The sequence below is a fragment of the Struthio camelus genome, chromosome 18, assembly GCF_040807025.1.
Source record: "Struthio camelus isolate bStrCam1 chromosome 18, bStrCam1.hap1, whole genome shotgun sequence".
Classification (NCBI taxonomy): domain Eukaryota; kingdom Metazoa; phylum Chordata; class Aves; order Struthioniformes; family Struthionidae; genus Struthio; species Struthio camelus.
The window spans coordinates 1,936,947-2,488,570 of NC_090959.1; the positions used below are offsets into that span (position 1 = coordinate 1,936,947).

The 551,624-nt window shown below is 56.7% G+C and overlaps 5 protein-coding genes and 6 long non-coding RNA genes across 25 annotated transcripts; 2 read left to right on the forward strand and 9 right to left on the reverse strand.

The window, feature by feature from the left end:
• Window positions 1-6,322: 6,322 nt before the first annotated feature.
• On the reverse strand, window positions 6,323-279,408 carry LOC138061525 (uncharacterized). Of its 10 annotated transcripts, none has more exons than XM_068912720.1 (9): window positions 278,708-279,393; window positions 278,137-278,260; window positions 277,574-277,698; window positions 237,339-237,462; window positions 236,776-236,900; window positions 11,960-12,126; window positions 11,389-11,512; window positions 10,826-10,950; window positions 6,330-6,808 (listed from the first exon to the last, which is right to left on the reverse strand). In XM_068912720.1, the coding sequence occupies exons 1-8, from the start codon at window positions 278,780-278,782 to the stop codon at window positions 10,849-10,851; spliced, it is 966 nt and encodes a 321-aa protein (XP_068768821.1). In that variant the 5' UTR covers window positions 278,783-279,393; the 3' UTR covers window positions 6,330-6,808; window positions 10,826-10,848. The 10 variants fall into 10 exon arrangements, with proteins under 10 accessions (XP_068768815.1, XP_068768816.1, XP_068768814.1 ...); XM_068912719.1 differs by lacking the exon at window positions 6,330-6,808 and adding an exon at window positions 9,632-9,767; XM_068912721.1 differs by lacking the exon at window positions 6,330-6,808 and adding an exon at window positions 9,632-9,767 and having other exon boundaries at window positions 10,826-10,881; window positions 278,708-279,392.
• Window positions 17,842-24,865, forward strand: LOC138061526 (matrix metalloproteinase-24-like). The gene is made up of 3 exons (XM_068912722.1): window positions 17,842-17,974; window positions 19,238-19,386; window positions 24,251-24,865. The coding sequence occupies exons 1-3, from the start codon at window positions 17,855-17,857 to the stop codon at window positions 24,423-24,425; spliced, it is 444 nt and encodes a 147-aa protein (XP_068768823.1). The 5' UTR covers window positions 17,842-17,854; the 3' UTR covers window positions 24,426-24,865.
• A 3,069-nt stretch (window positions 279,409-282,477) lies between the features above and the next one.
• Window positions 282,478-306,429, reverse strand: LOC138061536 (uncharacterized). Its single transcript, XM_068912788.1, has 13 exons — window positions 306,310-306,429; window positions 305,747-305,871; window positions 301,247-301,866; window positions 300,676-300,799; window positions 300,113-300,237; window positions 295,612-296,231; window positions 295,041-295,164; window positions 294,478-294,602; window positions 289,406-289,529; window positions 288,843-288,967; window positions 284,342-284,508; window positions 283,771-283,894; window positions 282,478-283,332 (listed from the first exon to the last, which is right to left on the reverse strand). Exons 6-13 carry the CDS (start codon window positions 295,684-295,686, stop codon window positions 283,231-283,233), a joined length of 966 nt encoding a protein of 321 aa, XP_068768889.1. The 5' UTR covers window positions 295,687-296,231; window positions 300,113-300,237; window positions 300,676-300,799; window positions 301,247-301,866; window positions 305,747-305,871; window positions 306,310-306,429; the 3' UTR covers window positions 282,478-283,230.
• Window positions 306,430-307,203: 774 nt separating this feature from the next.
• Window positions 307,204-313,800, reverse strand: LOC138061499 (uncharacterized). The gene is made up of 2 exons (XR_011135299.1): window positions 313,120-313,800; window positions 307,204-307,500 (listed from the first exon to the last, which is right to left on the reverse strand). It is a non-coding gene; the product is annotated as an uncharacterized lncRNA (long non-coding RNA).
• Window positions 313,801-314,576: 776 nt separating this feature from the next.
• LOC138061501 (uncharacterized) lies at window positions 314,577-321,173 on the reverse strand. Its single transcript, XR_011135301.1, has 2 exons — window positions 320,493-321,173; window positions 314,577-314,873 (listed from the first exon to the last, which is right to left on the reverse strand). It is a non-coding gene; the product is annotated as an uncharacterized lncRNA (long non-coding RNA).
• A 776-nt stretch (window positions 321,174-321,949) lies between these two features.
• Window positions 321,950-328,546, reverse strand: LOC138061502 (uncharacterized). Its single transcript, XR_011135302.1, has 2 exons — window positions 327,866-328,546; window positions 321,950-322,246 (listed from the first exon to the last, which is right to left on the reverse strand). It is a non-coding gene; the product is annotated as an uncharacterized lncRNA (long non-coding RNA).
• A 776-nt stretch (window positions 328,547-329,322) lies between these two features.
• Window positions 329,323-335,919, reverse strand: LOC138061503 (uncharacterized). The gene is made up of 2 exons (XR_011135303.1): window positions 335,239-335,919; window positions 329,323-329,619 (listed from the first exon to the last, which is right to left on the reverse strand). It is a non-coding gene; the product is annotated as an uncharacterized lncRNA (long non-coding RNA).
• Window positions 335,920-347,963: 12,044 nt separating this feature from the next.
• LOC138061518 (uncharacterized) lies at window positions 347,964-442,901 on the reverse strand. Of its 5 annotated transcripts, XM_068912563.1 has the most exons (14): window positions 442,700-442,901; window positions 442,202-442,368; window positions 441,631-441,754; window positions 441,068-441,192; window positions 407,446-407,569; window positions 406,882-407,006; window positions 363,972-364,095; window positions 363,409-363,533; window positions 358,910-359,076; window positions 358,339-358,462; window positions 353,275-353,894; window positions 352,704-352,827; window positions 352,141-352,265; window positions 347,964-348,260 (listed from the first exon to the last, which is right to left on the reverse strand). In XM_068912563.1, exons 1-11 carry the CDS (start codon window positions 442,824-442,826, stop codon window positions 353,856-353,858), a joined length of 1,371 nt encoding a protein of 456 aa, XP_068768664.1. In that variant the 5' UTR covers window positions 442,827-442,901; the 3' UTR covers window positions 347,964-348,260; window positions 352,141-352,265; window positions 352,704-352,827; window positions 353,275-353,855. The 5 variants fall into 5 exon arrangements, with proteins under 5 accessions (XP_068768664.1, XP_068768665.1, XP_068768667.1 ...); XM_068912564.1 differs by lacking the exons at window positions 347,964-348,260; window positions 352,141-352,265; window positions 352,704-352,827; window positions 353,275-353,894; window positions 358,339-358,462 and adding an exon at window positions 364,543-364,709 and having other exon boundaries at window positions 358,941-359,529; window positions 442,700-442,900; XM_068912565.1 differs by lacking the exons at window positions 347,964-348,260; window positions 352,141-352,265; window positions 352,704-352,827; window positions 353,275-353,894; window positions 358,339-358,462 and adding an exon at window positions 364,543-364,709 and having other exon boundaries at window positions 358,997-359,076; window positions 442,700-442,900.
• LOC138061519 (matrix metalloproteinase-24-like) lies at window positions 364,866-371,582 on the reverse strand. 2 transcript variants are annotated; one of them, XM_068912568.1, is made up of 3 exons: window positions 371,451-371,582; window positions 370,039-370,187; window positions 364,866-365,162 (listed from the first exon to the last, which is right to left on the reverse strand). In XM_068912568.1, the coding sequence occupies exons 1-3, from the start codon at window positions 371,568-371,570 to the stop codon at window positions 364,988-364,990; spliced, it is 444 nt and encodes a 147-aa protein (XP_068768669.1). In that variant the 5' UTR covers window positions 371,571-371,582; the 3' UTR covers window positions 364,866-364,987. The 2 variants fall into 2 exon arrangements, with proteins under 2 accessions (XP_068768669.1, XP_068768670.1); XM_068912569.1 differs by lacking the exon at window positions 364,866-365,162 and adding an exon at window positions 368,785-368,917.
• Window positions 375,497-376,664, forward strand: LOC138061520 (uncharacterized). The gene is made up of 3 exons (XR_011135338.1): window positions 375,497-375,576; window positions 375,960-376,049; window positions 376,399-376,664. It is a non-coding gene; the product is annotated as an uncharacterized lncRNA (long non-coding RNA).
• A 101-nt stretch (window positions 442,902-443,002) lies between the features above and the next one.
• Window positions 443,003-444,625, reverse strand: LOC138061486 (uncharacterized). Its single transcript, XR_011135270.1, has 3 exons — window positions 444,095-444,625; window positions 443,622-443,711; window positions 443,003-443,272 (listed from the first exon to the last, which is right to left on the reverse strand). It is a non-coding gene; the product is annotated as an uncharacterized lncRNA (long non-coding RNA).
• Window positions 444,626-551,624: the final 106,999 nt, after the last annotated feature.

Consider the following 551,624-nt stretch of genomic DNA (forward strand, 5'->3'; position numbering starts at 1 on the left):
TGCAGCGGGGCCAGAGCTGGGCCATGGGCACAACTCCGTGGCCCCGGTGGGGCTGGTGCCGGGCTGCCGCCTGCCCAGGAGCCCGAGGCCAGGAGGGCTCGGCGACACGATGGGACCTTTCAGCTGCCCACACCGCCGGGCTGCCTCCATCGCCAGCTGCCAGCAGCTTTGGCAGAGCAGCGGGGACAGCGCTAGGAGGCCTCCTTCCCAGCCAGCATGCCCAACCCCAAGCATTTGCCTCAGCCGTCGCGGTCATCCGTGCGAGGGGAAGGCAACATATGACCCCCCTTCCTCACCACATCCCCACTGGCCTCCCCAGCCCGGCCCCCCCCCCACCTCCAGTCACATCACAATGCGGCCGTTGTTGCCGCGGGAACACGGATGCTTCCAAGGACTCGGTCCCACAGAGGCTCCAGTGCTGGCCACGGTGCGACAAGGTGTGTAGCAGGGTCGGCCAGCAGCAAGGGCCAGTGAGGCTGGGGAGAAGATGCCGGGGAGCTGGGCGGGTACAGGAGGGGCTGTGTGATGGCTCAGAAGGCATGGCCCAAATCCACGGCAGGCCACGCTGGGCTCAGGCCAGCTCTCACTTTTCTCTTTTCTCCACTTGCCTGCCGCCCTGGAAAATGGACTGCCGGTGGGAAGGAGCCTGCTGCGGGCAGGCCTATACACTGTGCGCCACGTGCCCCGGGCAGGGAGAGGACAAGAGGCCCTGGGGCCAGAGGCCGCTGGCTTCATGGCCTGCCCTGCAAAAGCCTCCTTTTCTCTGGCAGGGTTTGGAGATGGATGGCCTGGCTGGCTGGGGCAACCCAGAGCCAATGGACTGGCAGAGCTACGGCTGCAGTGGCCAGGTACTCCCCCCGCAGCCAGCTGGCTGGACCATGGGGACAGATGGGGCTGTGGTTTTCCGAGAGCAGCCGGACGGGAGCATGGCAGCCAGCCTCTTGGAGAAGAGCTGGCCTCGCAGACGACTGGGGGCAAGTGGGACAGCTCCTGCAGCTGCAGAGGGGGAAGGTGGAGACACGTGCCTGGCGCCAGGGCCCTGACGCCTCCCAGGCCCTCTGCCAGCTGCACGGAAGCAAGTGCAGGACCAAGCAAAGCCCAGCAACGTGCCCATCCACACGTGCCTTGCAGCCAGGGACAGAAGCACACTCTGCAGGGTCGTTCCTAGGGGAAACCTTTGCCATGGCTTCTGCGGGCACAGTCTTCTCCCGTCCGGGAAAACGAAGGGCTGGTGGGAGGGTGCCTGCCAGCTGTGGGCAGGCAAGAGCACTGCCTGCGCTGTGCACCGCTTGGCCCAGGCAGGGGGAGAAAAGAGGCCTTGGGGCCAGAGCCTGCTGGCTTCGTCACCTTGCCTGCCAAGGCCTCCTTGTCTGTTTCAGGCTCTGGGGAGCAGCGGCCTGCCTGGCACTGATCAGCCCGAAGCCATGGACTGGCAAAGTTACAGCTGCCAGGTACTGCCCCTGCTGCCGCCTGGACGGGGACGGATGGGGGCTTGGCCCTTCCTGTTGCTCCCGCGGTGGTTTCCGAGAGCAGCCAGGGGGGATGGCGGCAGAGGAGTCGGGCAGGTCTCCCGGCCATGGGCGCTGGGGCAAAGCTGCCAGTTTGGCGCAGGAGCGCCAAAGCCCTCAGGAGCCCCTGTGCCTGGCCATCAGCTCAGGTCTGCGCAGGAAACCTCCGGCACTGTGGCAATGACAGCAGCTCTTGTAGGAAAACTGTCTGGGGAGCTGGGAAAAAGGGTGGTGTTTCCAAAGGCTGCACCCACCCCCAGCTGTTGCCCGGAGACTCAAGGACTGCCAGGGCTGTTGCTAGAGGGAACATTTTCTGTGCCCAGGTGCTTGGGGAGAAGCAGCCGGCAGGCCTTGCGGGAGGCCATCACGGCTGTGCCCTCCCTCCCGGGTGGGCGCTGAGAGCTCAGCTGCTTGCCAGCCTCTTGGAGAGGGGCTGGCCTCGCAGAGGACTGCGGGCAAGTTTGGGGTAGCTCGCAGGGGGAGGAAGAGACGCCCTGGGGCCAGAGCCTGCTGCCTTCATGACCTTCCCTGCAAACGCCGCCTCCTCTCTTTCAGGCTCTGGGCACAGACGGGCTGGCTGGCGGCGACCAGCCAGAACCAATGGAGTGGGAGAGCTACAGCAGCGGTGGCCAGGTACTCCCCCCGCAGCCGGCTGCCTGCCGGGCACAGACCAGGGCTCGGTGCTTCCTGTTGCTCCCAAGCGTGTCAGCTGGGGAGAACAGCCCAGGAGGCGTCCTCAGCACCCTGCAATGCCTTTGCCTGTAGATCACTGAGCAGCCTCCTCCTGCTGCAATTGCTTCCGAGGCAGGAGGAGCACTCGGGGACGAGCTCTCAGCAGTGCTGATGGGAGGCCGTCACTGCTGTGACCTCCCGGCTGGGCAAAAAGGCCACAGGCACTTGGCACCCTCTTGCAGAGGAGCTGGCCGCTCAGAGGATTTGAGGGCAAGGGGCACAGCTCCCCTGGCCGGAGAGGAGCAGGCGGTGAAAGCTGCCCGCAACAGGAGCCCTGCCACCTGCCAGGCCCTCTGCCAGCTGCACAGAAGCAACGGAAGGAGCAAGGCTGTCCTGGAGAGCAGCCTTCCCGATGCTCCTGGTAGCCGGGGACAGGGACAAAGGCAGCACTTTAACTGCCTCTTTGCCCCGCGTTGTCTCCAGCTCTGAAAGGGGTCGGCTGGTGGGAGGCAGCCTGCTGTGGGCAGGCAGGAGCACTGGCTGCGCTGTGCACTGCCTGCCGCGGGCAGGGGCAGGCCAAGAGGCCCTGGGGACAGAGACCGCCGGCTTTGGGACCTTCCCTAGCAACGCCTCCTTGTCTGTTTCAGGCTCTGGGGACCAACGGCCTGGCAGGCTGCAGCCAGCCCCAACCCATGGACTGGCAGAGTTATGGCTGCAGTGGCCAGGTATTGCCCCTGCTGCCGCCTGGACGGGGACAGACCGGGCTTGGGCCCTTCCCATTCCCGTTGCTCCCGCGGTGGTTTCCGAGAGCAGCCAGAGGGGATGGCGGCAGGGCAGTCGGGCAGGTCTCCCAGGCATGGGTGCTGGGGCAAAGCTGCCCGACGCACAGGAGCACCAAAGCCCTCAGGAGCTCTCTGCCTGAGCCCCTGTGCCTGGCCATCAGCTCAGGTCTGCGCAGGAAGCCTCTGGCTTTGCGGCGGGACTACCAGCAGCACTTGCCGGGAAGAGTCTGGGGAGCCGGGAAAGGGGCTCTGGGAAACGGCATGCCCGCAACCCGTTCCTTTTCCCTGCAAATGCCTCCTTTTCTGTTGCAGGCCAAAACGTCCTTCACCCTGGCTGCTGCTAGGAAGGGCTGGCTTTCCGCAGGCCTCCGGCGTTAGCTTTTTCTTTGTTTAGGTAGACTTTTAGGGAAGAGAATGTTTGTTGGTTTGTTGGTTTGTTTGTTTTAAATATATATTTCTGTGTAGTTCTTTAAGTGTTGTGTGTTGTCTTTAAGTGAGCTCCAGTCCCAAAAAGCATTCAGACTGCAGGGATGTTCACTGAGCTTGGCTAAATAGCCCCATGATTTAAATTGCCCTTTGAGACATCACGTGCAGGTCAGCTGCAGCAGAAAGGTATCGGTAGACCTTCACTTGAAACGTGGCTGTGGGGATGCTCGAGGGGGAAAGACCAGCAAGCGGCCTCCACCGGGGTAACTCGGAAGCTTTCATGATGGCCGAGGCAGCACTGACGCACAGTGCCCATGCCTCTTCAAAGGGAAGCTGTAGGGCCCCCAGGACGTACGGCCTGGAAAGACGAAGCGGAGCTCTCAGCGACTCTCTGTGACTGCGTCTCTCGGCACGGGCCTGGACACTGGGAGGAAAGGCCTTGCGGCGGAGGGGTAGGGGGGTAGGGGGCACAGTTTCCCAGGAGGGACGTCGTGAAGAAACCGCCTGCTGCCAGGAATCGCCGCCGTGCTGGCGAGCCTGCTGGAAGCTGCTGTGTGCCCCCGCAGTGCCCGGGGCCTGGAACAAAGGCACAAAGGGAGGTGCTGCTGGTGTTTTGGAGGGTGGGGGATTTCATGTGTTGGGGCCCGTTCGGTCTGCTTGAGTTTTGGGACACTCCTTTCCTGGGCCTGGGGCCAGGCCTTGCCGTGCCTTGCCGGACCCTGCCTTCTCCTCGTGCTGCCGCCCGGCTGCCGGTGGGTCGCGCTGGCTCTGCAGCCCGCGGCTCTTTGCGGAGCTGCCTCTCGCTTCCTCTCCCAAAGAGCTCGAGGAAGGGACAAGCTGAGCACTGCGCGCAAAGGCTGGGCGAGAGGAGCGGGCGGTTGCCAAGGGGCAGCCCCTGTCCTCAGGGCTGCTGGGGGAAGGCAGGTGTGGGGCCTGGCGGCCGGAAGAGGAGCTGCTAGCCAGGGCCAGCAGCCGCAGGCCCCTCCAGCCACGCCACCTCCCCAGGGCCGGCAGCGCTTCTCCATCTCTCCAAGGGGCCGGGCAGCAGAAAGGTCTCTGCCAGACCGCCCGGCCTGGGCTGGGGACAGCCCCCCTGCTCGGCTGCGCAGGCTGCCGTGAGCGGGGCAGGTGGCAAGGGCCTTCCGGCCTCCTCCGCGGGCTGCGCAGGGGCACAGGCGCAGCCGGCGGCCCATGGGGCTTCCCGTTTGGGCAGCTCCCAGGACAGCGCACTGTGTCCCACCTGCCGCCCAGGCTGACCCAGCGCCTCTCCTTGCCCCTCCCCCAGGAACCTCTGGGCACGCGCACAGCCACCCCCAAGCCTGCACACACAGCCCCCACAAACCCCCTGCACACACGCGCACACACGCGAACGCACGCGTGCACGCGCAGAGACACGTCCGCAGACCCCCGGACGCAGAGCCGCATGCGCTTGGCATCCTCTTCACTGCCAGTGGCCGGGGAGGTGCGGGGCTGCTGTGCTGTTTCAGCCCCTTTCGCCCAGTGGGTGCCGCTCCGCCTGTCAAAGCCCCAGGGTTGGCCCCATGGAGGCTGGAGGGGGCGGAGCTGCTGGGCAAGTCCCCACCAGGTGATGCCCAGGGCTGCTGCGGCCCCGCGGGCCAGCCCACGAGCTTTGCTGGGCTGAGGCCTTGGCTCAGCAGGTCTGCGACAGCTCCGGGGGTCTGCTGGTCAGGGCAGCCCCAGGCCCCTTCGCCCCTCTCCACACGCAGCAGGCCGAGGCAACCCATGCGATGGGCGGCAGTGGATGAGCCATGCGCAGGCTGGGCTCAGGCACGGGCCATGGCGCCTGCAAGGTGCCCAGCACGAGAAGAGAAGGAGCCCAAGGGGACACCGGAGGCTCCCAGGCCACACACAACTCACAAAGGGTCTGCTAAAGAGCTGCCGCCCGGGGAGCGGGGCAAAAGTGGCGCTTGGGGTAACTGGGCTCCCAAAGATCACCCATCGACCATGTAAAGCACACCTTCCAGGGTCAATGAGGTTGTAAGTGGAGTTGCAGAGCAGTGAGGAAAGAGGAAGGCGTGAAAGCATGCTTGCAAAGCTCTAACAATGGCAGCAGGTGGCCCGCAGCCCCTGGAGGAGGAGACCATCAGCATGAGCCCGGGACTGCTCCCGCCCGAGAAAGAAACGCCGTGCCCAGCATTGCTCTGCCGCTGGGGAAGAAAGAACGGGGCACGCTGAGCACTCCTGCAACCGCCCTGCCTTCTTTGGGAGCACGCCGGGCACTGTGGCCCTGAGCAGCCGAGGGGCGGTGGCAGGCGAGCTGCTGCAGAAGACAGCGTCGCTGCCAGGCAGTGTGTGCGTGGAGTCGCTGGTGAGTGTGTTGTTAATGGGATGTGTGTGTGTGTGTGTGTGTGTGTGTGCGGGCTGGAAAGTGCCTGCCCTGCGGGAGCAGCAGCCCCATGCAGATGTCCCCCAGTGCCTGTGCCGTCTCCCATCGCGAGTGGCCTGGCCGCAGGGCTGCAGTGGGGCCAGAGCTGGGCCATGGGCACAACTCCGTGGCCCCGGTGGGGCTGGTGCCGGGCTGCCGCCTGCCCAGGAGCCCGAGGCCAGGAGGGCTCGGCGACACGATGGGGCCTTTCAGCTGCCCACACCGCCGGGCTGCCTCCATCGCCAGCTGCCAGCAGCTTTGGCAGAGCAGCGGGGACAGCGCTAGGAGGTCTCCTTCCCAGCCAGCATGCCCAACCCCAAGCATTTGCCTCAGCCGTCGCGGTCATCCGTGCGAGGGGAGGGCTAACATATGACCCCCCCTTCCTCACCACATCCCCACTGGCCCCACTGGCCCCGCCTGCCCCGTCACACCACAGCTCTGGGTTGGAGGAGCTGGCAGTTGCAAAGGGGCAGCCTCTTTCCATCAGTGCTAGTCGAGGGAATGTGAAAAGAAGAGTGAGGTGCATGTAGACACATTGATAGGCTTTTAAATGGGAAGTGTTTGCCCACCACCCACCAATGGGGGGTGGAGCCTTCCTCTCCTCTACAGCGGCTCCAATGTTTTATGAAATATGCATTCTATCTTCAATGTACAAATCGTTTTATTAGTAGGTTTGTGACCCTGCATGCCTTTTTTAAACAGACCATGTGTGAACATCCAGGAGTGAACAGGAGCGTGTGTGTACTGGCTGTTTCGCTCTTCAGAGATTTGGCCCACTCTTGCTGCCGAAAATGTGCTTCCGGAGAGAAAAAGATGAACGAGAGAGTGTTGGAATGTAATCTCCATATCTCATGGAATACTTCAGGGCAACCGGAGTTAGTTGTAGTAAGGAGCAGAAAGTTGAGGGTGTTTGGATAGGAGTTGGTGGTAGTTTCTCAGTAGGTGGTAGAGTTTTCAGGTGGTTTAAATCCATATTTATTTTCCCCAAAGCTGAAGGGCTGAGGATTCAGAGAACTGTTTGTGTAGTATTAAGCCTGAAAGAGTAAAGAGTTGTTTGTGTATTTATGGCTTTATCTTGCTATCTAAAGGCAAGATAATGGCATCTGGTTTTATTTTCCAAACCTTTCCTTGAGGACACTGACGACTTGTAGAGGACTGAAGGTGACAAAAAGAGAATTTTTCAGTGGACTGGTAAAATATCACTCCAGCTTTCGCTGGCAGAAGTGTATTTGGGAAGAACACGGATTCAAAAGAATGTCTGGAAACATTGTATATAGACTAGAAGTTTACTTGGAACATGGACAGGATTTGATGTGAAACAGTATAAAGACATAGTAGCACCGGTGTGGCCATGATGTCTAAGGACAGAGTAAGCAGAGGTACCGTCTTTTATTAGACCAACTAGTGTGGTTTGCAAAAGAGCCAAGCTTTCAGGCACGCAAACCAGCTTCTGGCCTGAAACAGACGTGGCAGTTTCAAAGGAGAACAGAAATTGAGAAAGTCCCGCAGGCTTTTGAGTAGATATCTATCAGCTAGGTCGCCTTTGAGAGAAAATGCAGCTGGTAAGTGTGAAGTTAGAGGGAATATGAATTTGGAAGAAAGCAGAAATGATAAGATACTTGTCATCTTGGAGAACGAGAAGGAACATTTCCTGGCATGTTTAAATTATTAGCTTAGATGTAGGCAGAGAAAGAGGTTACAGGCTGTGGGGCGTGGCCAGGGGGTAGTGTGGAAAGCGTGGGAGATCATACTGCGGCAAAAAAGCAGGATCTCCATGCTGTCTGCTGTCTTAAAAAGATATGAATTTTCATTCCTAGCTTTTTATCCTGTCTGGTTTCATCTTGTAAACCACCTACGGGTCATGGGAAGAGACTCTCCCTTTTGAAGAAGAGGGGCTAGTATTTGGGGAGGTAAGATGCAGTGATGCAGTGGTAGAGGTGTACTGGAAGAGAAGACACACCAGCGCCTCACAAAAGCGGGGAACACTCTGTTTATTATACTCAAACACGTGGTGGTCCCAGACATATGAAAAGTACAGCAGTCTTCCCTCCACACACACCGTATGGGCCTGAACCAAGCTCAGTAACACAGACGGGAAGGCAAGTGCTGGCAGTCCCCTCTCCTCCCGGAATACTCCTTGGTAGCCCGGGCCTTCCGAGTCCATGGGAAAAAATGCACTGTGGAGCCCTTCCCTCAGGTAGGCTGGTTGAAGAGAAACTCCTGCGCCTCCGCCTCTCTAGTAAGGCGCAAAGTCTCGTCAAACTGTTGGAGTAGTTGCTGCTGAACGTTGTGATGAACGGTAAGTCCCAGCAGCAGCAGCAGAATACCAGGACGTAAAAGCAGCCCTTGGAAGTAAACTATTCTCTGTGGGGTGACCATTTCTCTCAGTGCTCTTGCCGACTGTTAGTTCTCATCACTGCTGTCAGAAGAACTGGAGCCTGGAGCTGCACACCTCCTTAGGACACCCTCCACCAGCCGCCCAGCTAACGTCGTCTCTCCTGACTCCCATTGCTCCGGCTCGCCTGGCACAAGCCTTACACGCATGGGTCTCCGCCGGGCTCCTCTCTGGGAAGGGGGCTTTGGAGTCGCTGGAGGAACAGGCTGCCTGGAAAACTGCTGGCCCATGGTGGGCAAGGCGTCTTGCATGCTCCCTGGCCTCTGTTTCGGTAAGGTTTCCAACACAGATGTGCAAAGTCTTGATGTGGTTGCTGAGGGGTAATTCAAGGGCTTCTGAAAGCCTTCTGGTGGGCTCTGAGCATCTTGTTCAGAGCCTCCGAGGACAGACTGCAGGAGAGTACGTGACAGTTCCTCTTCAGATGGGCCTTCTGCCTCTGAAGGCATGACCATTCCCGGGAGGCTGATATGTGGGAGCTTTGTTCTTGGTTGACTCTTTCCTAGTTTTCTGGCAGGGATTTTCCTTCCTTCTGGCCTTCGCAAGTCCTGCCCCGGATAGCTCTCGTCCCAGTCTCTGGGGCTGGGCTGTTTTGCAACCCACCTCCCACAATTCCCTCCTAAAGCAATGGCACTCTCAGGTTGACTGCATTGATCTAATAGCGACTCCGCTAGCTCACTCTCCGTGGTGCTTTCTTCTGAACTGTCCTTTGGATGCATTTCTTTGTCTAACTTCTGCTGCTGCTGCTTCAGGGCTTCAAGAACATCATGGACAGCAATTTGAGCATACACTTTTAGTTCTGAATGGAGCTGCTGAACTTCAGAAATGGCATTTTGGACACTAGCCCTTGCAAGCGTGCTACTCTCTTGTGATCCAGCAGCAACTTTGTGGACCGGTCGTGACACAGGGGACTTTCTTTTCTTTGTAGCCTCTGGTGTCCTATGTTCAGCTGCTCTGGATGTTCCTTCTACTTCCTTTGTGGCCTGGCTTGAGAAAGGGGTGCAGGATGGCTGCAGTTGTCTCTCAGAAAGTGTCTCAAGGGGCAGCTTCAGGATTTCAGAAAATTTGCCCTGGAAGTGATGTTGAAACTGGGAAGCTACAAACGATTCCAAGGTGCACCCAACCCTCTCCACAGCATCTCTGGCAATTTTGTCAAGAGAAGCCAGAGGAGGTAATTCAGCTTCTCCCAGGCTGCTTTCTCCAGACGTGCCAGCTCGCATGGCTCCTGTGGCAGTGAGCTGCTCCCTCTGCCTGGCCCACAGCCCGCGCTCAGAGGCATCTGATGTGCTGCATACCAAATGCTTCCCAAAGGAATCGAGAACGGTTGCTACAATCTCTGAGGCCGCCCCTCCAATTTCCTGCTGGAGATCTGGAGCAGCTCTCTCAGAAGACTCTGCCCCTCTAGCCCTCCCAAAGAATGGTCCACTGATCGCCAAGGGAGCCCTCCTTAAAACGCAGACTGACTGATCCAGCTCTTTCACCCTCCCCAGCACTTCCTTGACCACGCTCTCAGCCACCTCTTCCAGCTCCTGCGCTTCTGTTACTGTAGTCCATAGCAGCATAGTCTGGACTTTATCAGGCGGGCCTTCATTTGCAGACCTCTGGAACAGAAACCAGGAGGAATTGATGAGTGAATGTGCTCCTTGACTTGGGCAGGTTTTCCTTCCCCTCCTCATGGCCTGCTAACTAGGTGGCTTTCAAGCAGTCAGGCTTGAAGAAGTGTAGTCTCAAAGCAGACACAGCCTGAGTCCAAGCAGAAAGAGGCCGTTCCTTAGAGAGCTGTCGGGGATGTGCAGAAGGAAAAGCTGTTGCTCAGGGGACACCACCTGGGATACAGGTGTTGGAGGTCTCGCGCAGCTAGCAGCCAACCGTCGCTGGCCTCTCTCAAAAGCGCTCACAGGAGGTTTTCTAAAGCAAGGGGTAGGTACTGCAGCCAGCCTGGCTCTGAGTGTGGTGAAAAAGAGGAATCCGGCCCTGAAGTGGGAGCTAGTGGCCCCTTGGGGACTGTTGACCATGGCCAGAGGACGTTCACTAGGCAACAGTGGGCCTCCTCAACAGCTGCTACTTCCACAGGACTCATGCTCTACACCGGCGGGAAGCAAGCAACACAAAGGACACAGGAGCAGGAGCAGGTTGAGTTATTGTACAGGACTGTGTGCTCTGGGCTCTTGTGCCATGGTTACTGTCTGCTCTCAGGACACTCCTGCCTTTTTTCTCAGGTTCCTTTGCAGCTCTGAGGCAGTACTGAGGGAGGCTGCCAGCCGCATGCAAAGTGGGGCATGAGTTGTAAGCCACGCACAGACCCAGGCAACGGCCTCAACTTGTCCTCCTCCCTCATTCACTCTTTCGGACCTTGACAGGTTGACTACTGAGCGAATGGCAACACGTTCACCAAGGAGAGAGGCCTGTGGCTGCCCCAGTCAAGCAGCTGCGCTTCTGGACACTCGGACGCTTGGGTGCTTTGCGAATAAAGCCCTCCTAGCAGAAAGCTGCAGGAGTGCAGCAAGCGTGTGGGCAGCGTGGGGAGTGATGGTGAGGCAGGAAAGGCTCAGGACAAAGAGAAGAAACTCAGCTGGACCCGGTTAACAGATACAGCTCAACCACGTCACAGCACGACAGCTGCTATCTTCTGAGACATAGCAGGAGGCTGCTGTCATACCTGCCAAAATCTTCTGCTCTCTTTCAGGTCAGCGTCGCTGTCTCCTTCGCAGGCTCCTGAAGAGAAGCATTTGCTTGTCTCAGGACAGAGACACAGCTCTCTTGAAGAATCCTCCCTACTGCTTTCTGCAACAAGAAACAAACAGCCATCCCTGAGTAACTTCCAAGCCTGTAGCGCTCCCTTGGCAAGGCGGTGTGGAAAGCAAAGCGAGACTTTGTCCCTAGGCTACAAAGACTTCCTGCGGAGAGTATGACTGACGCTCACCACTGGCTTAGAGACATTAGCCTGTGGAAACCTCCTCTGGCTGCTGCTTAACCTTGCTCCTCAACTCAGGTCAGCGCACAGCCTCCAGCCCTCCCCACTGCTTCCCCTCAGCTACTGTGACGGGAGGAGCCAGCAAAGCAGCCACAGCTCCGTCAGGCTACAGCTCCTCTCTTGGAGCCTCCTGCAAAGCATTTCTGAACTAGAGCAAAGGCGAGCCCTCAGAAGGAAGCAGAGCAGTGCCTGCAGTCCTGGCAGGCAACACAGAGCCTTAGGGCACTCTAGTCCAGGCTTGTACGCACCTTGCTTGTCAGTGTCTTGGGCCTCAAGCGGCGGCTCACTCCGGTTGCCTTCAGGACTCTCAAGTTCCTGATGAGCCGCCTCTTGCCAGCTTCGCAGCTTGCTGCTTGATAGACATTCTTCTTCCTACAGGAGGGAAGACATGCATTACAGAACAAGATTCAGCACACAACAGAAAGAGGCAGGAATTGTGATTCGGTGCCCACAGTTCGGCGGCGGCGGCATTAGCAGAGCGAATCCCCAGCCACGCAGGTGCACACTGGGACAGTTGGCTCCAAGACAAGCTGAAGGTTTTCCTGGGGACTGGTGTCAGTGGGAGGCGGAAATAGGAGCCCCACCGGTCAGGAAGGCCAGAGCCCTCCTCATTTTTCCAACACAAACCCTCCCAGCATGGCAACACCCCTCCCTGCTTCCTCAGGGCATTGCTCAGGACACGCCCTGACCATCCACCAGCAGTCACAAGCTGGCAGAGGCTGTGTGCGTGCCAGCACCCCCCCACCCCAGGAGTCCGCAGCGCCAACGCACTGCCACCTAGCAGGCGTGGCCACCCGCACCCACCCAGCGCCTACTCACAGGTCTCCCTTTGAGAGCTCTCCGAGTAGCATCTTCTTCCTCAGATGACAAGCTGTGCCATGTGGCTCGAACCATGACTTGCCAGCTCTCCCCGCAGAGCACTGAAGTACGCACAGCTCTTCTGGTCTTCTTCCCAACAGCTGAAGGCTCACTCGTCTCGGCAGCTCCTACCAAGGACAGGAAGTACAATTCCCGCCTGTGAATGGTCTCCGTGGCAAAGTGTGTTGGCCACAGGGCTAAGCAAGCCCTCTTTCCTGCTCGGAGGGCACACGTGCAAGAGCCCAGAACAACCGTTCAGAAGAGCGTCTGCCTGAACGAACGCCTCACAAAGGACGCAGCAGCTGTGACTTAGGTGCAGTTTTGTCACCAGCAAGCACAAGGCGCCTGTTCCACAGCTGAGAGCAAACACGCTGGCTCCTGTTGACATGACTGGAGAAATCTGCCTCTAGATGTGTGTTAGTCTCACGCGTTCCTTTCCAGTGCAGTCTCTTAGCTTACCTGAGCTCTTCTGGCTGCCTGGCTGTTTCTTCTTTCCCAGCTGCTGCTGTTCTCGCTCAGCCTGCTGCAGGAGGCCCTTCTCCTCTTCAAGAGCCTCAAGCTTCTCCATCCTCGGCGCAATCATGGCAAGAAACCTTCACAGACAAACACAGATGGCTCAAACACAGCACCTGCAGCTCTCTTGCCCAGACCATTTCCTCTTTTGCCACTGGCATCATCCTGCTGTGGGGGCCCCGCCTCAAGCGCCCCAAACACCTCCCAGCTGCCTTGGCCAAGCTCCACACACTCATGCTGCCACTCGAGGCACAGTCAGCATCTGCACCCGCTTGACTTAGGCAGCGTTTCCCAGAACACAAGGCTCCAGCCAGCACCACGCGGAAAGGCCACAGGCCCACTCCTGGAGCAAGGCTTACTTGTCTTGTCTCTTACCTGGCCCTCATCTCCCTCTCTCCATCTCTCAGGCTCTCTCTTTGCTCCCGCAGGAGCCACTCTCGGAGGCGAGCAATGTCCCTCCCTTCTGGCACTTTCGGGGCATCCTTTAATCTTGCCAGCTCTTGTTTCAGCATTTTCTGAAAGTTGACACCAGCTTTTAGCTCACCTTTGCCACAAAATGCTCTCACGCCCCTGCATGCTGAGGCTTCACGCGGGCCCACAGCAGCACTCTGCTTCAGCCACACAACCGAGGGAGAAGAGAAGGCCTTCCCTCAGCACCCTGGGAGTTCGGGGACGACCTTCCTGCCCGTCCCCACCCCCGCCCTAGCTCAGATCCGACCTGCGCAGTCGTTTCCATGCCACAAGGCCTGGCCCGCCAGCGCAACTCTCCCCGCTTCTTCAGGTCATGCCTTGCTGAGAGAAAAGAAGGAAAGCCCCAACCCTCTGCATCGTGAAGCATGCCTGGGAACCCCGAGCTCTACGTACTTGTTCTCGCCGGTACATTTTGTCAGCCTCGATCTTGAGAGTTGTCAGATACTGCCTGTATTCGTTGAACTCCCGCAGGTTGCAAACCACCTATGGAGAGAACACTTGTCATGCTAACTACGCAGCGTGCCTTCCCAGAAACAGGGCTAACCCAGCCGGAGCGGCTCCCCTGCTCACCCTGCCCTGCCCAGCAGCTGGGGGCTATGCTCCCACCCACCCGCGGGGGAGCAGTGCTCCTCGCTCCACTGCCACACCTCCCACCCATACTCCGTCAGCGCTGAGGCAACGTGGCACAGCCTTGGAAGAGCAGGCGTGGGAATTCCCGGAGCGGGCTTTGGGCTACTTCTGCCCCCAGGGAAATCAGCACGGCAGCCCCGCGCCCTCCACCCACAACAGGAGGGCTGCAGCAAGCGCTCTGGCAACCCCCCCGCCCCCAGTGGAAACTCTTCTTCTCTCCCTGATGGTCAACCTACTTTGCCATCCCTGGTGATGAAACCTCCTCTCTTCAGTCTCCGGAGGTTGTCTTTGCGGTTGTAGTAGGCTCGCAAATGTGGGTCATGCAGACTCCGGTACTCATTGCTCAAGAAGCGGCAGTATGGATCTCCCAGACTGAAATAACCACATGGCTGGTGAAGCTGCAAAAAGTATCGTCCACAGCATGAGCAGGGTACGAGAGATCAGGAAAGAGACAAGGACACTTGCGAGCTTCTTCAGCTCCTAAGGGTAGCGCTTTCAAGCCTCCGAGGTCGAGAGCATTGCCTCCAGAGCCTGTATTCACATCTCTGGCCCTGCCCAAAGCACACCATCCCCCGGACACCTTGCTGCCTGCTGCTCGCAGGCCACCAGCCGCACACTTGCACGGTGCCAGATGCCCGGCTGGCGTTGGCCATGCAAGCTCATGCACGGGCAGACACCAGGGCTGGGACACGCTCTCCCGACCTCTGGCCAGGAGCTGGCCCTGCTCTTTGCAACTCCTCCCTTCTCTCAGGGGCACGCACCCCAGAGCTGGCTTTGCCTGCCCAGCCCTGTCTCATTTAGAGGCCTGCAGCTCCCACTCTATAGCAGGTCACCACACTGATTTCTCTGAATGGCTCTTTCTTCTCCAGGCAGCTCAATGGATGCAGGCAAGGAGATGATGGAAAAGGAGAGCCTTTTCCTACCCCTTTCCACGCCTTTTACCTTTGCCCCCAGCTTGGCCCGGTAGAAGACAGGGTTGGCGCCAGGCAGCAAAGGCAGTTTGACCCCGAGCGGGATATCCAGCAGCTCAGGACCTCCTACTCCAAGTTGCTGTCTTCTGCGCCCAAGCTAGAAAGACAGAGACGCTCATGGGCATTCAGGCCACCATCTCAAGAGCCTTCTTGCACAGCACTTACCAAGTGCTCTTGGAGCACTTGGCACCTCCAGACAAAGAGGGTGCCAAGAGTGGCCTACTCCAAAGCAGCTCTCTGCTTCATCGCCTCCTTCCCTACAGCTCCCATGCCTGTAAACCGAACCCCTGCTGTCCTTCCACACCACCCCTCCTGCCTGCTGAGCTGGAATCCAGCATGGGCAGAGACAGGACTCCCTGAGAGTCTCCACTGGCCTCACCCCACGTCTATCCCTCTCCCTTCCCTCCGCACTGCCGTATGCCCCAGAGCAGCCCTGCGTGGTCACCAGCTCCCAAGCTGAACCCTCTCCATCCCCCCAGCACGCACCTCGCCCCTCTTCTCCCCTGCCCTCAGCAGTCCATCTATATTTCGGAGGCCAGCAGCAAGATAATGCTCCATGGCTCCTATCAAGAGTCCTGCTGCAGCTGCGACCCTCCGCTGGCACCTCTTGCTCCAGCGGCACCCAGCTCCGGTCGCCCAGGCCAGTCTCCCAGCGAGCAACACTACCACAACAAGTGCGCATTGTTGCATTGCCGCTTTCCCGCGCCACCGCCCTGCTGCTGCCAGGCCACGCCGGCGCCTGCCTGCAGCCCTGGCCTGCCCTTGGCTTGCCGGAGAGCTCAACACCAAGAACGACCGAGCCCTTGACAAGTCCATGCCAGGCCTGAGCTCTTGGCCTTTCCTAAGCACCAAGCACAGCACCTAAGCCTGTAAATCAGTAGTCACAGACATGTCTAGGGAGGGCTGCCAACCAGGACGCTGCTCTGCTCACTCGGTACTGCCCCACGCCTCCCCCTGCCCACAGTGCCCTTTTCCTGGAGAGGATCAGCAAGGTCAAGGCAGGGCCCCAGGCTTCCCCACAAGGCACACGGAGGCCCTGGGCTGCCCTGAAAGACCCGTGGGGACATCTCGGTGCCCCAAAAGACACACAGAGCCCTCTGGATGATACTGAAAGGCAAATGGGAGAGGTGAGGGAAAAGACTTCATGACAAATGGAGGTCTTTGGGGCTCCTGAAAAGGTGAAGAGATGGCTTTGCGGGCCATCAAAGGGCACACAGAAGGCTCTGGGCTGTCCCCAAAGGCAAACAGGCAGGTCCTGACGCCACCAGAGGCTAAGCAGAGGGCTCTGGGTTACAGTGGAGGCCACGTGTACCAGAGTCATGCGGCTCTAGGGACGTGAGCTTTCACTGTACTGGCAGTGCTGCTCTTTACCTCCAGAAGGTCTCTCTGCCCATGGCTGGGGTTTCTCCTGAGAGCAGGGAGAGCCCCGATCCTGTCCCTCAGTGGTCATCACCTGCTCCCAGTGTGCCGGGACCCCAATCAGCAGGGCAGGCTCACAGGTCACGCTCCTTCCACGCCAATGTGGCACTCACTGCTGCCCTACCTGCCTGTGGCTGGCTCAGCAAGGGCTTTCAGAGGCACCCACCGCACGGACACGGGGTGCTGGTGAACGGGAAGGTCTGACAAAGTGGCAGTGTGTGCGTGGGAGGAGGATTTCTCTAGCAAGGCAGCGAGTCGAAATGGCAGCCAGAGCTGTTCCCTTTCAGAGTTCTCCCTGGGACAAAACCACAGGCACGGGAGGAAGGGGGAGCTCCAGCTGGCTTGGCTCTGCAAAGAGCTTGCGCCCAGCTTCTGCAGGCAGGGCACAGAGGCTGTCCTGAGCACAGCCACCGCCTCAGCCGCACGCTAGCTGAGCTGCTGTCAGCTTGAGTCAGGAGGCAAAGGGCTGGCCCTGCCTGGGCACGCAGCACAGCAGGTTCAAAAAGCTGCTTTGGGTGAGGGCGCACTCCCTGCCCACCTGCAGGAGAACCCAACGCCCCCCATCTGGCAGCACCGCTGCCCCGACACCGTCTCTCCGGGGGGACGGCAGCCCGCTCCAGCCTGACGTTTCCCAGCCACGGCTACACCGTCTGCGGGCCAACTCCTCCAGCTCCAAACACCCCCCGCCGCTGACGGCTGCTGCATGAGTCGGATTTGTCTAGCAAGCTGCCCCTTGTGCCAGGCGGGCTATGGGCACTGCGCTAAAAGACTCACTTGCTAAGGGAGATTCATTCCAGCTCCTACGCTGAGGATGGTAAAGCCTATGACAGACAGAGCAAGAGATTTCCCTGGTTTTGTAGCGTGTGTCGCCCTCCCCCCAAGCCAGCTCAGGATCAAAGTTCTTTAATGAACCCGGTGTGAAAGTGTAGGTTGGCTACTGCTCTTCTGGGCCCTGTGCTCCCCTCCCCACTCAAGGGGCCGGGCCAGGCCCCTGCCATCCACAGCTTCCCCTGCCTTCCCACTGTCACCGCAGGGGCCATTTGTTGTGCCCTCCCCCTCCCAACTCTGGCCAAAGTGAAGGGAGGCCCTTGGGTCTCTCGGAGGCAGCAGAGAAATCCGGCTCTCCACCTGCGTACGCATCTCCAAACGGCCTGCCCGCTGCTTGCACACCTGGGAGGCCTTCAGGGCAGGGCTGCTGCTGCCCACGGGACTGCTGGCCCCACTTTTACCGCAGCCCCAGGCTGCTGGCAGAACTACGGCCTCCTGCCCCCGGGGTGCCTACACGCGGGTGTGTTTGCTGAAGGTCTCCAAGGCCGCAGCAAAAGCAAAGGGCACCGCGGGGCGGCCCTAGCCCCCCGCTCGCTGGGAGGCCGTCGAGCCCCGGGGCCTCTCAAGAAGGGGCGCGACGCAGCCCGAGACGAGAGGCCGGAGCAGACAGCCTCGCGCGGCCCCGCCCCTCCGCCGGCGCTGCCCAAAGGCCGGGCGGCTGCGCGCTCCTGCGCTTCCGCAGCCAGAGGCGGGCGTGGGGGAACCGGAGCGACGGCGCGGAGCCCCGCCGGCCGGGGAGGCGCCCCCCGCCCCCGCGGCCTCGGGCCTCTGCCGCGTCCCGCCGGGCCCTCCCGGGCCAGGGCCCTGCCGCCGCCCGGCCTGTCCCCGCGCAGCCTCCGCGGCCTCCGGGCCGCCAGGGGGCGGCGACAGCCCGCGAGGCGGCGGCGGCGGGCGGCTGGCAGCCAGCCGGCCCCGCGCCCGCCGGCCCCGCCGAGGAAGAGGCGGTGCCGCGCCGCCGCCCGCCCCTTCCGGCCTGCCCGCGCCGCCGCAGCCCGCGCCGCCGGGCCGGAGCCCCGCCGCTGCCATGGCGCCGAGCTGGGGCCGGGGCCGGGGCCCCCGGGGCCGGGCCGCGGCGGGCTCCCTGCTGGCGCTGCTCTGCGGCCTGCTCGGCGCCGCCGTCGCCACCGACACCAGCACCGGCCAGGTGGGGCCCGGGGCTCGGGGTTGGGGCCCGGGCTGCGGCGGCTGCGCAGGGCCGGGGGCTGCGCGGCGGGGCGCCGAGGGCAGCGGGGCCGCGGCGGGCCGGGGGCGAGGCCGGGGGTGCCCTAGGCGGGAGCGAGGTGGCCAGCGGCGGGAGCGGAGCGGGGCGGGGAGCTGGGCCGGGGGTCCTGGCGGGGCCAGCGGGCCGAGTGCGGCCAGCAGGCCCTGGCTGCGCTGGCGGCGGCGCCCTGGCTGCCCTGTGCCTGCTGCCCGCCGTGCCCTGTGCCGGGGCACTGCTGCTCTGCCAAAAGCCTTCCCGGCGTCTCCTGCAGGCTCTTGTCTCGCTGCTGCTGCCTGAGGACCTCCCGCTTCTCCGTGGCCAAGGTGCCAGTTTAGTTTTCTGCTGCTGAACTGGCCTCAGCTCTGCGGTGCCACTTGTGTCACTTGCAGCTCCTCTGCCTGTGCATTCACCTCTTTCCATGTGTCTAAGCTGGGAAGCGGCTTGGGAAGACCGTCTTGCCTCTTGTGTTTGTGGCGGCAGCGCCTGTCGAAGCTGGTCTGGTTAGCTTGCTCTTTCACTGCGGCTTAACCAGGTCAGCTGCTTTGGCTCAGACTTCTTGTGGTCCCTCCGTTCCAGTAGCCTGTGTTTGGCAGAGGCCGACCTCAGATGCCAAGGCAACGGTAGAAAACGTCCAGTGTCCCAGCAGTTTTGCAGCGTGGCTTTTTCTTGAGCCTTTGGTGATGCCTGGCACATCTTCCGCCTCCCCCCTCCCCCCCAGCATGAATTTCTGTGCTTACTTTTTGAACCCGTGTAACTTGTCTTTGGCGTCCACAGCTCTGATCCTGTGCTGCGCTTTCTTTCTCACCCTCCTGAAGCAAGGGCTTCCTCCTTTGTGGGCCCCTCTCCCTACAGGCTCTCTGCGGCTTTCGTGCCGCCAGGCTAAGTAAGAAGTATTGAACAGGAGGCTTGCGTTCTGCAACGGCCGAGACCTGGCTGTGGAGTACAGGGCAGAGGCTGGGCATAGTAGGCAGTCTTTGCTGGCTTTGGCCAGGCCTGTGAAGCTGTCTTCCCGTCCAGGCGGGAGCTCTGAACCTGGCTCTTTAGTCCTTGCCTGCTACCAGATGGTGTTGCCAAACGGAACAAAAAAAGAGAGGCTGTTGACTTTCTTTAGCTGGTTAGTCCCTTCTTGTTGGGAAGAAATGTTCTTGTCTGTAGATGTTACAAGTGACTGTGCAGCTTCTTATGCTCTGCTTCTTTGTTTTTCAGGGTTGGTTGAACGCGTATGGCTGTTTGCTTCCACCTGACAGCCGATTGCCTGCCTTGCAGTTGGGCAAAGCTATGCAGTCTGCAGTTGCCACTGTGCAGCAGTTTTACGGGATCCCAGTAACAGGAGTTTTGGATCCAACAACCATTGAGTAAGATGAACGTAGGCTATGTTTGTCTTGTCCTCTCCAGATCCCTTCCAATAGGAATCGCCTGGGTTCTTATTGCTGGTGGCACCAAATCCTCAAAGGTGCTTAATACGACTAGCTCAGGCAGTCACAGAAGACCTGAAGACTGTGAAGCGGCCTAACCAAAGCACGTGGGGAAAATCCAGCTTCATCTTATTACACAGAATCACAGAATGGTTCAGGTTGGAAGGGGCCTCTGGAGATCATCTAGTCCGACCTCCCTGCTCAAGCAGGGTCCTCTAGAGCACATTTCCCAGGGTCACATCCAGACGGGTTTTGAGTATCTGCAGCGAAGGAGACTCCAGCACCTCTCTGGGCAACCTGTTCCAGTGCTCTGTCACCCTCACAGTCAAGAAGTTTTTTCTCAGGTTTAGGTGGAACTTCCTGTGGTTCAGTTTGTGCCCATTGCCTCTTGTCCTGTCACCGGGCACCACGGAGAAGAGACTGGCCTCATCTTGTCGACATCCCCCCCCCTCCAGATACTTGTACACACTGATGAGATCGCCTCTCAGTCTTCTCTTCTCCAGATTGAACAGGCCCAGCTCTTGCAGCCTTTCTTCAGAGGAGACATGCTCCAGTCCCCTCATCATCTTTGGAGCCCTCCGCTGGACTCTCTCCAGTAGTGCCATGTCTCTCTTGTCCTGGGGAGCCCACAATTGGACACAGTACTCCAGGTGAGGCCTCCCCAGGGCTGAGGAGAGGGGCAGGATCACCTCCCTCCACCTGCTGGCAACACTCTGCCTAATGCACCCCAGGATACCTTTGGCCTTCTTGGCCACAAGGCCACATTGCTGCCTCATGCTTAACTTGTTGTCCACCAGCACTCCCAGGTCCTTCTGTGCAGAGCTGCTTTCCAGCAGCTCAGCCCCCAGCCTGTACTGGTGCCTGGGGTTATTCCTCCCTAGGTGCAGGACCTTGCACTTGCCTTTGTTGAACTTCAGGAGGTTCCTCTCCGCCCAGCTCTCCAGCCTCTCCAGCTCCCTCTCAATGGCAGCACAGCCTTGTGGTGTGTCAGCCCCTCCCCCCAGTTTAGGATCATCAGCTAACTTGCTGAGAGTGCACTCTGTCCCTTCCTCCAGGTCACTGATGAATACATTGAACAAGACTGGACCCAGGACTGATCCCTGGGGGACACCACTAGCCACAGGCCTCCAACTTGACTCTGCACCACTGAGCACAACCCTCTGAACTCTGCCATCCAGCCAGTTCTCAAGCCACCTCACTGTCCACTCATCTAACGCACACTTCCTGAGTTTACCTAGGAGGATGTGATGGGAGACAGTGTCCAAAGCCTTGCTGAAGTCCAGGCAGACAACATCCACTGCTCTACCCTCATCCACACAGCCAGTCAGTCCATCCGAGAAGGCTCTCAGGTTGGTCAAGCACGATTCCCCTTTGGTGAATCCATGCTGACTACTCCTGATCACTTTCTTGTCCTCCAGATGCTTAGTGAGGACCTCCAGGAGGAGCTGTTCCATCAGCTTTCCCGGGATGGAGGGGAGGCTGACAGGCCTGTAGTTTCCTGGCTCCTCCTTCTTGCCCTTTTGGAAGACTGGCGTGACATTGGCTTTCTTCCAGGCCTCAGGCACCTCTCCTGATCTCCAGGACCTTTCCAAGAGGATGGAGAGTGGCCTAGCGATAACATCCGCCAGCTCCCTCAGCACTCGTGGGTGCAGCCCATCAGGGCCCATGGATTTATGGATGTCAAAAGATTGGACAAAAGATCTCGAACCCGATCCTCCTCCACCAAGGGAGAGTCTTCCTTTCTCCAGCCTTCCTCTCTTGTCCCCAGGGTCTGGAATTGCTGAGGGCTGGCCTTAGCAGTGAAGACTGAAGCAAAGGCAGCATTCAGTAACTCTGCCCTCTCTATATCCTTTGTTACCAGGGCACTCGCCCCATTCAGCAGTGGGCCCACATTTTCCCTAGTCTTCCTTTTGCATCCTGACTTGAGCGGTGTTTTACTGAGTACAGTGTCACTATAGCACTCCCCTTCCCGCATCTTGCCTAGTTTAAAGCCCTCCTTACCAGGCTGGCCAACCTGTTGGCAAAGAGACACGTGTGCCCCGCTTAGTGAGGTGGATCCCATCGCTCTTCATCAGCTGTTGATCTTCAAACAGGGTTCCATGGCCATAGAAACCAAAGCCCTGTTGCCAACACCAGCAGCGCAGCCAGTTGTTAACTTGGAAAGCTCATCTACTCCTCCTCCCGTCCTTCCCCCTCACAGGCAGGATTGAGGAGAAAACGACCTGGGCTCCCACACCCTTCACCACCATCCCCAGAGCTCTGGAGTCCTGTGTGATGGTTTCCAATTTGCCTTTCGTGTTGTTAGCGCCCACATGGAAGAGCAGCAGAGGGTAGTAGTCTGATGCATGGACAAGCCTTGGCAGTCTTTCCATGACATCTCTTCTTCGAGCCCCTGGCAGGCAGCAAACCTCTCTGGACAAGAGGTCAGGTCGGCAGATAGGTGCCTCTGTCACCTGCAGCAGGGAGTCACCCGCAACAGTCACTCGCTGCTTCTTCCAGGTGTTCCCGCATGGCACGGGGTCTGTCAGGCCAGTTGCTTCCCTTGAAGCTGTGCCCAGCTCCTCCTCAGCTTGGAGGGCGCTAAACTTGTTCCTCAAAGGAACAAAGTCTTGAGGAGGAGTAAGAGCCTTTCTCCTTCTATGAGATATAACTGATCAACCACAGCACACCTTGCACAAGAGAGCTGTCTGTCAGCGCTAGGCACTCCCTGGAGCCTGACACCTGTGGAGCAGCACCTGCTGTGAGAAGGTCTGTCTGGGTTGAAGCTTCAGACACTGGGGATGCAGCAACTGCCACAGCCACTGGGGAATGTGCTCTGAACTCTCCTGCAAGCCAAGGGCAGGCGAGGGCTGCAGGCAGGCCCTGGGATGGCCTGGCACCAGCTGGACAGTGGCACGGGAAAGTGGCAATGCAGTTCTTGTAGTGCCGCTCGCTGGGAGACCGGCGGGCATGACCGGAGCCTGGTGGCACAGGAGGGAGAAGTGCCAGCGGAGGGTCGCTGCAGGAAGGCTCTTGAAAGGAGTCCTGGAGCGTTTGTCACACCACTGGTCTCTGCCCGTGCCTGTGCTTGCCATGGCCACTGCCAGCCTGACTTCTGGCACCGTGCAAGGGCACAGCTGGTGCCCTGCGTGCAGCAGGTGGCAAGGCATGCGGAGGCCAGGGAAGGTGTCCTCTGGGGAGAGTGAAAACTTCTCCTGCTTTCCTTCTTTGTATATTTACAAATGCTGGGCCTTCTGTGCTAGGGAAATGTGCAAAGTGTCTTCTTTGCTTCAGGTGCCAATACCTTCTTCCCCAACAGAGGTACTGCCTGGAGGCAGTGTTACTCCAGGCGTCCCTCAGGACTGGCTGCCCCTGAGGACACTGTGTACAGTGGCCTGGAGGTTGGCTGAGTATGAACCGTGAGGCTTGAACTCTTCACTTGGAAGGTTCAGCCCAAAGCCGGAATTGCTGGTGTGGAGGTTTCTGGCATTTCTTCCTGGTTGCGTAGGATGATGACTTTTGGGGCAGAGGGTGGGGGTGGGCTGTCTTTTGTTTCCCGCCCCCAGCCCTGCAGGGCTCCTTCCACCTGCAACACTGGCTGCAGGAACGGACAAGTCCATTTCAGTGGAGGAACGGCACGTCTTCTGAAATGCCTCCGTAAATAGCTCCTCACTTCCACACAGCATCAGTAGATAACTGCAAGGCTGACGCTGTAGAGCCTGGGCTGTTTCTCGAATGAGGGGTCTCTAGAGTAGAGAAAGCTTTCCTTAGGGCAAAATTGAGAGCCAAGCTGTGTGCTGAGCCAGGAAGAAGTCTAAACCTCGGAGGTTTGAAAGCACTACTGTGTGAGCATATGAGATGCCTTGCCCTGCATGGACCAGCAGCTTTCCAGAGAGCCCGTCCCTGCAGCGGCTCCAAAGCCCCCTTCCCAGAGAGGAGCCCGGCGGAGACGCATGCATGTAAAGCTTGTGGCGGGCAGCTGGGGCAAGGCGAGTGGTGAGGGAGGTGTGTGACTCGAGGCTCCAGTTGTTCTTCTGAGACGGGTGCTGAGAAGTAGCAGCCAGCAAGAGGAGGGAAGGAGATTGCTCAGACTCTTGAACAATCTGTGGGGAGAAGAACATGAAGGGAAGCACATGGCAGAGGGCTGTGCTCCCCCTCACTCCAGCTGCCTTTGGTGGGCAAGGGCAAGGGCAGCGTCTGGTGCCCGTGCCCTGTCCCACCATGGCCCCCTCTCAGCCGCAGGGCTTGCTGATGGTGCTGATGGTGTGGGTCAGCAGAGAACAGCAGAGATGTGAGTGCTTGGGCAGCTGTGGGGAAGCTGTTAGCAGCTGTTTACATGCCTACAGCACTGCTGGGCCTTGCTGTCTTGGCAGAAAGCCACAGGCACCATGGCAAGGCCGTTGCCCAGCAGGGCAACTAAAGGGTGCCCCCAAAGTGCCAGAAGGGAGGGACATTGCTCACCTCCGAGAGTGGCTCCTGCGGGAGCAAAGCGAGAGGCTGAGAGATGGAGAGAGGGAGATGAGGGCCAGGTAAGAGACAAGACAAGTAAGCCTTGCTCCAGGAGTGGGCCTGTGGCCTTTCCGCGTGGTGCTGGCTGGAGCCTTGTGTTCCGGGAAACGCTGCCTAAGTCAAGCGGGTGCAGATGCTGACTGTGCCTCGAGTGGCAGCATGAGTGTGTGGAGCTTGGCTAAGGCAGCTGGGAGGTGTTTGGGGCGCTTGAGGCGAGGCCCCCCACAGCAGGATGATGCCAGTGGCAAAAGAGGAAATGGTCTGGGCAAGAGAGCTGCAGGTGCTGTGTTTGAGCCATCTGTGTTTGTCTGTGAAGGTTTCTTGCCATGATTGCGCCGAGGATGGAGAAGCTTGAGGCTCTTGAAGAGGAGAAGGGCTTCCTGCAGCAGGCTGAGCGAGAACAGCAGCAGCTGGGAAAGAAGAAACAGCCAGGCAGCCAGAAGAACAGCTCAAGTCAGCTAAGAGACTGCGTGAGACTAACACACATCTAGAGGCAGATTTCTCCAGTCATGTCAACAGGAGCCAGCGTGTTTGCTCTCAGCTGTGGAACAGGCGCCTTGTGCTTGCTGGTGACAAAACTGCACCTAAGTCACAGCTGCTGCGTCCTTTGTGAGGCGTTCGTTCAGGCAGACGCTCTTCTGAACGGTTGTTCTGGGCTCTTGCACGTGTGCCTTCCGAGCAGGAAAGAGGGCTTGCTTAGCCCTGTGGCCAACACACTTTGCCACGGAGACCATTCACAGGCGGGAATTGTACTTCCTGTCCTTGGTAGGAGCTGCCGAGACGAGTGAGCCTTCAGCTGTTGGGAAGAAGACCAGAAGAGCTGTGCGTACTTCAGTGCTCTGCGGGGAGAGCGGGCAGGTCATGGCTCGAGCCACATGGCACAGCTTGTCATCTGAGGAAGAAGATGCTACTCGGAGAGCTCTCAAAGGGAGACCTGTGAGTAGGCGCTGGGTGGGTGCGGGTGGCCACGCCTGCTAGGTGGCAGTGCGTTGGCGCTGCGGACTCCTGGGGTGGGGGGGTGCTGACACGCACACAGCCTCTCTCAGCTTGTGACTGCTGGTGGATGGTCAGGGCGTGTCCTGAGCAATGCCCTGAGGAAGCAGGGAGGGGTGTTGCCATGCTGGGAGGGTCTGTGTTGGAAAAACGAGGAGGGCTCTGGCCTTCCTGACCGGTGGGGCTCCTATTTCCGCCTCCCACTGACACCAGTCCCCAGGAAAACCTTCAGCTTGTCTTGGAGCCAACTGTCCCAGTGTGCACCTGCGTGGCTGGGGATTCGCTCTGCTAATGCCGCCGCCGCCGAACTGTGGGCACCGAATCACAATTCCTGCCTCTTTCTGTTGTGTGCTGAATCTTGTTCTGTAATGCATGTCTTCCCTCCTGTAGGAAGAAGAATGTCTATCAAGCAGCAAGCTGCGAAGCTGGCAAGAGGCGGCTCATCAGGAACTTGAGAGTCCGGAAGGCAACCGGAGTGAGCCGCCGCTTGAGGCCCAAGACACTGACAAGCAAGGTGCGTACAAGCCTGGACTAGAGTGCCCTAAGGCTCTGTGTTGCCTGCCAGGACTGCAGGCACTGCTCTGGCTTCCTTCTGAGGGCTCGCCTTTGCTCTAGTTCAGAAATGCTTTGCAGGAGGCTCCAAGAGAGGAGCTGTAGCCTGACGGAGCTGTGGCTGCTTTGCTGGCTCCTCCCGTCACAGTAGCTGAGGGGAAGCAGTGGGGAGGGCTGGAGGCTGTGCGCTGACCTGAGTTGAGGAGCAAGGTTAAGCAGCAGCCAGAGGAGGTTTCCACAGGCTAATGTCTCTAAGCCAGTGGTGAGCGTCAGTCATACTCTCCGCAGGAAGTCTTTGTAGCCTAGGGACAAAGTCTCGCTTTGCTTTCCACACCGCCTTGCCAAGGGAGCGCTACAGGCTTGGAAGTTACTCAGGGATGGCTGTTTGTTTCTTGCTGCAGAAAGCAGTAGGGAGGATTCTTCGAGAGAGCTGTGTCTCTGTCCTGAGACAAGCAAATGCTTCTCTTCAGGAGCCTGCGAAGGAGACAGCGACGCTGACCTGAAAGAGAGCAGAAGATTTTGGCAGGTATGACAGCAGCCTCCTGCTATGTCTCAGAAGATAGCAGCTGTCGTGCTGTGACGTGGTTGAGCTGTATCTGTTAACCGGGTCCAGCTGAGTTTCTTCTCTTTGTCCTGAGCCTTTCCTGCCTCACCATCACTCTCCACGCTGCCCACACGCTTGCTGCACTCCTGCAGCTTTCTGCTAGGAGGGCTTTATTCGCAAAGCACCCAAGCGTCTGAGTGTCCAGAAGCGCAGCTGCTTGACTGGGGCAGCCACAGGCCTCTCTCCTTGGTGAGCATGTGGCCATTTGTGGGTTAGTTTCTTCCTGGAGGAGCTCCAAGAGTAGCTTAGAGAAGAGCGTGCTTGTTGCCCAGTTGGCCTCAGCGGGGCTCATGACGTGCTGCCTGGCTCCGTCCCTTGGAAGAGCCTCTCGGAAAGCATTGAAGAAGGTGGTGGGGAGACATCCCGAGAGTCAAGGATGAGCCTTCTGTTGTCTTGACAGGCAACCTGTCAAGGTCCGAAAGAGTGACCGAGGGAGGAGGACAAGTTGAGGCCGTTGCCTGGGTCTGTGCGTGGCTTACAACTCACGCCCCACTTTGCATGCGGCTGGCAGCCTCCCTCAGTACTGCCTCAGAGCTGCAAAGGAACCTGGGAAAATTCAGAGCCCAGCTGTGTGCTGAGCCAGGAAGAAGTCTAACGCTTGGAGGCTTGAAAGCACTACCGTGTGTGCTGAAGAAGCTTGTGGAAGCGTCTTTGTCTCTTTCCTCCTCCCTCCTACCCTGCTCATGCTGTGGGCGATCTGTTTTACAGCTTCACCAGCCAGCTGGTGAGGTGACTTGGCGAGATGCACATTGTCCCTTCCTGAGCACCGAGTGCAACAGTCGGCGTGACCCGCATTTGCAGGCCTCTTCCAGCTGCAAAGACAACCTCCGGAGACTAAAGAGAGGAGGCGATGGCGAAGTAGCTGGGCCATCGGGGTGAGAAAACCTGAGTTTCCACCAGGTGGCTCGCGCAGAGTGCTAGCTGCAGCTGCCTCAGCACGCAGGTGCGGGAGAGCAATTTGTGGCAAAGACAGACAACCTAAAACGTGGTGTCAGCTTTCAGAAAAGGCTTGGGCCACAGGTGGCAAAAGGAAAGGATGGCCCTGAACTGCCAGGGCAGTTGAAGAACTGCAGAGCTCTTGAAGAAGACAAAGCCCTGCCCCAGCAGGCGGAGTGAGAGCAGGTGTGCCTGGCACTCTTAGGGGGCTCTTGGCCTCCCATACTTAGCCTGAGTCCATTAGCTGCACTACATGTCTCCATGGTCCCTGTGGCTGCTTTCTCATGTGGTGAGCAGCGAAACACGGAGCATTCCTGAGCCGGATTGTGCCAGCGCTCAGCTGTTCATGGGTTAGTTTCCTCCTGCAGGAGCTCCAAGGTTAGCTTAGAGGCAAGCCTGCTGCTGCCCGCTTGTCATTAGCGGGGCGTGTTAAGTGCTGCCCAGCTCCATCCTGCGGAACAGCTTCTCAGAAAGTATGGCAAGAGCTGAGCGCTCGAGGAACAAAGATTTCTTGTCTTCCTGCTCACAGAACTAGCATTCTTCACATCAGCGCTGGAAAAGGTGCAAAGGAGCCGGAGATGACAGGGAGGGGTGTCATGAGAGCAGGCAGCACGCATGGCAGAAGAGTCCAGAGCAAAGAGACCTGTCCAATATCTTAGCCTCCTCCACCTCCTCTCTCCGTTTTGTTCCCCCTTCACTCATCGTTCCCTCGTGGTTTCTGGCCCCGAAGTCTTTCAATGCACGAGTACCTAATGAAGTCCGGAGTGCGCTGCTAGGGAGCCCACTAACAGAAGGCCATGAGGGTAAGCAACTCTATCGTGTCTTTCTTCTGCCAAGAGCCGTTATTGATTCCTTTGGGAAGCATTTGGTATGCAGCACATGAGACGGCGCTGAGCCGCAGGCTGTGGGCCAGGCGGAGGGAGCAGTTCCCTGCCAGAGGAGCCACGCGAGCTGGCAGCGTGGCGGGAGAAAGCAGCCTGAGGGAAGCTGAATTCCCAGGGTTGGACGGAGCGTGTTGTCGGGCTTGTCTTGACAAAGTTGCCAAAGATGCTGTTGAGAGGGTTGGATGCACCTTGGACGAAGTTGCAGCTTCTTGGATTGAACAGAATTGCTTTTCTGAAATGCTGCAGGTGCCCCTTGAGACAACTGCAGGCATGCCAGACACCTTTGTCAAGCCAGGCGTTCAGCATGGGAACTCTGGGCACCAGAAGCCACAAGGTTGCCCTCATTGCACCCATGCCACAACGTTGCTGCTGGATCCCGAGAGGGTAGCATGCATGCAAGCAAGGGGTAGCATCCCAAATGCCATTTCCAGAGTTCAGCAGCTCCATTCAGGACTGTGTGGGTATGCTGCAATTGTTGTCAGCGATAGTCGTGGAACGCCGAAGAAGCTTGAAGAAGAAAGGCATGCAGAGGCAAGCTCCTTGAAGAAGCCTTCACAAGAAAGCACTGTGGCGAGTGGGCCAGTGGATTTCCTCTTAAATCAGCACGGTCAACGTCAGAGCGCCGTTGCTTGAGGAGGGAATTGAGGGAGGTGGGACACAAAAGAGCCCAGGCGCAGAGGTGGGAAGGAGATCTCTCCGGGGCAGGACTTGCGAAGGCCAGAAGGAAGGAAAATTCCTGCTAGACAACTAGAGAAGAGTCAACCAAGAACGAAGCTCCCACCTCTGAGCGTCCCGGGAATGGTCATGCCTTCAGAGGCAGAAGGCCCATCTGAAGAGGAACTGTCACGTACTCTCCTGCAGTCTGTCCTCGGAGGCTCTGCGTAAGATGCTCAGAGCGCGCCAGAAGGCTTTCAGAAGCCCTTGTATTACCCCTCGGCAAGCACATCAAGACCTTATAGCTCAGTGCTGGGAGCCCTAGCTCAACGGAGGCCAAGGAGCATCTCACATGCTGAGATGCCTTGCCCTGCATGGACCAGCAGCTTTCCAGAGAGCCCGTCCCTGCAGCGGCTCCAAAGCCCCCTTCCCAGAGAGGAGCCCGGCGGAGACGCATGCATGTAAAGCTTGTGGCGGGCAAGCTGGGGCAAGGTGAGTGGTGAGGGAGGTGTGTGACTCGAGGCTCCAGTTGTTCTTCTGAGACGGGTGCTGAGAAGTAGCAGCCAGCAAGAGGAGGGAGGGAGATTGCTCAGACTCTTGAACAATCTGTGGGGAGAAGAACATGAAGGGAAGCACATGGCAGAGGGCTGTGCTCCCCCTCACTCCAGCTGCCTTTGGTGGGCAAGGGCAGCGGCAGCGTCTGGTGCCCGTGCCCTGTCCCACCATGGCCCCCTCTCAGCCGCAGGGCTTGCTGATGGTGCTGATGGTGTGGGTCAGCAGAGAACAGCAGAGATGTGAGTGCTTGGGCAGCTGTGGGGAAGCTGTTAGCAGCTGTTTACATGCCTACAGCACCGCTGGGCCTTGCTGTCTTGGCAGAAAGCCACAGGCACCATGGCAAGGCCGTTGCCCAGCAGGGCAACTAAAGGGTGCCCCCAAAGTGCCAGAAGGGAGGGACATTGCTCGCCTCCGAGAGTGGCTCCTGCGGGAGCAAAGCGAGAGGCTGAGAGATGGAGAGAGGGAGATGAGGGCCAGGTAAGAGACAAGACAAGTAAGCCTTGCTCCAGGAGTGGGCCTGTGGCCTTTCCGCGTGGTGCTGGCTGGAGCTTTGTGTTCCGGGAAACGCTGCCTAAGTCAAGCGGGTGCAGATGCTGACTGTGCCTCGAGTGGCAGCATGAGTGTGTGGAGCTTGGCCAAGGCAGCTGAGAGGTGCTTGGGGCGCTTGAGGCGGGGCCCCCACAGCAGGATGATGCCAGTGGCAAAAGAGGAAATGGTCTGGGCAAGAGAGCTGCAGGTGCTGTGTTTGAGCCATCTGTGTTTGTCTGTGAAGGTTTCTTGCCATGATTGCGCCGAGGATGGAGAAGCTTGAGGCTCTTGAAGAGGAGAAGGGCCTCCTGCAGCAGGCTGAGCGAGAACAGCAGCAGCTGGGAAAGAAGAAACAGCCAGGCAGCCAGAAGAACAGCTCAAGTCAGCTAAGAGACTGCGTGAGACTAACACACATCTAGAGGCAGATTTCTCCAGTCATGTCAACAGGAGCCAGCGTGTTTGCTCTCAGCTGTGGAACAGGCGCCTTGTGCTTGCTGGTGACAAAACTGCACCTAAGTCACAGCTGCTGCGTCCTTTGTGAGGCGTTCGTTCAGGCAGACGCTCTTCTGAACGGTTGTTCTGGGCTCTTGCACGTGTGCCCTCCGAGCAGGAAAGAGGGCTTGCTTAGCCCTGTGGCCAACACACTTTGCCACGGAGACCATTCACAGGCGGGAATTGTACTTCCTGTCCTTGGTAGGAGCTGCCGAGACGAGTGAGCCTTCAGCTGTTGGGAAGAAGACCAGAAGAGCTGTGCGTACTTCAGTGCTCTGCGGGGAGAGCTGGCAGGTCATGGCTCGAGCCACATGGCACAGCTTGTCATCTGAGGAAGAAGATGCTACTCGGAGAGCTCTCAAAGGGAGACCTGTGAGTAGGCGCTGGGTGGGTGCGGGTGGCCACGCCTGCTAGGTGGCAGTGCGTTGGCGCTGCGGACTCCTGGGGTGGGGGGGTGCTGGCACGCACACAGCCTCTCTCAGCTTGTGGCTGCTGGTGGATGGTCAGGGCGTGTCCTGAGCAATGCCCTGAGGAAGCAGGGAGGGGTGTTGCCATGCTGGGAGGGTTTGTGTTGGAAAAATGAGGAGGGCTCTGGCCTTCCTGACCGGTGGGGCTCCTATTTCCGCCTCCCACTGACACCAGTCCCCAGGAAAACCTTCAGCTTGTCTTGGAGCCAACTGTCCCAGTGTGCACCTGCGTGGCTGGGGATTCGCTCTGCTAATGCCGCCGCCGCCGAACTGTGGGCACCGAATCACAATTCCTGCCTCTTTCTGTTGTGTGCTGAATCTTGTTCTGTAATGCATGTCTTCCCTCCTGTAGGAAGAAGAATGTCTATCAAGCAGCAAGCTGCGAAGCTGGCAAGAGGCGGCTCATCAGGAACTTGAGAGTCCTGAAGGCAACCGGAGTGAGCCGCCGCTTGAGGCCCAAGACACTGACAAGCAAGGTGCGTACAAGCCTGGACTAGAGTGCCCTAAGGCTCTGTGTTGCCTGCCAGGACTGCAGGCACTGCTCTGCTTCCTTCTGAGGGCTCGCCTTTGCTCTAGTTCAGAAATGCTTTGCAGGAGGCTCCAAGAGAGGAGCTGTAGCCTGACGGAGCTGTGGCTGCTTTGCTGGCTCCTCCCGTCACAGTAGCTGAGGGGAAGCAGTGGGGAGGGCTGGAGGCTGTGCGCTGACCTGAGTTGAGGAGCAAGGTTAAGCAGCAGCCAGAGGAGGTTTCCACAGGCTAATGTCTCTAAGCCAGTGGTGAGCGTCAGTCATACTCTCCGCAGGAAGTCTTTGTAGCCTAGGGACAAAGTCTCGCTTTGCTTTCCACACCGCCTTGCCAAGGGAGCGCTACAGGCTTGGAAGTTACTCAGGGATGGCTGTTTGTTTCTTGCTGCAGAAAGCAGTAGGGAGGATTCTTCGAGAGAGCTGTGTCTCTGTCCTGAGACAAGCAAATGCTTCTCTTCAGGAGCCTGCGAAGGAGACAGCGACGCTGACCTGAAAGAGAGCAGAAGATTTTGGCAGATATGACAGCAGCCTCCTGCTATGTCTCAGAAGATAGCAGCTGTCGTGCTGTGACGTGGTTGAGCTGTATCTGTTAACCGGGTCCAGCTGAGTTTCTTCTCTTTGTCCTGAGCCTTTCCTGCCTCACCATCACTCCCCACGCTGCCCACACGCTTGCTGCACTCCTGCATCTTTCTGCTAGGAGGGCTTTATTCGCAAAGCACCCAAGCGTCTGAGTGTCCAGAAGCGCAGCTGCTTGACTGGGGCAGCCACAGGCCTCTCTCCTTGGTGAGCATGTGGCCATTTGTGGGTTAGTTTCTTCCTGGAGGAGCTCCAAGAGTAGCTTAGAGAAGAGCGTGCTTGTTGCCCAGTTGGCCTCAGCGGGGCTCATGACGTGCTGCCTGGCTCCGTCCCTTGGAAGAGCCTCTCGGAAAGCATTGAAGAAGGTGGTGGGGAGACATCCCGAGAGTCAAGGATGAGCCTTCTGTTGTCTTGACAGGCAACCTGTCAAGGTCCGAAAGAGTGACCGAGGGAGGAGGACAAGTTGAGGCCGTTGCCTGGGTCTGTGCGTGGCTTACAACTCACGCCCCACTTTGCATGCGGCTGGCAGCCTCCCTCAGTACTGCCTCAGAGCTGCAAAGGAACCTGGGAAAATTCAGAGCCCAGCTGTGTGCTGAGCCAGGAAGAAGTCTTAACGCTCGGAGGCTTGAAAGCACTACCGTGTGTGCTGAAGAAGCTTGTGGAAGCGTCTTTGTCTCTTTCCTCATCCCTCCTACCCTGCTCATGCTGTGGGCGATCTGTTTTACAGCTTCACCAGCCAGCTGGTGAGGTGACTTGGCGAGATGCACATTGTCCCTTCCTGAGCACCGAGTGCAACAGTCGGCGTGACCCGCATTTGCAGGCCTCTTCCAGCTGCAAAGACAACCTCCGGAGACTAAAGAGAGGAGGCGATGGCGAAGTAGCTGGGCCATCGGGGTGAGAAAACCTGAGTTTCCACCAGGTGGCTCGCGCAGAGTGCTAGCTGCGGCTGCCTCAGCACGCAGGTGCGGGAGAGCAATTTGTGGCAAAGACAGACAACCTAAAACGTGGTGTCAGCTTTCAGAAAAGGCTTGGGCCACAGGTGGCAAAAGGAAAGGATGGCCCTGAACTGCCAGGGCAGTTGAAGAACTGCAGAGCTCTTGAAGAAGACAAAGCCCTGCCCCAGCAGGCGGAGTGAGAGCAGGTGTGCCTGGCACTCTTAGGGGGCTCTTGGCCTCCCATACTTAGCCTGAGTCCATTAGCTGCACTACATGTCTCCATGGTCCCTGTGGCTGCTTTCTCATGTGGTGAGCAGCGAAACACGGAGCATTCCTGAGCCGGATTGTGCCAGCGCTCAGCTGTTCATGGGTTAGTTTCCTCCTGCAGGAGCTCCAAGGTTAGCTTAGAGGCAAGCCTGCTGCTGCCCGCTTGTCATTAGCGGGGCGTGTTAAGTGCTGCCCAGCTCCATCCTGCGGAACAGCTTCTCAGAAAGTATGGCAAGAGCTGAGCGCTCGAGGAACAAAGATTTCTTGTCTTCCTGCTCACAGAACTAGCATTCTTCACATCAGCGCTGGAAAAGGTGCAAAGGAGCCGGAGATGACAGGGAGGGGTGTCATGAGAGCAGGCAGCACGCATGGCAGAAGAGTCCAGAGCAAAGAGACCTGTCCAATATCTTAGCCTCCTCCACCTCCTCTCTCCGTTTTGTTCCCCCTTCACTCATCGTTCCCTCGTGGTTTCTGGCCCCGAAGTCTTTCAATGCACGAGTACCTAATGAAGTCCGGAGTGCGCTGCTAGGGAGCCCACTAACAGAAGGCCATGAGGGTAAGCAACTCTATCGTGTCTTTCTTCTGCCAAGAGCCGTTATTGATTCCTTTGGGAAGCATTTGGTATGCAGCACATGAGACGGCGCTGAGCCGCAGGCTGTGGGCCAGGCGGAGGGAGCAGTTCCCTGCCAGAGGAGCCACGCGAGCTGGCAGCGTGGCGGGAGAAAGCAGCCTGAGGGAAGCTGAATTCCCAGGGTTGGACGGAGCGTGTTGTCGGGCTTGTCTTGACAAAGTTGCCAAAGATGCTGTTGAGAGGGTTGGATGCACCTTGGACGAAGTTGCAGCTTCTTGGATTGAACAGAATTGCTTTTCTGAAATGCTGCAGGTGCCCCTTGAGACAACTGCAGGCATGCCAGACACCTTTGTCAAGCCAGGCGTTCAGCATGGGAACTCTGGGCGCCAGAAGCCACAAGGTTGCCCTCATTGCACCCATGCCACAACGTTGCTGCTGGATCCCGAGAGGGTAGCATGCATGCAAGCAAGGGGTAGCATCCCAAATGCCATTTCCAGAGTTCAGCAGCTCCATTCAGGACTGTGTGGGTATGCTGCAATTGTTGTCAGCGATAGTCGTGGAACGCCGAAGAAGCTTGAAGAAGAAAGGCATGCAGAGGCAAGCTCCTTGAAGAAGCCTTCACAAGAAAGCACTGTGGCGAGTGGGCCAGTGGATTTCCTCTTAAATCAGCACGGTCAACGTCAGAGCGCCGTTGCTTGAGGAGGGAATTGAGGGAGGTGGGACACAAAAGAGCCCAGGCGCAGAGGTGGGAAGGAGATCTCTCCGGGGCAGGACTTGCGAAGGCCAGAAGGAAGGAAAATTCCTGCTAGACAACTAGAGAAGAGTCAACCAAGAACGAAGCTCCCACCTCTGAGCGTCCCGGGAATGGTCATGCCTTCAGAGGCAGAAGGCCCATCTGAAGAGGAACTGTCACGTACTCTCCTGCAGTCTGTCCTCGGAGGCTCTGCGTAAGATGCTCAGAGCGCGCCAGAAGGCTTTCAGAAGCCCTTGTATTACCCCTCGGCAAGCACATCAAGACCTTATAGCTCAGTGCTGGGAACCCTAGCTCAACGGAGGCCAAGGAACATCTCACATGCTGAGATGCCTTGCCCTGCATGGACCAGCAGCTTTCCAGAGAGCCCGTCCCTGCAGCGGCTCCAAAGCCCCCTTCCCAGAGAGGAGCCCGGCGGAGACGCATGCATGTAAAGCTTGTGGCGGGCAAGCTGGGGCAAGGTGAGTGGTGAGGGAGGTGTGTGACTCGAGGCTCCAGTTGTTCTTCTGAGACGGGTGCTGAGAAGTAGCAGCCAGCAAGAGGAGGGAGGGAGATTGCTCAGACTCTTGAACAATCTGCGGGGAGAAGAACATGAAGGGAAGCACATGGCAGAGGGCTGTGCTCCCCCTCACTCCAGCTGCCTTTGGTGGGCAAGGGCAAGGGCAGCGTCTGGTGCCCGTGCCCTGTCCCACCATGGCCCCCTCTCAGCCGCAGGGCTTGCTGATGGTGCTGATGGTGTGGGTCAGCAGAGAACAGCAGAGATGTGAGTGCTTGGGCAGCTGTGGGGAAGCTGTTAGCAGCTGTTTACATGCCTACAGCACTGCTGGGCCTTGCTGTCTTGGCAGAAAGCCACAGGCACCATGGCAAGGCCGTTGCCCAGCAGGGCAACTAAAGGGTGCCCCCAAAGTGCCAGAAGGGAGGGACATTGCTCACCTCCGAGAGTGGCTCCTGCGGGAGCAAAGCGAGAGGCTGAGAGATGGAGAGAGGGAGATGAGGGCCAGGTAAGAGACAAGACAAGTAAGCCTTGCTCCAGGAGTGGGCCTGTGGCCTTTCCGCGTGGTGCTGGCTGGAGCTTTGTGTTCCGGGAAACGCTGCCTAAGTCAAGCGGGTGCAGATGCTGACTGTGCCTCGAGTGGCAGCATGAGTGTGTGGAGCTTGGCCAAGGCAGCTGAGAGGTGCTTGGGGCGCTTGAGGCGGGGCCCCCACAGCAGGATGATGCCAGTGGCAAAAGAGGAAATGGTCTGGGCAAGAGAGCTGCAGGTGCTGTGTTTGAGCCATCTGTGTTTGTCTGTGAAGGTTTCTTGCCATGATTGCGCCGAGGATGGAGAAGCTTGAGGCTCTTGAAGAGGAGAAGGGCCTCCTGCAGCAGGCTGAGCGAGAACAGCAGCAGCTGGGAAAGAAGAAACAGCCAGGCAGCCAGAAGAACAGCTCAAGTCAGCTAAGAGACTGCGTGAGGCTAACACACATCTAGAGGCAGATTTCTCCAGTCATGTCAACAGGAGCCAGCGTGTTTGCTCTCAGCTGTGGAACAGGCGCCTTGTGCTTGCTGGTGACAAAACTGCACCTAAGTCACAGCTGCTGCGTCCTTTGTGAGGCGTTCGTTCAGGCAGACGCTCTTCTGAACGGTTGTTCTGGGCTCTTGCACGTGTGCCCTCCGAGCAGGAAAGAGGGCTTGCTTAGCCCTGTGGCCAACACACTTTGCCACGGAGACCATTCACAGGCGGGAATTGTACTTCCTGTCCTTGGTAGGAGCTGCCGAGACGAGTGAGCCTTCAGCTGTTGGGAAGAAGACCAGAAGAGCTGTGCGTACTTCAGTGCTCTGCGGGGAGAGCTGGCAGGTCATGGCTCGAGCCACATGGCACAGCTTGTCATCTGAGGAAGAAGATGCTACTCGGAGAGCTCTCAAAGGGAGACCTGTGAGTAGGCGCTGGGTGGGTGCGGGTGGCCACGCCTGCTAGGTGGCAGTGCGTTGGCGCTGCGGACTCCTGGGGTGGGGGGGTGCTGGCACGCACACAGCCTCTGCCAGCTTGTGACTGCTGGTGGATGGTCAGGGCGTGTCCTGAGCAATGCCCTGAGGAAGCAGGGAGGGGTGTTGCCATGCTGGGAGGGTTTGTGTTGGAAAAATGAGGAGGGCTCTGGCCTTCCTGACCGGTGGGGCTCCTATTTCCGCCTCCCACTGACACCAGTCCCCAGGAAAACCTTCAGCTTGTCTTGGAGCCAACTGTCCCAGTGTGCACCTGCGTGGCTGGGGATTCGCTCTGCTAATGCCGCCGCCGCCGAACTGTGGGCACCGAATCACAATTCCTGCCTCTTTCTGTTGTGTGCTGAATCTTGTTCTGTAATGCATGTCTTCCCTCCTGTAGGAAGAAGAATGTCTATCAAGCAGCAAGCTGCGAAGCTGGCAAGAGGCTGCTCATCAGGAACTTGAGAGTCCTGAAGGCAACCGGAGTGAGCCGCCGCTTGAGGCCCAAGACACTGACAAGCAAGGTGCGTACAAGCCTGGACTAGAGTGCCCTAAGGCTCTGTGTTGCCTGCCAGGACTGCAGGCACTGCTCTGCTCCCTTCTGAGGGCTCGCCTTTGCTCTAGTTCAGAAATGCTTTGCAGGAGGCTCCAAGAGAGGAGCTGTAGCCTGACGGAGCTGTGGCTGCTTTGCTGGCTCCTCCCGTCACAGTAGCTGAGGGGAAGCAGTGGGGAGGGCTGGAGGCTGTGCGCTGACCTGAGTTGAGGAGCAAGGTTAAGCAGCAGCCAGAGGAGGTTTCCACAGGCTAATGTCTCTAAGCCAGTGGTGAGCGTCAGTCATACTCTCCGCAGGAAGTCTTTGTAGCCTAGGGACAAAGTCTCGCTTTGCTTTCCACACCGCCTTGCCAAGGGAGCGCTACAGGCTTGGAAGTTACTCAGGGATGGCTGTTTGTTTCTTGCTGCAGAAAGCAGTAGGGAGGATTCTTCGAGAGAGCTGTGTCTCTGTCCTGAGACAAGCAAATGCTTCTTTTCAGGAGCCTGCGAAGGAGACAGCGACGCTGACCTGAAAGAGAGCAGAAGATTTTGGCAGGTATGACAGCAGCCTCCTGCTATGTCTCAGAAGATAGCAGCTGTCGTGCTGTGACGTGGTTGAGCTGTATCTGTTAACCGGGTCCAGCTGAGTTTCTTCTCTTTGTCCTGAGCCTTTCCTGCCTCACCATCACTCCCCACGCTGCCCACACGCTTGCTGCACTCCTGCATCTTTCTGCTAGGAGGGCTTTATTCGCAAAGCACCCAAGCGTCTGAGTGTCCAGAAGCGCAGCTGCTTGACTGGGGCAGCCACAGGCCTCTCTCCTTGGTGAGCATGTGGCCATTTGTGGGTTAGTTTCTTCCTGGAGGAGCTCCAAGAGTAGCTTAGAGAAGAGCGTGCTTGTTGCCCAGTTGGCCTCAGCGGGGCTCATGACGTGCTGCCTGGCTCCGTCCCTTGGAAGAGCCTCTCGGAAAGCATTGAAGAAGGTGGTGGGGAGACATCCCGAGAGTCAAGGATGAGCCTTCTGTTGTCTTGACAGGCAACCTGTCAAGGTCCGAAAGAGTGACCGAGGGAGGAGGACAAGTTGAGGCCGTTGCCTGGGTCTGTGCGTGGCTTACAACTCACGCCCCACTTTGCATGCGGCTGGCAGCCTCCCTCAGTACTGCCTCAGAGCTGCAAAGGAACCTGGGAAAATTCAGAGCCCAGCTGTGTGCTGAGCCAGGAAGAAGTCTTAACGCTCGGAGGCTTGAAAGCACTACCGTGTGTGCTGAAGAAGCTTGTGGAAGCGTCTTTGTCTCTTTCCTCATCCCTCCTACCCTGCTCATGCTGTGGGCGATCTGTTTTACAGCTTCACCAGCCAGCTGGTGAGGTGACTTGGCGAGATGCACATTGTCCCTTCCTGAGCACCGAGTGCAACAGTCGGCGTGACCCGCATTTGCAGGCCTCTTCCAGCTGCAAAGACAACCTCCGGAGACTAAAGAGAGGAGGCGATGGCGAAGTAGCTGGGCCATCGGGGTGAGAAAACCTGAGTTTCCACCAGGTGGCTCGCGCAGAGTGCTAGCTGCGGCTGCCTCAGCACGCAGGTGCGGGAGAGCAATTTGTGGCAAAGACAGACAACCTAAAACGTGGTGTCAGCTTTCAGAAAAGGCTTGGGCCACAGGTGGCAAAAGGAAAGGATGGCCCTGAACTGCCAGGGCAGTTGAAGAACTGCAGAGCTCTTGAAGAAGACAAAGCCCTGCCCCAGCAGGCGGAGTGAGAGCAGGTGTGCCTGGCACTCTTAGGGGGCTCTTGGCCTCCCATACTTAGCCTGAGTCCATTAGCTGCACTACATGTCTCCATGGTCCCTGTGGCTGCTTTCTCATGTGGTGAGCAGCGAAACACGGAGCATTCCTGAGCCGGATTGTGCCAGCGCTCAGCTGTTCATGGGTTAGTTTCCTCCTGCAGGAGCTCCAAGGTTAGCTTAGAGGCAAGCCTGCTGCTGCCCGCTTGTCATTAGCGGGGCGTGTTAAGTGCTGCCCAGCTCCATCCTGCGGAACAGCTTCTCAGAAAGTATGGCAAGAGCTGAGCGCTCGAGGAACAAAGATTTCTTGTCTTCCTGCTCACAGAACTAGCATTCTTCACATCAGCGCTGGAAAAGGTGCAAAGGAGCCGGAGATGACAGGGAGGGGTGTCATGAGAGCAGGCAGCACGCATGGCAGAAGAGTCCAGAGCAAAGAGACCTGTCCAATATCTTAGCCTCCTCCACCTCCTCTCTCCGTTTTGTTCCCCCTTCACTCATCGTTCCCTCGTGGTTTCTGGCCCCGAAGTCTTTCAATGCACGAGTACCTAATGAAGTCCGGAGTGCGCTGCTAGGGAGCCCACTAACAGAAGGCCATGAGGGTAAGCAACTCTATCGTGTCTTTCTTCTGCCAAGAGCCGTTATTGATTCCTTTGGGAAGCATTTGGTATGCAGCACATGAGACGGCGCTGAGCCGCAGGCTGTGGGCCAGGCGGAGGGAGCAGTTCCCTGCCAGAGGAGCCATGCGAGCTGGCAGCGTGGCGGGAGAAAGCAGCCTGAGGGAAGCTGAATTCCCAGGGTTGGACGGAGCGTGTTGTCGGGCTTGTCTTGACAAAGTTGCCAAAGATGCTGTTGAGAGGGTTGGATGCACCTTGGACGAAGTTGCAGCTTCTTGGATTGAACAGAATTGCTTTTCTGAAATGCTGCAGGTGCCCCTTGAGACAACTGCAGGCATGCCAGACACCTTTGTCAAGCCAGGCGTTCAGCATGGGAACTCTGGGCGCCAGAAGCCACAAGGTTGCCCTCATTGCACCCATGCCACAACGTTGCTGCTGGATCCCGAGAGGGTAGCATGCATGCAAGCAAGGGGTAGCATCCCAAATGCCATTTCCAGAGTTCAGCAGCTCCATTCAGGACTGTGTGGGTATGCTGCAATTGTTGTCAGCGATAGTCGTGGAACGCCGAAGAAGCTTGAAGAAGAAAGGCATGCAGAGGCAAGCTCCTTGAAGAAGCCTTCACAAGAAAGCACTGTGGCGAGTGGGCCAGTGGATTTCCTCTTAAATCAGCACGGTCAACGTCAGAGCGCCGTTGCTTGAGGAGGGAATTGAGGGAGGTGGGACACAAAAGAGCCCAGGCGCAGAGGTGGGAAGGAGATCTCTCCGGGGCAGGACTTGCGAAGGCCAGAAGGAAGGAAAATTCCTGCTAGACAACTAGAGAAGAGTCAACCAAGAACGAAGCTCCCACCTCTGAGCGTCCCGGGAATGGTCATGCCTTCAGAGGCAGAAGGCCCATCTGAAGAGGAACTGTCACGTACTCTCCTGCAGTCTGTCCTCGGAGGCTCTGCGTAAGATGCTCAGAGCGCGCCAGAAGGCTTTCAGAAGCCCTTGTATTACCCCTCGGCAAGCACATCAAGACCTTATAGCTCAGTGCTGGGAACCCTAGCTCAACGGAGGCCAAGGAACATCTCACATGCTGAGATGCCTTGCCCTGCATGGACCAGCAGCTTTCCAGAGAGCCCGTCCCTGCAGCGGCTCCAAAGCCCCCTTCCCAGAGAGGAGCCCGGCGGAGACGCATGCATGTAAAGCTTGTGGCGGGCAAGCTGGGGCAAGGTGAGTGGTGAGGGAGGTGTGTGACTCGAGGCTCCAGTTGTTCTTCTGAGACGGGTGCTGAGAAGTAGCAGCCAGCAAGAGGAGGGAGGGAGATTGCTCAGACTCTTGAACAATCTGTGGGGAGAAGAACATGAAGGGAAGCACATGGCAGAGGGCTGTGCTCCCCCTCACTCCAGCTGCCTTTGGTGGGCAAGGGCAAGGGCAGCGTCTGGTGCCCGTGCCCTGTCCCACCATGGCCCCCTCTCAGCCGCAGGGCTTGCTGATGGTGCTGATGGTGTGGGTCAGCAGAGAACAGCAGAGATGTGAGTGCTTGGGCAGCTGTGGGGAAGCTGTTAGCAGCTGTTTACATGCCTACAGCACCGCTGGGCCTTGCTGTCTTGGCAGAAAGCCACAGGCACCATGGCAAGGCCGTTGCCCAGCAGGGCAACTAAAGGGTGCCCCCAAAGTGCCAGAAGGGAGGGACATTGCTCACCTCCGAGAGTGGCTCCTGCGGGAGCAAAGCGAGAGGCTGAGAGATGGAGAGAGGGAGATGAGGGCCAGGTAAGAGACAAGACAAGTAAGCCTTGCTCCAGGAGTGGGCCTGTGGCCTTTCCGCGTGGTGCTGGCTGGAGCTTTGTGTTCCGGGAAACGCTGCCTAAGTCAAGCGGGTGCAGATGCTGACTGTGCCTCGAGTGGCAGCATGAGTGTGTGGAGCTTGGCCAAGGCAGCTGAGAGGTGCTTGGGGCGCTTGAGGCGGGGCCCCCACAGCAGGATGATGCCAGTGGCAAAAGAGGAAATGGTCTGGGCAAGAGAGCTGCAGGTGCTGTGTTTGAGCCATCTGTGTTTGTCTGTGAAGGTTTCTTGCCATGATTGCGCCGAGGATGGAGAAGCTTGAGGCTCTTGAAGAGGAGAAGGGCCTCCTGCAGCAGGCTGAGCGAGAACAGCAGCAGCTGGGAAAGAAGAAACAGCCAGGCAGCCAGAAGAACAGCTCAAGTCAGCTAAGAGACTGCGTGAGACTAACACACATCTAGAGGCAGATTTCTCCAGTCATGTCAACAGGAGCCAGCGTGTTTGCTCTCAGCTGTGGAACAGGCGCCTTGTGCTTGCTGGTGACAAAACTGCACCTAAGTCACAGCTGCTGCGTCCTTTGTGAGGCGTTCGTTCAGGCAGACGCTCTTCTGAACGGTTGTTCTGGGCTCTTGCACGTGTGCCCTCCGAGCAGGAAAGAGGGCTTGCTTAGCCCTGTGGCCAACACACTTTGCCACGGAGACCATTCACAGGCGGGAATTGTACTTCCTGTCCTTGGTAGGAGCTGCCGAGACGAGTGAGCCTTCAGCTGTTGGGAAGAAGACCAGAAGAGCTGTGCGTACTTCAGTGCTCTGCGGGGAGAGCTGGCAAGTCATGGCTCGAGCCACATGGCACAGCTTGTCATCTGAGGAAGAAGATGCTACTCGGAGAGCTCTCAAATGGAGACCTGTGAGTAGGCGCTGGGTGGGTGCGGGTGGCCACGCCTGCTAGGTGGCAGTGCGTTGGCGCTGCGGACTCCTGGGGTGGGGGGGTGCTGGCACGCACACAGCCTCTGCCAGCTTGTGACTGCTGGTGGATGGTCAGGGCGTGTCCTGAGCAATGCCCTGAGGAAGCAGGGAGGGGTGTTGCCATGCTGGGAGGGTTTGTGTTGGAAAAATGAGGAGGGCTCTGGCCTTCCTGACCGGTGGGGCTCCTATTTCCGCCTCCCACTGACACCAGTCCCCAGGAAAACCTTCAGCTTGTCTTGGAGCCAACTGTCCCAGTGTGCACCTGCGTGGCTGGGGATTCGCTCTGCTAATGCCGCCGCCGCCGAACTGTGGGCACCGAATCACAATTCCTGCCTCTTTCTGTTGTGTGCTGAATCTTGTTCTGTAATGCATGTCTTCCCTCCTGTAGGAAGAAGAATGTCTATCAAGCAGCAAGCTGCGAAGCTGGCAAGAGGCTGCTCATCAGGAACTTGAGAGTCCGGAAGGCAACCGGAGTGAGCCGCCGCTTGAGGCCCAAGACACTGACAAGCAAGGTGCGTACAAGCCTGGACTAGAGTGCCCTAAGGCTCTGTGTTGCCTGCCAGGACTGCAGGCACTGCTCTGGCTTCCTTCTGAGGGCTCGCCTTTGCTCTAGTTCAGAAATGCTTTGCAGGAGGCTCCAAGAGAGGAGCTGTAGCCTGACGGAGCTGTGGCTGCTTTGCTGGCTCCTCCCGTCACAGTAGCTGAGGGGAAGCAGTGGGGAGGGCTGGAGGCTGTGCGCTGACCTGAGTTGAGGAGCAAGGTTAAGCAGCAGCCAGAGGAGGTTTCCACAGGCTAATGTCTCTAAGCCAGTGGTGAGCGTCAGTCATACTCTCCGCAGGAAGTCTTTGTAGCCTAGGGACAAAGTCTCGCTTTGCTTTCCACACCGCCTTGCCAAGGGAGCGCTACAGGCTTGGAAGTTACTCAGGGATGGCTGTTTGTTTCTTGCTGCAGAAAGCAGTAGGGAGGATTCTTCGAGAGAGCTGTGTCTCTGTCCTGAGACAAGCAAATGCTTCTCTTCAGGAGCCTGCGAAGGAGACAGCGACGCTGACCTGAAAGAGAGCAGAAGATTTTGGCAGGTATGACAGCAGCCTCCTGCTATGTCTCAGAAGATAGCAGCTGTCGTGCTGTGACGTGGTTGAGCTGTATCTGTTAACCGGGTCCAGCTGAGTTTCTTCTCTTTGTCCTGAGCCTTTCCTGCCTCACCATCACTCCCCACGCTGCCCACACGCTTGCTGCACTCCTGCATCTTTCTGCTAGGAGGGCTTTATTCGCAAAGCACCCAAGCGTCTGAGTGTCCAGAAGCGCAGCTGCTTGACTGGGGCAGCCACAGGCCTCTCTCCTTGGTGAGCATGTGGCCATTTGTGGGTTAGTTTCTTCCTGGAGGAGCTCCAAGAGTAGCTTAGAGAAGAGCGTGCTTGTTGCCCAGTTGGCCTCAGCGGGGCTCATGACGTGCTGCCTGGCTCCGTCCCTTGGAAGAGCCTCTCGGAAAGCATTGAAGAAGGTGGTGGGGAGACATCCCGAGAGTCAAGGATGAGCCTTCTGTTGTCTTGACAGGCAACCTGTCAAGGTCCGAAAGAGTGACCGAGGGAGGAGGACAAGTTGAGGCCGTTGCCTGGGTCTGTGCGTGGCTTACAACTCACGCCCCACTTTGCATGCGGCTGGCAGCCTCCCTCAGTACTGCCTCAGAGCTGCAAAGGAACCTGGGAAAATTCAGAGCCCAGCTGTGTGCTGAGCCAGGAAGAAGTCTAACGCTTGGAGGCTTGAAAGCACTACCGTGTGTGCTGAAGAAGCTTGTGGAAGCGTCTTTGTCTCTTTCCTCCTCCCTCCTACCCTGCTCATGCTGTGGGCGATCTGTTTTACAGCTTCACCAGCCAGCTGGTGAGGTGACTTGGCGAGATGCACATTGTCCCTTCCTGAGCACCGAGTGCAACAGTCGGCGTGACCCGCATTTGCAGGCCTCTTCCAGCTGCAAAGACAACCTCCGGAGACTAAAGAGAGGAGGCGATGGCGAAGTAGCTGGGCCATCGGGGTGAGAAAACCTGAGTTTCCACCAGGTGGCTCGCGCAGAGTGCTAGCTGCGGCTGCCTCAGCACGCAGGTGCGGGAGAGCAATTTGTGGCAAAGACAGACAACCTAAAACGTGGTGTCAGCTTTCAGAAAAGGCTTGGGCCACAGGTGGCAAAAGGAAAGGATGGCCCTGAACTGCCAGGGCAGTTGAAGAACTGCAGAGCTCTTGAAAAGACAAAGCCCTGCCCCAGCAGGCGGAGTGAGAGCAGGTGTGCCTGGCACTCTTAGGGGGCTCTTGGCCTCCCATACTTAGCCTGAGTCCATTAGCTGCACTACATGTCTCCATGGTCCCTGTGGCTGCTTTCTCATGTGGTGAGCAGCGAAACACGGAGCATTCCTGAGCCGGATTGTGCCAGCGCTCAGCTGTTCATGGGTTAGTTTCCTCCTGCAGGAGCTCCAAGGTTAGCTTAGAGGCAAGCCTGCTGCTGCCCGCTTGTCATTAGCGGGGCGTGTTAAGTGCTGCCCAGCTCCATCCTGCGGAACAGCTTCTCAGAAAGTATGGCAAGAGCTGAGCGCTCGAGGAACAAAGATTTCTTGTCTTCCTGCTCACAGAACTAGCATTCTTCACATCAGCGCTGGAAAAGGTGCAAAGGAGCCGGAGATGACAGGGAGGGGTGTCATGAGAGCAGGCAGCACGCATGGCAGAAGAGTCCAGAGCAAAGAGACCTGTCCAATATCTTAGCCTCCTCCACCTCCTCTCTCCGTTTTGTTCCCCCTTCACTCATCGTTCCCTCGTGGTTTCTGGCCCCGAAGTCTTTCAATGCACGAGTACCTAATGAAGTCCGGAGTGCGCTGCTAGGGAGCCCACTAACAGAAGGCCATGTGGGTAAGCAACTCTATCGTGTCTTTCTTCTGCCAAGAGCTGTTATTGATTCCTTTGGGAAGCATTTGGTATGCAGCACATGAGACGGCGCTGAGCCGCAGGCTGTGGGCCAGGCGGAGGGAGCAGTTCCCTGCCAGAGGAGCCACGCGAGCTGGCAGCGTGGCGGGAGAAAGCAGCCTGAGGGAAGCTGAATTCCCAGGGTTGGACGGAGCGTGTTGTCGGGCTTGTCTTGACAAAGTTGCCAAAGATGCTGTTGAGAGGGTTGGATGCACCTTGGACGAAGTTGCAGCTTCTTGGATTGAACAGAATTGCTTTTCTGAAATGCTGCAGGTGCCCCTTGAGACAACTGCAGGCATGCCAGACACCTTTGTCAAGCCAGGCGTTCAGCATGGGAACTCTGGGCGCCAGAAGCCACAAGGTTGCCCTCATTGCACCCATGCCACAACGTTGCTGCTGGATCCCGAGAGGGTAGCATGCATGCAAGCAAGGGGTAGCATCCCAAATGCCATTTCCAGAGTTCAGCAGCTCCATTCAGGACTACGTGGGTATGCTGCAATTGTTGTCAGCGATAGTCGTGGAACGCCGAAGAAGCTTGAAGAAGAAAGGCATGCAGAGGCAAGCTCCTTGAAGAAGCCTTCACAAGAAAGCACTGTGGCGAGTGGGCCAGTGGATTTCCTCTTAAATCAGCACGGTCAACGTCAGAGCGCCGTTGCTTGAGGAGGGAATTGAGGGAGGTGGGACACAAAAGAGCCCAGGCGCAGAGGTGGGAAGGAGATCTCTCCGGGGCAGGACTTGCGAAGGCCAGAAGGAAGGAAAATTCCTGCTAGACAACTAGAGAAGAGTCAACCAAGAACGAAGCTCCCACCTCTGAGCGTCCCGGGAATGGTCATGCCTTCAGAGGCAGAAGGCCCATCTGAAGAGGAACTGTCACGTACTCTCCTGCAGTCTGTCCTCGGAGGCTCTGCGTAAGATGCTCAGAGCGCGCCAGAAGGCTTTCAGAAGCCCTTGTATTACCCCTCGGCAAGCACATCAAGACCTTATAGCTCAGTGCTGGGAACCCTAGCTCAACGGAGGCCAAGGAGCATCTCACATGCTGAGATGCCTTGCCCTGCATGGACCAGCAGCTTTCCAGAGAGCCCGTCCCTGCAGTGGCTCCAAAGCCCCCTTCCCAGAGAGGAGCCCGGCGGAGACGCATGCATGTAAAGCTTGTGGCGGGCAAGCTGGGGCAAGGTGAGTGGTGAGGGAGGTGTGTGACTCGAGGCTCCAGTTGTTCTTCTGAGACGGGTGCTGAGAAGTAGCAGCCAGCAAGAGGAGGGAGGGAGATTGCTCAGACTCTTGAACAATCTGCGGGGAGAAGAACATGAAGGGAAGCACATGGCAGAGGGCTGTGCTCCCCCTCACTCCAGCTGCCTTTGGTGGGCAAGGGCAAGGGCAAGGGCAGCGTCTGGTGCCCGTGCCCTGTCCCACCATGGCCCCCTCTCAGCCGCAGGGCTTGCTGATGGTGCTGATGGTGTGGGTCAGCAGAGAACAGCAGAGATGTGAGTGCTTGGGCAGCTGTGGGGAAGCTGTTAGCAGCTGTTTACATGCCTACAGCACCGCTGGGCCTTGCTGTCTTGGCAGAAAGCCACAGGCACCATGGCAAGGCCGTTGCCCAGCAGGGCAACTAAAGGGTGCCCCCAAAGTGCCAGAAGGGAGGGACATTGCTCACCTCCGAGAGTGGCTCCTGCGGGAGCAAAGCGAGAGGCTGAGAGATGGAGAGAGGGAGATGAGGGCCAGGTAAGAGACAAGACAAGTAAGCCTTGCTCCAGGAGTGGGCCTGTGGCCTTTCCGCGTGGTGCTGGCTGGAGCTTTGTGTTCCGGGAAACGCTGCCTAAGTCAAGCGGGTGCAGATGCTGACTGTGCCTCGAGTGGCAGCATGAGTGTGTGGAGCTTGGCCAAGGCAGCTGAGAGGTGCTTGGGGCGCTTGAGGCGGGGCCCCCACAGCAGGATGATGCCAGTGGCAAAAGAGGAAATGGTCTGGGCAAGAGAGCTGCAGGTGCTGTGTTTGAGCCATCTGTGTTTGTCTGTGAAGGTTTCTTGCCATGATTGCGCCGAGGATGGAGAAGCTTGAGGCTCTTGAAGAGGAGAAGGGCCTCCTGCAGCAGGCTGAGCGAGAACAGCAGCAGCTGGGAAAGAAGAAACAGCCAGGCAGCCAGAAGAACAGCTCAAGTCAGCTAAGAGACTGCGTGAGACTAACACACATCTAGAGGCAGATTTCTCCAGTCATGTCAACAGGAGCCAGCGTGTTTGCTCTCAGCTGTGGAACAGGCGCCTTGTGCTTGCTGGTGACAAAACTGCACCTAAGTCACAGCTGCTGCGTCCTTTGTGAGGCGTTCGTTCAGGCAGACGCTCTTCTGAACGGTTGTTCTGGGCTCTTGCACGTGTGCCCTCCGAGCAGGAAAGAGGGCTTGCTTAGCCCTGTGGCCAACACACTTTGCCACGGAGACCATTCACAGGCGGGAATTGTACTTCCTGTCCTTGGTAGGAGCTGCCGAGACGAGTGAGCCTTCAGCTGTTGGGAAGAAGACCAGAAGAGCTGTGCGTACTTCAGTGCTCTGCGGGGAGAGCTGGCAAGTCATGGCTCGAGCCACATGGCACAGCTTGTCATCTGAGGAAGAAGATGCTACTCGGAGAGCTCTCAAAGGGAGACCTGTGAGTAGGCGCTGGGTGGGTGCGGGTGGCCACGCCTGCTAGGTGGCAGTGCGTTGGCGCTGCGGACTCCTGGGGTGGGGGGGTGCTGGCACGCACACAGCCTCTGCCAGCTTGTGACTGCTGGTGGATGGTCAGGGCGTGTCCTGAGCAATGCCCTGAGGAAGCAGGGAGGGGTGTTGCCATGCTGGGAGGGTCTGTGTTGGAAAAATGAGGAGGGCTCTGGCCTTCCTGACCGGTGGGGCTCCTATTTCCGCCTCCCACTGACACCAGTCCCCAGGAAAACCTTCAGCTTGTCTTGGAGCCAACTGTCCCAGTGTGCACCTGCGTGGCTGGGGATTCGCTCTGCTAATGCCGCCGCCGCCGAACTGTGGGCACCGAATCACAATTCCTGCCTCTTTCTGTTGTGTGCTGAATCTTGTTCTGTAATGCATGTCTTCCCTCCTGTAGGAAGAAGAATGTCTATCAAGCAGCAAGCTGCGAAGCTGGCAAGAGGCGGCTCATCAGGAACTTGAGAGTCCTGAAGGCAACCGGAGTGAGCCGCCGCTTGAGGCCCAAGACACTGACAAGCAAGGTGCGTACAAGCCTGGACTAGAGTGCCCTAAGGCTCTGTGTTGCCTGCCAGGACTGCAGGCACTGCTCTGCTCCCTTCTGAGGGCTCGCCTTTGCTCTAGTTCAGAAATGCTTTGCAGGAGGCTCCAAGAGAGGAGCTGTAGCCTGACGGAGCTGTGGCTGCTTTGCTGGCTCCTCCCGTCACAGTAGCTGAGGGGAAGCAGTGGGGAGGGCTGGAGGCTGTGCGCTGACCTGAGTTGAGGAGCAAGGTTAAGCAGCAGCCAGAGGAGGTTTCCACAGGCTAATGTCTCTAAGCCAGTGGTGAGCGTCAGTCATACTCTCCGCAGGAAGTCTTTGTCGCCTAGGGACAAAGTCTCGCTTTGCTTTCCACACCGCCTTGCCAAGGGAGCGCTACAGGCTTGGAAGTTACTCAGGGATGGCTGTTTGTTTCTTGCTGCAGAAAGCAGTAGGGAGGATTCTTCGAGAGAGCTGTGTCTCTGTCCTGAGACAAGCAAATGCTTCTCTTCAGGAGCCTGCGAAGGAGACAGCGACGCTGACCTGAAAGAGAGCAGAAGATTTTGGCAGGTATGACAGCAGCCTCCTGCTATGTCTCAGAAGATAGCAGCTGTCGTGCTGTGACGTGGTTGAGCTGTATCTGTTAACCGGGTCCAGCTGAGTTTCTTCTCTTTGTCCTGAGCCTTTCCTGCCTCACCATCACTCCCCACGCTGCCCACACGCTTGCTGCACTCCTGCAGCTTTCTGCTAGGAGGGCTTTATTCGCAAAGCACCCAAGCGTCTGAGTGTCCAGAAGCGCAGCTGCTTGACTGGGGCAGCCACAGGCCTCTCTCCTTGGTGAGCATGTAGCCATTTGTGGGTTAGTTTCTTCCTGGAGGAGCTCCAAGAGTAGCTTAGAGAAGAGCGTGCTTGTTGCCCAGTTGGCCTCAGCGGGGCTCATGACGTGCTGCCTGGCTCCGTCCCTTGGAAGAGCCTCTCGGAAAGCATTGAAGAAGGTGGTGGGGAGACATCCCGAGAGTCAAGGATGAGCCTTCTGTTGTCTTGACAGGCAACCTGTCAAGGTCCGAAAGAGTGACCGAGGGAGGAGGACAAGTTGAGGCCGTTGCCTGGGTCTGTGCGTGGCTTACAACTCACGCCCCACTTTGCATGCGGCTGGCAGCCTCCCTCAGTACTGCCTCAGAGCTGCAAAGGAACCTGGGAAAATTCAGAGCCCAGCTGTGTGCTGAGCCAGGAAGAAGTCTAACGCTCGGAGGCTTGAAAGCACTACCGTGTGTGCTGAAGAAGCTTGTGGAAGCGTCTTTGTCTCTTTCCTCCTCCCTCCTACCCTGCTCATGCTGTGGGCGATCTGTTTTACAGCTTCACCAGCCAGCTGGTGAGGTGACTTGGCGAGATGCACATTGTCCCTTCCTGAGCACCGAGTGCAACAGTCGGCGTGACCCGCATTTGCAGGCCTCTTCCAGCTGCAAAGACAACCTCCGGAGACTAAAGAGAGGAGGCGATGGCGAAGTAGCTGGGCCATCGGGGTGAGAAAACCTGAGTTTCCACCAGGTGGCTCGCGCAGAGTGCTAGCTGCAGCTGCCTCAGCACGCAGGTGCGGGAGAGCAATTTGTGGCAAAGACAGACAACCTAAAACGTGGTGTCAGCTTTCAGAAAAGGCTTGGGCCACAGGTGGCAAAAGGAAAGGATGGCCCTGAACTGCCAGGGCAGTTGAAGAACTGCAGAGCTCTTGAAGAAGACAAAGCCCTGCCCCAGCAGGCGGAGTGAGAGCAGGTGTGCCTGGCACTCTTAGGGGGCTCTTGGCCTCCCATACTTAGCCTGAGTCCATTAGCTGCACTACATGTCTCCATGGTCCCTGTGGCTGCTTTCTCATGTGGTGAGCAGCGAAACACGGAGCATTCCTGAGCCGGATTGTGCCAGCGCTCAGCTGTTCATGGGTTAGTTTCCTCCTGCAGGAGCTCCAAGGTTAGCTTAGAGGCAAGCGGGCTGCTGCCCGCTTGTCATTAGCGGGGCGTGTTAAGTGCTGCCCAGCTCCATCCTGCGGAACAGCTTCTCAGAAAGTATGGCAAGAGCTGAGCGCTCGAGGAACAAAGATTTCTTGTCTTCCTGCTCACAGAACTAGCATTCTTCACATCAGCGCTGGAAAAGGTGCAAAGGAGCCGGAGATGACAGGGAGGGGTGTCATGAGAGCAGGCAGCACGCATGGCAGAAGAGTCCAGAGCAAAGAGACCTGTCCAATATCTTAGCCTCCTCCACCTCCTCTCTCCGTTTTGTTCCCCCTTCACTCATCGTTTCCTCGTGGTTTCTGGCCCCGAAGTCTTTCAATGCACGAGTACCTAATGAAGTCCGGAGTGCGCTGCTAGGGAGCCCACTAACAGAAGGCCATGTGGGTAAGCAACTCTATTGTGTCTTTCTTCTGCCAAGAGCCGTTATTGATTCCTTTGGGAAGCATTTGGTATGCAGCACATGAGACGGCGCTGAGCCGCAGGCTGTGGGCCAGGCGGAGGGAGCAGTTCCCTGCCAGAGGAGCCACGCGAGCTGGCAGCGTGGCGGGAGAAAGCAGCCTGAGGGAAGCTGAATTCCCAGGGTTGGACGGAGCGTGTTGTCGGGCTTGTCTTGACAAAGTTGCCAAAGATGCTGTTGAGAGGGTTGGATGCACCTTGGACGAAGTTGCAGCTTCTTGGATTGAACAGAATTGCTTTTCTGAAATGCTGCAGGTGCCCCTTGAGACAACTGCAGGCATGCCAGACACCTTTGTCAAGCCAGGCGTTCAGCATGGGAACTCTGGGCGCCAGAAGCCACAAGGTTGCCCTCATTGCACCCATGCCACAACGTTGCTGCTGGATCCCGAGAGGGTAGCATGCATGCAAGCAAGGGGTAGCATCCCAAATGCCATTTCCAGAGTTCAGCAGCTCCATTCAGGACTGTGTGGGTATGCTGCAATTGTTGTCAGCGATAGTCGTGGAACGCCGAAGAAGCTTGAAGAAGAAAGGCATGCAGAGGCAAGCTCCTTGAAGAAGCCTTCACAAGAAAGCACTGTGGCGAGTGGGCCAGTGGATTTCCTCTTAAATCAGCACGGTCAACGTCAGAGTGCCGTTGCTTGAGGAGGGAATTGAGGGAGGTGGGACACAAAAGAGCCCAGGCGCAGAGGTGGGAAGGAGATCTCTCCGGGGCAGGACTTGCGAAGGCCAGAAGGAAGGAAAATTCCTGCTAGACAACTAGAGAAGAGTCAACCAAGAACGAAGCTCCCACCTCTGAGCGTCCCGGGAATGGTCATGCCTTCAGAGGCAGAAGGCCCATCTGAAGAGGAACTGTCACGTACTCTCCTGCAGTCTGTCCTCGGAGGCTCTGCGTAAGATGCTCAGAGCGCGCCAGAAGGCTTTCAGAAGCCCTTGTATTACCCCTCGGCAAGCACATCAAGACCTTATAGCTCAGTGCTGGGAACCCTAGCTCAACGGAGGCCAAGGAGCATCTCACATGCTGAGATGCCTTGCCCTGCATGGACCAGCAGCTTTCCAGAGAGCCCGTCCCTGCAGCAGCTCCAAAGCCCCCTTCCCAGAGAGGAGCCCGGCGGAGACGCATGCATGTAAAGCTTGTGGCGGGCAAGCTGGGGCAAGGTGAGTGGTGAGGGAGGTGTGTGACTCGAGGCTCCAGTTGTTCTTCTGAGACGGGTGCTGAGAAGTAGCAGCCAGCAAGAGGAGGGAGGGAGATTGCTCAGACTCTTGAACAATCTGCGGGGAGAAGAACATGAAGGGAAGCACATGGCAGAGGGCTGTGCTCCCCCTCACTCCAGCTGCCTTTGGTGGGCAAGGGCAAGGGCAAGGGCAGCGTCTGGTGCCCGTGCCCTGTCCCACCATGGCCCCCTCTCAGCCGCAGGGCTTGCTGATGGTGCTGATGGTGTGGGTCAGCAGAGAACAGCAGAGATGTGAGTGCTTGGGCAGCTGTGGGGAAGCTGTTAGCAGCTGTTTACATGCCTACAGCACTGCTGGGCCTTGCTGTCTTGGCAGAAAGCCACAGGCACCATGGCAAGGCCGTTGCCCAGCAGGGCAACTAAAGGGTGCCCCCAAAGTGCCAGAAGGGAGGGACATTGCTCACCTCCGAGAGTGGCTCCTGCGGGAGCAAAGCGAGAGGCTGAGAGATGGAGAGAGGGAGATGAGGGCCAGGTAAGAGACAAGACAAGTAAGCCTTGCTCCAGGAGTGGGCCTGTGGCCTTTCCGCGTGGTGCTGGCTGGAGCCTTGTGTTCCGGGAAACGCTGCCTAAGTCAAGCGGGTGCAGATGCTGACTGTGCCTCGAGTGGCAGCATGAGTGTGTGGAGCTTGGCCAAGGCAGCTGGGAGGTGCTTGGGGCGCTTGAGGCGGGGCCCCCACAGCAGGATGATGCCAGTGGCAAAAGAGGAAATGGTCTGGGCAAGAGAGCTGCAGGTGCTGTGTTTGAGCCATCTGTGTTTGTCTGTGAAGGTTTCTTGCCATGATTGCGCCGAGGATGGAGAAGCTTGAGGCTCTTGAAGAGGAGAAGGGCCTCCTGCAGCAGGCTGAGCGAGAACAGCAGCAGCTGGGAAAGAAGAAACAGCCAGGCAGCCAGAAGAACAGCTCAAGTCAGCTAAGAGACTGCGTGAGGCTAACACACATCTAGAGGCAGATTTCTCCAGTCATGTCAACAGGAGCCAGCGTGTTTGCTCTCAGCTGTGGAACAGGCGCCTTGTGCTTGCTGGTGACAAAACTGCACCTAAGTCACAGCTGCTGCGTCCTTTGTGAGGCGTTCGTTCAGGCAGACGCTCTTCTGAACGGTTGTTCTGGGCTCTTGCACGTGTGCCCTCCGAGCAGGAAAGAGGGCTTGCTTAGCCCTGTGGCCAACACACTTTGCCACGGAGACCATTCACAGGCGGGAATTGTACTTCCTGTCCTTGGTAGGAGCTGCCGAGACGAGTGAGCCTTCAGCTGTTGGGAAGAAGACCAGAAGAGCTGTGCGTACTTCAGTGCTCTGCGGGGAGAGCGGGCAGGTCATGGCTCGAGCCACATGGCACAGCTTGTCATCTGAGGAAGAAGATGCTACTCGGAGAGCTCTCAAAGGGAGACCTGTGAGTAGGCGCTGGGTGGGTGCGGGTGGCCACGCCTGCTAGGTGGCAGTGCGTTGGCGCTGCGGACTCCTGGGGTGGGGGGGTGCTGGCACGCACACAGCCTCTGCCAGCTTGTGACTGCTGGTGGATGGTCAGGGCGTGTCCTGAGCAATGCCCTGAGGAAGCAGGGAGGGGTGTTGCCATGCTGGGAGGGTCTGTGTTGGAAAAATGAGGAGGGCTCTGGCCTTCCTGACCGGTGGGGCTCCTATTTCCGCCTCCCACTGACACCAGTCCCCAGGAAAACCTTCAGCTTGTCTTGGAGCCAACTGTCCCAGTGTGCACCTGCGTGGCTGGGGATTCGCTCTGCTAATGCCGCCGCCGCCGAACTGTGGGCACCGAATCACAATTCCTGCCTCTTTCTGTTGTGTGCTGAATCTTGTTCTGTAATGCATGTCTTCCCTCCTGTAGGAAGAAGAATGTCTATCAAGCAGCAAGCTGCGAAGCTGGCAAGAGGCTGCTCATCAGGAACTTGAGAGTCCTGAAGGCAACCGGAGTGAGCCGCCGCTTGAGGCCCAAGACACTGACAAGCAAGGTGCGTACAAGCCTGGACTAGAGTGCCCTAAGGCTCTGTGTTGCCTGCCAGGACTGCAGGCACTGCTCTGCTTCCTTCTGAGGGCTCGCCTTTGCTCTAGTTCAGAAATGCTTTGCAGGAGGCTCCAAGAGAGGAGCTGTAGCCTGACGGAGCTGTGGCTGCTTTGCTGGCTCCTCCCGTCACAGTAGCTGAGGGGAAGCAGTGGGGAGGGCTGGAGGCTGTGCGCTGACCTGAGTTGAGGAGCAAGGTTAAGCAGCAGCCAGAGGAGGTTTCCACAGGCTAATGTCTCTAAGCCAGTGGTGAGCGTCAGTCATACTCTCCGCAGGAAGTCTTTGTAGCCTAGGGACAAAGTCTCGCTTTGCTTTCCACACCGCCTTGCCAAGGGAGCGCTACAGGCTTGGAAGTTACTCAGGGATGGCTGTTTGTTTCTTGCTGCAGAAAGCAGTAGGAAGGATTCTTCGAGAGAGCTGTGTCTCTGTCCTGAGACAAGCAAATGCTTCTCTTCAGGAGCCTGCGAAGGAGACAGCGACGCTGACCTGAAAGAGAGCAGAAGATTTTGGCAGGTATGACAGCAGCCTCCTGCTATGTCTCAGAAGATAGCAGCTGTCGTGCTGTGACGTGGTTGAGCTGTATCTGTTAACCGGGTCCAGCTGAGTTTCTTCTCTTTGTCCTGAGCCTTTCCTGCCTCACCATCACTCCCCACGCTGCCCACACGCTTGCTGCACTCCTGCATCTTTCTGCTAGGAGGGCTTTATTCGCAAAGCACCCAAGCGTCTGAGTGTCCAGAAGCGCAGCTGCTTGACTGGGGCAGCCACAGGCCTCTCTCCTTGGTGAGCATGTGGCCATTTGTGGGTTAGTTTCTTCCTGGAGGAGCTCCAAGAGTAGCTTAGAGAAGAGCGTGCTTGTTGCCCAGTTGGCCTCAGCGGGGCTCATGACGTGCTGCCTGGCTCCGTCCCTTGGAAGAGCCTCTCGGAAAGCATTGAAGAAGGTGGTGGGGAGACATCCCGAGAGTCAAGGATGAGCCTTCTGTTGTCTTGACAGGCAACCTGTCAAGGTCCGAAAGAGTGACCGAGGGAGGAGGACAAGTTGAGGCCGTTGCCTGGGTCTGTGCGTGGCTTACAACTCACGCCCCACTTTGCATGCGGCTGGCAGCCTCCCTCAGTACTGCCTCAGAGCTGCAAAGGAACCTGGGAAAATTCAGAGCCCAGCTGTGTGCTGAGCCAGGAAGAAGTCTAACGCTCGGAGGCTTGAAAGCACTACCGTGTGTGCTGAAGAAGCTTGTGGAAGCGTCTTTGTCTCTTTCCTCATCCCTCCTACCCTGCTCATGCTGTGGGCGATCTGTTTTACAGCTTCACCAGCCAGCTGGTGAGGTGACTTGGCGAGATGCACATTGTCCCTTCCTGAGCACCGAGTGCAACAGTCGGCGTGACCCGCATTTGCAGGCCTCTTCCAGCTGCAAAGACAACCTCCGGAGACTAAAGAGAGGAGGCGATGGCGAAGTAGCTGGGCCATCGGGGTGAGAAAACCTGAGTTTCCACCAGGTGGCTCGCGCAGAGTGCTAGCTGCGGCTGCCTCAGCACGCAGGTGCGGGAGAGCAATTTGTGGCAAAGACAGACAACCTAAAACGTGGTGTCAGCTTTCAGAAAAGGCTTGGGCCACAGGTGGCAAAAGGAAAGGATGCTCCTGAACTGCCAGGGCAGTTGAAGAACTGCAGAGCTCTTGAAGAAGACAAAGCCCTGCCCCAGCAGGCGGAGTGAGAGCAGGTGTGCCTGGCACTCTTAGGGGGCTCTTGGCCTCCCATACTTAGCCTGAGTCCATTAGCTGCACTACATGTCTCCATGGTCCCTGTGGCTGCTTTCTCATGTGGTGAGCAGCGAAACACGGAGCATTCCTGAGCCGGATTGTGCCAGCGCTCAGCTGTTCATGGGTTAGTTTCCTCCTGCAGGAGCTCCAAGGTTAGCTTAGAGGCAAGCGGGCTGCTGCCCGCTTGTCATTAGCGGGGCGTGTTAAGTGCTGCCCAGCTCCATCCTGCGGAACAGCTTCTCAGAAAGTATGGCAAGAGCTGAGCGCTCGAGGAACAAAGATTTCTTGTCTTCCTGCTCACAGAACTAGCATTCTTCACATCAGCGCTGGAAAAGGTGCAAAGGAGCCGGAGATGACAGGGAGGGGTGTCATGAGAGCAGGCAGCACGCATGGCAGAAGAGTCCAGAGCAAAGAGACCTGTCCAATATCTTAGCCTCCTCCACCTCCTCTCTCCGTTTTGTTCCCCCTTCACTCATCGTTCCCTCGTGGTTTCTGGCCCCGAAGTCTTTCAATGCACGAGTACCTAATGAAGTCCGGAGTGCGCTGCTAGGGAGCCCACTAACAGAAGGCCATGTGGGTAAGCAACTCTATCGTGTCTTTCTTCTGCCAAGAGCCGTTATTGATTCCTTTGGGAAGCATTTGGTATGCAGCACATGAGACGGCGCTGAGCCGCAGGCTGTGGGCCAGGCGGAGGGAGCAGTTCCCTGCCAGAGGAGCCACGCGAGCTGGCAGCGTGGCGGGAGAAAGCAGCCTGAGGGAAGCTGAATTCCCAGGGTTGGACGGAGCGTGTTGTCGGGCTTGTCTTGACAAAGTTGCCAAAGATGCTGTTGAGAGGGTTGGATGCACCTTGGACGAAGTTGCAGCTTCTTGGATTGAACAGAATTGCTTTTCTGAAATGCTGCAGGTGCCCCTTGAGACAACTGCAGGCATGCCAGACACCTTTGTCAAGCCAGGCGTTCAGCATGGGAACTCTGGGCGCCAGAAGCCACAAGGTTGTCCTCATTGCACCCATGCCACAACGTTGCTGCTGGATCCCGAGAGGGTAGCATGCATGCAAGCAAGGGGTAGCATCCCAAATGCCATTTCCAGAGTTCAGCAGCTCCATTCAGGACTGTGTGGGTATGCTGCAATTGTTGTCAGCGATAGTCGTGGAACGCCGAAGAAGCTTGAAGAAGAAAGGCATGCAGAGGCAAGCTCCTTGAAGAAGCCTTCACAAGAAAGCACTGTGGCGAGTGGGCCAGTGGATTTCCTCTTAAATCAGCACGGTCAACGTCAGAGCGCCGTTGCTTGAGGAGGGAATTGAGGGAGGTGGGACACAAAAGAGCCCAGGCGCAGAGGTGGGAAGGAGATCTCTCCGGGGCAGGACTTGCGAAGGCCAGAAGGAAGGAAAATTCCTGCTAGACAACTAGAGAAGAGTCAACCAAGAACGAAGCTCCCACCTCTGAGCGTCCCGGGAATGGTCATGCCTTCAGAGGCAGAAGGCCCATCTGAAGAGGAACTGTCACGTACTCTCCTGCAGTCTGTCCTCGGAGGCTCTGCATAAGATGCTCAGAGCGCGCCAGAAGGCTTTCAGAAGCCCTTGTATTACCCCTCGGCAAGCACATCAAGACCTTATAGCTCAGTGCTGGGAACCCTAGCTCAACGGAGGCCAAGGAGCATCTCACATGCTGAGATGCCTTGCCCTGCATGGACCAGCAGCTTTCCAGAGAGCCCGTCCCTGCAGCGGCTCCAAAGCCCCCTTCCCAGAGAGGAGCCCGGCGGAGACGCATGCATGTAAAGCTTGTGGCGGGCAAGCTGGGGCAAGGTGAGTGGTGAGGGAGGTGTGTGACTCGAGGCTCCAGTTGTTCTTCTGAGACGGGTGCTGAGAAGTAGCAGCCAGCAAGAGGAGGGAGGGAGATTGCTCGGACTCTTGAACAATCTGCGGGGAGAAGAACATGAAGGGAAGCACATGGCAGAGGGCTGTGCTCCCCCTCACTCCAGCTGCCTTTGGTGGGCAAGGGCAAGGGCAGCGTCTGGTGCCCGTGCCCTGTCCCACCATGGCCCCCTCTCAGCCGCAGGGCTTGCTGATGGTGCTGATGGTGTGGGTCAGCAGAGAACAGCAGAGATGTGAGTGCTTGGGCAGCTGTGGGGAAGCTGTTAGCAGCTGTTTACATGCCTACAGCACTGCTGGGCCTTGCTGTCTTGGCAGAAAGCCACAGGCACCATGGCAAGGCCGTTGCCCAGCAGGGCAACTAAAGGGTGCCCCCAAAGTGCCAGAAGGGAGGGACATTGCTCACCTCCGAGAGTGGCTCCTGCGGGAGCAAAGCGAGAGGCTGAGAGATGGAGAGAGGGAGATGAGGGCCAGGTAAGAGACAAGACAAGTAAGCCTTGCTCCAGGAGTGGGCCTGTGGCCTTTCCGCGTGGTGCTGGCTGGAGCCTTGTGTTCCGGGAAACGCTGCCTAAGTCAAGCGGGTGCAGATGCTGACTGTGCCTCGAGTGGCAGCATGAGTGTGTGGAGCTTGGCCAAGGCAGCTGGGAGGTGCTTGGGGCGCTTGAGGCGGGGCCCCCACAGCAGGATGATGCCAGTGGCAAAAGAGGAAATGGTCTGGGCAAGAGAGCTGCAGGTGCTGTGTTTGAGCCATCTGTGTTTGTCTGTGAAGGTTTCTTGCCATGATTGCGCCGAGGATGGAGAAGCTTGAGGCTCTTGAAGAGGAGAAGGGCCTCCTGCAGCAGGCTGAGCGAGAACAGCAGCAGCTGGGAAAGAAGAAACAGCCAGGCAGCCAGAAGAACAGCTCAAGTCAGCTAAGAGACTGCGTGAGGCTAACACACATCTAGAGGCAGATTTCTCCAGTCATGTCAACAGGAGCCAGCGTGTTTGCTCTCAGCTGTGGAACAGGCGCCTTGTGCTTGCTGGTGACAAAACTGCACCTAAGTCACAGCTGCTGCGTCCTTTGTGAGGCGTTCGTTCAGGCAGACGCTCTTCTGAACGGTTGTTCTGGGCTCTTGCACGTGTGCCCTCCGAGCAGGAAAGAGGGCTTGCTTAGCCCTGTGGCCAACACACTTTGCCACGGAGACCATTCACAGGCGGGAATTGTACTTCCTGTCCTTGGTAGGAGCTGCCGAGACGAGTGAGCCTTCAGCTGTTGGGAAGAAGACCAGAAGAGCTGTGCGTACTTCAGTGCTCTGCGGGGAGAGCGGGCAGGTCATGGCTCGAGCCACATGGCACAGCTTGTCATCTGAGGAAGAAGATGCTACTCGGAGAGCTCTCAAAGGGAGACCTGTGAGTAGGCGCTGGGTGGGTGCGGGTGGCCACGCCTGCTAGGTGGCAGTGCGTTGGCGCTGCGGACTCCTGGGGTGGGGGGGTGCTGGCACGCACACAGCCTCTGCCAGCTTGTGACTGCTGGTGGATGGTCAGGGCGTGTCCTGAGCAATGCCCTGAGGAAGCAGGGAGGGGTGTTGCCATGCTGGGAGGGTCTGTGTTGGAAAAATGAGGAGGGCTCTGGCCTTCCTGACCGGTGGGGCTCCTATTTCCGCCTCCCACTGACACCAGTCCCCAGGAAAACCTTCAGCTTGTCTTGGAGCCAACTGTCCCAGTGTGCACCTGCGTGGCTGGGGATTCGCTCTGCTAATGCCGCCGCCGCCGAACTGTGGGCACCGAATCACAATTCCTGCCTCTTTCTGTTGTGTGCTGAATCTTGTTCTGTAATGCATGTCTTCCCTCCTGTAGGAAGAAGAATGTCTATCAAGCAGCAAGCTGCGAAGCTGGCAAGAGGCTGCTCATCAGGAACTTGAGAGTCCTGAAGGCAACCGGAGTGAGCCGCCGCTTGAGGCCCAAGACACTGACAAGCAAGGTGCGTACAAGCCTGGACTAGAGTGCCCTAAGGCTCTGTGTTGCCTGCCAGGACTGCAGGCACTGCTCTGCTTCCTTCTGAGGGCTCGCCTTTGCTCTAGTTCAGAAATGCTTTGCAGGAGGCTCCAAGAGAGGAGCTGTAGCCTGACGGAGCTGTGGCTGCTTTGCTGGCTCCTCCCGTCACAGTAGCTGAGGGGAAGCAGTGGGGAGGGCTGGAGGCTGTGCGCTGACCTGAGTTGAGGAGCAAGGTTAAGCAGCAGCCAGAGGAGGTTTCCACAGGCTAATGTCTCTAAGCCAGTGGTGAGCGTCAGTCATACTCTCCGCAGGAAGTCTTTGTAGCCTAGGGACAAAGTCTCGCTTTGCTTTCCACACCGCCTTGCCAAGGGAGCGCTACAGGCTTGGAAGTTACTCAGGGATGGCTGTTTGTTTCTTGCTGCAGAAAGCAGTAGGGAGGATTCTTCGAGAGAGCTGTGTCTCTGTCCTGAGACAAGCAAATGCTTCTCTTCAGGAGCCTGCGAAGGAGACAGCGACGCTGACCTGAAAGAGAGCAGAAGATTTTGGCAGGTATGACAGCAGCCTCCTGCTATGTCTCAGAAGATAGCAGCTGTCGTGCTGTGACGTGGTTGAGCTGTATCTGTTAACCGGGTCCAGCTGAGTTTCTTCTCTTTGTCCTGAGCCTTTCCTGCCTCACCATCACTCCCCACGCTGCCCACACGCTTGCTGCACTCCTGCATCTTTCTGCTAGGAGGGCTTTATTCGCAAAGCACCCAAGCGTCCGAGTGTCCAGAAGCGCAGCTGCTTGACTGGGGCAGCCACAGGCCTCTCTCCTTGGTGAGCATGTAGCCATTTGTGGGTTAGTTTCTTCCTGGAGGAGCTCCAAGAGTAGCTTAGAGAAGATCGTGCTTGTTGCCCAGTTGGCCTCAGCGGGGCTCATGACGTGCTGCCTGGCTCCGTCCCTTGGAAGAGCCTCTCGGAAAGCATTGAAGAAGGTGGTGGGGAGACATCCCGAGAGTCAAGGATGAGCCTTCTGTTGTCTTGACAGGCAACCTGTCAAGGTCCGAAAGAGTGACCGAGGGAGGAGGACAAGTTGAGGCCGTTGCCTGGGTCTGTGCGTGGCTTACAACTCACGCCCCACTTTGCATGCGGCTGGCAGCCTCCCTCAGTACTGCCTCAGAGCTGCAAAGGAACCTGGGAAAATTCAGAGCCCAGCTGTGTGCTGAGCCAGGAAGAAGTCTAACGCTTGGAGGCTTGAAAGCACTACCGTGTGTGCTGAAGAAGCTTGTGGAAGCGTCTTTGTCTCTTTCCTCCTCCCTCCTACCCTGCTCATGCTGTGGGCGATCTGTTTTACAGCTTCACCAGCCAGCTGGTGAGGTGACTTGGCGAGATGCACATTGTCCCTTCCTGAGCACCGAGTGCAACAGTCGGCGTGACCCGCATTTGCAGGCCTCTTCCAGCTGCAAAGACAACCTCCGGAGACTAAAGAGAGGAGGCGATGGCGAAGTAGCTGGGCCATCGGGGTGAGAAAACCTGAGTTTCCACCAGGTGGCTCGCGCAGAGTGCTAGCTGCAGCTGCCTCAGCACGCAGGTGCGGGAGAGCAATTTGTGGCAAAGACAGACAACCTAAAACGTGGTGTCAGCTTTCAGAAAAGGCTTGGGCCACAGGTGGCAAAAGGAAAGGATGGCCCTGAACTGCCAGGGCAGTTGAAGAACTGCAGAGCTCTTGAAGAAGACAAAGCCCTGCCCCAGCAGGCGGAGTGAGAGCAGGTGTGCCTGGCACTCTTAGGGGGCTCTTGGCCTCCCATACTTAGCCTGAGTCCATTAGCTGCACTACATGTCTCCATGGTCCCTGTGGCTGCTTTCTCATGTGGTGAGCAGCGAAACACGGAGCATTCCTGAGCCGGATTGTGCCAGCGCTCAGCTGTTCATGGGTTAGTTTCCTCCTGCAGGAGCTCCAAGGTTAGCTTAGAGGCAAGCCTGCTGCTGCCCGCTTGTCATTAGCGGGGCGTGTTAAGTGCTGCCCAGCTCCATCCTGCGGAACAGCTTCTCAGAAAGTATGGCAAGAGCTGAGCGCTCGAGGAACAAAGATTTCTTGTCTTCCTGCTCACAGAACTAGCATTCTTCACATCAGCGCTGGAAAAGGTGCAAAGGAGCCGGAGATGACAGGGAGGGGTGTCATGAGAGCAGGCAGCACGCATGGCAGAAGAGTCCAGAGCAAAGAGACCTGTCCAATATCTTAGCCTCCTCCACCTCCTCTCTCCGTTTTGTTCCCCCTTCACTCATCGTTCCCTCGTGGTTTCTGGCCCCGAAGTCTTTCAATGCACGAGTACCTAATGAAGTCCGGAGTGCGCTGCTAGGGAGCCCACTAACAGAAGGCCATGAGGGTAAGCAACTCTATCGTGTCTTTCTTCTGCCAAGAGCCGTTATTGATTCCTTTGGGAAGCATTTGGTATGCAGCACATGAGACGGCGCTGAGCCGCAGGCTGTGGGCCAGGCGGAGGGAGCAGTTCCCTGCCAGAGGAGCCACGCGAGCTGGCAGCGTGGCGGGAGAAAGCAGCCTGAGGGAAGCTGAATTCCCAGGGTTGGACGGAGCGTGTTGTCGGGCTTGTCTTGACAAAGTTGCCAAAGATGCTGTTGAGAGGGTTGGATGCACCTTGGACGAAGTTGCAGCTTCTTGGATTGAACAGAATTGCTTTTCTGAAATGCTGCAGGTGCCCCTTGAGACAACTGCAGGCATGCCAGACACCTTTGTCAAGCCAGGCGTTCAGCATGGGAACTCTGGGCACCAGAAGCCACAAGGTTGCCCTCATTGCACCCATGCCACAACGTTGCTGCTGGATCCCGAGAGGGTAGCATGCATGCAAGCAAGGGGTAGCATCCCAAATGCCATTTCCAGAGTTCAGCAGCTCCATTCAGGACTGTGTGGGTATGCTGCAATTGTTGTCAGCGATAGTCGTGGAACGCCGAAGAAGCTTGAAGAAGAAAGGCATGCAGAGGCAAGCTCCTTGAAGAAGCCTTCACAAGAAAGCACTGTGGCGAGTGGGCCAGTGGATTTCCTCTTAAATCAGCACGGTCAACGTCAGAGCGCCGTTGCTTGAGGAGGGAATTGTGGGTGGTGGGACACAAAAGAGCCCAGGCGCAGAGGTGGGAAGGAGATCTCTCCGGGGCAGGACTTGCGAAGGCCAGAAGGAAGGAAAATTCCTGCTAGACAACTAGAGAAGAGTCAACCAAGAACGAAGCTCCCACCTCTGAGCGTCCCGGGAATGGTCATGCCTTCAGAGGCAGAAGGCCCATCTGAAGAGGAACTGTCACGTACTCTCCTGCAGTCTGTCCTCGGAGGCTCTGCGTAAGATGCTCAGAGCGCGCCAGAAGGCTTTCAGAAGCCCTTGTATTACCCCTCGGCAAGCACATCAAGACCTTATAGCTCAGTGCTGGGAACCCTAGCTCAACGGAGGCCAAGGAGCATCTCACATGCTGAGATGCCTTGCCCTGCATGGACCAGCAGCTTTCCAGAGAGCCCGTCCCTGCAGCGGCTCCAAAGCCCCCTTCCCAGAGAGGAGCCCGGCGGAGACGCATGCATGTAAAGCTTGTGGCGGGCAAGCTGGGGCAAGGTGAGTGGTGAGGGAGGTGTGTGACTCGAGGCTCCAGTTGTTCTTCTGAGACGGGTGCTGAGAAGTAGCAGCCAGCAAGAGGAGGGAGGGAGATTGCTCAGACTCTTGAACAATCTGCGGGGAGAAGAACATGAAGGGAAGCACATGGCAGAGGGCTGTGCTCCCCCTCACTCCAGCTGCCTTTGGTGGGCAAGGGCAAGGGCAGCGTCTGGTGCCCGTGCCCTGTCCCACCATGGCCCCCTCTCAGCCGCAGGGCTTGCTGATGGTGCTGATGGTGTGGGTCAGCAGAGAACAGCAGAGATGTGAGTGCTTGGGCAGCTGTGGGGAAGCTGTTAGCAGCTGTTTACATGCCTACAGCACTGCTGGGCCTTGCTGTCTTGGCAGAAAGCCACAGGCACCATGGCAAGGCCGTTGCCCAGCAGGGCAACTAAAGGGTGTCCCCAAAGTGCCAGAAGGGAGGGACATTGCTCACCTCCGAGAGTGGCTCCTGCGGGAGCAAAGCGAGAGGCTGAGAGATGGAGAGAGGGAGATGAGGGCCAGGTAAGAGACAAGACAAGTAAGCCTTGCTCCAGGAGTGGGCCTGTGGCCTTTCCGCGTGGTGCTGGCTGGAGCCTTGTGTTCCGGGAAACGCTGCCTAAGTCAAGCGGGTGCAGATGCTGACTGTGCCTCGAGTGGCAGCATGAGTGTGTGGAGCTTGGCCAAGGCAGCTGGGAGGTGCTTGGGGCGCTTGAGGCGGGGCCCCCACAGCAGGATGATGCCAGTGGCAAAAGAGGAAATGGTCTGGGCAAGAGAGCTGCAGGTGCTGTGTTTGAGCCATCTGTGTTTGTCTGTGAAGGTTTCTTGCCATGATTGCGCCGAGGATGGAGAAGCTTGAGGCTCTTGAAGAGGAGAAGGGCCTCCTGCAGCAGGCTGAGCGAGAACAGCAGCAGCTGGGAAAGAAGAAACAGCCAGGCAGCCAGAAGAACAGCTCAAGTCAGCTAAGAGACTGCGTGAGGCTAACACACATCTAGAGGCAGATTTCTCCAGTCATGTCAACAGGAGCCAGCGTGTTTGCTCTCAGCTGTGGAACAGGCGCCTTGTGCTTGCTGGTGACAAAACTGCACCTAAGTCACAGCTGCTGCGTCCTTTGTGAGGCGTTCGTTCAGGCAGACGCTCTTCTGAACGGTTGTTCTGGGCTCTTGCACGTGTGCCCTCCGAGCAGGAAAGAGGGCTTGCTTAGCCCTGTGGCCAACACACTTTGCCACGGAGACCATTCACAGGCGGGAATTGTACTTCCTGTCCTTGGTAGGAGCTGCCGAGACGAGTGAGCCTTCAGCTGTTGGGAAGAAGACCAGAAGAGCTGTGCGTACTTCAGTGCTCTGCGGGGAGAGCGGGCAGGTCATGGCTCGAGCCACATGGCACAGCTTGTCATCTGAGGAAGAAGATGCTACTCGGAGAGCTCTCAAAGGGAGACCTGTGAGTAGGCGCTGGGTGGGTGCGGGTGGCCACGCCTGCTAGGTGGCAGTGCGTTGGCGCTGTGGACTCCTGGGGTGGGGGAGTGCTGGCACGCACACAGCCTCTCTCAGCTTGTGACTGCTGGTGGATGGTCAGGGCGTGTCCTGAGCAATGCCCTGAGGAAGCAGGGAGGGGTGTTGCCATGCTGGGAGGGTCTGTGTTGGAAAAATGAGGAGGGCTCTGGCCTTCCTGACCGGTGGGGCTCCTATTTCCGCCTCCCACTGACACCAGTCCCCAGGAAAACCTTCAGCTTGTCTTGGAGCCAACTGTCCCAGTGTGCACCTGCGTGGCTGGGGATTCGCTCTGCTAATGCCGCCGCCGCCGAACTGTGGGCACCGAATCACAATTCCTGCCTCTTTCTGTTGTGTGCTGAATCTTGTTCTGTAATGCATGTCTTCCCTCCTGTAGGAAGAAGAATGTCTATCAAGCAGCAAGCTGCGAAGCTGGCAAGAGGCGGCTCATCAGGAACTTGAGAGTCCTGAAGGCAACCGGAGTGAGCCGCCGCTTGAGGCCCAAGACACTGACAAGCAAGGTGCGTACAAGCCTGGACTAGAGTGCCCTAAGGCTCTGTGTTGCCTGCCAGGACTGCAGGCACTGCTCTGCTTCCTTCTGAGGGCTCGCCTTTGCTCTAGTTCAGAAATGCTTTGCAGGAGGCTCCAAGAGAGGAGCTGTAGCCTGACGGAGCTGTGGCTGCTTTGCTGGCTCCTCCCGTCACAGTAGCTGAGGGGAAGCAGTGGGGAGGGCTGGAGGCTGTGCGCTGACCTGAGTTGAGGAGCAAGGTTAAGCAGCAGCCAGAGGAGGTTTCCACAGGCTAATGTCTCTAAGCCAGTGGTGAGCGTCAGTCATACTCTCCGCAGGAAGTCTTTGTAGCCTAGGGACAAAGTCTCGCTTTGCTTTCCACACCGCCTTGCCAAGGGAGCGCTACAGGCTTGGAAGTTACTCAGGGATGGCTGTTTGTTTCTTGCTGCAGAAAGCAGTAGGGAGGATTCTTCGAGAGAGCTGTGTCTCTGTCCTGAGACAAGCAAATGCTTCTCTTCAGGAGCCTGCGAAGGAGACAGCGACGCTGACCTGAAAGAGAGCAGAAGATTTTGGCAGGTATGACAGCAGCCTCCTGCTATGTCTCAGAAGATAGCAGCTGTCGTGCTGTGACGTGGTTGAGCTGTATCTGTTAACCGGGTCCAGCTGAGTTTCTTCTCTTTGTCCTGAGCCTTTCCTGCCTCACCATCACTCCCCACGCTGCCCACACGCTTGCTGCACTCCTGCATCTTTCTGCTAGGAGGGCTTTATTCGCAAAGCACCCAAGCGTCTGAGTGTCCAGAAGCGCAGCTGCTTGACTGGGGCAGCCACAGGCCTCTCTCCTTGGTGAGCATGTGGCCATTTGTGGGTTAGTTTCTTCCTGGAGGAGCTCCAAGAGTAGCTTAGAGAAGAGCGTGCTTGTTGCCCAGTTGGCCTCAGCGGGGCTCATGACGTGCTGCCTGGCTCCGTCCCTTGGAAGAGCCTCTCGGAAAGCATTGAAGAAGGTGGTGGGGAGACATCCCGAGAGTCAAGGATGAGCCTTCTGTTGTCTTGACAGGCAACCTGTCAAGGTCCGAAAGAGTGACCGAGGGAGGAGGACAAGTTGAGGCCGTTGCCTGGGTCTGTGCGTGGCTTACAACTCACGCCCCACTTTGCATGCGGCTGGCAGCCTCCCTCAGTACTGCCTCAGAGCTGCAAAGGAACCTGGGAAAATTCAGAGCCCAGCTGTGTGCTGAGCCAGGAAGAAGTCTAACGCTCGGAGGCTTGAAAGCACTACCGTGTGTGCTGAAGAAGCTTGTGGAAGCGTCTTTGTCTCTTTCCTCATCCCTCCTACCCTGCTCATGCTGTGGGCGATCTGTTTTACAGCTTCACCAGCCAGCTGGTGAGGTGACTTGGCGAGATGCACATTGTCCCTTCCTGAGCACCGAGTGCAACAGTCGGCGTGACCCGCATTTGCAGGCCTCTTCCAGCTGCAAAGACAACCTCCGGAGACTAAAGAGAGGAGGCGATGGCGAAGTAGCTGGGCCATCGGGGTGAGAAAACCTGAGTTTCCACCAGGTGGCTCGCGCAGAGTGCTAGCTGCAGCTGCCTCAGCACGCAGGTGCGGGAGAGCAATTTGTGGCAAAGACAGACAACCTAAAACGTGGTGTCAGCTTTCAGAAAAGGCTTGGGCCACAGGTGGCAAAAGGAAAGGATGGCCCTGAACTGCCAGGGCAGTTGAAGAACTGCAGAGCTCTTGAAGAAGACAAAGCCCTGCCCCAGCAGGCGGAGTGAGAGCAGGTGTGCCTGGCACTCTTAGGGGGCTCTTGGCCTCCCATACTTAGCCTGAGTCCATTAGCTGCACTACATGTCTCCATGGTCCCTGTGGCTGCTTTCTCATGTGGTGAGCAGCGAAACACGGAGCATTCCTGAGCCGGATTGTGCCAGCGCTCAGCTGTTCATGGGTTAGTTTCCTCCTGCAGGAGCTCCAAGGTTAGCTTAGAGGCAAGCCTGCTGCTGCCCGCTTGTCATTAGCGGGGCGTGTTAAGTGCTGCCCAGCTCCATCCTGCGGAACAGCTTCTCAGAAAGTATGGCAAGAGCTGAGCGCTCGAGGAACAAAGATTTCTTGTCTTCCTGCTCACAGAACTAGCATTCTTCACATCAGCGCTGGAAAAGGTGCAAAGGAGCCGGAGATGACAGGGAGGGGTGTCATGAGAGCAGGCAGCACGCATGGCAGAAGAGTCCAGAGCAAAGAGACCTGTCCAATATCTTAGCCTCCTCCACCTCCTCTCTCCGTTTTGTTCCCCCTTCACTCATCGTTCCCTCGTGGTTTCTGGCCCCGAAGTCTTTCAATGCACGAGTACCTAATGAAGTCCGGAGTGCGCTGCTAGGGAGCCCACTAACAGAAGGCCATGAGGGTAAGCAACTCTATCGTGTCTTTCTTCTGCCAAGAGCCGTTATTGATTCCTTTGGGAAGCATTTGGTATGCAGCACATGAGACGGCGCTGAGCCGCAGGCTGTGGGCCAGGCGGAGGGAGCAGTTCCCTGCCAGAGGAGCCACGCGAGCTGGCAGCGTGGCGGGAGAAAGCAGCCTGAGGGAAGCTGAATTCCCAGGGTTGGACGGAGCGTGTTGTCGGGCTTGTCTTGACAAAGTTGCCAAAGATGCTGTTGAGAGGGTTGGATGCACCTTGGACGAAGTTGCAGCTTCTTGGATTGAACAGAATTGCTTTTCTGAAATGCTGCAGGTGCCCCTTGAGACAACTGCAGGCATGCCAGACACCTTTGTCAAGCCAGGCGTTCAGCATGGGAACTCTGGGCACCAGAAGCCACAAGGTTGCCCTCATTGCACCCATGCCACAACGTTGCTGCTGGATCCCGAGAGGGTAGCATGCATGCAAGCAAGGGGTAGCATCCCAAATGCCATTTCCAGAGTTCAGCAGCTCCATTCAGGACTGTGTGGGTATGCTGCAATTGTTGTCAGCGATAGTCGTGGAACGCCGAAGAAGCTTGAAGAAGAAAGGCATGCAGAGGCAAGCTCCTTGAAGAAGCCTTCACAAGAAAGCACTGTGGCGAGTGGGCCAGTGGATTTCCTCTTAAATCAGCACGGTCAACGTCAGAGCGCCGTTGCTTGAGGAGGGAATTGTGGGTGGTGGGACACAAAAGAGCCCAGGCGCAGAGGTGGGAAGGAGATCTCTCCGGGGCAGGACTTGCGAAGGCCAGAAGGAAGGAAAATTCCTGCTAGACAACTAGAGAAGAGTCAACCAAGAACGAAGCTCCCACCTCTGAGCGTCCCGGGAATGGTCATGCCTTCAGAGGCAGAAGGCCCATCTGAAGAGGAACTGTCACGTACTCTCCTGCAGTCTGTCCTCGGAGGCTCTGCGTAAGATGCTCAGAGCGCGCCAGAAGGCTTTCAGAAGCCCTTGTATTACCCCTCGGCAAGCACATCAAGACCTTATAGCTCAGTGCTGGGAACCCTAGCTCAACGGAGGCCAAGGAGCATCTCACATGCTGAGATGCCTTGCCCTGCATGGACCAGCAGCTTTCCAGAGAGCCCGTCCCTGCAGCGGCTCCAAAGCCCCCTTCCCAGAGAGGAGCCCGGCGGAGACGCATGCATGTAAAGCTTGTGGCGGGCAAGCTGGGGCAAGGTGAGTGGTGAGGGAGGTGTGTGACTCGAGGCTCCAGTTGTTCTTCTGAGACGGGTGCTGAGAAGTAGCAGCCAGCAAGAGGAGGGAGGGAGATTGCTCGGACTCTTGAACAATCTGCGGGGAGAAGAACATGAAGGGAAGCACATGGCAGAGGGCTGTGCTCCCCCTCACTCCAGCTGCCTTTGGTGGGCAAGGGCAAGGGCAGCGTCTGGTGCCCGTGCCCTGTCCCACCATGGCCCCCTCTCAGCCGCAGGGCTTGCTGATGGTGCTGATGGTGTGGGTCAGCAGAGAACAGCAGAGATGTGAGTGCTTGGGCAGCTGTGGGGAAGCTGTTAGCAGCTGTTTACATGCCTACAGCACTGCTGGGCCTTGCTGTCTTGGCAGAAAGCCACAGGCACCATGGCAAGGCCGTTGCCCAGCAGGGCAACTAAAGGGTGCCCCCAAAGTGCCAGAAGGGAGGGACATTGCTCACCTCCGAGAGTGGCTCCTGCGGGAGCAAAGCGAGAGGCTGAGAGATGGAGAGAGGGAGATGAGGGCCAGGTAAGAGACAAGACAAGTAAGCCTTGCTCCAGGAGTGGGCCTGTGGCCTTTCCGCGTGGTGCTGGCTGGAGCCTTGTGTTCCGGGAAACGCTGCCTAAGTCAAGCGGGTGCAGATGCTGACTGTGCCTCGAGTGGCAGCATGAGTGTGTGGAGCTTGGCCAAGGCAGCTGGGAGGTGCTTGGGGCGCTTGAGGCGGGGCCCCCACAGCAGGATGATGCCAGTGGCAAAAGAGGAAATGGTCTGGGCAAGAGAGCTGCAGGTGCTGTGTTTGAGCCATCTGTGTTTGTCTGTGAAGGTTTCTTGCCATGATTGCGCCGAGGATGGAGAAGCTTGAGGCTCTTGAAGAGGAGAAGGGCCTCCTGCAGCAGGCTGAGCGAGAACAGCAGCAGCTGGGAAAGAAGAAACAGCCAGGCAGCCAGAAGAACAGCTCAAGTCAGCTAAGAGACTGCGTGAGGCTAACACACATCTAGAGGCAGATTTCTCCAGTCATGTCAACAGGAGCCAGCGTGTTTGCTCTCAGCTGTGGAACAGGCGCCTTGTGCTTGCTGGTGACAAAACTGCACCTAAGTCACAGCTGCTGCGTCCTTTGTGAGGCGTTCGTTCAGGCAGACGCTCTTCTGAACGGTTGTTCTGGGCTCTTGCACGTGTGCCCTCCGAGCAGGAAAGAGGGCTTGCTTAGCCCTGTGGCCAACACACTTTGCCACGGAGACCATTCACAGGCGGGAATTGTACTTCCTGTCCTTGGTAGGAGCTGCCGAGACGAGTGAGCCTTCAGCTGTTGGGAAGAAGACCAGAAGAGCTGTGCGTACTTCAGTGCTCTGCGGGGAGAGCGGGCAGGTCATGGCTCGAGCCACATGGCACAGCTTGTCATCTGAGGAAGAAGATGCTACTCGGAGAGCTCTCAAAGGGAGACCTGTGAGTAGGCGCTGGGTGGGTGCGGGTGGCCACGCCTGCTAGGTGGCAGTGCGTTGGCGCTGCGGACTCCTGGGGTGGGGGGGTGCTGGCACGCACACAGCCTCTGCCAGCTTGTGACTGCTGGTGGATGGTCAGGGCGTGTCCTGAGCAATGCCCTGAGGAAGCAGGGAGGGGTGTTGCCATGCTGGGAGGGTCTGTGTTGGAAAAATGAGGAGGGCTCTGGCCTTCCTGACCGGTGGGGCTCCTATTTCCGCCTCCCACTGACACCAGTCCCCAGGAAAACCTTCAGCTTGTCTTGGAGCCAACTGTCCCAGTGTGCACCTGCGTGGCTGGGGATTCGCTCTGCTAATGCCGCCGCCGCCGAACTGTGGGCACCGAATCACAATTCCTGCCTCTTTCTGTTGTGTGCTGAATCTTGTTCTGTAATGCATGTCTTCCCTCCTGTAGGAAGAAGAATGTCTATCAAGCAGCAAGCTGCGAAGCTGGCAAGAGGCTGCTCATCAGGAACTTGAGAGTCCTGAAGGCAACCGGAGTGAGCCGCCGCTTGAGGCCCAAGACACTGACAAGCAAGGTGCGTACAAGCCTGGACTAGAGTGCCCTAAGGCTCTGTGTTGCCTGCCAGGACTGCAGGCACTGCTCTGCTTCCTTCTGAGGGCTCGCCTTTGCTCTAGTTCAGAAATGCTTTGCAGGAGGCTCCAAGAGAGGAGCTGTAGCCTGACGGAGCTGTGGCTGCTTTGCTGGCTCCTCCCGTCACAGTAGCTGAGGGGAAGCAGTGGGGAGGGCTGGAGGCTGTGCGCTGACCTGAGTTGAGGAGCAAGGTTAAGCAGCAGCCAGAGGAGGTTTCCACAGGCTAATGTCTCTAAGCCAGTGGTGAGCGTCAGTCATACTCTCCGCAGGAAGTCTTTGTAGCCTAGGGACAAAGTCTCGCTTTGCTTTCCACACCGCCTTGCCAAGGGAGCGCTACAGGCTTGGAAGTTACTCAGGGATGGCTGTTTGTTTCTTGCTGCAGAAAGCAGTAGGGAGGATTCTTCGAGAGAGCTGTGTCTCTGTCCTGAGACAAGCAAATGCTTCTCTTCAGGAGCCTGCGAAGGAGACAGCGACGCTGACCTGAAAGAGAGCAGAAGATTTTGGCAGGTATGACAGCAGCCTCCTGCTATGTCTCAGAAGATAGCAGCTGTCGTGCTGTGACGTGGTTGAGCTGTATCTGTTAACCGGGTCCAGCTGAGTTTCTTCTCTTTGTCCTGAGCCTTTCCTGCCTCACCATCACTCCCCACGCTGCCCACACGCTTGCTGCACTCCTGCATCTTTCTGCTAGGAGGGCTTTATTCGCAAAGCACCCAAGCGTCTGAGTGTCCAGAAGCGCAGCTGCTTGACTGGGGCAGCCACAGGCCTCTCTCCTTGGTGAGCATGTGGCCATTTGTGGGTTAGTTTCTTCCTGGAGGAGCTCCAAGAGTAGCTTAGAGAAGAGCGTGCTTGTTGCCCAGTTGGCCTCAGCGGGGCTCATGACGTGCTGCCTGGCTCCGTCCCTTGGAAGAGCCTCTCGGAAAGCATTGAAGAAGGTGGTGGGGAGACATCCCGAGAGTCAAGGATGAGCCTTCTGTTGTCTTGACAGGCAACCTGTCAAGGTCCGAAAGAGTGACCGAGGGAGGAGGACAAGTTGAGGCCGTTGCCTGGGTCTGTGCGTGGCTTACAACTCACGCCCCACTTTGCATGCGGCTGGCAGCCTCCCTCAGTACTGCCTCAGAGCTGCAAAGGAACCTGGGAAAATTCAGAGCCCAGCTGTGTGCTGAGCCAGGAAGAAGTCTAACGCTCGGAGGCTTGAAAGCACTACCGTGTGTGCTGAAGAAGCTTGTGGAAGCGTCTTTGTCTCTTTCCTCCTCCCTCCTACCCTGCTCATGCTGTGGGCGATCTGTTTTACAGCTTCACCAGCCAGCTGGTGAGGTGACTTGGCGAGATGCACATTGTCCCTTCCTGAGCACCGAGTGCAACAGTCGGCGTGACCCGCATTTGCAGGCCTCTTCCAGCTGCAAAGACAACCTCCGGAGACTAAAGAGAGGAGGCGATGGCGAAGTAGCTGGGCCATCGGGGTGAGAAAACCTGAGTTTCCACCAGGTGGCTCGCGCAGAGTGCTAGCTGCGGCTGCCTCAGCACGCAGGTGCGGGAGAGCAATTTGTGGCAAAGACAGACAACCTAAAACGTGGTGTCAGCTTTCAGAAAAGGCTTGGGCCACAGGTGGCAAAAGGAAAGGATGGCCCTGAACTGCCAGGGCAGTTGAAGAACTGCAGAGCTCTTGAAGAAGACAAAGCCCTGCCCCAGCAGGCGGAGTGAGAGCAGGTGTGCCTGGCACTCTTAGGGGGCTCTTGGCCTCCCATACTTAGCCTGAGTCCATTAGCTGCACTACATGTCTCCATGGTCCCTGTGGCTGCTTTCTCATGTGGTGAGCAGCGAAACACGGAGCATTCCTGAGCCGGATTGTGCCAGCGCTCAGCTGTTCATGGGTTAGTTTCCTCCTGCAGGAGCTCCAAGGTTAGCTTAGAGGCAAGCCTGCTGCTGCCCGCTTGTCATTAGCGGGGCGTGTTAAGTGCTGCCCAGCTCCATCCTGCGGAACAGCTTCTCAGAAAGTATGGCAAGAGCTGAGCGCTCGAGGAACAAAGATTTCTTGTCTTCCTGCTCACAGAACTAGCATTCTTCACATCAGCGCTGGAAAAGGTGCAAAGGAGCCGGAGATGACAGGGAGGGGTGTCATGAGAGCAGGCAGCACGCATGGCAGAAGAGTCCAGAGCAAAGAGACCTGTCCAATATCTTAGCCTCCTCCACCTCCTCTCTCCGTTTTGTTCCCCCTTCACTCATCGTTCCCTCGTGGTTTCTGGCCCCGAAGTCTTTCAATGCACGAGTACCTAATGAAGTCCGGAGTGCGCTGCTAGGGAGCCCACTAACAGAAGGCCATGAGGGTAAGCAACTCTATCGTGTCTTTCTTCTGCCAAGAGCCGTTATTGATTCCTTTGGGAAGCATTTGGTATGCAGCACATGAGACGGCGCTGAGCCGCAGGCTGTGGGCCAGGCGGAGGGAGCAGTTCCCTGCCAGAGGAGCCACGCGAGCTGGCAGCGTGGCGGGAGAAAGCAGCCTGAGGGAAGCTGAATTCCCAGGGTTGGACGGAGCGTGTTGTCGGGCTTGTCTTGACAAAGTTGCCAAAGATGCTGTTGAGAGGGTTGGATGCACCTTGGACGAAGTTGCAGCTTCTTGGATTGAACAGAATTGCTTTTCTGAAATGCTGCAGGTGCCCCTTGAGACAACTGCAGGCATGCCAGACACCTTTGTCAAGCCAGGCGTTCAGCATGGGAACTCTGGGCACCAGAAGCCACAAGGTTGCCCTCATTGCACCCATGCCACAACGTTGCTGCTGGATCCCGAGAGGGTAGCATGCATGCAAGCAAGGGGTAGCATCCCAAATGCCATTTCCAGAGTTCAGCAGCTCCATTCAGGACTGTGTGGGTATGCTGCAATTGTTGTCAGCGATAGTCGTGGAACGCCGAAGAAGCTTGAAGAAGAAAGGCATGCAGAGGCAAGCTCCTTGAAGAAGCCTTCACAAGAAAGCACTGTGGCGAGTGGGCCAGTGGATTTCCTCTTAAATCAGCACGGTCAACGTCAGAGCGCCGTTGCTTGAGGAGGGAATTGTGGGTGGTGGGACACAAAAGAGCCCAGGCGCAGAGGTGGGAAGGAGATCTCTCCGGGGCAGGACTTGCGAAGGCCAGAAGGAAGGAAAATTCCTGCTAGACAACTAGAGAAGAGTCAACCAAGAACGAAGCTCCCACCTCTGAGCGTCCCGGGAATGGTCATGCCTTCAGAGGCAGAAGGCCCATCTGAAGAGGAACTGTCACGTACTCTCCTGCAGTCTGTCCTCGGAGGCTCTGCGTAAGATGCTCAGAGCGCGCCAGAAGGCTTTCAGAAGCCCTTGTATTACCCCTCGGCAAGCACATCAAGACCTTATAGCTCAGTGCTGGGAACCCTAGCTCAACGGAGGCCAAGGAGCATCTCACATGCTGAGATGCCTTGCCCTGCATGGACCAGCAGCTTTCCAGAGAGCCCGTCCCTGCAGCGGCTCCAAAGCCCCCTTCCCAGAGAGGAGCCCGGCGGAGACGCATGCATGTAAAGCTTGTGGCGGGCAAGCTGGGGCAAGGTGAGTGGTGAGGGAGGTGTGTGACTCGAGGCTCCAGTTGTTCTTCTGAGACGGGTGCTGAGAAGTAGCAGCCAGCAAGAGGAGGGAGGGAGATTGCTCAGACTCTTGAACAATCTGCGGGGAGAAGAACATGAAGGGAAGCACATGGCAGAGGGCTGTGCTCCCCCTCACTCCAGCTGCCTTTGGTGGGCAAGGGCAAGGGCAGCGTCTGGTGCCCGTGCCCTGTCCCACCATGGCCCCCTCTCAGCCGCAGGGCTTGCTGATGGTGCTGATGGTGTGGGTCAGCAGAGAACAGCAGAGATGTGAGTGCTTGGGCAGCTGTGGGGAAGCTGTTAGCAGCTGTTTACATGCCTACAGCACTGCTGGGCCTTGCTGTCTTGGCAGAAAGCCACAGGCACCATGGCAAGGCCGTTGCCCAGCAGGGCAACTAAAGGGTGCCCCCAAAGTGCCAGAAGGGAGGGACATTGCTCACCTCCGAGAGTGGCTCCTGCGGGAGCAAAGCGAGAGGCTGAGAGATGGAGAGAGGGAGATGAGGGCCAGGTAAGAGACAAGACAAGTAAGCCTTGCTCCAGGAGTGGGCCTGTGGCCTTTCCGCGTGGTGCTGGCTGGAGCCTTGTGTTCCGGGAAACGCTGCCTAAGTCAAGCGGGTGCAGATGCTGACTGTGCCTCGAGTGGCAGCATGAGTGTGTGGAGCTTGGCCAAGGCAGCTGGGAGGTGCTTGGGGCGCTTGAGGCGGGGCCCCCACAGCAGGATGATGCCAGTGGCAAAAGAGGAAATGGTCTGGGCAAGAGAGCTGCAGGTGCTGTGTTTGAGCCATCTGTGTTTGTCTGTGAAGGTTTCTTGCCATGATTGCGCCGAGGATGGAGAAGCTTGAGGCTCTTGAAGAGGAGAAGGGCCTCCTGCAGCAGGCTGAGCGAGAACAGCAGCAGCTGGGAAAGAAGAAACAGCCAGGCAGCCAGAAGAACAGCTCAAGTCAGCTAAGAGACTGCGTGAGGCTAACACACATCTAGAGGCAGATTTCTCCAGTCATGTCAACAGGAGCCAGCGTGTTTGCTCTCAGCTGTGGAACAGGCGCCTTGTGCTTGCTGGTGACAAAACTGCACCTAAGTCACAGCTGCTGCGTCCTTTGTGAGGCGTTCGTTCAGGCAGACGCTCTTCTGAACGGTTGTTCTGGGCTCTTGCACGTGTGCCCTCCGAGCAGGAAAGAGGGCTTGCTTAGCCCTGTGGCCAACACACTTTGCCACGGAGACCATTCACAGGCGGGAATTGTACTTCCTGTCCTTGGTAGGAGCTGCCGAGACGAGTGAGCCTTCAGCTGTTGGGAAGAAGACCAGAAGAGCTGTGCGTACTTCAGTGCTCTGCGGGGAGAGCGGGCAGGTCATGGCTCGAGCCACATGGCACAGCTTGTCATCTGAGGAAGAAGATGCTACTCGGAGAGCTCTCAAAGGGAGACCTGTGAGTAGGCGCTGGGTGGGTGCGGGTGGCCACGCCTGCTAGGTGGCAGTGCGTTGGCGCTGTGGACTCCTGGGGTGGGGGAGTGCTGGCACGCACACAGCCTCTCTCAGCTTGTGACTGCTGGTGGATGGTCAGGGCGTGTCCTGAGCAATGCCCTGAGGAAGCAGGGAGGGGTGTTGCCATGCTGGGAGGGTCTGTGTTGGAAAAATGAGGAGGGCTCTGGCCTTCCTGACCGGTGGGGCTCCTATTTCCGCCTCCCACTGACACCAGTCCCCAGGAAAACCTTCAGCTTGTCTTGGAGCCAACTGTCCCAGTGTGCACCTGCGTGGCTGGGGATTCGCTCTGCTAATGCCGCCGCCGCCGAACTGTGGGCACCGAATCACAATTCCTGCCTCTTTCTGTTGTGTGCTGAATCTTGTTCTGTAATGCATGTCTTCCCTCCTGTAGGAAGAAGAATGTCTATCAAGCAGCAAGCTGCGAAGCTGGCAAGAGGCGGCTCATCAGGAACTTGAGAGTCCTGAAGGCAACCGGAGTGAGCCGCCGCTTGAGGCCCAAGACACTGACAAGCAAGGTGCGTACAAGCCTGGACTAGAGTGCCCTAAGGCTCTGTGTTGCCTGCCAGGACTGCAGGCACTGCTCTGCTTCCTTCTGAGGGCTCGCCTTTGCTCTAGTTCAGAAATGCTTTGCAGGAGGCTCCAAGAGAGGAGCTGTAGCCTGACGGAGCTGTGGCTGCTTTGCTGGCTCCTCCCGTCACAGTAGCTGAGGGGAAGCAGTGGGGAGGGCTGGAGGCTGTGCGCTGACCTGAGTTGAGGAGCAAGGTTAAGCAGCAGCCAGAGGAGGTTTCCACAGGCTAATGTCTCTAAGCCAGTGGTGAGCGTCAGTCATACTCTCCGCAGGAAGTCTTTGTAGCCTAGGGACAAAGTCTCGCTTTGCTTTCCACACCGCCTTGCCAAGGGAGCGCTACAGGCTTGGAAGTTACTCAGGGATGGCTGTTTGTTTCTTGCTGCAGAAAGCAGTAGGGAGGATTCTTCGAGAGAGCTGTGTCTCTGTCCTGAGACAAGCAAATGCTTCTCTTCAGGAGCCTGCGAAGGAGACAGCGACGCTGACCTGAAAGAGAGCAGAAGATTTTGGCAGGTATGACAGCAGCCTCCTGCTATGTCTCAGAAGATAGCAGCTGTCGTGCTGTGACGTGGTTGAGCTGTATCTGTTAACCGGGTCCAGCTGAGTTTCTTCTCTTTGTCCTGAGCCTTTCCTGCCTCACCATCACTCCCCACGCTGCCCACACGCTTGCTGCACTCCTGCATCTTTCTGCTAGGAGGGCTTTATTCGCAAAGCACCCAAGCGTCTGAGTGTCCAGAAGCGCAGCTGCTTGACTGGGGCAGCCACAGGCCTCTCTCCTTGGTGAGCATGTGGCCATTTGTGGGTTAGTTTCTTCCTGGAGGAGCTCCAAGAGTAGCTTAGAGAAGAGCGTGCTTGTTGCCCAGTTGGCCTCAGCGGGGCTCATGACGTGCTGCCTGGCTCCGTCCCTTGGAAGAGCCTCTCGGAAAGCATTGAAGAAGGTGGTGGGGAGACATCCCGAGAGTCAAGGATGAGCCTTCTGTTGTCTTGACAGGCAACCTGTCAAGGTCCGAAAGAGTGACCGAGGGAGGAGGACAAGTTGAGGCCGTTGCCTGGGTCTGTGCGTGGCTTACAACTCACGCCCCACTTTGCATGCGGCTGGCAGCCTCCCTCAGTACTGCCTCAGAGCTGCAAAGGAACCTGGGAAAATTCAGAGCCCAGCTGTGTGCTGAGCCAGGAAGAAGTCTAACGCTCGGAGGCTTGAAAGCACTACCGTGTGTGCTGAAGAAGCTTGTGGAAGCGTCTTTGTCTCTTTCCTCATCCCTCCTACCCTGCTCATGCTGTGGGCGATCTGTTTTACAGCTTCACCAGCCAGCTGGTGAGGTGACTTGGCGAGATGCACATTGTCCCTTCCTGAGCACCGAGTGCAACAGTCGGCGTGACCCGCATTTGCAGGCCTCTTCCAGCTGCAAAGACAACCTCCGGAGACTAAAGAGAGGAGGCGATGGCGAAGTAGCTGGGCCATCGGGGTGAGAAAACCTGAGTTTCCACCAGGTGGCTCGCGCAGAGTGCTAGCTGCGGCTGCCTCAGCACGCAGGTGCGGGAGAGCAATTTGTGGCAAAGACAGACAACCTAAAACGTGGTGTCAGCTTTCAGAAAAGGCTTGGGCCACAGGTGGCAAAAGGAAAGGATGGCCCTGAACTGCCAGGGCAGTTGAAGAACTGCAGAGCTCTTGAAGAAGACAAAGCCCTGCCCCAGCAGGCGGAGTGAGAGCAGGTGTGCCTGGCACTCTTAGGGGGCTCTTGGCCTCCCATACTTAGCCTGAGTCCATTAGCTGCACTACATGTCTCCATGGTCCCTGTGGCTGCTTTCTCATGTGGTGAGCAGCGAAACACGGAGCATTCCTGAGCCGGATTGTGCCAGCGCTCAGCTGTTCATGGGTTAGTTTCCTCCTGCAGGAGCTCCAAGGTTAGCTTAGAGGCAAGCCTGCTGCTGCCCGCTTGTCATTAGCGGGGCGTGTTAAGTGCTGCCCAGCTCCATCCTGCGGAACAGCTTCTCAGAAAGTATGGCAAGAGCTGAGCGCTCGAGGAACAAAGATTTCTTGTCTTCCTGCTCACAGAACTAGCATTCTTCACATCAGCGCTGGAAAAGGTGCAAAGGAGCCGGAGATGACAGGGAGGGGTGTCATGAGAGCAGGCAGCACGCATGGCAGAAGAGTCCAGAGCAAAGAGACCTGTCCAATATCTTAGCCTCCTCCACCTCCTCTCTCCGTTTTGTTCCCCCTTCACTCATCGTTCCCTCGTGGTTTCTGGCCCCGAAGTCTTTCAATGCACGAGTACCTAATGAAGTCCGGAGTGCGCTGCTAGGGAGCCCACTAACAGAAGGCCATGAGGGTAAGCAACTCTATCGTGTCTTTCTTCTGCCAAGAGCCGTTATTGATTCCTTTGGGAAGCATTTGGTATGCAGCACATGAGACGGCGCTGAGCCGCAGGCTGTGGGCCAGGCGGAGGGAGCAGTTCCCTGCCAGAGGAGCCACGCGAGCTGGCAGCGTGGCGGGAGAAAGCAGCCTGAGGGAAGCTGAATTCCCAGGGTTGGACGGAGCGTGTTGTCGGGCTTGTCTTGACAAAGTTGCCAAAGATGCTGTTGAGAGGGTTGGATGCACCTTGGACGAAGTTGCAGCTTCTTGGATTGAACAGAATTGCTTTTCTGAAATGCTGCAGGTGCCCCTTGAGACAACTGCAGGCATGCCAGACACCTTTGTCAAGCCAGGCGTTCAGCATGGGAACTCTGGGCACCAGAAGCCACAAGGTTGCCCTCATTGCACCCATGCCACAACGTTGCTGCTGGATCCCGAGAGGGTAGCATGCATGCAAGCAAGGGGTAGCATCCCAAATGCCATTTCCAGAGTTCAGCAGCTCCATTCAGGACTACGTGGGTATGCTGCAATTGTTGTCAGCGATAGTCGTGGAACGCCGAAGAAGCTTGAAGAAGAAAGGCATGCAGAGGCAAGCTCCTTGAAGAAGCCTTCACAAGAAAGCACTGTGGCGAGTGGGCCAGTGGATTTCCTCTTAAATCAGCACGGTCAACGTCAGAGCGCCGTTGCTTGAGGAGGGAATTGTGGGTGGTGGGACACAAAAGAGCCCAGGCGCAGAGGTGGGAAGGAGATCTCTCCGGGGCAGGACTTGCGAAGGCCAGAAGGAAGGAAAATTCCTGCTAGACAACTAGAGAAGAGTCAACCAAGAACGAAGCTCCCACCTCTGAGCGTCCCGGGAATGGTCATGCCTTCAGAGGCAGAAGGCCCATCTGAAGAGGAACTGTCACGTACTCTCCTGCAGTCTGTCCTCGGAGGCTCTGCGTAAGATGCTCAGAGCGCGCCAGAAGGCTTTCAGAAGCCCTTGTATTACCCCTCGGCAAGCACATCAAGACCTTATAGCTCAGTGCTGGGAACCCTAGCTCAACGGAGGCCAAGGAGCATCTCACATGCTGAGATGCCTTGCCCTGCATGGACCAGCAGCTTTCCAGAGAGCCCGTCCCTGCAGCGGCTCCAAAGCCCCCTTCCCAGAGAGGAGCCCGGCGGAGACGCATGCATGTAAAGCTTGTGGCGGGCAAGCTGGGGCAAGGTGAGTGGTGAGGGAGGTGTGTGACTCGAGGCTCCAGTTGTTCTTCTGAGACGGGTGCTGAGAAGTAGCAGCCAGCAAGAGGAGGGAGGGAGATTGCTCGGACTCTTGAACAATCTGCGGGGAGAAGAACATGAAGGGAAGCACATGGCAGAGGGCTGTGCTCCCCCTCACTCCAGCTGCCTTTGGTGGGCAAGGGCAAGGGCAGCGTCTGGTGCCCGTGCCCTGTCCCACCATGGCCCCCTCTCAGCCGCAGGGCTTGCTGATGGTGCTGATGGTGTGGGTCAGCAGAGAACAGCAGAGATGTGAGTGCTTGGGCAGCTGTGGGGAAGCTGTTAGCAGCTGTTTACATGCCTACAGCACTGCTGGGCCTTGCTGTCTTGGCAGAAAGCCACAGGCACCATGGCAAGGCCGTTGCCCAGCAGGGCAACTAAAGGGTGCCCCCAAAGTGCCAGAAGGGAGGGACATTGCTCACCTCCGAGAGTGGCTCCTGCGGGAGCAAAGCGAGAGGCTGAGAGATGGAGAGAGGGAGATGAGGGCCAGGTAAGAGACAAGACAAGTAAGCCTTGCTCCAGGAGTGGGCCTGTGGCCTTTCCGCGTGGTGCTGGCTGGAGCCTTGTGTTCCGGGAAACGCTGCCTAAGTCAAGCGGGTGCAGATGCTGACTGTGCCTCGAGTGGCAGCATGAGTGTGTGGAGCTTGGCCAAGGCAGCTGGGAGGTGCTTGGGGCGCTTGAGGCGGGGCCCCCACAGCAGGATGATGCCAGTGGCAAAAGAGGAAATGGTCTGGGCAAGAGAGCTGCAGGTGCTGTGTTTGAGCCATCTGTGTTTGTCTGTGAAGGTTTCTTGCCATGATTGCGCCGAGGATGGAGAAGCTTGAGGCTCTTGAAGAGGAGAAGGGCCTCCTGCAGCAGGCTGAGCGAGAACAGCAGCAGCTGGGAAAGAAGAAACAGCCAGGCAGCCAGAAGAACAGCTCAAGTCAGCTAAGAGACTGCGTGAGGCTAACACACATCTAGAGGCAGATTTCTCCAGTCATGTCAACAGGAGCCAGCGTGTTTGCTCTCAGCTGTGGAACAGGCGCCTTGTGCTTGCTGGTGACAAAACTGCACCTAAGTCACAGCTGCTGCGTCCTTTGTGAGGCGTTCGTTCAGGCAGACGCTCTTCTGAACGGTTGTTCTGGGCTCTTGCACGTGTGCCCTCCGAGCAGGAAAGAGGGCTTGCTTAGCCCTGTGGCCAACACACTTTGCCACGGAGACCATTCACAGGCGGGAATTGTACTTCCTGTCCTTGGTAGGAGCTGCCGAGACGAGTGAGCCTTCAGCTGTTGGGAAGAAGACCAGAAGAGCTGTGCGTACTTCAGTGCTCTGCGGGGAGAGCGGGCAGGTCATGGCTCGAGCCACATGGCACAGCTTGTCATCTGAGGAAGAAGATGCTACTCGGAGAGCTCTCAAAGGGAGACCTGTGAGTAGGCGCTGGGTGGGTGCGGGTGGCCACGCCTGCTAGGTGGCAGTGCGTTGGCGCTGTGGACTCCTGGGGTGGGGGGGTGCTGGCACGCACACAGCCTCTGCCAGCTTGTGACTGCTGGTGGATGGTCAGGGCGTGTCCTGAGCAATGCCCTGAGGAAGCAGGGAGGGGTGTTGCCATGCTGGGAGGGTCTGTGTTGGAAAAATGAGGAGGGCTCTGGCCTTCCTGACCGGTGGGGCTCCTATTTCCGCCTCCCACTGACACCAGTCCCCAGGAAAACCTTCAGCTTGTCTTGGAGCCAACTGTCCCAGTGTGCACCTGCGTGGCTGGGGATTCGCTCTGCTAATGCCGCCGCCGCCGAACTGTGGGCACCGAATCACAATTCCTGCCTCTTTCTGTTGTGTGCTGAATCTTGTTCTGTAATGCATGTCTTCCCTCCTGTAGGAAGAAGAATGTCTATCAAGCAGCAAGCTGCGAAGCTGGCAAGAGGCTGCTCATCAGGAACTTGAGAGTCCTGAAGGCAACCGGAGTGAGCCGCCGCTTGAGGCCCAAGACACTGACAAGCAAGGTGCGTACAAGCCTGGACTAGAGTGCCCTAAGGCTCTGTGTTGCCTGCCAGGACTGCAGGCACTGCTCTGCTTCCTTCTGAGGGCTCGCCTTTGCTCTAGTTCAGAAATGCTTTGCAGGAGGCTCCAAGAGAGGAGCTGTAGCCTGACGGAGCTGTGGCTGCTTTGCTGGCTCCTCCCGTCACAGTAGCTGAGGGGAAGCAGTGGGGAGGGCTGGAGGCTGTGCGCTGACCTGAGTTGAGGAGCAAGGTTAAGCAGCAGCCAGAGGAGGTTTCCACAGGCTAATGTCTCTAAGCCAGTGGTGAGCGTCAGTCATACTCTCCGCAGGAAGTCTTTGTAGCCTAGGGACAAAGTCTCGCTTTGCTTTCCACACCGCCTTGCCAAGGGAGCGCTACAGGCTTGGAAGTTACTCAGGGATGGCTGTTTGTTTCTTGCTGCAGAAAGCAGTAGGGAGGATTCTTCGAGAGAGCTGTGTCTCTGTCCTGAGACAAGCAAATGCTTCTCTTCAGGAGCCTGCGAAGGAGACAGCGACGCTGACCTGAAAGAGAGCAGAAGATTTTGGCAGGTATGACAGCAGCCTCCTGCTATGTCTCAGAAGATAGCAGCTGTCGTGCTGTGACGTGGTTGAGCTGTATCTGTTAACCGGGTCCAGCTGAGTTTCTTCTCTTTGTCCTGAGCCTTTCCTGCCTCACCATCACTCCCCACGCTGCCCACACGCTTGCTGCACTCCTGCATCTTTCTGCTAGGAGGGCTTTATTCGCAAAGCACCCAAGCGTCTGAGTGTCCAGAAGCGCAGCTGCTTGACTGGGGCAGCCACAGGCCTCTCTCCTTGGTGAGCATGTGGCCATTTGTGGGTTAGTTTCTTCCTGGAGGAGCTCCAAGAGTAGCTTAGAGAAGAGCGTGCTTGTTGCCCAGTTGGCCTCAGCGGGGCTCATGACGTGCTGCCTGGCTCCGTCCCTTGGAAGAGCCTCTCGGAAAGCATTGAAGAAGGTGGTGGGGAGACATCCCGAGAGTCAAGGATGAGCCTTCTGTTGTCTTGACAGGCAACCTGTCAAGGTCCGAAAGAGTGACCGAGGGAGGAGGACAAGTTGAGGCCGTTGCCTGGGTCTGTGCGTGGCTTACAACTCACGCCCCACTTTGCATGCGGCTGGCAGCCTCCCTCAGTACTGCCTCAGAGCTGCAAAGGAACCTGGGAAAATTCAGAGCCCAGCTGTGTGCTGAGCCAGGAAGAAGTCTAACGCTCGGAGGCTTGAAAGCACTACCGTGTGTGCTGAAGAAGCTTGTGGAAGCGTCTTTGTCTCTTTCCTCCTCCCTCCTACCCTGCTCATGCTGTGGGCGATCTGTTTTACAGCTTCACCAGCCAGCTGGTGAGGTGACTTGGCGAGATGCACATTGTCCCTTCCTGAGCACCGAGTGCAACAGTCGGCGTGACCCGCATTTGCAGGCCTCTTCCAGCTGCAAAGACAACCTCCGGAGACTAAAGAGAGGAGGCGATGGCGAAGTAGCTGGGCCATCGGGGTGAGAAAACCTGAGTTTCCACCAGGTGGCTCGCGCAGAGTGCTAGCTGCGGCTGCCTCAGCACGCAGGTGCGGGAGAGCAATTTGTGGCAAAGACAGACAACCTAAAACGTGGTGTCAGCTTTCAGAAAAGGCTTGGGCCACAGGTGGCAAAAGGAAAGGATGGCCCTGAACTGCCAGGGCAGTTGAAGAACTGCAGAGCTCTTGAAGAAGACAAAGCCCTGCCCCAGCAGGCGGAGTGAGAGCAGGTGTGCCTGGCACTCTTAGGGGGCTCTTGGCCTCCCATACTTAGCCTGAGTCCATTAGCTGCACTACATGTCTCCATGGTCCCTGTGGCTGCTTTCTCATGTGGTGAGCAGCGAAACACGGAGCATTCCTGAGCCGGATTGTGCCAGCGCTCAGCTGTTCATGGGTTAGTTTCCTCCTGCAGGAGCTCCAAGGTTAGCTTAGAGGCAAGCCTGCTGCTGCCCGCTTGTCATTAGCGGGGCGTGTTAAGTGCTGCCCAGCTCCATCCTGCGGAACAGCTTCTCAGAAAGTATGGCAAGAGCTGAGCGCTCGAGGAACAAAGATTTCTTGTCTTCCTGCTCACAGAACTAGCATTCTTCACATCAGCGCTGGAAAAGGTGCAAAGGAGCCGGAGATGACAGGGAGGGGTGTCATGAGAGCAGGCAGCACGCATGGCAGAAGAGTCCAGAGCAAAGAGACCTGTCCAATATCTTAGCCTCCTCCACCTCCTCTCTCCGTTTTGTTCCCCCTTCACTCATCGTTCCCTCGTGGTTTCTGGCCCCGAAGTCTTTCAATGCACGAGTACCTAATGAAGTCCGGAGTGCGCTGCTAGGGAGCCCACTAACAGAAGGCCATGAGGGTAAGCAACTCTATCGTGTCTTTCTTCTGCCAAGAGCCGTTATTGATTCCTTTGGGAAGCATTTGGTATGCAGCACATGAGACGGCGCTGAGCCGCAGGCTGTGGGCCAGGCGGAGGGAGCAGTTCCCTGCCAGAGGAGCCACACGAGCTGGCAGCGTGGCGGGAGAAAGCAGCCTGAGGGAAGCTGAATTCCCAGGGTTGGACGGAGCGTGTTGTCGGGCTTGTCTTGACAAAGTTGCCAAAGATGCTGTTGAGAGGGTTGGATGCACCTTGGACGAAGTTGCAGCTTCTTGGATTGAACAGAATTGCTTTTCTGAAATGCTGCAGGTGCCCCTTGAGACAACTGCAGGCATGCCAGACACCTTTGTCAAGCCAGGCGTTCAGCATGGGAACTCTGGGCACCAGAAGCCACAAGGTTGCCCTCATTGCACCCATGCCACAACGTTGCTGCTGGATCCCGAGAGGGTAGCATGCATGCAAGCAAGGGGTAGCATCCCAAATGCCATTTCCAGAGTTCAGCAGCTCCATTCAGGACTGTGTGGGTATGCTGCAATTGTTGTCAGCGATAGTCGTGGAACGCCGAAGAAGCTTGAAGAAGAAAGGCATGCAGAGGCAAGCTCCTTGAAGAAGCCTTCACAAGAAAGCACTGTGGCGAGTGGGCCAGTGGATTTCCTCTTAAATCAGCACGGTCAACGTCAGAGCGCCGTTGCTTGAGGAGGGAATTGTGGGTGGTGGGACACAAAAGAGCCCAGGCGCAGAGGTGGGAAGGAGATCTCTCCGGGGCAGGACTTGCGAAGGCCAGAAGGAAGGAAAATTCCTGCTAGACAACTAGAGAAGAGTCAACCAAGAACGAAGCTCCCACCTCTGAGCGTCCCGGGAATGGTCATGCCTTCAGAGGCAGAAGGCCCATCTGAAGAGGAACTGTCACGTACTCTCCTGCAGTCTGTCCTCGGAGGCTCTGCGTAAGATGCTCAGAGCGCGCCAGAAGGCTTTCAGAAGCCCTTGTATTACCCCTCGGCAAGCACATCAAGACCTTATAGCTCAGTGCTGGGAACCCTAGCTCAACGGAGGCCAAGGAGCATCTCACATGCTGAGATGCCTTGCCCTGCATGGACCAGCAGCTTTCCAGAGAGCCCGTCCCTGCAGCGGCTCCAAAGCCCCCTTCCCAGAGAGGAGCCCGGCGGAGACGCATGCATGTAAAGCTTGTGGCGGGCAAGCTGGGGCAAGGTGAGTGGTGAGGGAGGTGTGTGACTCGAGGCTCCAGTTGTTCTTCTGAGACGGGTGCTGAGAAGTAGCAGCCAGCAAGAGGAGGGAGGGAGATTGCTCGGACTCTTGAACAATCTGCGGGGAGAAGAACATGAAGGGAAGCACATGGCAGAGGGCTGTGCTCCCCCTCACTCCAGCTGCCTTTGGTGGGCAAGGGCAAGGGCAGCGTCTGGTGCCCGTGCCCTGTCCCACCATGGCCCCCTCTCAGCCGCAGGGCTTGCTGATGGTGCTGATGGTGTGGGTCAGCAGAGAACAGCAGAGATGTGAGTGCTTGGGCAGCTGTGGGGAAGCTGTTAGCAGCTGTTTACATGCCTACAGCACTGCTGGGCCTTGCTGTCTTGGCAGAAAGCCACAGGCACCATGGCAAGGCCGTTGCCCAGCAGGGCAACTAAAGGGTGCCCCCAAAGTGCCAGAAGGGAGGGACATTGCTCACCTCCGAGAGTGGCTCCTGCGGGAGCAAAGCGAGAGGCTGAGAGATGGAGAGAGGGAGATGAGGGCCAGGTAAGAGACAAGACAAGTAAGCCTTGCTCCAGGAGTGGGCCTGTGGCCTTTCCGCGTGGTGCTGGCTGGAGCCTTGTGTTCCGGGAAACGCTGCCTAAGTCAAGCGGGTGCAGATGCTGACTGTGCCTCGAGTGGCAGCATGAGTGTGTGGAGCTTGGCCAAGGCAGCTGGGAGGTGCTTGGGGCGCTTGAGGCGGGGCCCCCACAGCAGGATGATGCCAGTGGCAAAAGAGGAAATGGTCTGGGCAAGAGAGCTGCAGGTGCTGTGTTTGAGCCATCTGTGTTTGTCTGTGAAGGTTTCTTGCCATGATTGCGCCGAGGATGGAGAAGCTTGAGGCTCTTGAAGAGGAGAAGGGCCTCCTGCAGCAGGCTGAGCGAGAACAGCAGCAGCTGGGAAAGAAGAAACAGCCAGGCAGCCAGAAGAACAGCTCAAGTCAGCTAAGAGACTGCGTGAGGCTAACACACATCTAGAGGCAGATTTCTCCAGTCATGTCAACAGGAGCCAGCGTGTTTGCTCTCAGCTGTGGAACAGGCGCCTTGTGCTTGCTGGTGACAAAACTGCACCTAAGTCACAGCTGCTGCGTCCTTTGTGAGGCGTTCGTTCAGGCAGACGCTCTTCTGAACGGTTGTTCTGGGCTCTTGCACGTGTGCCCTCCGAGCAGGAAAGAGGGCTTGCTTAGCCCTGTGGCCAACACACTTTGCCACGGAGACCATTCACAGGCGGGAATTGTACTTCCTGTCCTTGGTAGGAGCTGCCGAGACGAGTGAGCCTTCAGCTGTTGGGAAGAAGTCCAGAAGAGCTGTGCGTACTTCAGTGCTCTGCGGGGAGAGCGGGCAGGTCATGGCTCGAGCCACATGGCACAGCTTGTCATCTGAGGAAGAAGATGCTACTCGGAGAGCTCTCAAAGGGAGACCTGTGAGTAGGCGCTGGGTGGGTGCGGGTGGCCACGCCTGCTAGGTGGCAGTGCGTTGGCGCTGTGGACTCCTGGGGTGGGGGGGTGCTGGCACGCACACAGCCTCTGCCAGCTTGTGACTGCTGGTGGATGGTCAGGGCGTGTCCTGAGCAATGCCCTGAGGAAGCAGGGAGGGGTGTTGCCATGCTGGGAGGGTCTGTGTTGGAAAAATGAGGAGGGCTCTGGCCTTCCTGACCGGTGGGGCTCCTATTTCCGCCTCCCACTGACACCAGTCCCCAGGAAAACCTTCAGCTTGTCTTGGAGCCAACTGTCCCAGTGTGCACCTGCGTGGCTGGGGATTCGCTCTGCTAATGCCGCCGCCGCCGAACTGTGGGCACCGAATCACAATTCCTGCCTCTTTCTGTTGTGTGCTGAATCTTGTTCTGTAATGCATGTCTTCCCTCCTGTAGGAAGAAGAATGTCTATCAAGCAGCAAGCTGCGAAGCTGGCAAGAGGCGGCTCATCAGGAACTTGAGAGTCCTGAAGGCAACCGGAGTGAGCCGCCGCTTGAGGCCCAAGACACTGACAAGCAAGGTGCGTACAAGCCTGGACTAGAGTGCCCTAAGGCTCTGTGTTGCCTGCCAGGACTGCAGGCACTGCTCTGCTTCCTTCTGAGGGCTCGCCTTTGCTCTAGTTCAGAAATGCTTTGCAGGAGGCTCCAAGAGAGGAGCTGTAGCCTGACGGAGCTGTGGCTGCTTTGCTGGCTCCTCCCGTCACAGTAGCTGAGGGGAAGCAGTGGGGAGGGCTGGAGGCTGTGCGCTGACCTGAGTTGAGGAGCAAGGTTAAGCAGCAGCCAGAGGAGGTTTCCACAGGCTAATGTCTCTAAGCCAGTGGTGAGCGTCAGTCATACTCTCCGCAGGAAGTCTTTGTAGCCTAGGGACAAAGTCTCGCTTTGCTTTCCACACCGCCTTGCCAAGGGAGCGCTACAGGCTTGGAAGTTACTCAGGGATGGCTGTTTGTTTCTTGCTGCAGAAAGCAGTAGGGAGGATTCTTCGAGAGAGCTGTGTCTCTGTCCTGAGACAAGCAAATGCTTCTCTTCAGGAGCCTGCGAAGGAGACAGCGACGCTGACCTGAAAGAGAGCAGAAGATTTTGGCAGGTATGACAGCAGCCTCCTGCTATGTCTCAGAAGATAGCAGCTGTCGTGCTGTGACGTGGTTGAGCTGTATCTGTTAACCGGGTCCAGCTGAGTTTCTTCTCTTTGTCCTGAGCCTTTCCTGCCTCACCATCACTCCCCACGCTGCCCACACGCTTGCTGCACTCCTGCATCTTTCTGCTAGGAGGGCTTTATTCGCAAAGCACCCAAGCGTCTGAGTGTCCAGAAGCGCAGCTGCTTGACTGGGGCAGCCACAGGCCTCTCTCCTTGGTGAGCATGTGGCCATTTGTGGGTTAGTTTCTTCCTGGAGGAGCTCCAAGAGTAGCTTAGAGAAGAGCGTGCTTGTTGCCCAGTTGGCCTCAGCGGGGCTCATGACGTGCTGCCTGGCTCCGTCCCTTGGAAGAGCCTCTCGGAAAGCATTGAAGAAGGTGGTGGGGAGACATCCCGAGAGTCAAGGATGAGCCTTCTGTTGTCTTGACAGGCAACCTGTCAAGGTCCGAAAGAGTGACCGAGGGAGGAGGACAAGTTGAGGCCGTTGCCTGGGTCTGTGCGTGGCTTACAACTCACGCCCCACTTTGCATGCGGCTGGCAGCCTCCCTCAGTACTGCCTCAGAGCTGCAAAGGAACCTGGGAAAATTCAGAGCCCAGCTGTGTGCTGAGCCAGGAAGAAGTCTAACGCTCGGAGGCTTGAAAGCACTACCGTGTGTGCTGAAGAAGCTTGTGGAAGCGTCTTTGTCTCTTTCCTCATCCCTCCTACCCTGCTCATGCTGTGGGCGATCTGTTTTACAGCTTCACCAGCCAGCTGGTGAGGTGACTTGGCGAGATGCACATTGTCCCTTCCTGAGCACCGAGTGCAACAGTCGGCGTGACCCGCATTTGCAGGCCTCTTCCAGCTGCAAAGACAACCTCCGGAGACTAAAGAGAGGAGGCGATGGCGAAGTAGCTGGGCCATCGGGGTGAGAAAACCTGAGTTTCCACCAGGTGGCTCGCGCAGAGTGCTAGCTGCAGCTGCCTCAGCACGCAGGTGCGGGAGAGCAATTTGTGGCAAAGACAGACAACCTAAAACGTGGTGTCAGCTTTCAGAAAAGGCTTGGGCCACAGGTGGCAAAAGGAAAGGATGCTCCTGAACTGCCAGGGCAGTTGAAGAACTGCAGAGCTCTTGAAGAAGACAAAGCCCTGCCCCAGCAGGCGGAGTGAGAGCAGGTGTGCCTGGCACTCTTAGGGGGCTCTTGGCCTCCCATACTTAGCCTGAGTCCATTAGCTGCACTACATGTCTCCATGGTCCCTGTGGCTGCTTTCTCATGTGGTGAGCAGCGAAACACGGAGCATTCCTGAGCCGGATTGTGCCAGCGCTCAGCTGTTCATGGGTTAGTTTCCTCCTGCAGGAGCTCCAAGGTTAGCTTAGAGGCAAGCCTGCTGCTGCCCGCTTGTCATTAGCGGGGCGTGTTAAGTGCTGCCCAGCTCCATCCTGCGGAACAGCTTCTCAGAAAGTATGGCAAGAGCTGAGCGCTCGAGGAACAAAGATTTCTTGTCTTCCTGCTCACAGAACTAGCATTCTTCACATCAGCGCTGGAAAAGGTGCAAAGGAGCCGGAGATGACAGGGAGGGGTGTCATGAGAGCAGGCAGCACGCATGGCAGAAGAGTCCAGAGCAAAGAGACCTGTCCAATATCTTAGCCTCCTCCACCTCCTCTCTCCGTTTTGTTCCCCCTTCACTCATCGTTCCCTCGTGGTTTCTGGCCCCGAAGTCTTTCAATGCACGAGTACCTAATGAAGTCCGGAGTGCGCTGCTAGGGAGCCCACTAACAGAAGGCCATGTGGGTAAGCAACTCTATCGTGTCTTTCTTCTGCCAAGAGCCGTTATTGATTCCTTTGGGAAGCATTTGGTATGCAGCACATGAGACGGCGCTGAGCCGCAGGCTGTGGGCCAGGCGGAGGGAGCAGTTCCCTGCCAGAGGAGCCACGCGAGCTGGCAGCGTGGCGGGAGAAAGCAGCCTGAGGGAAGCTGAATTCCCAGGGTTGGACGGAGCGTGTTGTCGGGCTTGTCTTGACAAAGTTGCCAAAGATGCTGTTGAGAGGGTTGGATGCACCTTGGACGAAGTTGCAGCTTCTTGGATTGAACAGAATTGCTTTTCTGAAATGCTGCAGGTGCCCCTTGAGACAACTGCAGGCATGCCAGACACCTTTGTCAAGCCAGGCGTTCAGCATGGGAACTCTGGGCACCAGAAGCCACAAGGTTGCCCTCATTGCACCCATGCCACAACGTTGCTGCTGGATCCCGAGAGGGTAGCATGCATGCAAGCAAGGGGTAGCATCCCAAATGCCATTTCCAGAGTTCAGCAGCTCCATTCAGGACTGTGTGGGTATGCTGCAATTGTTGTCAGCGATAGTCGTGGAACGCCGAAGAAGCTTGAAGAAGAAAGGCATGCAGAGGCAAGCTCCTTGAAGAAGCCTTCACAAGAAAGCACTGTGGCGAGTGGGCCAGTGGATTTCCTCTTAAATCAGCACGGTCAACGTCAGAGCGCCGTTGCTTGAGGAGGGAATTGTGGGTGGTGGGACACAAAAGAGCCCAGGCGCAGAGGTGGGAAGGAGATCTCTCCGGGGCAGGACTTGCGAAGGCCAGAAGGAAGGAAAATTCCTGCTAGACAACTAGAGAAGAGTCAACCAAGAACGAAGCTCCCACCTCTGAGCGTCCCGGGAATGGTCATGCCTTCAGAGGCAGAAGGCCCATCTGAAGAGGAACTGTCACGTACTCTCCTGCAGTCTGTCCTCGGAGGCTCTGCGTAAGATGCTCAGAGCGCGCCAGAAGGCTTTCAGAAGCCCTTGTATTACCCCTCGGCAAGCACATCAAGACCTTATAGCTCAGTGCTGGGAACCCTAGCTCAACGGAGGCCAAGGAGCATCTCACATGCTGAGATGCCTTGCCCTGCATGGACCAGCAGCTTTCCAGAGAGCCCGTCCCTGCAGCGGCTCCAAAGCCCCCTTCCCAGAGAGGAGCCCGGCGGAGACGCATGCATGTAAAGCTTGTGGCGGGCAAGCTGGGGCAAGGTGAGTGGTGAGGGAGGTGTGTGACTCGAGGCTCCAGTTGTTCTTCTGAGACGGGTGCTGAGAAGTAGCAGCCAGCAAGAGGAGGGAGGGAGATTGCTCGGACTCTTGAACAATCTGCGGGGAGAAGAACATGAAGGGAAGCACATGGCAGAGGGCTGTGCTCCCCCTCACTCCAGCTGCCTTTGGTGGGCAAGGGCAAGGGCAGCGTCTGGTGCCCGTGCCCTGTCCCACCATGGCCCCCTCTCAGCCGCAGGGCTTGCTGATGGTGCTGATGGTGTGGGTCAGCAGAGAACAGCAGAGATGTGAGTGCTTGGGCAGCTGTGGGGAAGCTGTTAGCAGCTGTTTACATGCCTACAGCACTGCTGGGCCTTGCTGTCTTGGCAGAAAGCCACAGGCACCATGGCAAGGCCGTTGCCCAGCAGGGCAACTAAAGGGTGCCCCCAAAGTGCCAGAAGGGAGGGACATTGCTCACCTCCGAGAGTGGCTCCTGCGGGAGCAAAGCGAGAGGCTGAGAGATGGAGAGAGGGAGATGAGGGCCAGGTAAGAGACAAGACAAGTAAGCCTTGCTCCAGGAGTGGGCCTGTGGCCTTTCCGCGTGGTGCTGGCTGGAGCCTTGTGTTCCGGGAAACGCTGCCTAAGTCAAGCGGGTGCAGATGCTGACTGTGCCTCGAGTGGCAGCATGAGTGTGTGGAGCTTGGCCAAGGCAGCTGGGAGGTGCTTGGGGCGCTTGAGGCGGGGCCCCCACAGCAGGATGATGCCAGTGGCAAAAGAGGAAATGGTCTGGGCAAGAGAGCTGCAGGTGCTGTGTTTGAGCCATCTGTGTTTGTCTGTGAAGGTTTCTTGCCATGATTGCGCCGAGGATGGAGAAGCTTGAGGCTCTTGAAGAGGAGAAGGGCCTCCTGCAGCAGGCTGAGCGAGAACAGCAGCAGCTGGGAAAGAAGAAACAGCCAGGCAGCCAGAAGAACAGCTCAAGTCAGCTAAGAGACTGCGTGAGGCTAACACACATCTAGAGGCAGATTTCTCCAGTCATGTCAACAGGAGCCAGCGTGTTTGCTCTCAGCTGTGGAACAGGCGCCTTGTGCTTGCTGGTGACAAAACTGCACCTAAGTCACAGCTGCTGCGTCCTTTGTGAGGCGTTCGTTCAGGCAGACGCTCTTCTGAACGGTTGTTCTGGGCTCTTGCACGTGTGCCCTCCGAGCAGGAAAGAGGGCTTGCTTAGCCCTGTGGCCAACACACTTTGCCACGGAGACCATTCACAGGCGGGAATTGTACTTCCTGTCCTTGGTAGGAGCTGCCGAGACGAGTGAGCCTTCAGCTGTTGGGAAGAAGACCAGAAGAGCTGTGCGTACTTCAGTGCTCTGCGGGGAGAGCGGGCAGGTCATGGCTCGAGCCACATGGCACAGCTTGTCATCTGAGGAAGAAGATGCTACTCGGAGAGCTCTCAAAGGGAGACCTGTGAGTAGGCGCTGGGTGGGTGCGGGTGGCCACGCCTGCTAGGTGGCAGTGCGTTGGCGCTGCGGACTCCTGGGGTGGGGGAGTGCTGGCACGCACACAGCCTCTCTCAGCTTGTGACTGCTGGTGGATGGTCAGGGCGTGTCCTGAGCAATGCCCTGAGGAAGCAGGGAGGGGTGTTGCCATGCTGGGAGGGTCTGTGTTGGAAAAATGAGGAGGGCTCTGGCCTTCCTGACCGGTGGGGCTCCTATTTCCGCCTCCCACTGACACCAGTCCCCAGGAAAACCTTCAGCTTGTCTTGGAGCCAACTGTCCCAGTGTGCACCTGCGTGGCTGGGGATTCGCTCTGCTAATGCCGCCGCCGCCGAACTGTGGGCACCGAATCACAATTCCTGCCTCTTTCTGTTGTGTGCTGAATCTTGTTCTGTAATGCATGTCTTCCCTCCTGTAGGAAGAAGAATGTCTATCAAGCAGCAAGCTGCGAAGCTGGCAAGAGGCGGCTCATCAGGAACTTGAGAGTCCTGAAGGCAACCGGAGTGAGCCGCCGCTTGAGGCCCAAGACACTGACAAGCAAGGTGCGTACAAGCCTGGACTAGAGTGCCCTAAGGCTCTGTGTTGCCTGCCAGGACTGCAGGCACTGCTCTGCTTCCTTCTGAGGGCTCGCCTTTGCTCTAGTTCAGAAATGCTTTGCAGGAGGCTCCAAGAGAGGAGCTGTAGCCTGACGGAGCTGTGGCTGCTTTGCTGGCTCCTCCCGTCACAGTAGCTGAGGGGAAGCAGTGGGGAGGGCTGGAGGCTGTGCGCTGACCTGAGTTGAGGAGCAAGGTTAAGCAGCAGCCAGAGGAGGTTTCCACAGGCTAATGTCTCTAAGCCAGTGGTGAGCGTCAGTCATACTCTCCGCAGGAAGTCTTTGTAGCCTAGGGACAAAGTCTCGCTTTGCTTTCCACACCGCCTTGCCAAGGGAGCGCTACAGGCTTGGAAGTTACTCAGGGATGGCTGTTTGTTTCTTGCTGCAGAAAGCAGTAGGGAGGATTCTTCGAGAGAGCTGTGTCTCTGTCCTGAGACAAGCAAATGCTTCTCTTCAGGAGCCTGCGAAGGAGACAGCGACGCTGACCTGAAAGAGAGCAGAAGATTTTGGCAGGTATGACAGCAGCCTCCTGCTATGTCTCAGAAGATAGCAGCTGTCGTGCTGTGACGTGGTTGAGCTGTATCTGTTAACCGGGTCCAGCTGAGTTTCTTCTCTTTGTCCTGAGCCTTTCCTGCCTCACCATCACTCCCCACGCTGCCCACACGCTTGCTGCACTCCTGCATCTTTCTGCTAGGAGGGCTTTATTCGCAAAGCACCCAAGCGTCCGAGTGTCCAGAAGCGCAGCTGCTTGACTGGGGCAGCCACAGGCCTCTCTCCTTGGTGAGCATGTGGCCATTTGTGGGTTAGTTTCTTCCTGGAGGAGCTCCAAGAGTAGCTTAGAGAAGAGCGTGCTTGTTGCCCAGTTGGCCTCAGCGGGGCTCATGACGTGCTGCCTGGCTCCGTCCCTTGGAAGAGCCTCTCGGAAAGCATTGAAGAAGGTGGTGGGGAGACATCCCGAGAGTCAAGGATGAGCCTTCTGTTGTCTTGACAGGCAACCTGTCAAGGTCCGAAAGAGTGACCGAGGGAGGAGGACAAGTTGAGGCCGTTGCCTGGGTCTGTGCGTGGCTTACAACTCACGCCCCACTTTGCATGCGGCTGGCAGCCTCCCTCAGTACTGCCTCAGAGCTGCAAAGGAACCTGGGAAAATTCAGAGCCCAGCTGTGTGCTGAGCCAGGAAGAAGTCTAACGCTCGGAGGCTTGAAAGCACTACCGTGTGTGCTGAAGAAGCTTGTGGAAGCGTCTTTGTCTCTTTCCTCATCCCTCCTACCCTGCTCATGCTGTGGGCGATCTGTTTTACAGCTTCACCAGCCAGCTGGTGAGGTGACTTGGCGAGATGCACATTGTCCCTTCCTGAGCACCGAGTGCAACAGTCGGCGTGACCCGCATTTGCAGGCCTCTTCCAGCTGCAAAGACAACCTCCGGAGACTAAAGAGAGGAGGCGATGGCGAAGTAGCTGGGCCATCGGGGTGAGAAAACCTGAGTTTCCACCAGGTGGCTCGCGCAGAGTGCTAGCTGCAGCTGCCTCAGCACGCAGGTGCGGGAGAGCAATTTGTGGCAAAGACAGACAACCTAAAACGTGGTGTCAGCTTTCAGAAAAGGCTTGGGCCACAGGTGGCAAAAGGAAAGGATGCTCCTGAACTGCCAGGGCAGTTGAAGAACTGCAGAGCTCTTGAAGAAGACAAAGCCCTGCCCCAGCAGGCGGAGTGAGAGCAGGTGTGCCTGGCACTCTTAGGGGGCTCTTGGCCTCCCATACTTAGCCTGAGTCCATTAGCTGCACTACATGTCTCCATGGTCCCTGTGGCTGCTTTCTCATGTGGTGAGCAGCGAAACACGGAGCATTCCTGAGCCGGATTGTGCCAGCGCTCAGCTGTTCATGGGTTAGTTTCCTCCTGCAGGAGCTCCAAGGTTAGCTTAGAGGCAAGCCTGCTGCTGCCCGCTTGTCATTAGCGGGGCGTGTTAAGTGCTGCCCAGCTCCATCCTGCGGAACAGCTTCTCAGAAAGTATGGCAAGAGCTGAGCGCTCGAGGAACAAAGATTTCTTGTCTTCCTGCTCACAGAACTAGCATTCTTCACATCAGCGCTGGAAAAGGTGCAAAGGAGCCGGAGATGACAGGGAGGGGTGTCATGAGAGCAGGCAGCACGCATGGCAGAAGAGTCCAGAGCAAAGAGACCTGTCCAATATCTTAGCCTCCTCCACCTCCTCTCTCCGTTTTGTTCCCCCTTCACTCATCGTTCCCTCGTGGTTTCTGGCCCCGAAGTCTTTCAATGCACGAGTACCTAATGAAGTCCGGAGTGCGCTGCTAGGGAGCCCACTAACAGAAGGCCATGAGGGTAAGCAACTCTATCGTGTCTTTCTTCTGCCAAGAGCCGTTATTGATTCCTTTGGGAAGCATTTGGTATGCAGCACATGAGACGGCGCTGAGCCGCAGGCTGTGGGCCAGGCGGAGGGAGCAGTTCCCTGCCAGAGGAGCCACGCGAGCTGGCAGCGTGGCGGGAGAAAGCAGCCTGAGGGAAGCTGAATTCCCAGGGTTGGACGGAGCGTGTTGTCGGGCTTGTCTTGACAAAGTTGCCAAAGATGCTGTTGAGAGGGTTGGATGCACCTTGGACGAAGTTGCAGCTTCTTGGATTGAACAGAATTGCTTTTCTGAAATGCTGCAGGTGCCCCTTGAGACAACTGCAGGCATGTCAGACACCTTTGTCAAGCCAGGCGTTCAGCATGGGAACTCTGGGCACCAGAAGCCACAAGGTTGCCCTCATTGCACCCATGCCACAACGTTGCTGCTGGATCCCGAGAGGGTAGCATGCATGCAAGCAAGGGGTAGCATCCCAAATGCCATTTCCAGAGTTCAGCAGCTCCATTCAGGACTGTGTGGGTATGCTGCAATTGTTGTCAGCGATAGTCGTGGAACGCCGAAGAAGCTTGAAGAAGAAAGGCATGCAGAGGCAAGCTCCTTGAAGAAGCCTTCACAAGAAAGCACTGTGGCGAGTGGGCCAGTGGATTTCCTCTTAAATCAGCACGGTCAACGTCAGAGCGCCGTTGCTTGAGGAGGGAATTGTGGGTGGTGGGACACAAAAGAGCCCAGGCGCAGAGGTGGGAAGGAGATCTCTCCGGGGCAGGACTTGCGAAGGCCAGAAGGAAGGAAAATTCCTGCTAGACAACTAGAGAAGAGTCAACCAAGAACGAAGCTCCCACCTCTGAGCGTCCCGGGAATGGTCATGCCTTCAGAGGCAGAAGGCCCATCTGAAGAGGAACTGTCACGTACTCTCCTGCAGTCTGTCCTCGGAGGCTCTGCGTAAGATGCTCAGAGCGCGCCAGAAGGCTTTCAGAAGCCCTTGTATTACCCCTCGGCAAGCACATCAAGACCTTATAGCTCAGTGCTGGGAACCCTAGCTCAACGGAGGCCAAGGAGCATCTCACATGCTGAGATGCCTTGCCCTGCATGGACCAGCAGCTTTCCAGAGAGCCCGTCCCTGCAGCGGCTCCAAAGCCCCCTTCCCAGAGAGGAGCCCGGCGGAGACGCATGCATGTAAAGCTTGTGGCGGGCAAGCTGGGGCAAGGTGAGTGGTGAGGGAGGTGTGTGACTCGAGGCTCCAGTTGTTCTTCTGAGACGGGTGCTGAGAAGTAGCAGCCAGCAAGAGGAGGGAGGGAGATTGCTCGGACTCTTGAACAATCTGCGGGGAGAAGAACATGAAGGGAAGCACATGGCAGAGGGCTGTGCTCCCCCTCACTCCAGCTGCCTTTGGTGGGCAAGGGCAAGGGCAGCGTCTGGTGCCCGTGCCCTGTCCCACCATGGCCCCCTCTCAGCCGCAGGGCTTGCTGATGGTGCTGATGGTGTGGGTCAGCAGAGAACAGCAGAGATGTGAGTGCTTGGGCAGCTGTGGGGAAGCTGTTAGCAGCTGTTTACATGCCTACAGCACTGCTGGGCCTTGCTGTCTTGGCAGAAAGCCACAGGCACCATGGCAAGGCCGTTGCCCAGCAGGGCAACTAAAGGGTGCCCCCAAAGTGCCAGAAGGGAGGGACATTGCTCACCTCCGAGAGTGGCTCCTGCGGGAGCAAAGCGAGAGGCTGAGAGATGGAGAGAGGGAGATGAGGGCCAGGTAAGAGACAAGACAAGTAAGCCTTGCTCCAGGAGTGGGCCTGTGGCCTTTCCGCGTGGTGCTGGCTGGAGCCTTGTGTTCCGGGAAACGCTGCCTAAGTCAAGCGGGTGCAGATGCTGACTGTGCCTCGAGTGGCAGCATGAGTGTGTGGAGCTTGGCCAAGGCAGCTGGGAGGTGCTTGGGGCGCTTGAGGCGGGGCCCCCACAGCAGGATGATGCCAGTGGCAAAAGAGGAAATGGTCTGGGCAAGAGAGCTGCAGGTGCTGTGTTTGAGCCATCTGTGTTTGTCTGTGAAGGTTTCTTGCCATGATTGCGCCGAGGATGGAGAAGCTTGAGGCTCTTGAAGAGGAGAAGGGCCTCCTGCAGCAGGCTGAGCGAGAACAGCAGCAGCTGGGAAAGAAGAAACAGCCAGGCAGCCAGAAGAACAGCTCAAGTCAGCTAAGAGACTGCGTGAGGCTAACACACATCTAGAGGCAGATTTCTCCAGTCATGTCAACAGGAGCCAGCGTGTTTGCTCTCAGCTGTGGAACAGGCGCCTTGTGCTTGCTGGTGACAAAACTGCACCTAAGTCACAGCTGCTGCGTCCTTTGTGAGGCGTTCGTTCAGGCAGACGCTCTTCTGAACGGTTGTTCTGGGCTCTTGCACGTGTGCCCTCCGAGCAGGAAAGAGGGCTTGCTTAGCCCTGTGGCCAACACACTTTGCCACGGAGACCATTCACAGGCGGGAATTGTACTTCCTGTCCTTGGTAGGAGCTGCCGAGACGAGTGAGCCTTCAGCTGTTGGGAAGAAGACCAGAAGAGCTGTGCGTACTTCAGTGCTCTGCGGGGAGAGCGGGCAGGTCATGGCTCGAGCCACATGGCACAGCTTGTCATCTGAGGAAGAAGATGCTACTCGGAGAGCTCTCAAAGGGAGACCTGTGAGTAGGCGCTGGGTGGGTGCGGGTGGCCACGCCTGCTAGGTGGCAGTGCGTTGGCGCTGTGGACTCCTGGGGTGGGGGGGTGCTGGCACGCACACAGCCTCTGCCAGCTTGTGACTGCTGGTGGATGGTCAGGGCGTGTCCTGAGCAATGCCCTGAGGAAGCAGGGAGGGGTGTTGCCATGCTGGGAGGGTCTGTGTTGGAAAAATGAGGAGGGCTCTGGCCTTCCTGACCGGTGGGGCTCCTATTTCCGCCTCCCACTGACACCAGTCCCCAGGAAAACCTTCAGCTTGTCTTGGAGCCAACTGTCCCAGTGTGCACCTGCGTGGCTGGGGATTCGCTCTGCTAATGCCGCCGACGAAGAACTGTGGGCACCGAATCACAATTCCTGCCTCTTTCTGTTGTGTGCTGAATCTTGTTCTGTAATGCATGTCTTCCCTCCTGTAGGAAGAAGAATGTCTATCAAGCAGCAAGCTGCGAAGCTGCCAAGAGGCTGCTCATCAGGAACTTGAGAGTCCTGAAGGCAACCGGAGTGAGCCGCCGCTTGAGGCCCAAGACACTGACAAGCAAGGTGCGTACAAGCCTGGACTAGAGTGCCCTAAGGCTCTGTGTTGCCTGCCAGGACTGCAGGCACTGCTCTGCTTCCTTCTGAGGGCTCGCCTTTGCTCTAGTTCAGAAATGCTTTGCAGGAGGCTCCAAGAGAGGAGCTGTAGCCTGACGGAGCTGTGGCTGCTTTGCTGGCTCCTCCCGTCACAGTAGCTGAGGGGAAGCAGTGGGGAGGGCTGGAGGCTGTGCGCTGACCTGAGTTGAGGAGCAAGGTTAAGCAGCAGCCAGAGGAGGTTTCCACAGGCTAATGTCTCTAAGCCAGTGGTGAGCGTCAGTCATACTCTCCGCAGGAAGTCTTTGTAGCCTAGGGACAAAGTCTCGCTTTGCTTTCCACACCGCCTTGCCAAGGGAGCGCTACAGGCTTGGAAGTTACTCAGGGATGGCTGTTTGTTTCTTGCTGCAGAAAGCAGTAGGGAGGATTCTTCGAGAGAGCTGTGTCTCTGTCCTGAGACAAGCAAATGCTTCTCTTCAGGAGCCTGCGAAGGAGACAGCGACGCTGACCTGAAAGAGAGCAGAAGATTTTGGCAGGTATGACAGCAGCCTCCTGCTATGTCTCAGAAGATAGCAGCTGTCGTGCTGTGACGTGGTTGAGCTGTATCTGTTAACCGGGTCCAGCTGAGTTTCTTCTCTTTGTCCTGAGCCTTTCCTGCCTCACCATCACTCCCCACGCTGCCCACACGCTTGCTGCACTCCTGCATCTTTCTGCTAGGAGGGCTTTATTCGCAAAGCACCCAAGCGTCTGAGTGTCCAGAAGCGCAGCTGCTTGACTGGGGCAGCCACAGGCCTCTCTCCTTGGTGAGCATGTGGCCATTTGTGGGTTAGTTTCTTCCTGGAGGAGCTCCAAGAGTAGCTTAGAGAAGAGCGTGCTTGTTGCCCAGTTGGCCTCAGCGGGGCTCATGACGTGCTGCCTGGCTCCGTCCCTTGGAAGAGCCTCTCGGAAAGCATTGAAGAAGGTGGTGGGGAGACATCCCGAGAGTCAAGGATGAGCCTTCTGTTGTCTTGACAGGCAACCTGTCAAGGTCCGAAAGAGTGACCGAGGGAGGAGGACAAGTTGAGGCCGTTGCCTGGGTCTGTGCGTGGCTTACAACTCACGCCCCACTTTGCATGCGGCTGGCAGCCTCCCTCAGTACTGCCTCAGAGCTGCAAAGGAACCTGGGAAAATTCAGAGCCCAGCTGTGTGCTGAGCCAGGAAGAAGTCTAACGCTCGGAGGCTTGAAAGCACTACCGTGTGTGCTGAAGAAGCTTGTGGAAGCGTCTTTGTCTCTTTCCTCCTCCCTCCTACCCTGCTCATGCTGTGGGCGATCTGTTTTACAGCTTCACCAGCCAGCTGGTGAGGTGACTTGGCGAGATGCACATTGTCCCTTCCTGAGCACCGAGTGCAACAGTCGGCGTGACCCGCATTTGCAGGCCTCTTCCAGCTGCAAAGACAACCTCCGGAGACTAAAGAGAGGAGGCGATGGCGAAGTAGCTGGGCCATCGGGGTGAGAAAACCTGAGTTTCCACCAGGTGGCTCGCGCAGAGTGCTAGCTGCGGCTGCCTCAGCACGCAGGTGCGGGAGAGCAATTTGTGGCAAAGACAGACAACCTAAAACGTGGTGTCAGCTTTCAGAAAAGGCTTGGGCCACAGGTGGCAAAAGGAAAGGATGGCCCTGAACTGCCAGGGCAGTTGAAGAACTGCAGAGCTCTTGAAGAAGACAAAGCCCTGCCCCAGCAGGCGGAGTGAGAGCAGGTGTGCCTGGCACTCTTAGGGGGCTCTTGGCCTCCCATACTTAGCCTGAGTCCATTAGCTGCACTACATGTCTCCATGGTCCCTGTGGCTGCTTTCTCATGTGGTGAGCAGCGAAACACGGAGCATTCCTGAGCCGGATTGTGCCAGCGCTCAGCTGTTCATGGGTTAGTTTCCTCCTGCAGGAGCTCCAAGGTTAGCTTAGAGGCAAGCCTGCTGCTGCCCGCTTGTCATTAGCGGGGCGTGTTAAGTGCTGCCCAGCTCCATCCTGCGGAACAGCTTCTCAGAAAGTATGGCAAGAGCTGAGCGCTCGAGGAACAAAGATTTCTTGTCTTCCTGCTCACAGAACTAGCATTCTTCACATCAGCGCTGGAAAAGGTGCAAAGGAGCCGGAGATGACAGGGAGGGGTGTCATGAGAGCAGGCAGCACGCATGGCAGAAGAGTCCAGAGCAAAGAGACCTGTCCAATATCTTAGCCTCCTCCACCTCCTCTCTCCGTTTTGTTCCCCCTTCACTCATCGTTCCCTCGTGGTTTCTGGCCCCGAAGTCTTTCAATGCACGAGTACCTAATGAAGTCCGGAGTGCGCTGCTAGGGAGCCCACTAACAGAAGGCCATGAGGGTAAGCAACTCTATCGTGTCTTTCTTCTGCCAAGAGCCGTTATTGATTCCTTTGGGAAGCATTTGGTATGCAGCACATGAGACGGCGCTGAGCCGCAGGCTGTGGGCCAGGCGGAGGGAGCAGCTCCCTGCCAGAGGAGCCACGCGAGCTGGCAGCATGGCGGGAGAAAGCAGCCTGAGGGAAGCTGAATTCCCAGGGTTGGACGGAGCGTGTTGTCGGGCTTGTCTTGACAAAGTTGCCAAAGATGCTGTTGAGAGGGTTGGATGCACCTTGGACGAAGTTGCAGCTTCTTGGATTGAACAGAATTGCTTTTCTGAAATGCTGCAGGTGCCCCTTGAGACAACTGCAGGCATGTCAGACACCTTTGTCAAGCCAGGCGTTCAGCATGGGAACTCTGGGCACCAGAAGCCACAAGGTTGCCCTCATTGCACCCATGCCACAACGTTGCTGCTGGATCCCGAGAGGGTAGCATGCATGCAAGCAAGGGGTAGCATCCCAAATGCCATTTCCAGAGTTCAGCAGCTCCATTCAGGACTGTGTGGGTATGCTGCAATTGTTGTCAGCGATAGTCGTGGAACGCCGAAGAAGCTTGAAGAAGAAAGGCATGCAGAGGCAAGCTCCTTGAAGAAGCCTTCACAAGAAAGCACTGTGGCGAGTGGGCCAGTGGATTTCCTCTTAAATCAGCACGGTCAACGTCAGAGCGCCGTTGCTTGAGGAGGGAATTGTGGGTGGTGGGACACAAAAGAGCCCAGGCGCAGAGGTGGGAAGGAGATCTCTCCGGGGCAGGACTTGCGAAGGCCAGAAGGAAGGAAAATTCCTGCTAGACAACTAGAGAAGAGTCAACCAAGAACGAAGCTCCCACCTCTGAGCGTCCCGGGAATGGTCATGCCTTCAGAGGCAGAAGGCCCATCTGAAGAGGAACTGTCACGTACTCTCCTGCAGTCTGTCCTCGGAGGCTCTGCGTAAGATGCTCAGAGCGCGCCAGAAGGCTTTCAGAAGCCCTTGTATTACCCCTCGGCAAGCACATCAAGACCTTATAGCTCAGTGCTGGGAGCCCTAGCTCAACGGAGGCCAAGGAGCATCTCACATGCTGAGATGCCTTGCCCTGCATGGACCAGCAGCTTTCCAGAGAGCCCGTCCCTGCAGCGGCTCCAAAGCCCCCTTCCCAGAGAGGAGCCCGGCGGAGACGCATGCATGTAAAGCTTGTGGCGGGCAAGCTGGGGCAAGGTGAGTGGTGAGGGAGGTGTGTGACTCGAGGCTCCAGTTGTTCTTCTGAGACGGGTGCTGAGAAGTAGCAGCCAGCAAGAGGAGGGAGGGAGATTGCTCGGACTCTTGAACAATCTGCGGGGAGAAGAACATGAAGGGAAGCACATGGCAGAGGGCTGTGCTCCCCCTCACTCCAGCTGCCTTTGGTGGGCAAGGGCAAGGGCAGCGTCTGGTGCCCGTGCCCTGTCCCACCATGGCCCCCTCTCAGCCGCAGGGCTTGCTGATGGTGCTGATGGTGTGGGTCAGCAGAGAACAGCAGAGATGTGAGTGCTTGGGCAGCTGTGGGGAAGCTGTTAGCAGCTGTTTACATGCCTACAGCACTGCTGGGCCTTGCTGTCTTGGCAGAAAGCCACAGGCACCATGGCAAGGCCGTTGCCCAGCAGGGCAACTAAAGGGTGCCCCCAAAGTGCCAGAAGGGAGGGACATTGCTCACCTCCGAGAGTGGCTCCTGCGGGAGCAAAGCGAGAGGCTGAGAGATGGAGAGAGGGAGATGAGGGCCAGGTAAGAGACAAGACAAGTAAGCCTTGCTCCAGGAGTGGGCCTGTGGCCTTTCCGCGTGGTGCTGGCTGGAGCCTTGTGTTCCGGGAAACGCTGCCTAAGTCAAGCGGGTGCAGATGCTGACTGTGCCTCGAGTGGCAGCATGAGTGTGTGGAGCTTGGCCAAGGCAGCTGGGAGGTGCTTGGGGCGCTTGAGGCGGGGCCCCCACAGCAGGATGATGCCAGTGGCAAAAGAGGAAATGGTCTGGGCAAGAGAGCTGCAGGTGCTGTGTTTGAGCCATCTGTGTTTGTCTGTGAAGGTTTCTTGCCATGATTGCGCCGAGGATGGAGAAGCTTGAGGCTCTTGAAGAGGAGAAGGGCCTCCTGCAGCAGGCTGAGCGAGAACAGCAGCAGCTGGGAAAGAAGAAACAGCCAGGCAGCCAGAAGAACAGCTCAAGTCAGCTAAGAGACTGCGTGAGGCTAACACACATCTAGAGGCAGATTTCTCCAGTCATGTCAACAGGAGCCAGCGTGTTTGCTCTCAGCTGTGGAACAGGCGCCTTGTGCTTGCTGGTGACAAAACTGCACCTAAGTCACAGCTGCTGCGTCCTTTGTGAGGCGTTCGTTCAGGCAGACGCTCTTCTGAACGGTTGTTCTGGGCTCTTGCACGTGTGCCCTCCGAGCAGGAAAGAGGGCTTGCTTAGCCCTGTGGCCAACACACTTTGCCACGGAGACCATTCACAGGCGGGAATTGTACTTCCTGTCCTTGGTAGGAGCTGCCGAGACGAGTGAGCCTTCAGCTGTTGGGAAGAAGACCAGAAGAGCTGTGCGTACTTCAGTGCTCTGCGGGGAGAGCGGGCAGGTCATGGCTCGAGCCACATGGCACAGCTTGTCATCTGAGGAAGAAGATGCTACTCGGAGAGCTCTCAAAGGGAGACCTGTGAGTAGGCGCTGGGTGGGTGCGGGTGGCCACGCCTGCTAGGTGGCAGTGCGTTGGCGCTGCGGACTCCTGGGGTGGGGGGGTGCTGGCACGCACACAGCCTCTGCCAGCTTGTGACTGCTGGTGGATGGTCAGGGCGTGTCCTGAGCAATGCCCTGAGGAAGCAGGGAGGGGTGTTGCCATGCTGGGAGGGTCTGTGTTGGAAAAATGAGGAGGGCTCTGGCCTTCCTGACCGGTGGGGCTCCTATTTCCGCCTCCCACTGACACCAGTCCCCAGGAAAACCTTCAGCTTGTCTTGGAGCCAACTGTCCCAGTGTGCACCTGCGTGGCTGGGGATTCGCTCTGCTAATGCCGCCGCCGCCGAACTGTGGGCACCGAATCACAATTCCTGCCTCTTTCTGTTGTGTGCTGAATCTTGTTCTGTAATGCATGTCTTCCCTCCTGTAGGAAGAAGAATGTCTATCAAGCAGCAAGCTGCGAAGCTGGCAAGAGGCGGCTCATCAGGAACTTGAGAGTCCTGAAGGCAACCGGAGTGAGCCGCCGCTTGAGGCCCAAGACACTGACAAGCAAGGTGCGTACAAGCCTGGACTAGAGTGCCCTAAGGCTCTGTGTTGCCTGCCAGGACTGCAGGCACTGCTCTGGCTTCCTTCTGAGGGCTCGTCTTTGCTCTAGTTCAGAAATGCTTTGCAGGAGGCTCCAAGAGAGGAGCTGTAGCCTGACGGAGCTGTGGCTGCTTTGCTGGCTCCTCCCGTCACAGTAGCTGAGGGGAAGCAGTGGGGAGGGCTGGAGGCTGTGCGCTGACCTGAGTTGAGGAGCAAGGTTAAGCAGCAGCCAGAGGAGGTTTCCACAGGCTAATGTCTCTAAGCCAGTGGTGAGCGTCAGTCATACTCTCCGCAGGAAGTCTTTGTAGCCTAGGGACAAAGTCTCGCTTTGCTTTCCACACCGCCTTGCCAAGGGAGCGCTACAGGCTTGGAAGTTACTCAGGGATGGCTGTTTGTTTCTTGCTGCAGAAAGCAGTAGGGAGGATTCTTCGAGAGAGCTGTGTCTCTGTCCTGAGACAAGCAAATGCTTCTCTTCAGGAGCCTGCGAAGGAGACAGCGACGCTGACCTGAAAGAGAGCAGAAGATTTTGGCAGGTATGACAGCAGCCTCCTGCTATGTCTCAGAAGATAGCAGCTGTCGTGCTGTGACGTGGTTGAGCTGTATCTGTTAACCGGGTCCAGCTGAGTTTCTTCTCTTTGTCCTGAGCCTTTCCTGCCTCACCATCACTCCCCACGCTGCCCACACGCTTGCTGCACTCCTGCATCTTTCTGCTAGGAGGGCTTTATTCGCAAAGCACCCAAGCGTCTGAGTGTCCAGAAGCGCAGCTGCTTGACTGGGGCAGCCACAGGCCTCTCTCCTTGGTGAGCATGTGGCCATTTGTGGGTTAGTTTCTTCCTGGAGGAGCTCCAAGAGTAGCTTAGAGAAGAGCGTGCTTGTTGCCCAGTTGGCCTCAGCGGGGCTCATGACGTGCTGCCTGGCTCCGTCCCTTGGAAGAGCCTCTCGGAAAGCATTGAAGAAGGTGGTGGGGAGACATCCCGAGAGTCAAGGATGAGCCTTCTGTTGTCTTGACAGGCAACCTGTCAAGGTCCGAAAGAGTGACCGAGGGAGGAGGACAAGTTGAGGCCGTTGCCTGGGTCTGTGCGTGGCTTACAACTCACGCCCCACTTTGCATGCGGCTGGCAGCCTCCCTCAGTACTGCCTCAGAGCTGCAAAGGAACCTGGGAAAATTCAGAGCCCAGCTGTGTGCTGAGCCAGGAAGAAGTCTAACGCTCGGAGGCTTGAAAGCACTACCGTGTGTGCTGAAGAAGCTTGTGGAAGCGTCTTTGTCTCTTTCCTCCTCCCTCCTACCCTGCTCATGCTGTGGGCGATCTGTTTTACAGCTTCACCAGCCAGCTGGTGAGGTGACTTGGCGAGATGCACATTGTCCCTTCCTGAGCACCGAGTGCAACAGTCGGCGTGACCCGCATTTGCAGGCCTCTTCCAGCTGCAAAGACAACCTCCGGAGACTAAAGAGAGGAGGCGATGGCGAAGTAGCTGGGCCATCGGGGTGAGAAAACCTGAGTTTCCACCAGGTGGCTCGCGCAGAGTGCTAGCTGCGGCTGCCTCAGCACGCAGGTGCGGGAGAGCAATTTGTGGCAAAGACAGACAACCTAAAACGTGGTGTCAGCTTTCAGAAAAGGCTTGGGCCACAGGTGGCAAAAGGAAAGGATGGCCCTGAACTGCCAGGGCAGTTGAAGAACTGCAGAGCTCTTGAAGAAGACAAAGCCCTGCCCCAGCAGGCGGAGTGAGAGCAGGTGTGCCTGGCACTCTTAGGGGGCTCTTGGCCTCCCATACTTAGCCTGAGTCCATTAGCTGCACTACATGTCTCCATGGTCCCTGTGGCTGCTTTCTCATGTGGTGAGCAGCGAAACACGGAGCATTCCTGAGCCGGATTGTGCCAGCGCTCAGCTGTTCATGGGTTAGTTTCCTCCTGCAGGAGCTCCAAGGTTAGCTTAGAGGCAAGCCTGCTGCTGCCCGCTTGTCATTAGCGGGGCGTGTTAAGTGCTGCCCAGCTCCATCCTGCGGAACAGCTTCTCAGAAAGTATGGCAAGAGCTGAGCGCTCGAGGAACAAAGATTTCTTGTCTTCCTGCTCACAGAACTAGCATTCTTCACATCAGCGCTGGAAAAGGTGCAAAGGAGCCGGAGATGACAGGGAGGGGTGTCATGAGAGCAGGCAGCACGCATGGCAGAAGAGTCCAGAGCAAAGAGACCTGTCCAATATCTTAGCCTCCTCCACCTCCTCTCTCCGTTTTGTTCCCCCTTCACTCATCGTTCCCTCGTGGTTTCTGGCCCCGAAGTCTTTCAATGCACGAGTACCTAATGTAGTCCAGAGTGCGCTGCTAGGGAGCCCACTAACAGAAGGCCATGAGGGTAAGCAACTCTATCGTGTCTTTCTTCTGCCAAGAGCCGTTATTGATTCCTTTGGGAAGCATTTGGTATGCAGCACATGAGACGGCGCTGAGCCGCAGGCTGTGGGCCAGGCGGAGGGAGCAGCTCCCTGCCAGAGGAGCCACGCGAGCTGGCAGCATGGCGGGAGAAAGCAGCCTGAGGGAAGCTGAATTCCCAGGGTTGGACGGAGCGTGTTGTCGGGCTTGTCTTGACAAAGTTGCCAAAGATGCTGTTGAGAGGGTTGGATGCACCTTGGACGAAGTTGCAGCTTCTTGGATTGAACAGAATTGCTTTTCTGAAATGCTGCAGGTGCCCCTTGAGACAACTGCAGGCATGCCAGACACCTTTGTCAAGCCAGGCGTTCAGCATGGGAACTCTGGGCGCCAGAAGCCACAAGGTTGCCCTCATTGCACCCATGCCACAACGTTGCTGCTGGATCCCGAGAGGGTAGCATGCATGCAAGCAAGGGGTAGCATCCCAAATGCCATTTCCAGAGTTCAGCAGCTCCATTCAGGACTGTGTGGGTATGCTGCAATTGTTGTCAGCGATAGTCGTGGAACGCCGAAGAAGCTTGAAGAAGAAAGGCATGCAGAGGCAAGCTCCTTGAAGAAGCCTTCACAAGAAAGCACTGTGGCGAGTGGGCCAGTGGATTTCCTCTTAAATCAGCACGGTCAACGTCAGAGCGCCGTTGCTTGAGGAGGGAATTGTGGGTGGTGGGACACAAAAGAGCCCAGGCGCAGAGGTGGGAAGGAGATCTCTCCGGGGCAGGACTTGCGAAGGCCAGAAGGAAGGAAAATTCCTGCTAGACAACTAGAGAAGAGTCAACCAAGAACGAAGCTCCCACCTCTGAGCGTCCCGGGAATGGTCATGCCTTCAGAGGCAGAAGGCCCATCTGAAGAGGAACTGTCACGTACTCTCCTGCAGTCTGTCCTCGGAGGCTCTGCGTAAGATGCTCAGAGCGCGCCAGAAGGCTTTCAGAAGCCCTTGTATTACCCCTCGGCAAGCACATCAAGACCTTATAGCTCAGTGCTGGGAACCCTAGCTCAACGGAGGCCAAGGAGCATCTCACATGCTGAGATGCCTTGCCCTGCATGGACCAGCAGCTTTCCAGAGAGCCCGTCCCTGCAGCGGCTCCAAAGCCCCCTTCCCAGAGAGGAGCCCGGCGGAGACGCATGCATGTAAAGCTTGTGGCGGGCAAGCTGGGGCAAGGTGAGTGGTGAGGGAGGTGTGTGACTCGAGGCTCCAGTTGTTCTTCTGAGACGGGTGCTGAGAAGTAGCAGCCAGCAAGAGGAGGGAGGGAGATTGCTCGGACTCTTGAACAATCTGCGGGGAGAAGAACATGAAGGGAAGCACATGGCAGAGGGCTGTGCTCCCCCTCACTCCAGCTGCCTTTGGTGGGCAAGGGCAAGGGCAGCGTCTGGTGCCCGTGCCCTGTCCCACCATGGCCCCCTCTCAGCCGCAGGGCTTGCTGATGGTGCTGATGGTGTGGGTCAGCAGAGAACAGCAGAGATGTGAGTGCTTGGGCAGCTGTGGGGAAGCTGTTAGCAGCTGTTTACATGCCTACAGCACTGCTGGGCCTTGCTGTCTTGGCAGAAAGCCACAGGCACCATGGCAAGGCCGTTGCCCAGCAGGGCAACTAAAGGGTGCCCCCAAAGTGCCAGAAGGGAGGGACATTGCTCACCTCCGAGAGTGGCTCCTGCGGGAGCAAAGCGAGAGGCTGAGAGATGGAGAGAGGGAGATGAGGGCCAGGTAAGAGACAAGACAAGTAAGCCTTGCTCCAGGAGTGGGCCTGTGGCCTTTCCGCGTGGTGCTGGCTGGAGCCTTGTGTTCCGGGAAACGCTGCCTAAGTCAAGCGGGTGCAGATGCTGACTGTGCCTCGAGTGGCAGCATGAGTGTGTGGAGCTTGGCCAAGGCAGCTGGGAGGTGCTTGGGGCGCTTGAGGCGGGGCCCCCACAGCAGGATGATGCCAGTGGCAAAAGAGGAAATGGTCTGGGCAAGAGAGCTGCAGGTGCTGTGTTTGAGCCATCTGTGTTTGTCTGTGAAGGTTTCTTGCCATGATTGCGCCGAGGATGGAGAAGCTTGAGGCTCTTGAAGAGGAGAAGGGCCTCCTGCAGCAGGCTGAGCGAGAACAGCAGCAGCTGGGAAAGAAGAAACAGCCAGGCAGCCAGAAGAACAGCTCAAGTCAGCTAAGAGACTGCGTGAGGCTAACACACATCTAGAGGCAGATTTCTCCAGTCATGTCAACAGGAGCCAGCGTGTTTGCTCTCAGCTGTGGAACAGGCGCCTTGTGCTTGCTGGTGACAAAACTGCACCTAAGTCACAGCTGCTGCGTCCTTTGTGAGGCGTTCGTTCAGGCAGACGCTCTTCTGAACGGTTGTTCTGGGCTCTTGCACGTGTGCCCTCCGAGCAGGAAAGAGGGCTTGCTTAGCCCTGTGGCCAACACACTTTGCCACGGAGACCATTCACAGGCGGGAATTGTACTTCCTGTCCTTGGTAGGAGCTGCCGAGACGAGTGAGCCTTCAGCTGTTGGGAAGAAGACCAGAAGAGCTGTGCGTACTTCAGTGCTCTGCGGGGAGAGCGGGCAGGTCATGGCTCGAGCCACATGGCACAGCTTGTCATCTGAGGAAGAAGATGCTACTCGGAGAGCTCTCAAAGGGAGACCTGTGAGTAGGCGCTGGGTGGGTGCGGGTGGCCACGCCTGCTAGGTGGCAGTGCGTTGGCGCTGTGGACTCCTGGGGTGGGGGGGTGCTGGCACGCACACAGCCTCTGCCAGCTTGTGACTGCTGGTGGATGGTCAGGGCGTGTCCTGAGCAATGCCCTGAGGAAGCAGGGAGGGGTGTTGCCATGCTGGGAGGGTCTGTGTTGGAAAAATGAGGAGGGCTCTGGCCTTCCTGACCGGTGGGGCTCCTATTTCCGCCTCCCACTGACACCAGTCCCCAGGAAAACCTTCAGCTTGTCTTGGAGCCAACTGTCCCAGTGTGCACCTGCGTGGCTGGGGATTCGCTCTGCTAATGCCGCCGACGAAGAACTGTGGGCACCGAATCACAATTCCTGCCTCTTTCTGTTGTGTGCTGAATCTTGTTCTGTAATGCATGTCTTCCCTCCTGTAGGAAGAAGAATGTCTATCAAGCAGCAAGCTGCGAAGCTGCCAAGAGGCTGCTCATCAGGAACTTGAGAGTCCTGAAGGCAACCGGAGTGAGCCGCCGCTTGAGGCCCAAGACACTGACAAGCAAGGTGCGTACAAGCCTGGACTAGAGTGCCCTAAGGCTCTGTGTTGCCTGCCAGGACTGCAGGCACTGCTCTGCTTCCTTCTGAGGGCTCGCCTTTGCTCTAGTTCAGAAATGCTTTGCAGGAGGCTCCAAGAGAGGAGCTGTAGCCTGACGGAGCTGTGGCTGCTTTGCTGGCTCCTCCCGTCACAGTAGCTGAGGGGAAGCAGTGGGGAGGGCTGGAGGCTGTGCGCTGACCTGAGTTGAGGAGCAAGGTTAAGCAGCAGCCAGAGGAGGTTTCCACAGGCTAATGTCTCTAAGCCAGTGGTGAGCGTCAGTCATACTCTCCGCAGGAAGTCTTTGTAGCCTAGGGACAAAGTCTCGCTTTGCTTTCCACACCGCCTTGCCAAGGGAGCGCTACAGGCTTGGAAGTTACTCAGGGATGGCTGTTTGTTTCTTGCTGCAGAAAGCAGTAGGGAGGATTCTTCGAGAGAGCTGTGTCTCTGTCCTGAGACAAGCAAATGCTTCTCTTCAGGAGCCTGCGAAGGAGACAGCGACGCTGACCTGAAAGAGAGCAGAAGATTTTGGCAGGTATGACAGCAGCCTCCTGCTATGTCTCAGAAGATAGCAGCTGTCGTGCTGTGACGTGGTTGAGCTGTATCTGTTAACCGGGTCCAGCTGAGTTTCTTCTCTTTGTCCTGAGCCTTTCCTGCCTCACCATCACTCCCCACGCTGCCCACACGCTTGCTGCACTCCTGCATCTTTCTGCTAGGAGGGCTTTATTCGCAAAGCACCCAAGCGTCTGAGTGTCCAGAAGCGCAGCTGCTTGACTGGGGCAGCCACAGGCCTCTCTCCTTGGTGAGCATGTGGCCATTTGTGGGTTAGTTTCTTCCTGGAGGAGCTCCAAGAGTAGCTTAGAGAAGAGCGTGCTTGTTGCCCAGTTGGCCTCAGCGGGGCTCATGACGTGCTGCCTGGCTCCGTCCCTTGGAAGAGCCTCTCGGAAAGCATTGAAGAAGGTGGTGGGGAGACATCCCGAGAGTCAAGGATGAGCCTTCTGTTGTCTTGACAGGCAACCTGTCAAGGTCCGAAAGAGTGACCGAGGGAGGAGGACAAGTTGAGGCCGTTGCCTGGGTCTGTGCGTGGCTTACAACTCACGCCCCACTTTGCATGCGGCTGGCAGCCTCCCTCAGTACTGCCTCAGAGCTGCAAAGGAACCTGGGAAAATTCAGAGCCCAGCTGTGTGCTGAGCCAGGAAGAAGTCTAACGCTCGGAGGCTTGAAAGCACTACCGTGTGTGCTGAAGAAGCTTGTGGAAGCGTCTTTGTCTCTTTCCTCATCCCTCCTACCCTGCTCATGCTGTGGGCGATCTGTTTTACAGCTTCACCAGCCAGCTGGTGAGGTGACTTGGCGAGATGCACATTGTCCCTTCCTGAGCACCGAGTGCAACAGTCGGCGTGACCCGCATTTGCAGGCCTCTTCCAGCTGCAAAGACAACCTCCGGAGACTAAAGAGAGGAGGCGATGGCGAAGTAGCTGGGCCATCGGGGTGAGAAAACCTGAGTTTCCACCAGGTGGCTCGCGCAGAGTGCTAGCTGCGGCTGCCTCAGCACGCAGGTGTGGGAGAGCAATTTGTGGCAAAGACAGACAACCTAAAACGTGGTGTCAGCTTTCAGAAAAGGCTTGGGCCACAGGTGGCAAAAGGAAAGGATGGCCCTGAACTGCCAGGGCAGTTGAAGAACTGCAGAGCTCTTGAAGAAGACAAAGCCCTGCCCCAGCAGGCGGAGTGAGAGCAGGTGTGCCTGGCACTCTTAGGGGGCTCTTGGCCTCCCATACTTAGCCTGAGTCCATTAGCTGCACTACATGTCTCCATGGTCCCTGTGGCTGCTTTCTCATGTGGTGAGCAGCGAAACACGGAGCATTCCTGAGCCGGATTGTGCCAGCGCTCAGCTGTTCATGGGTTAGTTTCCTCCTGCAGGAGCTCCAAGGTTAGCTTAGAGGCAAGCCTGCTGCTGCCCGCTTGTCATTAGCGGGGCGTGTTAAGTGCTGCCCAGCTCCATCCTGCGGAACAGCTTCTCAGAAAGTATGGCAAGAGCTGAGCGCTCGAGGAACAAAGATTTCTTGTCTTCCTGCTCACAGAACTAGCATTCTTCACATCAGCGCTGGAAAAGGTGCAAAGGAGCCGGAGATGACAGGGAGGGGTGTCATGAGAGCAGGCAGCACGCATGGCAGAAGAGTCCAGAGCAAAGAGACCTGTCCAATATCTTAGCCTCCTCCACCTCCTCTCTCCGTTTTGTTCCCCCTTCACTCATCGTTCCCTCGTGGTTTCTGGCCCCGAAGTCTTTCAATGCACGAGTACCTAATGAAGTCCGGAGTGCGCTGCTAGGGAGCCCACTAACAGAAGGCCATGAGGGTAAGCAACTCTATCGTGTCTTTCTTCTGCCAAGAGCCGTTATTGATTCCTTTGGGAAGCATTTGGTATGCAGCACATGAGACGGCGCTGAGCCGCAGGCTGTGGGCCAGGCGGAGGGAGCAGCTCCCTGCCAGAGGAGCCACGCGAGCTGGCAGCATGGCGGGAGAAAGCAGCCTGAGGGAAGCTGAATTCCCAGGGTTGGACGGAGCGTGTTGTCGGGCTTGTCTTGACAAAGTTGCCAAAGATGCTGTTGAGAGGGTTGGATGCACCTTGGACGAAGTTGCAGCTTCTTGGATTGAACAGAATTGCTTTTCTGAAATGCTGCAGGTGCCCCTTGAGACAACTGCAGGCATGCCAGACACCTTTGTCAAGCCAGGCGTTCAGCATGGGAACTCTGGGCGCCAGAAGCCACAAGGTTGCCCTCATTGCACCCATGCCACAACGTTGCTGCTGGATCCCGAGAGGGTAGCATGCATGCAAGCAAGGGGTAGCATCCCAAATGCCATTTCCAGAGTTCAGCAGCTCCATTCAGGACTGTGTGGGTATGCTGCAATTGTTGTCAGCGATAGTCGTGGAACGCCGAAGAAGCTTGAAGAAGAAAGGCATGCAGAGGCAAGCTCCTTGAAGAAGCCTTCACAAGAAAGCACTGTGGCGAGTGGGCCAGTGGATTTCCTCTTAAATCAGCACGGTCAACGTCAGAGCGCCGTTGCTTGAGGAGGGAATTGTGGGTGGTGGGACACAAAAGAGCCCAGGCGCAGAGGTGGGAAGGAGATCTCTCCGGGGCAGGACTTGCGAAGGCCAGAAGGAAGGAAAATTCCTGCTAGACAACTAGAGAAGAGTCAACCAAGAACGAAGCTCCCACCTCTGAGCGTCCCGGGAATGGTCATGCCTTCAGAGGCAGAAGGCCCATCTGAAGAGGAACTGTCACGTACTCTCCTGCAGTCTGTCCTCGGAGGCTCTGCGTAAGATGCTCAGAGCGCGCCAGAAGGCTTTCAGAAGCCCTTGTATTACCCCTCGGCAAGCACATCAAGACCTTATAGCTCAGTGCTGGGAACCCTAGCTCAACGGAGGCCAAGGAGCATCTCACATGCTGAGATGCCTTGCCCTGCATGGACCAGCAGCTTTCCAGAGAGCCCGTCCCTGCAGCGGCTCCAAAGCCCCCTTCCCAGAGAGGAGCCCGGCGGAGACGCATGCATGTAAAGCTTGTGGCGGGCAAGCTGGGGCAAGGTGAGTGGTGAGGGAGGTGTGTGACTCGAGGCTCCAGTTGTTCTTCTGAGACGGGTGCTGAGAAGTAGCAGCCAGCAAGAGGAGGGAGGGAGATTGCTCAGACTCTTGAACAATCTGCGGGGAGAAGAACATGAAGGGAAGCACATGGCAGAGGGCTGTGCTCCCCCTCACTCCAGCTGCCTTTGGTGGGCAAGGGCAAGGGCAGCGTCTGGTGCCCGTGCCCTGTCCCACCATGGCCCCCTCTCAGCCGCAGGGCTTGCTGATGGTGCTGATGGTGTGGGTCAGCAGAGAACAGCAGAGATGTGAGTGCTTGGGCAGCTGTGGGGAAGCTGTTAGCAGCTGTTTACATGCCTACAGCACTGCTGGGCCTTGCTGTCTTGGCAGAAAGCCACAGGCACCATGGCAAGGCCGTTGCCCAGCAGGGCAACTAAAGGGTGCCCCCAAAGTGCCAGAAGGGAGGGACATTGCTCACCTCCGAGAGTGGCTCCTGCGGGAGCAAAGCGAGAGGCTGAGAGATGGAGAGAGGGAGATGAGGGCCAGGTAAGAGACAAGACAAGTAAGCCTTGCTCCAGGAGTGGGCCTGTGGCCTTTCCGCGTGGTGCTGGCTGGAGCTTTGTGTTCCGGGAAACGCTGCCTAAGTCAAGCGGGTGCAGATGCTGACTGTGCCTCGAGTGGCAGCATGAGTGTGTGGAGCTTGGCCAAGGCAGCTGGGAGGTGCTTGGGGCGCTTGAGGCGGGGCCCCCACAGCAGGATGATGCCAGTGGCAAAAGAGGAAATGGTCTGGGCAAGAGAGCTGCAGGTGCTGTGTTTGAGCCATCTGTGTTTGTCTGTGAAGGTTTCTTGCCATGATTGCGCCGAGGATGGAGAAGCTTGAGGCTCTTGAAGAGGAGAAGGGCCTCCTGCAGCAGGCTGAGCGAGAACAGCAGCAGCTGGGAAAGAAGAAACAGCCAGGCAGCCAGAAGAACAGCTCAAGTCAGCTAAGAGACTGCGTGAGGCTAACACACATCTAGAGGCAGATTTCTCCAGTCATGTCAACAGGAGCCAGCGTGTTTGCTCTCAGCTGTGGAACAGGCGCCTTGTGCTTGCTGGTGACAAAACTGCACCTAAGTCACAGCTGCTGCGTCCTTTGTGAGGCGTTCGTTCAGGCAGACGCTCTTCTGAACGGTTGTTCTGGGCTCTTGCACGTGTGCCCTCCGAGCAGGAAAGAGGGCTTGCTTAGCCCTGTGGCCAACACACTTTGCCACGGAGACCATTCACAGGCGGGAATTGTACTTCCTGTCCTTGGTAGGAGCTGCCGAGACGAGTGAGCCTTCAGCTGTTGGGAAGAAGACCAGAAGAGCTGTGCGTACTTCAGTGCTCTGCGGGGAGAGCGGGCAGGTCATGGCTCGAGCCACATGGCACAGCTTGTCATCTGAGGAAGAAGATGCTACTCGGAGAGCTCTCAAAGGGAGACCTGTGAGTAGGCGCTGGGTGGGTGCGGGTGGCCACGCCTGCTAGGTGGCAGTGCGTTGGCGCTGTGGACTCCTGGGGTGGGGGGGTGCTGGCACGCACACAGCCTCTGCCAGCTTGTGACTGCTGGTGGATGGTCAGGGCGTGTCCTGAGCAATGCCCTGAGGAAGCAGGGAGGGGTGTTGCCATGCTGGGAGGGTCTGTGTTGGAAAAATGAGGAGGGCTCTGGCCTTCCTGACCGGTGGGGCTCCTATTTCCGCCTCCCACTGACACCAGTCCCCAGGAAAACCTTCAGCTTGTCTTGGAGCCAACTGTCCCAGTGTGCACCTGCGTGGCTGGGGATTCGCTCTGCTAATGCCGCCGCCGCCGAACTGTGGGCACCGAATCACAATTCCTGCCTCTTTCTGTTGTGTGCTGAATCTTGTTCTGTAATGCATGTCTTCCCTCCTGTAGGAAGAAGAATGTCTATCAAGCAGCAAGCTGCGAAGCTGGCAAGAGGCGGCTCATCAGGAACTTGAGAGTCCTGAAGGCAACCGGAGTGAGCCGCCGCTTGAGGCCCAAGACACTGACAAGCAAGGTGCGTACAAGCCTGGACTAGAGTGCCCTAAGGCTCTGTGTTGCCTGCCAGGACTGCAGGCACTGCTCTGGCTTCCTTCTGAGGGCTCGCCTTTGCTCTAGTTCAGAAATGCTTTGCAGGAGGCTCCAAGAGAGGAGCTGTAGCCTGACGGAGCTGTGGCTGCTTTGCTGGCTCCTCCCGTCACAGTAGCTGAGGGGAAGCAGTGGGGAGGGCTGGAGGCTGTGCGCTGACCTGAGTTGAGGAGCAAGGTTAAGCAGCAGCCAGAGGAGGTTTCCACAGGCTAATGTCTCTAAGCCAGTGGTGAGCGTCAGTCATACTCTCCGCAGGAAGTCTTTGTAGCCTAGGGACAAAGTCTCGCTTTGCTTTCCACACCGCCTTGCCAAGGGAGCGCTACAGGCTTGGAAGTTACTCAGGGATGGCTGTTTGTTTCTTGCTGCAGAAAGCAGTAGGGAGGATTCTTCGAGAGAGCTGTGTCTCTGTCCTGAGACAAGCAAATGCTTCTCTTCAGGAGCCTGCGAAGGAGACAGCGACGCTGACCTGAAAGAGAGCAGAAGATTTTGGCAGGTATGACAGCAGCCTCCTGCTATGTCTCAGAAGATAGCAGCTGTCGTGCTGTGACGTGGTTGAGCTGTATCTGTTAACCGGGTCCAGCTGAGTTTCTTCTCTTTGTCCTGAGCCTTTCCTGCCTCACCATCACTCTCCACGCTGCCCACACGCTTGCTGCACTCCTGCAGCTTTCTGCTAGGAGGGCTTTATTCGCAAAGCACCCAAGCGTCTGAGTGTCCAGAAGCGCAGCTGCTTGACTGGGGCAGCCACAGGCCTCTCTCCTTGGTGAGCATGTGGCCATTTGTGGGTTAGTTTCTTCCTGGAGGAGCTCCAAGAGTAGCTTAGAGAAGAGCGTGCTTGTTGCCCAGTTGGCCTCAGCGGGGCTCATGACGTGCTGCCTGGCTCCGTCCCTTGGAAGAGCCTCTCGGAAAGCATTGAAGAAGGTGGTGGGGAGACATCCCGAGAGTCAAGGATGAGCCTTCTGTTGTCTTGACAGGCAACCTGTCAAGGTCCGAAAGAGTGACCGAGGGAGGAGGACAAGTTGAGGCCGTTGCCTGGGTCTGTGCGTGGCTTGCAACTCACGCCCCACTTTGCATGCGGCTGGCAGCCTCCCTCAGTACTGCCTCAGAGCTGCAAAGGAACCTGGGAAAATTCAGAGCCCAGCTGTGTGCTGAGCCAGGAAGAAGTCTAACGCTCGGAGGCTTGAAAGCACTACCGTGTGTGCTGAAGAAGCTTGTGGAAGCGTCTTTGTCTCTTTCCTCCTCCCTCCTACCCTGCTCATGCTGTGGGCGATCTGTTTTACAGCTTCACCAGCCAGCTGGTGAGGTGACTTGGCGAGATGCACATTGTCCCTTCCTGAGCACCGAGTGCAACAGTCGGCGTGACCCGCATTTGCAGGCCTCTTCCAGCTGCAAAGACAACCTCCGGAGACTAAAGAGAGGAGGCGATGGCGAAGTAGCTGGGCCATCGGGGTGAGAAAACCTGAGTTTCCACCAGGTGGCTCGCGCAGAGTGCTAGCTGCAGCTGCCTCAGCACGCAGGTGCGGGAGAGCAATTTGTGGCAAAGACAGACAACCTAAAACGTGGTGTCAGCTTTCAGAAAAGGCTTGGGCCACAGGTGGCAAAAGGAAAGGATGGCCCTGAACTGCCAGGGCAGTTGAAGAACTGCAGAGCTCTTGAAGAAGACAAAGCCCTGCCCCAGCAGGCGGAGTGAGAGCAGGTGTGCCTGGCACTCTTAGGGGGCTCTTGGCCTCCCATACTTAGCCTGAGTCCATTAGCTGCACTACATGTCTCCATGGTCCCTGTGGCTGCTTTCTCATGTGGTGAGCAGCGAAACACGGAGCATTCCTGAGCCGGATTGTGCCAGCGCTCAGCTGTTCATGGGTTAGTTTCCTCCTGCAGGAGCTCCAAGGTTAGCTTAGAGGCAAGCCTGCTGCTGCCCGCTTGTCATTAGCGGGGCGTGTTAAGTGCTGCCCAGCTCCATCCTGCGGAACAGCTTCTCAGAAAGTATGGCAAGAGCTGAGCGCTCGAGGAACAAAGATTTCTTGTCTTCCTGCTCACAGAACTAGCATTCTTCACATCAGCGCTGGAAAAGGTGCAAAGGAGCCGGAGATGACAGGGAGGGGTGTCATGAGAGCAGGCAGCACGTATGGCAGAAGAGTCCAGAGCAAAGAGACCTGTCCAATATCTTAGCCTCCTCCACCTCCTCTCTCCGTTTTGTTCCCCCTTCACTCATCGTTCCCTCGTGGTTTCTGGCCCCGAAGTCTTTCAATGCACGAGTACCTAATGAAGTCCGGAGTGCGCTGCTAGGGAGCCCACTAACAGAAGGCCATGAGGGTAAGCAACTCTATTGTGTCTTTCTTCTGCCAAGAGCCGTTATTGATTCCTTTGGGAAGCATTTGGTATGCAGCACATGAGACGGCGCTGAGCCGCAGGCTGTGGGCCAGGCGGAGGGAGCAGCTCCCTGCCAGAGGAGCCACGCGAGCTGGCAGCATGGCGGGAGAAAGCAGCCTGAGGGAAGCTGAATTCCCAGGGTTGGACGGAGCGTGTTGTCGGGCTTGTCTTGACAAAGTTGCCAAAGATGCTGTTGAGAGGGTTGGATGCACCTTGGACGAAGTTGCAGCTTCTTGGATTGAACAGAATTGCTTTTCTGAAATGCTGCAGGTGCCCCTTGAGACAACTGCAGGCATGCCAGACACCTTTGTCAAGCCAGGCGTTCAGCATGGGAACTCTGGGCGCCAGAAGCCACAAGGTTGCCCTCATTGCACCCATGCCACAACGTTGCTGCTGGATCCCGAGAGGGTAGCATGCATGCAAGCAAGGGGTAGCATCCCAAATGCCATTTCCAGAGTTCAGCAGCTCCATTCAGGACTGTGTGGGTATGCTGCAATTGTTGTCAGCGATAGTCGTGGAACGCCGAAGAAGCTTGAAGAAGAAAGGCATGCAGAGGCAAGCTCCTTGAAGAAGCCTTCACAAGAAAGCACTGTGGCGAGTGGGCCAGTGGATTTCCTCTTAAATCAGCACGGTCAACGTCAGAGCGCCGTTGCTTGAGGAGGGAATTGTGGGTGGTGGGACACAAAAGAGCCCAGGCGCAGAGGTGGGAAGGAGATCTCTCCGGGGCAGGACTTGCGAAGGCCAGAAGGAAGGAAAATTCCTGCTAGACAACTAGAGAAGAGTCAACCAAGAACGAAGCTCCCACCTCTGAGCGTCCCGGGAATGGTCATGCCTTCAGAGGCAGAAGGCCCATCTGAAGAGGAACTGTCACGTACTCTCCTGCAGTCTGTCCTCGGAGGCTCTGCGTAAGATGCTCAGAGCGCGCCAGAAGGCTTTCAGAAGCCCTTGTATTACCCCTCGGCAAGCACATCAAGACCTTATAGCTCAGTGCTGGGAACCCTAGCTCAACGGAGGCCAAGGAGCATCTCACATGCTGAGATGCCTTGCCCTGCATGGACCAGCAGCTTTCCAGAGAGCCCGTCCCTGCAGCGGCTCCAAAGCCCCCTTCCCAGAGAGGAGCCCGGCGGAGACGCATGCATGTAAAGCTTGTGGCGGGCAAGCTGGGGCAAGGTGAGTGGTGAGGGAGGTGTGTGACTCGAGGCTCCAGTTGTTCTTCTGAGACGGGTGCTGAGAAGTAGCAGCCAGCAAGAGGAGGGAGGGAGATTGCTCAGACTCTTGAACAATCTGCGGGGAGAAGAACATGAAGGGAAGCACATGGCAGAGGGCTGTGCTCCCCCTCACTCCAGCTGCCTTTGGTGGGCAAGGGCAAGGGCAGCGTCTGGTGCCCGTGCCCTGTCCCACCATGGCCCCCTCTCAGCCGCAGGGCTTGCTGATGGTGCTGATGGTGTGGGTCAGCAGAGAACAGCAGAGATGTGAGTGCTTGGGCAGCTGTGGGGAAGCTGTTAGCAGCTGTTTACATGCCTACAGCACTGCTGGGCCTTGCTGTCTTGGCAGAAAGCCACAGGCACCATGGCAAGGCCGTTGCCCAGCAGGGCAACTAAAGGGTGCCCCCAAAGTGCCAGAAGGGAGGGACATTGCTCACCTCCGAGAGTGGCTCCTGCGGGAGCAAAGCGAGAGGCTGAGAGATGGAGAGAGGGAGATGAGGGCCAGGTAAGAGACAAGACAAGTAAGCCTTGCTCCAGGAGTGGGCCTGTGGCCTTTCCGCGTGGTGCTGGCTGGAGCCTTGTGTTCCGGGAAACGCTGCCTAAGTCAAGCGGGTGCAGATGCTGACTGTGCCTCGAGTGGCAGCATGAGTGTGTGGAGCTTGGCCAAGGCAGCTGGGAGGTGCTTGGGGCGCTTGAGGCGGGGCCCCCACAGCAGGATGATGCCAGTGGCAAAAGAGGAAATGGTCTGGGCAAGAGAGCTGCAGGTGCTGTGTTTGAGCCATCTGTGTTTGTCTGTGAAGGTTTCTTGCCATGATTGCGCCGAGGATGGAGAAGCTTGAGGCTCTTGAAGAGGAGAAGGGCCTCCTGCAGCAGGCTGAGCGAGAACAGCAGCAGCTGGGAAAGAAGAAACAGCCAGGCAGCCAGAAGAACAGCTCAAGTCAGCTAAGAGACTGCGTGAGGCTAACACACATCTAGAGGCAGATTTCTCCAGTCATGTCAACAGGAGCCAGCGTGTTTGCTCTCAGCTGTGGAACAGGCGCCTTGTGCTTGCTGGTGACAAAACTGCACCTAAGTCACAGCTGCTGCGTCCTTTGTGAGGCGTTCGTTCAGGCAGACGCTCTTCTGAACGGTTGTTCTGGGCTCTTGCACGTGTGCCCTCCGAGCAGGAAAGAGGGCTTGCTTAGCCCTGTGGCCAACACACTTTGCCACGGAGACCATTCACAGGCGGGAATTGTACTTCCTGTCCTTGGTAGGAGCTGCCGAGACGAGTGAGCCTTCAGCTGTTGGGAAGAAGACCAGAAGAGCTGTGCGTACTTCAGTGCTCTGCGGGGAGAGCGGGCAGGTCATGGCTCGAGCCACATGGCACAGCTTGTCATCTGAGGAAGAAGATGCTACTCGGAGAGCTCTCAAAGGGAGACCTGTGAGTAGGCGCTGGGTGGGTGCGGGTGGCCACGCCTGCTAGGTGGCAGTGCGTTGGCGCTGCGGACTCCTGGGGTGGGGGGGTGCTGGCACGCACACAGCCTCTGCCAGCTTGTGACTGCTGGTGGATGGTCAGGGCGTGTCCTGAGCAATGCCCTGAGGAAGCAGGGAGGGGTGTTGCCATGCTGGGAGGGTCTGTGTTGGAAAAATGAGGAGGGCTCTGGCCTTCCTGACCGGTGGGGCTCCTATTTCCGCCTCCCACTGACACCAGTCCCCAGGAAAACCTTCAGCTTGTCTTGGAGCCAACTGTCCCAGTGTGCACCTGCGTGGCTGGGGATTCGCTCTGCTAATGCCGCCGCCGCCGAACTGTGGGCACCGAATCACAATTCCTGCCTCTTTCTGTTGTGTGCTGAATCTTGTTCTGTAATGCATGTCTTCCCTCCTGTAGGAAGAAGAATGTCTATCAAGCAGCAAGCTGCGAAGCTGGCAAGAGGCGGCTCATCAGGAACTTGAGAGTCCTGAAGGCAACCGGAGTGAGCCGCCGCTTGAGGCCCAAGACACTGACAAGCAAGGTGCGTACAAGCCTGGACTAGAGTGCCCTAAGGCTCTGTGTTGCCTGCCAGGACTGCAGGCACTGCTCTGGCTTCCTTCTGAGGGCTCGCCTTTGCTCTAGTTCAGAAATGCTTTGCAGGAGGCTCCAAGAGAGGAGCTGTAGCCTGACGGAGCTGTGGCTGCTTTGCTGGCTCCTCCCGTCACAGTAGCTGAGGGGAAGCAGTGGGGAGGGCTGGAGGCTGTGCGCTGACCTGAGTTGAGGAGCAAGGTTAAGCAGCAGCCAGAGGAGGTTTCCACAGGCTAATGTCTCTAAGCCAGTGGTGAGCGTCAGTCATACTCTCCGCAGGAAGTCTTTGTAGCCTAGGGACAAAGTCTCGCTTTGCTTTCCACACCGCCTTGCCAAGGGAGCGCTACAGGCTTGGAAGTTACTCAGGGATGGCTGTTTGTTTCTTGCTGCAGAAAGCAGTAGGGAGGATTCTTCGAGAGAGCTGTGTCTCTGTCCTGAGACAAGCAAATGCTTCTCTTCAGGAGCCTGCGAAGGAGACAGCGACGCTGACCTGAAAGAGAGCAGAAGATTTTGGCAGGTATGACAGCAGCCTCCTGCTATGTCTCAGAAGATAGCAGCTGTCGTGCTGTGACGTGGTTGAGCTGTATCTGTTAACCGGGTCCAGCTGAGTTTCTTCTCTTTGTCCTGAGCCTTTCCTGCCTCACCATCACTCCCCACGCTGCCCACACGCTTGCTGCACTCCTGCATCTTTCTGCTAGGAGGGCTTTATTCGCAAAGCACCCAAGCGTCTGAGTGTCCAGAAGCGCAGCTGCTTGACTGGGGCAGCCACAGGCCTCTCTCCTTGGTGAGCATGTGGCCATTTGTGGGTTAGTTTCTTCCTGGAGGAGCTCCAAGAGTAGCTTAGAGAAGAGCGTGCTTGTTGCCCAGTTGGCCTCAGCGGGGCTCATGACGTGCTGCCTGGCTCCGTCCCTTGGAAGAGCCTCTCGGAAAGCATTGAAGAAGGTGGTGGGGAGACATCCCGAGAGTCAAGGATGAGCCTTCTGTTGTCTTGACAGGCAACCTGTCAAGGTCCGAAAGAGTGACCGAGGGAGGAGGACAAGTTGAGGCCGTTGCCTGGGTCTGTGCGTGGCTTACAACTCACGCCCCACTTTGCATGCGGCTGGCAGCCTCCCTCAGTACTGCCTCAGAGCTGCAAAGGAACCTGGGAAAATTCAGAGCCCAGCTGTGTGCTGAGCCAGGAAGAAGTCTAACGCTCGGAGGCTTGAAAGCACTACCGTGTGTGCTGAAGAAGCTTGTGGAAGCGTCTTTGTCTCTTTCCTCCTCCCTCCTACCCTGCTCATGCTGTGGGCGATCTGTTTTACAGCTTCACCAGCCAGCTGGTGAGGTGACTTGGCGAGATGCACATTGTCCCTTCCTGAGCACCGAGTGCAACAGTCGGCGTGACCCGCATTTGCAGGCCTCTTCCAGCTGCAAAGACAACCTCCGGAGACTAAAGAGAGGAGGCGATGGCGAAGTAGCTGGGCCATCGGGGTGAGAAAACCTGAGTTTCCACCAGGTGGCTCGCGCAGAGTGCTAGCTGCGGCTGCCTCAGCACGCAGGTGCGGGAGAGCAATTTGTGGCAAAGACAGACAACCTAAAACGTGGTGTCAGCTTTCAGAAAAGGCTTGGGCCACAGGTGGCAAAAGGAAAGGATGGCCCTGAACTGCCAGGGCAGTTGAAGAACTGCAGAGCTCTTGAAGAAGACAAAGCCCTGCCCCAGCAGGCGGAGTGAGAGCAGGTGTGCCTGGCACTCTTAGGGGGCTCTTGGCCTCCCATACTTAGCCTGAGTCCATTAGCTGCACTACATGTCTCCATGGTCCCTGTGGCTGCTTTCTCATGTGGTGAGCAGCGAAACACGGAGCATTCCTGAGCCGGATTGTGCCAGCGCTCAGCTGTTCATGGGTTAGTTTCCTCCTGCAGGAGCTCCAAGGTTAGCTTAGAGGCAAGCCTGCTGCTGCCCGCTTGTCATTAGCGGGGCGTGTTAAGTGCTGCCCAGCTCCATCCTGCGGAACAGCTTCTCAGAAAGTATGGCAAGAGCTGAGCGCTCGAGGAACAAAGATTTCTTGTCTTCCTGCTCACAGAACTAGCATTCTTCACATCAGCGCTGGAAAAGGTGCAAAGGAGCCGGAGATGACAGGGAGGGGTGTCATGAGAGCAGGCAGCACGCATGGCAGAAGAGTCCAGAGCAAAGAGACCTGTCCAATATCTTAGCCTCCTCCACCTCCTCTCTCCGTTTTGTTCCCCCTTCACTCATCGTTCCCTCGTGGTTTCTGGCCCCGAAGTCTTTCAATGCACGAGTACCTAATGAAGTCCGGAGTGCGCTGCTAGGGAGCCCACTAACAGAAGGCCATGAGGGTAAGCAACTCTATCGTGTCTTTCTTCTGCCAAGAGCCGTTATTGATTCCTTTGGGAAGCATTTGGTATGCAGCACATGAGACGGCGCTGAGCCGCAGGCTGTGGGCCAGGCGGAGGGAGCAGTTCCCTGCCAGAGGAGCCACGCGAGCTGGCAGCGTGGCGGGAGAAAGCAGCCTGAGGGAAGCTGAATTCCCAGGGTTGGACGGAGCGTGTTGTCGGGCTTGTCTTGACAAAGTTGCCAAAGATGCTGTTGAGAGGGTTGGATGCACCTTGGACGAAGTTGCAGCTTCTTGGATTGAACAGAATTGCTTTTCTGAAATGCTGCAGGTGCCCCTTGAGACAACTGCAGGCATGCCAGACACCTTTGTCAAGCCAGGCGTTCAGCATGGGAACTCTGGGCACCAGAAGCCACAAGGTTGCCCTCATTGCACCCATGCCACAACGTTGCTGCTGGATCCCGAGAGGGTAGCATGCATGCAAGCAAGGGGTAGCATCCCAAATGCCATTTCCAGAGTTCAGCAGCTCCATTCAGGACTACGTGGGTATGCTGCAATTGTTGTCAGCGATAGTCGTGGAACGCCGAAGAAGCTTGAAGAAGAAAGGCATGCAGAGGCAAGCTCCTTGAAGAAGCCTTCACAAGAAAGCACTGTGGCGAGTGGGCCAGTGGATTTCCTCTTAAATCAGCACGGTCAACGTCAGAGCGCCGTTGCTTGAGGAGGGAATTGAGGGAGGTGGGACACAAAAGAGCCCAGGCGCAGAGGTGGGAAGGAGATCTCTCCGGGGCAGGACTTGCGAAGGCCAGAAGGAAGGAAAATTCCTGCTAGACAACTAGAGAAGAGTCAACCAAGAACGAAGCTCCCACCTCTGAGCGTCCCGGGAATGGTCATGCCTTCAGAGGCAGAAGGCCCATCTGAAGAGGAACTGTCACGTACTCTCCTGCAGTCTGTCCTCGGAGGCTCTGCGTAAGATGCTCAGAGCGCGCCAGAAGGCTTTCAGAAGCCCTTGTATTACCCCTCGGCAAGCACATCAAGACCTTATAGCTCAGTGCTGGGAACCCTAGCTCAACGGAGGCCAAGGAGCATCTCACATGCTGAGATGCCTTGCCCTGCATGGACCAGCAGCTTTCCAGAGAGCCCGTCCCTGCAGCGGCTCCAAAGCCCCCTTCCCAGAGAGGAGCCCGGCGGAGACGCATGCATGTAAAGCTTGTGGCAGGCAGCTGGGGCAAGGTGAGTGGTGAGGGAGGTGTGTGACTCGAGGCTCCAGTTGTTCTTCTGAGACGGGTGCTGAGAAGTAGCAGCCAGCAAGAGGAGGGAGGGAGATTGCTCGGACTCTTGAACAATCTGCGGGGAGAAGAACATGAAGGGAAGCACATGGCAGAGGGCTGTGCTCCCCCTCACTCCAGCTGCCTTTGGTGGGCAAGGGCAAGGGCAGCGTCTGGTGCCCGTGCCCTGTCCCACCATGGCCCCCTCTCAGCCGCAGGGCTTGCTGATGGTGCTGATGGTGTGGGTCAGCAGAGAACAGCAGAGATGTGAGTGCTTGGGCAGCTGTGGGGAAGCTGTTAGCAGCTGTTTACATGCCTACAGCACTGCTGGGCCTTGCTGTCTTGGCAGAAAGCCACAGGCACCATGGCAAGGCCGTTGCCCAGCAGGGCAACTAAAGGGTGCCCCCAAAGTGCCAGAAGGGAGGGACATTGCTCACCTCCGAGAGTGGCTCCTGCGGGAGCAAAGCGAGAGGCTGAGAGATGGAGAGAGGGAGATGAGGGCCAGGTAAGAGACAAGACAAGTAAGCCTTGCTCCAGGAGTGGGCCTGTGGCCTTTCCGCGTGGTGCTGGCTGGAGCCTTGTGTTCCGGGAAACGCTGCCTAAGTCAAGCGGGTGCAGATGCTGACTGTGCCTCGAGTGGCAGCATGAGTGTGTGGAGCTTGGCCAAGGCAGCTGGGAGGTGCTTGGGGCGCTTGAGGCGGGGCCCCCACAGCAGGATGATGCCAGTGGCAAAAGAGGAAATGGTCTGGGCAAGAGAGCTGCAGGTGCTGTGTTTGAGCCATCTGTGTTTGTCTGTGAAGGTTTCTTGCCATGATTGCGCCGAGGATGGAGAAGCTTGAGGCTCTTGAAGAGGAGAAGGGCCTCCTGCAGCAGGCTGAGCGAGAACAGCAGCAGCTGGGAAAGAAGAAACAGCCAGGCAGCCAGAAGAACAGCTCAAGTCAGCTAAGAGACTGCGTGAGGCTAACACACATCTAGAGGCAGATTTCTCCAGTCATGTCAACAGGAGCCAGCGTGTTTGCTCTCAGCTGTGGAACAGGCGCCTTGTGCTTGCTGGTGACAAAACTGCACCTAAGTCACAGCTGCTGCGTCCTTTGTGAGGCGTTCGTTCAGGCAGACGCTCTTCTGAACGGTTGTTCTGGGCTCTTGCACGTGTGCCCTCCGAGCAGGAAAGAGGGCTTGCTTAGCCCTGTGGCCAACACACTTTGCCACGGAGACCATTCACAGGCGGGAATTGTACTTCCTGTCCTTGGTAGGAGCTGCCGAGACGAGTGAGCCTTCAGCTGTTGGGAAGAAGACCAGAAGAGCTGTGCGTACTTCAGTGCTCTGCGGGGAGAGCGGGCAGGTCATGGCTCGAGCCACATGGCACAGCTTGTCATCTGAGGAAGAAGATGCTACTCGGAGAGCTCTCAAAGGGAGACCTGTGAGTAGGCGCTGGGTGGGTGCGGGTGGCCACGCCTGCTAGGTGGCAGTGCGTTGGCGCTGCGGACTCCTGGGGTGGGGGGGTGCTGGCACGCACACAGCCTCTCTCAGCTTGTGACTGCTGGTGGATGGTCAGGGCGTGTCCTGAGCAATGCCCTGAGGAAGCAGGGAGGGGTGTTGCCATGCTGGGAGGGTCTGTGTTGGAAAAATGAGGAGGGCTCTGGCCTTCCTGACCGGTGGGGCTCCTATTTCCGCCTCCCACTGACACCAGTCCCCAGGAAAACCTTCAGCTTGTCTTGGAGCCAACTGTCCCAGTGTGCACCTGCGTGGCTGGGGATTCGCTCTGCTAATGCCGCCGCCGCCGAACTGTGGGCACCGAATCACAATTCCTGCCTCTTTCTGTTGTGTGCTGAATCTTGTTCTGTAATGCATGTCTTCCCTCCTGTAGGAAGAAGAATGTCTATCAAGCAGCAAGCTGCGAAGCTGGCAAGAGGCGGCTCATCAGGAACTTGAGAGTCCTGAAGGCAACCGGAGTGAGCCGCCGCTTGAGGCCCAAGACACTGACAAGCAAGGTGCGTACAAGCCTGGACTAGAGTGCCCTAAGGCTCTGTGTTGCCTGCCAGGACTGCAGGCACTGCTCTGGCTTCCTTCTGAGGGCTCGCCTTTGCTCTAGTTCAGAAATGCTTTGCAGGAGGCTCCAAGAGAGGAGCTGTAGCCTGACGGAGCTGTGGCTGCTTTGCTGGCTCCTCCCGTCACAGTAGCTGAGGGGAAGCAGTGGGGAGGGCTGGAGGCTGTGCGCTGACCTGAGTTGAGGAGCAAGGTTAAGCAGCAGCCAGAGGAGGTTTCCACAGGCTAATGTCTCTAAGCCAGTGGTGAGCGTCAGTCATACTCTCCGCAGGAAGTCTTTGTAGCCTAGGGACAAAGTCTCGCTTTGCTTTCCACACCGCCTTGCCAAGGGAGCGCTACAGGCTTGGAAGTTACTCAGGGATGGCTGTTTGTTTCTTGCTGCAGAAAGCAGTAGGGAGGATTCTTCGAGAGAGCTGTGTCTCTGTCCTGAGACAAGCAAATGCTTCTCTTCAGGAGCCTGCGAAGGAGACAGCGACGCTGACCTGAAAGAGAGCAGAAGATTTTGGCAGGTATGACAGCAGCCTCCTGCTATGTCTCAGAAGATAGCAGCTGTCGTGCTGTGACGTGGTTGAGCTGTATCTGTTAACCGGGTCCAGCTGAGTTTCTTCTCTTTGTCCTGAGCCTTTCCTGCCTCACCATCACTCCCCACGCTGCCCACACGCTTGCTGCACTCCTGCATCTTTCTGCTAGGAGGGCTTTATTCGCAAAGCACCCAAGCGTCTGAGTGTCCAGAAGCGCAGCTGCTTGACTGGGGCAGCCACAGGCCTCTCTCCTTGGTGAGCATGTGGCCATTTGTGGGTTAGTTTCTTCCTGGAGGAGCTCCAAGAGTAGCTTAGAGAAGAGCGTGCTTGTTGCCCAGTTGGCCTCAGCGGGGCTCATGACGTGCTGCCTGGCTCCGTCCCTTGGAAGAGCCTCTCGGAAAGCATTGAAGAAGGTGGTGGGGAGACATCCCGAGAGTCAAGGATGAGCCTTCTGTTGTCTTGACAGGCAACCTGTCAAGGTCCGAAAGAGTGACCGAGGGAGGAGGACAAGTTGAGGCCGTTGCCTGGGTCTGTGCGTGGCTTACAACTCACGCCCCACTTTGCATGCGGCTGGCAGCCTCCCTCAGTACTGCCTCAGAGCTGCAAAGGAACCTGGGAAAATTCAGAGCCCAGCTGTGTGCTGAGCCAGGAAGAAGTCTAACGCTCGGAGGCTTGAAAGCACTACCGTGTGTGCTGAAGAAGCTTGTGGAAGCGTCTTTGTCTCTTTCCTCCTCCCTCCTACCCTGCTCATGCTGTGGGCGATCTGTTTTACAGCTTCACCAGCCAGCTGGTGAGGTGACTTGGCGAGATGCACATTGTCCCTTCCTGAGCACCGAGTGCAACAGTCGGCGTGACCCGCATTTGCAGGCCTCTTCCAGCTGCAAAGACAACCTCCGGAGACTAAAGAGAGGAGGCGATGGCGAAGTAGCTGGGCCATCGGGGTGAGAAAACCTGAGTTTCCACCAGGTGGCTCGCGCAGAGTGCTAGCTGCGGCTGCCTCAGCACGCAGGTGCGGGAGAGCAATTTGTGGCAAAGACAGACAACCTAAAACGTGGTGTCAGCTTTCAGAAAAGGCTTGGGCCACAGGTGGCAAAAGGAAAGGATGGCCCTGAACTGCCAGGGCAGTTGAAGAACTGCAGAGCTCTTGAAGAAGACAAAGCCCTGCCCCAGCAGGCGGAGTGAGAGCAGGTGTGCCTGGCACTCTTAGGGGGCTCTTGGCCTCCCATACTTAGCCTGAGTCCATTAGCTGCACTACATGTCTCCATGGTCCCTGTGGCTGCTTTCTCATGTGGTGAGCAGCGAAACACGGAGCATTCCTGAGCCGGATTGTGCCAGCGCTCAGCTGTTCATGGGTTAGTTTCCTCCTGCAGGAGCTCCAAGGTTAGCTTAGAGGCAAGCCTGCTGCTGCCCGCTTGTCATTAGCGGGGCGTGTTAAGTGCTGCCCAGCTCCATCCTGCGGAACAGCTTCTCAGAAAGTATGGCAAGAGCTGAGCGCTCGAGGAACAAAGATTTCTTGTCTTCCTGCTCACAGAACTAGCATTCTTCACATCAGCGCTGGAAAAGGTGCAAAGGAGCCGGAGATGACAGGGAGGGGTGTCATGAGAGCAGGCAGCACGCATGGCAGAAGAGTCCAGAGCAAAGAGACCTGTCCAATATCTTAGCCTCCTCCACCTCCTCTCTCCGTTTTGTTCCCCCTTCACTCATCGTTCCCTCGTGGTTTCTGGCCCCGAAGTCTTTCAATGCACGAGTACCTAATGAAGTCCGGAGTGCGCTGCTAGGGAGCCCACTAACAGAAGGCCATGAGGGTAAGCAACTCTATCGTGTCTTTCTTCTGCCAAGAGCCGTTATTGATTCCTTTGGGAAGCATTTGGTATGCAGCACATGAGACGGCGCTGAGCCGCAGGCTGTGGGCCAGGCGGAGGGAGCAGTTCCCTGCCAGAGGAGCCACGCGAGCTGGCAGCGTGGCGGGAGAAAGCAGCCTGAGGGAAGCTGAATTCCCAGGGTTGGACGGAGCGTGTTGTCGGGCTTGTCTTGACAAAGTTGCCAAAGATGCTGTTGAGAGGGTTGGATGCACCTTGGACGAAGTTGCAGCTTCTTGGATTGAACAGAATTGCTTTTCTGAAATGCTGCAGGTGCCCCTTGAGACAACTGCAGGCATGCCAGACACCTTTGTCAAGCCAGGCGTTCAGCATGGGAACTCTGGGCACCAGAAGCCACAAGGTTGCCCTCATTGCACCCATGCCACAACGTTGCTGCTGGATCCCGAGAGGGTAGCATGCATGCAAGCAAGGGGTAGCATCCCAAATGCCATTTCCAGAGTTCAGCAGCTCCATTCAGGACTACGTGGGTATGCTGCAATTGTTGTCAGCGATAGTCGTGGAACGCCGAAGAAGCTTGAAGAAGAAAGGCATGCAGAGGCAAGCTCCTTGAAGAAGCCTTCACAAGAAAGCACTGTGGCGAGTGGGCCAGTGGATTTCCTCTTAAATCAGCACGGTCAACGTCAGAGCGCCGTTGCTTGAGGAGGGAATTGAGGGAGGTGGGACACAAAAGAGCCCAGGCGCAGAGGTGGGAAGGAGATCTCTCCGGGGCAGGACTTGCGAAGGCCAGAAGGAAGGAAAATTCCTGCTAGACAACTAGAGAAGAGTCAACCAAGAACGAAGCTCCCACCTCTGAGCGTCCCGGGAATGGTCATGCCTTCAGAGGCAGAAGGCCCATCTGAAGAGGAACTGTCACGTACTCTCCTGCAGTCTGTCCTCGGAGGCTCTGCGTAAGATGCTCAGAGCGCGCCAGAAGGCTTTCAGAAGCCCTTGTATTACCCCTCGGCAAGCACATCAAGACCTTATAGCTCAGTGCTGGGAACCCTAGCTCAACGGAGGCCAAGGAGCATCTCACATGCTGAGATGCCTTGCCCTGCATGGACCAGCAGCTTTCCAGAGAGCCCGTCCCTGCAGCGGCTCCAAAGCCCCCTTCCCAGAGAGGAGCCCGGCGGAGACGCATGCATGTAAAGCTTGTGGCAGGCAGCTGGGGCAAGGTGAGTGGTGAGGGAGGTGTGTGACTCGAGGCTCCAGTTGTTCTTCTGAGACGGGTGCTGAGAAGTAGCAGCCAGCAAGAGGAGGGAGGGAGATTGCTCAGACTCTTGAACAATCTGCGGGGAGAAGAACATGAAGGGAAGCACATGGCAGAGGGCTGTGCTCCCCCTCACTCCAGCTGCCTTTGGTGGGCAAGGGCAAGGGCAGCGTCTGGTGCCCGTGCCCTGTCCCACCATGGCCCCCTCTCAGCCGCAGGGCTTGCTGATGGTGCTGATGGTGTGGGTCAGCAGAGAACAGCAGAGATGTGAGTGCTTGGGCAGCTGTGGGGAAGCTGTTAGCAGCTGTTTACATGCCTACAGCACTGCTGGGCCTTGCTGTCTTGGCAGAAAGCCACAGGCACCATGGCAAGGCCGTTGCCCAGCAGGGCAACTAAAGGGTGCCCCCAAAGTGCCAGAAGGGAGGGACATTGCTCACCTCCGAGAGTGGCTCCTGCGGGAGCAAAGCGAGAGGCTGAGAGATGGAGAGAGGGAGATGAGGGCCAGGTAAGAGACAAGACAAGTAAGCCTTGCTCCAGGAGTGGGCCTGTGGCCTTTCCGCGTGGTGCTGGCTGGAGCTTTGTGTTCCGGGAAACGCTGCCTAAGTCAAGCGGGTGCAGATGCTGACTGTGCCTCGAGTGGCAGCATGAGTGTGTGGAGCTTGGCCAAGGCAGCTGGGAGGTGCTTGGGGCGCTTGAGGCGGGGCCCCCACAGCAGGATGATGCCAGTGGCAAAAGAGGAAATGGTCTGGGCAAGAGAGCTGCAGGTGCTGTGTTTGAGCCATCTGTGTTTGTCTGTGAAGGTTTCTTGCCATGATTGCGCCGAGGATGGAGAAGCTTGAGGCTCTTGAAGAGGAGAAGGGCCTCCTGCAGCAGGCTGAGCGAGAACAGCAGCAGCTGGGAAAGAAGAAACAGCCAGGCAGCCAGAAGAACAGCTCAAGTCAGCTAAGAGACTGCGTGAGACTAACACACATCTAGAGGCAGATTTCTCCAGTCATGTCAACAGGAGCCAGCGTGTTTGCTCTCAGCTGTGGAACAGGCGCCTTGTGCTTGCTGGTGACAAAACTGCACCTAAGTCACAGCTGCTGCGTCCTTTGTGAGGCGTTCGTTCAGGCAGACGCTCTTCTGAACGGTTGTTCTGGGCTCTTGCACGTGTGCCCTCCGAGCAGGAAAGAGGGCTTGCTTAGCCCTGTGGCCAACACACTTTGCCACGGAGACCATTCACAGGCGGGAATTGTACTTCCTGTCCTTGGTAGGAGCTGCCGAGACGAGTGAGCCTTCAGCTGTTGGGAAGAAGACCAGAAGAGCTGTGCGTACTTCAGTGCTCTGCGGGGAGAGCGGGCAGGTCATGGCTCGAGCCACATGGCACAGCTTGTCATCTGAGGAAGAAGATGCTACTCGGAGAGCTCTCAAAGGGAGACCTGTGAGTAGGCGCTGGGTGGGTGCGGGTGGCCACGCCTGCTAGGTGGCAGTGCGTTGGCGCTGCGGACTCCTGGGGTGGGGGGGTGCTGGCACGCACACAGCCTCTGCCAGCTTGTGACTGCTGGTGGATGGTCAGGGCGTGTCCTGAGCAATGCCCTGAGGAAGCAGGGAGGGGTGTTGCCATGCTGGGAGGGTCTGTGTTGGAAAAATGAGGAGGGCTCTGGCCTTCCTGACCGGTGGGGCTCCTATTTCCGCCTCCCACTGACACCAGTCCCCAGGAAAACCTTCAGCTTGTCTTGGAGCCAACTGTCCCAGTGTGCACCTGCGTGGCTGGGGATTCGCTCTGCTAATGCCGCCGCCGCCGAACTGTGGGCACCGAATCACAATTCCTGCCTCTTTCTGTTGTGTGCTGAATCTTGTTCTGTAATGCATGTCTTCCCTCCTGTAGGAAGAAGAATGTCTATCAAGCAGCAAGCTGCGAAGCTGGCAAGAGGCGGCTCATCAGGAACTTGAGAGTCCTGAAGGCAACCGGAGTGAGCCGCCGCTTGAGGCCCAAGACACTGACAAGCAAGGTGCGTACAAGCCTGGACTAGAGTGCCCTAAGGCTCTGTGTTGCCTGCCAGGACTGCAGGCACTGCTCTGGCTTCCTTCTGAGGGCTCGCCTTTGCTCTAGTTCAGAAATGCTTTGCAGGAGGCTCCAAGAGAGGAGCTGTAGCCTGACGGAGCTGTGGCTGCTTTGCTGGCTCCTCCCGTCACAGTAGCTGAGGGGAAGCAGTGGGGAGGGCTGGAGGCTGTGCGCTGACCTGAGTTGAGGAGCAAGGTTAAGCAGCAGCCAGAGGAGGTTTCCACAGGCTAATGTCTCTAAGCCAGTGGTGAGCGTCAGTCATACTCTCCGCAGGAAGTCTTTGTAGCCTAGGGACAAAGTCTCGCTTTGCTTTCCACACCGCCTTGCCAAGGGAGCGCTACAGGCTTGGAAGTTACTCAGGGATGGCTGTTTGTTTCTTGCTGCAGAAAGCAGTAGGGAGGATTCTTCGAGAGAGCTGTGTCTCTGTCCTGAGACAAGCAAATGCTTCTCTTCAGGAGCCTGCGAAGGAGACAGCGACGCTGACCTGAAAGAGAGCAGAAGATTTTGGCAGGTATGACAGCAGCCTCCTGCTATGTCTCAGAAAGATAGCAGCTGTCGTGCTGTGACGTGGTTGAGCTGTATCTGTTAACCGGGTCCAGCTGAGTTTCTTCTCTTTGTCCTGAGCCTTTCCTGCCTCACCATCACTCCCCACGCTGCCCACACGCTTGCTGCACTCCTGCATCTTTCTGCTAGGAGGGCTTTATTCGCAAAGCACCCAAGCGTCTGAGTGTCCAGAAGCGCAGCTGCTTGACTGGGGCAGCCACAGGCCTCTCTCCTTGGTGAGCATGTGGCCATTTGTGGGTTAGTTTCTTCCTGGAGGAGCTCCAAGAGTAGCTTAGAGAAGAGCGTGCTTGTTGCCCAGTTGGCCTCAGCGGGGCTCATGACGTGCTGCCTGGCTCCGTCCCTTGGAAGAGCCTCTCGGAAAGCATTGAAGAAGGTGGTGGGGAGACATCCCGAGAGTCAAGGATGAGCCTTCTGTTGTCTTGACAGGCAACCTGTCAAGGTCCGAAAGAGTGACCGAGGGAGGAGGACAAGTTGAGGCCGTTGCCTGGGTCTGTGCGTGGCTTACAACTCACGCCCCACTTTGCATGCGGCTGGCAGCCTCCCTCAGTACTGCCTCAGAGCTGCAAAGGAACCTGGGAAAATTCAGAGCCCAGCTGTGTGCTGAGCCAGGAAGAAGTCTAACGCTCGGAGGCTTGAAAGCACTACCGTGTGTGCTGAAGAAGCTTGTGGAAGCGTCTTTGTCTCTTTCCTCATCCCTCCTACCCTGCTCATGCTGTGGGCGATCTGTTTTACAGCTTCACCAGCCAGCTGGTGAGGTGACTTGGCGAGATGCACATTGTCCCTTCCTGAGCACCGAGTGCAACAGTCGGCGTGACCCGCATTTGCAGGCCTCTTCCAGCTGCAAAGACAACCTCCGGAGACTAAAGAGAGGAGGCGATGGCGAAGTAGCTGGGCCATCGGGGTGAGAAAACCTGAGTTTCCACCAGGTGGCTCGCGCAGAGTGCTAGCTGCGGCTGCCTCAGCACGCAGGTGCGGGAGAGCAATTTGTGGCAAAGACAGACAACCTAAAACGTGGTGTCAGCTTTCAGAAAAGGCTTGGGCCACAGGTGGCAAAAGGAAAGGATGGCCCTGAACTGCCAGGGCAGTTGAAGAACTGCAGAGCTCTTGAAGAAGACAAAGCCCTGCCCCAGCAGGCGGAGTGAGAGCAGGTGTGCCTGGCACTCTTAGGGGGCTCTTGGCCTCCCATACTTAGCCTGAGTCCATTAGCTGCACTACATGTCTCCATGGTCCCTGTGGCTGCTTTCTCATGTGGTGAGCAGCGAAACACGGAGCATTCCTGAGCCGGATTGTGCCAGCGCTCAGCTGTTCATGGGTTAGTTTCCTCCTGCAGGAGCTCCAAGGTTAGCTTAGAGGCAAGCCTGCTGCTGCCCGCTTGTCATTAGCGGGGCGTGTTAAGTGCTGCCCAGCTCCATCCTGCGGAACAGCTTCTCAGAAAGTATGGCAAGAGCTGAGCGCTCGAGGAACAAAGATTTCTTGTCTTCCTGCTCACAGAACTAGCATTCTTCACATCAGCGCTGGAAAAGGTGCAAAGGAGCCGGAGATGACAGGGAGGGGTGTCATGAGAGCAGGCAGCACGCATGGCAGAAGAGTCCAGAGCAAAGAGACCTGTCCAATATCTTAGCCTCCTCCACCTCCTCTCTCCGTTTTGTTCCCCCTTCACTCATCGTTCCCTCGTGGTTTCTGGCCCCGAAGTCTTTCAATGCACGAGTACCTAATGAAGTCCGGAGTGCGCTGCTAGGGAGCCCACTAACAGAAGGCCATGAGGGTAAGCAACTCTATCGTGTCTTTCTTCTGCCAAGAGCCGTTATTGATTCCTTTGGGAAGCATTTGGTATGCAGCACATGAGACGGCGCTGAGCCGCAGGCTGTGGGCCAGGCGGAGGGAGCAGCTCCCTGCCAGAGGAGCCACGCGAGCTGGCAGCGTGGCGGGAGAAAGCAGCCTGAGGGAAGCTGAATTCCCAGGGTTGGACGGAGCGTGTTGTCGGGCTTGTCTTGACAAAGTTGCCAAAGATGCTGTTGAGAGGGTTGGATGCACCTTGGACGAAGTTGCAGCTTCTTGGATTGAACAGAATTGCTTTTCTGAAATGCTGCAGGTGCCCCTTGAGACAACTGCAGGCATGCCAGACACCTTTGTCAAGCCAGGCGTTCAGCATGGGAACTCTGGGCACCAGAAGCCACAAGGTTGCCCTCATTGCACCCATGCCACAACGTTGCTGCTGGATCCCGAGAGGGTAGCATGCATGCAAGCAAGGGGTAGCATCCCAAATGCCATTTCCAGAGTTCAGCAGCTCCATTCAGGACTGTGTGGGTATGCTGCAATTGTTGTCAGCGATAGTCGTGGAACGCCGAAGAAGCTTGAAGAAGAAAGGCATGCAGAGGCAAGCTCCTTGAAGAAGCCTTCACAAGAAAGCACTGTGGCGAGTGGGCCAGTGGATTTCCTCTTAAATCAGCACGGTCAACGTCAGAGCGCCGTTGCTTGAGGAGGGAATTGAGGGAGGTGGGACACAAAAGAGCCCAGGCGCAGAGGTGGGAAGGAGATCTCTCCGGGGCAGGACTTGCGAAGGCCAGAAGGAAGGAAAATTCCTGCTAGACAACTAGAGAAGAGTCAACCAAGAACGAAGCTCCCACCTCTGAGCGTCCCGGGAATGGTCATGCCTTCAGAGGCAGAAGGCCCATCTGAAGAGGAACTGTCACGTACTCTCCTGCAGTCTGTCCTCGGAGGCTCTGCGTAAGATGCTCAGAGCGCGCCAGAAGGCTTTCAGAAGCCCTTGTATTACCCCTCGGCAAGCACATCAAGACCTTATAGCTCAGTGCTGGGAACCCTAGCTCAACGGAGGCCAAGGAGCATCTCACATGCTGAGATGCCTTGCCCTGCATGGACCAGCAGCTTTCCAGAGAGCCCGTCCCTGCAGCGGCTCCAAAGCCCCCTTCCCAGAGAGGAGCCCGGCGGAGACGCATGCATGTAAAGCTTGTGGCGGGCAGCTGGGGCAAGGTGAGTGGTGAGGGAGGTGTGTGACTCGAGGCTCCAGTTGTTCTTCTGAGACGGGTGCTGAGAAGTAGCAGCCAGCAAGAGGAGGGAGGGAGATTGCTCAGACTCTTGAACAATCTGCGGGGAGAAGAACATGAAGGGAAGCACATGGCAGAGGGCTGTGCTCCCCCTCACTCCAGCTGCCTTTGGTGGGCAAGGGCAAGGGCAGCGTCTGGTGCCCGTGCCCTGTCCCACCATGGCCCCCTCTCAGCCGCAGGGCTTGCTGATGGTGCTGATGGTGTGGGTCAGCAGAGAACAGCAGAGATGTGAGTGCTTGGGCAGCTGTGGGGAAGCTGTTAGCAGCTGTTTACATGCCTACAGCACTGCTGGGCCTTGCTGTCTTGGCAGAAAGCCACAGGCACCATGGCAAGGCCGTTGCCCAGCAGGGCAACTAAAGGGTGCCCCCAAAGTGCCAGAAGGGAGGGACATTGCTCACCTCCGAGAGTGGCTCCTGCGGGAGCAAAGCGAGAGGCTGAGAGATGGAGAGAGGGAGATGAGGGCCAGGTAAGAGACAAGACAAGTAAGCCTTGCTCCAGGAGTGGGCCTGTGGCCTTTCCGCGTGGTGCTGGCTGGAGCTTTGTGTTCCGGGAAACGCTGCCTAAGTCAAGCGGGTGCAGATGCTGACTGTGCCTCGAGTGGCAGCATGAGTGTGTGGAGCTTGGCCAAGGCAGCTGGGAGGTGCTTGGGGCGCTTGAGGCGGGGCCCCCACAGCAGGATGATGCCAGTGGCAAAAGAGGAAATGGTCTGGGCAAGAGAGCTGCAGGTGCTGTGTTTGAGCCATCTGTGTTTGTCTGTGAAGGTTTCTTGCCATGATTGCGCCGAGGATGGAGAAGCTTGAGGCTCTTGAAGAGGAGAAGGGCCTCCTGCAGCAGGCTGAGCGAGAACAGCAGCAGCTGGGAAAGAAGAAACAGCCAGGCAGCCAGAAGAACAGCTCAAGTCAGCTAAGAGACTGCGTGAGACTAACACACATCTAGAGGCAGATTTCTCCAGTCATGTCAACAGGAGCCAGCGTGTTTGCTCTCAGCTGTGGAACAGGCGCCTTGTGCTTGCTGGTGACAAAACTGCACCTAAGTCACAGCTGCTGCGTCCTTTGTGAGGCGTTCGTTCAGGCAGACGCTCTTCTGAACGGTTGTTCTGGGCTCTTGCACGTGTGCCCTCCGAGCAGGAAAGAGGGCTTGCTTAGCCCTGTGGCCAACACACTTTGCCACGGAGACCATTCACAGGCGGGAATTGTACTTCCTGTCCTTGGTAGGAGCTGCCGAGACGAGTGAGCCTTCAGCTGTTGGGAAGAAGACCAGAAGAGCTGTGCGTACTTCAGTGCTCTGCGGGGAGAGCGGGCAGGTCATGGCTCGAGCCACATGGCACAGCTTGTCATCTGAGGAAGAAGATGCTACTCGGAGAGCTCTCAAAGGGAGACCTGTGAGTAGGCGCTGGGTGGGTGCGGGTGGCCACGCCTGCTAGGTGGCAGTGCGTTGGCGCTGCGGACTCCTGGGGTGGGGGGGTGCTGGCACGCACACAGCCTCTGCCAGCTTGTGACTGCTGGTGGATGGTCAGGGCGTGTCCTGAGCAATGCCCTGAGGAAGCAGGGAGGGGTGTTGCCATGCTGGGAGGGTCTGTGTTGGAAAAATGAGGAGGGCTCTGGCCTTCCTGACCGGTGGGGCTCCTATTTCCGCCTCCCACTGACACCAGTCCCCAGGAAAACCTTCAGCTTGTCTTGGAGCCAACTGTCCCAGTGTGCACCTGCGTGGCTGGGGATTCGCTCTGCTAATGCCGCCGCCGCCGAACTGTGGGCACCGAATCACAATTCCTGCCTCTTTCTGTTGTGTGCTGAATCTTGTTCTGTAATGCATGTCTTCCCTCCTGTAGGAAGAAGAATGTCTATCAAGCAGCAAGCTGCGAAGCTGGCAAGAGGCGGCTCATCAGGAACTTGAGAGTCCTGAAGGCAACCGGAGTGAGCCGCCGCTTGAGGCCCAAGACACTGACAAGCAAGGTGCGTACAAGCCTGGACTAGAGTGCCCTAAGGCTCTGTGTTGCCTGCCAGGACTGCAGGCACTGCTCTGCTTCCTTCTGAGGGCTCGCCTTTGCTCTAGTTCAGAAATGCTTTGCAGGAGGCTCCAAGAGAGGAGCTGTAGCCTGACGGAGCTGTGGCTGCTTTGCTGGCTCCTCCCGTCACAGTAGCTGAGGGGAAGCAGTGGGGAGGGCTGGAGGCTGTGTGCTGACCTGAGTTGAGGAGCAAGGTTAAGCAGCAGCCAGAGGAGGTTTCCACAGGCTAATGTCTCTAAGCCAGTGGTGAGCGTCAGTCATACTCTCCGCAGGAAGTCTTTGTAGCCTAGGGACAAAGTCTCGCTTTGCTTTCCACACCGCCTTGCCAAGGGAGCGCTACAGGCTTGGAAGTTACTCAGGGATGGCTGTTTGTTTCTTGCTGCAGAAAGCAGTAGGGAGGATTCTTCGAGAGAGCTGTGTCTCTGTCCTGAGACAAGCAAATGCTTCTCTTCAGGAGCCTGCGAAGGAGACAGCGACGCTGACCTGAAAGAGAGCAGAAGATTTTGGCAGGTATGACAGCAGCCTCCTGCTATGTCTCAGAAGATAGCAGCTGTCGTGCTGTGACGTGGTTGAGCTGTATCTGTTAACCGGGTCCAGCTGAGTTTCTTCTCTTTGTCCTGAGCCTTTCCTGCCTCACCATCACTCCCCACGCTGCCCACACGCTTGCTGCACTCCTGCATCTTTCTGCTAGGAGGGCTTTATTCGCAAAGCACCCAAGCGTCTGAGTGTCCAGAAGCGCAGCTGCTTGACTGGGGCAGCCACAGGCCTCTCTCCTTGGTGAGCATGTGGCCATTTGTGGGTTAGTTTCTTCCTGGAGGAGCTCCAAGAGTAGCTTAGAGAAGAGCGTGCTTGTTGCCCAGTTGGCCTCAGCGGGGCTCATGACGTGCTGCCTGGCTCCGTCCCTTGGAAGAGCCTCTCGGAAAGCATTGAAGAAGGTGGTGGGGAGACATCCCGAGAGTCAAGGATGAGCCTTCTGTTGTCTTGACAGGCAACCTGTCAAGGTCCGAAAGAGTGACCGAGGGAGGAGGACAAGTTGAGGCCGTTGCCTGGGTCTGTGCGTGGCTTGCAACTCACGCCCCACTTTGCATGCGGCTGGCAGCCTCCCTCAGTACTGCCTCAGAGCTGCAAAGGAACCTGGGAAAATTCAGAGCCCAGCTGTGTGCTGAGCCAGGAAGAAGTCTAACGCTCGGAGGCTTGAAAGCACTACCGTGTGTGCTGAAGAAGCTTGTGGAAGCGTCTTTGTCTCTTTCCTCATCCCTCCTACCCTGCTCATGCTGTGGGCGATCTGTTTTACAGCTTCACCAGCCAGCTGGTGAGGTGACTTGGCGAGATGCACATTGTCCCTTCCTGAGCACCGAGTGCAACAGTCGGCGTGACCCGCATTTGCAGGCCTCTTCCAGCTGCAAAGACAACCTCCGGAGACTAAAGAGAGGAGGCGATGGCGAAGTAGCTGGGCCATCGGGGTGAGAAAACCTGAGTTTCCACCAGGTGGCTCGCGCAGAGTGCTAGCTGCGGCTGCCTCAGCACGCAGGTGCGGGAGAGCAATTTGTGGCAAAGACAGACAACCTAAAACGTGGTGTCAGCTTTCAGAAAAGGCTTGGGCCACAGGTGGCAAAAGGAAAGGATGGCCCTGAACTGCCAGGGCAGTTGAAGAACTGCAGAGCTCTTGAAGAAGACAAAGCCCTGCCCCAGCAGGCGGAGTGAGAGCAGGTGTGCCTGGCACTCTTAGGGGGCTCTTGGCCTCCCATACTTAGCCTGAGTCCATTAGCTGCACTACATGTCTCCATGGTCCCTGTGGCTGCTTTCTCATGTGGTGAGCAGCGAAACACGGAGCATTCCTGAGCCGGATTGTGCCAGCGCTCAGCTGTTCATGGGTTAGTTTCCTCCTGCAGGAGCTCCAAGGTTAGCTTAGAGGCAAGCCTGCTGCTGCCCGCTTGTCATTAGCGGGGCGTGTTAAGTGCTGCCCAGCTCCATCCTGCGGAACAGCTTCTCAGAAAGTATGGCAAGAGCTGAGCGCTCGAGGAACAAAGATTTCTTGTCTTCCTGCTCACAGAACTAGCATTCTTCACATCAGCGCTGGAAAAGGTGCAAAGGAGCCGGAGATGACAGGGAGGGGTGTCATGAGAGCAGGCAGCACGCATGGCAGAAGAGTCCAGAGCAAAGAGACCTGTCCAATATCTTAGCCTCCTCCACCTCCTCTCTCCGTTTTGTTCCCCCTTCACTCATCGTTCCCTCGTGGTTTCTGGCCCCGAAGTCTTTCAATGCACGAGTACCTAATGAAGTCCGGAGTGCGCTGCTAGGGAGCCCACTAACAGAAGGCCATGAGGGTAAGCAACTCTATCGTGTCTTTCTTCTGCCAAGAGCCGTTATTGATTCCTTTGGGAAGCATTTGGTATGCAGCACATGAGACGGCGCTGAGCCGCAGGCTGTGGGCCAGGCGGAGGGAGCAGTTCCCTGCCAGAGGAGCCACGCGAGCTGGCAGCGTGGCGGGAGAAAGCAGCCTGAGGGAAGCTGAATTCCCAGGGTTGGACGGAGCGTGTTGTCGGGCTTGTCTTGACAAAGTTGCCAAAGATGCTGTTGAGAGGGTTGGATGCACCTTGGACGAAGTTGCAGCTTCTTGGATTGAACAGAATTGCTTTTCTGAAATGCTGCAGGTGCCCCTTGAGACAACTGCAGGCATGCCAGACACCTTTGTCAAGCCAGGCGTTCAGCATGGGAACTCTGGGCACCAGAAGCCACAAGGTTGCCCTCATTGCACCCATGCCACAACGTTGCTGCTGGATCCCGAGAGGGTAGCATGCATGCAAGCAAGGGGTAGCATCCCAAATGCCATTTCCAGAGTTCAGCAGCTCCATTCAGGACTACGTGGGTATGCTGCAATTGTTGTCAGCGATAGTCGTGGAACGCCGAAGAAGCTTGAAGAAGAAAGGCATGCAGAGGCAAGCTCCTTGAAGAAGCCTTCACAAGAAAGCACTGTGGCGAGTGGGCCAGTGGATTTCCTCTTAAATCAGCACGGTCAACGTCAGAGCGCCGTTGCTTGAGGAGGGAATTGTGGGTGGTGGGACACAAAAGAGCCCAGGCGCAGAGGTGGGAAGGAGATCTCTCCGGGGCAGGACTTGCGAAGGCCAGAAGGAAGGAAAATTCCTGCTAGACAACTAGAGAAGAGTCAACCAAGAACGAAGCTCCCACCTCTGAGCGTCCCGGGAATGGTCATGCCTTCAGAGGCAGAAGGCCCATCTGAAGAGGAACTGTCACGTACTCTCCTGCAGTCTGTCCTCGGAGGCTCTGCGTAAGATGCTCAGAGCGCGCCAGAAGGCTTTCAGAAGCCCTTGTATTACCCCTCGGCAAGCACATCAAGACCTTATAGCTCAGTGCTGGGAACCCTAGCTCAACGGAGGCCAAGGAGCATCTCACATGCTGAGATGCCTTGCCCTGCATGGACCAGCAGCTTTCCAGAGAGCCCGTCCCTGCAGCGGCTCCAAAGCCCCCTTCCCAGAGAGGAGCCCGGCGGAGACGCATGCATGTAAAGCTTGTGGCGGGCAAGCTGGGGCAAGGTGAGTGGTGAGGGAGGTGTGTGACTCGAGGCTCCAGTTGTTCTTCTGAGACGGGTGCTGAGAAGTAGCAGCCAGCAAGAGGAGGGAGGGAGATTGCTCGGACTCTTGAACAATCTGCGGGGAGAAGAACATGAAGGGAAGCACATGGCAGAGGGCTGTGCTCCCCCTCACTCCAGCTGCCTTTGGTGGGCAAGGGCAAGGGCAGCGTCTGGTGCCCGTGCCCTGTCCCACCATGGCCCCCTCTCAGCCGCAGGGCTTGCTGATGGTGCTGATGGTGTGGGTCAGCAGAGAACAGCAGAGATGTGAGTGCTTGGGCAGCTGTGGGGAAGCTGTTAGCAGCTGTTTACATGCCTACAGCACTGCTGGGCCTTGCTGTCTTGGCAGAAAGCCACAGGCACCATGGCAAGGCCGTTGCCCAGCAGGGCAACTAAAGGGTGCCCCCAAAGTGCCAGAAGGGAGGGACATTGCTCACCTCCGAGAGTGGCTCCTGCGGGAGCAAAGCGAGAGGCTGAGAGATGGAGAGAGGGAGATGAGGGCCAGGTAAGAGACAAGACAAGTAAGCCTTGCTCCAGGAGTGGGCCTGTGGCCTTTCCGCGTGGTGCTGGCTGGAGCTTTGTGTTCCGGGAAACGCTGCCTAAGTCAAGCGGGTGCAGATGCTGACTGTGCCTCGAGTGGCAGCATGAGTGTGTGGAGCTTGGCCAAGGCAGCTGGGAGGTGCTTGGGGCGCTTGAGGCGGGGCCCCCACAGCAGGATGATGCCAGTGGCAAAAGAGGAAATGGTCTGGGCAAGAGAGCTGCAGGTGCTGTGTTTGAGCCATCTGTGTTTGTCTGTGAAGGTTTCTTGCCATGATTGCGCCGAGGATGGAGAAGCTTGAGGCTCTTGAAGAGGAGAAGGGCCTCCTGCAGCAGGCTGAGCGAGAACAGCAGCAGCTGGGAAAGAAGAAACAGCCAGGCAGCCAGAAGAACAGCTCAGGTAAGCTAAGAGACTGCGTGAGGCTAACACACATCTAGAGGCAGATTTCTCCAGTCATGTCAACAGGAGCCAGCGTGTTTGCTCTCAGCTGTGGAACAGGCGCCTTGTGCTTGCTGGTGACAAAACTGCACCTAAGTCACAGCTGCTGCGTCCTTTGTGAGGCGTTCGTTCAGGCAGACGCTCTTCTGAACGGTTGTTCTGGGCTCTTGCACGTGTGCCCTCCGAGCAGGAAAGAGGGCTTGCTTAGCCCTGTGGCCAACACACTTTGCCACGGAGACCATTCACAGGCGGGAATTGTACTTCCTGTCCTTGGTAGGAGCTGCCGAGACGAGTGAGCCTTCAGCTGTTGGGAAGAAGACCAGAAGAGCTGTGCGTACTTCAGTGCTCTGCGGGGAGAGCGGGCAGGTCATGGCTCGAGCCACATGGCACAGCTTGTCATCTGAGGAAGAAGATGCTACTCGGAGAGCTCTCAAAGGGAGACCTGTGAGTAGGCGCTGGGTGGGTGCGGGTGGCCACGCCTGCTAGGTGGCAGTGCGTTGGCGCTGCGGACTCCTGGGGTGGGGGGGTGCTGGCACGCACACAGCCTCTGCCAGCTTGTGGCTCCTGGTGGATGGTCAGGGCGTGTCCTGAGCAATGCCCTGAGGAAGCAGGGAGGGGTGTTGCCATGCTGGGAGGGTCTGTGTTGGAAAAATGAGGAGGGCTCTGGCCTTCCTGACCGGTGGGGCTCCTATTTCCGCCTCCCACTGACACCAGTCCCCAGGAAAACCTTCAGCTTGTCTTGGAGCCAACTGTCCCAGTGTGCACCTGCGTGGCTGGGGATTCGCTCTGCTAATGCCGCCGCCGCCGAACTGTGGGCACCGAATCACAATTCCTGCCTCTTTCTGTTGTGTGCTGAATCTTGTTCTGTAATGCATGTCTTCCCTCCTGTAGGAAGAAGAATGTCTATCAAGCAGCAAGCTGCGAAGCTGGCAAGAGGCGGCTCATCAGGAACTTGAGAGTCCTGAAGGCAACCGGAGTGAGCCGCCGCTTGAGGCCCAAGACACTGACAAGCAAGGTGCGTACAAGCCTGGACTAGAGTGCCCTAAGGCTCTGTGTTGCCTGCCAGGACTGCAGGCACTGCTCTGCTTCCTTCTGAGGGCTCGCCTTTGCTCTAGTTCAGAAATGCTTTGCAGGAGGCTCCAAGAGAGGAGCTGTAGCCTGACGGAGCTGTGGCTGCTTTGCTGGCTCCTCCCGTCACAGTAGCTGAGGGGAAGCAGTGGGGAGGGCTGGAGGCTGTGCGCTGACCTGAGTTGAGGAGCAAGGTTAAGCAGCAGCCAGAGGAGGTTTCCACAGGCTAATGTCTCTAAGCCAGTGGTGAGCGTCAGTCATACTCTCCGCAGGAAGTCTTTGTAGCCTAGGGACAAAGTCTCGCTTTGCTTTCCACACCGCCTTGCCAAGGGAGCGCTACAGGCTTGGAAGTTACTCAGGGATGGCTGTTTGTTTCTTGCTGCAGAAAGCAGTAGGGAGGATTCTTCGAGAGAGCTGTGTCTCTGTCCTGAGACAAGCAAATGCTTCTCTTCAGGAGCCTGCGAAGGAGACAGCGACGCTGACCTGAAAGAGAGCAGAAGATTTTGGCAGGTATGACAGCAGCCTCCTGCTATGTCTCAGAAGATAGCAGCTGTCGTGCTGTGACGTGGTTGAGCTGTATCTGTTAACCGGGTCCAGCTGAGTTTCTTCTCTTTGTCCTGAGCCTTTCCTGCCTCACCATCACTCCCCACGCTGCCCACACGCTTGCTGCACTCCTGCATCTTTCTGCTAGGAGGGCTTTATTCGCAAAGCACCCAAGCGTCTGAGTGTCCAGAAGCGCAGCTGCTTGACTGGGGCAGCCACAGGCCTCTCTCCTTGGTGAGCATGTGGCCATTTGTGGGTTAGTTTCTTCCTGGAGGAGCTCCAAGAGTAGCTTAGAGAAGAGCGTGCTTGTTGCCCAGTTGGCCTCAGCGGGGCTCATGACGTGCTGCCTGGCTCCGTCCCTTGGAAGAGCCTCTCGGAAAGCATTGAAGAAGGTGGTGGGGAGACATCCCGAGAGTCAAGGATGAGCCTTCTGTTGTCTTGACAGGCAACCTGTCAAGGTCCGAAAGAGTGACCGAGGGAGGAGGACAAGTTGAGGCCGTTGCCTGGGTCTGTGCGTGGCTTGCAACTCACGCCCCACTTTGCATGCGGCTGGCAGCCTCCCTCAGTACTGCCTCAGAGCTGCAAAGGAACCTGGGAAAATTCAGAGCCCAGCTGTGTGCTGAGCCAGGAAGAAGTCTAACGCTCGGAGGCTTGAAAGCACTACCGTGTGTGCTGAAGAAGCTTGTGGAAGCGTCTTTGTCTCTTTCCTCATCCCTCCTACCCTGCTCATGCTGTGGGCGATCTGTTTTACAGCTTCACCAGCCAGCTGGTGAGGTGACTTGGCGAGATGCACATTGTCCCTTCCTGAGCACCGAGTGCAACAGTCGGCGTGACCCGCATTTGCAGGCCTCTTCCAGCTGCAAAGACAACCTCCGGAGACTAAAGAGAGGAGGCGATGGCGAAGTAGCTGGGCCATCGGGGTGAGAAAACCTGAGTTTCCACCAGGTGGCTCGCGCAGAGTGCTAGCTGCGGCTGCCTCAGCACGCAGGTGCGGGAGAGCAATTTGTGGCAAAGACAGACAACCTAAAACGTGGTGTCAGCTTTCAGAAAAGGCTTGGGCCACAGGTGGCAAAAGGAAAGGATGGCCCTGAACTGCCAGGGCAGTTGAAGAACTGCAGAGCTCTTGAAGAAGACAAAGCCCTGCCCCAGCAGGCGGAGTGAGAGCAGGTGTGCCTGGCACTCTTAGGGGGCTCTTGGCCTCCCATACTTAGCCTGAGTCCATTAGCTGCACTACATGTCTCCATGGTCCCTGTGGCTGCTTTCTCATGTGGTGAGCAGCGAAACACGGAGCATTCCTGAGCCGGATTGTGCCAGCGCTCAGCTGTTCATGGGTTAGTTTCCTCCTGCAGGAGCTCCAAGGTTAGCTTAGAGGCAAGCCTGCTGCTGCCCGCTTGTCATTAGCGGGGCGTGTTAAGTGCTGCCCAGCTCCATCCTGCGGAACAGCTTCTCAGAAAGTATGGCAAGAGCTGAGCGCTCGAGGAACAAAGATTTCTTGTCTTCCTGCTCACAGAACTAGCATTCTTCACATCAGCGCTGGAAAAGGTGCAAAGGAGCCGGAGATGACAGGGAGGGGTGTCATGAGAGCAGGCAGCACGCATGGCAGAAGAGTCCAGAGCAAAGAGACCTGTCCAATATCTTAGCCTCCTCCACCTCCTCTCTCCGTTTTGTTCCCCCTTCACTCATCGTTCCCTCGTGGTTTCTGGCCCCGAAGTCTTTCAATGCACGAGTACCTAATGAAGTCCGGAGTGCGCTGCTAGGGAGCCCACTAACAGAAGGCCATGAGGGTAAGCAACTCTATCGTGTCTTTCTTCTGCCAAGAGCCGTTATTGATTCCTTTGGGAAGCATTTGGTATGCAGCACATGAGACGGCGCTGAGCCGCAGGCTGTGGGCCAGGCGGAGGGAGCAGTTCCCTGCCAGAGGAGCCACGCGAGCTGGCAGCGTGGCGGGAGAAAGCAGCCTGAGGGAAGCTGAATTCCCAGGGTTGGACGGAGCGTGTTGTCGGGCTTGTCTTGACAAAGTTGCCAAAGATGCTGTTGAGAGGGTTGGATGCACCTTGGACGAAGTTGCAGCTTCTTGGATTGAACAGAATTGCTTTTCTGAAATGCTGCAGGTGCCCCTTGAGACAACTGCAGGCATGCCAGACACCTTTGTCAAGCCAGGCGTTCAGCATGGGAACTCTGGGCACCAGAAGCCACAAGGTTGCCCTCATTGCACCCATGCCACAACGTTGCTGCTGGATCCCGAGAGGGTAGCATGCATGCAAGCAAGGGGTAGCATCCCAAATGCCATTTCCAGAGTTCAGCAGCTCCATTCAGGACTGTGTGGGTATGCTGCAATTGTTGTCAGCGATAGTCGTGGAACGCCGAAGAAGCTTGAAGAAGAAAGGCATGCAGAGGCAAGCTCCTTGAAGAAGCCTTCACAAGAAAGCACTGTGGCGAGTGGGCCAGTGGATTTCCTCTTAAATCAGCACGGTCAACGTCAGAGCGCCGTTGCTTGAGGAGGGAATTGTGGGTGGTGGGACACAAAAGAGCCCAGGCGCAGAGGTGGGAAGGAGATCTCTCCGGGGCAGGACTTGCGAAGGCCAGAAGGAAGGAAAATTCCTGCTAGACAACTAGAGAAGAGTCAACCAAGAACGAAGCTCCCACCTCTGAGCGTCCCGGGAATGGTCATGCCTTCAGAGGCAGAAGGCCCATCTGAAGAGGAACTGTCACGTACTCTCCTGCAGTCTGTCCTCGGAGGCTCTGCGTAAGATGCTCAGAGCGCGCCAGAAGGCTTTCAGAAGCCCTTGTATTACCCCTCGGCAAGCACATCAAGACCTTATAGCTCAGTGCTGGGAACCCTAGCTCAACGGAGGCCAAGGAGCATCTCACATGCTGAGATGCCTTGCCCTGCATGGACCAGCAGCTTTCCAGAGAGCCCGTCCCTGCAGCGGCTCCAAAGCCCCCTTCCCAGAGAGGAGCCCGGCGGAGACGCATGCATGTAAAGCTTGTGGCGGGCAAGCTGGGGCAAGGTGAGTGGTGAGGGAGGTGTGTGACTCGAGGCTCCAGTTGTTCTTCTGAGACGGGTGCTGAGAAGTAGCAGCCAGCAAGAGGAGGGAGGGAGATTGCTCGGACTCTTGAACAATCTGCGGGGAGAAGAACATGAAGGGAAGCACATGGCAGAGGGCTGTGCTCCCCCTCACTCCAGCTGCCTTTGGTGGGCAAGGGCAAGGGCAGCGTCTGGTGCCCGTGCCCTGTCCCACCATGGCCCCCTCTCAGCCGCAGGGCTTGCTGATGGTGCTGATGGTGTGGGTCAGCAGAGAACAGCAGAGATGTGAGTGCTTGGGCAGCTGTGGGGAAGCTGTTAGCAGCTGTTTACATGCCTACAGCACTGCTGGGCCTTGCTGTCTTGGCAGAAAGCCACAGGCACCATGGCAAGGCCGTTGCCCAGCAGGGCAACTAAAGGGTGCCCCCAAAGTGCCAGAAGGGAGGGACATTGCTCACCTCCGAGAGTGGCTCCTGCGGGAGCAAAGCGAGAGGCTGAGAGATGGAGAGAGGGAGATGAGGGCCAGGTAAGAGACAAGACAAGTAAGCCTTGCTCCAGGAGTGGGCCTGTGGCCTTTCCGCGTGGTGCTGGCTGGAGCTTTGTGTTCCGGGAAACGCTGCCTAAGTCAAGCGGGTGCAGATGCTGACTGTGCCTCGAGTGGCAGCATGAGTGTGTGGAGCTTGGCCAAGGCAGCTGGGAGGTGCTTGGGGCGCTTGAGGCAGGGCCCCCACAGCAGGATGATGCCAGTGGCAAAAGAGGAAATGGTCTGGGCAAGAGAGCTGCAGGTGCTGTGTTTGAGCCATCTGTGTTTGTCTGTGAAGGTTTCTTGCCATGATTGCGCCGAGGATGGAGAAGCTTGAGGCTCTTGAAGAGGAGAAGGGCCTCCTGCAGCAGGCTGAGCGAGAACAGCAGCAGCTGGGAAAGAAGAAACAGCCAGGCAGCCAGAAGAACAGCTCAAGTCAGCTAAGAGACTGCGTGAGGCTAACACACATCTAGAGGCAGATTTCTCCAGTCATGTCAACAGGAGCCAGCGTGTTTGCTCTCAGCTGTGGAACAGGCGCCTTGTGCTTGCTGGTGACAAAACTGCACCTAAGTCACAGCTGCTGCGTCCTTTGTGAGGCGTTCGTTCAGGCAGACGCTCTTCTGAACGGTTGTTCTGGGCTCTTGCACGTGTGCCCTCCGAGCAGGAAAGAGGGCTTGCTTAGCCCTGTGGCCAACACACTTTGCCACGGAGACCATTCACAGGCGGGAATTGTACTTCCTGTCCTTGGTAGGAGCTGCCGAGACGAGTGAGCCTTCAGCTGTTGGGAAGAAGACCAGAAGAGCTGTGCGTACTTCAGTGCTCTGCGGGGAGAGCGGGCAGGTCATGGCTCGAGCCACATGGCACAGCTTGTCATCTGAGGAAGAAGATGCTACTCGGAGAGCTCTCAAAGGGAGACCTGTGAGTAGGCGCTGGGTGGGTGCGGGTGGCCACGCCTGCTAGGTGGCAGTGCGTTGGCGCTGTGGACTCCTGGGGTGGGGGGGTGCTGGCACGCACACAGCCTCTGCCAGCTTGTGACTGCTGGTGGATGGTCAGGGCGTGTCCTGAGCAATGCCCTGAGGAAGCAGGGAGGGGTGTTGCCATGCTGGGAGGGTCTGTGTTGGAAAAATGAGGAGGGCTCTGGCCTTCCTGACCGGTGGGGCTCCTATTTCCGCCTCCCACTGACACCAGTCCCCAGGAAAACCTTCAGCTTGTCTTGGAGCCAACTGTCCCAGTGTGCACCTGCGTGGCTGGGGATTCGCTCTGCTAATGCCGCCGCCGCCGAACTGTGGGCACCGAATCACAATTCCTGCCTCTTTCTGTTGTGTGCTGAATCTTGTTCTGTAATGCATGTCTTCCCTCCTGTAGGAAGAAGAATGTCTATCAAGCAGCAAGCTGCGAAGCTGGCAAGAGGCGGCTCATCAGGAACTTGAGAGTCCTGAAGGCAACCGGAGTGAGCCGCCGCTTGAGGCCCAAGACACTGACAAGCAAGGTGCGTACAAGCCTGGACTAGAGTGCCCTAAGGCTCTGTGTTGCCTGCCAGGACTGCAGGCACTGCTCTGCTTCCTTCTGAGGGCTCGCCTTTGCTCTAGTTCAGAAATGCTTTGCAGGAGGCTCCAAGAGAGGAGCTGTAGCCTGACGGAGCTGTGGCTGCTTTGCTGGCTCCTCCCGTCACAGTAGCTGAGGGGAAGCAGTGGGGAGGGCTGGAGGCTGTGCGCTGACCTGAGTTGAGGAGCAAGGTTAAGCAGCAGCCAGAGGAGGTTTCCACAGGCTAATGTCTCTAAGCCAGTGGTGAGCGTCAGTCATACTCTCCGCAGGAAGTCTTTGTAGCCTAGGGACAAAGTCTCGCTTTGCTTTCCACACCGCCTTGCCAAGGGAGCGCTACAGGCTTGGAAGTTACTCAGGGATGGCTGTTTGTTTCTTGCTGCAGAAAGCAGTAGGGAGGATTCTTCGAGAGAGCTGTGTCTCTGTCCTGAGACAAGCAAATGCTTCTCTTCAGGAGCCTGCGAAGGAGACAGCGACGCTGACCTGAAAGAGAGCAGAAGATTTTGGCAGGTATGACAGCAGCCTCCTGCTATGTCTCAGAAGATAGCAGCTGTCGTGCTGTGACGTGGTTGAGCTGTATCTGTTAACCGGGTCCAGCTGAGTTTCTTCTCTTTGTCCTGAGCCTTTCCTGCCTCACCATCACTCCCCACGCTGCCCACACGCTTGCTGCACTCCTGCAGCTTTCTGCTAGGAGGGCTTTATTCGCAAAGCACCCAAGCGTCTGAGTGTCCAGAAGCGCAGCTGCTTGACTGGGGCAGCCACAGGCCTCTCTCCTTGGTGAGCATGTAGCCATTTGTGGGTTAGTTTCTTCCTGGAGGAGCTCCAAGAGTAGCTTAGAGAAGAGCGTGCTTGTTGCCCAGTTGGCCTCAGCGGGGCTCATGACGTGCTGCCTGGCTCCGTCCCTTGGAAGAGCCTCTCGGAAAGCATTGAAGAAGGTGGTGGGGAGACATCCCGAGAGTCAAGGATGAGCCTTCTGTTGTCTTGACAGGCAACCTGTCAAGGTCCGAAAGAGTGACCGAGGGAGGAGGACAAGTTGAGGCCGTTGCCTGGGTCTGTGCGTGGCTTGCAACTCACGCCCCACTTTGCATGCGGCTGGCAGCCTCCCTCAGTACTGCCTCAGAGCTGCAAAGGAACCTGGGAAAATTCAGAGCCCAGCTGTGTGCTGAGCCAGGAAGAAGTCTAACGCTCGGAGGCTTGAAAGCACTACCGTGTGTGCTGAAGAAGCTTGTGGAAGCGTCTTTGTCTCTTTCCTCATCCCTCCTACCCTGCTCATGCTGTGGGCGATCTGTTTTACAGCTTCACCAGCCAGCTGGTGAGGTGACTTGGCGAGATGCACATTGTCCCTTCCTGAGCACCGAGTGCAACAGTCGGCGTGACCCGCATTTGCAGGCCTCTTCCAGCTGCAAAGACAACCTCCGGAGACTAAAGAGAGGAGGCGATGGCGAAGTAGCTGGGCCATCGGGGTGAGAAAACCTGAGTTTCCACCAGGTGGCTCGCGCAGAGTGCTAGCTGCGGCTGCCTCAGCACGCAGGTGCGGGAGAGCAATTTGTGGCAAAGACAGACAACCTAAAACGTGGTGTCAGCTTTCAGAAAAGGCTTGGGCCACAGGTGGCAAAAGGAAAGGATGGCCCTGAACTGCCAGGGCAGTTGAAGAACTGCAGAGCTCTTGAAGAAGACAAAGCCCTGCCCCAGCAGGCGGAGTGAGAGCAGGTGTGCCTGGCACTCTTAGGGGGCTCTTGGCCTCCCATACTTAGCCTGAGTCCATTAGCTGCACTACATGTCTCCATGGTCCCTGTGGCTGCTTTCTCATGTGGTGAGCAGCGAAACACGGAGCATTCCTGAGCCGGATTGTGCCAGCGCTCAGCTGTTCATGGGTTAGTTTCCTCCTGCAGGAGCTCCAAGGTTAGCTTAGAGGCAAGCCTGCTGCTGCCCGCTTGTCATTAGCGGGGCGTGTTAAGTGCTGCCCAGCTCCATCCTGCGGAACAGCTTCTCAGAAAGTATGGCAAGAGCTGAGCGCTCGAGGAACAAAGATTTCTTGTCTTCCTGCTCACAGAACTAGCATTCTTCACATCAGCGCTGGAAAAGGTGCAAAGGAGCCGGAGATGACAGGGAGGGGTGTCATGAGAGCAGGCAGCACGCATGGCAGAAGAGTCCAGAGCAAAGAGACCTGTCCAATATCTTAGCCTCCTCCACCTCCTCTCTCCGTTTTGTTCCCCCTTCACTCATCGTTCCCTCGTGGTTTCTGGCCCCGAAGTCTTTCAATGCACGAGTACCTAATGAAGTCCGGAGTGCGCTGCTAGGGAGCCCACTAACAGAAGGCCATGAGGGTAAGCAACTCTATCGTGTCTTTCTTCTGCCAAGAGCCGTTATTGATTCCTTTGGGAAGCATTTGGTATGCAGCACATGAGACGGCGCTGAGCCGCAGGCTGTGGGCCAGGCGGAGGGAGCAGTTCCCTGCCAGAGGAGCCACGCGAGCTGGCAGCGTGGCGGGAGAAAGCAGCCTGAGGGAAGCTGAATTCCCAGGGTTGGACGGAGCGTGTTGTCGGGCTTGTCTTGACAAAGTTGCCAAAGATGCTGTTGAGAGGGTTGGATGCACCTTGGACGAAGTTGCAGCTTCTTGGATTGAACAGAATTGCTTTTCTGAAATGCTGCAGGTGCCCCTTGAGACAACTGCAGGCATGCCAGACACCTTTGTCAAGCCAGGCGTTCAGCATGGGAACTCTGGGCACCAGAAGCCACAAGGTTGCCCTCATTGCACCCATGCCACAACGTTGCTGCTGGATCCCGAGAGGGTAGCATGCATGCAAGCAAGGGGTAGCATCCCAAATGCCATTTCCAGAGTTCAGCAGCTCCATTCAGGACTACGTGGGTATGCTGCAATTGTTGTCAGCGATAGTCGTGGAACGCCGAAGAAGCTTGAAGAAGAAAGGCATGCAGAGGCAAGCTCCTTGAAGAAGCCTTCACAAGAAAGCACTGTGGCGAGTGGGCCAGTGGATTTCCTCTTAAATCAGCACGGTCAACGTCAGAGCGCCGTTGCTTGAGGAGGGAATTGTGGGTGGTGGGACACAAAAGAGCCCAGGCGCAGAGGTGGGAAGGAGATCTCTCCGGGGCAGGACTTGCGAAGGCCAGAAGGAAGGAAAATTCCTGCTAGACAACTAGAGAAGAGTCAACCAAGAACGAAGCTCCCACCTCTGAGCGTCCCGGGAATGGTCATGCCTTCAGAGGCAGAAGGCCCATCTGAAGAGGAACTGTCACGTACTCTCCTGCAGTCTGTCCTCGGAGGCTCTGCGTAAGATGCTCAGAGCGCGCCAGAAGGCTTTCAGAAGCCCTTGTATTACCCCTCGGCAAGCACATCAAGACCTTATAGCTCAGTGCTGGGAACCCTAGCTCAACGGAGGCCAAGGAGCATCTCACATGCTGAGATGCCTTGCCCTGCATGGACCAGCAGCTTTCCAGAGAGCCCGTCCCTGCAGCGGCTCCAAAGCCCCCTTCCCAGAGAGGAGCCCGGCGGAGACGCATGCATGTAAAGCTTGTGGCGGGCAAGCTGGGGCAAGGTGAGTGGTGAGGGAGGTGTGTGACTCGAGGCTCCAGTTGTTCTTCTGAGACGGGTGCTGAGAAGTAGCAGCCAGCAAGAGGAGGGAGGGAGATTGCTCGGACTCTTGAACAATCTGCGGGGAGAAGAACATGAAGGGAAGCACATGGCAGAGGGCTGTGCTCCCCCTCACTCCAGCTGCCTTTGGTGGGCAAGGGCAAGGGCAGCGTCTGGTGCCCGTGCCCTGTCCCACCATGGCCCCCTCTCAGCCGCAGGGCTTGCTGATGGTGCTGATGGTGTGGGTCAGCAGAGAACAGCAGAGATGTGAGTGCTTGGGCAGCTGTGGGGAAGCTGTTAGCAGCTGTTTACATGCCTACAGCACTGCTGGGCCTTGCTGTCTTGGCAGAAAGCCACAGGCACCATGGCAAGGCCGTTGCCCAGCAGGGCAACTAAAGGGTGCCCCCAAAGTGCCAGAAGGGAGGGACATTGCTCACCTCCGAGAGTGACTCCTGCGGGAGCAAAGCGAGAGGCTGAGAGATGGAGAGAGGGAGATGAGGGCCAGGTAAGAGACAAGACAAGTAAGCCTTGCTCCAGGAGTGGGCCTGTGGCCTTTCCGCGTGGTGCTGGCTGGAGCCTTGTGTTCCGGGAAACGCTGCCTAAGTCAAGCGGGTGCAGATGCTGACTGTGCCTCGAGTGGCAGCATGAGTGTGTGGAGCTTGGCCAAGGCAGCTGGGAGGTGCTTGGGGCGCTTGAGGCGGGGCCCCCACAGCAGGATGATGCCAGTGGCAAAAGAGGAAATGGTCTGGGCAAGAGAGCTGCAGGTGCTGTGTTTGAGCCATCTGTGTTTGTCTGTGAAGGTTTCTTGCCATGATTGCGCCGAGGATGGAGAAGCTTGAGGCTCTTGAAGAGGAGAAGGGCCTCCTGCAGCAGGCTGAGCGAGAACAGCAGCAGCTGGGAAAGAAGAAACAGCCAGGCAGCCAGAAGAACAGCTCAAGTCAGCTAAGAGACTGCGTGAGGCTAACACACATCTAGAGGCAGATTTCTCCAGTCATGTCAACAGGAGCCAGCGTGTTTGCTCTCAGCTGTGGAACAGGCGCCTTGTGCTTGCTGGTGACAAAACTGCACCTAAGTCACAGCTGCTGCGTCCTTTGTGAGGCGTTCGTTCAGGCAGACGCTCTTCTGAACGGTTGTTCTGGGCTCTTGCACGTGTGCCCTCCGAGCAGGAAAGAGGGCTTGCTTAGCCCTGTGGCCAACACACTTTGCCACGGAGACCATTCACAGGCGGGAATTGTACTTCCTGTCCTTGGTAGGAGCTGCCGAGACGAGTGAGCCTTCAGCTGTTGGGAAGAAGACCAGAAGAGCTGTGCGTACTTCAGTGCTCTGCGGGGAGAGCGGGCAGGTCATGGCTCGAGCCACATGGCACAGCTTGTCATCTGAGGAAGAAGATGCTACTCGGAGAGCTCTCAAAGGGAGACCTGTGAGTAGGCGCTGGGTGGGTGCGGGTGGCCACGCCTGCTAGGTGGCAGTGCGTTGGCGCTGCGGACTCCTGGGGTGGGGGGGTGCTGGCACGCACACAGCCTCTGCCAGCTTGTGACTGCTGGTGGATGGTCAGGGCGTGTCCTGAGCAATGCCCTGAGGAAGCAGGGAGGGGTGTTGCCATGCTGGGAGGGTCTGTGTTGGAAAAATGAGGAGGGCTCTGGCCTTCCTGACCGGTGGGGCTCCTATTTCCGCCTCCCACTGACACCAGTCCCCAGGAAAACCTTCAGCTTGTCTTGGAGCCAACTGTCCCAGTGTGCACCTGCGTGGCTGGGGATTCGCTCTGCTAATGCCGCCGCCGCCGAACTGTGGGCACCGAATCACAATTCCTGCCTCTTTCTGTTGTGTGCTGAATCTTGTTCTGTAATGCATGTCTTCCCTCCTGTAGGAAGAAGAATGTCTATCAAGCAGCAAGCTGCGAAGCTGGCAAGAGGCGGCTCATCAGGAACTTGAGAGTCCTGAAGGCAACCGGAGTGAGCCGCCGCTTGAGGCCCAAGACACTGACAAGCAAGGTGCGTACAAGCCTGGACTAGAGTGCCCTAAGGCTCTGTGTTGCCTGCCAGGACTGCAGGCACTGCTCTGCTTCCTTCTGAGGGCTCGCCTTTGCTCTAGTTCAGAAATGCTTTGCAGGAGGCTCCAAGAGAGGAGCTGTAGCCTGACGGAGCTGTGGCTGCTTTGCTGGCTCCTCCCGTCACAGTAGCTGAGGGGAAGCAGTGGGGAGGGCTGGAGGCTGTGTGCTGACCTGAGTTGAGGAGCAAGGTTAAGCAGCAGCCAGAGGAGGTTTCCACAGGCTAATGTCTCTAAGCCAGTGGTGAGCGTCAGTCATACTCTCCGCAGGAAGTCTTTGTAGCCTAGGGACAAAGTCTCGCTTTGCTTTCCACACCGCCTTGCCAAGGGAGCGCTACAGGCTTGGAAGTTACTCAGGGATGGCTGTTTGTTTCTTGCTGCAGAAAGCAGTAGGGAGGATTCTTCGAGAGAGCTGTGTCTCTGTCCTGAGACAAGCAAATGCTTCTCTTCAGGAGCCTGCGAAGGAGACAGCGACGCTGACCTGAAAGAGAGCAGAAGATTTTGGCAGGTATGACAGCAGCCTCCTGCTATGTCTCAGAAGATAGCAGCTGTCGTGCTGTGACGTGGTTGAGCTGTATCTGTTAACCGGGTCCAGCTGAGTTTCTTCTCTTTGTCCTGAGCCTTTCCTGCCTCACCATCACTCCCCACGCTGCCCACACGCTTGCTGCACTCCTGCAGCTTTCTGCTAGGAGGGCTTTATTCGCAAAGCACCCAAGCGTCTGAGTGTCCAGAAGCGCAGCTGCTTGACTGGGGCAGCCACAGGCCTCTCTCCTTGGTGAGCATGTAGCCATTTGTGGGTTAGTTTCTTCCTGGAGGAGCTCCAAGAGTAGCTTAGAGAAGAGCGTGCTTGTTGCCCAGTTGGCCTCAGCGGGGCTCATGACGTGCTGCCTGGCTCCGTCCCTTGGAAGAGCCTCTCGGAAAGCATTGAAGAAGGTGGTGGGGAGACATCCCGAGAGTCAAGGATGAGCCTTCTGTTGTCTTGACAGGCAACCTGTCAAGGTCCGAAAGAGTGACCGAGGGAGGAGGACAAGTTGAGGCCGTTGCCTGGGTCTGTGCGTGGCTTGCAACTCACGCCCCACTTTGCATGCGGCTGGCAGCCTCCCTCAGTACTGCCTCAGAGCTGCAAAGGAACCTGGGAAAATTCAGAGCCCAGCTGTGTGCTGAGCCAGGAAGAAGTCTAACGCTCGGAGGCTTGAAAGCACTACCGTGTGTGCTGAAGAAGCTTGTGGAAGCGTCTTTGTCTCTTTCCTCCTCCCTCCTACCCTGCTCATGCTGTGGGCGATCTGTTTTACAGCTTCACCAGCCAGCTGGTGAGGTGACTTGGCGAGATGCACATTGTCCCTTCCTGAGCACCGAGTGCAACAGTCGGCGTGACCCGCATTTGCAGGCCTCTTCCAGCTGCAAAGACAACCTCCGGAGACTAAAGAGAGGAGGCGATGGCGAAGTAGCTGGGCCATCGGGGTGAGAAAACCTGAGTTTCCACCAGGTGGCTCGCGCAGAGTGCTAGCTGCGGCTGCCTCAGCACGCAGGTGCGGGAGAGCAATTTGTGGCAAAGACAGACAACCTAAAACGTGGTGTCAGCTTTCAGAAAAGGCTTGGGCCACAGGTGGCAAAAGGAAAGGATGGCCCTGAACTGCCAGGGCAGTTGAAGAACTGCAGAGCTCTTGAAGAAGACAAAGCCCTGCCCCAGCAGGCGGAGTGAGAGCAGGTGTGCCTGGCACTCTTAGGGGGCTCTTGGCCTCCCATACTTAGCCTGAGTCCATTAGCTGCACTACATGTCTCCATGGTCCCTGTGGCTGCTTTCTCATGTGGTGAGCAGCGAAACACGGAGCATTCCTGAGCCGGATTGTGCCAGCGCTCAGCTGTTCATGGGTTAGTTTCCTCCTGCAGGAGCTCCAAGGTTAGCTTAGAGGCAAGCCTGCTGCTGCCCGCTTGTCATTAGCGGGGCGTGTTAAGTGCTGCCCAGCTCCATCCTGCGGAACAGCTTCTCAGAAAGTATGGCAAGAGCTGAGCGCTCGAGGAACAAAGATTTCTTGTCTTCCTGCTCACAGAACTAGCATTCTTCACATCAGCGCTGGAAAAGGTGCAAAGGAGCCGGAGATGACAGGGAGGGGTGTCATGAGAGCAGGCAGCACGCATGGCAGAAGAGTCCAGAGCAAAGAGACCTGTCCAATATCTTAGCCTCCTCCACCTCCTCTCTCCGTTTTGTTCCCCCTTCACTCATCGTTCCCTCGTGGTTTCTGGCCCCGAAGTCTTTCAATGCACGAGTACCTAATGAAGTCCGGAGTGCGCTGCTAGGGAGCCCACTAACAGAAGGCCATGAGGGTAAGCAACTCTATCGTGTCTTTCTTCTGCCAAGAGCCGTTATTGATTCCTTTGGGAAGCATTTGGTATGCAGCACATGAGACGGCGCTGAGCCGCAGGCTGTGGGCCAGGCGGAGGGAGCAGTTCCCTGCCAGAGGAGCCACGCGAGCTGGCAGCGTGGCGGGAGAAAGCAGCCTGAGGGAAGCTGAATTCCCAGGGTTGGACGGAGCGTGTTGTCGGGCTTGTCTTGACAAAGTTGCCAAAGATGCTGTTGAGAGGGTTGGATGCACCTTGGACGAAGTTGCAGCTTCTTGGATTGAACAGAATTGCTTTTCTGAAATGCTGCAGGTGCCCCTTGAGACAACTGCAGGCATGCCAGACACCTTTGTCAAGCCAGGCGTTCAGCATGGGAACTCTGGGCACCAGAAGCCACAAGGTTGCCCTCATTGCACCCATGCCACAACGTTGCTGCTGGATCCCGAGAGGGTAGCATGCATGCAAGCAAGGGGTAGCATCCCAAATGCCATTTCCAGAGTTCAGCAGCTCCATTCAGGACTACGTGGGTATGCTGCAATTGTTGTCAGCGATAGTCGTGGAACGCCGAAGAAGCTTGAAGAAGAAAGGCATGCAGAGGCAAGCTCCTTGAAGAAGCCTTCACAAGAAAGCACTGTGGCGAGTGGGCCAGTGGATTTCCTCTTAAATCAGCACGGTCAACGTCAGAGCGCCGTTGCTTGAGGAGGGAATTGTGGGTGGTGGGACACAAAAGAGCCCAGGCGCAGAGGTGGGAAGGAGATCTCTCCGGGGCAGGACTTGCGAAGGCCAGAAGGAAGGAAAATTCCTGCTAGACAACTAGAGAAGAGTCAACCAAGAACGAAGCTCCCACCTCTGAGCGTCCCGGGAATGGTCATGCCTTCAGAGGCAGAAGGCCCATCTGAAGAGGAACTGTCACGTACTCTCCTGCAGTCTGTCCTCGGAGGCGCTGCGTAAGATGCTCAGAGCGCGCCAGAAGGCTTTCAGAAGCCCTTGTATTACCCCTCGGCAAGCACATCAAGACGTTATAGCTCAGTGCTGGGAACCCTAGCTCAACGGAGGCCAAGGAGCATCTCACATGCTGAGATGCCTTGCCCTGCATGGACCAGCAGCTTTCCAGAGAGCCCGTCCCTGCAGCGGCTCCAAAGCCCCCTTCCCAGAGAGGAGCCCGGCGGAGACGCATGCATGTAAAGCTTGTGGCGGGCAAGCTGGGGCAAGGTGAGTGGTGAGGGAGGTGTGTGACTCGAGGCTCCAGTTGTTCTTCTGAGACGGGTGCTGAGAAGTAGCAGCCAGCAAGAGGAGGGAGGGAGATTGCTCGGACTCTTGAACAATCTGCGGGGAGAAGAACATGAAGGGAAGCACATGGCAGAGGGCTGTGCTCCCCCTCACTCCAGCTGCCTTTGGTGGGCAAGGGCAAGGGCAGCGTCTGGTGCCCGTGCCCTGTCCCACCATGGCCCCCTCTCAGCCGCAGGGCTTGCTGATGGTGCTGATGGTGTGGGTCAGCAGAGAACAGCAGAGATGTGAGTGCTTGGGCAGCTGTGGGGAAGCTGTTAGCAGCTGTTTACATGCCTACAGCACTGCTGGGCCTTGCTGTCTTGGCAGAAAGCCACAGGCACCATGGCAAGGCCGTTGCCCAGCAGGGCAACTAAAGGGTGCCCCCAAAGTGCCAGAAGGGAGGGACATTGCTCACCTCCGAGAGTGGCTCCTGCGGGAGCAAAGCGAGAGGCTGAGAGATGGAGAGAGGGAGATGAGGGCCAGGTAAGAGACAAGACAAGTAAGCCTTGCTCCAGGAGTGGGCCTGTGGCCTTTCCGTGTGGTGCTGGCTGGAGCTTTGTGTTCCGGGAAACGCTGCCTAAGTCAAGCGGGTGCAGATGCTGACTGTGCCTCGAGTGGCAGCATGAGTGTGTGGAGCTTGGCCAAGGCAGCTGGGAGGTGCTTGGGGCGCTTGAGGCGGGGCCCCCACAGCAGGATGATGCCAGTGGCAAAAGAGGAAATGGTCTGGGCAAGAGAGCTGCAGGTGCTGTGTTTGAGCCATCTGTGTTTGTCTGTGAAGGTTTCTTGCCATGATTGCGCCGAGGATGGAGAAGCTTGAGGCTCTTGAAGAGGAGAAGGGCCTCCTGCAGCAGGCTGAGCGAGAACAGCAGCAGCTGGGAAAGAAGAAACAGCCAGGCAGCCAGAAGAACAGCTCAAGTCAGCTAAGAGACTGCGTGAGGCTAACACACATCTAGAGGCAGATTTCTCCAGTCATGTCAACAGGAGCCAGCGTGTTTGCTCTCAGCTGTGGAACAGGCGCCTTGTGCTTGCTGGTGACAAAACTGCACCTAAGTCACAGCTGCTGCGTCCTTTGTGAGGCGTTCGTTCAGGCAGACGCTCTTCTGAACGGTTGTTCTGGGCTCTTGCACGTGTGCCCTCCGAGCAGGAAAGAGGGCTTGCTTAGCTCTGTGGCCAACACACTTTGCCACGGAGACCATTCACAGGTGGGAATTGTACTTCCTGTCCTTGGTAGGAGCTGCCGAGACGAGTGAGCCTTCAGCTGTTGGGAAGAAGACCAGAAGAGCTGTGCGTACTTCAGTGCTCTGCGGGGAGAGCGGGCAGGTCATGGCTCGAGCCACATGGCACAGCTTGTCATCTGAGGAAGAAGATGCTACTCGGAGAGCTCTCAAAGGGAGACCTGTGAGTAGGCGCTGGGTGGGTGCGGGTGGCCACGCCTGCTAGGTGGCAGTGCGTTGGCGCTGCGGACTCCTGGGGTGGGGGGGTGCTGGCACGCACACAGCCTCTGCCAGCTTGTGACTGCTGGTGGATGGTCAGGGCGTGTCCTGAGCAATGCCCTGAGGAAGCAGGGAGGGGTGTTGCCATGCTGGGAGGGTCTGTGTTGGAAAAATGAGGAGGGCTCTGGCCTTCCTGACCGGTGGGGCTCCTATTTCCGCCTCCCACTGACACCAGTCCCCAGGAAAACCTTCAGCTTGTCTTGGAGCCAACTGTCCCAGTGTGCACCTGCGTGGCTGGGGATTCGCTCTGCTAATGCCGCCGCCGCCGAACTGTGGGCACCGAATCACAATTCCTGCCTCTTTCTGTTGTGTGCTGAATCTTGTTCTGTAATGCATGTCTTCCCTCCTGTAGGAAGAAGAATGTCTATCAAGCAGCAAGCTGCGAAGCTGGCAAGAGGCGGCTCATCAGGAACTTGAGAGTCCTGAAGGCAACCGGAGTGAGCCGCCGCTTGAGGCCCAAGACACTGACAAGCAAGGTGCGTACAAGCCTGGACTAGAGTGCCCTAAGGCTCTGTGTTGCCTGCCAGGACTGCAGGCACTGCTCTGCTTCCTTCTGAGGGCTCGCCTTTGCTCTAGTTCAGAAATGCTTTGCAGGAGGCTCCAAGAGAGGAGCTGTAGCCTGACGGAGCTGTGGCTGCTTTGCTGGCTCCTCCCGTCACAGTAGCTGAGGGGAAGCAGTGGGGAGGGCTGGAGGCTGTGCGCTGACCTGAGTTGAGGAGCAAGGTTAAGCAGCAGCCAGAGGAGGTTTCCACAGGCTAATGTCTCTAAGCCAGTGGTGAGCGTCAGTCATACTCTCCGCAGGAAGTCTTTGTAGCCTAGGGACAAAGTCTCGCTTTGCTTTCCACACCGCCTTGCCAAGGGAGCGCTACAGGCTTGGAAGTTACTCAGGGATGGCTGTTTGTTTCTTGCTGCAGAAAGCAGTAGGGAGGATTCTTCGAGAGAGCTGTGTCTCTGTCCTGAGACAAGCAAATGCTTCTCTTCAGGAGCCTGCGAAGGAGACAGCGACGCTGACCTGAAAGAGAGCAGAAGATTTTGGCAGGTATGACAGCAGCCTCCTGCTATGTCTCAGAAGATAGCAGCTGTCGTGCTGTGACGTGGTTGAGCTGTATCTGTTAACCGGGTCCAGCTGAGTTTCTTCTCTTTGTCCTGAGCCTTTCCTGCCTCACCATCACTCCCCACGCTGCCCACACGCTTGCTGCACTCCTGCAGCTTTCTGCTAGGAGGGCTTTATTCGCAAAGCACCCAAGCGTCTGAGTGTCCAGAAGCGCAGCTGCTTGACTGGGGCAGCCACAGGCCTCTCTCCTTGGTGAGCATGTGGCCATTTGTGGGTTAGTTTCTTCCTGGAGGAGCTCCAAGAGTAGCTTAGAGAAGAGCGTGCTTGTTGCCCAGTTGGCCTCAGCGGGGCTCATGACGTGCTGCCTGGCTCCGTCCCTTGGAAGAGCCTCTCGGAAAGCATTGAAGAAGGTGGTGGGGAGACATCCCGAGAGTCAAGGATGAGCCTTCTGTTGTCTTGACAGGCAACCTGTCAAGGTCCGAAAGAGTGACCGAGGGAGGAGGACAAGTTGAGGCCGTTGCCTGGGTCTGTGCGTGGCTTACAACTCACGCCCCACTTTGCATGCGGCTGGCAGCCTCCCTCAGTACTGCCTCAGAGCTGCAAAGGAACCTGGGAAAATTCAGAGCCCAGCTGTGTGCTGAGCCAGGAAGAAGTCTAACGCTCGGAGGCTTGAAAGCACTACCGTGTGTGCTGAAGAAGCTTGTGGAAGCGTCTTTGTCTCTTTCCTCCTCCCTCCTACCCTGCTCATGCTGTGGGCGATCTGTTTTACAGCTTCACCAGCCAGCTGGTGAGGTGACTTGGCGAGATGCACATTGTCCCTTCCTGAGCACCGAGTGCAACAGTCGGCGTGACCCGCATTTGCAGGCCTCTTCCAGCTGCAAAGACAACCTCCGGAGACTAAAGAGAGGAGGCGATGGCGAAGTAGCTGGGCCATCGGGGTGAGAAAACCTGAGTTTCCACCAGGTGGCTCGCGCAGAGTGCTAGCTGCGGCTGCCTCAGCACGCAGGTGCGGGAGAGCAATTTGTGGCAAAGACAGACAACCTAAAACGTGGTGTCAGCTTTCAGAAAAGGCTTGGGCCACAGGTGGCAAAAGGAAAGGATGCTCCTGAACTGCCAGGGCAGTTGAAGAACTGCAGAGCTCTTGAAGAAGACAAAGCCCTGCCCCAGCAGGCGGAGTGAGAGCAGGTGTGCCTGGCACTCTTAGGGGGCTCTTGGCCTCCCATACTTAGCCTGAGTCCATTAGCTGCACTACATGTCTCCATGGTCCCTGTGGCTGCTTTCTCATGTGGTGAGCAGCGAAACACGGAGCATTCCTGAGCCGGATTGTGCCAGCGCTCAGCTGTTCATGGGTTAGTTTCCTCCTGCAGGAGCTCCAAGGTTAGCTTAGAGGCAAGCCTGCTGCTGCCCGCTTGTCATTAGCGGGGCGTGTTAAGTGCTGCCCAGCTCCATCCTGCGGAACAGCTTCTCAGAAAGTATGGCAAGAGCTGAGCGCTCGAGGAACAAAGATTTCTTGTCTTCCTGCTCACAGAACTAGCATTCTTCACATCAGCGCTGGAAAAGGTGCAAAGGAGCCGGAGATGACAGGGAGGGGTGTCATGAGAGCAGGCAGCACGCATGGCAGAAGAGTCCAGAGCAAAGAGACCTGTCCAATATCTTAGCCTCCTCCACCTCCTCTCTCCGTTTTGTTCCCCCTTCACTCATCGTTCCCTCGTGGTTTCTGGCCCCGAAGTCTTTCAATGCACGAGTACCTAATGAAGTCCGGAGTGCGCTGCTAGGGAGCCCACTAACAGAAGGCCATGAGGGTAAGCAACTCTATCGTGTCTTTCTTCTGCCAAGAGCCGTTATTGATTCCTTTGGGAAGCATTTGGTATGCAGCACATGAGACGGCGCTGAGCCGCAGGCTGTGGGCCAGGCGGAGGGAGCAGTTCCCTGCCAGAGGAGCCACGCGAGCTGGCAGCGTGGCGGGAGAAAGCAGCCTGAGGGAAGCTGAATTCCCAGGGTTGGACGGAGCGTGTTGTCGGGCTTGTCTTGACAAAGTTGCCAAAGATGCTGTTGAGAGGGTTGGATGCACCTTGGACGAAGTTGCAGCTTCTTGGATTGAACAGAATTGCTTTTCTGAAATGCTGCAGGTGCCCCTTGAGACAACTGCAGGCATGCCAGACACCTTTGTCAAGCCAGGCGTTCAGCATGGGAACTCTGGGCGCCAGAAGCCACAAGGTTGCCCTCATTGCACCCATGCCACAACGTTGCTGCTGGATCCCGAGAGGGTAGCATGCATGCAAGCAAGGGGTAGCATCCCAAATGCCATTTCCAGAGTTCAGCAGCTCCATTCAGGACTGTGTGGGTATGCTGCAATTGTTGTCAGCGATAGTCGTGGAACGCCGAAGAAGCTTGAAGAAGAAAGGCATGCAGAGGCAAGCTCCTTGAAGAAGCCTTCACAAGAAAGCACTGTGGCGAGTGGGCCAGTGGATTTCCTCTTAAATCAGCACGGTCAACGTCAGAGCGCCGTTGCTTGAGGAGGGAATTGAGGGAGGTGGGACACAAAAGAGCCCAGGCGCAGAGGTGGGAAGGAGATCTCTCCGGGGCAGGACTTGCGAAGGCCAGAAGGAAGGAAAATTCCTGCTAGACAACTAGAGAAGAGTCAACCAAGAACGAAGCTCCCACCTCTGAGCGTCCCGGGAATGGTCATGCCTTCAGAGGCAGAAGGCCCATCTGAAGAGGAACTGTCACGTACTCTCCTGCAGTCTGTCCTCGGAGGCTCTGCGTAAGATGCTCAGAGCGCGCCAGAAGGCTTTCAGAAGCCCTTGTATTACCCCTCGGCAAGCACATCAAGACCTTATAGCTCAGTGCTGGGAACCCTAGCTCAACGGAGGCCAAGGAGCATCTCACATGCTGAGATGCCTTGCCCTGCATGGACCAGCAGCTTTCCAGAGAGCCCATCCCTGCAGCGGCTCCAAAGCCCCCTTCCCAGAGAGGAGCCCGGCGGAGACGCATGCATGTAAAGCTTGTGGCGGGCAGCTGGGGCAAGGTGAGTGGTGAGGGAGGTGTGTGACTCGAGGCTCCAGTTGTTCTTCTGAGACGGGTGCTGAGAAGTAGCAGCCAGCAAGAGGAGGGAGGGAGATTGCTCAGACTCTTGAACAATCTGCGGGGAGAAGAACATGAAGGGAAGCACATGGCAGAGGGCTGTGCTCCCCCTCACTCCAGCTGCCTTTGGTGGGCAAGGGCAAGGGCAGCGTCTGGTGCCCGTGCCCTGTCCCACCATGGCCCCCTCTCAGCCGCAGGGCTTGCTGATGGTGCTGATGGTGTGGGTCAGCAGAGAACAGCAGAGATGTGAGTGCTTGGGCAGCTGTGGGGAAGCTGTTAGCAGCTGTTTACATGCCTACAGCACTGCTGGGCCTTGCTGTCTTGGCAGAAAGCCACAGGCACCATGGCAAGGCCGTTGCCCAGCAGGGCAACTAAAGGGTGCCCCCAAAGTGCCAGAAGGGAGGGACATTGCTCACCTCCGAGAGTGGCTCCTGCGGGAGCAAAGCGAGAGGCTGAGAGATGGAGAGAGGGAGATGAGGGCCAGGTAAGAGACAAGACAAGTAAGCCTTGCTCCAGGAGTGGGCCTGTGGCCTTTCCGCGTGGTGCTGGCTGGAGCTTTGTGTTCCGGGAAACGCTGCCTAAGTCAAGCGGGTGCAGATGCTGACTGTGCCTCGAGTGGCAGCATGAGTGTGTGGAGCTTGGCCAAGGCAGCTGGGAGGTGTTTGGGGCGCTTGAGGCGGGGCCCCCACAGCAGGATGATGCCAGTGGCAAAAGAGGAAATGGTCTGGGCAAGAGAGCTGCAGGTGCTGTGTTTGAGCCATCTGTGTTTGTCTGTGAAGGTTTCTTGCCATGATTGCGCCGAGGATGGAGAAGCTTGAGGCTCTTGAAGAGGAGAAGGGCCTCCTGCAGCAGGCTGAGCGAGAACAGCAGCAGCTGGGAAAGAAGAAACAGCCAGGCAGCCAGAAGAACAGCTCAAGTCAGCTAAGAGACTGCGTGAGGCTAACACACATCTAGAGGCAGATTTCTCCAGTCATGTCAACAGGAGCCAGCGTGTTTGCTCTCAGCTGTGGAACAGGCGCCTTGTGCTTGCTGGTGACAAAACTGCACCTAAGTCACAGCTGCTGCGTCCTTTGTGAGGCGTTCGTTCAGGCAGACGCTCTTCTGAACGGTTGTTCTGGGCTCTTGCACGTGTGCCCTCCGAGCAGGAAAGAGGGCTTGCTTAGCCCTGTGGCCAACACACTTTGCCACGGAGACCATTCACAGGCGGGAATTGTACTTCCTGTCCTTGGTAGGAGCTGCCGAGACGAGTGAGCCTTCAGCTGTTGGGAAGAAGACCAGAAGAGCTGTGCGTACTTCAGTGCTCTGCGGGGAGAGCGGGCAGGTCATGGCTCGAGCCACATGGCACAGCTTGTCATCTGAGGAAGAAGATGCTACTCGGAGAGCTCTCAAAGGGAGACCTGTGAGTAGGCGCTGGGTGGGTGCGGGTGGCCACGCCTGCTAGGTGGCAGTGCGTTGGCGCTGCGGACTCCTGGGGTGGGGGGGTGCTGGCACGCACACAGCCTCTGCCAGCTTGTGACTGCTGGTGGATGGTCAGGGCGTGTCCTGAGCAATGCCCTGAGGAAGCAGGGAGGGGTGTTGCCATGCTGGGAGGGTCTGTGTTGGAAAAATGAGGAGGGCTCTGGCCTTCCTGACCGGTGGGGCTCCTATTTCCGCCTCCCACTGACACCAGTCCCCAGGAAAACCTTCAGCTTGTCTTGGAGCCAACTGTCCCAGTGTGCACCTGCGTGGCTGGGGATTCGCTCTGCTAATGCCGCCGCCGCCGAACTGTGGGCACCGAATCACAATTCCTGCCTCTTTCTGTTGTGTGCTGAATCTTGTTCTGTAATGCATGTCTTCCCTCCTGTAGGAAGAAGAATGTCTATCAAGCAGCAAGCTGCGAAGCTGGCAAGAGGCGGCTCATCAGGAACTTGAGAGTCCTGAAGGCAACCGGAGTGAGCCGCCGCTTGAGGCCCAAGACACTGACAAGCAAGGTGCGTACAAGCCTGGACTAGAGTGCCCTAAGGCTCTGTGTTGCCTGCCAGGACTGCAGGCACTGCTCTGCTTCCTTCTGAGGGCTCGCCTTTGCTCTAGTTCAGAAATGCTTTGCAGGAGGCTCCAAGAGAGGAGCTGTAGCCTGACGGAGCTGTGGCTGCTTTGCTGGCTCCTCCCGTCACAGTAGCTGAGGGGAAGCAGTGGGGAGGGCTGGAGGCTGTGCGCTGACCTGAGTTGAGGAGCAAGGTTAAGCAGCAGCCAGAGGAGGTTTCCACAGGCTAATGTCTCTAAGCCAGTGGTGAGCGTCAGTCATACTCTCCGCAGGAAGTCTTTGTAGCCTAGGGACAAAGTCTCGCTTTGCTTTCCACACCGCCTTGCCAAGGGAGCGCTACAGGCTTGGAAGTTACTCAGGGATGGCTGTTTGTTTCTTGCTGCAGAAAGCAGTAGGGAGGATTCTTCGAGAGAGCTGTGTCTCTGTCCTGAGACAAGCAAATGCTTCTCTTCAGGAGCCTGCGAAGGAGACAGCGACGCTGACCTGAAAGAGAGCAGAAGATTTTGGCAGGTATGACAGCAGCCTCCTGCTATGTCTCAGAAGATAGCAGCTGTCGTGCTGTGACGTGGTTGAGCTGTATCTGTTAACCGGGTCCAGCTGAGTTTCTTCTCTTTGTCCTGAGCCTTTCCTGCCTCACCATCACTCCCCACGCTGCCCACACGCTTGCTGCACTCCTGCATCTTTCTGCTAGGAGGGCTTTATTCGCAAAGCACCCAAGCGTCTGAGTGTCCAGAAGCGCAGCTGCTTGACTGGGGCAGCCACAGGCCTCTCTCCTTGGTGAGCATGTGGCCATTTGTGGGTTAGTTTCTTCCTGGAGGAGCTCCAAGAGTAGCTTAGAGAAGAGCGTGCTTGTTGCCCAGTTGGCCTCAGCGGGGCTCATGACGTGCTGCCTGGCTCCGTCCCTTGGAAGAGCCTCTCGGAAAGCATTGAAGAAGGTGGTGGGGAGACATCCCGAGAGTCAAGGATGAGCCTTCTGTTGTCTTGACAGGCAACCTGTCAAGGTCCGAAAGAGTGACCGAGGGAGGAGGACAAGTTGAGGCCGTTGCCTGGGTCTGTGCGTGGCTTACAACTCACGCCCCACTTTGCATGCGGCTGGCAGCCTCCCTCAGTACTGCCTCAGAGCTGCAAAGGAACCTGGGAAAATTCAGAGCCCAGCTGTGTGCTGAGCCAGGAAGAAGTCTAACGCTCGGAGGCTTGAAAGCACTACCGTGTGTGCTGAAGAAGCTTGTGGAAGCGTCTTTGTCTCTTTCCTCCTCCCTCCTACCCTGCTCATGCTGTGGGCGATCTGTTTTACAGCTTCACCAGCCAGCTGGTGAGGTGACTTGGCGAGATGCACATTGTCCCTTCCTGAGCACCGAGTGCAACAGTCGGCGTGACCCGCATTTGCAGGCCTCTTCCAGCTGCAAAGACAACCTCCGGAGACTAAAGAGAGGAGGCGATGGCGAAGTAGCTGGGCCATCGGGGTGAGAAAACCTGAGTTTCCACCAGGTGGCTCGCGCAGAGTGCTAGCTGCGGCTGCCTCAGCACGCAGGTGCGGGAGAGCAATTTGTGGCAAAGACAGACAACCTAAAACGTGGTGTCAGCTTTCAGAAAAGGCTTGGGCCACAGGTGGCAAAAGGAAAGGATGGCCCTGAACTGCCAGGGCAGTTGAAGAACTGCAGAGCTCTTGAAGAAGACAAAGCCCTGCCCCAGCAGGCGGAGTGAGAGCAGGTGTGCCTGGCACTCTTAGGGGGCTCTTGGCCTCCCATACTTAGCCTGAGTCCATTAGCTGCACTACATGTCTCCATGGTCCCTGTGGCTGCTTTCTCATGTGGTGAGCAGCGAAACACGGAGCATTCCTGAGCCGGATTGTGCCAGCGCTCAGCTGTTCATGGGTTAGTTTCCTCCTGCAGGAGCTCCAAGGTTAGCTTAGAGGCAAGCCTGCTGCTGCCCGCTTGTCATTAGCGGGGCGTGTTAAGTGCTGCCCAGCTCCATCCTGCGGAACAGCTTCTCAGAAAGTATGGCAAGAGCTGAGCGCTCGAGGAACAAAGATTTCTTGTCTTCCTGCTCACAGAACTAGCATTCTTCACATCAGCGCTGGAAAAGGTGCAAAGGAGCCGGAGATGACAGGGAGGGGTGTCATGAGAGCAGGCAGCACGCATGGCAGAAGAGTCCAGAGCAAAGAGACCTGTCCAATATCTTAGCCTCCTCCACCTCCTCTCTCCGTTTTGTTCCCCCTTCACTCATCGTTCCCTCGTGGTTTCTGGCCCCGAAGTCTTTCAATGCACGAGTACCTAATGAAGTCCGGAGTGCGCTGCTAGGGAGCCCACTAACAGAAGGCCATGTGGGTAAGCAACTCTATTGTGTCTTTCTTCTGCCAAGAGCCGTTATTGATTCCTTTGGGAAGCATTTGGTATGCAGCACATGAGACGGCGCTGAGCCGCAGGCTGTGGGCCAGGCGGAGGGAGCAGTTCCCTGCCAGAGGAGCCACGCGAGCTGGCAGCGTGGCGGGAGAAAGCAGCCTGAGGGAAGCTGAATTCCCAGGGTTGGACGGAGCGTGTTGTCGGGCTTGTCTTGACAAAGTTGCCAAAGATGCTGTTGAGAGGGTTGGATGCACCTTGGACGAAGTTGCAGCTTCTTGGATTGAACAGAATTGCTTTTCTGAAATGCTGCAGGTGCCCCTTGAGACAACTGCAGGCATGCCAGACACCTTTGTCAAGCCAGGCGTTCAGCATGGGAACTCTGGGCGCCAGAAGCCACAAGGTTGCCCTCATTGCACCCATGCCACAACGTTGCTGCTGGATCCCGAGAGGGTAGCATGCATGCAAGCAAGGGGTAGCATCCCAAATGCCATTTCCAGAGTTCAGCAGCTCCATTCAGGACTGTGTGGGTATGCTGCAATTGTTGTCAGCGATAGTCGTGGAACGCCGAAGAAGCTTGAAGAAGAAAGGCATGCAGAGGCAAGCTCCTTGAAGAAGCCTTCACAAGAAAGCACTGTGGCGAGTGGGCCAGTGGATTTCCTCTTAAATCAGCACGGTCAACGTCAGAGCGCCGTTGCTTGAGGAGGGAATTGAGGGAGGTGGGACACAAAAGAGCCCAGGCGCAGAGGTGGGAAGGAGATCTCTCCGGGGCAGGACTTGCGAAGGCCAGAAGGAAGGAAAATTCCTGCTAGACAACTAGAGAAGAGTCAACCAAGAACGAAGCTCCCACCTCTGAGCGTCCCGGGAATGGTCATGCCTTCAGAGGCAGAAGGCCCATCTGAAGAGGAACTGTCACGTACTCTCCTGCAGTCTGTCCTCGGAGGCTCTGCGTAAGATGCTCAGAGCGCGCCAGAAGGCTTTCAGAAGCCCTTGTATTACCCCTCGGCAAGCACATCAAGACCTTATAGCTCAGTGCTGGGAACCCTAGCTCAACGGAGGCCAAGGAGCATCTCACATGCTGAGATGCCTTGCCCTGCATGGACCAGCAGCTTTCCAGAGAGCCCGTCCCTGCAGCGGCTCCAAAGCCCCCTTCCCAGAGAGGAGCCCGGCGGAGACGCATGCATGTAAAGCTTGTGGCGGGCAGCTGGGGCAAGGTGAGTGGTGAGGGAGGTGTGTGACTCGAGGCTCCAGTTGTTCTTCTGAGACGGGTGCTGAGAAGTAGCAGCCAGCAAGAGGAGGGAGGGAGATTGCTCGGACTCTTGAACAATCTGCGGGGAGAAGAACATGAAGGGAAGCACATGGCAGAGGGCTGTGCTCCCCCTCACTCCAGCTGCCTTTGGTGGGCAAGGGCAAGGGCAGCGTCTGGTGCCCGTGCCCTGTCCCACCATGGCCCCCTCTCAGCCGCAGGGCTTGCTGATGGTGCTGATGGTGTGGGTCAGCAGAGAACAGCAGAGATGTGAGTGCTTGGGCAGCTGTGGGGAAGCTGTTAGCAGCTGTTTACATGCCTACAGCACTGCTGGGCCTTGCTGTCTTGGCAGAAAGCCACAGGCACCATGGCAAGGCCGTTGCCCAGCAGGGCAACTAAAGGGTGCCCCCAAAGTGCCAGAAGGGAGGGACATTGCTCACCTCCGAGAGTGGCTCCTGCGGGAGCAAAGCGAGAGGCTGAGAGATGGAGAGAGGGAGATGAGGGCCAGGTAAGAGACAAGACAAGTAAGCCTTGCTCCAGGAGTGGGCCTGTGGCCTTTCCGCGTGGTGCTGGCTGGAGCTTTGTGTTCCGGGAAACGCTGCCTAAGTCAAGCGGGTGCAGATGCTGACTGTGCCTCGAGTGGCAGCATGAGTGTGTGGAGCTTGGCCAAGGCAGCTGGGAGGTGTTTGGGGCGCTTGAGGCGGGGCCCCCACAGCAGGATGATGCCAGTGGCAAAAGAGGAAATGGTCTGGGCAAGAGAGCTGCAGGTGCTGTGTTTGAGCCATCTGTGTTTGTCTGTGAAGGTTTCTTGCCATGATTGCGCCGAGGATGGAGAAGCTTGAGGCTCTTGAAGAGGAGAAGGGCCTCCTGCAGCAGGCTGAGCGAGAACAGCAGCAGCTGGGAAAGAAGAAACAGCCAGGCAGCCAGAAGAACAGCTCAAGTCAGCTAAGAGACTGCGTGAGGCTAACACACATCTAGAGGCAGATTTCTCCAGTCATGTCAACAGGAGCCAGCGTGTTTGCTCTCAGCTGTGGAACAGGCGCCTTGTGCTTGCTGGTGACAAAACTGCACCTAAGTCACAGCTGCTGCGTCCTTTGTGAGGCGTTCGTTCAGGCAGACGCTCTTCTGAACGGTTGTTCTGGGCTCTTGCACGTGTGCCCTCCGAGCAGGAAAGAGGGCTTGCTTAGCCCTGTGGCCAACACACTTTGCCACGGAGACCATTCACAGGCGGGAATTGTACTTCCTGTCCTTGGTAGGAGCTGCCGAGACGAGTGAGCCTTCAGCTGTTGGGAAGAAGACCAGAAGAGCTGTGCGTACTTCAGTGCTCTGCGGGGAGAGCGGGCAGGTCATGGCTCGAGCCACATGGCACAGCTTGTCATCTGAGGAAGAAGATGCTACTCGGAGAGCTCTCAAAGGGAGACCTGTGAGTAGGCGCTGGGTGGGTGCGGGTGGCCACGCCTGCTAGGTGGCAGTGCGTTGGCGCTGCGGACTCCTGGGGTGGGGGGGTGCTGGCACGCACACAGCCTCTGCCAGCTTGTGACTGCTGGTGGATGGTCAGGGCGTGTCCTGAGCAATGCCCTGAGGAAGCAGGGAGGGGTGTTGCCATGCTGGGAGGGTCTGTGTTGGAAAAATGAGGAGGGCTCTGGCCTTCCTGACCGGTGGGGCTCCTATTTCCGCCTCCCACTGACACCAGTCCCCAGGAAAACCTTCAGCTTGTCTTGGAGCCAACTGTCCCAGTGTGCACCTGCGTGGCTGGGGATTCGCTCTGCTAATGCCGCCGCCGCCGAACTGTGGGCACCGAATCACAATTCCTGCCTCTTTCTGTTGTGTGCTGAATCTTGTTCTGTAATGCATGTCTTCCCTCCTGTAGGAAGAAGAATGTCTATCAAGCAGCAAGCTGCGAAGCTGGCAAGAGGCGGCTCATCAGGAACTTGAGAGTCCTGAAGGCAACCGGAGTGAGCCGCCGCTTGAGGCCCAAGACACTGACAAGCAAGGTGCGTACAAGCCTGGACTAGAGTGCCCTAAGGCTCTGTGTTGCCTGCCAGGACTGCAGGCACTGCTCTGCTTCCTTCTGAGGGCTCGCCTTTGCTCTAGTTCAGAAATGCTTTGCAGGAGGCTCCAAGAGAGGAGCTGTAGCCTGACGGAGCTGTGGCTGCTTTGCTGGCTCCTCCCGTCACAGTAGCTGAGGGGAAGCAGTGGGGAGGGCTGGAGGCTGTGCGCTGACCTGAGTTGAGGAGCAAGGTTAAGCAGCAGCCAGAGGAGGTTTCCACAGGCTAATGTCTCTAAGCCAGTGGTGAGCGTCAGTCATACTCTCCGCAGGAAGTCTTTGTAGCCTAGGGACAAAGTCTCGCTTTGCTTTCCACACCGCCTTGCCAAGGGAGCGCTACAGGCTTGGAAGTTACTCAGGGATGGCTGTTTGTTTCTTGCTGCAGAAAGCAGTAGGGAGGATTCTTCGAGAGAGCTGTGTCTCTGTCCTGAGACAAGCAAATGCTTCTCTTCAGGAGCCTGCGAAGGAGACAGCGACGCTGACCTGAAAGAGAGCAGAAGATTTTGGCAGGTATGACAGCAGCCTCCTGCTATGTCTCAGAAGATAGCAGCTGTCGTGCTGTGACGTGGTTGAGCTGTATCTGTTAACCGGGTCCAGCTGAGTTTCTTCTCTTTGTCCTGAGCCTTTCCTGCCTCACCATCACTCCCCACGCTGCCCACACGCTTGCTGCACTCCTGCATCTTTCTGCTAGGAGGGCTTTATTCGCAAAGCACCCAAGCGTCCGAGTGTCCAGAAGCGCAGCTGCTTGACTGGGGCAGCCACAGGCCTCTCTCCTTGGTGAGCATGTGGCCATTTGTGGGTTAGTTTCTTCCTGGAGGAGCTCCAAGAGTAGCTTAGAGAAGAGCGTGCTTGTTGCCCAGTTGGCCTCAGCGGGGCTCATGACGTGCTGCCTGGCTCCGTCCCTTGGAAGAGCCTCTCGGAAAGCATTGAAGAAGGTGGTGGGGAGACATCCCGAGAGTCAAGGATGAGCCTTCTGTTGTCTTGACAGGCAACCTGTCAAGGTCCGAAAGAGTGACCGAGGGAGGAGGACAAGTTGAGGCCGTTGCCTGGGTCTGTGCGTGGCTTACAACTCACGCCCCACTTTGCATGCGGCTGGCAGCCTCCCTCAGTACTGCCTCAGAGCTGCAAAGGAACCTGGGAAAATTCAGAGCCCAGCTGTGTGCTGAGCCAGGAAGAAGTCTAACGCTCGGAGGCTTGAAAGCACTACCGTGTGTGCTGAAGAAGCTTGTGGAAGCGTCTTTGTCTCTTTCCTCATCCCTCCTACCCTGCTCATGCTGTGGGCGATCTGTTTTACAGCTTCACCAGCCAGCTGGTGAGGTGACTTGGCGAGATGCACATTGTCCCTTCCTGAGCACCGAGTGCAACAGTCGGCGTGACCCGCATTTGCAGGCCTCTTCCAGCTGCAAAGACAACCTCCGGAGACTAAAGAGAGGAGGCGATGGCGAAGTAGCTGGGCCATCGGGGTGAGAAAACCTGAGTTTCCACCAGGTGGCTCGCGCAGAGTGCTAGCTGCAGCTGCCTCAGCACGCAGGTGCGGGAGAGCAATTTGTGGCAAAGACAGACAACCTAAAACGTGGTGTCAGCTTTCAGAAAAGGCTTGGGCCACAGGTGGCAAAAGGAAAGGATGGCCCTGAACTGCCAGGGCAGTTGAAGAACTGCAGAGCTCTTGAAGAAGACAAAGCCCTGCCCCAGCAGGCGGAGTGAGAGCAGGTGTGCCTGGCACTCTTAGGGGGCTCTTGGCCTCCCATACTTAGCCTGAGTCCATTAGCTGCACTACATGTCTCCATGGTCCCTGTGGCTGCTTTCTCATGTGGTGAGCAGCGAAACACGGAGCATTCCTGAGCCGGATTGTGCCAGCGCTCAGCTGTTCATGGGTTAGTTTCCTCCTGCAGGAGCTCCAAGGTTAGCTTAGAGGCAAGCCTGCTGCTGCCCGCTTGTCATTAGCGGGGCGTGTTAAGTGCTGCCCAGCTCCATCCTGCGGAACAGCTTCTCAGAAAGTATGGCAAGAGCTGAGCGCTCGAGGAACAAAGATTTCTTGTCTTCCTGCTCACAGAACTAGCATTCTTCACATCAGCGCTGGAAAAGGTGCAAAGGAGCCGGAGATGACAGGGAGGGGTGTCATGAGAGCAGGCAGCACGCATGGCAGAAGAGTCCAGAGCAAAGAGACCTGTCCAATATCTTAGCCTCCTCCACCTCCTCTCTCCGTTTTGTTCCCCCTTCACTCATCGTTCCCTCGTGGTTTCTGGCCCCGAAGTCTTTCAATGCACGAGTACCTAATGAAGTCCGGAGTGCGCTGCTAGGGAGCCCACTAACAGAAGGCCATGTGGGTAAGCAACTCTATTGTGTCTTTCTTCTGCCAAGAGCCGTTATTGATTCCTTTGGGAAGCATTTGGTATGCAGCACATGAGACGGCGCTGAGCCGCAGGCTGTGGGCCAGGCGGAGGGAGCAGTTCCCTGCCAGAGGAGCCACGCGAGCTGGCAGCGTGGCGGGAGAAAGCAGCCTGAGGGAAGCTGAATTCCCAGGGTTGGACGGAGCGTGTTGTCGGGCTTGTCTTGACAAAGTTGCCAAAGATGCTGTTGAGAGGGTTGGATGCACCTTGGACGAAGTTGCAGCTTCTTGGATTGAACAGAATTGCTTTTCTGAAATGCTGCAGGTGCCCCTTGAGACAACTGCAGGCATGCCAGACACCTTTGTCAAGCCAGGCGTTCAGCATGGGAACTCTGGGCGCCAGAAGCCACAAGGTTGCCCTCATTGCACCCATGCCACAACGTTGCTGCTGGATCCCGAGAGGGTAGCATGCATGCAAGCAAGGGGTAGCATCCCAAATGCCATTTCCAGAGTTCAGCAGCTCCATTCAGGACTACGTGGGTATGCTGCAATTGTTGTCAGCGATAGTCGTGGAACGCCGAAGAAGCTTGAAGAAGAAAGGCATGCAGAGGCAAGCTCCTTGAAGAAGCCTTCACAAGAAAGCACTGTGGCGAGTGGGCCAGTGGATTTCCTCTTAAATCAGCACGGTCAACGTCAGAGCGCCGTTGCTTGAGGAGGGAATTGAGGGAGGTGGGACACAAAAGAGCCCAGGCGCAGAGGTGGGAAGGAGATCTCTCCGGGGCAGGACTTGCGAAGGCCAGAAGGAAGGAAAATTCCTGCTAGACAACTAGAGAAGAGTCAACCAAGAACGAAGCTCCCACCTCTGAGCGTCCCGGGAATGGTCATGCCTTCAGAGGCAGAAGGCCCATCTGAAGAGGAACTGTCACGTACTCTCCTGCAGTCTGTCCTCGGAGGCTCTGCGTAAGATGCTCAGAGCGCGCCAGAAGGCTTTCAGAAGCCCTTGTATTACCCCTCGGCAAGCACATCAAGACCTTATAGCTCAGTGCTGGGAACCCTAGCTCAACGGAGGCCAAGGAGCATCTCACATGCTGAGATGCCTTGCCCTGCATGGACCAGCAGCTTTCCAGAGAGCCCGTCCCTGCAGCGGCTCCAAAGCCCCCTTCCCAGAGAGGAGCCCGGCGGAGACGCATGCATGTAAAGCTTGTGGCGGGCAGCTGGGGCAAGGTGAGTGGTGAGGGAGGTGTGTGACTCGAGGCTCCAGTTGTTCTTCTGAGACGGGTGCTGAGAAGTAGCAGCCAGCAAGAGGAGGGAGGGAGATTGCTCGGACTCTTGAACAATCTGCGGGGAGAAGAACATGAAGGGAAGCACATGGCAGAGGGCTGTGCTCCCCCTCACTCCAGCTGCCTTTGGTGGGCAAGGGCAAGGGCAGCGTCTGGTGCCCGTGCCCTGTCCCACCATGGCCCCCTCTCAGCCGCAGGGCTTGCTGATGGTGCTGATGGTGTGGGTCAGCAGAGAACAGCAGAGATGTGAGTGCTTGGGCAGCTGTGGGGAAGCTGTTAGCAGCTGTTTACATGCCTACAGCACTGCTGGGCCTTGCTGTCTTGGCAGAAAGCCACAGGCACCATGGCAAGGCCGTTGCCCAGCAGGGCAACTAAAGGGTGCCCCCAAAGTGCCAGAAGGGAGGGACATTGCTCACCTCCGAGAGTGGCTCCTGCGGGAGCAAAGCGAGAGGCTGAGAGATGGAGAGAGGGAGATGAGGGCCAGGTAAGAGACAAGACAAGTAAGCCTTGCTCCAGGAGTGGGCCTGTGGCCTTTCCGCGTGGTGCTGGCTGGAGCTTTGTGTTCCGGGAAACGCTGCCTAAGTCAAGCGGGTGCAGATGCTGACTGTGCCTCGAGTGGCAGCATGAGTGTGTGGAGCTTGGCCAAGGCAGCTGGGAGGTGTTTGGGGCGCTTGAGGCGGGGCCCCCACAGCAGGATGATGCCAGTGGCAAAAGAGGAAATGGTCTGGGCAAGAGAGCTGCAGGTGCTGTGTTTGAGCCATCTGTGTTTGTCTGTGAAGGTTTCTTGCCATGATTGCGCCGAGGATGGAGAAGCTTGAGGCTCTTGAAGAGGAGAAGGGCCTCCTGCAGCAGGCTGAGCGAGAACAGCAGCAGCTGGGAAAGAAGAAACAGCCAGGCAGCCAGAAGAACAGCTCAAGTCAGCTAAGAGACTGCGTGAGGCTAACACACATCTAGAGGCAGATTTCTCCAGTCATGTCAACAGGAGCCAGCGTGTTTGCTCTCAGCTGTGGAACAGGCGCCTTGTGCTTGCTGGTGACAAAACTGCACCTAAGTCACAGCTGCTGCGTCCTTTGTGAGGCGTTCGTTCAGGCAGACGCTCTTCTGAACGGTTGTTCTGGGCTCTTGCACGTGTGCCCTCCGAGCAGGAAAGAGGGCTTGCTTAGCCCTGTGGCCAACACACTTTGCCACGGAGACCATTCACAGGCGGGAATTGTACTTCCTGTCCTTGGTAGGAGCTGCCGAGACGAGTGAGCCTTCAGCTGTTGGGAAGAAGACCAGAAGAGCTGTGCGTACTTCAGTGCTCTGCGGGGAGAGCGGGCAGGTCATGGCTCGAGCCACATGGCACAGCTTGTCATCTGAGGAAGAAGATGCTACTCGGAGAGCTCTCAAAGGGAGACCTGTGAGTAGGCGCTGGGTGGGTGCGGGTGGCCACGCCTGCTAGGTGGCAGTGCGTTGGCGCTGCGGACTCCTGGGGTGGGGGGGTGCTGGCACGCACACAGCCTCTGCCAGCTTGTGACTGCTGGTGGATGGTCAGGGCGTGTCCTGAGCAATGCCCTGAGGAAGCAGGGAGGGGTGTTGCCATGCTGGGAGGGTCTGTGTTGGAAAAATGAGGAGGGCTCTGGCCTTCCTGACCGGTGGGGCTCCTATTTCCGCCTCCCACTGACACCAGTCCCCAGGAAAACCTTCAGCTTGTCTTGGAGCCAACTGTCCCAGTGTGCACCTGCGTGGCTGGGGATTCGCTCTGCTAATGCCGCCGCCGCCGAACTGTGGGCACCGAATCACAATTCCTGCCTCTTTCTGTTGTGTGCTGAATCTTGTTCTGTAATGCATGTCTTCCCTCCTGTAGGAAGAAGAATGTCTATCAAGCAGCAAGCTGCGAAGCTGGCAAGAGGCGGCTCATCAGGAACTTGAGAGTCCTGAAGGCAACCGGAGTGAGCCGCCGCTTGAGGCCCAAGACACTGACAAGCAAGGTGCGTACAAGCCTGGACTAGAGTGCCCTAAGGCTCTGTGTTGCCTGCCAGGACTGCAGGCACTGCTCTGCTTCCTTCTGAGGGCTCGCCTTTGCTCTAGTTCAGAAATGCTTTGCAGGAGGCTCCAAGAGAGGAGCTGTAGCCTGACGGAGCTGTGGCTGCTTTGCTGGCTCCTCCCGTCACAGTAGCTGAGGGGAAGCAGTGGGGAGGGCTGGAGGCTGTGCGCTGACCTGAGTTGAGGAGCAAGGTTAAGCAGCAGCCAGAGGAGGTTTCCACAGGCTAATGTCTCTAAGCCAGTGGTGAGCGTCAGTCATACTCTCCGCAGGAAGTCTTTGTAGCCTAGGGACAAAGTCTCGCTTTGCTTTCCACACCGCCTTGCCAAGGGAGCGCTACAGGCTTGGAAGTTACTCAGGGATGGCTGTTTGTTTCTTGCTGCAGAAAGCAGTAGGGAGGATTCTTCGAGAGAGCTGTGTCTCTGTCCTGAGACAAGCAAATGCTTCTCTTCAGGAGCCTGCGAAGGAGACAGCGACGCTGACCTGAAAGAGAGCAGAAGATTTTGGCAGGTATGACAGCAGCCTCCTGCTATGTCTCAGAAGATAGCAGCTGTCGTGCTGTGACGTGGTTGAGCTGTATCTGTTAACCGGGTCCAGCTGAGTTTCTTCTCTTTGTCCTGAGCCTTTCCTGCCTCACCATCACTCCCCACGCTGCCCACACACTTGCTGCACTCCTGCAGCTTTCTGCTAGGAGGGCTTTATTCGCAAAGCATCCAAGCGTCTGAGTGTCCAGAAGCGCAGCTGCTTGACTGGGGCAGCCACAGGCCTCTCTCCTTGGTGAGCATGTAGCCATTTGTGGGTTAGTTTCTTCCTGGAGGAGCTCCAAGAGTAGCTTAGAGAAGATCGTGCTTGTTGCCCAGTTGGCCTCAGCGGGGCTCATGACGTGCTGCCTGGCTCCGTCCCTTGGAAGAGCCTCTCGGAAAGCATTGAAGAAGGTGGTGGGGAGACATCCCGAGAGTCAAGGATGAGCCTTCTGTTGTCTTGACAGGCAACCTGTCAAGGTCCGAAAGAGTGACCGAGGGAGGAGGACAAGTTGAGGCCGTTGCCTGGGTCTGTGCGTGGCTTGCAACTCACGCCCCACTTTGCATGCGGCTGGCAGCCTCCCTCAGTACTGCCTCAGAGCTGCAAAGGAACCTGGGAAAATTCAGAGCCCAGCTGTGTGCTGAGCCAGGAAGAAGTCTAACGCTCGGAGGCTTGAAAGCACTACCGTGTGTGCTGAAGAAGCTTGTGGAAGCGTCTTTGTCTCTTTCCTCCTCCCTCCTACCCTGCTCATGCTGTGGGCGATCTGTTTTACAGCTTCACCAGCCAGCTGGTGAGGTGACTTGGCGAGATGCACATTGTCCCTTCCTGAGCACCGAGTGCAACAGTCGGCGTGACCCGCATTTGCAGGCCTCTTCCAGCTGCAAAGACAACCTCCGGAGACTAAAGAGAGGAGGCGATGGCGAAGTAGCTGGGCCATCGGGGTGAGAAAACCTGAGTTTCCACCAGGTGGCTCGCGCAGAGTGCTAGCTGCGGCTGCCTCAGCACGCAGGTGCGGGAGAGCAATTTGTGGCAAAGACAGACAACCTAAAACGTGGTGTCAGCTTTCAGAAAAGGCTTGGGCCACAGGTGGCAAAAGGAAAGGATGGCCCTGAACTGCCAGGGCAGTTGAAGAACTGCAGAGCTCTTGAAGAAGACAAAGCCCTGCCCCAGCAGGCGGAGTGAGAGCAGGTGTGCCTGGCACTCTTAGGGGGCTCTTGGCCTCCCATACTTAGCCTGAGTCCATTAGCTGCACTACATGTCTCCATGGTCCCTGTGGCTGCTTTCTCATGTGGTGAGCAGCGAAACACGGAGCATTCCTGAGCCGGATTGTGCCAGCGCTCAGCTGTTCATGGGTTAGTTTCCTCCTGCAGGAGCTCCAAGGTTAGCTTAGAGGCAAGCCTGCTGCTGCCCGCTTGTCATTAGCGGGGCGTGTTAAGTGCTGCCCAGCTCCATCCTGCGGAACAGCTTCTCAGAAAGTATGGCAAGAGCTGAGCGCTCGAGGAACAAAGATTTCTTGTCTTCCTGCTCACAGAACTAGCATTCTTCACATCAGCGCTGGAAAAGGTGCAAAGGAGCCGGAGATGACAGGGAGGGGTGTCATGAGAGCAGGCAGCACGCATGGCAGAAGAGTCCAGAGCAAAGAGACCTGTCCAATATCTTAGCCTCCTCCACCTCCTCTCTCCGTTTTGTTCCCCCTTCACTCATCGTTCCCTCGTGGTTTCTGGCCCCGAAGTCTTTCAATGCACGAGTACCTAATGAAGTCCGGAGTGCGCTGCTAGGGAGCCCACTAACAGAAGGCCATGAGGGTAAGCAACTCTATCGTGTCTTTCTTCTGCCAAGAGCCGTTATTGATTCCTTTGGGAAGCATTTGGTATGCAGCACATGAGACGGCGCTGAGCCGCAGGCTGTGGGCCAGGCGGAGGGAGCAGTTCCCTGCCAGAGGAGCCACGCGAGCTGGCAGCGTGGCGGGAGAAAGCAGCCTGAGGGAAGCTGAATTCCCAGGGTTGGACGGAGCGTGTTGTCGGGCTTGTCTTGACAAAGTTGCCAAAGATGCTGTTGAGAGGGTTGGATGCACCTTGGACGAAGTTGCAGCTTCTTGGATTGAACAGAATTGCTTTTCTGAAATGCTGCAGGTGCCCCTTGAGACAACTGCAGGCATGCCAGACACCTTTGTCAAGCCAGGCGTTCAGCATGGGAACTCTGGGCACCAGAAGCCACAAGGTTGCCCTCATTGCACCCATGCCACAACGTTGCTGCTGGATCCCGAGAGGGTAGCATGCATGCAAGCAAGGGGTAGCATCCCAAATGCCATTTCCAGAGTTCAGCAGCTCCATTCAGGACTGTGTGGGTATGCTGCAATTGTTGTCAGCGATAGTCGTGGAACGCCGAAGAAGCTTGAAGAAGAAAGGCATGCAGAGGCAAGCTCCTTGAAGAAGCCTTCACAAGAAAGCACTGTGGCGAGTGGGCCAGTGGATTTCCTCTTAAATCAGCACGGTCAACGTCAGAGCGCCGTTGCTTGAGGAGGGAATTGTGGGTGGTGGGACACAAAAGAGCCCAGGCGCAGAGGTGGGAAGGAGATCTCTCCGGGGCAGGACTTGCGAAGGCCAGAAGGAAGGAAAATTCCTGCTAGACAACTAGAGAAGAGTCAACCAAGAACGAAGCTCCCACCTCTGAGCGTCCCGGGAATGGTCATGCCTTCAGAGGCAGAAGGCCCATCTGAAGAGGAACTGTCACGTACTCTCCTGCAGTCTGTCCTCGGAGGCGCTGCGTAAGATGCTCAGAGCGCGCCAGAAGGCTTTCAGAAGCCCTTGTATTACCCCTCGGCAAGCACATCAAGACCTTATAGCTCAGTGCTGGGAACCCTAGCTCAACGGAGGCCAAGGAGCATCTCACATGCTGAGATGCCTTGCCCTGCATGGACCAGCAGCTTTCCAGAGAGCCCGTCCCTGCAGCGGCTCCAAAGCCCCCTTCCCAGAGAGGAGCCCGGCGGAGACGCATGCATGTAAAGCTTGTGGCGGGCAAGCTGGGGCAAGGTGAGTGGTGAGGGAGGTGTGTGACTCGAGGCTCCAGTTGTTCTTCTGAGACGGGTGCTGAGAAGTAGCAGCCAGCAAGAGGAGGGAGGGAGATTGCTCGGACTCTTGAACAATCTGCGGGGAGAAGAACATGAAGGGAAGCACATGGCAGAGGGCTGTGCTCCCCCTCACTCCAGCTGCCTTTGGTGGGCAAGGGCAAGGGCAGCGTCTGGTGCCCGTGCCCTGTCCCACCATGGCCCCCTCTCAGCCGCAGGGCTTGCTGATGGTGCTGATGGTGTGGGTCAGCAGAGAACAGCAGAGATGTGAGTGCTTGGGCAGCTGTGGGGAAGCTGTTAGCAGCTGTTTACATGCCTACAGCACTGCTGGGCCTTGCTGTCTTGGCAGAAAGCCACAGGCACCATGGCAAGGCCGTTGCCCAGCAGGGCAACTAAAGGGTGCCCCCAAAGTGCCAGAAGGGAGGGACATTGCTCACCTCCGAGAGTGGCTCCTGCGGGAGCAAAGCGAGAGGCTGAGAGATGGAGAGAGGGAGATGAGGGCCAGGTAAGAGACAAGACAAGTAAGCCTTGCTCCAGGAGTGGGCCTGTGGCCTTTCCGTGTGGTGCTGGCTGGAGCTTTGTGTTCCGGGAAACGCTGCCTAAGTCAAGCGGGTGCAGATGCTGACTGTGCCTCGAGTGGCAGCATGAGTGTGTGGAGCTTGGCCAAGGCAGCTGGGAGGTGCTTGGGGCGCTTGAGGCGGGGCCCCCACAGCAGGATGATGCCAGTGGCAAAAGAGGAAATGGTCTGGGCAAGAGAGCTGCAGGTGCTGTGTTTGAGCCATCTGTGTTTGTCTGTGAAGGTTTCTTGCCATGATTGCGCCGAGGATGGAGAAGCTTGAGGCTCTTGAAGAGGAGAAGGGCCTCCTGCAGCAGGCTGAGCGAGAACAGCAGCAGCTGGGAAAGAAGAAACAGCCAGGCAGCCAGAAGAACAGCTCAAGTCAGCTAAGAGACTGCGTGAGGCTAACACACATCTAGAGGCAGATTTCTCCAGTCATGTCAACAGGAGCCAGCGTGTTTGCTCTCAGCTGTGGAACAGGCGCCTTGTGCTTGCTGGTGACAAAACTGCACCTAAGTCACAGCTGCTGCGTCCTTTGTGAGGCGTTCGTTCAGGCAGACGCTCTTCTGAACGGTTGTTCTGGGCTCTTGCACGTGTGCCCTCCGAGCAGGAAAGAGGGCTTGCTTAGCTCTGTGGCCAACACACTTTGCCACGGAGACCATTCACAGGTGGGAATTGTACTTCCTGTCCTTGGTAGGAGCTGCCGAGACGAGTGAGCCTTCAGCTGTTGGGAAGAAGACCAGAAGAGCTGTGCGTACTTCAGTGCTCTGCGGGGAGAGCTGGCAGGTCATGGCTCGAGCCACATGGCACAGCTTGTCATCTGAGGAAGAAGATGCTACTCGGAGAGCTCTCAAAGGGAGACCTGTGAGTAGGCGCTGGGTGGGTGCGGGTGGCCACGCCTGCTAGGTGGCAGTGCGTTGGCGCTGCGGACTCCTGGGGTGGGGGGGTGCTGGCACGCACACAGCCTCTGCCAGCTTGTGACTGCTGGTGGATGGTCAGGGCGTGTCCTGAGCAATGCCCTGAGGAAGCAGGGAGGGGTGTTGCCATGCTGGGAGGGTCTGTGTTGGAAAAATGAGGAGGGCTCTGGCCTTCCTGACCGGTGGGGCTCCTATTTCCGCCTCCCACTGACACCAGTCCCCAGGAAAACCTTCAGCTTGTCTTGGAGCCAACTGTCCCAGTGTGCACCTGCGTGGCTGGGGATTCGCTCTGCTAATGCCGCCGCCGCCGAACTGTGGGCACCGAATCACAATTCCTGCCTCTTTCTGTTGTGTGCTGAATCTTGTTCTGTAATGCATGTCTTCCCTCCTGTAGGAAGAAGAATGTCTATCAAGCAGCAAGCTGCGAAGCTGGCAAGAGGCGGCTCATCAGGAACTTGAGAGTCCTGAAGGCAACCGGAGTGAGCCGCCGCTTGAGGCCCAAGACACTGACAAGCAAGGTGCGTACAAGCCTGGACTAGAGTGCCCTAAGGCTCTGTGTTGCCTGCCAGGACTGCAGGCACTGCTCTGCTTCCTTCTGAGGGCTCGCCTTTGCTCTAGTTCAGAAATGCTTTGCAGGAGGCTCCAAGAGAGGAGCTGTAGCCTGACGGAGCTGTGGCTGCTTTGCTGGCTCCTCCCGTCACAGTAGCTGAGGGGAAGCAGTGGGGAGGGCTGGAGGCTGTGCGCTGACCTGAGTTGAGGAGCAAGGTTAAGCAGCAGCCAGAGGAGGTTTCCACAGGCTAATGTCTCTAAGCCAGTGGTGAGCGTCAGTCATACTCTCCGCAGGAAGTCTTTGTAGCCTAGGGACAAAGTCTCGCTTTGCTTTCCACACCGCCTTGCCAAGGGAGCGCTACAGGCTTGGAAGTTACTCAGGGATGGCTGTTTGTTTCTTGCTGCAGAAAGCAGTAGGGAGGATTCTTCGAGAGAGCTGTGTCTCTGTCCTGAGACAAGCAAATGCTTCTCTTCAGGAGCCTGCGAAGGAGACAGCGACGCTGACCTGAAAGAGAGCAGAAGATTTTGGCAGGTATGACAGCAGCCTCCTGCTATGTCTCAGAAGATAGCAGCTGTCGTGCTGTGACGTGGTTGAGCTGTATCTGTTAACCGGGTCCAGCTGAGTTTCTTCTCTTTGTCCTGAGCCTTTCCTGCCTCACCATCACTCCCCACGCTGCCCACACGCTTGCTGCACTCCTGCAGCTTTCTGCTAGGAGGGCTTTATTCGCAAAGCACCCAAGCGTCTGAGTGTCCAGAAGCGCAGCTGCTTGACTGGGGCAGCCACAGGCCTCTCTCCTTGGTGAGCATGTGGCCATTTGTGGGTTAGTTTCTTCCTGGAGGAGCTCCAAGAGTAGCTTAGAGAAGAGCGTGCTTGTTGCCCAGTTGGCCTCAGCGGGGCTCATGACGTGCTGCCTGGCTCCGTCCCTTGGAAGAGCCTCTCGGAAAGCATTGAAGAAGGTGGTGGGGAGACATCCCGAGAGTCAAGGATGAGCCTTCTGTTGTCTTGACAGGCAACCTGTCAAGGTCCGAAAGAGTGACCGAGGGAGGAGGACAAGTTGAGGCCGTTGCCTGGGTCTGTGCGTGGCTTACAACTCACGCCCCACTTTGCATGCGGCTGGCAGCCTCCCTCAGTACTGCCTCAGAGCTGCAAAGGAACCTGGGAAAATTCAGAGCCCAGCTGTGTGCTGAGCCAGGAAGAAGTCTAACGCTCGGAGGCTTGAAAGCACTACCGTGTGTGCTGAAGAAGCTTGTGGAAGCGTCTTTGTCTCTTTCCTCATCCCTCCTACCCTGCTCATGCTGTGGGCGATCTGTTTTACAGCTTCACCAGCCAGCTGGTGAGGTGACTTGGCGAGATGCACATTGTCCCTTCCTGAGCACCGAGTGCAACAGTCGGCGTGACCCGCATTTGCAGGCCTCTTCCAGCTGCAAAGACAACCTCCGGAGACTAAAGAGAGGAGGCGATGGCGAAGTAGCTGGGCCATCGGGGTGAGAAAACCTGAGTTTCCACCAGGTGGCTCGCGCAGAGTGCTAGCTGCGGCTGCCTCAGCACGCAGGTGCGGGAGAGCAATTTGTGGCAAAGACAGACAACCTAAAACGTGGTGTCAGCTTTCAGAAAAGGCTTGGGCCACAGGTGGCAAAAGGAAAGGATGCTCCTGAACTGCCAGGGCAGTTGAAGAACTGCAGAGCTCTTGAAGAAGACAAAGCCCTGCCCCAGCAGGCGGAGTGAGAGCAGGTGTGCCTGGCACTCTTAGGGGGCTCTTGGCCTCCCATACTTAGCCTGAGTCCATTAGCTGCACTACATGTCTCCATGGTCCCTGTGGCTGCTTTCTCATGTGGTGAGCAGCGAAACACGGAGCATTCCTGAGCCGGATTGTGCCAGCGCTCAGCTGTTCATGGGTTAGTTTCCTCCTGCAGGAGCTCCAAGGTTAGCTTAGAGGCAAGCCTGCTGCTGCCCGCTTGTCATTAGCGGGGCGTGTTAAGTGCTGCCCAGCTCCATCCTGCGGAACAGCTTCTCAGAAAGTATGGCAAGAGCTGAGCGCTCGAGGAACAAAGATTTCTTGTCTTCCTGCTCACAGAACTAGCATTCTTCACATCAGCGCTGGAAAAGGTGCAAAGGAGCCGGAGATGACAGGGAGGGGTGTCATGAGAGCAGGCAGCACGCATGGCAGAAGAGTCCAGAGCAAAGAGACCTGTCCAATATCTTAGCCTCCTCCACCTCCTCTCTCCGTTTTGTTCCCCCTTCACTCATCGTTCCCTCGTGGTTTCTGGCCCCGAAGTCTTTCAATGCACGAGTACCTAATGAAGTCCGGAGTGCGCTGCTAGGGAGCCCACTAACAGAAGGCCATGAGGGTAAGCAACTCTATCGTGTCTTTCTTCTGCCAAGAGCCGTTATTGATTCCTTTGGGAAGCATTTGGTATGCAGCACATGAGACGGCGCTGAGCCGCAGGCTGTGGGCCAGGCGGAGGGAGCAGTTCCCTGCCAGAGGAGCCACGCGAGCTGGCAGCGTGGCGGGAGAAAGCAGCCTGAGGGAAGCTGAATTCCCAGGGTTGGACGGAGCGTGTTGTCGGGCTTGTCTTGACAAAGTTGCCAAAGATGCTGTTGAGAGGGTTGGATGCACCTTGGACGAAGTTGCAGCTTCTTGGATTGAACAGAATTGCTTTTCTGAAATGCTGCAGGTGCCCCTTGAGACAACTGCAGGCATGCCAGACACCTTTGTCAAGCCAGGCGTTCAGCATGGGAACTCTGGGCGCCAGAAGCCACAAGGTTGCCCTCATTGCACCCATGCCACAACGTTGCTGCTGGATCCCGAGAGGGTAGCATGCATGCAAGCAAGGGGTAGCATCCCAAATGCCATTTCCAGAGTTCAGCAGCTCCATTCAGGACTGTGTGGGTATGCTGCAATTGTTGTCAGCGATAGTCGTGGAACGCCGAAGAAGCTTGAAGAAGAAAGGCATGCAGAGGCAAGCTCCTTGAAGAAGCCTTCACAAGAAAGCACTGTGGCGAGTGGGCCAGTGGATTTCCTCTTAAATCAGCACGGTCAACGTCAGAGCGCCGTTGCTTGAGGAGGGAATTGAGGGAGGTGGGACACAAAAGAGCCCAGGCGCAGAGGTGGGAAGGAGATCTCTCCGGGGCAGGACTTGCGAAGGCCAGAAGGAAGGAAAATTCCTGCCAGACAACTAGAGAAGAGTCAACCAAGAACGAAGCTCCCACCTCTGAGCGTCCCGGGAATGGTCATGCCTTCAGAGGCAGAAGGCCCATCTGAAGAGGAACTGTCACGTACTCTCCTGCAGTCTGTCCTCGGAGGCTCTGCGTAAGATGCTCAGAGCGCGCCAGAAGGCTTTCAGAAGCCCTTGTATTACCCCTCGGCAAGCACATCAAGACCTTATAGCTCAGTGCTGGGAACCCTAGCTCAACGGAGGCCAAGGAGCATCTCACATGCTGAGATGCCTTGCCCTGCATGGACCAGCAGCTTTCCAGAGAGCCCATCCCTGCAGCGGCTCCAAAGCCCCCTTCCCAGAGAGGAGCCCGGCGGAGACGCATGCATGTAAAGCTTGTGGCGGGCAGCTGGGGCAAGGTGAGTGGTGAGGGAGGTGTGTGACTCGAGGCTCCAGTTGTTCTTCTGAGACGGGTGCTGAGAAGTAGCAGCCAGCAAGAGGAGGGAGGGAGATTGCTCAGACTCTTGAACAATCTGCGGGGAGAAGAACATGAAGGGAAGCACATGGCAGAGGGCTGTGCTCCCCCTCACTCCAGCTGCCTTTGGTGGGCAAGGGCAAGGGCAGCGTCTGGTGCCCGTGCCCTGTCCCACCATGGCCCCCTCTCAGCCGCAGGGCTTGCTGATGGTGCTGATGGTGTGGGTCAGCAGAGAACAGCAGAGATGTGAGTGCTTGGGCAGCTGTGGGGAAGCTGTTAGCAGCTGTTTACATGCCTACAGCACTGCTGGGCCTTGCTGTCTTGGCAGAAAGCCACAGGCACCATGGCAAGGCCGTTGCCCAGCAGGGCAACTAAAGGGTGCCCCCAAAGTGCCAGAAGGGAGGGACATTGCTCACCTCCGAGAGTGGCTCCTGCGGGAGCAAAGCGAGAGGCTGAGAGATGGAGAGAGGGAGATGAGGGCCAGGTAAGAGACAAGACAAGTAAGCCTTGCTCCAGGAGTGGGCCTGTGGCCTTTCCGCGTGGTGCTGGCTGGAGCTTTGTGTTCCGGGAAACGCTGCCTAAGTCAAGCGGGTGCAGATGCTGACTGTGCCTCGAGTGGCAGCATGAGTGTGTGGAGCTTGGCCAAGGCAGCTGGGAGGTGTTTGGGGCGCTTGAGGCGGGGCCCCCACAGCAGGATGATGCCAGTGGCAAAAGAGGAAATGGTCTGGGCAAGAGAGCTGCAGGTGCTGTGTTTGAGCCATCTGTGTTTGTCTGTGAAGGTTTCTTGCCATGATTGCGCCGAGGATGGAGAAGCTTGAGGCTCTTGAAGAGGAGAAGGGCCTCCTGCAGCAGGCTGAGCGAGAACAGCAGCAGCTGGGAAAGAAGAAACAGCCAGGCAGCCAGAAGAACAGCTCAAGTCAGCTAAGAGACTGCGTGAGGCTAACACACATCTAGAGGCAGATTTCTCCAGTCATGTCAACAGGAGCCAGCGTGTTTGCTCTCAGCTGTGGAACAGGCGCCTTGTGCTTGCTGGTGACAAAACTGCACCTAAGTCACAGCTGCTGCGTCCTTTGTGAGGCGTTCGTTCAGGCAGACGCTCTTCTGAACGGTTGTTCTGGGCTCTTGCACGTGTGCCCTCCGAGCAGGAAAGAGGGCTTGCTTAGCCCTGTGGCCAACACACTTTGCCACGGAGACCATTCACAGGCGGGAATTGTACTTCCTGTCCTTGGTAGGAGCTGCCGAGACGAGTGAGCCTTCAGCTGTTGGGAAGAAGACCAGAAGAGCTGTGCGTACTTCAGTGCTCTGCGGGGAGAGCGGGCAGGTCATGGCTCGAGCCACATGGCACAGCTTGTCATCTGAGGAAGAAGATGCTACTCGGAGAGCTCTCAAAGGGAGACCTGTGAGTAGGCGCTGGGTGGGTGCGGGTGGCCACGCCTGCTAGGTGGCAGTGCGTTGGCGCTGCGGACTCCTGGGGTGGGGGGGTGCTGGCACGCACACAGCCTCTGCCAGCTTGTGACTGCTGGTGGATGGTCAGGGCGTGTCCTGAGCAATGCCCTGAGGAAGCAGGGAGGGGTGTTGCCATGCTGGGAGGGTCTGTGTTGGAAAAATGAGGAGGGCTCTGGCCTTCCTGACCGGTGGGGCTCCTATTTCCGCCTCCCACTGACACCAGTCCCCAGGAAAACCTTCAGCTTGTCTTGGAGCCAACTGTCCCAGTGTGCACCTGCGTGGCTGGGGATTCGCTCTGCTAATGCCGCCGCCGCCGAACTGTGGGCACCGAATCACAATTCCTGCCTCTTTCTGTTGTGTGCTGAATCTTGTTCTGTAATGCATGTCTTCCCTCCTGTAGGAAGAAGAATGTCTATCAAGCAGCAAGCTGCGAAGCTGGCAAGAGGCGGCTCATCAGGAACTTGAGAGTCCTGAAGGCAACCGGAGTGAGCCGCCGCTTGAGGCCCAAGACACTGACAAGCAAGGTGCGTACAAGCCTGGACTAGAGTGCCCTAAGGCTCTGTGTTGCCTGCCAGGACTGCAGGCACTGCTCTGCTTCCTTCTGAGGGCTCGCCTTTGCTCTAGTTCAGAAATGCTTTGCAGGAGGCTCCAAGAGAGGAGCTGTAGCCTGACGGAGCTGTGGCTGCTTTGCTGGCTCCTCCCGTCACAGTAGCTGAGGGGAAGCAGTGGGGAGGGCTGGAGGCTGTGCGCTGACCTGAGTTGAGGAGCAAGGTTAAGCAGCAGCCAGAGGAGGTTTCCACAGGCTAATGTCTCTAAGCCAGTGGTGAGCGTCAGTCATACTCTCCGCAGGAAGTCTTTGTAGCCTAGGGACAAAGTCTCGCTTTGCTTTCCACACCGCCTTGCCAAGGGAGCGCTACAGGCTTGGAAGTTACTCAGGGATGGCTGTTTGTTTCTTGCTGCAGAAAGCAGTAGGGAGGATTCTTCGAGAGAGCTGTGTCTCTGTCCTGAGACAAGCAAATGCTTCTCTTCAGGAGCCTGCGAAGGAGACAGCGACGCTGACCTGAAAGAGAGCAGAAGATTTTGGCAGGTATGACAGCAGCCTCCTGCTATGTCTCAGAAGATAGCAGCTGTCGTGCTGTGACGTGGTTGAGCTGTATCTGTTAACCGGGTCCAGCTGAGTTTCTTCTCTTTGTCCTGAGCCTTTCCTGCCTCACCATCACTCCCCACGCTGCCCACACGCTTGCTGCACTCCTGCATCTTTCTGCTAGGAGGGCTTTATTCGCAAAGCACCCAAGCGTCTGAGTGTCCAGAAGCGCAGCTGCTTGACTGGGGCAGCCACAGGCCTCTCTCCTTGGTGAGCATGTGGCCATTTGTGGGTTAGTTTCTTCCTGGAGGAGCTCCAAGAGTAGCTTAGAGAAGAGCGTGCTTGTTGCCCAGTTGGCCTCAGCGGGGCTCATGACGTGCTGCCTGGCTCCGTCCCTTGGAAGAGCCTCTCGGAAAGCATTGAAGAAGGTGGTGGGGAGACATCCCGAGAGTCAAGGATGAGCCTTCTGTTGTCTTGACAGGCAACCTGTCAAGGTCCGAAAGAGTGACCGAGGGAGGAGGACAAGTTGAGGCCGTTGCCTGGGTCTGTGCGTGGCTTACAACTCACGCCCCACTTTGCATGCGGCTGGCAGCCTCCCTCAGTACTGCCTCAGAGCTGCAAAGGAACCTGGGAAAATTCAGAGCCCAGCTGTGTGCTGAGCCAGGAAGAAGTCTAACGCTCGGAGGCTTGAAAGCACTACCGTGTGTGCTGAAGAAGCTTGTGGAAGCGTCTTTGTCTCTTTCCTCATCCCTCCTACCCTGCTCATGCTGTGGGCGATCTGTTTTACAGCTTCACCAGCCAGCTGGTGAGGTGACTTGGCGAGATGCACATTGTCCCTTCCTGAGCACCGAGTGCAACAGTCGGCGTGACCCGCATTTGCAGGCCTCTTCCAGCTGCAAAGACAACCTCCGGAGACTAAAGAGAGGAGGCGATGGCGAAGTAGCTGGGCCATCGGGGTGAGAAAACCTGAGTTTCCACCAGGTGGCTCGCGCAGAGTGCTAGCTGCGGCTGCCTCAGCACGCAGGTGCGGGAGAGCAATTTGTGGCAAAGACAGACAACCTAAAACGTGGTGTCAGCTTTCAGAAAAGGCTTGGGCCACAGGTGGCAAAAGGAAAGGATGGCCCTGAACTGCCAGGGCAGTTGAAGAACTGCAGAGCTCTTGAAGAAGACAAAGCCCTGCCCCAGCAGGCGGAGTGAGAGCAGGTGTGCCTGGCACTCTTAGGGGGCTCTTGGCCTCCCATACTTAGCCTGAGTCCATTAGCTGCACTACATGTCTCCATGGTCCCTGTGGCTGCTTTCTCATGTGGTGAGCAGCGAAACACGGAGCATTCCTGAGCCGGATTGTGCCAGCGCTCAGCTGTTCATGGGTTAGTTTCCTCCTGCAGGAGCTCCAAGGTTAGCTTAGAGGCAAGCCTGCTGCTGCCCGCTTGTCATTAGCGGGGCGTGTTAAGTGCTGCCCAGCTCCATCCTGCGGAACAGCTTCTCAGAAAGTATGGCAAGAGCTGAGCGCTCGAGGAACAAAGATTTCTTGTCTTCCTGCTCACAGAACTAGCATTCTTCACATCAGCGCTGGAAAAGGTGCAAAGGAGCCGGAGATGACAGGGAGGGGTGTCATGAGAGCAGGCAGCACGCATGGCAGAAGAGTCCAGAGCAAAGAGACCTGTCCAATATCTTAGCCTCCTCCACCTCCTCTCTCCGTTTTGTTCCCCCTTCACTCATCGTTCCCTCGTGGTTTCTGGCCCCGAAGTCTTTCAATGCACGAGTACCTAATGAAGTCCGGAGTGCGCTGCTAGGGAGCCCACTAACAGAAGGCCATGTGGGTAAGCAACTCTATTGTGTCTTTCTTCTGCCAAGAGCCGTCATTGATTCCTTTGGGAAGCATTTGGTATGCAGCACATGAGACGGCGCTGAGCCGCAGGCTGTGGGCCAGGCGGAGGGAGCAGTTCCCTGCCAGAGGAGCCACGCGAGCTGGCAGCGTGGCGGGAGAAAGCAGCCTGAGGGAAGCTGAATTCCCAGGGTTGGACGGAGCGTGTTGTCGGGCTTGTCTTGACAAAGTTGCCAAAGATGCTGTTGAGAGGGTTGGATGCACCTTGGACGAAGTTGCAGCTTCTTGGATTGAACAGAATTGCTTTTCTGAAATGCTGCAGGTGCCCCTTGAGACAACTGCAGGCATGCCAGACACCTTTGTCAAGCCAGGCGTTCAGCATGGGAACTCTGGGCGCCAGAAGCCACAAGGTTGCCCTCATTGCACCCATGCCACAACGTTGCTGCTGGATCCCGAGAGGGTAGCATGCATGCAAGCAAGGGGTAGCATCCCAAATGCCATTTCCAGAGTTCAGCAGCTCCATTCAGGACTGTGTGGGTATGCTGCAATTGTTGTCAGCGATAGTCGTGGAACGCCGAAGAAGCTTGAAGAAGAAAGGCATGCAGAGGCAAGCTCCTTGAAGAAGCCTTCACAAGAAAGCACTGTGGCGAGTGGGCCAGTGGATTTCCTCTTAAATCAGCACGGTCAACGTCAGAGCGCCGTTGCTTGAGGAGGGAATTGAGGGAGGTGGGACACAAAAGAGCCCAGGCGCAGAGGTGGGAAGGAGATCTCTCCGGGGCAGGACTTGCGAAGGCCAGAAGGAAGGAAAATTCCTGCTAGACAACTAGAGAAGAGTCAACCAAGAACGAAGCTCCCACCTCTGAGCGTCCCGGGAATGGTCATGCCTTCAGAGGCAGAAGGCCCATCTGAAGAGGAACTGTCACGTACTCTCCTGCAGTCTGTCCTCGGAGGCTCTGCGTAAGATGCTCAGAGCGCGCCAGAAGGCTTTCAGAAGCCCTTGTATTACCCCTCGGCAAGCACATCAAGACCTTATAGCTCAGTGCTGGGAACCCTAGCTCAACGGAGGCCAAGGAGCATCTCACATGCTGAGATGCCTTGCCCTGCATGGACCAGCAGCTTTCCAGAGAGCCCATCCCTGCAGCGGCTCCAAAGCCCCCTTCCCAGAGAGGAGCCCGGCGGAGACGCATGCATGTAAAGCTTGTGGCGGGCAGCTGGGGCAAGGTGAGTGGTGAGGGAGGTGTGTGACTCGAGGCTCCAGTTGTTCTTCTGAGACGGGTGCTGAGAAGTAGCAGCCAGCAAGAGGAGGGAGGGAGATTGCTCGGACTCTTGAACAATCTGCGGGGAGAAGAACATGAAGGGAAGCACATGGCAGAGGGCTGTGCTCCCCCTCACTCCAGCTGCCTTTGGTGGGCAAGGGCAAGGGCAGCGTCTGGTGCCCGTGCCCTGTCCCACCATGGCCCCCTCTCAGCCGCAGGGCTTGCTGATGGTGCTGATGGTGTGGGTCAGCAGAGAACAGCAGAGATGTGAGTGCTTGGGCAGCTGTGGGGAAGCTGTTAGCAGCTGTTTACATGCCTACAGCACTGCTGGGCCTTGCTGTCTTGGCAGAAAGCCACAGGCACCATGGCAAGGCCGTTGCCCAGCAGGGCAACTAAAGGGTGCCCCCAAAGTGCCAGAAGGGAGGGACATTGCTCACCTCCGAGAGTGGCTCCTGCGGGAGCAAAGCGAGAGGCTGAGAGATGGAGAGAGGGAGATGAGGGCCAGGTAAGAGACAAGACAAGTAAGCCTTGCTCCAGGAGTGGGCCTGTGGCCTTTCCGCGTGGTGCTGGCTGGAGCTTTGTGTTCCGGGAAACGCTGCCTAAGTCAAGCGGGTGCAGATGCTGACTGTGCCTCGAGTGGCAGCATGAGTGTGTGGAGCTTGGCCAAGGCAGCTGGGAGGTGTTTGGGGCGCTTGAGGCGGGGCCCCCACAGCAGGATGATGCCAGTGGCAAAAGAGGAAATGGTCTGGGCAAGAGAGCTGCAGGTGCTGTGTTTGAGCCATCTGTGTTTGTCTGTGAAGGTTTCTTGCCATGATTGCGCCGAGGATGGAGAAGCTTGAGGCTCTTGAAGAGGAGAAGGGCCTCCTGCAGCAGGCTGAGCGAGAACAGCAGCAGCTGGGAAAGAAGAAACAGCCAGGCAGCCAGAAGAACAGCTCAAGTCAGCTAAGAGACTGCGTGAGGCTAACACACATCTAGAGGCAGATTTCTCCAGTCATGTCAACAGGAGCCAGCGTGTTTGCTCTCAGCTGTGGAACAGGCGCCTTGTGCTTGCTGGTGACAAAACTGCACCTAAGTCACAGCTGCTGCGTCCTTTGTGAGGCGTTCGTTCAGGCAGACGCTCTTCTGAACGGTTGTTCTGGGCTTTTGCACGTGTGCCCTCCGAGCAGGAAAGAGGGCTTGCTTAGCCCTGTGGCCAACACACTTTGCCACGGAGACCATTCACAGGCGGGAATTGTACTTCCTGTCCTTGGTAGGAGCTGCCGAGACGAGTGAGCCTTCAGCTGTTGGGAAGAAGACCAGAAGAGCTGTGCGTACTTCAGTGCTCTGCGGGGAGAGCGGGCAGGTCATGGCTCGAGCCACATGGCACAGCTTGTCATCTGAGGAAGAAGATGCTACTCGGAGAGCTCTCAAAGGGAGACCTGTGAGTAGGCGCTGGGTGGGTGCGGGTGGCCACGCCTGCTAGGTGGCAGTGCGTTGGCGCTGCGGACTCCTGGGGTGGGGGGGTGCTGGCACGCACACAGCCTCTGCCAGCTTGTGACTGCTGGTGGATGGTCAGGGCGTGTCCTGAGCAATGCCCTGAGGAAGCAGGGAGGGGTGTTGCCATGCTGGGAGGGTCTGTGTTGGAAAAATGAGGAGGGCTCTGGCCTTCCTGACCGGTGGGGCTCCTATTTCCGCCTCCCACTGACACCAGTCCCCAGGAAAACCTTCAGCTTGTCTTGGAGCCAACTGTCCCAGTGTGCACCTGCGTGGCTGGGGATTCGCTCTGCTAATGCCGCCGCCGCCGAACTGTGGGCACCGAATCACAATTCCTGCCTCTTTCTGTTGTGTGCTGAATCTTGTTCTGTAATGCATGTCTTCCCTCCTGTAGGAAGAAGAATGTCTATCAAGCAGCAAGCTGCGAAGCTGGCAAGAGGCGGCTCATCAGGAACTTGAGAGTCCTGAAGGCAACCGGAGTGAGCCGCCGCTTGAGGCCCAAGACACTGACAAGCAAGGTGCGTACAAGCCTGGACTAGAGTGCCCTAAGGCTCTGTGTTGCCTGCCAGGACTGCAGGCACTGCTCTGCTTCCTTCTGAGGGCTCGCCTTTGCTCTAGTTCAGAAATGCTTTGCAGGAGGCTCCAAGAGAGGAGCTGTAGCCTGACGGAGCTGTGGCTGCTTTGCTGGCTCCTCCCGTCACAGTAGCTGAGGGGAAGCAGTGGGGAGGGCTGGAGGCTGTGCGCTGACCTGAGTTGAGGAGCAAGGTTAAGCAGCAGCCAGAGGAGGTTTCCACAGGCTAATGTCTCTAAGCCAGTGGTGAGCGTCAGTCATACTCTCCGCAGGAAGTCTTTGTAGCCTAGGGACAAAGTCTCGCTTTGCTTTCCACACCGCCTTGCCAAGGGAGCGCTACAGGCTTGGAAGTTACTCAGGGATGGCTGTTTGTTTCTTGCTGCAGAAAGCAGTAGGGAGGATTCTTCGAGAGAGCTGTGTCTCTGTCCTGAGACAAGCAAATGCTTCTCTTCAGGAGCCTGCGAAGGAGACAGCGACGCTGACCTGAAAGAGAGCAGAAGATTTTGGCAGGTATGACAGCAGCCTCCTGCTATGTCTCAGAAGATAGCAGCTGTCGTGCTGTGACGTGGTTGAGCTGTATCTGTTAACCGGGTCCAGCTGAGTTTCTTCTCTTTGTCCTGAGCCTTTCCTGCCTCACCATCACTCCCCACGCTGCCCACACGCTTGCTGCACTCCTGCATCTTTCTGCTAGGAGGGCTTTATTCGCAAAGCACCCAAGCGTCTGAGTGTCCAGAAGCGCAGCTGCTTGACTGGGGCAGCCACAGGCCTCTCTCCTTGGTGAGCATGTGGCCATTTGTGGGTTAGTTTCTTCCTGGAGGAGCTCCAAGAGTAGCTTAGAGAAGAGCGTGCTTGTTGCCCAGTTGGCCTCAGCGGGGCTCATGACGTGCTGCCTGGCTCCGTCCCTTGGAAGAGCCTCTCGGAAAGCATTGAAGAAGGTGGTGGGGAGACATCCCGAGAGTCAAGGATGAGCCTTCTGTTGTCTTGACAGGCAACCTGTCAAGGTCCGAAAGAGTGACCGAGGGAGGAGGACAAGTTGAGGCCGTTGCCTGGGTCTGTGCGTGGCTTACAACTCACGCCCCACTTTGCATGCGGCTGGCAGCCTCCCTCAGTACTGCCTCAGAGCTGCAAAGGAACCTGGGAAAATTCAGAGCCCAGCTGTGTGCTGAGCCAGGAAGAAGTCTAACGCTCGGAGGCTTGAAAGCACTACCGTGTGTGCTGAAGAAGCTTGTGGAAGCGTCTTTGTCTCTTTCCTCATCCCTCCTACCCTGCTCATGCTGTGGGCGATCTGTTTTACAGCTTCACCAGCCAGCTGGTGAGGTGACTTGGCGAGATGCACATTGTCCCTTCCTGAGCACCGAGTGCAACAGTCGGCGTGACCCGCATTTGCAGGCCTCTTCCAGCTGCAAAGACAACCTCCGGAGACTAAAGAGAGGAGGCGATGGCGAAGTAGCTGGGCCATCGGGGTGAGAAAACCTGAGTTTCCACCAGGTGGCTCGCGCAGAGTGCTAGCTGCGGCTGCCTCAGCACGCAGGTGCGGGAGAGCAATTTGTGGCAAAGACAGACAACCTAAAACGTGGTGTCAGCTTTCAGAAAAGGCTTGGGCCACAGGTGGCAAAAGGAAAGGATGGCCCTGAACTGCCAGGGCAGTTGAAGAACTGCAGAGCTCTTGAAGAAGACAAAGCCCTGCCCCAGCAGGCGGAGTGAGAGCAGGTGTGCCTGGCACTCTTAGGGGGCTCTTGGCCTCCCATACTTAGCCTGAGTCCATTAGCTGCACTACATGTCTCCATGGTCCCTGTGGCTGCTTTCTCATGTGGTGAGCAGCGAAACACGGAGCATTCCTGAGCCGGATTGTGCCAGCGCTCAGCTGTTCATGGGTTAGTTTCCTCCTGCAGGAGCTCCAAGGTTAGCTTAGAGGCAAGCCTGCTGCTGCCCGCTTGTCATTAGCGGGGCGTGTTAAGTGCTGCCCAGCTCCATCCTGCGGAACAGCTTCTCAGAAAGTATGGCAAGAGCTGAGCGCTCGAGGAACAAAGATTTCTTGTCTTCCTGCTCACAGAACTAGCATTCTTCACATCAGCGCTGGAAAAGGTGCAAAGGAGCCGGAGATGACAGGGAGGGGTGTCATGAGAGCAGGCAGCACGCATGGCAGAAGAGTCCAGAGCAAAGAGACCTGTCCAATATCTTAGCCTCCTCCACCTCCTCTCTCCGTTTTGTTCCCCCTTCACTCATCGTTCCCTCGTGGTTTCTGGCCCCGAAGTCTTTCAATGCACGAGTACCTAATGAAGTCCGGAGTGCGCTGCTAGGGAGCCCACTAACAGAAGGCCATGTGGGTAAGCAACTCTATTGTGTCTTTCTTCTGCCAAGAGCCGTTATTGATTCCTTTGGGAAGCATTTGGTATGCAGCACATGAGACGGCGCTGAGCCGCAGGCTGTGGGCCAGGCGGAGGGAGCAGTTCCCTGCCAGAGGAGCCACGCGAGCTGGCAGCGTGGCGGGAGAAAGCAGCCTGAGGGAAGCTGAATTCCCAGGGTTGGACGGAGCGTGTTGTCGGGCTTGTCTTGACAAAGTTGCCAAAGATGCTGTTGAGAGGGTTGGATGCACCTTGGACGAAGTTGCAGCTTCTTGGATTGAACAGAATTGCTTTTCTGAAATGCTGCAGGTGCCCCTTGAGACAACTGCAGGCATGCCAGACACCTTTGTCAAGCCAGGCGTTCAGCATGGGAACTCTGGGCGCCAGAAGCCACAAGGTTGCCCTCATTGCACCCATGCCACAACGTTGCTGCTGGATCCCGAGAGGGTAGCATGCATGCAAGCAAGGGGTAGCATCCCAAATGCCATTTCCAGAGTTCAGCAGCTCCATTCAGGACTACGTGGGTATGCTGCAATTGTTGTCAGCGATAGTCGTGGAACGCCGAAGAAGCTTGAAGAAGAAAGGCATGCAGAGGCAAGCTCCTTGAAGAAGCCTTCACAAGAAAGCACTGTGGCGAGTGGGCCAGTGGATTTCCTCTTAAATCAGCACGGTCAACGTCAGAGCGCCGTTGCTTGAGGAGGGAATTGAGGGAGGTGGGACACAAAAGAGCCCAGGCGCAGAGGTGGGAAGGAGATCTCTCCGGGGCAGGACTTGCGAAGGCCAGAAGGAAGGAAAATTCCTGCTAGACAACTAGAGAAGAGTCAACCAAGAACGAAGCTCCCACCTCTGAGCGTCCCGGGAATGGTCATGCCTTCAGAGGCAGAAGGCCCATCTGAAGAGGAACTGTCACGTACTCTCCTGCAGTCTGTCCTCGGAGGCTCTGCGTAAGATGCTCAGAGCGCGCCAGAAGGCTTTCAGAAGCCCTTGTATTACCCCTCGGCAAGCACATCAAGACCTTATAGCTCAGTGCTGGGAACCCTAGCTCAACGGAGGCCAAGGAGCATCTCACATGCTGAGATGCCTTGCCCTGCATGGACCAGCAGCTTTCCAGAGAGCCCGTCCCTGCAGCGGCTCCAAAGCCCCCTTCCCAGAGAGGAGCCCGGCGGAGACGCATGCATGTAAAGCTTGTGGCGGGCAGCTGGGGCAAGGTGAGTGGTGAGGGAGGTGTGTGACTCGAGGCTCCAGTTGTTCTTCTGAGACGGGTGCTGAGAAGTAGCAGCCAGCAAGAGGAGGGAGGGAGATTGCTCGGACTCTTGAACAATCTGCGGGGAGAAGAACATGAAGGGAAGCACATGGCAGAGGGCTGTGCTCCCCCTCACTCCAGCTGCCTTTGGTGGGCAAGGGCAAGGGCAGCGTCTGGTGCCCGTGCCCTGTCCCACCATGGCCCCCTCTCAGCCGCAGGGCTTGCTGATGGTGCTGATGGTGTGGGTCAGCAGAGAACAGCAGAGATGTGAGTGCTTGGGCAGCTGTGGGGAAGCTGTTAGCAGCTGTTTACATGCCTACAGCACTGCTGGGCCTTGCTGTCTTGGCAGAAAGCCACAGGCACCATGGCAAGGCCGTTGCCCAGCAGGGCAACTAAAGGGTGCCCCCAAAGTGCCAGAAGGGAGGGACATTGCTCACCTCCGAGAGTGGCTCCTGCGGGAGCAAAGCGAGAGGCTGAGAGATGGAGAGAGGGAGATGAGGGCCAGGTAAGAGACAAGACAAGTAAGCCTTGCTCCAGGAGTGGGCCTGTGGCCTTTCCGCGTGGTGCTGGCTGGAGCTTTGTGTTCCGGGAAACGCTGCCTAAGTCAAGCGGGTGCAGATGCTGACTGTGCCTCGAGTGGCAGCATGAGTGTGTGGAGCTTGGCCAAGGCAGCTGGGAGGTGTTTGGGGCGCTTGAGGCGGGGCCCCCACAGCAGGATGATGCCAGTGGCAAAAGAGGAAATGGTCTGGGCAAGAGAGCTGCAGGTGCTGTGTTTGAGCCATCTGTGTTTGTCTGTGAAGGTTTCTTGCCATGATTGCGCCGAGGATGGAGAAGCTTGAGGCTCTTGAAGAGGAGAAGGGCCTCCTGCAGCAGGCTGAGCGAGAACAGCAGCAGCTGGGAAAGAAGAAACAGCCAGGCAGCCAGAAGAACAGCTCAAGTCAGCTAAGAGACTGCGTGAGGCTAACACACATCTAGAGGCAGATTTCTCCAGTCATGTCAACAGGAGCCAGCGTGTTTGCTCTCAGCTGTGGAACAGGCGCCTTGTGCTTGCTGGTGACAAAACTGCACCTAAGTCACAGCTGCTGCGTCCTTTGTGAGGCGTTCGTTCAGGCAGACGCTCTTCTGAACGGTTGTTCTGGGCTCTTGCACGTGTGCCCTCCGAGCAGGAAAGAGGGCTTGCTTAGCCCTGTGGCCAACACACTTTGCCACGGAGACCATTCACAGGCGGGAATTGTACTTCCTGTCCTTGGTAGGAGCTGCCGAGACGAGTGAGCCTTCAGCTGTTGGGAAGAAGACCAGAAGAGCTGTGCGTACTTCAGTGCTCTGCGGGGAGAGCGGGCAGGTCATGGCTCGAGCCACATGGCACAGCTTGTCATCTGAGGAAGAAGATGCTACTCGGAGAGCTCTCAAAGGGAGACCTGTGAGTAGGCGCTGGGTGGGTGCGGGTGGCCACGCCTGCTAGGTGGCAGTGCGTTGGCGCTGCGGACTCCTGGGGTGGGGGGGTGCTGGCACGCACACAGCCTCTGCCAGCTTGTGACTGCTGGTGGATGGTCAGGGCGTGTCCTGAGCAATGCCCTGAGGAAGCAGGGAGGGGTGTTGCCATGCTGGGAGGGTCTGTGTTGGAAAAATGAGGAGGGCTCTGGCCTTCCTGACCGGTGGGGCTCCTATTTCCGCCTCCCACTGACACCAGTCCCCAGGAAAACCTTCAGCTTGTCTTGGAGCCAACTGTCCCAGTGTGCACCTGCGTGGCTGGGGATTCGCTCTGCTAATGCCGCCGCCGCCGAACTGTGGGCACCGAATCACAATTCCTGCCTCTTTCTGTTGTGTGCTGAATCTTGTTCTGTAATGCATGTCTTCCCTCCTGTAGGAAGAAGAATGTCTATCAAGCAGCAAGCTGCGAAGCTGGCAAGAGGCGGCTCATCAGGAACTTGAGAGTCCTGAAGGCAACCGGAGTGAGCCGCCGCTTGAGGCCCAAGACACTGACAAGCAAGGTGCGTACAAGCCTGGACTAGAGTGCCCTAAGGCTCTGTGTTGCCTGCCAGGACTGCAGGCACTGCTCTGCTTCCTTCTGAGGGCTCGCCTTTGCTCTAGTTCAGAAATGCTTTGCAGGAGGCTCCAAGAGAGGAGCTGTAGCCTGACGGAGCTGTGGCTGCTTTGCTGGCTCCTCCCGTCACAGTAGCTGAGGGGAAGCAGTGGGGAGGGCTGGAGGCTGTGCGCTGACCTGAGTTGAGGAGCAAGGTTAAGCAGCAGCCAGAGGAGGTTTCCACAGGCTAATGTCTCTAAGCCAGTGGTGAGCGTCAGTCATACTCTCCGCAGGAAGTCTTTGTAGCCTAGGGACAAAGTCTCGCTTTGCTTTCCACACCGCCTTGCCAAGGGAGCGCTACAGGCTTGGAAGTTACTCAGGGATGGCTGTTTGTTTCTTGCTGCAGAAAGCAGTAGGGAGGATTCTTCGAGAGAGCTGTGTCTCTGTCCTGAGACAAGCAAATGCTTCTCTTCAGGAGCCTGCGAAGGAGACAGCGACGCTGACCTGAAAGAGAGCAGAAGATTTTGGCAGGTATGACAGCAGCCTCCTGCTATGTCTCAGAAGATAGCAGCTGTCGTGCTGTGACGTGGTTGAGCTGTATCTGTTAACCGGGTCCAGCTGAGTTTCTTCTCTTTGTCCTGAGCCTTTCCTGCCTCACCATCACTCCCCACGCTGCCCACACACTTGCTGCACTCCTGCAGCTTTCTGCTAGGAGGGCTTTATTCGCAAAGCATCCAAGCGTCTGAGTGTCCAGAAGCGCAGCTGCTTGACTGGGGCAGCCACAGGCCTCTCTCCTTGGTGAGCATGTAGCCATTTGTGGGTTAGTTTCTTCCTGGAGGAGCTCCAAGAGTAGCTTAGAGAAGATCGTGCTTGTTGCCCAGTTGGCCTCAGCGGGGCTCATGACGTGCTGCCTGGCTCCGTCCCTTGGAAGAGCCTCTCGGAAAGCATTGAAGAAGGTGGTGGGGAGACATCCCGAGAGTCAAGGATGAGCCTTCTGTTGTCTTGACAGGCAACCTGTCAAGGTCCGAAAGAGTGACCGAGGGAGGAGGACAAGTTGAGGCCGTTGCCTGGGTCTGTGCGTGGCTTACAACTCACGCCCCACTTTGCATGCGGCTGGCAGCCTCCCTCAGTACTGCCTCAGAGCTGCAAAGGAACCTGGGAAAATTCAGAGCCCAGCTGTGTGCTGAGCCAGGAAGAAGTCTAACGCTCGGAGGCTTGAAAGCACTACCGTGTGTGCTGAAGAAGCTTGTGGAAGCGTCTTTGTCTCTTTCCTCATCCCTCCTACCCTGCTCATGCTGTGGGCGATCTGTTTTACAGCTTCACCAGCCAGCTGGTGAGGTGACTTGGCGAGATGCACATTGTCCCTTCCTGAGCACCGAGTGCAACAGTCGGCGTGACCCGCATTTGCAGGCCTCTTCCAGCTGCAAAGACAACCTCCGGAGACTAAAGAGAGGAGGCGATGGCGAAGTAGCTGGGCCATCGGGGTGAGAAAACCTGAGTTTCCACCAGGTGGCTCGCGCAGAGTGCTAGCTGCGGCTGCCTCAGCACGCAGGTGCGGGAGAGCAATTTGTGGCAAAGACAGACAACCTAAAACGTGGTGTCAGCTTTCAGAAAAGGCTTGGGCCACAGGTGGCAAAAGGAAAGGATGGCCCTGAACTGCCAGGGCAGTTGAAGAACTGCAGAGCTCTTGAAGAAGACAAAGCCCTGCCCCAGCAGGCGGAGTGAGAGCAGGTGTGCCTGGCACTCTTAGGGGGCTCTTGGCCTCCCATACTTAGCCTGAGTCCATTAGCTGCACTACATGTCTCCATGGTCCCTGTGGCTGCTTTCTCATGTGGTGAGCAGCGAAACACGGAGCATTCCTGAGCCGGATTGTGCCAGCGCTCAGCTGTTCATGGGTTAGTTTCCTCCTGCAGGAGCTCCAAGGTTAGCTTAGAGGCAAGCCTGCTGCTGCCCGCTTGTCATTAGCGGGGCGTGTTAAGTGCTGCCCAGCTCCATCCTGCGGAACAGCTTCTCAGAAAGTATGGCAAGAGCTGAGCGCTCGAGGAACAAAGATTTCTTGTCTTCCTGCTCACAGAACTAGCATTCTTCACATCAGCGCTGGAAAAGGTGCAAAGGAGCCGGAGATGACAGGGAGGGGTGTCATGAGAGCAGGCAGCACGCATGGCAGAAGAGTCCAGAGCAAAGAGACCTGTCCAATATCTTAGCCTCCTCCACCTCCTCTCTCCGTTTTGTTCCCCCTTCACTCATCGTTCCCTCGTGGTTTCTGGCCCCGAAGTCTTTCAATGCACGAGTACCTAATGAAGTCCGGAGTGCGCTGCTAGGGAGCCCACTAACAGAAGGCCATGAGGGTAAGCAACTCTATCGTGTCTTTCTTCTGCCAAGAGCCGTTATTGATTCCTTTGGGAAGCATTTGGTATGCAGCACATGAGACGGCGCTGAGCCGCAGGCTGTGGGCCAGGCGGAGGGAGCAGTTCCCTGCCAGAGGAGCCACGCGAGCTGGCAGCGTGGCGGGAGAAAGCAGCCTGAGGGAAGCTGAATTCCCAGGGTTGGACGGAGCGTGTTGTCGGGCTTGTCTTGACAAAGTTGCCAAAGATGCTGTTGAGAGGGTTGGATGCACCTTGGACGAAGTTGCAGCTTCTTGGATTGAACAGAATTGCTTTTCTGAAATGCTGCAGGTGCCCCTTGAGACAACTGCAGGCATGCCAGACACCTTTGTCAAGCCAGGCGTTCAGCATGGGAACTCTGGGCACCAGAAGCCACAAGGTTGCCCTCATTGCACCCATGCCACAACGTTGCTGCTGGATCCCGAGAGGGTAGCATGCATGCAAGCAAGGGGTAGCATCCCAAATGCCATTTCCAGAGTTCAGCAGCTCCATTCAGGACTACGTGGGTATGCTGCAATTGTTGTCAGCGATAGTCGTGGAACGCCGAAGAAGCTTGAAGAAGAAAGGCATGCAGAGGCAAGCTCCTTGAAGAAGCCTTCACAAGAAAGCACTGTGGCGAGTGGGCCAGTGGATTTCCTCTTAAATCAGCACGGTCAACGTCAGAGCGCCGTTGCTTGAGGAGGGAATTGAGGGAGGTGGGACACAAAAGAGCCCAGGCGCAGAGGTGGGAAGGAGATCTCTCCGGGGCAGGACTTGCAAAGGCCAGAAGGAAGGAAAATTCCTGCTAGACAACTAAAGAAGAGTCAACCAAGAACGAAGCTCCCACCTCTGAGCGTCCCGGGAATGGTCATGCCTTCAGAGGCAGAAGGCCCATCTGAAGAGGAACTGTCACGTACTCTCCTGCAGTCTGTCCTCGGAGGCTCTGCGTAAGATGCTCAGAGCGCGCCAGAAGGCTTTCAGAAGCCCTTGTATTACCCCTCGGCAAGCACATCAAGACCTTATAGCTCAGTGCTGGGAACCCTAGCTCAACGGAGGCCAAGGAGCATCTCACATGCTGAGATGCCTTGCCCTGCATGGACCAGCAGCTTTCCAGAGAGCCCGTCCCTGCAGCAGCTCCAAAGCCCCCTTCCCAGAGAGGAGCCCGGCGGAGACGCATGCATGTAAAGCTTGTGGCGGGCAAGCTGGGGCAAGGTGAGTGGTGAGGGAGGTGTGTGACTCGAGGCTCCAGTTGTTCTTCTGAGACGGGTGCTGAGAAGTAGCAGCCAGCAAGAGGAGGGAGGGAGATTGCTCGGACTCTTGAACAATCTGCGGGGAGAAGAACATGAAGGGAAGCACATGGCAGAGGGCTGTGCTCCCCCTCACTCCAGCTGCCTTTGGTGGGCAAGGGCAAGGGCAGCGTCTGGTGCCCGTGCCCTGTCCCACCATGGCCCCCTCTCAGCCGCAGGGCTTGCTGATGGTGCTGATGGTGTGGGTCAGCAGAGAACAGCAGAGATGTGAGTGCTTGGGCAGCTGTGGGGAAGCTGTTAGCAGCTGTTTACATGCCTACAGCACTGCTGGGCCTTGCTGTCTTGGCAGAAAGCCACAGGCACCATGGCAAGGCCGTTGCCCAGCAGGGCAACTAAAGGGTGCCCCCAAAGTGCCAGAAGGGAGGGACATTGCTCACCTCCGAGAGTGGCTCCTGCGGGAGCAAAGCGAGAGGCTGAGAGATGGAGAGAGGGAGATGAGGGCCAGGTAAGAGACAAGACAAGTAAGCCTTGCTCCAGGAGTGGGCCTGTGGCCTTTCCGCGTGGTGCTGGCTGGAGCTTTGTGTTCCGGGAAACGCTGCCTAAGTCAAGCGGGTGCAGATGCTGACTGTGCCTCGAGTGGCAGCATGAGTGTGTGGAGCTTGGCCAAGGCAGCTGGGAGGTGTTTGGGGCGCTTGAGGCGGGGCCCCCACAGCAGGATGATGCCAGTGGCAAAAGAGGAAATGGTCTGGGCAAGAGAGCTGCAGGTGCTGTGTTTGAGCCATCTGTGTTTGTCTGTGAAGGTTTCTTGCCATGATTGCGCCGAGGATGGAGAAGCTTGAGGCTCTTGAAGAGGAGAAGGGCCTCCTGCAGCAGGCTGAGCGAGAACAGCAGCAGCTGGGAAAGAAGAAACAGCCAGGCAGCCAGAAGAACAGCTCAAGTCAGCTAAGAGACTGCGTGAGGCTAACACACATCTAGAGGCAGATTTCTCCAGTCATGTCAACAGGAGCCAGCGTGTTTGCTCTCAGCTGTGGAACAGGCGCCTTGTGCTTGCTGGTGACAAAACTGCACCTAAGTCACAGCTGCTGCGTCCTTTGTGAGGCGTTCGTTCAGGCAGACGCTCTTCTGAACGGTTGTTCTGGGCTCTTGCACGTGTGCCCTCCGAGCAGGAAAGAGGGCTTGCTTAGCCCTGTGGCCAACACACTTTGCCACGGAGACCATTCACAGGCGGGAATTGTACTTCCTGTCCTTGGTAGGAGCTGCCGAGACGAGTGAGCCTTCAGCTGTTGGGAAGAAGACCAGAAGAGCTGTGCGTACTTCAGTGCTCTGCGGGGAGAGCGGGCAGGTCATGGCTCGAGCCACATGGCACAGCTTGTCATCTGAGGAAGAAGATGCTACTCGGAGAGCTCTCAAAGGGAGACCTGTGAGTAGGCGCTGGGTGGGTGCGGGTGGCCACGCCTGCTAGGTGGCAGTGCGTTGGCGCTGCGGACTCCTGGGGTGGGGGGGTGCTGGCACGCACACAGCCTCTGCCAGCTTGTGGCTCCTGGTGGATGGTCAGGGCGTGTCCTGAGCAATGCCCTGAGGAAGCAGGGAGGGGTGTTGCCATGCTGGGAGGGTCTGTGTTGGAAAAATGAGGAGGGCTCTGGCCTTCCTGACCGGTGGGGCTCCTATTTCCGCCTCCCACTGACACCAGTCCCCAGGAAAACCTTCAGCTTGTCTTGGAGCCAACTGTCCCAGTGTGCACCTGCGTGGCTGGGGATTCGCTCTGCTAATGCCGCCGCCGCCGAACTGTGGGCACCGAATCACAATTCCTGCCTCTTTCTGTTGTGTGCTGAATCTTGTTCTGTAATGCATGTCTTCCCTCCTGTAGGAAGAAGAATGTCTATCAAGCAGCAAGCTGCGAAGCTGGCAAGAGGCGGCTCATCAGGAACTTGAGAGTCCTGAAGGCAACCGGAGTGAGCCGCCGCTTGAGGCCCAAGACACTGACAAGCAAGGTGCGTACAAGCCTGGACTAGAGTGCCCTAAGGCTCTGTGTTGCCTGCCAGGACTGCAGGCACTGCTCTGCTTCCTTCTGAGGGCTCGCCTTTGCTCTAGTTCAGAAATGCTTTGCAGGAGGCTCCAAGAGAGGAGCTGTAGCCTGACGGAGCTGTGGCTGCTTTGCTGGCTCCTCCCGTCACAGTAGCTGAGGGGAAGCAGTGGGGAGGGCTGGAGGCTGTGCGCTGACCTGAGTTGAGGAGCAAGGTTAAGCAGCAGCCAGAGGAGGTTTCCACAGGCTAATGTCTCTAAGCCAGTGGTGAGCGTCAGTCATACTCTCCGCAGGAAGTCTTTGTAGCCTAGGGACAAAGTCTCGCTTTGCTTTCCACACCGCCTTGCCAAGGGAGCGCTACAGGCTTGGAAGTTACTCAGGGATGGCTGTTTGTTTCTTGCTGCAGAAAGCAGTAGGGAGGATTCTTCGAGAGAGCTGTGTCTCTGTCCTGAGACAAGCAAATGCTTCTCTTCAGGAGCCTGCGAAGGAGACAGCGACGCTGACCTGAAAGAGAGCAGAAGATTTTGGCAGGTATGACAGCAGCCTCCTGCTATGTCTCAGAAGATAGCAGCTGTCGTGCTGTGACGTGGTTGAGCTGTATCTGTTAACCGGGTCCAGCTGAGTTTCTTCTCTTTGTCCTGAGCCTTTCCTGCCTCACCATCACTCCCCACGCTGCCCACATGCTTGCTGCACTCCTGCAGCTTTCTGCTAGGAGGGCTTTATTCGCAAAGCACCCAAGCGTCTGAGTGTCCAGAAGCGCAGCTGCTTGACTGGGGCAGCCACAGGCCTCTCTCCTTGGTGAACGTGTTGCCATTCGCTCAGTAGTCAACCTGTCAAGGTCCGAAAGAGTGAATGAGGGAGGAGGACAAGTTGAGGCCGTTGCCTGGGTCTGTGCGTGGCTTACAACTCACGCCCCACTTTGCATGCGGCTGGCATCCTACCTCAGTACTGCCTCAGAGCTGCAAAGGAACCTGAGAAAAAAGGCAGAAGTGTCCTGAGAGCAGACAGTAACCATGGCAGAAGAGCCCAGAGCACACAGTCCTGTACAATAACTCAACCTGCTCCTGCTCCTGTGTCCTTTGTGTTGCTTGCTTCCCGCCGGTGTAGAGCATGAGTCCTGTGGAAGTAGCAGCTGTTGAGGAGGCCCACTGTTGCCTAGTGAACGTCCTCTGGCCATGGTCAACAGTCCCCAAGGGGCCACTAGCTCCCACTTCAGGGCCGGATTCCTCTTTTTCACCACACTCAGAGCCAGGCTGGCTGCAGTACCTACCCCTTGCTTTAGAAAACCTCCTGTGAGCGCTTTTGAGAGAGGCCAGCGACGGTTGGCTGCTAGCTGCGCGAGACCTCCAACACCTGTATCCCAGGTGGTGTCCCCTGAGCAACAGCTTTTCCTTCTGCACATCCCCGACAGCTCTCTAAGGAACGGCCTCTTTCTGCTTGGACTCAGGCTGTGTCTGCTTTGAGACTACACTTCTTCAAGCCTGACTGCTTGAAAGCCACCTAGTTAGCAGGCCATGAGGAGGGGAAGGAAAACCTGCCCAAGTCAAGGAGCACATTCACTCATCAATTCCTCCTGGTTTCTGTTCCAGAGGTCTGCAAATGAAGGCCCGCCTGATAAAGTCCAGACTATGCTGCTATGGACTACAGTAACAGAAGCGCAGGAGCTGGAAGAGGTGGCTGAGAGCGTGGTCAAGGAAGTGCTGGGGAGGGTGAAAGAGCTGGATCAGTCAGTCTGCATTTTAAGGAGGGCTCCCTTGGCGATCAGTGGACCATTCTTTGGGAGGGCTAGAGGGGCAGAGTCTTCTGAGAGAGCTGCTCCAGATCTCCAGCAGGAAATTGGAGGGGCGGCCTCAGAGATTGTAGCAACCGTTCTCGATTCCTTTGGGAAGCATTTGGTATGCAGCACATCAGATGCCTCTGAGCGCGGGCTGTGGGCCAGGCAGAGGGAGCAGCTCACTGCCACAGGAGCCATGCGAGCTGGCACGTCTGGAGAAAGCAGCCTGGGAGAAGCTGAATTACCTCCTCTGGCTTCTCTTGACAAAATTGCCAGAGATGCTGTGGAGAGGGTTGGGTGCACCTTGGAATCGTTTGTAGCTTCCCAGTTTCAACATCACTTCCAGGGCAAATTTTCTGAAATCCTGAAGCTGCCCCTTGAGACACTTTCTGAGAGACAACTGCAGCCATCCTGCACCCCTTTCTCAAGCCAGGCCACAAAGGAAGTAGAAGGAACATCCAGAGCAGCTGAACATAGGACACCAGAGGCTACAAAGAAAAGAAAGTCCCCTGTGTCACGACCGGTCCACAAAGTTGCTGCTGGATCACAAGAGAGTAGCACGCTTGCAAGGGCTAGTGTCCAGAATGCCATTTCTGAAGTTCAGCAGCTCCATTCAGAACTAAAAGTGTATGCTCAAATTGCTGTCCATGATGTTCTTGAAGCCCTGAAGCAGCAGCAGCAGAAGTTAGGCAAAGAAATGCATCCAAAGGACAGTTCAGAAGAAAGCACCACGGAGAGTGAGCTAGCGGAGTCGCTATTAGATCAATGCAGTCAACCTGAGAGTGCCATTGCTTTAGGAGGGAATTGTGGGTGGTGGGTTGCAAAACAGCCCAGCCCCAGAGACTGGGACAAGAGCTATCCGGGGCAGGACTTGCGAAGGCCAGAAGGAAGGAAAATCCCTGCCAGAAAACTAGGAAAGAGTCAACCAAGAACGAAGCTCCCACCTCTGAGCCTCCCGGGAATGGTCATGCCTTCAGAGGCAGAAGGCCCATCTGAAGAGGAACTGTCACGTACTCTCCTGCAGTCTGTCCTCGGAGGCTCTGAACAAGATGCTCAGAGCCCACCAGAAGGCTTTCAGAAGCCCTTGAATTACCCCTCAGCAACCACATCAAGACTTTGCACATCTGTGTTGGAAACCTTACCGAAACAGAGGCCAGGGAGCATGCAAGACGCCTTGCCCACCATGGGCCAGCAGTTTTCCAGGCAGCCCGTTCCTCCAGCGACTCCAAAGCCCCCTTCCCAGAGAGGAGCCCGGCGGAGACCCATGCGTGTAAGGCTTGTGCCAGGCGAGCCGGAGCAATGGGAGTCAGGAGAGACGACGTTAGCTGGGCGGCTGGTGGAGGGTGTCCTAAGGAGGTGTGCAGCTCCAGGCTCCAGTTCTTCTGACAGCAGTGATGAGAACTAACAGTCGGCAAGAGCACTGAGAGAAATGGTCACCCCACAGAGAATAGTTTACTTCCAAGGGCTGCTTTTACGTCCTGGTATTCTGCTGCTGCTGCTGGGACTTACCGTTCATCACAACGTTCAGCAGCAACTACTCCAACAGTTTGACGAGACTTTGCGCCTTACTAGAGAGGCGGAGGCGCAGGAGTTTCTCTTCAACCAGCCTACCTGAGGGAAGGGCTCCACAGTGCATTTTTTCCCATGGACTCGGAAGGCCCGGGCTACCAAGGAGTATTCCGGGAGGAGAGGGGACTGCCAGCACTTGCCTTCCCATCTGTGTTACTGAGCTTGGTTCAGGCCCATACGGTGTGTGTGGAGGGAAGACTGCTGTACTTTTCATATGTCTGGGACCACCACGTGTTTGAGTATAATAAACAGAGTGTTCCCCGCTTTTGTGAGGCGCTGGTGTGTCTTCTCTTCCAGTACACCTCTACCACTGCATCACTGCATCTTACCTCCCCAAATACTAGCCCCTCTTCTTCAAAAGGGAGAGTCTCTTCCCATGACCCGTAGGTGGTTTACAAGATGAAACCAGACAGGATAAAAAGCTAGGAATGAAAATTCATATCTTTTTAAGACAGCAGACAGCATGGAGATCCTGCTTTTTTGCCTCAGTATGATCTCCCACGCTTTCCACACTACCCCCTGGCCACGCCCCACAGCCTGTAACCTCTTTCTCTGCCTACATCTAAGCTAATAATTTAAACATGCCAGGAAATGTTCCTTCTCGTTCTCCAAGATGACAAGTATCTTATCATTTCTGCTTTCTTCCAAATTCATATTCCCTCTAACTTCACACTTACCAGCTGCATTTTCTCTCAAAGGCGACCTAGCTGATAGATATCTACTCAAAAGCCTGCGGGACTTTCTCAATTTCTGTTCTCCTTTGAAACTGCCACGTCTGTTTCAGGCCGGAAGCTGGTTTGCGTGCCTGAAAGCTTGGCTCTTTTGCAAACCACACTAGTTGGTCTAATAAAAGACGGTACCTCTGCTTACTCTGTCCTTAGACATCATGGCCACACCGGTGCTACTATGTCTTTATACTGTTTCACATCAAATCCTGTCCATGTTCCAAGTAAACTTCTAGTCTATATACAATGTTTCCAGACATTCTTTTGAATCCGTGTTCTTCCCAAATACACTTCTGCCAGCGAAAGCTGGAGTGATATTTTACCAGTCCACTGAAAAATTCTCTTTTTGTCACCTTCAGTCCTCTACAAGTCGTCAGTGTCCTCAAGGAAAGGTTTGGAAAATAAAACCAGATGCCATTATCTTGCCTTTAGATAGCAAGATAAAGCCATAAATACACAAACAACTCTTTACTCTTTCAGGCTTAATACTACACAAACAGTTCTCTGAATCCTCAGCCCTTCAGCTTTGGGGAAAATAAATATGGATTTAAACCACCTGAAAACTCTACCACCTACTGAGAAACTACCACCAACTCCTATCCAAACACCCTCAACTTTCTGCTCCTTACTACAACTAACTCCGGTTGCCCTGAAGTATTCCATGAGATATGGAGATTACATTCCAACACTCTCTCGTTCATCTTTTTCTCTCCGGAAGCACATTTTCGGCAGCAAGAGTGGGCCAAATCTCTGAAGAGCGAAACAGCCAGTACACACACGCTCCTGTTCACTCCTGGATGTTCACACATGGTCTGTTTAAAAAAGGCATGCAGGGTCACAAACCTACTAATAAAACGATTTGTACATTGAAGATAGAATGCATATTTCATAAAACATTGGAGCCGCTGTAGAGGAGAGGAAGGCTCCACCCCCCATTGGTGGGTGGTGGGCAAACACTTCCCATTTAAAAGCCTATCAATGTGTCTACATGCACCTCACTCTTCTTTTCACATTCCCTCGACTAGCACTGATGGAAAGAGGCTGCCCCTTTGCAACTGCCAGCTCCTCCAACCCAGAGCTGTGGTGTGACGGGGCAGGCGGGGCCAGTGGGGCCAGTGGGGATGTGGTGAGGAAGGGGGGGTCATATGTTAGCCCTCCCCTCGCACGGATGACCGCGACGGCTGAGGCAATGCTTGGGGTTGGGCATGCTGGCTGGGAAGGAGACCTCCTAGCGCTGTCCCCGCTGCTCTGCCAAAGCTGCTGGCAGCTGGCGATGGAGGCAGCCCGGCGGTGTGGGCAGCTGAAAGGCCCCATCGTGTCGCCGAGCCCTCCTGGCCTCGGGCTCCTGGGCAGGCGGCAGCCCGGCACCAGCCCCACCGGGGCCACGGAGTTGTGCCCATGGCCCAGCTCTGGCCCCACTGCAGCCCTGCGGCCAGGCCACTCGCGATGGGAGACGGCACAGGCACTGGGGGACATCTGCATGGGGCTGCTGCTCCCGCAGGGCAGGCACTTTCCAGCCCGCACACACACACACACACACACACACACACACACACACACATCCCATTAACAACACACTCACCAGCGACTCCACGCACACACTGCCTGGCAGCGACGCTGTCTTCTGCAGCAGCTCGCCTGCCACCGCCCCTCGGCTGCTCAGGGCCACAGTGCCCGGCGTGCTCCCAAAGAAGGCAGGGCGGTTGCAGGAGTGCTCAGCGTGCCCCGTTCTTTCTTCTCCAGCGGCAGAGCAATGCTGGGCACGGCGTTTCTTTCTCGGGCGGGAGCAGTCCCGGGCTCATGCTGATGGTCTCCTCCTCCAGGGGCTGCGGGCCACCTGCTGCCATTGTTAGAGCTTTGCAAGCATGCTTTCACGCCTTCCTCTTTCCTCACTGCTCTGCAACTCCACTTACAACCTCGATTGGTTGTACAATCGAGATGGTTGGTCTACATTGACCCTGGAAGGTGTGCTTTACATGGTCGATGGGTGATCTTTGGGAGCCCAGTTACCCCAAGCGCCACTTTTGCCCCGCTCCCCGGGCGGCAGCTCTTTAGCAGACCCCTTGTGAGTTGTGTGTGGCCTGGGAGCCTCCGGTGTCCCCTTGGGCTCCTTCTCTTCTCGTGCTGGGCACCTTGCAGGCGCCATGGCCCGTGCCTGAGCCCAGCCTGCGCACGGCTCATCCACTGCCGCCCATCGCATGGGTTGCCTCGGCCTGCTGCGTGTGGAGAGGGGCGAAGGGGCCCGGGGCTGCCCTGACCAGCAGACCCCCGGAGCTGTCGCAGACCTGCTGAGCCAAGGCCTCAGCCCAGCAAAGCTCGTGGGCTGGCCCGCGGGGCCGCAGCAGCCCTGGGCATCACCTGGTGGGGACTTGCCCAGCAGCTCCGCCCCCTCCAGCCTCCATGGGGCCAGCCCTGGGGCTTTGACAGGCGGAGCGGCACCCACTGGGTGAAAGGGGCTGAAACAGCACAGCAGCCCCGCACCTCCCCGGCCACTGGCAGTGAAGAGGATGCCAAGCGCATGCGGCTCTGCGTCCGGGGGTCTGCGGACGTGTCTCTGCGCGTGCACGCGTGCGTTCGCGTGTGTGCGCGTGTGTGCAGGGGGTTTGTGGGGGCTGTGTGTGCAGGCTTGGGGGTGGCTGTGCGCGTGCCCAGAGGTTCCTGGGGGAGGGGCAAGGAGAGGCGCTGGGTCAGCCTGGGCGGCAGGTGGGACACAGTGCGCTGTCCTGGGAGCTGCCCAAACGGGAAGCCCCATGGGCCGCCGGCTGCGCCTGTGCCCCTGCGCAGCCCGCGGAGGAGGCCGGAAGGCCCTTGCCACCTGCCCCGCTCACGGCAGCCTGCGCAGCCGAGCAGGGGGGCTGTCCCCAGCCCAGGCCGGGCGGTCTGGCAGAGACCTTTCTGCTGCCCGGCCCCTTGGAGAGATGGAGAAGCGCTGCCGGCCCTGGGGAGGTGGCGTGGCTGGAGGGGCCTGCGGCTGCTGGCCCTGGCTAGCAGCTCCTCTTCCGGCCGCCAGGCCCCACACCTGCCTTCCCCCAGCAGCCCTGAGGACAGGGGCTGCCCCTTGGCAACCGCCCGCTCCTCTCGCCCAGCCTTTGCGCGCAGTGCTCAGCTTGTCCCTTCCTCGAGCTCTTTGGGAGAGGAAGCGAGAGGCAGCTCCGCAAAGAGCCGCGGGCTGCAGAGCCAGCGCGACCCACCGGCAGCCGGGCGGCAGCACGAGGAGAAGGCAGGGTCCGGCAAGGCACGGCAAGGCCTGGCCCCAGGCCCAGGAAAGGAGTGTCCCAAAACTCAAGCAGACCGAACGGGCCCCAACACATGAAATCCCCCACCCTCCAAAACACCAGCAGCACCTCCCTTTGTGCCTTTGTTCCAGGCCCCGGGCACTGCGGGGGCACACAGCAGCTTCCAGCAGGCTCGCCAGCACGGCGGCGATTCCTGGCAGCAGGCGGTTTCTTCACGACGTCCCTCCTGGGAAACTGTGCCCCCTACCCCCCTACCCCTCCGCCGCAAGGCCTTTCCTCCCAGTGTCCAGGCCCGTGCCGAGAGACGCAGTCACAGAGAGTCGCTGAGAGCTCCGCTTCGTCTTTCCAGGCCGTACGTCCTGGGGGCCCTACAGCTTCCCTTTGAAGAGGCATGGGCACTGTGCGTCAGTGCTGCCTCGGCCATCATGAAAGCTTCCGAGTTACCCCGGTGGAGGCCGCTTGCTGGTCTTTCCCCCTCGAGCATCCCCACAGCCACGTTTCAAGTGAAGGTCTACCGATACCTTTCTGCTGCAGCTGACCTGCACGTGATGTCTCAAAGGGCAATTTAAATCATGGGGCTATTTAGCCAAGCTCAGTGAACATCCCTGCAGTCTGAATGCTTTTTGGGACTGGAGCTCACTTAAAGACAACACACAACACTTAAAGAACTACACAGAAATATATATTTAAAACAAACAAACCAACAAACCAACAAACATTCTCTTCCCTAAAAGTCTACCTAAACAAAGAAAAAGCTAACGCCGGAGGCCTGCGGAAAGCCAGCCCTTCCTAGCAGCAGCCAGGGTGAAGGACGTTTTGGCCTGCAACAGAAAAGGAGGCATTTGCAGGGAAAAGGAACGGGTTGCGGGCATGCCGTTTCCCAGAGCCCCTTTCCCGGCTCCCCAGACTCTTCCCGGCAAGTGCTGCTGGTAGTCCCGCCGCAAAGCCAGAGGCTTCCTGCGCAGACCTGAGCTGATGGCCAGGCACAGGGGCTCAGGCAGAGAGCTCCTGAGGGCTTTGGTGCTCCTGTGCGTCGGGCAGCTTTGCCCCAGCACCCATGCCTGGGAGACCTGCCCGACTGCCCTGCCGCCATCCCCTCTGGCTGCTCTCGGAAACCACCGCGGGAGCAACGGGAATGGGAAGGGCCCAAGCCCGGTCTGTCCCCGTCCAGGCGGCAGCAGGGGCAATACCTGGCCACTGCAGCCATAACTCTGCCAGTCCATGGGTTGGGGCTGGCTGCAGCCTGCCAGGCCGTTGGTCCCCAGAGCCTGAAACAGACAAGGAGGCGTTGCTAGGGAAGGTCCCAAAGCCGGCGGTCTCTGTCCCCAGGGCCTCTTGGCCTGCCCCTGCCCGCGGCAGGCAGTGCACAGCGCAGCCAGTGCTCCTGCCTGCCCACAGCAGGCTGCCTCCCACCAGCCGACCCCTTTCAGAGCTGGAGACAACGCGGGGCAAAGAGGCAGTTAAAGTGCTGCCTTTGTCCCTGTCCCCAGCTACCAGGAGCATCGGGAAGGCTGCTCTCCAGGACAGCCTTGCTCCTTCCGTTGCTTCTGTGCAGCTGGCAGAGGGCCTGGCAGGTGGCAGGGCTCCTGTTGCGGGCAGCTTTCACCGCCTGCTCCTCTCCGGCCAGGGGAGCTGTGCCCCTTGCCCTCAAATCCTCTGAGCGGCCAGCTCCTCTGCAAGAGGGTGCCAAGTGCCTGTGGCCTTTTTGCCCAGCCGGGAGGTCACAGCAGTGACGGCCTCCCATCAGCACTGCTGAGAGCTCGTCCCCGAGTGCTCCTCCTGCCTCGGAAGCAATTGCAGCAGGAGGAGGCTGCTCAGTGATCTACAGGCAAAGGCATTGCAGGGTGCTGAGGACGCCTCCTGGGCTGTTCTCCCCAGCTGACACGCTTGGGAGCAACAGGAAGCACCGAGCCCTGGTCTGTGCCCGGCAGGCAGCCGGCTGCGGGGGGAGTACCTGGCCACCGCTGCTGTAGCTCTCCCACTCCATTGGTTCTGGCTGGTCGCCGCCAGCCAGCCCGTCTGTGCCCAGAGCCTGAAAGAGAGGAGGCGGCGTTTGCAGGGAAGGTCATGAAGGCAGCAGGCTCTGGCCCCAGGGCGTCTCTTCCTCCCCCTGCAAGCTACCCCAAACTTGCCCGCAGTCCTCTGCGAGGCCAGCCCCTCTCCAAGAGGCTGGCAAGCAGCTGAGCTCTCAGCGCCCACCCGGGAGGGAGGGCACAGCCGTGATGGCCTCCCGCAAGGCCTGCCGGCTGCTTCTCCCCAAGCACCTGGGCACAGAAAATGTTCCCTCTAGCAACAGCCCTGGCAGTCCTTGAGTCTCCGGGCAACAGCTGGGGGTGGGTGCAGCCTTTGGAAACACCACCCTTTTTCCCAGCTCCCCAGACAGTTTTCCTACAAGAGCTGCTGTCATTGCCACAGTGCCGGAGGTTTCCTGCGCAGACCTGAGCTGATGGCCAGGCACAGGGGCTCCTGAGGGCTTTGGTGCTCCTGCGCCAAACTGGCAGCTTTGCCCCAGCGCCCATGGCCGGGAGACCTGCCCGACTCCTCTGCCGCCATCCCCCCTGGCTGCTCTCGGAAACCACCGCGGGAGCAACAGGAAGGGCCAAGCCCCCATCCGTCCCCGTCCAGGCAGCAGCAGGGGCAGTACCTGGCAGCTGTAACTTTGCCAGTCCATGGCTTCGGGCTGATCAGTGCCAGGCAGGCCGCTGCTCCCCAGAGCCTGAAACAGACAAGGAGGCCTTGGCAGGCAAGGTGACGAAGCCAGCAGGCTCTGGCCCCAAGGCCTCTTTTCTCCCCCTGCCTGGGCCAAGCGGTGCACAGCGCAGGCAGTGCTCTTGCCTGCCCACAGCCGGCAGGCACCCTCCCACCAGCCCTTCGTTTTCCCGGACGGGAGAAGACTGTGCCCGCAGAAGCCATGGCAAAGGTTTCCCCTAGGAACGACCCTGCAGAGTGTGCTTCTGTCCCTGGCTGCAAGGCACGTGTGGGTGGGCACGTTGCTGGGCTTTGCTTGGTCCTGCACTTGCTTCCGTGCAGCTGGCAGAGGGCCTGGGAGGCGTCAGGGCCCTGGCGCCAGGCACGTGTCTCCACCTTCCCCCTCTGCAGCTGCAGGAGCTGTCCCACTTGCCCCCAGTCGTCTGCGAGGCCAGCTCTTCTCCAAGAGGCTGGCTGCCATGCTCCCGTCCGGCTGCTCTCGGAAAACCACAGCCCCATCTGTCCCCATGGTCCAGCCAGCTGGCTGCGGGGGGAGTACCTGGCCACTGCAGCCGTAGCTCTGCCAGTCCATTGGCTCTGGGTTGCCCCAGCCAGCCAGGCCGTCCATCTCCAAACCCTGCCAGAGAAAAGGAGGCTTTTGCAGGGCAGGCCATGAAGCCAGCGGCCTCTGGCCCCAGGGCCTCTTGTCCTCTCCCTGCCCGGGGCACGTGGCGCACAGTGTATAGGCCTGCCCGCAGCAGGCTCCTTCCCACCGGCAGTCCATTTTCCAGGGCGGCAGGCAAGTGGAGAAAAGAGAAAAGTGAGAGCTGGCCTGAGCCCAGCGTGGCCTGCCGTGGATTTGGGCCATGCCTTCTGAGCCATCACACAGCCCCTCCTGTACCCGCCCAGCTCCCCGGCATCTTCTCCCCAGCCTCACTGGCCCTTGCTGCTGGCCGACCCTGCTACACACCTTGTCGCACCGTGGCCAGCACTGGAGCCTCTGTGGGACCGAGTCCTTGGAAGCATCCGTGTTCCCGCGGCGACAACGGCCGCATTGTGATGTGACTGGAGGTGGGGGGGGGGCCGGGCTGGGGAGGCCAGTGGGGATGTGGTGAGGAAGGGGGGGTCATATGTTGCCTTCCCCTCGCACGGATGACCGCGACGGCTGAGGCAAATGCTTGGGGTTGGGCATGCTGGCTGGGAAGGAGGCCTCCTAGCGCTGTCCCCGCTGCTCTGCCAAAGCTGCTGGCAGCTGGCGATGGAGGCAGCCCGGCGGTGTGGGCAGCTGAAAGGCCCCATCGTGTCGCCGAGCCCTCCTGGCCTCGGGCTCCTGGGCAGGCGGCAGCCCGGCACCAGCCCCACCGGGGCCACGGAGTTGTGCCCATGGCCCAGCTCTGGCCCCACTGCAGCCCTGCGGCCAGGCCACTCGCGATGGGAGACGGCACAGGCACTGGGGGACATCTGCATGGGGCTGCTGCTCCCGCAGGGCAGGCACTTTCCAGCCCGCACACACACACACACACACATCTCATTAACAACACACTCACCAGCGACTCCACGCGCACACTGCCTGGCAGCGACGCTGTCTTCTGCAGCAGCTCGCCTGCCACCGCCCCTCGGCTGCTCAGGGCCACAGTGCCCGGCGTGCTCCCAAAGAAGGCAGGGCGGTTGCAGGAGTGCTCAGCGTGCCCCGTTCTTTCTTCTCCAGCGGCAGAGCAATGCTGGGCACGGCGTTTCTTTCTCGGGCGGGAGCAGTCCCGGGCTCATGCTGATGGTCTCCTCCTCCAGGGGCTGCGGGCCACCTGCTGCCATTGTTAGACCTTTGCAAGCATGCTTTCACGCATGCAGGAGGCTCCTGCAGCACAGGAGGGACACATGCAGTTGAGACAGGTTCCTTTGGCCTGGGAGGCATCTCTTGTGCCTGACCCAGGCTTTAATCTTTATGCACCTTGGCCACAGGTGTATAAATGGTTACATTAATGCCTAGGCGTATCATCTTTTTATTCCAATCGTTCCTGGACAGTTGCAGTACTCAGCAGTCAAGGGCCACGCTCTTTGGGACAGTGTGCTGGAAAAGCTTACAGAGGACTACTAGCCCTGCAGCTGAGATGATGGCTGAGTTCTGGAATTGCCTGGGTTCAGGGAGGTCTTTGTTGAGAGTGCACCTGTCTATTAGGAAGAAATTCAACAGGAGGCTTCAGGAGTTCAGGAAATTGGCAGTTGAAGTGCTCTTCAAATTGAAAGGCTACGAATGAGTCCAAGGTGGAGAAAACACTTTCAACAGGACCTCTGGCGATCTTGTCAAGAGAAGTCCCAGAAATTGTTTGGTGGTGAACTGGCTTTGCTGAACCTGCTTTTCCCTCATCTGGCAGCTCGGGCAGCTCCTCTGGCAACGAGCTGCTCCCTGCTCCTGGCGGAAGACCCTGGCTCCGACCTGTCCAGCGAGCTGAAACCAAACACTTGCCTGAGTTATCAGAAACTCTTGCTACAATCTCTCTAGCCACCAGTCCAATTTCCTCCTGGAGATCTGGATGAAAAGGTGCAGAAGGCTCTGTCCTTCCAGCCCTACCAAACAGTCTTCCACTAACCTCAAGGAAAGCCCTCCTTAAAGGGCACACAGACGGATCCAGCTCTTTCACCTTCTGCAGCACTTCCCGCACCATGTTCTCAGCCACTTTGACAAGCACTTGGGTGTCTTGGGTTGCTCTTTGTGGTTCAAACACTGTTTTACAAACACGACCTCTCACCACGGTCGGCTTTCTCTCTGAGTTAACATGCTCGTGAGTGCACCCGGGGAGCTCAGCACCACCTGAGCTAGAGTAAGCTTGGCTCCCAGGGAACTTCTCAGGTAACTAACTCCCTTTGTGGTCCCATGCGTCTAGCATCTCTCTGAAATCCACCGTCACCCTGAGGTGCTTTTCCCCTTCCCCGCCGCTCCAGTTCCAGAGAGAACTGCGCGCTTGCGGGTGGCGATGCAAAGGGTGGCTTCAGTGGAGCTGTGTCTCCTCTCATTGCTGAGCTGAAAACACTTGGTGAGCCACTGGGTTTCATGCTGCTCTCTGCAATGACTTTTCTAGTCCTGGAGCAGGGCAGACTGCCCATCACACCAGCTAGCTCCTCGCTGCATGCGCTACGGCTGCTGGAGCTGCCCAAAGGATACACTGGCTCCTCCCACACTGCAGCACCTTTCTCTTCAGGTCTACCTCTGTCATGTGTCACGGCTGTGTATGCCATTCTTGCTCCTTCAGCCACAGCCACGGTCGGGGTAGCCTGTGTTTGAGGATGCAGTTCTTCGTTTAAACCTCCTGTAACAGAAACAGGGACAAAGTGATGAGTGAGTGCGTTCTTTCACTTGGGCTAGTTTTACTCATTGCCAAGTACTCACTGGATGTGCCTCAAGCAGTCAAGCCTAAAACAAACGTCCTCTCCACCCAGAGACCGGCAGATCCCAAGCAGAACCAGACCATTCCTTAAAGAACTGCCTGTGATTTGCCAAAGGAAAAACTGGTGCTAAGGGGATATCGCCTGGGATACAGGCGTTGGAGGTTTCTCCCATCAAGGAGTCCAGTGTTGCTGGTGTTTCTAAAAGTCAGCCAGGGGACATGTTCTAAAACAGAGGGAGCTGCAGCCACCCTGAGGTCATGAATCTCGGTGCAGCAGACCTCAAACATCAGGCCCTGCCCTGGAAGTCAGTGGCTGCCTAGGGTGACGACGTTCACGATGTAGTGCAGCCTGAAGAAGGCTGCTGCAGGCTGCCAGCCTGACTGGGATGGGGGAGCAAGCTCTGTGTCAAGTACAGACCCAGACAAGAGTCTGAAGGTGTCCTGACCCATCATTTCCTCTTTTGCACCTTGACAGGGTAAGCCCCCTCCATTCCGGTGATGCTTTCAGAGAGGCTCTAGGATGGGGCAGACCCGGGCAGCCTTTAAGGAGACCTCCGCCAATGGGAGTCTCATGTCAGGCAAGAGCAGGCTCTCTCCTCAGCGAGCCTCTCATCCCCTTCGTGAAGCAACTAACCCCAAAGTGGCTGCGCTCTCACAGTGACAGCCCTGTAGTTGCATCAGGCAACTACCTGGTGACTGGCCCCTAGAAGAAAGGGTGTCACCCAGGGTTGCCTTTGCCCCCTTTTTGGGTGACAGCTTAGAAAACCACAACTTGGAGAGAGAGCGAGCAGGAGTTTGGAGCCCCATTGTCATGAGGAAGCAAGAGGTGGCTCCTGGGACGGCTTCCTTGGAGCCACCAGCCTGCCATGCCATTACTTGATCCTTTCCTAAGCCTGCCTGCTCTTCAAAAGGCTCAGAAGACTCTCTGCCTCTCCTCACAAGGCACAGAGCTGCGGCGAGGGATGCTGCTTTTCTCCATCAGTGAGCACCAGGGACATGAGTCATACCTTACAGCGCCTCTGAGCCTGGCAGTCGTGTCCACACCAGAATGCCTGGCCCACCACACCAGTCCTCACCTCGTCTTTGTTCCGTGTCTTTCCGAGAGAAAACGAGGAAAGCCCCAACCCTCCGCACTCTGAGCATGAAGTGGAGTCTATGAACATGGACAGGAACGTACTTGTTACCACCTGTCAATTTTCTGTGGTAGCTCAGCAACTGCAGCGGGCTGCAGGGCTCGTGCTGTGCTGAATTTATGGAAGGCAAGCGACTGCTGGCCATGGAAATATTTCGCGTGAACTCTGAAGCACAACAGGCTTCACTCCGCAGACAGTCTAATGTAGGGACATGAACTGTGCTCAGTAACACAGGTGTGAGGGCAAGTGCTGGGAACCCCCTTGCCTTCTCCGATTACTCCTTGATAGCCCAGTGATAGGCGCCACACAGGCAAGCGTGGGACTCAGGATGGTGCAGCCCATAGAAGAGGGGTTTGCTCTGGGGGGCTCCCCAAGAGTTTAGGAACCCCGGCTGCACCACGGCCAGAGCCTCCACACTGTGAGGTTGCCGTCACCCTCCAGTGACCCCACGAGTGTGGAGCAAACCTAGTCAGCAAAGGAGAAGTGACACTGCAGACTCACACCATAAGCATCTAGGTACTGTGGAATTTCCTACTGGATTACCTGTTGAATGTGCATACTGATAGCTGTTGACCATACTGCTGAGCATTCTGTTGACCATCCTGTTGGTATCCATACTGTTATTGACTGAGGACATCTGTTCTATTGTCCAACTGCGGTCTGGCAGTGATCGACTGAATAATGAACTAAGCTCAGGAAGGATAAAAGAAAGTAAGCCACATACCTCTGTGTGGACTCGGACTCACCGTCAGCTGGTCTGAGGACCCGACAACCCGCCCGTCAGCAAGGACGGCCCTGATGCCAACTGCCAGGGAGAACCTGAATCATCTTGGCGCAGCTCGAGCATGGTGAGAACAATCCGGGGAAAACTATACCGGAGGGGTGGCCCATAAGGACAAGGAAAGGGCGAGAGCGGTTATTATATCGTGCATCTGAGTACAGTCTTTGTACTGCACATCCGTGGCTTAACTATAGAGCTCTGATAGATGTATTCCATGTTTAGTTCTTTACTATACTTTTTGGCTTTGTTATCCCTGTAGATTGTCTGGTGTTAATTGTTTAGTGTTGTCCAGTGTCCCATCATATGTGTAGAACCACTTAGCTCTAATAAACTCTTATATCTGACAAATGACGATCTCCCGAGTTCAGTGCAACTAACCCCGGAATCTGAAAGACTCCCGGGCGCCCCTCTAGTGGCGCGTCACATATTTGATGTCAGAAGTGGGATTCTGATACGTTAGCCATGCCGTCCTCCCGAGATCATAACGCTCAAGAAGCCTGGAAACGGCCTTGCTGAGAGCTTTCAGGCAGAGGGGTGGAAAAACCCAAAGTGGGACTCGCAGTGGGTAGGGAACCATGGCAGAGATCGGGGTGCAATTTGGAATGAGCATGATAAATGGAGGAATATGAATAAGTTAAAGACAGGAAAGGGCCAAGATGCCATGTGCTGGCTACTAGGCAGCTTGCCTTTAGGCAGCCTTGGAAAAACTGGAGGAGGCTGAAAATCTCCTAGAAGAAGCCCACAGCGATGGGAAGGAAGCTGAAATGGAGAAAATGGTTTAGAAAAGCATTTAGAAAAGAAATTACAGCGTTTAATCACTGCACAAGTGGAGAACAAATGTGAGACATTACAGAAGACTAATACAACCTGGAAAGAACTAGCGCGGGTATCCCAGCACCAGGAAACGCCGGCAAAGGACCCTGCTGCTGGCCATGCCGTCCGGCAGCAGGTAGGCAGCGTGTGGCTCGCTGGCAGCAGGTACAAGGCACAGCCTGGCATCCCGGACCGTGGGACCATGAGTTAGGAACAAAGTGAAGGGGCCCCTCAGGCAGCCTCAGCACACGATGTCTGTGTGAGATTGCACTCAGGGAGAATTGCAGACCATTGAAGAAGCTTACTGGCAAACACGAGGGCAATGACTAATGTGAGAGAGTGAGTGAGTGTGTGGAAAAAAAAAAATCAAATAGGGCAAAAGCCCTAATCCTATTAAGTAGTCTCTGCAGCAGGAGAGCATGTGAGTGTGTGCATCAGGCACTGCATTATAACGCTGATAACCATGACGCCTTCAGGCAGCAAGCACACACGTCTACCAGCTGGTTGGGTCCAGCAGGGCCTCACCAGAGTTCTCATATGTGCGTGAAGGTAACCACTGCACTTGAAGCTAACATTATGACTGGGTCTGACTCTTAGGCAACCTGTAAACCAGCTTGAACCTAACCAAGGTGTTTAAAGGAAAGGGCAGTGGGCTGTGAGGGGAAGGGGATTCCCAGGGTCCTAAGGTCTGTCCCGCTTGCTGCTCCGTGACCACGGGGACAGAGGTCAGTGTGAGGGCATGGGGGAGTCATCCTTTTGCAAATCACAGAATCACAGAATCTGCTCCTGGGCTGGCAGCAGCCCGGCACCAGCCCCACCGGGGCCACGGAGTTGTGCCCATGGCCCAGCTCTGGCCCCGCTGCAGCCCTGCGGCCCGGCCACTCGCGATCACAGAATCACAGAATGGTTCAGGTTGGAAGGGGCCTCTGGAGATCATCTAGTCCAACCTCCCTGCTCCAAGCAGGGTCCTCTAGAGCATATTTCCCAGGGTCACATCCAGACGGGTTTTGAGTATCTCCAGCGAAGGAGACTCCAGCACCTCTCTGGGCAACCTGTTCCAGTGCTCTGTCACCCTCACAGTCAAGAAGTTTTTTCTCAGGTTTAGATGGAACTTCCTGTGGTTCAGTTTGTGCCCATTGCCTCTTGTGCTGTGGCTGGGCACCGCGGAGAAGAGACTGGCCTCATCTTGTCGACATCCCCCCCCCTCCAGATACTTGTACACACTGATGAGATCGCCTCTCAGTCTTCTCTTCTCCAGATTGAACAGGCCCAGCTCTTGCAGCCTTTCTTCAGAGGAGACATGCTCCAGTCCCCTCATCATCTTTGGAGCCCTCCGCTGGACTCTCTCCAGTAGTGCCATGTCTCTCTTGTCCTGGGGAGCCCACAATTGGACACACTACTCCAGGGGGAGGCCTCCCCAGGGCTGAGGAGAGGGGCAGGATCACCTCCCTCCACCTGCTGGCAACACTCTGCCTAATGCACCCCAGGATACCTTTGGCCTTCTTGGCCACAAGGCCACATTGCTGCCTCATGCTTAACTTGTTGTCCACCAGCACTCCCAGGTCCTTCTGTGCAGAGCTGCTTTCCAGCAGCTCAGCCCCCAGCCTGTACTGGTGCCTGGGGTTATTCCTCCCTAGGTGCAGGACCTTGCACTTGCCTTTGTTGAATTTCAGGAGGTTCCTCTCCGCCCAGCTCTCCAGCCTCTCCAGCTCCCTCTCAATGGCAGCACAGCCTTGTGGTGTGTCAGCCACTCCCCCCAGTTTAGGATCATCAGCTAACTTGCTGAGAGTGCACTCTGTCCCTTCCTCCAGGTCACTGATGAATACATTGAACAAGACTGGACCCAGGACTGAGCCCTGGGGGACACCACTAGCCACAGGCCTCCAACTTGACTCTGCGCCATTCACCACAACCCTCTGAGCTCGGCCATCCAGCCAGTTCTCAAGCCACCTCACCGTCCACTCATCTAACCCACACTTCCTGAGTTTACCTAGGAGGATGTGATGGGAGACAGTGTCCAAAGCCTTGCTGAAGTCCAGGCAGACAACATCCACTGCTCTACCCTCATCCACACAGCCAGTCAGTCCATCTGAGAAGGCTCTCAGGTTGGTCAAGCACGATTCCCCTTTGGTGAATCCATGCTGACTACTCCTGATCACTTTCTTGTCCTCCACATGCTTAGTGAGGACCTCCAGGAGGAGCTGTTCCATCAGCTTTCCCGGGATGGAGGTGAGGCTGACAGGCCTGTAGTTTCCTGGCTCCTCCTTCTTGCCCTTTTGGAAGACTGGCGTGACATTGGCTTTCTTCCAGGCCTCAGGCACCTCTCCTGATCTCCAGGACCTTTCCAAGAGGATGGAGAGTGGCCTAGCGATAACATCCGCCAGCTCCCTCAGCACTCGTGGGTGCAGCCCATCAGGGCCCATGGATTTATGGATGTCAGGTTTGGACAAAAGCTCTCTAACCCGATCCTCCTCCACCAAGGGAGAGTCTTCCTTTCTCCAGCCTTCCTCTCTTGTCCCCAGGGTCTGGAATTGCTGAGGGCTGGCCTTAGCAGTGAAGACTGAAGCAAAGGCAGCATTCAGTAACTCTGCCTTCTCTATATCCTTTGTTACCAGGGCACCCGCCCCATTCAGCAGCGGGCCCACATTTTCCCTAGTCTTCCTTTTGCTATTGATGTATTTGAAGAAGGCCTTCTTGTTGTCCTTGACATCCCTTGCCAGATTTCATTCCAAATGGGCCTTAGCCTTCCTTGTCGCATCCCTGCACACTCTGACAACGTCCCTGTATTCCTCCCAAGTGGCCTGTCCCCTCTTCCACATTCTGTAGACTTCCTTCTTCTGTTGGAGTTTTGCCAGGAGTTCCTGGCTCCTCCGTGCAGGTCTCCTGCCCACTTTGCTGGACTGCTTACTCAGAGGGATGCACCCATCTTGAGCCTGGAGGAGGTGATGCTTGAATATTAACCAGCTTTCTTGGACCTGCCTTCCTTCTAGGGCCCTACCTCATGAGATTCCTCCAAGTAGGTCCCTGAAGCGGCCAAAGTTAGCTCTCCTCAAGTCCAGGGTTGCGAGCCTACTTATTGCCCTGCTCCCTCCTCGTAGGATCCTGAATCCACCATCTCATGGTCACTGCAGCCAAGGCTGCCCCCAGCCTTCACCTCTCCAACTAGACCTTCTTGGTTTGTTAGTACAAGGTCTAGCAGTGCACCTCTCCTTGGTGGCGTCTCCAGCACCTGGGTCAAGAAATTATCCTCAATCCTCTGCAGGAACCTCTTTGACTGTTTGTGCCTAGCTGTGCTCTCTTCCCAGCAGATGTCAGGGTGGTTGAAGTCCCCCATGAGAACCAGGGCCTGTGATCATGAGGCTACTTCCAGCTGTTGGTAGAAGGCCTCATCGACGACTTCTTCCTGATCAGGTGGCCTGTAGTAAACCCCCACCACTGTGTCACCCATGCTAGCCTGCCTTTTAAGCCTTACCCATAAGCTCTCAACTTGCTCTTCATCCACCCCGAGGCAGAGCTCCATACGTTCTAGTTGCTCCCTCACATAAAGAGCAACTCCACCACCTCACCTTCCTAGCCTGCCTTTCCTAACAAGCACATAGCCGTCCATGACCGCATTCCAGTCATGTGAACTGTCCCACCATGACTCTGTAACTGCAATGAGATCATGGCCCTGCGACCGCACACAGATCTCTAACTCTTCCTGTTTATTCCCCATGCTGCGTGCATTGGTGTACAGGCATTTCAGAGAGCCAGTCAAGCATGCAAGCTTCCCAGGAGAGGTGCAAGAGGATCCTCCATAGCCATGTTGCATGCTGTCTCCCCTGGCTGCATGCACCCGCTGGAGGCATCCTGACTTGAGTGGTGTTTTACTGACTACCCTGTCTCTGCACCACTCCCCTTCCCCCATCTTGCCTAGTTTAAAGCCCTCCTTACCAGGCTGGCCAACCTGTTGGCAAAGACAGACACGTGTGCCCCGCTTAGTGAGGTGGATCCCATCACTCTTCATCAGCTGTTGATCTTCAAACCGGGTCCCATGGCCATAGAAACCAAAGCCCTGTTGCCAACACCAGCGGCGCAGCCAGTTGTTAACTTGGAAAGCTCATCTACTCCTCCTCCCGTCCTTCCCCCTCACAGGCAGGATTGAGGAGAAAACGACCTGGGCTCCCACACCCTTCACCACCATCCCCAGAGCTCTGGAGTCCTGTGTGATGGTTTCCAATTTGCCTTTCGTGTTGTTAGCGCCCACATGGAAGAGCAGCAGAGGGTAGTAGTCCGATGCATGGACAAGCCTTGGCAGTCTTTCCATGACATCTCTTCTTCGAGCCCCTGGCAGGCAGCAAACCTCTCTGGACAAGAGGTCAGGTCGGCAGATAGGTGCCTCTGTCGCCTGCAGCAGGGAGTCACCCGCAACAATCACTCGCTGCTTCTTCTGGGTGTTCCCTCATGGCACGGGGTCTGTCAGGCCAGTTGCCTCCCTTGGAGCCGTGCCCAGCTCCTCCTCAGCTTGGAGGGCGCTAAACTTGTTCCTCAAAGGAACAAAGTCTTGAGGAGGAGTAAGAGCCTTTCTCCTTCTATGAGATATAACTGATCAACCACAGCACACCTTGCACAAGAGAGCTGTCTGTCAGCGCTAGGCACTCCCTGGAGCCTGACACCTGTGGAGCAGCACCTGCTGTGAGAAGGTCTGTCTGGGTTGAAGCTTCAGACACTGGGGATGCAGCAACTGCCACAGCCACTGGGGAATGTGCTCTGAACTCTCCTGCAAGCCAAGGGCAGGCGAGGGCTGCAGGCAGGCCCTGGGATGGCCTGGCACCAGCTGGACAGTGGCACGGGAAAGTGGCAATGCAGTTCTTGTAGTGCCGCTCGCTGGGAGACCGGCGGGCATGACCGGAGCCTGGTGGCACAGGAGGGAGAAGTGCCAGCGGAGGGTCGCTGCAGGAAGGCTCTTGAAAGGAGTCCTGGAGCGTTTGTCACACCACTGGTCTCTGCCCGTGCCTGTGCTTGCCATGGCCACTGCCAGCCTGACTTCTGGCACCGTGCAAGGGCACAGCTGGTGCCCTGCGTGCAGCAGGTGGCAAGGCATGCGGAGGCCAGGGAAGGTGTCCTCTGGGGAGAGTGAAAACTTCTCCTGCTTTCCTTCTTTGTATATTTACAAATGCTGGGCCTTCTGTGCTAGGGAAATGTGCAAAGTGTCTTCTTTGCTTCAGGTGCCAATACCTTCTTCCCCAACAGAGGTACTGCCTGGAGGCAGTGTTACTCCAGGCGTCCCTCAGGACTGGCTGCCCCTGAGGACACTGTGTACAGTGGCCTGGAGGTTGGCTGAGTATGAACCGTGAGGCTTGAACTCTTCACTTGGAAGGTTCAGCCCAAAGCCGGAATTGCTGGTGTGGAGGTTTCTGACATTTCTTCCTGGTTGCGTAGGATGATGACTTTTGGGGCAGAGGGTGGGGGTGGGCTGTCTTTTGTTTCCTGCCCCCAGCCCTGCAGGGCTCCTTCCACCTGCAACACTGGCTGCAGGAACGGACAAGTCCATTTCAGTGGAGGAACGGCACGTCTTCTGAAATGCCTCCGTAAATAGCTCCTCACTTCCACACAGCATCAGTAGATAACTGCAAGGCTGACGCTGTAGAGCCTGGGCTGTTTCTCGAATGAGGGGTCTCTAGAGTAGAGAAAGCTTTCCTTAGGGCAAAATTGAGAGCCAAGCTGAGTGCTGAGCCAGGAAGAAGTCTAAACCTCGGAGGTTTGAAAGCACTACTGTGTGAGCATATGAGATGCCTTGCCCTGCATGGACCAGCAGCTTTCCAGAGAGCCCGTCCCTGCAGTGGCTCCAAAGCCCCCTTCCCAGAGAGGAGCCCGGCGGAGACGCATGCATGTAAAGCTTGTGGCGGGCAGCTGGGGCAAGGCGAGTGGTGAGGGAGGTGTGTGACTCGAGGCTCCAGTTGTTCTTCTGAGACGGGTGCTGAGAAGTAGCAGCCAGCAAGAGGAGGGAGGGAGATTGCTCGGACTCTTGAACAATCTGCGGGGAGAAGAACATGAAGGGAAGCACATGGCAGAGGGCTGTGCTCCCCCTCACTCCAGCTGCCTTTGGTGGGCAAGGGCAAGGGCAGCGTCTGGTGCCCGTGCCCTGTCCCACCATGGCCCTCTCTCAGCCGCAGGGCTTGCTGATGGTGTGGGTCAGCAGAGAACAGCAGAGATGTGAGTGCTTGGGCAGCTGTGGGGAAGCTGTTAGCAGCTGTTTACATGCCTACAGCACTGCTGGGCCTTGCTGTCTTGGCAGAAAGCCACAGGCACCATGGCAAGGCCGTTGCCCAGCAGGGCAACTAAAGGGTGCCCCCAAAGTGCCAGAAGGGAGGGACATTGCTCACCTCCGAGAGTGGCTCCTGCGGGAGCAAAGCGAGAGGCTGAGAGATGGAGAGAGGGAGATGAGGGCCAGGTAAGAGACAAGACAAGTAAGCCTTGCTCCAGGAGTGGGCCTGTGGCCTTTCCGCGTGGTGCTGGCTGGAGCTTTGTGTTCCGGGAAACGCTGCCTAAGTCAAGCGGGTGCAGATGCTGACTGTGCCTCGAGTGGCAGCATGAGTGTGTGGAGCTTGGCCAAGGCAGCTGGGAGGTGCTTGGGGCGCTTGAGGCGGGGCCCCCACAGCAGGATGATGCCAGTGGCAAAAGAGGAAATGGTCTGGGCAAGAGAGCTGCAGGTGCTGTGTTTGAGCCATCTGTGTTTGTTCCTCAAAGGAACAAAGTCTTGAGGAGGAGTAAGAGCCTTTCTCCTTCTACGAGAGGTCACCAGCTTCCACCCCTCTTCAACAGCGTTACGATGTGCCGTTTCACACGGTACAGAGCCCTCCGGCAACTCCACTGCAGTGGGGGCTGGGGACTCCCGGAGCTGCACAGTCTCCGAGAATACCCTGTCAATCTCCTGCTCATCTTCTCGGATGGTACGCAGCCTACTAACTTCCTCCCGCAGCTCCTTTATCTGGTGATACAACTGGTCAACCACAGCACACCTCGCACAGGGCAGCAGACTGTCAGCCCAAGCCTCATGGAGAGGCCCCAGGCACTCCCTGCAGCCTGACACCTGTAGAGCTGCATCTGCTGTCAGAGGGGCTGTCTGCGTTGAAGCCTCAGACACAGCTGATGCAGCACCTCCAACAGCCACTGGGGAACGTGCTCTGCGGCACGTCATGACCATGCCCGGGGAAGGACACACCACTGCGCAAAATGGAGAGGTGCCTTCTGTGCCTTCTGTGCCCAAAGTGTTACAACTGAGGAGCAAACTCTATAACTCACCTAAGGAGTGCATTCAGGAACACTCCAACTATTGAACCAGCAAACTGTATTGGCCACAGAGCAGGCAAAGGCACTAGAAAAAGGTTAAGGCCAAGCTCCCTAAACTCTGCTCAATAAAAATTGCAGAGGGATGTCTTGTCCCATAGAGCCTGACTTTTCCTTTTGAGTGAGGAAATTAAAACTCCCAGTTGTACTGAAAACCACACCTTTGGGAGGAAAAAGATACAAAGCTCTGTGGTGTCAGTCATATCAAAGCTCCTCTGCCTGTGCCTTCAGTTTTTTCCACCTGTCCAAGCTGGGAACTGACCTTCTTGCCTCTTGTGTGTGCGCTTGAGCCAGCAGTCTCTCGGGAGGAACCTCTCAGGAATCGTCTGTGCGGACAGAGTCGAATTGTCATCCTTTCGCTCACCTCCCCACCCCCCATCCCCTCGTCCAGAACCTGGCCTTGGGGAAAAGGTGGTGTGTGGTGGTAGCGCTTGTCAAAGCTCTGTTCGTTAGTGCTGCTTTTGCTCAGACTTCTTGTGGTCCATCCATTCCAGTATGATGCGTTTGGCAGAGGCCGATATCAGATGCTGTGGCAACGATAATGGTCTTTAGCATTGATAGGCGCCACACAGGCAAGCGTGGGACTCAGGATGGTGCAGCCCGTAGAAGAGGGGTTTGCTCTGGGGGGCTCCCCAAGAGTTTAGGAACCCCGGCTGCACCACGGCCAGAGCCTCCACACTGTGGGGTTGCCGTAGCCTCATGAGTGCAGAGCATGAGTGCAGAGCAAACCTAGTCAGCAAAGGAGAAGGGACACCGCAGACTCACACTGCAAGCATCTAGATACCGTGGAATTTCGTACTGATAGCTGTTGAATGTGCGCACTGATAGCTGCTGACTGTGCGCACTGATAGCTGTTAAACGTGCAACTGTTAAACATGCGCACTGATAGCTGCTGAATGTACTGATAAGCATCCTGTTGACCATGCTGTTGGCATCCATACTGTTATCACCTAAGACCATCTGTTCCATTGTCCAGCCATGGTCTGGCACTGATTAATGAACTAAGCCCGGGAAGGATAAAAGGAAGTAAGCCACATACCTCTGTGTGGACTCGGACTGACCGTCAGCTGGTCTGCGGACCCGACAACCCACCCATCAGCGGGGACGGCCCTGATGCCAACTGCCAGGGAGAACCTGAATCCTCTTGGCGCAGCTCGAGCGTGGTGAGAACAATCCGGGGAAAACTATACCGGAGGGGTGGCCCATAAGGACAAGGAAAGGGCGAGAGCGGTCATTATACCGTGCACCCGAGAGCAGTCATTGTACTGTGCTTCCGTGGCTTAACCATAGAGCTCTGATATGTGTGTGTTTTTAATTCTTTACTATGCTTCTTAGCTTTGTTATACTTGTAGATTGTCTGCTGTTAATGGTTTAGTATTGTCCAGTGTCCCATCATATGTGTAGAACCGCTTAGATCTAATAAATTCTTACATCTGACAAAGAATGATCTCTGGAGTTCAGTGCAACTAATCCCTGAATACGAAAGAATCCCGGACGCCCCTCTAGTGGCACGCCACAAGCATCCACAGCTCTGATCCTGTGCTGCGCTCTCTTTCTCACCCTCTTGAAGCAAGCACTTCCTCCTCTGTGGAGCCCAGCTCCATACAGGATGTCTGTGGATCCAGTGCCCCCAGCCTAAGAAGTGTTGAACGGGAGGCTTGTGTTCTACAAGGGCAGAGACCTGTCCGTGGAGTACAGGGCAGAGGCTGGGCATACTAGCCCGGCAGTCTTTGCTGCCTTTGGCCAGGCCTGTGAAGCTGTTTCCTTGACGTGACGGTACAGAGGCAGCAGGAGGTAGACAGTGGGGTTTTGTGCCCGGGCTGCTGTGAGGACAGAGACATCTCGCAATGGCCAGGTGAAAGTGCAGCCAACAGAGCAGAGGCAGCCAACAGATGCAGCAGCTTGTGCAGCAGTTTCTGGGCTCTGCTTAGCTCTTCTGAGAAGCTCGTTGGAGATTGTGGGGACTTCTGCTCCCCCAGAAGGAGTTGCACAAAAATCTACTCTCTGAAAATGGTATGTCTACCTAGCAGGAGTTGCAGAAAATAGGCAGTTAACTGAAGGACACACTAAGGTTTCCAAACTGCAGATGCCTGTAAACACAGAGCCTCTAGCATTACAACACCCTTTTACACCTTCACCAATTCTGAATGCACCACCCCTCACTGAGGGTGCACCAACAGAAAACACTTGCTTCACTGATGCCTCAGCAAAAAGGATAAATGGTCAATGGCAATATCAGGCTGTTGCATTAGATATTACCACTGGCACACAAATAATAGAAGATGGGGAAGGCACTTCCCTTGAAGTGGGAAATAAATAGATCCCCAGTTTGGAGAAATCAAGATTGGCAACTATTGCTAGATATAGCCAGGAAAACACCTTTCAAGATGGGATGCGTAAAAGCTCATACCAAGGACAATCAACCAGCCACCAAGGGGAACCTAAAGACAGATGAGTTTAACAAAAATTAGGATAATCACATGAGATCCTGAGTGGTATCAGCTGGGAGAATGGTTACATCACAACCTAGGTCACACAGGTAAGGAGGCTCTTTACTTTGCTGCACAGAGTAAGGACTGGCCCGTAAACAGGAAACTTGTGGAACTATTCTTACAGAACATCCCCAGTGTAGATTAAAATTAGAAGCACATCGTCCTGCTAAAGCACTACCTCTTCATGTCAGTGAAGGGAAAACTTTAGGGTCTACATGGCAAAGTGATTGTTTTGCACCAGTCAAATCCTCTGCAGGATATCGATACAGCCTCACAGGAGTGGAAGTAGTCTCCAGCTTGCTTATGGCAACTAAGAGTCAAAAAGCTGAGGGGCAAAGTACAGTGGGAGGACTAGTGTTTTGGTTCTCAGATCTGTCTCCTCCTGATGTTATCCAAAGTGATAAGGGCTCATATTTCTCGTGTCAGGAAGTGCAAGACTGGGCAAGACAAGAAGGAATTCAATGGGTATTTCACACCCCACACTAGCCTCAGTCAAATGGGATGATAGAAAGGGCTAATGGCTTATTGAAAGAGCCTCAAACCACACGAGGCTCAATGGGATACGCGACTTCCCTAAGTACCCCATCAAGTACATAACCCACAGGGGCCCTCTGGAAGCCCTGTGAGCCGAGCACTCTTTGTCAGAACTAAACTTAGTGCTCCAGCTACTGGGAAAGGAGAACAGCCGACAACGTTACAGCCAGGACAGCCTGTGATGGCCAATTTACTATCCATCGGTCCTGTGCCTATGGCTTTAATTAAACCCCGTGGCCCACTTGCCTGGGAAGCTACTGAGAGCAGTGGTGCAAAACACAGAATTAGCGCACGATGCATTTTTCCTTCTTTTTCATAGGGTAATCTGTCTGGACTCACCCCGCCAACTCATGCTACTCTTATTTTCACAGGCTCAGTGAGTGAAGCCTACTAGCAAGACCAAAACTATTAGTACTGCTTATTTTTTTCCAAATTGCTAACCCCTAACAAAAAGGTACTATCCCAAAAAGGGCTGAATTCATCCTGAGGGAATCCTTTGTAAAATGAATTCATTCCAAATAATAGGTATAGTGGGAGGAATGATAACCCTAGCACTTGTTACTGATAGTATGGAAAAGCCCCCACAAAATGAAGGGTTTCAATCCAATGCAATCTTGAAACAAATACAACTCTTTGGCTCTTATCAATACCTCCTCAATCACAGCTTGTTTAAACAATCTGGGATCGACCGAGGGAACCCCGTTGCCTATCTGCCTCTGCTTCCCAAACTTAGAGGAAGATTTAAATAATACCTGGGCTAAAGGAGGGTCATTTATCCCCCAATTGGAAGCCAGAGATCCACTGTGGTGCAATTATAGCTGGCCCTCAATGCTTTCGGGCCTGACAGGTGAAAGCTGCACTGACCAAAGTGTGTACCTGGATGGTACTGCACGGGGAAGGAAGACCACCATGCCATGCACTACCATCCCTTGGGGGATCCCTTGTGCTCTTGACCAAGGGAGTTGAGAAGATCACTCACTGACATGGGAACGGTTGGAAGAACCTGCCCTATGGTGTGTGGTCCACCCCAAAGTCAAGGCACATGAATGTCCGATGCGCTGTCAGGATGGAACTCGGCCAATACCAGGAGAAGGGAAACAAACTAAATTCTCCCTTTGCCTAAAATCATGTCAGTGGGGAGGAAGAGGATCGTTATGGGGATGTGCTTGGAAAGGACCCAAACACTCTCACAACCCCCCCTCCTGAAAATCCTGAATGGAAGTGCACGCTCCCGTTGTCCTGTAATGCCTCATTCCATCCACTCATGACTTTTCCCCCCTTACGGCATGCACCAGTGCAAGGCTGTCTCTGTGCCAACAACTCAGTGCTTAATTTCACTGAGAAACTCTTTAGGGATGACTTTCAGCCCGCAGACAGCAAAAGCACCTTTGTAGCTGAAGGCAAAAAGGCAGCTGTGCCAGCCCCAAAGGGCATGGTTTGAGCATGCTCGGATCACACGCTACATACCCTCCTCCCTGCTATGCTTGTTGGCGTACAATGCTCATTAGCTTCCTCCTAAGTCATGTTAGCCAGGTCTCCCTGCCTCTCAAAAGTGGCGACGAGTGAACAGGGCAACTCTATGGCGAGACCTTTCACGTGGAGAAAAGGTTCGAAAGCGTTTGCTCTGAGGTTTAGAAGGGTGCTTCATCTGGGGAATTGCATCAGCTAAAACTCGAGAGCAAGTAGCGCAACTGACTGATCAAGGAGAAATACTGGCTAACGCCACAGCGACAGCCTAACTCTCCTAAATGAGCGTGGAGATGCGACCGCCCGCATAACACTACAATTGAAAACCACTCTGGGCCTCACGCTGTTGAAGGAGGGAGGAGTCTGTGCCTTCTTGAACATCTCCGGTGAAGACTGTTGCGTGCACATTCCCAACGTCTCCCAGCCACTCTCCCTGCAGATTATGCAAGTTCGGCAAGTAGCAGCTGACTCTGCAAGCATCCAGGATGGAATATACTCATCATGGCTAAATCAACTTTGAACTGATGGGCTTCCGACTTCCAGGATGGCTTGCAAGCCTACTCCAACCACTGTTCACTATTTTAATAACCATTATTATTGTAATAGTAGTAATTAGCGGTATGAAATCAGTAAGAATACGAGTTCTCACGCTCTCATAGCAGCCTCTTCCCCTGGCCAAACTGGAGGAAGATGCCACAATGGAGAGTAGATCTATAAAAGAGGCAATAACCACTCCATATATTTATGACACAGAGGCAAGAGGGGACCGCACCACCACTCTGTGAAAGCATTGGAGATTTGACTATGGTCATGGGGTGGAAGTGTGGCGGAGCGCAACTCCCCCCGCCCCTGATCGCAAGCCCAAGGGGTGGCGGAGTGCAACTCCCTTATCTCGGGCTCCAGCTGACCGCAAATAGCTGACAGTGCCCAGGACTGACCAGGAGGAACTAGGCCATACTGGTTGCAAACCAGTTTCTGGCAAAGGCCAGAAACAGGCATGAGATGAGCAAAAAGGGATACATTTTCCCCTACGCAGCATGAGATTGGCATAAAGGTAGCTTTCCCCACACGTGGCATGAGATCAGCAACAAAGAGACATCTCCACACCAAATACTGCATGACCATGAGTCAAACTCCACGCCGGTAAATAGTGCTGCAGCCTACAGCCCACTGAGCTCTCCTACACGGCAGCTGGATTCATGGTGGTGAACCTCCCCCTGAGGTGGCACACCTCTCCAGGTTACTCCTCGAGGTCAAGAGACTCCCTACCGGTGACAGATCCTCTGAGTGACTGAAACTTTCCTCTTCAAAGCTGAGAGATTCCTTACCCGAGACAGATCCTTGGTAAGAAAATAATGGCCCACGGAGACTTTGCAAACTGTAATCTTGGATTGGCTGTGCTGCTGAGACTTTGCAAACTTTGCTAAGTGTCTCTCAAACTGACTGTGCACATAATCCGTTGGACATAAACCATTGACTAAGTCTGGGACTAAGCAGTTTGGATAGCCAGGCAGTCCACTCTGAAGGAGTCCACGACTCACTGGAGGGTCTCCTTGACGATTCTGCCTCACACTGTCCTCTATGCAACAAATAAACAACTGAACCTTGCCATGAAATCTCATCAAACCACTGTTTTATTTAGCATTGAACTTTGTTAAATCACTATCTTATCTCAGTAAACATATTGCAGCTTCTCTCTTACAAGTGAAGTGCGTCACTCCTCACTCATCCGCAACAACCCTGAAAAACAAAGCAGCAGAGCATAAGAAGCTGCCCAGTCACTTGTAAAGTCGAAGGACAAGAACATTTCTTCCCAAGCAAAACAAGAAGGGATTAACCACCTCAAGAAAGTCAACAGCCTCCCTTTTTTTCTTCCGTTTGGTAACACCATCCGGTAGCAGGCAAGGACTACAGACCCAGGTTCAGAGCTCCCGTCTGGTTGGGACTATTGCAAGCAGACAAGCTACAGATAGCAGTAATCTAACAAATTGGTCTCAAAGCAGACACAGCCTGAGTCCAAGCAGAAAGAGGCCGTTCCTTAGAGAGCTGTCGGGGATGTGCAGAAGGAAAAGCTGTTGCTCAGGGGACACCACCTGGGATACAGGTGTTGGAGGTCTCGCGCAGCTAGCAGCCAACCGTCGCTGGCCTCTCTCAAAAGCGCTCACAGGAGGTTTTCTAAAGCAAGGGGTAGGTACTGCAGCCAGCCTGGCTCTGAGTGTGGTGAAAAAGAGGAATCCGGCCCTGAAGTGGGAGCTAGTGGCCCCTTGGGGACTGTTGACCATGGCCAGAGGACGTTCACTAGGCAACAGTGGGCCTCCTCAACAGCTGCTACTTCCACAGGACTCATGCTCTACACCGGCGGGAAGCAAGCAACACAAAGGACACAGGAGCAGGAGCAGGTTGAGTTATTGTACAGGACTGTGTGCTCTGGGCTCTTGTGCCATGGTTACTGTCTGCTCTCAGGACACTCCTGCCTTTTTTCTCAGGTTCCTTTGCAGCTCTGAGGCAGTACTGAGGGAGGCTGCCAGCCGCATGCAAAGTGGGGCATGAGTTGTAAGCCACGCACAGACCCAGGCAACGGCCTCAACTTGTCCTCCTCCCTCGGTCACTCTTTCGGACCTTGACAGGTTGCCTGTCAAGACAACAGAAGGCTCATCCTTGACTCTCGGGATGTCTCCCCACCACCTTCTTCAATGCTTTCCGAGAGGCTCTTCCAAGGGACGGAGCCAGGCAGCACGTCATGAGCCCCGCTGAGGCCAACTGGGCAACAAGCACGCTCTTCTCTAAGCTACTCTTGGAGCTCCTCCAGGAAGAAACTAACCCACAAATGGCTACATGCTCACCAAGGAGAGAGGCCTGTGGCTGCCCCAGTCAAGCAGCTGCGCTTCTGGACACTCAGACGCTTGGGTGCTTTGCGAATAAAGCCCTCCTAGCAGAAAGCTGCAGGAGTGCAGCAAGCGTGTGGGCAGCGTGGGGAGTGATGGTGAGGCAGGAAAGGCTCAGGACAAAGAGAAGAAACTCAGCTGGACCCGGTTAACAGATACAGCTCAACCACGTCACAGCACGACAGCTGCTATCTTCTGAGACATAGCAGGAGGCTGCTGTCATACCTGCCAAAATCTTCTGCTCTCTTTCAGGTCAGCGTCGCTGTCTCCTTCGCAGGCTCCTGAAGAGAAGCATTTGCTTGTCTCAGGACAGAGACACAGCTCTCTCGAAGAATCCTCCCTACTGCTTTCTGCAGCAAGAAACAAACAGCCATCCCTGAGTAACTTCCAAGCCTGTAGCGCTCCCTTGGCAAGGCGGTGTGGAAAGCAAAGCGAGACTTTGTCCCTAGGCTACAAAGACTTCCTGCGGAGAGTATGACTGACGCTCACCACTGGCTTAGAGACATTAGCCTGTGGAAACCTCCTCTGGCTGCTGCTTAACCTTGCTCCTCAACTCAGGTCAGCACACAGCCTCCAGCCCTCCCCACTGCTTCCCCTCAGCTACTGTGACGGGAGGAGCCAGCAAAGCAGCCACAGCTCCGTCAGGCTACAGCTCCTCTCTTGGAGCCTCCTGCAAAGCATTTCTGAACTAGAGCAAAGGCGAGCCCTCAGAAGGAAGCAGAGCAGTGCCTGCAGTCCTGGCAGGCAACACAGAGCCTTAGGGCACTCTAGTCCAGGCTTGTACGCACCTTGCTTGTCAGTGTCTTGGGCCTCAAGCGGCGGCTCACTCCGGTTGCCTTCAGGACTCTCAAGTTCCTGATGAGCCGCCTCTTGCCAGCTTCGCAGCTTGCTGCTTGATAGACATTCTTCTTCCTACAGGAGGGAAGACATGCATTACAGAACAAGATTCAGCACACAACAGAAAGAGGCAGGAATTGTGATTCGGTGCCCACAGTTCGGCGGCGGCGGCATTAGCAGAGCGAATCCCCAGCCACGCAGGTGCACACTGGGACAGTTGGCTCCAAGACAAGCTGAAGGTTTTCCTGGGGACTGGTGTCAGTGGGAGGCGGAAATAGGAGCCCCACCGGTCAGGAAGGCCAGAGCCCTCCTCATTTTTCCAACACAGACCCTCCCAGCATGGCAACACCCCTCCCTGCTTCCTCAGGGCATTGCTCAGGACACGCCCTGACCATCCACCAGGAGCCACAAGCTGGCAGAGGCTGTGTGCGTGCCAGCACCCCCCCACCCCAGGAGTCCGCAGCGCCAACGCACTGCCACCTAGCAGGCGTGGCCACCCGCACCCACCCAGCGCCTACTCACAGGTCTCCCTTTGAGAGCTCTCCGAGTAGCATCTTCTTCCTCAGATGACAAGCTGTGCCATGTGGCTCGAGCCATGACCTGCCCGCTCTCCCCGCAGAGCACTGAAGTACGCACAGCTCTTCTGGTCTTCTTCCCAACAGCTGAAGGCTCACTCGTCTCGGCAGCTCCTACCAAGGACAGGAAGTACAATTCCCGCCTGTGAATGGTCTCCGTGGCAAAGTGTGTTGGCCACAGGGCTAAGCAAGCCCTCTTTCCTGCTCGGAGGGCACACGTGCAAGAGCCCAGAACAACCGTTCAGAAGAGCGTCTGCCTGAACGAACGCCTCACAAAGGACGCAGCAGCTGTGACTTAGGTGCAGTTTTGTCACCAGCAAGCACAAGGCGCCTGTTCCACAGCTGAGAGCAAACACGCTGGCTCCTGTTGACATGACTGGAGAAATCTGCCTCTAGATGTGTGTTAGTCTCACGCAGTCTCTTAGCTTACTTGAGCTGTTCTTCTGGCTGCCTGGCTGTTTCTTCTTTCCCAGCTGCTGCTGTTCTCGCTCAGCCTGCTGCAGGAGGCCCTTCTCCTCTTCAAGAGCCTCAAGCTTCTCCATCCTCGGCGCAATCATGGCAAGAAACCTTCACAGACAAACACAGATGGCTCAAACACAGCACCTGCAGCTCTCTTGCCCAGACCATTTCCTCTTTTGCCACTGGCATCATCCTGCTGTGGGGGCCCCGCCTCAAGCGCCCCAAGCACCTCCCAGCTGCCTTGGCCAAGCTCCACACACTCATGCTGCCACTCGAGGCACAGTCAGCATCTGCACCCGCTTGACTTAGGCAGCATTTCCCGGAACACAAAGCTCCAGCCAGCACCACGCGGAAAGGCCACAGGCCCACTCCTGGAGCAAGGCTTACTTGTCTTGTCTCTTACCTGGCCCTCATCTCCCTCTCTCCATCTCTCAGCCTCTCGCTTTGCTCCCGCAGGAGCCACTCTCGGAGGTGAGCAATGTCCCTCCCTTCTGGCACTTTGGGGGCACCCTTTAGTTGCCCTGCTGGGCAACGGCCTTGCCATGGTGCCTGTGGCTTTCTGCCAAGACAGCAAGGCCCAGCAGTGCTGTAGGCATGTAAACAGCTGCTAACAGCTTCCCCACAGCTGCCCAAGCACTCACATCTCTGCTGTTCTCTGCTGACCCACACCATCAGCAAGCCCTGCGGCTGAGAGGGGGCCATGGTGGGACAGGGCACGGGCACCAGACGCTGCCCTTGCCCTTGCCCACCAAAGGCAGCTGGAGTGAGGGGGAGCACAGCCCTCTGCCATGTGCTTCCCTTCATGTTCTTCTCCCCGCAGATTGTTCAAGAGTCCGAGCAATCTCCCTCCCTCCTCTTGCTGGCTGCTACTTCTCAGCACCCGTCTCAGAAGAACAACTGGAGCCTCGAGTCACACACCTCCCTCACCACTCGCCTTGCCCCAGCTGCCCGCCACAAGCTTTACATGCATGCGTCTCCGCCGGGCTCCTCTCTGGGAAGGGGGCTTTGGAGCCACTGCAGGGACGGGCTCTCTGGAAAGCTGCTGGTCCATGCAGGGCAAGGCATCTCATATGCTCACACAGTAGTGCTTTCAAACCTCCGAGGTTTAGACTTCTTCCTGGCTCAGCACTCAGCTTGGCTCTCAATTTTGCCCTAAGGAAAGCTTTCTCTACTCTAGAGACCCCTCATTCGAGAAACAGCCCAGGCTCTACAGCGTCAGCCTTGCAGTTATCTACTGATGCTGTGTGGAAGTGAGGAGCTATTTACGGAGGCATTTCAGAAGACGTGCCGTTCCTCCACTGAAATGGACTTGTCCGTTCCTGCAGCCAGTGTTGCAGGTGGAAGGAGCCCTGCAGGGCTGTGGGCAGGAAACAAAAGACAGCCCACCCCCACCCTCTGCCCCAAAAGTCATCATCCTACGCAACCAGGAAGAAATGTCAGAAACCTCCACACCAGCAATTCCGGCTTTGGGCTGAACCTTCTGAGTGAAGAGTTCAAGCCTCACGGTTCATACTCAGCCAACCTCCAGGCCACTGTACACAGTGTCCTCAGGGGCAGCCAGTCCTGAGGGACGCCTGGAGTAACACTGCCTCCAGGCAGTACCTCTGTTGGGGAAGAAGGTATTGGCACCTGAAGCAAAGAAGACACTTTGCACATTTCCCTAGCACAGAAGGCCCAGCATTTGTAAATATACAAAGAAGGAAAGCAGGAGAAGTTTTCACTCTCCCCAGAGGACACCTTCCCTGGCCTCCGCATGCCTTGCCACCTGCTGCACGCAGGGCACCAGCTGTGCCCTTGCACGGTGCCAGAAGTCAGGCTGGCAGTGGCCATGGCAAGCACAGGCACGGGCAGAGACCAGTGGTGTGACAAACGCTCCAGGACTCCTTTCAAGAGCCTTCCTGCAGCGACCCTCCGCTGGCACTTCTCCCTCCTGTGCCACCAGGCTCCGGTCATGCCCGCCGGTCTCCCAGCGAGCGGCACTACAAGAACTGCATTGCCACTTTCCCGTGCCACTGTCCAGCTGGTGCCAGGCCATCCCAGGGCCTGCCTGCAGCCCTCGCCTGCCCTTGGCTTGCAGGAGAGTTCAGAGCACATTCCCCAGTGGCTGTGGCAGTTGCTGCATCCCCAGTGTCTGAAGCTTCAACCCAGACAGACCTTCTCACAGCAGGTGCTGCTCCACAGGTGTCAGGCTCCAGGGAGTGCCTAGCGCTGACAGACAGCTCTCTTGTGCAAGGTGTGCTGTGGTTGATCAGTTATATCTCATAGAAGGAGAAAGGCTCTTACTCCTCCTCAAGACTTACCCTTGAGGAACAAGTTTAGCGCCCTCCAAGCTGAGGAGGAGCTGGGCACGGCTCCAAGGGAGGCAACTGGCCTGACAGACCCCGTGCCATGAGGGAACACCCAGAAGAAGCAGCGAGTGATTGTTGCGGGTGACTCCCTGCTGCAGGCGACAGAGGCACCTATCTGCCGACCTGACCTCTTGTCCAGAGAGGTTTGCTGCCTGCCAGGGGCTCGAAGAAGAGATGTCATGGAAAGACTGCCAAGGCTTGTCCATGCATCGGACTACTACCCTCTGCTGCTCTTCCATGTGGGCGCTAACAACACGAAAGGCAAATTGGAAACCATCACACAGGACTCCAGAGCTCTGGGGATGGTGGTGAAGGGTGTGGGAGCCCAGGTCGTTTTCTCCTCAATCCTGCCTGTGAGGGGGAAGGACGGGAGGAGGAGTAGATGAGCTTTCCAAGTTAACAACTGGCTGCGCCGCTGGTGTTGGCAACAGGGCTTTAGTTTCTATGGCCATGGAACCCTGTTTGAAGATCAACAGCTGATGAAGAGCGATGGGATCCACCTCACTAAGCGGGGCACACGTGTCTGTCTTTGCCAACAGGTTGGCCAGCCTGGTAAGGAGGGCTTTAAACTAGGCAAGATGGGGGAAGGGGAGTGGTGCAGAGACAGGGTAGTCAGTAAAACACCACTCAAGTCAGGATGCCTCCAGCGGGTGCATGCAGCCAGGGGAGACAGCATGCAACATGGCTATGGAGGATCCTCTTGCACCTCTCCTGGGAAGCTTGCATGCTTGACTGGCTCTCTGAAATGCCTGTATACCAATGCACGCAGCATGGGAAATAAACAGGAAGAGTTAGAGATCTGTGTGCGGTCGCAGGGCCATGATCTCATTGCAGTTACAGAGTCATGGTGGGACAGTTCACATGACTGGAATGCGGTCATGGACGGCTATGTGCTTGTTAGGAAAGGCAGGCTAGGAAGGTGAGGTGGTGGAGTTGCTCTTTATGTGAGGGAGCAACTAGAACGTATGGAGCTCTGCCTCGGGGTGGATGAAGAGCAAGTTGAGAGCTTATGGGTAAGGCTTAAAAGGCAGGCTAGCATGGGTGACACAGTGGTGGGGGTTTACTACAGGCCACCTGATCAGGAAGAAGTCGTCGATGAGGCCTTCTACCGACAGCTGGAAGTAGCCTCATGATCACAGGCCCTGGTTCTCATGGGGGACTTCAACCACCCTGACATCTGCTGGGAAGAGAGCACAGCTAGGCACAAACAGTCAAAGAGGTTCCTGCAGAGGATTGAGGATAATTTCTTGACCCAGGTGCTGGAGACGCCACCAAGGAGAGGTGCACTGCTAGACCTTGTACTAACAAACCAAGAAGGTCTAGTTGGAGAGGTGAAGGCTGGGGGCAGCCTTGGCTGCAGTGACCATGAGATGGTGGATTCAGGATCCTACGAGGAGGGAGCAGGGCAATAAGTAGGCTCGCAACCCTGGACTTGAGGAGAGCTAACTTTGGCCGCTTCAGGGACCTACTTGGAGGAATCTCATGAGGTAGGGCCCTAGAAGGAAGGCAGGTCCAAGAAAGCTGGTTAATATTCAAGCATCACCTCCTCCAGACTCAAGATGGGTGCATCCCTCTGAGTAAGCAGTCCAGCAAAGTGGGCAGGAGACCTGCACGGAGGAGCCAGGAACTCCTGGCAAAACTCCAACAGAAGAAGGAAGTCTACAGAATGTAGAAGAGGGGACAGGCCACTTGGGAGGAATACAGGGACGTTGTCAGAGTGTGCAGGGATGCGACAAGGAAGGCTTAGGCCCATTTGGAATGAAATCTGGCAAGGGATGTCAAGGACAACAAGAAGGCCTTCTTCAAATACATCAATAGCAAAAGGAAGACTAGGGAAAATGTGGGCCCGCTGCTGAATGGGGCGGGTGCCCTGGTAACAAAGGATATAGAGAAGGCAGAGTTACTGAATGCTGCCTTTGCTTCAGTCTTCACTGCTAAGGCCAGCCCTCAGCAATTCCAGACCCTGGGGACAAGAGAGGAAGGCTGGAGAAAGGAAGACTCTCCCTTGGTGGAGGAGGATCGGGTTAGAGATCTTTTGTCCAAACCTGACATCCATAAATCCATGGGCCCTGATGGGCTGCACCCACGAGTGCTGAGGGAGCTGGCGGATGTTATCGCTAGGCCACTCTCCATCCTCTTGGAAAGGTCCTGGAGATCAGGAGAGGTGCCTGAGGCCTGGAAGAAAGCCAATGTCACGCCAGTCTTCCAAAAGGGCAAGAAGGAGGAGCCAGGAAACTACAGGCCTGTCAGCCTCACCTCCATCCCGGGAAAGCTGATGGAACAGCTCCTCCTGGAGGTCCTCACTAAGCATGTGGAGGACAAGAAAGTGATCAGGAGTAGTCAGCATGGATTCACCAAAGGGGAATCGTGCTTGACCAACCTGAGAGCCTTCTCAGATGGACTGACTGGCTGTGTGGATGAGGGTAGAGCAGTGGATGTTGTCTGCCTGGACTTCAGCAAGGCTTTGGACACTGTCTCCCATCACATCCTCCTAGGTAAACTCAGGAAGGGTGCGTTAGATGAGTGGACGGTGAGGTGGCTTGAGAACTGGCTGGATGGCAGAGTTCAGAGGGTTGTGGTGAATGGCGCAGAGTCAAGTTGGAGGCCTGTGGCTAGTGGTGTCCCCCAGGGCTCAGTCCTGGGTCCAGTCTTGTTCAATGTATTCATCAGTGACCTGGAGGAAGGGACAGAGTGCACTCTCAGCAAGTTTGCTGATGATCCTAAACTGGGGGGAGTGGCTGACACACCACAAGGCTGTGCTGCCATTGAGAGGGAGCTGGAGAGGCTGGAGAGCTGGGCGGAGAGGAACCTCCTGAAATTCAACAAAGGCAAGTGCAAGGTCCTGCACCTAGGGAGGAATAACCCCAGGCACCAGTACAGGCTGGGGGCTGAGCTGCTGGAAAGCAGCTCTGCACAGAAGGACCTGGGAGTGCTGGTGGACAACAAGTTAAGCATGAGGCAGCAATGTGGCCTTGTGGCCAAGAAGGCCAAAGGTATCCTGGGGTGCATTAGGCAGAGTGTTGCCAGCAGGTGGAGGGAGGTGATCCTGCCCCTCTCCTCAGCCCTGGGGAGGCCTCCCCCTGGAGTAGTGTGTCCAATTGTGGGCTCCCCAGGACAAGAGAGACATGGCACTACTGGAGAGAGTCCAGCGGAGGGCTCCAAAGATGATGAGGGGACTGGAGCATGTCTCCTCTGAAGAAAGGCTGCAAGAGCTGGGCCTGTTCAATCTGGAGAAGAGAAGACTGAGAGGCGATCTCATCAGTGTGTATAAGTATCTGGAGGGGGGGGGATGTCGACAAGATGAGGCCAGTCTCTTCTCCGCGGTGCCCAGCCACAGCACAAGAGGCAATGGGCACAAACTGAACCACAGGAAGTTCCATCTAAACCTGAGAAAAAACTTCTTGACTGTGAGGGTGACAGAGCACTGGAACAGGTTGCCCAGAGAGGTGCTGGAGTCTCCTTCGCTGGAGATACTCAAAACCCGTCTGGATGTGACCCTGGGAAATATGCTCTAGAGGACCCTGCTTGGAGCAGGGAGGTTGGACTAGATGATCTCCAGAGGCCCCTTCCAACCTGAACCATTCTGTGATTCTGTGATCGCGAGTGGCCGGGCCGCAGGGCTGCAGCGGGGCCAGAGCTGGGCCATGGGCACAACTCCGTGGCCCCGGTGGGGCTGGTGCCGGGCTGCTGCCAGCCCAGGAGCAGATTCTGTGATTCTGTGATTTGCAAAAGGATGACTCCCCCATGCCCTCACACTGACCTCTGTCCCTGTGGTCACGGAGCAGCAAGCGGGACAGACCTTAGGACCCTGGGAATCCCCTTCCCCTCACAGCCCACTGCCCTTTCCTTTAAACACCTTGGTTAGGTTCAAGCTGGTTTACAGGTTGCCTAAGAGTCAGACCCAGTCATAATGTTAGCTTCAAGTGCAGTGGTTACCTTCACGCACATACGAGAACTCTGGTGAGGCCCTGCTGGACCCAACCAGCTGGTAGACGTGTGTGCTTGCTGCCTGAAGGCGTCATGGTTATCAGCGTTATAATGCAGTGCCTGATGCACACACTCACATGCTCTCCTGCTGCAGAGACTACTTAATAGGATTAGGGCTTTTGCCCTATTTGATTTTTTTTTTTCCACACACTCACTCACTCTCTCACATTAGTCATTGCCCTCGTGTTTGCCAGTAAGCTTCTTCAATGGTCTGCAATTCTCCCTGAGTGCAATCTCACACAGACATCGTGTGCTGAGGCTGCCTGAGCGGCCCCTTCACTTTGTTCCTAACTCATGGTCCCACGGTCCGGGATGCCAGGCTGTGCCTTGTACCTGCTGCCAGCGAGCCACACGCTGCCTACCTGCTGCCGGACGGCATGGCCAGCAGCAGGGTCCTTTGCCGGCGTTTCCTGGTGCTGGGATACCCGCGCTAGTTCTTTCCAGGTTGTATTAGTCTTCTGTAATGTCTCACATTTGTTCTCCACTTGTGCAGTGATTAAACGCTGTAATTTCTTTTCTAAATGCTTTTCTAAACCATTTTCTCCATTTCAGCTTCCTTCCCATCGCTGTGGGCTTCTTCTAGGAGATTTTCAGCCTCCTCCAGTTTTTCCAAGGCTGCCTAAAGGCAAGCTGCCTAGTAGCCAGCACATGGCATCTTGGCCCTTTCCTGTCTTTAACTTATTCATATTCCTCCATTTATCATGCTCATTCCAAATTGCACCCCGATCTCTGCCATGGTTCCCTACCCACTGCGAGTCCCACTTTGGGTTTTTCCACCCCTCTGCCTGAAAGCTCTCAGCAAGGCCGTTTCCAGGCTTCTTGAGCGTTATGATCTCGGGAGGACGGCATGGCTAACGTATCAGAATCCCACTTCTGACATCAAATATGTGACGCGCCACTAGAGGGGCGCCCGGGAGTCTTTCAGATTCCGGGGTTAGTTGCACTGAACTCGGGAGATCGTCATTTGTCAGATATAAGAGTTTATTAGAGCTAAGTGGTTCTACACATATGATGGGACACTGGACAACACTAAACAATTAACACCAGACAATCTACAGGGATAACAAAGCCAAAAAGTATAGTAAAGAACTAAACATGGAATACATCTATCAGAGCTCTATAGTTAAGCCACGGATGTGCAGTACAAAGACTGTACTCAGATGCACGATATAATAACCGCTCTCGCCCTTTCCTTGTCCTTATGGGCCACCCCTCCGGTATAGTTTTCCCTGGATTGTTCTCACCATGCTCGAGCTGCGCCAAGATGATTCAGGTTCTCCCTGGCAGTTGGCATCAGGGCCGTCCTTGCTGACGGGCGGGTTGTCGGGTCCTCAGACCAGCTGACGGTGAGTCCGAGTCCACACAGAGGTATGTGGCTTACTTTCTTTTATCCTTCCTGAGCTTAGTTCATTATTCAGTCGATCACTGCCAGACCGCAGTTGGACAATAGAACAGATGTCCTCAGTCAATAACAGTATGGATACCAACAGGATGGTCAACAGAATGCTCAGCAGTATGGTCAACAGCTATCAGTATGCACATTCAACAGGTAATCCAGTAGGAAATTCCACAGTACCTAGATGCTTATGGTGTGAGTCTGCAGTGTCACTTCTCCTTTGCTGACTAGGTTTGCTCCACACTCGTGGGGTCACTGGAGGGTGACGGCAACCCCACAGTGTGGAGGCTCTGGCCGTGGTGCAGCCGGGGTTCCTAAACTCTTGGGGAGCCCCCCAGAGCAAACCCCTCTTCTATGGGCTGCACCATCCTGAGTCCCACGCTTGCCTGTGTGGCGCCTATCACTGGGCTATCAAGGAGTAATCGGAGAAGGCAAGGGGGTTCCCAGCACTTGCCCTCACACCTGTGTTACTGAGCACAGTTCATGTCCCTACATTAGACTGTCTGCGGAGTGAAGCCTGTTGTGCTTCAGAGTTCACGCGAAATATTTCCATGGCCAGCAGTCGCTTGCCTTCCATAAATTCAGCACAGCACGAGCCCTGCAGCCCGCTGCAGTTGCTGAGCTACCACAGAAAATTGACAGGTGGTAACAAGTACATTCCTGTCCATGTTCATAGACTCCACTTCATGCTCAGAGTGCGGAGGGTTGGGGCTTTCCTCGTTTTCTCTCGGAAAGACACGGAACAAAGACGAGGTGAGGACTGGTGTGGTGGGCCAGGCATTCTGGTGTGGACACGACTGCCAGGCTCAGAGGCGCTGTAAGGTATGACTCGTGTCCCTGGTGCTCACTGATGGAGAAAAGCAGCATCCCTCGCCGCAGCTCTGTGCCTTGTGAGGAGAGGCAGAGAGTCTTCTGAGCCTTTTGAAGAGCAGGCAGGCTTAGGAAAGGATCAAGTAATGGCATGGCAGGCTGGTGGCTCCAAGGAAGCCGTCCCAGGAGCCACCTCTTGCTTCCTCATGACAATGGGGCTCCAAACTCCTGCTCGCTCTCTCTCCAAGTTGTGGTTTTCTAAGCTGTCACCCAAAAAGGGGGCAAAGGCAACCCTGGGTGACACCCTTTCTTCTAGGGGCCAGTCACCAGGTAGTTGCCTGATGCAACTACAGGGCTGTCACTGTGAGAGCGCAGCCACTTTGGGGTTAGTTGCTTCACGAAGGGGATGAGAGGCTCGCTGAGGAGAGAGCCTGCTCTTGCCTGACATGAGACTCCCATTGGCGGAGGTCTCCTTAAAGGCTGCCCGGGTCTGCCCCATCCTAGAGCCTCTCTGAAAGCATCACCGGAATGGAGGGGGCTTACCCTGTCAAGGTGCAAAAGAGGAAATGATGGGTCAGGACACCTTCAGACTCTTGTCTGGGTCTGTACTTGACACAGAGCTTGCTCCCCCATCCCAGTCAGGCTGGCAGCCTGCAGCAGCCTTCTTCAGGCTGCACTACATCGTGAACGTCGTCACCCTAGGCAGCCACTGACTTCCAGGGCAGGGCCTGATGTTTGAGGTCTGCTGCACCGAGATTCATGACCTCAGGGTGGCTGCAGCTCCCTCTGTTTTAGAACATGTCCCCTGGCTGACTTTTAGAAACACCAGCAACACTGGACTCCTTGATGGGAGAAACCTCCAACGCCTGTATCCCAGGCGATATCCCCTTAGCACCAGTTTTTCCTTTGGCAAATCACAGGCAGTTCTTTAAGGAATGGTCTGGTTCTGCTTGGGATCTGCCGGTCTCTGGGTGGAGAGGACGTTTGTTTTAGGCTTGACTGCTTGAGGCACATCCAGTGAGTACTTGGCAATGAGTAAAACTAGCCCAAGTGAAAGAACGCACTCACTCATCACTTTGTCCCTGTTTCTGTTACAGGAGGTTTAAACGAAGAACTGCATCCTCAAACACAGGCTACCCTGACCGTGGCTGTGGCTGAAGGAGCAAGAATGGCATACACAGCCGTGACACATGACAGAGGTAGACCTGAAGAGAAAGGTGCTGCAGTGTGGGAGGAGCCAGTGTATCCTTTGGGCAGCTCCAGCAGCCGTAGCGCATGCAGCGAGGAGCTAGCTGGTGTGATGGGCAGTCTGCCCTGCTCCAGGACTAGAAAAGTCATTGCAGAGAGCAGCATGAAACCCAGTGGCTCACCAAGTGTTTTCAGCTCAGCAATGAGAGGAGACACAGCTCCACTGAAGCCACCCTTTGCATCGCCACCCGCAAGCGCGCAGTTCTCTCTGGAACTGGAGCGGCGGGGAAGGGGAAAAGCACCTCAGGGTGACGGTGGATTTCAGAGAGATGCTAGACGCATGGGACCACAAAGGGAGTTAGTTACCTGAGAAGTTCCCTGGGAGCCAAGCTTACTCTAGCTCAGGTGGTGCTGAGCTCCCCGGGTGCACTCACGAGCATGTTAACTCAGAGAGAAAGCCGACCGTGGTGAGAGGTCGTGTTTGTAAAACAGTGTTTGAACCACAAAGAGCAACCCAAGACACCCAAGTGCTTGTCAAAGTGGCTGAGAACATGGTGCGGGAAGTGCTGCAGAAGGTGAAAGAGCTGGATCCGTCTGTGTGCCCTTTAAGGAGGGCTTTCCTTGAGGTTAGTGGAAGACTGTTTGGTAGGGCTGGAAGGACAGAGCCTTCTGCACCTTTTCATCCAGATCTCCAGGAGGAAATTGGACTGGTGGCTAGAGAGATTGTAGCAAGAGTTTCTGATAACTCAGGCAAGTGTTTGGTTTCAGCTCGCTGGACAGGTCGGAGCCAGGGTCTTCCGCCAGGAGCAGGGAGCAGCTCGTTGCCAGAGGAGCTGCCCGAGCTGCCAGATGAGGGAAAAGCAGGTTCAGCAAAGCCAGTTCACCACCAAACAATTTCTGGGACTTCTCTTGACAAGATCGCCAGAGGTCCTGTTGAAAGTGTTTTCTCCACCTTGGACTCATTCGTAGCCTTTCAATTTGAAGAGCACTTCAACTGTCAATTTCCTGAACTCCTGAAGCCTCCTGTTGAATTTCTTCCTAATAGACAGGTGCACTCTCAACAAAGACCTCCCTGAACCCAGGCAATTCCAGAACTCAGCCATCATCTCAGCTGCAGGGCTAGTAGTCCTCTGTAAGCTTTTCCAGCACACTGTCCCAAAGAGCGTGGCCCTTGACTGCTGAGTACTGCAACTGTCCAGGAACGATTGGAATAAAAAGATGATACGCCTAGGCATTAATGTAACCATTTATACACCTGTGGCCAAGGTGCATAAAGATTAAAGCCTGGGTCAGGCACAAGAGATGCCTCCCAGGCCAAAGGAACCTGTCTCAACTGCATGTGTCTCTCCTGTGCTGCAGGAGCCTCCTGCATGCGTGAAAGCATGCTTGCAAAGCTCTAACAATGGCAGCAGGTGGCCCGCGGCCCCTGGAGGAGGAGACCATCAGCATGAGCCCGGGACTGCTCCCGCCCGAGAAAGAAACACCGTGCCCAGCATTGCTCTGCCGCTGGGGAAGAAAGAACGGGGCACGCTGAGCACTCCTGCAACCGCCCTGCCTTCTTTGGGAGCACGCCGGGCACTGTGGCCCTGAGCAGCCGAGGGGCGGTGGCAGGCGAGCTGCTGCAGAAGACAGCGTCGCTGCCAGGCAGTGTATGCGTGGAGTCGCTGGTGAGTGTGTTGTTAATGGGATGTGTGTGTGTGTGTGTGTGTGTGTGTGTGTGTGTGTGCAGGCTGGAAAGTGCCTGCCCTGCGGGAGCAGCAGCCCCATGCAGATGTCCCCCAGTGCCTGTGCCGTCTCCCATCGCGAGTGGCCGGGCCGCAGGGCTGCAGCGGGGCCAGAGCTGGGCCATGGGCACAACTCCGTGGCCCCGGTGGGGCTGGTGCCGGGCTGCCGCCAGCCCAGGAGCAGATTCTGTGATTCTGTGATTTGCAAAAGGATGACTCCCCCATGCCCTCACACTGACCTCTGTCCCCGTGGTCACGGAGCAGCAAGCGGGACAGACCTTAGGACCCTGGGAATCCCCTTCCCCTCACAGCCCACTGCCCTTTCCTTTAAACACCTTGGTTAGGTTCAAGCTGGTTTACAGGTTGCCTAAGAGTCAGACCCAGTCATAATGTTAGCTTCAAGTGCAGTGGTTACCTTCACGCACATACGAGAACTCTGGTGAGGCCCTGCTGGACCCAACCAGCTGGTAGACGTGTGTGCTTGCTGCCTGAAGGCGTCATGGTTATCAGCGTTATAATGCAGTGCCTGATGCACACACTCACATGCTCTCCTGCTGCAGAGACTACTTAATAGGATTAGGGCTTTTGCCCTATTTGATTTTTTTTTTTCCACACACTCACTCACTCTCTCACATTAGTCATTGCCCTCGTGTTTGCCAGTAAGCTTCTTCAATGGTCTGCAATTCTCCCTGAGTGCAATCTCACACAGACATCGTGTGCTGAGGCTGCCTGAGTGGCCCCTTCACTTTGTTCCTAACTCATGGTCCCACGGTCCGGGATGCCAGGCTGTGCCTTGTACCTGCTGCCAACGAGCCACACGCTGCCTACCTGCTGCCGGACGGCATGGCCAGCAGCAGGGTCCTTTGCCGGCGTTTCCTGGTGCTGGGATACCCGCGCTAGTTCTTTCCAGGTTGTATTAGTCTTCTGTAATGTCTCACATTTGTTCTCCACTTGTGCAGTGATTAAACGCTGTAATTTCTTTTCTAAATGCTTTTCTAAACCATTTTCTCCATTTCAGCTTCCTTCCCATCGCTGTGGGCTTCTTCTAGGAGATTTTCAGCCTCCTCCAGTTTTTCCAAGGCTGCCTAAAGGCAAGCTGCCTAGTAGCCAGCACATGGCATCTTGGCCCTTTCCTGTCTTTAACTTATTCATATTCCTCCATTTATCATGCTCATTCCAAATTGCACCCCGATCTCTGCCATGGTTCCCTACCCACTGCGAGTCCCACTTTGGGTTTTTCCACCCCTCTGCCTGAAAGCTCTCAGCAAGGCCGTTTCCAGGCTTCTTGAGCGTTATGATCTCGGGAGGACGGCATGGCTAACGTATCAGAATCCCACTTCTGACATCAAATATGTGACGCGCCACTAGAGGGGCGCCCGGGAGTCTTTCAGATTCCGGGGTTAGTTGCACTGAACTCGGGAGATCGTCATTTGTCAGATATAAGAGTTTATTAGAGCTAAGTGGTTCTACACATATGATGGGACACTGGACAACACTAAACAATTAACACCAGACAATCTACAGGGATAACAAAGCCAAAAAGTATAGTAAAGAACTAAACATGGAATACATCTATCAGAGCTCTATAGTTAAGCCACGGATGTGCAGTACAAAGACTGTACTCAGATGCACGATATAATAACCGCTCTCGCCCTTTCCTTGTCCTTATGGGCCACCCCTCCGGTATAGTTTTCCCTGGATTGTTCTCACCATGCTCGAGCTGCGCCAAGATGATTCAGGTTCTCCCTGGCAGTTGGCATCAGGGCCGTCCTTGCTGACGGGCGGGTTGTCGGGTCCTCAGACCAGCTGACGGTGAGTCCGAGTCCACACAGAGGTATGTGGCTTACTTTCTTTTATCCTTCCTGAGCTTAGTTCATTATTCAGTCGATCACTGCCAGACCGCAGTTGGACAATAGAACAGATGTCCTCAGTCAATAACAGTATGGATACCAACAGGATGGTCAACAGAATGCTCAGCAGTATGGTCAACAGCTATCAGTATGCACATTCAACAGGTAATCCAGTAGGAAATTCCACAGTACCTAGATGCTTATGGTGTGAGTCTGCAGTGTCACTTCTCCTTTGCTGACTAGGTTTGCTCCACACTCGTGGGGTCACTGGAGGGTGACGGCAACCCCACAGTGTGGAGGCTCTGGCCGTGGTGCAGCCGGGGTTCCTAAACTCTTGGGGAGCCCCCCAGAGCAAACCCCTCTTCTATGGGCTGCACCATCCTGAGTCCCACGCTTGCCTGTGTGGCGCCTATCACTGGGCTATCAAGGAGTAATCGGAGAAGGCAAGGGGGTTCCCAGCACTTGCCCTCACACCTGTGTTACTGAGCACAGTTCATGTCCCTACATTAGACTGTCTGCGGAGTGAAGCCTGTTGTGCTTCAGAGTTCACGCGAAATATTTCCATGGCCAGCAGTCGCTTGCCTTCCATAAATTCAGCACAGCACGAGCCCTGCAGCCCGCTGCAGTTGCTGAGCTACCACAGAAAATTGACAGGTGGTAACAAGTACATTCCTGTCCATGTTCATAGACTCCACTTCATGCTCAGAGTGCGGAGGGTTGGGGCTTTCCTCGTTTTCTCTCGGAAAGACACGGAACAAAGACGAGGTGAGGACTGGTGTGGTGGGCCAGGCATTCTGGTGTGGACACGACTGCCAGGCTCAGAGGCGCTGTAAGGTATGACTCGTGTCCCTGGTGCTCACTGATGAAGAAAAGCAGCATCCCTCGCCGCAGCTCTGTGCCTTGTGAGGAGAGGCAGAGAGTCTTCTGAGCCTTTTGAAGAGCAGGCAGGCTTAGGAAAGGATCAAGTAATGGCATGGCAGGCTGGTGGCTCCAAGGAAGCCGTCCCAGGAGCCACCTCTTGCTTCCTCATGACAATGGGGCTCCAAACTCCTGCTCGCTCTCTCTCCAAGTTGTGGTTTTCTAAGCTGTCACCCAAAAAGGGGGCAAAGGCAACCCTGGGTGACACCCTTTCTTCTAGGGGCCAGTCACCAGGTAGTTGCCTGATGCAACTACAGGGCTGTCACTGTGAGAGCGCAGCCACTTTGGGGTTAGTTGCTTCACGAAGGGGATGAGAGGCTCGCTGAGGAGAGAGCCTGCTCTTGCCTGACATGAGACTCCCATTGGCGGAGGTCTCCTTAAAGGCTGCCCGGGTCTGCCCCATCCTAGAGCCTCTCTGAAAGCATCACCGGAATGGAGGGGGCTTACCCTGTCAAGGTGCAAAAGAGGAAATGATGGGTCAGGACACCTTCAGACTCTTGTCTGGGTCTGTACTTGACACAGAGCTTGCTCCCCCATCCCAGTCAGGCTGGCAGCCTGCAGCAGCCTTCTTCAGGCTGCACTACATCGTGAACGTCGTCACCCTAGGCAGCCACTGACTTCCAGGGCAGGGCCTGATGTTTGAGGTCTGCTGCACCGAGATTCATGACCTCAGGGTGGCTGCAGCTCCCTCTGTTTTAGAACATGTCCCCTGGCTGACTTTTAGAAACACCAGCAACACTGGACTCCTTGATGGGAGAAACCTCCAACGCCTGTATCCCAGGCGATATCCCCTTAGCACCAGTTTTTCCTTTGGCAAATCACAGGCAGTTCTTTAAGGAATGGTCTGGTTCTGCTTGGGATCTGCCGGTCTCTGGGTGGAGAGGACGTTTGTTTTAGGCTTGACTGCTTGAGGCACATCCAGTGAGTACTTGGCAATGAGTAAAACTAGCCCAAGTGAAAGAACGCACTCACTCATCACTTTGTCCCTGTTTCTGTTACAGGAGGTTTAAACGAAGAACTGCATCCTCAAACACAGGCTACCCTGACCGTGGCTGTGGCTGAAGGAGCAAGAATGGCATACACAGCCGTGACACATGACAGAGGTAGACCTGAAGAGAAAGGTGCTGCAGTGTGGGAGGAGCCAGTGTATCCTTTGGGCAGCTCCAGCAGCCGTAGCGCATGCAGCGAGGAGCTAGCTGGTGTGATGGGCAGTCTGCCCTGCTCCAGGACTAGAAAAGTCATTGCAGAGAGCAGCATGAAACCCAGTGGCTCACCAAGTGTTTTCAGCTCAGCAATGAGAGGAGACACAGCTCCACTGAAGCCACCCTTTGCATCGCCACCCGCAAGCGCGCAGTTCTCTCTGGAACTGGAGCGGCGGGGAAGGGGAAAAGCACCTCAGGGTGACGGTGGATTTCAGAGAGATGCTAGACGCATGGGACCACAAAGGGAGTTAGTTACCTGAGAAGTTCCCTGGGAGCCAAGCTTACTCTAGCTCAGGTGGTGCTGAGCTCCCCGGGTGCACTCACGAGCATGTTAACTCAGAGAGAAAGCCGACCGTGGTGAGAGGTCGTGTTTGTAAAACAGTGTTTGAACCACAAAGAGCAACCCAAGACACCCAAGTGCTTGTCAAAGTGGCTGAGAACATGGTGCGGGAAGTGCTGCAGAAGGTGAAAGAGCTGGATCCGTCTGTGTGCCCTTTAAGGAGGGCTTTCCTTGAGGTTAGTGGAAGACTGTTTGGTAGGGCTGGAAGGACAGAGCCTTCTGCACCTTTTCATCCAGATCTCCAGGAGGAAATTGGACTGGTGGCTAGAGAGATTGTAGCAAGAGTTTCTGATAACTCAGGCAAGTGTTTGGTTTCAGCTCGCTGGACAGGTCGGAGCCAGGGTCTTCCGCCAGGAGCAGGGAGCAGCTCGTTGCCAGAGGAGCTGCCCGAGCTGCCAGATGAGGGAAAAGCAGGTTCAGCAAAGCCAGTTCACCACCAAACAATTTCTGGGACTTCTCTTGACAAGATCGCCAGAGGTCCTGTTGAAAGTGTTTTCTCCACCTTGGACTCATTCGTAGCCTTTCAATTTGAAGAGCACTTCAACTGTCAATTTCCTGAACTCCTGAAGCCTCCTGTTGAATTTCTTCCTAATAGACAGGTGCACTCTCAACAAAGACCTCCCTGAACCCAGGCAATTCCAGAACTCAGCCATCATCTCAGCTGCAGGGCTAGTAGTCCTCTGTAAGCTTTTCCAGCACACTGTCCCAAAGAGCGTGGCCCTTGACTGCTGAGTACTGCAACTGTCCAGGAACGATTGGAATAAAAAGATGATACGCCTAGGCATTAATGTAACCATTTATACACCTGTGGCCAAGGTGCATAAAGATTAAAGCCTGGGTCAGGCACAAGAGATGCCTCCCAGGCCAAAGGAGCCTGTCTCAACTGCATGTGTCTCTCCTGTGCTGCAGGAGCCTCCTGCATGCGTGAAAGCATGCTTGCAAAGCTCTAACAATGGCAGCAGGTGGCCCGCGGCCCCTGGAGGAGGAGACCATCAGCATGAGCCCGGGACTGCTCCCGCCCGAGAAAGAAACACCGTGCCCAGCATTGCTCTGCCGCTGGGGAAGAAAGAACGGGGCACGCTGAGCACTCCTGCAACCGCCCTGCCTTCTTTGGGAGCACGCCGGGCACTGTGGCCCTGAGCAGCCGAGGGGCGGTGGCAGGCGAGCTGCTGCAGAAGACAGCGTCGCTGCCAGGCAGTGTATGCGTGGAGTCGCTGGTGAGTGTGTTGTTAATGGGATGTGTGTGTGTGTGTGTGTGTGTGTGTGTGTGTGTGTGTGTGCAGGCTGGAAAGTGCCTGCCCTGCGGGAGCAGCAGCCCCATGCAGATGTCCCCCAGTGCCTGTGCCGTCTCCCATCGCGAGTGGCCGGGCCGCAGGGCTGCAGCGGGGCCAGAGCTGGGCCATGGGCACAACTCCGTGGCCCCGGTGGGGCTGGTGCCGGGCTGCCGCCAGCCCAGGAGCAGATTCTGTGATTCTGTGATTTGCAAAAGGATGACTCCCCCATGCCCTCACACTGACCTCTGTCCCCGTGGTCACGGAGCAGCAAGCGGGACAGACCTTAGGACCCTGGGAATCCCCTTCCCCTCACAGCCCACTGCCCTTTCCTTTAAACACCTTGGTTAGGTTCAAGCTGGTTTACAGGTTGCCTAAGAGTCAGACCCAGTCATAATGTTAGCTTCAAGTGCAGTGGTTACCTTCACGCACATACGAGAACTCTGGTGAGGCCCTGCTGGACCCAACCAGCTGGTAGACGTGTGTGCTTGCTGCCTGAAGGCGTCATGGTTATCAGCGTTATAATGCAGTGCCTGATGCACACACTCACATGCTCTCCTGCTGCAGAGACTACTTAATAGGATTAGGGCTTTTGCCCTATTTGATTTTTTTTTTTCCACACACTCACTCACTCTCTCACATTAGTCATTGCCCTCGTGTTTGCCAGTAAGCTTCTTCAATGGTCTGCAATTCTCCCTGAGTGCAATCTCACACAGACATCGTGTGCTGAGGCTGCCTGAGGGGCCCCTTCACTTTGTTCCTAACTCATGGTCCCACGGTCCGGGATGCCAGGCTGTGCCTTGTACCTGCTGCCAACGAGCCACACGCTGCCTACCTGCTGCCGGACGGCATGGCCAGCAGCAGGGTCCTTTGCCGGCGTTTCCTGGTGCTGGGATACCCGCGCTAGTTCTTTCCAGGTTGTATTAGTCTTCTGTAATGTCTCACATTTGTTCTCCACTTGTGCAGTGATTAAACGCTGTAATTTCTTTTCTAAATGCTTTTCTAAACCATTTTCTCCATTTCAGCTTCCTTCCCATCGCTGTGGGCTTCTTCTAGGAGATTTTCAGCCTCCTCCAGTTTTTCCAAGGCTGCCTAAAGGCAAGCTGCCTAGTAGCCAGCACATGGCATCTTGGCCCTTTCCTGTCTTTAACTTATTCATATTCCTCCATTTATCATGCTCATTCCAAATTGCACCCCGATCTCTGCCATGGTTCCCTACCCACTGCGAGTCCCACTTTGGGTTTTTCCACCCCTCTGCCTGAAAGCTCTCAGCAAGGCCGTTTCCAGGCTTCTTGAGCGTTATGATCTCGGGAGGACGGCATGGCTAACGTATCAGAATCCCACTTCTGACATCAAATATGTGACGCGCCACTAGAGGGGCGCCCGGGAGTCTTTCAGATTCCGGGGTTAGTTGCACTGAACTCGGGAGATCGTCATTTGTCAGATATAAGAGTTTATTAGAGCTAAGTGGTTCTACACATATGATGGGACACTGGACAACACTAAACAATTAACACCAGACAATCTACAGGGATAACAAAGCCAAAAAGTATAGTAAAGAACTAAACATGGAATACATCTATCAGAGCTCTATAGTTAAGCCACGGATGTGCAGTACAAAGACTGTACTCAGATGCACGATATAATAACCGCTCTCGCCCTTTCCTTGTCCTTATGGGCCACCCCTCCGGTATAGTTTTCCCTGGATTGTTCTCACCATGCTCGAGCTGCGCCAAGATGATTCAGGTTCTCCCTGGCAGTTGGCATCAGGGCCGTCCTTGCTGACGGGCGGGTTGTCGGGTCCTCAGACCAGCTGACGGTGAGTCCGAGTCCACACAGAGGTATGTGGCTTACTTTCTTTTATCCTTCCTGAGCTTAGTTCATTATTCAGTCGATCACTGCCAGACCGCAGTTGGACAATAGAACAGATGTCCTCAGTCAATAACAGTATGGATACCAACAGGATGGTCAACAGAATGCTCAGCAGTATGGTCAACAGCTATCAGTATGCACATTCAACAGGTAATCCAGTAGGAAATTCCACAGTACCTAGATGCTTATGGTGTGAGTCTGCAGTGTCACTTCTCCTTTGCTGACTAGGTTTGCTCCACACTCGTGGGGTCACTGGAGGGTGACGGCAACCCCACAGTGTGGAGGCTCTGGCCGTGGTGCAGCCGGGGTTCCTAAACTCTTGGGGAGCCCCCCAGAGCAAACCCCTCTTCTATGGGCTGCACCATCCTGAGTCCCACGCTTGCCTGTGTGGCGCCTATCACTGGGCTATCAAGGAGTAATCGGAGAAGGCAAGGGGGTTCCCAGCACTTGCCCTCACACCTGTGTTACTGAGCACAGTTCATGTCCCTACATTAGACTGTCTGCGGAGTGAAGCCTGTTGTGCTTCAGAGTTCACGCGAAATATTTCCATGGCCAGCAGTCGCTTGCCTTCCATAAATTCAGCACAGCACGAGCCCTGCAGCCCGCTGCAGTTGCTGAGCTACCACAGAAAATTGACAGGTGGTAACAAGTACATTCCTGTCCATGTTCATAGACTCCACTTCATGCTCAGAGTGCGGAGGGTTGGGGCTTTCCTCGTTTTCTCTCGGAAAGACACGGAACAAAGACGAGGTGAGGACTGGTGTGGTGGGCCAGGCATTCTGGTGTGGACACGACTGCCAGGCTCAGAGGCGCTGTAAGGTATGACTCGTGTCCCTGGTGCTCACTGATGAAGAAAAGCAGCATCCCTCGCCGCAGCTCTGTGCCTTGTGAGGAGAGGCAGAGAGTCTTCTGAGCCTTTTGAAGAGCAGGCAGGCTTAGGAAAGGATCAAGTAATGGCATGGCAGGCTGGTGGCTCCAAGGAAGCCGTCCCAGGAGCCACCTCTTGCTTCCTCATGACAATGGGGCTCCAAACTCCTGCTCGCTCTCTCTCCAAGTTGTGGTTTTCTAAGCTGTCACCCAAAAAGGGGGCAAAGGCAACCCTGGGTGACACCCTTTCTTCTAGGGGCCAGTCACCAGGTAGTTGCCTGATGCAACTACAGGGCTGTCACTGTGAGAGCGCAGCCACTTTGGGGTTAGTTGCTTCACGAAGGGGATGAGAGGCTCGCTGAGGAGAGAGCCTGCTCTTGCCTGACATGAGACTCCCATTGGCGGAGGTCTCCTTAAAGGCTGCCCGGGTCTGCCCCATCCTAGAGCCTCTCTGAAAGCATCACCGGAATGGAGGGGGCTTACCCTGTCAAGGTGCAAAAGAGGAAATGATGGGTCAGGACACCTTCAGACTCTTGTCTGGGTCTGTACTTGACACAGAGCTTGCTCCCCCATCCCAGTCAGGCTGGCAGCCTGCAGCAGCCTTCTTCAGGCTGCACTACATCGTGAACGTCGTCACCCTAGGCAGCCACTGACTTCCAGGGCAGGGCCTGATGTTTGAGGTCTGCTGCACCGAGATTCATGACCTCAGGGTGGCTGCAGCTCCCTCTGTTTTAGAACATGTCCCCTGGCTGACTTTTAGAAACACCAGCAACACTGGACTCCTTGATGGGAGAAACCTCCAACGCCTGTATCCCAGGCGATATCCCCTTAGCACCAGTTTTTCCTTTGGCAAATCACAGGCAGTTCTTTAAGGAATGGTCTGGTTCTGCTTGGGATCTGCCGGTCTCTGGGTGGAGAGGACGTTTGTTTTAGGCTTGACTGCTTGAGGCACATCCAGTGAGTACTTGGCAATGAGTAAAACTAGCCCAAGTGAAAGAACGCACTCACTCATCACTTTGTCCCTGTTTCTGTTACAGGAGGTTTAAACGAAGAACTGCATCCTCAAACACAGGCTACCCTGACCGTGGCTGTGGCTGAAGGAGCAAGAATGGCATACACAGCCGTGACACATGACAGAGGTAGACCTGAAGAGAAAGGTGCTGCAGTGTGGGAGGAGCCAGTGTATCCTTTGGGCAGCTCCAGCAGCCGTAGCGCATGCAGCGAGGAGCTAGCTGGTGTGATGGGCAGTCTGCCCTGCTCCAGGACTAGAAAAGTCATTGCAGAGAGCAGCATGAAACCCAGTGGCTCACCAAGTGTTTTCAGCTCAGCAATGAGAGGAGACACAGCTCCACTGAAGCCACCCTTTGCATCGCCACCCGCAAGCGCGCAGTTCTCTCTGGAACTGGAGCGGCGGGGAAGGGGAAAAGCACCTCAGGGTGACGGTGGATTTCAGAGAGATGCTAGACGCATGGGACCACAAAGGGAGTTAGTTACCTGAGAAGTTCCCTGGGAGCCAAGCTTACTCTAGCTCAGGTGGTGCTGAGCTCCCCGGGTGCACTCACGAGCATGTTAACTCAGAGAGAAAGCCGACCGTGGTGAGAGGTCGTGTTTGTAAAACAGTGTTTGAACCACAAAGAGCAACCCAAGACACCCAAGTGCTTGTCAAAGTGGCTGAGAACATGGTGCGGGAAGTGCTGCAGAAGGTGAAAGAGCTGGATCCGTCTGTGTGCCCTTTAAGGAGGGCTTTCCTTGAGGTTAGTGGAAGACTGTTTGGTAGGGCTGGAAGGACAGAGCCTTCTGCACCTTTTCATCCAGATCTCCAGGAGGAAATTGGACTGGTGGCTAGAGAGATTGTAGCAAGAGTTTCTGATAACTCAGGCAAGTGTTTGGTTTCAGCTCGCTGGACAGGTCGGAGCCAGGGTCTTCCGCCAGGAGCAGGGAGCAGCTCGTTGCCAGAGGAGCTGCCCGAGCTGCCAGATGAGGGAAAAGCAGGTTCAGCAAAGCCAGTTCACCACCAAACAATTTCTGGGACTTCTCTTGACAAGATCGCCAGAGGTCCTGTTGAAAGTGTTTTCTCCACCTTGGACTCATTCGTAGCCTTTCAATTTGAAGAGCACTTCAACTGTCAATTTCCTGAACTCCTGAAGCCTCCTGTTGAATTTCTTCCTAATAGACAGGTGCACTCTCAACAAAGACCTCCCTGAACCCAGGCAATTCCAGAACTCAGCCATCATCTCAGCTGCAGGGCTAGTAGTCCTCTGTAAGCTTTTCCAGCACACTGTCCCAAAGAGCGTGGCCCTTGACTGCTGAGTACTGCAACTGTCCAGGAATGATTGGAATAAAAAGATGATACGCCTAGGCATTAATGTAACCATTTATACACCTGTGGCCAAGGTGCATAAAGATTAAAGCCTGGGTCAGGCACAAGAGATGCCTCCCAGGCCAAAGGAGCCTGTCTCAACTGCATGTGTCTCTCCTGTGCTGCAGGAGCCTCCTGCATGCGTGAAAGCATGCTTGCAAAGCTCTAACAATGGCAGCAGGTGGCCCGCGGCCCCTGGAGGAGGAGACCATCAGCATGAGCCCGGGACTGCTCCCGCCCGAGAAAGAAACACCGTGCCCAGCATTGCTCTGCCGCTGGGGAAGAAAGAACGGGGCACGCTGAGCACTCCTGCAACCGCCCTGCCTTCTTTGGGAGCACGCCGGGCACTGTGGCCCTGAGCAGCCGAGGGGCGGTGGCAGGCGAGCTGCTGCAGAAGACAGCGTCGCTGCCAGGCAGTGTATGCGTGGAGTCGCTGGTGAGTGTGTTGTTAATGGGATGTGTGTGTGTGTGTGTGTGTGTGTGTGTGTGTGTGTGCAGGCTGGAAAGTGCCTGCCCTGCGGGAGCAGCAGCCCCATGCAGATGTCCCCCAGTGCCTGTGCCGTCTCCCATCGCGAGTGGCCGGGCCGCAGGGCTGCAGCGGGGCCAGAGCTGGGCCATGGGCACAACTCCGTGGCCCCGGTGGGGCTGGTGCCGGGCTGCCGCCAGCCCAGGAGCAGATTCTGTGATTCTGTGATTTGCAAAAGGATGACTCCCCCATGCCCTCACACTGACCTCTGTCCCCGTGGTCACGGAGCAGCAAGCGGGACAGACCTTAGGACCCTGGGAATCCCCTTCCCCTCACAGCCCACTGCCCTTTCCTTTAAACACCTTGGTTAGGTTCAAGCTGGTTTACAGGTTGCCTAAGAGTCAGACCCAGTCATAATGTTAGCTTCAAGTGCAGTGGTTACCTTCACGCACATACGAGAACTCTGGTGAGGCCCTGCTGGACCCAACCAGCTGGTAGACGTGTGTGCTTGCTGCCTGAAGGCGTCATGGTTATCAGCGTTATAATGCAGTGCCTGATGCACACACTCACATGCTCTCCTGCTGCAGAGACTACTTAATAGGATTAGGGCTTTTGCCCTATTTGATTTTTTTTTTTCCACACACTCACTCACTCTCTCACATTAGTCATTGCCCTCGTGTTTGCCAGTAAGCTTCTTCAATGGTCTGCAATTCTCCCTGAGTGCAATCTCACACAGACATCGTGTGCTGAGGCTGCCTGAGGGGCCCCTTCACTTTGTTCCTAACTCATGGTCCCACGGTCCGGGATGCCAGGCTGTGCCTTGTACCTGCTGCCAACGAGCCACACGCTGCCTACCTGCTGCCGGACGGCATGGCCAGCAGCAGGGTCCTTTGCCGGCGTTTCCTGGTGCTGGGATACCCGCGCTAGTTCTTTCCAGGTTGTATTAGTCTTCTGTAATGTCTCACATTTGTTCTCCACTTGTGCAGTGATTAAACGCTGTAATTTCTTTTCTAAATGCTTTTCTAAACCATTTTCTCCATTTCAGCTTCCTTCCCATCGCTGTGGGCTTCTTCTAGGAGATTTTCAGCCTCCTCCAGTTTTTCCAAGGCTGCCTAAAGGCAAGCTGCCTAGTAGCCAGCACATGGCATCTTGGCCCTTTCCTGTCTTTAACTTATTCATATTCCTCCATTTATCATGCTCATTCCAAATTGCATCCCGATCTCTGCCATGGTTCCCTACCCACTGCGAGTCCCACTTTGGGTTTTTCCACCCCTCTGCCTGAAAGCTCTCAGCAAGGCCGTTTCCAGGCTTCTTGAGCGTTATGATCTCGGGAGGACGGCATGGCTAACGTATCAGAATCCCACTTCTGACATCAAATATGTGACGCGCCACTAGAGGGGCGCCTGGGAGTCTTTCAGATTCCGGGGTTAGTTGCACTGAACTCGGGAGATCGTCATTTGTCAGATATAAGAGTTTATTAGAGCTAAGTGGTTCTACACATATGATGGGACACTGGACAACACTAAACAATTAACACCAGACAATCTACAGGGATAACAAAGCCAAAAAGTATAGTAAAGAACTAAACATGGAATACATCTATCAGAGCTCTATAGTTAAGCCACGGATGTGCAGTACAAAGACTGTACTCAGATGCACGATATAATAACCGCTCTCGCCCTTTCCTTGTCCTTATGGGCCACCCCTCCGGTATAGTTTTCCCTGGATTGTTCTCACCATGCTCGAGCTGCGCCAAGATGATTCAGGTTCTCCCTGGCAGTTGGCATCAGGGCCGTCCTTGCTGACGGGCGGGTTGTCGGGTCCTCAGACCAGCTGACGGTGAGTCCGAGTCCACACAGAGGTATGTGGCTTACTTTCTTTTATCCTTCCTGAGCTTAGTTCATTATTCAGTCGATCACTGCCAGACCGCAGTTGGACAATAGAACAGATGTCCTCAGTCAATAACAGTATGGATACCAACAGGATGGTCAACAGAATGCTCAGCAGTATGGTCAACAGCTATCAGTATGCACATTCAACAGGTAATCCAGTAGGAAATTCCACAGTACCTAGATGCTTATGGTGTGAGTCTGCAGTGTCACTTCTCCTTTGCTGACTAGGTTTGCTCCACACTCGTGGGGTCACTGGAGGGTGACGGCAACCTCACAGTGTGGAGGCTCTGGCCGTGGTGCAGCCGGGGTTCCTAAACTCTTGGGGAGCCCCCCAGAGCAAACCCCTCTTCTATGGGCTGCACCATCCTGAGTCCCACGCTTGCCTGTGTGGCGCCTATCACTGGGCTATCAAGGAGTAATCGGAGAAGGCAAGGGGGTTCCCAGCACTTGCCCTCACACCTGTGTTACTGAGCACAGTTCATGTCCCTACATTAGACTGTCTGCGGAGTGAAGCCTGTTGTGCTTCAGAGTTCACGCGAAATATTTCCATGGCCAGCAGTCGCTTGCCTTCCATAAATTCAGCACAGCACGAGCCCTGCAGCCCGCTGCAGTTGCTGAGCTACCACAGAAAATTGACAGGTGGTAACAAGTACGTTCCTGTCCATGTTCATAGACTCCACTTCATGCTCAGAGTGCGGAGGGTTGGGGCTTTCCTCGTTTTCTCTCGGAAAGACACGGAACAAAGACGAGGTGAGGACTGGTGTGGTGGGCCAGGCATTCTGGTGTGGACACGACTGCCAGGCTCAGAGGCGCTGTAAGGTATGACTCATGTCCCTGGTGCTCACTGATGGAGAAAAGCAGCATCCCTCGCCGCAGCTCTGTGCCTTGTGAGGAGAGGCAGAGAGTCTTCTGAGCCTTTTGAAGAGCAGGCAGGCTTAGGAAAGGATCAAGTAATGGCATGGCAGGCTGGTGGCTCCAAGGAAGCCGTCCCAGGAGCCACCTCTTGCTTCCTCATGACAATGGGGCTCCAAACTCCTGCTCGCTCTCTCTCCAAGTTGTGGTTTTCTAAGCTGTCACCCAAAAAGGGGGCAAAGGCAACCCTGGGTGACACCCTTTCTTCTAGGGGCCAGTCACCAGGTAGTTGCCTGATGCAACTACAGGGCTGTCACTGTGAGAGCGCAGCCACTTTGGGGTTAGTTGCTTCACGAAGGGGATGAGAGGCTCGCTGAGGAGAGAGCCTGCTCTTGCCTGACATGAGACTCCCATTGGCGGAGGTCTCCTTAAAGGCTGCCCGGGTCTGCCCCATCCTAGAGCCTCTCTGAAAGCATCACCGGAATGGAGGGGGCTTACCCTGTCAAGGTGCAAAAGAGGAAATGATGGGTCAGGACACCTTCAGACTCTTGTCTGGGTCTGTACTTGACACAGAGCTTGCTCCCCCATCCCAGTCAGGCTGGCAGCCTGCAGCAGCCTTCTTCAGGCTGCACTACATCGTGAACGTCGTCACCCTAGGCAGCCACTGACTTCCAGGGCAGGGCCTGATGTTTGAGGTCTGCTGCACCGAGATTCATGACCTCAGGGTGGCTGCAGCTCCCTCTGTTTTAGAACATGTCCCCTGGCTGACTTTTAGAAACACCAGCAACACTGGACTCCTTGATGGGAGAAACCTCCAACGCCTGTATCCCAGGCGATATCCCCTTAGCACCAGTTTTTCCTTTGGCAAATCACAGGCAGTTCTTTAAGGAATGGTCTGGTTCTGCTTGGGATCTGCCGGTCTCTGGGTGGAGAGGACGTTTGTTTTAGGCTTGACTGCTTGAGGCACATCCAGTGAGTACTTGGCAATGAGTAAAACTAGCCCAAGTGAAAGAACGCACTCACTCATCACTTTGTCCCTGTTTCTGTTACAGGAGGTTTAAACGAAGAACTGCATCCTCAAACACAGGCTACCCTGACCGTGGCTGTGGCTGAAGGAGCAAGAATGGCATACACAGCCGTGACACATGACAGAGGTAGACCTGAAGAGAAAGGTGCTGCAGTGTGGGAGGAGCCAGTGTATCCTTTGGGCAGCTCCAGCAGCCGTAGCGCATGCAGCGAGGAGCTAGCTGGTGTGATGGGCAGTCTGCCCTGCTCCAGGACTAGAAAAGTCATTGCAGAGAGCAGCATGAAACCCAGTGGCTCACCAAGTGTTTTCAGCTCAGCAATGAGAGGAGACACAGCTCCACTGAAGCCACCCTTTGCATCGCCACCCGCAAGCGCGCAGTTCTCTCTGGAACTGGAGCGGCGGGGAAGGGGAAAAGCACCTCAGGGTGACGGTGGATTTCAGAGAGATGCTAGACGCATGGGACCACAAAGGGAGTTAGTTACCTGAGAAGTTCCCTGGGAGCCAAGCTTACTCTAGCTCAGGTGGTGCTGAGCTCCCCGGGTGCACTCACGAGCATGTTAACTCAGAGAGAAAGCCGACCGTGGTGAGAGGTCGTGTTTGTAAAACAGTGTTTGAACCACAAAGAGCAACCCAAGACACCCAAGTGCTTGTCAAAGTGGCTGAGAACATGGTGCGGGAAGTGCTGCAGAAGGTGAAAGAGCTGGATCCGTCTGTGTGCCCTTTAAGGAGGGCTTTCCTTGAGGTTAGTGGAAGACTGTTTGGTAGGGCTGGAAGGACAGAGCCTTCTGCACCTTTTCATCCAGATCTCCAGGAGGAAATTGGACTGGTGGCTAGAGAGATTGTAGCAAGAGTTTCTGATAACTCAGGCAAGTGTTTGGTTTCAGCTCGCTGGACAGGTCGGAGCCAGGGTCTTCCGCCAGGAGCAGGGAGCAGCTCGTTGCCAGAGGAGCTGCCCGAGCTGCCAGATCAGGGAAAAGCAGGTTCAGCAAAGCCAGTTCACCACCAAACAATTTCTGGGACTTCTCTTGACAAGATCGCCAGAGGTCCTGTTGAAAGTGTTTTCTCCACCTTGGACTCATTCGTAGCCTTTCAATTTGAAGAGCACTTCAACTGCCAATTTCCTGAACTCCTGAAGCCTCCTGTTGAATTTCTTCCTAATAGACAGGTGCACTCTCAACAAAGACCTCCCTGAACCCAGGCAATTCCAGAACTCAGCCATCATCTCAGCTGCAGGGCTAGTAGTCCTCTGTAAGCTTTTCCAGCACACTGTCCCAAAGAGCGTGGCCCTTGACTGCTGAGTACTGCAACTGTCCAGGAACGATTGGAATAAAAAGATGATACGCCTAGGCATTAATGTAACCATTTATACACCTGTGGCCAAGGTGCATAAAGATTAAAGCCTGGGTCAGGCACAAGAGATGCCTCCCAGGCCAAAGGAACCTGTCTCAACTGCATGTGTCCCTCCTGTGCTGCAGGAGCCTCCTGCATGCGTGAAAGCATGCTTGCAAAGGTCTAACAATGGCAGCAGGTGGCCCGCAGCCCCTGGAGGAGGAGACCATCAGCATGAGCCCGGGACTGCTCCCGCCCGAGAAAGAAACGCCGTGCCCAGCATTGCTCTGCCGCTGGAGAAGAAAGAACGGGGCACGCTGAGCACTCCTGCAACCGCCCTGCCTTCTTTGGGAGCACGCCGGGCACTGTGGCCCTGAGCAGCCGAGGGGCGGTGGCAGGCGAGCTGCTGCAGAAGACAGCGTCGCTGCCAGGCAGTGTGCGCGTGGAGTCGCTGGTGAGTGTGTTGTTAATGAGATGTGTGTGTGTGTGTGTGTGCGGGCTGGAAAGTGCCTGCCCTGCGGGAGCAGCAGCCCCATGCAGATGTCCCCCAGTGCCTGTGCCGTCTCCCATCGCGAGTGGCCGGGCCGCAGGGCTGCAGCGGGGCCAGAGCTGGGCCATGGGCACAACTCCGTGGCCCCGGTGGGGCTGGTGCCGGGCTGCCGCCTGCCCAGGAGCCCGAGGCCAGGAGGGCTCGGCGACACGATGGGGCCTTTCAGCTGCCCACACCGCCGGGCTGCCTCCATCGCCAGCTGCCAGCAGCTTTGGCAGAGCAGCGGGGACAGCGCTAGGAGGCCTCCTTCCCAGCCAGCATGCCCAACCCCAAGCATTTGCCTCAGCCGTCGCGGTCATCCGTGCGAGGGGAAGGCAACATATGACCCCCCCTTCCTCACCACATCCCCACTGGCCTCCCCAGCCCGGCCCCCCCCCCACCTCCAGTCACATCACAATGCGGCCGTTGTCGCCGCGGGAACACGGATGCTTCCAAGGACTCGGTCCCACAGAGGCTCCAGTGCTGGCCACGGTGCGACAAGGTGTGTAGCAGGGTCGGCCAGCAGCAAGGGCCAGTGAGGCTGGGGAGAAGATGCCGGGGAGCTGGGCGGGTACAGGAGGGGCTGTGTGATGGCTCAGAAGGCATGGCCCAAATCCACGGCAGGCCACGCTGGGCTCAGGCCAGCTCTCACTTTTCTCTTTTCTCCACTTGCCTGCCGCCCTGGAAAATGGACTGCCGGTGGGAAGGAGCCTGCTGCGGGCAGGCCTATACACTGTGCGCCACGTGCCCCGGGCAGGGAGAGGACAAGAGGCCCTGGGGCCAGAGGCCGCTGGCTTCATGGCCTGCCCTGCAAAAGCCTCCTTTTCTCTGGCAGGGTTTGGAGATGGACGGCCTGGCTGGCTGGGGCAACCCAGAGCCAATGGACTGGCAGAGCTACGGCTGCAGTGGCCAGGTACTCCCCCCGCAGCCAGCTGGCTGGACCATGGGGACAGATGGGGCCGTGGTTTTCCGAGAGCAGCCGGACGGGAGCATGGCAGCCAGCCTCTTGGAGAAGAGCTGGCCTCGCAGACGACTGGGGGCAAGTGGGACAGCTCCTGCAGCTGCAGAGGGGGAAGGTGGAGACACGTGCCTGGCGCCAGGGCCCTGACGCCTCCCAGGCCCTCTGCCAGCTGCACGGAAGCAAGTGCAGGACCAAGCAAAGCCCAGCAACGTGCCCACCCACACGTGCCTTGCAGCCAGGGACAGAAGCACACTCTGCAGGGTCGTTCCTAGGGGAAACCTTTGCCATGGCTTCTGCGGGCACAGTCTTCTCCCGTCCGGGAAAACGAAGGGCTGGTGGGAGGGTGCCTGCCGGCTGTGGGCAGGCAAGAGCACTGCCTGCGCTGTGCACCGCTTGGCCCAGGCAGGGGGAGAAAAGAGGCCTTGGGGCCAGAGCCTGCTGGCTTCGTCACCTTGCCTGCCAAGGCCTCCTTGTCTGTTTCAGGCTCTGGGGAGCAGCGGCCTGCCTGGCACTGATCAGCCCGAAGCCATGGACTGGCAAAGTTACAGCTGCCAGGTACTGCCCCTGCTGCTGCCTGGACGGGGACGGATGGGGGCTTGGCCCTTCCTGTTGCTCCCGCGGTGGTTTCCGAGAGCAGCCAGGGGGGATGGCGGCAGAGGAGTCGGGCAGGTCTCCCGGCCATGGGCGCTGGGGCAAAGCTGCCCGACGCGCAGGAGCGCCAAAGCCCTCAGGAGCCCCTGTGCCTGGCCATCAGCTCAGGTCTGCGCAGGAAACCTCCGGCACTGTGGCAATGACAGCAGCTCTTGTAGGAAAACTGTCTGGGGAGCTGGGAAAAAGGGTGGTGTTTCCAAAGGCTGCACCCACCCCCAGCTGTTGCCCGGAGACTCAAGGACTGCCAGGGCTGTTGCTAGAGGGAACATTTTCTGTGCCCAGGTGCTTGGGGAGAAGCAGCCGGCAGGCCTTGCGGGAGGCCATCACGGCTGTGCCCTCCCTCCCGGGTGGGCGCTGAGAGCTCAGCTGCTTGCCAGCCTCTTGGAGAGGGGCTGGCCTCGCAGAGGACTGCGGGCAAGTTTGGGGTAGCTTGCAGGGGGAGGAAGAGACGCCCTGGGGCCAGAGCCTGCTGCCTTCATGACCTTCCCTGCAAACGCCGCCTCCTCTCTTTCAGGCTCTGGGCACAGACGGGCTGGCTGGCGGCGACCGGCCAGAACCAATGGAGTGGGAGAGCTACAGCAGCGGTGGCCAGGTACTCCCCCCGCAGCCGGCTGCCTGCCGGGCACAGACCAGGGCTCGGTGCTTCCTGTTGCTCCCAAGCGTGTCAGCTGGGGAGAACAGCCCAGGAGGCATCCTCAGCACCCTGCAATGCCTTTGCCTGTAGATCACTGAGCAGCCTCCTCCTGCTGCAATTGCTTCCGAGGCAGGAGGAGCACTCGGGGACGAGCTCTCAGCAGTGCTGATGGGAGGCCGTCACTGCTGTGACCTCCCGGCTGGGCAAAAAGGCCACAGGCACTTGGCACCCTCTTGCAGAGGAGCTGGCCGCTCAGAGGATTTGAGGGCAAGGGGCACAGCTCCCCTGGCCGGAGAGGAGCAGGCGGTGAAAGCTGCCCGCAACAGGAGCCCTGCCACCTGCCAGGCCCTCTGCCAGCTGCACAGAAGCAACGGAAGGAGCAAGGCTGTCCTGGAGAGCAGCCTTCCCGATGCTCCTGGTAGCTGGGGACAGGGACAAAGGCAGCACTTTAACTGCCTCTTTGCCCCGCGTTGTCTCCAGCTCTGAAAGGGGTCGGCTGGTGGGAGGCAGCCTGCTGTGGGCAGGCAGGAGCACTGGCTGCGCTGTGCACTGCCTGCCGCGGGCAGGGGCAGGCCAAGAGGCCCTGGGGACAGAGACCGCCGGCTTTGGGACCTTCCCTAGCAACGCCTCCTTGTCTGTTTCAGGCTCTGGGGACCAACGGCCTGGCAGGCTGCAGCCAGCCCCAACCCATGGACTGGCAGAGTTATGGCTGCAGTGGCCAGGTATTGCCCCTGCTGCCGCCTGGACGGGGACAGACCGGGCTTGGGCCCTTCCCATTCCCGTTGCTCCCGCGGTGGTTTCCGAGAGCAGCCAGAGGGGATGGCGGCAGGGCAGTCGGGCAGGTCTCCCAGGCATGGGTGCTGGGGCAAAGCTGCCCGACGCACAGGAGCACCAAAGCCCTCAGGAGCTCTCTGCCTGAGCCCCTGTGCCTGGCCATCAGCTCAGGTCTGCGCAGGAAGCCTCTGGCTTTGCGGCGGGACTACCAGCAGCACTTGCCGGGAAGAGTCTGGGGAGCCGGGAAAGGGGCTCTGGGAAACGGCATGCCCGCAACCCGTTCCTTTTCCCTGCAAATGCCTCCTTTTCTGTTGCAGGCCAAAACGTCCTTCACCCTGGCTGCTGCTAGGAAGGGCTGGCTTTCCGCAGGCCTCCGGCGTTAGCTTTTTCTTTGTTTAGGTAGACTTTTAGGGAAGAGAATGTTTGTTGGTTTGTTGGTTTGTTTGTTTTAAATATATATTTCTGTGTAGTTCTTTAAGTGTTGTGTGTTGTCTTTAAGTGAGCTCCAGTCCCAAAAAGCATTCAGACTGCAGGGATGTTCACTGAGCTTGGCTAAATAGCCCCATGATTTAAATTGCCCTTTGAGACATCACGTGCAGGTCAGCTGCAGCAGAAAGGTATCGGTAGACCTTCACTTGAAACGTGGCTGTGGGGATGCTCGAGGGGGAAAGACCAGCAAGCGGCCTCCACCGGGGTAACTCGGAAGCTTTCATGATGGCCGAGGCAGCACTGACGCACAGTGCCCATGCCTCTTCAAAGGGAAGCTGTAGGGCCCCCAGGACGTACGGCCTGGAAAGACGAAGCGGAGCTCTCAGCGACTCTCTGTGACTGCGTCTCTCGGCACGGGCCTGGACACTGGGAGGAAAGGCCTTGCGGCGGAGGGGTAGGGGGGTAGGGGGCACAGTTTCCCAGGAGGGACGTCGTGAAGAAACCGCCTGCTGCCAGGAATCGCCGCCGTGCTGGCGAGCCTGCTGGAAGCTGCTGTGTGCCCCCGCAGTGCCCGGGGCCTGGAACAAAGGCACAAAGGGAGGTGCTGCTGGTGTTTTGGAGGGTGGGGGATTTCATGTGTTGGGGCCCGTTCGGTCTGCTTGAGTTTTGGGACACTCCTTTCCTGGGCCTGGGGCCAGGCCTTGCCGTGCCTTGCCGGACCCTGCCTTCTCCTCGTGCTGCCGCCCGGCTGCCGGTGGGTCGCGCTGGCTCTGCAGCCCACGGCTCTTTGCGGAGCTGCCTCTCGCTTCCTCTCCCAAAGAGCTCGAGGAAGGGACAAGCTGAGCACTGCGCGCAAAGGCTGGGCGAGAGGAGCGGGCGGTTGCCAAGGGGCAGCCCCTGTCCTCAGGGCTGCTGGGGGAAGGCAGGTGTGGGGCCTGGCGGCCGGAAGAGGAGCTGCTAGCCAGGGCCAGCAGCCGCAGGCCCCTCCAGCCACGCCACCTCCCCAGGGCCGGCAGCGCTTCTCCATCTCTCCAAGGGGCCGGGCAGCAGAAAGGTCTCTGCCAGACCGCCCGGCCTGGGCTGGGGACAGCCCCCCTGCTCGGCTGCGCAGGCTGCCGTGAGCGGGGCAGGTGGCAAGGGCCTTCCGGCCTCCTCCGCGGGCTGCGCAGGGGCACAGGCGCAGCCGGCGGCCCATGGGGCTTCCCATTTGGGCAGCTCCCAGGACAGCGCACTGTGTCCCACCTGCCGCCCAGGCTGACCCAGCGCCTCTCCTTGCCCCTCCCCCAGGAACCTCTGGGCACGCGCACAGCCACCCCCAAGCCTGCACACACAGCCCCCACAAACCCCCTGCACACACGCGCACACACGCGAACGCACGCGTGCACGCGCAGAGACACGTCCGCAGACCCCCGGACGCAGAGCCGCATGCGCTTGGCATCCTCTTCACTGCCAGTGGCCGGGGAGGTGCGGGGCTGCTGTGCTGTTTCAGCCCCTTTCGCCCAGTGGGTGCCGCTCCGCCTGTCAAAGCCCCAGGGTTGGCCCCATGGAGGCTGGAGGGGGCGGAGCTGCTGGGCAAGTCCCCACCAGGTGATGCCCAGGGCTGCTGCGGCCCCGCGGGCCAGCCCACGAGCTTTGCTGGGCTGAGGCCTTGGCTCAGCAGGTCTGCGACAGCTCCGGGGGTCTGCTGGTCAGGGCAGCCCCGGGCCCCTTCGCCCCTCTCCACACGCAGCAGGCCGAGGCAACCCATGCGATGGGCGGCAGTGGATGAGCCGTGCGCAGGCTGGGCTCAGGCACGGGCCATGGCGCCTGCAAGGTGCCCAGCACGAGAAGAGAAGGAGCCCAAGGGGACACCGGAGGCTCCCAGGCCACACACAACTCACAAGGGGTCTGCTAAAGAGCTGCCGCCCGGGGAGCGGGGCAAAAGTGGCGCTTGGGGTAACTGGGCTCCCAAAGATCACCCATCGACCATGTAAAGCACACCTTCCAGGGTCAATGTAGACCAACCATCTCGATTGTACAACCAATCGAGGTTGTAAGTGGAGTTGCAGAGCAGTGAGGAAAGAGGAAGGCGTGAAAGCATGCTTGCAAAGCTCTAACAATGGCAGCAGGTGGCCCGCAGCCCCTGGAGGAGGAGACCATCAGCATGAGCCCGGGACTGCTCCCGCCCGAGAAAGAAACGCCGTGCCCAGCATTGCTCTGCCGCTGGAGAAGAAAGAACGGGGCACGCTGAGCACTCCTGCAACCGCCCTGCCTTCTTTGGGAGCACGCCGGGCACTGTGGCCCTGAGCAGCCGAGGGGCGGTGGCAGGCGAGCTGCTGCAGAAGACAGCGTCGCTGCCAGGCAGTGTGTGCGTGGAGTCGCTGGTGAGTGTGTTGTTAATGGGATGTGTGTGTGTGTGTGTGTGTGTGTGTGTGTGTGCGGGCTGGAAAGTGCCTGCCCTGCGGGAGCAGCAGCCCCATGCAGATGTCCCCCAGTGCCTGTGCCGTCTCCCATCGCGAGTGGCCTGGCCGCAGGGCTGCAGTGGGGCCAGAGCTGGGCCATGGGCACAACTCCGTGGCCCCGGTGGGGCTGGTGCCGGGCTGCCGCCTGCCCAGGAGCCCGAGGCCAGGAGGGCTCGGCGACACGATGGGGCCTTTCAGCTGCCCACACCGCCGGGCTGCCTCCATCGCCAGCTGCCAGCAGCTTTGGCAGAGCAGCGGGGACAGCGCTAGGAGGTCTCCTTCCCAGCCAGCATGCCCAACCCCAAGCATTGCCTCAGCCGTCGCGGTCATCCGTGCGAGGGGAGGGCTAACATATGACCCCCCCTTCCTCACCACATCCCCACTGGCCCCACTGGCCCCGCCTGCCCCGTCACACCACAGCTCTGGGTTGGAGGAGCTGGCAGTTGCAAAGGGGCAGCCTCTTTCCATCAGTGCTAGTCGAGGGAATGTGAAAAGAAGAGTGAGGTGCATGTAGACACATTGATAGGCTTTTAAATGGGAAGTGTTTGCCCACCACCCACCAATGGGGGGTGGAGCCTTCCTCTCCTCTACAGCGGCTCCAATGTTTTATGAAATATGCATTCTATCTTCAATGTACAAATCGTTTTATTAGTAGGTTTGTGACCCTGCATGCCTTTTTTAAACAGACCATGTGTGAACATCCAGGAGTGAACAGGAGCGTGTGTGTACTGGCTGTTTCGCTCTTCAGAGATTTGGCCCACTCTTGCTGCCGAAAATGTGCTTCCGGAGAGAAAAAGATGAACGAGAGAGTGTTGGAATGTAATCTCCATATCTCATGGAATACTTCAGGGCAACCGGAGTTAGTTGTAGTAAGGAGCAGAAAGTTGAGGGTGTTTGGATAGGAGTTGGTGGTAGTTTCTCAGTAGGTGGTAGAGTTTTCAGGTGGTTTAAATCCATATTTATTTTCCCCAAAGCTGAAGGGCTGAGGATTCAGAGAACTGTTTGTGTAGTATTAAGCCTGAAAGAGTAAAGAGTTGTTTGTGTATTTATGGCTTTATCTTGCTATCTAAAGGCAAGATAATGGCATCTGGTTTTATTTTCCAAACCTTTCCTTGAGGACACTGACGACTTGTAGAGGACTGAAGGTGACAAAAAGAGAATTTTTCAGTGGACTGGTAAAATATCACTCCAGCTTTCGCTGGCAGAAGTGTATTTGGGAAGAACACGGATTCAAAAGAATGTCTGGAAACATTGTATATAGACTAGAAGTTTACTTGGAACATGGACAGGATTTGATGTGAAACAGTATAAAGACATAGTAGCACCGGTGTGGCCATGATGTCTAAGGACAGAGTAAGCAGAGGTACCGTCTTTTATTAGACCAACTAGTGTGGTTTGCAAAAGAGCCAAGCTTTCAGGCACGCAAACCAGCTTCCGGCCTGAAACAGACGTGGCAGTTTCAAAGGAGAACAGAAATTGAGAAAGTCCCGCAGGCTTTTGAGTAGATATCTATCAGCTAGGTCGCCTTTGAGAGAAAATGCAGCTGGTAAGTGTGAAGTTAGAGGGAATATGAATTTGGAAGAAAGCAGAAATGATAAGATACTTGTCATCTTGGAGAACGAGAAGGAACATTTCCTGGCATGTTTAAATTATTAGCTTAGATGTAGGCAGAGAAAGAGGTTACAGGCTGTGGGGCGTGGCCAGGGGGTAGTGTGGAAAGCGTGGGAGATCATACTGCGGCAAAAAAGCAGGATCTCCATGCTGTCTGCTGTCTTAAAAAGATATGAATTTTCATTCCTAGCTTTTTATCCTGTCTGGTTTCATCTTGTAAACCACCTACGGGTCATGGGAAGAGACTCTCCCTTTTGAAGAAGAGGGGCTAGTATTTGGGGAGGTAAGATGCAGTGATGCAGTGGTAGAGGTGTACTGGAAGAGAAGACACACCAGCGCCTCACAAAAGCGGGGAACACTCTGTTTATTATACTCAAACACGTGGTGGTCCCAGACATATGAAAAGTACAGCAGTCTTCCCTCCACACACACCGTATGGGCCTGAACCAAGCTCAGTAACACAGATGGGAAGGCAAGTGCTGGCAGTCCCCTCTCCTCCCGGAATACTCCTTGGTAGCCCGGGCCTTCCGAGTCCATGGGAAAAAATGCACTGTGGAGCCCTTCCCTCAGGTAGGCTGGTTGAAGAGAAACTCCTGCGCCTCCGCCTCTCTAGTAAGGCGCAAAGTCTCGTCAAACTGTTGGAGTAGTTGCTGCTGAACGTTGTGATGAACGGTAAGTCCCAGCAGCAGCAGCAGAATACCAGGACGTAAAAGCAGCCCTTGGAAGTAAACTATTCTCTGTGGGGTGACCATTTCTCTCAGTGCTCTTGCCGACTGTTAGTTCTCATCACTGCTGTCAGAAGAACTGGAGCCTGGAGCTGCACACCTCCTTAGGACACCCTCCACCAGCCGCCCAGCTAACGTCGTCTCTCCTGACTCCCATTGCTCCGGCTCGCCTGGCACAAGCCTTACACGCATGGGTCTCCGTCGGGCTCCTCTCTGGGAAGGGGGCTTTGGAGTCGCTGGAGGAACGGGCTGCCTGGAAAACTGCTGGCCCATGGTGGGCAAGGCGTCTTGCATGCTCCCTGGCCTCTGTTTCGGTAAGGTTTCCAACACAGATGTGCAAAGTCTTGATGTGGTTGCTGAGGGGTAATTCAAGGGCTTCTGAAAGCCTTCTGGTGGGCTCTGAGCATCTTGTTCAGAGCCTCCGAGGACAGACTGCAGGAGAGTACGTGACAGTTCCTCTTCAGATGGGCCTTCTGCCTCTGAAGGCATGACCATTCCCGGGAGGCTCAGAGGTGGGAGCTTCGTTCTTGGTTGACTCTTTCCTAGTTTTCTGGCAGGGATTTTCCTTCCTTCTGGCCTTCGCAAGTCCTGCCCCGGATAGCTCTTGTCCCAGTCTCTGGGGCTGGGCTGTTTTGCAACCCACCACCCACAATTCCCTCCTAAAGCAATGGCACTCTCAGGTTGACTGCATTGATCTAATAGCGACTCCGCTAGCTCACTCTCCGTGGTGCTTTCTTCTGAACTGTCCTTTGGATGCATTTCTTTGTCTAACTTCTGCTGCTGCTGCTTCAGGGCTTCAAGAACATCATGGACAGCAATTTGAGCATACACTTTTAGTTCTGAATGGAGCTGCTGAACTTCAGAAATGGCATTTTGGACGCTAGCCCTTGCAAGCGTGCTACTCTCTTGTGATCCAGCAGCAACTTTGTGGACCGGTCGTGACACAGGGGACTTTCTTTTCTTTGTAGCCTCTGGTGTCCTATGTTCAGCTGCTCTGGATGTTCCTTCTACTTCCTTTGTGGCCTGGCTTGAGAAAGGGGTGCAGGATGGCTGCAGTTGTCTCTCAGAAAGTGTCTCAAGGGGCAGCTTCAGGATTTCAGAAAATTTGCCCTGGAAGTGATGTTGAAACTGGGAAGCTACAAACGATTCCAAGGTGCACCCAACCCTCTCCACAGCATCTCTGGCAATTTTGTCAAGAGAAGCCAGAGGAGGTAATTCAGCTTCTCCCAGGCTGCTTTCTCCAGACGTGCCAGCTCGCATGGCTCCTGTGGCAGTGAGCTGCTCCCTCTGCCTGGCCCACAGCCCGCGCTCAGAGGCATCTGATGTGCTGCATACCAAATGCTTCCCAAAGGAATCGAGAACGGTTGCTACAATCTCTGAGGCCGCCCCTCCAATTTCCTGCTGGAGATCTGGAGCAGCTCTCTCAGAAGACTCTGCCCCTCTAGCCCTCCCAAAGAATGGTCCACTGATCGCCAAGGGAGCCCTCCTTAAAATGCAGACTGACTGATCCAGCTCTTTCACCCTCCCCAGCACTTCCTTGACCACGCTCTCAGCCACCTCTTCCAGCTCCTGCGCTTCTGTTACTGTAGTCCATAGCAGCATAGTCTGGACTTTATCAGGCGGGCCTTCATTTGCAGACCTCTGGAACAGAAACCAGGAGGAATTGATGAGTGAATGTGCTCCTTGACTTGGGCAGGTTTTCCTTCCCCTCCTCATGGCCTGCTAACTAGGTGGCTTTCAAGCAGTCAGGCTTGAAGAAGTGTAGTCTCAAAGCAGACACAGCCTGAGTCCAAGCAGAAAGAGGCCGTTCCTTAGAGAGCTGTCGGGGATGTGCAGAAGGAAAAGCTGTTGCTCAGGGGACACCACCTGGGATACAGGTGTTGGAGGTCTCGCGCAGCTAGCAGCCAACCGTCGCTGGCCTCTCTCAAAAGCGCTCACAGGAGGTTTTCTAAAGCAAGGGGTAGGTACTGCAGCCAGCCTGGCTCTGAGTGTGGTGAAAAAGAGGAATCCGGCCCTGAAGTGGGAGCTAGTGGCCCCTTGGGGACTGTTGACCATGGCCAGAGGACGTTCACTAGGCAACAGTGGGCCTCCTCAACAGCTGCTACTTCCACAGGACTCATGCTCTACACCGGCGGGAAGCAAGCAACACAAAGGACACAGGAGCAGGAGCAGGTTGAGTTATTGTACAGGACTGTGTGCTCTGGGCTCTTCTGCCATGGTTACTGTCTGCTCTCAGGACACTTCTGCCTTTTTTCTCAGGTTCCTTTGCAGCTCTGAGGCAGTACTGAGGTAGGATGCCAGCCGCATGCAAAGTGGGGCGTGAGTTGTAAGCCACGCACAGACCCAGGCAACGGCCTCAACTTGTCCTCCTCCCTCATTCACTCTTTCGGACCTTGACAGGTTGACTACTGAGCGAATGGCAACACGTTCACCAAGGAGAGAGGCCTGTGGCTGCCCCAGTCAAGCAGCTGCGCTTCTGAACACTCAGACGCTTGGGTGCTTTGCGAATAAAGCCCTCCTAGCAGAAAGCTGCAGGAGTGCAGCAAGCGTGTGGGCAGCGTGGGGAGTGATGGTGAGGCAGGAAAGGCTCAGGACAAAGAGAAGAAACTCAGCTGGACCCGGTTAACAGATACAGCTCAACCACGTCACAGCACGACAGCTGCTATCTTCTGAGACATAGCAGGAGGCTGCTGTCATACCTGCCAAAATCTTCTGCTCTCTTTCAGGTCAGCGTCGCTGTCTCCTTCGCAGGCTCCTGAAGAGAAGCATTTGCTTGTCTCAGGACAGAGACACAGCTCTCTCGAAGAATCCTCCCTACTGCTTTCTGCAGCAAGAAACAAACAGCCATCCCTGAGTAACTTCCAAGCCTGTAGCGCTCCCTTGGCAAGGCGGTGTGGAAAGCAAAGCGAGACTTTGTCCCTAGGCTACAAAGACTTCCTGCGGAGAGTATGACTGACGCTCACCACTGGCTTAGAGACATTAGCCTGTGGAAACCTCCTCTGGCTGCTGCTTAACCTTGCTCCTCAACTCAGGTCAGCGCACAGCCTCCAGCCCTCCCCACTGCTTCCCCTCAGCTACTGTGACGGGAGGAGCCAGCAAAGCAGCCACAGCTCCGTCAGGCTACAGCTCCTCTCTTGGAGCCTCCTGCAAAGCATTTCTGAACTAGAGCAAAGGCGAGCCCTCAGAAGGAAGCAGAGCAGTGCCTGCAGTCCTGGCAGGCAACACAGAGCCTTAGGGCACTCTAGTCCAGGCTTGTACGCACCTTGCTTGTCAGTGTCTTGGGCCTCAAGCGGCGGCTCACTCCGGTTGCCTTCAGGACTCTCAAGTTCCTGATGAGCAGCCTCTTGCCAGCTTCGCAGCTTGCTGCTTGATAGACATTCTTCTTCCTACAGGAGGGAAGACATGCATTACAGAACAAGATTCAGCACACAACAGAAAGAGGCAGGAATTGTGATTCGGTGCCCACAGTTCGGCGGCGGCGGCATTAGCAGAGCGAATCCCCAGCCACGCAGGTGCACACTGGGACAGTTGGCTCCAAGACAAGCTGAAGGTTTTCCTGGGGACTGGTGTCAGTGGGAGGCGGAAATAAGAGCCCCACCGGTCAGGAAGGCCAGAGCCCTCCTCATTTTTCCAACACAAACCCTCCCAGCATGGCAACACCCCTCCCTGCTTCCTCAGGGCATTGCTCAGGACACGCCCTGACCATCCACCAGCAGTCACAAGCTGGCAGAGGCTGTGTGCGTGCCAGCACCCCCCCACCCCAGGAGTCCGCAGCGCCAACGCACTGCCACCTAGCAGGCGTGGCCACCCGCACCCACCCAGCGCCTACTCACAGGTCTCCCTTTGAGAGCTCTCCGAGTAGCATCTTCTTCCTCAGATGACAAGCTGTGCCATGTGGCTCGAGCCATGACCTGCCCGCTCTCCCTGCAGAGCACTGAAGTACGCACAGCTCTTCTGGTCTTCTTCCCAACAGCTGAAGGCTCACTCGTCTCGGCAGCTCCTACCAAGGACAGGAAGTACAATTCCCGCCTGTGAATGGTCTCCGTGGCAAAGTGTGTTGGCCACAGGGCTAAGCAAGCCCTCTTTCCTGCTCGGAGGGCACACGTGCAAGAGCCCAGAACAACCGTTCAGAAGAGCGTCTGCCTGAACGAACGCCTCACAAAGGACGCAGCAGCTGTGACTTAGGTGCAGTTTTGTCACCAGCAAGCACAAGGCGCCTGTTCCACAGCTGAGAGCAAACACGCTGGCTCCTGTTGACATGACTGGAGAAATCTGCCTCTAGATGTGTGTTAGCCTCACGCAGTCTCTTAGCTGACTTGAGCTGTTCTTCTGGCTGCCTGGCTGTTTCTTCTTTCCCAGCTGCTGCTGTTCTCGCTCAGCCTGCTGCAGGAGGCCCTTCTCCTCTTCAAGAGCCTCAAGCTTCTCCATCCTCGGCGCAATCATGGCAAGAAACCTTCACAGACAAACACAGATGGCTCAAACACAGCACCTGCAGCTCTCTTGCCCAGACCATTTCCTCTTTTGCCACTGGCATCATCCTGCTGTGGGGGCCCCGCCTCAAGCGCCCCAAGCACCTCCCAGCTGCCTTGGCCAAGCTCCACACACTCATGCTGCCACTCGAGGCACAGTCAGCATCTGCACCCGCTTGACTTAGGCAGCGTTTCCCGGAACACAAAACTCCAGCCAGCACCACGCGGAAAGGCCACAGGCCCACTCCTGGAGCAAGGCTTACTTGTCTTGTCTCTTACCTGGCCCTCATCTCCCTCTCTCCATCTCTCAGCCTCTCGCTTTGCTCCCGCAGGAGCCACTCTCGGAGGTGAGCAATGTCCCTCCCTTCTGGCACTTTGGGGGCACCCTTTAGTTGCCCTGCTGGGCAACGGCCTTGCCATGGTGCCTGTGGCTTTCTGCCAAGACAGCAAGGCCCAGCGGTGCTGTAGGCATGTAAACAGCTGCTAACAGCTTCCCCACAGCTGCCCAAGCACTCACATCTCTGCTGTTCTCTGCTGACCCACACCATCAGCACCATCAGCAAGCCCTGCGGCTGAGAGGGGGCCATGGTGGGACAGGGCACGGGCACCAGACGCTGCCCTTGCCCTTGCCCACCAAAGGCAGCTGGAGTGAGGGGGAGCACAGCCCTCTGCCATGTGCTTCCCTTCATGTTCTTCTCCCCGCAGATTGTTCAAGAGTCTGAGCAATCTCCCTCCCTCCTCTTGCTGGCTGCTACTTCTCAGCACCCATCTCAGAAGAACAACTGGAGCCTCGAGTCACACACCTCCCTCACCACTCGCCTTGCCCCAGCTTGCCCGCCACAAGCTTTACATGCATGCATCTCCGCCGGGCTCCTCTCTGGGAAGGGGGCTTTGGAGCCGCTGCAGGGACGGGCTCTCTGGAAAGCTGCTGGTCCATGCAGGGCAAGGCATCTCAGCATGTGAGATGCTCCTTGGCCTCCGTTGAGCTAGGGTTCCCAGCACTGAGCTATAAGGTCTTGATGTGCTTGCCGAGGGGTAATACAAGGGCTTCTGAAAGCCTTCTGGCGCGCTCTGAGCATCTTACGCAGAGCCTCCGAGGACAGACTGCAGGAGAGTACGTGACAGTTCCTCTTCAGATGGGCCTTCTGCCTCTGAAGGCATGACCATTCCCGGGACGCTCAGAGGTGGGAGCTTTGTTCTTGGTTGACTCTTCTCTAGTTGTCTAGCAGGAATTTTCCTTCCTTCTGGCCTTCGCAAGTCCTGCCCCGGAGAGATCTCCTTCCCACCTCTGCGCCTGGGCTCTTTTGTGTCCCACCTCCCTCAATTCCCTCCTCAAGCAACGGCACTCTGACGTTGACCGTGCTGATTTAAGAGGAAATCCACTGGCCCACTCGCCACAGTGCTTTCTTGTGAAGGCTTCTTCAAGGAGCTTGCCTCTGCATGCCTTTCTTCTTCAAGCTTCTTCGGCGTTCCACGACTATCGCTGACAACAATTGCAGCATACCCACGTAGTCCTGAATGGAGCTGCTGAACTCTGGAAATGGCATTTGGGATGCTACCCCTTGCTTGCATGCATGCTACCCTCTCGGGATCCAGCAGCAACGCTGTGGCATGGGTGCAATGAGGGCAACCTTGTGGCTTCTGGCGCCCAGAGTTCCCATGCTGAACGCCTGGCTTGACAAAGGTGTCTGGCATGCCTGCAGTTGTCTCAAGGGGCACCTGCAGCATTTCAGAAAAGCAATTCTGTTCAATCCAAGAAGCTGCAACTTCGTCCAAGGTGCATCCAACCCTCTCAACAGCATCTTTGGCAACTTTGTCAAGACAAGCCCGACAACACGCTCCGTCCAACCCTGGGAATTCAGCTTCCCTCAGGCTGCTTTCTCCCGCCACGCTGCCAGCTCGTGTGGCTCCTCTGGCAGGGAGCTGCTCCCTCCGCCTGGCCCACAGCCTGCGGCTCAGCGCCGTCTCATGTGCTGCATACCAAATGCTTCCCAAAGGAATCAATAACGGCTCTTGGCAGAAGAAAGACACGATAGAGTTGCTTACCCTCATGGCCTTCTGTTAGTGGGCTCCCTAGCAGCGCACTCCGGACTTCATTAGGTACTCGTGCATTGAAAGACTTCGGGGCCAGAAACCACGAGGGAACGATGAGTGAAGGGGGAACAAAACGGAGAGAGGAGGTGGAGGAGGCTAAGATATTGGACAGGTCTCTTTGCTCTGGACTCTTCTGCCATGCGTGCTGCCTGCTCTCATGACACCCCTCCCTGTCATCTCCGGCTCCTTTGCACCTTTTCCAGCGCTGATGTGAAGAATGCTAGTTCTGTGAGCAGGAAGACAAGAAATCTTTGTTCCTCGAGCGCTCAGCTCTTGCCATACTTTCTGAGAAGCTGTTCCGCAGGATGGAGCTGGGCAGCACTTAACACGCCCCGCTAATGACAAGCGGGCAGCAGCAGGCTTGCCTCTAAGCTAACCTTGGAGCTCCTGCAGGAGGAAACTAACCTATGAACAGCTGAGCGCTGGCACAATCCGGCTCAGGAATGCTCCGTGTTTCGCTGCTCACCACATGAGAAAGCAGCCACAGGGACCATGGAGACATGTAGTGCAGCTAATGGACTCAGGCTAAGTATGGGAGGCCAAGAGCCCCCTAAGAGTGCCAGGCACACCTGCTCTCACTCCGCCTGCTGGGGCAGGGCTTTGTCTTCTTCAAGAGCTCTGCAGTTCTTCAACTGCCCTGGCAGTTCAGGGGCATCCTTTCCTTTTGCCACCTGTGGCCCAAGCCTTTTCTGAAAGCTGACACCACGTTTTAGGTTGTCTGTCTTTGCCACAAATTGCTCTCCCGCACCTGCGTGCTGAGGCAGCCGCAGCTAGCACTCTGCGCGAGCCACCTGGTGGAAACTCAGGTTTTCTCACCCCGATGGCCCAGCTACTTCGCCATCGCCTCCTCTCTTTAGTCTCCGGAGGTTGTCTTTGCAGCTGGGAGAGGCTTGCAAATGCGGGTCACGCCGACTGTTGCACTCGGTGCTCAGGAAGGGACAATGTGCATCTCGCCAAGTCACCTCACCAGCTGGCTGGTGAAGCTGTAAAACAGATCGCCCACAGCATGAGCAGGGTAGGAGGGAGGAGGAAAGAGACAAAGACGCTTCCACAAGCTTCTTCAGCACACACGGTAGTGCTTTCAAGCCTCCGAGCGTTAGACTTCTTCCTGGCTCAGCACACAGCTGGGCTCTGAATTTTCCCAGGTTCCTTTGCAGCTCTGAGGCAGTACTGAGGGAGGCTGCCAGCCGCATGCAAAGTGGGGCGTGAGTTGCAAGCCACGCACAGACCCAGGCAACGGCCTCAACTTGTCCTCCTCCCTCGGTCACTCTTTCGGACCTTGACAGGTTGCCTGTCAAGACAACAGAAGGCTCATCCTTGACTCTCGGGATGTCTCCCCACCACCTTCTTCAATGCTTTCCGAGAGGCTCTTCCAAGGGACGGAGCCAGGCAGCACGTCATGAGCCCCGCTGAGGCCAACTGGGCAACAAGCACGCTCTTCTCTAAGCTACTCTTGGAGCTCCTCCAGGAAGAAACTAACCCACAAATGGCCACATGCTCACCAAGGAGAGAGGCCTGTGGCTGCCCCAGTCAAGCAGCTGCGCTTCTGGACACTCAGACGCTTGGATGCTTTGCGAATAAAGCCCTCCTAGCAGAAAGCTGCAGGAGTGCAGCAAGCGTGTGGGCAGCGTGGGGAGTGATGGTGAGGCAGGAAAGGCTCAGGACAAAGAGAAGAAACTCAGCTGGACCCGGTTAACAGATACAGCTCAACCACGTCACAGCACGACAGCTGCTATCTTTCTGAGACATAGCAGGAGGCTGCTGTCATACCTGCCAAAATCTTCTGCTCTCTTTCAGGTCAGCGTCGCTGTCTCCTTCGCAGGCTCCTGAAGAGAAGCATTTGCTTGTCTCAGGACAGAGACACAGCTCTCTCGAAGAATCCTCCCTACTGCTTTCTGCAGCAAGAAACAAACAGCCATCCCTGAGTAACTTCCAAGCCTGTAGCGCTCCCTTGGCAAGGCGGTGTGGAAAGCAAAGCGAGACTTTGTCCCTAGGCTACAAAGACTTCCTGCGGAGAGTATGACTGACGCTCACCACTGGCTTAGAGACATTAGCCTGTGGAAACCTCCTCTGGCTGCTGCTTAACCTTGCTCCTCAACTCAGGTCAGCGCACAGCCTCCAGCCCTCCCCACTGCTTCCCCTCAGCTACTGTGATGGGAGGAGCCAGCAAAGCAGCCACAGCTCCGTCAGGCTACAGCTCCTCTCTTGGAGCCTCCTGCAAAGCATTTCTGAACTAGAGCAAAGGCGAGCCCTCAGAAGGAAGCAGAGCAGTGCCTGCAGTCCTGGCAGGCAACACAGAGCCTTAGGGCACTCTAGTCCAGGCTTGTACGCACCTTGCTTGTCAGTGTCTTGGGCCTCAAGCGGCGGCTCACTCCGGTTGCCTTCAGGACTCTCAAGTTCCTGATGAGCAGCCTCTTGCCAGCTTCGCAGCTTGCTGCTTGATAGACATTCTTCTTCCTACAGGAGGGAAGACATGCATTACAGAACAAGATTCAGCACACAACAGAAAGAGGCAGGAATTGTGATTCGGTGCCCACAGTTCGGCGGCGGCGGCATTAGCAGAGCGAATCCCCAGCCACGCAGGTGCACACTGGGACAGTTGGCTCCAAGACAAGCTGAAGGTTTTCCTGGGGACTGGTGTCAGTGGGAGGCGGAAATAGGAGCCCCACCGGTCAGGAAGGCCAGAGCCCTCCTCATTTTTCCAACACAGACCCTCCCAGCATGGCAACACCCCTCCCTGCTTCCTCAGGGCATTGCTCAGGACACGCCCTGACCATCCACCAGCAGTCACAAGCTGGCAGAGGCTGTGTGCGTGCCAGCACCCCCCCACCCCAGGAGTCCGCAGCGCCAACGCACTGCCACCTAGCAGGCGTGGCCACCCGCACCCACCCAGCGCCTACTCACAGGTCTCCCTTTGAGAGCTCTCCGAGTAGCATCTTCTTCCTCAGATGACAAGCTGTGCCATGTGGCTCGAGCCATGACCTGCCAGCTCTCCCCGCAGAGCACTGAAGTACGCACAGCTCTTCTGGTCTTCTTCCCAACAGCTGAAGGCTCACTCGTCTCGGCAGCTCCTACCAAGGACAGGAAGTACAATTCCCGCCTGTGAATGGTCTCCGTGGCAAAGTATGTTGGCCACAGGGCTAAGCAAGCCCTCTTTCCTGCTCGGAGGGCACACGTGCAAGAGCCCAGAACAACCGTTCAGAAGAGCGTCTGCCTGAACGAACGCCTCACAAAGGACGCAGCAGCTGTGACTTAGGTGCAGTTTTGTCACCAGCAAGCACAAGGCGCCTGTTCCACAGCTGAGAGCAAACACGCTGGCTCCTGTTGACATGACTGGAGAAATCTGCCTCTAGATGTGTGTTAGCCTCACGCAGTCTCTTAGCTGACTTGAGCTGTTCTTCTGGCTGCCTGGCTGTTTCTTCTTTCCCAGCTGCTGCTGTTCTCGCTCAGCCTGCTGCAGGAGGCCCTTCTCCTCTTCAAGAGCCTCAAGCTTCTCCATCCTCGGCGCAATCATGGCAAGAAACCTTCACAGACAAACACAGATGGCTCAAACACAGCACCTGCAGCTCTCTTGCCCAGACCATTTCCTCTTTTGCCACTGGCATCATCCTGCTGTGGGGGCCCCGCCTCAAGCGCCCCAAGCACCTCCCAGCTGCCTTGGCCAAGCTCCACACACTCATGCTGCCACTCGAGGCACAGTCAGCATCTGCACCCGCTTGACTTAGGCAGCGTTTCCCGGAACACAAAGCTCCAGCCAGCACCACGCGGAAAGGCCACAGGCCCACTCCTGGAGCAAGGCTTACTTGTCTTGTCTCTTAACCTGGCCCTCATCTCCCTCTCTCCATCTCTCAGCCTCTCGCTTTGCTCCCGCAGGAGCCACTCTCGGAGGTGAGCAATGTCCCTCCCTTCTGGCACTTTGGGGGCACCCTTTAGTTGCCCTGCTGGGCAACGGCCTTGCCATGGTGCCTGTGGCTTTCTGCCAAGACAGCAAGGCCCAGCAGTGCTGTAGGCATGTAAACAGCTGCTAACAGCTTCCCCACAGCTGCCCAAGCACTCACATCTCTGCTGTTCTCTGCTGACCCACACCATCAGCACCATCAGCAAGCCCTGCGGCTGAGAGGGGGCCATGGTGGGACAGGGCACGGGCACCAGACGCTGCCCTTGCCCTTGCCCACCAAAGGCAGCTGGAGTGAGGGGGAGCACAGCCCTCTGCCATGTGCTTCCCTTCATGTTCTTCTCCCCGCAGATTGTTCAAGAGTCTGAGCAATCTCCCTCCCTCCTCTTGCTGGCTGCTACTTCTCAGCACCCGTCTCAGAAGAACAACTGGAGCCTCGAGTCACACACCTCCCTCACCACTCACCTTGCCCCAGCTTGCCCGCCACAAGCTTTACATGCATGCGTCTCCGCCGGGCTCCTCTCTGGGAAGGGGGCTTTGGAGCCGCTGCAGGGACGGGCTCTCTGGAAAGCTGCTGGTCCATGCAGGGCAAGGCATCTCAGCATGTGAGATGCTCCTTGGCCTCCGTTGAGCTAGGGCTCCCAGCACTGAGCTATAAGGTCTTGATGTGCTTGCCGAGGGGTAATACAAGGGCTTCTGAAAGCCTTCTGGCGCGCTCTGAGCATCTTACGCAGAGCCTCCGAGGACAGACTGCAGGAGAGTACGTGACAGTTCCTCTTCAGATGGGCCTTCTGCCTCTGAAGGCATGACCATTCCCGGGACGCTCAGAGGTGGGAGCTTTGTTCTTGGTTGACTCTTCTCTAGTTGTCTAGCAGGAATTTTCCTTCCTTCTGGCCTTCGCAAGTCCTGCCCCGGAGAGATCTCCTTCCCACCTCTGCGCCTGGGCTCTTTTGTGTCCCACCTCCCTCAATTCCCTCCTCAAGCAACGGCGCTCTGACGTTGACCGTGCTGATTTAAGAGGAAATCCACTGGCCCACTCGCCACAGTGCTTTCTTGTGAAGGCTTCTTCAAGGAGCTTGCCTCTGCATGCCTTTCTTCTTCAAGCTTCTTCGGCGTTCCACGACTATCGCTGACAACAATTGCAGCATACCCACGTAGTCCTGAATGGAGCTGCTGAACTCTGGAAATGGCATTTGGGATGCTACCCCTTGCTTGCATGCATGCTACCCTCTCGGGATCCAGCAGCAACGTTGTGGCATGGGTGCAATGAGGGCAACCTTGTGGCTTCTGGCGCCCAGAGTTCCCATGCTGAACGCCTGGCTTGACAAAGGTGTCTGGCATGCCTGCAGTTGTCTCAAGGGGCACCTGCAGCATTTCAGAAAAGCAATTCTGTTCAATCCAAGAAGCTGCAACTTCGTCCAAGGTGCATCCAACCCTCTCAACAGCATCTTTGGCAACTTTGTCAAGACAAGCCCGACAACACGCTCCGTCCAACCCTGGGAATTCAGCTTCCCTCAGGCTGCTTTCTCCCGCCACGCTGCCAGCTCGCGTGGCTCCTCTGGCAGGGAGCTGCTCCCTCCGCCTGGCCCACAGCCTGCGGCTCAGCGCCGTCTCATGTGCTGCATACCAAATGCTTCCCAAAGGAATCAATAACGGCTCTTGGCAGAAGAAAGACACGATAGAGTTGCTTACCCTCATGGCCTTCTGTTAGTGGGCTCCCTAGCAGCGCACTCCGGACTTCATTAGGTACTCGTGCATTGAAAGACTTCGGGGCCAGAAACCACGAGGGAACGATGAGTGAAGGGGGAACAAAACGGAGAGAGGAGGTGGAGGAGGCTAAGATATTGGACAGGTCTCTTTGCTCTGGACTCTTCTGCCATGCGTGCTGCCTGCTCTCATGACACCCCTCCCTGTCATCTCCGGCTCCTTTGCACCTTTTCCAGCGCTGATGTGAAGAATGCTAGTTCTGTGAGCAGGAAGACAAGAAATCTTTGTTCCTCGAGCGCTCAGCTCTTGCCATACTTTCTGAGAAGCTGTTCCGCAGGATGGAGCTGGGCAGCACTTAACACGCCCCGCTAATGACAAGCGGGCAGCAGCAGGCTTGCCTCTAAGCTAACCTTGGAGCTCCTGCAGGAGGAAACTAACCTATGAACAGCTGAGCGCTGGCACAATCCGGCTCAGGAATGCTCCGTGTTTCGCTGCTCACCACATGAGAAAGCAGCCACAGGGACCATGGAGACATGTAGTGCAGCTAATGGACTCAGGCTAAGTATGGGAGGCCAAGAGCCCCCTAAGAGTGCCAGGCACACCTGCTCTCACTCCGCCTGCTGGGGCAGGGCTTTGTCTTCTTCAAGAGCTCTGCAGTTCTTCAACTGCCCTGGCAGTTCAGGGGCATCCTTTCCTTTTGCCACCTGTGGCCCAAGCCTTTTCTGAAAGCTGACATCACGTTTTAGGTTGTCTGTCTTTGCCACAAATTGCTCTCCCGCACCTGCGTGCTGAGGCAGCTGCAGCTAGCACTCTGCGCGAGCCACCTGGTGGAAACTCAGGTTTTCTCACCCCGATGGCCCAGCTACTTCGCCATCGCCTCCTCTCTTTAGTCTCCGGAGGTTGTCTTTGCAGCTGGAAGAGGCCTGCAAATGCGGGTCACGCCGACTGTTGCACTCGGTGCTCAGGAAGGGACAATGTGCATCTCGCCAAGTCACCTCACCAGCTGGCTGGTGAAGCTGTAAAACAGATCGCCCACAGCATGAGCAGGGTAGGAGGGAGGAGGAAAGAGACAAAGACGCTTCCACAAGCTTCTTCAGCACACACGGTAGTGCTTTCAAGCCTCCGAGGGTTAGACTTCTTCCTGGCTCAGCACACAGCTGGGCTCTGAATTTTCCCAGGTTCCTTTGCAGCTCTGAGGCAGTACTGAGGGAGGCTGCCAGCCGCATGCAAAGTGGGGCGTGAGTTGCAAGCCACGCACAGACCCAGGCAACGGCCTCAACTTGTCCTCCTCCCTCGGTCACTCTTTCGGACCTTGACAGGTTGCCTGTCAAGACAACAGAAGGCTCATCCTTGACTCTCGGGATGTCTCCCCACCACCTTCTTCAATGCTTTCCGAGAGGCTCTTCCAAGGGACGGAGCCAGGCAGCACGTCATGAGCCCCGCTGAGGCCAACTGGGCAACAAGCACGCTCTTCTCTAAGCTACTCTTGGAGCTCCTCCAGGAAGAAACTAACCCACAAATGGCCACATGCTCACCAAGGAGAGAGGCCTGTGGCTGCCCCAGTCAAGCAGCTGCGCTTCTGGACACTCAGACGCTTGGATGCTTTGCGAATAAAGCCCTCCTAGCAGAAAGCTGCAGGAGTGCAGCAAGCGTGTGGGCAGCGTGGGGAGTGATGGTGAGGCAGGAAAGGCTCAGGACAAAGAGAAGAAACTCAGCTGGACCCGGTTAACAGATACAGCTCAACCACGTCACAGCACGACAGCTGCTATCTTTCTGAGACATAGCAGGAGGCTGCTGTCATACCTGCCAAAATCTTCTGCTCTCTTTCAGGTCAGCGTCGCTGTCTCCTTCGCAGGCTCCTGAAGAGAAGCATTTGCTTGTCTCAGGACAGAGACACAGCTCTCTCGAAGAATCCTCCCTACTGCTTTCTGCAGCAAGAAACAAACAGCCATCCCTGAGTAACTTCCAAGCCTGTAGCGCTCCCTTGGCAAGGCGGTGTGGAAAGCAAAGCGAGACTTTGTCCCTAGGCTACAAAGACTTCCTGCGGAGAGTATGACTGACGCTCACCACTGGCTTAGAGACATTAGCCTGTGGAAACCTCCTCTGGCTGCTGCTTAACCTTGCTCCTCAACTCAGGTCAGCGCACAGCCTCCAGCCCTCCCCACTGCTTCCCCTCAGCTACTGTGACGGGAGGAGCCAGCAAAGCAGCCACAGCTCCGTCAGGCTACAGCTCCTCTCTTGGAGCCTCCTGCAAAGCATTTCTGAACTAGAGCAAAGGTGAGCCCTCAGAAGGAAGCAGAGCAGTGCCTGCAGTCCTGGCAGGCAACACAGAGCCTTAGGGCACTCTAGTCCAGGCTTGTACGCACCTTGCTTGTCAGTGTCTTGGGCCTCAAGCGGCGGCTCACTCCGGTTGCCTTCCGGACTCTCAAGTTCCTGATGAGCAGCCTCTTGCCAGCTTCGCAGCTTGCTGCTTGATAGACATTCTTCTTCCTACAGGAGGGAAGACATGCATTACAGAACAAGATTCAGCACACAACAGAAAGAGGCAGGAATTGTGATTCGGTGCCCACAGTTCGGCGGCGGCGGCATTAGCAGAGCGAATCCCCAGCCACGCAGGTGCACACTGGGACAGTTGGCTCCAAGACAAGCTGAAGGTTTTCCTGGGGACTGGTGTCAGTGGAAGGCGGAAATAGGAGCCCCACCGGTCAGGAAGGCCAGAGCCCTCCTCATTTTTCCAACACAGACCCTCCCAGCATGGCAACACCCCTCCCTGCTTCCTCAGGGCATTGCTCAGGACACGCCCTGACCATCCACCAGCAGTCACAAGCTGGCAGAGGCTGTGTGCGTGCCAGCACCCCCCCACCCCAGGAGTCCGCAGCGCCAACGCACTGCCACCTAGCAGGCGTGGCCACCCGCACCCACCCAGCGCCTACTCACAGGTCTCCCTTTGAGAGCTCTCCGAGTAGCATCTTCTTCCTCAGATGACAAGCTGTGCCATGTGGCTCGAGCCATGACCTGCCAGCTCTCCCCGCAGAGCACTGAAGTACGCACAGCTCTTCTGGTCTTCTTCCCAACAGCTGAAGGCTCACTCGTCTCGGCAGCTCCTACCAAGGACAGGAAGTACAATTCCCGCCTGTGAATGGTCTCCGTGGCAAAGTATGTTGGCCACAGGGCTAAGCAAGCCCTCTTTCCTGCTCGGAGGGCACACGTGCAAGAGCCCAGAACAACCGTTCAGAAGAGCGTCTGCCTGAACGAACGCCTCACAAAGGACGCAGCAGCTGTGACTTAGGTGCAGTTTTGTCACCAGCAAGCACAAGGCGCCTGTTCCACAGCTGAGAGCAAACACGCTGGCTCCTGTTGACATGACTGGAGAAATCTGCCTCTAGATGTGTGTTAGCCTCACGCAGTCTCTTAGCTGACTTGAGCTGTTCTTCTGGCTGCCTGGCTGTTTCTTCTTTCCCAGCTGCTGCTGTTCTCGCTCAGCCTGCTGCAGGAGGCCCTTCTCCTCTTCAAGAGCCTCAAGCTTCTCCATCCTCGGCGCAATCATGGCAAGAAACCTTCACAGACAAACACAGATGGCTCAAACACAGCACCTGCAGCTCTCTTGCCCAGACCATTTCCTCTTTTGCCACTGGCATCATCCTGCTGTGGGGGCCCCGCCTCAAGCGCCCCAAGCACCTCCCAGCTGCCTTGGCCAAGCTCCACACACTCATGCTGCCACTTGAGGCACAGTCAGCATCTGCACCCGCTTGACTTAGGCAGCGTTTCCCGGAACACAAAGCTCCAGCCAGCACCACGCGGAAAGGCCACAGGCCCACTCCTGGAGCAAGGCTTACTTGTCTTGTCTCTTAACCTGGCCCTCATCTCCCTCTCTCCATCTCTCAGCCTCTCGCTTTGCTCCCGCAGGAGCCACTCTCGGAGGTGAGCAATGTCCCTCCCTTCTGGCACTTTGGGGGCACCCTTTAGTTGCCCTGCTGGGCAATGGCCTTGCCATGGTGCCTGTGGCTTTCTGCCAAGACAGCAAGGCCCAGCAGTGCTGTAGGCATGTAAACAGCTGCTAACAGCTTCCCCACAGCTGCCCAAGCACTCACATCTCTGCTGTTCTCTGCTGACCCACACCATCAGCACCATCAGCAAGCCCTGCGGCTGAGAGGGGGCCATGGTGGGACAGGGCACGGGCACCAGACGCTGCCCTTGCCCTTGCCCACCAAAGGCAGCTGGAGTGAGGGGGAGCACAGCCCTCTGCCATGTGCTTCCCTTCATGTTCTTCTCCCCGCAGATTGTTCAAGAGTCTGAGCAATCTCCCTCCCTCCTCTTGCTGGCTGCTACTTCTCAGCACCCGTCTCAGAAGAACAACTGGAGCCTCGAGTCACACACCTCCCTCACCACTCACCTTGCCCCAGCTTGCCCGCCACAAGCTTTACATGCATGCGTCTCCGCCGGGCTCCTCTCTGGGAAGGGGGCTTTGGAGCCGCTGCAGGGACGGGCTCTCTGGAAAGCTGCTGGTCCATGCAGGGCAAGGCATCTCAGCATGTGAGATGCTCCTTGGCCTCCGTTGAGCTAGGGTTCCCAGCACTGAGCTATAAGGTCTTGATGTGCTTGCCGAGGGGTAATACAAGGGCTTCTGAAAGCCTTCTGGCGCGCTCTGAGCATCTTACGCAGAGCCTCCGAGGACAGACTGCAGGAGAGTACGTGACAGTTCCTCTTCAGATGGGCCTTCTGCCTCTGAAGGCATGACCATTCCCGGGACGCTCAGAGGTGGGAGCTTCGTTCTTGGTTGACTCTTCTCTAGTTGTCTAGCAGGAATTTTCCTTCCTTCTGGCCTTCGCAAGTCCTGCCCCGGAGAGATCTCCTTCCCACCTCTGCGCCTGGGCTCTTTTGTGTCCCACCTCCCTCAATTCCCTCCTCAAGCAACGGCGCTCTGACGTTGACCGTGCTGATTTAAGAGGAAATCCACTGGCCCACTCGCCACAGTGCTTTCTTGTGAAGGCTTCTTCAAGGAGCTTGCCTCTGCATGCCTTTCTTCTTCAAGCTTCTTCGGCGTTCCACGACTATCGCTGACAACAATTGCAGCATACCCACGCAGTCCTGAATGGAGCTGCTGAACTCTGGAAATGGCATTTGGGATGCTACCCCTTGCTTGCATGCATGCTACCCTCTCGGGATCCAGCAGCAACGTTGTGGCATGGGTGCAATGAGGGCAACCTTGTGGCTTCTGGCGCCCAGAGTTCCCATGCTGAACGCCTGGCTTGACAAAGGTGTCTGGCATGCCTGCAGTTGTCTCAAGGGGCACCTGCAGCATTTCAGAAAAGCAATTCTGTTCAATCCAAGAAGCTGCAACTTCGTCCAAGGTGCATCCAACCCTCTCAACAGCATCTTTGGCAACTTTGTCAAGACAAGCCCGACAACACGCTCCGTCCAACCCTGGGAATTCAGCTTCCCTCAGGCTGCTTTCTCCCGCCACGCTGCCAGCTCGCGTGGCTCCTCTGGCAGGGAGCTGCTCCCTCCGCCTGGCCCACAGCCTGCGGCTCAGCGCCGTCTCATGTGCTGCATACCAAATGCTTCCCAAAGGAATCAATAACGGCTCTTGGCAGAAGAAAGACACGATAGAGTTGCTTACCCTCATGGCCTTCTGTTAGTGGGCTCCCTAGCAGCGCACTCCGGACTTCATTAGGTACTCGTGCATTGAAAGACTTCGGGGCCAGAAACCACGAGGGAACGATGAGTGAAGGGGGAACAAAACGGAGAGAGGAGGTGGAGGAGGCTAAGATATTGGACAGGTCTCTTTGCTCTGGACTCTTCTGCCATGCGTGCTGCCTGCTCTCATGACACCCCTCCCTGTCATCTCCGGCTCCTTTGCACCTTTTCCAGCGCTGATGTGAAGAATGCTAGTTCTGTGAGCAGGAAGACAAGAAATCTTTGTTCCTCGAGCGCTCAGCTCTTGCCATACTTTCTGAGAAGCTGTTCCGCAGGATGGAGCTGGGCAGCACTTAACACGCCCCGCTAATGACAAGCGGGCAGCAGCAGGCTTGCCTCTAAGCTAACCTTGGAGCTCCTGCAGGAGGAAACTAACCTATGAACAGCTGAGCGCTGGCACAATCCGGCTCAGGAATGCTCCGTGTTTCGCTGCTCACCACATGAGAAAGCAGCCACAGGGACCATGGAGACATGTAGTGCAGCTAATGGACTCAGGCTAAGTATGGGAGGCCAAGAGCCCCCTAAGAGTGCCAGGCACACCTGCTCTCACTCCGCCTGCTGGGGCAGGGCTTTGTCTTCTTCAAGAGCTCTGCAGTTCTTCAACTGCCCTGGCAGTTCAGGGGCATCCTTTCCTTTTGCCACCTGTGGCCCAAGCCTTTTCTGAAAGCTGACATCACGTTTTAGGTTGTCTGTCTTTGCCACAAATTGCTCTCCCGCACCTGCGTGCTGAGGCAGCTGCAGCTAGCACTCTGCGCGAGCCACCTGGTGGAAACTCAGGTTTTCTCACCCCGATGGCCCAGCTACTTCGCCATCGCCTCCTCTCTTTAGTCTCCGGAGGTTGTCTTTGCAGCTGGAAGAGGCCTGCAAATGCGGGTCACGCCGACTGTTGCACTCGGTGCTCAGGAAGGGACAATGTGCATCTCGCCAAGTCACCTCACCAGCTGGCTGGTGAAGCTGTAAAACAGATCGCCCACAGCATGAGCAGGGTAGGAGGGAGGAGGAAAGAGACAAAGACGCTTCCACAAGCTTCTTCAGCACACACGGTAGTGCTTTCAAGCCTCCGAGGGTTAGACTTCTTCCTGGCTCAGCACACAGCTGGGCTCTGAATTTTCCCAGGTTCCTTTGCAGCTCTGAGGCAGTACTGAGGGAGGCTGCCAGCCGCATGCAAAGTGGGGCGTGAGTTGCAAGCCACGCACAGACCCAGGCAACGGCCTCAACTTGTCCTCCTCCCTCGGTCACTCTTTCGGACCTTGACAGGTTGCCTGTCAAGACAACAGAAGGCTCATCCTTGACTCTCGGGATGTCTCCCCACCACCTTCTTCAATGCTTTCCGAGAGGCTCTTCCAAGGGACGGAGCCAGGCAGCACGTCATGAGCCCCGCTGAGGCCAACTGGGCAACAAGCACGCTCTTCTCTAAGCTACTCTTGGAGCTCCTCCAGGAAGAAACTAACCCACAAATGGCCACATGCTCACCAAGGAGAGAGGCCTGTGGCTGCCCCAGTCAAGCAGCTGCGCTTCTGGACACTCAGACGCTTGGATGCTTTGCGAATAAAGCCCTCCTAGCAGAAAGCTGCAGGAGTGCAGCAAGCGTGTGGGCAGCGTGGGGAGTGATGGTGAGGCAGGAAAGGCTCAGGACAAAGAGAAGAAACTCAGCTGGACCCGGTTAACAGATACAGCTCAACCACGTCACAGCACGACAGCTGCTATCTTTCTGAGACATAGCAGGAGGCTGCTGTCATACCTGCCAAAATCTTCTGCTCTCTTTCAGGTCAGCGTCGCTGTCTCCTTCGCAGGCTCCTGAAGAGAAGCATTTGCTTGTCTCAGGACAGAGACACAGCTCTCTCGAAGAATCCTCCCTACTGCTTTCTGCAGCAAGAAACAAACAGCCATCCCTGAGTAACTTCCAAGCCTGTAGCGCTCCCTTGGCAAGGCGGTGTGGAAAGCAAAGCGAGACTTTGTCCCTAGGCTACAAAGACTTCCTGCGGAGAGTATGACTGACGCTCACCACTGGCTTAGAGACATTAGCCTGTGGAAACCTCCTCTGGCTGCTGCTTAACCTTGCTCCTCAACTCAGGTCAGCGCACAGCCTCCAGCCCTCCCCACTGCTTCCCCTCAGCTACTGTGACGGGAGGAGCCAGCAAAGCAGCCACAGCTCCGTCAGGCTACAGCTCCTCTCTTGGAGCCTCCTGCAAAGCATTTCTGAACTAGAGCAAAGGCGAGCCCTCAGAAGGAAGCAGAGCAGTGCCTGCAGTCCTGGCAGGCAACACAGAGCCTTAGGGCACTCTAGTCCAGGCTTGTACGCACCTTGCTTGTCAGTGTCTTGGGCCTCAAGCGGCGGCTCACTCCGGTTGCCTTCAGGACTCTCAAGTTCCTGATGAGCAGCCTCTTGCCAGCTTCGCAGCTTGCTGCTTGATAGACATTCTTCTTCCTACAGGAGGGAAGACATGCATTACAGAACAAGATTCAGCACACAACAGAAAGAGGCAGGAATTGTGATTCGGTGCCCACAGTTCGGCGGCGGCGGCATTAGCAGAGCGAATCCCCAGCCACGCAGGTGCACACTGGGACAGTTGGCTCCAAGACAAGCTGAAGGTTTTCCTGGGGACTGGTGTCAGTGGAAGGCGGAAATAGGAGCCCCACCGGTCAGGAAGGCCAGAGCCCTCCTCATTTTTCCAACACCAACCCTCCCAGCATGGCAACACCCCTCCCTGCTTCCTCAGGGCATTGCTCAGGACACGCCCTGACCATCCACCAGCAGTCACAAGCTGGCAGAGGCTGTGTGCGTGCCAGCACCCCCCCACCCCAGGAGTCCGCAGCGCCAACGCACTGCCACCTAGCAGGCGTGGCCACCCGCACCCACCCAGCGCCTACTCACAGGTCTCCCTTTGAGAGCTCTCCGAGTAGCATCTTCTTCCTCAGATGACAAGCTGTGCCATGTGGCTCGAGCCATGACCTGCCAGCTCTCCCCGCAGAGCACTGAAGTACGCACAGCTCTTCTGGTCTTCTTCCCAACAGCTGAAGGCTCACTCGTCTCGGCAGCTCCTACCAAGGACAGGAAGTACAATTCCCGCCTGTGAATGGTCTCCGTGGCAAAGTATGTTGGCCACAGGGCTAAGCAAGCCCTCTTTCCTGCTCGGAGGGCACACGTGCAAGAGCCCAGAACAACCGTTCAGAAGAGCGTCTGCCTGAACGAACGCCTCACAAAGGACGCAGCAGCTGTGACTTAGGTGCAGTTTTGTCACCAGCAAGCACAAGGCGCCTGTTCCACAGCTGAGAGCAAACACGCTGGCTCCTGTTGACATGACTGGAGAAATCTGCCTCTAGATGTGTGTTAGCCTCACGCAGTCTCTTAGCTGACTTGAGCTGTTCTTCTGGCTGCCTGGCTGTTTCTTCTTTCCCAGCTGCTGCTGTTCTCGCTCAGCCTGCTGCAGGAGGCCCTTCTCCTCTTCAAGAGCCTCAAGCTTCTCCATCCTCGGCGCAATCATGGCAAGAAACCTTCACAGACAAACACAGATGGCTCAAACACAGCACCTGCAGCTCTCTTGCCCAGACCATTTCCTCTTTTGCCACTGGCATCATCCTGCTGTGGGGGCCCCGCCTCAAGCGCCCCAAGCACCTCCCAGCTGCCTTGGCCAAGCTCCACACACTCATGCTGCCACTCGAGGCACAGTCAGCATCTGCACCTGCTTGACTTAGGCAGCGTTTCCCGGAACACAAAGCTCCAGCCAGCACCACGCGGAAAGGCCACAGGCCCACTCCTGGAGCAAGGCTTACTTGTCTTGTCTCTTAACCTGGCCCTCATCTCCCTCTCTCCATCTCTCAGCCTCTCGCTTTGCTCCCGCAGGAGCCACTCTCGGAGGTGAGCAATGTCCCTCCCTTCTGGCACTTTGGGGGCACCCTTTAGTTGCCCTGCTGGGCAACGGCCTTGCCATGGTGCCTGTGGCTTTCTGCCAAGACAGCAAGGCCCAGCAGTGCTGTAGGCATGTAAACAGCTGCTAACAGCTTCCCCACAGCTGCCCAAGCACTCACATCTCTGCTGTTCTCTGCTGACCCACACCATCAGCACCATCAGCAAGCCCTGTGGCTGAGAGGGGGCCATGGTGGGACAGGGCACGGGCACCAGACGCTGCCCTTGCCCTTGCCCACCAAAGGCAGCTGGAGTGAGGGGGAGCACAGCCCTCTGCCATGTGCTTCCCTTCATGTTCTTCTCCCCGCAGATTGTTCAAGAGTCTGAGCAATCTCCCTCCCTCCTCTTGCTGGCTGCTACTTCTCAGCACCCGTCTCAGAAGAACAACTGGAGCCTCGAGTCACACACCTCCCTCACCACTCACCTTGCCCCAGCTTGCCCGCCACAAGCTTTACATGCATGCGTCTCCGCCGGGCTCCTCTCTGGGAAGGGGGCTTTGGAGCCGCTGCAGGGACGGGCTCTCTGGAAAGCTGCTGGTCCATGCAGGGCAAGGCATCTCAGCATGTGAGATGCTCCTTGGCCTCCGTTGAGCTAGGGTTCCCAGCACTGAGCTATAAGGTCTTGATGTGCTTGCCGAGGGGTAATACAAGGGCTTCTGAAAGCCTTCTGGCGCGCTCTGAGCATCTTACGCAGAGCCTCCGAGGACAGACTGCAGGAGAGTACGTGACAGTTCCTCTTCAGATGGGCCTTCTGCCTCTGAAGGCATGACCATTCCCGGGACGCTCAGAGGTGGGAGCTTCGTTCTTGGTTGACTCTTCTCTAGTTGTCTAGCAGGAATTTTCCTTCCTTCTGGCCTTCGCAAGTCCTGCCCCGGAGAGATCTCCTTCCCACCTCTGCGCCTGGGCTCTTTTGTGTCCCACCTCCCTCAATTCCCTCCTCAAGCAACGGCGCTCTGACGTTGACCGTGCTGATTTAAGAGGAAATCCACTGGCCCACTCGCCACAGTGCTTTCTTGTGAAGGCTTCTTCAAGGAGCTTGCCTCTGCATGCCTTTCTTCTTCAAGCTTCTTCGGCGTTCCACGACTATCGCTGACAACAATTGCAGCATACCCACACAGTCCTGAATGGAGCTGCTGAACTCTGGAAATGGCATTTGGGATGCTACCCCTTGCTTGCATGCATGCTACCCTCTCGGGATCCAGCAGCAACGTTGTGGCATGGGTGCAATGAGGGCAACCTTGTGGCTTCTGGTGCCCAGAGTTCCCATGCTGAACACCTGGCTTGACAAAGGTGTCTGGCATGCCTGCAGTTGTCTCAAGGGGCACCTGCAGCATTTCAGAAAAGCAATTCTGTTCAATCCAAGAAGCTGCAACTTCGTCCAAGGTGCATCCAACCCTCTCAACAGCATCTTTGGCAACTTTGTCAAGACAAGCCCGACAACACGCTCCGTCCAACCCTGGGAATTCAGCTTCCCTCAGGCTGCTTTCTCCCGCCACGCTGCCAGCTCGCGTGGCTCCTCTGGCAGGGAACTGCTCCCTCCGCCTGGCCCACAGCCTGCGGCTCAGCGCCGTCTCATGTGCTGCATACCAAATGCTTCCCAAAGGAATCAATAACGGCTCTTGGCAGAAGAAAGACACGATAGAGTTGCTTACCCTCATGGCCTTCTGTTAGTGGGCTCCCTAGCAGCGCACTCCGGACTTCATTAGGTACTCGTGCATTGAAAGACTTCGGGGCCAGAAACCACGAGGGAACGATGAGTGAAGGGGGAACAAAACGGAGAGAGGAGGTGGAGGAGGCTAAGATATTGGACAGGTCTCTTTGCTCTGGACTCTTCTGCCATGCGTGCTGCCTGCTCTCATGACACCCCTCCCTGTCATCTCCGGCTCCTTTGCACCTTTTCCAGCGCTGATGTGAAGAATGCTAGTTCTGTGAGCAGGAAGACAAGAAATCTTTGTTCCTCGAGCGCTCAGCTCTTGCCATACTTTCTGAGAAGCTGTTCCGCAGGATGGAGCTGGGCAGCACTTAACACGCCCCGCTAATGACAAGCGGGCAGCAGCAGGCTTGCCTCTAAGCTAACCTTGGAGCTCCTGCAGGAGGAAACTAACCCATGAACAGCTGAGCGCTGGCACAATCCGGCTCAGGAATGCTCCGTGTTTCGCTGCTCACCACATGAGAAAGCAGCCACAGGGACCATGGAGACATGTAGTGCAGCTAATGGACTCAGGCTAAGTATGGGAGGCCAAGAGCCCCCTAAGAGTGCCAGGCACACCTGCTCTCACTCTGCCTGCTGGGGCAGGGCTTTGTCTTCTTCAAGAGCTCTGCAGTTCTTCAACTGCCCTGGCAGTTCAGGAGCATCCTTTCCTTTTGCCACCTGTGGCCCAAGCCTTTTCTGAAAGCTGACACCACGTTTTAGGTTGTCTGTCTTTGCCACAAATTGCTCTCCCGCACCTGCGTGCTGAGGCAGCTGCAGCTAGCACTCTGCGCGAGCCACCTGGTGGAAACTCAGGTTTTCTCACCCCGATGGCCCAGCTACTTCGCCATCGCCTCCTCTCTTTAGTCTCCGGAGGTTGTCTTTGCAGCTGGGAGAGGCCTGCAAATGCGGGTCACGCCGACTGTTGCACTCGGTGCTCAGGAAGGGACAATGTGCATCTCGCCAAGTCACCTCACCAGCTGGCTGGTGAAGCTGTAAAACAGATCGCCCACAGCATGAGCAGGGTAGGAGGGATGAGGAAAGAGACAAAGACGCTTCCACAAGCTTCTTCAGCACACACGGTAGTGCTTTCAAGCCTCCGAGCGTTAGACTTCTTCCTGGCTCAGCACACAGCTGGGCTCTGAATTTTCCCAGGTTCCTTTGCAGCTCTGAGGCAGTACTGAGGGAGGCTGCCAGCCGCATGCAAAGTGGGGCGTGAGTTGTAAGCCACGCACAGACCCAGGCAACGGCCTCAACTTGTCCTCCTCCCTCGGTCACTCTTTCGGACCTTGACAGGTTGCCTGTCAAGACAACAGAAGGCTCATCCTTGACTCTCGGGATGTCTCCCCACCACCTTCTTCAATGCTTTCCGAGAGGCTCTTCCAAGGGACGGAGCCAGGCAGCACGTCATGAGCCCCGCTGAGGCCAACTGGGCAACAAGCACGCTCTTCTCTAAGCTACTCTTGGAGCTCCTCCAGGAAGAAACTAACCCACAAATGGCTACATGCTCACCAAGGAGAGAGGCCTGTGGCTGCCCCAGTCAAGCAGCTGCGCTTCTGGACACTCAGACGCTTGGATGCTTTGCGAATAAAGCCCTCCTAGCAGAAAGCTGCAGGAGTGCAGCAAGCGTGTGGGCAGCGTGGGGAGTGATGGTGAGGCAGGAAAGGCTCAGGACAAAGAGAAGAAACTCAGCTGGACCCGGTTAACAGATACAGCTCAACCACGTCACAGCACGACAGCTGCTATCTTTCTGAGACATAGCAGGAGGCTGCTGTCATACCTGCCAAAATCTTCTGCTCTCTTTCAGGTCAGCGTCGCTGTCTCCTTCGCAGGCTCCTGAAGAGAAGCATTTGCTTGTCTCAGGACAGAGACACAGCTCTCTCGAAGAATCCTCCCTACTGCTTTCTGCAGCAAGAAACAAACAGCCATCCCTGAGTAACTTCCAAGCCTGTAGCGCTCCCTTGGCAAGGCGGTGTGGAAAGCAAAGCGAGACTTTGTCCCTAGGCTACAAAGACTTCCTGCGGAGAGTATGACTGACGCTCACCACTGGCTTAGAGACATTAGCCTGTGGAAACCTCCTCTGGCTGCTGCTTAACCTTGCTCCTCAACTCAGGTCAGCGCACAGCCTCCAGCCCTCCCCACTGCTTCCCCTCAGCTACTGTGACGGGAGGAGCCAGCAAAGCAGCCACAGCTCCGTCAGGCTACAGCTCCTCTCTTGGAGCCTCCTGCAAAGCATTTCTGAACTAGAGCAAAGGCGAGCCCTCAGAAGGAAGCAGAGCAGTGCCTGCAGTCCTGGCAGGCAACACAGAGCCTTAGGGCACTCTAGTCCAGGCTTGTACGCACCTTGCTTGTCAGTGTCTTGGGCCTCAAGCGGCGGCTCACTCCGGTTGCCTTCAGGACTCTCAAGTTCCTGATGAGCAGCCTCTTGCCAGCTTCGCAGCTTGCTGCTTGATAGACATTCTTCTTCCTACAGGAGGGAAGACATGCATTACAGAACAAGATTCAGCACACAACAGAAAGAGGCGGGAATTGTGACTCGGTGCCCACAGTTCGGCGGCGGCGGCATTAGCAGAGCGAATCCCCAGCCACGCAGGTGCACACTGGGACAGTTGGCTCCAAGACAAGCTGAAGGTTTTCCTGGGGACTGGTGTCAGTGGGAGGCGGAAATAGGAGCCCCACCGGTCAGGAAGGCCAGAGCCCTCCTCATTTTTCCAACACAGACCCTCCCAGCATGGCAACACCCCTCCCTGCTTCCTCAGGGCATTGCTCAGGACACGCCCTGACCATCCACCAGCAGTCACAAGCTGGCAGAGGCTGTGTGCGTGCCAGCACCCCCCCACCCCAGGAGTCCGCAGCGCCAACGCACTGCCACCTAGCAGGCGTGGCCACCCGCACCCACCCAGCGCCTACTCACAGGTCTCCCTTTGAGAGCTCTCCGAGTAGCATCTTCTTCCTCAGATGACAAGCTGTGCCATGTGGCTCGAGCCATGACCTGCCAGCTCTCCCCGCAGAGCACTGAAGTACGCACAGCTCTTCTGGTCTTCTTCCCAACAGCTGAAGGCTCACTCGTCTCGGCAGCTCCTACCAAGGACAGGAAGTACAATTCCCGCCTGTGAATGGTCTCCGTGGCAAAGTGTGTTGGCCACAGGGCTAAGCAAGCCCTCTTTCCTGCTCGGAGGGCACACGTGCAAGAGCCCAGAACAACCGTTCAGAAGAGCGTCTGCCTGAACGAACGCCTCACAAAGGACGCAGCAGCTGTGACTTAGGTGCAGTTTTGTCACCAGCAAGCACAAGGCGCCTGTTCCACAGCTGAGAGCAAACACGCTGGCTCCTGTTGACATGACTGGAGAAATCTGCCTCTAGATGTGTGTTAGTCTCACGCAGTCTCTTAGCTGACTTGAGCTGTTCTTCTGGCTGCCTGGCTGTTTCTTCTTTCCCAGCTGCTGCTGTTCTCGCTCAGCCTGCTGCAGGAGGCCCTTCTCCTCTTCAAGAGCCTCAAGCTTCTCCATCCTCGGCGCAATCATGGCAAGAAACCTTCACAGACAAACACAGATGGCTCAAACACAGCACCTGCAGCTCTCTTGCCCAGACCATTTCCTCTTTTGCCACTGGCATCATCCTGCTGTGGGGGCCCCGCCTCAAGCGCCCCAAGCACCTCCCAGCTGCCTTGGCCAAGCTCCACACACTCATGCTGCCACTCGAGGCACAGTCAGCATCTGCACCCGCTTGACTTAGGCAGCGTTTCCCGGAACACAAAGCTCCAGCCAGCACCACGCGGAAAGGCCACAGGCCCACTCCTGGAGCAAGGCTTACTTGTCTTGTCTCTTACCTGGCCCTCATCTCCCTCTCTCCATCTCTCAGCCTCTCGCTTTGCTCCCGCAGGAGCCACTCTCGGAGGTGAGCAATGTCCCTCCCTTCTGGCACTTTGGGGGCACCCTTTAGTTGCCCTGCTGGGCAACGGCCTTGCCATGGTGCCTGTGGCTTTCTGCCAAGACAGCAAGGCCCAGCAGTGCTGTAGGCATGTAAACAGCTGCTAACAGCTTCCCCACAGCTGCCCAAGCACTCACATCTCTGCTGTTCTCTGCTGACCCACACCATCAGCACCATCAGCAAGCCCTGCGGCTGAGAGGGGGCCATGGTGGGACAGGGCACGGGCACCAGACGCTGCCCTTGCCCTTGCCCACCAAAGGCAGCTGGAGTGAGGGGGAGCACAGCCCTCTGCCATGTGCTTCCCTTCATGTTCTTCTCCCCGCAGATTGTTCAAGAGTCTGAGCAATCTCCCTCCCTCCTCTTGCTGGCTGCTACTTCTCAGCACCCGTCTCAGAAGAACAACTGGAGCCTCGAGTCACACACCTCCCTCACCACTCACCTTGCCCCAGCTTGCCCGCCACAAGCTTTACATGCATGCGTCTCCGCCGGGCTCCTCTCTGGGAAGGGGGCTTTGGAGCCGCTGCAGGGACGGGCTCTCTGGAAAGCTGCTGGTCCATGCAGGGCAAGGCATCTCAGCATGTGAGATGCTCCTTGGCCTCCGTTGAGCTAGGGTTCCCAGCACTGAGCTATAAGGTCTTGATGTGCTTGCCGAGGGGTAATACAAGGGCTTCTGAGAGCCTTCTGGTGCGCTCTGAGCATCTTACGCAGAGCCTCCGAGGACAGACTGCAGGAGAGTACGTGACAGTTCCTCTTCAGATGGGCCTTCTGCCTCTGAAGGCATGACCATTCCCGGGACGCTCAGAGGTGGGAGCTTCGTTCTTGGTTGACTCTTCTCTAGTTGTCTAGCAGGAATTTTCCTTCCTTCTGGCCTTCGCAAGTCCTGCCCCGGAGAGATCTCCTTCCCACCTCTGCGCCTGGGCTCTTTTGTGTCCCACCTCCCTCAATTCCCTCCTCAAGCAACGGCGCTCTGACGTTGACCGTGCTGATTTAAGAGGAAATCCACTGGCCCACTCGCCACAGTGCTTTCTTGTGAAGGCTTCTTCAAGGAGCTTGCCTCTGCATGCCTTTCTTCTTCAAGCTTCTTCGGCGTTCCACGACTATCGCTGACAACAATTGCAGCATACCCACGCAGTCCTGAATGGAGCTGCTGAACTCTGGAAATGGCATTTGGGATGCTACCCCTTGCTTGCATGCATGCTACCCTCTCGGGATCCAGCAGCAACGCTGTGGCATGGGTGCAATGAGGGCAACCTTGTGGCTTCTGGCGCCCAGAGTTCCCATGCTGAACGCCTGGCTTGACAAAGGTGTCTGGCATGCCTGCAGTTGTCTCAAGGGGCACCTGCAGCATTTCAGAAAAGCAATTCTGTTCAATCCAAGAAGCTGCAACTTCGTCCAAGGTGCATCCAACCCTCTCAACAGCATCTTTGGCAACTTTGTCAAGACAAGCCCGACAACACGCTCCGTCCAACCCTGGGAATTCAGCTTCCCTCAGGCTGCTTTCTCCCGCCACGCTGCCAGCTCGCGTGGCTCCTCTGGCAGGGAACTGCTCCCTCCGCCTGGCCCACAGCCTGCGGCTCAGCGCCGTCTCATGTGCTGCATACCAAATGCTTCCCAAAGGAATCAATAACGGCTCTTGGCAGAAGAAAGACACGATAGAGTTGCTTACCCTCATGGCCTTCTGTTAGTGGGCTCCCTAGCAGCGCACTCCGGACTTCATTAGGTACTCGTGCATTGAAAGACTTCGGGGCCAGAAACCACGAGGGAACGATGAGTGAAGGGGGAACAAAACGGAGAGAGGAGGTGGAGGAGGCTAAGATATTGGACAGGTCTCTTTGCTCTGGACTCTTCTGCCATGCGTGCTGCCTGCTCTCATGACACCCCTCCCTGTCATCTCCGGCTCCTTTGCACCTTTTCCAGCGCTGATGTGAAGAATGCTAGTTCTGTGAGCAGGAAGACAAGAAATCTTTGTTCCTCGAGCGCTCAGCTCTTGCCATACTTTCTGAGAAGCTGTTCCGCAGGATGGAGCTGGGCAGCACTTAACACGCCCCGCTAATGACAAGCGGGCAGCAGCAGGCTTGCCTCTAAGCTAACCTTGGAGCTCCTGCAGGAGGAAACTAACCTATGAACAGCTGAGCGCTGGCACAATCCGGCTCAGGAATGCTCCGTGTTTCGCTGCTCACCACATGAGAAAGCAGCCACAGGGACCATGGAGACATGTAGTGCAGCTAATGGACTCAGGCTAAGTATGGGAGGCCAAGAGCCCCCTAAGAGTGCCAGGCACACCTGCTCTCACTCCGCCTGCTGGGGCAGGGCTTTGTCTTCTTCAAGAGCTCTGCAGTTCTTCAACTGCCCTGGCAGTTCAGGGGCATCCTTTCCTTTTGCCACCTGTGGCCCAAGCCTTTTCTGAAAGCTGACACCACGTTTTAGGTTGTCTGTCTTTGCCACAAATTGCTCTCCCGCACCTGCGTGCTGAGGCAGCTGCAGCTAGCACTCTGCGCGAGCCACCTGGTGGAAACTCAGGTTTTCTCACCCCGATGGCCCAGCTACTTCGCCATCGCCTCCTCTCTTTAGTCTCCGGAGGTTGTCTTTGCAGCTGGAAGAGGCCTGCAAATGCGGGTCACGCCGACTGTTGCACTCGGTGCTCAGGAAGGGACAATGTGCATCTCGCCAAGTCACCTCACCAGCTGGCTGGTGAAGCTGTAAAACAGATCGCCCACAGCATGAGCAGGGTAGGAGGGATGAGGAAAGAGACAAAGACGCTTCCACAAGCTTCTTCAGCACACACGGTAGTGCTTTCAAGCCTCCGAGCGTTAGACTTCTTCCTGGCTCAGCACACAGCTGGGCTCTGAATTTTCCCAGGTTCCTTTGCAGCTCTGAGGCAGTACTGAGGGAGGCTGCCAGCCGCATGCAAAGTGGGGCGTGAGTTGTAAGCCACGCACAGACCCAGGCAACGGCCTCAACTTGTCCTCCTCCCTCGGTCACTCTTTCGGACCTTGACAGGTTGCCTGTCAAGACAACAGAAGGCTCATCCTTGACTCTCGGGATGTCTCCCCACCACCTTCTTCAATGCTTTCCGAGAGGCTCTTCCAAGGGACGGAGCCAGGCAGCACGTCATGAGCCCCGCTGAGGCCAACTGGGCAACAAGCACGCTCTTCTCTAAGCTACTCTTGGAGCTCCTCCAGGAAGAAACTAACCCACAAATGGCCACATGCTCACCAAGGAGAGAGGCCTGTGGCTGCCCCAGTCAAGCAGCTGCGCTTCTGGACACTCAGACGCTTGGGTGCTTTGCGAATAAAGCCCTCCTAGCAGAAAGATGCAGGAGTGCAGCAAGCGTGTGGGCAGCGTGGGGAGTGATGGTGAGGCAGGAAAGGCTCAGGACAAAGAGAAGAAACTCAGCTGGACCCGGTTAACAGATACAGCTCAACCACGTCACAGCACGACAGCTGCTATCTTTCTGAGACATAGCAGGAGGCTGCTGTCATACCTGCCAAAATCTTCTGCTCTCTTTCAGGTCAGCGTCGCTGTCTCCTTCGCAGGCTCCTGAAGAGAAGCATTTGCTTGTCTCAGGACAGAGACACAGCTCTCTCGAAGAATCCTCCCTACTGCTTTCTGCAGCAAGAAACAAACAGCCATCCCTGAGTAACTTCCAAGCCTGTAGCGCTCCCTTGGCAAGGCGGTGTGGAAAGCAAAGCGAGACTTTGTCCCTAGGCTACAAAGACTTCCTGCGGAGAGTATGACTGACGCTCACCACTGGCTTAGAGACATTAGCCTGTGGAAACCTCCTCTGGCTGCTGCTTAACCTTGCTCCTCAACTCAGGTCAGCGCACAGCCTCCAGCCCTCCCCACTGCTTCCCCTCAGCTACTGTGACGGGAGGAGCCAGCAAAGCAGCCACAGCTCCGTCAGGCTACAGCTCCTCTCTTGGAGCCTCCTGCAAAGCATTTCTGAACTAGAGCAAAGGCGAGCCCTCAGAAGGAAGCAGAGCAGTGCCTGCAGTCCTGGCAGGCAACACAGAGCCTTAGGGCACTCTAGTCCAGGCTTGTACGCACCTTGCTTGTCAGTGTCTTGGGCCTCAAGCGGCGGCTCACTCCGGTTGCCTTCAGGACTCTCAAGTTCCTGATGAGCAGCCTCTTGCCAGCTTCGCAGCTTGCTGCTTGATAGACATTCTTCTTCCTACAGGAGGGAAGACATGCATTACAGAACAAGATTCAGCACACAACAGAAAGAGGCGGGAATTGTGACTCGGTGCCCACAGTTCGGCGGCGGCGGCATTAGCAGAGCGAATCCCCAGCCACGCAGGTGCACACTGGGACAGTTGGCTCCAAGACAAGCTGAAGGTTTTCCTGGGGACTGGTGTCAGTGGGAGGCGGAAATAGGAGCCCCACCGGTCAGGAAGGCCAGAGCCCTCCTCATTTTTCCAACACAGACCCTCCCAGCATGGCAACACCCCTCCCTGCTTCCTCAGGGCATTGCTCAGGACACGCCCTGACCATCCACCAGCAGTCACAAGCTGGCAGAGGCTGTGTGCGTGCCAGCACCCCCCCACCCCAGGAGTCCGCAGCGCCAACGCACTGCCACCTAGCAGGCGTGGCCACCCGCACCCACCCAGCGCCTACTCACAGGTCTCCCTTTGAGAGCTCTCCGAGTAGCATCTTCTTCCTCAGATGACAAGCTGTGCCATGTGGCTCGAGCCATGACCTGCCCGCTCTCCCCGCAGAGCACTGAAGTACGCACAGCTCTTCTGGTCTTCTTCCCAACAGCTGAAGGCTCACTCGTCTCGGCAGCTCCTACCAAGGACAGGAAGTACAATTCCCGCCTGTGAATGGTCTCCGTGGCAAAGTGTGTTGGCCACAGGGCTAAGCAAGCCCTCTTTCCTGCTCGGAGGGCACACGTGCAAGAGCCCAGAACAACCGTTCAGAAGAGCGTCTGCCTGAACGAACGCCTCACAAAGGACGCAGCAGCTGTGACTTAGGTGCAGTTTTGTCACCAGCAAGCACAAGGCGCCTGTTCCACAGCTGAGAGCAAACACGCTGGCTCCTGTTGACATGACTGGAGAAATCTGCCTCTAGATGTGTGTTAGCCTCACGCAGTCTCTTAGCTGACTTGAGCTGTTCTTCTGGCTGCCTGGCTGTTTCTTCTTTCCCAGCTGCTGCTGTTCTCGCTCAGCCTGCTGCAGGAGGCCCTTCTCCTCTTCAAGAGCCTCAAGCTTCTCCATCCTCGGCGCAATCATGGCAAGAAACCTTCACAGACAAACACAGATGGCTCAAACACAGCACCTGCAGCTCTCTTGCCCAGACCATTTCCTCTTTTGCCACTGGCATCATCCTGCTGTGGGGGCCCCGCCTCAAGCGCCCCAAGCACCTCCCAGCTGCCTTGGCCAAGCTCCACACACTCATGCTGCCACTCGAGGCACAGTCAGCATCTGCACCCGCTTGACTTAGGCAGCGTTTCCCGGAACACAAAGCTCCAGCCAGCACCACGCGGAAAGGCCACAGGCCCACTCCTGGAGCAAGGCTTACTTGTCTTGTCTCTTACCTGGCCCTCATCTCCCTCTCTCCATCTCTCAGCCTCTCGCTTTGCTCCCGCAGGAGCCACTCTCGGAGGTGAGCAATGTCCCTCCCTTCTGGCACTTTGGGGGCACCCTTTAGTTGCCCTGCTGGGCAACGGCCTTGCCATGGTGCCTGTGGCTTTCTGCCAAGACAGCAAGGCCCAGCAGTGCTGTAGGCATGTAAACAGCTGCTAACAGCTTCCCCACAGCTGCCCAAGCACTCACATCTCTGCTGTTCTCTGCTGACCCACACCATCAGCACCATCAGCAAGCCCTGCGGCTGAGAGGGGGCCATGGTGGGACAGGGCACGGGCACCAGACGCTGCCCTTGCCCTTGCCCACCAAAGGCAGCTGGAGTGAGGGGGAGCACAGCCCTCTGCCATGTGCTTCCCTTCATGTTCTTCTCCCCGCAGATTGTTCAAGAGTCTGAGCAATCTCCCTCCCTCCTCTTGCTGGCTGCTACTTCTCAGCACCCGTCTCAGAAGAACAACTGGAGCCTCGAGTCACACACCTCCCTCACCACTCACCTTGCCCCAGCTTGCCCGCCACAAGCTTTACATGCATGCGTCTCCGCCGGGCTCCTCTCTGGGAAGGGGGCTTTGGAGCCGCTGCAGGGACGGGCTCTCTGGAAAGCTGCTGGTCCATGCAGGGCAAGGCATCTCAGCATGTGAGATGCTCCTTGGCCTCCGCTGAGCTAGGGCTCCCAGCACTGAGCTATAAGGTCTTGATGTGCTTGCCGAGGGGTAATACAAGGGCTTCTGAAAGCCTTCTGGCGCGCTCTGAGCATCTTACGCAGAGCCTCCGAGGACAGACTGCAGGAGAGTACGTGACAGTTCCTCTTCAGATGGGCCTTCTGCCTCTGAAGGCATGACCTTTCCCGGGACGCTCAGAGGTGGGAGCTTTGTTCTTGGTTGACTCTTCTCTAGTTGTCTAGCAGGAATTTTCCTTCCTTCTGGCCTTCGCAAGTCCTGCCCCGGAGAGATCTCCTTCCCACCTCTGCGCCTGGGCTCTTTTGTGTCCCACCTCCCTCAATTCCCTCCTCAAGCAACGGCGCTCTGACGTTGACCGTGCTGATTTAAGAGGAAATCCACTGGCCCACTCGCCACAGTGCTTTCTTGTGAAGGCTTCTTCAAGGAGCTTGCCTCTGCATGCCTTTCTTCTTCAAGCTTCTTCGGCGTTCCACGACTATCGCTGACAACAATTGCAGCATACCCACGTAGTCCTGAATGGAGCTGCTGAACTCTGGAAATGGCATTTGGGATGCTACCCCTTGCTTGCATGCATGCTACCCTCTCGGGATCCAGCAGCAACGTTGTGGCATGGGTGCAATGAGGGCAACCTTGTGGCTTCTGGCGCCCAGAGTTCCCATGCTGAACGCCTGGCTTGACAAAGGTGTCTGGCATGCCTGCAGTTGTCTCAAGGGGCACCTGCAGCATTTCAGAAAAGCAATTCTGTTCAATCCAAGAAGCTGCAACTTCGTCCAAGGTGCATCCAACCCTCTCAACAGCATCTTTGGCAACTTTGTCAAGACAAGCCCGACAACACGCTCCGTCCAACCCTGGGAATTCAGCTTCCCTCAGGCTGCTTTCTCCCGCCACGCTGCCAGCTCGCGTGGCTCCTCTGGCAGGGAGCTGCTCCCTCCGCCTGGCCCACAGCCTGCGGCTCAGCGCCGTCTCATGTGCTGCATACCAAATGCTTCCCAAAGGAATCAATAACGGCTCTTGGCAGAAGAAAGACACGATAGAGTTGCTTACCCTCATGGCCTTCTGTTAGTGGGCTCCCTAGCAGCGCACTCCGGACTTCATTAGGTACTCGTGCATTGAAAGACTTCGGGGCCAGAAACCACGAGGGAACGATGAGTGAAGGGGGAACAAAACGGAGAGAGGAGGTGGAGGAGGCTAAGATATTGGACAGGTCTCTTTGCTCTGGACTCTTCTGCCATGCGTGCTGCCTGCTCTCATGACACCCCTCCCTGTCATCTCCGGCTCCTTTGCACCTTTTCCAGCGCTGATGTGAAGAATGCTAGTTCTGTGAGCAGGAAGACAAGAAATCTTTGTTCCTCGAGCGCTCAGCTCTTGCCATACTTTCTGAGAAGCTGTTCCGCAGGATGGAGCTGGGCAGCACTTAACACGCCCCGCTAATGACAAGCGGGCAGCAGCAGGCTTGCCTCTAAGCTAACCTTGGAGCTCCTGCAGGAGGAAACTAACCCATGAACAGCTGAGCGCTGGCACAATCCGGCTCAGGAATGCTCCGTGTTTCGCTGCTCACCACATGAGAAAGCAGCCACAGGGACCATGGAGACATGTAGTGCAGCTAATGGACTCAGGCTAAGTATGGGAGGCCAAGAGCCCCCTAAGAGTGCCAGGCACACCTGCTCTCACTCCGCCTGCTGGGGCAGGGCTTTGTCTTCTTCAAGAGCTCTGCAGTTCTTCAACTGCCCTGGCAGTTCAGGGCCATCCTTTCCTTTTGCCACCTGTGGCCCAAGCCTTTTCTGAAAGCTGACACCACGTTTTAGGTTGTCTGTCTTTGCCACAAATTGCTCTCCCGCACCTGCGTGCTGAGGCAGCTGCAGCTAGCACTCTGCGCGAGCCACCTGGTGGAAACTCAGGTTTTCTCACCCCGATGGCCCAGCTACTTCGCCATCGCCTCCTCTCTTTAGTCTCCGGAGGTTGTCTTTGCAGCTGGAAGAGGCCTGCAAATGCGGGTCACGCCGACTGTTGCACTCGGTGCTCAGGAAGGGACAATGTGCATCTCGCCAAGTCACCTCACCAGCTGGCTGGTGAAGCTGTAAAACAGATCGCCCACAGCATGAGCAGGGTAGGAGGGAGGAGGAAAGAGACAAAGACGCTTCCACAAGCTTCTTCAGCACACACGGTAGTGCTTTCAAGCCTCCGAGCGTTAGACTTCTTCCTGGCTCAGCACACAGCTGGGCTCTGAATTTTCCCAGGTTCCTTTGCAGCTCTGAGGCAGTACTGAGGGAGGCTGCCAGCCGCATGCAAAGTGGGGCGTGAGTTGTAAGCCACGCACAGACCCAGGCAACGGCCTCAACTTGTCCTCCTCCCTCGGTCACTCTTTCGGACCTTGACAGGTTGCCTGTCAAGACAACAGAAGGCTCATCCTTGACTCTCGGGATGTCTCCCCACCACCTTCTTCAATGCTTTCCGAGAGGCTCTTCCAAGGGACGGAGCCAGGCAGCACGTCATGAGCCCCGCTGAGGCCAACTGGGCAACACAGAATCACAGAATCGTTTAGGTTGGAAGGGACCTCTGGAGATCATATCGTCCAACCTCCCTGCTCAAGCAGGGTCACCTAGAGCATATTGCCCAGGATCACATCCAGACGGGTTTTGAATATCTCCAGCGAAGGAGACTCCTCCACCCCTCTGGGCAACCTGTTCCAATGCTCTGTCACCCTCACAGTCAAGAAGTTTTTTCTCAGGTTCAGATGGAACTTCCTGTGGTTCAGTTTCTGCCCATTGCCTCTTGTCCTGTTGCTGGGCACCACGGAGAAGAGGCTGGCCTCATCCTCTTGACACTCCCCCTTCAGATACTTGTACACGTTGATGAGATCCCCTCTCAATCTTCTCTTCTCCAGGCTGAACAGGCCCAGCTCTTGCAGTCTTTCTTCATAGGAGAGATGCTCCAGCCCTCTAATCATCTTGGTAGCCCTCCGCTGGACTCTCTCCAGGAGTGCCATGTCTCTCTTGTACTGGGGAGCCCAGAACTGGACACAGTACTCCAGGTGAGGCCTCACCAGGGCTGAATAGAGGGGCAGGATCACCTCCCTCGACCTGCTGGCAACACTCTGCCTAACGCACCCTAGGATCCCATTGGCCTTCTTGGCCACAAGGGCACACTGCTGGCTCATGTTTAACTTGTTGTCCACCAGCACTCCCAGGTCCTTCTCGGCAGAGCTACTTTCCAACAGGTCAGTCCCCAGCCTGTACTGGTGCATGGGATTATTCCTGCCTAGGTGCAGGACCTTGCACTTGCCTTTGTTGAACTTCATGAGGTTCCTCTCCGCCCACCTCTCCAGCCTGTCCAGGTCCCTCTGAATGGCAGCACAGTCTTCTGGTGTGTCAGCCACTCCCCCCAGTTTAGTATCATCAGCAAACTTGCTGAGGGTGCACTCTGTCCCTTCCTCCAGGTCATTGATGAATATATTGAACAAGACTGGACCCAGGACTGACCCCTGGGGGACACCACTAGCCACAGGCCTCCAACTTGACTCTGCGCCATTCACCACAACCCTCTGAGCTCGGCCATCCAGCCAGTTCTCAAGCCACCTCACCGTCCACTCATCTAGCCCACACTTCCTGAGCTTACCTAGGAGGATGTGATGGGAGACAGTGTCAAAAGCCTTGCTGAAGTCCAGAAAGACAACATCCACTGCTCTGCCCTCATCTACCCAGCCAGTCATTCTGTCATAGAAGGCTATCAGATTGGTCAAGCACGATTCCCCTTTGGTGAATCCATGCTGACTACTCCTGATCACCTTCTTGTCCTCCAGATGCTTAGTGATGACCTCCAGGATGAGCTGTTCCATCACCTTTCCCGGGATGGAGGTGAGGCTGACAGGCCTGTAGTTTCCTGGCTCCTCCTTCTTGCCCTTTTGGAAGACTGGCGTGACATTGGCTTTCTTCCAGTCCTCAGGCACCTCTCCTGATCTCCAGGACCTTTCAAAGATGATGGAGAGAGGCCTAGCGATAACATCCGCCAGCTCCCTCAGCACTCGTGGGTGCATCCCATCGGGGCCCATGGATTTGTGGATGTCAAGTTTGGACAAAAGATCTCTAACCCGATCCTCCTCAACCAAGGGAGAGTCTTCCTTTCTCCAGCCTTCCTCTCTTGTCTCCAAGGTCTGGAATTCCTCAGGACTGGCCTTAGCAGTGAAGACAGAAGCAAAGAAGGCATTCAATAACTCTGCCTTCTCTGTATCCTTTGTCACCAGGGCACCCGCCCCTTTCAACAAGCACGATCTTCTCTAAGCTACTCTTGGAGCTCCTCCAGGAAGAAACTAACCCACAAATGGCTACATGCTCACCAAGGAGAGAGGCCTGTGGCTGCCCCAGTCAAGCAGCTGCGCTTCTGGACACTCAGACGCTTGGGTGCTTTGCGAATAAAGCCCTCCTAGCAGAAAGCTGCAGGAGTGCAGCAAGCGTGTGGGCAGCGTGGGGAGTGATGGTGAGGCAGGAAAGGCTCAGGACAAAGAGAAGAAACTCAGCTGGACCCGGTTAACAGATACAGCTCAACCACGTCACAGCACGACAGCTGCTATCTTTCTGAGACATAGCAGGAGGCTGCTGTCATACCTGCCAAAATCTTCTGCTCTCTTTCAGGTCAGCGTCGCTGTCTCCTTCGCAGGCTCCTGAAGAGAAGCATTTGCTTGTCTCAGGACAGAGACACAGCTCTCTCGAAGAATCCTCCCTACTGCTTTCTGCAGCAAGAAACAAACAGCCATCCCTGAGTAACTTCCAAGCCTGTAGCGCTCCCTTGGCAAGGCGGTGTGGAAAGCAAAGCGAGACTTTGTCCCTAGGCTACAAAGACTTCCTGCGGAGAGTATGACTGACGCTCACCACTGGCTTAGAGACATTAGCCTGTGGAAACCTCCTCTGGCTGCTGCTTAACCTTGCTCCTCAACTCAGGTCAGCGCACAGCCTCCAGCCCTCCCCACTGCTTCCCCTCAGCTACTGTGACGGGAGGAGCCAGCAAAGCAGCCACAGCTCCGTCAGGCTACAGCTCCTCTCTTGGAGCCTCCTGCAAAGCATTTCTGAACTAGAGCAAAGGCGAGCCCTCAGAAGGAAGCAGAGCAGTGCCTGCAGTCCTGGCAGGCAACACAGAGCCTTAGGGCACTCTAGTCCAGGCTTGTACGCACCTTGCTTGTCAGTGTCTTGGGCCTCAAGTGGCGGCTCACTCCGGTTGCCTTCAGGACTCTCAAGTTCCTGATGAGCAGCCTCTTGCCAGCTTCGCAGCTTGCTGCTTGATAGACATTCTTCTTCCTACAGGAGGGAAGACATGCATTACAGAACAAGATTCAGCACACAACAGAAAGAGGCGGGAATTGTGACTCGGTGCCCACAGTTCGGCGGCGGCGGCATTAGCAGAGCGAATCCCCAGCCACGCAGGTGCACACTGGGACAGTTGGCTCCAAGACAAGCTGAAGGTTTTCCTGGGGACTGGTGTCAGTGGGAGGCGGAAATAGGAGCCCCACCGGTCAGGAAGGCCAGAGCCCTCCTCATTTTTCCAACACAGACCCTCCCAGCATGGCAACACCCCTCCCTGCTTCCTCAGGGCATTGCTCAGGACACGCCCTGACCATCCACCAGGAGCCACAAGCTGGCAGAGGCTGTGTGCGTGCCAGCACCCCCCCACCCCAGGAGTCCGCAGCGCCAACGCACTGCCACCTAGCAGGCGTGGCCACCCGCACCCACCCAGCGCCTACTCACAGGTCTCCCTTTGAGAGCTCTCCGAGTAGCATCTTCTTCCTCAGATGACAAGCTGTGCCATGTGGCTCGAGCCATGACCTGCCCGCTCTCCCCGCAGAGCACTGAAGTACGCACAGCTCTTCTGGTCTTCTTCCCAACAGCTGAAGGCTCACTCGTCTCGGCAGCTCCTACCAAGGACAGGAAGTACAATTCCCGCCTGTGAATGGTCTCCGTGGCAAAGTGTGTTGGCCACAGGGCTAAGCAAGCCCTCTTTCCTGCTCGGAGGGCACACGTGCAAGAGCCCAGAACAACCGTTCAGAAGAGCGTCTGCCTGAACGAACGCCTCACAAAGGACGCAGCAGCTGTGACTTAGGTGCAGTTTTGTCACCAGCAAGCACAAGGCGCCTGTTCCACAGCTGAGAGCAAACACGCTGGCTCCTGTTGACATGACTGGAGAAATCTGCCTCTAGATGTGTGTTAGCCTCACGCAGTCTCTTAGCTGACTTGAGCTGTTCTTCTGGCTGCCTGGCTGTTTCTTCTTTCCCAGCTGCTGCTGTTCTCGCTCAGCCTGCTGCAGGAGGCCCTTCTCCTCTTCAAGAGCCTCAAGCTTCTCCATCCTCGGCGCAATCATGGCAAGAAACCTTCACAGACAAACACAGATGGCTCAAACACAGCACCTGCAGCTCTCTTGCCCAGACCATTTCCTCTTTTGCCACTGGCATCATCCTGCTGTGGGGGCCCCGCCTCAAGCGCCCCAAGCACCTCCCAGCTGCCTTGGCCAAGCTCCACACACTCATGCTGCCACTCGAGGCACAGTCAGCATCTGCACCCGCTTGACTTAGGCAGCGTTTCCCGGAACACAAGGCTCCAGCCAGCACCACGCGGAAAGGCCACAGGCCCACTCCTGGAGCAAGGCTTACTTGTCTTGTCTCTTACCTGGCCCTCATCTCCCTCTCTCCATCTCTCAGCCTCTCGCTTTGCTCCCGCAGGAGCCACTCTCGGAGGTGAGCAATGTCCCTCCCTTCTGGCACTTTGGGGGCACCCTTTAGTTGCCCTGCTGGGCAACGGCCTTGCCATGGTGCCTGTGGCTTTCTGCCAAGACAGCAAGGCCCAGCAGTGCTGTAGGCATGTAAACAGCTGCTAACAGCTTCCCCACAGCTGCCCAAGCACTCACATCTCTGCTGTTCTCTGCTGACCCACACCATCAGCACCATCAGCAAGCCCTGCGGCTGAGAGGGGGCCATGGTGGGACAGGGCACGGGCACCAGACGCTGCCCTTGCCCTTGCCCACCAAAGGCAGCTGGAGTGAGGGGGAGCACAGCCCTCTGCCATGTGCTTCCCTTCATGTTCTTCTCCCCGCAGATTGTTCAAGAGTCTGAGCAATCTCCCTCCCTCCTCTTGCTGGCTGCTACTTCTCAGCACCCGTCTCAGAAGAACAACTGGAGCCTCGAGTCACACACCTCCCTCACCACTCACCTTGCCCCAGCTTGCCCGCCACAAGCTTTACATGCATGCGTCTCCGCCGGGCTCCTCTCTGGGAAGGGGGCTTTGGAGCCGCTGCAGGGACGGGCTCTCTGGAAAGCTGCTGGTCCATGCAGGGCAAGGCATCTCAGCATGTGAGATGCTCCTTGGCCTCCGCTGAGCTAGGGCTCCCAGCACTGAGCTATAAGGTCTTGATGTGCTTGCCGAGGGGTAATACAAGGGCTTCTGAAAGCCTTCTGGCGCGCTCTGAGCATCTTACGCAGAGCCTCCGAGGACAGACTGCAGGAGAGTACGTGACAGTTCCTCTTCAGATGGGCCTTCTGCCTCTGAAGGCATGACCATTCCCGGGACGCTCAGAGGTGGGAGCTTTGTTCTTGGTTGACTCTTCTCTAGTTGTCTAGCAGGAATTTTCCTTCCTTCTGGCCTTCGCAAGTCCTGCCCCGGAGAGATCTCCTTCCCACCTCTGCGCCTGGGCTCTTTTGTGTCCCACCTCCCTCAATTCCCTCCTCAAGCAACGGCGCTCTGACGTTGACCGTGCTGATTTAAGAGGAAATCCACTGGCCCACTCGCCACAGTGCTTTCTTGTGAAGGCTTCTTCAAGGAGCTTGCCTCTGCATGCCTTTCTTCTTCAAGCTTCTTCGGCGTTCCACGACTATCGCTGACAACAATTGCAGCATACCCACACAGTCCTGAATGGAGCTGCTGAACTCTGGAAATGGCATTTGGGATGCTACCCCTTGCTTGCATGCATGCTACCCTCTCGGGATCCAGCAGCAACGTTGTGGCATGGGTGCAATGAGGGCAACCTTGTGGCTTCTGGCGCCCAGAGTTCCCATGCTGAACGCCTGGCTTGACAAAGGTGTCTGGCATGCCTGCAGTTGTCTCAAGGGGCACCTGCAGCATTTCAGAAAAGCAATTCTGTTCAATCCAAGAAGCTGCAACTTCGTCCAAGGTGCATCCAACCCTCTCAACAGCATCTTTGGCAACTTTGTCAAGACAAGCCCGACAACACGCTCCGTCCAACCCTGGGAATTCAGCTTCCCTCAGGCTGCTTTCTCCCGCCACGCTGCCAGCTCGCGTGGCTCCTCTGGCAGGGAGCTGCTCCCTCCGCCTGGCCCACAGCCTGCGGCTCAGCGCCGTCTCATGTGCTGCATACCAAATGCTTCCCAAAGGAATCAATAACGGCTCTTGGCAGAAGAAAGACACGATAGAGTTGCTTACCCTCATGGCCTTCTGTTAGTGGGCTCCCTAGCAGCGCACTCCGGACTTCATTAGGTACTCGTGCATTGAAAGACTTCGGGGCCAGAAACCACGAGGGAACGATGAGTGAAGGGGGAACAAAACGGAGAGAGGAGGTGGAGGAGGCTAAGATATTGGACAGGTCTCTTTGCTCTGGACTCTTCTGCCATGCGTGCTGCCTGCTCTCATGACACCCCTCCCTGTCATCTCCGGCTCCTTTGCACCTTTTCCAGCGCTGATGTGAAGAATGCTAGTTCTGTGAGCAGGAAGACAAGAAATCTTTGTTCCTCGAGCGCTCAGCTCTTGCCATACTTTCTGAGAAGCTGTTCCGCAGGATGGAGCTGGGCAGCACTTAACACGCCCCGCTAATGACAAGCGGGCAGCAGCAGGCTTGCCTCTAAGCTAACCTTGGAGCTCCTGCAGGAGGAAACTAACCCATGAACAGCTGAGCGCTGGCACAATCCGGCTCAGGAATGCTCCGTGTTTCGCTGCTCACCACATGAGAAAGCAGCCACAGGGACCATGGAGACATGTAGTGCAGCTAATGGACTCAGGCTAAGTATGGGAGGCCAAGAGCCCCCTAAGAGTGCCAGGCACACCTGCTCTCACTCCGCCTGCTGGGGCAGGGCTTTGTCTTCTTCAAGAGCTCTGCAGTTCTTCAACTGCCCTGGCAGTTCAGGGCCATCCTTTCCTTTTGCCACCTGTGGCCCAAGCCTTTTCTGAAAGCTGACACCACGTTTTAGGTTGTCTGTCTTTGCCACAAATTGCTCTCCCGCACCTGCGTGCTGAGGCAGCTGCAGCTAGCACTCTGCGCGAGCCACCTGGTGGAAACTCAGGTTTTCTCACCCCGATGGCCCAGCTACTTCGCCATCGCCTCCTCTCTTTAGTCTCCGGAGGTTGTCTTTGCAGCTGGAAGAGGCCTGCAAATGCGGGTCACGCCGACTGTTGCACTCGGTGCTCAGGAAGGGACAATGTGCATCTCGCCAAGTCACCTCACCAGCTGGCTGGTGAAGCTGTAAAACAGATCGCCCACAGCATGAGCAGGGTAGGAGGGAGGAGGAAAGAGACAAAGACGCTTCCACAAGCTTCTTCAGCACACACGGTAGTGCTTTCAAGCCTCCGAGCGTTAGACTTCTTCCTGGCTCAGCACACAGCTGGGCTCTGAATTTTCCCAGGTTCCTTTGCAGCTCTGAGGCAGTACTGAGGGAGGCTGCCAGCCGCATGCAAAGTGGGGCGTGAGTTGTAAGCCACGCACAGACCCAGGCAACGGCCTCAACTTGTCCTCCTCCCTCGGTCACTCTTTCGGACCTTGACAGGTTGCCTGTCAAGACAACAGAAGGCTCATCCTTGACTCTCGGGATGTCTCCCCACCACCTTCTTCAATGCTTTCCGAGAGGCTCTTCCAAGGGACGGAGCCAGGCAGCACGTCATGAGCCCCGCTGAGGCCAACTGGGCAACACAGAATCACAGAATCGTTTAGGTTGGAAGGGACCTCTGGAGATCATATCGTCCAACCTCCCTGCTCAAGCAGGGTCACCTAGAGCATATTGCCCAGGATCACATCCAGACGGGTTTTGAATATCTCCAGCGAAGGAGACTCCTCCACCCCTCTGGGCAACCTGTTCCAATGCTCTGTCACCCTCACAGTCAAGAAGTTTTTTCTCAGGTTCAGATGGAACTTCCTGTGGTTCAGTTTCTGCCCATTGCCTCTTGTCCTGTTGCTGGGCACCACGGAGAAGAGGCTGGCCTCATCCTCTTGACACTCCCCCTTCAGATACTTGTACACGTTGATGAGATCCCCTCTCAATCTTCTCTTCTCCAGGCTGAACAGGCCCAGCTCTTGCAGTCTTTCTTCATAGGAGAGATGCTCCAGCCCTCTAATCATCTTGGTAGCCCTCCGCTGGACTCTCTCCAGGAGTGCCATGTCTCTCTTGTACTGGGGAGCCCAGAACTGGACACAGTACTCCAGGTGAGGCCTCACCAGGGCTGAATAGAGGGGCAGGATCACCTCCCTCGACCTGCTGGCAACACTCTGCCTAACGCACCCTAGGATCCCATTGGCCTTCTTGGCCACAAGGGCACACTGCTGGCTCATGTTTAACTTGTTGTCCACCAGCACTCCCAGGTCCTTCTCGGCAGAGCTACTTTCCAACAGGTCAGTCCCCAGCCTGTACTGGTGCATGGGATTATTCCTGCCTAGGTGCAGGACCTTGCACTTGCCTTTGTTGAACTTCATGAGGTTCCTCTCCGCCCACCTCTCCAGCCTGTCCAGGTCCCTCTGAATGGCAGCACAGTCTTCTGGTGTGTCAGCCACTCCCCCCAGTTTAGTATCATCAGCAAACTTGCTGAGGGTGCACTCTGTCCCTTCCTCCAGGTCATTGATGAATATATTGAACAAGACTGGACCCAGGACTGACCCCTGGGGGACACCACTAGCCACAGGCCTCCAACTTGACTCTGCGCCATTCACCACAACCCTCTGAGCTCGGCCATCCAGCCAGTTCTCAAGCCACCTCACCGTCCACTCATCTAGCCCACACTTCCTGAGCTTACCTAGGAGGATGTGATGGGAGACAGTGTCAAAAGCCTTGCTGAAGTCCAGAAAGACAACATCCACTGCTCTGCCCTCATCTACCCAGCCAGTCATTCTGTCATAGAAGGCTATCAGATTGGTCAAGCACGATTCCCCTTTGGTGAATCCATGCTGACTACTCCTGATCACCTTCTTGTCCTCCAGATGCTTAGTGATGACCTCCAGGATGAGCTGTTCCATCACCTTTCCCGGGATGGAGGTGAGGCTGACAGGCCTGTAGTTTCCTGGCTCCTCCTTCTTGCCCTTTTGGAAGACTGGCGTGACATTGGCTTTCTTCCAGTCCTCAGGCACCTCTCCTGATCTCCAGGACCTTTCAAAGATGATGGAGAGAGGCCTAGCGATAACATCCGCCAGCTCCCTCAGCACTCGTGGGTGCATCCCATCGGGGCCCATGGATTTGTGGATGTCAAGTTTGGACAAAAGATCTCTAACCCGATCCTCCTCAACCAAGGGAGAGTCTTCCTTTCTCCAGCCTTCCTCTCTTGTCTCCAAGGTCTGGAATTCCTCAGGACTGGCCTTAGCAGTGAAGACAGAAGCAAAGAAGGCATTCAATAACTCTGCCTTCTCTGTATCCTTTGTCACCAGGGCACCCGCCCCTTTCAACAAGCACGATCTTCTCTAAGCTACTCTTGGAGCTCCTCCAGGAAGAAACTAACCCACAAATGGCTACATGCTCACCAAGGAGAGAGGCCTGTGGCTGCCCCAGTCAAGCAGCTGCGCTTCTGGACACTCAGACGCTTGGGTGCTTTGCGAATAAAGCCCTCCTAGCAGAAAGCTGCAGGAGTGCAGCAAGCGTGTGGGCAGCGTGGGGAGTGATGGTGAGGCAGGAAAGGCTCAGGACAAAGAGAAGAAACTCAGCTGGACCCGGTTAACAGATACAGCTCAACCACGTCACAGCACGACAGCTGCTATCTTTCTGAGACATAGCAGGAGGCTGCTGTCATACCTGCCAAAATCTTCTGCTCTCTTTCAGGTCAGCGTCGCTGTCTCCTTCGCAGGCTCCTGAAGAGAAGCATTTGCTTGTCTCAGGACAGAGACACAGCTCTCTCGAAGAATCCTCCCTACTGCTTTCTGCAGCAAGAAACAAACAGCCATCCCTGAGTAACTTCCAAGCCTGTAGCGCTCCCTTGGCAAGGCGGTGTGGAAAGCAAAGCGAGACTTTGTCCCTAGGCTACAAAGACTTCCTGCGGAGAGTATGACTGACGCTCACCACTGGCTTAGAGACATTAGCCTGTGGAAACCTCCTCTGGCTGCTGCTTAACCTTGCTCCTCAACTCAGGTCAGCGCACAGCCTCCAGCCCTCCCCACTGCTTCCCCTCAGCTACTGTGACGGGAGGAGCCAGCAAAGCAGCCACAGCTCCGTCAGGCTACAGCTCCTCTCTTGGAGCCTCCTGCAAAGCATTTCTGAACTAGAGCAAAGGCGAGCCCTCAGAAGGAAGCAGAGCAGTGCCTGCAGTCCTGGCAGGCAACACAGAGCCTTAGGGCACTCTAGTCCAGGCTTGTACGCACCTTGCTTGTCAGTGTCTTGGGCCTCAAGTGGCGGCTCACTCCGGTTGCCTTCAGGACTCTCAAGTTCCTGATGAGCAGCCTCTTGCCAGCTTCGCAGCTTGCTGCTTGATAGACATTCTTCTTCCTACAGGAGGGAAGACATGCATTACAGAACAAGATTCAGCACACAACAGAAAGAGGCGGGAATTGTGACTCGGTGCCCACAGTTCGGCGGCGGCGGCATTAGCAGAGCGAATCCCCAGCCACGCAGGTGCACACTGGGACAGTTGGCTCCAAGACAAGCTGAAGGTTTTCCTGGGGACTGGTGTCAGTGGGAGGCGGAAATAGGAGCCCCACCGGTCAGGAAGGCCAGAGCCCTCCTCATTTTTCCAACACAGACCCTCCCAGCATGGCAACACCCCTCCCTGCTTCCTCAGGGCATTGCTCAGGACACGCCCTGACCATCCACCAGGAGCCACAAGCTGGCAGAGGCTGTGTGCGTGCCAGCACCCCCCCACCCCAGGAGTCCGCAGCGCCAACGCACTGCCACCTAGCAGGCGTGGCCACCCGCACCCACCCAGCGCCTACTCACAGGTCTCCCTTTGAGAGCTCTCCGAGTAGCATCTTCTTCCTCAGATGACAAGCTGTGCCATGTGGCTCGAGCCATGACCTGCCCGCTCTCCCCGCAGAGCACTGAAGTACGCACAGCTCTTCTGGTCTTCTTCCCAACAGCTGAAGGCTCACTCGTCTCGGCAGCTCCTACCAAGGACAGGAAGTACAATTCCCGCCTGTGAATGGTCTCCGTGGCAAAGTGTGTTGGCCACAGGGCTAAGCAAGCCCTCTTTCCTGCTCGGAGGGCACACGTGCAAGAGCCCAGAACAACCGTTCAGAAGAGCGTCTGCCTGAACGAACGCCTCACAAAGGACGCAGCAGCTGTGACTTAGGTGCAGTTTTGTCACCAGCAAGCACAAGGCGCCTGTTCCACAGCTGAGAGCAAACACGCTGGCTCCTGTTGACATGACTGGAGAAATCTGCCTCTAGATGTGTGTTAGCCTCACGCAGTCTCTTAGCTGACTTGAGCTGTTCTTCTGGCTGCCTGGCTGTTTCTTCTTTCCCAGCTGCTGCTGTTCTCGCTCAGCCTGCTGCAGGAGGCCCTTCTCCTCTTCAAGAGCCTCAAGCTTCTCCATCCTCGGCGCAATCATGGCAAGAAACCTTCACAGACAAACACAGATGGCTCAAACACAGCACCTGCAGCTCTCTTGCCCAGACCATTTCCTCTTTTGCCACTGGCATCATCCTGCTGTGGGGGCCCCGCCTCAAGCGCCCCAAGCACCTCCCAGCTGCCTTGGCCAAGCTCCACACACTCATGCTGCCACTCGAGGCACAGTCAGCATCTGCACCCGCTTGACTTAGGCAGCGTTTCCCGGAACACAAGGCTCCAGCCAGCACCACGCGGAAAGGCCACAGGCCCACTCCTGGAGCAAGGCTTACTTGTCTTGTCTCTTACCTGGCCCTCATCTCCCTCTCTCCATCTCTCAGCCTCTCGCTTTGCTCCCGCAGGAGCCACTCTCGGAGGTGAGCAATGTCCCTCCCTTCTGGCACTTTGGGGGCACCCTTTAGTTGCCCTGCTGGGCAACGGCCTTGCCATGGTGCCTGTGGCTTTCTGCCAAGACAGCAAGGCCCAGCAGTGCTGTAGGCATGTAAACAGCTGCTAACAGCTTCCCCACAGCTGCCCAAGCACTCACATCTCTGCTGTTCTCTGCTGACCCACACCATCAGCACCATCAGCAAGCCCTGCGGCTGAGAGGGGGCCATGGTGGGACAGGGCACGGGCACCAGACGCTGCCCTTGCCCTTGCCCACCAAAGGCAGCTGGAGTGAGGGGGAGCACAGCCCTCTGCCATGTGCTTCCCTTCATGTTCTTCTCCCCGCAGATTGTTCAAGAGTCTGAGCAATCTCCCTCCCTCCTCTTGCTGGCTGCTACTTCTCAGCACCCGTCTCAGAAGAACAACTGGAGCCTCGAGTCACACACCTCCCTCACCACTCACCTTGCCCCAGCTTGCCCGCCACAAGCTTTACATGCATGCGTCTCCGCCGGGCTCCTCTCTGGGAAGGGGGCTTTGGAGCCGCTGCAGGGACGGGCTCTCTGGAAAGCTGCTGGTCCATGCAGGGCAAGGCATCTCAGCATGTGAGATGCTCCTTGGCCTCCGCTGAGCTAGGGCTCCCAGCACTGAGCTATAAGGTCTTGATGTGCTTGCCGAGGGGTAATACAAGGGCTTCTGAAAGCCTTCTGGCGCGCTCTGAGCATCTTACGCAGAGCCTCCGAGGACAGACTGCAGGAGAGTACGTGACAGTTCCTCTTCAGATGGGCCTTCTGCCTCTGAAGGCATGACCATTCCCGGGACGCTCAGAGGTGGGAGCTTTGTTCTTGGTTGACTCTTCTCTAGTTGTCTAGCAGGAATTTTCCTTCCTTCTGGCCTTCGCAAGTCCTGCCCCGGAGAGATCTCCTTCCCACCTCTGCGCCTGGGCTCTTTTGTGTCCCACCTCCCTCAATTCCCTCCTCAAGCAACGGCGCTCTGACGTTGACCGTGCTGATTTAAGAGGAAATCCACTGGCCCACTCGCCACAGTGCTTTCTTGTGAAGGCTTCTTCAAGGAGCTTGCCTCTGCATGCCTTTCTTCTTCAAGCTTCTTCGGCGTTCCACGACTATCGCTGACAACAATTGCAGCATACCCACACAGTCCTGAATGGAGCTGCTGAACTCTGGAAATGGCATTTGGGATGCTACCCCTTGCTTGCATGCATGCTACCCTCTCGGGATCCAGCAGCAACGTTGTGGCATGGGTGCAATGAGGGCAACCTTGTGGCTTCTGGCGCCCAGAGTTCCCATGCTGAACGCCTGGCTTGACAAAGGTGTCTGGCATGCCTGCAGTTGTCTCAAGGGGCACCTGCAGCATTTCAGAAAAGCAATTCTGTTCAATCCAAGAAGCTGCAACTTCGTCCAAGGTGCATCCAACCCTCTCAACAGCATCTTTGGCAACTTTGTCAAGACAAGCCCGACAACACGCTCCGTCCAACCCTGGGAATTCAGCTTCCCTCAGGCTGCTTTCTCCCGCCACGCTGCCAGCTCGCGTGGCTCCTCTGGCAGGGAGCTGCTCCCTCCGCCTGGCCCACAGCCTGCGGCTCAGCGCCGTCTCATGTGCTGCATACCAAATGCTTCCCAAAGGAATCAATAACGGCTCTTGGCAGAAGAAAGACACGATAGAGTTGCTTACCCTCATGGCCTTCTGTTAGTGGGCTCCCTAGCAGCGCACTCCGGACTTCATTAGGTACTCGTGCATTGAAAGACTTCGGGGCCAGAAACCACGAGGGAACGATGAGTGAAGGGGGAACAAAACGGAGAGAGGAGGTGGAGGAGGCTAAGATATTGGACAGGTCTCTTTGCTCTGGACTCTTCTGCCATGCGTGCTGCCTGCTCTCATGACACCCCTCCCTGTCATCTCCGGCTCCTTTGCACCTTTTCCAGCGCTGATGTGAAGAATGCTAGTTCTGTGAGCAGGAAGACAAGAAATCTTTGTTCCTCGAGCGCTCAGCTCTTGCCATACTTTCTGAGAAGCTGTTCCGCAGGATGGAGCTGGGCAGCACTTAACACGCCCCGCTAATGACAAGCGGGCAGCAGCAGGCTTGCCTCTAAGCTAACCTTGGAGCTCCTGCAGGAGGAAACTAACCCATGAACAGCTGAGCGCTGGCACAATCCGGCTCAGGAATGCTCCGTGTTTCGCTGCTCACCACATGAGAAAGCAGCCACAGGGACCATGGAGACATGTAGTGCAGCTAATGGACTCAGGCTAAGTATGGGAGGCCAAGAGCCCCCTAAGAGTGCCAGGCACACCTGCTCTCACTCCGCCTGCTGGGGCAGGGCTTTGTCTTCTTCAAGAGCTCTGCAGTTCTTCAACTGCCCTGGCAGTTCAGGGCCATCCTTTCCTTTTGCCACCTGTGGCCCAAGCCTTTTCTGAAAGCTGACACCACGTTTTAGGTTGTCTGTCTTTGCCACAAATTGCTCTCCCGCACCTGCGTGCTGAGGCAGCTGCAGCTAGCACTCTGCGCGAGCCACCTGGTGGAAACTCAGGTTTTCTCACCCCGATGGCCCAGCTACTTCGCCATCGCCTCCTCTCTTTAGTCTCCGGAGGTTGTCTTTGCAGCTGGAAGAGGCCTGCAAATGCGGGTCACGCCGACTGTTGCACTCGGTGCTCAGGAAGGGACAATGTGCATCTCGCCAAGTCACCTCACCAGCTGGCTGGTGAAGCTGTAAAACAGATCGCCCACAGCATGAGCAGGGTAGGAGGGAGGAGGAAAGAGACAAAGACGCTTCCACAAGCTTCTTCAGCACACACGGTAGTGCTTTCAAGCCTCCGAGCGTTAGACTTCTTCCTGGCTCAGCACACAGCTGGGCTCTGAATTTTCCCAGGTTCCTTTGCAGCTCTGAGGCAGTACTGAGGGAGGCTGCCAGCCGCATGCAAAGTGGGGCGTGAGTTGTAAGCCACGCACAGACCCAGGCAACGGCCTCAACTTGTCCTCCTCCCTCGGTCACTCTTTCGGACCTTGACAGGTTGCCTGTCAAGACAACAGAAGGCTCATCCTTGACTCTCGGGATGTCTCCCCACCACCTTCTTCAATGCTTTCCGAGAGGCTCTTCCAAGGGACGGAGCCAGGCAGCACGTCATGAGCCCCGCTGAGGCCAACTGGGCAACACAGAATCACAGAATCGTTTAGGTTGGAAGGGACCTCTGGAGATCATATCGTCCAACCTCCCTGCTCAAGCAGGGTCACCTAGAGCATATTGCCCAGGATCACATCCAGACGGGTTTTGAATATCTCCAGCGAAGGAGACTCCTCCACCCCTCTGGGCAACCTGTTCCAATGCTCTGTCACCCTCACAGTCAAGAAGTTTTTTCTCAGGTTCAGATGGAACTTCCTGTGGTTCAGTTTCTGCCCATTGCCTCTTGTCCTGTTGCTGGGCACCACGGAGAAGAGGCTGGCCTCATCCTCTTGACACTCCCCCTTCAGATACTTGTACACGTTGATGAGATCCCCTCTCAATCTTCTCTTCTCCAGGCTGAACAGGCCCAGCTCTTGCAGTCTTTCTTCATAGGAGAGATGCTCCAGCCCTCTAATCATCTTGGTAGCCCTCCGCTGGACTCTCTCCAGGAGTGCCATGTCTCTCTTGTACTGGGGAGCCCAGAACTGGACACAGTACTCCAGGTGAGGCCTCACCAGGGCTGAATAGAGGGGCAGGATCACCTCCCTCGACCTGCTGGCAACACTCTGCCTAACGCACCCTAGGATCCCATTGGCCTTCTTGGCCACAAGGGCACACTGCTGGCTCATGTTTAACTTGTTGTCCACCAGCACTCCCAGGTCCTTCTCGGCAGAGCTACTTTCCAACAGGTCAGTCCCCAGCCTGTACTGGTGCATGGGATTATTCCTGCCTAGGTGCAGGACCTTGCACTTGCCTTTGTTGAACTTCATGAGGTTCCTCTCCGCCCACCTCTCCAGCCTGTCCAGGTCCCTCTGAATGGCAGCACAGTCTTCTGGTGTGTCAGCCACTCCCCCCAGTTTAGTATCATCAGCAAACTTGCTGAGGGTGCACTCTGTCCCTTCCTCCAGGTCATTGATGAATATATTGAACAAGACTGGACCCAGGACTGACCCCTGGGGGACACCACTAGCCACAGGCCTCCAACTTGACTCTGCGCCATTCACCACAACCCTCTGAGCTCGGCCATCCAGCCAGTTCTCAAGCCACCTCACCGTCCACTCATCTAGCCCACACTTCCTGAGCTTACCTAGGAGGATGTGATGGGAGACAGTGTCAAAAGCCTTGCTGAAGTCCAGAAAGACAACATCCACTGCTCTGCCCTCATCTACCCAGCCAGTCATTCTGTCATAGAAGGCTATCAGATTGGTCAAGCACGATTCCCCTTTGGTGAATCCATGCTGACTACTCCTGATCACCTTCTTGTCCTCCAGATGCTTAGTGATGACCTCCAGGATGAGCTGTTCCATCACCTTTCCCGGGATGGAGGTGAGGCTGACAGGCCTGTAGTTTCCTGGCTCCTCCTTCTTGCCCTTTTGGAAGACTGGCGTGACATTGGCTTTCTTCCAGTCCTCAGGCACCTCTCCTGATCTCCAGGACCTTTCAAAGATGATGGAGAGAGGCCTAGCGATAACATCCGCCAGCTCCCTCAGCACTCGTGGGTGCATCCCATCGGGGCCCATGGATTTGTGGATGTCAAGTTTGGACAAAAGATCTCTAACCCGATCCTCCTCAACCAAGGGAGAGTCTTCCTTTCTCCAGCCTTCCTCTCTTGTCTCCAAGGTCTGGAATTCCTCAGGACTGGCCTTAGCAGTGAAGACAGAAGCAAAGAAGGCATTCAATAACTCTGCCTTCTCTGTATCCTTTGTCACCAGGGCACCCGCCCCTTTCAACAAGCACGATCTTCTCTAAGCTACTCTTGGAGCTCCTCCAGGAAGAAACTAACCCACAAATGGCTACATGCTCACCAAGGAGAGAGGCCTGTGGCTGCCCCAGTCAAGCAGCTGCGCTTCTGGACACTCAGACGCTTGGGTGCTTTGCGAATAAAGCCCTCCTAGCAGAAAGCTGCAGGAGTGCAGCAAGCGTGTGGGCAGCGTGGGGAGTGATGGTGAGGCAGGAAAGGCTCAGGACAAAGAGAAGAAACTCAGCTGGACCCGGTTAACAGATACAGCTCAACCACGTCACAGCACGACAGCTGCTATCTTTCTGAGACATAGCAGGAGGCTGCTGTCATACCTGCCAAAATCTTCTGCTCTCTTTCAGGTCAGCGTCGCTGTCTCCTTCGCAGGCTCCTGAAGAGAAGCATTTGCTTGTCTCAGGACAGAGACACAGCTCTCTCGAAGAATCCTCCCTACTGCTTTCTGCAGCAAGAAACAAACAGCCATCCCTGAGTAACTTCCAAGCCTGTAGCGCTCCCTTGGCAAGGCGGTGTGGAAAGCAAAGCGAGACTTTGTCCCTAGGCTACAAAGACTTCCTGCGGAGAGTATGACTGACGCTCACCACTGGCTTAGAGACATTAGCCTGTGGAAACCTCCTCTGGCTGCTGCTTAACCTTGCTCCTCAACTCAGGTCAGCGCACAGCCTCCAGCCCTCCCCACTGCTTCCCCTCAGCTACTGTGACGGGAGGAGCCAGCAAAGCAGCCACAGCTCCGTCAGGCTACAGCTCCTCTCTTGGAGCCTCCTGCAAAGCATTTCTGAACTAGAGCAAAGGCGAGCCCTCAGAAGGAAGCAGAGCAGTGCCTGCAGTCCTGGCAGGCAACACAGAGCCTTAGGGCACTCTAGTCCAGGCTTGTACGCACCTTGCTTGTCAGTGTCTTGGGCCTCAAGTGGCGGCTCACTCCGGTTGCCTTCAGGACTCTCAAGTTCCTGATGAGCAGCCTCTTGCCAGCTTCGCAGCTTGCTGCTTGATAGACATTCTTCTTCCTACAGGAGGGAAGACATGCATTACAGAACAAGATTCAGCACACAACAGAAAGAGGCGGGAATTGTGACTCGGTGCCCACAGTTCGGCGGCGGCGGCATTAGCAGAGCGAATCCCCAGCCACGCAGGTGCACACTGGGACAGTTGGCTCCAAGACAAGCTGAAGGTTTTCCTGGGGACTGGTGTCAGTGGGAGGCGGAAATAGGAGCCCCACCGGTCAGGAAGGCCAGAGCCCTCCTCATTTTTCCAACACAGACCCTCCCAGCATGGCAACACCCCTCCCTGCTTCCTCAGGGCATTGCTCAGGACACGCCCTGACCATCCACCAGGAGCCACAAGCTGGCAGAGGCTGTGTGCGTGCCAGCACCCCCCCACCCCAGGAGTCCGCAGCGCCAACGCACTGCCACCTAGCAGGCGTGGCCACCCGCACCCACCCAGCGCCTACTCACAGGTCTCCCTTTGAGAGCTCTCCGAGTAGCATCTTCTTCCTCAGATGACAAGCTGTGCCATGTGGCTCGAGCCATGACCTGCCCGCTCTCCCCGCAGAGCACTGAAGTACGCACAGCTCTTCTGGTCTTCTTCCCAACAGCTGAAGGCTCACTCGTCTCGGCAGCTCCTACCAAGGACAGGAAGTACAATTCCCGCCTGTGAATGGTCTCCGTGGCAAAGTGTGTTGGCCACAGGGCTAAGCAAGCCCTCTTTCCTGCTCGGAGGGCACACGTGCAAGAGCCCAGAACAACCGTTCAGAAGAGCGTCTGCCTGAACGAACGCCTCACAAAGGACGCAGCAGCTGTGACTTAGGTGCAGTTTTGTCACCAGCAAGCACAAGGCGCCTGTTCCACAGCTGAGAGCAAACACGCTGGCTCCTGTTGACATGACTGGAGAAATCTGCCTCTAGATGTGTGTTAGCCTCACGCAGTCTCTTAGCTGACTTGAGCTGTTCTTCTGGCTGCCTGGCTGTTTCTTCTTTCCCAGCTGCTGCTGTTCTCGCTCAGCCTGCTGCAGGAGGCCCTTCTCCTCTTCAAGAGCCTCAAGCTTCTCCATCCTCGGCGCAATCATGGCAAGAAACCTTCACAGACAAACACAGATGGCTCAAACACAGCACCTGCAGCTCTCTTGCCCAGACCATTTCCTCTTTTGCCACTGGCATCATCCTGCTGTGGGGGCCCCGCCTCAAGCGCCCCAAACACCTCCCAGCTGCCTTGGCCAAGCTCCACACACTCATGCTGCCACTCGAGGCACAGTCAGCATCTGCACCCGCTTGACTTAGGCAGCGTTTCCCGGAACACAAAGCTCCAGCCAGCACCACGCGGAAAGGCCACAGGCCCACTCCTGGAGCAAGGCTTACTTGTCTTGTCTCTTACCTGGCCCTCATCTCCCTCTCTCCATCTCTCAGCCTCTCGCTTTGCTCCCGCAGGAGCCACTCTCGGAGGTGAGCAATGTCCCTCCCTTCTGGCACTTTGGGGGCACCCTTTAGTTGCCCTGCTGGGCAACGGCCTTGCCATGGTGCCTGTGGCTTTCTGCCAAGACAGCAAGGCCCAGCAGTGCTGTAGGCATGTAAACAGCTGCTAACAGCTTCCCCACAGCTGCCCAAGCACTCACATCTCTGCTGTTCTCTGCTGACCCACACCATCAGCACCATCAGCAAGCCCTGCGGCTGAGAGGGGGCCATGGTGGGACAGGGCACGGGCACCAGACGCTGCCCTTGCCCTTGCCCACCAAAGGCAGCTGGAGTGAGGGGGAGCACAGCCCTCTGCCATGTGCTTCCCTTCATGTTCTTCTCCCCGCAGATTGTTCAAGAGTCCGAGCAATCTCCCTCCCTCCTCTTGCTGGCTGCTACTTCTCAGCACCCGTCTCAGAAGAACAACTGGAGCCTCGAGTCACACACCTCCCTCACCACTCACCTTGCCCCAGCTTGCCCGCCACAAGCTTTACATGCATGCGTCTCCGCCGGGCTCCTCTCTGGGAAGGGGGCTTTGGAGCCGCTGCAGGGACGGGCTCTCTGGAAAGCTGCTGGTCCATGCAGGGCAAGGCATCTCAGCATGTGAGATGCTCCTTGGCCTCCGTTGAGCTAGGGTTCCCAGCACTGAGCTATAAGGTCTTGATGTGCTTGCCGAGGGGTAATACAAGGGCTTCTGAAAGCCTTCTGGCGCGCTCTGAGCATCTTACGCAGAGCCTCCGAGGACAGACTGCAGGAGAGTACGTGACAGTTCCTCTTCAGATGGGCCTTCTGCCTCTGAAGGCATGACCATTCCCGGGACGCTCAGAGGTGGGAGCTTCGTTCTTGGTTGACTCTTCTCTAGTTGTCTAGCAGGAATTTTCCTTCCTTCTGGCCTTCGCAAGTCCTGCCCCGGAGAGATCTCCTTCCCACCTCTGCGCCTGGGCTCTTTTGTGTCCCACCACCCACAATTCCCTCCTCAAGCAACGGCGCTCTGACGTTGACCATGCTGATTTAAGAGGAAATCCACTGGCCCACTCGCCACAGTGCTTTCTTGTGAAGGCTTCTTCAAGGAGCTTGCCTCTGCATGCCTTTCTTCTTCAAGCTTCTTCGGCGTTCCACGACTATCGCTGACAACAATTGCAGCATACCCACACAGTCCTGAATGGAGCTGCTGAACTCTGGAAATGGCATTTGGGATGCTACCCCTTGCTTGCATGCATGCTACCCTCTCGGGATCCAGCAGCAACGTTGTGGCATGGGTGCAATGAGGGCAACCTTGTGGCTTCTGGCGCCCAGAGTTCCCATGCTGAACGCCTGGCTTGACAAAGGTGTCTGGCATGCCTGCAGTTGTCTCAAGGGGCACCTGCAGCATTTCAGAAAAGCAATTCTGTTCAATCCAAGAAGCTGCAACTTCGTCCAAGGTGCATCCAACCCTCTCAACAGCATCTTTGGCAACTTTGTCAAGACAAGCCCGACAACACGCTCCGTCCAACCCTGGGAATTCAGCTTCCCTCAGGCTGCTTTCTCCCGCCACGCTGCCAGCTCGCGTGGCTCCTCTGGCAAGGAACTGCTCCCTCCGCCTGGCCCACAGCCTGCGGCTCAGCGCCGTCTCATGTGCTGCATACCAAATGCTTCCCAAAGGAATCAATAACGGCTCTTGGCAGAAGAAAGACACGATAGAGTTGCTTACCCACATGGCCTTCTGTTAGTGGGCTCCCTAGCAGCGCACTCCGGACTTCATTAGGTACTCGTGCATTGAAAGACTTCGGGGCCAGAAACCACGAGGGAACGATGAGTGAAGGGGGAACAAAACGGAGAGAGGAGGTGGAGGAGGCTAAGATATTGGACAGGTCTCTTTGCTCTGGACTCTTCTGCCATGCGTGCTGCCTGCTCTCATGACACCCCTCCCTGTCATCTCCGGCTCCTTTGCACCTTTTCCAGCGCTGATGTGAAGAATGCTAGTTCTGTGAGCAGGAAGACAAGAAATCTTTGTTCCTCGAGCGCTCAGCTCTTGCCATACTTTCTGAGAAGCTGTTCCGCAGGATGGAGCTGGGCAGCACTTAACACGCCCCGCTAATGACAAGCGGGCAGCAGCAGGCTTGCCTCTAAGCTAACCTTGGAGCTCCTGCAGGAGGAAACTAACCTATGAACAGCTGAGCGCTGGCACAATCCGGCTCAGGAATGCTCCGTGTTTCGCTGCTCACCACATGAGAAAGCAGCCACAGGGACCATGGAGACATGTAGTGCAGCTAATGGACTCAGGCTAAGTATGGGAGGCCAAGAGCCCCCTAAGAGTGCCAGGCACACCTGCTCTCACTCTGCCTGCTGGGGCAGGGCTTTGTCTTCTTCAAGAGCTCTGCAGTTCTTCAACTGCCCTGGCAGTTCAGGGCCATCCTTTCCTTTTGCCACCTGTGGCCCAAGCCTTTTCTGAAAGCTGACACCACGTTTTAGGTTGTCTGTCTTTGCCACAAATTGCTCTCCCGCACCTGCGTGCTGAGGCAGCTGCAGCTAGCACTCTGCGCGAGCCACCTGGTGGAAACTCAGGTTTTCTCACCCCGATGGCCCAGCTACTTCGCCATCGCCTCCTCTCTTTAGTCTCCGGAGGTTGTCTTTGCAGCTGGAAGAGGCCTGCAAATGCGGGTCACGCCGACTGTTGCACTCGGTGCTCAGGAAGGGACAATGTGCATCTCGCCAAGTCACCTCACCAGCTGGCTGGTGAAGCTGTAAAACAGATCGCCCACAGCATGAGCAGGGTAGGAGGGAGGAGGAAAGAGACAAAGACGCTTCCACAAGCTTCTTCAGCACACACGGTAGTGCTTTCAAGCCTCCGAGCGTTAGACTTCTTCCTGGCTCAGCACACAGCTGGGCTCTGAATTTTCCCAGGTTCCTTTGCAGCTCTGAGGCAGTACTGAGGGAGGCTGCCAGCCGCATGCAAAGTGGGGCGTGAGTTGTAAGCCACGCACAGACCCAGGCAACGGCCTCAACTTGTCCTCCTCCCTCGGTCACTCTTTCGGACCTTGACAGGTTGCCTGTCAAGACAACAGAAGGCTCATCCTTGACTCTCGGGATGTCTCCCCACCACCTTCTTCAATGCTTTCCGAGAGGCTCTTCCAAGGGACGGAGCCAGGCAGCACGTCATGAGCCCCGCTGAGGCCAACTGGGCAACACAGAATCACAGAATCGTTTAGGTTGGAAGGGACCTCTGGAGATCATATCGTCCAACCTCCCTGCTCAAGCAGGGTCACCTAGAGCATATTGCCCAGGATCACATCCAGACGGGTTTTGAATATCTCCAGCGAAGGAGACTCCTCCACCCCTCTGGGCAACCTGTTCCAATGCTCTGTCACCCTCACAGTCAAGAAGTTTTTTCTCAGGTTCAGATGGAACTTCCTGTGGTTCAGTTTCTGCCCATTGCCTCTTGTCCTGTTGCTGGGCACCACGGAGAAGAGGCTGGCCTCATCCTCTTGACACTCCCCCTTCAGATACTTGTACACGTTGATGAGATCCCCTCTCAATCTTCTCTTCTCCAGGCTGAACAGGCCCAGCTCTTGCAGTCTTTCTTCATAGGAGAGATGCTCCAGCCCTCTAATCATCTTGGTAGCCCTCCGCTGGACTCTCTCCAGGAGTGCCATGTCTCTCTTGTACTGGGGAGCCCAGAACTGGACACAGTACTCCAGGTGAGGCCTCACCAGGGCTGAATAGAGGGGCAGGATCACCTCCCTCGACCTGCTGGCAACACTCTGCCTAATGCACCCTAGGATCCCATTGGCCTTCTTGGCCACAAGGGCACACTGCTGGCTCATGTTTAACTTGTTGTCCACCAGCACTCCCAGGTCCTTCTCGGCAGAGCTACTTTCCAACAGGTCAGTCCCCAGCCTGTACTGGTGCATGGGATTATTCCTGCCTAGGTGCAGGACCTTGCACTTGCCTTTGTTGAACTTCATGAGGTTCCTCTCCGCCCACCTCTCCAGCCTGTCCAGGTCCCTCTGAATGGCAGCACAGTCTTCTGGTGTGTCAGCCACTCCCCCCAGTTTAGTATCATCAGCAAACTTGCTGAGGGTGCACTCTGTCCCTTCCTCCAGGTCATTGATGAATATATTGAACAAGACTGGACCCAGGACTGACCCCTGGGGGACACCACTAGCCACAGGCCTCCAACTTGACTCTGCGCCATTCACCACAACCCTCTGAGCTCGGCCATCCAGCCAGTTCTCAAGCCACCTCACCGTCCACTCATCTAGCCCACACTTCCTGAGCTTACCTAGGAGGATGTGATGGGAGACAGTGTCAAAAGCCTTGCTGAAGTCCAGAAAGACAACATCCACTGCTCTGCCCTCATCTACCCAGCCAGTCATTCTGTCATAGAAGGCTATCAGATTGGTCAAGCACGATTCCCCTTTGGTGAATCCATGCTGACTACTCCTGATCACCTTCTTGTCCTCCAGATGCTTAGTGATGACCTCCAGGATGAGCTGTTCCATCACCTTTCCCGGGATGGAGGTGAGGCTGACAGGCCTGTAGTTTCCTGGCTCCTCCTTCTTGCCCTTTTGGAAGACTGGCGTGACATTGGCTTTCTTCCAGTCCTCAGGCACCTCTCCTGATCTCCAGGACCTTTCAAAGATGATGGAGAGAGGCCTAGCGATAACATCCGCCAGCTCCCTCAGCACTCGTGGGTGCATCCCATCGGGGCCCATGGATTTGTGGATGTCAAGTTTGGACAAAAGATCTCTAACCCGATCCTCCTCAACCAAGGGAGAGTCTTCCTTTCTCCAGCCTTCCTCTCTTGTCTCCAAGGTCTGGAATTCCTCAGGACTGGCCTTAGCAGTGAAGACAGAAGCAAAGAAGGCATTCAATAACTCTGCCTTCTCTGTATCCTTTGTCACCAGGGCACCCGCCCCTTTCAACAAGCACGATCTTCTCTAAGCTACTCTTGGAGCTCCTCCAGGAAGAAACTAACCCACAAATGGCTACATGCTCACCAAGGAGAGAGGCCTGTGGCTGCCCCAGTCAAGCAGCTGCGCTTCTGGACACTCAGACGCTTGGATGCTTTGCGAATAAAGCCCTCCTAGCAGAAAGCTGCAGGAGTGCAGCAAGCGTGTGGGCAGCGTGGGGAGTGATGGTGAGGCAGGAAAGGCTCAGGACAAAGAGAAGAAACTCAGCTGGACCCGGTTAACAGATACAGCTCAACCACGTCACAGCACGACAGCTGCTATCTTTCTGAGACATAGCAGGAGGCTGCTGTCATACCTGCCAAAATCTTCTGCTCTCTTTCAGGTCAGCGTCGCTGTCTCCTTCGCAGGCTCCTGAAGAGAAGCATTTGCTTGTCTCAGGACAGAGACACAGCTCTCTCGAAGAATCCTCCCTACTGCTTTCTGCAGCAAGAAACAAACAGCCATCCCTGAGTAACTTCCAAGCCTGTAGCGCTCCCTTGGCAAGGCGGTGTGGAAAGCAAAGCGAGACTTTGTCCCTAGGCTACAAAGACTTCCTGCGGAGAGTATGACTGACGCTCACCACTGGCTTAGAGACATTAGCCTGTGGAAACCTCCTCTGGCTGCTGCTTAACCTTGCTCCTCAACTCAGGTCAGCGCACAGCCTCCAGCCCTCCCCACTGCTTCCCCTCAGCTACTGTGACGGGAGGAGCCAGCAAAGCAGCCACAGCTCCGTCAGGCTACAGCTCCTCTCTTGGAGCCTCCTGCAAAGCATTTCTGAACTAGAGCAAAGGCGAGCCCTCAGAAGGAAGCAGAGCAGTGCCTGCAGTCCTGGCAGGCAACACAGAGCCTTAGGGCACTCTAGTCCAGGCTTGTACGCACCTTGCTTGTCAGTGTCTTGGGCCTCAAGTGGCGGCTCACTCCGGTTGCCTTCAGGACTCTCAAGTTCCTGATGAGCAGCCTCTTGCCAGCTTCGCAGCTTGCTGCTTGATAGACATTCTTCTTCCTACAGGAGGGAAGACATGCATTACAGAACAAGATTCAGCACACAACAGAAAGAGGCGGGAATTGTGACTCGGTGCCCACAGTTCGGCGGCGGCGGCATTAGCAGAGCGAATCCCCAGCCACGCAGGTGCACACTGGGACAGTTGGCTCCAAGACAAGCTGAAGGTTTTCCTGGGGACTGGTGTCAGTGGGAGGCGGAAATAGGAGCCCCACCGGTCAGGAAGGCCAGAGCCCTCCTCATTTTTCCAACACAGACCCTCCCAGCATGGCAACACCCCTCCCTGCTTCCTCAGGGCATTGCTCAGGACACGCCCTGACCATCCACCAGGAGCCACAAGCTGGCAGAGGCTGTGTGCGTGCCAGCACCCCCCCACCCCAGGAGTCCGCAGCGCCAACGCACTGCCACCTAGCAGGCGTGGCCACCCGCACCCACCCAGCGCCTACTCACAGGTCTCCCTTTGAGAGCTCTCCGAGTAGCATCTTCTTCCTCAGATGACAAGCTGTGCCATGTGGCTCGAGCCATGACCTGCCCGCTCTCCCCGCAGAGCACTGAAGTACGCACAGCTCTTCTGGTCTTCTTCCCAACAGCTGAAGGCTCACTCGTCTCGGCAGCTCCTACCAAGGACAGGAAGTACAATTCCCGCCTGTGAATGGTCTCCGTGGCAAAGTGTGTTGGCCACAGGGCTAAGCAAGCCCTCTTTCCTGCTCGGAGGGCACACGTGCAAGAGCCCAGAACAACCGTTCAGAAGAGCGTCTGCCTGAACGAACGCCTCACAAAGGACGCAGCAGCTGTGACTTAGGTGCAGTTTTGTCACCAGCAAGCACAAGGCGCCTGTTCCACAGCTGAGAGCAAACACGCTGGCTCCTGTTGACATGACTGGAGAAATCTGCCTCTAGATGTGTGTTAGCCTCACGCAGTCTCTTAGCTGACTTGAGCTGTTCTTCTGGCTGCCTGGCTGTTTCTTCTTTCCCAGCTGCTGCTGTTCTCGCTCAGCCTGCTGCAGGAGGCCCTTCTCCTCTTCAAGAGCCTCAAGCTTCTCCATCCTCGGCGCAATCATGGCAAGAAACCTTCACAGACAAACACAGATGGCTCAAACACAGCACCTGCAGCTCTCTTGCCCAGACCATTTCCTCTTTTGCCACTGGCATCATCCTGCTGTGGGGGCCCCGCCTCAAGCGCCCCAAACACCTCCCAGCTGCCTTGGCCAAGCTCCACACACTCATGCTGCCACTCGAGGCACAGTCAGCATCTGCACCCGCTTGACTTAGGCAGCGTTTCCCGGAACACAAAGCTCCAGCCAGCACCACGCGGAAAGGCCACAGGCCCACTCCTGGAGCAAGGCTTACTTGTCTTGTCTCTTACCTGGCCCTCATCTCCCTCTCTCCATCTCTCAGCCTCTCGCTTTGCTCCCGCAGGAGCCACTCTCGGAGGTGAGCAATGTCCCTCCCTTCTGGCACTTTGGGGGCACCCTTTAGTTGCCCTGCTGGGCAATGGCCTTGCCATGGTGCCTGTGGCTTTCTGCCAAGACAGCAAGGCCCAGCAGTGCTGTAGGCATGTAAACAGCTGCTAACAGCTTCCCCACAGCTGCCCAAGCACTCACATCTCTGCTGTTCTCTGCTGACCCACACCATCAGCACCATCAGCAAGCCCTGCGGCTGAGAGGGGGCCATGGTGGGACAGGGCACGGGCACCAGACGCTGCCCTTGCCCTTGCCCACCAAAGGCAGCTGGAGTGAGGGGGAGCACAGCCCTCTGCCATGTGCTTCCCTTCATGTTCTTCTCCCCGCAGATTGTTCAAGAGTCTGAGCAATCTCCCTCCCTCCTCTTGCTGGCTGCTACTTCTCAGCACCCGTCTCAGAAGAACAACTGGAGCCTCGAGTCACACACCTCCCTCACCACTCACCTTGCCCCAGCTTGCCCGCCACAAGCTTTACATGCATGCGTCTCCGCCGGGCTCCTCTCTGGGAAGGGGGCTTTGGAGCCGCTGCAGGGACGGGCTCTCTGGAAAGCTGCTGGTCCATGCAGGGCAAGGCATCTCAGCATGTGAGATGCTCCTTGGCCTCCGTTGAGCTAGGGCTCCCAGCACTGAGCTATAAGGTCTTGATGTGCTTGCCGAGGGGTAATACAAGGGCTTCTGAAAGCCTTCTGGCGCGCTCTGAGCATCTTACGCAGAGCCTCCGAGGACAGACTGCAGGAGAGTACGTGACAGTTCCTCTTCAGATGGGCCTTCTGCCTCTGAAGGCATGACCATTCCCGGGACGCTCAGAGGTGGGAGCTTCGTTCTTGGTTGACTCTTCTCTAGTTGTCTAGCAGGAATTTTCCTTCCTTCTGGCCTTCGCAAGTCCTGCCCCGGAGAGATCTCCTTCCCACCTCTGCGCCTGGGCTCTTTTGTGTCCCACCTCCCTCAATTCCCTCCTCAAGCAATGGCGCTCTGACGTTGACCGTGCTGATTTAAGAGGAAATCCACTGGCCCACTCGCCACAGTGCTTTCTTGTGAAGGCTTCTTCAAGGAGCTTGCCTCTGCATGCCTTTCTTCTTCAAGCTTCTTCGGCGTTCCACGACTATCGCTGACAACAATTGCAGCATACCCACACAGTCCTGAATGGAGCTGCTGAACTCTGGAAATGGCATTTGGGATGCTACCCCTTGCTTGCATGCATGCTACCCTCTCGGGATCCAGCAGCAACGTTGTGGCATGGGTGCAATGAGGGCAACCTTGTGGCTTCTGGCGCCCAGAGTTCCCATGCTGAACGCCTGGCTTGACAAAGGTGTCTGGCATGCCTGCAGTTGTCTCAAGGGGCACCTGCAGCATTTCAGAAAAGCAATTCTGTTCAATCCAAGAAGCTGCAACTTCGTCCAAGGTGCATCCAACCCTCTCAACAGCATCTTTGGCAACTTTGTCAAGACAAGCCCGACAACACGCTCCGTCCAACCCTGGGAATTCAGCTTCCCTCAGGCTGCTTTCTCCCGCCACGCTGCCAGCTCGCGTGGCTCCTCTGGCAAGGAACTGCTCCCTCCGCCTGGCCCACAGCCTGCGGCTCAGCGCCGTCTCATGTGCTGCATACCAAATGCTTCCCAAAGGAATCAATAACGGCTCTTGGCAGAAGAAAGACACGATAGAGTTGCTTACCCACATGGCCTTCTGTTAGTGGGCTCCCTAGCAGCGCACTCCGGACTTCATTAGGTACTCGTGCATTGAAAGACTTCGGGGCCAGAAACCACGAGGGAACGATGAGTGAAGGGGGAACAAAACGGAGAGAGGAGGTGGAGGAGGCTAAGATATTGGACAGGTCTCTTTGCTCTGGACTCTTCTGCCATGCGTGCTGCCTGCTCTCATGACACCCCTCCCTGTCATCTCCGGCTCCTTTGCACCTTTTCCAGCGCTGATGTGAAGAATGCTAGTTCTGTGAGCAGGAAGACAAGAAATCTTTGTTCCTCGAGCGCTCAGCTCTTGCCATACTTTCTGAGAAGCTGTTCCGCAGGATGGAGCTGGGCAGCACTTAACACGCCCCGCTAATGACAAGCGGGCAGCAGCAGGCTTGCCTCTAAGCTAACCTTGGAGCTCCTGCAGGAGGAAACTAACCCATGAACAGCTGAGCGCTGGCACAATCCAGCTCAGGAATGCTCCGTGTTTCGCTGCTCACCACATGAGAAAGCAGCCACAGGGACCATGGAGACATGTAGTGCAGCTAATGGACTCAGGCTAAGTATGGGAGGCCAAGAGCCCCCTAAGAGTGCCAGGCACACCTGCTCTCACTCTGCCTGCTGGGGCAGGGCTTTGTCTTCTTCAAGAGCTCTGCAGTTCTTCAACTGCCCTGGCAGTTCAGGGCCATCCTTTCCTTTTGCCACCTGTGGCCCAAGCCTTTTCTGAAAGCTGACACCACGTTTTAGGTTGTCTGTCTTTGCCACAAATTGCTCTCCCGCACCTGCGTGCTGAGGCAGCTGCAGCTAGCACTCTGCGCGAGCCACCTGGTGGAAACTCAGGTTTTCTCACCCCGATGGCCCAGCTACTTCGCCATCGCCTCCTCTCTTTAGTCTCCGGAGGTTGTCTTTGCAGCTGGAAGAGGCCTGCAAATGCGGGTCACGCCGACTGTTGCACTCGGTGCTCAGGAAGGGACAATGTGCATCTCGCCAAGTCACCTCACCAGCTGGCTGGTGAAGCTGTAAAACAGATCGCCCACAGCATGAGCAGGGTAGGAGGGATGAGGAAAGAGACAAAGACGCTTCCACAAGCTTCTTCAGCACACACGGTAGTGCTTTCAAGCCTCCGAGCGTTAGACTTCTTCCTGGCTCAGCACACAGCTGGGCTCTGAATTTTCCCAGGTTCCTTTGCAGCTCTGAGGCAGTACTGAGGGAGGCTGCCAGCCGCATGCAAAGTGGGGCGTGAGTTGTAAGCCACGCACAGACCCAGGCAACGGCCTCAACTTGTCCTCCTCCCTCGGTCACTCTTTCGGACCTTGACAGGTTGCCTGTCAAGACAACAGAAGGCTCATCCTTGACTCTCGGGATGTCTCCCCACCACCTTCTTCAATGCTTTCCGAGAGGCTCTTCCAAGGGACGGAGCCAGGCAGCACGTCATGAGCCCCGCTGAGGCCAACTGGGCAACAAGCACGCTCTTCTCTAAGCTACTCTTGGAGCCCCTCCAGGAAGAAACTAACCCACAAATGGCTACATGCTCACCAAGGAGAGAGGCCTGTGGCTGCCCCAGTCAAGCAGCTGCGCTTCTGGACACTCAGACGCTTGGATGCTTTGCGAATAAAGCCCTCCTAGCAGAAAGCTGCAGGAGTGCAGCAAGCGTGTGGGCAGCGTGGGGAGTGATGGTGAGGCAGGAAAGGCTCAGGACAAAGAGAAGAAACTCAGCTGGACCCGGTTAACAGATACAGCTCAACCACGTCACAGCACGACAGCTGCTATCTTTCTGAGACATAGCAGGAGGCTGCTGTCATACCTGCCAAAATCTTCTGCTCTCTTTCAGGTCAGCGTCGCTGTCTCCTTCGCAGGCTCCTGAAGAGAAGCATTTGCTTGTCTCAGGACAGAGACACAGCTCTCTCGAAGAATCCTCCCTACTGCTTTCTGCAGCAAGAAACAAACAGCCATCCCTGAGTAACTTCCAAGCCTGTAGCGCTCCCTTGGCAAGGCGGTGTGGAAAGCAAAGCGAGACTTTGTCCCTAGGCTACAAAGACTTCCTGCGGAGAGTATGACTGACGCTCACCACTGGCTTAGAGACATTAGCCTGTGGAAACCTCCTCTGGCTGCTGCTTAACCTTGCTCCTCAACTCAGGTCAGCGCACAGCCTCCAGCCCTCCCCACTGCTTCCCCTCAGCTACTGTGACGGGAGGAGCCAGCAAAGCAGCCACAGCTCCGTCAGGCTACAGCTCCTCTCTTGGAGCCTCCTGCAAAGCATTTCTGAACTAGAGCAAAGGCGAGCCCTCAGAAGGAAGCAGAGCAGTGCCTGCAGTCCTGGCAGGCAACACAGAGCCTTAGGGCACTCTAGTCCAGGCTTGTACGCACCTTGCTTGTCAGTGTCTTGGGCCTCAAGCGGCGGCTCACTCCGGTTGCCTTCAGGACTCTCAAGTTCCTGATGAGCAGCCTCTTGCCAGCTTCGCAGCTTGCTGCTTGATAGACATTCTTCTTCCTACAGGAGGGAAGACATGCATTACAGAACAAGATTCAGCACACAACAGAAAGAGGCGGGAATTGTGACTCGGTGCCCACAGTTCGGCGGCGGCTGCATTAGCAGAGCGAATCCCCAGCCACGCAGGTGCACACTGGGACAGTTGGCTCCAAGACAAGCTGAAGGTTTTCCTGGGGACTGGTGTCAGTGGGAGGCGGAAATAGGAGCCCCACCGGTCAGGAAGGCCAGAGCCCTCCTCATTTTTCCAACACAGACCCTCCCAGCATGGCAACACCCCTCCCTGCTTCCTCAGGGCATTGCTCAGGACACGCCCTGACCATCCACCAGCAGTCACAAGCTGGCAGAGGCTGTGTGCGTGCCAGCACCCCCCCACCCCAGGAGTCCGCAGCGCCAACGCACTGCCACCTAGCAGGCGTGGCCACCCGCACCCACCCAGCGCCTACTCACAGGTCTCCCTTTGAGAGCTCTCCGAGTAGCATCTTCTTCCTCAGATGACAAGCTGTGCCATGTGGCTCGAGCCATGACCTGCCAGCTCTCCCCGCAGAGCACTGAAGTACGCACAGCTCTTCTGGTCTTCTTCCCAACAGCTGAAGGCTCACTCGTCTCGGCAGCTCCTACCAAGGACAGGAAGTACAATTCCCGCCTGTGAATGGTCTCCGTGGCAAAGTGTGTTGGCCACAGGGCTAAGCAAGCCCTCTTTCCTGCTCGGAGGGCACACGTGCAAGAGCCCAGAACAACCGTTCAGAAGAGCGTCTGCCTGAACGAACGCCTCACAAAGGACGCAGCAGCTGTGACTTAGGTGCAGTTTTGTCACCAGCAAGCACAAGGCGCCTGTTCCACAGCTGAGAGCAAACACGCTGGCTCCTGTTGACATGACTGGAGAAATCTGCCTCTAGATGTGTGTTAGCCTCACGCAGTCTCTTAGCTGACTTGAGCTGTTCTTCTGGCTGCCTGGCTGTTTCTTCTTTCCCAGCTGCTGCTGTTCTCGCTCAGCCTGCTGCAGGAGGCCCTTCTCCTCTTCAAGAGCCTCAAGCTTCTCCATCCTCGGCGCAATCATGGCAAGAAACCTTCACAGACAAACACAGATGGCTCAAACACAGCACCTGCAGCTCTCTTGCCCAGACCATTTCCTCTTTTGCCACTGGCATCATCCTGCTGTGGGGGCCCCGCCTCAAGCGCCCCAAACACCTCCCAGCTGCCTTGGCCAAGCTCCACACACTCATGCTGCCACTCGAGGCACAGTCAGCATCTGCACCCGCTTGACTTAGGCAGCGTTTCCCGGAACACAAAGCTCCAGCCAGCACCACGCGGAAAGGCCACAGGCCCACTCCTGGAGCAAGGCTTACTTGTCTTGTCTCTTACCTGGCCCTCATCTCCCTCTCTCCATCTCTCAGCCTCTCGCTTTGCTCCCGCAGGAGCCACTCTCGGAGGTGAGCAATGTCCCTCCCTTCTGGCACTTTGGGGGCACCCTTTAGTTGCCCTGCTGGGCAACGGCCTTGCCATGGTGCCTGTGGCTTTCTGCCAAGACAGCAAGGCCCAGCAGTGCTGTAGGCATGTAAACAGCTGCTAACAGCTTCCCCACAGCTGCCCAAGCACTCACATCTCTGCTGTTCTCTGCTGACCCACACCATCAGCACCATCAGCAAGCCCTGCGGCTGAGAGGGGGCCATGGTGGGACAGGGCACGGGCACCAGACGCTGCCCTTGCCCTTGCCCACCAAAGGCAGCTGGAGTGAGGGGGAGCACAGCCCTCTGCCATGTGCTTCCCTTCATGTTCTTCTCCCCGCAGATTGTTCAAGAGTCTGAGCAATCTCCCTCCCTCCTCTTGCTGGCTGCTACTTCTCAGCACCCGTCTCAGAAGAACAACTGGAGCCTCGAGTCACACACCTCCCTCACCACTCACCTTGCCCCAGCTTGCCCGCCACAAGCTTTACATGCATGCGTCTCCGCCGGGCTCCTCTCTGGGAAGGGGGCTTTGGAGCCGCTGCAGGGACGGGCTCTCTGGAAAGCTGCTGGTCCATGCAGGGCAAGGCATCTCAGCATGTGAGATGCTCCTTGGCCTCCGTTGAGCTAGGGTTCCCAGCACTGAGCTATAAGGTCTTGATGTGCTTGCCGAGGGGTAATACAAGGGCTTCTGAAAGCCTTCTGGCGCGCTCTGAGCATCTTACGCAGAGCCTCCGAGGACAGACTGCAGGAGAGTACGTGACAGTTCCTCTTCAGATGGGCCTTCTGCCTCTGAAGGCATGACCATTCCCGGGACGCTCAGAGGTGGGAGCTTCGTTCTTGGTTGACTCTTCTCTAGTTGTCTAGCAGGAATTTTCCTTCCTTCTGGCCTTCGCAAGTCCTGCCCCGGAGAGATCTCCTTCCCACCTCTGCGCCTGGGCTCTTTTGTGTCCCACCTCCCTCAATTCCCTCCTCAAGCAACGGCGCTCTGACGTTGACCGTGCTGATTTAAGAGGAAATCCACTGGCCCACTCGCCACAGTGCTTTCTTGTGAAGGCTTCTTCAAGGAGCTTGCCTCTGCATGCCTTTCTTCTTCAAGCTTCTTCGGCGTTCCACGACTATCGCTGACAACAATTGCAGCATACCCACACAGTCCTGAATGGAGCTGCTGAACTCTGGAAATGGCATTTGGGATGCTACCCCTTGCTTGCATGCATGCTACCCTCTCGGGATCCAGCAGCAACGTTGTGGCATGGGTGCAATGAGGGCAACCTTGTGGCTTCTGGTGCCCAGAGTTCCCATGCTGAACGCCTGGCTTGACAAAGGTGTCTGGCATGCCTGCAGTTGTCTCAAGGGGCACCTGCAGCATTTCAGAAAAGCAATTCTGTTCAATCCAAGAAGCTGCAACTTCGTCCAAGGTGCATCCAACCCTCTCAACAGCATCTTTGGCAACTTTGTCAAGACAAGCCCGACAACACGCTCCGTCCAACCCTGGGAATTCAGCTTCCCTCAGGCTGCTTTCTCCCGCCACGCTGCCAGCTCGCGTGGCTCCTCTGGCAGGGAGCTGCTCCCTCCGCCTGGCCCACAGCCTGCGGCTCAGCGCCGTCTCATGTGCTGCATACCAAATGCTTCCCAAAGGAATCAATAACGGCTCTTGGCAGAAGAAAGACACGATAGAGTTGCTTACCCACATGGCCTTCTGTTAGTGGGCTCCCTAGCAGCGCACTCCGGACTTCATTAGGTACTCGTGCATTGAAAGACTTCGGGGCCAGAAACCACGAGGGAACGATGAGTGAAGGGGGAACAAAACGGAGAGAGGAGGTGGAGGAGGCTAAGATATTGGACAGGTCTCTTTGCTCTGGACTCTTCTGCCATGCGTGCTGCCTGCTCTCATGACACCCCTCCCTGTCATCTCCGGCTCCTTTGCACCTTTTCCAGCGCTGATGTGAAGAATGCTAGTTCTGTGAGCAGGAAGACAAGAAATCTTTGTTCCTCGAGCGCTCAGCTCTTGCCATACTTTCTGAGAAGCTGTTCCGCAGGATGGAGCTGGGCAGCACTTAACACGCCCCGCTAATGACAAGCGGGCAGCAGCAGGCTTGCCTCTAAGCTAACCTTGGAGCTCCTGCAGGAGGAAACTAACCCATGAACAGCTGAGCGCTGGCACAATCCGGCTCAGGAATGCTCCGTGTTTCGCTGCTCACCACATGAGAAAGCAGCCACAGGGACCATGGAGACATGTAGTGCAGCTAATGGACTCAGGCTAAGTATGGGAGGCCAAGAGCCCCCTAAGAGTGCCAGGCACACCTGCTCTCACTCCGCCTGCTGGGGCAGGGCTTTGTCTTCTTCAAGAGCTCTGCAGTTCTTCAACTGCCCTGGCAGTTCAGGGCCATCCTTTCCTTTTGCCACCTGTGGCCCAAGCCTTTTCTGAAAGCTGACACCACGTTTTAGGTTGTCTGTCTTTGCCACAAATTGCTCTCCCGCACCTGCGTGCTGAGGCAGCTGCAGCTAGCACTCTGCGCGAGCCACCTGGTGGAAACTCAGGTTTTCTCACCCCGATGGCCCAGCTACTTCGCCATCGCCTCCTCTCTTTAGTCTCCGGAGGTTGTCTTTGCAGCTGGAAGAGGCCTGCAAATGCGGGTCACGCCGACTGTTGCACTCGGTGCTCAGGAAGGGACAATGTGCATCTCGCCAAGTCACCTCACCAGCTGGCTGGTGAAGCTGTAAAACAGATCGCCCACAGCATGAGCAGGGTAGGAGGGATGAGGAAAGAGACAAAGACGCTTCCACAAGCTTCTTCAGCACACACGGTAGTGCTTTCAAGCCTCCGAGCGTTAGACTTCTTCCTGGCTCAGCACACAGCTGGGCTCTGAATTTTCCCAGGTTCCTTTGCAGCTCTGAGGCAGTACTGAGGGAGGCTGCCAGCCACATGCAAAGTGGGGCGTGAGTTGCAAGCCACGCACAGACCCAGGTAACGGCCTCAACTTGTCCTCCTCCCTCGGTCACTCTTTCGGACCTTGACAGGTTGCCTGTCAAGACAACAGAAGGCTCATCCTTGACTCTCGGGATGTCTCCCCACCACCTTCTTCAATGCTTTCCGAGAGGCTCTTCCAAGGGACGGAGCCAGGCAGCACGTCATGAGCCCCGCTGAGGCCAACTGGGCAACAAGCACGATCTTCTCTAAGCTACTCTTGGAGCTCCTCCAGGAAGAAACTAACCCACAAATGGCCACATGCTCACCAAGGAGAGAGGCCTGTGGCTGCCCCAGTCAAGCAGCTGCGCTTCTGGACACTCAGACGCTTGGGTGCTTTGCGAATAAAGCCCTCCTAGCAGAAAGCTGCAGGAGTGCAGCAAGCGTGTGGGCAGCGTGGGGAGTGATGGTGAGGCAGGAAAGGCTCAGGACAAAGAGAAGAAACTCAGCTGGACCCGGTTAACAGATACAGCTCAACCACGTCACAGCACGACAGCTGCTATCTTTCTGAGACATAGCAGGAGGCTGCTGTCATACCTGCCAAAATCTTCTGCTCTCTTTCAGGTCAGCGTCGCTGTCTCCTTCGCAGGCTCCTGAAGAGAAGCATTTGCTTGTCTCAGGACAGAGACACAGCTCTCTCGAAGAATCCTCCCTACTGCTTTCTGCAGCAAGAAACAAACAGCCATCCCTGAGTAACTTCCAAGCCTGTAGCGCTCCCTTGGCAAGGCGGTGTGGAAAGCAAAGCGAGACTTTGTCCCTAGGCTACAAAGACTTCCTGCGGAGAGTATGACTGACGCTCACCACTGGCTTAGAGACATTAGCCTGTGGAAACCTCCTCTGGCTGCTGCTTAACCTTGCTCCTCAACTCAGGTCAGCGCACAGCCTCCAGCCCTCCCCACTGCTTCCCCTCAGCTACTGTGACGGGAGGAGCCAGCAAAGCAGCCACAGCTCCGTCAGGCTACAGCTCCTCTCTTGGAGCCTCCTGCAAAGCATTTCTGAACTAGAGCAAAGGCGAGCCCTCAGAAGGAAGCAGAGCAGTGCCTGCAGTCCTGGCAGGCAACACAGAGCCTTAGGGCACTCTAGTCCAGGCTTGTACGCACCTTGCTTGTCAGTGTCTTGGGCCTCAAGCGGCGGCTCACTCCGGTTGCCTTCAGGACTCTCAAGTTCCTGATGAGCAGCCTCTTGCCAGCTTCGCAGCTTGCTGCTTGATAGACATTCTTCTTCCTACAGGAGGGAAGACATGCATTACAGAACAAGATTCAGCACACAACAGAAAGAGGCAGGAATTGTGATTCGGTGCCCACAGTTCGGCGGCGGCGGCATTAGCAGAGCGAATCCCCAGCCACGCAGGTGCACACTGGGACAGTTGGCTCCAAGACAAGCTGAAGGTTTTCCTGGGGACTGGTGTCAGTGGGAGGCGGAAATAGGAGCCCCACCGGTCAGGAAGGCCAGAGCCCTCCTCATTTTTCCAACACAAACCCTCCCAGCATGGCAACACCCCTCCCTGCTTCCTCAGGGCATTGCTCAGGACACGCCCTGACCATCCACCAGGAGCCACAAGCTGGCAGAGGCTGTGTGCGTGCCAGCACCCCCCCACCCCAGGAGTCCGCAGCGCCAACGCACTGCCACCTAGCAGGCGTGGCCACCCGCACCCACCCAGCGCCTACTCACAGGTCTCCCTTTGAGAGCTCTCCGAGTAGCATCTTCTTCCTCAGATGACAAGCTGTGCCATGTGGCTCGAGCCATGACCTGCCCGCTCTCCCCGCAGAGCACTGAAGTACGCACAGCTCTTCTGGTCTTCTTCCCAACAGCTGAAGGCTCACTCGTCTCGGCAGCTCCTACCAAGGACAGGAAGTACAATTCCCGCCTGTGAATGGTCTCCGTGGCAAAGTATGTTGGCCACAGGGCTAAGCAAGCCCTCTTTCCTGCTCGGAGGGCACACGTGCAAGAGCCCAGAACAACCGTTCAGAAGAGCGTCTGCCTGAACGAACGCCTCACAAAGGACGCAGCAGCTGTGACTTAGGTGCAGTTTTGTCACCAGCAAGCACAAGGCGCCTGTTCCACAGCTGAGAGCAAACACGCTGGCTCCTGTTGACATGACTGGAGAAATCTGCCTCTAGATGTGTGTTAGCCTCACGCAGTCTCTTAGCTGACTTGAGCTGTTCTTCTGGCTGCCTGGCTGTTTCTTCTTTCCCAGCTGCTGCTGTTCTCGCTCAGCCTGCTGCAGGAGGCCCTTCTCCTCTTCAAGAGCCTCAAGCTTCTCCATCCTCGGCGCAATCATGGCAAGAAACCTTCACAGACAAACACAGATGGCTCAAACACAGCACCTGCAGCTCTCTTGCCCAGACCATTTCCTCTTTTGCCACTGGCATCATCCTGCTGTGGGGGCCCCGCCTCAAGCGCCCCAAACACCTCCCAGCTGCCTTGGCCAAGCTCCACACACTCATGCTGCCACTCGAGGCACAGTCAGCATCTGCACCCGCTTGACTTAGGCAGCGTTTCCCGGAACACAAAGCTCCAGCCAGCACCACGCGGAAAGGCCACAGGCCCACTCCTGGAGCAAGGCTTACTTGTCTTGTCTCTTACCTGGCCCTCATCTCCCTCTCTCCATCTCTCAGCCTCTCGCTTTGCTCCCGCAGGAGCCACTCTCGGAGGTGAGCAATGTCCCTCCCTTCTGGCACTTTGGGGGCACCCTTTAGTTGCCCTGCTGGGCAACGGCCTTGCCATGGTGCCTGTGGCTTTCTGCCAAGACAGCAAGGCCCAGCAGTGCTGTAGGCATGTAAACAGCTGCTAACAGCTTCCCCACAGCTGCCCAAGCACTCACATCTCTGCTGTTCTCTGCTGACCCACACCATCAGCACCATCAGCAAGCCCTGCGGCTGAGAGGGGGCCATGGTGGGACAGGGCACGGGCACCAGACGCTGCCCTTGCCCTTGCCCACCAAAGGCAGCTGGAGTGAGGGGGAGCACAGCCCTCTGCCATGTGCTTCCCTTCATGTTCTTCTCCCCGCAGATTGTTCAAGAGTCTGAGCAATCTCCCTCCCTCCTCTTGCTGGCTGCTACTTCTCAGCACCCGTCTCAGAAGAACAACTGGAGCCTCGAGTCACACACCTCCCTCACCACTCACCTTGCCCCAGCTTGCCCGCCACAAGCTTTACATGCATGCGTCTCCGCCGGGCTCCTCTCTGGGAAGGGGGCTTTGGAGCCGCTGCAGGGACGGGCTCTCTGGAAAGCTGCTGGTCCATGCAGGGCAAGGCATCTCAGCATGTGAGATGCTCCTTGGCCTCCGTTGAGCTAGGGTTCCCAGCACTGAGCTATAAGGTCTTGATGTGCTTGCCGAGGGGTAATACAAGGGCTTCTGAAAGCCTTCTGGCGCGCTCTGAGCATCTTACGCAGAGCCTCCGAGGACAGACTGCAGGAGAGTACGTGACAGTTCCTCTTCAGATGGGCCTTCTGCCTCTGAAGGCATGACCATTCCCGGGACGCTCAGAGGTGGGAGCTTCGTTCTTGGTTGACTCTTCTCTAGTTGTCTAGCAGGAATTTTCCTTCCTTCTGGCCTTCGCAAGTCCTGCCCCGGAGAGATCTCCTTCCCACCTCTGCGCCTGGGCTCTTTTGTGTCCCACCTCCCTCAATTCCCTCCTCAAGCAACGGCGCTCTGACGTTGACCGTGCTGATTTAAGAGGAAATCCACTGGCCCACTCGCCACAGTGCTTTCTTGTGAAGGCTTCTTCAAGGAGCTTGCCTCTGCATGCCTTTCTTCTTCAAGCTTCTTCGGCGTTCCACGACTATCGCTGACAACAATTGCAGCATACCCACACAGTCCTGAATGGAGCTGCTGAACTCTGGAAATGGCATTTGGGATGCTACCCCTTGCTTGCATGCATGCTACCCTCTCGGGATCCAGCAGCAACGTTGTGGCATGGGTGCAATGAGGGCAACCTTGTGGCTTCTGGTGCCCAGAGTTCCCATGCTGAACGCCTGGCTTGACAAAGGTGTCTGGCATGCCTGCAGTTGTCTCAAGGGGCACCTGCAGCATTTCAGAAAAGCAATTCTGTTCAATCCAAGAAGCTGCAACTTCGTCCAAGGTGCATCCAACCCTCTCAACAGCATCTTTGGCAACTTTGTCAAGACAAGCCCGACAACACGCTCCGTCCAACCCTGGGAATTCAGCTTCCCTCAGGCTGCTTTCTCCCGCCACGCTGCCAGCTCGCGTGGCTCCTCTGGCAGGGAGCTGCTCCCTCCGCCTGGCCCACAGCCTGCGGCTCAGCGCCGTCTCATGTGCTGCATACCAAATGCTTCCCAAAGGAATCAATAACGGCTCTTGGCAGAAGAAAGACACGATAGAGTTGCTTACCCACATGGCCTTCTGTTAGTGGGCTCCCTAGCAGCGCACTCCGGACTTCATTAGGTACTCGTGCATTGAAAGACTTCGGGGCCAGAAACCACGAGGGAACGATGAGTGAAGGGGGAACAAAACGGAGAGAGGAGGTGGAGGAGGCTAAGATATTGGACAGGTCTCTTTGCTCTGGACTCTTCTGCCATGCGTGCTGCCTGCTCTCATGACACCCCTCCCTGTCATCTCCGGCTCCTTTGCACCTTTTCCAGCGCTGATGTGAAGAATGCTAGTTCTGTGAGCAGGAAGACAAGAAATCTTTGTTCCTCGAGCGCTCAGCTCTTGCCATACTTTCTGAGAAGCTGTTCCGCAGGATGGAGCTGGGCAGCACTTAACACGCCCCGCTAATGACAAGCGGGCAGCAGCAGGCTTGCCTCTAAGCTAACCTTGGAGCTCCTGCAGGAGGAAACTAACCCATGAACAGCTGAGCGCTGGCACAATCCGGCTCAGGAATGCTCCGTGTTTCGCTGCTCACCACATGAGAAAGCAGCCACAGGGACCATGGAGACATGTAGTGCAGCTAATGGACTCAGGCTAAGTATGGGAGGCCAAGAGCCCCCTAAGAGTGCCAGGCACACCTGCTCTCACTCCGCCTGCTGGGGCAGGGCTTTGTCTTCTTCAAGAGCTCTGCAGTTCTTCAACTGCCCTGGCAGTTCAGGGCCATCCTTTCCTTTTGCCACCTGTGGCCCAAGCCTTTTCTGAAAGCTGACACCACGTTTTAGGTTGTCTGTCTTTGCCACAAATTGCTCTCCCGCACCTGCGTGCTGAGGCAGCTGCAGCTAGCACTCTGCGCGAGCCACCTGGTGGAAACTCAGGTTTTCTCACCCCGATGGCCCAGCTACTTCGCCATCGCCTCCTCTCTTTAGTCTCCGGAGGTTGTCTTTGCAGCTGGAAGAGGCCTGCAAATGCGGGTCACGCCGACTGTTGCACTCGGTGCTCAGGAAGGGACAATGTGCATCTCGCCAAGTCACCTCACCAGCTGGCTGGTGAAGCTGTAAAACAGATCGCCCACAGCATGAGCAGGGTAGGAGGGATGAGGAAAGAGACAAAGACGCTTCCACAAGCTTCTTCAGCACACACGGTAGTGCTTTCAAGCCTCCGAGCGTTAGACTTCTTCCTGGCTCAGCACACAGCTGGGCTCTGAATTTTCCCAGGTTCCTTTGCAGCTCTGAGGCAGTACTGAGGGAGGCTGCCAGCCACATGCAAAGTGGGGCGTGAGTTGCAAGCCACGCACAGACCCAGGTAACGGCCTCAACTTGTCCTCCTCCCTCGGTCACTCTTTCGGACCTTGACAGGTTGCCTGTCAAGACAACAGAAGGCTCATCCTTGACTCTCGGGATGTCTCCCCACCACCTTCTTCAATGCTTTCCGAGAGGCTCTTCCAAGGGACGGAGCCAGGCAGCACGTCATGAGCCCCGCTGAGGCCAACTGGGCAACAAGCACGATCTTCTCTAAGCTACTCTTGGAGCTCCTCCAGGAAGAAACTAACCCACAAATGGCCACATGCTCACCAAGGAGAGAGGCCTGTGGCTGCCCCAGTCAAGCAGCTGCGCTTCTGGACACTCAGACGCTTGGGTGCTTTGCGAATAAAGCCCTCCTAGCAGAAAGCTGCAGGAGTGCAGCAAGCGTGTGGGCAGCGTGGGGAGTGATGGTGAGGCAGGAAAGGCTCAGGACAAAGAGAAGAAACTCAGCTGGACCCGGTTAACAGATACAGCTCAACCACGTCACAGCACGACAGCTGCTATCTTTCTGAGACATAGCAGGAGGCTGCTGTCATACCTGCCAAAATCTTCTGCTCTCTTTCAGGTCAGCGTCGCTGTCTCCTTCGCAGGCTCCTGAAGAGAAGCATTTGCTTGTCTCAGGACAGAGACACAGCTCTCTCGAAGAATCCTCCCTACTGCTTTCTGCAGCAAGAAACAAACAGCCATCCCTGAGTAACTTCCAAGCCTGTAGCGCTCCCTTGGCAAGGCGGTGTGGAAAGCAAAGCGAGACTTTGTCCCTAGGCTACAAAGACTTCCTGCGGAGAGTATGACTGACGCTCACCACTGGCTTAGAGACATTAGCCTGTGGAAACCTCCTCTGGCTGCTGCTTAACCTTGCTCCTCAACTCAGGTCAGCGCACAGCCTCCAGCCCTCCCCACTGCTTCCCCTCAGCTACTGTGACGGGAGGAGCCAGCAAAGCAGCCACAGCTCCGTCAGGCTACAGCTCCTCTCTTGGAGCCTCCTGCAAAGCATTTCTGAACTAGAGCAAAGGCGAGCCCTCAGAAGGAAGCAGAGCAGTGCCTGCAGTCCTGGCAGGCAACACAGAGCCTTAGGGCACTCTAGTCCAGGCTTGTACGCACCTTGCTTGTCAGTGTCTTGGGCCTCAAGCGGCGGCTCACTCCGGTTGCCTTCAGGACTCTCAAGTTCCTGATGAGCAGCCTCTTGCCAGCTTCGCAGCTTGCTGCTTGATAGACATTCTTCTTCCTACAGGAGGGAAGACATGCATTACAGAACAAGATTCAGCACACAACAGAAAGAGGCAGGAATTGTGATTCGGTGCCCACAGTTCGGCGGCGGCGGCATTAGCAGAGCGAATCCCCAGCCACGCAGGTGCACACTGGGACAGTTGGCTCCAAGACAAGCTGAAGGTTTTCCTGGGGACTGGTGTCAGTGGGAGGCGGAAATAGGAGCCCCACCGGTCAGGAAGGCCAGAGCCCTCCTCATTTTTCCAACACAAACCCTCCCAGCATGGCAACACCCCTCCCTGCTTCCTCAGGGCATTGCTCAGGACACGCCCTGACCATCCACCAGGAGCCACAAGCTGGCAGAGGCTGTGTGCGTGCCAGCACCCCCCCACCCCAGGAGTCCGCAGCGCCAACGCACTGCCACCTAGCAGGCGTGGCCACCCGCACCCACCCAGCGCCTACTCACAGGTCTCCCTTTGAGAGCTCTCCGAGTAGCATCTTCTTCCTCAGATGACAAGCTGTGCCATGTGGCTCGAGCCATGACCTGCCAGCTCTCCCCGCAGAGCACTGAAGTACGCACAGCTCTTCTGGTCTTCTTCCCAACAGCTGAAGGCTCACTCGTCTCGGCAGCTCCTACCAAGGACAGGAAGTACAATTCCCGCCTGTGAATGGTCTCCGTGGCAAAGTATGTTGGCCACAGGGCTAAGCAAGCCCTCTTTCCTGCTCGGAGGGCACACGTGCAAGAGCCCAGAACAACCGTTCAGAAGAGCGTCTGCCTGAACGAACGCCTCACAAAGGACGCAGCAGCTGTGACTTAGGTGCAGTTTTGTCACCAGCAAGCACAAGGCGCCTGTTCCACAGCTGAGAGCAAACACGCTGGCTCCTGTTGACATGACTGGAGAAATCTGCCTCTAGATGTGTGTTAGCCTCACGCAGTCTCTTAGCTGACTTGAGCTGTTCTTCTGGCTGCCTGGCTGTTTCTTCTTTCCCAGCTGCTGCTGTTCTCGCTCAGCCTGCTGCAGGAGGCCCTTCTCCTCTTCAAGAGCCTCAAGCTTCTCCATCCTCGGCGCAATCATGGCAAGAAACCTTCACAGACAAACACAGATGGCTCAAACACAGCACCTGCAGCTCTCTTGCCCAGACCATTTCCTCTTTTGCCACTGGCATCATCCTGCTGTGGGGGCCCCGCCTCAAGCGCCCCAAACACCTCCCAGCTGCCTTGGCCAAGCTCCACACACTCATGCTGCCACTCGAGGCACAGTCAGCATCTGCACCCGCTTGACTTAGGCAGCGTTTCCCGGAACACAAAGCTCCAGCCAGCACCACGCGGAAAGGCCACAGGCCCACTCCTGGAGCAAGGCTTACTTGTCTTGTCTCTTAACCTGGCCCTCATCTCCCTCTCTCCATCTCTCAGCCTCTCGCTTTGCTCCCGCAGGAGCCACTCTCGGAGGTGAGCAATGTCCCTCCCTTCTGGCACTTTGGGGGCACCCTTTAGTTGCCCTGCTGGGCAACGGCCTTGCCATGGTGCCTGTGGCTTTCTGCCAAGACAGCAAGGCCCAGCAGTGCTGTAGGCATGTAAACAGCTGCTAACAGCTTCCCCACAGCTGCCCAAGCACTCACATCTCTGCTGTTCTCTGCTGACCCACACCATCAGCACCATCAGCAAGCCCTGCGGCTGAGAGGGGGCCATGGTGGGACAGGGCACGGGCACCAGACGCTGCCCTTGCCCTTGCCCACCAAAGGCAGCTGGAGTGAGGGGGAGCACAGCCCTCTGCCATGTGCTTCCCTTCATGTTCTTCTCCCCGCAGATTGTTCAAGAGTCTGAGCAATCTCCCTCCCTCCTCTTGCTGGCTGCTACTTCTCAGCACCCGTCTCAGAAGAACAACTGGAGCCTCGAGTCACACACCTCCCTCACCACTCACCTTGCCCCAGCTTGCCCGCCACAAGCTTTACATGCATGCGTCTCCGCCGGGCTCCTCTCTGGGAAGGGGGCTTTGGAGCCGCTGCAGGGACGGGCTCTCTGGAAAGCTGCTGGTCCATGCAGGGCAAGGCATCTCAGCATGTGAGATGCTCCTTGGCCTCCGTTGAGCTAGGGCTCCCAGCACTGAGCTATAAGGTCTTGATGTGCTTGCCGAGGGGTAATACAAGGGCTTCTGAAAGCCTTCTGGCGCGCTCTGAGCATCTTACGCAGAGCCTCCGAGGACAGACTGCAGGAGAGTACGTGACAGTTCCTCTTCAGATGGGCCTTCTGCCTCTGAAGGCATGACCATTCCCGGGACGCTCAGAGGTGGGAGCTTCGTTCTTGGTTGACTCTTCTCTAGTTGTCTAGCAGGAATTTTCCTTCCTTCTGGCCTTCGCAAGTCCTGCCCCGGAGAGATCTCCTTCCCACCTCTGCGCCTGGGCTCTTTTGTGTCCCACCTCCCTCAATTCCCTCCTCAAGCAATGGCGCTCTGACGTTGACCGTGCTGATTTAAGAGGAAATCCACTGGCCCACTCGCCACAGTGCTTTCTTGTGAAGGCTTCTTCAAGGAGCTTGCCTCTGCATGCCTTTCTTCTTCAAGCTTCTTCGGCGTTCCACGACTATCGCTGACAACAATTGCAGCATACCCACACAGTCCTGAATGGAGCTGCTGAACTCTGGAAATGGCATTTGGGATGCTACCCCTTGCTTGCATGCATGCTACCCTCTCGGGATCCAGCAGCAACGTTGTGGCATGGGTGCAATGAGGGCAACCTTGTGGCTTCTGGCGCCCAGAGTTCCCTTGCTGAACGCCTGGCTTGACAAAGGTGTCTGGCATGCCTGCAGTTGTCTCAAGGGGCACCTGCAGCATTTCAGAAAAGCAATTCTGTTCAATCCAAGAAGCTGCAACTTCGTCCAAGGTGCATCCAACCCTCTCAACAGCATCTTTGGCAACTTTGTCAAGACAAGCCCGACAACACGCTCCGTCCAACCCTGGGAATTCAGCTTCCCTCAGGCTGCTTTCTCCCGCCACGCTGCCAGCTCGCGTGGCTCCTCTGGCAAGGAACTGCTCCCTCCGCCTGGCCCACAGCCTGCGGCTCAGTGCCGTCTCATGTGCTGCATACCAAATGCTTCCCAAAGGAATCAATAACGGCTCTTGGCAGAAGAAAGACACGATAGAGTTGCTTACCCACATGGCCTTCTGTTAGTGGGCTCCCTAGCAGCGCACTCCGGACTTCATTAGGTACTCGTGCATTGAAAGACTTCGGGGCCAGAAACCACGAGGGAACGATGAGTGAAGGGGGAACAAAACGGAGAGAGGAGGTGGAGGAGGCTAAGATATTGGACAGGTCTCTTTGCTCTGGACTCTTCTGCCATGCGTGCTGCCTGCTCTCATGACACCCCTCCCTGTCATCTCCGGCTCCTTTGCACCTTTTCCAGCGCTGATGTGAAGAATGCTAGTTCTGTGAGCAGGAAGACAAGAAATCTTTGTTCCTCGAGCGCTCAGCTCTTGCCATACTTTCTGAGAAGCTGTTCCGCAGGATGGAGCTGGGCAGCACTTAACACGCCCCGCTAATGACAAGCGGGCAGCAGCAGGCTTGCCTCTAAGCTAACCTTGGAGCTCCTGCAGGAGGAAACTAACCCATGAACAGCTGAGCGCTGGCACAATCCAGCTCAGGAATGCTCCGTGTTTCGCTGCTCACCACATGAGAAAGCAGCCACAGGGACCATGGAGACATGTAGTGCAGCTAATGGACTCAGGCTAAGTATGGGAGGCCAAGAGCCCCCTAAGAGTGCCAGGCACACCTGCTCTCACTCTGCCTGCTGGGGCAGGGCTTTGTCTTCTTCAAGAGCTCTGCAGTTCTTCAACTGCCCTGGCAGTTCAGGGCCATCCTTTCCTTTTGCCACCTGTGGCCCAAGCCTTTTCTGAAAGCTGACACCACGTTTTAGGTTGTCTGTCTTTGCCACAAATTGCTCTCCCGCACCTGCGTGCTGAGGCAGCTGCAGCTAGCACTCTGCGCGAGCCACCTGGTGGAAACTCAGGTTTTCTCACCCCGATGGCCCAGCTACTTCGCCATCGCCTCCTCTCTTTAGTCTCCGGAGGTTGTCTTTGCAGCTGGAAGAGGCCTGCAAATGCGGGTCACGCCGACTGTTGCACTCGGTGCTCAGGAAGGGACAATGTGCATCTCGCCAAGTCACCTCACCAGCTGGCTGGTGAAGCTGTAAAACAGATCGCCCACAGCATGAGCAGGGTAGGAGGGATGAGGAAAGAGACAAAGACGCTTCCACAAGCTTCTTCAGCACACACGGTAGTGCTTTCAAGCCTCCGAGCGTTAGACTTCTTCCTGGCTCAGCACACAGCTGGGCTCTGAATTTTCCCAGGTTCCTTTGCAGCTCTGAGGCAGTACTGAGGGAGGCTGCCAGCCGCATGCAAAGTGGGGCGTGAGTTGTAAGCCACGCACAGACCCAGGCAACGGCCTCAACTTGTCCTCCTCCCTCGGTCACTCTTTCGGACCTTGACAGGTTGCCTGTCAAGACAACAGAAGGCTCATCCTTGACTCTCGGGATGTCTCCCCACCACCTTCTTCAATGCTTTCCGAGAGGCTCTTCCAAGGGACGGAGCCAGGCAGCACGTCATGAGCCCCGCTGAGGCCAACTGGGCAACAAGCACGCTCTTCTCTAAGCTACTCTTGGAGCCCCTCCAGGAAGAAACTAACCCACAAATGGCTACATGCTCACCAAGGAGAGAGGCCTGTGGCTGCCCCAGTCAAGCAGCTGCGCTTCTGGACACTCAGACGCTTGGATGCTTTGCGAATAAAGCCCTCCTAGCAGAAAGCTGCAGGAGTGCAGCAAGCGTGTGGGCAGCGTGGGGAGTGATGGTGAGGCAGGAAAGGCTCAGGACAAAGAGAAGAAACTCAGCTGGACCCGGTTAACAGATACAGCTCAACCACGTCACAGCACGACAGCTGCTATCTTTCTGAGACATAGCAGGAGGCTGCTGTCATACCTGCCAAAATCTTCTGCTCTCTTTCAGGTCAGCGTCGCTGTCTCCTTCGCAGGCTCCTGAAGAGAAGCATTTGCTTGTCTCAGGACAGAGACACAGCTCTCTCGAAGAATCCTCCCTACTGCTTTCTGCAGCAAGAAACAAACAGCCATCCCTGAGTAACTTCCAAGCCTGTAGCGCTCCCTTGGCAAGGCGGTGTGGAAAGCAAAGCGAGACTTTGTCCCTAGGCTACAAAGACTTCCTGCGGAGAGTATGACTGACGCTCACCACTGGCTTAGAGACATTAGCCTGTGGAAACCTCCTCTGGCTGCTGCTTAACCTTGCTCCTCAACTCAGGTCAGCGCACAGCCTCCAGCCCTCCCCACTGCTTCCCCTCAGCTACTGTGACGGGAGGAGCCAGCAAAGCAGCCACAGCTCCGTCAGGCTACAGCTCCTCTCTTGGAGCCTCCTGCAAAGCATTTCTGAACTAGAGCAAAGGCGAGCCCTCAGAAGGAAGCAGAGCAGTGCCTGCAGTCCTGGCAGGCAACACAGAGCCTTAGGGCACTCTAGTCCAGGCTTGTACGCACCTTGCTTGTCAGTGTCTTGGGCCTCAAGCGGCGGCTCACTCCGGTTGCCTTCAGGACTCTCAAGTTCCTGATGAGCAGCCTCTTGCCAGCTTCGCAGCTTGCTGCTTGATAGACATTCTTCTTCCTACAGGAGGGAAGACATGCATTACAGAACAAGATTCAGCACACAACAGAAAGAGGCGGGAATTGTGACTCGGTGCCCACAGTTCGGCGGCGGCTGCATTAGCAGAGCGAATCCCCAGCCACGCAGGTGCACACTGGGACAGTTGGCTCCAAGACAAGCTGAAGGTTTTCCTGGGGACTGGTGTCAGTGGGAGGCGGAAATAGGAGCCCCACCGGTCAGGAAGGCCAGAGCCCTCCTCATTTTTCCAACACAGACCCTCCCAGCATGGCAACACCCCTCCCTGCTTCCTCAGGGCATTGCTCAGGACACGCCCTGACCATCCACCAGCAGTCACAAGCTGGCAGAGGCTGTGTGCGTGCCAGCACCCCCCCACCCCAGGAGTCCGCAGCGCCAACGCACTGCCACCTAGCAGGCGTGGCCACCCGCACCCACCCAGCGCCTACTCACAGGTCTCCCTTTGAGAGCTCTCCGAGTAGCATCTTCTTCCTCAGATGACAAGCTGTGCCATGTGGCTCGAGCCATGACCTGCCAGCTCTCCCCGCAGAGCACTGAAGTACGCACAGCTCTTCTGGTCTTCTTCCCAACAGCTGAAGGCTCACTCGTCTCGGCAGCTCCTACCAAGGACAGGAAGTACAATTCCCGCCTGTGAATGGTCTCCGTGGCAAAGTGTGTTGGCCACAGGGCTAAGCAAGCCCTCTTTCCTGCTCGGAGGGCACACGTGCAAGAGCCCAGAACAACCGTTCAGAAGAGCGTCTGCCTGAACGAACGCCTCACAAAGGACGCAGCAGCTGTGACTTAGGTGCAGTTTTGTCACCAGCAAGCACAAGGTGCCTGTTCCACAGCTGAGAGCAAACACGCTGGCTCCTGTTGACATGACTGGAGAAATCTGCCTCTAGATGTGTGTTAGCCTCACGCAGTCTCTTAGCTGACTTGAGCTGTTCTTCTGGCTGCCTGGCTGTTTCTTCTTTCCCAGCTGCTGCTGTTCTCGCTCAGCCTGCTGCAGGAGGCCCTTCTCCTCTTCAAGAGCCTCAAGCTTCTCCATCCTCGGCGCAATCATGGCAAGAAACCTTCACAGACAAACACAGATGGCTCAAACACAGCACCTGCAGCTCTCTTGCCCAGACCATTTCCTCTTTTGCCACTGGCATCATCCTGCTGTGGGGGCCCCGCCTCAAGCGCCCCAAACACCTCCCAGCTGCCTTGGCCAAGCTCCACACACTCATGCTGCCACTCGAGGCACAGTCAGCATCTGCACCCGCTTGACTTAGGCAGCGTTTCCCGGAACACAAAGCTCCAGCCAGCACCACGCGGAAAGGCCACAGGCCCACTCCTGGAGCAAGGCTTACTTGTCTTGTCTCTTACCTGGCCCTCATCTCCCTCTCTCCATCTCTCAGCCTCTCGCTTTGCTCCCGCAGGAGCCACTCTCGGAGGTGAGCAATGTCCCTCCCTTCTGGCACTTTGGGGGCACCCTTTAGTTGCCCTGCTGGGCAACGGCCTTGCCATGGTGCCTGTGGCTTTCTGCCAAGACAGCAAGGCCCAGCAGTGCTGTAGGCATGTAAACAGCTGCTAACAGCTTCCCCACAGCTGCCCAAGCACTCACATCTCTGCTGTTCTCTGCTGACCCACACCATCAGCACCATCAGCAAGCCCTGCGGCTGAGAGGGGGCCATGGTGGGACAGGGCACGGGCACCAGACGCTGCCCTTGCCCTTGCCCACCAAAGGCAGCTGGAGTGAGGGGGAGCACAGCCCTCTGCCATGTGCTTCCCTTCATGTTCTTCTCCCCGCAGATTGTTCAAGAGTCTGAGCAATCTCCCTCCCTCCTCTTGCTGGCTGCTACTTCTCAGCACCCGTCTCAGAAGAACAACTGGAGCCTCGAGTCACACACCTCCCTCACCACTCACCTTGCCCCAGCTGCCCGCCACAAGCTTTACATGCATGCGTCTCCGCCGGGCTCCTCTCTGGGAAGGGGGCTTTGGAGCCGCTGCAGGGACGGGCTCTCTGGAAAGCTGCTGGTCCATGCAGGGCAAGGCATCTCAGCATGTGAGATGCTCCTTGGCCTCCGTTGAGCTAGGGTTCCCAGCACTGAGCTATAAGGTCTTGATGTGCTTGCCGAGGGGTAATACAAGGGCTTCTGAAAGCCTTCTGGCGCGCTCTGAGCATCTTACGCAGAGCCTCCGAGGACAGACTGCAGGAGAGTACGTGACAGTTCCTCTTCAGATGGGCCTTCTGCCTCTGAAGGCATGACCATTCCCGGGACGCTCAGAGGTGGGAGCTTCGTTCTTGGTTGACTCTTCTCTAGTTGTCTAGCAGGAATTTTCCTTCCTTCTGGCCTTCGCAAGTCCTGCCCCGGAGAGATCTCCTTCCCACCTCTGCGCCTGGGCTCTTTTGTGTCCCACCTCCCTCAATTCCCTCCTCAAGCAACGGCGCTCTGACGTTGACCGTGCTGATTTAAGAGGAAATCCACTGGCCCACTCGCCACAGTGCTTTCTTGTGAAGGCTTCTTCAAGGAGCTTGCCTCTGCATGCCTTTCTTCTTCAAGCTTCTTCGGCGTTCCACGACTATCGCTGACAACAATTGCAGCATACCCACACAGTCCTGAATGGAGCTGCTGAACTCTGGAAATGGCATTTGGGATGCTACCCCTTGCTTGCATGCATGCTACCCTCTCGGGATCCAGCAGCAACGTTGTGGCATGGGTGCAATGAGGGCAACCTTGTGGCTTCTGGTGCCCAGAGTTCCCATGCTGAACGCCTGGCTTGACAAAGGTGTCTGGCATGCCTGCAGTTGTCTCAAGGGGCACCTGCAGCATTTCAGAAAAGCAATTCTGTTCAATCCAAGAAGCTGCAACTTCGTCCAAGGTGCATCCAACCCTCTCAACAGCATCTTTGGCAACTTTGTCAAGACAAGCCCGACAACACGCTCCGTCCAACCCTGGGAATTCAGCTTTCCTCAGGCTGCTTTCTCCCGCCACGCTGCCAGCTCGCGTGGCTCCTCTGGCAGGGAGCTGCTCCCTCCGCCTGGCCCACAGCCTGCGGCTCAGCGCCGTCTCATGTGCTGCATACCAAATGCTTCCCAAAGGAATCAATAACGGCTCTTGGCAGAAGAAAGACACGATAGAGTTGCTTACCCACATGGCCTTCTGTTAGTGGGCTCCCTAGCAGCGCACTCCGGACTTCATTAGATACTCGTGCATTGAAAGACTTCGGGGCCAGAAACCACGAGGGAACGATGAGTGAAGGGGGAACAAAACGGAGAGAGGAGGTGGAGGAGGCTAAGATATTGGACAGGTCTCTTTGCTCTGGACTCTTCTGCCATGCGTGCTGCCTGCTCTCATGACACCCCTCCCTGTCATCTCCGGCTCCTTTGCACCTTTTCCAGCGCTGATGTGAAGAATGCTAGTTCTGTGAGCAGGAAGACAAGAAATCTTTGTTCCTCGAGCGCTCAGCTCTTGCCATACTTTCTGAGAAGCTGTTCCGCAGGATGGAGCTGGGCAGCACTTAACACGCCCCGCTAATGACAAGCGGGCAGCAGCAGGCTTGCCTCTAAGCTAACCTTGGAGCTCCTGCAGGAGGAAACTAACCCATGAACAGCTGAGCGCTGGCACAATCCGGCTCAGGAATGCTCCGTGTTTCGCTGCTCACCACATGAGAAAGCAGCCACAGGGACCATGGAGACATGTAGTGCAGCTAATGGACTCAGGCTAAGTATGGGAGGCCAAGAGCCCCCTAAGAGTGCCAGGCACACCTGCTCTCACTCCGCCTGCTGGGGCAGGGCTTTGTCTTCTTCAAGAGCTCTGCAGTTCTTCAACTGCCCTGGCAGTTCAGGGCCATCCTTTCCTTTTGCCACCTGTGGCCCAAGCCTTTTCTGAAAGCTGACACCACGTTTTAGGTTGTCTGTCTTTGCCACAAATTGCTCTCCCGCACCTGCGTGCTGAGGCAGCTGCAGCTAGCACTCTGCGCGAGCCACCTGGTGGAAACTCAGGTTTTCTCACCCCGATGGCCCAGCTACTTCGCCATCGCCTCCTCTCTTTAGTCTCCGGAGGTTGTCTTTGCAGCTGGAAGAGGCCTGCAAATGCGGGTCACGCCGACTGTTGCACTCGGTGCTCAGGAAGGGACAATGTGCATCTCGCCAAGTCACCTCACCAGCTGGCTGGTGAAGCTGTAAAACAGATCGCCCACAGCATGAGCAGGGTAGGAGGGATGAGGAAAGAGACAAAGACGCTTCCACAAGCTTCTTCAGCACACACGGTAGTGCTTTCAAGCCTCCGAGCGTTAGACTTCTTCCTGGCTCAGCACACAGCTGGGCTCTGAATTTTCCCAGGTTCCTTTGCAGCTCTGAGGCAGTACTGAGGGAGGCTGCCAGCCACATGCAAAGTGGGGCGTGAGTTGCAAGCCACGCACAGACCCAGGTAACGGCCTCAACTTGTCCTCCTCCCTCGGTCACTCTTTCGGACCTTGACAGGTTGCCTGTCAAGACAACAGAAGGCTCATCCTTGACTCTCGGGATGTCTCCCCACCACCTTCTTCAATGCTTTCCGAGAGGCTCTTCCAAGGGACGGAGCCAGGCAGCACGTCATGAGCCCCGCTGAGGCCAACTGGGCAACAAGCACGATCTTCTCTAAGCTACTCTTGGAGCTCCTCCAGGAAGAAACTAACCCACAAATGGCCACATGCTCACCAAGGAGAGAGGCCTGTGGCTGCCCCAGTCAAGCAGCTGCGCTTCTGGACACTCAGACGCTTGGGTGCTTTGCGAATAAAGCCCTCCTAGCAGAAAGCTGCAGGAGTGCAGCAAGCGTGTGGGCAGCGTGGGGAGTGATGGTGAGGCAGGAAAGGCTCAGGACAAAGAGAAGAAACTCAGCTGGACCCGGTTAACAGATACAGCTCAACCACGTCACAGCACGACAGCTGCTATCTTTCTGAGACATAGCAGGAGGCTGCTGTCATACCTGCCAAAATCTTCTGCTCTCTTTCAGGTCAGCGTCGCTGTCTCCTTCGCAGGCTCCTGAAGAGAAGCATTTGCTTGTCTCAGGACAGAGACACAGCTCTCTCGAAGAATCCTCCCTACTGCTTTCTGCAGCAAGAAACAAACAGCCATCCCTGAGTAACTTCCAAGCCTGTAGCGCTCCCTTGGCAAGGCGGTGTGGAAAGCAAAGCGAGACTTTGTCCCTAGGCTACAAAGACTTCCTGCGGAGAGTATGACTGACGCTCACCACTGGCTTAGAGACATTAGCCTGTGGAAACCTCCTCTGGCTGCTGCTTAACCTTGCTCCTCAACTCAGGTCAGCGCACAGCCTCCAGCCCTCCCCACTGCTTCCCCTCAGCTACTGTGACGGGAGGAGCCAGCAAAGCAGCCACAGCTCCGTCAGGCTACAGCTCCTCTCTTGGAGCCTCCTGCAAAGCATTTCTGAACTAGAGCAAAGGCGAGCCCTCAGAAGGAAGCAGAGCAGTGCCTGCAGTCCTGGCAGGCAACACAGAGCCTTAGGGCACTCTAGTCCAGGCTTGTACGCACCTTGCTTGTCAGTGTCTTGGGCCTCAAGCGGCGGCTCACTCCGGTTGCCTTCAGGACTCTCAAGTTCCTGATGAGCAGCCTCTTGCCAGCTTCGCAGCTTGCTGCTTGATACACATTCTTCTTCCTACAGGAGGGAAGACATGCATTACAGAACAAGATTCAGCACACAACAGAAAGAGGCAGGAATTGTGATTCGGTGCCCACAGTTCAGCGGCGGCGGCATTAGCAGAGCGAATCCCCAGCCACGCAGGTGCACACTGGGACAGTTGGCTCCAAGACAAGCTGAAGGTTTTCCTGGGGACTGGTGTCAGTGGGAGGCGGAAATAGGAGCCCCACCGGTCAGGAAGGCCAGAGCCCTCCTCATTTTTCCAACACAAACCCTCCCAGCATGGCAACACCCCTCCCTGCTTCCTCAGGGCATTGCTCAGGACACGCCCTGACCATCCACCAGCAGTCACAAGCTGGCAGAGGCTGTGTGCGTGCCAGCACCCCCCCACCCCAGGAGTCCGCAGCGCCAACGCACTGCCACCTAGCAGGCGTGGCCACCCGCACCCACCCAGCGCCTACTCACAGGTCTCCCTTTGAGAGCTCTCCGAGTAGCATCTTCTTCCTCAGATGACAAGCTGTGCCATGTGGCTCGAGCCATGACCTGCCCGCTCTCCCCGCAGAGCACTGAAGTACGCACAGCTCTTCTGGTCTTCTTCCCAACAGCTGAAGGCTCACTCGTCTCGGCAGCTCCTACCAAGGACAGGAAGTACAATTCCCGCCTGTGAATGGTCTCCGTGGCAAAGTGTGTTGGCCACAGGGCTAAGCAAGCCCTCTTTCCTGCTCGGAGGGCACACGTGCAAGAGCCCAGAACAACCGTTCAGAAGAGCGTCTGCCTGAACGAACGCCTCACAAAGGACGCAGCAGCTGTGACTTAGGTGCAGTTTTGTCACCAGCAAGCACAAGGCGCCTGTTCCACAGCTGAGAGCAAACACGCTGGCTCCTGTTGACATGACTGGAGAAATCTGCCTCTAGATGTGTGTTAGCCTCACGCAGTCTCTTAGCTTACTTGAGCTGTTCTTCTGGCTGCCTGGCTGTTTCTTCTTTCCCAGCTGCTGCTGTTCTCGCTCAGCCTGCTGCAGGAGGCCCTTCTCCTCTTCAAGAGCCTCAAGCTTCTCCATCCTCGGCGCAATCATGGCAAGAAACCTTCACAGACAAACACAGATGGCTCAAACACAGCACCTGCAGCTCTCTTGCCCAGACCATTTCCTCTTTTGCCACTGGCATCATCCTGCTGTGGGGGCCCCGCCTCAAGCGCCCCAAGCACCTCCCAGCTGCCTTGGCCAAGCTCCACACACTCATGCTGCCACTCGAGGCACAGTCAGCATCTGCACCCGCTTGACTTAGGCAGCGTTTCCCGGAACACAAGGCTCCAGCCAGCACCACGCGGAAAGGCCACAGGCCCACTCCTGGAGCAAGGCTTACTTGTCTTGTCTCTTACCTGGCCCTCATCTCCCTCTCTCCATCTCTCAGCCTCTCGCTTTGCTCCCGCAGGAGCCACTCTCAGAGGTGAGCAATGTCCCTCCCTTCTGGCACTTTGGGGGCACCCTTTAGTTGCCCTGCTGGGCAACGGCCTTGCCATGGTGCCTGTGGCTTTCTGCCAAGACAGCAAGGCCCAGCAGTGCTGTAGGCATGTAAATAGCTGCTAACAGCTTCCTCACAGCTGCCCAAGCACTCACATCTCTGCTGTTCTCTGCTGACCCACACCATCAGCAAGCCCTGCGGCTGAGAGAGGGCCATGGTGGGACAGGGCACGGGCACCAGACGCTGCCCTTGCCCTTGCCCTTGCCCACCAAAGGCAGCTGGAGTGAGGGGGAGCACAGCCCTCTGCCATGTGCTTCCCTTCATGTTCTTCTCCCCGCAGATTGTTCAAGAGTCTGAGCAATCTCCCTCCCTCCTCTTGCTGGCTGCTACTTCTCAGCACCCATCTCAGAAGAACAACTGGAGCCTCGAGTCACACACCTCCCTCACCACTCGCCTTGCCCCAGCTGCCCGCCACAAGCTTTACATGCATGCGTCTCCGCCGGGCTCCTCTCTGGGAAGGGGGCTTTGGAGCCGCTGCAGGGACGGGCTCTCTGGAAAGCTGCTGGTCCATGCAGGGCAAGGCATCTCATATGCTCACACAGTAGTGCTTTCAAACCTCCGAGGTTTAGACTTCTTCCTGGCTCAGCACTCAGCTTGGCTCTCAATTTTGCCCTAAGGAAAGCTTTCTCTACTCTAGAGACCCCTCATTCGAGAAACAGCCCAGGCTCTACAGCGTCAGCCTTACAGTTATCTACTGATGCTGTGTGGAAGTGAGGAGCTATTTACGGAGGCATTTCAGAAGACGTGCCGTTCCTCCACTGAAATGGACTTGTCCGTTCCTGCAGCCAGTGTTGCAGGTGGAAGGAGCCCTGCAGGGCTGGGGGCAGGAAACAAAAGACAGCCCACCCCCACCCTCTGCCCCAAAAGTCATCATCCTACGCAACCAGGAAGAAATGTCAGAAACCTCCACACCAGCAATTCCGGCTTTGGGCTGAACCTTCTGAGTGAAGAGTTCAAGCCTCACGGTTCATACTCAGCCAACCTCCAGGCCACTAGAGGCCTCAGTGCACAGTGTCCTCAGGGGCAGCCAGTCCTGAGGGACGCCTGGAGTAACACTGCCTCCAGGCAGTACCTCTGTTGGGGAAGAAGGTATTGGCACCTGAAGCAAAGAAGACACTTTGCACATTTCCCTAGCACAGAAGGCCCAGCATTTGTAAATATACAAAGAAGGAAAGCAGGAGAAGTTTTCACTCTCCCCAGAGGACACCTTCCCTGGCCTCCGCATGCCTTGCCACCTGCTGCACGCAGGGCACCAGCTGTGCCCTTGCACGGTGCCAGAAGTCAGGCTGGCAGTGGCCATGGCAAGCACAGGCACGGGCAGAGACCAGTGGTGTGACAAACGCTCCAGGACTCCTTTCAAGAGCCTTCCTGCAGCGACCCTCCGCTGGCACTTCTCCCTCCTGTGCCACCAGGCTCCGGTCATGCCCGCCGGTCTCCCAGCGAGCGGCACTACAAGAACTGCATTGCCACTTTCCCGTGCCACTGTCCAGCTGGTGCCAGGCCATCCCAGGGCCTGCCTGCAGCCCTCGCCTGCCCTTGGCTTGCAGGAGAGTTCAGAGCACATTCCCCAGTGGCTGTGGCAGTTGCTGCATCCCCAGTGTCTGAAGCTTCAACCCAGACAGACCTTCTCACAGCAGGTGCTGCTCCACAGGTGTCAGGCTCCAGGGAGTGCCTAGCGCTGACAGACAGCTCTCTTGTGCAAGGTGTGCTGTGGTTGATCAGTTATATCTCATAGAAGGAGAAAGGCTCTTACTCCTCCTCAAGACTTTGTTCCTTTGAGGAACAAGTTTAGCGCCCTCCAAGCTGAGGAGGAGCTGGGCACGGCTCCAAGGGAGGCAACTGGCCTGACAGACCCCGTGCCATGAGGGAACACCCAGAAGAAGCAGCGAGTGATTGTTGCGGGTGACTCCCTGCTGCAGGCGACAGAGGCACCTATCTGCCGACCTGACCTCTTGTCCAGAGAGGTTTGCTGCCTGCCAGGGGCTCGAAGAAGAGATGTCATGGAAAGACTGCCAAGGCTTGTCCATGCATCGGACTACTACCCTCTGCTGCTCTTCCATGTGGGCGCTAACAACACGAAAGGCAAATTGGAAACCATCACACAGGACTCCAGAGCTCTGGGGATGGTGGTGAAGGGTGTGGGAGCCCAGGTCGTTTTCTCCTCAATCCTGCCTGTGAGGGGGAAGGACGGGAGGAGGAGTAGATGAGCTTTCCAAGTTAACAACTGGCTGCGCCGCTGGTGTTGGCAACAGGGCTTTGGTTTCTATGGCCATGGAACCCTGTTTGAAGATCAACAGCTGATGAAGAGCGATGGGATCCACCTCACTAAGCGGGGCACACGTGTCTCTTTGCCAACAGGTTGGCCAGCCTGGTAAGGAGGGCTTTAAATTAGGCAAGATGCGGGAAGGGGAGTGCTATAGTGACACTGTACTCATTAAAACACCGCTCAAGTCAGGATGCAAAAGGAAGACTAGGGAAAATGTGGGCCCGCTGCTGAATGGGGCGAGTGCCCTGGTAACAAAGGATATAGAGAGGGCAGAGTTACTGAATGCTGCCTTTGCTTCAGTCTTCACTTCTAAGGCCAGCCTTCAGCAATTCCAGACCCTGGGGACAAGAGAGGAAGGCTGGAGAAAGGAAGACTCTCCCTTGGTGGAGGAGGATCGGGTTCGAGATCTTTTGTCCAATCTTTTGACATCCATAAATCCATGGGCCCTGATGGGCTGCACCCACGAGTGCTGAGGGAGCTGGCAGATGTTATCGCTAGGCCACTCTCCATCCTCTTGGAAAGGTCCTGGAGATCAGGAGAGGTGCCTGAGGCCTGGAAGAAAGCCAATGTCACGCCAGTCTTCCAAAAGGGCAAGAAGGAGGAGCCAGGAAACTACAGGCCTGTCAGCCTCACCTCCATCCCGGGAAAGCTGATGGAACAGCTCCTCCTGGAGGTCCTCACTAAGCATCTGGAGGACAAGAAAGTGATCAGGAGTAGTCAGCATGGATTCACCAAAGGGGAATCATGCTTGACCAACCTGAGAGCCTTCTCAGATGGACTGACTGGCTGTGTGGATGAGGGTAGAGCAGTGGATGTTGTCTGCCTGGACTTCAGCAAGGCTTTGGACACTGTCTCCCATCACATCCTCCTAGGTAAACTCAGGAAGGGTGCGTTAGATGAGTGGACGGTGAGGTGGCTTGAGAACTGGCTGGATGGCAGAGTTCAGAGGGATGTGCTCAGTGGTGCAGAGTCAAGTTGGAGGCCTGTGGCTAGTGGTGTCCCCCAGGGGTCAGTCCTGGGTCCAGTCTTGTTCAATGTATTCATCAGTGACCTGGAGGAAGGGACAGAGTGCACTCTCAGCAAGTTAGCTGATGATCCTAAACTGGGGGGAGTGGCTGACACACCACAAGGCTGTGCTGCCATTGAGAGGGAGCTGGAGAGGCTGGAGAGCTGGGCGGAGAGGAACCTCCTGAAATTCAACAAAGGCAAGTGCAAGGTCCTGCACCTAGGGAGGAATAACCCCAGGCACCAGTACAGGCTGGGGGCTGAGCTGCTGGAAAGCAGCTCTGCACAGAAGGACCTGGGAGCGCTGGTGGACAACAAGTTAAGCATGAGGCAGCAATGTGGCCTTGTGGCCAAGAAGGCCAAAGGTATCCTGGGGTGCATTAGGCAGAGTGTTGCCAGCAGGTGGAGGGAGGTGATCCTGCCCCTCTCCTCAGCCCTGGGGAGGCCTCCCCCTGGAGTAGTGTGTCCAATTGTGGGCTCCCCAGGACAAGAGAGACATGGCAGTACTGGAGAGAGTCCAGCGGAGGGCTCCAAAGATGATGAGGGGACTGGAGCATGTCTCCTCTGAAGAAAGGCTGCAAGAGCTGGGCCTGTTCAATCTGGAGAAGAGAAGACTGAGAGGCGATCTCATCAGTGTGTACAAGTATGTGTGTGTGGGGGGGGGGGTGTCGACAAGATGAGGCCAGTCTCTTCTCCGTGGTGCCCGGTGACAGGACAAGAGGCAATGGGCAGAAACTGAACCACAGGAAGTTCCATCTAAACCTGAGAAAAAACTTCTTGACTGTGAGGGTGACAGAGCACTGGAACAGGTTGCCCAGAGAGGTAGTGGAGTCTCCTTCGCTGGAGATACTCAAAACCCGTCTGGATGTGACCCTGGGAAATATGCTCTAGAGGACCCTGCTTGGAGCAGGGAGGTTGGACTAGATGATCTCCAGAGGCACCTTCCAACCTGAACCATTCTGTGATTCTGTGTAATAAGATGAAGCTGGATTTTCCCCACGTGCTTTGGTTAGGCCGCTTCACAGTCTTCAGGTCTTCTGTGACTGCCTGAGCTAGTCGTATTAAGCACCTTTGAGGATTTGGTGCCACCAGCAATAAGAACCCAGGCGATTCCTATTGGAAGGGATCTGGAGAGGACAAGACAAACATAGCCTACGTTCATCTTACTCAATGGTTGTTGGATCCAAAACTCCTGTTACTGGGATCCCGTAAAACTGCTGCATAGCGGCAACTGCAGACTGCATAGCTTTGCCCAACTGCAAGGCAGGCAATCGGCTGTCAGGTGGAAGCAAATAGCCATACGCTTTCAACCAACCCTGAAAAACAAAGAAGCAGAGCATAAGAAGCTGCACAGTCACTTGTAACATCTACAGACAAGAACATTTCTTCCCAACAAGAAGGGACTAACCAGCTAAAGAAAGTCAACAGCCTCTCTTTTTTTGTTCCGTTTGGCAACACCATCTGGTAGCAGGCAAGGACTAAAGAGCCAGGTTCAGAGCTCCCGCCTGGACGGGAAGACAGCTTCACAGGCCTGGCCAAAGCCAGCAAAGACTGCCTACTATGCCCAGCCTCTGCCCTGTACTCCACAGCCAGGTCTCGGCCGTTGCAGAACGCAAGCCTCCTGTTCAATACTTCTTACTTAGCCTGGCGGCACGAAAGCCGCAGAGAGCCTGTAGGGAGAGGGGCCCACAAAGGAGGAAGCCCTTGCTTCAGGAGGGTGAGAAAGAAAGCGCAGCACAGGATCAGAGCTGTGGACGCCAAAGACAAGTTACACGGGTTCAAAAAGTAAGCACAGAAATTCATGCTGGGGGGGAGGGGGGAGGCGGAAGATGTGCCAGGCATCACCAAAGGCTCAAGAAAAAGCCACGCTGCAAAACTGCTGGGACACTGGACATTTTCTACCGTTGCCTTGACATCTGAGGTCGGCCTCTGCCAAACACAGGCTACTGGAACGGAGGGACCACAAGAAGTCTGAGCCAAAGCAGCTGACCTGGTTAAGCCGCAGTGAAAGAGCAAGCTAACCAGACCAGCTTCGACAGGCGCTGCCGCCACAAACACAAGAGGCAAGACGGTCTTCCCAAGCCGCTTCCCAGCTTAGACACATGGAAAGAGGTGAATGCACAGGCAGAGGAGCTGCAAGTGACACAAGTGGCACCGCAGAGCTGAGGCCAGTTCAGCAGCAGAAAACTAAACTGGCACCTTGGCCACGGAGAAGCGGGAGGTCCTCAGGCAGCAGCAGCGAGACAAGAGCCTGCAGGAGACGCCGGGAAGGCTTTTGGCAGAGCAGCAGTGCCCCGGCACAGGGCACGGCGGGCAGCAGGCACAGGGCAGCCAGGGCGCCGCCGCCAGCGCAGCCAGGGCCTGCTGGCCGCACTCGGCCCGCTGGCCCCGCCAGGACCCCCGGCCCAGCTCCCCGCCCCGCTCCGCTCCCGCCGCTGGCCACCTCGCTCCCGCCTAGGGCACCCCCGGCCTCGCCCCCGGCCCGCCGCGGCCCCGCTGCCCTCGGCGCCCCGCCGCGCAGCCCCCGGCCCTGCGCAGCCGCCGCAGCCCGGGCCCCAACCCCGAGCCCCGGGCCCCACCTGGCCGGTGCTGGTGTCGGTGGCGACGGCGGCGCCGAGCAGGCCGCAGAGCAGCGCCAGCAGGGAGCCCGCCGCGGCCCGGCCCCGGGGGCCCCGGCCCCGGCCCCAGCTCGGCGCCATGGCAGCGGCGGGGCTCCGGCCCGGCGGCGCGGGCTGCGGCGGCGCGGGCAGGCCGGAAGGGGCGGGCGGCGGCGCGGCACCGCCTCTTCCTCGGCGGGGCCGGCGGGCGCGGGGCCGGCTGGCTGCCAGCCGCCCGCCGCCGCCGCCTCGCGGGCTGTCGCCGCCCCCTGGCGGCCCGGAGGCCGCGGAGGCTGCGCGGGGACAGGCCGGGCGGCGGCAGGGCCCTGGCCCGGGAGGGCCCGGCGGGACGCGGCAGAGGCCCGAGGCCGCGGGGGCGGGGGGCGCCTCCCCGGCCGGCGGGGCTCCGCGCCGTCGCTCCGGTTCCCCCACGCCCGCCTCTGGCTGCGGAAGCGCAGGAGCGCGCAGCCGCCCGGCCTTTGGGCAGCGCCGGCGGAGGGGCGGGGCCGCGCGAGGCTGTCTGCTCCGGCCTCTCGTCTCGGGCTGCGTCGCGCCCCTTCTTGAGAGGCCCCGGGGCTCGACGGCCTCCCAGCGAGCGGGGGGCTAGGGCCGCCCCGCGGTGCCCTTTGCTTTTGCTGCGGCCTTGGAGACCTTCAGCAAACACACCCGCGTGTAGGCACCCCGGGGGCAGGAGGCCGTAGTTCTGCCAGCAGCCTGGGGCTGCGGTAAAAGTGGGGCCAGCAGTCCCGTGGGCAGCAGCAGCCCTGCCCTGAAGGCCTCCCAGGTGTGCAAGCAGCGGGCAGGCCGTTTGGAGATGCGTACGCAGGTGGAGAGCCGGATTTCTCTGCTGCCTCCGAGAGACCCAAGGGCCTCCCTTCACTTCGGCCAGAGTTGGGAGGGGGAGGGCACAACAAATGGCCCCTGCGGTGACAGTGGGAAGGCAGGGGAAGCTGTGGATGGCAGGGGCCTGGCCCGGCCCCTTGAGTGGGGAGGGGAGCACAGGGCCCAGAAGAGCAGTAGCCAACCTACACTTTCACACCGGGTTCATTAAAGAACTTTGATCCTGAGCTGGCTTGGGGGGAGGGCGACACACGCTACAAAACCAGGGAAATCTCTTGCTCTGTCTGTCATAGGCTTTACCATCCTCAGCGTAGGAGCTGGAATGAATCTCCCTTAGCAAGTGAGTCTTTTAGCGCAGTGCCCATAGCCCGCCTGGCACAAGGGGCAGCTTGCTAGACAAATCCGACTCATGCAGCAGCCGTCAGCGGCGGGGGGTGTTTGGAGCTGGAGGAGTTGGCCCGCAGACGGTGTAGCCGTGGCTGGGAAACGTCAGGCTGGAGCGGGCTGCCGTCCCCCCGGAGAGACGGTGTCGGGGCAGCGGTGCTGCCAGATGGGGGGCGTTGGGTTCTCCTGCAGGTGGGCAGGGAGTGCGCCCTCACCCAAAGCAGCTTTTTGAACCTGCTGTGCTGCGTGCCCAGGCAGGGCCAGCCCTTTGCCTCCTGACTCAAGCTGACAGCAGCTCAGCTAGCGTGCGGCTGAGGCGGTGGCTGTGCTCAGGACAGCCTCTGTGCCCTGCCTGCAGAAGCTGGGCGCAAGCTCTTTGCAGAGCCAAGCCAGCTGGAGCTCCCCCTTCCTCCCGTGCCTGTGGTTTTGTCCCAGGGAGAACTCTGAAAGGGAACAGCTCTGGCTGCCATTTCGACTCGCTGCCTTGCTAGAGAAATCCTCCTCCCACGCACACACTGCCACTTTGTCAGACCTTCCCATTCACCAGCACCCCGTGTCCGTGCGGTGGGTGCCTCTGAAAGCCCTTGCTGAGCCAGCCACAGGCAGGTAGGGCAGCAGTGAGTGCCACATTGGCGTGGAAGGAGCGTGACCTGTGAGCCTGCCCTGCTGATTGGGGTCCCGGCACACTGGGAGCAGGTGATGACCACTGAGGGACAGGATCGGGGCTCTCCCTGCTCTCAGGAGAAACCCCAGCCATGGGCAGAGAGACCTTCTGGAGGTAAAGAGCAGCACTGCCAGTACAGTGAAAGCTCACGTCCCTACAGCCGCATGACTCTGGTACACGTGGCCTCCACTGTAACCCAGAGCCCTCTGCTTAGCCTCTGGTGGCGTCAGGACCTGCCTGTTTGCCTTTGGGGACAGCCCAGAGCCTTCTGTGTGCCCTTTGATGGCCCGCAAAGCCATCTCTTCACCTTTTCAGGAGCCCCAAAGACCTCCATTTGTCATGAAGTCTTTTCCCTCACCTCTCCCATTTGCCTTTCAGTATCATCCAGAGGGCTCTGTGTGTCTTTTGGGGCACCGAGATGTCCCCACGGGTCTTTCAGGGCAGCCCAGGGCCTCCGTGTGCCTTGTGGGGAAGCCTGGGGCCCTGCCTTGACCTTGCTGATCCTCTCCAGGAAAAGGGCACTGTGGGCAGGGGGAGGCGTGGGGCAGTACCGAGTGAGCAGAGCAGCGTCCTGGTTGGCAGCCCTCCCTAGACATGTCTGTGACTACTGATTTACAGGCTTAGGTGCTGTGCTTGGTGCTTAGGAAAGGCCAAGAGCTCAGGCCTGGCATGGACTTGTCAAGGGCTCGGTCGTTCTTGGTGTTGAGCTCTCCGGCAAGCCAAGGGCAGGCCAGGGCTGCAGGCAGGCACCGGCGTGGCCTGGCAGCAGCAGGGCGGTGGCGCGGGAAAGCGGCAATGCAACAATGCGCACTTGTTGTGGTAGTGTTGCTCGCTGGGAGACTGGCCTGGGCGACCGGAGCTGGGTGCCGCTGGAGCAAGAGGTGCCAGCGGAGGGTCGCAGCTGCAGCAGGACTCTTGATAGGAGCCATGGAGCATTATCTTGCTGCTGGCCTCCGAAATATAGATGGACTGCTGAGGGCAGGGGAGAAGAGGGGCGAGGTGCGTGCTGGGGGGATGGAGAGGGTTCAGCTTGGGAGCTGGTGACCACGCAGGGCTGCTCTGGGGCATACGGCAGTGCGGAGGGAAGGGAGAGGGATAGACGTGGGGTGAGGCCAGTGGAGACTCTCAGGGAGTCCTGTCTCTGCCCATGCTGGATTCCAGCTCAGCAGGCAGGAGGGGTGGTGTGGAAGGACAGCAGGGGTTCGGTTTACAGGCATGGGAGCTGTAGGGAAGGAGGCGATGAAGCAGAGAGCTGCTTTGGAGTAGGCCACTCTTGGCACCCTCTTTGTCTGGAGGTGCCAAGTGCTCCAAGAGCACTTGGTAAGTGCTGTGCAAGAAGGCTCTTGAGATGGTGGCCTGAATGCCCATGAGCGTCTCTGTCTTTCTAGCTTGGGCGCAGAAGACAGCAACTTGGAGTAGGAGGTCCTGAGCTGCTGGATATCCCGCTCGGGGTCAAACTGCCTTTGCTGCCTGGCGCCAACCCTGTCTTCTACCGGGCCAAGCTGGGGGCAAAGGTAAAAGGCGTGGAAAGGGGTAGGAAAAGGCTCTCCTTTTCCATCATCTCCTTGCCTGCATCCATTGAGCTGCCTGGAGAAGAAAGAGCCATTCAGAGAAATCAGTGTGGTGACCTGCTGTGGAGTGGGAGCTGCAGGCCTCTAAATGAGACAGGGCTGGGCAGGCAAAGCCAGCTCTGGGGTGCGTGCCCCTGAGAGAAGGGAGGAGTTGCAAAGAGCAGGGCCAGCTCCTGGCCAGAGGTCGGGAGAGCGTGTCCCAGCCCTGGTGTCTGCCCGTGCATGAGCTTGCATGGCCAACGCCAGCCGGGCATCTGGCACCGTGCAAGTGTGCGGCTGGTGGCCTGCGAGCAGCAGGCAGCAAGGTGTCCGGGGGATGGTGTGCTTTGGGCAGGGCCAGAGATGTGAATACAGGCTCTGGAGGCAATGCTCTCGACCTCGGAGGCTTGAAAGCGCTACCCTTAGGAGCTGAAGAAGCTCGCAAGTGTCCTTGTCTCTTTCCTGATCTCTCGTACCCTGCTCATGCTGTGGACGATACTTTTTGCAGCTTCACCAGCCATGTGGTTATTTCAGTCTGGGAGATCCATACTGCCGCTTCTTGAGCAATGAGTACCGGAGTCTGCATGACCCACATTTGCGAGCCTACTACAACCGCAAAGACAACCTCCGGAGACTGAAGAGAGGAGGTTTCATCACCAGGGATGGCAAAGTAGGTTGACCATCAGGGAGAGAAGAAGAGTTTCCACTGGGGACGGGGGAGTTGCCAGAGCGCTTGCTGCAGCCCTCCTGTTGTGGGTGGAGGGCGCGGGGCTGCCGTGCTGATTTCCCTGGGGGCAGAAGTAGCCCAAAGCCCGCTCCGGGAATTCCCACGCCTGCTCTTCCAAGGCTGTGCCACGTTGCCTCAGCGCTGACGGAGTATGGGTGGGAGGTGTGGCAGTGGAGCGAGGAGCACTGCTCCCCCGCGGGTGGGTGGGAGCATAGCCCCCAGCTGCTGGGCAGGGCAGGGTGAGCAGGGGAGCCGCTCCGGCTGGGTTAGCCCTGTTTCTGGGAAGGCACGCTGCGTAGTTAGCATGACAAGTGTTCTCTCCATAGGTGGTTTGCAACCTGCGGGAGTTCAACGAATACAGGCAGTATCTGACAACTCTCAAGATCGAGGCTGACAAAATGTACCGGCGAGAACAAGTACGTAGAGCTCGGGGTTCCCAAGCATGCGTCACGATGCAGAGGGTTGGGGCTTTCCTTCTTTTCTCTCAGCAAGGCATGACCTGAAGAAGCGGGGAGAGTTGCGCTGGCGGGCCAGGCCTTGTGGCATGGAAACGACTGCGCAGGTCGGATCTGAGCTAGGGCGGGGGTGGGGACGGACAGGAAGGTCGTCCCCAAACTCCCAGGGTGCTGAGGGAAGGCCTTCTCTTCTCCCTCGGTTGTGTGGCTGAAGCAGAGTGCTGCTGTGGGCCCGCGTGAAGCCTCAGCATGCAGGGGCGTGAGAGCATTTTGTGGCAAAGGTGAGCTAAAAGCTGGTGTCAACTTTCAGAAAATGCTGAAACAAGAGCTGGCAAGATTAAAGGATGCCCCGAAAGTGCCAGAAGGGAGGGACATTGCTCGCCTCCGAGAGTGGCTCCTGCGGGAGCAAAGAGAGAGCCTGAGAGATGGAGAGAGGGAGATGAGGGCCAGGTAAGAGACAAGACAAGTAAGCCTTGCTCCAGGAGTGGGCCTGTGGCCTTTCCGCGTGGTGCTGGCTGGAGCCTTGTGTTCCGGGAAACGCTGCCTAAGTCAAGCGGGTGCAGATGCTGACTGTGCCTCGAGTGGCAGCATGAGTGTGTGGAGCTTGGCCAAGGCAGCTGGGAGGTGTTTGGGGCGCTTGAGGCGAGGCCCCCCACAGCAGGATGATGCCAGTGGCAAAAGAGGAAATGGTCTGGGCAAGAGAGCTGCAGGTGCTGTGTTTGAGCCATCTGTGTTTGTCTGTGAAGGTTTCTTGCCATGATTGCGCCGAGGATGGAGAAGCTTGAGGCTCTTGAAGAGGAGAAGGGCCTCCTGCAGCAGGCTGAGCGAGAACAGCAGCAGCTGGGAAAGAAGAAACAGCCAGGCAGCCAGAAGAACAGCTCAGGTAAGCTAAGAGACTGCACTAGAAAGGAACACGGGAGGCTAACACACATCTAGAGGCAGATTTCTCCAGTCATGTCAACAGGAGCCAGCGTGTTTGCTCTCAGCTGTGGAACAGGCGCCTTGTGCTTGCTGGTGACAAAACTGCACCTAAGTCACAGCTGCTGCGTCCTTTGTGAGGCGTTCGTTCAGGCAGACGCTCTTCTGAACGGTTGTTCTGGGCTCTTGCACGTGTGCCCTCCGAGCAGGAAAGAGGGCTTGCTTAGCCCTGTGGCCAACACACTTTGCCACGGAGACCATTCACAGGCGGGAATTGTACTTCCTGTCCTTGGTAGGAGCTGCCGAGACGAGTGAGCCTTCAGCTGTTGGGAAGAAGACCAGAAGAGCTGTGCGTACTTCAGTGCTCTGCGGGGAGAGCTGGCAGGTCATGGCTCGAGCCACATGGCACAGCTTGTCATCTGAGGAAGAAGATGCTACTCGGAGAGCTCTCAAAGGGAGACCTGTGAGTAGGCGCTGGGTGGGTGCGGGTGGCCACGCCTGCTAGGTGGCAGTGCGTTGGCGCTGCGGACTCCTGGGGTGGGGGGGTGCTGGCACGCACACAGCCTCTCTCAGCTTGTGGCTCCTGGTGGATGGTCAGGGCGTGTCCTGAGCAATGCCCTGAGGAAGCAGGGAGGGGTGTTGCCATGCTGGGAGGGTCTGTGTTGGAAAAATGAGGAGGGCTCTGGCCTTCCTGACCTGTGGGGCTCCTATTTCCGCCTCCCACTGACACCAGTCCCCAGGAAAACCTTCAGCTTGTCTTGGAGCCAACTGTCCCAGTGTGCACCTGCGTGGCTGGGGATTCGCTCTGCTAATGCCGCCGCCGACGAACTGTGGGCACCGAATCACAATTCCTGCCTCTTTCTGTTGTGTGCTGAATCTTGTTCTGTAATGCATGTCTTCCCTCCTGTAGGAAGAAGAATGTCTATCAAGCAGCAAGCTGCGAAGCTGGCAAGAGGCGGCTCATCAGGAACTTGAGAGTCCTGGAGGCAACCGGAGTGAGCCGCCGCTTGAGGCCCAAGACACTGACAAGCAAGGTGCGTACAAGCCTGGACTAGAGTGCCCTAAGGCTCTGTGTTGCCTGCCAGGACTGCAGGCACTGCTCTGCTTCCTTCTGAGGGCTCGCCTTTGCTCTAGTTCAGAAATGCTTTGCAGGAGGCTCCAAGAGAGGAGCTGTAGCCTGACGGAGCTGTGGCTGCTTTGCTGGCTCCTCCCGTCACAGTAGCTGAGGGGAAGCAGTGGGGAGGGCTGGAGGCTGTGCGCTGACCTGAGTTGAGGAGCAAGGTTAAGCAGCAGCCAGAGGAGGTTTCCACAGGCTAATGTCTCTAAGCCAGTGGTGAGCGTCAGTCATACTCTCCGCAGGAAGTCTTTGTAGCCTAGGGACAAAGTCTCGCTTTGCTTTCCACACCGCCTTGCCAAGGGAGCGCTACAGGCTTGGAAGTTACTCAGGGATGGCTGTTTGTTTCTTGCTGCAGAAAGCAGTAGGGAGGATTCTTCGAGAGAGCTGTGTCTCTGTCCTGAGACAAGCAAATGCTTCTCTTCAGGAGCCTGCGAAGGAGACAGCGACGCTGACCTGAAAGAGAGCAGAAGATTTTGGCAGGTATGACAGCAGCCTCCTGCTATGTCTCAGAAGATAGCAGCTGTCGTGCTGTGACGTGGTTGAGCTGTATCTGTTAACCGGGTCCAGCTGAGTTTCTTCTCTTTGTCCTGAGCCTTTCCTGCCTCACCATCACTCCCCACGCTGCCCACACGCTTGCTGCACTCCTGCATCTTTCTGCTAGGAGGGCTTTATTCGCAAAGCACCCAAGCGTCTGAGTGTCCAGAAGCACAGCTGCTTGACTGGGGCAGCCACAGGCCTCTCTCCTTGGTGAACGTGTTGCCATTCGCTCAGTAGTCAACCTGTCAAGGTCCGAAAGAGTGAATGAGGGAGGAGGACATCTTGAGGCCGTTGCCTGGGTCTGTACGTGGCTTACAACTCACCCCCACTTTGCTTGCGGCTGGCAGCCTCCCTCAGTACTGCCTCAGAGCTGCAAAGGAACCTGAGAAAAAAGGCAGGAGTGTCCTGAGAGCAGACAGTAACCATGGCACAAGAGCCCAGAGCACACAGTCCTGTACAATAACTCAACCTGCTCCTGCTCCTGTGTCCTTTGTGTTGCTTGCTTCCCGCCGGTGTAGAGCATGAGTCCTGTGGAAGTAGCAGCTGTTGAGGAGGCCCACTGTTGCCTAGTGAACGTCCTCTGGCCATGGTCAACAGTCCCCAAGGGGCCACTAGCTCCCACTTCAGGGCCGGATTCCTCTTTTTCACCACACTCAGAGCCAGGCTGGCTGCAGTACCTACCCCTTGCTTTAGAAAACCTCCTGTGAGCGCTTTTGAGAGAGGCCAGCAACGGTTGGCTGCTAGCTGCGCGAGACCTCCAACACCTGTATCCCAGGTGGTGTCCCCTGAGCAACAGCTTTTCCTTCTGCACATCCCCGACAGCTCTCTAAGGAACGGCCTCTTTCTGCTTGGACTCAGGCTGTGTCTGCTTTGAGACTACACTTCTTCAAGCCTGACTGCTTGAAAGCCACCTAGTTAGCAGGCCATGAGGAGGGGAAGGAAAACCTGCCCAAGTCAAGGAGCACATTCACTCATCAATTCCTCCTGGTTTCTGTTCCAGAGGTCTGCAAATGAAGGCCCGCCTGATAAAGTCCAGACTATGCTGCTATGGTCTACAGTAACAGAAGCGCAGGAGCTGGAAGAGGTGGCTGAGAGCGTGGTCAAGGAAGTGCTGGGGAGGGTGAAAGAGCTGGATCAGTCAGTCTGCATTTTAAGGAGGGCTCCCTTGGCGATCAGTGGACCATTCTTTGGGAGGGCTAGAGGGGCAGAGTCTTCTGAGAGAGCTGCTCCAGATCTCCAGCAGGAAATTGGAGGGGCGGCCTCAGAGATTGTAGCAACCGTTCTCGATTCCTTTGGGAAGCATTTGGTATGCAGCACATCAGATGCCTCTGAGCGCGGGCTGTGGGCCAGGCAGAGGGAGCAGCTCACTGCCACAGGAGCCATGCGAGCTGGCACGTCTGGAGAAAGCAGCCTGGGAGAAGCTGAATTACCTCCTCTGGCTTCTCTTGACAAAATTGCCAGAGATGCTGTGGAGAGGGTTGGGTGCACCTTGGAATCGTTTGTAGCTTCCCAGTTTCAACATCACTTCCAGGGCAAATTTTCTGAAATCCTGAAGCTGCCCCTTGAGACACTTTCTGAGAGACAACTGCAGCCATCCTGCACCCCTTTCTCAAGCCAGGCCACAAAGGAAGTAGAAGGAACATCCAGAGCAGCTGAACATAGGACACCAGAGGCTACAAAGAAAAGAAAGTCCCCTATGTCACGACCGGTCCACAAAGTTGCTGCTGGATCACAAGAGAGTAGCACGCTTGCAAGGGCTAGCGTCCAAAATGCCATTTCTGAAGTTCAGCAGCTCCATTCAGAACTAAAAGTGTATGCTCAAATTGCTGTCCATGATGTTCTTGAAGCCCTGAAGCAGCAGCAGCAGAAGTTAGGCAAAGAAATGCATCCAAAGGACAGTTCAGAAGAAAGCACCACGGAGAGTGAGCTAGCGGAGTCGCTATTAGATCAATGCAGTCAACCTGAGAGTGCCATTGCTTTAGGAGGGAATTGTGGGAGGTGGGTTGCAAAACAGCCCATCCCCAGAGACTGGGACGAGAGCTATCCGGGGCAGGACTTGCGAAGGCCAGAAGGAAGGAAAATCCCTGCCAGAAAACTAGGAAAGAGTCAACCAAGAACAAAGCTCCCACATATCAGCCTCCCGGGAATGGTCATGCCTTCAGAGGCAGAAGGCCCATCTGAAGAGGAACTGTCACGTACTCTCCTCCGGTCTGTCCTCGGAGGCTCTGAACAAGATGCTCAGAGCCCACCAGAAGGCTTTCAGAAGCCCTTGAATTACCCCTCAGCAACCACATCAAGACTTTGCACATCTGTGTTGGAAACCTTACCGAAACAGAGGCCAGGGAGCATGCAAGACGCCTTGCCCACCATGGGCCAGCAGTTTTCCAGGCAGCCCGTTCCTCCAGCGACTCCAAAGCCCCCTTCCCAGAGAGGAGCCCGGCGGAGACCCATGCGTGTAAGGCTTGTGCCAGGCGAGCCGGAGCAATGGGAGTCAGGAGAGACGACGTTAGCTGGGCGGCTGGTGGAGGGTGTCCTAAGGAGGTGTGCAGCTCCAGGCTCCAGTTCTTCTGACAGCAGTGATGAGAACTAACAGTCGGCAAGAGCACTGAGAGAAATGGTCACCCCACAGAGAATAGTTTACTTCCAAAGGCTGCTTTTACGTCCTGGTATTCTGCTGCTGCTGCTGGGACTTACCGTTCATCACAACGTTCAGCAGCAACTACTCCAACAGTTTGACGAGACTTTGCGCCTTACTAGAGAGGCGGAGGCGCAGGAGTTTCTCTTCAACCAGCCTACCTGAGGGAAGGGCTCCACAGTGCATTTTTTCCCATGGACTCGGAAGGCCCGGGCTACCAAGGAGTATTCCGGGAGGAGAGGGGACTGCCAGCACTTGCCTTCCCATCTGTGTTACTGAGCTTGGTTCAGGCCCATACGGTGTGTGTGGAGGGAAGACTGCTGTACTTTTCATATGTCTGGGACCACCACGTGTTTGAGTATAATAAACAGAGTGTTCCCCGCTTTTGTGAGGCGCTGGTGTGTCTTCTCTTCCAGTACACCTCTACCACTGCATCACTGCATCTTACCTCCCCAAATACTAGCCCCTCTTCTTCAAAAGGGAGAGTCTCTTCCCATGACCCGTAGGTGGTTTACAAGATGAAACCAGACAGGATAAAAAGCTAGGAATGAAAATTCATATCTTTTTAAGACAGCAGACAGCATGGAGATCCTGCTTTTTTGCCGCAGTATGATCTCCCACGCTTTCCACACTACCCCCTGGCCACGCCCCACAGCCTGTAACCTCTTTCTCTGCCTACATCTAAGCTAATAATTTAAACATGCCAGGAAATGTTCCTTCTCGTTCTCCAAGATGACAAGTATCTTATCATTTCTGCTTTCTTCCAAATTCATATTCCCTCTAACTTCACACTTACCAGCTGCATTTTCTCTCAAAGGCGACCTAGCTGATAGAATATCTACTCAAAAGCCTGCGGGACTTTCTCAATTTCTGTTCTCCTTTGAAACTGCCACGTCTGTTTCAGGCCGGAAGCTGGTTTGCGTGCCTGAAAGCTTGGCTCTTTTGCAAACCACACTAGTTGGTCTAATAAAAGACGGTACCTCTGCTTACTCTGTCCTTAGACATCATGGCCACACCGGTGCTACTATGTCTTTATACTGTTTCACATCAAATCCTGTCCATGTTCCAAGTAAACTTCTAGTCTATATACAATGTTTCCAGACATTCTTTTGAATCCGTGTTCTTCCCAAATACACTTCTGCCAGCGAAAGCTGGAGTGATATTTTACCAGTCCACTGAAAAATTCTCTTTTTGTCACCTTCAGTCCTCTACAAGTCGTCAGTGTCCTCAAGGAAAGGTTTGGAAAATAAAACCAGATGCCATTATCTTGCCTTTAGATAGCAAGATAAAGCCATAAATACACAAACAACTCTTTACTCTTTCAGGCTTAATACTACACAAACAGTTCTCTGAATCCTCAGCCCTTCAGCTTTGGGGAAAATAAATATGGATTTAAACCACCTGAAAACTCTACCACCTACTGAGAAACTACCACCAACTCCTATCCAAACACCCTCAACTTTCTGCTCCTTACTACAACTAACTCCGGTTGCCCTGAAGTATTCCATGAGATATGGAGATTACATTCCAACACTCTCTCGTTCATCTTTTTCTCTCCGGAAGCACATTTTCGGCAGCAAGAGTGGGCCAAATCTCTGAAGAGCGAAACAGCCAGTACACACGCGCTCCTGTTCACTCCTGGATGTTCACACATGGTCTGTTTAAAAAAGGCATGCAGGGTCACAAACCTACTAATAAAACGATTTGTACATTGAAGATAGAATGCATATTTCATAAAACATTGGAGCCGCTGTAGAGGAGAGGAAGGCTCCACCCCCCATTGGTGGGTGGTGGGCAAACACTTCCCATTTAAAAGCCTATCAATGTGTCTACATGCACCTCACTCTTCTTTTCACATTCCCTCGACTAGCACTGATGGAAAGAGGCTGCCCCTTTGCAACTGCCAGCTCCTCCAACCCAGAGCTGTGGTGTGACGGGGCAGGTGGGGCCAGTGGGGCCAGTGGGGATGTGGTGAGGAAGGGGGGGTCATATGTTAGCCCTCCCCTCGCACGGATGACCGCGACGGCTGAGGCAAATGCTTGGGGTTGGGCATGCTGGCTGGGAAGGAGACCTCCTAGCGCTGTCCCCGCTGCTCTGCCAAAGCTGCTGGCAGCTGGTGATGGAGGCAGCCCGGCGGTGTGGGCAGCTGAAAGGCCCCATCGTGTCGCCGAGCCCTCCTGGCCTCGGGCTCCTGGGCAGGCGGCAGCCCGGCACCAGCCCCACCGGGGCCACGGAGTTGTGCCCATGGCCCAGCTCTGGCCCCGCTGCAGCCCTGCGGCCAGGCCACTCGCGATGGGAGACGGCACAGGCACTGGGGGACATCTGCATGGGGCTGCTGCTCCCGCAGGGCAGGCACTTTCCAGCCCGCACACACACACACACACACACACACATCTCATTAACAACACACTCACCAGCGACTCCACGCGCACACTGCCTGGCAGCGACGCTGTCTTCTGCAGCAGCTCGCCTGCCACCGCCCCTCGGCTGCTCAGGGCCACAGTGCCCGGCGTGCTCCCAAAGAAGGCAGGGCGGTTGCAGGAGTGCTCAGCGTGCCCCGTTCTTTCTTCCCCAGCGGCAGAGCAATGCTGGGCACGGCGTTTCTTTCTCGGGCGGGAGCAGTCCCGGGCTCATGCTGATGGTCTCCTCCTCCAGGGGCTGCGGGCCACCTGCTGCCATTGTTAGAGCTTTGCAAGCATGCTTTCACGCCTTCCTCTTTCCTCACTGCTCTGCAACTCCACTTACAACCTCATTGACCCTGGAAGGTGTGCTTTACATGGTCGATGGGTGATCTTTGGGAGCCCAGTTACCCCAAGCGCCACTTTTGCCCCGCTCCCCGGGCGGCAGCTCTTTAGCAGACCCCTTGTGAGTTGTGTGTGGCCTGGGAGCCTCCGGTGTCCCCTTGGGCTCCTTCTCTTCTCGTGCTGGGCACCTTGCAGGCGCCATGGCCCGTGCCTGAGCCCAGCCTGCGCACGGCTCATCCACTGCCGCCCATCGCGTGGGTTGCCTCGGCCTGCTGCGTGTGGAGAGGGGCGAAGGGGCCCAGGGCTGCCCTGACCAGCAGACCCCCGGAGCTGTCGCAGACCTGCTGAGCCAAGGCCTCAGCCCAGCAAAGCTCGTGGGCTGGCCCGCGGGGCCGCAGCAGCCCTGGGCATCACCTGGTGGGGACTTGCCCAGCAGCTCCGCCCCCCTCCAGCCTCCATGGGGCCAACCCTGGGGCTTTGACAGGCGGAGCGGCACCCACTGGGCGAAAGGGGCTGAAACAGCACAGCAGCCCCGCACCTCCCCGGCCACTGGCAGTGAAGAGGATGCCAAGCGCATGCGGCTCTGCGTCCGGGGGTCTGCGGACGTGTCTCTGCGCGTGCACGCGTGCGTTCGCGTGTGTGCGCGTGTGTGCAGGGGGTTTGTGGGGGCTGTGTGTGCAGGCTTGGGGGTGGCTGTGCGTGTGCCCAGAGGTTCCTGGGGGAGGGGCAAGGAGAGGCGCTGGGTCAGCCTGGGCGGCAGGTGGGACACAGTGCGCTGTCCTGGGAGCTGCCCAAACGGGAAGCCCCATGGGCCGCCGGCTGCGCCTGTGCCCCTGCGCAGCCCGCGGAGGAGGCCGGAAGGCCCTTGCCACCTGCCCCGCTCACGGCAGCCTGCGCAGCCGAGCAGGGGGGCTGTCCCCAGCCCAGGCCGGGCGGTCTGGCAGAGACCTTTCTGCTGCCCGGCCCCTTGGAGAGATGGAGAAGCGCTGCCGGCCCTGGGGAGGTGGCGTGGCTGGAGGGGCCTGCGGCTGCTGGCCCTGGCTAGCAGCTCCTCTTCCGGCCGCCAGGCCCCACACCTGCCTTCCCCCAGCAGCCCTGAGGACAGGGGCTGCCCCTTGGCAACTGCCCGCTCCTCTCGTCCAGCCTTTGCGCGCAGTGCTCAGCTTGTCCCTTCCTCGAGCTCTTTGGGAGAGGAAGCGAGAGGCAGCTCCGCAAAGAGCCGCGGGCTGCAGAGCCAGCGCGACCCACCGGCAGCCGGGCGGCAGCACGAGGAGAAGGCAGGGTCCGGCAAGGCACGGCAAGGCCTGGCCCCAGGCCCAGGAAAGGAGTGTCCCAAAACTCAAGCAGACCGAACGGGCCCCAACACATGAAATCCCCCACCCTCCAAAACACCAGCAGCACCTCCCTTTGTGCCTTTGTTCCAGGCCCCGGGCACTGCGGGGGCACACAGCAGCTTCCAGCAGGCTCGCCAGCACGGCGGCGATTCCTGGCAGCAGGCGGTTTCTTCACGACGTCCCTCCTGGGAAACTGTGCCCCCTACCCCCCTACCCCTCCGCCGCAAGGCCTTTCCTCCCAGTGTCCAGGCCCGTGCCGAGAGACGCAGTCACAGAGAGTCGCTGAGAGCTCCGCTTCGTCTTTCCAGGCCGTACGTCCTGGGGGCCCTACAGCTTCCCTTTGAAGAGGCATGGGCACTGTGCGTCAGTGCTGCCTCGGCCATCATGAAAGCTTCCGAGTTACCCCGGTGGAGGCCGCTTGCTGGTCTTTCCCCCTCGAGCATCCCCACAGCCACGTTTCAAGTGAAGGTCTACCGATACCTTTCTGCTGCAGCTGACCTGCACGTGATTTCTCAAAGGGCAATTTAAATCATGGGGCTATTTAGCCAAGCTCAGTGAACATCCCTGCAGTCTGAATGCTTTTTGGGACTGGAGCTCACTTAAAGACAACACACAACACTTAAAGAACTACACAGAAATATATATTTAAAACAAACAAACCAACAAACCAACAAACATTCTCTTCCCTAAAAGTCTACCTAAACAAAGAAAAAGCTAACGCCGGAGGCCTGCGGAAAGCCAGCCCTTCCTAGCAGCAGCCAGGGTGAAGGACGTTTTGGCCTGCAACAGAAAAGGAGGCATTTGCAGGGAAAAGGAACGGGTTGCGGGCATGCCGTTTCCCAGAGCCCCTTTCCCGGCTCCCCAGACTCTTCCCGGCAAGTGCTGCTGGTAGTCCCGCCGCAAAGCCAGAGGCTTCCTGCGCAGACCTGAGCTGATGGCCAGGCACAGGGGCTCAGGCAGAGAGCTCCTGAGGGCTTTGGTGCTCCTGTGCGTCGGGCAGCTTTGCCCCAGCACCCATGCCTGGGAGACCTGCCCGACTGCCCTGCCGCCATCCCCTCTGGCTGCTCTCGGAAACCACCGCGGGAGCAACGGGAATGGGAAGGGCCCAAGCCCGGTCTGTCCCCGTCCAGGCGGCAGCAGGGGCAATACCTGGCCACTGCAGCCATAACTCTGCCAGTCCATGGGTTGGGGCTGGCTGCAGCCTGCCAGGCCGTTGGTCCCCAGAGCCTGAAACAGACAAGGAGGCGTTGCTAGGGAAGGTCCCAAAGCCGGCGGTCTCTGTCCCCAGGGCCTCTTGGCCTGCCCCTGCCCGCAGCAGGCAGTGCACAGCGCAGCCAGTGCTCCTGCCTGCCCACAGCAGGCTGCCTCCCACCAGCCGACCCCTTTCAGAGCTGGAGACAACGCGGGGCAAAGAGGCAGTTAAAGTGCTGCCTTTGTCCCTGTCCCCGGCTACCAGGAGCATCGGGAAGGCTGCTCTCCAGGACAGCCTTGCTCCTTCCGTTGCTTCTGTGCAGCTGGCAGAGGGCCTGGCAGGTGGCAGGGCTCCTGTTGCGGGCAGCTTTCACCGCCTGCTCCTCTCCGGCCAGGGGAGCTGTGCCCCTTGCCCTCAAATCCTCTGAGCGGCCAGCTCCTCTGCAAGAGGGTGCCAAGTGCCTGTGGCCTTTTTGCCCAGCCGGGAGGTCACAGCAGTGACGGCCTCCCATCAGCACTGCTGAGAGCTCGTCCCCGAGTGCTCCTCCTGCCTCGGAAGCAATTGCAGCAGGAGGAGGCTGCTCAGTGATCTACAGGCAAAGGCATTGCAGGGTGCTGAGGACGCCTCCTGGGCTGTTCTCCCCAGCTGACACGCTTGGGAGCAACAGGAAGCACCGAGCCCTGGTCTGTGCCCGGCAGGCAGCCGGCTGCGGGGGGAGTACCTGGCCACCGCTGCTGTAGCTCTCCCACTCCATTGGTTCTGGCTGGTCGCCGCCAGCCAGCCCGTCTGTGCCCAGAGCCTGAAAGAGAGGAGGCGGCGTTTGCAGGGAAGGTCATGAAGGCAGCAGGCTCTGGCCCCAGGGCGTCTCTTCCTCCCCCTGCAAGCTACCCCAAACTTGCCCGCAGTCCTCTGCGAGGCCAGCCCCTCTCCAAGAGGCTGGCAAGCACCTGAGCTCTCAGCGCCCACCCGGGAGGGAGGGCACAGCCGTGATGGCCTCCCGCAAGGCCTGCCGGCTGCTTCTCCCCAAGCACCTGGGCACAGAAAATGTTCCCTCTAGCAACAGCCCTGGCAGTCCTTGAGTCTCCGGGCAACAGCTGGGGGTGGGTGCAGCCTTTGGAAACACCACCCTTTTTCCCAGCTCCCCAGACAGTTTTCCTACAAGAGCTGCTGTCATTGCCACAGTGCCGGAGGCTTCCTGCGCAGACCTGAGCTGATGGCCAGGCACAGGGGCTCCTGAGGGCTTTGGCGCTCCTGCGCGTCGGGCAGCTTTGCCCCAGCGCCCATGGCCGGGAGACCCGCCCGACTCCTCTGCCGCCATCCCCCCTGGCTGCTCTCGGAAACCACCGCGGGAGCAACAGGAAGGGCCAAGCCCCCATCCGTCCCCGTCCAGGCGGCAGCAGGGGCAGTACCTGGCAGCTGTAACTTTGCCAGTCCATGGCTTCGGGCTGATCAGTGCCAGGCAGGCCGCTGCTCCCCAGAGCCTGAAACAGACAAGGAGGCCTTGGCAGGCAAGGTGACGAAGCCAGCAGGCTCTGGCCCCAAGGCCTCTTTTCTCCCCCTGCCTGGGCCAAGCGGTGCACAGCGCAGGCAGTGCTCTTGCCTGCCCACAGCCGGCAGGCACCCTCCCACCAGCCCTTCGTTTTCCCGGACGGGAGAAGACTGTGCCCGCAGAAGCCATGGCAAAGGTTTCCCCTAGGAACGACCCTGCAGAGTGTGCTTCTGTCCCTGGCTGCAAGGCACGTGTGGATGGGCACGTTGCTGGGCTTTGCTTGGTCCTGCACTTGCTTCCGTGCAGCTGGCAGAGGGCCTGGGAGGCGTCAGGGCCCTGGCGCCAGGCACGTGTCTCCACCTTCCCCCTCTGCAGCTGCAGGAGCTGTCCCACTTGCCCCCAGTCGTCTGCGAGGCCAGCTCTTCTCCAAGAGGCTGGCTGCCATGCTCCCGTCCGGCTGCTCTCGGAAAACCACGGCCCCATCTGTCCCCATGGTCCAGCCAGCTGGCTGCGGGGGGAGTACCTGGCCACTGCAGCCGTAGCTCTGCCAGTCCATTGGCTCTGGGTTGCCCCAGCCAGCCAGGCCGTCCATCTCCAAACCCTGCCAGAGAAAAGGAGGCTTTTGCAGGGCAGGCCATGAAGCCAGCGGCCTCTGGCCCCAGGGCCTCTTGTCCTCTCCCTGCCCGGGGCACGTGGCGCACAGTGTATAGGCCTGCCCGCAGCAGGCTCCTTCCCACCGGCAGTCCATTTTCCAGGGCGGCAGGCAAGTGGAGAAAAGAGAAAAGTGAGAGCTGGCCTGAGCCCAGCATGGCCTGCCGTGGATTTGGGCCATGCCTTCTGAGCCATCACACAGCCCCTCCTGTACCCGCCCAGCTCCCCGGCATCTTCTCCCCAGCCTCACTGGCCCTTGCTGCTGGCCGACCCTGCTACACACCCTGTCGCACCGTGGCCAGCACTGGAGCCTCTGTGGGACCGAGTCCTTGGAAGCATCCGTGTTCCCGCGGCGACAACGGCCGCATTGTGATGTGACTGGAGGTGGGGGGGGGGGGCCGGGCTGGGGAGGCCAGTGGGGATGTGGTGAGGAAGGGGGGTCATATGTTGCCTTCCCCTCGCACGGATGACCGCGACGGCTGAGGCAAATGCTTGGGGTTGGGCATGCTGGCTGGGAAGGAGGCCTCCTAGCGCTGTCCCCGCTGCTCTGCCAAAGCTGCTGGCAGCTGGTGATGGAGGCAGCCCGGCGGTGTGGGCAGCTGAAAGGCCCCATCGTGTCGCCGAGCCCTCCTGGCCTCGGGCTCCTGGGCAGGCGGCAGCCTGGCACCAGCCCCACCGGGGCCACGGAGTTGTGCCCATGGCCCAGCTCTGGCCCCGCTGCAGCCCTGCGGCCCGGCCACTCGCGATGGGAGACGGCACAGGCACTGGGGGACATCTGCATGGGGCTGCTGCTCCCGCAGGGCAGGCACTTTCCAGCCCGCACACACACACACACACACACACATCCCATTAACAACACACTCACCAGCGACTCCACGCACACACTGCCTGGCAGCGACGCTGTCTTCTGCAGCAGCTCGCCTGCCACCGCCCCTCGGCTGCTCAGGGCCACAGTGCCCGGCGTGCTCCCAAAGAAGGCAGGGCGGTTGCAGGAGTGCTCAGCGTGCCCCGTTCTTTCTTCCCCAGCGGCAGAGCAATGCTGGGCACGGCGTTTCTTTCTCGGGCGGGAGCAGTCCCGGGCTCATGCTGATGGTCTCCTCCTCCAGGGGCTGCGGGCCACCTGCTGCCATTGTTAGACCTTTGCAAGCATGCTTTCAGGCATGCAGGAGGCTCCTGCAGCACAGGAGGGACACATGCAGTTGAGACAGGCTCCTTTGGCCTGGGAGGCATCTCTTGTGCCTGACCCAGGCTTTAATCTTTATGCACCTTGGCCACAGGTGTATAAATGGTTACATTAATGCCTAGGCGTATCATCTTTTTATTCCAATCGTTCCTGGACAGTTGCAGTACTCAGCAGTCAAGAGCCATGCTCTTTGGGACAGTGTGCTGGAAAAGCTTACCGAGGACTACTAGCCCTGCAGCTGAGATGATGGCTGAGTTCTGGAATTGCCTGGGTTCAGGGAGGTCTTTGTTGAGAGTGCACCTGTCTATTAGGAAGAAATTCAACAGGAGGCTTCAGGAGTTCAGGAAATTGGCAGTTGAAGTGCTCTTCAAATTGAAAGGCTACGAATGAGTCCAAGGTGGAGAAAACACTTTCAACAGGACCTCTGGCGATCTTGTCAAGAGAAGTCCCAGAAATTGTTTGGTGGTGAACTGGCTTTGCTGAACCTGCTTTTCCCTGATCTGGCAGCTCGGGCAGCTCCTCTGGCAACGAGCTGCTCCCTGCTCCTGGCGGAAGACCCTGGCTCCGACCTGTCCAGCGAGCTGAAACCAAACACTTGCCTGAGTTATCAGAAACTCTTGCTACAATCTCTCTAGCCACCAGTCCAATTTCCTCCTGGAGATCTGGATGAAAAGGCGCAGAAGGCTCTGTCCTTCCAGCCCTACCAAACAGTCTTCCACTAACCTCAAGGAAAGCCCTCCTTAAAGGGCACACAGACGGATCCAGCTCTTTCACCTTCTGCAGCACTTCCCGCACCATGTTCTCAGCCACTTTGACAAGCACTTGGGTGTCTTGGGTTGCTCTTTGTGGTTCAAACACTGTTTTACAAACACGACCTCTCACCACGGTCGGCTTTCTCTCTGAGTTAACATGCTCGTGAGTGCACCCGGGGAGCTCAGCACCACCTGAGCTAGAGTAAGCTTGGCTCCCAGGGAACTTCTCAGGTAACTAACTCCCTTTGTGGTCCCATGCGTCTAGCATCTCTCTGAAATCCACCGTCACCCTGAGGTGCTTTTCCCCTTCCCCGCCGCTCCAGTTCCAGAGAGAACTGCGCGCTTGCGGGTGGCGATGCAAAGGGTGGCTTCAGTGGAGCTGTGTCTCCTCTCATTGCTGAGCTGAAAACACTTGGTGAGCCACTGGGTTTCATGCTGCTCTCTGCAATGACTTTTCTAGTCCTGGAGCAGGGCAGACTGCCCATCACACCAGCTAGCTCCTCGCTGCATGCGCTACGGCTGCTGGAGCTGCCCAAAGGATACACTGGCTCCTCCCACACTGCAGCACCTTTCTCTTCAGGTCTACCTCTGTCATGTGTCACGGCTGTGTATGCCATTCTTGCTCCTTCAGCCACAGCCACGGTCGGGGTAGCCTGTGTTTGAGGATGCAGTTCTTCGTTTAAACCTCCTGTAACAGAAACAGGGACAAACTGATGAGTGAGTGCGTTCTTTCACTTGGGCTAGTTTTACTCATTGCCAAGTACTCACTGGATGTGCCTCAAGCAGTCAAGCCTAAAACAAACGTCCTCTCCACCCAGAGACCGGCAGATCCCAAGCAGAACCAGACCATTCCTTAAAGAACTGTCTGTGATTTGCCAAAGGAAAAACTGGTGCTAAGGGGAGATCGCCTGGGATACAGGCGTTGGAGGTTTCTCCCATCAAGGAGTCCAGTGTTGCTGGTGTTTCTAAAAGTCAGCCAGGGGACATGTTCTAAAACAGAGGGAGCTGCAGCCACCCTGAGGTCATGAATCTCGGTGCAGCAGACCTCAAACATCAGGCCCTGCCCTGGAAGTCAGTGGCTGCCTAGGGTGACGACGTTCACGATGTAGTGCAGCCTGAAGAAGGCTGCTGCAGGCTGCCAGCCTGACTGGGATGGGGGAGCAAGCTCTGTGTCAAGTACAGACCCAGACAAGAGTCTGAAGGTGTCCTGACCCATCATTTCCTCTTTTGCACCTTGACAGGGTAAGCCCCCTCCATTCCGGTGATGCTTTCAGAGAGGCTCTAGGATGGGGCAGACCCGGGCAGCCTTTAAGGAGACCTCCGCCAATGGGAGTCTCATGTCAGGCAAGAGCAGGCTCTCTCCTCAGCGAGCCTCTCATCCCCTTCGTGAAGCAACTAACCCCAAAGTGGCTGCGCTCTCACAGTGACAGCCCTGTAGTTGCATCAGGCAACTACCTGGTGACTGGCCCCTAGAAGAAAGGGTGTCACCCAGGGTTGCCTTTGCCCCCTTTTTGGGTGACAGCTTAGAAAACCACAACTTGGAGAGAGAGCGAGCAGGAGTTTGGAGCCCCATTGTCATGAGGAAGCAAGAGGTGGCTCCTGGGACGGCTTCCTTGGAGCCACCAGCCTGCCATGCCATTACTTGATCCTTTCCTAAGCCTGCCTGCTCTTCAAAAGGCTCAGAAGACTCTCTGCCTCTCCTCACAAGGCACAGAGCTGCGGCGAGGGATGCTGCTTTTCTCCATCAGTGAGCACCAGGGACACGAGTCATACCTTACAGCACCTCTGAGCCTGGCAGTCGTGTCCACACCAGAATGCCTGGCCCACCACACCAGTCCTCACCTCGTCTTTGTTCCGTGTCTTTCCGAGAGAAAACGAGGAAAGCCCCAACCCTCCGCACTCTGAGCATGAAGTGGAGTCTATGAACATGGACAGGAACGTACTTGTTACCACCTGTCAATTTTCTGTGGTAGCTCAGCAACTGCAGCGGGCTGCAGGGCTCGTGCTGTGCTGAATTTATGGAAGGCAAGCGACTGCTGGCCATGGAAATATTTCGCGTGAACTCTGAAGCACAACAGGCTTCACTCCGCAGACAGTCTAATGTAGGGACATGAACTGTGCTCAGTAACACAGGTGTGAGGGCAAGTGCTGGGAACCCCCTTGCCTTCTCCGATTACTCCTTGATAGCCCAGTGATAGGCGCCACACAGGCAAGCGTGGGACTCAGGATGGTGCAGCCCATAGAAGAGGGGTTTGCTCTGGGGGGCTCCCCAAGAGTTTAGGAACCCCGGCTGCACCACGGCCAGAGCCTCCACACTGTGAGGTTGCCGTCACCCTCCAGTGACCCCACGAGTGTGGAGCAAACCTAGTCAGCAAAGGAGAAGTGACACTGCAGACTCACACCATAAGCATCTAGGTACTGTGGAATTTCCTACTGGATTACCTGTTGAATGTGCATACTGATAGCTGTTGACCATACTGCTGAGCATTCTGTTGACCATCCTGTTGGTATCCATACTGTTATTGACTGAGGACATCTGTTCTATTGTCCAACTGCGGTCTGGCAGTGATCGACTGAATAATGAACTAAGCTCAGGAAGGATAAAAGAAAGTAAGCCACATACCTCTGTGTGGACTCGGACTCACCGTCAGCTGGTCTGAGGACCCGACAACCCGCCCGTCAGCAAGGACGGCCCTGATGCCAACTGCCAGGGAGAACCTGAATCATCTTGGCGCAGCTCGAGCATGGTGAGAACAATCCAGGGAAAACTATACCGGAGGGGTGGCCCATAAGGACAAGGAAAGGGCGAGAGCGGTTATTATATCGTGCATCTGAGTACAGTCTTTGTACTGCACATCCGTGGCTTAACTATAGAGCTCTGATAGATGTATTCCATGTTTAGTTCTTTACTATACTTTTTGGCTTTGTTATCCCTGTAGATTGTCTGGTGTTAATTGTTTAGTGTTGTCCAGTGTCCCATCATATGTGTAGAACCACTTAGCTCTAATAAACTCTTATATCTGACAAATGACGATCTCCCGAGTTCAGTGCAACTAACCCCGGAATCTGAAAGACTCCCAGGCGCCCCTCTAGTGGCGCGTCACATATTTGATGTCAGAAGTGGGATTCTGATACGTTAGCCATGCCGTCCTCCCGAGATCATAACGCTCAAGAAGCCTGGAAACGGCCTTGCTGAGAGCTTTCAGGCAGAGGGGTGGAAAAACCCAAAGTGGGACTCGCAGTGGGTAGGGAACCATGGCAGAGATCGGGATGCAATTTGGAATGAGCATGATAAATGGAGGAATATGAATAAGTTAAAGACAGGAAAGGGCCAAGATGCCATGTGCTGGCTACTAGGCAGCTTGCCTTTAGGCAGCCTTGGAAAAACTGGAGGAGGCTGAAAATCTCCTAGAAGAAGCCCACAGCGATGGGAAGGAAGCTGAAATGGAGAAAATGGTTTAGAAAAGCATTTAGAAAAGAAATTACAGCGTTTAATCACTGCACAAGTGGAGAACAAATGTGAGACATTACAGAAGACTAATACAACCTGGAAAGAACTAGCGCGGGTATCCCAGCACCAGGAAACGCCGGCAAAGGACCCTGCTGCTGGCCATGCCGTCCGGCAGCAGGTAGGCAGCGTGTGGCTCGTTGGCAGCAGGTACAAGGCACAGCCTGGCATCCCGGACCGTGGGACCATGAGTTAGGAACAAAGTGAAGGGGCCCCTCAGGCAGCCTCAGCACACGATGTCTGTGTGAGATTGCACTCAGGGAGAATTGCAGACCATTGAAGAAGCTTACTGGCAAACACGAGGGCAATGACTAATGTGAGAGAGTGAGTGAGTGTGTGGAAAAAAAAAAATCAAATAGGGCAAAAGCCCTAATCCTATTAAGTAGTCTCTGCAGCAGGAGAGCATGTGAGTGTGTGCATCAGGCACTGCATTATAACGCTGATAACCATGACGCCTTCAGGCAGCAAGCACACACGTCTACCAGCTGGTTGGGTCCAGCAGGGCCTCACCAGAGTTCTCGTATGTGCGTGAAGGTAACCACTGCACTTGAAGCTAACATTATGACTGGGTCTGACTCTTAGGCAACCTGTAAACCAGCTTGAACCTAACCAAGGTGTTTAAAGGAAAGGGCAGTGGGCTGTGAGGGGAAGGGGATTCCCAGGGTCCTAAGGTCTGTCCCGCTTGCTGCTCCGTGACCACGGGGACAGAGGTCAGTGTGAGGGCATGGGGGAGTCATCCTTTTGCAAATCACAGAATCACAGAATCTGCTCCTGGGCTGGCAGCAGCCCGGCACCAGCCCCACCGGGGCCACGGAGTTGTGCCCATGGCCCAGCTCTGGCCCCGCTGCAGCCCTGCGGCCCGGCCACTCGCGATCACAGAATCACAGAATGGTTCAGGTTGGAAGGGGCCTCTGGAGATCATCTAGTCCAACCTCCCTGCTCCAAGCAGGGTCCTCTAGAGCATATTTCCCAGGGTCACATCCAGATGGGTTTTGAGTATCTCCAGCGAAGGAGACTCCAGCACCTCTCTGGGCAACCTGTTCCAGTGCTCTGTCACCCTCACAGTCAAGAAGTTTTTCCTCAGGTTTAGATGGAACTTCCTGTGGTTCAGTTTGTGCCCATTGCCTCTTGTGCTGTGGCTGGGCACCGCGGAGAAGAGACTGGCCTCATCTTGTCGACATCCCCCCCACACACACATACTTGTACACACTGATGAGATCGCCTCTCAGTCTTCTCTTCTCCAGATTGAACAGGCCCAGCTCTTGCAGCCTTTCTTCAGAGGAGACATGCTCCAGTCCCCTCATCATCTTTGGAGCCCTCCGCTGGACTCTCTCCAGTACTGCCATGTCTCTCTTGTCCTGGGGAGCCCACAATTGGACACACTACTCCAGGGGGAGGCCTCCCCAGGGCTGAGGAGAGGGGCAGGATCACCTCCCTCCACCTGCTGGCAACACTCTGCCTAATGCACCCCAGGATACCTTTGGCCTTCTTGGCCACAAGGCCACATTGCTGCCTCATGCTTAACTTGTTGTCCACCAGCGCTCCCAGGTCCTTCTGTGCAGAGCTGCTTTCCAGCAGCTCAGCCCCCAGCCTGTACTGGTGCCTGGGGTTATTCCTCCCTAGGTGCAGGACCTTGCACTTGCCTTTGTTGAATTTCAGGAGGTTCCTCTCCGCCCAGCTCTCCAGCCTCTCCAGCTCCCTCTCAATGGCAGCACAGCCTTGTGGTGTGTCAGCCACTCCCCCCAGTTTAGGATCATCAGCAAACTTGCTGAGAGTGCACTCTGTCCCTTCCTCCAGGTCACTGATGAATACATTGAACAAGACTGGACCCAGGACTGACCCCTGGGGGACACCACTAGCCACAGGCCTCCAACTTGACTCTGCGCCATTCACCACAACCCTCTGAGCTCGGCCATCCAGCCAGTTCTCAAGCCACCTCACCGTCCACTCATCTAACCCACACTTCCTGAGTTTACCTAGGAGGATGTGATGGGAGACTGTGTCCAAAGCCTTGCTGAAGTCCAGGCAGACAACATCCACTGCTCTACCCTCATCCACACAGCCAGTCAGTCCATCTGAGAAGGCTCTCAGGTTGGTCAAGCACGATTCCCCTTTGGTGAATCCATGCTGACTACTCCTGATCACTTTCTTGTCCTCCACATGCTTAGTGAGGACCTCCAGGAGGAGCTGTTCCATCAGCTTTCCCGGGATGGAGGTGAGGCTGACAGGCCTGTAGTTTCCTGGCTCCTCCTTCTTGCCCTTTTGGAAGACTGGCGTGACATTGGCTTTCTTCCAGGCCTCAGGCACCTCTCCTGATCTCCAGGACCTTTCCAAGAGGATGGAGAGTGGCCTAGCGATAACATCCGCCAGCTCCCTCAGCACTCGTGGGTGCAGCCCATCAGGGCCCATGGATTTATGGATGTCAGGTTTGGACAAAAGATCTCTAACCCGATCCTCCTCCACCAAGGGAGAGTCTTCCTTTCTCCAGCCTTCCTCTCTTGTCCCCAGGGTCTGGAATTGCTGAGGGCTGGCCTTAGCAGTGAAGACTGAAGCAAAGGCAGCATTCAGTAACTCTGCCTTCTCTATATCCTTTGTTACCAGGGCACCCGCCCCATTCAGCAGCGGGCCCACATTTTCCCTAGTCTTCCTTTTGCTATTGATGTATTTGAAGAAGGCCTTCTTGTTGTCCTTGACATCCCTTGCCAGATTTCATTCCAAATGGGCCTTAGCCTTCCTTGTCGCATCCCTGCACACTCTGACAACGTCCCTATCTTCCTCCCAAGTGGCCTGTCCCCTCTTCTACATTCTGTAGACTTCCTTCTTCTGTTGGAGTTTTGCCAGGAGTTCCTTGCTCCTCTGTGCAGGTCTCCTGCCCACTTTGCTGGACTGCTTACTCAGAGGGATGCACCCATCTTGAGCCTGGAGGAGGTGATGCTAGAATATTAACCAGCTTTCTTGGACCTGCCTTCCTTCTAGGGCCCTACCTCATGAGATTCCTCCAAGTAGGTCCCTGAAGCGGCCAAAGTTAGCTCTCCTCAAGTCCAGGGTTGCGAGCCTACTTATTGCCCTGCTCCCTCCTCGTAGGATCCTGAATCCACCATCTCATGGTCACTGCAGCCAAGGCTGCCCCCAGCCTTCACCTCTCCAACTAGACCTTCTTGGTTTGTTAGTACAAGGTCTAGCAGTGCACCTCTCCTTGGTGGTGTCTCCAGCACCTGGGTCAAGAAATTATCCTCAATCCTCTGCAGGAACCTCTTTGACTGTTTGTGCCTAGCTGTGCTCTCTTCCCAGCAGATGTCAGGGTGGTTGAAGTCCCCCATGAGAACCAGGGCCTGTGATCATGAGGCTACTTCCAGCTGTCGGTAGAAGGCCTCATCAACGACTTCTTCCTGATCAGGTGGCCTGTAGTAAACCCCCACCACTGTGTCACCCATGCTAGCCTGCCTTTTAAGCCTTACCCATAAGCTCTCAACTTGCTCTTCATCCACCCCGAGGCAGAGCTCCATACGTTCTAGTTGCTCCCTCACATAAAGAGCAACTCCACCACCTCACCTTCCTAGCCTGCCTTTCCTAACAAGCACATAGCCGTCCATGACAGCATCCCAGTCATGTGAACTGTCCCACCATGACTCTGTAACTGCAATGAGATCATGGCCCTGCGACCGCACACAGATCTCTAACTCTTCCTGTTTATTCCCCATGCTGCGTGCATTGGTGTACAGGCATTTCAGAGAGCCAGTCAAGCATGCAAGCTTCCCAGGAGAGGTGCAAGAGGATCCTCCATAGCCATGTTGCATGCTGTCTCCCCTGGCTGCATGCACCCACTGGAGGCATCCTGACTTGAGTGGTGTTTTACTGACTACCCTGTCTCTGCACCACTCCCCTTCCCCCATCTTTCCTAGTTTAAAGCCCTCCTTACCAGGCTGGCCAACCTGTTGGCAAAGACAGACACGTGTGCCCCGCTTAGTGAGGTGGATCCCATCGCTCTTCATCAGCTGTTGATCTTCAAACCGGGTCCCATGGCCATAGAAACCAAAGCCCTGTTGCCAACACCAGCGGCGCAGCCAGTTGTTAACTTGGAAAGCTCATCTACTCCTCCTCCCGTCCTTCCCCCTCACAGGCAGGATTGAGGAGAAAACGACCTGGGCTCCCACACCCTTCACCACCATCCCCAGAGCTCTGGAGTCCTGTGTGATGGTTTCCAATTTGCCTTTCATGTTGTTAGTGCCCACATGGAAGAGCAGCAGAGGGTAGTAGTCCGATGCATGGACAAGCCTTGGCAGTCTTTCCATGACATCTCTTCTTTGAGCCCCTGGCAGGCAGCAAACCTCTCTGGACAAGAGGTCAGGTCGGCAGATAGGTGCCTCTGTCGCCTGCAGCAGGGAGTCACCCGCAACAATCACTCGCTGCTTCTTCTGGGTGTTCCCTCATGGCACGGGGTCTGTCAGGCCAGTTGCTTCCCTTGGAGCCGTGCCCAGCTCCTCCTCAGCTTGGAGGGCGCTAAACTTGTTCCTCAAAGGAACAAAGTCTTGAGGAGGAGTAAGAGCCTTTCTCCTTCTACGAGAGGTCACCAGCTTCCACCCCTCTTCAACAGCGTTACGATGTGCCGTTTCACACGGTACGGAGCCCTCCGGCAACTCCACTGCAGTGGGGGCTGGGGACTCCCGGAGCTGCACAGTCTCCGAGAATACCCTGTCAATCTCCTGCTCATCTTCTCGGATGGTACGCAGCCTACTAACTTCCTCCCGCAGCTCCTTTATCTGGTGATACAACTGGTCAACCACAGCACACCTCGCACAGGGCAGCAGACTGTCAGCCCAAGCCTCATGGAGAGGCCCCAGGCACTCCCTGCAGCCTGACACCTGTAGAGCTGCATCTGCTGTCAGAGGGGCTGTCTGTGTTGAAGCCTCAGACACAGCTGATGCAGCACCTCCAACAGCCACTGGGGAACGTGCTCTGCGGCACGTCATGACCATGCCCGGGGAAGGACACACCACTGCGCAAAATGGAGAGGTGCCTTCTGTGCCTTCTGTGCCCAAAGTGTTACAACTGAGGAGCAAACTCTATAACTCACCTAAGGAGTACATTCAGGAACACTCCAACTATTGAACCAGCAAACTGTATTGGCCACAGAGCAGGCAAAGGCACTAGAAAAAGTTTAAGGCCAAGCTCCCTATACTCTGCTCAATAAAAATTGCAGAGGGATGTCTTGTCCCATAGAGCCTGACTTTTCCTTTTGAGTGAGGAAATTAAAACTCCCAGTTGTACTGAAAACCACACCTTTGGGAGGAAAAAGATACAAAGCTCTGTGGTGTCAGTCATATCAAAGCTCCTCTGCCTGTGCCTTCAGTTTTTTCCACCTGTCCAAGCTGGGAACTGACCTTCTTGCCTCTTGTGTGTGCGCTTGAGCCAGCAGTCTCTCGGGAGGAACCTCTCAGGAATCGTCTGTGCGGACAGAGTCGAAATGTCATCCTTTCGCTCACCTCCCCACCCCCCATCCCCTCGTCCAGAACCTGGCCTTGGGGAAAAGGTGGTGTGTGGTGGTAGCGCTTGTCAAAGCTCTGTTCGTTAGTGCCGCTTTTGCTCAGACTTCTTGTGGTCCATCCATTCCAGTATGATGCGTTTGGCAGAGGCCGATATCAGATGCTGTGGCAATGATAATGGTCTTTAGCATTGATAGGCGCCACACAGGCAAGCGTGGGACTCAGGATGGTGCAGCCCGTAGAAGAGGGGTTTGCTCTGGGGGGCTCCCCAAGAGTTTAGGAACCCCGGCTGCACCACGGCCAGAGCCTCCACACTGTGGGGTTGCCGTAGCCTCATGAGTGCAGAGCATGAGTGCAGAGCAAACCTAGTCAGCAAAGGAGAAGGGACACCGCAGACTCACACTGCAAGCATCTAGATACCGTGGAATTTCGTACTGATAGCTGTTGAATGTGCGCACTGATAGCTGCTGACTGTGCGCACTGATAGCTGTTAAACGTGCAACTGTTAAACATGCGCACTGATAGCTGTTGAATGTACTGATAAGCATCCTGTTGACCATGCTGTCGGCATCCATACTGTTATCACCTAAGACCATCTGTTCCATTGTCCAGCCATGGTCTGGCACTGATTAATGAACTAAGCCCGGGAAGGATAAAAGGAAGTAAGCCACATACCTCTGTGTGGACTCGGACTGACCGTCAGCTGGTCTGCGGACCCGACAACCCACCCATCAGCGGGGACGGCCCTGATGCCAACTGCCAGGGAGAACCTGAATCCTCTTGACGCAGCTCAAGCGTGGTGAGAACAATCCGGGGAAAACTATACCGGAGGGGTGGCCCATAAGGACAAGGAAAGGGCGAGAGCGGTCATTATACCGTGCACCCGAGAGCAGTCATTGTACTGTGCTTCCGTGGCTTAACCATAGAGCTCTGATATGTGTGTGTTTTTAATTCTTTACTATGCTTCTTAGCTTTGTTATACTTGTAGATTGTCTGCTGTTAATGGTTTAGTATTGTCCAGTGTCCCATCATATGTGTAGAACCGCTTAGATCTAATAAATTCTTACATCTGACAAAGAATGATCTCTGGAGTTCAGTGCAACTAATCCCTGAATACGAAAGAATCCCGGACGCCCCTCTAGTGGCACGCCACAAGCATCCACAGCTCTGATCCTGTGCTGCGCTCTCTTTCTCACCCTCTTGAAGCAAGCACTTCCTCCTCTGTGGAGCCCAGCTCCATACAGGATGTCTGTGGATCCAGTGCCCCCAGCCTAAGAAGTGTTGAACGGGAGGCTTGTGTTCTACAAGGGCAGAGACCTGTCCGTGGAGTACAGGGCAGAGGCTGGGCATACTAGCCCGGCAGTCTTTGCTGCCTTTGGCCAGGCCTGTGAAGCTGTTTCCTTGACGTGACGGTACAGAGGCAGCAGGAGGTAGACAGTGGGGTTTTGTGCCCGGGCTGCTGTGAGGACAGAGACATCTCGCAATGGCCAGGTGAAAGTGCAGCCAACAGAGCAGAGGCAGCCAACAGATGCAGCAGCTTGTGCAGCAGTTTCTGGGCTCTGCTTAGCTCTTCTGAGAAGCTCGTTGGAGATTGTGGGGACTTCTGCTCCCCCAGAAGGAGTTGCACAAAAATCTACTCTCTGAAAATGGTATGTCTACCTAGCAGGAGTTGCAGAAAATAGGCAGTTAACTGAAGGACACACTAAGGTTTCCAAACTGCAGATGCCTGTAAACACAGAGCCTCTAGCATTACAACACCCTTTTACACCTTCACCAATTCTGAATGCACCGCCCCTCACTGAGGGTGCACCAACAGAAAACACTTGCTTCACTGATGCCTCAGCAAAAAGGATAAATGGTCAATGGCAATATCAGGCTGTTGCATTAGATATTACCACTGGCACACAAATAATAGAAGACGGGGAAGGCACTTCCCTTGAAGTGGGAAATAAATAGATCCCCAGTTTGGAGAAATCAAGATTGGCAACTATTGCTAGATATAGCCAGGAAAACACCTTTCAAGATGGGATGCGTAAAAGCTCATACCAAGGACAATCAACCAGCCACCAAGGGGAACCTAAAGACAGATGAGTTTAACGAAAATTAGGATAATCACATGAGATCCTGAGTGGTATCAGCTGGGAGAATGGTTACATCACAACCTAGGTCACACAGGTAAGGAGGCTCTTTACTTTGCTGCACAGAGTAAGGACTGGCCCGTAAACAGGAAACTTGTGGAACTATTCTTACAGAACATCCCCAGTGTAGATTAAAATTAGAAGCACATCGTCCTGCTAAAGCACTACCTCTTCATGTCAGTGAAGGGAAAACTTTAGGGTCTACATGGCAAAGTGATTGTTTTGCACCAGTCAAATCCTCTGCAGGATATCGATACAGCCTCACAGGAGTGGAAGTAGTCTCCAGCTTGCTTATGGCAACTAAGAGTCAAAAAGCTGAGGGGCAAAGTACAGTGGGAGGACTAGTGTTTTGGTTCTCAGATCTGTCTCCTCCTGATGTTATCCAAAGTGATAAGGGCTCATATTTCTCGTGTCAGGAAGTGCAAGACTGGGCAAGACAAGAAGGAATTCAATGGGTATTTCACACCCCACACTAGCCTCAGTCAAATGGGATGATAGAAAGGGCTAATGGCTTATTGAAAGAGCCTCAAACCACACGAGGCTCAATGGGATACGCGACTTCCCTAAGTACCCCATCAAGTACATAACCCACAGGGGCCCTCTGGAAGCCCTGTGAGCCGAGCACTCTTTGTCAGAACTAAACTTAGTGCTCCAGCTACTGGGAAAGGAGAACAGCCGACAACGTTACAGCCAGGACAGCCTGTGATGGCCAATTTACTATCCATCGGTCCTGTGCCTATGGCTTTAATTAAACCTCGTGGCCCACTTGCCTGGGAAGCTACTGAGAGCAGTGGTGCAAAACACAGAATTAGCGCACGATGCATTTTTCCTTCTTTTTCATAGGGTAATCTGTCTGGACTCACCCCGCCAACTCATGCTATTCTTATTTTCACAGGCTCAGGGAGTGAAGCCTGACGCTACGAGTCCTACTAGCAAGACTAAAACTATTAGTACTGCTTATTTTTTTCCAAATTGCTAACCCCTAACAAAAAGGTACTATCCCAAAAAGGGCTGAATTCATCCTGAGGGAATCCTTTGTAAAATGAATTCATTCCAAATAATAGGTATAGTGGGAGGAATGATAACCCTAGCACTTGTTACTGATAGTATGGAAATGCCCCCACAAAATGAAGGGTTTCAATCCAGTGCAATCTTGAAACAAATACAACTCTTTGGCCAGCTTATCAATACCTCCTCAATCACAGCTTGTTTAAACAATCTGGGATCGACCGAGGGAACCCCGTTGCCTATCTGCCTCTGCTTCCCAAACTTAGAGGAAGATTTAAATAATACCTGGGCTAAAGGAGGGTCATTTATCCCCCAATTGGAAGCCAGAGATCCACTGTGGTGCAATTATAGCTGGCCCTCAATGCTTTCGGGCCTGACAGGTGAAAGCTGCACTGACCAAAGTGTGTACCTGGATGGTACTGCACGGGGAAGGAAGACCACCATGCCATGCACTACCATCCCTTGGGGGATCCCTTGTGCTCTTGACCAAGGGAGTTGAGAAGATCACTCACTGACATGGGAACGGTTGGAAGAACCTGCCCTATGGTGTGTGGTCCACCCCAAAGTCAAGGCACATGAATGTCCGATGCGCTGTCAGGATGGAACTCGGCCAATACCAGGAGAAGGGAAACAAACTAAATTCTCCCTTTGCCTAAAATCATGTCAGTGGGGAGGAAGAGGATCGTTATGGGGATGTGCTTGGAAAGGACCCAAACACTCTCACAACCCCCCCTCCTGAAAATCCTGAATGGAAGTGCACGCTCCCGTTGTCCTGTAATGCCTCATTCCATCCACTCATGACTTTTCCCCCCTTACGGCATGCACCAGTGCAAGGCTGTCTCTGTGCCAACAACTCAGTGCTTAATTTCACTGAGAAACTCTTTAGGGATGACTTTCAGCCCGCAGACAGCAAAAGCACCTTTGTAGCTGAAGGCAAAAAGGCAGCTGTGCCAGCCCCAAAGGGCATGGTTTGAGCATGCTCGGATCACACGCTACATACCCTCCTCCCTGCTATGCTTGTTGGCGTACAATGCTCATTAGCTTCCTCCTAAGTCATGTTAGCCAGGTCTCCCTGCCTCTCAAAAGTGGCGACGAGTGAACAGGGCAACTCTATGGCGAGACCTTTCACGTGGAGAAAAGGTTCGAAAGCGTTTGCTCTGAGGTTTAGAAGGGTGCTTCATCTGGGGAATTGCATCAGCTAAAACTCGAGAGCAAGTAGCGCAACTGACTGATCAAGGAGAAATACTGGCTAACGCCACAGCGACAGCCTAACTCTCCTAAATGAGCGTGGAGATGCGACCGCCCGCATAACACTACAATTGAAAACCACTCTGGGCCTCACGCTGTTGAAGGAGGGAGGAGTCTGTGCCTTCTTGAACATCTCCGGTGAAGACTGTTGCGTGCACATTCCCAACGTCTCCCAGCCACTCTCCCTGCAGATTATGCAAGTTCGGCAAGTAGCGGCTGACTCTGCAAGCATCCAGGATGGAATATACTCATCATGGCTAAATCAACTTTGAACTGATGGGCTTCCGACTTCCAGGATGGCTTGCAAGCCTACTCCAACCACTGTTCACTATTTTAATAACCATTATTATTGTAATAGTAGTAATTAGCGGTATGAAATCAGTAAGAATACGAGTTCTCACGCTCTCATAGCAGCCTCTTCCCCTGGCCAAACTGGAGGAAGATGCCACAATGGAGAGTAGATCTATAAAAGAGGCAATAACCACTCCATATATTTATGACACAGAGGCAAGAGGGGACCGCACCACCACTCTGTGAAAGCATTGGAGATTTGACTATGGTCATGGGGTGGAAGTGTGACGGAGCGCAACTCCCCCCGCCCCTGATTGCAAGCCCAAGGGGTGGCGGAGTGCAACTCCCTTATCTCGGGCTCCAGCTGACCGCAAATAGCTGACAGTGCCCAGGACTGACCAGGAGGAACTAGGCCATACTGGTTGCAAACCAGTTTCTGGCAAAGGCCAGAAACAGGCATGAGATGAGCAAAAAGGGATACATTTTCCCCTACGCAGCATGAGATTGGCATAAAGGTAGCTTTCCCCACACGTGGCATGAGATCAGCAACAAAGAGACATCTCCACACCAAATACTGCATGACCATGAGTCAAACTCCATGCCGGTAAATAGTGCTGCAGCCTACAGCCCACTGAGCTCTCCTACACGGCAGCTGGATTCATGGTGGTGAACCTCCCCCTGAGGTGGCACACCTCTCCAGTCTCTTGACACCTCGAGGTCAAGAGACTCCCTACCGGTGACAGATCCTCTGAGTGACTGAAACTTTCCTCTTCAAAGCTGAGAGATTCCTTACCCGAGACAGATCCTTGGTAAGAAAATAATGGCCCACGGAGACTTTGCAAACTGTAATCTTGGATTGGTTGTGCTGCTGAGACTTTGCAAACTTTGCTAAGTGTCTCTCAAACTGACTGTGCACATAATCCGTTGGACATAAACCATTGACTAAGTCTGGGACTAAGCAGTTTGGATAGCCAGGCAGTCCACTCTGAAGGAGTCCACGACTCACTGGAGGGTCTCCTTGACGATTCTGCCTCACACTGTCCACTATGCAACAAATAAACAACTGAACCTTGCCATGAAATCTCATCAAACCACTGTTTTATTTAGCATTGAACTTTGTTAAATCACTATCTTATCTCAGTAAACATATTGCAGCTTCTCTCTTACAAGTGAAGTGCGTCACTCCTCACTCATCCGCAACAACCCTGAAAAACAAAGAAACAGAGCATAAGAAGCTGCCCAGTCACTTGTAAAGTCGAAGGACAAGAACATTTCTTCCCAAGCAAAACAAGAAGGGATTAACCACCTCAAGAAAGTCAACAGCCTCCCTTTTTTTCTTCCGTTTGGTAACACCATCCGGTAGCAGGCAAGGACTAAAGACCCAGGTTCAGAGCTCCCGTCTGGTTGGGACTATTCCAAGCAGACAAGCTACAGATAGCAGTAATCTAACAAATTGGTCTCAAAGCAGACACAGCCTGAGTCCAAGCAGAAAGAGGCCGTTCCTTAGAGAGCTGTCGGGGATGTGCAGAAGGAAAAGCTGTTGCTCAGGGGACACCACCTGGGATACAGGTGTTGGAGGTCTCGCGCAGCTAGCAGCCAACCGTTGCTGGCCTCTCTCAAAAGCGCTCACAGGAGGTTTTCTAAAGCAAGGGGTACTGCAGCCAGCCTGGCTCTGAGTGTGGTGAAAAAGAGGAATCCGGCCCTGAAGTGGGAGCTAGTGGCCCCTTGGGGACTGTTGACCATGGCCAGAGGACGTTCACTAGGCAACAGTGGGCCTCCTCAACAGCTACTACTTCCACAGGACTCATGCTCTACACCGGCGGGAAGCAAGCAACACAAAGGACACAGGAGCAGGAGCAGGTTGAGTTATTGTACAGGCCTGTGTGCTCTGGTCTCTTGTGCCATGGTCTGCCTTCAGGACATTCCTGCCTTTTTTCTCAGGTTCCTTTGCAGCTCTGAGGCAGTACTGAGGGAGGCTGCCAGCCGCATGCAAAGTGGGGCGTGAGTTGTAAGCCACACACAGACCCAGGCAACGGCCTCAACTTGTCCTCCTCCCTCGGTCACTCTTTCGGACCTTGACAGGTTGCCTGTCAAGACAACAGAAGGCTCATCCTTGACTCTCGGGATGTCTCCCCACCACCTTCTTCAATGCTTTCCGAGAGGCTCTTCCAAGGGACGGAGCCAGGCAGCACGTCATGAGCCCCGCTGAGGCCAACTGGGCAACAAGCACGCTCTTCTCTAAGCTACTCTTGGAGCTCCTCCAGGAAGAAACTAACCCACAAATGGCCACATGCTCACCAAGGAGAGAGGCCTGTGGCTGCCCCAGTCAAGCAGCTGCGCTTCTGGACACTCAGACGCTTGGGTGCTTTGCGAATAAAGCCCTCCTAGCAGAAAGATGCAGGAGTGCAGCAAGCGTGTGGGCAGCGTGGGGAGTGATGGTGAGGCAGGAAAGGCTCAGGACAAAGAGAAGAAACTCAGCTGGACCCGGTTAACAGATACAGCTCAACCACGTCACAGCACGACAGCTGCTATCTTCTGAGACATAGCAGGAGGCTGCTGTCATACCTGCCAAAATCTTCTGCTCTCTTTCAGGTCAGCGTCGCTGTCTCCTTCGCAGGCTCCTGAAGAGAAGCATTTGCTTGTCTCAGGACAGAGACACAGCTCTCTCGAAGAATCCTCCCTACTGCTTTCTGCAGCAAGAAACAAACAGCCATCCCTGAGTAACTTCCAAGCCTGTAGCGCTCCCTTGGCAAGGCGGTGTGGAAAGCAAAGCGAGACTTTGTCCCTAGGCTACAAAGACTTCCTGCGGAGAGTATGACTGACGCTCACCACTGGCTTAGAGACATTAGCCTGTGGAAACCTCCTCTGGCTGCTGCTTAACCTTGCTCCTCAACTCAGGTCAGCGCACAGCCTCCAGCCCTCCCCACTGCTTCCCCTCAGCTACTGTGACGGGAGGAGCCAGCAAAGCAGCCACAGCTCCGTCAGGCTACAGCTCCTCTCTTGGAGCCTCCTGCAAAGCATTTCTGAACTAGAGCAAAGGCGAGCCCTCAGAAGGAAGCCAGAGCAGTGCCTGCAGTCCTGGCAGGCAACACAGAGCCTTAGGGCACTCTAGTCCAGGCTTGTACGCACCTTGCTTGTCAGTGTCTTGGGCCTCAAGCGGCGGCTCACTCCGGTTGCCTTCAGGACTCTCAAGTTCCTGATGAGCAGCCTCTTGCCAGCTTCGCAGCTTGCTGCTTGATACACATTCTTCTTCCTACAGGAGGGAAGACATGCATTACAGAACAAGATTCAGCACACAACAGAAAGAGGCAGGAATTGTGATTCGGTGCCCACAGTTCTTCGTCGGCGGCATTAGCAGAGCGAATCCCCAGCCACGCAGGTGCACACTGGGACAGTTGGCTCCAAGACAAGCTGAAGGTTTTCCTGGGGACTGGTGTCAGTGGGAGGCGGAAATAGGAGCCCCACCGGTCAGGAAGGCCAGAGCCCTCCTCGTTTTTCCAACACAGACCCTCCCAGCATGGCAACACCCCTCCCTGCTTCCTCAGGGCATTGCTCAGGACACGCCCTGACCATCCACCAGCAGTCACAAGCTGGCAGAGGCTGTGTGCGTGTCAGCACCCCCCCACCCCAGGAGTCCGCAGCGCCAACGCACTGCCACCTAGCAGGCGTGGCCACCCGCACCCACCCAGCGCCTACTCACAGGTCTCCCTTTGAGAGCTCTCCGAGTAGCATCTTCTTCCTCAGATGACAAGCTGTGCCATGTGGCTCGAGCCATGACCTGCCAGCTCTCCCCGCAGAGCACTGAAGTATGCACAGCTCTTCTGGTCTTCTTCCCAACAGCTGAAGGCTCACTCGTCTCGGCAGCTCCTACCAAGGACAGGAAGTACAATTCCCGCCTGTGAATGGTCTCCGTGGCAAAGTGTGTTGGCCACAGGGCTAAGCAAGCCCTCTTTCCTGCTCGGAGGGCACACGTGCAAGAGCCCAGAACAACCGTTCAGAAGAGCGTCTGCCTGAACGAACGCCTCACAAAGGACGCAGCAGCTGTGACTTAGGTGCAGTTTTGTCACCAGCAAGCACAAGGCGCCTGTTCCACAGCTGAGAGCAAACACGCTGGCTCCTGTTGACAGGACTGGAGAAATCTGCCTCTAGATGTGTGTTAGTCTCACGAAGTCTCTTAGCTTACCTGAGCTGTTCTTCTGGCTGCCTGGCTGTTTCTTCTTTCCCAGCTGCTGCTGTTCTCGCTCAGCCTGCTGCAGGAGGCCCTTCTCCTCTTCAAGAGCCTCAAGCTTCTCCATCCTCGGCGCAATCATGGCAAGAAACCTTCACAGACAAACACAGACGGCTCAAACACAGCACCTGCAGCTCTCTTGCCCAGACCATTTCCTCTTTTGCCACTGGCATCATCCTGCTGTGGGGGCCCCGCCTCAAGCGCCCCAAGCACCTCCCAGCTGCCTTGGCCAAGCTCCACACACTCATGCTGCCACTCGAGGCACAGTCAGCATCTGCACCCGCTTGACTTAGGCAGCGTTTCCCGGAACACAAAGCTCCAGCCAGCACCACGCGGAAAGGCCACAGGCCCACTCCTGGAGCAAGGCTTACTTCTCTTGTCTCTTACCTGGCCCTCATCTCCCTCTCTCCATCTCTCAGCCTCTCGCTTTGCTCCCGCAGGAGCCACTCTCGGAGGTGAGCAATGTCCCTCCCTTCTGGCACTTTGGGGGCACCCTTTAGTTGCCCTGCTGGGCAACGGCCTTGCCGTGGTGCCTGTGGCTTTCTGCCAAGACAGCAAGGCCCAGCAGTGCTGTAGGCATGTAAACAGCTGCTAACAGCTTCCCCACAGCTGCCCAAGCACTCACATCTCTGCTGTTCTCTGCTGACCCACACCATCAGCAAGCCCTGCGGCTGAGAGGGGGCCATGGTGGGACAGGGCACGGGCACCAGACGCTGCCCTTGCCCTTGCCCACCAAAGGCAGCTGGAGTGAGGGGGAGAACAGCCCTCTGCCATGTGCTTCCCTTCATGTTCTTCTCCCCACAGATTGTTCAGGTGCCAGGCTGCACGGAGTGCCTGGGGCCTCTCCATGAGGCTTGGGCTGACAGTCTGCTGCCCTGTGCGAGGTGTGCTGTGGTTGACCAGTTGTATCACCAGATAAAGGAGCTGCGGGAGGAAGTTAGTAGGCTGCGTACCATCCGAGAAGGTGAGCAGGAGATTGACAGGGTATTCTCGGAGACTGTGCAGCTCCGGGAGTCCCCAGCCCCCACTGCAGCGGAGTTGCCGGAGGGCTCTGTACCGTGTGAAATGGCACATCGTAACGCTGTTGAAGAGGGGTGGAAGCTGGTGACCTCTCGTAGAAGGAGAAAGGCTCTTACTCCTCCTCAAGACTTTGTTCCTTTGAGGAACAAGTTTAGCGCCCTCCAAGCTGAGGAGGAGCTGGGCACAGCTTCAAGGGAAGCAACTGGCCTGACAGACCCCGTGCCATGCGGGAACACCCAGAAGAAGCAGCGAGTGATTGTTGCGGGTGACTCCCTGCTGCAGGCGACAGAGGCACCTATCTGCCGACCTGACCTCTTGTCCAGAGAGGTTTGCTGCCTACCAGGGGCTCAAAGAAGAGATGTCATGGAAAGACTGCCAAGGCTTGTCCATGCATCGGACTACTACCCTCTGCTGCTCTTCCATGTGGGCGCTAACAACACGAAAGGCAAATTGGAAACCATCACACAGGACTCCAGAGCTCTGGGGATGGTGGTGAAGGGTGTGGGAGCCCAGGTCGTTTTCTCCTCAATCCTGCCTGTGAGGGGGAAGGACGGGAGGAGGAGTAGATGAGCTTTCCAAGTTAACAACTGGCTGCGCCGCTGGTGTTGGCAACAGGGCTTTGGTTTCTATGGCCATGGGACCCGGTTTGAAGATCAACAGCTGATGAAGAGTGATGGGATCCACCTCACTAAGCGGGGCACACGTGTCTGTCTTTGCCAACAGGTTGGCCAGCCTGGTAAGGAGGGCTTTAAACTAGGAAAGATGGGGGAAGGGGAGTGGTGCAGAGACAGGGTAGTCAGTAAAACACCACTCAAGTCAGGATGCCTCCAGTGGGTGCATGCAGCCAGGGGAGACAGCATGCAACATGGCTATGGAGGATCCTCTTGCACCTCTCCTGGGAAGCTTGCATGCTTGACTGGCTCTCTGAAATGCCTGTACACCAATGCACGCAGCATGGGGAATAAACAGGAAGAGTTAGAGATCTGTGTGCGGTCGCAGGGCCATGATCTCATTGCAGTTACAGAGTCATGGTGGGACAGTTCACATGACTGGGATGCTGTCATGGACGGCTATGTGCTTGTTAGGAAAGGCAGGCTAGGAAGGTGAGGTGGTGGAGTTGCTCTTTATGTGAGGGAGCAACTAGAACGTATGGAGCTCTGCCTCGGGGTGGATGAAGAGCAAGTTGAGAGCTTATGGGTAAGGCTTAAAAGGCAGGCTAGCATGGGTGACACAGTGGTGGGGGTTTACTACAGGCCACCTGATCAGGAAGAAGTCGTTGATGAGGCCTTCTACCGACAGCTGGAAGTAGCCTCATGATCACAGGCCCTGGTTCTCATGGGGGACTTCAACCACCCTGACATCTGCTGGGAAGAGAGCACAGCTAGGCACAAACAGTCAAAGAGGTTCCTGCAGAGGATTGAGGATAATTTCTTGACCCAGGTGCTGGAGACGCCACCAAGGAGAGGTGCACTGCTAGACCTTGTACTAACAAACCAAGAAGGTCTAGTTGGAGAGGTGAAGGCTGGGGGCAGCCTTGGCTGCAGTGACCATGAGATGGTGGATTCAGGATCCTACGAGGAGGGAGCAGGGCAATAAGTAGGCTCGCAACCCTGGACTTGAGGAGAGCTAACTTTGGCCGCTTCAGGGACCTACTTGGAGGAATCTCATGAGGTAGGGCCCTAGAAGGAAGGCAGGTCCAAGAAAGCTGGTTAATATTCAAGCATCACCTCCTCCAGGCTCAAGATGGGTGCATCCCTCTGAGTAAGCAGTCCAGCAAAGTGGGCAGGAGACCTGCATGGAGGAGCCAGGAACTCCTGGCAAAACTCCAACAGAAGAAGGAAGTCTACAGAATGTGGAAGAGGGGACAGGCCACTTGGGAGGAAGATAGGGACGTTGTCAGAGTGTGCAGGGATGCGACAAGGAAGGCTTAGGCCCATTTGGAATGAAATCTGGCAAGGGATGTCAAGGACAACAAGAAGGCCTTCTTCAAATACATCAATAGCAAAAGGAAGACTAGGGAAAATGTGGGCCCGCTGCTGAATGGGGCGGGTGCCCTGGTAACAAAGGATATAGAGAAGGCAGAGTTACTGAATGCTGCCTTTGCTTCAGTCTTCACTGCTAAGGCCAGCCCTCAGCAATTCCAGACCCTGGGGACAAGAGAGGAAGGCTGGAGAAAGGAAGACTCTCCCTTGGTGGAGGAGGATCGGGTTAGAGATCTTTTGTCCAAACCTGACATCCATAAATCCATGGGCCCTGATGGGCTGCACCCACGAGTGCTGAGGGAGCTGGCGGATGTTATCGCTAGGCCACTCTCCATCCTCTTGGAAAGGTCCTGGAGATCAGGAGAGGTGCCTGAGGCCTGGAAGAAAGCCAATGTCACGCCAGTCTTCCAAAAGGGCAAGAAGGAGGAGCCAGGAAACTACAGGCCTGTCAGCCTCACCTCCATCCCGGGAAAGCTGATGGAACAGCTCCTCCTGGAGGTCCTCACTAAGCATCTGGAGGACAAGAAAGTGATCAGGAGTAGTCAGCATGGATTCACCAAAGGGGAATCGTGCTTGACCAACCTGAGAGCCTTCTCAGATGGACTGACTGGCTGTGTGGATGAGGGTAGAGCAGTGGATGTTGTCTGCCTGGACTTCAGCAAGGCTTTAGACACAGTCTCCCATCACATCCTCCTAGGTAAACTCAGGAAGTGTGGGTTAGATGAGTGGACGGTGAGGTGGCTTGAGAACTGGCTGGATGGCCGAGCTCAGAGGGTTGTGGTGAATGGCGCAGAGTCAAGTTGGAGGCCTGTGGCTAGTGGTGTCCCCCAGGGGTCAGTCCTGGGTCCAGTCTTGTTCAATATATTCATCAATGACCTGGAGGAAGGGACAGAGTGCACCCTCAGCAAGTTAGCTGATGATCCTAAACTGGGGGGAGGGGCTGACACACCACAAGGCTGTGCTGCCATTGAGAGGGAGCTGGAGAGGCTGGAGAGCTGGGCGGAGAGGAACCTCCTGAAGTTCAACCAAGGCAAGTGCAAGGTCCTGCACCTAGGGAGGAATAACCCCAGGCACCAGTACAGGCTGGGGGCTGAGCTGCTGGAAAGCAGCTCTGCACAGAAGGACCTGGGAGTGCTGGTGGACAACAAGTTAAGCATGAGGCAGCAATGTGGCCTTGTGGCCAAGAAGGCCAAAGGTATCCTGGGGTGCATTAGGCAGAGTGTTGCCAGCAGGTGGAGGGAGGTGATCCTGCCCCTCTCCTCAGCCCTGGGGAGGCCTCACCTGGAGTACTGTGTCCAATTGTGGGCTCCCCAGGACAAGAGAGACATGGCAGTACTGGAGAGAGTCCAGCGGAGGGCTCCAAAGATGATGAGGGGACTGGAGCATGTCTCCTCTGAAGAAAGGCTGCAAGAGCTGGGCCTGTTCAATCTGGAGAAGAGAAGACTGAGAGGCGATCTCATCAGTGTGTACAAGTATCTGGAGGGGGGGGGATGTCGACAAGATGAGGCCAGTCTCTTCTCCGCGGTGCCCAGCCACAGCACAAGAGGCAATGGGCACAAACTGAACCACAGGAAGTTCCATCTAAACCTGAGGAAAAACTTCTTGACTGTGAGGGTGACAGAGCACTGGAACAGGTTGCCTAGAGAGGTGCTGGAGTCTCCTTCGCTGGAGATACTCAAAACCCATCTGGATGTGACCCTGGGAAATATGCTCTAGAGGACCCTGCTTGGAGCAGGGAGGTTGGACTAGATGATCTCCAGAGGCCCCTTCCAACCTGAACCATTCTGTGATTCTGTGATCGCGAGTGGCCGGGCCGCAGGGCTGCAGCGGGGCCAGAGCTGGGCCATGGGCACAACTCCGTGGCCCCGGTGGGGCTGGTGCCGGGCTGCTGCCAGCCCAGGAGCAGATTCTGTGATTCTGTGATTTGCAAAAGGATGACTCCCCCATGCCCTCACACTGACCTCTGTCCCCGTGGTCACGGAGCAGCAAGCGGGACAGACCTTAGGACCCTGGGAATCCCCTTCCCCTCACAGCCCACTGCCCTTTCCTTTAAACACCTTGGTTAGGTTCAAGCTGGTTTACAGGTTGCCTAAGAGTCAGACCCAGTCATAATGTTAGCTTCAAGTGCAGTGGTTACCTTCACGCACATACGAGAACTCTGGTGAGGCCCTGCTGGACCCAACCAGCTGGTAGACGTGTGTGCTTGCTGCCTGAAGGCGTCATGGTTATCAGCGTTATAATGCAGTGCCTGATGCACACACTCACATGCTCTCCTGCTGCAGAGACTACTTAATAGGATTAGGGCTTTTGCCCTATTTGATTTTTTTTTTTCCACACACTCACTCACTCTCTCACATTAGTCATTGCCCTCGTGTTTGCCAGTAAGCTTCTTCAATGGTCTGCAATTCTCCCTGAGTGCAATCTCACACAGACATCGTGTGCTGAGGCTGCCTGAGCGGCCCCTTCACTTTGTTCCTAACTCATGGTCCCACGGTCCGGGATGCCAGGCTGTGCCCTGTACCTGCTGCCAGCGAGCCACACGCTGCCTACCTGCTGCCGGACGGCACGGCCAGCAGCAGGGTCCTTTGCCGGCGTTTCCTGGTGCTGGGATACCCGCGCTAGTTCTTTCCAGGTTGTATTAGTCTTCTGTAATGTCTCACATTTGTTCTCCACTTGTGCAGTGATTAAACGCTGTAATTTCTTTTCTAAATGCTTTTCTAAACCATTTTCTCCATTTCAGCTTCCTTCCCATCGCTGTGGGCTTCTTCTAGGAGATTTTCAGCCTCCTCCAGTTTTTCCAAGGCTGCCTAAAGGCAAGCTGCCTAGTAGCCAGCACATGGCATCTTGGCCCTTTCCTGTCTTTAACTTATTCATATTCCTCCATTTATCATGCTCATTCCAAATTGCATCCCGATCTCTGCCATGGTTCCCTACCCACTGCGAGTCCCACTTTGGGTTTTTCCACCCCTCTGCCTGAAAGCTCTCAGCAAGGCCGTTTCCAGGCTTCTTGAGCGTTATGATCTCGGGAGGACGGCATGGCTAACGTATCAGAATCCCACTTCTGACATCAAATATGTGACGCGCCACTAGAGGGGCGCCTGGGAGTCTTTCAGATTCCGGGGTTAGTTGCACTGAACTCGGGAGATCGTCATTTGTCAGATATAAGAGTTTATTAGAGCTAAGTGGTTCTACACATATGATGGGACACTGGACAACACTAAACAATTAACACCAGACAATCTACAGGGATAACAAAGCCAAAAAGTATAGTAAAGAACTAAACATGGAATACATCTATCAGAGCTCTATAGTTAAGCCACGGATGTGCAGTACAAAGACTGTACTCAGATGCACGATATAATAACCGCTCTCGCCCTTTCCTTGTCCTTATGGGCCACCCCTCCGGTATAGTTTTCCCTGGATTGTTCTCACCATGCTCGAGCTGCGCCAAGATGATTCAGGTTCTCCCTGGCAGCTGGCATCAGGGCCGTCCTTGCTGACGGGCGGGTTGTCGGGTCCTCAGACCAGCTTGCCTGTGTGGCGCCTATCACTGGGCTATCAAGGAGTAATCGGAGAAGGCAAGGGGGTTCCCAGCACTTGCCCTCACACCTGTGTTACTGAGCACAGTTCATGTCCCTACATTAGACTGTCTGCGGAGTGAAGCCTGTTGTGCTTCAGAGTTCACGCGAAATATTTCCATGGCCAGCAGTCGCTTGCCTTCCATAAATTCAGCACAGCACGAGCCCTGCAGCCCGCTGCAGTTGCTGAGCTACCACAGAAAATTGACAGGTGGTAACAAGTACATTCCTGTCCATGTTCATAGACTCCACTTCATGCTCAGAGTGCGGAGGGTTGGGGCTTTCCTCGTTTTCTCTCGGAAAGACACGGAACAAAGACGAGGTGAGGACTGGTGTGGTGGGCCAGGCATTCTGGTGTGGACACGACTGCCAGGCTCAGAGGCGCTGTAAGGTATGACTCGTGTCCCTGGTGCTCACTGATGGAGAAAAGCAGCATCCCTCGCCGCAGCTCTGTGCCTTGTGAGGAGAGGCAGAGAGTCTTCTGAGCCTTTTGAAGAGCAGGCAGGCTTAGGAAAGGATCAAGTAATGGCATGGCAGGCTGGTGGCTCCAAGGAAGCCGTCCCAGGAGCCACCTCTTGCTTCCTCATGACAATGGGGCTCCAAACTCCTGCTCGCTCTCTCTCCAAGTTGTGGTTTTCTAAGCTGTCACCCAAAAAGGGGGCAAAGGCAACCCTGGGTGACACCCTTTCTTCTAGGGGCCAGTCACCAGGTAGTTGCCTGATGCAACTACAGGGCTGTCACTGTGAGAGCGCAGCCACTTTGGGGTTAGTTGCTTCACGAAGGGGATGAGAGGCTCGCTGAGGAGAGAGCCTGCTCTTGCCTGACATGAGACTCCCATTGGCGGAGGTCTCCTTAAAGGCTGCCCGGGTCTGCCCCATCCTAGAGCCTCTCTGAAAGCATCACCGGAATGGAGGGGGCTTACCCTGTCAAGGTGCAAAAGAGGAAATGATGGGTCAGGACACCTTCAGACTCTTGTCTGGGTCTGTACTTGACACAGAGCTTGCTCCCCCATCCCAGTCAGGCTGGCAGCCTGCAGCAGCCTTCTTCAGGCTGCACTACATCGTGAACGTCGTCACCCTAGGCAGCCACTGACTTCCAGGGCAGGGCCTGATGTTTGAGGTCTGCTGCACCGAGATTCATGACCTCAGGGTGGCTGCAGCTCCCTCTGTTTTAGAACATGTCCCCTGGCTGACTTTTAGAAACACCAGCAACACTGGACTCCTTGATGGGAGAAACCTCCAACGCCTGTATCCCAGGCGATATCCCCTTAGCACCAGTTTTTCCTTTGGCAAATCACAGGCAGTTCTTTAAGGAATGGTCTGGTTCTGCTTGGGATCTGCCGGTCTCTGGGTGGAGAGGACGTTTGTTTTAGGCTTGACTGCTTGAGGCACATCCAGTGAGTACTTGGCAATGAGTAAAACTAGCCCAAGTGAAAGAACGCACTCACTCATCAGTTTGTCCCTGTTTCTGTTACAGGAGGTTTAAACGAAGAACTGCATCCTCAAACACAGGCTACCCTGACCGTGGCTGTGGCTGAAGGAGCAAGAATGGCATACACAGCCGTGACACATGACAGAGGTAGACCTGAAGAGAAAGGTGCTGCAGTGTGGGAGGAGCCAGTGTATCCTTTTGGGCAGCTCCAGCAGCCGTAGCGCATGCAGCGAGGAGCTAGCTGGTGTGATGGGCAGTCTGCCCTGCTCCAGGACTAGAAAAGTCATTGCAGAGAGCAGCATGAAACCCAGTGGCTCACCAAGTGTTTTCAGCTCAGCAATGAGAGGAGACACAGCTCCACTGAAGCCACCCTTTGCATCGCCACCCGCAAGCGCGCAGTTCTCTCTGGAACTGGAGCGGCGGGGAAGGGGAAAAGCACCTCAGGGTGACGGTGGATTTCAGAGAGATGCTAGACGCATGGGACCACAAAGGGAGTTAGTTACCTGAGAAGTTCCCTGGGAGCCAAGCTTACTCTAGCTCAGGTGGTGCTGAGCTCCCCGGGTGCACTCACGAGCATGTTAACTCAGAGAGAAAGCCGACCGTGGTGAGAGGTCGTGTTTGTAAAACAGTGTTTGAACCACAAAGAGCAACCCAAGACACCCAAGTGCTTGTCAAAGTGGCTGAGAACATGGTGCGGGAAGTGCTGCAGAAGGTGAAAGAGCTGGATCCGTCTGTGTGCCCTTTAAGGAGGGCTTTCCTTGAGGTTAGTGGAAGACTGTTTGGTAGGGCTGGAAGGACAGAGCCTTCTGCGCCTTTTCATCCAGATCTCCAGGAGGAAATTGGACTGGTGGCTAGACAGATTGTAGCAAGAGTTTCTGATAACTCAGGCAAGTGTTTGGTTTCAGCTCGCTGGACAGGTCAGAGCCAGGGTCTTCCGCCAGGAGCAGGGAGCAGCTCGTTGCCAGAGGAGCTGCCCGAGCTGCCAGATCAGGGAAAAGCAGGTTCAGCAAAGCCAGTTCACCACCAAACAATTTCTGGGACTTCTCTTGACAAGATCGCCAGAGGTCCTGTTGAAAGTGTTTTCTCCACCTTGGACTCATTCGTAGCCTTTCAATTTGAAGAGCACTTCAACTGTCAATTTCCTGAACTCCTGAAGCCTCCTGTTGAATTTCTTCCTAATAGACAGGTGCACTCTCAACAAAGACCTCCCTGAACCCAGGCAATTCCAGAACTCAGCCATCATCTCAGCTGCAGGGCTAGTAGTCCTCTGTAAGCTTTTCCAGCACACTGTCCCAAAGAGCGTGGCCCTTGACTGCTGAGTACTGCAACTGTCCAGGAATGATTGGAATAAAAAGATGATACGCCTAGGCATTAATGTAACCATTTATACACCTGTGGCCAAGGTGCATAAAGATTAAAGCCTGGGTCAGGCACAAGAGATGCCTCCCAGGCCAAAGGAGCCTGTCTCAACTGCATGTGTCTCTCCTGTGCTGCAGGAGCCTCCTGCATGCGTGAAAGCATGCTTGCAAAGCTCTAACAATGGCAGCAGGTGGCCCGCGGCCCCTGGAGGAGGAGACCATCAGCATGAGCCCGGGACTGCTCCCGCCCGAGAAAGAAACGCCGTGCCCAGCATTGCTCTGCCGCTGGGGAAGAAAGAACGGGGCACGCTGAGCACTCCTGCAACCGCCCTGCCTTCTTTGGGAGCACGCCGGGCACTGTGGCCCTGAGCAGCCGAGGGGCGGTGGCAGGCGAGCTGCTGCAGAAGACAGCGTCGCTGCCAGGCAGTGTATGCGTGGAGTCGCTGGTGAGTGTGTTGTTAATGGGATGTGTGTGTGTGTGTGTGTGTGTGTGTGCGGGCTGGAAAGTGCCTGCCCTGCGGGAGCAGCAGCCCCATGCAGATGTCCCCCAGTGCCTGTGCCGTCTCCCATCGCGAGTGGCCTGGCCGCAGGGCTGCAGCGGGGCCAGAGCTGGGCCATGGGCACAACTCCGTGGCCCCGGTGGGGCTGGTGCCAGGCTGCCGCCTGCCCAGGAGCCCGAGGCCAGGAGGGCTCGGCGACACGATGGGGCCTTTCAGCTGCCCACACCGCCGGGCTGCCTCCATCGCCAGCTGCCAGCAGCTTTGGCAGAGCAGCGGGGACAGCGCTGGGAGGCCTCCTTCCCAGCCAGCATGCCCAACCCCAAGCATTAGCCTCAGCCGTCGCGGTCATCCGTGCGAGGGGAAGGCAACATATGACCCCCCTTCCTCACCACATCCCCACTGGCCTCCCCAGCCCGGCCCCCCCCCCACCTCCAGTCACATCACAATGCGGCCGTTGTCGCCGCGGGAACACGGATGCTTCCAAGGACTCGGTCCCACAGAGGCTCCAGTGCTGGCCACGGTGCGACAAGGTGTGTAGCAGGGTCGGCCAGCAGCAAGGGCCAGTGAGGCTGGGGAGAAGATGCCGGGGAGCTGGGCGGGTACAGGAGGGGCTGTGTGATGGCTCAGAAGGCATGGCCCAAATCCACGGCAGGCCACGCTGGGCTCAGGCCAGCTCTCACTTTTCTCTTTTCTCCACTTGCCTGCCGCCCTGGAAAATGGACTGCCGGTGGGAAGGAGCCTGCTGCGGGCAGGCCTATACACTGTGCGCCACGTGCCCCGGGCAGGGAGAGGACAAGAGGCCCTGGGGCCAGAGGCCGCTGGCTTCATGGCCTGCCCTGCAAAAGCCTCCTTTTCTCTGGCAGGGTTTGGAGATGGACGGCCTGGCTGGCTGGGGCAACCCAGAGCCAATGGACTGGCAGAGCTACGGCTGCAGTGGCCAGGTACTCCCCCCGCAGCCAGCTGGCTGGACCATGGGGACAGATGGGGCCGTGGTTTTCCGAGAGCAGCCGGACGGGAGCATGGCAGCCAGCCTCTTGGAGAAGAGCTGGCCTCGCAGACGACTGGGGGCAAGTGGGACAGCTCCTGCAGCTGCAGAGGGGGAAGGTGGAGACACGTGCCTGGCGCCAGGGCCCTGACGCCTCCCAGGCCCTCTGCCAGCTGCACGGAAGCAAGTGCAGGACCAAGCAAAGCCCAGCAACGTGCCCACCCACACGTGCCTTGCAGCCAGGGACAGAAGCACACTCTGCAGGGTCGTTCCTAGGGGAAACCTTTGCCATGGCTTCTGCGGGCACAGTCTTCTCCCGTCCGGGAAAACGAAGGGCTGGTGGGAGGGTGCCTGCCGGCTGTGGGCAGGCAAGAGCACTGCCTGCGCTGTGCACCGCTTGGCCCAGGCAGGGGGAGAAAAGAGGCCTTGGGGCCAGAGCCTGCTGGCTTCGTCACCTTGCCTGCCAAGGCCTCCTTGTCTGTTTCAGGCTCTGGGGAGCAGCGGCCTGCCTGGCACTGATCAGCCCGAAGCCATGGACTGGCAAAGTTACAGCTGCCAGGTACTGCCCCTGCTGCCGCCTGGACGGGGACGGATGGGGGCTTGGCCCTTCCTGTTGCTCCCGCGGTGGTTTCCGAGAGCAGCCAGGGGGGATGGCGGCAGAGGAATCGGGCAGGTCTCCCGGCCATGGGCGCTGGGGCAAAGCTGCCCGACGCGCAGGAGCGCCAAAGCCCTCAGGAGCCCCTGTGCCTGGCCATCAGCTCAGGTCTGCGCAGGAAACCTCCGGCACTGTGGCAATGACAGCAGCTCTTGTAGGAAAACTGTCTGGGGAGCTGGGAAAAAGGGTGGTGTTTCCAAAGGCTGCACCCACCCCCAGCTGTTGCCCGGAGACTCAAGGACTGCCAGGGCTGTTGCTAGAGGGAACATTTTCTGTGCCCAGGTGCTTGGGGAGAAGCAGCCGGCAGGCCTTGCGGGAGGCCATCACGGCTGTGCCCTCCCTCCCGGGTGGGCGCTGAGAGCTCAGGTGCTTGCCAGCCTCTTGGAGAGGGGCTGGCCTCGCAGAGGACTGCGGGCAAGTTTGGGGTAGCTTGCAGGGGGAGGAAGAGACGCCCTGGGGCCAGAGCCTGCTGCCTTCATGACCTTCCCTGCAAACGCCGCCTCCTCTCTTTCAGGCTCTGGGCACAGACGGGCTGGCTGGCGGCGACCAGCCAGAACCAATGGAGTGGGAGAGCTACAGCAGCGGTGGCCAGGTACTCCCCCCGCAGCCGGCTGCCTGCCGGGCACAGACCAGGGCTCGGTGCTTCCTGTTGCTCCCAAGCGTGTCAGCTGGGGAGAACAGCCCAGGAGGCGTCCTCAGCACCCTGCAATGCCTTTGCCTGTAGATCACTGAGCAGCCTCCTCCTGCTGCAATTGCTTCCGAGGCAGGAGGAGCACTCGGGGACGAGCTCTCAGCAGTGCTGATGGGAGGCCGTCACTGCTGTGACCTCCCGGCTGGGCAAAAAGGCCACAGGCACTTGGCACCCTCTTGCAGAGGAGCTGGCCGCTCAGAGGATTTGAGGGCAAGGGGCACAGCTCCCCTGGCCGGAGAGGAGCAGGCGGTGAAAGCTGCCCGCAACAAGAGCCCTGCCACCTGCCAGGCCCTCTGCCAGCTGCACAGAAGCAACGGAAGGAGCAAGGCTGTCCTGGAGAGCAGCCTTCCCGATGCTCCTGGTAGCCGGGGACAGGGACAAAGGCAGCACTTTAACTGCCTCTTTGCCCCGCGTTGTCTCCAGCTCTGAAAGGGGTCGGCTGGTGGGAGGCAGCCTGCTGTGGGCAGGCAGGAGCACTGGCTGCGCTGTGCACTGCCTGCCGCGGGCAGGGGCAGGCCAAGAGGCCCTGGGGACAGAGACCGCCGGCTTTGGGACCTTCCCTAGCAACGCCTCCTTGTCTGTTTCAGGCTCTGGGGACCAACGGCCTGGCAGGCTGCAGCCAGCCCCAACCCATGGACTGGCAGAGTTATGGCTGCAGTGGCCAGGTATTGCCCCTGCTGCCGCCTGGACGGGGACAGACCGGGCTTGGGCCCTTCCCATTCCCGTTGCTCCCGCGGTGGTTTCCGAGAGCAGCCAGAGGGGATGGCGGCAGGGCAGTCGGGCAGGTCTCCCAGGCATGGGTGCTGGGGCAAAGCTGCCCGACGCACAGGAGCACCAAAGCCCTCAGGAGCTCTCTGCCTGAGCCCCTGTGCCTGGCCATCAGCTCAGGTCTGCGCAGGAAGCCTCTGGCTTTGCGGCGGGACTACCAGCAGCACTTGCCGGGAAGAGTCTGGGGAGCCGGGAAAGGGGCTCTGGGAAACGGCATGCCCGCAACCCGTTCCTTTTCCCTGCAAATGCCTCCTTTTCTGTTGCAGGCCAAAACGTCCTTCACCCTGGCTGCTGCTAGGAAGGGCTGGCTTTCCGCAGGCCTCCGGCGTTAGCTTTTTCTTTGTTTAGGTAGACTTTTAGGGAAGAGAATGTTTGTTGGTTTGTTGGTTTGTTTGTTTTAAATATATATTTCTGTGTAGTTCTTTAAGTGTTGTGTGTTGTCTTTAAGTGAGCTCCAGTCCCAAAAAGCATTCAGACTGCAGGGATGTTCACTGAGCTTGGCTAAATAGCCCCATGATTTAAATTGCCCTTTGAGACATCACGTGCAGGTCAGCTGCAGCAGAAAGGTATCGGTAGACCTTCACTTGAAACGTGGCTGTGGGGATGCTCGAGGGGGAAAGACCAGCAAGCGGCCTCCACCGGGGTAACTCGGAAGCTTTCATGATGGCCGAGGCAGCACTGACGCACAGTGCCCATGCCTCTTCAAAGGGAAGCTGTAGGGCCCCCAGGACGTACGGCCTGGAAAGACGAAGCGGAGCTCTCAGCGACTCTCTGTGACTGCGTCTCTCGGCACGGGCCTGGACACTGGGAGGAAAGGCCTTGCGGCGGAGGGGTAGGGGGGTAGGGGGCACAGTTTCCCAGGAGGGACGTCGTGAAGAAACCGCCTGCTGCCAGGAATCGCCGCCGTGCTGGTGAGCCTGCTGGAAGCTGCTGTGTGCCCCCGCAGTGCCCGGGGCCTGGAACAAAGGCACAAAGGGAGGTGCTGCTGGTGTTTTGGAGGGTGGGGGATTTCATGTGTTGGGGCCCGTTCGGTCTGCTTGAGTTTTGGGACACTCCTTTCCTGGGCCTGGGGCCAGGCCTTGCCGTGCCTTGCCGGACCCTGCCTTCTCCTCGTGCTGCCGCCCGGCTGCCGGTGGGTCGCGCTGGCTCTGCAGCCCACGGCTCTTTGCGGAGCTGCCTCTCGCTTCCTCTCCCAAAGAGCTCGAGGAAGGGACAAGCTGAGCACTGCGCGCAAAGGCTGGGCGAGAGGAGCGGGCGGTTGCCAAGGGGCAGCCCCTGTCCTCAGGGCTGCTGGGGGAAGGCAGGTGTGGGGCCTGGCGGCCGGAAGAGGAGCTGCTAGCCAGGGCCAGCAGCCGCAGGCCCCTCCAGCCACGCCACCTCCCCAGGGCCGGCAGCGCTTCTCCATCTCTCCAAGGGGCCGGGCAGCAGAAAGGTCTCTGCCAGACCGCCCGGCCTGGGCTGGGGACAGCCCCCCTGCTCGGCTGCGCAGGCTGCCGTGAGCGGGGCAGGTGGCAAGGGCCTTCCGGCCTCCTCCGCGGGCTGCGCAGGGGCACAGGCGCAGCCGGCGGCCCATGGGGCTTCCCGTTTGGGCAGCTCCCAGGACAGCGCACTGTGTCCCACCTGCCGCCCAGGCTGACCCAGCGCCTCTCCTTGCCCCTCCCCCAGGAACCTCTGGGCACGCGCACAGCCACCCCCAAGCCTGCACACACAGCCCCCACAAACCCCCTGCACACACGCGCACACACGCGAACGCACGCGTGCACGCGCAGAGACACGTCCGCAGACCCCCGGACGCAGAGCCGCATGCGCTTGGCATCCTCTTCACTGCCAGTGGCCGGGGAGGTGCGGGGCTGCTGTGCTGTTTCAGCCCCTTTCGCCCAGTGGGTGCCGCTGCGCCTGTCAAAGCCCCAGGGTTGGCCCCATGGAGGCTGGAGGGGGCGGAGCTGCTGGGCAAGTCCCCACCAGGTGATGCCCAGGGCTGCTGCGGCCCCGCGGGCCAGCCCACGAGCTTTGCTGGGCTGAGGCCTTGGCTCAGCAGGTCTGCGACAGCTCCGGGGGTCTGCTGGTCAGGGCAGCCCCGGGCCCCTTCGCCCCTCTCCACACGCAGCAGGCCGAGGCAACCCATGCGATGGGCGGCAGTGGATGAGCCGTGCGCAGGCTGGGCTCAGGCACGGGCCATGGCGCCTGCAAGGTGCCCAGCACGAGAAGAGAAGGAGCCCAAGGGGACACCGGAGGCTGCCAGGCCACACACAACTCACAAGGGGTCTGCTAAAGAGCTGCCGCCCGGGGAGCGGGGCAAAAGTGGCGCTTGGGGTAACTGGGCTCCCAAAGATCACCCATCGACCATGTAAAGCACACCTTCCAGGGTCAATGAGGTTGTAAGTGGAGTTGCAGAGCAGTGAGGAAAGAGGAAGGTGTGAAAGCATGCTTGCAAAGCTCTAACAATGGCAGCAGGTGGCCCGCGGCCCCTGGAGGAGGAGACCATCAGCATGAGCCCGGGACTGCTCCCGCCCGAGAAAGAAACGCCGTGCCCAGCATTGCTCTGCCGCTGGGGAAGAAAGAACGGGGCACGCTGAGCACTCCTGCAACCGCCCTGCCTTCTTTGGGAGCACGCCGGGCACTGTGGCCCTGAGCAGCCGAGGGGCGGTGGCAGGCGAGCTGCTGCAGAAGACAGCGTCGCTGCCAGGCAGTGTATGCGTGGAGTCGCTGGTGAGTGTGTTGTTAATGGGATGTGTGTGTGTGTGTGTGTGTGTGTGTGTGTGCGCGGGCTGGAAAGTGCCTGCCCTGCGGGAGCAGCAGCCCCATGCAGATGTCCCCCAGTGCCTGTGCCGTCTCCCATCGCGAGTGGCCAGGCCGCAGGGCTGCAGCGGGGCCAGAGCTGGGCCATGGGCACAACTCCGTGGCCCCGGTGGGGCTGGTGCCGGGCTGCCGCCTGCCCAGGAGCCCGAGGCCAGGAGGGCTCGGCGACACGATGGGGCCTTTCAGCTGCCCACACCGCTGGGCTGCCTCCATCACCAGCTGCCAGCAGCTTTGGCAGAGCAGCGGGGACAGCGCTAGGAGGCCTCCTTCCCAGCCAGCATGCCCAACCCCAAGCATTTGCCTCAGCCGTCGCGGTCATCCGTGCGAGGGGAAGGCAACATATGACCCCCCTTCCTCACCACATCCCCACTGGCCTCCCCAGCCCGGCCCCCCCCCCCCCCCCACCTCCAGTCACATCACAATGCGGCCGTTGTCGCCGCGGGAACACGGATGCTTCCAAGGACTCGGTCCCACAGAGGCTCCAGTGCTGGCCACGGTGTGACAAGGTGTGTAGCAGGGTCGGCCAGCAGCAAGGGCCAGTGAGGCTGGGGAGAAGATGCCGGGGAGCTGGGCGGGTACAGGAGGGGCTGTGTGATGGCTCAGAAGGCATGGCCCAAATCCACGGCAGGCCACGCTGGGCTCAGGCCAGCTCTCACTTTTCTCTTTTCTCCACTTGCCTGCCGCCCTGGAAAATGGACTGCCGGTGGGAAGGAGCCTGCTGCGGGCAGGCCTATACACTGTGCGCCACGTGCCCCGGGCAGGGAGAGGACAAGAGGCCCTGGGGCCAGAGGCCGCTGGCTTCATGGCCTGCCCTGCAAAAGCCTCCTTTTCTCTGGCAGGGTTTGGAGATGGACGGCCTGGCTGGCTGGGGCAACCCAGAGCCAATGGACTGGCAGAGCTACGGCTGCAGTGGCCAGGTACTCCCCCCGCAGCCAGCTGGCTGGACCATGGGGACAGATGGGGCCGTGGTTTTCCGAGAGCAGCCGGACGGGAGCATGGCAGCCAGCCTCTTGGAGAAGAGCTGGCCTCGCAGACGACTGGGGGCAAGTGGGACAGCTCCTGCAGCTGCAGAGGGGGAAGGTGGAGACACGTGCCTGGCGCCAGGGCCCTGACGCCTCCCAGGCCCTCTGCCAGCTGCACGGAAGCAAGTGCAGGACCAAGCAAAGCCCAGCAACGTGCCCATCCACACGTGCCTTGCAGCCAGGGACAGAAGCACACTCTGCAGGGTCGTTCCTAGGGGAAACCTTTGCCATGGCTTCTGCGGGCACAGTCTTCTCCCGTCCGGGAAAACGAAGGGCTGGTGGGAGGGTGCCTGCCGGCTGTGGGCAGGCAAGAGCACTGCCTGCGCTGTGCACCGCTTGGCCCAGGCAGGGGGAGAAAAGAGGCCTTGGGGCCAGAGCCTGCTGGCTTCGTCACCTTGCCTGCCAAGGCCTCCTTGTCTGTTTCAGGCTCTGGGGAGCAGCGGCCTGCCTGGCACTGATCAGCCCGAAGCCATGGACTGGCAAAGTTACAGCTGCCAGGTACTGCCCCTGCTGCCGCCTGGACGGGGACGGATGGGGGCTTGGCCCTTCCTGTTGCTCCCGCGGTGGTTTCCGAGAGCAGCCAGGGGGGATGGCGGCAGAGGAGTCGGGCGGGTCTCCCGGCCATGGGCGCTGGGGCAAAGCTGCCAGTTTGGCGCAGGAGCGCCAAAGCCCTCAGGAGCCCCTGTGCCTGGCCATCAGCTCAGGTCTGCGCAGGAAGCCTCCGGCACTGTGGCAATGACAGCAGCTCTTGTAGGAAAACTGTCTGGGGAGCTGGGAAAAAGGGTGGTGTTTCCAAAGGCTGCACCCACCCCCAGCTGTTGCCCGGAGACTCAAGGACTGCCAGGGCTGTTGCTAGAGGGAACATTTTCTGTGCCCAGGTGCTTGGGGAGAAGCAGCCGGCAGGCCTTGCGGGAGGCCATCACGGCTGTGCCCTCCCTCCCGGGTGGGCGCTGAGAGCTCAGCTGCTTGCCAGCCTCTTGGAGAGGGGCTGGCCTCGCAGAGGACTGCGGGCAAGTTTGGGGTAGCTTGCAGGGGGAGGAAGAGACGCCCTGGGGCCAGAGCCTGCTGCCTTCATGACCTTCCCTGCAAACGCCGCCTCCTCTCTTTCAGGCTCTGGGCACAGACGGGCTGGCTGGCGGCGACCAGCCAGAACCAATGGAGTGGGAGAGCTACAGCAGCGGTGGCCAGGTACTCCCCCCGCAGCCGGCTGCCTGCCGGGCACAGACCAGGGCTCGGTGCTTCCTGTTGCTCCCAAGCGTGTCAGCTGGGGAGAACAGCCCAGGAGGCGTCCTCAGCACCCTGCAATGCCTTTGCCTGTAGATCACTGAGCAGCCTCCTCCTGCTGCAATTGCTTCCGAGGCAGGAGGAGCACTCGGGGACGAGCTCTCAGCAGTGCTGATGGGAGGCCGTCACTGCTGTGACCTCCCGGCTGGGCAAAAAGGCCACAGGCACTTGGCACCCTCTTGCAGAGGAGCTGGCCGCTCAGAGGATTTGAGGGCAAGGGGCACAGCTCCCCTGGCCGGAGAGGAGCAGGCGGTGAAAGCTGCCCGCAACAAGAGCCCTGCCACCTGCCAGGCCCTCTGCCAGCTGCACAGAAGCAACGGAAGGAGCAAGGCTGTCCTGGAGAGCAGCCTTCCCGATGCTCCTGGTAGCCGGGGACAGGGACAAAGGCAGCACTTTAACTGCCTCTTTGCCCCGCGTTGTCTCCAGCTCTGAAAGGGGTCGGCTGGTGGGAGGCAGCCTGCTGTGGGCAGGCAGGAGCACTGGCTGCGCTGTGCACTGCCTGCCGCGGGCAGGGGCAGGCCAAGAGGCCCTGGGGACAGAGACCGCCGGCTTTGGGACCTTCCCTAGCAACGCCTCCTTGTCTGTTTCAGGCTCTGGGGACCAACGGCCTGGCAGGCTGCAGCCAGCCCCAACCCATGGACTGGCAGAGTTATGGCTGCAGTGGCCAGGTATTGCCCCTGCTGCCGCCTGGACGGGGACAGACCGGGCTTGGGCCCTTCCCATTCCCGTTGCTCCCGCGGTGGTTTCCGAGAGCAGCCAGAGGGGATGGCGGCAGGGCAGTCGGGCAGGTCTCCCAGGCATGGGTGCTGGGGCAAAGCTGCCCGACGCACAGGAGCACCAAAGCCCTCAGGAGCTCTCTGCCTGAGCCCCTGTGCCTGGCCATCAGCTCAGGTCTGCGCAGGAAGCCTCTGGCTTTGCGGCGGGACTACCAGCAGCACTTGCCGGGAAGAGTCTGGGGAGCCGGGAAAGGGGCTCTGGGAAACGGCATGCCCGCAACCCGTTCCTTTTCCCTGCAAATGCCTCCTTTTCTGTTGCAGGCCAAAACGTCCTTCACCCTGGCTGCTGCTAGGAAGGGCTGGCTTTCCGCAGGCCTCCGGCGTTAGCTTTTTCTTTGTTTAGGTAGACTTTTAGGGAAGAGAATGTTTGTTGGTTTGTTGGTTTGTTTGTTTTAAATATATATTTCTGTGTAGTTCTTTAAGTGTTGTGTGTTGTCTTTAAGTGAGCTCCAGTCCCAAAAAGCATTCAGACTGCAGGGATGTTCACTGAGCTTGGCTAAATAGCCCCATGATTTAAATTGCCCTTTGAGACATCACGTGCAGGTCAGCTGCAGCAGAAAGGTATCGGTAGACCTTCACTTGAAACGTGGCTGTGGGGATGCTCGAGGGGGAAAGACCAGCAAGCGGCCTCCACCGGGGTAACTCGGAAGCTTTCATGATGGCCGAGGCAGCACTGACGCACAGTGCCCATGCCTCTTCAAAGGGAAGCTGTAGGGCCCCCAGGACGTACGGCCTGGAAAGACGAAGCGGAGCTCTCAGCGACTCTCTGTGACTGCGTCTCTCGGCACGGGCCTGGACACTGGGAGGAAAGGCCTTGCGGCGGAGGGGTAGGGGGGTAGGGGGCACAGTTTCCCAGGAGGGACGTCGTGAAGAAACCGCCTGCTGCCAGGAATCGCCGCCGTGCTGGTGAGCCTGCTGGAAGCTGCTGTGTGCCCCCGCAGTGCCCGGGGCCTGGAACAAAGGCACAAAGGGAGGTGCTGCTGGTGTTTTGGAGGGTGGGGGATTTCATGTGTTGGGGCCCGTTCGGTCTGCTTGAGTTTTGGGACACTCCTTTCCTGGGCCTGGGGCCAGGCCTTGCCGTGCCTTGCCGGACCCTGCCTTCTCCTCGTGCTGCCGCCCGGCTGCCGGTGGGTCGCGCTGGCTCTGCAGCCCACGGCTCTTTGTGGAGCTGCCTCTCGCTTCCTCTCCCAAAGAGCTCGAGGAAGGGACAAGCTGAGCACTGCGCGCAAAGGCTGGGCGAGAGGAGCGGGCGGTTGCCAAGGGGCAGCCCCTGTCCTCAGGGCTGCTGGGGGAAGGCAGGTGTGGGGCCTGGCGGCCGGAAGAGGAGCTGCTAGCCAGGGCCAGCAGCCGCAGGCCCCTCCAGCCACGCCACCTCCCCAGGGCCGGCAGCGCTTCTCCATCTCTCCAAGGGGCCGGGCAGCAGAAAGGTCTCTGCCAGACCGCCCGGCCTGGGCTGGGGACAGCCCCCCTGCTCGGCTGCGCAGGCTGCCGTGAGCGGGGCAGGTGGCAAGGGCCTTCCGGCCTCCTCCGCGGGCTGCGCAGGGGCACAGGCGCAGCCGGCGGCCCATGGGGCTTCCCGTTTGGGCAGCTCCCAGGACAGCGCACTGTGTCCCACCTGCCGCCCAGGCTGACCCAGCGCCTCTCCTTGCCCCTCCCCCAGGAACCTCTGGGCACGCGCACAGCCACCCCCAAGCCTGCACACACAGCCCCCACAAACCCCCTGCACACACACGCACACACGCGAACGCACGCGTGCACGCGCAGAGACACGTCCGCAGACCCCCGGACGCAGAGCCGCATGCGCTTGGCATCCTCTTCACTGCCAGTGGCCGGGGAGGTGCGGGGCTGCTGTGCTGTTTCAGCCCCTTTCGCCCAGTGGGTGCCGCTGCGCCTGTCAAAGCCCCAGGGTTGGCCCCATGGAGGCTGGAGGGGGCGGAGCTGCTGGGCAAGTCCCCACCAGGTGATGCCCAGGGCTGCTGCGGCCCCGCGGGCCAGCCCACGAGCTTTGCTGGGCTGAGGCCTTGGCTCAGCAGGTCTGCGACAGCTCCGGGGGTCTGCTGGTCAGGGCAGCCCCGGGCCCCTTCGCCCCTCTCCACACGCAGCAGGCCGAGGCAACCCATGCGATGGGCGGCAGTGGATGAGCCGTGCGCAGGCTGGGCTCAGGCACGGGCCATGGCGCCTGCAAGGTGCCCAGCACGAGAAGAGAAGGAGCCCAAGGGGACACCGGAGGCTCCCAGGCCACACACAACTCACAAGGGGTCTGCTAAAGAGCTGCCGCCCGGGGAGCGGGGCAAAAGTGGCGCTTGGGGTAACTGGGCTCCCAAAGATCACCCATCGACCATGTAAAGCACACCTTCCAGGGTCAATGAGGTTGTAAGTGGAGTTGCAGAGCAGTGAGGAAAGAGGAAGGCGTGAAAGCATGCTTGCAAAGCTCTAACAATGGCAGCAGGTGGCCCGCGGCCCCTGGAGGAGGAGACCATCAGCATGAGCCCGGGACTGCTCCCGCCCGAGAAAGAAACGCCGTGCCCAGCATTGCTCTGCCGCTGGGGAAGAAAGAACGGGGCACGCTGAGCACTCCTGCAACCGCCCTGCCTTCTTTGGGAGCACGCCGGGCACTGTGGCCCTGAGCAGCCGAGGGGCGGTGGCAGGCGAGCTGCTGCAGAAGACAGCGTCGCTGCCAGGCAGTGTGCGCGTGGAGTCGCTGGTGAGTGTGTTGTTAATGAGATGTGTGTGTGTGTGTGTGTGTGTGTGCGGGCTGGAAAGTGCCTGCCCTGCGGGAGCAGCAGCCCCATGCAGATGTCCCCCAGTGCCTGTGCCGTCTCCCATCGCGAGTGGCCTGGCCACAGGGCTGCAGCGGGGCCAGAGCTGGGCCATGGGCACAACTCCGTGGCCCCGGTGGGGCTGGTGCCGGGCTGCCGCCTGCCCAGGAGCCCGAGGCCAGGAGGGCTCGACGACACGATGGGGCCTTTCAGCTGCCCACACCGCCGGGCTGCCTCCATCACCAGCTGCCAGCAGCTTTGGCAGAGCAGCGGGGACAGCGCTAGGAGGCCTCCTTCCCAGCCAGCATGCCCAACCCCAAGTATTTGCCTCAGCCGTCGCGGTCATCCGTGCGAGGGGAAGGCAACATATGACCCCCCTTCCTCACCACATCCCCACTGGCCTCCCCAGCCCGGCCCCCCCCCCCCCCACCTCCAGTCACATCACAATGCGGCCGTTGTCGCCGCGGGAACACGGATGCTTCCAAGGACTCGGTCCCACAGAGGCTCCAGTGCTGGCCACGGTGCGACAAGGTGTGTAGCAGGGTCGGCCAGCAGCAAGGGCCAGTGAGGCTGGGGAGAAGATGCCGGGGAGCTGGGCGGGTACAGGAGGGGCTGTGTGATGGCTCAGAAGGCATGGCCCAAATCCACGGCAGGCCACGCTGGGCTCAGGCCAGCTCTCACTTTTCTCTTTTCTCCACTTGCCTGCCGCCCTGGAAAATGGACTGCCGGTGGGAAGGAGCCTGCTGCGGGCAGGCCTATACACTGTGCGCCACGTGCCCCGGGCAGGGAGAGGACAAGAGGCCCTGGGGCCAGAGGCCGCTGGCTTCATGGCCTGCCCTGCAAAAGCCTCCTTTTCTCTGGCAGGGTTTGGAGATGGACGGCCTGGCTGGCTGGGGCAACCCAGAGCCAATGGACTGGCAGAGCTACGGCTGCAGTGGCCAGGTACTCCCCCCGCAGCCAGCTGGCTGGACCATGGGGACAGATGGGGCCGTGGTTTTCCGAGAGCAGCCGGACGGGAGCATGGCAGCCAGCCTCTTGGAGAAGAGCTGGCCTCGCAGACGACTGGGGGCAAGTGGGACAGCTCCTGCAGCTGCAGAGGGGGAAGGTGGAGACACGTGCCTGGCGCCAGGGCCCTGACGCCTCCCAGGCCCTCTGCCAGCTGCACGGAAGCAAGTGCAGGACCAAGCAAAGCCCAGCAACGTGCCCATCCACACGTGCCTTGCAGCCAGGGACAGAAGCACACTCTGCAGGGTCGTTCCTAGGGGAAACCTTTGCCATGGCTTCTGCGGGCACAGTCTTCTCCCGTCCGGGAAAACGAAGGGCTGGTGGGAGGGTGCCTGCCGGCTGTGGGCAGGCAAGAGCACTGCCTGCGCTGTGCACCGCTTGGCCCAGGCAGGGGGAGAAAAGAGGCCTTGGGGCCAGAGCCTGCTGGCTTCGTCACCTTGCCTGCCAAGGCCTCCTTGTCTGTTTCAGGCTCTGGGGAGCAGCGGCCTGCCTGGCACTGATCAGCCCGAAGCCATGGACTGGCAAAGTTACAGCTGCCAGGTACTGCCCCTGCTGCCGCCTGGACGGGGACGGATGGGGGCTTGGCCCTTCCTGTTGCTCCCGCGGTGGTTTCCGAGAGCAGCCAGGGGGGATGGCGGCAGAGGAGTCGGGCGGGTCTCCCGGCCATGGGCGCTGGGGCAAAGCTGCCCGACGCGCAGGAGCGCCAAAGCCCTCAGGAGCCCCTGTGCCTGGCCATCAGCTCAGGTCTGCGCAGGAAGCCTCCGGCACTGTGGCAATGACAGCAGCTCTTGTAGGAAAACTGTCTGGGGAGCTGGGAAAAAGGGTGGTGTTTCCAAAGGCTGCACCCACCCCCAGCTGTTGCCCGGAGACTCAAGGACTGCCAGGGCTGTTGCTAGAGGGAACATTTTCTGTGCCCAGGTGCTTGGGGAGAAGCAGCCGGCAGGCCTTGCGGGAGGCCATCACGGCTGTGCCCTCCCTCCCGGGTGGGCGCTGAGAGCTCAGGTGCTTGCCAGCCTCTTGGAGAGGGGCTGGCCTCGCAGAGGACTGCGGGCAAGTTTGGGGTAGCTTGCAGGGGGAGGAAGAGACGCCCTGGGGCCAGAGCCTGCTGCCTTCATGACCTTCCCTGCAAACGCCGCCTCCTCTCTTTCAGGCTCTGGGCACAGACGGGCTGGCTGGCGGCGACCAGCCAGAACCAATGGAGTGGGAGAGCTACAGCAGCGGTGGCCAGGTACTCCCCCCGCAGCCGGCTGCCTGCCGGGCACAGACCAGGGCTCGGTGCTTCCTGTTGCTCCCAAGCGTGTCAGCTGGGGAGAACAGCCCAGGAGGCGTCCTCAGCACCCTGCAATGCCTTTGCCTGTAGATCACTGAGCAGCCTCCTCCTGCTGCAATTGCTTCCGAGGCAGGAGGAGCACTCGGGGACGAGCTCTCAGCAGTGCTGATGGGAGGCCGTCACTGCTGTGACCTCCCGGCTGGGCAAAAAGGCCACAGGCACTTGGCACCCTCTTGCAGAGGAGCTGGCCGCTCAGAGGATTTGAGGGCAAGGGGCACAGCTCCCCTGGCCGGAGAGGAGCAGGCGGTGAAAGCTGCCCGCAACAAGAGCCCTGCCACCTGCCAGGCCCTCTGCCAGCTGCACAGAAGCAACGGAAGGAGCAAGGCTGTCCTGGAGAGCAGCCTTCCCGATGCTCCTGGTAGCCGGGGACAGGGACAAAGGCAGCACTTTAACTGCCTCTTTGCCCCGCGTTGTCTCCAGCTCTGAAAGGGGTCGGCTGGTGGGAGGCAGCCTGCTGTGGGCAGGCAGGAGCACTGGCTGCGCTGTGCACTGTCTGCCGCGGGCAGGGGCAGGCCAAGAGGCCCTGGGGACAGAGACCGCCGGCTTTGGGACCTTCCCTAGCAACGCCTCCTTGTCTGTTTCAGGCTCTGGGGACCAACGGCCTGGCAGGCTGCAGCCAGCCCCAACCCATGGACTGGCAGAGTTATGGCTGCAGTGGCCAGGTATTGCCCCTGCTGCCGCCTGGACGGGGACAGACCGGGCTTGGGCCCTTCCCATTCCCGTTGCTCCCGCGGTGGTTTCCGAGAGCAGCCAGAGGGGATGGCGGCAGGGCAGTCGGGCAGGTCTCCCAGGCATGGGTGCTGGGGCAAAGCTGCCCGACGCACAGGAGCACCAAAGCCCTCAGGGGCTCTCTGCCTGAGCCCCTGTGCCTGGCCATCAGCTCAGGTCTGCGCAGGAAGCCTCTGGCTTTGCGGCGGGACTACCAGCAGCACTTGCCGGGAAGAGTCTGGGGAGCCGGGAAAGGGGCTCTGGGAAACGGCATGCCCGCAACCCGTTCCTTTTCCCTGCAAATGCCTCCTTTTCTGTTGCAGGCCAAAACGTCCTTCACCCTGGCTGCTGCTAGGAAGGGCTGGCTTTCCGCAGGCCTCCGGCGTTAGCTTTTTCTTTGTTTAGGTAGACTTTTAGGGAAGAGAATGTTTGTTGGTTTGTTGGTTTGTTTGTTTTAAATATATATTTCTGTGTAGTTCTTTAAGTGTTGTGTGTTGTCTTTAAGTGAGCTCCAGTCCCAAAAAGCATTCAGACTGCAGGGATGTTCACTGAGCTTGGCTAAATAGCCCCATGATTTAAATTGCCCTTTGAGACATCACGTGCAGGTCAGCTGCAGCAGAAAGGTATCGGTAGACCTTCACTTGAAACGTGGCTGTGGGGATGCTCGAGGGGGAAAGACCAGCAAGCGGCCTCCACCGGGGTAACTCGGAAGCTTTCATGATGGCCGAGGCAGCACTGACGCACAGTGCCCATGCCTCTTCAAAGGGAAGCTGTAGGGCCCCCAGGACGTACGGCCTGGAAAGACGAAGCGGAGCTCTCAGCGACTCTCTGTGACTGCGTCTCTCGGCACGGGCCTGGACACTGGGAGGAAAGGCCTTGCGGCGGAGGGGTAGGGGGGTAGGGGGCACAGTTTCCCAGGAGGGACGTCGTGAAGAAACCGCCTGCTGCCAGGAATCGCCGCCGTGCTGGTGAGCCTGCTGGAAGCTGCTGTGTGCCCCCGCAGTGCCCGGGGCCTGGAACAAAGGCACAAAGGGAGGTGCTGCTGGTGTTTTGGAGGGTGGGGGATTTCATGTGTTGGGGCCCGTTCGGTCTGCTTGAGTTTTGGGACACTCCTTTCCTGGGCCTGGGGCCAGGCCTTGCCGTGCCTTGCCGGACCCTGCCTTCTCCTCGTGCTGCCGCCCGGCTGCCGGTGGGTCGCGCTGGCTCTGCAGCCCACGGCTCTTTGCGGAGCTGCCTCTCGCTTCCTCTCCCAAAGAGCTCGAGGAAGGGACAAGCTGAGCACTGCGCGCAAAGGCTGGGCGAGAGGAGCGGGCGGTTGCCAAGGGGCAGCCCCTGTCCTCAGGGCTGCTGGGGGAAGGCAGGTGTGGGGCCTGGCGGCCGGAAGAGGAGCTGCTAGCCAGGGCCAGCAGCCGCAGGCCCCTCCAGCCACGCCACCTCCCCAGGGCCGGCAGCGCTTCTCCATCTCTCCAAGGGGCCGGGCAGCAGAAAGGTCTCTGCCAGACCGCCCGGCCTGGGCTGGGGACAGCCCCCCTGCTCGGCTGCGCAGGCTGCCGTGAGCGGGGCAGGTGGCAAGGGCCTTCCGGCCTCCTCCGCGGGCTGCGCAGGGGCACAGGCGCAGCCGGCGGCCCATGGGGCTTCCCGTTTGGGCAGCTCCCAGGACAGCGCACTGTGTCCCACCTGCCGCCCAGGCTGACCCAGCGCCTCTCCTTGCCCCTCCCCCAGGAACCTCTGGGCACGCGCACAGCCACCCCCAAGCCTGCACACACAGCCCCCACAAACCCCCTGCACACACGCGCACACACGCGAACGCACGCGTGCACGCGCAGAGACACGTCCGCAGACCCCCGGACGCAGAGCCGCATGCGCTTGGCATCCTCTTCACTGCCAGTGGCCGGGGAGGTGCGGGGCTGCTGTGCTGTTTCAGCCCCTTTCGCCCAGTGGGTGCCGCTGCGCCTGTCAAAGCCCCAGGGTTGGCCCCATGGAGGCTGGAGGGGGCGGAGCTGCTGGGCAAGTCCCCACCAGGTGATGCCCAGGGCTGCTGCGGCCCCGCGGGCCAGCCCACGAGCTTTGCTGGGCTGAGGCCTTGGCTCAGCAGGTCTGCGACAGCTCCGGGGGTCTGCTGGTCAGGGCAGCCCCGGGCCCCTTCGCCCCTCTCCACACGCAGCAGGCCGAGGCAACCCACGCGATGGGCGGCAGTGGATGAGCCGTGCGCAGGCTGGGCTCAGGCACGGGCCATGGCGCCTGCAAGGTGCCCAGCACGAGAAGAGAAGGAGCCCAAGGGGACACCGGAGGCTCCCAGGCCACACACAACTCACAAGGGGTCTGCTAAAGAGCTGCCGCCCGGGGAGCGGGGCAAAAGTGGCGCTTGGGGTAACTGGGCTCCCAAAGATCACCCATCGACCATGTAAAGCACACCTTCCAGGGTCAATGAGGTTGTAAGTGGAGTTGCAGAGCAGTGAGGAAAGAGGAAGGTGTGAAAGCATGCTTGCAAAGCTCTAACAATGGCAGCAGGTGGCCCGCAGCCCCTGGAGGAGGAGACCATCAGCATGAGCCCGGGACTGCTCCCGCCCGAGAAAGAAACGCCGTGCCCAGCATTGCTCTGCCGCTGGGGAAGAAAGAACGGGGCACGCTGAGCACTCCTGCAACCGCCCTGCCTTCTTTGGGAGCACGCCGGGCACTGTGGCCCTGAGCAGCCGAGGGGCGGTGGCAGGCGAGCTGCTGCAGAAGACAGCGTCGCTGCCAGGCAGTGTGCGCGTGGAGTCGCTGGTGAGTGTGTTGTTAATGAGATGTGTGTGTGTGTGTGTGTGTGTGTGCGGGCTGGAAAGTGCCTGCCCTGCGGGAGCAGCAGCCCCATGCAGATGTCCCCCAGTGCCTGTGCCGTCTCCCATCGCGAGTGGCCTGGCCGCAGGGCTGCAGCGGGGCCAGAGCTGGGCCATGGGCACAACTCCGTGGCCCCGGTGGGGCTGGTGCCGGGCTGCCGCCTGCCCAGGAGCCCGAGGCCAGGAGGGCTCGGCGACACGATGGGGCCTTTCAGCTGCCCACACCGCCGGGCTGCCTCCATCACCAGCTGCCAGCAGCTTTGGCAGAGCAGCGGGGACAGCGCTAGGAGGTCTCCTTCCCAGCCAGCATGCCCAACCCCAAGCATTTGCCTCAGCCGTCGCGGTCATCCGTGCGAGGGGAGGGCTAACATATGACCCCCCCTTCCTCACCACATCCCCACTGGCCCCACTGGCCCCACCTGCCCCGTCACACCACAGCTCTGGGTTGGAGGAGCTGGCAGTTGCAAAGGGGCAGCCTCTTTCCATCAGTGCTAGTCGAGGGAATGTGAAAAGAAGAGTGAGGTGCATGTAGACACATTGATAGGCTTTTAAATGGGAAGTGTTTGCCCACCACCCACCAATGGGGGGTGGAGCCTTCCTCTCCTCTACAGCGGCTCCAATGTTTTATGAAATATGCATTCTATCTTCAATGTACAAATCGTTTTATTAGTAGGTTTGTGACCCTGCATGCCTTTTTTAAACAGACCATGTGTGAACATCCAGGAGTGAACAGGAGCGCGTGTGTACTGGCTGTTTCGCTCTTCAGAGATTTGGCCCACTCTTGCTGCCGAAAATGTGCTTCCGGAGAGAAAAAGATGAACAAGAGAGTGTTGGAATGTAATCTCCATATCTCATGGAATACTTCAGGGCAACCGGAGTTAGTTGTAGTAAGGAGCAGAAAGTTGAGGGTGTTTGGATAGGAGTTGGTGGTAGTTTCTCAGTAGGTGGTAGAGTTTTCAGGTGGTTTAAATCCATATTTATTTTCCCCAAAGCTGAAGGGCTGAGGATTCAGAGAACTGTTTGTGTAGTATTAAGCCTGAAAGAGTAAAGAGTTGTTTGTGTATTTATGGCTTTATCTTGCTATCTAAAGGCAAGATAATGGCATCTGGTTTTATTTTCCAAACCTTTCCTTGAGGACACTGACGACTTGTAGAGGACTGAAGGTGACAAAAAGAGAATTTTTCAGTGGACTGGTAAAATATCACTCCAGCTTTCGCTGGCAGAAGTGTATTTGGGAAGAACACGGATTCAAAAGAATGTCTGGAAACATTGTATATAGACTAGAAGTTTACTTGGAACATGGACAGGATTTGATGTGAAACAGTATAAAGACATAGTAGCACCGGTGTGGCCATGATGTCTAAGGACAGAGTAAGCAGAGGTACCGTCTTTTATTAGACCAACTAGTGTGGTTTGCAAAAGAGCCAAGCTTTCAGGCACGCAAACCAGCTTCCGGCCTGAAACAGACGTGGCAGTTTCAAAGGAGAACAGAAATTGAGAAAGTCCCGCAGGCTTTTGAGTAGATATTCTATCAGCTAGGTCGCCTTTGAGAGAAAATGCAGCTGGTAAGTGTGAAGTTAGAGGGAATATGAATTTGGAAGAAAGCAGAAATGATAAGATACTTGTCATCTTGGAGAACGAGAAGGAACATTTCCTGGCATGTTTAAATTATTAGCTTAGATGTAGGCAGAGAAAGAGGTTACAGGCTGTGGGGCGTGGCCAGGGGGTAGTGTGGAAAGCGTGGGAGATCATACTGCGGCAAAAAAGCAGGATCTCCATGCTGTCTGCTGTCTTAAAAAGATATGAATTTTCATTCCTAGCTTTTTATCCTGTCTGGTTTCATCTTGTAAACCACCTACGGGTCATGGGAAGAGACTCTCCCTTTTGAAGAAGAGGGGCTAGTATTTGGGGAGGTAAGATGCAGTGATGCAGTGGTAGAGGTGTACTGGAAGAGAAGACACACCAGCGCCTCACAAAAGCGGGGAACACTCTGTTTATTATACTCAAACACGTGGTGGTCCCAGACATATGAAAAGTACAGCAGTCTTCCCTCCACACACACCGTATGGGCCTGAACCAAGCTCAGTAACACAGATGGGAAGGCAAGTGCTGGCAGTCCCCTCTCCTCCCGGAATACTCCTTGGTAGCCCGGGCCTTCCGAGTCCATGGGAAAAAATGCACTGTGGAGCCCTTCCCTCAGGTAGGCTGGTTGAAGAGAAACTCCTGCGCCTCCGCCTCTCTAGTAAGGCGCAAAGTCTCGTCAAACTGTTGGAGTAGTTGCTGCTGAACGTTGTGATGAACGGTAAGTCCCAGCAGCAGCAGCAGAATACCAGGACGTAAAAGCAGCCTTTGGAAGTAAACTATTCTCTGTGGGGTGACCATTTCTCTCAGTGCTCTTGCCGACTGTTAGTTCTCATCACTGCTGTCAGAAGAACTGGAGCCTGGAGCTGCACACCTCCTTAGGACACCCTCCACCAGCCGCCCAGCTAACGTCGTCTCTCCTGACTCCCATTGCTCCGGCTCGCCTGGCACAAGCCTTACACGCATGGGTCTCCGCCGGGCTCCTCTCTGGGAAGGGGGCTTTGGAGTCGCTGGAGGAACGGGCTGCCTGGAAAACTGCTGGCCCATGGTGGGCAAGGCGTCTTGCATGCTCCCTGGCCTCTGTTTCGGTAAGGTTTCCAACACAGATGTGCAAAGTCTTGATGTGGTTGCTGAGGGGTAATTCAAGGGCTTCTGAAAGCCTTCTGGTGGGCTCTGAGCATCTTGTTCAGAGCCTCCGAGGACAGACCGGAGGAGAGTACGTGACAGTTCCTCTTCAGATGGGCCTTCTGCCTCTGAAGGCATGACCATTCCCGGGAGGCTGATATGTGGGAGCTTTGTTCTTGGTTGACTCTTTCCTAGTTTTCTGGCAGGGATTTTCCTTCCTTCTGGCCTTCGCAAGTCCTGCCCCGGATAGCTCTCGTCCCAGTCTCTGGGGCTGGGCTGTTTTGCAACCCACCTCCCACAATTCCCTCCTAAAGCAATGGCACTCTCAGGTTGACTGCATTGATCTAATAGCGACTCCGCTAGCTCACTCTCCGTGGTGCTTTCTTCTGAACTGTCCTTTGGATGCATTTCTTTGCCTAACTTCTGCTGCTGCTGCTTCAGGGCTTCAAGAACATCATGGACAGCAATTTGAGCATACACTTTTAGTTCTGAATGGAGCTGCTGAACTTCAGAAATGGCATTTTGGACGCTAGCCCTTGCAAGCGTGCTACTCTCTTGTGATCCAGCAGCAACTTTGTGGACCGGTCGTGACATAGGGGACTTTCTTTTCTTTGTAGCCTCTGGTGTCCTATGTTCAGCTGCTCTGGATGTTCCTTCTACTTCCTTTGTGGCCTGGCTTGAGAAAGGGGTGCAGGATGGCTGCAGTTGTCTCTCAGAAAGTGTCTCAAGGGGCAGCTTCAGGATTTCAGAAAATTTGCCCTGGAAGTGATGTTGAAACTGGGAAGCTACAAACGATTCCAAGGTGCACCCAACCCTCTCCACAGCATCTCTGGCAATTTTGTCAAGAGAAGCCAGAGGAGGTAATTCAGCTTCTCCCAGGCTGCTTTCTCCAGACGTGCCAGCTCGCATGGCTCCTGTGGCAGTGAGCTGCTCCCTCTGCCTGGCCCACAGCCCGCGCTCAGAGGCATCTGATGTGCTGCATACCAAATGCTTCCCAAAGGAATCGAGAACGGTTGCTACAATCTCTGAGGCCGCCCCTCCAATTTCCTGCTGGAGATCTGGAGCAGCTCTCTCAGAAGACTCTGCCCCTCTAGCCCTCCCAAAGAATGGTCCACTGATCGCCAAGGGAGCCCTCCTTAAAACGCAGACTGACTGATCCAGCTCTTTCACCCTCCCCAGCACTTCCTTGACCACGCTCTCAGCCACCTCTTCCAGCTCCTGCGCTTCTGTTACTGTAGACCATAGCAGCATAGTCTGGACTTTATCAGGCGGGCCTTCATTTGCAGACCTCTGGAACAGAAACCAGGAGGAATTGATGAGTGAATGTGCTCCTTGACTTGGGCAGGTTTTCCTTCCCCTCCTCATGGCCTGCTAACTAGGTGGCTTTCAAGCAGTCAGGCTTGAAGAAGTGTAGTCTCAAAGCAGACACAGCCTGAGTCCAAGCAGAAAGAGGCCGTTCCTTAGAGAGCTGTCGGGGATGTGCAGAAGGAAAAGCTGTTGCTCAGGGGACACCACCTGGGATACAGGTGTTGGAGGTCTCGCGCAGCTAGCAGCCAACCGTTGCTGGCCTCTCTCAAAAGCGCTCACAGGAGGTTTTCTAAAGCAAGGGGTAGGTACTGCAGCCAGCCTGGCTCTGAGTGTGGTGAAAAAGAGGAATCCGGCCCTGAAGTGGGAGCTAGTGGCCCCTTGGGGACTGTTGACCATGGCCAGAGGACGTTCACTAGGCAACAGTGGGCCTCCTCAACAGCTGCTACTTCCACAGGACTCATGCTCTACACCGGCGGGAAGCAAGCAACACAAAGGACACAGGAGCAGGAGCAGGTTGAGTTATTGTACAGGACTGTGTGCTCTGGGCTCTTGTGCCATGGTTACTGTCTGCTCTCAGGACACTCCTGCCTTTTTTCTCAGGTTCCTTTGCAGCTCTGAGGCAGTACTGAGGGAGGCTGCCAGCCGCAAGCAAAGTGGGGGTGAGTTGTAAGCCACGTACAGACCCAGGCAACGGCCTCAAGATGTCCTCCTCCCTCATTCACTCTTTCGGACCTTGACAGGTTGACTACTGAGCGAATGGCAACACGTTCACCAAGGAGAGAGGCCTGTGGCTGCCCCAGTCAAGCAGCTGTGCTTCTGGACACTCAGACGCTTGGGTGCTTTGCGAATAAAGCCCTCCTAGCAGAAAGATGCAGGAGTGCAGCAAGCGTGTGGGCAGCGTGGGGAGTGATGGTGAGGCAGGAAAGGCTCAGGACAAAGAGAAGAAACTCAGCTGGACCCGGTTAACAGATACAGCTCAACCACGTCACAGCACGACAGCTGCTATCTTCTGAGACATAGCAGGAGGCTGCTGTCATACCTGCCAAAATCTTCTGCTCTCTTTCAGGTCAGCGTCGCTGTCTCCTTCGCAGGCTCCTGAAGAGAAGCATTTGCTTGTCTCAGGACAGAGACACAGCTCTCTCGAAGAATCCTCCCTACTGCTTTCTGCAGCAAGAAACAAACAGCCATCCCTGAGTAACTTCCAAGCCTGTAGCGCTCCCTTGGCAAGGCGGTGTGGAAAGCAAAGCGAGACTTTGTCCCTAGGCTACAAAGACTTCCTGCGGAGAGTATGACTGACGCTCACCACTGGCTTAGAGACATTAGCCTGTGGAAACCTCCTCTGGCTGCTGCTTAACCTTGCTCCTCAACTCAGGTCAGCGCACAGCCTCCAGCCCTCCCCACTGCTTCCCCTCAGCTACTGTGACGGGAGGAGCCAGCAAAGCAGCCACAGCTCCGTCAGGCTACAGCTCCTCTCTTGGAGCCTCCTGCAAAGCATTTCTGAACTAGAGCAAAGGCGAGCCCTCAGAAGGAAGCAGAGCAGTGCCTGCAGTCCTGGCAGGCAACACAGAGCCTTAGGGCACTCTAGTCCAGGCTTGTACGCACCTTGCTTGTCAGTGTCTTGGGCCTCAAGCGGCGGCTCACTCCGGTTGCCTCCAGGACTCTCAAGTTCCTGATGAGCCGCCTCTTGCCAGCTTCGCAGCTTGCTGCTTGATAGACATTCTTCTTCCTACAGGAGGGAAGACATGCATTACAGAACAAGATTCAGCACACAACAGAAAGAGGCAGGAATTGTGATTCGGTGCCCACAGTTCGTCGGCGGCGGCATTAGCAGAGCGAATCCCCAGCCACGCAGGTGCACACTGGGACAGTTGGCTCCAAGACAAGCTGAAGGTTTTCCTGGGGACTGGTGTCAGTGGGAGGCGGAAATAGGAGCCCCACAGGTCAGGAAGGCCAGAGCCCTCCTCATTTTTCCAACACAGACCCTCCCAGCATGGCAACACCCCTCCCTGCTTCCTCAGGGCATTGCTCAGGACACGCCCTGACCATCCACCAGGAGCCACAAGCTGAGAGAGGCTGTGTGCGTGCCAGCACCCCCCCACCCCAGGAGTCCGCAGCGCCAACGCACTGCCACCTAGCAGGCGTGGCCACCCGCACCCACCCAGCGCCTACTCACAGGTCTCCCTTTGAGAGCTCTCCGAGTAGCATCTTCTTCCTCAGATGACAAGCTGTGCCATGTGGCTCGAGCCATGACCTGCCAGCTCTCCCCGCAGAGCACTGAAGTACGCACAGCTCTTCTGGTCTTCTTCCCAACAGCTGAAGGCTCACTCGTCTCGGCAGCTCCTACCAAGGACAGGAAGTACAATTCCCGCCTGTGAATGGTCTCCGTGGCAAAGTGTGTTGGCCACAGGGCTAAGCAAGCCCTCTTTCCTGCTCGGAGGGCACACGTGCAAGAGCCCAGAACAACCGTTCAGAAGAGCGTCTGCCTGAACGAACGCCTCACAAAGGACGCAGCAGCTGTGACTTAGGTGCAGTTTTGTCACCAGCAAGCACAAGGCGCCTGTTCCACAGCTGAGAGCAAACACGCTGGCTCCTGTTGACATGACTGGAGAAATCTGCCTCTAGATGTGTGTTAGCCTCCCGTGTTCCTTTCTAGTGCAGTCTCTTAGCTTACCTGAGCTGTTCTTCTGGCTGCCTGGCTGTTTCTTCTTTCCCAGCTGCTGCTGTTCTCGCTCAGCCTGCTGCAGGAGGCCCTTCTCCTCTTCAAGAGCCTCAAGCTTCTCCATCCTCGGCGCAATCATGGCAAGAAACCTTCACAGACAAACACAGATGGCTCAAACACAGCACCTGCAGCTCTCTTGCCCAGACCATTTCCTCTTTTGCCACTGGCATCATCCTGCTGTGGGGGGCCTCGCCTCAAGCGCCCCAAACACCTCCCAGCTGCCTTGGCCAAGCTCCACACACTCATGCTGCCACTCGAGGCACAGTCAGCATCTGCACCCGCTTGACTTAGGCAGCGTTTCCCGGAACACAAGGCTCCAGCCAGCACCACGCGGAAAGGCCACAGGCCCACTCCTGGAGCAAGGCTTACTTGTCTTGTCTCTTACCTGGCCCTCATCTCCCTCTCTCCATCTCTCAGGCTCTCTCTTTGCTCCCGCAGGAGCCACTCTCGGAGGCGAGCAATGTCCCTCCCTTCTGGCACTTTCGGGGCATCCTTTAATCTTGCCAGCTCTTGTTTCAGCATTTTCTGAAAGTTGACACCAGCTTTTAGCTCACCTTTGCCACAAAATGCTCTCACGCCCCTGCATGCTGAGGCTTCACGCGGGCCCACAGCAGCACTCTGCTTCAGCCACACAACCGAGGGAGAAGAGAAGGCCTTCCCTCAGCACCCTGGGAGTTTGGGGACGACCTTCCTGTCCGTCCCCACCCCCGCCCTAGCTCAGATCCGACCTGCGCAGTCGTTTCCATGCCACAAGGCCTGGCCCGCCAGCGCAACTCTCCCCGCTTCTTCAGGTCATGCCTTGCTGAGAGAAAAGAAGGAAAGCCCCAACCCTCTGCATCGTGACGCATGCTTGGGAACCCCGAGCTCTACGTACTTGTTCTCGCCGGTACATTTTGTCAGCCTCGATCTTGAGAGTTGTCAGATACTGCCTGTATTCGTTGAACTCCCGCAGGTTGCAAACCACCTATGGAGAGAACACTTGTCATGCTAACTACGCAGCGTGCCTTCCCAGAAACAGGGCTAACCCAGCCGGAGCGGCTCCCCTGCTCACCCTGCCCTGCCCAGCAGCTGGGGGCTATGCTCCCACCCACCCGCGGGGGAGCAGTGCTCCTCGCTCCACTGCCACACCTCCCACCCATACTCCGTCAGCGCTGAGGCAACGTGGCACAGCCTTGGAAGAGCAGGCGTGGGAATTCCCGGAGCGGGCTTTGGGCTACTTCTGCCCCCAGGGAAATCAGCACGGCAGCCCCGCGCCCTCCACCCACAACAGGAGGGCTGCAGCAAGCGCTCTGGCAACTCCCCCGTCCCCAGTGGAAACTCTTCTTCTCTCCCTGATGGTCAACCTACTTTGCCATCCCTGGTGATGAAACCTCCTCTCTTCAGTCTCCGGAGGTTGTCTTTGCGGTTGTAGTAGGCTCGCAAATGTGGGTCATGCAGACTCCGGTACTCATTGCTCAAGAAGCGGCAGTATGGATCTCCCAGACTGAAATAACCACATGGCTGGTGAAGCTGCAAAAAGTATCGTCCACAGCATGAGCAGGGTACGAGAGATCAGGAAAGAGACAAGGACACTTGCGAGCTTCTTCAGCTCCTAAGGGTAGCGCTTTCAAGCCTCCGAGGTCGAGAGCATTGCCTCCAGAGCCTGTATTCACATCTCTGGCCCTGCCCAAAGCACACCATCCCCCGGACACCTTGCTGCCTGCTGCTCGCAGGCCACCAGCCGCACACTTGCACGGTGCCAGATGCCCGGCTGGCGTTGGCCATGCAAGCTCATGCACGGGCAGACACCAGGGCTGGGACACGCTCTCCCGACCTCTGGCCAGGAGCTGGCCCTGCTCTTTGCAACTCCTCCCTTCTCTCAGGGGCACGCACCCCAGAGCTGGCTTTGCCTGCCCAGCCCTGTCTCATTTAGAGGCCTGCAGCTCCCACTCCACAGCAGGTCACCACACTGATTTCTCTGAATGGCTCTTTCTTCTCCAGGCAGCTCAATGGATGCAGGCAAGGAGATGATGGAAAAGGAGAGCCTTTTCCTACCCCTTTCCACGCCTTTTACCTTTGCCCCCAGCTTGGCCCGGTAGAAGACAGGGTTGGCGCCAGGCAGCAAAGGCAGTTTGACCCCGAGCGGGATATCCAGCAGCTCAGGACCTCCTACTCCAAGTTGCTGTCTTCTGCGCCCAAGCTAGAAAGACAGAGACGCTCATGGGCATTCAGGCCACCATCTCAAGAGCCTTCTTGCACAGCACTTACCAAGTGCTCTTGGAGCACTTGGCACCTCCAGACAAAGAGGGTGCCAAGAGTGGCCTACTCCAAAGCAGCTCTCTGCTTCATCGCCTCCTTCCCTACAGCTCCCATGCCTGTAAACCGAACCCCTGCTGTCCTTCCACACCACCCCTCCTGCCTGCTGAGCTGGAATCCAGCATGGGCAGAGACAGGACTCCCTGAGAGTCTCCACTGGCCTCACCCCACGTCTATCCCTCTCCCTTCCCTCCGCACTGCCGTATGCCCCAGAGCAGCCCTGCGTGGTCACCAGCTCCCAAGCTGAACCCTCTCCATCCCCCCAGCACGCACCTCGCCCCTCTTCTCCCCTGCCCTCAGCAGTCCATCTATATTTCGGAGGCCAGCAGCAAGATAATGCTCCATGGCTCCTATCAAGAGTCCTGCTGCAGCTGCGACCCTCCGCTGGCACCTCTTGCTCCAGCGGCACCCAGCTCCGGTCGCCCAGGCCAGTCTCCCAGCGAGCAACACTACCACAACAAGTGCGCATTGTTGCATTGCCGCTTTCCCGCGCCACCGCCCTGCTGCTGCCAGGCCACGCCGGCGCCTGCCTGCAGCCCTGGCCTGCCCTTGGCTTGCCGGAGAGCTCAACACCAAGAACGACCGAGCCCTTGACAAGTCCATGCCAGGCCTGAGCTCTTGGCCTTTCCTAAGCACCAAGCACAGCACCTAAGCCTGTAAATCAGTAGTCACAGACATGTCTAGGGAGGGCTGCCAACCAGGACGCTGCTCTGCTCACTCGGTACTGCCCCACGCCTCCCCCTGCCCACAGTGCCCTTTTCCTGGAGAGGATCAGCAAGGTCAAGGCAGGGCCCCAGGCTTCCCCACAAGGCACACGGAGGCCCTGGGCTGCCCTGAAAGACCCGTGGGGACATCTCGGTGCCCCAAAAGACACACAGAGCCCTCTGGATGATACTGAAAGGCAAATGGGAGAGGTGAGGGAAAAGACTTCATGACAAATGGAGGTCTTTGGGGCTCCTGAAAAGGTGAAGAGATGGCTTTGCGGGCCATCAAAGGGCACACAGAAGGCTCTGGGCTGTCCCCAAAGGCAAACAGGCAGGTCCTGACGCCACCAGAGGCTAAGCAGAGGGCTCTGGGTTACAGTGGAGGCCACGTGTACCAGAGTCATGCGGCTGTAGGGACGTGAGCTTTCACTGTACTGGCAGTGCTGCTCTTTACCTCCAGAAGGTCTCTCTGCCCATGGCTGGGGTTTCTCCTGAGAGCAGGGAGAGCCCCGATCCTGTCCCTCAGTGGTCATCACCTGCTCCCAGTGTGCCGGGACCCCAATCAGCAGGGCAGGCTCACAGGTCACGCTCCTTCCACGCCAATGTGGCACTCACTGCTGCCCTACCTGCCTGTGGCTGGCTCAGCAAGGGCTTTCAGAGGCACCCACCGCACGGACACGGGGTGCTGGTGAATGGGAAGGTCTGACAAAGTGGCAGTGTGTGCGTGGGAGGAGGATTTCTCTAGCAAGGCAGCGAGTCGAAATGGCAGCCAGAGCTGTTCCCTTTCAGAGTTCTCCCTGGGACAAAACCACAGGCACGGGAGGAAGGGGGAGCTCCAGCTGGCTTGGCTCTGCAAAGAGCTTGCGCCCAGCTTCTGCAGGCAGGGCACAGAGGCTGTCCTGAGCACAGCCACCGCCTCAGCCGCACGCTAGCTGAGCTGCTGTCAGCTTGAGTCAGGAGGCAAAGGGCTGGCCCTGCCTGGGCACGCAGCACAGCAGGTTCAAAAAGCTGCTTTGGGTGAGGGCGCACTCCCTGCCCACCTGCAGGAGAACCCAACGCCCCCCATCTGGCAGCACCGCTGCCCCGACACCGTCTCTCCGGGGGGACGGCAGCCCGCTCCAGCCTGACGTTTCCCAGCCACGGCTACACCGTCTGCGGGCCAACTCCTCCAGCTCCAAACACCCCCCGCCGCTGACGGCTGCTGCATGAGTCGGATTTGTCTAGCAAGCTGCCCCTTGTGCCAGGCGGGCTATGGGCACTGCGCTAAAAGACTCACTTGCTAAGGGAGATTCATTCCAGCTCCTACGCTGAGGATGGTAAAGCCTATGACAGACAGAGCAAGAGATTTCCCTGGTTTTGTAGCGTGTGTCGCCCTCCCCCCAAGCCAGCTCAGGATCAAAGTTCTTTAATGAACCCGGTGTGAAAGTGTAGGTTGGCTACTGCTCTTCTGGGCCCTGTGCTCCCCTCCCCACTCAAGGGGCCGGGCCAGGCCCCTGCCATCCACAGCTTCCCCTGCCTTCCCACTGTCACCGCAGGGGCCATTTGTTGTGCCCTCCCCCTCCCAACTCTGGCCGAAGTGAAGGGAGGCCCTTGGGTCTCTCGGAGGCAGCAGAGAAATCCGGCTCTCCACCTGCGTACGCATCTCCAAACGGCCTGCCCGCTGCTTGCACACCTGGGAGGCCTTCAGGGCAGGGCTGCTGCTGCCCACGGGACTGCTGGCCCCACTTTTACCGCAGCCCCAGGCTGCTGGCAGAACTACGGCCTCCTGCCCCCGGGGTGCCTACACGCGGGTGTGTTTGCTGAAGGTCTCCAAGGCCGCAGCAAAAGCAAAGGGCACCGCGGGGCGGCCCTAGCCCCCCGCTCGCTGGGAGGCCGTCGAGCCCCGGGGCCTCTCAAGAAGGGGCGCGACGCAGCCCGAGACGAGAGGCCGGAGCAGACAGCCTCGCGCGGCCCCGCCCCTCCGCCGGCGCTGCCCAAAGGCCGGGCGGCTGCGCGCTCCTGCGCTTCCGCAGCCAGAGGCGGGCGTGGGGGAACCGGAGCGACGGCGCGGAGCCCCGCCGGCCGGGGAGGCGCCCCCCGCCCCCGCGGCCTCGGGCCTCTGCCGCGTCCCGCCGGGCCCTCCCGGGCCAGGGCCCTGCCGCCGCCCGGCCTGTCCCCGCGCAGCCTCCGCGGCCTCCGGGCCGCCAGGGGGCGGCGACAGCCCGCGAGGCGGCGGCGGCGGGCGGCTGGCAGCCAGCCGGCCCCGCGCCCGCCGGCCCCGCCGAGGAAGAGGCGGTGCCGCGCCGCCGCCCGCCCCTTCCGGCCTGCCCGCGCCGCCGCAGCCCGCGCCGCCGGGCCGGAGCCCCGCCGCTGCCATGGCGCCGAGCTGGGGCCGGGGCCGGGGCCCCCGGGGCCGGGCCGCGGCGGGCTCCCTGCTGGCGCTGCTCTGCGGCCTGCTCGGCGCCGCCGTCGCCACCGACACCAGCACCGGCCAGGTGGGGCCCGGGGCTCGGGGTTGGGGCCCGGGCTGCGGCGGCTGCGCAGGGCCGGGGGCTGCGCGGCGGGGCGCCGAGGGCAGCGGGGCCGCGGCAGGCCGGGGGCGAGGCCGGGGGTGCCCTAGGCGGGAGCGAGGTGGCCAGCGGCGGGAGCGGAGCGGGGCGGGGAGCTGGGCCGGGGGTCCTGGCGGGGCCAGCGGGCCGAGTGCGGCCAGCAGGCCCTGGCTGCGCTGGCGGCGGCGCCCTGGCTGCCCTGTGCCTGCTGCCCGCCGTGCCCTGTGCCGGGGCACTGCTGCTCTGCCAAAAGCCTTCCCGGCGTCTCCTGCAGGCTCTTGTCTCGCTGCTGCTGCCTGAGGACCTCCCGCTTCTCCGTGGCCAAGGTGCCAGTTTAGTTTTCTGCTGCTGAACTGGCCTCAGCTCTGCGGTGCCACTTGTGTCACTTGCAGCTCCTCTGCCTGTGCATTCACCTCTTTCCATGTGTCTAAGCTGGGAAGCGGCTTGGGAAGACCGTCTTGCCTCTTGTGTTTGTGGCGGCAGCGCCTGTCGAAGCTGGTCTGGTTAGCTTGCTCTTTCACTGCGGCTTAACCAGGTCAGCTGCTTTGGCTCAGACTTCTTGTGGTCCCTCCGTTCCAGTAGCCTGTGTTTGGCAGAGGCCGACCTCAGATGTCAAGGCAACGGTAGAAAATGTCCAGTGTCCCAGCAGTTTTGCAGCGTGGCTTTTTCTTGAGCCTTTGGTGATGCCTGGCACATCTTCCGCCTCCCCCCTCCCCCCCAGCATGAATTTCTGTGCTTACTTTTTGAACCCGTGTAACTTGTCTTTGGCGTCCACAGCTCTGATCCTGTGCTGCGCTTTCTTTCTCACCCTCCTGAAGCAAGGGCTTCCTCCTTTGTGGGCCCCTCTCCCTACAGGCTCTCTGCGGCTTTCGTGCCGCCAGGCTAAGTAAGAAGTATTGAACAGGAGGCTTGCGTTCTGCAACGGCCGAGACCTGGCTGTGGAGTACAGGGCAGAGGCTGGGCATAGTAGGCAGTCTTTGCTGGCTTTGGCCAGGCCTGTGAAGCTGTCTTCCCGTCCAGGCGGGAGCTCTGAACCTGGCTCTTTAGTCCTTGCCTGCTACCAGATGGTGTTGCCAAACGGAACAAAAAAAGAGAGGCTGTTGACTTTCTTTAGCTGGTTAGTCCCTTCTTGTTGGGAAGAAATGTTCTTGTCTGTAGATGTTACAAGTGACTGTGCAGCTTCTTATGCTCTGCTTCTTTGTTTTTCAGGGTTGGTTGAAAGCGTATGGCTGTTTGCTTCCACCTGACAGCCGATTGCCTGCCTTGCAGTTGGGCAAAGCTATGCAGTCTGCAGTTGCCACTGTGCAGCAGTTTTACGGGATCCCAGTAACAGGAGTTTGGATCCAACAACCATTGAGTAAGATGAACGTAGTCTATGTTTGTCTTGTCCTCTCCAGATCCCTTCCAATAGGAATCGCCTGGGTTCTTATTGCTGGTGGCACCAAATCCTCAAAGGTGCTTAATACGACTAGCTCAGGCAGTCACAGAAGACCTGAAGACTGTGAAGCGGCCTAACCAAAGCACGTGGGGAAAATCCAGCTTCATCTTATTACACAGAATCACAGAATGGTTCAGGTTGGAAGGGGCCTCTGGAGATCATCTAGTCCAACCTCCCTGCTCAAGCAGGGTCCTCTAGAGCACATTTCCCAGGGTCACATCCAGACGGGTTTTGAGTATCTCCAGCGAAGGAGACTCCAGCACCTCTCTGGGCAACCTGTTCCAGTGCTCTGTCACCCTCACAGTCAAGAAGTTTTTCCTCAGGTTTAGATGGAACTTCCTGTGGTTCAGTTTGTGCCCATTGCCTCTTGTCCTGTCACCGGGCACCACGGAGAAGAGACTGGCCTCATCTTGTCGACATCCCACCCCCACACACACACATACTTGTACACGTTGATGAGATTGCCTCTCAGTCTTCTCTTCTCCAGATTGAACAGGCCCAGCTCTTGCAGCCTTTCTTCAGAGGAGACATGCTCCAGTCCCCTCATCATCTTTGGAGCCCTCCGCTGGACTCTCTCCAGTACTGCCATGTCTCTCTTGTCCTGGGGAGCCCACAATTGGACACAGTACTCCAGGTGAGGCCTCCCCAGGGCTGAGGAGAGGGGCAGGATCACCTCCCTCCACCTGCTGGCAACACTCTGCCTAATGCACCCCAGGATACCTTTGGCCTTCTTGGCCACAAGGCCACATTGCTGCCTCATGCTTAACTTGTCCACCTGCGCTCCCAGGTCCTTCTGTGCAGAGCTGCTTTCCAGCAGCTCAGCTCCCAGCCTGTACTGGTGCCTGGGGTTATTCCTCCCTAGGTGCAGGACCTTGCACTTGCCTTGGTTGAACTTCAGGAGGTTCCTCTCCGCCCACCTCTCCAGCCTCTCCAGCTCCCTCTCAATGGCAGCACAGCCTTGTGGTGTGTCAGCCCCTCCCCCCAGTTTAGGATCATCAGCTAACTTGCTGAGAGTGCACTCTGTCCCTTCCTCCAGGTCACTGATGAATACATTGAACAAGACTGGACCCAGGACTGACCCCTGGGGGACACCACTAGCCACAGGCCTCCAACTTGACTCTGCGCCATTCACCACAACCCTCTGAGCTCGGCCATCCAGCCAGTTCTCAAGCCACCTCACCGTCCACTCATCTAACGCACACTTCCTGAGTTTACCTAGGAGGATGTGATGGGAGACAGTGTCCAAAGCCTTGCTGAAGTCCAGGCAGACAACATCCACTGCTCTACCCTCATCCACACAGCCAGTCAGTCCATCTGAGAAGGCTCTCAGGTTGGTCAAGCATGATTCCCCTTTAGTGAATCCATGCTGACTACTCCTGATCACTTTCTTGTCCTCCACATGCTTAGTGAGGACCTCCAGGAGGAGCTGTTCCATCAGCTTTCCCGGGATGGAGGTGAGGCTGACAGGCCTGTAGTTTCCTGGCTCCTCCTTCTTGCCCTTTTGGAAGACTGGCGTGACATTGGCTTTCTTCCAGGCCTCAGGCACCTCTCCTGATCTCCAGGACCTTTCCAAGAGGATGGAGAGTGGCCTAGCGATAACATCCGCCAGCTCCCTCAGCACTCGTGGGTGCAGCCCATCAGGGCCCATGGATTTATGGATGTCAAAAGGTTGGACAAAAGCTCTCTAACCCGATCCTCCTCCACCAAGGGAGAGTCTTCCTTTCTCCAGCCTTCCTCTCTTGTCCCCAGGGTCTGGAATTGCTGAGGGCTGGCCTTAGCAGTGAAGACTGAAGCAAAGGCAGCATTCAGTAACTCTGCCCTCTCTATATCCTTTGTTACCAGGGCACTCGCCCCATTCAGCAGTGGGCCCACATTTTCCCTAGTCTTCCTTCTGCATCCTGACTTGAGCGGTGTTTTAATGAGTACAGTGTCACTATAGCACTCCCCTTCCCGCATCTTGCCTAGTTTAAAGCCCTCCTTACCAGGCTGGCCAACCTGTTGGCAAAGAGACACGTGTGCCCCGCTTAGTGAGGTGGATCCCATCGCTCTTCATCAGCTGTTGATCTTCAAACAGGGTTCCATGGCCATAGAAACCAAAGCCCTGTTGCCAACACCAGCAGCGCAGCCAGTTGTTAACTTGGAAAGCTCATCTACTCCTCCTCCCGTCCTTCCCCCTCACAGGCAGGATTGAGGAGAAAACGACCTGGGCTCCCACACCCTTCACCACCATCCCCAGAGCTCTGGAGTCCTGTGTGATGGTTTCCAATTTGCCTTTCGTGTTGTTAGCGCCCACATGGAAGAGCAGCAGAGGGTAGTAGTCTGATGCATGGACAAGCCTTGGCAGTCTTTCCATGACATCTCTTCTTCGAGCCCCTGGCAGGCAGCAAACCTCTCTGGACAAGAGGTCAGGTCGGCAGATAGGTGCCTCTGTCACCTGCAGCAGGGAGTCACCCACAACAGTCACTCGCTGCTTCTTCCAGGTGTTCCCGCATGGCACGGGGTCTGTCAGGCCAGTTGCTTCCCTTGAAGCTGTGCCCAGCTCCTCCTCAGCTTGGAGGGCGCTAAACTTGTTCCTCAAAGGAACAAAGTCTTGAGGAGGAGTAAGAGCCTTTCTCCTTCTATGAGATATAACTGATCAACCACAGCACACCTTGCACAAGAGAGCTGTCTGTCAGCGCTAGGCACTCCCTGGAGCCTGACACCTGTGGAGCAGCACCTGCTGTGAGAAGGTCTGTCTGGGTTGAAGCTTCAGACACTGGGGATGCAGCAACTGCCACAGCCACTGGGGAATGTGCTCTGAACTCTCCTGCAAGCCAAGGGCAGGCGAGGGCTGCAGGCAGGCCCTGGGATGGCCTGGCACCAGCTGGACAGTGGCACGGGAAAGTGGCAATGCAGTTCTTGTAGTGCCGCTCGCTGGGAGACCGGCGGGCATGACCGGAGCCTGGTGGCACAGGAGGGAGAAGTGCCAGCGGAGGGTCGCTGCAGGAAGGCTCTTGAAAGGAGTCTTGGAGCGTTTGTCACACCACTGGTCTCTGCCCGTGCCTGTGCTTGCCATGGCCACTGCCAGCCTGACTTCTGGCACCGTGCAAGGGCACAGCTGGTGCCCTGCGTGCAGCAGGTGGCAAGGCATGCGGAGGCCAGGGAAGGTGTCCTCTGGGGAGAGTGAAAACTTCTCCTGCTTTCCTTCTTTGTATATTTACAAATGCTGGGCCTTCTGTGCTAGGGAAATGTGCAAAGTGTCTTCTTTGCTTCAGGTGCCAATACCTTCTTCCCCAACAGAGGTACTGCCTGGAGGCAGTGTTACTCCAGGCGTCCCTCAGGACTGGCTGCCCCTGAGGACACTGTGTACAGTGGCCTGGAGGTTGGCTGAGTATGAACCGTGAGGCTTGAACTCTTCACTTGGAAGGTTCAGCCCAAAGCCGGAATTGCTGGTGTGGAGGTTACTGACATTTCTTCCTGGTTGCGTAGGATGATGACTTTTGGGGCAGAGGGTGGGGGTGGGCTGTCTTTTGTTTCCCGCCCCCAGCCCTGCAGGGCTCCTTCCACCTGCAACACTGGCTGCAGGAACGGACAAGTCCATTTCAGTGGAGGAACGGCACGTCTTCTGAAATGCCTCCGTAAATAGCTCCTCACTTCCACACAGCATCAGTAGATAACTGCAAGGCTGACGCTGTAGAGCCTGGGCTGTTTCTCGAATGAGGGGTCTCTAGAGTAGAGAAAGCTTTCCTTAGGGCAAAATTGAGAGCCAAGCTGAGTGCTGAACCAGGAAGAAGTCTAAACCTCGGAGGTTTGAAAGCACTACTGTGTGAGCATAGGAGATGCCTTGCCCTGCATGGACCAGCAGCTTTCCAGAGAGCCCGTCCCTGCAGCGGCTCCAAAGCCCCCTTCCCAGAGAGGAGCCCGGCGGAGACGCATGCATGTAAAGCTTGTGGCGGGCAGCTGGGGCAAGGTGAGTGGTGAGGGAGGTGTGTGACTCGAGGCTCCAGTTGTTCTTCTGAGACGGGTGCTGAGAAGTAGCAGCCAGCAAGAGGAGGGAGGGAGATTGCTCAGACTCTTGAACAATCTGCGGGGAGAAGAACATGAAGGGAAGCACATGGCAGAGGGCTGTGCTCCCCCTCACTCCAGCTGCCTTTGGTGGGCAAGGGCAAGGGCAGCGTCTGGTGCCCGTGCCCTGTCCCACCATGGCCCTCTCTCAGCCGCGGGGCTTGCTGATGGTGCTGATGGTGTGGGTCAGCAGAGAACAGCAGAGATGTGAGTGTTTGGGCAGCTGTGGGGAAGCTGTTAGCAGCTGTTTACATGCCTACAGCACTGCTGGGCCTTGCTGTCTTGGCAGAAAGCCACAGGCACCATGGCAAGGCCATTGCCCAGCAGGGCAACTAAAGGGTGCCCCCAAAGTGCCAGAAGGGAAGGACATTGCTCACCTCTGAGAGTGGCTCCTGCGGGAGCAAAGCGAGAGGCTGAGAGATGGAGAGAGGGAGATGAGGGCCAGGTAAGAGACAAGACAAGTAAGCCTTGCTCCAGGAGTGGGCCTGTGGCCTTTCCGCGTGGTGCTGGCTGGAGCTTTGTGTTCCGGGAAACGCTGCCTAAGTCAAGCGGGTGCAGATGCTGACTGTGCCTCGAGTGGCAGCATGAGTGTGTGGAGCTTGGCTAAGGCAGCTGGGAGGTGTTTGGGGCGCTTGAGGCGGGCCCCCCACAGCAGGATGATGCCAGTGGCAAAAGAGGAAATGGTCTGGGCAAGAGAGCTGCAGGTGCTGTGTTTGAGCCGTCTGTGTTTGTCTGTGAAGGTTTCTTGCCATGATTGCGCCGAGGATGGAGAAGCTTGAGGCTCTTGAAGAGGAGAAGGGCCTCCTGCAGCAGGCTGAGCGAGAACAGCAGCAGCTGGGAAAGAAGAAACAGCCAGGCAGCCAGAAGAACAGCTCAGGTAAGCTAAGAGACTTCGTGAGACTAACACACATCTAGAGGCAGATTTCTCCAGTCCTGTCAACAGGAGCCAGCGTGTTTGCTCTCAGCTGTGGAACAGGCGCCTTGTGCTTGCTGGTGACAAAACTGCACCTAAGTCACAGCTGCTGCGTCCTTTGTGAGGCGTTCGTTCAGGCAGACGCTCTTCTGAACGGTTGTTCTGGGCTCTTGCACGTGTGCCCTCCGAGCAGGAAAGAGGGCTTGCTTAGCCCTGTGGCCAACACACTTTGCCACGGAGACCATTCACAGGCAGGAATTGTACTTCCTGTCCTTGGTAGGAGCTGCCGAGACGAGTGAGCCTTCAGCTGTTGGGAAGAAGACCAGAAGAGCTGTGCGTACTTCAGTGCTCTGCGGGGAGAGCTGGCAGGTCATGGCTCGAGCCACATGGCACAGCTTGTCATCTGAGGAAGAAGATGCTACTCGGAGAGCTCTCAAAGGGAGACCTGTGAGTAGGCGCTGGGTGGGTGCGGGTGGCCACGCCTGCTAGGTGGCAGTGCGTTGGCGCTGCGGACTCCTGGGGTGGGGGGGTGCTGGCACGCACACAGCCTCTCTCAGCTTGTGACTGCTGGTGGATGGTCAGGGCGTGTCCTGAGCAATGCCCTGAGGAAGCAGGGAGGGGTGTTGCCATGCTGGGAGGGTCTGTGTTGGAAAAACGAGGAGGGCTCTGGCCTTCCTGACCGGTGGGGCTCCTATTTCCGCCTCCCACTGACACCAGTCCCCAGGAAAACCTTCAGCTTGTCTTGGAGCCAACTGTCCCAGTGTGCACCTGCGTGGCTGGGGATTCGCTCTGCTAATGCTGCTGACGAAGAACTGTGGGCACCGAATCACAATTCCTGCCTCTTTCTGTTGTGTGCTGAATCTTGTTCTGTAATGCATGTCTTCCCTCCTGTAGGAAGAAGAATGTGTATCAAGCAGCAAGCTGCGAAGCTGGCAAGAGGCTGCTCATCAGGAACTTGAGAGTCCTGAAGGCAACCGGAGTGAGCCGCCGCTTGAGGCCCAAGACACTGACAAGCAAGGTGCGTACAAGCCTGGACTAGAGTGCCCTAAGGCTCTGTGTTGCCTGCCAGGACTGCAGGCACTGCTCTGGCTTCCTTCTGAGGGCTCGCCTTTGCTCTAGTTCAGAAATGCTTTGCAGGAGGCTCCAAGAGAGGAGCTGTAGCCTGACGGAGCTGTGGCTGCTTTGCTGGCTCCTCCCGTCACAGTAGCTGAGGGGAAGCAGTGGGGAGGGCTGGAGGCTGTGCGCTGACCTGAGTTGAGGAGCAAGGTTAAGCAGCAGCCAGAGGAGGTTTCCACAGGCTAATGTCTCTAAGCCAGTGGTGAGCGTCAGTCATACTCTCCGCAGGAAGTCTTTGTAGCCTAGGGACAAAGTCTCGCTTTGCTTTCCACACCGCCTTGCCAAGGGAGCGCTACAGGCTTGGAAGTTACTCAGGGATGGCTGTTTGTTTCTTGCTGCAGAAAGCAGTAGGGAGGATTCTTCGAGAGAGCTGTGTCTCTGTCCTGAGACAAGCAAATGCTTCTCTTCAGGAGCCTGCGAAGGAGACAGCGACGCTGACCTGAAAGAGAGCAGAAGATTTTGGCAGGTATGACAGCAGCCTCCTGCTATGTCTCAGAAAGATAGCAGCTGTCGTGCTGTGACGTGGTTGAGCTGTATCTGTTAACCGGGTCCAGCTGAGTTTCTTCTCTTTGTCCTGAGCCTTTCCTGCCTCACCATCACTCCCCACGCTGCCCACACGCTTGCTGCACTCCTGCATCTTTCTGCTAGGAGGGCTTTATTCGCAAAGCACCCAAGCGTCTGAGTGTCCAGAAGCGCAGCTGCTTGACTGGGGCAGTCACAGGCCTCTCTCTTTGGTGAGCATGTGGCCATTTGTGGGTTAGTTTCTTCCTGGAGGAGCTCCAAGAGTAGCTTAGAGAAGAGCGTGCTTGTTGCCCAGTTGGCCTCAGCGGGGCTCATGACGTGCTGCCTGGCTCCGTCCCTTGGAAGAGCCTCTCGGAAAGCATTGAAGAAGGTGGTGGGGAGACATCCCGAGAGTCAAGGATGAGCCTTCTGTTGTCTTGACAGGCAACCTGTCAAGGTCCGAAAGAGTGACCGAGGGAGGAGGACAAGTTGAGGCCGTTGCCTGGGTCTGTGCGTGGCTTACAACTCACGCCCCACTTTGCATGCGGCTGGCAGCCTCCCTCAGTACTGCCTCAGAGCTGCAAAGGAACCTGGGAAAATTCAGAGCCCAGCTGTGTGCTGAGCCAGGAAGAAGTCTAACCCTCGGAAGCTTGAAAGCACTACCGTGTGTGCTGAAGAAGCTTGTGGAAGCGTCTTTGTCTCTTTCCTCATCCCTCCTACCCTGCTCATGCTGTGGGCGATCTGTTTTACAGCTTCACCAGCCAGCTGGTGAGGTGACTTGGCGAGATGCACATTGTCCCTTCCTGAGCACCGAGTGCAACAGTCGGCGTGACCCGCATTTGCAGGCCTCTTCCAGCTGCAAAGACAACCTCCGGAGACTAAAGAGAGGAGGCGATGGCGAAGTAGCTGGGCCATCGGGGTGAGAAAACCTGAGTTTCCACCAGGTGGCTTGCGCAGAGTGCTAGCTGCAGCTGCCTCAGCACGCAGGTGCGGGAGAGCAATTTGTGGCAAAGACAGACAACCTAAAACGTGGTGTCAGCTTTCAGAAAAGGCTTGGGCCACAGGTGGCAAAAGGAAAGGATGGCCCTGAACTGCCAGGGCAGTTGAAGAACTGCAGAGCTCTTGAAGAAGACAAAGCCCTGCCCCAGCAGGCGGAGTGAGAGCAGGTGTGCCTGGCACTCTTAGGGGGCTCTTGGCCTCCCATACTTAGCCTGAGTCCATTAGCTGCACTACATGTCTCCATGGTCCCTGTGGCTGCTTTCTCATGTGGTGAGCAGCGAAACACGGAGCATTCCTGAGCCGGATTGTGCCAGCGCTCAGCTGTTCATGGGTTAGTTTCCTCCTGCAGGAGCTCCAAGGTTAGCTTAGAGGCAAGCGGGCTGCTGCCCGCTTGTCATTAGCGGGGCGTGTTAAGTGCTGCCTAGCTCCATCCTGCGGAACAGCTTCTCAGAAAGTATGGCAAGAGCTGAGTGCTCGAGGAACAAAGATTTCTTGTCTTCCTGCTCACAGAACTAGCATTCTTCACATCAGCGCTGGAAAAGGTGCAAAGGAGCCGGAGATGACAGGGAGGGGTGTCATGAGAGCAGGCAGCACGCATGGCAGAAGAGTCCAGAGCAAAGAGACCTGTCCAATATCTTAGCCTCCTCCACCTCCTCTCTCCGTTTTGTTCCCCCTTCACTCATCGTTCCCTCGTGGTTTCTGGCCCCGAAGTCTTTCAATGCACGAGTACCTAATGAAGTCCGGAGTGCGCTGCTAGGGAGCCCACTAACAGAAGGCCATGAGGGTAAGCAACTCTATCGTGTCTTTCTTCTGCCAAGAGCCGTTATTGATTCCTTTGGGAAGCATTTGGTATGCAGCACATGAGACGGCGCTGAGCCGCAGGCTGTGGGCCAGGCGGAGGGAGCAGTTCCCTGCCAGAGGAGCCACGCGAGCTGGCAGCGTGGCGGGAGAAAGCAGCCTGAGGGAAGCTGAATTCCCAGGGTTGGACGGAGCGTGTTGTCGGGCTTGTCTTGACAAAGTTGCCAAAGATGCTGTTGAGAGGGTTGGATGCACCTTGGACGAAGTTGCAGCTTCTTGGATTGAAGAGAATTACTTTTCTGAAATGCTGCAGGTGCCCCTTGAGACAACTGCAGGCATGCCAGACACGTTTGTCAAGCCAGGCGTTCAGCATGGGAACTCTGGGCGCCAGAAGCCACAAGGTTGCCCTCATTGCACCCATGCCACAACGTTGCTGCTGGATCCCGAGAGGGTAGCATGCATGCAAGCAAGGGGTAGCATCCCAAATGCCATTTCCAGAGTTCAGCAGCTCCATTCAGGACTGCGTGGGTATGCTGCAATTGTTGTCAGCGATAGTCGTGGAACGCCGAAGAAGCTTGAAGAAGAAAGGCATGCAGAGGCAAGCTCCTTGAAGAAGCCTTCACAAGAAAGCACTGTGGCGAGTGGGCCAGTGGATTTCCTCTTAAATCAGCACGGTCAACGTCAGAGCGCCGTTGCTTGAGGAGGGAATTGTGGGAGGTGGGACACAAAGGAGCCCAGGCGCAGAGGTGGGAAGGAGATCTCTCCGGGGCAGGACTTGCGAAGGCCAGAAGGAAAGGAAATTCCTGCTAGACAACTAGAGAAGAGTCAACCAAGAACGAAGCTCCCACCTCTGAGCGTCCCGGGAATGGTCATGCCTTCAGAGGCAGAAGGCCCATCTGAAGAGGAACTGTTACGTACTCTCCTGCAGTCTGTCCTCGGAGGCTCTGCGTAAGATGCTCAGAGCGCGCCAGAAGGCTTTCAGAAGCCCTTGTATTACCCCTCGGCAAGCACATCAAGACCTTATAGCTCAGTGCTGGGAGCCCTAGCTCAGCGGAGGCCAAGGAGCATCTCACATGCTGAGATGCCTTGCCCTGCATGGACCAGCAGCTTTCCAGAGAGCCCGTCCCTGCAGCGGCTCCAAAGCCCCCTTCCCAGAGAGGGGCCCGGCGGAGACGCATGCATGTAAAGCTTGTGGCGGGCAGCTGGGGCAAGGCGAGTGGTGAGGGAGGTGTGTGACTCGAGGCTCCAGTTGTTCTTCTGAGACGGGTGCTGAGAAGTAGCAGCCAGCAAGAGGAGGGAGGGAGATTGCTCAGACTCTTGAACAATCTGCGGGGAGAAGAACATGAAGGGAAGCACATGGCAGAGGGCTGTGCTCCCCCTCACTCCAGCTGCCTTTGGTGGGCAAGGGCAAGGGCAGCGTCTGGTGCCCGTGCCCTGTCCCACCATGGCCCTCTCTCAGCCGCAGGGCTTGCTGATGGTGCTGATGGTGTGGGTCAGCAGAGAACAGCAGAGATGTGAGTGTTTGGGCAGCTGTGGGGAAGCTGTTAGCAGCTGTTTACATGCCTACAGCACTGCTGGGCCTTGCTGTCTTGGCAGAAAGCCACAGGCACCATGGCAAGGCCATTGCCCAGCAGGGCAACTAAAGGGTGCCCCCAAAGTGCCAGAAGGGAAGGACATTGCTCACCTCCGAGAGTGGCTCCTGCGGGAGCAAAGCGAGAGGCTGAGAGATGGAGAGAGGGAGATGAGGGCCAGGTAAGAGACAAGACAAGTAAGCCTTGCTCCAGGAGTGGGCCTGTGGCCTTTCCGCGTGGTGCTGGCTGGAGCCTTGTGTTCCGGGAAACGCTGCCTAAGTCAAGCGGGTGCAGATGCTGACTGTGCCTCGAGTGGCAGCATGAGTGTGTGGAGCTTGGCTAAGGCAGCTGGGAGGTGTTTGGGGCGCTTGAGGCGGGCCCCCCACAGCAGGATGATGCCAGTGGCAAAAGAGGAAATGGTCTGGGCAAGAGAGCTGCAGGTGCTGTGTTTGAGCCGTCTGTGTTTGTCTGTGAAGGTTTCTTGCCATGATTGCGCCGAGGATGGAGAAGCTTGAGGCTCTTGAAGAGGAGAAGGGCCTCCTGCAGCAGGCTGAGCGAGAACAGCAGCAGCTGGGAAAGAAGAAACAGCCAGGCAGCCAGAAGAACAGCTCAGGTAAGCTAAGAGACTTCGTGAGACTAACACACATCTAGAGGCAGATTTCTCCAGTCCTGTCAACAGGAGCCAGCGTGTTTGCTCTCAGCTGTGGAACAGGCGCCTTGTGCTTGCTGGTGACAAAACTGCACCTAAGTCACAGCTGCTGCGTCCTTTGTGAGGCGTTCGTTCAGGCAGACGCTCTTCTGAACGGTTGTTCTGGGCTCTTGCACGTGTGCCCTCCGAGCAGGAAAGAGGGCTTGCTTAGCCCTGTGGCCAACACACTTTGCCACGGAGACCATTCACAGGCGGGAATTGTACTTCCTGTCCTTGGTAGGAGCTGCCGAGACGAGTGAGCCTTCAGCTGTTGGGAAGAAGACCAGAAGAGCTGTGCGTACTTCAGTGCTCTGCGGGGAGAGCTGGCAGGTCATGGCTCGAGCCACATGGCACAGCTTGTCATCTGAGGAAGAAGATGCTACTCGGAGAGCTCTCAAAGGGAGACCTGTGAGTAGGCGCTGGGTGGGTGCGGGTGGCCACGCCTGCTAGGTGGCAGTGCGTTGGCGCTGCGGACTCCTGGGGTGGGGGGGTGCTGGCACGCACACAGCCTCTCAGCTTGTGACTGCTGGTGGATGGTCAGGGCGTGTCCTGAGCAATGCCCTGAGGAAGCAGGGAGGGGTGTTGCCATGCTGGGAGGGTCTGTGTTGGAAAAATGAGGAGGGCTCTGGCCTTCCTGACCGGTGGGGCTCCTATTTCCGCCTCCCACTGACACCAGTCCCCAGGAAAACCTTCAGCTTGTCTTGGAGCCAACTGTCCCAGTGTGCACCTGCGTGGCTGGGGATTCGCTCTGCTAATGCCGCTGACGAAGAACTGTGGGCACCGAATCACAATTCCTGCCTCTTTCTGTTGTGTGCTGAATCTTGTTCTGTAATGCATGTCTTCCCTCCTGTAGGAAGAAGAATGTCTATCAAGCAGCAAGCTGCGAAGCTGGCAAGAGGCGGCTCATCAGGAACTTGAGAGTCCTGGAGGCAACCGGAGTGAGCCGCCGCTTGAGGCCCAAGACACTGACAAGCAAGGTGCGTACAAGCCTGGACTAGAGTGCCCTAAGGCTCTGTGTTGCCTGCCAGGACTGCAGGCACTGCTCTGGCTTCCTTCTGAGGGCTCACCTTTGCTCTAGTTCAGAAATGCTTTGCAGGAGGCTCCAAGAGAGGAGCTGTAGCCTGACGGAGCTGTGGCTGCTTTGCTGGCTCCTCCCGTCACAGTAGCTGAGGGGAAGCAGTGGGGAGGGCTGGAGGCTGTGCGCTGACCTGAGTTGAGGAGCAAGGTTAAGCAGCAGCCAGAGGAGGTTTCCACAGGCTAATGTCTCTAAGCCAGTGGTGAGCGTCAGTCATACTCTCCGCAGGAAGTCTTTGTAGCCTAGGGACAAAGTCTCGCTTTGCTTTCCACACCGCCTTGCCAAGGGAGCGCTACAGGCTTGGAAGTTACTCAGGGATGGCTGTTTGTTTCTTGCTGCAGAAAGCAGTAGGGAGGATTCTTCGAGAGAGCTGTGTCTCTGTCCTGAGACAAGCAAATGCTTCTCTTCAGGAGCCTGCGAAGGAGACAGCGACGCTGACCTGAAAGAGAGCAGAAGATTTTGGCAGGTATGACAGCAGCCTCCTGCTATGTCTCAGAAGATAGCAGCTGTCGTGCTGTGACGTGGTTGAGCTGTATCTGTTAACTGGGTCCAGCTGAGTTTCTTCTCTTTGTCCTGAGCCTTTCCTGCCTCACCATCACTCCCCACGCTGCCCACACGCTTGCTGCACTCCTGCATCTTTCTGCTAGGAGGGCTTTATTCGCAAAGCACCCAAGCGTCTGAGTGTCCAGAAGCGCAGCTGCTTGACTGGGGCAGCCAGAGGCCTCTCTCCTTGGTGAGCATGTGGCCATTTGTGGGTTAGTTTCTTCCTGGAGGAGCTCCAAGAGTAGCTTAGAGAAGAGCGTGCTTGTTGCCCAGTTGGCCTCAGCGGGGCTCATGACGTGCTGCCTGGCTCCGTCCCTTGGAAGAGCCTCTCGGAAAGCATTGAAGAAGGTGGTGGGGAGACATCCCGAGAGTCAAGGATGAGCCTTCTGTTGTCTTGACAGGCAACCTGTCAAGGTCCGAAAGAGTGACCGAGGGAGGAGGACAAGTTGAGGCCGTTGCCTGGGTCTGTGCGTGGCTTACAACTCACGCCCCACTTTGCATGCGGCTGGCAGCCTCCCTCAGTACTGCCTCAGAGCTGCAAAGGAACCTGGGAAAATTCAGAGCCCAGCTGTGTGCTGAGCCAGGAAGAAGTCTAACCCTCGGAGGCTTGAAAGCACTACCGTGTGTGCTGAAGAAGCTTGTGGAAGCGTCTTTGTCTCTTTCCTCATCCCTCCTACCCTGCTCATGCTGTGGGCGATCTGTTTTACAGCTTCACCAGCCAGCTGGTGAGGTGACTTGGCGAGATGCACATTGTCCCTTCCTGAGCACCGAGTGCAACAGTCGGCGTGACCCGCATTTGCAGGCCTCTCCCAGCTGCAAAGACAACCTCCGGAGACTAAAGAGAGGAGGCGATGGCGAAGTAGCTGGGCCATCGGGGTGAGAAAACCTGAGTTTCCACCAGGTGGCTCGCGCAGAGTGCTAGCTGCAGCTGCCTCAGCACGCAGGTGCGGGAGAGCAATTTGTGGCAAAGGCAGACAACCTAAAACGTGGTGTCAGCTTTCAGAAAAGGCTTGGGCCACAGGTGGCAAAAGGAAAGGATGGCCCTGAACTGCCAGGGCAGTTGAAGAACTGCAGAGCTCTTGAAGAAGACAAAGCCCTGCCCCAGCAGGCGGAGTGAGAGCAGGTGTGCCTGGCACTCTTAGGGGGCTCTTGGCCTCCCATACTTAGCCTGAGTCCATTAGCTGCACTACATTGTCTCCATGGTCCCTGTGGCTGCTTTCTCATGTGGTGAGCAGCGAAACACAGAGCATTCCTGAGCCGGATTGTGCCAGCGCTCAGCTGTTCATGGGTTAGTTTCCTCCTGCAGGAGCTCCAAGGTTAGCTTAGAGGCAAGCGGGCTGCTGCCCGCTTGTCATTAGCGGGGCGTGTTAAGTGCTGCCCAGCTCCATCCTGCGGAACAGCTTCTCAGAAAGTATGGCAAGAGCTGAGTGCTCGAGGAACAAAGATTTCTTGTCTTCCTGCTCACAGAACTAGCATTCTTCACATCAGCGCTGGAAAAGGTGCAAAGGAGCCGGAGATGACAGGGAGGGGTGTCATGAGAGCAGGCAGCACGCATGGCAGAAGAGTCCAGAGCAAAGAGACCTGTCCAATATCTTAGCCTCCTCCACCTCCTCTCTCCGTTTTGTTCCCCCTTCACTCATCGTTCCCTCGTGGTTTCTGGCCCCGAAGTCTTTCAATGCACGAGTACCTAATGAAGTCCGGAGTGCGCTGCTAGGGAGCCCACTAACAGAAGGCCATGAGGGTAAGCAACTCTATCGTGTCTTTCTTCTGCCAAGAGCCGTTATTGATTCCTTTGGGAAGCATTTGGTATGCAGCACATGAGACGGCGCTGAGCCGCAGGCTGTGGGCCAGGCGGAGGGAGCAGTTCCCTGCCAGAGGAGCCACGCGAGCTGGCAGCGTGGCGGGAGAAAGCAGCCTGAGGGAAGCTGAATTCCCAGGGTTGGACGGAGCGTGTTGTCGGGCTTGTCTTGACAAAGTTGCCAAAGATGCTGTTGAGAGGGTTGGATGCACCTTGGACGAAGTTGCAGCTTCTTGGATTGAAGAGAATTACTTTTCTGAAATGCTGCAGGTGCCCCTTGAGACAACTGCAGGCATGCCAGACACGTTTGTCAAGCCAGGCGTTCAGCATGGGAACTCTGGGCGCCAGAAGCCACAAGGTTGCCCTCATTGCACCCATGCCACAACGTTGCTGCTGGATCCCGAGAGGGTAGCATGCATGCAAGCAAGGGGTAGCATCCCAAATGCCATTTCCAGAGTTCAGCAGCTCCATTCAGGACTGCGTGGGTATGCTGCAATTGTTGTCAGCGATAGTCGTGGAACGCCGAAGAAGCTTGAAGAAGAAAGGCATGCAGAGGCAAGCTCCTTGAAGAAGCCTTCACAAGAAAGCACTGTGGCGAGTGGGCCAGTGGATTTCCTCTTAAATCAGCACGGTCAACGTCAGAGCGCCGTTGCTTGAGGAGGGAATTGTGGGAGGTGGGACACAAAAGAGCCCAGGCGCAGAGGTGGGAAGGAGATCTCTCCGGGGCAGGACTTGCGAAGGCCAGAAGGAAAGGAAATTCCTGCTAGACAACTAGAGAAGAGTCAACCAAGAACGAAGCTCCCACCTCTGAGCGTCCCGGGAATGGTCATGCCTTCAGAGGCAGAAGACCCATCTGAAGAGGAACTGTCACGTACTCTCCTGCAGTCTGTCCTCGGAGGCTCTGCGTAAGATGCTCAGAGCGCGCCAGAAGGCTTTCAGAAGCCCTTGTATTACCCCTCGGCAAGCACATCAAGACCTTATAGCTCAGTGCTGGGAGCCCTAGCTCAACGGAGGCCAAGGAGCATCTCACATGCTGAGATGCCTTGCCCTGCATGGACCAGCAGCTTTCCAGAGAGCCCGTCCCTGCAGCGGCTCCAAAGCCCCCTTCCCAGAGAGGAGCCCGGCGGAGACGCATGCATGTAAAGCTTGTGGCGGGCAGCTGGGGCAAGGTGAGTGGTGAGGGAGGTGTGTGACTCGAGGCTCCAGTTGTTCTTCTGAGACGGGTGCTGAGAAGTAGCAGCCAGCAAGAGGAGGGAGGGAGATTGCTCAGACTCTTGAACAATCTGCGGGGAGAAGAACATGAAGGGAAGCACATGGCAGAGGGCTGTGCTCCCCCTCACTCCAGCTGCCTTTGGTGGGCAAGGGCAAGGGCAGCGTCTGGTGCCCGTGCCCTGTCCCACCATGGCCCTCTCTCAGCCGCGGGGCTTGCTGATGGTGCTGATGGTGTGGGTCAGCAGAGAACAGCAGAGATGTGAGTGTTTGGGCAGCTGTGGGGAAGCTGTTAGCAGCTGTTTACATGCCTACAGCACTGCTGGGCCTTGCTGTCTTGGCAGAAAGCCACAGGCACCATGGCAAGGCCATTGCCCAGCAGGGCAACTAAAGGGTGCCCCCAAAGTGCCAGAAGGGAAGGACATTGCTCACCTCTGAGAGTGGCTCCTGCGGGAGCAAAGCGAGAGGCTGAGAGATGGAGAGAGGGAGATGAGGGCCAGGTAAGAGACAAGACAAGTAAGCCTTGCTCCAGGAGTGGGCCTGTGGCCTTTCCGCGTGGTGCTGGCTGGAGCTTTGTGTTCCGGGAAACGCTGCCTAAGTCAAGCGGGTGCAGATGCTGACTGTGCCTCGAGTGGCAGCATGAGTGTGTGGAGCTTGGCTAAGGCAGCTGGGAGGTGTTTGGGGCGCTTGAGGCGGGCCCCCCACAGCAGGATGATGCCAGTGGCAAAAGAGGAAATGGTCTGGGCAAGAGAGCTGCAGGTGCTGTGTTTGAGCCGTCTGTGTTTGTCTGTGAAGGTTTCTTGCCATGATTGCGCCGAGGATGGAGAAGCTTGAGGCTCTTGAAGAGGAGAAGGGCCTCCTGCAGCAGGCTGAGCGAGAACAGCAGCAGCTGGGAAAGAAGAAACAGCCAGGCAGCCAGAAGAACAGCTCAGGTAAGCTAAGAGACTTCGTGAGACTAACACACATCTAGAGGCAGATTTCTCCAGTCCTGTCAACAGGAGCCAGCGTGTTTGCTCTCAGCTGTGGAACAGGCGCCTTGTGCTTGCTGGTGACAAAACTGCACCTAAGTCACAGCTGCTGCGTCCTTTGTGAGGCGTTCGTTCAGGCAGACGCTCTTCTGAACGGTTGTTCTGGGCTCTTGCACGTGTGCCCTCCGAGCAGGAAAGAGGGCTTGCTTAGCCCTGTGGCCAACACACTTTGCCACGGAGACCATTCACAGGCAGGAATTGTACTTCCTGTCCTTGGTAGGAGCTGCCGAGACGAGTGAGCCTTCAGCTGTTGGGAAGAAGACCAGAAGAGCTGTGCGTACTTCAGTGCTCTGCGGGGAGAGCTGGCAGGTCATGGCTCGAGCCACATGGCACAGCTTGTCATCTGAGGAAGAAGATGCTACTCGGAGAGCTCTCAAAGGGAGACCTGTGAGTAGGCGCTGGGTGGGTGCGGGTGGCCACGCCTGCTAGGTGGCAGTGCGTTGGCGCTGCGGACTCCTGGGGTGGGGGGGTGCTGGCACGCACACAGCCTCTCTCAGCTTGTGACTGCTGGTGGATGGTCAGGGCGTGTCCTGAGCAATGCCCTGAGGAAGCAGGGAGGGGTGTTGCCATGCTGGGAGGGTCTGTGTTGGAAAAACGAGGAGGGCTCTGGCCTTCCTGACCGGTGGGGCTCCTATTTCCGCCTCCCACTGACACCAGTCCCCAGGAAAACCTTCAGCTTGTCTTGGAGCCAACTGTCCCAGTGTGCACCTGCGTGGCTGGGGATTCGCTCTGCTAATGCTGCTGACGAAGAACTGTGGGCACCGAATCACAATTCCTGCCTCTTTCTGTTGTGTGCTGAATCTTGTTCTGTAATGCATGTCTTCCCTCCTGTAGGAAGAAGAATGTGTATCAAGCAGCAAGCTGCGAAGCTGGCAAGAGGCTGCTCATCAGGAACTTGAGAGTCCTGAAGGCAACCGGAGTGAGCCGCCGCTTGAGGCCCAAGACACTGACAAGCAAGGTGCGTACAAGCCTGGACTAGAGTGCCCTAAGGCTCTGTGTTGCCTGCCAGGACTGCAGGCACTGCTCTGGCTTCCTTCTGAGGGCTCGCCTTTGCTCTAGTTCAGAAATGCTTTGCAGGAGGCTCCAAGAGAGGAGCTGTAGCCTGACGGAGCTGTGGCTGCTTTGCTGGCTCCTCCCGTCACAGTAGCTGAGGGGAAGCAGTGGGGAGGGCTGGAGGCTGTGCGCTGACCTGAGTTGAGGAGCAAGGTTAAGCAGCAGCCAGAGGAGGTTTCCACAGGCTAATGTCTCTAAGCCAGTGGTGAGCGTCAGTCATACTCTCCGCAGGAAGTCTTTGTAGCCTAGGGACAAAGTCTCGCTTTGCTTTCCACACCGCCTTGCCAAGGGAGCGCTACAGGCTTGGAAGTTACTCAGGGATGGCTGTTTGTTTCTTGCTGCAGAAAGCAGTAGGGAGGATTCTTCGAGAGAGCTGTGTCTCTGTCCTGAGACAAGCAAATGCTTCTCTTCAGGAGCCTGCGAAGGAGACAGCGACGCTGACCTGAAAGAGAGCAGAAGATTTTGGCAGGTATGACAGCAGCCTCCTGCTATGTCTCAGAAGATAGCAGCTGTCGTGCTGTGACGTGGTTGAGCTGTATCTGTTAACCGGGTCCAGCTGAGTTTCTTCTCTTTGTCCTGAGCCTTTCCTGCCTCACCATCACTCCCCACGCTGCCCACACGCTTGCTGCACTCCTGCAGCTTTCTGCTAGGAGGGCTTTATTCGCAAAGCACCCAAGCGTCTGAGTGTCCAGAAGCGCAGCTGCTTGACTGGGGCAGCCACAGGCCTCTCTCCTTGGTGAGCATGTGGCCATTTGTGGGTTAGTTTCTTCCTGGAGGAGCTCCAAGAGTAGCTTAGAGAAGAGCGTGCTTGTTGCCCAGTTGGCCTCAGCGGGGCTCATGACGTGCTGCCTGGCTCCGTCCCTTGGAAGAGCCTCTCGGAAAGCATTGAAGAAGGTGGTGGGGAGACATCCCGAGAGTCAAGGATGAGCCTTCTGTTGTCTTGACAGGCAACCTGTCAAGGTCCGAAAGAGTGACCGAGGGAGGAGGACAAGTTGAGGCTGTTGCCTGGGTCTGTGCGTGGCTTGCAACTCACGCCCCACTTTGCATGCGGCTGGCAGCCTCCCTCAGTACTGCCTCAGAGCTGCAAAGGAACCTGGGAAAATTCAGAGCCCAGCTGTGTGCTGAGCCAGGAAGAAGTCTAACCCTCGGAGGCTTGAAAGCACTACCGTGTGTGCTGAAGAAGCTTGTGGAAGCGTCTTTGTCTCTTTCCTCATCCCTCCTACCCTGCTCATGCTGTGGGCGATCTGTTTTACAGCTTCACCAGCCAGCTGGTGAGGTGACTTGGCGAGATGCACATTGTCCCTTCCTGAGCACCGAGTGCAACAGTCGGCGTGACCCGCATTTGCAGGCCTCTCCCAGCTGCAAAGACAACCTCCGGAGACTAAAGAGAGGAGGCGATGGCGAAGTAGCTGGGCCATCGGGGTGAGAAAACCTGAGTTTCCACCAGGTGGCTCGCGCAGAGTGCTAGCTGCAGCTGCCTCAGCACGCAGGTGCGGGAGAGCAATTTGTGGCAAAGACAGACAACCTAAAACGTGGTGTCAGCTTTCAGAAAAGGCTTGGGCCACAGGTGGCAAAAGGAAAGGATGCCCCTGAACTGCCAGGGCAGTTGAAGAACTGCAGAGCTCTTGAAGAAGACAAAGCCCTGCCCCAGCAGGCGGAGTGAGAGCAGGTGTGCCTGGCACTCTTAGGGGGCTCTTGGCCTCCCATACTTAGCCTGAGTCCATTAGCTGCACTACATTGTCTCCATGGTCCCTGTGGCTGCTTTCTCATGTGGTGAGCAGCGAAACACAGAGCATTCCTGAGCCGGATTGTGCCAGCGCTCAGCTGTTCATGGGTTAGTTTCCTCCTGCAGGAGCTCCAAGGTTAGCTTAGAGGCAAGCGGGCTGCTGCCCGCTTGTCATTAGCGGGGCGTGTTAAGTGCTGCCCAGCTCCATCCTGCGGAACAGCTTCTCAGAAAGTATGGCAAGAGCTGAGCGCTCGAGGAACAAAGATTTCTTGTCTTCCTGCTCACAGAACTAGCATTCTTCACATCAGCGCTGGAAAAGGTGCAAAGGAGCCGGAGATGACAGGGAGGGGTGTCATGAGAGCAGGCAGCACGCATGGCAGAAGAGTCCAGAGCAAAGAGACCTGTCCAATATCTTAGCCTCCTCCACCTCCTCTCTCCGTTTTGTTCCCCCTTCACTCATCGTTCCCTCGTGGTTTCTGGCCCCGAAGTCTTTCAATGCACGAGTACCTAATGAAGTCCGGAGTGCGCTGCTAGGGAGCCCACTAACAGAAGGCCATGAGGGTAAGCAACTCTATCGTGTCTTTCTTCTGCCAAGAGCCGTTATTGATTCCTTTGGGAAGCATTTGGTATGCAGCACATGAGACGGCGCTGAGCCGCAGGCTGTGGGCCAGGCGGAGGGAGCAGTTCCCTGCCAGAGGAGCCACGCGAGCTGGCAGCGTGGCGGGAGAAAGCAGCCTGAGGGAAGCTGAATTCCCAGGGTTGGACGGAGCGTGTTGTCGGGCTTGTCTTGACAAAGTTGCCAAAGATGCTGTTGAGAGGGTTGGATGCACCTTGGACGAAGTTGCAGCTTCTTGGATTGAAGAGAATTACTTTTCTGAAATGCTGCAGGTGCCCCTTGAGACAACTGCAGGCATGCCAGACACGTTTGTCAAGCCAGGCGTTCAGCATGGGAACTCTGGGCGCCAGAAGCCACAAGGTTGCCCTCATTGCACCCATGCCACAACGTTGCTGCTGGATCCCGAGAGGGTAGCATGCATGCAAGCAAGGGGTAGCATCCCAAATGCCATTTCCAGAGTTCAGCAGCTCCATTCAGGACTGCGTGGGTATGCTGCAATTGTTGTCAGCGATAGTCGTGGAACGCCGAAGAAGCTTGAAGAAGAAAGGCATGCAGAGGCAAGCTCCTTGAAGAAGCCTTCACAAGAAAGCACTGTGGCGAGTGGGCCAGTGGATTTCCTCTTAAATCAGCACGGTCAACGTCAGAGCGCCGTTGCTTGAGGAGGGAATTGTGGGAGGTGGGACACAAAAGAGCCCAGGCGCAGAGGTGGGAAGGAGATCTCTCCGGGGCAGGACTTGCGAAGGCCAGAAGGAAAGGAAATTCCTGCTAGACAACTAGAGAAGAGTCAACCAAGAACGAAGCTCCCACCTCTGAGCGTCCCGGGAATGGTCATGCCTTCAGAGGCAGAAGACCCATCTGAAGAGGAACTGTCACGTACTCTCCTGCAGTCTGTCCTCGGAGGCTCTGCGTAAGATGCTCAGAGCGCGCCAGAAGGCTTTCAGAAGCCCTTGTATTACCCCTCGGCAAGCACATCAAGACCTTATAGCTCAGTGCTGGGAGCCCTAGCTCAACGGAGGCCAAGGAGCATCTCACATGCTGAGATGCCTTGCCCTGCATGGACCAGCAGCTTTCCAGAGAGCCCGTCCCTGCAGCGGCTCCAAAGCCCCCTTCCCAGAGAGGAGCCCGGCGGAGACGCATGCATGTAAAGCTTGTGGCGGGCAGCTGGGGCAAGGTGAGTGGTGAGGGAGGTGTGTGACTCGAGGCTCCAGTTGTTCTTCTGAGATGGGTGCTGAGAAGTAGCAGCCAGCAAGAGGAGGGAGGGAGATTGCTCAGACTCTTGAACAATCTGCGGGGAGAAGAACATGAAGGGAAGCACATGGCAGAGGGCTGTGCTCCCCCTCACTCCAGCTGCCTTTGGTGGGCAAGGGCAAGGGCAGCGTCTGGTGCCCGTGCCCTGTCCCACCATGGCCCTCTCTCAGCCGCGGGGCTTGCTGATGGTGCTGATGGTGTGGGTCAGCAGAGAACAGCAGAGATGTGAGTGTTTGGGCAGCTGTGGGGAAGCTGTTAGCAGCTGTTTACATGCCTACAGCACTGCTGGGCCTTGCTGTCTTGGCAGAAAGCCACAGGCACCATGGCAAGGCCATTGCCCAGCAGGGCAACTAAAGGGTGCCCCCAAAGTGCCAGAAGGGAAGGACATTGCTCACCTCCGAGAGTGGCTCCTGCGGGAGCAAAGCGAGAGGCTGAGAGATGGAGAGAGGGAGATGAGGGCCAGGTAAGAGACAAGACAAGTAAGCCTTGCTCCAGGAGTGGGCCTGTGGCCTTTCCGCGTGGTGCTGGCTGGAGCTTTGTGTTCCGGGAAACGCTGCCTAAGTCAAGCGGGTGCAGATGCTGACTGTGCCTCGAGTGGCAGCATGAGTGTGTGGAGCTTGGCTAAGGCAGCTGGGAGGTGTTTGGGGCGCTTGAGGCGGGCCCCCCACAGCAGGATGATGCCAGTGGCAAAAGAGGAAATGGTCTGGGCAAGAGAGCTGCAGGTGCTGTGTTTGAGCCGTCTGTGTTTGTCTGTGAAGGTTTCTTGCCATGATTGCGCCGAGGATGGAGAAGCTTGAGGCTCTTGAAGAGGAGAAGGGCCTCCTGCAGCAGGCTGAGCGAGAACAGCAGCAGCTGGGAAAGAAGAAACAGCCAGGCAGCCAGAAGAACAGCTCAGGTAAGCTAAGAGACTTCGTGAGACTAACACACATCTAGAGGCAGATTTCTCCAGTCCTGTCAACAGGAGCCAGCGTGTTTGCTCTCAGCTGTGGAACAGGCGCCTTGTGCTTGCTGGTGACAAAACTGCACCTAAGTCACAGCTGCTGCGTCCTTTGTGAGGCGTTCGTTCAGGCAGACGCTCTTCTGAACGGTTGTTCTGGGCTCTTGCACGTGTGCCCTCCGAGCAGGAAAGAGGGCTTGCTTAGCCCTGTGGCCAACACACTTTGCCACGGAGACCATTCACAGGCAGGAATTGTACTTCCTGTCCTTGGTAGGAGCTGCCGAGACGAGTGAGCCTTCAGCTGTTGGGAAGAAGACCAGAAGAGCTGTGCGTACTTCAGTGCTCTGCGGGGAGAGCTGGCAGGTCATGGCTCGAGCCACATGGCACAGCTTGTCATCTGAGGAAGAAGATGCTACTCGGAGAGCTCTCAAAGGGAGACCTGTGAGTAGGCGCTGGGTGGGTGCGGGTGGCCACGCCTGCTAGGTGGCAGTGCGTTGGCGCTGCGGACTCCTGGGGTGGGGGGGTGCTGGCACGCACACAGCCTCTCTCAGCTTGTGACTGCTGGTGGATGGTCAGGGCGTGTCCTGAGCAATGCCCTGAGGAAGCAGGGAGGGGTGTTGCCATGCTGGGAGGGTCTGTGTTGGAAAAACGAGGAGGGCTCTGGCCTTCCTGACCGGTGGGGCTCCTATTTCCGCCTCCCACTGACACCAGTCCCCAGGAAAACCTTCAGCTTGTCTTGGAGCCAACTGTCCCAGTGTGCACCTGCGTGGCTGGGGATTCGCTCTGCTAATGCTGCTGACGAAGAACTGTGGGCACCGAATCACAATTCCTGCCTCTTTCTGTTGTGTGCTGAATCTTGTTCTGTAATGCATGTCTTCCCTCCTGTAGGAAGAAGAATGTGTATCAAGCAGCAAGCTGCGAAGCTGGCAAGAGGCTGCTCATCAGGAACTTGAGAGTCCTGAAGGCAACCGGAGTGAGCCGCCGCTTGAGGCCCAAGACACTGACAAGCAAGGTGCGTACAAGCCTGGACTAGAGTGCCCTAAGGCTCTGTGTTGCCTGCCAGGACTGCAGGCACTGCTCTGGCTTCCTTCTGAGGGCTCGCCTTTGCTCTAGTTCAGAAATGCTTTGCAGGAGGCTCCAAGAGAGGAGCTGTAGCCTGACGGAGCTGTGGCTGCTTTGCTGGCTCCTCCCGTCACAGTAGCTGAGGGGAAGCAGTGGGGAGGGCTGGAGGCTGTGCGCTGACCTGAGTTGAGGAGCAAGGTTAAGCAGCAGCCAGAGGAGGTTTCCACAGGCTAATGTCTCTAAGCCAGTGGTGAGCGTCAGTCATACTCTCCGCAGGAAGTCTTTGTAGCCTAGGGACAAAGTCTCGCTTTGCTTTCCACACCGCCTTGCCAAGGGAGCGCTACAGGCTTGGAAGTTACTCAGGGATGGCTGTTTGTTTCTTGCTGCAGAAAGCAGTAGGGAGGATTCTTCGAGAGAGCTGTGTCTCTGTCCTGAGACAAGCAAATGCTTCTCTTCAGGAGCCTGCGAAGGAGACAGCGACGCTGACCTGAAAGAGAGCAGAAGATTTTGGCAGGTATGACAGCAGCCTCCTGCTATGTCTCAGAAGATAGCAGCTGTCGTGCTGTGACGTGGTTGAGCTGTATCTGTTAACCGGGTCCAGCTGAGTTTCTTCTCTTTGTCCTGAGCCTTTCCTGCCTCACCATCACTCCCCACGCTGCCCACACGCTTGCTGCACTCCTGCATCTTTCTGCTAGGAGGGCTTTATTCGCAAAGCACCCAAGCGTCTGAGTGTCCAGAAGCGCAGCTGCTTGACTGGGGCAGCCACAGGCCTCTCTCCTTGGTGAGCATGTGGCCATTTGTGGGTTAGTTTCTTCCTGGAGGAGCTCCAAGAGTAGCTTAGAGAAGAGCGTGCTTGTTGCCCAGTTGGCCTCAGCGGGGCTCATGACGTGCTGCCTGGCTCCGTCCCTTGGAAGAGCCTCTCGGAAAGCATTGAAGAAGGTGGTGGGGAGACATCCCGAGAGTCAAGGATGAGCCTTCTGTTGTCTTGACAGGCAACCTGTCAAGGTCCGAAAGAGTGACCGAGGGAGGAGGACAAGTTGAGGCCGTTGCCTGGGTCTGTGCGTGGCTTACAACTCACGCCCCACTTTGCATGCGGCTGGCAGCCTCCCTCAGTACTGCCTCAGAGCTGCAAAGGAACCTGGGAAAATTCAGAGCCCAGCTGTGTGCTGAGCCAGGAAGAAGTCTAACCCTCGGAAGCTTGAAAGCACTACCGTGTGTGCTGAAGAAGCTTGTGGAAGCGTCTTTGTCTCTTTCCTCATCCCTCCTACCCTGCTCATGCTGTGGGCGATCTGTTTTACAGCTTCACCAGCCAGCTGGTGAGGTGACTTGGCGAGATGCACATTGTCCCTTCCTGAGCACCGAGTGCAACAGTCGGCGTGACCCGCATTTGCAGGCCTCTTCCAGCTGCAAAGACAACCTCCGGAGACTAAAGAGAGGAGGCGATGGCGAAGTAGCTGGGCCATCGGGGTGAGAAAACCTGAGTTTCCACCAGGTGGCTTGCGCAGAGTGCTAGCTGCAGCTGCCTCAGCACGCAGGTGCGGGAGAGCAATTTGTGGCAAAGACAGACAACCTAAAACGTGGTGTCAGCTTTCAGAAAAGGCTTGGGCCACAGGTGGCAAAAGGAAAGGATGGCCCTGAACTGCCAGGGCAGTTGAAGAACTGCAGAGCTCTTGAAGAAGACAAAGCCCTGCCCCAGCAGGCGGAGTGAGAGCAGGTGTGCCTGGCACTCTTAGGGGGCTCTTGGCCTCCCATACTTAGCCTGAGTCCATTAGCTGCACTACATGTCTCCATGGTCCCTGTGGCTGCTTTCTCATGTGGTGAGCAGCGAAACACGGAGCATTCCTGAGCCGGATTGTGCCAGCGCTCAGCTGTTCATGGGTTAGTTTCCTCCTGCAGGAGCTCCAAGGTTAGCTTAGAGGCAAGCGGGCTGCTGCCCGCTTGTCATTAGCGGGGCGTGTTAAGTGCTGCCTAGCTCCATCCTGCGGAACAGCTTCTCAGAAAGTATGGCAAGAGCTGAGTGCTCGAGGAACAAAGATTTCTTGTCTTCCTGCTCACAGAACTAGCATTCTTCACATCAGCGCTGGAAAAGGTGCAAAGGAGCCGGAGATGACAGGGAGGGGTGTCATGAGAGCAGGCAGCACGCATGGCAGAAGAGTCCAGAGCAAAGAGACCTGTCCAATATCTTAGCCTCCTCCACCTCCTCTCTCCGTTTTGTTCCCCCTTCACTCATCGTTCCCTCGTGGTTTCTGGCCCCGAAGTCTTTCAATGCACGAGTACCTAATGAAGTCCGGAGTGCGCTGCTAGGGAGCCCACTAACAGAAGGCCATGAGGGTAAGCAACTCTATCGTGTCTTTCTTCTGCCAAGAGCCGTTATTGATTCCTTTGGGAAGCATTTGGTATGCAGCACATGAGACGGCGCTGAGCCGCAGGCTGTGGGCCAGGCGGAGGGAGCAGTTCCCTGCCAGAGGAGCCACGCGAGCTGGCAGCGTGGCGGGAGAAAGCAGCCTGAGGGAAGCTGAATTCCCAGGGTTGGACGGAGCGTGTTGTCGGGCTTGTCTTGACAAAGTTGCCAAAGATGCTGTTGAGAGGGTTGGATGCACCTTGGACGAAGTTGCAGCTTCTTGGATTGAAGAGAATTACTTTTCTGAAATGCTGCAGGTGCCCCTTGAGACAACTGCAGGCATGCCAGACACGTTTGTCAAGCCAGGCGTTCAGCATGGGAACTCTGGGCGCCAGAAGCCACAAGGTTGCCCTCATTGCACCCATGCCACAACGTTGCTGCTGGATCCCGAGAGGGTAGCATGCATGCAAGCAAGGGGTAGCATCCCAAATGCCATTTCCAGAGTTCAGCAGCTCCATTCAGGACTGCGTGGGTATGCTGCAATTGTTGTCAGCGATAGTCGTGGAACGCCGAAGAAGCTTGAAGAAGAAAGGCATGCAGAGGCAAGCTCCTTGAAGAAGCCTTCACAAGAAAGCACTGTGGCGAGTGGGCCAGTGGATTTCCTCTTAAATCAGCACGGTCAACGTCAGAGCGCCGTTGCTTGAGGAGGGAATTGTGGGAGGTGGGACACAAAAGAGCCCAGGCGCAGAGGTGGGAAGGAGATCTCTCCGGGGCAGGACTTGCGAAGGCCAGAAGGAAAGGAAATTCCTGCTAGACAACTAGAGAAGAGTCAACCAAGAACGAAGCTCCCACCTCTGAGCGTCCCGGGAATGGTCATGCCTTCAGAGGCAGAAGACCCATCTGAAGAGGAACTGTCACGTACTCTCCTGCAGTCTGTCCTCGGAGGCTCTGCGTAAGATGCTCAGAGCGCGCCAGAAGGCTTTCAGAAGCCCTTGTATTACCCCTCGGCAAGCACATCAAGACCTTATAGCTCAGTGCTGGGAGCCCTAGCTCAACGGAGGCCAAGGAGCATCTCACATGCTGAGATGCCTTGCCCTGCATGGACCAGCAGCTTTCCAGAGAGCCCGTCCCTGCAGCGGCTCCAAAGCCCCCTTCCCAGAGAGGAGCCCGGCGGAGACGCATGCATGTAAAGCTTGTGGCGGGCAGCTGGGGCAAGGTGAGTGGTGAGGGAGGTGTGTGACTCGAGGCTCCAGTTGTTCTTCTGAGACGGGTGCTGAGAAGTAGCAGCCAGCAAGAGGAGGGAGGGAGATTGCTCAGACTCTTGAACAATCTGCGGGGAGAAGAACATGAAGGGAAGCACATGGCAGAGGGCTGTGCTCCCCCTCACTCCAGCTGCCTTTGGTGGGCAAGGGCAAGGGCAGCGTCTGGTGCCCGTGCCCTGTCCCACCATGGCCCTCTCTCAGCCGCAGGGCTTGCTGATGGTGTGGGTCAGCAGAGAACAGCAGAGATGTGAGTGCTTGGGCAGCTGTGGGGAAGCTGTTAGCAGCTGTTTACATGCCTACAGCACTGCTGGGCCTTGCTGTCTTGGCAGAAAGCCACAGGCACCACGGCAAGGCCGTTGCCCAGCAGGGCAACTAAAGGGTGCCCCCAAAGTGCCAGAAGGGGGGGACATTGCTCACCTCCGAGAGTGGCTCCTGCGGGAGCAAAGCGAGAGGCTGAGAGATGGAGAGAGGGAGATGAGGGCCAGGTAAGAGACAAGAGAAGTAAGCCTTGCTCCAGGAGTGGGCCTGTGGCCTTTCCGCGTGGTGCTGGCTGGAGCCTTGTGTTCCGGGAAACGCTGCCTAAGTCAAGCGGGTGCAGATGCTGACTGTGCCTCGAGTGGCAGCATGAGTGTGTGGAGCTTGGCCAAGGCAGCTGGGAGGTGTTTGGGGCGCTTGAGGCGGGGCCCCCACAGCAGGATGATGCCAGTGGCAAAAGAGGAAATGGTCTGGGCAAGAGAGCTGCAGGTGCTGTGTTTGAGCCATCTGTGTTTGTCCGTGAAGGTTTCTTGCCATGATTGCGCCGAGGATGGAGAAGCTTGAGGCTCTTGAAGAGGAGAAGGGCCTCCTGCAGCAGGCTGAGCGAGAACAGCAGCAGCTGGGAAAGAAGAAACAGCCAGGCAGCCAGAAGAACAGCTCAGGTAAGCTAAGAGACTTCGTGAGACTAACACACATCTAGAGGCAGATTTCTCCAGTCCTGTCAACAGGAGCCAGCGTGTTTGCTCTCAGCTGTGGAACAGGCGCCTTGTGCTTGCTGGTGACAAAACTGCACCTAAGTCACAGCTGCTGCGTCCTTTGTGAGGCGTTCGTTCAGGCAGACGCTCTTCTGAACGGTTGTTCTGGGCTCTTGCACGTGTGCCCTCCGAGCAGGAAAGAGGGCTTGCTTAGCCCTGTGGCCAACACACTTTGCCACGGAGACCATTCACAGGCGGGAATTGTACTTCCTGTCCTTGGTAGGAGCTGCCGAGACGAGTGAGCCTTCAGCTGTTGGGAAGAAGACCAGAAGAGCTGTGCGTACTTCAGTGCTCTGCGGGGAGAGCTGGCAGGTCATGGCTCGAGCCACATGGCACAGCTTGTCATCTGAGGAAGAAGATGCTACTCGGAGAGCTCTCAAAGGGAGACCTGTGAGTAGGCGCTGGGTGGGTGCGGGTGGCCACGCCTGCTAGGTGGCAGTGCGTTGGCGCTGCGGACTCCTGGGGTGGGGGGGTGCTGACACGCACACAGCCTCTCTCAGCTTGTGACTGCTGGTGGATGGTCAGGGCGTGTCCTGAGCAATGCCCTGAGGAAGCAGGGAGGGGTGTTGCCATGCTGGGAGGGTCTGTGTTGGAAAAATGAGGAGGGCTCTGGCCTTCCTGACCGGTGGGGCTCCTATTTCCGCCTCCCACTGACACCAGTCCCCAGGAAAACCTTCAGCTTGTCTTGGAGCCAACTGTCCCAGTGTGCACCTGCGTGGCTGGGGATTCGCTCTGCTAATGCCGCCGACGAAGAACTGTGGGCACCGAATCACAATTCCTGCCTCTTTCTGTTGTGTGCTGAATCTTGTTCTGTAATGCATGTCTTCCCTCCTGTAGGAAGAAGAATGTGTATCAAGCAGCAAGCTGCGAAGCTGGCAAGAGGCTGCTCATCAGGAACTTGAGAGTCCTGAAGGCAACCGGAGTGAGCCGCCGCTTGAGGCCCAAGACACTGACAAGCAAGGTGCGTACAAGCCTGGACTAGAGTGCCCTAAGGCTCTGTGTTGCCTGCCAGGACTGCAGGCACTGCTCTGGCTTCCTTCTGAGGGCTCGCCTTTGCTCTAGTTCAGAAATGCTTTGCAGGAGGCTCCAAGAGAGGAGCTGTAGCCTGACGGAGCTGTGGCTGCTTTGCTGGCTCCTCCCGTCACAGTAGCTGAGGGGAAGCAGTGGGGAGGGCTGGAGGCTGTGCGCTGACCTGAGTTGAGGAGCAAGGTTAAGCAGCAGCCAGAGGAGGTTTCCACAGGCTAATGTCTCTAAGCCAGTGGTGAGCGTCAGTCATACTCTCCGCAGGAAGTCTTTGTAGCCTAGGGACAAAGTCTCGCTTTGCTTTCCACACCGCCTTGCCAAGGGAGCGCTACAGGCTTGGAAGTTACTCAGGGATGGCTGTTTGTTTCTTGCTGCAGAAAGCAGTAGGGAGGATTCTTCGAGAGAGCTGTGTCTCTGTCCTGAGACAAGCAAATGCTTCTCTTCAGGAGCCTGCGAAGGAGACAGCGACGCTGACCTGAAAGAGAGCAGAAGATTTTGGCAGGTATGACAGCAGCCTCCTGCTATGTCTCAGAAGATAGCAGCTGTCGTGCTGTGACGTGGTTGAGCTGTATCTGTTAACCGGGTCCAGCTGAGTTTCTTCTCTTTGTCCTGAGCCTTTCCTGCCTCACCATCACTCCCCACGCTGCCCACACGCTTGCTGCACTCCTGCATCTTTCTGCTAGGAGGGCTTTATTCGCAAAGCACCCAAGCGTCTGAGTGTCCAGAAGCGCAGCTGCTTGACTGGGGCAGCCAGAGGCCTCTCTCCTTGGTGAGCATGTGGCCATTTGTGGGTTAGTTTCTTCCTGGAGGAGCTCCAAGAGTAGCTTAGAGAAGAGCGTGCTTGTTGCCCAGTTGGCCTCAGCGGGGCTCATGACGTGCTGCCTGGCTCCGTCCCTTGGAAGAGCCTCTCGGAAAGCATTGAAGAAGGTGGTGGGGAGACATCCCGAGAGTCAAGGATGAGCCTTCTGTTGTCTTGACAGGCAACCTGTCAAGGTCCGAAAGAGTGACCGAGGGAGGAGGACAAGTTGAGGCCGTTGCCTGGGTCTGTGCGTGGCTTGCAACTCACGCCCCACTTTGCATGCGGCTGGCAGCCTCCCTCAGTACTGCCTCAGAGCTGCAAAGGAACCTGGGAAAATTCAGAGCCCAGCTGTGTGCTGAGCCAGGAAGAAGTCTAACCCTCGGAGGCTTGAAAGCACTACCGTGTGTGCTGAAGAAGCTTGTGGAAGCGTCTTTGTCTCTTTCCTCATCCCTCCTACCCTGCTCATGCTGTGGGCGATCTGTTTTACAGCTTCACCAGCCAGCTGGTGAGGTGACTTGGCGAGATGCACATTGTCCCTTCCTGAGCACCGAGTGCAACAGTCGGCGTGACCCACATTTGCAGGCCTCTTCCAGCTGCAAAGACAACCTCCGGAGACTAAAGAGAGGAGGCGATGGCGAAGTAGCTGGGCCATCGGGGTGAGAAAACCTGAGTTTCCACCAGGTGGCTTGCGCAGAGTGCTAGCTGCAGCTGCCTCAGCACGCAGGTGCGGGAGAGCAATTTGTGGCAAAGACAGACAACCTAAAACGTGGTGTCAGCTTTCAGAAAAGGCTTGGGCCACAGGTGGCAAAAGGAAAGGATGGCCCTGAACTGCCAGGGCAGTTGAAGAACTGCAGAGCTCTTGAAGAAGACAAAGCCCTGCCCCAGCAGGCGGAGTGAGAGCAGGTGTGCCTGGCACTCTTAGGGGGCTCTTGGCCTCCCATACTTAGCCTGAGTCCATTAGCTGCACTACATTGTCTCCATGGTCCCTGTGGCTGCTTTCTCATGTGGTGAGCAGCGAAACACAGAGCATTCCTGAGCCGGATTGTGCCAGCGCTCATCTGTTCATGGGTTAGTTTCCTCCTGCAGGAGCTCCAAGGTTAGCTTAGAGGCAAGCGGGCTGCTGCCCGCTTGTCATTAGCGGGGCGTGTTAAGTGCTGCCCAGCTCCATCCTGCGGAACAGCTTCTCAGAAAGTATGGCAAGAGCTGAGTGCTCGAGGAACAAAGATTTCTTGTCTTCCTGCTCACAGAACTAGCATTCTTCACATCAGCGCTGGAAAAGGTGCAAAGGAGCCGGAGATGACAGGGAGGGGTGTCATGAGAGCAGGCAGCACGCATGGCAGAAGAGTCCAGAGCAAAGAGACCTGTCCAATATCTTAGCCTCCTCCACCTCCTCTCTCCGTTTTGTTCCCCCTTCACTCATTGTTCCCTCGTGGTTTCTGGCCCCGAAGTCTTTCAATGCACGAGTACCTAATGAAGTCCGGAGTGCGCTGCTAGGGAGCCCACTAACAGAAGGCCATGAGGGTAAGCAACTCTATTGTGTCTTTCTTCTGCCAAGAGCCGTTATTGATTCCTTTGGGAAGCATTTGGTATGCAGCACATGAGACGGCGCTGAGCCGCAGGCTGTGGGCCAGGCGGAGGGAGCAGTTCCCTGCCAGAGGAGCCACGCGAGCTGGCAGCGTGGCGGGAGAAAGCAGCCTGAGGGAAGCTGAATTCCCAGGGTTGGACGGAGCGTGTTGTCGGGCTTGTCTTGACAAAGTTGCCAAAGATGCTGTTGAGAGGGTTGGATGCACCTTGGACGAAGTTGCAGCTTCTTGGATTGAAGAGAATTACTTTTCTGAAATGCTGCAGGTGCCCCTTGAGACAACTGCAGGCATGCCAGACACCTTTGTCAAGCCAGGTGTTCAGCATGGGAACTCTGGGCGCCAGAAGCCACAAGGTTGCCCTCATTGCACCCATGCCACAACGTTGCTGCTGGATCCCGAGAGGGTAGCATGCATGCAAGCAAGGGGTAGCATCCCAAATGCCATTTCCAGAGTTCAGCAGCTCCATTCAGGACTGCGTGGGTATGCTGCAATTGTTGTCAGCGATAGTCGTGGAACGCCGAAGAAGCTTGAAGAAGAAAGGCATGCAGAGGCAAGCTCCTTGAAGAAGCCTTCACAAGAAAACACTGTGGCGAGTGGGCCAGTGGATTTCCTCTTAAATCAGCACGGTCAACGTCAGAGCGCCGTTGCTTGAGGAGGGAATTGTGGGAGGTGGGACACAAAAGAGCCCAGGCGCAGAGGTGGGAAGGAGATCTCTCCGGGGCAGGACTTGCGAAGGCCAGAAGGAAGGAAAATTCCTGCTAGACAACTAGAGAAGAGTCAACCAAGAACGAAGCTCCCACCTCTGAGCGTCCCGGGAATGGTCATGCCTTCAGAGGCAGAAGACCCATCTGAAGAGGAACTGTCACGTACTCTCCTGCAGTCTGTCCTCGGAGGCTCTGCGTAAGATGCTCAGAGCGCGCCAGAAGGCTTACAGAAGCCCTTGTATTACCCCTCGGCAAGCACATCAAGACCTTATAGCTCAGTGCTGGGAGCCCTAGCTCAGCGGAGGCCAAGGAGCATCTCACATGCTGAGATGCCTTGCCCTGCATGGACCAGCAGCTTTCCAGAGAGCCCGTCCCTGCAGCGGCTCCAAAGCCCCCTTCCCAGAGAGGAGCCCGGTGGAGACGCATGCATGTAAAGCTTGTGGCGGGCAGCTGGGGCAAGGCGAGTGGTGAGGAAGGTGTGTGACTCGAGGCTCCAGTTGTTCTTCTGAGATGGGTGCTGAGAAGTAGCAGCCAGCAAGAGGAGGGAGGGAGATTGCTCAGACTCTTGAACAATCTGCGGGGAGAAGAACATGAAGGGAAGCACATGGCAGAGGGCTGTGCTCCCCCTCACTCCAGCTGCCTTTGGTGGGCAAGGGCAAGGGCAGCGTCTGGTGCCCGTGCCCTGTCCCACCATGGCCCTCTCTCAGCCGCAGGGCTTGCTGATGGTGCTGATGGTGTGGGTCAGCAGAGAACAGCAGAGATGTGAGTGTTTGGGCAGCTGTGGGGAAGCTGTTAGCAGCTGTTTACATGCCTACAGCACTGCTGGGCCTTGCTGTCTTGGCAGAAAGCCACAGGCACCATGGCAAGGCCATTGCCCAGCAGGGCAACTAAAGGGTGCCCCCAAAGTGCCAGAAGGGAAGGACATTGCTCACCTCCGAGAGTGGCTCCTGCGGGAGCAAAGCGAGAGGCTGAGAGATGGAGAGAGGGAGATGAGGGCCAGGTAAGAGACAAGACAAGTAAGCCTTGCTCCAGGAGTGGGCCTGTGGCCTTTCCGCGTGGTGCTGGCTGGAGCCTTGTGTTCCGGGAAACGCTGCCTAAGTCAAGCGGGTGCAGATGCTGACTGTGCCTCGAGTGGCAGCATGAGTGTGTGGAGCTTGGCTAAGGCAGCTGTTAGGTGTTTGGGGCGCTTGAGGCGAGGCCCCCCACAGCAGGATGATGCTGGTGGCAAAAGAGGAAATGGTCTGGGCAAGAGAGCTGCAGGTGCTGTGTTTGAGCCGTCTGTGTTTGTCTGTGAAGGTTTCTTGCCATGATTGCGCCGAGGATGGAGAAGCTTGAGGCTCTTGAAGAGGAGAAGGGCCTCCTGCAGCAGGCTGAGCGAGAACAGCAGCAGCTGGGAAAGAAGAAACAGCCAGGCAGCCAGAAGAACAGCTCAGGTAAGCTAAGAGAATTCGTGAGACTAACACACATCTAGAGGCAGATTTCTCCAGTCCTGTCAACAGGAGCCAGCGTGTTTGCTCTCAGCTGTGGAACAGGCGCCTTGTGCTTGCTGGTGACAAAACTGCACCTAAGTCACAGCTGCTGCGTCCTTTGTGAGGCGTTCGTTCAGGCAGATGCTCTTCTGAACGGTTGTTCTGGGCTCTTGCACGTGTGCCCTCCGAGCAGGAAAGAGGGCTTGCTTAGCCCTGTGGCCAACACACTTTGCCACGGAGACCATTCACAGGCGGGAATTGTACTTCCTGTCCTTGGTAGGAGCTGCCGAGACGAGTGAGCCTTCAGCTGTTGGGAAGAAGACCAGAAGAGCTGTGCGTACTTCAGTGCTCTGCGGGGAGAGCTGGCAGGTCATGGCTCGAGCCACATGGCACAGCTTGTCATCTGAGGAAGAAGATGCTACTCGGAGAGCTCTCAAAGGGAGACCTGTGAGTAGGCGCTGGGTGGGTGCGGGTGGCCACGCCTGCTAGGTGGCAGTGCGTTGGCGCTGTGGACTCCTGGGGTGGGGGGGTGCTGACACGCACACAGCCTCTGCCAGCTTGTGACTGCTGGTGGATGGTCAGGGTGTGTCCTGAGCAATGCCCTGAGGAAGCAGGGAGGGGTGTTGCCATGCTGGGAGGGTCTGTGTTGGAAAAACGAGGAGGGCTCTGGCCTTCCTGACCGGTGGGGCTCCTATTTCCGCCTCCCACTGACACCCGTCCCCAGGAAAACCTTCAGCTTGTCTTGGAGCCAACTGTCCCAGTGTGCACCTGCGTGGCTGGGGATTCGCTCTGCTAATGCCGCCGACGAAGAACTGTGGGCACCGAATCACAATTCCTGCCTCTTTCTGTTGTGTGCTGAATCTTGTTCTGTAATGCATGTCTTCCCTCCTGTAGGAAGAAGAATGTGTATCAAGCAGCAAGCTGCGAAGCTGGCAAGAGGCTGCTCATCAGGAACTTGAGAGTCCTGAAGGCAACCGGAGTGAGCCGCCGCTTGAGGCCCAAGACACTGACAAGCAAGGTGCGTACAAGCCTGGACTAGAGTGCCCTAAGGCTCTGTGTTGCCTGCCAGGACTGCAGGCACTGCTCTGGCTTCCTTCTGAGGGCTCGCCTTTGCTCTAGTTCAGAAATGCTTTGCAGGAGGCTCCAAGAGAGGAGCTGTAGCCTGACGGAGCTGTGGCTGCTTTGCTGGCTCCTCCCGTCACAGTAGCTGAGGGGAAGCAGTGGGGAGGGCTGGAGGCTGTGCGCTGACCTGAGTTGAGGAGCAAGGTTAAGCAGCAGCCAGAGGAGGTTTCCACAGGCTAATGTCTCTAAGCCAGTGGTGAGCGTCAGTCATACTCTCCGCAGGAAGTCTTTGTAGCCTAGGGACAAAGTCTCGCTTTGCTTTCCACACCGCCTTGCCAAGGGAGCGCTACAGGCTTGGAAGTTACTCAGGGATGGCTGTTTGTTTCTTGCTGCAGAAAGCAGTAGGGAGGATTCTTCGAGAGAGCTGTGTCTCTGTCCTGAGACAAGCAAATGCTTCTCTTCAGGAGCCTGCGAAGGAGACAGCGACGCTGACCTGAAAGAGAGCAGAAGATTTTGGCAGGTATGACAGCAGCCTCCTGCTATGTCTCAGAAGATAGCAGCTGTCGTGCTGTGACGTGGTTGAGCTGTATCTGTTAACCGGGTCCAGCTGAGTTTCTTCTCTTTGTCCTGAGCCTTTCCTGCCTCACCATCACTCCCCACGCTGCCCACACGCTTGCTGCACTCCTGCATCTTTCTGCTAGGAGGGCTTTATTCGCAAAGCACCCAAGCGTCTGAGTGTCCAGAAGCGCAGCTGCTTGACTGGGGCAGCCAGAGGCCTCTCTCCTTGGTGAGCATGTGGCCATTTGTGGGTTAGTTTCTTCCTGGAGGAGCTCCAAGAGTAGCTTAGAGAAGAGCGTGCTTGTTGCCCAGTTGGCCTCAGCGGGGCTCATGACGTGCTGCCTGGCTCCGTCCCTTGGAAGAGCCTCTCGGAAAGCATTGAAGAAGGTGGTGGGGAGACATCCCGAGAGTCAAGGATGAGCCTTCTGTTGTCTTGACAGGCAACCTGTCAAGGTCCGAAAGAGTGACCGAGGGAGGAGGACAAGTTGAGGCCGTTGCCTGGGTCTGTGCGTGGCTTGCAACTCACGCCCCACTTTGCATGCGGCTGGCAGCCTCCCTCAGTACTGCCTCAGAGCTGCAAAGGAACCTGGGAAAATTCAGAGCCCAGCTGTGTGCTGAGCCAGGAAGAAGTCTAACCCTCGGAGGCTTGAAAGCACTACCGTGTGTGCTGAAGAAGCTTGTGGAAGCGTCTTTGTCTCTTTCCTCATCCCTCCTACCCTGCTCATGCTGTGGGCGATCTGTTTTACAGCTTCACCAGCCAGCTGGTGAGGTGACTTGGCGAGATGCACATTGTCCCTTCCTGAGCACCGAGTGCAACAGTCGGCGTGACCCGCATTTGCAGGCCTCTTCCAGCTGCAAAGACAACCTCCGGAGACTAAAGAGAGGAGGCGATGGCGAAGTAGCTGGGCCATCGGGGTGAGAAAACCTGAGTTTCCACCAGGTGGCTCGCGCAGAGTGCTAGCTGCAGCTGCCTCAGCACGCAGGTGCGGGAGAGCAATTTGTGGCAAAGACAGACAACCTAAAACGTGGTGTCAGCTTTCAGAAAAGGCTTGGGCCACAGGTGGCAAAAGGAAAGGATGGCCCTGAACTGCCAGGGCAGTTGAAGAACTGCAGAGCTCTTGAAGAAGACAAAGCCCTGCCCCAGCAGGCGGAGTGAGAGCAGGTGTGCCTGGCACTCTTAGGGGGCTCTTGGCCTCCCATACTTAGCCTGAGTCCATTAGCTGCACTACATTGTCTCCATGGTCCCTGTGGCTGCTTTCTCATGTGGTGAGCAGCGAAACACAGAGCATTCCTGAGCCGGATTGTGCCAGCGCTCATCTGTTCATGGGTTAGTTTCCTCCTGCAGGAGCTCCAAGGTTAGCTTAGAGGCAAGCGGGCTGCTGCCCGCTTGTCATTAGCAGGGCGTGTTAAGTGCTGCCCAGCTCCATCCTGCGGAACAGCTTCTCAGAAAGTATGGCAAGAGCTGAGTGCTCGAGGAACAAAGATTTCTTGTCTTCCTGCTCACAGAACTAGCATTCTTCACATCAGCGCTGGAAAAGGTGCAAAGGAGCCGGAGATGACAGGGAGGGGTGTCATGAGAGCAGGCAGCACGCATGGCAGAAGAGTCCAGAGCAAAGAGACCTGTCCAATATCTTAGCCTCCTCCACCTCCTCTCTCCGTTTTGTTCCCCCTTCACTCATCGTTCCCTCGTGGTTTCTGGCCCCGAAGTCTTTCAATGCACGAGTACCTAATGAAGTCCGGAGTGCGCTGCTAGGGAGCCCACTAACAGAAGGCCATGTGGGTAAGCAACTCTATCGTGTCTTTCTTCTGCCAAGAGCCGTTATTGATTCCTTTGGGAAGCATTTGGTATGCAGCACATGAGACGGCGCTGAGCCGCAGGCTGTGGGCCAGGCGGAGGGAGCAGTTCCCTGCCAGAGGAGCCATGCGAGCTGGCAGCGTGGCGGGAGAAAGCAGCCTGAGGGAAGCTGAATTCCCAGGGTTGGACGGAGCGTGTTGTCGGGCTTGTCTTGACAAAGTTGCCAAAGATGCTGTTGAGAGGGTTGGATGCACCTTGGACGAAGTTGCAGCTTCTTGGATTGAAGAGAATTACTTTTCTGAAATGCTGCAGGTGCCCCTTGAGACAACTGCAGGCATGCCAGACACCTTTGTCAAGCCAGGTGTTCAGCATGGGAACTCTGGGCGCCAGAAGCCACAAGGTTGCCCTCATTGCACCCATGCCACAACGTTGCTGCTGGATCCCGAGAGGGTAGCATGCATGCAAGCAAGGGGTAGCATCCCAAATGCCATTTCCAGAGTTCAGCAGCTCCATTCAGGACTGTGTGGGTATGCTGCAATTGTTGTCAGCGATAGTCGTGGAACGCCGAAGAAGCTTGAAGAAGAAAGGCATGCAGAGGCAAGCTCCTTGAAGAAGCCTTCACAAGAAAGCACTGTGGCGAGTGGGCCAGTGGATTTCCTCTTAAATCAGCACGGTCAACGTCAGAGCGCCGTTGCTTGAGGAGGGAATTGAGGGAGGTGGGACACAAAAGAGCCCAGGCGCAGAGGTGGGAAGGAGATCTCTCCGGGGCAGGACTTTCGAAGGCCAGAAGGAAGGAAAATTCCTGCTAGACAACTAGAGAAGAGTCAACCAAGAACGAAGCTCCCACCTCTGAGCGTCCCGGGAATGGTCATGCCTTCAGAGGCAGAAGACCCATCTGAAGAGGAACTGTCACGTACTCTCCTGCAGTCTGTCCTCGGAGGCTCTGCGTAAGATGCTCAGAGCGCGCCAGAAGGCTTTCAGAAGCCCTTGTATTACCCCTCGGCAAGCACATCAAGACCTTATAGCTCAGTGCTGGGAGCCCTAGCTCAGCGGAGGCCAAGGAGCATCTCACATGCTGAGATGCCTTGCCCTGCATGGACCAGCAGCTTTCCAGAGAGCCCGTCCCTGCAGCGGCTCCAAAGCCCCCTTCCCAGAGAGGAGCCCGGTGGAGACGCATGCATGTAAAGCTTGTGGCGGGCAGCTGGGGCAAGGCGAGTGTATGCATAGAATCACACACAGAATCACACAGAATCGTTTAGGTTGGAAGGGACCTCTGGAGATCATCTCGTCCAACCTCCCTGCTCAAGCAGGGTCACCTAGAGCATATTGCCCAGGATCACATCCAGACGGGTTTTGAATATCTCCAGCGAAGGAGACTCCACCACCCCTCTGGGCAACCTGTTCCAATGCTCTGTCACCCTCACAGTGAAGAAGTTTTTTCTCAGGTTCAGATGGAACTTCCTGTGGTTCAGTTTCTGCCCATTGCCTCTTGTCCTGTTGCTGGGCACCACGGAGAAGAGGCTGGCCTCATCCTCTTGACACTCCCCCTTCAGATACTTGTACACGTTGATGAGATCCCCTCTCAATCTTCTCTTCTCCAGGCTGAACAGGCCCAGCTCTTGCAGTCTTTCTTCATAGGAGAGATGCTCCAGCCCTCTAATCATCTTGGTAGCCCTCCGCTGGACTCTCTCCAGGAGTGCCATGTCTCTCTTGTACTGGGGAGCCCAGAACTGGACACAGTACTCCAGGTGAGGCCTCACCAGGGCTGAATAGAGGGGCAGGATCACCTCCCTCGACCTGCTGGCAACACTCTGCCTAACGCACCCTAGGATCCCATTGGCCTTCTTGGCCACAAGGGCACACTGCTGGCTCATGTTTAACTTGTTGTCCACCAGCACTCCCAGGTCCTTCTCGGCAGAGCTACTTTCCAACAGGTCAGTCCCCAGCCTGTACTGGTGCATGGGATTATTCCTGCCTAGGTGCAGGACCTTGCACTTGCCTTTGTTGAACTTCATGAGGTTCCTCTCCGCCCACCTCTCCAGCCTGTCCAGGTCCCTCTGAATGGCAGCACAGTCTTCTGGTGTGTCAGCCACTCCCCCCAGTTTAGTATCATCAGCAAACTTGCTGAGAGTGCACTCTGTCCCTTCCTCCAGGTCATTGATGAATATATTGAACAAGACTGGGCCCAGGACTGACCCCTGGGGGACACCACTAGCCACAGGCCTCCAACTTGACTCTGCGCCATTCACCACAACCCTCTGAGCTCGGCCATCCAGCCAGTTCTCAAGCCACCTCACCGTCCACTCATCTAGCCCACATTTCCTGAGCTTACCTAGGAGGATGTGATGGGAGACAGTGTCAAAAGCCTTGCTGAAGTCCAGAAAGACAACATCCACTGCTCTCCCCTCATCTACCCAGCCAGTCATTCTGTCATAGAAGGCTATCAGATTGGTCAAGCATGATTTCCCTTTGGTGAATCCATGCTGACTACTCCTGATCACCTTCTTGTCCTCCAGATGCTTAGTGATGACCTCCAGGATGAGCTGTTCCATCACCTTTCCCGGGATGGAGGTGAGGCTGACAGGCCTGTAGTTTCCTGGCTCCTCCTTCTTGCCCTTTTTGAAGACTGGCGTGACATTGGCTTTCTTCCAGTCCTCAGGCACCTCTCCTGATCTCCAGGACCTTTCAAAGATGATGGAGAGAGGCCTAGCGATAACATCTGCCAGCTCCCTCAGCACTCGTGGGTGCATCCCATCGGGGCCCATGGATTTGTGGATGTCAAGTTTGGACAAAAGATCTCTAACCCGATCCTCCTCAACCAAGGGAGAGTCTTCCTTTCTCCAGCCTTCCTCTCTTGTCTCCAAGGTCTGGAATTCCTCAGGACTGGCCTTAGCAGTGAAGACAGAAGCAAAGAAGGCATTCAATAACTCTGCCCTCTCTGTATCCTTTGTCACCAGGGCACCCGCCCCTTTCAGCAGCGGGCCCACGTTTTCCCTAGTCTTCCTTTTGCTATTGATGTATTTGAAGAAGGCCTTCTTGTTGTCCTTGACATCCCTTGCCAGATTTAATTCCAACTGGGCCTTAGCCTTCCTTGTCGCATCCCTGCACACTCTGACAACGTCCCTGTATTCCTCCCAAGTGGCCTGTCCCCTTTTCCACATTCTGTACACTTCCTTCTTCTGCTGGAGTTTGGCCAGGAGTTCCTTGCTCATCCATGCAGGTCTCCTGCCCGCTTTGCTGAACTTCTTCCTCAGAGGGATGCACTGATTCTGAGCCTGGAGGAAGTGATGCTTGAATATTAACCAGCTTTCTTGGACCCCTCTTCCTTCTAGGGCCCTACCCCAGGAGATTCCCCTAATGTGGGAGTGGTGAGGAAGGTGTGTGACTCGAGGCTCCAGTTGTTCTTCTGAGATGGGTGCTGAGAAGTAGCAGCCAGCAAGAGGAGGGAGGGAGATTGCTCAGACTCTTGAACAATCTGCGGGGAGAAGAACATGAAGGGAAGCACATGGCAGAGGGCTGTGCTCCCCCTCACTCCAGCTGCCTTTGGTGGGCAAGGGCAAGGGCAGCGTCTGGTGCCCGTGCCCTGTCCCACCATGGCCCTCTCTCAGCCGCAGGGCTTGCTGATGGTGCTGATGGTGTGGGTCAGCAGAGAACAGCAGAGATGTGAGTGTTTGGGCAGCTGTGGGGAAGCTGTTAGCAGCTGTTTACATGCCTACAGCACTGCTGGGCCTTGCTGTCTTGGCAGAAAGCCACAGGCACCATGGCAAGGCCATTGCCCAGCAGGGCAACTAAAGGGTGCCCCCAAAGTGCCAGAAGGGAAGGACATTGCTCACCTCCGAGAGTGGCTCCTGCGGGAGCAAAGCGAGAGGCTGAGAGATGGAGAGAGGGAGATGAGGGCCAGGTAAGAGACAAGAGAAGTAAGCCTTGCTCCAGGAGTGGGCCTGTGGCCTTTCCGCGTGGTGCTGGCTGGAGCCTTGTGTTCCGGGAAACGCTGCCTAAGTCAAGCGGGTGCAGATGCTGACTGTGCCTCGAGTGGCAGCATGAGTGTGTGGAGCTTGGCTAAGGCAGCTGTTAGGTGTTTGGGGCGCTTGAGGCGAGGCCCCCCACAGCAGGATGATGCTGGTGGCAAAAGAGGAAATGGTCTGGGCAAGAGAGCTGCAGGTGCTGTGTTTGAGCCGTCTGTGTTTGTCTGTGAAGGTTTCTTGCCATGATTGCGCCGAGGATGGAGAAGCTTGAGGCTCTTGAAGAGGAGAAGGGCCTCCTGCAGCAGGCTGAGCGAGAACAGCAGCAGCTGGGAAAGAAGAAACAGCCAGGCAGCCAGAAGAACAGCTCAGGTAAGCTAAGAGAATTCGTGAGACTAACACACATCTAGAGGCAGATTTCTCCAGTCCTGTCAACAGGAGCCAGCGTGTTTGCTCTCAGCTGTGGAACAGGCGCCTTGTGCTTGCTGGTGACAAAACTGCACCTAAGTCACAGCTGCTGCGTCCTTTGTGAGGCGTTCGTTCAGGCAGACGCTCTTCTGAACGGTTGTTCTGGGCTCTTGCACGTGTGCCCTCCGAGCAGGAAAGAGGGCTTGCTTAGCCCTGTGGCCAACACACTTTGCCACGGAGACCATTCACAGGCGGGAATTGTACTTCCTGTCCTTGGTAGGAGCTGCCGAGACGAGTGAGCCTTCAGCTGTTGGGAAGAAGACCAGAAGAGCTGTGCGTACTTCAGTGCTCTGCGGGGAGAGCTGGCAGGTCATGGCTCGAGCCACATGGCACAGCTTGTCATCTGAGGAAGAAGATGCTACTCGGAGAGCTCTCAAAGGGAGACCTGTGAGTAGGCGCTGGGTGGGTGCGGGTGGCCACGCCTGCTAGGTGGCAGTGCGTTGGCGCTGCGGACTCCTGGGGTGGGGGGGTGCTGACACGCACACAGCCTCTGCCAGCTTGTGACTGCTGGTGGATGGTCAGGGTGTGTCCTGAGCAATGCCCTGAGGAAGCAGGGAGGGGTGTTGCCATGCTGGGAGGGTCTGTGTTGGAAAAACGAGGAGGGCTCTGGCCTTCCTGACCGGTGGGGCTCCTATTTCCGCCTCCCACTGACACCCGTCCCCAGGAAAACCTTCAGCTTGTCTTGGAGCCAACTGTCCCAGTGTGCACCTGCGTGGCTGGGGATTCGCTCTGCTAATGCCGCCGCCGCCGAACTGTGGGCACCGAATCACAATTCCTGCCTCTTTCTGTTGTGTGCTGAATCTTGTTCTGTAATGCATGTCTTCCCTCCTGTAGGAAGAAGAATGTGTATCAAGCAGCAAGCTGCGAAGCTGGCAAGAGGCTGCTCATCAGGAACTTGAGAGTCCTGAAGGCAACCGGAGTGAGCCGCCGCTTGAGGCCCAAGACACTGACAAGCAAGGTGCGTACAAGCCTGGACTAGAGTGCCCTAAGGCTCTGTGTTGCCTGCCAGGACTGCAGGCACTGCTCTGGCTTCCTTCTGAGGGCTCGCCTTTGCTCTAGTTCAGAAATGCTTTGCAGGAGGCTCCAAGAGAGGAGCTGTAGCCTGACGGAGCTGTGGCTGCTTTGCTGGCTCCTCCCGTCACAGTAGCTGAGGGGAAGCAGTGGGGAGGGCTGGAGGCTGTGCGCTGACCTGAGTTGAGGAGCAAGGTTAAGCAGCAGCCAGAGGAGGTTTCCACAGGCTAATGTCTCTAAGCCAGTGGTGAGCGTCAGTCATACTCTCCGCAGGAAGTCTTTGTAGCCTAGGGACAAAGTCTCGCTTTGCTTTCCACACCGCCTTGCCAAGGGAGCGCTACAGGCTTGGAAGTTACTCAGGGATGGCTGTTTGTTTCTTGCTGCAGAAAGCAGTAGGGAGGATTCTTCGAGAGAGCTGTGTCTCTGTCCTGAGACAAGCAAATGCTTCTCTTCAGGAGCCTGCGAAGGAGACAGCGACGCTGACCTGAAAGAGAGCAGAAGATTTTGGCAGGTATGACAGCAGCCTCCTGCTATGTCTCAGAAGATAGCAGCTGTCGTGCTGTGACGTGGTTGAGCTGTATCTGTTAACCGGGTCCAGCTGAGTTTCTTCTCTTTGTCCTGAGCCTTTCCTGCCTCACCATCACTCCCCACGCTGCCCACACGCTTGCTGCACTCCTGCATCTTTCTGCTAGGAGGGCTTTATTCGCAAAGCACCCAAGCGTCTGAGTGTCCAGAAGCGCAGCTGCTTGACTGGGGCAGCCAGAGGCCTCTCTCCTTGGTGAGCATGTGGCCATTTGTGGGTTAGTTTCTTCCTGGAGGAGCTCCAAGAGTAGCTTAGAGAAGAGCGTGCTTGTTGCCCAGTTGGCCTCAGCGGGGCTCATGACGTGCTGCCTGGCTCCGTCCCTTGGAAGAGCCTCTCGGAAAGCATTGAAGAAGGTGGTGGGGAGACATCCCGAGAGTCAAGGATGAGCCTTCTGTTGTCTTGACAGGCAACCTGTCAAGGTCCGAAAGAGTGACCGAGGGAGGAGGACAAGTTGAGGCCGTTGCCTGGGTCTGTGCGTGGCTTGCAACTCACGCCCCACTTTGCATGCGGCTGGCAGCCTCCCTCAGTACTGCCTCAGAGCTGCAAAGGAACCTGGGAAAATTCAGAGCCCAGCTGTGTGCTGAGCCAGGAAGAAGTCTAACCCTCGGAGGCTTGAAAGCACTACCGTGTGTGCTGAAGAAGCTTGTGGAAGCGTCTTTGTCTCTTTCCTCATCCCTCCTACCCTGCTCATGCTGTGGGCGATCTGTTTTACAGCTTCACCAGCCAGCTGGTGAGGTGACTTGGCGAGATGCACATTGTCCCTTCCTGAGCACCGAGTGCAACAGTCGGCGTGACCCGCATTTGCAGGCCTCTTCCAGCTGCAAAGACAACCTCCGGAGACTAAAGAGAGGAGGCGATGGCGAAGTAGCTGGGCCATCGGGGTGAGAAAACCTGAGTTTCCACCAGGTGGCTCGCGCAGAGTGCTAGCTGCAGCTGCCTCAGCACGCAGGTGCGGGAGAGCAATTTGTGGCAAAGACAGACAACCTAAAACGTGGTGTCAGCTTTCAGAAAAGGCTTGGGCCACAGGTGGCAAAAGGAAAGGATGGCCCTGAACTGCCAGGGCAGTTGAAGAACTGCAGAGCTCTTGAAGAAGACAAAGCCCTGCCCCAGCAGGCGGAGTGAGAGCAGGTGTGCCTGGCACTCTTAGGGGGCTCTTGGCCTCCCATACTTAGCCTGAGTCCATTAGCTGCACTACATTGTCTCCATGGTCCCTGTGGCTGCTTTCTCATGTGGTGAGCAGCGAAACACAGAGCATTCCTGAGCCGGATTGTGCCAGCGCTCATCTGTTCATGGGTTAGTTTCCTCCTGCAGGAGCTCCAAGGTTAGCTTAGAGGCAAGCGGGCTGCTGCCCGCTTGTCATTAGCGGGGCGTGTTAAGTGCTGCCCAGCTCCATCCTGCGGAACAGCTTCTCAGAAAGTATGGCAAGAGCTGAGTGCTCGAGGAACAAAGATTTCTTGTCTTCCTGCTCACAGAACTAGCATTCTTCACATCAGCGCTGGAAAAGGTGCAAAGGAGCCGGAGATGACAGGGAGGGGTGTCATGAGAGCAGGCAGCACGCATGGCAGAAGAGTCCAGAGCAAAGAGACCTGTCCAATATCTTAGCCTCCTCCACCTCCTCTCTCCGTTTTGTTCCCCCTTCACTCATCGTTCCCTCGTGGTTTCTGGCCCCGAAGTCTTTCAATGCACGAGTACCTAATGAAGTCCGGAGTGCGCTGCTAGGGAGCCCACTAACAGAAGGCCATGAGGGTAAGCAACTCTATTGTGTCTTTCTTCTGCCAAGAGCCGTTATTGATTCCTTTGGGAAGCATTTGGTACGCAGCACATGAGACGGTGCTGAGCCGCAGGCTGTGGGCCAGGCGGAGGGAGCAGTTCCCTGCCAGAGGAGCCACGTGAGCTGGCAGCGTGGCGGGAGAAAGCAGCCTGAGGGAAGCTGAATTCCCAGGGTTGGACGGAGCGTGTTGTCGGGCTTGTCTTGACAAAGTTGCCAAAGATGCTGTTGAGAGGGTTGGATGCACCTTGGACGAAGTTGCAGCTTCTTGGATTGAAGAGAATTACTTTTCTGAAATGCTGCAGGTGCCCCTTGAGACAACTGCAGGCATGCCAGACACCTTTGTCAAGCCAGGTGTTCAGCATGGGAACTCTGGGCGCCAGAAGCCACAAGGTTGCCCTCATTGCACCCATGCCACAACGTTGCTGCTGGATCCCGAGAGGGTAGCATGCATGCAAGCAAGGGGTAGCATCCCAAATGCCATTTCCAGAGTTCAGCAGCTCCATTCAGGACTGCGTGGGTATGCTGCAATTGTTGTCAGCGATAGTCGTGGAACGCCGAAGAAGCTTGAAGAAGAAAGGCATGCAGAGGCAAGCTCCTTGAAGAAGCCTTCACAAGAAAGCACTGTGGCGAGTGGGCCAGTGGATTTCCTCTTAAATCAGCACGGTCAACGTCAGAGCGCCGTTGCTTGAGGAGGGAATTGTGGGAGGTGGGACACAAAAGAGCCCAGGCGCAGAGGTGGGAAGGAGATCTCTCCGGGGCAGGACTTGCGAAGGCCAGAAGGAAGGAAAATTCCTGCTAGACAACTAGAGAAGAGTCAACCAAGAACGAAGCTCCCACCTCTGAGCGTCCCGGGAATGGTCATGCCTTCAGAGGCAGAAGACCCATCTGAAGAGGAACTGTCACGTACTCTCCTGCAGTCTGTCCTCGGAGGCTCTGCGTAAGATGCTCAGAGCGCGCCAGAAGGCTTTCAGAAGCCCTTGTATTACCCCTCGGCAAGCACATCAAGACCTTATAGCTCAGTGCTGGGAGCCCTAGCTCAGCGGAGGCCAAGGAGCATCTCACATGCTGAGATGCCTTGCCCTGCATGGACCAGCAGCTTTCCAGAGAGCCCGTCCCTGCAGCGGCTCCAAAGCCCCCTTCCCAGAGAGGAGCCCGGCGGAGACGCATGCATGTAAAGCTTGTGGCGGGCAGCTGGGGCAAGGCGAGTGGTGAGGAAGGTGTGTGACTCGAGGCTCCAGTTGTTCTTCTGAGATGGGTGCTGAGAAGTAGCAGCCAGCAAGAGGAGGGAGGGAGATTGCTCAGACTCTTGAACAATCTGCGGGGAGAAGAACATGAAGGGAAGCACATGGCAGAGGGCTGTGCTCCCCCTCACTCCAGCTGCCTTTGGTGGGCAAGGGCAAGGGCAGCGTCTGGTGCCCGTGCCCTGTCCCACCATGGCCCTCTCTCAGCCGCAGGGCTTGCTGATGGTGCTGATGGTGTGGGTCAGCAGAGAACAGCAGAGATGTGAGTGTTTGGGCAGCTGTGGGGAAGCTGTTAGCAGCTGTTTACATGCCTACAGCACTGCTGGGCCTTGCTGTCTTGGCAGAAAGCCACAGGCACCATGGCAAGGCCATTGCCCAGCAGGGCAACTAAAGGGTGCCCCCAAAGTGCCAGAAGGGAAGGACATTGCTCACCTCCGAGAGTGGCTCCTGCGGGAGCAAAGCGAGAGGCTGAGAGATGGAGAGAGGGAGATGAGGGCCAGGTAAGAGACAAGAGAAGTAAGCCTTGCTCCAGGAGTGGGCCTGTGGCCTTTCCGCGTGGTGCTGGCTGGAGCCTTGTGTTCCGGGAAACGCTGCCTAAGTCAAGCGGGTGCAGATGCTGACTGTGCCTCGAGTGGCAGCATGAGTGTGTGGAGCTTGGCTAAGGCAGCTGGGAGGTGTTTGGGGCGCTTGAGGCGAGGCCCCCCACAGCAGGATGATGCCGGTGGCAAAAGAGGAAATGGTCTGGGCAAGAGAGCTGCAGGTGCTGTGTTTGAGCCGTCTGTGTTTGTCTGTGAAGGTTTCTTGCCATGATTGCGCCGAGGATGGAGAAGCTTGAGGCTCTTGAAGAGGAGAAGGGCCTCCTGCAGCAGGCTGAGCGAGAACAGCAGCAGCTGGGAAAGAAGAAACAGCCAGGCAGCCAGAAGAACAGCTCAGGTAAGCTAAGAGACTTCGTGAGACTAACACACATCTAGAGGCAGATTTCTCCAGTCATGTCAACAGGAGCCAGCGTGTTTGCTCTCAGCTGTGGAACAGGCGCCTTGTGCTTGCTGGTGACAAAACTGCACCTAAGTCACAGCTGCTGCGTCCTTTGTGAGGCGTTCGTTCAGGCAGACGCTCTTCTGAACGGTTGTTCTGGGCTCTTGCACGTGTGCCCTCCGAGCAGGAAAGAGGGCTTGCTTAGCCCTGTGGCCAACACACTTTGCCACGGAGACCATTCACAGGCGGGAATTGTACTTCCTGTCCTTGGTAGGAGCTGCCGAGACGAGTGAGCCTTCAGCTGTTGGGAAGAAGACCAGAAGAGCTGTGCGTACTTCAGTGCTCTGCGGGGAGAGCTGGCAGGTCATGGCTCGAGCCACATGGCACAGCTTGTCATCTGAGGAAGAAGATGCTACTCGGAGAGCTCTCAAAGGGAGACCTGTGAGTAGGCACTGGGTGGGTGCGGGTGGCCACGCCTGCTAGGTGGCAGTGCGTTGGCGCTGCGGACTCCTGGGGTGGGGGGGTGCTGACACGCACACAGCCTCTGCCAGCTTGTGACTGCTGGTGGATGGTCAGGGTGTGTCCTGAGCAATGCCCTGAGGAAGCAGGGAGGGGTGTTGCCATGCTGGGAGGGTCTGTGTTGGAAAAACGAGGAGGGCTCTGGCCTTCCTGACCGGTGGGGCTCCTATTTCCGCCTCCCACTGACACCCGTCCCCAGGAAAACCTTCAGCTTGTCTTGGAGCCAACTGTCCCAGTGTGCACCTGCGTGGCTGGGGATTCGCTCTGCTAATGCCGCCGACGAAGAACTGTGGGCACCGAATCACAATTCCTGCCTCTTTCTGTTGTGTGCTGAATCTTGTTCTGTAATGCATGTCTTCCCTCCTGTAGGAAGAAGAATGTGTATCAAGCAGCAAGCTGCGAAGCTGGCAAGAGGCTGCTCATCAGGAACTTGAGAGTCCTGAAGGCAACCGGAGTGAGCCGCCGCTTGAGGCCCAAGACACTGACAAGCAAGGTGCGTACAAGCCTGGACTAGAGTGCCCTAAGGCTCTGTGTTGCCTGCCAGGACTGCAGGCACTGCTCTGGCTTCCTTCTGAGGGCTCGCCTTTGCTCTAGTTCAGAAATGCTTTGCAGGAGGCTCCAAGAGAGGAGCTGTAGCCTGACGGAGCTGTGGCTGCTTTGCTGGCTCCTCCCGTCACAGTAGCTGAGGGGAAGCAGTGGGGAGGGCTGGAGGCTGTGCGCTGACCTGAGTTGAGGAGCAAGGTTAAGCAGCAGCCAGAGGAGGTTTCCACAGGCTAATGTCTCTAAGCCAGTGGTGAGCGTCAGTCATACTCTCCGCAGGAAGTCTTTGTAGCCTAGGGACAAAGTCTCGCTTTGCTTTCCACACCGCCTTGCCAAGGGAGCGCTACAGGCTTGGAAGTTACTCAGGGATGGCTGTTTGTTTCTTGCTGCAGAAAGCAGTAGGGAGGATTCTTCGAGAGAGCTGTGTCTCTGTCCTGAGACAAGCAAATGCTTCTCTTCAGGAGCCTGCGAAGGAGACAGCGACGCTGACCTGAAAGAGAGCAGAAGATTTTGGCAGGTATGACAGCAGCCTCCTGCTATGTCTCAGAAGATAGCAGCTGTCGTGCTGTGACGTGGTTGAGCTGTATCTGTTAACCGGGTCCAGCTGAGTTTCTTCTCTTTGTCCTGAGCCTTTCCTGCCTCACCATCACTCCCCACGCTGCCCACACGCTTGCTGCACTCCTGCATCTTTCTGCTAGGAGGGCTTTATTCGCAAAGCACCCAAGCGTCTGAGTGTCCAGAAGCGCAGCTGCTTGACTGGGGCAGCCAGAGGCCTCTCTCCTTGGTGAGCATGTGGCCATTTGTGGGTTAGTTTCTTCCTGGAGGAGCTCCAAGAGTAGCTTAGAGAAGAGCGTGCTTGTTGCCCAGTTGGCCTCAGCGGGGCTCATGACGTGCTGCCTGGCTCCGTCCCTTGGAAGAGCCTCTCGGAAAGCATTGAAGAAGGTGGTGGGGAGACATCCCGAGAGTCAAGGATGAGCCTTCTGTTGTCTTGACAGGCAACCTGTCAAGGTCCGAAAGAGTGACCGAGGGAGGAGGACAAGTTGAGGCCGTTGCCTGGGTCTGTGCGTGGCTTGCAACTCACGCCCCACTTTGCATGCGGCTGGCAGCCTCCCTCAGTACTGCCTCAGAGCTGCAAAGGAACCTGGGAAAATTCAGAGCCCAGCTGTGTGCTGAGCCAGGAAGAAGTCTAACCCTCGGAGGCTTGAAAGCACTACCGTGTGTGCTGAAGAAGCTTGTGGAAGCGTCTTTGTCTCTTTCCTCATCCCTCCTACCCTGCTCATGCTGTGGGCGATCTGTTTTACAGCTTCACCAGCCAGCTGGTGAGGTGACTTGGCGAGATGCACATTGTCCCTTCCTGAGCACCGAGTGCAACAGTCGGCGTGACCCGCATTTGCAGGCCTCTTCCAGCTGCAAAGACAACCTCCGGAGACTAAAGAGAGGAGGCGATGGCGAAGTAGCTGGGCCATCGGGGTGAGAAAACCTGAGTTTCCACCAGGTGGCTCGCGCAGAGTGCTAGCTGCAGCTGCCTCAGCACGCAGGTGCGGGAGAGCAATTTGTGGCAAAGACAGACAACCTAAAACGTGGTGTCAGCTTTCAGAAAAGGCTTGGGCCACAGGTGGCAAAAGGAAAGGATGGCCCTGAACTGCCAGGGCAGTTGAAGAACTGCAGAGCTCTTGAAGAAGACAAAGCCCTGCCCCAGCAGGCGGAGTGAGAGCAGGTGTGCCTGGCACTCTTAGGGGGCTCTTGGCCTCCCATACTTAGCCTGAGTCCATTAGCTGCACTACATTGTCTCCATGGTCCCTGTGGCTGCTTTCTCATGTGGTGAGCAGCGAAACACAGAGCATTCCTGAGCCGGATTGTGCCAGCGCTCATCTGTTCATGGGTTAGTTTCCTCCTGCAGGAGCTCCAAGGTTAGCTTAGAGGCAAGCGGGCTGCTGCCCGCTTGTCATTAGCGGGGCGTGTTAAGTGCTGCCCAGCTCCATCCTGCGGAACAGCTTCTCAGAAAGTATGGCAAGAGCTGAGTGCTCGAGGAACAAAGATTTCTTGTCTTCCTGCTCACAGAACTAGCATTCTTCACATCAGCGCTGGAAAAGGTGCAAAGGAGCCGGAGATGACAGGGAGGGGTGTCATGAGAGCAGGCAGCACGCATGGCAGAAGAGTCCAGAGCAAAGAGACCTGTCCAATATCTTAGCCTCCTCCACCTCCTCTCTCCGTTTTGTTCCCCCTTCACTCATCGTTCCCTCGTGGTTTCTGGCCCCGAAGTCTTTCAATGCACGAGTACCTAATGAAGTCCGGAGTGCGCTGCTAGGGAGCCCACTAACAGAAGGCCATGAGGGTAAGCAACTCTATTGTGTCTTTCTTCTGCCAAGAGCCGTTATTGATTCCTTTGGGAAGCATTTGGTACGCAGCACATGAGACGGTGCTGAGCCGCAGGCTGTGGGCCAGGCGGAGGGAGCAGTTCCCTGCCAGAGGAGCCACGTGAGCTGGCAGCGTGGCGGGAGAAAGCAGCCTGAGGGAAGCTGAATTCCCAGGGTTGGACGGAGCGTGTTGTCGGGCTTGTCTTGACAAAGTTGCCAAAGATGCTGTTGAGAGGGTTGGATGCACCTTGGACGAAGTTGCAGCTTCTTGGATTGAAGAGAATTACTTTTCTGAAATGCTGCAGGTGCCCCTTGAGACAACTGCAGGCATGCCAGACACCTTTGTCAAGCCAGGTGTTCAGCATGGGAACTCTGGGCGCCAGAAGCCACAAGGTTGCCCTCATTGCACCCATGCCACAACGTTGCTGCTGGATCCCGAGAGGGTAGCATGCATGCAAGCAAGGGGTAGCATCCCAAATGCCATTTCCAGAGTTCAGCAGCTCCATTCAGGACTGCGTGGGTATGCTGCAATTGTTGTCAGCGATAGTCGTGGAACGCCGAAGAAGCTTGAAGAAGAAAGGCATGCAGAGGCAAGCTCCTTGAAGAAGCCTTCACAAGAAAGCACTGTGGCGAGTGGGCCAGTGGATTTCCTCTTAAATCAGCACGGTCAACGTCAGAGCGCCGTTGCTTGAGGAGGGAATTGTGGGAGGTGGGACACAAAAGAGCCCAGGCGCAGAGGTGGGAAGGAGATCTCTCCGGGGCAGGACTTGCGAAGGCCAGAAGGAAGGAAAATTCCTGCTAGACAACTAGAGAAGAGTCAACCAAGAACGAAGCTCCCACCTCTGAGCGTCCCGGGAATGGTCATGCCTTCAGAGGCAGAAGACCCATCTGAAGAGGAACTGTCACGTACTCTCCTGCAGTCTGTCCTCGGAGGCTCTGCGTAAGATGCTCAGAGCGCGCCAGAAGGCTTTCAGAAGCCCTTGTATTACCCCTCGGCAAGCACATCAAGACCTTATAGCTCAGTGCTGGGAGCCCTAGCTCAGCGGAGGCCAAGGAGCATCTCACATGCTGAGATGCCTTGCCCTGCATGGACCAGCAGCTTTCCAGAGAGCCCGTCCCTGCAGCGGCTCCAAAGCCCCCTTCCCAGAGAGGAGCCCGGCGGAGACGCATGCATGTAAAGCTTGTGGCGGGCAGCTGGGGCAAGGCGAGTGGTGAGGAAGGTGTGTGACTCGAGGCTCCAGTTGTTCTTCTGAGATGGGTGCTGAGAAGTAGCAGCCAGCAAGAGGAGGGAGGGAGATTGCTCAGACTCTTGAACAATCTGCGGGGAGAAGAACATGAAGGGAAGCACATGGCAGAGGGCTGTGCTCCCCCTCACTCCAGCTGCCTTTGGTGGGCAAGGGCAAGGGCAGCGTCTGGTGCCCGTGCCCTGTCCCACCATGGCCCTCTCTCAGCCGCAGGGCTTGCTGATGGTGCTGATGGTGTGGGTCAGCAGAGAACAGCAGAGATGTGAGTGTTTGGGCAGCTGTGGGGAAGCTGTTAGCAGCTGTTTACATGCCTACAGCACTGCTGGGCCTTGCTGTCTTGGCAGAAAGCCACAGGCACCATGGCAAGGCCATTGCCCAGCAGGGCAACTAAAGGGTGCCCCCAAAGTGCCAGAAGGGAAGGACATTGCTCACCTCCGAGAGTGGCTCCTGCGGGAGCAAAGCGAGAGGCTGAGAGATGGAGAGAGGGAGATGAGGGCCAGGTAAGAGACAAGAGAAGTAAGCCTTGCTCCAGGAGTGGGCCTGTGGCCTTTCCGCGTGGTGCTGGCTGGAGCCTTGTGTTCCGGGAAACGCTGCCTAAGTCAAGCGGGTGCAGATGCTGACTGTGCCTCGAGTGGCAGCATGAGTGTGTGGAGCTTGGCTAAGGCAGCTGGGAGGTGTTTGGGGCGCTTGAGGCGAGGCCCCCCACAGCAGGATGATGCCAGTGGCAAAAGAGGAAATGGTCTGGGCAAGAGAGCTGCAGGTGCTGTGTTTGAGCCGTCTGTGTTTGTCTGTGAAGGTTTCTTGCCATGATTGCGCCGAGGATGGAGAAGCTTGAGGCTCTTGAAGAGGAGAAGGGCCTCCTGCAGCAGGCTGAGCGAGAACAGCAGCAGCTGGGAAAGAAGAAACAGCCAGGCAGCCAGAAGAACAGCTCAAGTCAGCTAAGAGACTGCGTGAGACTAACACACATCTAGAGGCAGATTTCTCCAGTCATGTCAACAGGAGCCAGCGCGTTTGCTCTCAGCTGTGGAACAGGCGCCTTGTGCTTGCTGGTGACAAAACTGCACCTAAGTCACAGCTGCTGCGTCCTTTGTGAGGCGTTCGTTCAGGCAGACGCTCTTCTGAACGGTTGTTCTGGGCTCTTGCACGTGTGCCCTCCGAGCAGGAAAGAGGGCTTGCTTAGCCCTGTGGCCAACACACTTTGCCACGGAGACCATTCACAGGCGGGAATTGTACTTCCTGTCCTTGGTAGGAGCTGCCGAGACGAGTGAGCCTTCAGCTGTTGGGAAGAAGACCAGAAGAGCTGTGCGTACTTCAGTGCTCTGCGGGGAGAGCTGGCAGGTCATGGCTCGAGCCACATGGCACAGCTTGTCATCTGAGGAAGAAGATGCTACTCGGAGAGCTCTCAAAGGGAGACCTGTGAGTAGGCGCTGGGTGGGTGCGGGTGGCCACGCCTGCTAGGTGGCAGTGCGTTGGCGCTGCGGACTCCTGGGGTGGGGGGGTGCTGACACGCACACAGCCTCTGCCAGCTTGTGACTGCTGGTGGATGGTCAGGGCGTGTCCTGAGCAATGCCCTGAGGAAGCAGGGAGGGGTGTTGCCATGCTGGGAGGGTCTGTGTTGGAAAAACGAGGAGGGCTCTGGCCTTCCTGACCTGTGGGGCTCCTATTTCCGCCTCCCACTGACACCCGTCCCCAGGAAAACCTTCAGCTTGTCTTGGAGCCAACTGTCCCAGTGTGCACCTGCGTGGCTGGGGATTCGCTCTGCTAATGCCGCCGACGAAGAACTGTGGGCACCGAATCACAATTCCTGCCTCTTTCTGTTGTATGCTGAATCTTGTTCTGTAATGCATGTCTTCCCTCCTGTAGGAAGAAGAATGTGTATCAAGCAGCAAGCTGCGAAGCTGGCAAGAGGCTGCTCATCAGGAACTTGAGAGTCCTGAAGGCAACCGGAGTGAGCCGCCGCTTGAGGCCCAAGACACTGACAAGCAAGGTGCGTACAAGCCTGGACTAGAGTGCCCTAAGGCTCTGTGTTGCCTGCCAGGACTGCAGGCACTGCTCTGGCTTCCTTCTGAGGGCTCGCCTTTGCTCTAGTTCAGAAATGCTTTGCAGGAGGCTCCAAGAGAGGAGCTGTAGCCTGACGGAGCTGTGGCTGCTTTGCTGGCTCCTCCCGTCACAGTAGCTGAGGGGAAGCAGTGGGGAGGGCTGGAGGCTGTGCGCTGACCTGAGTTGAGGAGCAAGGTTAAGCAGCAGCCAGAGGAGGTTTCCACAGGCTAATGTCTCTAAGCCAGTGGTGAGCGTCAGTCATACTCTCCGCAGGAAGTCTTTGTAGCCTAGGGACAAAGTCTCGCTTTGCTTTCCACACCGCCTTGCCAAGGGAGCGCTACAGGCTTGGAAGTTACTCAGGGATGGCTGTTTGTTTCTTGCTGCAGAAAGCAGTAGGGAGGATTCTTCGAGAGAGCTGTGTCTCTGTCCTGAGACAAGCAAATGCTTCTCTTCAGGAGCCTGCGAAGGAGACAGCGACGCTGACCTGAAAGAGAGCAGAAGATTTTGGCAGGTATGACAGCAGCCTCCTGCTATGTCTCAGAAGATAGCAGCTGTCGTGCTGTGACGTGGTTGAGCTGTATCTGTTAACCGGGTCCAGCTGAGTTTCTTCTCTTTGTCCTGAGCCTTTCCTGCCTCACCATCACTCCCCACGCTGCCCACACGCTTGCTGCACTCCTGCATCTTTCTGCTAGGAGGGCTTTATTCGCAAAGCACCCAAGCGTCTGAGTGTCCAGAAGCGCAGCTGCTTGACTGGGGCAGCCACAGGCCTCTCTCCTTGGTGAGCATGTGGCCATTTGTGGGTTAGTTTCTTCCTGGAGGAGCTCCAAGAGTAGCTTAGAGAAGAGCGTGCTTGTTGCCCAGTTGGCCTCAGCGGGGCTCATGACGTGCTGCCTGGCTCCGTCCCTTGGAAGAGCCTCTCGGAAAGCATTGAAGAAGGTGGTGGGGAGACATCCCGAGAGTCAAGGATGAGCCTTCTGTTGTCTTGACAGGCAACCTGTCAAGGTCCGAAAGAGTGACCGAGGGAGGAGGACAAGTTGAGGCTGTTGCCTGGGTCTGTGCGTGGCTTGCAACTCACGCCCCACTTTGCATGCGGCTGGCAGCCTCCCTCAGTACTGCCTCAGAGCTGCAAAGGAACCTGGGAAAATTCAGAGCCCAGCTGTGTGCTGAGCCAGGAAGAAGTCTAACCCTCGGAGGCTTGAAAGCACTACCGTGTGTGCTGAAGAAGCTTGTGGAAGCGTCTTTGTCTCTTTCCTCATCCCTCCTACCCTGCTCATGCTGTGGGCGATCTGTTTTACAGCTTCACCAGCCAGCTGGTGAGGTGACTTGGCGAGATGCACATTGTCCCTTCCTGAGCACCGAGTGCAACAGTCGGCGTGACCCGCATTTGCAGGCCTCTTCCAGCTGCAAAGACAACCTCCGGAGACTAAAGAGAGGAGGCGATGGCGAAGTAGCTGGGCCATCGGGGTGAGAAAACCTGAGTTTCCACCAGGTGCCTCTTCTGCCAAGAGCCGTTATTGATTCCTTTGGGAAGCATTTGGTATGCAGCACATGAGACGGCGCTGAGCCGCAGGCTGTGGGCCAGGCGGAGGGAGCAGTTCCCTGCCAGAGGAGCCATGCGAGCTGGCAGCGTGGCGGGAGAAAGCAGCCTGAGGGAAGCTGAATTCCCAGGGTTGGACGGAGCGTGTTGTCGGGCTTGTCTTGACAAAGTTGCCAAAGATGCTGTTGAGAGGGTTGGATGCACCTTGGACGAAGTTGCAGCTTCTTGGATTGAAGAGAATTACTTTTCTGAAATGCTGCAGGTGCCCCTTGAGACAACTGCAGGCATGCCAGACACCTTTGTCAAGCCAGGTGTTCAGCATGGGAACTCTGGGCGCCAGAAGCCACAAGGTTGCCCTCATTGCACCCATGCCACAACGTTGCTGCTGGATCCCGAGAGGGTAGCATGCATGCAAGCAAGGGGTAGCATCCCAAATGCCATTTCCAGAGTTCAGCAGCTCCATTCAGGACTGCGTGGGTATGCTGCAATTGTTGTCAGCGATAGTCGTGGAACGCCGAAGAAGCTTGAAGAAGAAAGGCATGCAGAGGCAAGCTCCTTGAAGAAGCCTTCACAAGAAAGCACTGTGGCGAGTGGGCCAGTGGATTTCCTCTTAAATCAGCACGGTCAACGTCAGAGCGCCGTTGCTTGAGGAGGGAATTGTGGGTGGTGGGACACAAAAGAGCCCAGGCGCAGAGGTGGGAAGGAGATCTCTCCGGGGCAGGACTTGCGAAGGCCAGAAGGAAGGAAAATTCCTGCTAGACAACTAGAGAAGAGTCAACCAAGAACGAAGCTCCCACCTCTGAGCGTCCCGGGAATGGTCATGCCTTCAGAGGCAGAAGACCCATCTGAAGAGGAACTGTCACGTACTCTCCTGCAGTCTGTCCTCGGAGGCTCTGCGTAAGATGCTCAGAGCGCGCCAGAAGGCTTTCAGAAGCCCTTGTATTACCCCTCGGCAAGCACATCAAGACCTTATAGCTCAGTGCTGGGAGCCCTAGCTCAGCGGAGGCCAAGGAGCATCTCACATGCTGAGATGCCTTGCCCTGCATGGACCAGCAGCTTTCCAGAGAGCCCGTCCCTGCAGCGGCTCCAAAGCCCCCTTCCCAGAGAGGAGCCCGGTGGAGACGCATGCATGTAAAGCTTGTGGCGGGCAGCTGGGGCAAGGCGAGTGTATGCATAGAATCACACACAGAATCACACAGAATCGTTTAGGTTGGAAGGGACCTCTGGAGATCATCTCGTCCAACCTCCCTGCTCAAGCAGGGTCACCTAGAGCATATTGCCCAGGATCACATCCAGACGGGTTTTGAATATCTCCAGCGAAGGAGACTCCACCACCCCTCTGGGCAACCTGTTCCAATGCTCTGTCACCCTCACAGTGAAGAAGTTTTTTCTCAGGTTCAGATGGAACTTCCTGTGGTTCAGTTTCTGCCCATTGCCTCTTGTCCTGTTGCTGGGCACCACGGAGAAGAGGCTGGCCTCATCCTCTTGACACTCCCCCTTCAGATACTTGTACACGTTGATGAGATCCCCTCTCAATCTTCTCTTCTCCAGGCTGAACAGGCCCAGCTCTTGCAGTCTTTCTTCATAGGAGAGATGCTCCAGCCCTCTAATCATCTTGGTAGCCCTCCGCTGGACTCTCTCCAGGAGTGCCATGTCTCTCTTGTACTGGGGAGCCCAGAACTGGACACAGTACTCCAGGTGAGGCCTCACCAGGGCTGAATAGAGGGGCAGGATCACCTCCCTCGACCTGCTGGCAACACTCTGCCTAACGCACCCTAGGATCCCATTGGCCTTCTTGGCCACAAGGGCACACTGCTGGCTCATGTTTAACTTGTTGTCCACCAGCACTCCCAGGTCCTTCTCGGCAGAGCTACTTTCCAACAGGTCAGTCCCCAGCCTGTACTGGTGCATGGGATTATTCCTGCCTAGGTGCAGGACCTTGCACTTGCCTTTGTTGAACTTCATGAGGTTCCTCTCCGCCCACCTCTCCAGCCTGTCCAGGTCCCTCTGAATGGCAGCACAGTCTTCTGGTGTGTCAGCCACTCCCCCCAGTTTAGTATCATCAGCAAACTTGCTGAGAGTGCACTCTGTCCCTTCCTCCAGGTCATTGATGAATATATTGAACAAGACTGGGCCCAGGACTGACCCCTGGGGGACACCACTAGCCACAGGCCTCCAACTTGACTCTGCGCCATTCACCACAACCCTCTGAGCTCGGCCATCCAGCCAGTTCTCAAGCCACCTCACCGTCCACTCATCTAGCCCACATTTCCTGAGCTTACCTAGGAGGATGTGATGGGAGACAGTGTCAAAAGCCTTGCTGAAGTCCAGAAAGACAACATCCACTGCTCTGCCCTCATCTACCCAGCCAGTCATTCTGTCATAGAAGGCTATCAGATTGGTCAAGCATGATTTCCCTTTGGTGAATCCATGCTGACTACTCCTGATCACCTTCTTGTCCTCCAGATGCTTAGTGATGACCTCCAGGATGAGCTGTTCCATCACCTTTCCCGGGATGGAGGTGAGGCTGACAGGCCTGTAGTTTCCTGGCTCCTCCTTCTTGCCCTTTTTGAAGACTGGCGTGACATTGGCTTTCTTCCAGTCCTCAGGCACCTCTCCTGATCTCCAGGACCTTTCAAAGATGATGGAGAGAGGCCTAGCGATAACATCTGCCAGCTCCCTCAGCACTCGTGGGTGCATCCCATCGGGGCCCATGGATTTGTGGATGTCAAGTTTGGACAAAAGATCTCTAACCCGATCCTCCTCAACCAAGGGAGAGTCTTCCTTTCTCCAGCCTTCCTCTCTTGTCTCCAAGGTCTGGAATTCCTCAGGACTGGCCTTAGCAGTGAAGACAGAAGCAAAGAAGGCATTCAATAACTCTGCCCTCTCTGTATCCTTTGTCACCAGGGCACCCGCCCCTTTCAGCAGCGGGCCCACGTTTTCCCTAGTCTTCCTTTTGCTATTGATGTATTTGAAGAAGGCCTTCTTGTTGTCCTTGACATCCCTTGCCAGATTTAATTCCAACTGGGCCTTAGCCTTCCTTGTCGCATCCCTGCACACTCTGACAACGTCCCTGTATTCCTCCCAAGTGGCCTGTCCCCTTTTCCACATTCTGTACACTTCCTTCTTCTGCTGGAGTTTGGCCAGGAGTTCCTTGCTCATCCATGCAGGTCTCCTGCCCGCTTTGCTGAACTTCTTCCTCAGAGGGATGCACTGATTCTGAGCCTGGAGGAAGTGATGCTTGAATATTAACCAGCTTTCTTGGACCCCTCTTCCTTCTAGGGCCCTACCCCAGGAGATTCCCCTAATGTGGGAGTGGTGAGGAAGGTGTGTGACTCGAGGCTCCAGTTGTTCTTCTGAGATGGGTGCTGAGAAGTAGCAGCCAGCAAGAGGAGGGAGGGAGATTGCTCAGACTCTTGAACAATCTGCGGGGAGAAGAACATGAAGGGAAGCACATGGCAGAGGGCTGTGCTCCCCCTCACTCCAGCTGCCTTTGGTGGGCAAGGGCAAGGGCAGCGTCTGGTGCCCGTGCCCTGTCCCACCATGGCCCTCTCTCAGCCGCAGGGCTTGCTGATGGTGCTGATGGTGTGGGTCAGCAGAGAACAGCAGAGATGTGAGTGTTTGGGCAGCTGTGGGGAAGCTGTTAGCAGCTGTTTACATGCCTACAGCACTGCTGGGCCTTGCTGTCTTGGCAGAAAGCCACAGGCACCATGGCAAGGCCATTGCCCAGCAGGGCAACTAAAGGGTGCCCCCAAAGTGCCAGAAGGGAAGGACATTGCTCACCTCCGAGAGTGGCTCCTGCGGGAGCAAAGCGAGAGGCTGAGAGATGGAGAGAGGGAGATGAGGGCCAGGTAAGAGACAAGACAAGTAAGCCTTGCTCCAGGAGTGGGCCTGTGGCCTTTCCGCGTGGTGCTGGCTGGAGCCTTGTGTTCCGGGAAACGCTGCCTAAGTCAAGCGGGTGCAGATGCTGACTGTGCCTCGAGTGGCAGCATGAGTGTGTGGAGCTTGGCTAAGGCAGCTGGGAGGTGTTTGGGGCGCTTGAGGCGAGGCCCCCCACAGCAGGATGATGCCAGTGGCAAAAGAGGAAATGGTCTGGGCAAGAGAGCTGCAGGTGCTGTGTTTGAGCCGTCTGTGTTTGTCTGTGAAGGTTTCTTGCCATGATTGCGCCGAGGATGGAGAAGCTTGAGGCTCTTGAAGAGGAGAAGGGCCTCCTGCAGCAGGCTGAGCGAGAACAGCAGCAGCTGGGAAAGAAGAAACAGCCAGGCAGCCAGAAGAACAGCTCAGGTAAGCTAAGAGACTTCGTGAGACTAACACACATCTAGAGGCAGATTTCTCCAGTCCTGTCAACAGGAGCCAGCGTGTTTGCTCTCAGCTGTGGAACAGGCGCCTTGTGCTTGCTGGTGACAAAACTGCACCTAAGTCACAGCTGCTGCGTCCTTTGTGAGGCGTTCATTCAGGCAGACGCTCTTCTGAACGGTTGTTCTGGGCTCTTGCACGTGTGCCCTCCAAGCAGGAAAGAGGGCTTGCTTAGCCCTGTGGCCAACACACTTTGCCACGGAGACCATTCACAGGCGGGAATTGTACTTCCTGTCCTTGGTAGGAGCTGCCGAGACGAGTGAGCCTTCAGCTGTTGGGAAGAAGACCAGAAGAGCTGTGCGTACTTCAGTGCTCTGCGGGGAGAGCTGGCAGGTCATGGCTCGAGCCACATGGCACAGCTTGTCATCTGAGGAAGAAGATGCTACTCGGAGAGCTCTCAAAGGGAGACCTGTGAGTAGGCGCTGGGTGGGTGCGGGTGGCCACGCCTGCTAGGTGGCAGTGCGTTGGCGCTGCGGACTCCTGGGGTGGGGGGGTGCTGACACGCACACAGCCTCTGCCAGCTTGTGACTGCTGGTGGATGGTCAGGGCGTGTCCTGAGCAATGCCCTGAGGAAGCAGGGAGGGGTGTTGCCATGCTGGGAGGGTCTGTGTTGGAAAAACGAGGAGGGCTCTGGCCTTCCTGACCGGTGGGGCTCCTATTTCCGCCTCCCACTGACACCAGTCCCCAGGAAAACCTTCAGCTTGTCTTGGAGCCAACTGTCCCAGTGTGCACCTGCGTGGCTGGGGATTCGCTCTGCTAATGCCGCCGACGAAGAACTGTGGGCACCGAATCACAATTCCTGCCTCTTTCTGTTGTGTGCTGAATCTTGTTCTGTAATGCATGTCTTCCCTCCTGTAGGAAGAAGAATGTGTATCAAGCAGCAAGCTGCGAAGCTGGCAAGAGGCTGCTCATCAGGAACTTGAGAGTCCTGAAGGCAACCGGAGTGAGCCGCCGCTTGAGGCCCAAGACACTGACAAGCAAGGTGCGTACAAGCCTGGACTAGAGTGCCCTAAGGCTCTGTGTTGCCTGCCAGGACTGCAGGCACTGCTCTGGCTTCCTTCTGAGGGCTCGCCTTTGCTCTAGTTCAGAAATGCTTTGCAGGAGGCTCCAAGAGAGGAGCTGTAGCCTGACGGAGCTGTGGCTGCTTTGCTGGCTCCTCCCGTCACAGTAGCTGAGGGGAAGCAGTGGGGAGGGCTGGAGGCTGTGCGCTGACCTGAGTTGAGGAGCAAGGTTAAGCAGCAGCCAGAGGAGGTTTCCACAGGCTAATGTCTCTAAGCCAGTGGTGAGCGTCAGTCATACTCTCCTCAGGAAGTCTTTGTAGCCTAGGGACAAAGTCTCGCTTTGCTTTCCACACCGCCTTGCCAAGGGAGCGCTACAGGCTTGGAAGTTACTCAGGGATGGCTGTTTGTTTCTTGCTGCAGAAAGCAGTAGGGAGGATTCTTCGAGAGAGCTGTGTCTCTGTCCTGAGACAAGCAAATGCTTCTCTTCAGGAGCCTGCGAAGGAGACAGCGACGCTGACCTGAAAGAGAGCAGAAGATTTTGGCAGGTATGACAGCAGCCTCCTGCTATGTCTCAGAAGATAGCAGCTGTCGTGCTGTGACGTGGTTGAGCTGTATCTGTTAACCGGGTCCAGCTGAGTTTCTTCTCTTTGTCCTGAGCCTTTCCTGCCTCACCATCACTCCCCACGCTGCCCACACGCTTGCTGCACTCCTGCATCTTTCTGCTAGGAGGGCTTTATTCGCAAAGCACCCAAGCGTCTGAGTGTCCAGAAGCGCAGCTGCTTGACTGGGGCAGCCACAGGCCTCTCTCCTTGGTGAGCATGTGGCCATTTGTGGGTTAGTTTCTTCCTGGAGGAGCTCCAAGAGTAGCTTAGAGAAGAGCGTGCTTGTTGCCCAGTTGGCCTCAGCGGGGCTCATGACGTGCTGCCTGGCTCCGTCCCTTGGAAGAGCCTCTCGGAAAGCATTGAAGAAGGTGGTGGGGAGACATCCCGAGAGTCAAGGATGAGCCTTCTGTTGTCTTGACAGGCAACCTGTCAAGGTCCGAAAGAGTGACCGAGGGAGGAGGACAAGTTGAGGCTGTTGCCTGGGTCTGTGCGTGGCTTGCAACTCACGCCCCACTTTGCATGCGGCTGGCAGCCTCCCTCAGTACTGCCTCAGAGCTGCAAAGGAACCTGGGAAAATTCAGAGCCCAGCTGTGTGCTGAGCCAGGAAGAAGTCTAACCCTCGGAGGCTTGAAAGCACTACCGTGTGTGCTGAAGAAGCTTGTGGAAGCGTCTTTGTCTCTTTCCTCATCCCTCCTACCCTGCTCATGCTGTGGGCGATCTGTTTTACAGCTTCACCAGCCAGCTGGTGAGGTGACTTGGCGAGATGCACATTGTCCCTTCCTGAGCACCGAGTGCAACAGTCGGCGTGACCCGCATTTGCAGGCCTCTTCCAGCTGCAAAGACAACCTCCGGAGACTAAAGAGAGGAGGCGATGGCGAAGTAGCTGGGCCATCGGGGTGAGAAAACCTGAGTTTCCACCAGGTGCCTCTTCTGCCAAGAGCCGTTATTGATTCCTTTGGGAAGCATTTGGTATGCAGCACATGAGACGGCGCTGAGCCGCAGGCTGTGGGCCAGGCGGAGGGAGCAGTTCCCTGCCAGAGGAGCCATGCGAGCTGGCAGCGTGGCGGGAGAAAGCAGCCTGAGGGAAGCTGAATTCCCAGGGTTGGACGGAGCGTGTTGTCGGGCTTGTCTTGACAAAGTTGCCAAAGATGCTGTTGAGAGGGTTGGATGCACCTTGGACGAAGTTGCAGCTTCTTGGATTGAAGAGAATTACTTTTCTGAAATGCTGCAGGTGCCCCTTGAGACAACTGCAGGCATGCCAGACACCTTTGTCAAGCCAGGTGTTCAGCATGGGAACTCTGGGCGCCAGAAGCCACAAGGTTGCCCTCATTGCACCCATGCCACAACGTTGCTGCTGGATCCCGAGAGGGTAGCATGCATGCAAGCAAGGGGTAGCATCCCAAATGCCATTTCCAGAGTTCAGCAGCTCCATTCAGGACTGCGTGGGTATGCTGCAATTGTTGTCAGCAATAGTCGTGGAACGCCGAAGAAGCTTGAAGAAGAAAGGCATGCAGAGGCAAGCTCCTTGAAGAAGCCTTCACAAGAAAGCACTGTGGCGAGTGGGCCAGTGGATTTCCTCTTAAATCAGCACGGTCAACGTCAGAGCGCCGTTGCTTGAGGAGGGAATTGTGGGTGGTGGGACACAAAAGAGCCCAGGCGCAGAGGTGGGAAGGAGATCTCTCCGGGGCAGGACTTGCGAAGGCCAGAAGGAAGGAAAATTCCTGCTAGACAACTAGAGAAGAGTCAACCAAGAACGAAGCTCCCACCTCTGAGCGTCCCGGGAATGGTCATGCCTTCAGAGGCAGAAGACCCATCTGAAGAGGAACTGTCACGTACTCTCCTGCAGTCTGTCCTCGGAGGCTCTGCGTAAGATGCTCAGAGCGCGCCAGAAGGCTTTCAGAAGCCCTTGTATTACCCCTCGGCAAGCACATCAAGACCTTATAGCTCAGTGCTGGGAGCCCTAGCTCAGCGGAGGCCAAGGAGCATCTCACATGCTGAGATGCCTTGCCCTGCATGGACCAGCAGCTTTCCAGAGAGCCCGTCCCTGCAGCGGCTCCAAAGCCCCCTTCCCAGAGAGGAGCCCGGTGGAGACGCATGCATGTAAAGCTTGTGGCGGGCAGCTGGGGCAAGGCGAGTGTATGCATAGAATCACACACAGAATCACACAGAATCGTTTAGGTTGGAAGGGACCTCTGGAGATCATCTCGTCCAACCTCCCTGCTCAAGCAGGGTCACCTAGAGCATATTGCCCAGGATCACATCCAGACGGGTTTTGAATATCTCCAGCGAAGGAGACTCCACCACCCCTCTGGGCAACCTGTTCCAATGCTCTGTCACCCTCACAGTGAAGAAGTTTTTTCTCAGGTTCAGATGGAACTTCCTGTGGTTCAGTTTCTGCCCATTGCCTCTTGTCCTGTTGCTGGGCACCACGGAGAAGAGGCTGGCCTCATCCTCTTGACACTCCCCCTTCAGATACTTGTACACGTTGATGAGATCCCCTCTCAATCTTCTCTTCTCCAGGCTGAACAGGCCCAGCTCTTGCAGTCTTTCTTCATAGGAGAGATGCTCCAGCCCTCTAATCATCTTGGTAGCCCTCCGCTGGACTCTCTCCAGGAGTGCCATGTCTCTCTTGTACTGGGGAGCCCAGAACTGGACACAGTACTCCAGGTGAGGCCTCACCAGGGCTGAATAGAGGGGCAGGATCACCTCCCTCGACCTGCTGGCAACACTCTGCCTAACGCACCCTAGGATCCCATTGGCCTTCTTGGCCACAAGGGCACACTGCTGGCTCATGTTTAACTTGTTGTCCACCAGCACTCCCAGGTCCTTCTCGGCAGAGCTACTTTCCAACAGGTCAGTCCCCAGCCTGTACTGGTGCATGGGATTATTCCTGCCTAGGTGCAGGACCTTGCACTTGCCTTTGTTGAACTTCATGAGGTTCCTCTCCGCCCACCTCTCCAGCCTGTCCAGGTCCCTCTGAATGGCAGCACAGTCTTCTGGTGTGTCAGCCACTCCCCCCAGTTTAGTATCATCAGCAAACTTGCTGAGAGTGCACTCTGTCCCTTCCTCCAGGTCATTGATGAATATATTGAACAAGACTGGGCCCAGGACTGACCCCTGGGGGACACCACTAGCCACAGGCCTCCAACTTGACTCTGCGCCATTCACCACAACCCTCTGAGCTCGGCCATCCAGCCAGTTCTCAAGCCACCTCACCGTCCACTCATCTAGCCCACATTTCCTGAGCTTACCTAGGAGGATGTGATGGGAGACAGTGTCAAAAGCCTTGCTGAAGTCCAGAAAGACAACATCCACTGCTCTGCCCTCATCTACCCAGCCAGTCATTCTGTCATAGAAGGCTATCAGATTGGTCAAGCATGATTTCCCTTTGGTGAATCCATGCTGACTACTCCTGATCACCTTCTTGTCCTCCAGATGCTTAGTGATGACCTCCAGGATGAGCTGTTCCATCACCTTTCCCGGGATGGAGGTGAGGCTGACAGGCCTGTAGTTTCCTGGCTCCTCCTTCTTGCCCTTTTTGAAGACTGGCGTGACATTGGCTTTCTTCCAGTCCTCAGGCACCTCTCCTGATCTCCAGGACCTTTCAAAGATGATGGAGAGAGGCCTAGCGATAACATCTGCCAGCTCCCTCAGCACTCGTGGGTGCATCCCATCGGGGCCCATGGATTTGTGGATGTCAAGTTTGGACAAAAGATCTCTAACCCGATCCTCCTCAACCAAGGGAGAGTCTTCCTTTCTCCAGCCTTCCTCTCTTGTCTCCAAGGTCTGGAATTCCTCAGGACTGGCCTTAGCAGTGAAGACAGAAGCAAAGAAGGCATTCAATAACTCTGCCTTCTCTGTATCCTTTGTCACCAGGGCACCCGCCCCTTTCAGCAGCGGGCCCACGTTTTCCCTAGTCTTCCTTTTGCTATTGATGTATTTGAAGAAGGCCTTCTTGTTGTCCTTGACATCCCTTGCCAGATTTAATTCCAACTGGGCCTTAGCCTTCCTTGTCGCATCCCTGCACACTCTGACAACGTCCCTGTATTCCTCCCAAGTGGCCTGTCCCCTTTTCCACATTCTGTACACTTCCTTCTTCTGCTGGAGTTTGGCCAGGAGTTCCTTGCTCATCCATGCAGGTCTCCTGCCCGCTTTGCTGAACTTCTTCCTCAGAGGGATGCACTGATTCTGAGCCTGGAGGAAGTGATGCTTGAATATTAACCAGCTTTCTTGGACCCCTCTTCCTTCTAGGGCCCTACCCCAGGAGATTCCCCTAATGTGGGAGTGGTGAGGAAGGTGTGTGACTCGAGGCTCCAGTTGTTCTTCTGAGATGGGTGCTGAGAAGTAGCAGCCAGCAAGAGGAGGGAGGGAGATTGCTCAGACTCTTGAACAATCTGCGGGGAGAAGAACATGAAGGGAAGCACATGGCAGAGGGCTGTGCTCCCCCTCACTCCAGCTGCCTTTGGTGGGCAAGGGCAAGGGCAGCGTCTGGTGCCCGTGCCCTGTCCCACCATGGCCCTCTCTCAGCCGCAGGGCTTGCTGATGGTGCTGATGGTGTGGGTCAGCAGAGAACAGCAGAGATGTGAGTGTTTGGGCAGCTGTGGGGAAGCTGTTAGCAGCTGTTTACATGCCTACAGCACTGCTGGGCCTTGCTGTCTTGGCAGAAAGCCACAGGCACCATGGCAAGGCCATTGCCCAGCAGGGCAACTAAAGGGTGCCCCCAAAGTGCCAGAAGGGAAGGACATTGCTCACCTCCGAGAGTGGCTCCTGCGGGAGCAAAGCGAGAGGCTGAGAGATGGAGAGAGGGAGATGAGGGCCAGGTAAGAGACAAGAGAAGTAAGCCTTGCTCCAGGAGTGGGCCTGTGGCCTTTCCGCGTGGTGCTGGCTGGAGCCTTGTGTTCCGGGAAACGCTGCCTAAGTCAAGCGGGTGCAGATGCTGACTGTGCCTCGAGTGGCAGCATGAGTGTGTGGAGCTTGGCTAAGGCAGCTGGGAGGTGTTTGGGGCGCTTGAGGCGAGGCCCCCCACAGCAGGATGATGCCAGTGGCAAAAGAGGAAATGGTCTGGGCAAGAGAGCTGCAGGTGCTGTGTTTGAGCCGTCTGTGTTTGTCTGTGAAGGTTTCTTGCCATGATTGCGCCGAGGATGGAGAAGCTTGAGGCTCTTGAAGAGGAGAAGGGCCTCCTGCAGCAGGCTGAGCGAGAACAGCAGCAGCTGGGAAAGAAGAAACAGCCAGGCAGCCAGAAGAACAGCTCAAGTCAGCTAAGAGACTGCGTGAGACTAACACACATCTAGAGGCAGATTTCTCCAGTCATGTCAACAGGAGCCAGCGCGTTTGCTCTCAGCTGTGGAACAGGCGCCTTGTGCTTGCTGGTGACAAAACTGCACCTAAGTCACAGCTGCTGCGTCCTTTGTGAGGCGTTCGTTCAGGCAGACGCTCTTCTGAACGGTTGTTCTGGGCTCTTGCACGTGTGCCCTCCGAGCAGGAAAGAGGGCTTGCTTAGCCCTGTGGCCAACACACTTTGCCACGGAGACCATTCACAGGCGGGAATTGTACTTCCTGTCCTTGGTAGGAGCTGCCGAGACGAGTGAGCCTTCAGCTGTTGGGAAGAAGACCAGAAGAGCTGTGCGTACTTCAGTGCTCTGCGGGGAGAGCTGGCAGGTCATGGCTCGAGCCACATGGCACAGCTTGTCATCTGAGGAAGAAGATGCTACTCGGAGAGCTCTCAAAGGGAGACCTGTGAGTAGGCGCTGGGTGGGTGCGGGTGGCCACGCCTGCTAGGTGGCAGTGCGTTGGCGCTGCGGACTCCTGGGGTGGGGGGGTGCTGACACGCACACAGCCTCTGCCAGCTTGTGACTGCTGGTGGATGGTCAGGGCGTGTCCTGAGCAATGCCCTGAGGAAGCAGGGAGGGGTGTTGCCATGCTGGGAGGGTCTGTGTTGGAAAAACGAGGAGGGCTCTGGCCTTCCTGACCGGTGGGGCTCCTATTTCCGCCTCCCACTGACACCAGTCCCCAGGAAAACCTTCAGCTTGTCTTGGAGCCAACTGTCCCAGTGTGCACCTGCGTGGCTGGGGATTCGCTCTGCTAATGCCGCCGACGAAGAACTGTGGGCACCGAATCACAATTCCTGCCTCTTTCTGTTGTGTGCTGAATCTTGTTCTGTAATGCATGTCTTCCCTCCTGTAGGAAGAAGAATGTGTATCAAGCAGCAAGCTGCGAAGCTGGCAAGAGGCTGCTCATCAGGAACTTGAGAGTCCTGAAGGCAACCGGAGTGAGCCGCCGCTTGAGGCCCAAGACACTGACAAGCAAGGTGCGTACAAGCCTGGACTAGAGTGCCCTAAGGCTCTGTGTTGCCTGCCAGGACTGCAGGCACTGCTCTGGCTTCCTTCTGAGGGCTCGCCTTTGCTCTAGTTCAGAAATGCTTTGCAGGAGGCTCCAAGAGAGGAGCTGTAGCCTGACGGAGCTGTGGCTGCTTTGCTGGCTCCTCCCGTCACAGTAGCTGAGGGGAAGCAGTGGGGAGGGCTGGAGGCTGTGCGCTGACCTGAGTTGAGGAGCAAGGTTAAGCAGCAGCCAGAGGAGGTTTCCACAGGCTAATGTCTCTAAGCCAGTGGTGAGCGTCAGTCATACTCTCCGCAGGAAGTCTTTGTAGCCTAGGGACAAAGTCTCGCTTTGCTTTCCACACCGCCTTGCCAAGGGAGCGCTACAGGCTTGGAAGTTACTCAGGGATGGCTGTTTGTTTCTTGCTGCAGAAAGCAGTAGGGAGGATTCTTCGAGAGAGCTGTGTCTCTGTCCTGAGACAAGCAAATGCTTCTCTTCAGGAGCCTGCGAAGGAGACAGCGACGCTGACCTGAAAGAGAGCAGAAGATTTTGGCAGGTATGACAGCAGCCTCCTGCTATGTCTCAGAAGATAGCAGCTGTCGTGCTGTGACGTGGTTGAGCTGTATCTGTTAACCGGGTCCAGCTGAGTTTCTTCTCTTTGTCCTGAGCCTTTCCTGCCTCACCATCACTCCCCACGCTGCCCACACGCTTGCTGCACTCCTGCATCTTTCTGCTAGGAGGGCTTTATTCGCAAAGCACCCAAGCGTCTGAGTGTCCAGAAGCGCAGCTGCTTGACTGGGGCAGCCAGAGGCCTCTCTCCTTGGTGAGCATGTGGCCATTTGTGGGTTAGTTTCTTCCTGGAGGAGCTCCAAGAGTAGCTTAGAGAAGAGCGTGCTTGTTGCCCAGTTGGCCTCAGCGGGGCTCATGACGTGCTGCCTGGCTCCGTCCCTTGGAAGAGCCTCTCGGAAAGCATTGAAGAAGGTGGTGGGGAGACATCCCGAGAGTCAAGGATGAGCCTTCTGTTGTCTTGACAGGCAACCTGTCAAGGTCCGAAAGAGTGACCGAGGGAGGAGGACAAGTTGAGGCCGTTGCCTGGGTCTGTGCGTGGCTTGCAACTCACGCCCCACTTTGCATGCGGCTGGCAGCCTCCCTCAGTACTGCCTCAGAGCTGCAAAGGAACCTGGGAAAATTCAGAGCCCAGCTGTGTGCTGAGCCAGGAAGAAGTCTAACCCTCGGAGGCTTGAAAGCACTACCGTGTGTGCTGAAGAAGCTTGTGGAAGCGTCTTTGTCTCTTTCCTCATCCCTCCTACCCTGCTCATGCTGTGGGCGATCTGTTTTACAGCTTCACCAGCCAGCTGGTGAGGTGACTTGGCGAGATGCACATTGTCCCTTCCTGAGCACCGAGTGCAACAGTCGGCGTGACCCGCATTTGCAGGCCTCTTCCAGCTGCAAAGACAACCTCCGGAGACTAAAGAGAGGAGGCGATGGCGAAGTAGCTGGGCCATCGGGGTGAGAAAACCTGAGTTTCCACCAGGTGCCTCTTCTGCCAAGAGCCGTTATTGATTCCTTTGGGAAGCATTTGGTATGCAGCACATGAGACGGCGCTGAGCCGCAGGCTGTGGGCCAGGCGGAGGGAGCAGTTCCCTGCCAGAGGAGCCATGCGAGCTGGCAGCGTGGCGGGAGAAAGCAGCCTGAGGGAAGCTGAATTCCCAGGGTTGGACGGAGCGTGTTGTCGGGCTTGTCTTGACAAAGTTGCCAAAGATGCTGTTGAGAGGGTTGGATGCACCTTGGACGAAGTTGCAGCTTCTTGGATTGAAGAGAATTACTTTTCTGAAATGCTGCAGGTGCCCCTTGAGACAACTGCAGGCATGCCAGACACCTTTGTCAAGCCAGGTGTTCAGCATGGGAACTCTGGGCGCCAGAAGCCACAAGGTTGCCCTCATTGCACCCATGCCACAACGTTGCTGCTGGATCCCGAGAGGGTAGCATGCATGCAAGCAAGGGGTAGCATCCCAAATGCCATTTCCAGAGTTCAGCAGCTCCATTCAGGACTGCGTGGGTATGCTGCAATTGTTGTCAGCGATAGTCGTGGAACGCCGAAGAAGCTTGAAGAAGAAAGGCATGCAGAGGCAAGCTCCTTGAAGAAGCCTTCACAAGAAAGCACTGTGGCGAGTGGGCCAGTGGATTTCCTCTTAAATCAGCACGGTCAACGTCAGAGCGCCGTTGCTTGAGGAGGGAATTGTGGGTGGTGGGACACAAAAGAGCCCAGGCGCAGAGGTGGGAAGGAGATCTCTCCGGGGCAGGACTTGCGAAGGCCAGAAGGAAGGAAAATTCCTGCTAGACAACTAGAGAAGAGTCAACCAAGAACGAAGCTCCCACCTCTGAGCGTCCCGGGAATGGTCATGCCTTCAGAGGCAGAAGACCCATCTGAAGAGGAACTGTCACGTACTCTCCTGCAGTCTGTCCTCGGAGGCTCTGCGTAAGATGCTCAGAGCGCGCCAGAAGGCTTTCAGAAGCCCTTGTATTACCCCTCGGCAAGCACATCAAGACCTTATAGCTCAGTGCTGGGAGCCCTAGCTCAGCGGAGGCCAAGGAGCATCTCACATGCTGAGATGCCTTGCCCTGCATGGACCAGCAGCTTTCCAGAGAGCCCGTCCCTGCAGCGGCTCCAAAGCCCCCTTCCCAGAGAGGAGCCCGGTGGAGACGCATGCATGTAAAGCTTGTGGCGGGCAGCTGGGGCAAGGCGAGTGTATGCATAGAATCACACACAGAATCACACAGAATCGTTTAGGTTGGAAGGGACCTCTGGAGATCATCTCGTCCAACCTCCCTGCTCAAGCAGGGTCACCTAGAGCATATTGCCCAGGATCACATCCAGACGGGTTTTGAATATCTCCAGCGAAGGAGACTCCACCACCCCTCTGGGCAACCTGTTCCAATGCTCTGTCACCCTCACAGTGAAGAAGTTTTTTCTCAGGTTCAGATGGAACTTCCTGTGGTTCAGTTTCTGCCCATTGCCTCTTGTCCTGTTGCTGGGCACCACGGAGAAGAGGCTGGCCTCATCCTCTTGACACTCCCCCTTCAGATACTTGTACACGTTGATGAGATCCCCTCTCAATCTTCTCTTCTCCAGGCTGAACAGGCCCAGCTCTTGCAGTCTTTCTTCATAGGAGAGATGCTCCAGCCCTCTAATCATCTTGGTAGCCCTCCGCTGGACTCTCTCCAGGAGTGCCATGTCTCTCTTGTACTGGGGAGCCCAGAACTGGACACAGTACTCCAGGTGAGGCCTCACCAGGGCTGAATAGAGGGGCAGGATCACCTCCCTCGACCTGCTGGCAACACTCTGCCTAACGCACCCTAGGATCCCATTGGCCTTCTTGGCCACAAGGGCACACTGCTGGCTCATGTTTAACTTGTTGTCCACCAGCACTCCCAGGTCCTTCTCGGCAGAGCTACTTTCCAACAGGTCAGTCCCCAGCCTGTACTGGTGCATGGGATTATTCCTGCCTAGGTGCAGGACCTTGCACTTGCCTTTGTTGAACTTCATGAGGTTCCTCTCCGCCCACCTCTCCAGCCTGTCCAGGTCCCTCTGAATGGCAGCACAGTCTTCTGGTGTGTCAGCCACTCCCCCCAGTTTAGTATCATCAGCAAACTTGCTGAGAGTGCACTCTGTCCCTTCCTCCAGGTCATTGATGAATATATTGAACAAGACTGGGCCCAGGACTGACCCCTGGGGGACACCACTAGCCACAGGCCTCCAACTTGACTCTGCGCCATTCACCACAACCCTCTGAGCTCGGCCATCCAGCCAGTTCTCAAGCCACCTCACCGTCCACTCATCTAGCCCACATTTCCTGAGCTTACCTAGGAGGATGTGATGGGAGACAGTGTCAAAAGCCTTGCTGAAGTCCAGAAAGACAACATCCACTGCTCTGCCCTCATCTACCCAGCCAGTCATTCTGTCATAGAAGGCTATCAGATTGGTCAAGCATGATTTCCCTTTGGTGAATCCATGCTGACTACTCCTGATCACCTTCTTGTCCTCCAGATGCTTAGTGATGACCTCCAGGATGAGCTGTTCCATCACCTTTCCCGGGATGGAGGTGAGGCTGACAGGCCTGTAGTTTCCTGGCTCCTCCTTCTTGCCCTTTTTGAAGACTGGCGTGACATTGGCTTTCTTCCAGTCCTCAGGCACCTCTCCTGATCTCCAGGACCTTTCAAAGATGATGGAGAGAGGCCTAGCGATAACATCTGCCAGCTCCCTCAGCACTCGTGGGTGCATCCCATCGGGGCCCATGGATTTGTGGATGTCAAGTTTGGACAAAAGATCTCTAACCCGATCCTCCTCAACCAAGGGAGAGTCTTCCTTTCTCCAGCCTTCCTCTCTTGTCTCCAAGGTCTGGAATTCCTCAGGACTGGCCTTAGCAGTGAAGACAGAAGCAAAGAAGGCATTCAATAACTCTGCCCTCTCTGTATCCTTTGTCACCAGGGCACCCGCCCCTTTCAGCAGCGGGCCCACGTTTTCCCTAGTCTTCCTTTTGCTATTGATGTATTTGAAGAAGGCCTTCTTGTTGTCCTTGACATCCCTTGCCAGATTTAATTCCAACTGGGCCTTAGCCTTCCTTGTCGCATCCCTGCACACTCTGACAACGTCCCTGTATTCCTCCCAAGTGGCCTGTCCCCTTTTCCACATTCTGTACACTTCCTTCTTCTGCTGGAGTTTGGCCAGGAGTTCCTTGCTCATCCATGCAGGTCTCCTGCCCGCTTTGCTGAACTTCTTCCTCAGAGGGATGCACTGATTCTGAGCCTGGAGGAAGTGATGCTTGAATATTAACCAGCTTTCTTGGACCCCTCTTCCTTCTAGGGCCCTACCCCAGGAGATTCCCCTAATGTGGGAGTGGTGAGGAAGGTGTGTGACTCGAGGCTCCAGTTGTTCTTCTGAGATGGGTGCTGAGAAGTAGCAGCCAGCAAGAGGAGGGAGGGAGATTGCTCAGACTCTTGAACAATCTGCGGGGAGAAGAACATGAAGGGAAGCACATGGCAGAGGGCTGTGCTCCCCCTCACTCCAGCTGCCTTTGGTGGGCAAGGGCAAGGGCAGCGTCTGGTGCCCGTGCCCTGTCCCACCATGGCCCTCTCTCAGCCGCAGGGCTTGCTGATGGTGCTGATGGTGTGGGTCAGCAGAGAACAGCAGAGATGTGAGTGTTTGGGCAGCTGTGGGGAAGCTGTTAGCAGCTGTTTACATGCCTACAGCACTGCTGGGCCTTGCTGTCTTGGCAGAAAGCCACAGGCACCATGGCAAGGCCATTGCCCAGCAGGGCAACTAAAGGGTGCCCCCAAAGTGCCAGAAGGGAAGGACATTGCTCACCTCCGAGAGTGGCTCCTGCGGGAGCAAAGCGAGAGGCTGAGAGATGGAGAGAGGGAGATGAGGGCCAGGTAAGAGACAAGAGAAGTAAGCCTTGCTCCAGGAGTGGGCCTGTGGCCTTTCCGCGTGGTGCTGGCTGGAGCCTTGTGTTCCGGGAAACGCTGCCTAAGTCAAGCGGGTGCAGATGCTGACTGTGCCTCGAGTGGCAGCATGAGTGTGTGGAGCTTGGCTAAGGCAGCTGTTAGGTGTTTGGGGCGCTTGAGGCGAGGCCCCCCACAGCAGGATGATGCCAGTGGCAAAAGAGGAAATGGTCTGGGCAAGAGAGCTGCAGGTGCTGTGTTTGAGCCGTCTGTGTTTGTCTGTGAAGGTTTCTTGCCATGATTGCGCCGAGGATGGAGAAGCTTGAGGCTCTTGAAGAGGAGAAGGGCCTCCTGCAGCAGGCTGAGCGAGAACAGCAGCAGCTGGGAAAGAAGAAACAGCCAGGCAGCCAGAAGAACAGCTCAAGTCAGCTAAGAGACTGCGTGAGACTAACACACATCTAGAGGCAGATTTCTCCAGTCATGTCAACAGGAGCCAGCGCGTTTGCTCTCAGCTGTGGAACAGGCGCCTTGTGCTTGCTGGTGACAAAACTGCACCTAAGTCACAGCTGCTGCGTCCTTTGTGAGGCGTTCGTTCAGGCAGACGCTCTTCTGAACGGTTGTTCTGGGCTCTTGCACGTGTGCCCTCCGAGCAGGAAAGAGGGCTTGCTTAGCCCTGTGGCCAACACACTTTGCCACGGAGACCATTCACAGGCGGGAATTGTACTTCCTGTCCTTGGTAGGAGCTGCCGAGACGAGTGAGCCTTCAGCTGTTGGGAAGAAGACCAGAAGAGCTGTGCGTACTTCAGTGCTCTGCGGGGAGAGCTGGCAGGTCATGGCTCGAGCCACATGGCACAGCTTGTCATCTGAGGAAGAAGATGCTACTCGGAGAGCTCTCAAAGGGAGACCTGTGAGTAGGCGCTGGGTGGGTGCGGGTGGCCACGCCTGCTAGGTGGCAGTGCGTTGGCGCTGCGGACTCCTGGGGTGGGGGGGTGCTGACACGCACACAGCCTCTGCCAGCTTGTGACTGCTGGTGGATGGTCAGGGCGTGTCCTGAGCAATGCCCTGAGGAAGCAGGGAGGGGTGTTGCCATGCTGGGAGGGTCTGTGTTGGAAAAACGAGGAGGGCTCTGGCCTTCCTGACCGGTGGGGCTCCTATTTCCGCCTCCCACTGACACCCGTCCCCAGGAAAACCTTCAGCTTGTCTTGGAGCCAACTGTCCCAGTGTGCACCTGCGTGGCTGGGGATTCGCTCTGCTAATGCCGCCGACGAAGAACTGTGGGCACCGAATCACAATTCCTGCCTCTTTCTGTTGTGTGCTGAATCTTGTTCTGTAATGCATGTCTTCCCTCCTGTAGGAAGAAGAATGTCTATCAAGCAGCAAGCTGCGAAGCTGGCAAGAGGCTGCTCATCAGGAACTTGAGAGTCCTGAAGGCAACCGGAGTGAGCCGCCGCTTGAGGCCCAAGACACTGACAAGCAAGGTGCGTACAAGCCTGGACTAGAGTGCCCTAAGGCTCTGTGTTGCCTGCCAGGACTGCAGGCACTGCTCTGGCTTCCTTCTGAGGGCTCGCCTTTGCTCTAGTTCAGAAATGCTTTGCAGGAGGCTCCAAGAGAGGAGCTGTAGCCTGACGGAGCTGTGGCTGCTTTGCTGGCTCCTCCCGTCACAGTAGCTGAGGGGAAGCAGTGGGGAGGGCTGGAGGCTGTGCGCTGACCTGAGTTGAGGAGCAAGGTTAAGCAGCAGCCAGAGGAGGTTTCCACAGGCTAATGTCTCTAAGCCAGTGGTGAGCGTCAGTCATACTCTCCGCAGGAAGTCTTTGTAGCCTAGGGACAAAGTCTCGCTTTGCTTTCCACACCGCCTTGCCAAGGGAGCGCTACAGGCTTGGAAGTTACTCAGGGATGGCTGTTTGTTTCTTGCTGCAGAAAGCAGTAGGGAGGATTCTTCGAGAGAGCTGTGTCTCTGTCCTGAGACAAGCAAATGCTTCTCTTCAGGAGCCTGCGAAGGAGACAGCGACGCTGACCTGAAAGAGAGCAGAAGATTTTGGCAGGTATGACATCAGCCTCCTGCTATGTCTCAGAAGATAGCAGCTGTCGTGCTGTGACGTGGTTGAGCTGTATCTGTTAACCGGGTCCAGCTGAGTTTCTTCTCTTTGTCCTGAGCCTTTCCTGCCTCACCATCACTCCCCACGCTGCCCACACGCTTGCTGCACTCCTGCATCTTTCTGCTAGGAGGGCTTTATTCGCAAAGCACCCAAGCGTCTGAGTGTCCAGAAGCGCAGCTGCTTGACTGGGGCAGCCAGAGGCCTCTCTCCTTGGTGAGCATGTGGCCATTTGTGGGTTAGTTTCTTCCTGGAGGAGCTCCAAGAGTAGCTTAGAGAAGAGCGTGCTTGTTGCCCAGTTGGCCTCAGCGGGGCTCATGACGTGCTGCCTGGCTCCGTCCCTTGGAAGAGCCTCTCGGAAAGCATTGAAGAAGGTGGTGGGGAGACATCCCGAGAGTCAAGGATGAGCCTTCTGTTGTCTTGACAGGCAACCTGTCAAGGTCCGAAAGAGTGACCGAGGGAGGAGGACAAGTTGAGGCTGTTGCCTGGGTCTGTGCGTGGCTTGCAACTCACGCCCCACTTTGCATGCGGCTGGCAGCCTCCCTCAGTACTGCCTCAGAGCTGCAAAGGAACCTGGGAAAATTCAGAGCCCAGCTGTGTGCTGAGCCAGGAAGAAGTCTAACCCTCGGAGGCTTGAAAGCACTACCGTGTGTGCTGAAGAAGCTTGTGGAAGCGTCTTTGTCTCTTTCCTCATCCCTCCTACCCTGCTCATGCTGTGGGCGATCTGTTTTACAGCTTCACCAGCCAGCTGGTGAGGTGACTTGGCGAGATGCACATTGTCCCTTCCTGAGCACCGAGTGCAACAGTCGGCGTGACCCGCATTTGCAGGCCTCTTCCAGCTGCAAAGACAACCTCCGGAGACTAAAGAGAGGAGGCGATGGCGAAGTAGCTGGGCCATCGGGGTGAGAAAACCTGAGTTTCCACCAGGTGCCTCTTCTGCCAAGAGCCGTTATTGATTCCTTTGGGAAGCATTTGGTATGCAGCACATGAGACGGCGCTGAGCCGCAGACTGTGGGCCAGGCGGAGGGAGCAGTTCCCTGCCAGAGGAGCCATGCGAGCTGGCAGCGTGGCGGGAGAAAGCAGCCTGAGGGAAGCTGAATTCCCAGGGTTGGACGGAGCGTGTTGTCGGGCTTGTCTTGACAAAGTTGCCAAAGATGCTGTTGAGAGGGTTGGATGCACCTTGGACGAAGTTGCAGCTTCTTGGATTGAAGAGAATTACTTTTCTGAAATGCTGCAGGTGCCCCTTGAGACAACTGCAGGCATGCCAGACACCTTTGTCAAGCCAGGTGTTCAGCATGGGAACTCTGGGCGCCAGAAGCCACAAGGTTGCCCTCATTGCACCCATGCCACAACGTTGCTGCTGGATCCCGAGAGGGTAGCATGCATGCAAGCAAGGGGTAGCATCCCAAATGCCATTTCCAGAGTTCAGCAGCTCCATTCAGGACTGTGTGGGTATGCTGCAATTGTTGTCAGCGATAGTCGTGGAACGCCGAAGAAGCTTGAAGAAGAAAGGCATGCAGAGGCAAGCTCCTTGAAGAAGCCTTCACAAGAAAGCACTGTGGCGAGTGGGCCAGTGGATTTCCTCTTAAATCAGCACGGTCAACGTCAGAGCGCCGTTGCTTGAGGAGGGAATTGTGGGTGGTGGGACACAAAAGAGCCCAGGCGCAGAGGTGGGAAGGAGATCTCTCCGGGGCAGGACTTGCGAAGGCCAGAAGGAAGGAAAATTCCTGCTAGACAACTAGAGAAGAGTCAACCAAGAACGAAGCTCCCACCTCTGAGCGTCCCGGGAATGGTCATGCCTTCAGAGGCAGAAGACCCATCTGAAGAGGAACTGTCACGTACTCTCCTGCAGTCTGTCCTCGGAGGCTCTGCGTAAGATGCTCAGAGCGCGCCAGAAGGCTTTCAGAAGCCCTTGTATTACCCCTCGGCAAGCACATCAAGACCTTATAGCTCAGTGCTGGGAGCCCTAGCTCAGCGGAGGCCAAGGAGCATCTCACATGCTGAGATGCCTTGCCCTGCATGGACCAGCAGCTTTCCAGAGAGCCCGTCCCTGCAGCGGCTCCAAAGCCCCCTTCCCAGAGAGGAGCCCGGTGGAGACGCATGCATGTAAAGCTTGTGGCGGGCAGCTGGGGCAAGGCGAGTGTATGCATAGAATCACACACAGAATCACACAGAATCGTTTAGGTTGGAAGGGACCTCTGGAGATCATCTCGTCCAACCTCCCTGCTCAAGCAGGGTCACCTAGAGCATATTGCCCAGGATCACATCCAGACGGGTTTTGAATATCTCCAGCGAAGGAGACTCCACCACCCCTCTGGGCAACCTGTTCCAATGCTCTGTCACCCTCACAGTGAAGAAGTTTTTTCTCAGGTTCAGATGGAACTTCCTGTGGTTCAGTTTCTGCCCATTGCCTCTTGTCCTGTTGCTGGGCACCACGGAGAAGAGGCTGGCCTCATCCTCTTGACACTCCCCCTTCAGATACTTGTACACGTTGATGAGATCCCCTCTCAATCTTCTCTTCTCCAGGCTGAACAGGCCCAGCTCTTGCAGTCTTTCTTCATAGGAGAGATGCTCCAGCCCTCTAATCATCTTGGTAGCCCTCCGCTGGACTCTCTCCAGGAGTGCCATGTCTCTCTTGTACTGGGGAGCCCAGAACTGGACACAGTACTCCAGGTGAGGCCTCACCAGGGCTGAATAGAGGGGCAGGATCACCTCCCTCGACCTGCTGGCAACACTCTGCCTAACGCACCCTAGGATCCCATTGGCCTTCTTGGCCACAAGGGCACACTGCTGGCTCATGTTTAACTTGTTGTCCACCAGCACTCCCAGGTCCTTCTCGGCAGAGCTACTTTCCAACAGGTCAGTCCCCAGCCTGTACTGGTGCATGGGATTATTCCTGCCTAGGTGCAGGACCTTGCACTTGCCTTTGTTGAACTTCATGAGGTTCCTCTCCGCCCACCTCTCCAGCCTGTCCAGGTCCCTCTGAATGGCAGCACAGTCTTCTGGTGTGTCAGCCACTCCCCCCAGTTTAGTATCATCAGCAAACTTGCTGAGAGTGCACTCTGTCCCTTCCTCCAGGTCATTGATGAATATATTGAACAAGACTGGGCCCAGGACTGACCCCTGGGGGACACCACTAGCCACAGGCCTCCAACTTGACTCTGCGCCATTCACCACAACCCTCTGAGCTCGGCCATCCAGCCAGTTCTCAAGCCACCTCACCGTCCACTCATCTAGCCCACATTTCCTGAGCTTACCTAGGAGGATGTGATGGGAGACAGTGTCAAAAGCCTTGCTGAAGTCCAGAAAGACAACATCCACTGCTCTGCCCTCATCTACCCAGCCAGTCATTCTGTCATAGAAGGCTATCAGATTGGTCAAGCATGATTTCCCTTTGGTGAATCCATGCTGACTACTCCTGATCACCTTCTTGTCCTCCAGATGCTTAGTGATGACCTCCAGGATGAGCTGTTCCATCACCTTTCCCGGGATGGAGGTGAGGCTGACAGGCCTGTAGTTTCCTGGCTCCTCCTTCTTGCCCTTTTTGAAGACTGGCGTGACATTGGCTTTCTTCCAGTCCTCAGGCACCTCTCCTGATCTCCAGGACCTTTCAAAGATGATGGAGAGAGGCCTAGCGATAACATCTGCCAGCTCCCTCAGCACTCGTGGGTGCATCCCATCGGGGCCCATGGATTTGTGGATGTCAAGTTTGGACAAAAGATCTCTAACCCGATCCTCCTCAACCAAGGGAGAGTCTTCCTTTCTCCAGCCTTCCTCTCTTGTCTCCAAGGTCTGGAATTCCTCAGGACTGGCCTTAGCAGTGAAGACAGAAGCAAAGAAGGCATTCAATAACTCTGCCTTCTCTGTATCCTTTGTCACCAGGGCACCCGCCCCTTTCAGCAGCGGGCCCACGTTTTCCCTAGTCTTCCTTTTGCTATTGATGTATTTGAAGAAGGCCTTCTTGTTGTCCTTGACATCCCTTGCCAGATTTAATTCCAACTGGGCCTTAGCCTTCCTTGTCGCATCCCTGCACACTCTGACAACGTCCCTGTATTCCTCCCAAGTGGCCTGTCCCCTTTTCCACATTCTGTACACTTCCTTCTTCTGCTGGAGTTTGGCCAGGAGTTCCTTGCTCATCCATGCAGGTCTCCTGCCCGCTTTGCTGAACTTCTTCCTCAGAGGGATGCACTGATTCTGAGCCTGGAGGAAGTGATGCTTGAATATTAACCAGCTTTCTTGGACCCCTCTTCCTTCTAGGGCCCTACCCCAGGAGATTCCCCTAATGTGGGAGTGGTGAGGAAGGTGTGTGACTCGAGGCTCCAGTTGTTCTTCTGAGATGGGTGCTGAGAAGTAGCAGCCAGCAAGAGGAGGGAGGGAGATTGCTCAGACTCTTGAACAATCTGCGGGGAGAAGAACATGAAGGGAAGCACATGGCAGAGGGCTGTGCTCCCCCTCACTCCAGCTGCCTTTGGTGGGCAAGGGCAAGGGCAGCGTCTGGTGCCCGTGCCCTGTCCCACCATGGCCCTCTCTCAGCCGCAGGGCTTGCTGATGGTGCTGATGGTGTGGGTCAGCAGAGAACAGCAGAGATGTGAGTGTTTGGGCAGCTGTGGGGAAGCTGTTAGCAGCTGTTTACATGCCTACAGCACTGCTGGGCCTTGCTGTCTTGGCAGAAAGCCACAGGCACCATGGCAAGGCCATTGCCCAGCAGGGCAACTAAAGGGTGCCCCCAAAGTGCCAGAAGGGAAGGACATTGCTCACCTCCGAGAGTGGCTCCTGCGGGAGCAAAGCGAGAGGCTGAGAGATGGAGAGAGGGAGATGAGGGCCAGGTAAGAGACAAGAGAAGTAAGCCTTGCTCCAGGAGTGGGCCTGTGGCCTTTCCGCGTGGTGCTGGCTGGAGCCTTGTGTTCCGGGAAACGCTGCCTAAGTCAAGCGGGTGCAGATGCTGACTGTGCCTCGAGTGGCAGCATGAGTGTGTGGAGCTTGGCTAAGGCAGCTGGGAGGTGTTTGGGGCGCTTGAGGCGAGGCCCCCCACAGCAGGATGATGCCAGTGGCAAAAGAGGAAATGGTCTGGGCAAGAGAGCTGCAGGTGCTGTGTTTGAGCCGTCTGTGTTTGTCTGTGAAGGTTTCTTGCCATGATTGCGCCGAGGATGGAGAAGCTTGAGGCTCTTGAAGAGGAGAAGGGCCTCCTGCAGCAGGCTGAGCGAGAACAGCAGCAGCTGGGAAAGAAGAAACAGCCAGGCAGCCAGAAGAACAGCTCAGGTAAGCTAAGAGACTTCGTGAGACTAACACACATCTAGAGGCAGATTTCTCCAGTCCTGTCAACAGGAGCCAGCGTGTTTGCTCTCAGCTGTGGAACAGGCGCCTTGTGCTTGCTGGTGACAAAACTGCACCTAAGTCACAGCTGCTGCGTCCTTTGTGAGGCGTTCATTCAGGCAGACGCTCTTCTGAACGGTTGTTCTGGGCTCTTGCACGTGTGCCCTCCAAGCAGGAAAGAGGGCTTGCTTAGCCCTGTGGCCAACACACTTTGCCACGGAGACCATTCACAGGCGGGAATTGTACTTCCTGTCCTTGGTAGGAGCTGCCGAGACGAGTGAGCCTTCAGCTGTTGGGAAGAAGACCAGAAGAGCTGTGCGTACTTCAGTGCTCTGCGGGGAGAGCTGGCAGGTCATGGCTCGAGCCACATGGCACAGCTTGTCATCTGAGGAAGAAGATGCTACTCGGAGAGCTCTCAAAGGGAGACCTGTGAGTAGGCGCTGGGTGGGTGCGGGTGGCCACGCCTGCTAGGTGGCAGTGCGTTGGCGCTGCGGACTCCTGGGGTGGGGGGGTGCTGACACGCACACAGCCTCTGCCAGCTTGTGACTGCTGGTGGATGGTCAGGGCGTGTCCTGAGCAATGCCCTGAGGAAGCAGGGAGGGGTGTTGCCATGCTGGGAGGGTCTGTGTTGGAAAAACGAGGAGGGCTCTGGCCTTCCTGACCGGTGGGGCTCCTATTTCCGCCTCCCACTGACACCAGTCCCCAGGAAAACCTTCAGCTTGTCTTGGAGCCAACTGTCCCAGTGTGCACCTGCGTGGCTGGGGATTCGCTCTGCTAATGCCGCTGACGAAGAACTGTGGGCACCGAATCACAATTCCTGCCTCTTTCTGTTGTGTGCTGAATCTTGTTCTGTAATGCATGTCTTCCCTCCTGTAGGAAGAAGAATGTGTATCAAGCAGCAAGCTGCGAAGCTGGCAAGAGGCGGCTCATCAGGAACTTGAGAGTCCTGAAGGCAACCGGAGTGAGCCGCCGCTTGAGGCCCAAGACACTGACAAGCAAGGTGCGTACAAGCCTGGACTAGAGTGCCCTAAGGCTCTGTGTTGCCTGCCAGGACTGCAGGCACTGCTCTGGCTTCCTTCTGAGGGCTCGCCTTTGCTCTAGTTCAGAAATGCTTTGCAGGAGGCTCCAAGAGAGGAGCTGTAGCCTGACGGAGCTGTGGCTGCTTTGCTGGCTCCTCCCGTCACAGTAGCTGAGGGGAAGCAGTGGGGAGGGCTGGAGGCTGTGCGCTGACCTGAGTTGAGGAGCAAGGTTAAGCAGCAGCCAGAGGAGGTTTCCACAGGCTAATGTCTCTAAGCCAGTGGTGAGCGTCAGTCATACTCTCCGCAGGAAGTCTTTGTAGCCTAGGGACAAAGTCTCGCTTTGCTTTCCACACCGCCTTGCCAAGGGAGCGCTACAGGCTTGGAAGTTACTCAGGGATGGCTGTTTGTTTCTTGCTGCAGAAAGCAGTAGGGAGGATTCTTCGAGAGAGCTGTGTCTCTGTCCTGAGACAAGCAAATGCTTCTCTTCAGGAGCCTGCGAAGGAGACAGCGACGCTGACCTGAAAGAGAGCAGAAGATTTTGGCAGGTATGACATCAGCCTCCTGCTATGTCTCAGAAGATAGCAGCTGTCGTGCTGTGACGTGGTTGAGCTGTATCTGTTAACCGGGTCCAGCTGAGTTTCTTCTCTTTGTCCTGAGCCTTTCCTGCCTCACCATCACTCCCCACGCTGCCCACACGCTTGCTGCACTCCTGCATCTTTCTGCTAGGAGGGCTTTATTCGCAAAGCACCCAAGCGTCTGAGTGTCCAGAAGCGCAGCTGCTTGACTGGGGCAGCCAGAGGCCTCTCTCCTTGGTGAGCATGTGGCCATTTGTGGGTTAGTTTCTTCCTGGAGGAGCTCCAAGAGTAGCTTAGAGAAGAGCGTGCTTGTTGCCCAGTTGGCCTCAGCGGGGCTCATGACGTGCTGCCTGGCTCCGTCCCTTGGAAGAGCCTCTCGGAAAGCATTGAAGAAGGTGGTGGGGAGACATCCCGAGAGTCAAGGATGAGCCTTCTGTTGTCTTGACAGGCAACCTGTCAAGGTCCGAAAGAGTGACCGAGGGAGGAGGACAAGTTGAGGCCGTTGCCTGGGTCTGTGCGTGGCTTGCAACTCACGCCCCACTTTGCATGCGGCTGGCAGCCTCCCTCAGTACTGCCTCAGAGCTGCAAAGGAACCTGGGAAAATTCAGAGCCCAGCTGTGTGCTGAGCCAGGAAGAAGTCTAACCCTCGGAGGCTTGAAAGCACTACCGTGTGTGCTGAAGAAGCTTGTGGAAGCGTCTTTGTCTCTTTCCTCATCCCTCCTACCCTGCTCATGCTGTGGGCGATCTGTTTTACAGCTTCACCAGCCAGCTGGTGAGGTGACTTGGCGAGATGCACATTGTCCCTTCCTGAGCACCGAGTGCAACAGTCGGCGTGACCCGCATTTGCAGGCCTCTTCCAGCTGCAAAGACAACCTCCGGAGACTAAAGAGAGGAGGCGATGGCGAAGTAGCTGGGCCATCGGGGTGAGAAAACCTGAGTTTCCACCAGGTGCCTCTTCTGCCAAGAGCCGTTATTGATTCCTTTGGGAAGCATTTGGTATGCAGCACATGAGACGGCGCTGAGCCGCAGGCTGTGGGCCAGGCGGAGGGAGCAGTTCCCTGCCAGAGGAGCCACGCGAGCTGGCAGCGTGGCGGGAGAAAGCAGCCTGAGGGAAGCTGAATTCCCAGGGTTGGACGGAGCGTGTTGTCGGGCTTGTCTTGACAAAGTTGCCAAAGATGCTGTTGAGAGGGTTGGATGCACCTTGGATGAAGTTGCAGCTTCTTGGATTGAAGAGAATTACTTTTCTGAAATGCTGCAGGTGCCCCTTGAGACAACTGCAGGCATGCCAGACACCTTTGTCAAGCCAGGTGTTCAGCATGGGAACTCTGGGCGCCAGAAGCCACAAGGTTGCCCTCATTGCACCCATGCCACAACGTTGCTGCTGGATCCCGAGAGGGTAGCATGCATGCAAGCAAGGGGTAGCATCCCAAATGCCATTTCCAGAGTTCAGCAGCTCCATTCAGGACTGCGTGGGTATGCTGCAATTGTTGTCAGCAATAGTCGTGGAACGCCGAAGAAGCTTGAAGAAGAAAGGCATGCAGAGGCAAGCTCCTTGAAGAAGCCTTCACAAGAAAGCACTGTGGCGAGTGGGCCAGTGGATTTCCTCTTAAATCAGCACGGTCAACGTCAGAGCGCCGTTGCTTGAGGAGGGAATTGTGGGTGGTGGGACACAAAAGAGCCCAGGCGCAGAGGTGGGAAGGAGATCTCTCCGGGGCAGGACTTGCGAAGGCCAGAAGGAAGGAAAATTCCTGCTAGACAACTAGAGAAGAGTCAACCAAGAACGAAGCTCCCACCTCTGAGCGTCCCGGGAATGGTCATGCCTTCAGAGGCAGAAGACCCATCTGAAGAGGAACTGTCACGTACTCTCCTGCAGTCTGTCCTCGGAGGCTCTGCGTAAGATGCTCAGAGCACGCCAGAAGGCTTTCAGAAGCCCTTGTATTACCCCTCGGCAAGCACATCAAGACCTTATAGCTCAGTGCTGGGAGCCCTAGCTCAGCGGAGGCCAAGGAGCATCTCACATGCTGAGATGCCTTGCCCTGCATGGACCAGCAGCTTTCCAGAGAGCCCGTCCCTGCAGCGGCTCCAAAGCCCCCTTCCCAGAGAGGAGCCCGGCGGAGACGCATGCATGTAAAGCTTGTGGCGGGCAGCTGGGGCAAGGTGAGTGGTGAGGAAGGTGTGTGACTCGAGGCTCCAGTTGTTCTTCTGAGATGGGTGCTGAGAAGTAGCAGCCAGCAAGAGGAGGGAGGGAGATTGCTCAGACTCTTGAACAATCTGCGGGGAGAAGAACATGAAGGGAAGCACATGGCAGAGGGCTGTGCTCCCCCTCACTCCAGCTGCCTTTGGTGGGCATGGGCAAGGGCAGCGTCTGGTGCCCGTGCCCTGTCCCACCATGGCCCTCTCTCAGCCGCAGGGCTTGCTGATGGTGCTGATGGTGTGGGTCAGCAGAGAACAGCAGAGATGTGAGTGCTTGGGCAGCTGTGGGGAAGCTGTTAGCAGCTGTTTACATGCCTACAGCACTGCTGGGGCTTGCTGTCTTGGCAGAAAGCCACAGGCACCACGGCAAGGCCATTGCCCAGCAGGGCAACTAAAGGGTGCCCCCAAAGTGCCAGAAGGGAAGGACATTGCTCACCTCCGAGAGTGGCTCCTGCGGGAGCAAAGCGAGAGGCTGAGAGATGGAGAGAGGGAGATGAGGGCCAGGTAAGAGACAAGAGAAGTAAGCCTTGCTCCAGGAGTGGGCCTGTGGCCTTTCCGCGTGGTGCTGGCTGGAGCCTTGTGTTCCGGGAAACGCTGCCTAAGTCAAGCGGGTGCAGATGCTGACTGTGCCTCGAGTGGCAGCATGAGTGTGTGGAGCTTGGCTAAGGCAGCTGGGAGGTGTTTGGGGCGCTTGAGGCGAGGCCCCCCACAGCAGGATGATGCCAGTGGCAAAAGAGGAAATGGTCTGGGCAAGAGAGCTGCAGGTGCTGTGTTTGAGCCGTCTGTGTTTGTCTGTGAAGGTTTCTTGCCATGATTGCGCCGAGGATGGAGAAGCTTGAGGCTCTTGAAGAGGAGAAGGGCCTCCTGCAGCAGGCTGAGCGAGAACAGCAGCAGCTGGGAAAGAAGAAACAGCCAGGCAGCCAGAAGAACAGCTCAGGTAAGCTAAGAGACTTCGTGAGACTAACACACATCTAGAGGCAGATTTCTCCAGTCATGTCAACAGGAGCCAGCGTGTTTGCTCTCAGCTGTGGAACAGGCGCCTTGTGCTTGCTGGTGACAAAACTGCACCTAAGTCACAGCTGCTGCGTCCTTTGTGAGGCGTTCGTTCAGGCAGACGCTCTTCTGAACGGTTGTTCTGGGCTCTTGTACGTGTGCCCTCCGAGCAGGAAAGAGGGCTTGCTTAGCCCTGTGGCCAACACACTTTGCCACGGAGACCATTCACAGGCGGGAATTGTACTTCCTGTCCTTGGTAGGAGCTGCCGAGACGAGTGAGCCTTCAGCTGTTGGGAAGAAGACCAGAAGAGCTGTGCGTACTTCAGTGCTCTGCGGGGAGAGCTGGCAGGTCATGGCTCGAGCCACATGGCACAGCTTGTCATCTGAGGAAGAAGATGCTACTCGGAGAGCTCTCAAAGGGAGACCTGTGAGTAGGCGCTGGGTGGGTGCGGGTGGCCACGCCTGCTAGGTGGCAGTGCGTTGGCGCTGCGGACTCCTGGGGTGGGGGGGTGCTGACACGCACACAGCCTCTGCCAGCTTGTGACTGCTGGTGGATGGTCAGGGCGTGTCCTGAGCAATGCCCTGAGGAAGCAGGGAGGGGTGTTGCCATGCTGGGAGGGTCTGTGTTGGAAAAACGAGGAGGGCTCTGGCCTTCCTGACCGGTGGGGCTCCTATTTCCGCCTCCCACTGACACCAGTCCCCAGGAAAACCTTCAGCTTGTCTTGGAGCCAACTGTCCCAGTGTGCACCTGCGTGGCTGGGGATTCGCTCTGCTAATGCCGCCGACGAAGAACTGTGGGCACCGAATCACAATTCCTGCCTCTTTCTGTTGTGTGCTGAATCTTGTTCTGTAATGCATGTCTTCCCTCCTGTAGGAAGAAGAATGTCTATCAAGCAGCAAGCTGCGAAGCTGGCAAGAGGCGGCTCATCAGGAACTTGAGAGTCCTGAAGGCAACCGGAGTGAGCCGCCGCTTGAGGCCCAAGACACTGACAAGCAAGGTGCGTACAAGCCTGGACTAGAGTGCCCTAAGGCTCTGTGTTGCCTGCCAGGACTGCAGGCACTGCTCTGGCTTCCTTCTGAGGGCTCGCCTTTGCTCTAGTTCAGAAATGCTTTGCAGGAGGCTCCAAGAGAGGAGCTGTAGCCTGACGGAGCTGTGGCTGCTTTGCTGGCTCCTCCCGTCACAGTAGCTGAGGGGAAGCAGTGGGGAGGGCTGGAGGCTGTGCGCTGACCTGAGTTGAGGAGCAAGGTTAAGCAGCAGCCAGAGGAGGTTTCCACAGGCTAATGTCTCTAAGCCAGTGGTGAGCGTCAGTCATACTCTCCGCAGGAAGTCTTTGTAGCCTAGGGACAAAGTCTCGCTTTGCTTTCCACACCGCCTTGCCAAGGGAGCGCTACAGGCTTGGAAGTTACTCAGGGATGGCTGTTTGTTTCTTGCTGCAGAAAGCAGTAGGGAGGATTCTTCGAGAGAGCTGTGTCTCTGTCCTGAGACAAGCAAATGCTTCTCTTCAGGAGCCTGCGAAGGAGACAGCGACGCTGACCTGAAAGAGAGCAGAAGATTTTGGCAGGTATGACATCAGCCTCCTGCTATGTCTCAGAAGATAGCAGCTGTCGTGCTGTGACGTGGTTGAGCTGTATCTGTTAACCGGGTCCAGCTGAGTTTCTTCTCTTTGTCCTGAGCCTTTCCTGCCTCACCATCACTCCCCACGCTGCCCACACGCTTGCTGCACTCCTGCATCTTTCTGCTAGGAGGGCTTTATTCGCAAAGCACCCAAGCGTCTGAGTGTCCAGAAGCGCAGCTGCTTGACTGGGGCAGCCAGAGGCCTCTCTCCTTGGTGAGCATGTGGCCATTTGTGGGTTAGTTTCTTCCTGGAGGAGCTCCAAGAGTAGCTTAGAGAAGAGCGTGCTTGTTGCCCAGTTGGCCTCAGCGGGGCTCATGACGTGCTGCCTGGCTCCGTCCCTTGGAAGAGCCTCTCGGAAAGCATTGAAGAAGGTGGTGGGGAGACATCCCGAGAGTCAAGGATGAGCCTTCTGTTGTCTTGACAGGCAACCTGTCAAGGTCCGAAAGAGTGACCGAGGGAGGAGGACAAGTTGAGGCCGTTGCCTGGGTCTGTGCGTGGCTTGCAACTCACGCCCCACTTTGCATGCGGCTGGCAGCCTCCCTCAGTACTGCCTCAGAGCTGCAAAGGAACCTGGGAAAATTCAGAGCCCAGCTGTGTGCTGAGCCAGGAAGAAGTCTAACCCTCGGAGGCTTGAAAGCACTACCGTGTGTGCTGAAGAAGCTTGTGGAAGCGTCTTTGTCTCTTTCCTCATCCCTCCTACCCTGCTCATGCTGTGGGCGATCTGTTTTACAGCTTCACCAGCCAGCTGGTGAGGTGACTTGGCGAGATGCACATTGTCCCTTCCTGAGCACCGAGTGCAACAGTCGGCGTGACCCGCATTTGCAGGCCTCTTCCAGCTGCAAAGACAACCTCCGGAGACTAAAGAGAGGAGGCGATGGCGAAGTAGCTGGGCCATCGGGGTGAGAAAACCTGAGTTTCCACCAGGTGCCTCTTCTGCCAAGAGCCGTTATTGATTCCTTTGGGAAGCATTTGGTATGCAGCACATGAGACGGCGCTGAGCCGCAGGCTGTGGGCCAGGCGGAGGGAGCAGTTCCCTGCCAGAGGAGCCATGCGAGCTGGCAGCGTGGCGGGAGAAAGCAGCCTGAGGGAAGCTGAATTCCCAGGGTTGGACGGAGCGTGTTGTCGGGCTTGTCTTGACAAAGTTGCCAAAGATGCTGTTGAGAGGGTTGGATGCACCTTGGACGAAGTTGCAGCTTCTTGGATTGAAGAGAATTACTTTTCTGAAATGCTGCAGGTGCCCCTTGAGACAACTGCAGGCATGCCAGACACCTTTGTCAAGCCAGGTGTTCAGCATGGGAACTCTGGGCGCCAGAAGCCACAAGGTTGCCCTCATTGCACCCATGCCACAACGTTGCTGCTGGATCCCGAGAGGGTAGCATGCATGCAAGCAAGGGGTAGCATCCCAAATGCCATTTCCAGAGTTCAGCAGCTCCATTCAGGACTGCGTGGGTATGCTGCAATTGTTGTCAGCGATAGTCGTGGAACGCCGAAGAAGCTTGAAGAAGAAAGGCATGCAGAGGCAAGCTCCTTGAAGAAGCCTTCACAAGAAAGCACTGTGGCGAGTGGGCCAGTGGATTTCCTCTTAAATCAGCACGGTCAACGTCAGAGCGCCGTTGCTTGAGGAGGGAATTGTGGGTGGTGGGACACAAAAGAGCCCAGGCGCAGAGGTGGGAAGGAGATCTCTCCGGGGCAGGACTTGCGAAGGCCAGAAGGAAGGAAAATTCCTGCTAGACAACTAGAGAAGAGTCAACCAAGAACGAAGCTCCCACCTCTGAGCGTCCCGGGAATGGTCATGCCTTCAGAGGCAGAAGACCCATCTGAAGAGGAACTGTCACGTACTCTCCTGCAGTCTGTCCTCGGAGGCTCTGCGTAAGATGCTCAGAGCACGCCAGAAGGCTTTCAGAAGCCCTTGTATTACCCCTCGGCAAGCACATCAAGACCTTATAGCTCAGTGCTGGGAGCCCTAGCTCAGCGGAGGCCAAGGAGCATCTCACATGCTGAGATGCCTTGCCCTGCATGGACCAGCAGCTTTCCAGAGAGCCCGTCCCTGCAGCGGCTCCAAAGCCCCCTTCCCAGAGAGGAGCCCGGCGGAGACGCATGCATGTAAAGCTTGTGGCGGGCAGCTGGGGCAAGGCGAGTGGTGAGGAAGGTGTGTGACTCGAGGCTCCAGTTGTTCTTCTGAGATGGGTGCTGAGAAGTAGCAGCCAGCAAGAGGAGGGAGGGAGATTGCTCAGACTCTTGAACAATCTGCGGGGAGAAGAACATGAAGGGAAGCACATGGCAGAGGGCTGTGCTCCCCCTCACTCCAGCTGCCTTTGGTGGGCAAGGGCAAGGGCAGCGTCTGGTGCCCGTGCCCTGTCCCACCATGGCCCTCTCTCAGCCGCAGGGCTTGCTGATGGTGCTGATGGTGTGGGTCAGCAGAGAACAGCAGAGATGTGAGTGCTTGGGCAGCTGTGGGGAAGCTGTTAGCAGCTGTTTACATGCCTACAGCACTGCTGGGGCTTGCTGTCTTGGCAGAAAGCCACAGGCACCACGGCAAGGCCATTGCCCAGCAGGGCAACTAAAGGGTGCCCCCAAAGTGCCAGAAGGGAAGGACATTGCTCACCTCCGAGAGTGGCTCCTGCGGGAGCAAAGCGAGAGGCTGAGAGATGGAGAGAGGGAGATGAGGGCCAGGTAAGAGACAAGAGAAGTAAGCCTTGCTCCAGGAGTGGGCCTGTGGCCTTTCCGCGTGGTGCTGGCTGGAGCCTTGTGTTCCGGGAAACGCTGCCTAAGTCAAGCGGGTGCAGATGCTGACTGTGCCTCGAGTGGCAGCATGAGTGTGTGGAGCTTGGCTAAGGCAGCTGGGAGGTGTTTGGGGCGCTTGAGGCGAGGCCCCCCACAGCAGGATGATGCCAGTGGCAAAAGAGGAAATGGTCTGGGCAAGAGAGCTGCAGGTGCTGTGTTTGAGCCGTCTGTGTTTGTCTGTGAAGGTTTCTTGCCATGATTGCGCCGAGGATGGAGAAGCTTGAGGCTCTTGAAGAGGAGAAGGGCCTCCTGCAGCAGGCTGAGCGAGAACAGCAGCAGCTGGGAAAGAAGAAACAGCCAGGCAGCCAGAAGAACAGCTCAGGTAAGCTAAGAGACTTCGTGAGACTAACACACATCTAGAGGCAGATTTCTCCAGTCATGTCAACAGGAGCCAGCGTGTTTGCTCTCAGCTGTGGAACAGGCGCCTTGTGCTTGCTGGTGACAAAACTGCACCTAAGTCACAGCTGCTGCGTCCTTTGTGAGGCGTTCGTTCAGGCAGACGCTCTTCTGAACGGTTGTTCTGGGCTCTTGCACGTGTGCCCTCCGAGCAGGAAAGAGGGCTTGCTTAGCCCTGTGGCCAACACACTTTGCCACGGAGACCATTCACAGGCGGGAATTGTACTTCCTGTCCTTGGTAGGAGCTGCCGAGACGAGTGAGCCTTCAGCTGTTGGGAAGAAGACCAGAAGAGCTGTGCGTACTTCAGTGCTCTGCGGGGAGAGCTGGCAGGTCATGGCTCGAGCCACATGGCACAGCTTGTCATCTGAGGAAGAAGATGCTACTCGGAGAGCTCTCAAAGGGAGACCTGTGAGTAGGCGCTGGGTGGGTGCGGGTGGCCACGCCTGCTAGGTGGCAGTGCGTTGGCGCTGCGGACTCCTGGGGTGGGGGGGTGCTGACACGCACACAGCCTCTGCCAGCTTGTGACTGCTGGTGGATGGTCAGGGCGTGTCCTGAGCAATGCCCTGAGGAAGCAGGGAGGGGTGTTGCCATGCTGGGAGGGTCTGTGTTGGAAAAACGAGGAGGGCTCTGGCCTTCCTGACCGGTGGGGCTCCTATTTCCGCCTCCCACTGACACCAGTCCCCAGGAAAACCTTCAGCTTGTCTTGGAGCCAACTGTCCCAGTGTGCACCTGCGTGGCTGGGGATTCGCTCTGCTAATGCCGCCGACGAAGAACTGTGGGCACCGAATCACAATTCCTGCCTCTTTCTGTTGTGTGCTGAATCTTGTTCTGTAATGCATGTCTTCCCTCCTGTAGGAAGAAGAATGTGTATCAAGCAGCAAGCTGCGAAGCTGGCAAGAGGCGGCTCATCAGGAACTTGAGAGTCCTGAAGGCAACCGGAGTGAGCCGCCGCTTGAGGCCCAAGACACTGACAAGCAAGGTGCGTACAAGCCTGGACTAGAGTGCCCTAAGGCTCTGTGTTGCCTGCCAGGACTGCAGGCACTGCTCTGGCTTCCTTCTGAGGGCTCGCCTTTGCTCTAGTTCAGAAATGCTTTGCAGGAGGCTCCAAGAGAGGAGCTGTAGCCTGACGGAGCTGTGGCTGCTTTGCTGGCTCCTCCCGTCACAGTAGCTGAGGGGAAGCAGTGGGGAGGGCTGGAGGCTGTGCGCTGACCTGAGTTGAGGAGCAAGGTTAAGCAGCAGCCAGAGGAGGTTTCCACAGGCTAATGTCTCTAAGCCAGTGGTGAGCGTCAGTCATACTCTCCGCAGGAAGTCTTTGTAGCCTAGGGACAAAGTCTCGCTTTGCTTTCCACACCGCCTTGCCAAGGGAGCGCTACAGGCTTGGAAGTTACTCAGGGATGGCTGTTTGTTTCTTGCTGCAGAAAGCAGTAGGGAGGATTCTTCGAGAGAGCTGTGTCTCTGTCCTGAGACAAGCAAATGCTTCTCTTCAGGAGCCTGCGAAGGAGACAGCGACGCTGACCTGAAAGAGAGCAGAAGATTTTGGCAGGTATGACAGCAGCCTCCTGCTATGTCTCAGAAGATAGCAGCTGTCGTGCTGTGACGTGGTTGAGCTGTATCTGTTAACCGGGTCCAGCTGAGTTTCTTCTCTTTGTCCTGAGCCTTTCCTGCCTCACCATCACTCCCCACGCTGCCCACACGCTTGCTGCACTCCTGCATCTTTCTGCTAGGAGGGCTTTATTCGCAAAGCACCCAAGCGTCTGAGTGTCCAGAAGCGCAGCTGCTTGACTGGGGCAGCCAGAGGCCTCTCTCCTTGGTGAGCATGTGGCCATTTGTGGGTTAGTTTCTTCCTGGAGGAGCTCCAAGAGTAGCTTAGAGAAGAGCGTGCTTGTTGCCCAGTTGGCCTCAGCGGGGCTCATGACGTGCTGCCTGGCTCCGTCCCTTGGAAGAGCCTCTCGGAAAGCATTGAAGAAGGTGGTGGGGAGACATCCCGAGAGTCAAGGATGAGCCTTCTGTTGTCTTGACAGGCAACCTGTCAAGGTCCGAAAGAGTGACCGAGGGAGGAGGACAAGTTGAGGCCGTTGCCTGGGTCTGTGCGTGGCTTGCAACTCACGCCCCACTTTGCATGCGGCTGGCAGCCTCCCTCAGTACTGCCTCAGAGCTGCAAAGGAACCTGGGAAAATTCAGAGCCCAGCTGTGTGCTGAGCCAGGAAGAAGTCTAACCCTCGGAGGCTTGAAAGCACTACCGTGTGTGCTGAAGAAGCTTGTGGAAGCGTCTTTGTCTCTTTCCTCATCCCTCCTACCCTGCTCATGCTGTGGGCGATCTGTTTTACAGCTTCACCAGCCAGCTGGTGAGGTGACTTGGCGAGATGCACATTGTCCCTTCCTGAGCACCGAGTGCAACAGTCGGCGTGACCCGCATTTGCAGGCCTCTTCCAGCTGCAAAGACAACCTCCGGAGACTAAAGAGAGGAGGCGATGGCGAAGTAGCTGGGCCATCGGGGTGAGAAAACCTGAGTTTCCACCAGGTGGCTCGCGCAGAGTGCTAGCTGCAGCTGCCTCAGCACGCAGGTGCGGGAGAGCAATTTGTGGCAAAGACAGACAACCTAAAACGTGGTGTCAGCTTTCAGAAAAGGCTTGGGCCACAGGTGGCAAAAGGAAAGGATGGCCCTGAACTGCCAGGGCAGTTGAAGAACTGCAGAGCTCTTGAAGAAGACAAAGCCCTGCCCCAGCAGGCGGAGTGAGAGCAGGTGTGCCTGGCACTCTTAGGGGGCTCTTGGCCTCCCATACTTAGCCTGAGTCCATTAGCTGCACTACATTGTCTCCATGGTCCCTGTGGCTGCTTTCTCATGTGGTGAGCAGCGAAACACAGAGCATTCCTGAGCCGGATTGTGCCAGCGCTCATCTGTTCATGGGTTAGTTTCCTCCTGCAGGAGCTCCAAGGTTAGCTTAGAGGCAAGCGGGCTGCTGCCCGCTTGTCATTAGCAGGGCGTGTTAAGTGCTGCCCAGCTCCATCCTGCGGAACAGCTTCTCAGAAAGTATGGCAAGAGCTGAGTGCTCGAGGAACAAAGATTTCTTGTCTTCCTGCTCACAGAACTAGCATTCTTCACATCAGCGCTGGAAAAGGTGCAAAGGAGCCGGAGATGACAGGGAGGGGTGTCATGAGAGCAGGCAGCACGCATGGCAGAAGAGTCCAGAGCAAAGAGACCTGTCCAATATCTTAGCCTCCTCCACCTCCTCTCTCCGTTTTGTTCCCCCTTCACTCATCGTTCCCTCGTGGTTTCTGGCCCCGAAGTCTTTCAATGCACGAGTACCTAATGAAGTCCGGAGTGCGCTGCTAGGGAGCCCACTAACAGAAGGCCATGTGGGTAAGCAACTCTATCGTGTCTTTCTTCTGCCAAGAGCCGTTATTGATTCCTTTGGGAAGCATTTGGTATGCAGCACATGAGACGGCGCTGAGCCGCAGGCTGTGGGCCAGGCGGAGGGAGCAGTTCCCTGCCAGAGGAGCCATGCGAGCTGGCAGCGTGGCGGGAGAAAGCAGCCTGAGGGAAGCTGAATTCCCAGGGTTGGACGGAGCGTGTTGTCGGGCTTGTCTTGACAAAGTTGCCAAAGATGCTGTTGAGAGGGTTGGATGCACCTTGGACGAAGTTGCAGCTTCTTGGATTGAAGAGAATTACTTTTCTGAAATGCTGCAGGTGCCCCTTGAGACAACTGCAGGCATGCCAGACACCTTTGTCAAGCCAGGTGTTCAGCATGGGAACTCTGGGCGCCAGAAGCCACAAGGTTGCCCTCATTGCACCCATGCCACAACGTTGCTGCTGGATCCCGAGAGGGTAGCATGCATGCAAGCAAGGGGTAGCATCCCAAATGCCATTTCCAGAGTTCAGCAGCTCCATTCAGGACTGCGTGGGTATGCTGCAATTGTTGTCAGCGATAGTCGTGGAACGCCGAAGAAGCTTGAAGAAGAAAGGCATGCAGAGGCAAGCTCCTTGAAGAAGCCTTCACAAGAAAGCACTGTGGCGAGTGGGCCAGTGGATTTCCTCTTAAATCAGCACGGTCAACGTCAGAGCGCCGTTGCTTGAGGAGGGAATTGAGGGAGGTGGGACACAAAAGAGCCCAGGCGCAGAGGTGGGAAGGAGATCTCTCCGGGGCAGGACTTGCGAAGGCCAGAAGGGAGGAAAATTCCTGCTAGACAACTAGAGAAGAGTCAACCAAGAACGAAGCTCCCACCTCTGAGCGTCCCGGGAATGGTCATGCCTTCAGAGGCAGAAGGCCCATCTGAAGAGGAACTGTCACGTACTCTCCTGCAGTCTGTCCTCGGAGGCTCTGCGTAAGATGCTCAGAGCGCGCCAGAAGGCTTTCAGAAGCCCTTGTATTACCCCTCGGCAAGCACATCAAGACCTTATAGCTCAGTGCTGGGAGCCCTAGCTCAGCGGAGGCCAAGGAGCATCTCACATGCTGAGATGCCTTGCCCTGCATGGACCAGCAGCTTTCCAGAGAGCCCGTCCCTGCAGCGGCTCCAAAGCCCCCTTCCCAGAGAGGAGCCCGGCGGAGACGCATGCATGTAAAGCTTGTGGCGGGCAGCTGGGGCAAGGCGAGTGGTGAGGAAGGTGTGTGACTCGAGGCTCCAGTTGTTCTTCTGAGACGGGTGCTGAGAAGTAGCAGCCAGCAAGAGGAGGGAGGGAGATTGCTCAGACTCTTGAACAATCTGCGGGGAGAAGAACATGAAGGGAAGCACATGGCAGAGGGCTGTGCTCCCCCTCACTCCAGCTGCCTTTGGTGGGCAAGGGCAAGGGCAGCGTCTGGTGCCCGTGCCCTGTCCCACCATGGCCCTCTCTCAGCCGCAGGGCTTGCTGATGGTGCTGATGGTGTGGGTCAGCAGAGAACAGCAGAGATGTGAGTGCTTGGGCAGCTGTGGGGAAGCTGTTAGCAGCTGTTTACATGCCTACAGCACTGCTGGGGCTTGCTGTCTTGGCAGAAAGCCACAGGCACCATGGCAAGGCCATTGCCCAGCAGGGCAACTAAAGGGTGCCCCCAAAGTGCCAGAAGGGAGGGACATTGCTCACCTCCGAGAGTGGCTCCTGCGGGAGCAAAGCGAGAGGCTGAGAGATGGAGAGAGGGAGATGAGGGCCAGGTAAGAGACAAGAGAAGTAAGCCTTGCTCCAGGAGTGGGCCTGTGGCCTTTCCGCGTGGTGCTGGCTGGAGCCTTGTGTTCCGGGAAACGCTGCCTAAGTCAAGCGGGTGCAGATGCTGACTGTGCCTCGAGTGGCAGCATGAGTGTGTGGAGCTTGGCTAAGGCAGCTGTTAGGTGTTTGGGGCGCTTGAGGCGAGGCCCCCCACAGCAGGATGATGCCAGTGGCAAAAGAGGAAATGGTCTGGGCAAGAGAGCTGCAGGTGCTGTGTTTGAGCCATCTGTGTTTGTCTGTGAAGGTTTCTTGCCATGATTGCGCCGAGGATGGAGAAGCTTGAGGCTCTTGAAGAGGAGAAGGGCCTCCTGCAGCAGGCTGAGCGAGAACAGCAGCAGCTGGGAAAGAAGAAACAGCCAGGCAGCCAGAAGAACAGCTCAGGTAAGCTAAGAGACTGCGTGAGACTAACACACATCTAGAGGCAGATTTCTCCAGTCATGTCAACAGGAGCCAGCATGTTTGCTCTCAGCTGTGGAACAGGCGCCTTGTGCTTGCTGGTGACAAAACTGCACCTAAGTCACAGCTGCTGCGTCCTTTGTGAGGCGTTCGTTCAGGCAGACGCTCTTCTGAACGGTTGTTCTGGGCTCTTGCACGTGTGCCCTCCAAGCAGGAAAGAGGGCTTGCTTAGCCCTGTGGCCAACACACTTTGCCACGGAGACCATTCACAGGCGGGAATTGTACTTCCTGTCCTTGGTAGGAGCTGCCGAGACGAGTGAGCCTTCAGCTGTTGGGAAGAAGACCAGAAGAGCTGTGCGTACTTCAGTGCTCTGCGGGGAGAGCTGGCAGGTCATGGCTCGAGCCACATGGCACAGCTTGTCATCTGAGGAAGAAGATGCTACTCGGAGAGCTCTCAAAGGGAGACCTGTGAGTAGGCGCTGGGTGGGTGCGGGTGGCCACGCCTGCTAGGTGGCAGTGCGTTGGCGCTGCGAACTCCTGGGGTGGGGGGGTGCTGACACGCACACAGCCTCTGCCAGCTTGTGACTGCTGGTGGATGGTCAGGGCGTGTCCTGAGCAATGCCCTGAGGAAGCAGGGAGGGGTGTTGCCATGCTGGGAGGGTCTGTGTTGGAAAAACGAGGAGGGCTCTGGCCTTCCTGACCTGTGGGGCTCCTATTTCCGCCTCCCACTGACACCAGTCCCCAGGAAAACCTTCAGCTTGTCTTCGAGCCAACTGTCCCAGTGTGCACCTGCGTGGCTGGGGATTCGCTCTGCTAATGCCGCCGACGAAGAACTGTGGGCACCGAATCACAATTCCTGCCTCTTTCTGTTGTGTGCTGAATCTTGTTCTGTAATGCATGTCTTCCCTCCTGTAGGAAGAAGAATGTGTATCAAGCAGCAAGCTGCGAAGCTGGCAAGAGGCGGCTCATCAGGAACTTGAGAGTCCTGAAGGCAACCGGAGTGAGCCGCCGCTTGAGGCCCAAGACACTGACAAGCAAGGTGCGTACAAGCCTGGACTAGAGTGCCCTAAGGCTCTGTGTTGCCTGCCAGGACTGCAGGCACTGCTCTGCTCCCTTCTGAGGGCTCGCCTTTGCTCTAGTTCAGAAATGCTTTGCAGGAGGCTCCAAGAGAGGAGCTGTAGCCTGACGGAGCTGTGGCTGCTTTGCTGGCTCCTCCCGTCACAGTAGCTGAGGGGAAGCAGTGGGGAGGGCTGGAGGCTGTGCGCTGACCTGAGTTGAGGAGCAAGGTTAAGCAGCAGCCAGAGGAGGTTTCCACAGGCTAATGTCTCTAAGCCAGTGGTGAGCGTCAGTCATACTCTCCGCAGGAAGTCTTTGTAGCCTAGGGACAAAGTCTCGCTTTGCTTTCCACACCGCCTTGCCAAGGGAGCGCTACAGGCTTGGAAGTTACTCAGGGATGGCTGTTTGTTTCTTGCTGCAGAAAGCAGTAGGGAGGATTCTTCGAGAGAGCTGTGTCTCTGTCCTGAGACAAGCAAATGCTTCTCTTCAGGAGCCTGCGAAGGAGACAGCGACGCTGACCTGAAAGAGAGCAGAAGATTTTGGCAGGTATGACAGCAGCCTCCTGCTATGTCTCAGAAGATAGCAGCTGTCGTGCTGTGACGTGGTTGAGCTGTATCTGTTAACCGGGTCCAGCTGAGTTTCTTCTCTTTGTCCTGAGCCTTTCCTGCCTCACCATCACTCCCCACGCTGCCCACACGCTTGCTGCACTCCTGCATCTTTCTGCTAGGAGGGCTTTATTCGCAAAGCACCCAAGCGTCTGAGTGTCCAGAAGCGCAGCTGCTTGACTGGGGCAGCCAGAGGCCTCTCTCCTTGGTGAGCATGTGGCCATTTGTGGGTTAGTTTCTTCCTGGAGGAGCTCCAAGAGTAGCTTAGAGAAGAGCGTGCTTGTTGCCCAGTTGGCCTCAGCGGGGCTCATGACGTGCTGCCTGGCTCCGTCCCTTGGAAGAGCCTCTCGGAAAGCATTGAAGAAGGTGGTGGGGAGACATCCCGAGAGTCAAGGATGAGCCTTCTGTTGTCTTGACAGGCAACCTGTCAAGGTCCGAAAGAGTGACCGAGGGAGGAGGACAAGTTGAGGCCGTTGCCTGGGTCTGTGCGTGGCTTGCAACTCACGCCCCACTTTGCATGCGGCTGGCAGCCTCCCTCAGTACTGCCTCAGAGCTGCAAAGGAACCTGGGAAAATTCAGAGCCCAGCTGTGTGCTGAGCCAGGAAGAAGTCTAACCCTCGGAGGCTTGAAAGCACTACCGTGTGTGCTGAAGAAGCTTGTGGAAGCGTCTTTGTCTCTTTCCTCATCCCTCCTACCCTGCTCATGCTGTGGGCGATCTGTTTTACAGCTTCACCAGCCAGCTGGTGAGGTGACTTGGCGAGATGCACATTGTCCCTTCCTGAGCACCGAGTGCAACAGTCGGCGTGACCCGCATTTGCAGGCCTCTTCCAGCTGCAAAGACAACCTCCGGAGACTAAAGAGAGGAGGCGATGGCGAAGTAGCTGGGCCATCGGGGTGAGAAAACCTGAGTTTCCACCAGGTGGCTTGCGCAGAGTGCTAGCTGCAGCTGCCTCAGCACGCAGGTGCGGGAGAGCAATTTGTGGCAAAGGCAGACAACCTAAAACGTGGTGTCAGCTTTCAGAAAAGGCTTGGGCCACAGGTGGCAAAAGGAAAGGATGGCCCTGAACTGCCAGGGCAGTTGAAGAACTGCAGAGCTCTTGAAGAAGACAAAGCCCTGCCCCAGCAGGCGGAGTGAGAGCAGGTGTGCCTGGCACTCTTAGGGGGCTCTTGGCCTCCCATACTTAGCCTGAGTCCATTAGCTGCACTACATTGTCTCCATGGTCCCTGTGGCTGCTTTCTCATGTGGTGAGCAGCGAAACACGGAGCATTCCTGAGCCGGATTGTGCCAGCGCTCAGCTGTTCATGGGTTAGTTTCCTCCTGCAGGAGCTCCAAGGTTAGCTTAGAGGCAAGCGGGCTGCTGCCCGCTTGTCATTAGCGGGGCGTGTTAAGTGCTGCCCAGCTCCATCCTGCGGAATAGCTTCTCAGAAAGTATGGCAAGAGCTGAGTGCTCGAGGAACAAAGATTTCTTGTCTTCCTGCTCACAGAACTAGCATTCTTCACATCAGCGCTGGAAAAGGTGCAAAGGAGCCGGAGATGACAGGGAGGGGTGTCATGAGAGCAGGCAGCACGCATGGCAGAAGAGTCCAGAGCAAAGAGACCTGTCCAATATCTTAGCCTCCTCCACCTCCTCTCTCCGTTTTGTTCCCCCTTCACTCATCGTTCCCTCGTGGTTTCTGGCCCCGAAGTCTTTCAATGCACGAGTACCTAATGAAGTCCGGAGTGCGCTGCTAGGGAGCCCACTAACAGAAGGCCATGAGGGTAAGCAACTCTATTGTGTCTTTCTTCTGCCAAGAGCCGTTATTGATTCCTTTGGGAAGCATTTGGTATGCAGCACATGAGACGGCGCTGAGCCGCAGGCTGTGGGCCAGGCGGAGGGAGCAGTTCCCTGCCAGAGGAGCCACGCGAGCTGGCAGCGTGGCGGGAGAAAGCAGCCTGAGGGAAGCTGAATTCCCAGGGTTGGACAGAGCGTGTTGTCGGGCTTGTCTTGACAAAATTGCCAAAGATGCTGTTGAGAGGGTTGGATGCACCTTGGACGAAGTTGCAGCTTCTTGGATTGAAGAGAATTACTTTTCTGAAATGCTGCAGGTGCCCCTTGAGACAACTGCAGGCATGCCAGACACCTTTGTCAAGCCAGGTGTTCAGCATGGGAACTCTGGGCGCCAGAAGCCACAAGGTTGCCCTCATTGCACCCATGCCACAACGTTGCTGCTGGATCCCGAGAGGGTAGCATGCATGCAAGCAAGGGGTAGCATCCCAAATGCCATTTCCAGAGTTCAGCAGCTCCATTCAGGACTGCGTGGGTATGCTGCAATTGTTGTCAGCGATAGTCGTGGAACGCCGAAGAAGCTTGAAGAAGAAAGGCATGCAGAGGCAAGCTCCTTGAAGAAGCCTTCACAAGAAAGCACTGTGGCGAGTGGGCCAGTGGATTTCCTCTTAAATCAGCACGGTCAACGTCAGAGCGCCGTTGCTTGAGGAGGGAATTGAGGGAGGTGGGACACAAAAGAGCCCAGGCGCAGAGGTGGGAAGGAGATCTCTCCGGGGCAGGACTTGCGAAGGCCAGAAGGGAGGAAAATTCCTGCTAGACAACTAGAGAAGAGTCAACCAAGAACGAAGCTCCCACCTCTGAGCGTCCCGGGAATGGTCATGCCTTCAGAGGCAGAAGGCCCATCTGAAGAGGAACTGTCACGTACTCTCCTGCAGTCTGTCCTCGGAGGCTCTGCGTAAGATGCTCAGAGCGCGCCAGAAGGCTTTCAGAAGCCCTTGTATTACCCCTCGGCAAGCACATCAAGACCTTATAGCTCAGTGCTGGGAGCCCTAGCTCAGCGGAGGCCAAGGAGCATCTCACATGCTGAGATGCCTTGCCCTGCATGGACCAGCAGCTTTCCAGAGAGCCCGTCCCTGCAGCGGCTCCAAAGCCCCCTTCCCAGAGAGGAGCCCGGCGGAGACGCATGCATGTAAAGCTTGTGGCGGGCAGCTGGGGCAAGGCGAGTGGTGAGGAAGGTGTGTGACTCGAGGCTCCAGTTGTTCTTCTGAGATGGGTGCTGAGAAGTAGCAGCCAGCAAGAGGAGGGAGGGAGATTGCTCAGACTCTTGAACAATCTGCGGGGAGAAGAACATGAAGGGAAGCACATGGCAGAGGGCTGTGCTCCCCCTCACTCCAGCTGCCTTTGGTGGGCAAGGGCAAGGGCAGCGTCTGGTGCCCGTGCCCTGTCCCACCATGGCCCTCTCTCAGCCGCAGGGCTTGCTGATGGTGCTGATGGTGTGGGTCAGCAGAGAACAGCAGAGATGTGAGTGCTTGGGCAGCTGTGGGGAAGCTGTTAGCAGCTGTTTACATGCCTACAGCACTGCTGGGCCTTGCTGTCTTGGCAGAAAGCCACAGGCACCATGGCAAGGCCATTGCCCAGCAGGGCAACTAAAGGGTGCCCCCAAAGTGCCAGAAGGGAAGGACATTGCTCACCTCCGAGAGTGGCTCCTGCGGGAGCAAAGCGAGAGGCTGAGAGATGGAGAGAGGGAGATGAGGGCCAGGTAAGAGACAAGAGAAGTAAGCCTTGCTCCAGGAGTGGGCCTGTGGCCTTTCCGCGTGGTGCTGGCTGGAGCCTTGTGTTCCGGGAAACGCTGCCTAAGTCAAGCGGGTGCAGATGCTGACTGTGCCTCGAGTGGCAGCATGAGTGTGTGGAGCTTGGCTAAGGCAGCTGGGAGGTGTTTGGGGCGCTTGAGGCGAGGCCCCCCACAGCAGGATGATGCTGGTGGCAAAAGAGGAAATGGTCTGGGCAAGAGAGCTGCAGGTGCTGTGTTTGAGCCATCTGTGTTTGTCTGTGAAGGTTTCTTGCCATGATTGCGCCGAGGATGGAGAAGCTTGAGGCTCTTGAAGAGGAGAAGGGCCTCCTGCAGCAGGCTGAGCGAGAACAGCAGCAGCTGGGAAAGAAGAAACAGCCAGGCAGCCAGAAGAACAGCTCAGGTAAGCTAAGAGACTGCGTGAGACTAACACACATCTAGAGGCAGATTTCTCCAGTCATGTCAACAGGAGCCAGCATGTTTGCTCTCAGCTGTGGAACAGGCGCCTTGTGCTTGCTGGTGACAAAACTGCACCTAAGTCACAGCTGCTGCGTCCTTTGTGAGGCGTTCGTTCAGGCAGACGCTCTTCTGAACGGTTGTTCTGGGCTCTTGCACGTGTGCCCTCCGAGCAGGAAAGAGGGCTTGCTTAGCCCTGTGGCCAACACACTTTGCCACGGAGACCATTCACAGGCGGGAATTGTACTTCCTGTCCTTGGTAGGAGCTGCCGAGACGAGTGAGCCTTCAGCTGTTGGGAAGAAGACCAGAAGAGCTGTGCGTACTTCAGTGCTCTGCGGGGAGAGCTGGCAGGTCATGGCTCGAGCCACATGGCACAGCTTGTCATCTGAGGAAGAAGATGCTACTCGGAGAGCTCTCAAAGGGAGACCTGTGAGTAGGCGCTGGGTGGGTGCGGGTGGCCACGCCTGCTAGGTGGCAGTGCGTTGGCGCTGCGAACTCCTGGGGTGGGGGGGTGCTGACACGCACACAGCCTCTGCCAGCTTGTGACTGCTGGTGGATGGTCAGGGCGTGTCCTGAGCAATGCCCTGAGGAAGCAGGGAGGGGTGTTGCCATGCTGGGAGGGTCTGTGTTGGAAAAACGAGGAGGGCTCTGGCCTTCCTGACCGGTGGGGCTCCTATTTCCGCCTCCCACTGACACCAGTCCCCAGGAAAACCTTCAGCTTGTCTTGGAGCCAACTGTCCCAGTGTGCACCTGCGTGGCTGGGGATTCGCTCTGCTAATGCCGCCGACGAAGAACTGTGGGCACCGAATCACAATTCCTGCCTCTTTCTGTTGTGTGCTGAATCTTGTTCTGTAATGCATGTCTTCCCTCCTGTAGGAAGAAGAATGTGTATCAAGCAGCAAGCTGCGAAGCTGGCAAGAGGCGGCTCATCAGGAACTTGAGAGTCCTGAAGGCAACCGGAGTGAGCCGCCGCTTGAGGCCCAAGACACTGACAAGCAAGGTGCGTACAAGCCTGGACTAGAGTGCCCTAAGGCTCTGTGTTGCCTGCCAGGACTGCAGGCACTGCTCTGCTCCCTTCTGAGGGCTCGCCTTTGCTCTAGTTCAGAAATGCTTTGCAGGAGGCTCCAAGAGAGGAGCTGTAGCCTGACGGAGCTGTGGCTGCTTTGCTGGCTCCTCCCGTCACAGT

Coding starts and splice junctions, on each gene's coding strand:
- LOC138061526 (XM_068912722.1), top strand. CDS start 17,855: ATGGCGCCGAGCTGGGGCCGGGGCCGGGGCCCCCGGGGCCGGGCCGCG. Junction 17,975..19,237: donor CCGACACCAGCACCGGCCAG/GTGGGGCCCGGG, acceptor TTTGTTTTTCAG/GGTTGGTTGAACGCGTATGG. Junction 19,387..24,250: donor TTGGATCCAACAACCATTGA/GTAAGATGAACG, acceptor TTGTCTGTGAAG/GTTTCTTGCCATGATTGCGC.
- LOC138061525 (XM_068912712.1), bottom strand. CDS start 278,782: ATGGCTCGAGCCACATGGCACAGCTTGTCATCTGAGGAAGAAGATGCT. Junction 277,699..278,136: donor CCAAGACACTGACAAGCAAG/GTGCGTACAAGC, acceptor TTCTTGCTGCAG/AAAGCAGTAGGGAGGATTCT. Junction 237,463..277,573: donor AGAGCAGAAGATTTTGGCAG/GTATGACAGCAG, acceptor TCCCTCCTGTAG/GAAGAAGAATGTCTATCAAG.
- LOC138061536 (XM_068912788.1), bottom strand. CDS start 295,686: ATGGCTCGAGCCACATGGCACAGCTTGTCATCTGAGGAAGAAGATGCT. Junction 295,165..295,611: donor GAGCTCTCAAAGGGAGACCT/GTGAGTAGGCGC, acceptor TCCCTCCTGTAG/GAAGAAGAATGTCTATCAAG. Junction 283,333..283,770: donor CCAAGACACTGACAAGCAAG/GTGCGTACAAGC, acceptor TTCTTGCTGCAG/AAAGCAGTAGGGAGGATTCT.
- LOC138061519 (XM_068912568.1), bottom strand. CDS start 371,570: ATGGCGCCGAGCTGGGGCCGGGGCCGGGGCCCCCGGGGCCGGGCCGCG. Junction 370,188..371,450: donor CCGACACCAGCACCGGCCAG/GTGGGGCCCGGG, acceptor TTTGTTTTTCAG/GGTTGGTTGAAAGCGTATGG. Junction 365,163..370,038: donor TTGGATCCAACAACCATTGA/GTAAGATGAACG, acceptor TTGTCTGTGAAG/GTTTCTTGCCATGATTGCGC.
- LOC138061518 (XM_068912563.1), bottom strand. CDS start 442,826: ATGATTGCGCCGAGGATGGAGAAGCTTGAGGCTCTTGAAGAGGAGAAG. Junction 441,755..442,201: donor GAGCTCTCAAAGGGAGACCT/GTGAGTAGGCGC, acceptor TCCCTCCTGTAG/GAAGAAGAATGTCTATCAAG. Junction 353,895..358,338: donor CCAAGACACTGACAAGCAAG/GTGCGTACAAGC, acceptor TTGTCTGTGAAG/GTTTCTTGCCATGATTGCGC.